Below are 541109 nucleotides of genomic sequence, written 5' to 3' on the forward strand. Positions count from 1 at the left end.
AGTTTTTCGACATACTAACCCCTTACCTGTTTTTTGAGTTTTTCGACATACTAACCCCTTACGTGTCTTTTGAGTTTTTCGACATACTAACCCCTTACGTGTTTTTTGAGTTTTTCGACATACTAACCCCTTACCTGTTTTTTGAGTTTTTCGACATACTAACCCCTTACCTGTTTTTTGAGTTTTTCGACATACTAACCCCTTACCTGTTTTGTGAGTTTTTCGACATACTAACCCCTTACATGTTTTTTGAGTTTTTCGACGTACTAACCCTTTACGTGTTTTTTGAGTTTTTCGACATACTAACCCCTTACGTGTTTTTTGAGTTTTTCGACATACTAACCCCTTACCTGTTTTGTGAGTTTTTCGACATACTAACCCCTTACGTGTTTTTTGAGTTTTTCGACGTACTAACCCTTTACGTGTTTTTTGAGTTTTTCGACATACTAACCCCTTACGTGTTTTTTGAGTTTTTCGACATACTAACCCCTTACCTGTTTTTTGAGTTTTTCGACATACTAACCCCTTACGTGTCTTTTGAGTTTTTCGACATACTAACCCCTTACGTGTTTTTTGAGTTTTTCGACATACTAACTCCTTACCTGTTTTTTGAGTTTTTCGACATACTAACCCCTTACCTGTTTTTTGAGTTTTTCGACATACTAACCCCTTACCTGTTTTGTGAGTTTTTCGACATACTAACCCCTTACATGTTTTTTGAGTTTTTCGACGTACTAACCCCTTACCTGTTTTGTGAGTTTTTCGACATACTAACCCCTTACCTGTTTTTTGAGTTTTTCGACATACTAACCCCTTACGTGTTTTTTGAGTTTTTCGACATACTAACCCCTTACCTGTTTTTTGAGTTTTTCGACATACTAACCCCTTACCTGTTTTTTGAGTTTTTCGACATACTAACCCCTTACCTGTTTTTTGAGTTTTTCGACATACTAACCCCTTACGTGTCTTTTGAGTTTTTCGACATACTAACCCCTTACGTGTTTTTTGAGTTTTTCGACATACTAACCCCTTACCTGTTTTTTGAGTTTTTCGACATACTAACCCCTTACCTGTTTTTTGAGTTTTTCGACATACTAACCCCTTACCTGTTTTGTGAGTTTTTCGACATACTAACCCCTTACATGTTTTTTGAGTTTTTCGACATACTAACCCCTTACCTGTTTTGTGAGTTTTTCGACATACTAACCCCTTACGTGTTTTTTGAGTTTTTCGACATACTAACCCCTTACGTGTTTTTTGAGTTTTTCGACATACTAACCCCTTACGTGTTTTTTGAGTTTTTCGACATACTAACCCCTTACCTGTTTTTTGAGTTTTTCGACATACTAACCCCTTACGTGTTTTTTGAGTTTTTCGACATACTAACCCCTTACCTGTTTTGTGAAATTTTCGACATACTAACCCCTTACATGTTTTTTGAGTTTTTCGACATACTAACCCCTTACCTGTTTTGTGAGTTTTTCGACATACCAACCCCTTACGTGTTTTTTGAGTTTTTCGACATACTAACCCCTTACGTGTTTTTTGAGTTTTTCGACATACTAACCCCTTACGTGTTTTTTGAGTTTTTCGACATACTAACCCCTTACCTGTTTTTTGAGTTTTTCGACATACTAACCCCTTACATGTTTTTTGAGTTTTTCGACATACTAACCCCTTACCTGTTTTGTGAGTTTTTCGACATACCAACCCCTTACGTGTTTTTTGAGTTTTTCGACATACTAACCCCTTACGTGTTTTTTGAGTTTTTCGACATACTAACCCCTTACGTGTTTTTTGAGTTTTTCGACATACTAACCCCTTACGTGTTTTTTGAGTTTTTCGACATACTAACCCCTTACGTGTTTTTTGAGTTTTTCGACAGACTAACCCCTTACGTGTTTTTTGAGTTTTTCGACATACTAACCCCTTACGTGTTTTTTGAGTTTTTCGACATACTAACCCCTTACATGTTTTTTGAGTTTTTCGACATACTAACCCCTTACGTGTTTTTTGAGTTTTTCGACATACTAACCCCTTACGTGTTTTTTGAGTTTTTCGACAGACTAACCCCTTACGTGTTTTTTGAGTTTTTCGACATACTAACCCCTTACGTGTTTTTTGAGTTTTTCGACATACTAACCCCTTACCTGTTTTGTGAGTTTTTCGACATACTAACCCCTTACGTGTTTTTTGAGTTTTTCGACATACTAACCCCTTACGTGTTTTTTGAGTTTTTCGACATACTAACCCCTTACGTGTTTTTTGAGTTCTTCGACAGACTAACCCCTTACGTGTTTTTTGAGTTTTTCGACATACTAACCCCTTACCTGTTTTGTGAGTTTTTCGACATACTAACCCCTTACATGTTTTTTGAGTTTTTCGACATACTAACCCCTTACCTGTTTTGTGAGTTTTTCGACATACTAACCCCTTACGTGTTTTTTGAGTTTTTCGACATACTAACCCCTTACGTGTTTTTTGAGTTTTTCGACATACTAACCCCTTACGTGTTTTTTGAGTTTTTCGACATACTAACCCCTTACCTGTTTTTTGAGTTTTTCGACATACTAACCCCTTACGTGTTTTTTGAGTTTTTCGACATACTAACCCCTTACGTGTTTTTTGAGTTTTTCGACATACTAACCCCTTACCTGTTTTGTGAAATTTTCGACATACTAACCCCTTACATGTTTTTTGAGTTTTTCGACATACTAACCCCTTACCTGTTTTGTGAGTTTTTCGACATACCAACCCCTTACGTGTTTTTTGACTTTTTCGACATACTAACCCCTTACGTGTTTTTTGAGTTTTTCGACATACTAACCCCTTACGTGTTTTTTGAGTTTTTCGACATACTAACCCCTTACCTGTTTTTTGAGTTTTTCGACATACTAACCCCTTACATGTTTTTTGAGTTTTTCGACATACTAACCCCTTACCTGTTTTGTGAGTTTTTCGACATACCAACCCCTTACGTGTTTTTTGAGTTTTTCGACATACTAACCCCTTACGTGTTTTTTGAGTTTTTCGACATACTAACCCCTTACGTGTTTTTTGAGTTTTTCGACATACTAACCCCTTACGTGTTTTTTGAGTTTTTCGACAGACTAACCCCTTACGTGTTTTTTGAGTTTTTCGACATACTAACCCCTTACGTGTTTTTTGAGTTTTTCGACATACTAACCCCTTACGTGTTTTTTGAGTTTTTCGACATACTAACCCCTTACGTGTTTTTTGAGTTTTTCGACATACTAACCCCTTACGTGTTTTTTGAGTTTTTCGACAGACTAACCCCTTACGTGTTTTTTGAGTTTTTCGACATACTAACCCCTTACGTGTTTTTTGAGTTTTTCGACATACTAACCCCTTACCTGTTTTGTGAGTTTTTCGACATACTAACCCCTTACGTATTTTCTTTCAAGTTTTTCGACATACTAGCCCCTTACATGTGTCTTTTGACTTTTTCGACATACTAACCCCTTATGTGTTTTTTGAGTTTTTCGCCATACTAACCACTTACGTGTTTCGTTTGACTTTTTCGACATACTAACCCCTTACCTGTTTTTTGAGTTTATCGACATACTAATCCCTTAGGTTTTTTTTTTCCGAAATTTTTGACGTACCAACCTCCTTACTTATTTTCTTTCAAGTTTTTTGACATACTAACCCCTTACGTGTTTTTTGAGTTTTTCGACATACTAACCCCTTACCTGTTTTTTGAGTTTTTCGACATACTAACCCCTTACGTGTCTTTTGAGTTTTCGACATACTAACCCCTTACGTGTTTTTTGAGTTTTTCGACATACTAACCCCTTACCTGTTTTTTGAGTTTTTCGACATACTAACCCCTTACCTGTTTTTTGAGTTTTTCGACATACTAACCCCTTACCTGTTTTGTGAGTTTTTCGACATACTAACCCCTTACATGTTTTTTGAGTTTTTCGACATACTAACCCCTTACCTGTTTTGTGAGTTTTTCGACATACTAACCCCTTACGTGTTTTTTGAGTTTTTCGACATACTAACCCCTTACGTGTTTTTTGAGTTTTTCGACATACTAACCCCTTACGTGTTTTTTGAGTTTTTCGACATACTAACCCCTTACCTGTTTTTTGAGTTTTTCGACATACTAACCCCTTACGTGTTTTTTGAGTTTTTCGACATACTAACCCCTTACCTGTTTTGTGAAATTTTCGACATACTAACCCCTTACATGTTTTTTGAGTTTTTCGACATACTAACCCCTTACCTGTTTTGTGAGTTTTTCGACATACCAACCCCTTACGTGTTTTTTGAGTTTTTCGACATACTAACCCCTTACGTGTTTTTTGAGTTTTTCGACATACTAACCCCTTACGTGTTTTTTGAGTTTTTCGACATACTAACCCCTTACCTGTTTTTTGAGTTTTTCGACATACTAACCCCTTACATGTTTTTTGAGTTTTTCGACATACTAACCCCTTACCTGTTTTGTGAGTTTTTCGACATACCAACCCCTTACGTGTTTTTTGAGTTTTTTGACATACTAACCCCTTACGTGTTTTTTGAGTTTTTCGACATACTAACCCCTTACGTGTTTTTTGAGTTTTTCAACATACTAACCCCTTACGTGTTTTTTGAGTTTTTCGACATACTAACCCCTTACGTGTTTTTTGAGTTTTTCGACAGACTAACCCCTTACGTGTTTTTTGAGTTTTTCGACATACTAACCCCTTACGTGTTTTTTGAGTTTTTCGACATACTAACCCCTTACATGTTTTTTGAGTTTTTCGACATACTAACCCCTTACGTGTTTTTTGAGTTTTTCGACATACTAACCCCTTACGTGTTTTTTGAGTTTTTCGACATACTAACCCCTTACCTGTTTTGTGAAATTTTCGACATACTAACCCCTTACATGTTTTTTGAGTTTTTCGACATACTAACCCCTTACCTGTTTTGTGAGTTTTTCGACATACCAACCCCTTACGTGTTTTTTGACTTTTTCGACATACTAACCCCTTACGTGTTTTTTGAGTTTTTCGACATACTAACCCCTTACGTGTTTTTTGAGTTTTTCGACATACTAACCCCTTACCTGTTTTTTGAGTTTTTCGACATACTAACCCCTTACATGTTTTTTGAGTTTTTCGACATACTAACCCCTTACCTGTTTTGTGAGTTTTTCGACATACCAACCCCTTACGTGTTTTTTGAGTTTTTCGACATACTAACCCCTTACGTGTTTTTTGAGTTTTTCGACATACTAACCCCTTACGTGTTTTTTGAGTTTTTCGACATACTAACCCCTTACGTGTTTTTTGAGTTTTTCGACAGACTAACCCCTTACGTGTTTTTTGAGTTTTTCGACATACTAACCCCTTACGTGTTTTTTGAGTTTTTCGACATACTAACCCCTTACGTGTTTTTTGAGTTTTTCGACATACTAACCCCTTACGTGTTTTTTGAGTTTTTCGACATACTAACCCCTTACGTGTTTTTTGAGTTTTTCGACAGACTAACCCCTTACGTGTTTTTTGAGTTTTTCGACATACTAACCCCTTACGTGTTTTTTGAGTTTTTCGACATACTAACCCCTTACCTGTTTTGTGAGTTTTTCGACATACTAACCCCTTACGTATTTTCTTTCAAGTTTTTCGACATACTAGCCCCTTACATGTGTCTTTTGACTTTTTCGACATACTAACCCCTTATGTGTTTTTTGAGTTTTTCGCCATACTAACCACTTACGTGTTTCGTTTGACTTTTTCGACATACTAACCCCTTACCTGTTTTTTGAGTTTATCGACATACTAATCCCTTAGGTTTTTTTTTTCCGAAATTTTTGACGTACCAACCTCCTTACTTATTTTCTTTCAAGTTTTTTGACATACTAACCCCTTACGTGTTTTTTGAGTTTTTCGACATACTAACCCCTTACCTGTTTTTTGAGTTTTTCGACATACTAACCCCTTACGTGTCTTTTGAGTTTTCGACATACTAACCCCTTACGTGTTTTTTGAGTTTTTCGACATACTAACCCCTTACCTGTTTTTTGAGTTTTTCGACATACTAACCCCTTACCTGTTTTTTGAGTTTTTCGACATACTAACCCCTTACCTGTTTTGTGAGTTTTTCGACATACTAACCCCGTACATGTTTTTTGAGTTTTTCGACATACTAACCCCTTACCTGTTTTGTGAGTTTTTCGACATACTAACCCCTTACGTGTTTTTTGAGTTTTTCGACATACTAACCCCTTACGTGTTTTTTGAGTTTTTCGACATACTAACCCCTTACGTGTTTTTTGAGTTTTTCGACATACTAACCCCTTACCTGTTTTTTGAGTTTTTCGACATACTAACCCCTTACGTGTTTTTTGAGTTTTTCGACATACTAACCCCTTACCTGTTTTGTGAAATTTTCGACATACTAACCCCTTACATGTTTTTTGAGTTTTTCGACATACTAACCCCTTACCTGTTTTGTGAGTTTTTCGACATACCAACCCCTTACGTGTTTTTTGAGTTTTTCGACATACTAACCCCTTACGTGTTTTTTGAGTTTTTCGACATACTAACCCCTTACGTGTTTTTTGAGTTTTTCGACATACTAACCCCTTACCTGTTTTTTGAGTTTTTCGACATACTAACCCCTTACATGTTTTTTGAGTTTTTCGACATACTAACCCCTTACCTGTTTTGTGAGTTTTTCGACATACCAACCCCTTACGTGTTTTTTGAGTTTTTTGACATACTAACCCCTTACGTGTTTTTTGAGTTTTTCGACATACTAACCCCTTACGTGTTTTTTGAGTTTTTCAACATACTAACCCCTTACGTGTTTTTTGAGTTTTTCGACATACTAACCCCTTACGTGTTTTTTGAGTTTTTCGACAGACTAACCCCTTACGTGTTTTTTGAGTTTTTCGACATACTAACCCCTTACGTGTTTTTTGAGTTTTTCGACATACTAACCCCTTACATGTTTTTTGAGTTTTTCGACATACTAACCCCTTACGTGTTTTTTGAGTTTTTCGACATACTAACCCCTTACGTGTTTTTTGAGTTTTTCGACAGACTAACCCCTTACGTGTTTTTTGAGTTTTTCGACATACTAACCCCTTACGTGTTTTTTGAGTTTTTCGACATACTAACCCCTTACCTGTTTTGTGAGTTTTTCGACATACTAACCCCTTACGTGTTTTTTGAGTTTTTCGACATACTAACCCCTTACGTGTTTTTTGAGTTTTTCGACATACTAACCCCTTACGTGTTTTTTGAGTTCTTCGACAGACTAACCCCTTACATGTTTTTTGAGTTTTTCGACATACTAACCCCTTACGTGTTTTTTGAGTTTTTCGACATAGTAACCCCTTACCTGTTTTGTGAGTTTTTCGACATACTAACCCCTTACGTGTTTTTTGAGTTTTTCGACATACTAACCCCTTACGTGTTTTTTTAGTTTTTCGACATACTAACCCCTTACGTGTTTTTGAGTTTTTCGACATACTAAGCCCTTACCTGTTTTGTGAGTTTTTCGACATACTAACCCCTTACGTGTTTTTTGAGTTTTTCGACATACTAACCCCTTACGTGTTTTTTGAGTTTTTCGACAGACTAACCCCTTACGTGTTTTTTGAGTTTTTCGACATACTAACCCCTTACGTGTTTTTTGAGTTTTTCGACAGACTAACCCCTTACGTGTTTTTTGAGTTTTTCGACATACTAACCCCTTACGTGTTTTTTGAGTTTTTCGACATACTAACCCCTTACCTGTTTTGTGAGTTTTTCGACATACTAACCCCTTACGTGTTTTTTGACTTTTTCGACATACTAACCCCTTACGTGTTTTTTGAGTTTTTCGACATACTAACCCTTTACCTGTTTTGTGAGTTTTTCGACATACTAACCCCTTACGTGTTTTTTGAGTTTTTCGACATACTAACCCCTTACGTGTTTTTTGAGTTTTTCGACAGACTAACCCCTTACGTGTTTTTTGAGTTTTTCGACATACTAACCCCTTACGTGTTTTTTGAGTTTTTCGACAGACTAACCCCTTACGTGTTTTTTGAGTTTTTCGACATACTAACCCCTTACGTGTTTTTTGAGTTTTTCGACAGACTAACCCCTTACGTGTTTTTTGAGTTTTTCGACATACTAACCCCTTACGTGTTTTTTGAGTTTTTCGACATACTAACCCCTTACGTGTTTTTTGAGTTTTTCGACATACTAAGCCCTTACCTGTTTTGTGAGTTTTTCTACATACTAACCCCTTACGTGTTTTTTGAGTTTTTCGACATACTAACCCCTTACGTGTTTTTTGAGTTTTTCGACAGACTAACCCCTCACGTGTTTTTTGAGTTTTTCGACATACTAACCCCTTACGTGTTTTTTGAGTTTTTCGACAGACTAACCCCTTACGTGTTTTTTGAGTTTTTCGACATACTAACCCCTTACGTGTTTTTTGTTTTTCGACATACTAACCCCTTACCTGTTTTGTGAGTTTTTCGACATACTAACCCCTTACGTGTTTTTTGAGTTTTTCGACATACTAACCCCTTACGTGTTTTTTGAGTTTTTCGACATACTAACCCCTTACCTGTTTTGTGAGTTTTTCGACATACTAACCCCTTACGTGTTTTTTGAGTTTTTCGACATACTAAACCCTTACGTGTTTTTTGAGTTTTTCGACATACTAACCCCTTACCTGTTTTTTGAGTTTTTCGACATACTAACCCCTTACCTGTTTTTTGAGTTTTTCGACATACTAACCCCTTACATGTTTTTTGAGTTTTTCGACATACTAACCCCTTACCTGTTTTTTGAGTTTTTCGACATACTAACCCCTTACCTGTTTTTTGAGTTTTTCGACATACTAACCCCTTACGTGTTTTTTGAGTTTTTCGACATACTAACCCCTTACGTGTTTTTTGAGTTTTTCGACATACTAACCCCTTACGTGTTTTTTGAGTTTTTCGACATACTAACCCCTTACGTGTTTTTTGAGTTTTTCGACATACTAACCCCTTACCTGTTTTGTGAGTTTTTCAACATACTAACCCCTTACCTGTTTTTTAAATTTTTCGACATACTAACCCTTTACCTGTTTTGTGAGTTTTTCGACATACTAACCCCTTACGTGTTTTTTGAGTTTTTCGACATACTAACCCCTTACGTGTTTTTTGAGTTTTTCGACATACTAAGCCCTTACCTGTTTTGTGAGTTTTTCTACATACTAACCCCTTACGTGTTTTTTGAGTTTTTCGACATACTAACCCCTTACGTGTTTTTTGAGTTTTTCGACAGACTAACCCCTTACGTGTTTTTTGAGTTTTTCGACATACTAACCCCTTACGTGTTTTTTGAGTTTTTCGACAGACTAACCCCTTACGTGTTTTTTGAGTTTTTCGACATACTAACCCCTTACGTGTTTTTTGAGTTTTTCGACATACTAACCCCTTACCTGTTTTGTGAGTTTTTCGACATACTAACCCCTTACGTGTTTTTTGAGTTTTTCGACATACTAACCCCTTACGTGTTTTTTGAGTTTTTCGACATACTAACCCCTTACCTGTTTTGTGAGTTTTTCGACATACTAACCCCTTACGTGTTTTTTGAGTTTTTCGACATACTAACCCCTTACGTGTTTTTTGAGTTTTTCGACATACTAACCCCTTACCTGTTTTTTGAGTTTTTCGACATACTAACCCCTTACCTGTTTTTTGAGTTTTTCGACATACTAACCCCTTACATGTTTTTTGAGTTTTTCGACATACTAACCCCTTACCTGTTTTTTGAGTTTTTCGACATACTAACCCCTTACCTGTTTTTTGAGTTTTTCGACATACTAACCCCTTACGTGTTTTTTGAGTTTTTCGACATACTAACCCCTTACGTGTTTTTTGAGTTTTTCGACATACTAACCCCTTACGTGTTTTTTGAGTTTTTCGACATACTAACCCCTTACGTGTTTTTTGAGTTTTTCGACATACTAACCCCTTACCTGTTTTGTGAGTTTTTCAACATACTAACCCCTTACCTGTTTTTTAAATTTTTCGACATACTAACCCTTTACCTGTTTTGTGAGTTTTTCGACATACTAACCCCTTACCTGTTTTGTGAGTTTTGCGACATACTAACCCCTTACCTGTTTTGTGAGTTTTTCGACATACTAACCCCTTACGTGTTTTTTGAGTTTTTCGACATACTAACCCCTTACGTGTTTTTTGAGTTTTTCGACATACTAAACCCTTACGTGTTTTTTGAGTTTTTCGACATACTAACCCCTTACGTGTTTTTTGAGTTTTTCGACATACTAACCCCTTACGTGTTTTTTGAGTTTTTCGACATACTAACCCTTTACGTGTTTTTTGAGTTTTTCGACATACTAACCCCTTACGTGTTTTTTGAGTTTTTCGACATACTAACCCCTTACCTGTTTTTTGAGTTTTTCGACATACTAACCCCTTACGTGTCTTTTGAGTTTTTCGACATACTAACCCCTTACGTGTTTTTTGAGTTTTTCGACATACTAACCCCTTACCTGTTTTTTGAGTTTTTCGACATACTAACCCCTTACCTGTTTTTTGAGTTTTTCGACATACTAACCCCTTACCTGTTTTGTGAGTTTTTCGACATACTAACCCCTTACGTGTTTTTTGAGTTTTTCGACGTACTAACCCTTTACGTGTTTTTTGAGTTTTTCGACATACTAACCCCTTACGTGTTTTTTGAGTTTTTCGACATACTAACCCCTTACCTGTTTTTTGAGTTTTTCGACATACTAACCCCTTACGTGTCTTTTGAGTTTTTCGACATACTAACCCCTTACGTGTTTTTTGAGTTTTTCGACATACTAACCCCTTACGTGTTTTTTGAGTTTTTCGACATACTAAACCCTTACGTGTTTTTTGAGTTTTTCGACATACTAACCCCTTACGTGTTTTTTGAGTTTTTCGACATACTAACCCCTTACGTGTTTTTTGAGTTTTTCGACATACTAACCCCTTACCTGTTTTGTGAGTTTTTCGACATACTAACCCCTTACATGTTTTTTGAGTTTTTCGACGTACTAACCCCTTACCTGTTTTTTTGAGTTTTTCGACATACTAACCCCTTACCTGTTTTTTGAGTTTTTCGACATACTAACCCCTTACGTGTTTTTTGAGTTTTTCGACATACTAACCCCTTACGTGTTTTTTGAGTTTTTCGACATACTAACCCCTTACCTGTTTTGTGAGTTTTTCAACATACTAACCCCTTACCTGTTTTTTAAATTTTTCGACATACTAACCCTTTACCTGTTTTGTGAGTTTTTCGACATACTAACCCCTTACCTGTTTTGTGAGTTTTGCGACATACTAACCCCTTACCTGTTTTGTGAGTTTTTCGACATACTAACCCCTTACGTGTTTTTTGAGTTTTTCGACATACTAACCCCTTACGTGTTTTTTGAGTTTTTCGACAGACTAACCCCTTACGTGTTTTTTGAGTTTTTCGACATACTAACCCCTTACGTGTTTTTTGAGTTTTTCGACAGACTAACCCCTTACGTGTTTTTTGAGTTTTTCGACATACTAACCCCTTACGTGTTTTTTGAGTTTTTCGACAGACTAACCCCTTACGTGTTTTTTGAGTTTTTCGACATACTAACCCCTTACGTGTTTTTTGAGTTTTTCGACATACTAACCCCTTACGTGTTTTTTGAGTTTTTCGACATACTAAGCCCTTACCTGTTTTGTGAGTTTTTCTACATACTAACCCCTTACGTGTTTTTTGAGTTTTTCGACATACTAACCCCTTACGTGTTTTTTGAGTTTTTCGACAGACTAACCCCTTACGTGTTTTTTGAGTTTTTCGACATACTAACCCCTTACGTGTTTTTTGAGTTTTTCGACAGACTAACCCCTTACGTGTTTTTTGAGTTTTTCGACATACTAACCCCTTACGTGTTTTTTGAGTTTTTCGACATACTAACCCCTTACGTGTTTTTTGAGTTTTTCGACATACTAACCCCTTACGTGTTTTTTGAGTTTTTCGACATACTAACCCCTTACCTGTTTTGTGAGTTTTTCGACATACTAACCCCTTACGTGTTTTTTGAGTTTTTCGACATACTAACCCCTTACCTGTTTTTTGAGTTTTTCGACATACTAACCCTTTACGTGTTTTTTGAGTTTTTCGACATACTAACCCCTTACGTGTTTTTTGAGTTTTTCGACATACTAACCCCTTACCTGTTTTTTGAGTTTTTCGACATACTAACCCCTTACGTGTCTTTTGAGTTTTTCGACATACTAACCCCTTACGTGTTTTTTGAGTTTTTCGACATACTAACCCCTTACCTGTTTTTTGAGTTTTTCGACATACTAACCCCTTACCTGTTTTTTGAGTTTTTCGACATACTAACCCCTTACCTGTTTTGTGAGTTTTTCGACATACTAACCCCTTACATGTTTTTTGAGTTTTTCGACGTACTAACCCTTTACGTGTTTTTTGAGTTTTTCGACATACTAACCCCTTACGTGTTTTTTGAGTTTTTCGACATACTAACCCCTTACCTGTTTTGTGAGTTTTTCGACATACTAACCCCTTACGTGTTTTTTGAGTTTTTCGACGTACTAACCCTTTACGTGTTTTTTGAGTTTTTCGACATACTAACCCCTTACGTGTTTTTTGAGTTTTTCGACATACTAACCCCTTACCTGTTTTTTGAGTTTTTCGACATACTAACCCCTTACGTGTCTTTTGAGTTTTTCGACATACTAACCCCTTACGTGTTTTTTGAGTTTTTCGACATACTAACTCCTTACCTGTTTTTTGAGTTTTTCGACATACTAACCCCTTACCTGTTTTTTGAGTTTTTCGACATACTAACCCCTTACCTGTTTTGTGAGTTTTTCGACATACTAACCCCTTACATGTTTTTTGAGTTTTTCGACGTACTAACCCCTTACCTGTTTTGTGAGTTTTTCGACATACTAACCCCTTACCTGTTTTTTGAGTTTTTCGACATACTAACCCCTTACGTGTTTTTTGAGTTTTTCGACATACTAACCCCTTACCTGTTTTTTGAGTTTTTCGACATACTAACCCCTTACCTGTTTTTTGAGTTTTTCGACATACTAACCCCTTACCTGTTTTTTGAGTTTTTCGACATACTAACCCCTTACGTGTCTTTTGAGTTTTTCGACATACTAACCCCTTACGTGTTTTTTGAGTTTTTCGACATACTAACCCCTTACCTGTTTTTTGAGTTTTTCGACATACTAACCCCTTACCTGTTTTTTGAGTTTTTCGACATACTAACCCCTTACCTGTTTTGTGAGTTTTTCGACATACTAACCCCTTACATGTTTTTTGAGTTTTTCGACATACTAACCCCTTACCTGTTTTGTGAGTTTTTCGACATACTAACCCCTTACGTGTTTTTTGAGTTTTTCGACATACTAACCCCTTACGTGTTTTTTGAGTTTTTCGACATACTAACCCCTTACGTGTTTTTTGAGTTTTTCGACATACTAACCCCTTACCTGTTTTTTGAGTTTTTCGACATACTAACCCCTTACGTGTTTTTTGAGTTTTTCGACATACTAACCCCTTACCTGTTTTGTGAAATTTTCGACATACTAACCCCTTACATGTTTTTTGAGTTTTTCGACATACTAACCCCTTACCTGTTTTGTGAGTTTTTCGACATACCAACCCCTTACGTGTTTTTTGAGTTTTTCGACATACTAACCCCTTACGTGTTTTTTGAGTTTTTCGACATACTAACCCCTTACGTGTTTTTTGAGTTTTTCGACATACTAACCCCTTACCTGTTTTTTGAGTTTTTCGACATACTAACCCCTTACATGTTTTTTGAGTTTTTCGACATACTAACCCCTTACCTGTTTTGTGAGTTTTTCGACATACCAACCCCTTACGTGTTTTTTGAGTTTTTCGACATACTAACCCCTTACGTGTTTTTTGAGTTTTTCGACATACTAACCCCTTACGTGTTTTTTGAGTTTTTCGACATACTAACCCCTTACGTGTTTTTTGAGTTTTTCGACATACTAACCCCTTACGTGTTTTTTGAGTTTTTCGACAGACTAACCCCTTACGTGTTTTTTGAGTTTTTCGACATACTAACCCCTTACGTGTTTTTTGAGTTTTTCGACATACTAACCCCTTACATGTTTTTTGAGTTTTTCGACATACTAACCCCTTACGTGTTTTTTGAGTTTTTCGACATACTAACCCCTTACGTGTTTTTTGAGTTTTTCGACAGACTAACCCCTTACGTGTTTTTTGAGTTTTTCGACATACTAACCCCTTACGTGTTTTTTGAGTTTTTCGACATACTAACCCCTTACCTGTTTTGTGAGTTTTTCGACATACTAACCCCTTACGTGTTTTTTGAGTTTTTCGACATACTAACCCCTTACGTGTTTTTTGAGTTTTTCGACATACTAACCCCTTACGTGTTTTTTGAGTTCTTCGACAGACTAACCCCTTACGTGTTTTTTGAGTTTTTCGACATACTAACCCCTTACGTGTTTTTTGAGTTTTTCGACATAGTAACCCCTTACCTGTTTTGTGAGTTTTTCGACATACTAACCCCTTACGTGTTTTTTGAGTTTTTCGACATACTAACCCCTTACGTGTTTTTTTAGTTTTTCGACATACTAACCCCTTACGTGTTTTTGAGTTTTTCGACATACTAAGCCCTTACCTGTTTTGTGAGTTTTTCGACATACTAACCCCTTACGTGTTTTTTGAGTTTTTCGACATACTAACCCCTTACGTGTTTTTTGAGTTTTTCGACAGACTAACCCCTTACGTGTTTTTTGAGTTTTTCGACATACTAACCCCTTACGTGTTTTTTGAGTTTTTCGACAGACTAACCCCTTACGTGTTTTTTGAGTTTTTCGACATACTAACCCCTTACGTGTTTTTTGAGTTTTTCGACATACTAACCCCTTACCTGTTTTGTGAGTTTTTCGACATACTAACCCCTTACGTGTTTTTTGACTTTTTCGACATACTAACCCCTTACGTGTTTTTTGAGTTTTTCGACATACTAACCCTTTACCTGTTTTGTGAGTTTTTCGACATACTAACCCCTTACGTGTTTTTTGAGTTTTTCGACATACTAACCCCTTACGTGTTTTTTGAGTTTTTCGACAGACTAACCCCTTACGTGTTTTTTGAGTTTTTCGACATACTAACCCCTTACGTGTTTTTTGAGTTTTTCGACAGACTAACCCCTTACGTGTTTTTTGAGTTTTTCGACATACTAACCCCTTACGTGTTTTTTGAGTTTTTCGACAGACTAACCCCTTACGTGTTTTTTGAGTTTTTCGACATACTAACCCCTTACGTGTTTTTTGAGTTTTTCGACATACTAACCCCTTACGTGTTTTTTGAGTTTTTCGACATACTAAGCCCTTACCTGTTTTGTGAGTTTTTCTACATACTAACCCCTTACGTGTTTTTTGAGTTTTTCGACATACTAACCCCTTACGTGTTTTTTGAGTTTTTCGACAGACTAACCCCTCACGTGTTTTTTGAGTTTTTCGACATACTAACCCCTTACGTGTTTTTTGAGTTTTTCGACAGACTAACCCCTTACGTGTTTTTTGAGTTTTTCGACATACTAACCCCTTACGTGTTTTTTGTTTTTCGACATACTAACCCCTTACCTGTTTTGTGAGTTTTTCGACATACTAACCCCTTACGTGTTTTTTGAGTTTTTCGACATACTAACCCCTTACGTGTTTTTTGAGTTTTTCGACATACTAACCCCTTACCTGTTTTGTGAGTTTTTCGACATACTAACCCCTTACGTGTTTTTTGACTTTTTCGACATACTAAACCCTTACGTGTTTTTTGAGTTTTTCGACATACTAACCCCTTACCTGTTTTTTGAGTTTTTCGACATACTAACCCCTTACCTGTTTTTTGAGTTTTTCGACATACTAACCCCTTACATGTTTTTTGAGTTTTTCGACATACTAACCCCTTACCTGTTTTTTGAGTTTTTCGACATACTAACCCCTTACCTGTTTTTTGAGTTTTTCGACATACTAACCCCTTACGTGTTTTTTGAGTTTTTCGACATACTAACCCCTTACGTGTTTTTTGAGTTTTTCGACATACTAACCCCTTACGTGTTTTTTGAGTTTTTCGACATACTAACCCCTTACGTGTTTTTTGAGTTTTTCGACATACTAACCCCTTACCTGTTTTGTGAGTTTTTCAACATACTAACCCCTTACCTGTTTTTTAAATTTTTCGACATACTAACCCTTTACCTGTTTTGTGAGTTTTTCGACATACTAACCCCTTACGTGTTTTTTGAGTTTTTCGACATACTAACCCCTTACGTGTTTTTTGAGTTTTTCGACATACTAAGCCCTTACCTGTTTTGTGAGTTTTTCTACATACTAACCCCTTACGTGTTTTTTGAGTTTTTCGACATACTAACCCCTTACGTGTTTTTTGAGTTTTTCGACAGACTAACCCCTTACGTGTTTTTTGAGTTTTTCGACATACTAACCCCTTACGTGTTTTTTGAGTTTTTCGACAGACTAACCCCTTACGTGTTTTTTGAGTTTTTCGACATACTAACCCCTTACGTGTTTTTTGAGTTTTTCGACATACTAACCCCTTACCTGTTTTGTGAGTTTTTCGACATACTAACCCCTTACGTGTTTTTTGAGTTTTTCGACATACTAACCCCTTACGTGTTTTTTGAGTTTTTCGACATACTAACCCCTTACCTGTTTTGTGAGTTTTTCGACATACTAACCCCTTACGTGTTTTTTGAGTTTTTCGACATACTAACCCCTTACGTGTTTTTTGAGTTTTTCGACATACTAACCCCTTACCTGTTTTTTGAGTTTTTCGACATACTAACCCCTTACCTGTTTTTTGAGTTTTTCGACATACTAACCCCTTACATGTTTTTTGAGTTTTTCGACATACTAACCCCTTACCTGTTTTTTGAGTTTTTCGACATACTAACCCCTTACCTGTTTTTTGAGTTTTTCGACATACTAACCCCTTACGTGTTTTTTGAGTTTTTCGACATACTAACCCCTTACGTGTTTTTTGAGTTTTTCGACATACTAACCCCTTACGTGTTTTTTGAGTTTTTCGACATACTAACCCCTTACGTGTTTTTTGAGTTTTTCGACATACTAACCCCTTACCTGTTTTGTGAGTTTTTCAACATACTAACCCCTTACCTGTTTTTTAAATTTTTCGACATACTAACCCTTTACCTGTTTTGTGAGTTTTTCGACATACTAACCCCTTACCTGTTTTGTGAGTTTTGCGACATACTAACCCCTTACCTGTTTTGTGAGTTTTTCGACATACTAACCCCTTACGTGTTTTTTGAGTTTTTCGACATACTAACCCCTTACGTGTTTTTTGAGTTTTTCGACATACTAAACCCTTACGTGTTTTTTGAGTTTTTCGACATACTAACCCCTTACGTGTTTTTTGAGTTTTTCGACATACTAACCCCTTACGTGTTTTTTGAGTTTTTCGACATACTAACCCTTTACGTGTTTTTTGAGTTTTTCGACATACTAACCCCTTACGTGTTTTTTGAGTTTTTCGACATACTAACCCCTTACCTGTTTTTTGAGTTTTTCGACATACTAACCCCTTACCTGTTTTTTGAGTTTTTCGACATACTAACCCCTTACCTGTTTTGTGAGTTTTTCGACATACTAACCCCTTACGTGTTTTTTGAGTTTTTCGACGTACTAACCCTTTACGTGTTTTTTGAGTTTTTCGACATACTAACCCCTTACGTGTTTTTTGAGTTTTTCGACATACTAACCCCTTACCTGTTTTTTGAGTTTTTCGACATACTAACCCCTTACGTGTCTTTTGAGTTTTTCGACATACTAACCCCTTACGTGTTTTTTGAGTTTTTCGACATACTAACCCCTTACGTGTTTTTTGAGTTTTTCGACATACTAAACCCTTACGTGTTTTTTGAGTTTTTCGACATACTAACCCCTTACGTGTTTTTTGAGTTTTTCGACATACTAACCCCTTACGTGTTTTTTGAGTTTTTCGACATACTAACCCCTTACCTGTTTTGTGAGTTTTTCGACATACTAACCCCTTACATGTTTTTTGAGTTTTTCGACGTACTAACCCCTTACCTGTTTTTTTGAGTTTTTCGACATACTAACCCCTTACCTGTTTTTTGAGTTTTTCGACATACTAACCCCTTACGTGTTTTTTGAGTTTTTCGACATACTAACCCCTTACGTGTTTTTTGAGTTTTTCGACATACTAACCCCTTACCTGTTTTGTGAGTTTTTCAACATACTAACCCCTTACCTGTTTTTTAAATTTTTCGACATACTAACCCTTTACCTGTTTTGTGAGTTTTTCGACATACTAACCCCTTACCTGTTTTGTGAGTTTTGCGACATACTAACCCCTTACCTGTTTTGTGAGTTTTTCGACATACTAACCCCTTACGTGTTTTTTGAGTTTTTCGACATACTAACCCCTTACGTGTTTTTTGAGTTTTTCGACAGACTAACCCCTTACGTGTTTTTTGAGTTTTTCGACATACTAACCCCTTACGTGTTTTTTGAGTTTTTCGACAGACTAACCCCTTACGTGTTTTTTGAGTTTTTCGACATACTAACCCCTTACGTGTTTTTTGAGTTTTTCGACAGACTAACCCCTTACGTGTTTTTTGAGTTTTTCGACATACTAACCCCTTACGTGTTTTTTGAGTTTTTCGACATACTAACCCCTTACGTGTTTTTTGAGTTTTTCGACATACTAAGCCCTTACCTGTTTTGTGAGTTTTTCTACATACTAACCCCTTACGTGTTTTTTGAGTTTTTCGACATACTAACCCCTTACGTGTTTTTTGAGTTTTTCGACAGACTAACCCCTTACGTGTTTTTTGAGTTTTTCGACATACTAACCCCTTACGTGTTTTTTGAGTTTTTCGACAGACTAACCCCTTACGTGTTTTTTGAGTTTTTCGACATACTAACCCCTTACGTGTTTTTTGAGTTTTTCGACATACTAACCCCTTACGTGTTTTTTGAGTTTTTCGACATACTAACCCCTTACGTGTTTTTTGAGTTTTTCGACATACTAACCCCTTACCTGTTTTGTGAGTTTTTCGACATACTAACCCCTTACGTGTTTTTTGAGTTTTTCGACATACTAACCCCTTACCTGTTTTTTGAGTTTTTCGACATACTAACCCTTTACGTGTTTTTTGAGTTTTTCGACATACTAACCCCTTACGTGTTTTTTGAGTTTTTCGACATACTAACCCCTTACCTGTTTTTTGAGTTTTTCGACATACTAACCCCTTACGTGTCTTTTGAGTTTTTCGACATACTAACCCTTTACGTGTTTTTTGAGTTTTTCGACATACTAACCCCTTACCTGTTTTTTGAGTTTTTCGACATACTAACCCCTTACCTGTTTTTTGAGTTTTTCGACATACTAACCCCTTACCTGTTTTGTGAGTTTTTCGACATACTAACCCCTTACATGTTTTTTGAGTTTTTCGACGTACTAACCCTTTACGTGTTTTTTGAGTTTTTCGACATACTAACCCCTTACGTGTTTTTTGAGTTTTTCGACATACTAACCCCTTACCTGTTTTGTGAGTTTTTCGACATACTAACCCCTTACGTGTTTTTTGAGTTTTTCGACGTACTAACCCTTTACGTGTTTTTTGAGTTTTTCGACATACTAACCCCTTACGTGTTTTTTGAGTTTTTCGACATACTAACCCCTTACCTGTTTTTTGAGTTTTTCGACATACTAACCCCTTACGTGTCTTTTGAGTTTTTCGACATACTAACCCCTTACGTGTTTTTTGAGTTTTTCGACATACTAACTCCTTACCTGTTTTTTGAGTTTTTCGACATACTAACCCCTTACCTGTTTTTTGAGTTTTTCGACATACTAACCCCTTACCTGTTTTGTGAGTTTTTCGACATACTAACCCCTTACATGTTTTTTGAGTTTTTCGACATACTAACCCCTTACCTGTTTTGTGAGTTTTTCGACATACTAACCCCTTACGTGTTTTTTGAGTTCTTCGACAGACTAACCCCTTACGTGTTTTTTGAGTTTTTCGACATACTAACCCCTTACGTGTTTTTTGAGTTTTTCGACATAGTAACCCCTTACCTGTTTTGTGAGTTTTTCGACATACTAACCCCTTACGTGTTTTTTGAGTTTTTCGACATACTAACCCCTTACGTGTTTTTTTAGTTTTTCGACATACTAACCCCTTACGTGTTTTTGAGTTTTTCGACATACTAAGCCCTTACCTGTTTTGTGAGTTTTTCGACATACTAACCCCTTACGTGTTTTTTGAGTTTTTCGACATACTAACCCCTTACGTGTTTTTTGAGTTTTTCGACAGACTAACCCCTTACGTGTTTTTTGAGTTTTTCGACATACTAACCCCTTACGTGTTTTTTGAGTTTTTCGACAGACTAACCCCTTACGTGTTTTTTGAGTTTTTCGACATACTAACCCCTTACGTGTTTTTTGAGTTTTTCGACATACTAACCCCTTACCTGTTTTGTGAGTTTTTCGACATACTAACCCCTTACGTGTTTTTTGACTTTTTCGACATACTAACCCCTTACGTGTTTTTTGAGTTTTTCGACATACTAACCCTTTACCTGTTTTGTGAGTTTTTCGACATACTAACCCCTTACGTGTTTTTTGAGTTTTTCGACATACTAACCCCTTACGTGTTTTTTGAGTTTTTCGACAGACTAACCCCTTACGTGTTTTTTGAGTTTTTCGACATACTAACCCCTTACGTGTTTTTTGAGTTTTTCGACAGACTAACCCCTTACGTGTTTTTTGAGTTTTTCGACATACTAACCCCTTACGTGTTTTTTGAGTTTTTCGACAGACTAACCCCTTACGTGTTTTTTGAGTTTTTCGACATACTAACCCCTTACGTGTTTTTTGAGTTTTTCGACATACTAACCCCTTACGTGTTTTTTGAGTTTTTCGACATACTAAGCCCTTACCTGTTTTGTGAGTTTTTCTACATACTAACCCCTTACGTGTTTTTTGAGTTTTTCGACATACTAACCCCTTACGTGTTTTTTGAGTTTTTCGACAGACTAACCCCTCACGTGTTTTTTGAGTTTTTCGACATACTAACCCCTTACGTGTTTTTTGAGTTTTTCGACAGACTAACCCCTTACGTGTTTTTTGAGTTTTTCGACATACTAACCCCTTACGTGTTTTTTGTTTTTCGACATACTAACCCCTTACCTGTTTTGTGAGTTTTTCGACATACTAACCCCTTACGTGTTTTTTGAGTTTTTCGACATACTAACCCCTTACGTGTTTTTTGAGTTTTTCGACATACTAACCCCTTACCTGTTTTGTGAGTTTTTCGACATACTAACCCCTTACGTGTTTTTTGAGTTTTTCGACATACTAAACCCTTACGTGTTTTTTGAGTTTTTCGACATACTAACCCCTTACCTGTTTTTTGAGTTTTTCGACATACTAACCCCTTACCTGTTTTTTGAGTTTTTCGACATACTAACCCCTTACATGTTTTTTGAGTTTTTCGACATACTAACCCCTTACCTGTTTTTTGAGTTTTTCGACATACTAACCCCTTACCTGTTTTTTGAGTTTTTCGACATACTAACCCCTTACGTGTTTTTTGAGTTTTTCGACATACTAACCCCTTACCTGTTTTTTGAGTTTTTCGACATACTAACCCCTTACCTGTTTTTTGAGTTTTTCGACATACTAACCCCTTACCTGTTTTTTGAGTTTTTCGACATACTAACCCCTTACGTGTTTTTTGAGTTTTTCGACATACTAACCCCTTACGTGTTTTTTGAGTTTTTCGACATACTAACCCCTTACGTGTTTTTTGAGTTTTTCGACATACTAACCCCTTACCTGTTTTGTGAGTTTTTCAACATACTAACCCCTTACCTGTTTTTTAAATTTTTCGACATACTAACCCTTTACCTGTTTTGTGAGTTTTTCGACATACTAACCCCTTACGTGTTTTTTGAGTTTTTCGACATACTAACCCCTTACGTGTTTTTTGAGTTTTTCGACATACTAAGCCCTTACCTGTTTTGTGAGTTTTTCTACATACTAACCCCTTACGTGTTTTTTGAGTTTTTCGACATACTAACCCCTTACGTGTTTTTTGAGTTTTTCGACAGACTAACCCCTTACGTGTTTTTTGAGTTTTTCGACATACTAACCCCTTACGTGTTTTTTGAGTTTTTCGACAGACTAACCCCTTACGTGTTTTTTGAGTTTTTCGACATACTAACCCCTTACGTGTTTTTTGAGTTTTTCGACATACTAACCCCTTACCTGTTTTGTGAGTTTTTCGACATACTAACCCCTTACGTGTTTTTTGAGTTTTTCGACATACTAACCCCTTACGTGTTTTTTGAGTTTTTCGACATACTAACCCCTTACCTGTTTTGTGAGTTTTTCGACATACTAACCCCTTACGTGTTTTTTGAGTTTTTCGACATACTAACCCCTTACGTGTTTTTTGAGTTTTTCGACATACTAACCCCTTACCTGTTTTTTGAGTTTTTCGACATACTAACCCCTTACCTGTTTTTTGAGTTTTTCGACATACTAACCCCTTACATGTTTTTTGAGTTTTTCGACATACTAACCCCTTACCTGTTTTTTGAGTTTTTCGACATACTAACCCCTTACCTGTTTTTTGAGTTTTTCGACATACTAACCCCTTACGTGTTTTTTGAGTTTTTCGACATACTAACCCCTTACGTGTTTTTTGAGTTTTTCGACATACTAACCCCTTACGTGTTTTTTGAGTTTTTCGACATACTAACCCCTTACGTGTTTTTTGAGTTTTTCGCCATACTAACCCCTTACATGTTTTTTGAGTTTTTCGACATACAAGTTACATATACTCAGTTTAATGCAATGAAGATTTTTGCTGACTGTGCCTTACTCAATGAGAAGGGAACGTTCAGGGCAGGCATAGGTGGTGGAAAATGTAGTTTACAGGGACGGGACGTATTGCTGATTGCACACGAAAGACTCAAAAAACACGTAAGGGGTTAGTATGTCGAAAAACTCAAAAAACACGTAAGGGTTTAGTATGTCGAAAAACTCAAAAAACACGTAAGGGGTTAGTATGTCGAAAAACTCAAAAAACACGTAAGGGGTTAGTATGTCGAAAAACTCAAAAGACACGTAAGGGGTTAGTATGTCGAAAAACTCAAAAAACAGGTAAGGGGTTAGTATGTCGAAAAACTCAATCAGCACACCCAGACGTTGTTGACGCAGAACGGCCCGGCCTTGTTTTGGGAAGCCAGACATCAAGGCGCTCGTCTACGAGATGGTGAAGCCCAGGGGGCTTCCTTGGCACGCTCATGGGAGGAGCCGAGACACCATGATTGTTGGAGGAATGTAGGTTGTGTTTGGTTAATGGAGTCAGATAACTAATTCGAACAATTAGGTAAACGGTTCATTTTGATAGTTTCAATTCCAACAATAGCTTGGCTAAAAATCCTAGATCACTCATTCTTATCAGTCTGAGTTATTTTGCCCGTACACATTAGTACAATACAAAATATTGCGAACAATTTGTATTTTGCGTGCCATAAATCGTAATTTATTCTATGATCCGGCTGACCCGCATCATAAAGTGCTAGCGGGTTAGCATACTAAAAGCTCCTTTTGGAAATTGATGGTCGGCCCGTCAGGGTTGAAAGACGGATTGAAAAGCAAACAGTGCATTAAACATGCGGGAAACGCAATTAAGGGTCCGAGAGTGCCAACGAGGCGGTGGTCATAAATCAAACGAAGACGGCTGCTACGGGCGCTTGCCGACACATCGGATACGAAGATGCTGAAGAAAGCGGGTTGAAATAGAATAGAGGGATGAATGCAACCGACAAGCAAGGAAAAAAAATGTGGTCTTGTGGAAAAATCTTGATTATTATCAGGCATGCGGGATAATAATCAGGCCGACAGTTGGGGAACCAAAAATGATGTCAAGGTAGTCAAGTCAAGTCCTGTTTAATTGTGACGGCCTTTATCACAAGGAGTCTCAAAGGGCTGCAAAGACCACAAATTATTGCAAACTACAGACTATTATGACACCATCCCCTGATCTAAAACCTACATGAGGGCAAGAGAAAACACAAAAACCTTAACATGAGGAAAATGAAGAAACCTTGAGAAGTCAAGTCCTGTTTATTTGTGACGCCCCTTCATCACAAGGAGTCTCAAAGGGCTGCACAGACCAGATTATTGCAAACTACAGACTATTATGACACCATCCCTTGATCTAAAACCTACACCAGGGCAAGGGAAAACTCAAAAACCTCAACATGAGGAAATTCAAGAAAACCTTGAGAAGGGACAGTCTCAAAGGGCTGCACAGACCACAGATCATTACAGACTATTATGACACCATCCCCTGATCTAAAACCTACATGAGGGCAAGGAAAAATTCAAAAACCTCAAGTCAAGTCCTGTTCATTCGTGACACCCGTAATCACATGGATTCTCAAAGGGTTGCAAAGACCACAGATTATTGCAAACTACGGACTATTATGACACATCCCCTGATCTAAAACCTACATGAGGGCAAGGAAAAACTCAAAAACATCAAGTCAAGTCCTGTTTATTTGTGACACCCATAATCACATGGAGTCTCAGAGGGCTGCACAGACCACAGACTATTGCAAACTACAGACTATTATGACACCATCCCCTGATCTAAAACCTCAACATGAGGACATGGGAAAACTCAAAACCTCAACATGAGGAAAATGAAGAAACCTTGAGAAGTCAGGTCATGTTTATTTGTGACACCCTTTATCACAAAGAGTCTGAAAGGGCTGCACAGACCATAGATCATTACAGACTATTATGACACCATCCCCTGATCTAAAACCTACATGAGGGCAAGGAAAAACTCAAAAACCTCAAGTCCTGTTTATTCGTGACACCCGTAATCACATGGATTCTCAAAGGGTTGCACAGACCACAGATTATTGCAAACTATGGACTTTTATGACACATCCCCTGATCTTAAAACCTACATGAAGGCAAGGAAAAACTCAAAAACATCAAGTTCTGTTTATTCGTGACGCCAATAATCACAAGAAGTCTCAAAGGGCTGCACAGACCACAGATTAATGCAAACCACAGACTATTATGACACCATCCCTTGATCTAAAACCTACATGAGGGCAGGGAAAAACTCAAAAACCTCAAGTCAAGTCAAGTCCTGTTTTATTTGTGACACCCATAATCACATGTTGAAGTTTTTTGAGTTTTTCCTTGCCCTCATGTTGGTTCCAGATCAGGGGATGGTGTAATAGTCTGAAAAAATAGTCTGTGTAATAACCTGTGAAGCCCTTTGAGACTCTTTGTGATTAAGGGCTATAAAAATAAAAATGACAAAAAATGACTTGACTTGACATGAAGTCTCAGAAGGCTGCAGACCACAGACCATTGCAAACTCCAAACTGTTATGATACCACCCCCTGATCTAAAACCTACATGAGGGCAAGGGAAAACTCAAAAACCTCAAGTCATGTTTATTTGTGACGCCCTTCATCACAAGTAGTCTCAAAGGGCTGCACAGACCACAGATCATTACAGACTATTATGACACCATCCCCTGATCTAAAACCTACATGAGGGCAAGGAAAAACTCAAAAACCTCAAGTCAAGTCCTGTTTATTTGTGACACCCATAATCACATGGAGTCTCCTACAGACTATGATGACACCATCCCCTGATCTAAAACCTACACGAGGGCAAGGGAAAACTTACATACGTCAACATGAGGAAAATGAAGAAACCTTGAGGAGTCAAGTCCTGTTTATTTGTGACGGCCTTCATCACAAGGAGTCTCAAAGGGCTGCACAGACCACAGATTAATGCAAACCACATACTATCATGACACCATCCCCTGATCTAAAACCTACATGAGGGCAAAGAAAAACCTCAAGTCAAGTCAAGTCCTGTTTATTTGTGACACCCATAATCACATGTTAAGGTTTTTTGAGTTTTTCCTTGCCCTCATGTTGGTTCCAGATCAGGGGATGGTGTAATAGTCTAAAAAAAATAGTCTGTATAATAACCTGTGAAGCCCTTTGAGACTCTTTGTGATGAAGGGCTATACAAATAAAAATGACTTGACTTGACATGAAGTCTCAGAAGGCTGCACAGACCACAGACCATTGCAAACTCCAGACTATTATGATACCACCCCCTGATCTAAAACCTACATGAGGGCAAGGAAAAACTCAAAAACTTCAAGTCCTGTTTATTTGTGACACCCTTCATCACAAGGAGTCTCAAAGGGCTGCACAGACCACAGATCATTACAGACTATTATGACACCATCCCCTGATCTAAAACCTACATGAGGGCAAGGAAAAACTAAAAAACCTCAAGTCAAGTCAAGTCCTGTTTATTTGTGACACCCATAATCACATGGAGTCTCCTACAGACTATGATGACACCATCCCCTGATCTAAAACCTACATGAGGGCAAGGAAAAACTCAAAAACTTCAAGTCCTGTTTATTTGTGACACCCTTCATCACAAGGAGTCTCAAAGGGCTGCACAGACCACAGACTATTGCAAACCACAGACTATGATGGGAGAGGGAGTCAGGGTCGAAAAGAGCTTGCCTCGAGTAAACCAAGATTCGCAGACGGACTGACAACAGGTGACAGAAAGGTTTAAATAGTGACAGGGGGCCAATCAGAGGTCGAGGCAGCTGCGCCAAAGGACCGGGCACAGGTGCATCACATCGGTAAGCATGACATATATGAAAGGAAAACAAAGCAGCAAAAAAATTGAAAATGATATGTGTTAAAAACATTCCTTTTACAACATAAGGGAAGCGGGATAGTTAAATGATTGTAGTATACACCCAAAAATGATTTCACAAAAAAAAAAGAAAAGAAAACATTTCGCACGCCCCCAAAAAACACAGACAAATCAACTTGATTTTTCTTTCTTTTATTATTCATCCATTTTTTTCCTCGTTTTTTTCTTTTTTTGCGTTACGAAACAAACGTTTTTGCAGATGAAATAAAACGACAGCTCCCTTGAAAAAAAAAACCAAAAAAACCAAACCTTCATCGCTTTTCTTTCCCGTTCAAACTTTATGACCTCCACCTTCTTTTAAGTGCGTTCAGTCAACACGTGTTTTTCTTTTTTACTTCTTTCACTTTCATCTCGGGTCGAAACTTATATTTACATTGCAGCTGCGACTCACATCGACTGTCCTTTTTCTCTTTTTTTTTCCGTCGCTTGAGAATCGTAAAAAAAATGGAAAACAACATTCTCATCCTCTTCGTCATCCTCAGATTAAAGACCTTACCTCCCGGTAAGACAATAAGGTTAATAATGATTTCAAAATAAAGTTTAGTGATTGTGCTTTTAAAACCAACATGAAACAAAGATGAAAAGCATAGACGACACAAAAACATAACAGTGCATTACAAAAAACAAACAATGAAAAAAAATCCCGCAAAACTGACAAAGCATGGATGGAAACCATCTTTTTTTTTCTTTTAAACAGTAGACCCCAGAATACAGCGACCCCGCCTTACGGCATTTTCACGTTATGTTCCTTTTTGAAAATTTCACCCCACTGTAAGACGTCAATCAAAAAATGCTCTGTGTATGACAAGTCACTATGATGCCCGTTTGCTATTGGTTAGTGTCATGTTGACATTAAATAACTACTGACTGAACTACCTCCCACGATGCCTTTCTCAACAGGTTGCTTTATGAATGAATATATAGCAAGAACAATGACAAATATCCTTGATATAATCACAAAATCTGCTTCATTTTGCGAGCGCTTATGCTATAGTCAATGCTAACGGGCATGAACAGTCATCATTTTGTATATCCTTTTATTTTTTTAGTCTAGAGATTTGCAGCGATGCTAAAGAGAGAAGCAAAAAGATGATAACAATGGAAATAAAGCTTACGATTATCAAGAAATAGATAGAGGGCAGGGGATCATAACAATAACTAATGAAAGTTGCCAATTACAGCAACACTGTATTTCTTTATTGTAATTATTAGCTATGGGTCTTGAGACGAGCAGCGATGCTAAAGAAAGAAGCAAAATGATGACAACAATAGAAAGTAAGCTTGCGATTATCAGGAAATATGAAGAGTCCGTGAAATCATGTCTATCATTAAGAATATGGGTCCTAAAACGTGCAGTATTGATAAAGGGAAAAGCAAGAAGATGATAACCAGGGAAACAAACTTTGTGATTACAAATGAATATGAAGACGGTCGATAAATCAGGACTAGCATTAAAAACTGAGCAAGTTGACAATACAATACTGTATTCATTAGCGATGGGTCCTGAGGCTTGCAGTAATGCTAAAGGGTGAAGAAGGAAGATGATAACCATGGAAACGGAGCTTGGGAAGATCAAAAAATACAAAAAGCAGATACATGTCTCTCTATTTATATCCCCATTCATATGGCAATTTCACTTCAAAACGGAGTCATGCTGTATTCCGGGGTCTCCTAGATTTTTGACAGGGACGATGAATCAGGGTACCAAAATTGGACGACAAACTGTACGTATATTTACACTGTCAGAAAAAGAAAAAATAGGCGCTTGTTACAGTAACTCGAATACCCTAAAAAGATGTTTGCTTTCAGTAAATTCAACATAAATATCTTGGCGGCAGGTTTCTCTCATTTCTTGCCACTGTTGTGATAAATTACAAGCAAAAACAAAACGAAAAATGACGCAGGGTTGTAACTGACACGGCGCTGAAATACTGCCATCATTAAAGGACAAAAGAAAATAGAAAATGAAATAAAATCGGGTGCTGGGCGACAAAACAAAATCCTCTTCATCTTCTTCAGCTTTCCGCCATCTTGGATGAAAAGATAAATGTTAGCTTGTTTGCCAATGGTGCAAAAAAGTCTATATACACAGTATATATATATATATATATATATATATATATATATATATATATATATATATATATATATATATATATATATATACATACTAGTTCATGTGTATACACACTGCACTGTATCTCTAGCACGCAAATGACTTTGACATTTTTATTGTTTAATATCTCATGCATCCTTTCAATATGGTTGGTGTAAAAGAGAGAAACCAGTTTATTTTGAAATACAAGTGGAATAAGAAAGCTAGATGCGGTTGAGAAAATTATAGGATCGCTTTTTTTCAGTCACTTTCTACCACGTATGCGGAAGTCGCCTAACTCTTAAAGCTCATCTTCTAAAAGTAAGTTAAACTTCACTTTATTTTTGAGCATATTATTTAATGAAATGTGTATTTTTTTAGTACAAAACAACTTATCAAGCTTTAAACAAACTTGAATAAAGCATAAACATACAAAATATAGCACTGAAGCAACTTACGAACAAATTTAACTTACAAACCTAACTCGTTTGTAGGTCGAGTCTGTATACATCCATCAATCGATCGACAGTCTAACTAACTATATCAATTAATATCTCTATCTATTTCAATATCTATCAATATCTATCTCTATCTATCTATTGCTATATATACAACTATATCTATAATTATCGCTTTATCCATTTCTCTGTATCTATCTCCATTTATCTATCTCTACTATCAATACCTGTCTGTCTATCAAGTTTAATCTACCTTTCGCTATATCGCTATACAACTATATCTATAATAATCTCTAAAACCATCTCTATATTTCAGTCTCTACTATCAATATATTTCTCTATCTCTACTACTTATACCTCTGTCTATCCATTTATATTTTTACTGTAGCCATTTATATCTACTGTAACTATATACCAGTATAATTGTCTCTATATACAACTATATCTATAAATATTTCTCTATCCCTCTCCTATACCTCTCTCTATCAATCTATCTCTACTATTCATATCTTTATCTAGCTCTACTATCGATATCTCAGTCCATCTATCGACCTCTACCTACCTATTGCTATATGTCTATATAACTATATCTATAATTATCACTATACAGTATCTTTATAGCCATCTCTATATATCTATCAATTCAAGTCTACTATCGATATACTTATCTATCTCTACTATTTTTACATCTGTCTATCTATCGACCTCTACCTACCTATCGCTATATCTCTAAATAACTATATCTATAATTATCACTATACAGTATCTTTATAGCAATCTCTATATATCTATCAATTCAAGTGTACTATCGATATACTTATCTATCTCTACTATTTTTACATCTGTCTATCTATATCTATCTTTACTGTAGCTATTTCTATCTACTGTACTTATCTATCTCTACTATCGATATCTCAGTCTATCTATCGACCTCTACCTACCTATCGCTATATCTCTATATAATTACAACTATAATTAGCACTATACAGTATCTTTATAGCCATCTCTATATATATCTATCGATCCATCTCTACTATCGATATATTTATGTATCTCTACTATTTATACATCTGTCTATCTATTTATATATTTACTGAGGCTATATCTATCTTTTGTACATATCTATAATATCTCTAGATACAACTATATCTCTAATTATTTCTCTATCCATCCCCTATATTTCTCTCTATCAATCTATCTCTACTATTGATGTCTTTATCTATCTCTACTATCGATATATCTATCTATCGACCTCTACCTACCTATCGCTATATCTCTATATAATTACAACTATAATTATTACTATACAGTATCTTCATAGCCATCTCTATATATCTATCGATCCATCTCTACCATCGATATATTTATCGATCTCTACTATTTATACCTCTGTCTATCTATCTCTATCTTTACTGTAGCTATTTTGATCTACTGTACCTATCTATAATTATCTATATATATATATATATACAACTATATCTATAATTATTTCTCTATCCATCCTTATATCTCTCTCTATCAATCCATCTCTACTATTAATATCTTCATCAATCTCTACTATCGATATTTCAGTCTATCGACCTCTACCTACCTATCACTGTAGCTCTATATAACTATATCTAGAATTATCACGATACAGTAACTTTATAGCCATCTTTATATATCTATCGATCCATCTCTACTATCAATATATTTATCTAGCTCTACTATTTATACATCTGTCTATCTCTAACTTTACTGTAGCTATTTCTATTTACTGTACCTATTTATAATTATCTCTATATACAACTATATCTATAATTACTTCTAGATCCATCTTTCTATATCTATTACTATCAATCTCTGCGATCGATATCTCTGTCAATCTTTCTCTATTTTTGATTATCTCTATCAATCTACAGTATCTACTATATCTACTGTGTCTACAGTATCGATCTACCTACAATGTCTACCGTATCAACAGTATCTAACTATCTATATCTAAATGTGTACAGATGTAAAACGGGGTACCTCTAAATCTTCGTTAGCTGCGGGGAACGTTACTGTGCCGCCTCTCCGGCGCCCCCCCGATCCTCGGGAAGAAACCGAACCGGAAGAACTGGGTTCCCGCGGACTGTTGAGCGCCGGGAAATTGGGTCGGCTGTAGGGTTGGATGTCTTCGGAACCTGCGAGGGGTAAACGGAAACCTTTTTAAGGAAATCGCAGATTTTTCTTTTTGTGGGGCTAAAAGTGAAAGTTTATGCTAATGCTATCCAAAGTAGAGACTGACTCAACAGAATTAGCTTGATGATTCGATTCAATAAAGGGGGAATATTGTGGAAAAGACCAGAAAAAGCTTGATGATTTTGTATTAATAAAGGGGGGAATATTGTGGAAAAGATGGAACTTGAATATTTTGGAAAAGCTTTCGGTTCTGTCGTGTCCAGCATGGTCGCCATGGCGACCGGCTGGCCCCGCCCCCTGGGCACGGCTGCAGTAGATCAGCTAATTTGCGTATGTGCTACTTAAGGGTGGGTTGTGGGTTTTGCGGGGGCTGGCTCATTGCATTTTCTATCTGCATTTCCCGTTCTGTTTTGCTCTGCCCTGTTTTGTTTGAGTCGGAAGAAACCTGTGTTTGCACGTTTTTGTTAAAGCCTGTTTGTTCTGTCTTGTCCCTGAGTTTTGGACGACTTTTATTTTGGTAAGTAAAAGTTTTGATCGTCAACGCAATTGAGTTCTCCCTTCCTGCCTCCTGCCTCCGTTCTGGTCCAGTCCCCGCGTGACAGGTTGATGATTTTGTATCAATAAAGGGAGAACATTGTGGTGTTGAAATTGAAAGAGAATTTTGGAAAAAAAATACATGGATTTTAAATCAATAAAGTGGGGAATATTGTGGAAGATTGACTGAACACAAAGTCAAGTCAAGTCGTGTCCTGGATTCCGTAGCGCCCATACGGCTTAAATCACGACCTAAAAGACGCACGCCTTGGTTTACTGATGAAACTAGATCGCTTAAACAAGAATGCAGGAAATCTGAAAGAAAATGGCGCACTACCAAGCTTGAGTTTTTCCTTGTTTTCCTTGCCTCTGAAAAATCAGCCTATTTTTCAAAGGTGATTGCGGCACAAAAGAATAACCCCAAATTCGTTTTCGACACTGTAGCATCGCTAACGAGGCAACAGATTATCCCAGGTAGTTCTACCCATTCAGCTCATGACTTTATGGTCTTCTTTAAATAGAAGATTCAACGCATACTGGAAGAAATTTCTAAAGACAGTTTTAATACATCACATATTAAAGAGCTGAAATCTATAGATGCGTGACATGCTGGCTACTAAGCTTTTGAAAAATATTTTTGTTGATAATAATGAAATCATAGAAAAGGGCTGTTGTGGAAAACAGTGGTTGAACACAAATGTTTGAAAAAAAACAAAACATAATTATTTTTTATTCAACAAAAAAAGGGGAGTATAGTAAAAATGATTTTAAATTAACAAAGGGGGGAATATCATAGAAAGGTTGTGTTTGTTTATTTTAAATATAGGGCAAAAAAAGTGGTTAAACTATGTATCCAGGGCTAAAGTTTTGTGACCCAATCGACAAAGTACCGTATTTTCCGCACTATAAGGCGCACCTAAAAGTCTTGTTTTTTTTCAAAAGCTGACCATGCGCCTTATAACACAGTGCGCCTTATATATGGCTCAATATTAAATTCGCAAGGTCTCGCAACTACGAGAAACAGCCGCCGACTCCATTTTTCGCGCTGTGCATACTGGGAAATATTAAACGATTGGTAGTTGCCGGGGCTCGTGTTGTATTTGTTTACTAAGTGGCAAAATGGCTACCCCATTAAACTGCTTAATTCATATTCAACAAATACAGTATTTGTCTGAATCCAGGGTTATGACTGGTGAAGATGTAAAGCACAATTTACCTTAAACAAACGCAGAATTATTCAGAATGTCACGTTTGAGAGAGAGAGAGAGCGAGAGAGAGAGAGAGAGCGAGATTCTCTTTCATACGTGCATTTGTATAAGAAAATGGCTCCTGTTAAGAGACACGCGTACAACGCCGAGTTTAAACTCAAAGCGATCAGTCACGCAGCACAACACGGCAATAGAGCGGCAGCGAGAGAGTTAAACTTAAATGAATCGATGGTACGGAAGTGGAGAAAGGATGAAGATAAGCTCCGCCAAGTAAGGAAAACTCAACAAAGTTGGCCAGAGTTAGAGGAGACACTTGAACAGTGGGTTGTTCAACAAAGAGCGGCAAGCAGAAGTGTCAGTACGATAACTATACGTATGAAGGCAACAGCGCTGGCACAAAAACACCGGACGTGTCGGATGGCCCATTCACTGAGATATGGTCAATTCGAACACAGCAGAAGAAGAATTCGAGGGATTCGTCGATGAGGAGCTTATAGAGTGATCTTTGTTTTTCTTTTGTGTGTTTACGTTTTACATTTTACAGTTATTATGTTATTGCTTTGCACTCGTTGTTTTTGCACATTACGAGTGTCACTTTATTGCGATTGCACTAACGTTTCGTTTAAAATAACAGTATCAGACGTTTTTTTCTTTGCGTGTTGACTAAATGGACAAAAAATAAAATGATATGTCGATGTTGTTCAAAGATGTGTCACGAAAATGCTTTACCTCAGAGAAAATAATAAAACGGCTGTTTATTTATTTTGGGAGTGAATGGAGTTGTGGAAAGCTTGTTTGTTAATAAAGTTTGACCTTTTTGAATATTTTGTTGACATTCCCTTGAGCGTGGCAACATCTAGAGGTTGCATAAAGTAACTACATTCTCTACTGTAGTCAAGTCGTCACATTTATTTACCGTAAATAGCCCTTAATCCCAAAAATGTCTCGAAGGACTGCACAGGATTACAATTACAAAATTGCACAATTACCTGATCTTAAACCAGCATGCACTTATAGCGCCTTATAATGGGGTGCGTCTTATGTATGGCATAAGTTTTAAAATATATCATTCATTGAAGGTGCGCCTTATAACATGGTGAGCCATATAGTGCGGAAAATACGGTAAGTACCGTATTTCCCGCACTATAAGGCGCACCGGGTTATAGGGCGCACCCCGAAAAAAATAGTTTTTGGTCCTATATTTGACATACATAAGACGCACCGGATTATAAGGCACTACAATGGAACGTCGACAAAATAGTCAGATAGTTCAGTCCAACTGATTACCCCCTTAACATTACCAAAGCTTGCAAAGACGCAAATACGTGTCGAGAACACGTGCGGATGCGGTGTCCGTACCATGTCACTCAAATGCATCGTTCCATCATTCGGAAGGTTAAAGTCTTGGGATTCAAGAAATGCCAACCATTCCATAGTTTCTATTTTCTTTTTCGCTCGCAACTTTACTGTGCATATAACAATAAACACTTGGAATTGAGTTGAATTTAAAAATAGACACTCCATTCCATCCATTATCTGCACCGCTTATCACAGAAACATCGAGTTCAGTCTGAAACAAGATACAGGGAAAATATATAGCCGGAGTAGCTCACCGAAGTCGTTGTGTTCGATAATAATGTGCAACCATGGTCCTCTTATATCCGTGAGTTTAGTAAATCCAGGAGAATAAAATATTTACAAATACAGAATAGTAAAAAATGCTTTCTCTATGCCGTCAACCCAAATTGCTATTCACATTCATGTTTTTCGGCCAATTGCAGGCTTTGTCTTGCCGCTTAAGCCTATGCCAGCCTGTAAATGATAAAAAGGATCCGCCCCTTTACCTCCGAATAACTTTAGCCAATAGTGATCGATTCAAATGATGATCGACACATTGGTTAGCCAATGAAACGCCGGTAAATAAATCCCAGCATACACCGCGGACGACTTGGCGTTCGGGGGAAAATCGAGTCGGCGGCTGCAAGTTAGTTGGAAAACTTAATGTTGATCCATATATAAGGCGCACTGTATTATAAGGCGCATGGTCAGCTTTTGAAAAAAATAAAGGCTTTTAGGTGCGCCTTATAGTGCGGAAAATACGGTAATGGGTTTTGGATTTAAATTGGGTGCCAAACATTTGGTTTGTGGGCTGGGTCAGGCCCACTATTGAATTTAAGCGAGAAAACACTGAGTGTACTATGTCAGTTTTGTAGGGTTTTGGGGTTTTTAAGGGTTATTGTTTTATCTTCGTTATTCATTATCCATTATCGGTCAGTTCATAATACGCTACAAAGCCTAGGAGCCGGGACACTTACTCTCAGCCAAAAGGCCAAGCTAAGGTCCTAGCCCTAAAGCCTTGCTGCGATCATTGCGAATGCACCGTTCCCGGAGGTACTGCAATACCGGGCCGATGCGTGGAGTGGACAGAGCAAGCTCTTATTCCATCTCCGAAATGCAAAAATCAAAGATCATGGCAAGAGGCCAAGCTAAGGACATAGCATCAAAGCCTTGCTTGGGCCAAGTTAAGGACCTAGCATCAAAAGGCCAAGCTAAGGACCTAGCTTCAAAGCCTTGCTATGTTTAAAAAACTGCAGCTCCTCACCTGGTTGTTGTCGCCCCCTGTGGCCTCCTTTTTGCCTTTCAAGGACGTCCCTGCGTTCCGAAGAGCTGGTCCTGGTGTCGGGGCCCAGGGTTGGCCCCCTTTTGGGGGAGACTGCCCCCCGGCCCTCCAGGCTGGCTTTGGCCGGGTGTGTGGGGGACTTTAGACCGGCAGGAGGAGGGATGGGCGGCGGCGGGAGATCTGGGGAGGCGGAGTCCCACGTTGGATTGGTCGAGAGGGTAAAAGAGGCGGGGCTAATTGCCTTACCTTCGCCAAAAGCTTCCCGCCTGGTGTTGGCCCCTGTTGTCGGGTGGGGTTTTTGCCTTTTCGGGGGCCGCCGGTGGGCCCCTGCCGCCATACTCATGCTGCCGTCCGTGGAGACCGGGCTGCCTGGACGGCGTTGGCCTGCCGGGTTGGTTTGGTATTTACGCACTGAGAAAACAAAACATTAGCATTAGCATTCATGCCCTGACCTCCACCTTATAAGCCTCAAAACTGACTTAGAATAAGCATTCTTGTCTGAACTTTTCCACACTTATTTCTATTTCATTATTATATTATTGAATATAGATATAGATGGATAGTTAGATAGATAGATGTCTAGATAGATAGATAAATGTCTAGATAGATGTCTAGATAGATAGATAGATAGATGTCTAGATAGATAGATAGATAGATGTCTAGATAGATAGAAAGGATAAGATAGATAGATGGATAGATAGATAGATAGAGAGAGAGTATATAGATATACAGATAGAAATATTTAGATGTATACATATATAGATACTATATATTTATCTCTTATCTATCTTGAAACAGGGACCTAATAAATCATGTTGCATTAATTCTAAAAATAAAAAATAAATACAAAAAATACTACCACAATAATACACAAATTATACTACAGTAATACTAGAGAAATAGGTTTACAGTATTACTATGATACATGAATAGTACTACAATAATACTACATCAGAAATACTACGACAGAATTACTACTAAAATTTCACTATGGGAAATGATAAAAAGAATCAACTTCAGTAATACTACTCTACTAGAAATACTAAAAAAATATTACTACAAAAATACTACTGCAGTAATATACAGGAATACTACAAAGATACTAAAGAAATATTACAAATCTTATTAAGTGCCTAATTTATTGTTTTGCTTTAATTCTGAGAAGATAAAAACTACAAAATACTACAACAATACGATTAGAAACAATTTATGCTGCAGAAATACTAAAAATCTTAAATACAGTTACACTAGAAAATAATACAAAAATACCACAAAATTAAGTTTCAAATTAGGCTTTAAAAGCAGGGGACTAATATATACATTTTTGTAATTCTGATCATTTTGAAACTAATTTGATAAAAGTAATCTAATTAAAGCAATTATAGAAAGAAATTTAACATGTACAAGTCTGCATGTATATTCATTCTTAAATGCAAATGAGAAAATTGGTTAGGGTTCAACATCTTTGAACCAAATCCAGCTCCAGACTCCAAAGTTTGCCCACCCCTGGTCATTCCTGGGTATTTTAGACTCCTAGCTGACTCAAGTAGTCAGGTAAACTCGCAGAGGTTTTCAATGGTACCCTACCCGCTTGGTGCCCCGGCGGCGGGTGGTGCTTTGCCACCCTCATGTTGGAATACTCGGCCGCGTCGGCCACAGCTTGCGCGAAGTCGGCGTCGGTGAAAAAAGATCCGTCGGAGGAGCTTATGGCGCTGGACCTCCCCGAGGAAGCTTCGTCATCCTCGGAGGCCGAGCCCCAACCGTTGATCATCGAACCCGTCACCGAACTCTCCAAGTCGCCCGTGCTGGAGGCCGGCGTCCCGTCCAAGCCCCGCCCGCCCAGGCGGCGCCGACGAGGGTGCGTTTGCGGCCGGGCCGGCGGGTGGTAGCGAGGCTCCGCCTCCTCCTCTTCTTCGGGGATTTCGTCCTCTTCCTCGTCCTCCATGTGGTCCGTGTCCAGGGCGCTGGGCACGTAACTGTATGCGTGGGAGGGCGGGGGGCTTCCCACATGACGCCTACAAAATAAAAGTCAAAAACAAGACACGTGAAGGTTTTTGGAGTTTTTATAGACTGGCCTAAAGATCTAGTTTGATTCAATTTGTGTTATCTTTTCAGTTTTAAAGACTGGCCACCTTAAGTATGGTTTACATGTTAACTAGTAGAAAACATTGAGTATTTTAAGCCAAGGTGGGCAACCAAAATTGGGCCAACTGGCAAAAAAAACCATACAGGGGCTAAACCAGCCGAAAGACAACAGGCTAGACAGCTGTTTAACCACACCGATGGAAAAAGGGAGGCTTGCTGAGCGAAAACATGCAGTAAGCAGCCAAGATAACCACGAGCCAACGACTACAGATGATTACAGCAACAAACTTGAACCAAGTCTGGTGAAAAAACAATGAGCACGACAGGCAAGCCAGCTAGCGGACTGCTAACGGGGCTAACCTAGACCAAAAATACTGGAAACCTTCGGGAATTCTCATGTTAATGAGGAGCTCTCTGGACAATATCATTCAATTGCAAGACATGCGGCGAAAAACACACAAAAAAACCTAAAACACTTTTAAAACCCTAACTTGGAGCCGAAACCTTGGTTTGAAATGTTCATTCAAACCCTTAAAAAAGTTTTAAAGAATAAACACATTTACAATCCTAATTCTAATTTAAAACCATTGTTTGGAACAAAAACTAAACTTTTTAAACCTTAATTTGGAGGTGAAACCCTAGTTTGAATCTGTAATTTGGGACTGCAACCCTAGTTTAAAACCGTATTTGAAAACTGCAAAAACAATCGTAAACCCTAATTTAGAGCCCAAAGTCCAAGTTTGAAACCTCAACAGCAGTCAGAGAACCTTAGCTTTAGAACAAAAAACCTTACTTTAAAACCTCAATTCGAACCCTAGCTTTACTTTAAAAGCCACATTCAGGAGGCAAGGGCAAAAAACGAACGCATGGTGTAGAACAGGGGTGTCAAACTCATTTCGCATCGTGGGCCACATATGGCCTAGGGAGATGTCAAGTGGGCCGGACCATTAAAATTATACCATACTCTGCTATAAATAACAAAAATATCATGTCTTTCCTTTGTTTTGGTGTAAAGAAGCACAAGAACGTTAGGAAAATATTGAAATTTAATGAACTATCCTTTTACAAAACATTTCATAAAACACCTCATATTTCCTTAGACAAATGTGCAATTTACTTTTATCATTCACAAATATGCATTGCAACTGATCCCACTAAAGGCACAAAACTTTAATTGGTACAGAAAAATATAGTAATGCACTTTAAGATTAAATGAGACTTTTAAAGAAAGGAATTTTTGAACCACTTACACATACGCATATACAGGGATCAGAATGGAGATTTTCATTTTCAGCTGAAATAGCCAGGGTCCGGGAATAAACCAGGGCGGAACCCCCCCCCCCCAAAAAAAAGCTCCTGGGTTTTAGGCAATTTACTTGTCCAAAACCATGCTTATATTTATCATTTAAGTAACATTTTTAGAAGATTAAAATAATTTGCCCACATAACTGATTTTTTTGTAAATACTGCAAGATAAGTTCAATGCAGTTCAGTCCCTACAGCTTGTGGAACAATGCGGCCAATTTTTCTAACAGCCGCCAGGGTGCGCCAGAGCAATTAAGTCGGAATGCCTTTGGGGTTCAAAAAAGCGGAAATTTTTTTCCACTTTCAAATTATCCTGCGGGCCTGATCGAACCTCCTTGGGGGCCGGTTCCGGCCCGCGGGCCGTATGTTTGACACCCCTGGTGTAGAAGATGGAAGGTAAACTTACTGCACAAAGCTTAAAACGATAAAAGCCCACCCTCGGACAAAACAGTCCCCCAGCACCTCGGTAAGCAAAAGTTCCAATTACTTCGAGCAAAAATGAGCGCTATTACATTCACTATTTAATACAATCACTGTGTTTTTTTAACGGGACCTGTGATTTGTGTGATGGTCGTGTTGATATGAGATCAAACTTTCTACTTTGAAAATGAATGCCTCGAGATCCATGACGCCTGGATTGTGGAGAGGAACACTCCAAGTTCTGCGCCTAATCGGAAAAAAAGGGTCTTTTGTAATCCCTTTAAGTACAAATTAGGTTTATCTGTTTTATTAGACTTTTTTACAAAGACAGTTTTGCAAAAAAAAAAAAAAAAGTCGATTTTATTTTTCCCTCCCCTTCTCTAAACATGTAAGAAATAGCCCATTTTCCACTCCCCCCTCACTATTTCTCTCCCCAGGTGATTCCAATCAAATACTCCGGGCTCCCACCTCACACTGCTGAGTCGTTTTGATTCCTGAAGCTTTTCCTCCCATGACTTCTTCAGTTCTGCCACTCAAACCCCCTTTCAAGATTTCAAACTTCTTCTTTGTCCCAGGATCTTCCACTCTAGCCATCTTTTTAAAAGGTCCTCCTAAGTCTCCCTCTCAAGAATTTCACCATCCCAAGACTCCCTCTAAAGTTTTCCTCCTCAGCAGGTCCGGAACCACCTTCCCTGGTCCCTAGTAAAATCTTTTTAATAGTGAAAATGCGTGGATGGAGAAGTTAGCGCCCTTACCTGGGCTGGAGGCCGGCAGGCGCGTCCTGCAGCATGGGCGTCATCTCCTCCTGAGGCGACGGCGTCAACGTGGCGGTGGATTGGTGACTGTAGGAAACGGCGGCGGGGGAAGAGGCGGAGCCTCGCACCGGAGGGGTGGGGCCTCGCTCAAGCTCCTCCTCCTCCTCCAACTCGTCAGGCTGGAGGTACATCCGAGAGGGCGGGGCCGGACGCTGCATCTCCGCCTGGCAACTGCCCCAAAATCGGATTATTTACGTGGAATCATTTTGTGTTTACTTCTAATTTTTGATATAAATCTGAATAAAATTTTGTTTAATTATATCACGGCTCAAACTAAGCATTGTAGGTGACAAACTGTGTTAAATATGTGTGGCCATGACCAACAGGTCCCTGGTTCGAGACCGGGTGAAAAAAATGGGTTGCCCTGGAGAAGGATGGGCACCACCAGACTGTAACCACAGGAAAATGGTGCCCCTACCTTTGGTGCCAAATCAGGCCCGCTAAGGGATCGAATCCGGCCCGCGAGACAACACTCAGAGAAGCGCAAGAGAAAAACAGGCTGCAGGTTGAAATATGCCTCTCACAAAGACACTGTACTTGTATATTTCTCTCTCTCTCTCTCTCTCTCTCTCTCTCTCTCTCTCTCTCTCTCTCTCTCTCTTTCTCTTTCTCTTTCTCTTTCTCTTTCTCTCTCTCTTTCTCTCTCTCTCTCTCTTTCTCTTCCCCATGAGGCTCTAGAGCCGCAGGTTTCTGACCTTCGGTCTAGTCGTTAGGATTAGGCACTCTCACCACCGTGACCCTGGTTCCATTTCTGTTGCATCCAATCCACACACATAAATACGCTACCTTTCGTCCGAGTAGTCCTCGGCATTCCTGGGTGGTGGTGGGTTTGCAGGCGGGGGAGGAAGCAGATCGCCCCAATTCATTGTGCTCTGTTTGCCCAGTTTGGGGGTACGTGTTGCCTTCTTGTGACCTTGGCTGCCTGCTCACAAAAGAAAAAAAAAAACTCATTAAAAACTAAACTTCAAATTGTAATGATCAAACATCACTTTTTGGGTAAGGTTCTGTTTTCTTGTTTTGATTTTGCAAAAATAAACAAATAGGGGTAGGCACTTCAGTTTCAGACTAATCACTTTAGGCATATTTAGGATAATAAATATGAAATGGTCAATTTTACTGTGTGTCTAACATGGGACTGGTATGATCAATATAAAAAGTAAAAAAGTAAAAAAACAAAGTGTCCTTTTGTGTGTCTAACATGTGACTGGTATGATCAACATAAAAAGCAAAAAAAGTAAAAAAAACAAAGGCTTGAATCGCAAAATTCAGGGGTGTCCGTTTGCTAACGATAATTGTAGCAGCTTGCATTGAGCCATAGCCTTCATTGGAGTAGATAACATAAGTGGCTAAAGAAGGAAACAAGAACAATGTGGAAAAAGTCTAAATCAGGAACCTCTGTGAAATCTGCTTGCTGAGAATAATAGTAGCGGCTAATAAAGAGCCATAAGCTGGAGCCAAGCTAACATGATTGGCTAGAGAAGGAAACAGAGAAATGAAAAGTGGAATAAATGTCAATCATGACACTCAGTGATGTCCAGTTGCTAAAATTATAAATAGCAGGCAATTGACTAAGACGAGTGGCTAGAGAAGGAAACAAATAAACAAAAGTGAAAAATGCCTGGATCACAGGACTTCCAGACGTTTGTTTGCATGACTAGCTGTGTCAGGACAAATCAGGCTTCATTTACACGTAGCAGCTAACATTAACAATGTGGCTAACATGGTTGGCTAGAGAAAGAAACAGAGAAATAAAAAGTGGACTAAACGTCAATAACGATCCTCAGTGATGTCCACTTGCTAAAAATCAAAATAGCGGATGATAGCCAGCGGGCAATTGACTAAGGCAAGTGGCTAGAGAAGGAAACAAATAAACAAAGTGTAAAATGCCTGGATCACAGGAGTTCCAAACGTTTGCTTGCATGACTGGCTGTGTAAGGACAAAACAGGCTTTATTTACACGTAACAGCTAACATTAACAATGCAGGTTAACGGCGAGCCACAGCTTGGAGCCAAGTGGCTAACATATTTGGCTAGAGAACGAAACAGAGAAATAACAAGTGGAATAAACATCAATTACAACCCTCAGTGATGTCCACTTGCTAAAAATCAAAATAGAGGATGATGGCGAACTGTTGCCATCAGCCAATTGAGTAAGGCAAGTGGCTAGAGAAGAAAACAAATAAACAAAGTGAAAAAAAACCTGGATCACAGAACTTTGAGACGTTTGCTTGCATGACTCGCTGTGTGAAGACAAAGCATGTAGCAGCTAACATGAACAATAAAGGCAATTGAGTAAGGCAAGTGGCTAGAGAAGAAAACAAATGAAAAATGCCTGGATCACAGGACTTCGAGTCGTTTTCTTGCATGACTCGCTGTGTGAGGAAAAAGCAGGCTATATTTACACGTAGCAGCTAACATTAACAATACAGGCGAGCCACAGCTGGGAGCCAAGTGGCTAACATGGCTGGCTAGAGAAGAAAACAGTGGGGAAAAAAGTCACGAGAAATCTTGTTTGTGAGATACCACATGTGTTTTTGCTTATTATTCGAACCAAGTATTTCGAAATCACAAGGCATTGCTAGGTCATACGCGCTATCCCTTTAAGATCCATCCATTAGTCAGGATATCCACACTTGGCGATTGGGAAGAATGGTAATCAAGAAGGATTCCGAGAATGGCCTTTTGTGCTCCAGCCCAAAAGATGGACGGACCGGCGGAGCGTGAACGGACCACCGAATAAATGCATGAATAATGCTCGCAATTGCTTGAAATCTGTCAGGGATTTGCCCACCAAATGCATAAAACTGAAAAAAAAAAGAAAAAGGGCTTAACTACTGCCCATGTCTCCAAGTCTGTCACCGGAAGAGACGATCAAACGGTGCCAATCCGAAACAAAAATGACATTTTGATGCCTTTGGTGGTCAGCTGATTTCTGCGAAATAATGAGCCAAGTTTGCCATGTGACCATAGACGGAGAGAGAGAGATAGAAAAAAGGAGGGAGGAAAGAAGGCAGGAATGGAAGGTGGTTACTTGTGGAAATAAGGGATAGAGAGATGTGTGGAAGGAGAGGTGGGGAATTAAGGAAGGGTGGAAAGATGGACTGACAGATGTAGTTAGAGGAATGGAGGGAGGGATGGATGAAGTAGGCCGATAGATACGGAGTGAGAGAGACAGACAGAGAGAGATAGAGAGATCTCTAGATAGATAGATATATCTAGATAGATCTCTAGATAGATCTCTAGATAGATCTCTAGATAGATAGATAGATCTCTAGATAGATCTCTAGATAGATCTCTAGATCTCTAGATAGATAGAAAAATAGATAGATAGATAGGTATATCAATAGAAAGGGGAACAACAAAGATAGGTATAGAGAAAGAGAGAAAAAGCCAGAGAGAGAAAATAAGAAAACCAGAGAGAGAGAGAGAAAGCCAGTGAGAAAAAATGAGAAAGCCAGAGAGAGAGAGAGAGAGAAAATGAGAAAGCCAGAGAGAGAGAAAGCCAGAGAGAAAAAATGAGAAAGCCAGAGAGAGAGAGAGAGAAAATGAGAAAGCCAGAGAGAGAGAAAGCCAGAGAGAAAAAAAGCCAGAGAGAGAGAAAGCCAGAGAGAAAAAATGAGAAAGCCGGAGAGAGAAAATGAGAAAGCCAGAGAGATAAAAACCAGAGAGAGAGAAAGTCAGAGAGAGAGAGAGAGAGAGAGAGAGAGAGAGAGAGAGAGACGGATAGATAGCTAGAGAGATAGAAAAAGAGAGAGGGAGAGATATCTAGAGAGATAGAAAGGGGAACAACAAAGATAGGTATAGAGAAAGAGAGACTTTTAGTGAGAGAAAGAGAAAGCTAGAGAGAGAAAATGAGAAAGCCAGATAGATATAGAGAGAAACAGAGAGAGAGAGAGATAGAGAGAGAAAGAGAGAGAGATAGAAAGGGGAATAACAAAGATAGGTATAGAGAAAGACTTTTTAGTGAGAGAAAGAGAAAGCTAGAGAGAGAAAATGAGAAAGGCAGAGAGAGATAGATATAGAGAGAGAGATAAAGCCAGAGAGAGAGAAGGAGAGGGAGAGAGAGAAATAAGAGAGAAGTGAGGCGTTACCCGAGGTGCTGCTGCCGCTGCCTCTCTCCGAGCTGTAAGATCCTCCAGTGTGGCTGTTGTAAGGGATGGTTGCCGGCAGCAGGGGGGCCTCCACGCCTCGGTAACGATCTAAACCATAGAAGAAGAACAACTCCATTTTTTTCACAAGAAACCGGGGCCAGACAATTCTCATTAAAAACGTGTGCACCGGAATCAAAATTCATACTTAGATGGAGTAATCTATAATCACTCGATTCTTTATAAATAACCTAAAAATGTGAACACAAGGCACAAAACAACAACGTAAGGAAAAGAAAACAAAAACAGTGAGAACATGCATGCTACAACATCTCAACAGCATTCATGCTTTGTCTTCATGCAAACACACAAAAAAAATCAAACGTGTTAAAAATTTTGACAATGTCATTTTCTTGATGACTTCAAATCCTTAAAGGGGGAATATTGTAGGAAAAAACTTTCCAGGACGCATCTGAAAGGGTGTTGTGGTTTTTACCTTTGTTTATTGATCCCTACATTTTTTATCGAGGTCTATCATACAATAATTTTTGGAATAGATAATGTTTTTTTTTTTTTTATAGATATATTGGTATGACATCATAGGCAGCCTTTCCAGCAGATCTGTGTTATTTCTATCTTTTTGTGATTTCTTGTTTTAAGTGTCTGCTTCTATCTTCGGTGTTTTTCGTCCCGTTTGACAACTACACGTTGGATGACTTTCAATCTTACGGTTATGGGTTTCAACGCACAAAAATGCGTTTATTCGAGGAATCAACTCCTTGCCCTGAAGAATTCTCCTGTCGGCGTAACCCTGGGCACAAAGATTTCCATCTGCTGCAGGGACGTGGAACTTTTGGACTAGCGTGTGACGTCATCCACTCCGCTGTTGCTAAACTACAACACAGCACCCCGAGGCCATCCTGTTCATCTCTTAATAATCAATACAAGGATACTGCTAGAGGTGTGAATTTCCCTACGGGGATGAATAAAGTATCTATCTATCTATTTATCTAGACATCTATCTATCTATTTAGACATCTATCTATCTATATATCTATTAATCAATCTATCCATCCATCTATCTATCTATCTATCCATCTATCTATCTATTCATCCATCTCTCTCTCTCTCTCTCTCTCTTTCTCCCTCTCAATCTCTATCAATCTATCTCTCTCTCTTTCTCCCTCTCAATCTCTATATATCTATCTATCTATGTATCTATGCATCTATCTATATATCGATCTATCCATCTATCTATGTATCTATCCATTTATCTATCTATCTATTGATCTATCCATTCATCTATCTATCTATCTAGACATCCATCTATCTAGACATCCATCTCTCTCTCTCTCTCTCTCTCTCTCTCTCTCTCTCTCGCACTCTCTCTCTCTCTCTTTCTTTCTCTCTCTCAATCTCTCTTTCTCCCTCTCTCAATCTCTATGTATCTATCTATCCATCTATCTATCTCTCTATTTATTTATCCATCCATCTATCTATCTATCCATCTAGACATCCATCTATCTATCCATCTATCTAGACATCCATTCATATCTCTCTCTCTCTCTTTCTCTCTCTCTCTCTCTCTTTCTCTCTCTCTCTCTGTCTCTCTCTCCCTCTCTCTCTCTCTCTCTCTCTCCCTCTCAATCTTTAACCATCTCTCTCTTTGTCCCTCTCAATCTCTATCTATCTATCTATCTATCTATTGATCTATCCATCCATCCATCTATCTATCTATCTATCTAGACATCCATCTATCTAGACATCCATCCCCCTCTCTCTCTCTCTCTCTCTCTCTCTCTATCTCTCAATCTCTATCTATCTATCTCGACATCTATCTAGGCATCTACCTATCCATCTGTCTAGACATCTATCTGTCTAGACATCTATCCATCTATCTAGCTATCCATCTTTCTCTATTTCTCTATCTCTCTATCTTCAACCCATGAAAGTTAATAATCATACATATTTTTTCATAAATTGTGTTTAAAAAAAATCTGTGTTATTTTTTAAATCCTGTTTTATTTTCCCCTCTATGTATTAAATTATCTATTTTACATTTGGCAGTCTTGGGGGCAACATATAAAAATTACCCCCAAAAAATAACATGTACAGATATTTTATTACATAAACTTCACAAGGAACAGCTCATAAGCAAATGATGGACCACCTACTGAGCTGACTGATTTAGAGACCCTGATGATTTGGACAATGAAGCCTTAGGTTGATCATCTCAACCCAAGGCTCAACATTTTCCAAAGAAAAGGGTTTTTTGGTTCTCCAGGGTTTAATCATCCGAGGGGGGAATAATGGGCATAATTTGCCTCACTAAGTAAGCTTTTGACATTCCAAGTGTCCAAATATGGCGATGTTGACGAGGTTCTTCCTGGTGGTCCACTCACCCTTATTGATCTTGTTCTGCTCCATGATGCTGTAGTGCAGATCGTGTTTGGGTTTCCAGCCGTTGAGCTCGGCGGACGATTGGATGAGCTGCGTGGTGGCGTAGGGGGTGGGCTGCCCCCCGCCCCCACCCGAGCGTCCGTCCTTCAAGTTGGGGCTGTTGAAGGTCTTCATCTCGTTGATCTTGTTGCTCAGGTCCACGTCACCGTAAGGGCCCGCTTCCGGGGCCAGGAGCCCCGCTTGTTTGTTCTCCAACTGACTGCTGTAGTTAGCGATGCAGTCGGCTAAGAGACATCGGGGGGGCGGGGTTATTGAACCCGGACGATTACCGGAAGACGATTGGTCGATTATTTTCTCAAGCGAGCCACACAAAAATCAGCAACAATCGTGCAAAGTTAATCTCAAAAACCAAAACAGGCAACTAGCAAAAGATTAGCTCTGTATTCATGCTAGGTTAGCTAAAACCATCAAGCTAAAAAATTAACTTTATATGAAATTTTTTGGGAGTTCCTATGTGTATGTTTTTGGGCAGGGCCAATATACGTCCTGCTCCAAAATATTTGGCGCCCAACGTGGGGCTCGAATGTTTTCATGGATCATTTTTTATCAATAATTACACAATAAAAGTGTATGTACTGCTATTGAACTCAGTAGCATTTTAAGCTAACTGGCAAGCAACTGAGCTACGATTGCAGTCAGGATGGATAGAGAGATAGAGAATCAAATAAATGGGGGGATAGAAAGTGATAGGGAGGGTGGATGAAATGAAGGGTGGAATGGGATAAGTATAGGAAAATAATAAAAATTAAAAATTTCAGGAACGATGATAAACCAATCATGTCAGGACCAGAACGGAAACAGGACCCAATTGCGTTACGTTTCTCACAAGTTTTATGAAAGGAAAGAGGAAGGGCTGCGCCCACGATCCAGTGTTGGCAAGTGGCTCTGAACGTGTAAAACTGGATCTTCTGTGGCGAGCGATGGCGGTGTCGGGAACGGAAAACGGGTCAGTAGCCGGGACAGGAGAGCAAAAACGTGGTCGGAAGCGAGTCAAAAGCCAAGAAAGGAGAGTAGACGTGGTCGGGGACAAAAAGAGGTCGAAAGCCGGGACGGGAGAGTAGACGTGGTCAGGATCAAAAAACGGGTCGAAGCCAGGACCAGAACGGAAACAGGACCACTTGCATTATGTATCTCACAAGTTTTATGAAAGGAAAGAGGAAGGGCTGCGCCCACGATCCGGTGTTGGCAAGTGGCTCTGAACGTGTAAAAATGGATCTTCTGTGGCGAGCGAAGGCGGTGTCAGGAACAAAAAACGGGTCAGTAGCCGGGACAGGAGAGCAAAAACGTGGTCGGAAGCGAGTCGAAAACCAAGAAAGGTGAGTAGACGTGGCCGGGGACAAAAAGAGGTCGAAAGCCGGGACAGGAGAGTAGACGTGGTCAGGATCAAAAAACGGGTCGAAGCCAGGACCAGAACGGAAACAGGACCAGTTGCATTATGTATCTCACAAGTTTTATGAAAGGAAAGAGGAAGGGCTTTGCCCACGATCCGGTGTTGGCAAGTGGCTCCGAACGTGTAAAAATTGATCTCCTGTGGCGAGCGAAGGCGGTGTCAGGAACGAAAAACGGGTCAGTAGCCGGGACAGGAGAGCAAAAACGTGGTCGGAAGCGAGTCGAAAACCAAGAAAGGAGAGTAGACGTGGCCGGGGACAAAAAGAGGTCGAAAGCCGGGACGGGAGAGTAGACGTGGTCAGGATCAAAAAACGGGTCGAAGCCAGGACCAGAACGGAAACAGGACCACTTGCATTATGTATCTCACAAGTTTTATGAAAGGAAAGAGGAAGGGCTTTGCCCACGATCCGGTGTTGGCAAGTGGCTCTGAACGTGTAAAAATTGATCTTCCGTGGCGAGCGATGGCGGTGTCGGGAACGCAAAACGGGTCAGTAGTCAGGGAGAGAGAGGGAGACAGCTAAATACTAGACAGACATATAGATAGAGAATGTATTACTCGGGCAGCACAGTTTGCATGTTCTCCCCGTGCTTGCGTGGGTTTCCTCCGGGCACTCCGGTTTCCTCCCACATTCCAAAAACATGCATGTCAGGTTAATCGGCCAATCCAGTTGAGGGTGTCCCTTGCCTACTGCCTGAAGACAGCTGGGATGGGCTCCAGCACCCCCGCGACCCTACTGAGGATAAGCGGTGCAGATAATGGATGGATGTTTTACTCTTAAGGAAGATTATTTTCTTTTTTTTTTTGCTTTTGTTTTTTGTGCTTCCACCCTCCAACATTTGAGTTTTCTTCTCTCTTTTTTCTTGTCGCGCCCGCAAAGCCGTCAACTCCCAGATGCGAGAAATCAAACACAGCCGCCGCTCTTAATGCCAATATTTCCTTTGCGGATGGTCGAGAGAGCGAAAAAAGGAAAAAGGCGGCGTCTGCCACGCTCTCGGGGGAGCTAACCCAGATAGCGGCGTCTTGTATGTGTGTGTGCGCGCATGGCGCGAACGTAAGTGTGCACGGAGAGAGCGTGCACGTACCGGGCCTGCTGTAGGTTGCCAGGTTGCCGTCGCTGTTGCCGTTGGCGGCGCGCAACAGTTGATGCTGCAGTTGTTGTGGTTGGAGCAGGAGTTGGGCCACGTGTCCGCCAGCCACGGCTGCGTGCCCGCCTCGCCCATGTTCAGGAGACCCGGCCTGGACAAAAAACAACGTCTTTATAGAAAAAAAAAATGGACAAATATGGCCCAATAAGGGCAGCACAGTTCTTTACGGAGCAGGACGTTATATCGGCCCCGCCCCAAAACATACACAACGCAGCAGAATCGAAATGAGAGGGGGACACGTTGTTTATTTCATCCAAACATTCAGTCCTGTTCCCTTTCATTTCGATTCTCTCTGCTCCTGTGTGTATGTTTTTGGGCGGGGCCAAAATACGTCCTGCTCTAAAATATTTGGCACCCAACGTGGGGCTCGAAATATTTTGGAGCAGGACGTATATCGGCCCCGCCCCAAAACATAGACAAAGGAGCAGAGAGAATCGAAATGAGAGGCGACACGTTGTTTATTTCATCCAAACATTTAGTCCTGTTCCCTTTCATTTCGATTCTCTCTGCTCCTGTGTGTATGTTTTTGGGCGGGGCCAATCTACGTCCTGCTCCAAAATATTTGGCGCCCAACGTGGGGCTCGAAATATTTCGGGGCAGGACGTATATCGGCCCGCCCCAAAACATACACAAAGGAGCAGAGAGAATCGAAATGAGAGGCGACACGTTGTTTATTTCATCCAAACATTCAGTCCTGTTCCCTTTCATTTGATTCTCTCTGCTCCTGTGTGTACGTTTTTGGGCGGGGCCGATATACGTCCTGATCCGAATTATTTGGCGCCCAACGTGGTAGCTTTTAAATTTTATTGACTTGGTTTAATAGGGTTTGAAATCTAATTTTCATGTGTACTGAATTAGTCCAAAATGGCCTATGTTTTCTTTAGTGTTCTCATGAAGGAAGCCATCCTCAAAACATATTGTATTTTAGCTTTTTTAACGATCTATTTTGCAGTTCATTGATAATGATTGATCAATCCGTAAAAATTATACACATTCAAATAATGCAACATACACTTTCTGCTGCTCACGACATCTATCTATCTAGATATCTATCCATCTATCTATCTATCCATCTATCTATCTAGACATTTATCTAGACATCTATCTCCATATCTCTCTCTCTATCTCTCACACTCTCTATCTAAATATCTATATCTAGGCATATCTATCTAGACATCTAGACATCTCTCTTTCTCTCCCTCTCTATCTAAATATCTATCTATCTATCTATGTATGTAGACATATATCTATCTAGACATCTATCTCTCTCTCTATCTATGTAGACATCTAGACATATATCTATGTAGACATCTAGACATATATCTATCTAGACATCTAGACATATATCCATCTAGACATCTAGACATATATCCATCTAGACATCTAGACATATATCCATCTAGACATATATCTATCTAGACATCTAGACATATATCTATCTAGACATCTAGACATATATCTATCTAGACATCTAGACATATATCTATCTAGACATCTAGGCATCTCTCTCTCTCTCTCTCTCTCTCTCTCTCTCTCTCTCTCTCTCTCTCTCTCTCTCTCTCTCTCTCTCTCTCTCTCTCTCTCTCTCTCTCTCTCTCTCTCTCTCTCTCTCTCTCTCTCTCTCTCTCTCTCTCTCTCTCTCTCTCTCTCTCTCTCTCTCTCTCTCTCTCTCTCTCTCTCTCTCTCTCTCTCTCTCTCTCTCTATCTATCTATATAGACAGCCAGCTCAGTAGCCTAGATGGTAAGGCGCCCGCTTTGAGACTGGGAGGTCGGTGGTTCGCGCCCCGGCCGAGTCATTCCTAAGACTTAAAAAGTGGTCGGCGGCGCCCTCTGTTGGCTGCGGCTGCATCGGCTCGCTACAACGGGTCAGGTGCAATCGACATTTCGTTCTGTGTACATTGTTACACAGAATGACAATACAAGGAAATTATTATTATTATTATTATTATTATTATCTAGACATATATCTATCAAGACATCTATCTCTCTCTCTCTCTCTCTCTCTCTCTCTCTCTCTCTCTCTCTATCATGCAATAAGGCAGGATGTCATCAGTTATCAGTATCGTCGGGCAAAAGAAACAGTCGAGCGCAGAGAAAAGTGCAACGACGCCACGGAAAAAAGAAGCTTAGAAGAAGAAAAAAAAAAAAATCACAAATCCGGCTTTAGTACATTTTGGACAGCACAAGAATCCAAAGGCAACAGATTGTGCACACTTTCCCTCAAGCCCCCAAAGGCATTAGCAGATCGCCCGGATTACGTCCTGGGATAAAGTTGCTCGCAATCTTCATAAATGTCCACCCCCCCACTGTATTTGTGCAGATGCTCTTTATTATAACAATATATTTCCCCCAAAAAACAACATGTCACTCTCCGTTTATGTGGAAACACACAAAACATCCCATAAATTCCCCTTCAATTCCTACCTGACACTGTGGAGCATAATATCTTACTAGAACGGTTGGAAAATGGATTGTCTCTCAGAAACCGTCCTCTTATGGTTCAGATCCTACCTCTCAGATAGGACAAACTGTGCTAAATAGGGTGAAATGACATCTGAGCCCATTAGTGTTACCTGTGGTGTTCCGCAGGGCTCTGTACTTGGCCCCCTTTATTTCAGCATTTACATGGTGATATTATTCACAAGTACAATATCAGTTTTCATTGCTACGCAGATGACACTATATCTTTTAATGGAGGAATCTGCCACACCAAACTGTGAAAATCTGGAGGCTTGTGGTGTTCCACAGGGCTCTGTACTTGACCCCCTTCTTTTCAGCATTTACATGATTCCATGAGGTGATATTATCCGCAAGTATAATAGACGTTTCCATTGCTACGCAGATGACACTATATCTTCCGATGGAGAATCTGCCACACCAAACTGTGAAAATCTGGAGGCTTGTGGTGTTCCACAGGGCTCTGTACTTGGCCCCCTTCTTTCAGCCTTTACATGCTTCCATGAGGTGATATAATTCGCAAGTATATTATCAGTTTCCATTGCTACGCAGATGACACTCAACTATATCTTCCGATAAAGGAATCTGACACACTAAACTGTGGAAATTTGGAGGCCTGCCTCACCGAGATCAAAGAATGAATGTCTCTCCGATCTGTCCTTTCAAGTTGATAATATGTGTATTATTTGCCCTCATGTAGGTTTTAGATCAGGGGATGGTGTCATAATAGTCTGTAGTCTGTACTAGTCATTGGTCTGTGCAGCCCTTTGAGACTGTCCCTTCTCAAGGTTCTTCATTTTCCTCATGTTGAGGTTTTTGAGTTTTCCTTGCCCTCATGTAGGTTTAGATCAGGGATGCTGTCATAATAGTCTATGGTATGCAATAGTCTTTGATCTGTGCAGCCCTTTGAGACGCTTTGTGATTTGACTTGACTTCTTAATGTATAAGGATTTTGGCAAAATCCCTAAAGTATACAATATCATTGAGATTTAAACACAATGAAATATGTGGTGATTATGTTGCATGTGCATGCTTTTCTTCTGTACAATTCCACCCTATAAAGAGGGTTTTTCCCTATTTTTTAATTTGTAGTTGTAGTGAGCCAACAGCGCCACCTAGCGGTATTGTGCACCTCTTAAATGTTATTTTTTTGTTTGGCCTTGAGCAGACGCCCCCACGTTCCACACCCTTTTTTGTTAAAAAGTCACAAGGCGTCCTCTAGCGGGTAAAAGGTGGAATTGCATCCTTTTCATTCAGCTTTAAAAACAGACATATGAAAAATGGATTATTTTTTTTATATTTTACGTTTTCGGTATAGTATGAAGAAGGATGTTATTATTTTGCTTTATTATTTCTTGTAGGTTAGGAAATCCAGATTTAAATTAAACAAAGAAGCCCCCCTCATTCCACGCCCTTTTTTTTGCACTGTTACAAAGTCATAGAGCGCCCCTGAGTGGGTAAAAGGTAGAATTGCATCCTGCCATCTTCGTCTTTAATCCCCAAAGATAATAAAGGCGGCAATTTTTTTATCATAATTTGAATATTTAGTATCATATGAACTAAAAGTTATCATTTGGATTTATTTTCTTCTTTTAGTTGAAAGACTACAGATTGAAACTATTAAAAACGCCCCGGTATTCCACACCCTTTTTCTGCAGAGTTTTAAAGTCACCGGGCGCCCTCTAGTGAGTAAATGGTGGAATTGCATCCTGACAACGCTTTTCAGCTTAGTCAAGATTTAGTTTTGAATCTATCAAAAATGACTTTTTTTAGGAAGAAGCCTTAAGCCAGCATTTGAATTATTTTTATTAATTAAAACTCAATTTTAAAGTAAATACAGATTTATTTTAGTTCTATATAATTTTTATAAACACATATATTTGCTAATATTTTTTTTAGATTAGTGACTAAAGATGAAAACTAAATAAATCGTTATATAGTTATTATAGTTCCACATCATAAAAAAATCAGGCTTCTACTTTTCCTTGGATTTAAAAAAATCAATTATAAATCAATAAAAAATATATTTAATGCAAGATAATTCAAATATTATTGAACTGCCTTTTATTACCGTTATAGAAGAAAATAAATCCAGTTTTTATTCATTTTTTCCCTTCTAGATCAATGACTGCAGACAAAACCATAGATAAAAATAAATACAATAATATAAAATAATAACTATCATGATAGTGTATTATTGACGGGACATTTATTGTGAATCTAAATAAAAATAAAACAAATATTAGAGATAATTTAAATATTACTGACCCAGCATTTATGTGGAATTTTTCCCCTTATAAAACACTTACAACGTACTCAAATAATTATAATATAATTAAAATATTACTGACTGAGGATTTTATACGTACATGTATAATTATATATAAATAAAAATAATTAAAATAATACCGATTGAGCATATTATACATATAGAGATATTCATAAATACATACATAAATCATTATATAAATATATAATGAAATACAAATATATAAATATATATATATAGTATAAATATAAAAATACAATCATTTATTTATTCATAAAACCAACTTCCACCCTATGTTTCCTTTTCTTGTATTAAATAAGAATATTTATAAGAATAATACCGTCAAATGAATGACAATAATATCATAAATGTCATAAAATAATATATAGTTATAATGATAGAATTATAATAATAATCTCACCTCCCAGCACTGCTGACTCCTTCCCCGCCTCTTTGATAAGCCACTGGAGGGTCAAAAAATAAATTTAAATAAAAACAGAGTCAATAAAATTAAAAATAAAATGTATATTAGGTCAAATAAAGCAAAAATGTTTACCTGTTGGTGTGAAGGTAAACGATGGAACTGTAGAGAGAAAGGAATGCTGATTAAATAGTCATATAGCATTCTTTTCAATCAAATGTCAGTTTTCTTTACAAGTCAAATCGTTTTCTTAAAATGAGTCAACGTCTTTGGCGCCATCTTCTGGCTGAAATCATGATGGCAGCCTCTGTCAAGCTTCATTTGTTGCAAGTATGTGATATTCTTGGATGCGCTCGACTAAACCTCTTCCCTTTATATCTTTTTTGGGGTTTGGGTTGGCATTTGGACTGTATTTGAAAGTCCTTTTCTTACTTTCACCATTTTCATCTTAGAAAAAAAGAAAACCCTCCACCCCATCCCCTCACCTTGTTTCCTTCAGCGTAATGTGATTTGTGGCTGGAACACCGATGCTAAAAGTACACTAAAAGACGTTGGTTAAAAAAAAAAAAAAAACTAAAATAAATAAATATATATATATGAGAGAGAGAGAGAGAGAGAGAGAAAGAAAAGAGATAAGAGAGAGGGAGGTAAAAAAAGAGAGAGAAACAAAAGAGATAAGAGAGAGACAGAGAGAAGAAAGAGAGAGAGAGAGAGAGAGAGAGATAAGAGAGAGAAAAGAGATAAGAGAGAGAGGGAGGGAGAGATAGAGGGAGAGAGAGAAAGATAGAAGAGATGCGAGAGAGATAAACGAGATAAGAAAGAGAAAATAGATAAGAGAGAGAGGGAGAGAAGAAAGAGAGAGAGACAGAGATAGATAGAGAGAGAGAGAGAGAGAAGAGATAAGAGAGAGGGATAAGAAATAGGAGAGAGAGGGACATAGGAGAGAGAGAGAGAGAGAGAGAGAGAGAGAGAGAGAGAGAGAGAGAGAGAGAGAGAGAGAAAGAAAAGAGATAAGAGACAGAAAATAGATAAGAGAGAGAGGGAGAGGGAGAGAGAGAGAGAGACAGGGAGAGAGGAAGAGAAGAGAGAGAGAGAAAAGAGATAAGAGCGAGGGAGAGAAAAGAGAGAGAGGGAGAAAAGAGATAAGAGAGAGAGGGAGAGAAAAGAGATAGAGAGAGAGAGAAGATATAAGAGAGAGGGAGAGAAAAGAGAGAGAGAGAGAGAAAAAGAGATAAGAGAGAGAGGGAGAGAAAAGAGAAAGAGAGAGATAAAGGCTCTCTAAACTCAGTTGGGCATTGTTAACACATACTTAAGAGAGAAAACAATAATTGTTACTTATTTAAGGACACCTCAAACTACACACCCCACTTTAAACTCGGAAGACGAAATCAAACCGATATAGTGCCCCCTTTAGGTCACCAGGGTAATTACAATTGGCGACCCAGTAACTTCTGTTGTTTAAGGAGACCAAAACAGGCTACAACTCCAAAAATCAATTCCATAGATTTCATTCGGACCCTTTTTTTGGGGATCGCCACCTGCTGGCCCGGGGGTGAAAACGACACATCAGGACGCATCACTGACCCTTGCGTATGCCCGAGTAACTGCTGGAGAGTCCGTTCCGCTTTTTTCGGTGTCGGTAGAGCCAGATGCTGAAAACCAGCAGGACGATCCAGCAGGCGGTACCGATACCGGCGATGAAGGCCGGCTGTTTCACCACATCCGAGATTTGCTGCGAAAGTCGGTTGTGGGGGTCCGTCGCTGCCGTCATACGCCCCGAAGCGTCTGCGGAAAGCAGAAAAAACAATCGTTCCGTAAAGCCGGGACAGAACACATCATGTATTAATAAATACTAACCTCTTCATGCTAAAACATTTTGGTAACGGCGATATTTTAACAACTTCATATTTACAAATTATGCTAACGGCCTCATGTTGATGAGTTATGCTAATGGGTACATGCTAAAAAGTGATGCTAACGGCTAAATGCTAACTGCTTCATGCTAAAAAAAATTGGTGATGGATATATATTAAAAACTTCATATTTACAAACTATGCTAAATGGGTACATGTTGATGAGTTATGCTAATGGGTAGATGCTAAAAAGTGATGCTAACAGCTAAATGCTAACTGCTTCATGCAAAAAATTTTTGGTAATGGCAACATTTTAACGACTTCATATTTACAAATTAATGCTAACGGCCTCTTGTTGATGAGTTATGCTAATAGGTACATGCTAAAAAGTGATGCTAACAGCTAAATGCTAACCTCTTCATGCTAAAAATTGTTGGTAATGGCAACATTTTAACGACTTCATATTTACAAATTATGCTAATGGCCTCTTGTTGATGAGTTATGCTAATGGGTACTTGCTAAAAAGTGATGCTAATGGTTAAATACTAACTGCTTCATGCTAAAAAAATTTGGTGATGGATATATTTTAACAACTTCAGATTTAAAAAATATGCTAATGGGTATATGTTCATGAGTTATGCTAACGGATACATGCTAAAAACTGATGCTAATGGCCACATGCTAACAAATCAGCAAAATGAATGGGCTCAATGGATTCCGGATGGGCCAACTTAAATCGAACAGCCCATTCTATTTCAACATGTGTATTTAAAAATAATTTTCAACATCTATCCATTATCTGCACCGCTTATCCTCAGTAGGGTCACGGGGGTGCTGGAGCCCATCTCAGCTATCTTTGGGCAGTGGGCAGGGGACACGTGCAGCCCTTTGAGACTGTCCCTTCTCAATGTTTCTTCATTTTCCTCATGTTGAGGTTTTGAGTTCTTCCTTTCCCTCATGTAGGTTTTAGATCAGGGGATGGTGTCAGAATAGTCTGTGGTTTGCAAAAATCTGTGGTCTGGCAGCGATTTGAGACTCCTTGTGATTAAGGGTGTCACAAATAAACATGACTTGACTTTGGTTGTCTGGATGAAATAGCCTGATGGGACGCATGTGGCCCAGGGGCCATAGTTTGCCCACCCTTGCTGCCAACACCCAGAATAAAGTTTCCCCACCTTATGATTATTTTCTCTTTACAGTGTTGCATTTCATTTTCCAAAGTAGACGCACAGAAAACACAAAAATAATGGATAAGTGGTTAGGAATTGAGCCAAAACCTCAGCCCCAGAAGAAAGATTCAAAAGAAGCTAACAAAATTGATGACGCTAAGAAACATAAACGTACATTAAAAGCATGGTGGAAAGAGGAGTTCACGTGGCTTGTGGCAGACGACGCAACGCAAACATTGCATTCAAAAGAAGCTAACAAAATTGATGACGCTACAAAACGTTAACGCAAATGCACGACCTCATAACAGTCAGGAAAGTCCGGAAGCACCAAGTTATCTGATGCGGGCTTCTGATTGGCTGCCGAGTATGCAAATTACCAAACAAACTGAAGTTGAAATTCTGAAATTTCCAAACCGAAAAAATATTTTGAAATCTGAATAAAGCAAACGTTTGATTAAAAAAAATAATAATAATACAAAATAAAAAATAAATTCCGGGCAGACCTTATTTCAGACACTGGGTATGCGCACATTTTTCTGGGAAATTTGAGGGTTTAGATTCGCCTTATAGTCTAGAAAACAGGCGTCAAACAGGCGGCTCGCGGGCCAGATCAGGCCCACTAAGGGATTGAATCCGGCCCGTGAGACAACACTCAGAGAAGCGCAAGAGAAAAACAAGCCGCAGGTTGAAATATGTCAACTTGATGTTGCCAAAGCTAGGTTCCTCTCACAAAGATACTGTATTTTACGCTCTCTCTCTCTCTTCTCTCCCTCTCTCTCTCTTATCTCTTTTCTCTCTCTCTTTTCTCTCTCTCTTTTCTCTTCTCTCGCTTTCTCTTATCTCTTTTCTCTCTCTTATCTCTCTCTCTCCGTCTCTCTTTCTTCTCTCCCGCTCTCTTATCTATTTTATTTCTCTCTCTCACTCTCTGTCTCCCTTTTTCTCTTCCTTTGTTGCTCTTTGTCTCTTTCTCTCTGTGTGTCTTTTTAACTTAATTTGCTCTACCTCCCTTTTTTCATTTTCTCTCTTTTCTCTTTCTCTCTTCCTACCCTTCATGCTTTTTTTTCTCTTTTCTCTCCTTCTGTCTTTACATTTCTCTTTGGATTTCTTTCTTCCGCTCCCTTTCTTTTCCCCCTCTCTCACGACTTTTTATCTCTTTTGTTTCTCATGCTCTCTCCCTCTCTCTCTCTCTCTCTTTTTCTTTCTTTGTCCCGCCCTCTTTCTTTTATTTCTTTATCCCTCTCTTGAATCTACTAGTCCGGCCCCCGACAGAATGTTTGTTTTATCGTGTGGCCCCCGAGTTCAAATGAGTTTGACACCCCTGGTCTAGAAAATGTAGTTGCTTTTTGGGGGGGGGACTACAAATATCATAGGCATACTTCTTTGAATATCTGGCAACCTCGGGGTTTTTAAATATGCCTTGTAGTCCGTCAAATGTATTTATTTCCTCTGCAGAAGCGTCACTCACCGAGCGTGAAGTAGTTGATGTGGCTCCGGGCCCCGGGGCCCGCCCCGGTGCTCGCCGCCACCTCCAGGCCGTATCGGACCCCCGCCACCAGGCCGGGGATGAGCACGGAAAAGGTGGCGCCATCTACAGTCCGGTTGATGTGGTAGCGGCTCTCGTTGCCCAAGCACCAGATCTAAAAAACGTGAAAGCACCGTAAAGATATAAATAAAATCCCCCCTTTCCATTTTGTTCAATTACAAAAATAATTTCAGGATTTTATTTTTTTCTTGGGGTGGGTTTTTGGTACCATGAGTGGGATGGAGCATTAAACCTCCCATTGAGAATGGAGAAGAATTGCTTTATTTGTGGCTAAATTTTGACCTAAAAATTCAAACAAATTAATAGAAAAATCCACCTTATACATTATTATTTAAATGTGAACTACAATTCAACGTGAAAAAAGTCAAATAAAAAGTTAAATAAATTCAAAGCAAAATGATATTAATAAAATAAGTTTGCCCCAAAATTCATGATCAAAACATATCAATCATACATTGTTACATTTTCTGTCCTAGCAAACATTTAAATTCTATATTAAATAAATAACTCCATTTAACCATTTAAAATGAAAAATATACTAAAATTGTCAACTTAATTTAAATCAAAATATAAGTATTATATGCTAAAAAATCTGAATATAATTAGGCCAAAATTTTAAGACCGCCAAAAAAACAACAACAAAAAAACAACAACAATAATACAGTGTTAAAAATGTTCTCCAATAAAAAAACATATTTTTAGTTTATATAAAAATGTATTAAAAGTAAACTTCAATCAAAATGACAAATGTTAATTGCAAATTAATATATATAAAATACAAAAATAAAAACAATAATAATGAAATACAATTGTGATTATTCCCCCAAAATAAAATTATATAAAAATATTTTTCTAGTAAAAATATTGATTCAGGGAAATTAAATGGTATTTCAAAATTAACTGCAGTCAATTCAAGTGAAAAAATAAAATTAATAAAACAACACAAATTTTAAAAAATCAATTTACAGTGACCCCCAAAATAAAACACTATTAAAAAAGAAAAACTTAATTTGATAACATTTTAATTTTCAAACACATCTCCTGTTTAAAAGTAGACTGAATTCAGAGGCAAATAAAATAATAATAATAATAATAATAATAATAATTTCCTTGTATTGTCATCCTGAGTAACAATGTACACAGAACGAAATGTCGATTGCACCTGACCCGTTGTAGCGAGCCGATGCAGCCGCAGCCAACAGAGGGCGCCGCCATTTTTACCAATGTTATAAGTCTTAGGTATGACTCGGCCGAGGCGCGAACCAGCGACCTCAAAACAATGGAATATGAGAAACTATGTTAAAAAACTAAAATATATCAACTTTACTTTTTCACTTAAGGTAATTTCTATGTATTAGTGAACTACAATATATTTAAAAGACGAAATAAAGAAATAAAAAGCAAAAAATAGATATTTTAAAATGTGGGTAGTCAGAAACAAAAAACTCAAAGACCGTCTTACTGTTTCACTACTAAAAGCAAAACTAAATGTAATAAAATACTTGAATGATTTGTAAAAACTGTGTACAAACAAAAGGGGCCAAAAAATAAAAAAAGAGAAATATGTAAATAAGCTAACATGCACATATTTATAATATAGCATTATTGTATTTTTTAACGTTTTTAATCCTTTTTGAAATATTCTAAACATTTCATTCGTTTTAATTGCACTTATGAAAAGCCCTCTAATTTTTTTATACTTGTATAATGTCAGTAGAGCCATTCACTCATTCATTTATTCATTCATTCATGTAACGCCAGACAATTGCTGCAGCGCATTCCGTCTTCCCCCGCTAGGGGTCAGTATTTCCCCATCCTGGATTTGAAGGTCCCCGATGGCTTACCTTGTATTCCTGCACCAGGCCGTTTTGGTCCTCCTCGGGCGGCGGTTGCCAGGAGACCAGGATGGTGGTGCCGTTCTCGCCGCTTTCCGTTACCGTTACCTCGCGGGGGGGCATACTGGGCACTGGAGGGGGGCAAACAAAGGCATGCATTATACCGAAAACAAGCTTTCAGACAACAAAAGATAACAATTAGGGATGCACCCAAACTGTTTTTTCCTACAGGCAACTGAAAAAAATCCGACTGCTATAGAAATATTTTGAAAATAATGCGTCCTATAATTAGAAGAAAACATAATAAACAAAGGTTAATTTATTTCTATGTGTGTCTGTTTTTGGTTATCTAGATTTAGTAAGCAATCAATACTTGCTTTGTGTGTCAATAGTTACTAAAATGAGGAAATATTACAGAAAAAGCATTTGATAAGGGCTGTGTTGATGATACACCACATTATAAAAGTACTAGATATCACACATGAACACCCTGCAATTTTGCCATTACTCCCATTTAAAAATCATGGAAGGGTCTGAAATTTTCATCGTAGGTGCATGTCCACTGTGAGGGAGCTAAACTAAAAAGAAAAATCCAGATGTTTGCCTTTTCTCCCACTCAGGAATCATGGAGGGGTAAAATTTTCATCGTAGGTGCATGTCCACTGTGAGGGAGCTAAACTAAAAAGAAAAATCCAGATGTTTGCCTTTTCTCCCACTCAGGAATCATGGAGGGGTAAAATTTTCATCGTAGGTGCATGTCCACTGTGAGGGAGATAAACTAAAAAGAAAAATCCAGGTGTTTGCCTTTTACCCACTTAGAAATCATGGAGGGGTCTGCAATTTTGATCGTAGGTGAATGCCCACTGTGAAAGGGATAAACTAAAAAGAAAAATCCAGGTGTTTGCCATTTCTGCCACTTAGAAATCATGGAGGGGTCTGAAATTTTTATCGTAGGTGCATGTCCACTGTAAGAGAGATAAACTAAAAAGAAAAATCCAGATGTTTGCCATTTCTCCCACTAAGAAATCATGGAGGGGTCTGAATTTTTTATCGTAGGTGCATGTCCACTGTGAGGGAGCTAAACTAAAAAGAAAAATCCAGATGTTTTAACAATTGACTTGTGTGATATAATAATAATAATAATTAATAATAATAATTTCCTTGTATTGTCGTTCTGTGTACCAATGTACACAGAACGAAATGTCGATTGCACCTGACCCGTTTTAGCGGGCCGATGCAGCCGCAGCCAACAGAGGGTGCCGCCGACCACTTTTTAAGTCTTAGGAATGACTCGGCCTGGGCGCGAACCCCGACCTCCCAGTCTCAAACCTGATATAGCTGCAAATAAACATTTGAACACCTGAGAAAATGAATGCTTGCGTTGCGTCGTCTGCCCCAAGCCAAGTGAACTCTTTCCAGATTAGGCAGAAATGATAACAATCTTTTTCCACGATACTTTTAATGTACCTTTACGTTTTGGAGCGTCATCGATTTTGATAGCTTCTTTTGAATCTTTTTTTCTGGGGCTGAGGTTTTGACTCGATTCCTAACCACTTCTACATTTTTCTTCTGTTCTCTGACCATCTACTTTGGAAATACACAACCTTATAACACTCCGAAAGCACGAAATTATTCAATGCAGGCTTCTGATTGGCTGCTGAGTATGCAAATTGCCAAAGGAACCAAACTTCCGGAATTTCCAAACCGAACAAATATTTCAAAATTGGAATAAAGCAAACGTTTGATTTAGAAAAATAAATAAATAAATCAAAAATATTTATTTTTTTCTTGAAAAAGTTGTCGTCCACCCGGGCGGAGACGTTAAGATTATTACTTATAATATTACTTATTACTTATAACATTCATTGCATGTATATATATATATATATATATATATATATATATATATATATATATATATATATATATATATATATATATATATATATATATATATATATCTTCATTCATCCAATGTTTGGGTTGCGTCGTCAGCTACAAGCTACGTGAACTCCTCTTTCCATGATACTTTTAATGTACATTTACGTTTTGTAGCGTCATCCATTTTGATAGCTTCTTTTGAATCTTTCTTCTGGGGCTGAGGTTTTGGCTTAATTCCTAACCACTTCTCCATTTTTTCTTGTGTTCTCTGTGGTTCTACTTCGGGAAATGATATGCACATGCACGACCTTATAACGCTCGGGAAAGTCCGGAAGACGGAAGTTAGTCGATGCAGGCTTCTGATTGGCTGCAGAGTATTCAAATTGCCAAATTACCCAAAATTCCGAAATTTCCAAACAGAACAAAGATTTTCGAAATCGGAATAAAGCAAACGTTTGATTTGGAAAAATAAATAAATAAATAAATAAAAACGAAAGATTTTTTTTTTTCTTGAAAAAGTTGTGGTGTTACCCGGGCGAAGACGTTTCGTAAGTGCCTGACCTTATAATAATAATAATAATAATAATAATAATAATAATTTCCTTGTATTGTCATTTTGTGTAACAATGTACACAGAACGAAATGTCGATTGCACCTGACCCGTTGTAGCGAGCCGATGCAGCCGCAGCCAACAGAGGGCGCCGCCGACCACTTTTTAAGTCTTAGGAATGACTCCGCCGGGGCGCGAACCACCAACCTCCCAGTCTCAAAGCGGGCACCTTACCATCTAGGCTATTCAGACACTGGTATAACTATCGGCCCCGTGATTTTTAATACATCCCGTTTTTATCAATTCCGGCTAGCTTTCAACATTTTGTTTTGGCATCCCCAAAAAATAAATCTGTGTTTTATTTGAGACTGAGCATAACAAAATCATAAATAATGCTTGGGTCTAATGTACTAAATTGATGTCATTCTCACCCACTCGCATGATTTCACAGCAATTACAAAAACAACAAAAACACGTTCGAAAGCAAAAATGAGGCCTCATCCATTTCAAAGAAAATTACAGGACAGAGAGAAATTGAAATGCCAGCGTGGGCGTCAAAGCCATCATTTTCATCAAAAGCCACAATAAAAGAAAAAACAAAAACACATTTGAAAACGTAACAATTTCCAGTAAACGAGAGAAAGAAAGACATATGGTAACCACAGCTGCATAGCGACACAGTGTTAATAACAAAAAAATGAGAGTAAAATAGTTAGGTATTTATCCAAAAGGAGATTAAGGGCAGCAAATCATTTGACTGGCGCACACAAGTGAAGAAACAAAAGGTACAATGTAGAGACAAGAGATTGAGCAATTGCGTAAAATGGGTGTTTATTTCTATCATTTTGTGACATATTTTCTTCTTGGAGACTGTGGGCACATGCAGCAAAGTAAAGACTGTGGAATCAAGAACTAGCGCAAACTAAAGTGTAGATTGTATAAATTATCTTTCAAAGTTTAAGTACTGGAACGACTTAGGGATTCTATCCAAGTAGAGACTAAGGGCAGCAAATCGTTTTCTTAGAGACTGCGGGCACATGCAGCAAAGTAGAGACCGTGGAATCAAGAACTAGCGCATACTAGCATACTAAAGTGTAGATTGTATGAATAATCTTTCAAAGTTTAAGCATTGGAACGTCATGAGGATTCTATCCAAGTAGAGACTAAGGGCAGCAAATCATTTTACTGATGATAGTACAATGTTCTAGGTGAACATTTTTAAAATTTTATTTTGTGATGAACATCCAACTTCTTAAAGAGTTTAGCATCACAATGCTTGATTTTGTATGTGTTCATATTTCCTGGTTAATTTAAACATGAAAATGACTCTTTTTATCCAATAAAGAGACTACGGGCCCTAAAAGCCACTCAAAAGGCAGGTCAACTATGTATATTATCGTTATAATTACGTTACGTTTTGTAAGAAACAAACACACTTTGACTTAAATACCACAACGATTTCGCAATTATGTCCAAGTGGAGACTGAGGGCAGAAAAAAAGTGTCCAACTTTTAGAAACCAGGGATTGTTTTAGCTATTGTCAGAGTGTTCATTTGTTGCCATGTATCAAACAACACTACAATATATTCTCAAAGCGAATGCGGGCAGAAGCAGCAAAAGTTCAGATTATGGAATCAATAGCTAAAAATGTCCTTTAAATGTTTACTCCCGCTTATTCTTAAATGATGCACTGATTTATTCAAGTGGAGACTAAGGGCAGGAAATAGTAACCCACATTTAGAAATCAAGCATTGTTTTAGCTATAGCCAGCGTGTGCTCAAAGTTTTCATTTCTTGCCAAATATCCAAGAATGCTACATCTTATTCGTTCTTTTCTAGTCAGAGACTGCGGGCCCTTGGAGCCAAGACAAGACTGCAGACTCGAAAGGCAGAGAAACTATGTAAATTAAGGTTAGGGTGTTTGTTACCAGATAGTAATTTGGCCCATTTTATTCTAAAATGCATTGGCAAATCGGCAATTCAATCCGAGTGGAGACTAAGGGCAAGAAAAAGTGTCCACATTTTAGAAATCAGGCATTGTTTTAGCTATTGTCAACTTGTGCTCAAGGTTTTCATTTCTTGCCAAATATCCAACAATGCTACATCTTATTCGTTCTTTTCTAGACAGAGACTGCGGGCCCTTGAAGCCAATACAAGACTGCAGACTCGAAAGGCAGAGAAACAATGTAAATTAAAGTTAGTGTTCGTTACCCTTTAGTAATTTGGCTCATTCTATTCTAAAATGCATTGGCAAATCGGCAATTCTATCCGAGTGGAGACTAAGGGCAAGAAAAAGTGTCCACATTTTAAAAATCAGGTATTGTTTTAGCTTTTGTCAGCGTGTGCCAACTGTTCATCTGTTTCCGTATATCCAACAACGCCACATTTTATACTCAAAGAGACTGCGGGCATGTGAGAGTGTGAACTAAAGGTTATAACGTGCGTTTATTTGTGGAGACTGCGGAGTATGCGACCGAACAGTGTAGAACGCGTGAACATAATCTCCCCCTGTTCCCCGCCCCATTCAAACACTCCCCCAGCCCGCTGTGGCTGGTGACAACAGCTGTTGTGCCCTCCCCGTCATGCTGCTGCGCATATGGGAGTGTAAACACGAAAACGCAAGCTAGCGCTAAAGCGCTAACACACAAACCGGCACACACAAACCAAAGGAAGCCCGCACACACCTTCCTCCAGGGTCCGTCCCATTTTCACGTCGCTGTCGGTGCCCTGGAATTCATTGAAAAATGGCCGCACTTTAAACTGGTACGTGGCGCCTTTACGGAGTTGCGGCACCACCGCGCTGTCCTGGCCGGACGTCCGGACTTCGAACGTCGCCCAATCGCCTCGAGGATGCTGCCCGTCCGGGGACAACGGCCGGTAGAGGACTTTGTAGCCTTGGATGTACTGGGACTGCTGCTCCACCTAGTGGGATAAACAAAGACATTCATTTTAGCTCAGAAAACGGGCAGGTGCAATAATGTGGAGACTCTGGAGCACAATTCTGCAGTCAAGCGCTGGCCAGCATGTCTCATCTCACTTTCAAAGTCATCTTTAATTTTAATCACACTTCAGCTGTCACAAGTCCAATAAATGTTATCCAAGTGGAGATTAAGGGCACGGCAAAAAAATTGTTGCAGGTCCCAGACCTAAATTAGGGTAAGAACATATGTTACTTTTTTTCATTCTCCCATATTATTGTTAAATGCCACGACAATTTGAAGACTAGGAGGCAACTTTACTCAAGTGGAGATTAAGTGTCCAGCAAATACCACCAACATTGCACGTCAAAAAGCTAAACCAGGGTTACCCTTATTTTTAATCCTTTATGTAAGTCCTTAAACTTTAGCTTGATAAGAAGCAGGTTTGTTTTTGCCGTGCCCTTAATGTCCACGTGAATTCAGTTATATGTGTGACAGCTAAAGTGATGAATGAGGGAAGAACAACTTTATCCACATGGAGATTAAGGGCATGACCAAAATAACACTGTACTTCGAAAACTAAGCCACAATAATCATTTGGATGTCAACATTTCTGCCTAATATGAATAAATATTACAAATGTTTAGCAAATCGAATCCTTAAAGAGACTGTGGGCAAACTACAGCTTCTGGGAGACGAGGCCAGAAAAAGTTGTTATTTTTTTGTTTATTGATATTGTTTCTGTTGTGTATCTACATGCAATGATGAAATCATTTTCTTTTAATGGAGCCGGTGGGCGACAACAGCAGTTTCGTGCAGCCAATTGGAGACTGAGGGCCATAGCAGGAGCTTCCTGCAGCCAATTGGAGACTGCGGGTTGGTGCAAACAGCTGGATTTTCGGCTTAAGAATGGAAAAGTATTTACAGTAGCAAAACTAAGCCACAATAGTCATTTGGATGTTATCATTTCTGCCTAATCTGAATAAATTTTACAAATGTTTAGCAAATTTGATCCTTAAAGAGACTATGGGCCAACTGCTGCTTCCGTTATTGTTATTTGTTTGTTTATTTATATTGTTTCTGTTGTATATCTACATGTAATGATGAAATAATTTTCTTTAATGGAGCCGGTGGGCCACGGCGGCAATTTTCTGCAGCCAATTGGAAACTGTGGGCCATTTCAGGAGCTTCCTGCAGCCAATCGGAGACTGCGGGTTGGTGCAAACGGCTGAATTTTCGGCTAAAGGATGAAAAAGTATTCACAGTAGCAAAACTAAACCACAATAATCATTTGGATGTTATCATTTCTGCCTAATCTGAATAAATATTACAAATGTTAAGCAAATGTAATCCTTAAAGAGACTATGGGCCAACTGCTGCTTCTGCTATTGTTATTTGTTTGTTTATTGAAATTGTTTCTGTTGTGTATCTACATGCAATGATGAAATCCTTTTCTTTTAATGGAGCCGGTTGGCCATGGCAGCAGTTTCCTGCAGCCAATTGGAGACTGTGGGCCATTTCAGGAGCTCCCTGCAGCCAATCGGAGACTGCGGGCTGGTGCAAACAGCTGGATTTTTGGCTTAAGGATGGAAAAGTATTCACGGTAGCATAACCAAACCGCAAAAACTCTGTCACAAGTTCCCAGGCGGACATTTCCGACTTATTTCTGACTCTTTTTCGGTGAGTCTGGAACTGATTAGAGACCCTGATGGAGCTCTCAAGCTAGGCTAGGCTAACTGGTCTGCTAATTCAATCAGGGGACTTTTACGACGCGGCTAATAACCTGGTAAGTCCTGGTGGAAGGTGAACAGCTGTTTTTATTTTGATTTTTATTAGCCTAAAGTAAGCTGCCAGCTCAGGTGGTTACGATTATCCCGCATGAGCCAAATCGAGAGAAATATGTGGCCAATAAATCGCACGGTAGAAAAAAAACGCTGCAATAAAACGACTAAAAACGTGGAGATGCTTTTAGCATATTTTGAAACGGACGACTGGGATTGACTATGGAAGCCCAAGTGTGCCAAAATTAATCAAATTAAAACAGGGGTGTCAAACTCGATAGATAGAAATGTTCTCTCGGAGGCCGGACGAGTAGATTAGAGAGAAAGAAAAAAAGAAAGAAATAAGAGAAAAAAAGAGAGACAATAATAGAAATCCAAAGAGAAATAAAAATAGATAAAAATGGTGAGAGAAGGGAAAGAGAGAAAAATCAATCCAAAGAGAAAGACATAAAAATAGAAATAGTGAAAGAGGGGGAAATAGAAAGAAAGAAATCCAAAGAGAAATACATAAAAATAGAAATAGCGAGAGAGTGGGAGAGAGTGCGAAATAAAACCTAAGAGAAATAGAAAGAAAGAAGGGAAAAGCAAGAGAGAGTAAAAGAAGGTAAAAAAAGAGAGAGAGAGAGAGAGAGAGAGAGAGAGAGAGAGAGAGAGAGAGAGAGAGAGAGAGAGAGAGAGAGAGAGAGAGAGAGAGAGAGAGAGAGAGAGAGAGAGAGAGAAGGAAAAACAAGTACAGCGTCGTTGAGAGAGGCACCTGGCTTTGGCAACATCAAGTGGACATATTTCAACCTGCAGCTCGTTTTTCTCTTGCGCTTCTCTGAGCGGTGTCTCGCGGGCCGGATTCAATCCCTTAGCGGGCCTAATCCGGCCCGCGGGCCGCCTGTTTGACACCCGTGAATTAAAACAACAGCGAGCTAAATAACAGGCGATTAAGAACATTCTTTACAATTACTTCCCATTGTTTTATTAAAAAACAACATGTTCAAAACATTTAGCAACGCAAAAATGACCCTTGTCGTCAATCAAACCAAAAAGAGGCGGGACTACAGGACAGACATGACCAATCGTCCTGGAAAAGCAATCCTAAGGATCAAGTACAGGTCCAACCCAACCACTTTAAAGTATTAGAAACATTATAAACAAGAAACTATTGAGTTATGGTAAAATGTCGTAGAATATATGTAACGGGTGTAATAATAACTTTTGTTTTGTTGAAATTCCTGCTGAAATATGTTTGCATATTTTGTTCATAAGTGTCCTGCAAAAATAAAGAAAATAAAAAAAGGGAAAAAACACACACAAAAATTGTGGGACCATGGCCCAACACCCAAACACGTTGGGGATCCTCTCCTCTCTATCTCTACTCCCTAAGAGACAACAAGGCAAAAAAAGGGGGGCGGGGGACCAAAAGGTCTCGCAAACCCTAGTTATTGGGTGACTAAATGTGAGAGGATGTGGAAGTGAAGTGACTGAGTGGAAGAAAGAGGAGATTGGAAGGATGATGACTGATATTATAAGATGGCCAAAAGAGGAGATAGACATCAAGAAAAGAAAAGTCCTCACCAAGCACGGAGGGTTCCACCCAAAACACACCACTCTGAGGTCATATGTTCAGCAGAAAGAGGGAGGCCAAGGGCTAGTGAGCATAACTACCACGGTCCAGGCTAAAACAACGAAAATCCAAGAGTACATCCAAGAAATGGCCCAAAAGGATGCCCTGCTAATGTTGTGCTATTAATAATAACACTCGCTGACATTTAAACTCGGGAGAAACAAGCCTGGAATTTCCTGTCTAAACAAATGTGTCCTCATTATGTCGATAAGCTCAGACTTCCACAACACTGAATGAATGAATGCATGTCCTTGGCAACATAACCCTGTAAAACTCAAGGGCAGCCCCTGGATAACCAACCAGAAGTAGAGTGGTGGACAAAGACCATAGGAGGGTGGTGATCGTAGATGTGGCAATCCCAACTGACAGCAAGATAAGGAAGAAGGAACACGAGAAACTTGAGAAGTAGCAAGGGTAAGAAAGTCAAGGCCAGTGTGGTTCCCGCGGTAGTGGGGCACTCGGGGCAGTCAGCCCCAAACTGAAAGATTGGCTCCAAGAGATCCCAAGGACAACACCTAGTTTGTTTTGTTGAAATTCCTGCTGAAATATGTTAGTATATTTTGTTCATAAGTGTCCTGCAATGACGAGTCCAACAGCGCCACCTGCTGGTATGGGGTAAGGTTTAGTTTAGCTTCTGATTTTATGACCGGAAGGCGGATATTTTTGGCAGTCTCCAGCGCGCTGCTAACGATATTTTTGGTGCTCCGCAAAAAATTAATTGACAGCATTAAAACCACAACTGACAAATCACAGTAATGTAATCGGTGTTATCAGGCTGTTTGGATTTATTTTCGTTTTGTTTCTGTCGCCATTTATGTTTGTTTTGCCGTACGTTGTACTCGACTGAAATGCTAAGAAATGCTAATTTGCCTCATAGATGTTGAGAACTAGTGGAGGTGCTAACCCCATGGTGTGGGTATGTTGTGTCGCTCGTTGCAGGTAAATTGTTCCCGTTTTTTGTACTCGTTATTGTAATTATTTATGTTTTCACAAATCTATAAAAAGGATGATGTTGGTTAAAATTCAGATTGAAAAATATGTCGACTTCAATTCGTTGTAAAAGTCAAATCCACTATACGTTCATTTGTTAAAAGTACCTTGTTAAAATGGGTGTTAAAATGATTGTAAAGGTTGATTTTCTAAATATTTGTTTAATATTGTTAGCAGTCTCCAGAGCGCTGCTAACGATATTGAGAACCAGTGGAGGTGCTAACCCCATGGTGTGTGTACGTTGTGTCGCTCATTGCAGCAACTGTAATAAAAGCCTTATCATCCAGTTCAGCCTGAATGTGGATCCTTGGTGGGACAGGTACAACACAGTTACATATATAGATCTTTATTAGTTTAGCTAGCACTCACAGTCCACTGCACCCGGACGGAAGATGAGGACAAGATGGTGGGGTTGTGCAAGTGGATGAGGACCTCGCCCAGTTCCCTCTGGATCTGACGGTGGTCTACGCCCTGGCTGGTGGGGGGAACGTCTGTGGGCAAAAACACACGTGTTATCTTTAAGGAGACAATGGGCAGACACCAGATTTGAGCACTGAAGCAGAGTTTACAATGTGATATTTTCTTCTAAAATGGTTACAATGACATATGCTACCTAAGGGGAGACTACGGGCAGTGACGACTGTGCTTATTTCTTCCAAAATCGCAACAATGACGAAGAAATGCTATCTAAAAGGAGACTGAGGGCAGCGACAACATTAGAGCACTGATGCATAGTTTATACTGTGGTTATTTTTTTCCAAATGCTTACAATGACACCAAACTGATGAGACTATGGGCCATGACCAATTTTGAGCAGTACAGACTGTCGTGGGTTTGAAGCACTGATGCAAAGTTCAGAGTCTAAACCATTATTTCTTCTGAAATGGTAACAATGACACAGAAACGTTATCCAAGAGGAGACTATGGGCTGTGATAAGATATAAGCACAGTTTAGACTTTGGTTTTACTAAGTTGTACCTATTTTTTTTTTTTTTTTTGCAACGGGTACTATGACACAGATATGTTTTCCAAAGAGGAGACTATGGGCTTCCAACAACTTTTGAGCACTGTGTTGAAATTAGGTCATTTCTTCCAAAATAGGTTACAATGACAAAAAATGCTATCTAAAAGGAGACTGAGGGCAGCGACAACATTAGAGCACTGATGCATAGTTTATACTGTGGCTATTTCTTCCCAAATGCTTACAATGACACCAAACTGATATCCAAGATGAGACTATGGGCCATGACCAATTTTGAGCAGTTCAGACTGTCGTTATTTCTTCTGAAATGGTAATCCAAGAGGAGACTTTGGGTTGTGATAAGATATGAACACAGTTTAGGCTTTGGATTTGCTAAGTTGAACCTGTTTTTTATTTTTATTTTTTTTGCAACGGTTACAATGACACAGATATGATTTCCAAAGAGGAGACTATGGGCTTCCAACAACTTTTGAGCACTATGTTTGAACAAGTTCATTTCTTCCAAAATGGTTACAAAGACACAAAATGTTATTCAGGAGGGAGATACGGGTAGCAAAAAAAAAAAGACGACCAAAGTACAGTTTACACCGTGGTTATTTCTTTCTGAATTGTTACAATGATTGTTGTAAGTCTAATCCAAAATGAGACTGAGGGCACAACATCACTTGAGCACTGAATCAGAGCTTAGTTGGAAGTTTTGCGAAGTTTTAACTCTTTTTTTTTTCTCTTAAAATGATTACAATAATTCTAAAATATTATCCAAGAGGAGACTTCGGGCAGAAAAAATAAAATCGAGCACTAAAGCACAGTTTACGCCATGGTTATTTCTTTCTGAATTGTGACAACGATTGTTATGAATCTAATCGAAAATGAGACTGAGGGCACAACATCACTTGAGCACTGAATCAGAGCTTAGTTGGTTTTGCAAACCTAAGACCGTATTTTTTTTTTAATAATGCAGAAATGTTATCCAAAAGAGATTATGGGCAACGACAATTTTTGAGCACTGATACATTTGTGGTTTGTAACTTGGTTAAGACCTCAGTTTTACAAACTTGAGACAGTGGTCATTCTCCTAAAATGGTTACAATAAAACTAAAATGTTATCCAAGAGGAGACTTCGGGCAGCAAAAATAAAATTGAGCACTAAAGCACAGTTTACACCGTGGTTATTTTTTTCTGAATTGTTACAATGATTGTTATGAATCTAATCCAAAATGAGACTGAGGGCACAACATAATTTGAGCACTGAATCAGAGCTTAGTTGGTTTTGCAATCCTGAGTCCGTGTTTTTTTCTAAATAATGGATAAAATGTTATCCAAAAGAGAGTATGGGCAGCGACAATTTTTGAGCACTGATACATTTGTGGTTTGTAACTTGGTTAACCTCAGTTTTACAAAGTTTAAACTGTGTTTTCTTCTCCTAAAATGGTTAAAATAATTCAAAAATGTTATCCAATAGGAGACTTCGGGCAGCAAAAATAAAATTGAGCACTAAAGCACAGTTTACATCGTAGTTATTTCTTTCTAAAATTGTTACAATAATTGTTATAAATCTAATCCAAAATGAGACTGAGGGTACAACATAATTTGAGCACTGAATCAGAGCTTAGTTGGTTTTGCAAAATTGAGACTGTGGTCATGTCTTTCAAAGTTTTTTTAAATAATACAAAAATGTTATCCAAAAGAGAGTATGGGCAGCCCCAATTTTTGAGCACTGATGCATTTGTGGTTTGTAACTTAGTTAAGACCTCAGTTTTTCTCCTAAAATGGTTACAATCATTCCAAAATGTTATCCAAGAGGAGACTTAGGGCAACAAATTTAACACAGTGAAACACAAGGGGTCTATGTCCTTTTCCTCTCCGTTCAGCAACATCAGAATGTGAAAAGACGGAGGGCAAGTCAAGAGAAACCGTGACAGCAAAATGAAGATGGCGGAGCCTCGCCTTGTGTTTTGACGGCGTCCGTGACGGGACTCGGGTCGCTAAGTCCGTAAGCGTTGGCGGCCCGGACCAGGAACAGATAAACGGCGCCCGGCTTTAGTCCTTTTAACACGAAGGATTCCGTCTTCACGTGTTCGGCAAGAGTTTGCCAGCTGCTCCCCGATGCGTGGCTGTGGTGGCCGCCGCGAAAACAAACCCCAAAAACAAACCCCAAAAAGAATTGTTATTGTGGGTGATAGGGAAAACAACAATAGAAACAAAGCATTTTTACGGATAAATATATCAAAAGAGTAAGGTAACGTTATGTGTGTTTGAATAAATAAGTACTTTTTATTCATTCAATTATACGGATTGATTTTCTTGCTTTTTTTATTCTGTGTGAGAAAAATAAATCAATAGAACCTGTCGTTTTTTTCAATTCCTAGATTAAAAATAAACATGGATATTTCTTTATTAATTTATTTATCTTTTATCATTATTTATCTTCATTATTAAAAAGAAAACTGTCATTGAATTAAAAAATAAATTTATATTCCAAAAAATGAATTTGGGAGGTATTTATCAATCGAATTACTAGTATTTATTTTTTTTAATTTTGTTTTAATTTGTGTTTATTAATTTTAAAAAAGTTAAGATTAAAATATGACTAATACATTTATATAACATATACAAAAGTGATGTCACTTGAAGGCTTTAAATATGTATTTATATATTTAATTTCATTTTTTATTTTAAACAAGCTATAATTAAAACAATCAATTAAAATAGAAATTCAAAAAACGGTGATGTTATTTATTAGACATGTCATCATTTTATTTTAATCATGGGATGTCTTCTATAACTCTTCAAATTGTTATTGCTAAATTATACAAGAATATATAACATTATAAATGAAACATAAATCAATAAAACATGAAAATTGTAAAGGTCTTGAGGACTTATTTATCTATATAATATGTATTTTTTATTATTTTATTTTTATTTTTTTACAATTATATTTGAAATTGTGAGATCACCCCCCCCAAAAAATAGTAATTATTAAAATAAGCTATAATTAAATTAAAAATGTATTAAAATTAATTAACGAATTAAAAAAAAAAAAAAAACTATATATTTATATAAAAAAAGTGATCTTGGTTATAATCTAATTTTGGGGGATTTATTTAATCTTAATTCAGGAAATTACAAACGTTTCGTTATATTGTAAATGCTAAAAAAAAGTATGTCATGATATATAAAATATTGTATATTATAAAAAAAGGAGAAAATTGTGAGGTTATTTGTTAAAATTAACGTATGGTTTCATTTCATTTTCATTTGTGAGATGACATTATTTAATTGAAACAAAGTAACATTTCACATATTATTGCTAAAAATGTATAAAAATAAATAACATGATGAATAATAAACAGTTTCCTCTCGTTTTGTTATACTATCCATTCATTGGTTCATTTAAATTAAAAAAAAAATAAAAAAATAAAAAAATAAATATATATATATATATATATATATATATATATATATATATATATATATTCTACAAATGTACAAAAAATTAACAAAAAAATAACCCCAAAATTAAAAAAAATAACAAAAAAATGTACAAAAAAAATAACCAAAGAAATAACCCCCAAATTAACAAAAAAATAACAAATGTACAAAAAAAATAATAAATAATTATACTATTCATTCATTCGTTCAGATAAATGAAAAAAAAAATAATATATATATAAAAATGTCACCTGAATGCCTCGATAAGGTAAGAAGTGGGCGTGGCCCCGGCGTTGAGGTCGGGTTTCCAGGCGAGGGTGACGGCGTTTCGGCTGACCTCGCTCACGTCGGGTTTGGACGGGGCCGAGGGGATCAGGTTGGGGTCCGTCGGCCGGTTCGGCTGAACCCCGTGTCCGGATCCTGGGGACCCCGAAACTCGTCAATGACGGGGGAGAGAGGCCACGCCCCCCCACCGGGTCTCGGCCCGGGCTTACCTTGGACTTGCAGGTGGGCCTTCCAGGAAGCCTCGCCCCCTGGTGTCGAGGCGATGCAAGTGTAGGTGCCGGAGTCGCTTGGCTGCAGATTTAAGAAAAGGGAAAAATAAATACATAAAATTAATTTCAAAAAAATGAATATGCTATTCCTGGAAGATACCAATATTTAGGGCCGGGGTGGTAGTCTCGTAATCGAATAAGTATTATATGAAATGGTACCAGTCTTGTCCCCAGTGTCCATTTGTGTGTCTTCCCCCATAAAAATACATATTTTTAAAAACATTATTGTGTGCTAATGAAAATGTTGACAATTAAAAAAAAAAAAGAAAAAAAATGTACAAAAAATTAACAAAAAAATAACCCCAAAATTAACAAAAAATTACAAAAAAGTAGCAAAAAATGTACAACAAATTAACAAAACATAACCCCAAAATTAACAAAAAAAATAAAAAAAAATTAACAAAGAAATAACAAATACATGTACGAAAAAATTAACAAAAAAATAATCCCAAAATTAAGAAAGAAATAAGATTGGGAAAAAAACAGAAAATGTACAAAAAAAATAACCCCAAAATTAACAAAAAAAAACACAAATGTACAAAAAAAACAACACCCAAATTAACATAAAAATTACAAAAGATTAACAAAAAACAACAAAAGATAACCCCAAATTTAACAAAAAATAACAAACAAATTAACAAAAAATAACAAAAATCGTACAAAGAATTAACAAAAAAATAACCCAAAAATTAACAAAAAAAAAAAATAAACAAAAAAATATCATAAAAATAAGAAAAAAATAAGAAAAAATGTGCAAAGAATTAACCAAAAATAACCCCAAAATTAACAAACAAAATAAAAAATACAAAATAAATAACAAAAAAATTAACCAAAAACTAAAAGAATTACCAAAAAAAAATCCAAATGTATTTGGAAAGCACTTTTCAGCCAATAAATTGCCACTCCCAAAAAAAATGATGATGTCTTACAATGAATTATTTCCACCCCAAGAGTAAAAGTAAGGAAATAGTTTGTGGAGGGTTCGAACCTTGGCATATCGGATCTGCAGAGCGCCCGTGTCCAGTTGCTTGACCCGGGAATCGTGGCTGGACAGCAGAAGGCCATCTTTCCTCCACAGGATTGTGGCGCCCCCTTGTGCCGAGCAGCCCAATAGCGCCGTGCCGTCCACAGCCACCGTCTGATTGGTCGGGCCCTGACGAATGACGGGCGGGGGGCGGTCCGAAACCACTGTAGAAAAATACAAGAATTAGAGACTTGGAATGGAGCAGACTGTTGGAATATTTATTCATACGTTATTCTATTTTAGTAATTTTAACCCCATGATTAAGTCAGTGTATGTGTTTGCAGTGTAAACAGGACATGAGGAAGGAACTATTGATTGCTTTTGTTTTAAGTCCCTCACGTCCTGATAAAGAGGAATAATCAGCATGAGTCAACGACCCTTGTACCCTCAGACTAAAATCACATGTTGCTGTATAAACCAAAGAACTGGTCTCAACTGATTTTGTCACTCCCCCTCCCTTTAGCAGAAGAGACTTTATGTAAACTAGGGCGTTCCGAACACAATAAAAAGGCAAGGAGAAGGAGACTTTTTCAGAGTGCCTAGTAGACTGCAATAGGCAGACTATGGTTATCTCTCTTTGCAAGTAAGAAAGTAATATTCACGTTCTCTGTGTCTTCTTTGAGTGCAGGTTTTTATTACAAGTGTTGGGGTTAACCTGACACAGACGAAGCTAATTTCCACATCGAAAAAAAGCTAGTTTTGGCAGTATAAGCAGAAGCTACTTTTAGCAAAAGAAGAGAAAGCTAATTTTAACGTAGACAATTAGTTTTGGTCGTGAAAGAAGCTACTTTTGAACGGAGAATAAGCTAATTAAAAAAAAACAAAAAACGGCAAAGCTAGCTCTTCTCGTAAAACAAAAAGTAAGCTTTGGTTGGAGTGTTGTGGATTAACTGTAAGTCACCAGCCTTCGAGCTGACGGTGGCCTGTTGTGTGCAGACATCTGGCAGGATGTTATGAGACAATGTTGATACAAGAAATCACAAGTAGTTGACTAAGCGAGTCGATTCAGAGAAAAAATACTTTTGATTCCGAGAAAAACATCACGCGATCTTGTTGAACACAGTATAAAAGCCAGCATCTCTCGGACCAATTTCGAACGTGGCTTGTACGTTGCTGAACGAATGCAATAAAGGACGTTCCCTTTCTGCCATATTTCTGTCTCTGCGTATATTTTGGGGCGACGCCCAACAACGTCCTCTCCAAAAGGAGGAAGAGGAAACTAGTTTACACTCAGAGAAAGAAGAAGACAATCTCAATGTAGCAGATTAAGCTAGTTTTTGCCGTAAAATTAAAAAAAACTGATTTGACAAGAGAAAAAGACGCTGATTACAACAAAAAAACAGAAAAGCTAGCTTTTGTCGTAAAATAAAAAAAGTAACTTTTGAGCAAGGAAAAAGCAGCTTATTGTTTTCAACACAGACAACCGCTAAGCTAGTTTGTGTCGCAAAATATATTTTAACGTAGAAAACGGCAAACCAACTGCCAAAACCCAAAAGTTATCCGGCACCATTGAAAGCTAGCTAGGACACAAGAAGGACATCTGTAAAGCGAAGACGGGGACAAAAGAAAACTAGCGGGCTAAAGATGAAACCGGTCTCAAGAACTGCCAACAATTTTGCTATCATCCCACAGCAGGTAGACGCCATGTAAACAACATAATTAAAAAAATCGAACGGCTTCAGATGTCGGTAAGAGAAAAAAAAAGGGGGGGGCGTTCCAGGTTAGCACGCCTGCAGCAAAAGAAAATGTATTTTTTATTCGCATGCCAACGCTGCAAAAAAGTCCTGGTCGAATAATGGAAGAAAACACAGAAATCATTTATCTTTTCTCTTTCCTTTTGCAGACAATTTTTGCCACATTGTTTAAGTTCTTCCATTCAAGGGCATTTTTTCAACAACGCCCGTTTGTCCAACGCTGTGAGCGGTCATCGAAAGCACCATTGTCTTTTTGGAGGGAGCTAATGTTTGTTGGCGCAAAAACTTGACTGTCGATTTGTTTTGTCTATTTAAAATATATTTGGTCATTGTTTATTAATTGTATTACGTTGTCATTTTTATATTTGGGGATATTTACCAGAGAAAATAAAAAATGGATGACAAAACCAATCAAATCTAATGATCCATTATGTGCTAGCTAGCAGTTCAGGCTGAAATGCTAACGTGGCTAATGACGTGTTTCAGTCTAAATGCAAATCATTGAATGAACATAAAAAAGATATATATATATATATATATATATATATATATATATATATATATATATGTATGCTTTTTCACCAGTTGAGTCGTGAAAACAGCTGTTTTGTCGTTATAAATTAAAGTAACAGTGTGTAAAAATTCACGAATAGACATTATTGTCTCTTAGAACATGAAGTTGGTCATAGCCTGTTAACTTTAGCAGCCAACAGCTACTGAAAAGTCCAGTAACGGATTTAATTTGTCAAACATCGGGACCCTGAATCAACAAACTCAGCGACGCCGGTGGCTAGAAAAGGAAACAGTTTCCTGAATAATAAAATTGATCAACACTCACTTGCATGAGTAAATGTGGAAGGTGAGTGACAGTGAAAGACAAATCAGGATCAGTTCACAATAACTAAAAGTGGCTGACTGTTAACCATAGCCCACAGCCAGGTGGCTAGAAGAGGAATTAGTGGAAAAAAGGGTTAGATGCCTGATTCCCAAAGCTCAGAGGCCATCTAAGCTGTGAAAGGCGAGTGACACAGCAGCTGACAACAAAGATAGCATTTACCAGACAGCCAAGTAGGTTAAATAAGTCAAGTCAAGTCAAGTGGCTAGGGGAGGAAACAGTAGAAAAAAAGTGCCAGATACTTGAGTCTAGGTAGTACGCGGTCGTAAATCGCTTGAAGCACCAGCTGGATAAGCATGGATAAATCCTTATTCAGGCTTGCGTAGTAGCAAGATGGCCGCAAAAAATCTCAACTTCCTTAAAGTAGTGTAATAATATTAAAATGTTCATTTAAAAACAAAAATCATGTTTATTAGATAGTACATGCTTATTATTTGAACCAATGTTTTATTTAATCAAATGAAAGATTTTGATACACTATTTGGGCTTGCGTAGTAGCAAGATGGCCGCAAAATATCTCAGCTTCCTTAAAGTAGTGTAATATTATTAAAATGTTTGTTAACAAAAAAAAAGAATCACGCTTATGAGATAGTACATGCTTATCATTTGAACCAATTATGGTTTATTTAATCAAATAAAGGATTTTGACACATTATTTGGGCTTGCGTAGTAGCAAGATGGCCGCAACATATCTCAGCTCCCTTAAAGTAGTGTAATATTATTAAAATTTTCGTTAAAAAAAAAAAAAAAAAAAAAGAATCAAGTTTATGAGATAGTACATGCTTATTATTTGAACCAATTATGTTTTATCTAATCAAAGGATTTTGACACACTGGCCCTTTAAAATATCATATATCTACAAAAACGCAAACACTTTGCACTCTCGGTCCTGGATTTATTCATTTATCAAACCAAAATGTGTATTTTTTTATCATGCAAATTCAAATAAGAGGGTGACAACGAGTAGGGGCCGCCTCCCCTTTTTGACTAATGCGGCTTTTTATTTTTCTATTTTTTGTCGAAAATGATCCGACAAAAAGCTCGGCCGTGACGCGCGCCGGCCCTTTAAAAGCACGTCGGAAAAAAGCCATCGGAATGACCTGTAATTACCTGTTAGGCGCCGCCCATCCCGGCTTAATAACTGTTATTATTTTCTCGAAAGGGGGACGGGGACAGTGGCATGGACCCAGAAGCTAGCTAGCGCTAATAGCGGGCTCAAAATCGGAGTAGCGTGTTTTCAGGTTTAAAAATTGTGAAAAAAAACCCTGATTTTTCATTAATAATAACAACAGTGTTTGTACACCTTCTTCATGGCCAAATTCAAGCACTTTTCATGCACTTTCCAGGCCATGTTTCCAATACTTCTTTTTGTGTCAAGAGGCTGCTGTAAACTGACATGAATTCTGCCATCCTGCTTCAATGGGATCACCGCACAGTAAGTACTAAACAAGAGGAACATTATATAAAAAACAACAAGAATAAAGAAAATAATAAAAATATTCAACTCTCTTTTTTTCCTCACGTTTCTCGAAAAACTGATCCAACGAGGTCGAACAATTTGTCTGAAATGCGCGAGGCAGACTTAGCGATAGCCCTACCTGTCAACACTTTTTTCTGGGTGATTCCTTAGAACTTTGCTAAAATGTCTTATTTGTGCGAACTGAAAAAAAAGACTGCGTGTTGCCCGATCACTTCCTTCTCCTCGCCTGTGACTCTGAACTGCAACGGTGACACGAAGAACATGCTGGGAGCGAAGTATTCGAAGCGCTAGGCAATTTACTTACATCTGAAAAACTCTGAGGGCGGCGAATAGCAGCGCATACTGGACTGTATTTTTGACTTTCTAACTAGAGGCAATATCCCGTTCATGTACTTTGTAACCTGAAACATTCGTATGTAGAGACATTTGTAAGTAGAGGTAGAACTGTAATTATTGGCTCTTTTTTACCCTACCAACACCAAAACTCGCTTCAGTGACTATCGGACCGATAATTATCATACATGTTTAACGAGTACCCATGTTTTCTTAAAATGTGGTGGGTGCGGCTTATAATCAGGTGCGCTCTATAGTCCGGAATTTACGGTATCACCCAACACCGTGTGTAAATAATGGAAAATTGTGGGCGTGGCTTACCGTCCGTAACCTCCAATAGCGCTTTGGTGATGACGCTCCCGGCGATGTTGAGGGCCTGGCAACTGTAGTATCCGACGTCGGATCGCTCGGCCCCCGTGATGGTCAAATCGCCCGTCGGCGACACCGAAAAGCGGCTGGATGCTTGCGGCGGTTGCGAAGAAAACAGCAGGTTCTGCGGGACCGTTCGGTGTCACTTCAAATTTTTATCAATAAACAAGAGAGATTTTACCTGACTTCCTTCTCGTTGCCAGAAAATGGCGGGTTGGGGGTTGCCGGTGGCCTCGCACTGGAAGGTGACGGTCCTGCCTACGCCCACCACGCGGTTCCTTGGACGTACAGCAAACACCGGAGGCACTGGAGGGTAAACGAGATACGAAATTACCGAAACATTTTTGGACGACAAGGCGCACGATCAAAAATAGTCTTATACAGTATGTCACAAAAGTGAGTACACCCCTCACATTTTGCATTCAAATCTTTAACCGAACAACACTGAAGAAACAACGCTTTGAAGCAATGACAGTTAGTCCGTGTAAAGCTTATATAGCACTGTCATTTTATTTCCCCCCTCAAATAAGTCAAGATATAGCCATTAGTAATTTAACCCCTGGTAACAAAACTGATTGCACCCTAAAGTGAAAGTTCCTGAAGTGTCAATATTTTGTTAGGCCAGCATTAATGACATCATAGGCACAAGCGGCAGCCTTTCCAGCAGCTCTATGTTATTTCGCTCTTTTTGTGATTTATTCTTTTCAATGTCTGCTTCTATCGACCAATGTACTGCAGCTCAACATTTAGGTGTTGGCCATCTTGTAGCCTTGGCCAGCCTAATGTAGAGCCACAATTTTCTTTTTAAGGTCCTCAGAGAGTTCCTTGCCATGGTGTGCCATCTTGGGAGTTTCAGTGACCAGTATAACAAGAGTCTGAGAGCTATACCACAAATTAAACAAATATACTAGCTTCCTATTCACACCTGAGACCTACTAAGAGTAATCAGGCACATGGTATTTTGGAGTGAAAATGACAATAAGTGCTTTGTTTGGACATTTTGCGTAGTAGTCTTTTTTTTTTTAAACGCTGGAAGATCTCAAACAATGTACTGCAGCTCAACATTTAGATGTTGGCCATCTTGTAGCCTTGCCCAGCCTAAAGTAGAGCCACAATTCTCTTTTTAAGGTCCTCGGAGAGTTCTTTGCCATGGTGTGCCATCTTGGGAATTTCAGTGACCAGTATAACTTCCTTGCCATGGTGTGTTATATTGGGAATTTCAGTGACCAGTATAATCAGAGTGTGAGAGTTGTACTACAAATTAAACATACTGGCTTCCTAATCACACCTGAGACCTACTAAGAGTAATCAGGAACATGGTATTTTGGAGTGAAAATGACTATCAGTGCTTTGCTTTGACCTTTAGGGTAGCAGTATTTAGGGTGTACTCATTTTTGTTGCCAGTTTAGCTACTGATGGCTATATTTTTTAGTATTTTTGAGCGAAAAATAAATTCACACTTCCATAAAAGCTTTACACAGATATTTTTTAGATTGTGTAAAATTTCGTGTAAAATGTGAGGGGTGTACTTACTTCTGTGACATACTGTATAAGGCGCACTGGACTATAAGGCGCATGAAATTAGACCTACTGAAAGAGTAAGGAAATAATATATGAATGATTATTTTGTATTTTTTGCAATTTCCTAACAATATTCCTCGTGTTTGTTGTTCTTGTTCTTTGAAAGAAAAAAGAGATACACAGCTCACTGTTCAATTAACAAAATTTATTTGGGGGGTGGGGCCACGGCTCGTCGACAGATTGGCTTTCTCTCTAATTTAAGCTCAGCGCTGTCACGCTTCCTTTGTCAGTCCGTCAACGAACCTCTGCCCCGCAAGACGTGGGTTTGAACCCTGTTGGTATTTCCTGTCCGGTATTGTTCCTGTTTATTTTTGTGCATTTTGTCATTTACGTTGTCATTTATTTAGTCTGGTATCCATTTTGTCTTTTATTTTGTTGTGGAGTTTGTCACAACAAAATGTTTTTAATCAATCGGGAGGGGGGGGGGGGGGGGGCGGAAAAAAATAATCGAGCAATTCATCGATTGGTTGATCAAAGAGTATGCCGATCCACTTTAAATGCTTTCGACCAATCGGTGAAAGGCTCAACTTGGTTGACCCCGCCCCCTCATTTGAATAACATTAATTGTGACGGTATACACAACAAAATAAATAGCAGAAAATGCAGATATAAATGACAAAATGCATACATAAATGAGTAAATTGCACGTATATTTGTAGGTATTTATCAGCATATTATTAGCTTTAATTTTATCGCATACGTAATTCGGACAATTTCTGAATATTTTTAAATTTTTAGTCAAAGGATTATCACTGCCGTAGCAGGATAAACTCCATTTCTGTTTTCTTTTCTGTTTTTTCTTTTGTTTTGCAGCAAGCGAACAGATTATTGTGTTTACGATAATGATTGACTTAGCTACACTAACACAAATGCAAATGTGGTACAAACAAGGTGATTCAAGGTCGCCCACATTTGCATAGGCAGCCGCCAAATATCCAAATGAAAATGGAAATGCATTTGTATTGTTGAGCCATCTGCTAACTGCACATTTGACCTTGTTTTGGTGAGCTATTGTGTTTTTGCTCTAGGGATGCACGATAATTATCGGACCGATAACCGACAAGTACGATATCACGGTTATCGGCCTGTTGGAAGAAAAACTGGATATAGAGTCACTTTTAGCAATGCTATATTTGTTCAGCTAGCAAGACTTATTAAAAAGATTCCAAGCATTTCGGTTTATGTTTAGAATAGATTTTATTTATTTATTAGAAGTAGGAACACAACTTGGTCTTGTAGCCTCTTTACCTCTATGTATTACGCGTGAGGCGCATGAGAGCTTTGCTTGTTAGAAAGACTAAGCATTTCATCTCCACCCTAAAAATACATTTGGATGTTTTATACAAGTGGTAGTTGGTCTTGTCACCTCTCTACCTCTTCATACGGTTTGTGAGACACTGGAGGGCGCAGCTGAGATCAAGATGTGTACAGGCTGTTGTGATGGTACAAGCTTCTGAGCTTTAGCGAGTATTATATAGAATAGTAGCAAGACAATTTGGTCATGTCTTCTCTCTACCTCTTCATACGGTTGGTGAGACACTGAGGAGCGCAGCAGAGATCATGATGTGTACAGGTTGTTTTGATGATATAAGCTTCTGAGCTTTAGCGAGTATTATATAGAATAGTAGCAAGACAATTTGGTCATGTCTCCTCTCTACCTCTTCCAACGGTTGGTGAGACACTGGGGAGCGCAGCTGAGATCTTGATGTGTACAGGCTGTTTTGATGATACGAGCTTCTAAACTTTAGCGAGTATTATATAGAATAGAAGCGAGACAATTTGGTCATGTCTCCTCTCTACCTCTTCATACAGGTTGTGAGACACTGGAGGGTGCAGCTGAAATCATGATGTGTACAGGCTGTTTTGATGATACAAGCTTCTGAGCTTTAGAGAGTACTATATAGAATAGGAGCAAGACAATTTGGTCATGTCTCCTCCCTACCTCTTCATGACATGCATGAGGCACTGAAGATCTGGTTTTGAAATGTTCACAATTAACTGACAGATTAAGTCCCTGTTTTTAAAACTCAATGTGATTTTTAGTTTTGTTGTATTACTGTAGTTTTCATTTGGCAGTAGTATTTTTGTGTCATTTTGTAGTATTTATGTAGTATGTCCAGAGTATAATATTTGTGGTATTACCATAATGTATTTTTTATGTTATTTCTGTTGTGATATTTCTGGAGAAGTATTTGTGTATTAATGATTTACTGTTGTGGTTTATTTTTAGTATTCCCGTGGAAGTATTTTTGAAGTACTGTATTTACATAGTAGGATTTCTGTAGTATTATGTATTTTTCTTCAATATCTTTGTAATATGACTGTCGTAGTATTTTTGTAGTATTTATTTTCTTTTCGGAATAAAAGCAAAAAAATAGTTCCCTTTTCTTAATCATATATATTTTGGGGGGCTGGTCATTTTGTAGTATTTCTGTAGTATTTCCAGAGTATAGCATTTGTGGTATTACCATAAATGTATTTTTTATGTTTTTCTAGAGTAGTATTTTTGTATTATTTATCGTTGTGGTATATTTTTAGTATTTTTAGTATTTCTGTGGAAGTATTTTTGAAACTATTGTATTTACATAGTAGGATTTCTGTAGTATTATGTATTTTTCTTCAATATCTGTGTAATATTACTGTCGTAGTATTTTTGTAGTATTTATTTTCTTTTCGGAATAAAAGCAAAAAAATAGTTCATAATCTATAATCATATATATTTTTGGGGCTGGTCATTTTGTAGTATTTTTGTATAATTTACTGATGTGGTACATTTTTAGTGTTTCTGTGGAAGTATTTTTGAAGTACAGTATTTACATATCAGGATTTCTGTAGTATTATGTATTTTTCTTAAATATTTTTGTAATATTACTGTCGTAGTATTTTTGTAGTATTTATTTTCATTTCAAAATAAAAGCAAACAAATAGGTCCCTTTTCTTAATCATGATATATTTTTGGCATGGTCATTTTGTAGTATTTTTGTCGTAGTATTTTGATTGTAGATACACAAAAGGATAAGGATGAAGGTGGACGCAAAATAATATTTATTAGTCCTTCTTTTATATATATTGTCGTTCCATCTTGACCATTTTCCTTTAGCGGGCCGGATGAAAACAACTAGGAAGGCCGCAAAGGCCCGCGAGCCTTAGTTTGCCCACTGCTGACCTATATAATGCTGTTATTAGTATCGTTCTCCATTGGTTATAGGTAGAGATTTATGATCGAAGCAACATAATAGAAGAAGAAATGAGACACCATTTACCTTCAAGGCTCAAAGAGCAATCCTTGTTATTTTCTTTTTGCTATTTTTTTACCCACTTTGTCTCAGTTGCCGTCGGCAACAGAGATACGGTCGGCGTGGTGATGGAAAGAGGATGGATGGGGGGATGGGGAGGAGGATGTAGTGGCGACAGCTTCCTGTCTCGGGTGACGGGTGACAAGTCAACTTACCAGACACAACTAAAACAAAAAAAAGACACAAACACAAAAAGCTCAATGAACAATGTCAAAATAAAGGGATGTTCGTGGGCAGGAGAATTTTCACAATTCCGAAACATGGCAACCCTAAAACACAATTGGCGGAAAATGACGAAAAATACACGTTACCTCAAAAAAACGGTCAAGTCATGAATCTCAGAGGGTCATTCATCTCAATCCTATATTGTCACGGTTGCCACGGCGCCCAATTGGCCCCGACCAATGTGGCGCCAGCTTCTGTAACAATTGCCAGGGCGCCCAATTGGCCCCGCCCGTGTGACGTCAGCTGCAGCTTGTTGACAGATTGGATCCCTGTCAGTATTTCAACTCTGTCCTGTCAGTCCCCTGTTGTCGGTCCGTCTGCGAATCTGTGTTGTACACAGCAAGCCCTTTTTCGCCTGTCCTGGGTTTTTGCTCCTGTTTTTCTCCCGCTATGATCTGTTTTAAGTCTCCAGTCCCGAATGACGACCTGTTTTGATCTCGACCACGTCTGTTCTCCCGTCCTGGATAACGACTCATTTTCTGATCTCGACCACGTTTTTGCTCTCCTGTCCCGGCTACTGACCCTTTTTTCGTTCCCAACACCGCCATTGCTCGCCACGGAAGTCCCACTTCCGCGTACAGAGCGATCTGCTCCCCGCGACCAGCGATCACCGGGTCGTGTGTGCAATCCTTTCCTTTTTTCCCAATAAAACGGAGAGAAACGTAACGCAAGTGGGTCCTGTCTCCGTTCTGGTCTTGACATATCTATTTTTCTTTATTATTTGAGATTGCTGATTATCATTCATTGGTTTTTCAAGATCAAAATACTTTTCTAGTAAAGAAAATAATCCCCCCTCCCCCAATTTTTTTTTTGTCCTAAAAACATACCCCATTTGTCACGGTTGCCATGGCACCAAATTGGGCCCGCCCATGTGGCGCCAGACGCGGCTCGTTGACAGATTGGCTTTCCATTTATTTAAGCTCAGTGCTCTCATTTTTCCTTTGTCAGTCCGTCAACGAACCTCTGCCCCGCAAGACGTAGGTTTTGACTCGGTCCTGTTCATGTTGGTATTTCCTGTCCGGTATTGTTCCCGTTTATTTTTGTCCTGTTTAATATCAATTTCTAGTTTTGTTCCCGTCTATTTTTGTCCTGTTTATTATTCTCTACAGTTTTCGTTCTTGCCTTGTTTGTCCTGTTTATTTTCGATTTCCTGTTTCATTATCAATCCTGTCTGTCCGTCCTGTCCGGTATCGACCCCATCCGTCTGATATCCACTCGGGCAAATGGTATCGATCTCGTCAGCCTCTGCCTTCCTATGATTTCACGCCAGACTGCTGCTTAACGTGCTTGACTCCCCATTTCACAGTTCTGAGGTCATGAGATCGATCTTCCATGTGTGGAGTTTGCATGTTCTCCCTGTGCTTGCGTGGGTTTCCTCCGGGCACTCCGGTTTCCTCCCACATTCCAAAAACATGCATGTTAGGGTAATTGGCCGGTACAAATTGTCCCACGTGTCCCTACCCACTGCCCGAAGACAGCTGGGATGGGCTCCAGCACCCCCGCGACCCTACTGATGATAAGCGGTGCAGATAATGGATGGATAGATGGATGGATCCTCAGTCAAAACTGGCAGATAACTACTACCGTAAATTCCGGACTATAGAGCGCACCTGATTATAAGCCGCACCCACCACATTTTAAGAGGATAACTGCTTTTGTACTTACACAAACCGCACCTGCATATAAGCCGCATGCGCCCACATTAAAACATGCAACACAATCACAAAATTGACCCAAACCCGATTTTGAGTCCCGCGATTGTTGTTTGAACAAATTTATTGACACTAATAACAGCAAACAAATAATGTGAGGTTTGAACAACCCTTCTCGACAATCTTAACAGCAATCAAGCATAGTCATAATTTCGTTATGTAACATCTTTGTTAGTGTCAATAACGTACACAGTCCAAAAACAACAGCCGGCAAATTGAACGTAAAATGATACCGGTACTTAAGATATGACGCAGACCTGAATAAAGTATATTTCCAAAGGTAAGGGTGGGAAAAATAAATATCCACTATTGTTCGCTGCGTCCACAAACAAGTCTCACCTTTACTCCCCTTCCCATCAGCCCCTGTTGTATTCGCCCCTTCTTTTTGATTCTCCCGTGGAAAACATATCAGAATAAGTTTCTAAAATAAATACATGACAAAAATATACAGTTGCAAATACATATTATACATGGTTACACATATTTACAAGGGAAGACGGTACACCGAGAGAGTTTTCAAAGCTTTAATAATAATATTATAACTTTCATCCCAAACCGTGTCTGTGAGGGGTAGCAAAATGCTACTAGGAACACGCTCACAACACAAGGAAACGGGTCTGTTAAAAAAAAAATTACGGTACTTGTAAAAATCATGGTAAACCGTGCTCATCTTCCTCCTTATAACTGACGTCATTAAAGTCGTCTTCCCTAGTATGGGAAAGAGACTTTGTCATATAGACGTCGTCCCACGCTCCTATATTCAAAAACACGCTAGCATATATTCCAGCGGTCTAAATTTTACCTTTTGTACTCGAACGCCATACACAAATTGGCCGCATCACTGAATAAGCCGCAGGGTTGAACATTTTGGAAAAAAGTAGCGGCTTATAGTCCGGAATTTACGGTAATTCCATAAGACTCTACTGATAGATTCATGAAGCATTATTACCATGAATGATGACTTTTTTTTATGAAACCTTTTTAGTTCAAACAAATTTTGAAAATTGTATTTACGGCATCGGAATGCCCATTTCGGGCCTCATTTTTAGAATCATGATTTCAATACCGACTAGGACTTTGCAAGGATCGGCACGAACGCTGGAAAAAAAATTGTTGCCAGAAAAAAATCCCTTAGGAGGTCCAGATTGGGGGAATTAACAAGATTAATGTCGACGGACTCCCGTCGGGGATTGTTTGCATGTGTTTGGTTTGTCGTACAAAGAAGAATGTCTGTCTTTTTTCTTTTTCTCTTTTTTTTTTCCAAAACGCTTCTGAAGGTTTTATCAAGCGCCTGCAAGCTGCTGACAAGAAAGTTCTCGCCTTGAAGTCTCCTTCAAGGCCCTCGCTGAAGTCTCGAAACCCCCAAAAACTGAAGAAAATAACACATCGTCAACATGGTTTTGACGTCCCCTAATCTTTAAAGGGACAGTGTGTAATAATGCCGCCCTAAAGTCTCTTAGAACGGAGCACTTGAAGGATACCATTCGGAATCCTACTTTTATATTTTTAGGGAGGAATTCTAGCAAGTGACAACCGAAGACAAAGCTCGCATGATACGCCCGGAGCAGCTGAAAAGAACCAATAGTTGGAGTAGGTCAGAGCTGGTGTACGCGGCTAGAGGGAGAAAGGAGTAAAAAGGCCAGTAAAATATTCAATTTGTCAAGCGTAGACATCCTAAATCCCCTCGACCCTACAGAGGATAAGCGGTGCAGATAATGGATGGATAGACATCCCAAATCAGAAACAAGTGTGTGGCTAGAGAATGAAACAGTGAGAAGAAAGTGGAGGACACTTGAATCATTTGGCTGTGGAAGATGAGAGACACTGAAGGACAGGGCGGGAACAGCTGAAAATATCAATAATGTAGGAGGGGAGCTGTAGCATGCAGCTAAGCGGTTTACATGAATGGCTAGAGAATGAAACAGTGGAAACAAGTGTACGAGGCGGAGTCAAGGGGCAAGCCGTAAAATGTAATAGAGTCGCTTAAATTACAGGCTTTAGAAGAAACCTGTGGAAAAGCGGGAGATTCCCAAATCACAGGGCTGTAGGAGGAAAGTGACAATGAAGGACAAAGCAGGAACATGTGTGTGGCTAGAGAATGAAACAGTGAGAAGAAAGTGGAAGACACCTGAATCATGTGGCTGTGAAAGGTGAGACACACTGAAGGACTAAGCAAGAACAGCTAAAAATAATAATAATAATAGCTAGTAGGGCAGCTGTAGCATGCAGAGGCTAGAGAATGAAACAATAGAAACAAGTGAAAGATGCGGAATCACGGGGGAAGCCGTAAAATGTAGTTGAGCCGCTTAAATTACTGGCTTTAGAAGGAACCTGTGGGAAAAAAGCGGGTTGTGGGAGGAAAAGTGACAGTGAAGGACAAAGTAGGAACGTGTGTGTGGCTAGAGAATGAAACAGTGGGAAGAAAGTGGAAGACACTTGAATTTTTTGGCTGTGGAAGGTGAGAGACACTGAAGGACAAAGCAGGAACAACTATCAATATCAATAGCTGCTAGCAGAGGAGATGCAGCCAAGTGGCTTATATGAGTGGCTAGACAAGGAAACTGTAGAAAACAGTGGGGGATGCCTGAATAATGAATCTGTGAATGGGAAGTGACACTGAAAGACAAAGTATACAAAGTTATCAATTTCTCTCTCTCTCTCTCTCTCTCTCTCTCTCTCTCTCTCTCTCTCTCTCTCTCTCTCTCTCTCTCTCTCTCTCTCTCTCTCTCTCTCTCTCTCTCTCTCTCTCTCTCTCTCTCTCTCTCTCTCTCTCTCTCTCTCTCTCTCTCTCTCTCTCTCTCTCTCTCTCTCTCTCTCTCTCTCTCTCTCTCTCTCATCAACAGGATCAGAAATCCCCTAAAATCTCCCGTTTTTCGCGTGTTTATGTATATAATCTTCTAAAACATCAGAAATCTGACTACTACTAAAGACGGCTAACGTTAAGCTACCGTCTTAACGGACTTTGTTGGATTTCCGCCGTCAATTACCAGGAATATTTATCTTGACATATTTATACGTCGTCGCCGAGAGAGACGCGTGTAAAAAAACAATCGGCCCATTTAGCGAGCGCAAAAAAACGGCGGTTTAAAAAAAAAAAAAACAGCCCGCGGCTAAGCTAGCACACTGACGACATTGTCTGAGCGCCGAGGGTGTGAAAATGAAACGCACCCCCGTCGCCAAATTCCTGTGCCGGGCTCAAAGGGGATATAGCGTGAAGGGGTCGGTGTCGTTTTCTCCTGAGCTGGAAAATGACTCAAAACTGTTGAAATACACTCAAGTATAGTCTGAATTACTGAAAAGTACTCCGAGTTCTAAAAGGGGAATAGAAAAAAACTCTAAAAAAAAGTACACAAAATACTACAAGGCAATCAACAGTACTGAAACATACTAAAATGTTCTGAAAAGTAGTCAAAAAGCAGTAAAAAGTAGTAACTCATACCAAAAGTAATGGAAAGCACTAAAAAGTACTAAGAGTATTAAAAAGTACTAATAGGTTTTAAAACAACAAACCAACGGTATTTTAGTACTAAAAACTACTAAAAGGTGTTTTAAAACATACATAAGAGTATAAAAAAACATTACTAAAAGCATTAAGGTGTAATGGAAAGTGCTAAAAAGTACTAAGAGTATTAAAAAGTACTAAAATGTTTTAAAACAACAAACCAACAGTACTTTAGTACTAAAAAGTACTAAAAAGTGTTTTGTAACATACATACAAGTTTAAAAAACGTTACTTAAAGTAATAAGGAGTAGTGAAAAGCACTAATAAGTAGTAGCTCATGAGGAAAGTAATGGAAAACACTAAAAAGTAATAATAGTATGAAAAAGTACTTCAAGGTTTTAAAACATCCGCGAATGTGAATAAAACAACAGTATTTTAGTACTAAAAAGTACTAAAAAGTGTTTTATAACTTACATACAAGTATAAAAACATTACTGAATGTATTAAGGAGTGGTGAAAAACACTAAAAAGTAGTAACTCATACGAAAAAGTAATGGAAAGCACTAAAACGTACTAAGGGTATTAAAAAGTACTAAAAGGTTTTAAAACATACACAAATGTGAAAAAAACAACAACGGTATTTTCGTACTAAATAGTGTTTTATAACTTACATACAAGTATAAAAACATAACTGAACGTATTAAGGAGTAGTGTAAAACACTAAAAAGTAGTAACTCATACTGAAAAGTAATGGTATTAAAAGTAGTAATAGGTTTTAAAACAACAAACCAACAGTATTTTAGTACTAAAAACTACTAAAAAGTGTTTTATAACATACATAAGAGTATAAAAAAACATTACTAAAAGTATTAAGGAGTAATGGAAAGCGCTAAAAAGTAGTAGCTCATCAGGAAAGTAATGGAAAACACTAAAAAGTACTAAGAGTATGAAAAAGTACTTCAAGGTTTTAAAACATCCGCGAATGTGAAAAAACCAACAGTATTTTAGTACTAAAAAGTACTAAAAAGTGTTTTATAACATACATAAGAGTATAAAAAAACATTACTAAAAGTATTAAGGAGTAATGGAAAGCACTGAAAAGTACTAAGAGTATTAAAAAGTACTTGAAGGTTTTAAAACAACAAACCAACAGTATTTTAGAACTAAAAAGTACTAAAAAGTGATCTATAACGTACATACAAGTATAAACAAACATTACTAAAAGTATTAAGGAGTAATGAAAAGCACTAAAAAGCACTAAGAGTATTAAAAATTACTAAAACGTTTTAAAACAACAGACCAACAGTATTTTAGTACTAAAAAGTACTAAAAAGTGTTTTATAACATACATAAAAGTATAAAAAAAAACATTACTAAAAGTATTAAGGAGTAATGGAAAGTACTAAAAAGTACTAAGAGCATTAAAAAGTACTAAAATGTTTTAACACAACAAACCAACAGTATTTTAGTACTAAAAATTGTTTTATAACATACATACAAGCATAAAAAAAACATTACTAAAAGTATTAAGGAGTAATAAGTAGTAACTCATACGAAAAAGTCATGGAAAGCACTAAAAAGTACTATGAGTATGAAAACGTACTAAAAGGTTTTAAAACATATACAAATGTGAAAAGAAAACAACAACAGTATTTTAGTACTAAAAAGTACTAAAAAGTGTTTTATAACATACATACAAGTATAAAAACATTACTGAAACTTTTAAGGAGTAGAGAAAAGCACTAAAAAGTAGTAACTCATAAGAAAAGTAATAGAAAGCACTAAAAAGTACTAAGAGTATTAAAAAGTACTAAAAGGTTTTAAAACATACTCACACAAACAGTATTTTTTGTACTAAAAGTACTAATAAGTGTTTTTAACACACATAAAAGTTTATAAACATTACTAAAAGTATTAAGGAGTAGTGAAAAGCACTATAAAGTAGTAACTGATAAGGAAAGTAATGGATAACACTAAAAAGTACTAAGAGTATTAAAAAGTACTAAAAGGTTTTAAAACAACAAACCAACGGTATTTTAGTACTAAAAAGTACTAAAAGTGATTTATAACGTACATACAAGTACAAAAAATATTACTAAAAGTATTAAGGAGTAGTGAAAAGCAGTAAAAAGTAGTAACTTATACGACAAAGTAATGGAAAGCACTAAAAAGTACTAAGAGTATTAAAAAGTACTAATTTCTTCAAGATACAGAATTGTACTCAATTACATTTTTGAGTGGAAGTACAATCTTGGCAACTAGATTCACTTGATATCATTGGAAATTATTTGAATGCAACACAAACTTTTTATTCTTTTTTCCGTGTTTTTTTTTTCTACTTTTTTTAAAATTCCTTTAAAAAAAATCTGTGTTTATTTTTTCCTAGCTTTTACTTTTTTCTTTTTGTTCTCTATTTACTTTTTTCCTTTGTTTCTTTCTTTTCTTTTTTTCTGGCTTTTTTTCTAAATTTTTCCCCTCCTTTTTCTCTTCCTTTTGTTTCTTTTTTTCTCAGCTTTTCACTACTTTTTCATTTTGGTATTTTTTTTCTTTTTTGTTCTATTCCCCCTTCCTTTAAGTCATTTTGTGCATTTTTTACATAATAGTTGGTCATGTAGGGATGAAAGAAACAAAAACAACCCGAAGAGTCGTTTAGGACCCAAAAGAGCCGGTTCCTTTTAGCGAGCCGAGCCGAAGAAGCCGCTTCTTGAAAAACTCTACTGACTTTACTCAACTTCAATCTACTTCGACCTTGACTTCAAAATACAGCATTTAGAAAACAGCGTCAGGGGAACCCGTGGATTTTGACCTTCATGCACTGTAACTTTGACTTAATTGGCTTCTTAATGAGCAATTTCGAGCCCTGATTTTTGTGCGCTGGCTAGATTTTCTTGTGCGCTGAGAATGTGCGGGCAGTGCGCGAAGAAGTACTGAAGAAACATGTATTTGGCCTAGAGACGATGGGCACCACCAGGCTCTCCTCGCCCAAGACAAACCACAGGAAACGGTGACCAATGGTAGTTAAGGGATCCAACTGAGCCAGTTCTTCTCCGCGAGTAAAAAATCAAACATTGTCAAGGATTTCAAGCACCCGTACGCTGCTAGCGAACCCTAATTAGTGCGACGCAACAATCGATGATGAAATGAATGGTCAACGCTTTTAATCGATTTGTTGTTGCAGCCCTAAACCTCTCGAGTCCCTGAGCCAATTTCGCCGAAATTAGGAAATAATTGCAAAGGGTAACCGGGTGAAGATGAAGCGGGGTCTGGGGGAGGGGCTTGGGGTCTGGGGGCGGGGCTTCACCTGCCTCTATTTGAAACGACGTAAACATGGTTGACATCCATTACACGTGGGCGGCCATCTTTTAGACCCCCCTCCACTTTAACATCCGACCAATGAGGTAAAATAGCCCCTTTGTTGTCAAGGGGACCTCGATCAGTTCTTTCTTTATATTGGAAGAGTTAATAGGCCCGAGACGGATAACTTGAAGATGTTAGCTTAAAACAATTCCCGCGAGTTATTCCACGAAAATGGAATCGATATCGGAGTTGAGCTCGTATCTTGGAGTGATTAGAAATCAATCGGCTAATTGAGTGGAGCTAGCGCCGGGTAATAAGCTAGCTAGGAAGGCCACATGCGCAAAAAAAATGGGCGTTCACTTAAAAGCTTGAAGCAAAATTGTTTAAGAGAAAGAAGAAAGAAAAGGAAAAAAAAGGAGAAATCAGGAAAAAAGAAAGAAAGGAAAAAAAATAATAAAAAAGGCAAAAGAAGAAAAACGCAAGAAAAAAGAACTAAATATTAAAAGAGACAAATATGAATAAAAGTAATGAAAATGAAAAGGAAAAAAAAGGGAAAAAATCAGGGAAAATAAAGAAAAGCTAAAAAAAAGAAATGGAAACCGGGGGGAAGTGACGAGAAAAATAAAGATAAAAAACTGAAGAAGAAAAAAGATAGAAAAAAATTGAGAAAAATGAAAAAAGGAAGAAAAGAAAAAAGGAAAAATCAGGAAAGAAAGGAAAGAGGAAAAAGAAAAAAATGAAATACATAATAAAAAAGCACAATGAGGAAAAAGCAAGGGAAAAAAAACTAAAAATTAAGAGACAAAAATAAATAAGTCATAAAAATAAAAAGTAAAAAATAAAGAAAAGCTGAAAAAAGAAATGGAAACCAGTGGAAGAAATTGGAAAATATACAGATAAAAAAACGAAGAAGAAAAAAGAAAGAAAAAAAGGAGAAAACATGAAAAAAAAGACAGGAAGAAGCCGTAGCAGCCAGATGGGTGACAAAGCGAATTTCTCAATAAACAAGTATTTTCAAAAATGCATGTGGATATCACAAATATGTATCTCGCTTATATTTTCAATTCTTTAAAGAGTTGTTTTAGCATTAGCAGCCCCGAAATAAAACACTTTGTCCCTTTAAACTTTTAGGATGGGACCTCAAACAATGGCAGTGTCGGAAGCAGAAAAACAGGTCAGAAGCCGGGATAGAAGAGCAAAAACGTGATCGGGATCGGAAACAAGTCGAAAGCCAGGAGAAGAAAACAGACGTGGTCAAGATCAAAAAACGGATCGTTATTCGGGACGGGAGAGCAGACGTGGTCGAGACCAAAACAAATCGTAGCGGGAGACAAGCAGGAGCAAAAACACGGGATAGGCGAAAAAGGACTTGCCGTGTAAAAACAGAGATTCGCAGACAGACCGACCAAAGGGGACTGACAGGACAGAGTTTAAATACTGACAGGGGGCCGATTGGCCACCATGGCAACCGTGACATACTGGCGGGGCCACTTGGGCGCCATGGCAACCGTGACAGTCGTCCGGTGAACGATGGAAAAAACGGATTGTAACAATAAATAAATAATGCAGCACAACCAAATAATCCACTTTTAAAATAAGGATTTTCAAAAAAATGGCAACAAAAGAAAGCATCATCTTACCAGGGGTCTGCAACCTATGACACGCGTGCCAGCAGTGGCACGCGAAGGGTTAACCAATGGCACGCGAGCGCAGGGCAAAATAATAATGATTTTTTTTTTTAATTGCGCATTTTTAGGTTAAATTTAGACATTTTCAGTGGCGCACTGTGTTGTTTAGAGGCTTTACGGTAGCCCCCCTCCGTGTACGAGTGTGTGTCTGCACAGCGACTCGCAGAAGAGGAAAAATTCGTGTTTTGATATTACAATCGAAAGATCAATCTTCTTGTATCAGACTCACGAAATCACATTCTTGAAAAAATATCGGAAAATCCGACACAAAAACCGTTCTTACCGTGGACGGTGAGGCTCGCCGAGGCTTCCGCCTTGCCCACCATGTTTTCGGCCACGCAGGTATAAGATCCCACGTCGGCTGAAGTTAATCGTCGGATCTTCAGGGTGTGGTCTTCTCGGATTTCGTACCTAGGATCGGGATTTTAGTCCGATTTTGACGAAAGTTGTGATATCGGTGACGGGTTCGATACCTGGCCTTGGGCAGATCGCCGTCGTCTTTGCGCCATCGCACCGTCGGAACCGGGTCGCCTCGAGCTTCGCACCGGAACTCCACGCTTTGGTCCACCAGAACCACCTGGTTGCCGGGGCGACGGACAAAACTGGGGCGCTCTGCGAGGAATGTTAGGAAGTTAGCATTATTTTGCCCGATTGAAACCTAGAAACGCCACAGGGGGATTGCACGAAAGAGGAATAAAGAAATCCGGGATAACTAAATAGGCTCACCTTCATCTAGTCTGGCTATGTCAAGATGGGATAAATTGGTTGCACGAAAGAAGAATAAAGAAATCCGGGATAACTGAATAAGCTCAGCTTCACCTAGTCTGGCTATGTCAAGCCGGTTGAAGATATTTGGGATGGATGGGTTGCACGAAAGACGAATAAAGAAATTATGGATAACTTAAAAAGCTCAGTGTCATCTAGTCTGGCTATATCAAGCCGGTTGAATATATTTGGGATAAGAGGGTTGCACAGAAGAGGAATAAAGAAATCTGGGATAACTGAATAAAGAAATCCAGGATAAGTGAATAAGCTCAGGTTCATCTAGTCTGGCTATGTCAAGCCGGTTGAAGATATTTGGGATAAATGGGTTGCACAGAAGAGGAATAAAGAAATCTGGGATAACTGAATAAGCTCAGCTTCATCTAGTCTGGCTATGTCAAGATGGGATAAATTGGTTGCACGAAAGAAGAATAAAGAAATCCGGGATAACTGAATAAGCTCAGCTTCACCTAGTCTGGCTATGTCAAGCCGGTTGAAGATATTTGGGATGGATAGGTTGCACGAAAGAGGAATAAAGAAATTCTGGATAACTTAAAAAGCTCAGTGTCATCTAGTCTGGCTATATCAAGCCAGTTGAATATATTTGGGATAAGAGGGTTGCACAGAAGAGGAATAAAGAAATCTGGGATAACTGAATAAAGAAATCCAGGATAAGTGAATAAGCTCAGGTTCATCTAGTCTGGCTATGTCAAGCCGGTTGAAGATATTTGGGATAAATGGGTTGCACAGAAGAGGAATAAAGAAATCTGGGATAACTGAATAAGCTCAGCTTCATCTAGTCTGGCTATGTCAAGATGGTTGAAGATATTTGGGATCAATGGGTTGCACAAAAGATGAATAAAGAAATCCGGGATAACTGAATAAGCTCAGCTTCATCTAGTCTGGCTTGCCTAGTATACACTGAAAACAGGTCGTTAGCCAGGACAGGAGAGCATACGTGGTCGGGATCAAAAACGTAGCCAGAGACAAACGGGGAGATCAGAACGGGCAGGTGAAAACACGGGTGCAAAAATGGGACAGGCGGGAGTAAGGGTCAAAAAAGGCTTGCCTTGGAACAAAAGAGGTTCGCAGACGGACTGACAAACGGAGAGTGATTATATATATATATCTATATATATAGATATATATATAGAAACAAAAACAAAAGAAAAATAAAACAGCTGCAAGGTATAACATTTCAATTCATCTCACAGACGGGAACAAAAAACATTTGAGAGTAACTTTGGCCAAGAAAGAAATGAAACTCATAAGTCAAAAGTAAGAAAAGTAAGGAAGTCAAGCGCCATTTTTATGAACTTGTAAACGAATTGGACGGCGGCCTTTTGGACGGAAATTTTGTTAAAGGTTATGTTGTCTGGAATGAAAACCATCCATAAAAAAAAATCATTAAAAAAAAAAAAGCCAGACGGGATATAATGAAGAGGAATCGAAACAGTATCGGTGACGAAAAGAAAGTCCATATTACCCAGAACGGTGAGTTCGGCGACTTCGCTTTCCCGTTCGCCGACCATGTTTGTTCCCACGCAGACGTATTTCCCGGCGTCGCTTTTCCTGGCGTTGGTGATCATTAGCTTCCCGCCCCGGATCTGAAAACGGGAAAAAAAAAACGATATTGATTCATTTTTGGATTGAAAAACAGACAGGATCGATACCAGACACTGGAGACTGGAGTCTGATATGAAACAGGACGAGATAGACGGAAACGATACCAGGCACTGGAGACCGATATGAAACAGGACGAGATAGACGGAAACGATACCAGACACTGGAAACTGGAGTTTGATATCAAACAGGACGAGATAGACGGAAACGATACCAGACACTGGAAACTGGAGTTTGATATAAAACAGGACGAGATAGACGGAAACGATACCAGGCAGTGGAGACTGATATGAAACAGGACGAGATAGACGGAACGATACCAGACACTGGAGACTGGAGTTTGATATGAAACAGGACGAGATGGACAGGAACGATACCAGGCACTGGAGACTGGAGACCAATATCAAACAGGACTAGTTAGATGGGATTGATACCAGACACTGGAAACTGGAGTTTGATATGAAACAGGACGAGATAGACGGAAACGATACCAAACACGGGAGACTGGAGTCTGATATGAAACAGGACGAGATAGACAGAAACGATACCAGGCACTGGAGACTGGAGACCGATATGAAACAGGATGAGATAGACAGGACCGATACCAGGCATTGGAGACTGGAGACCGATATCAAACAGGACGAGATGGACGGAAACGATACCAAACACGGGAGACTGGAGTTTGATATGAAACAGGATGAGATAGACAGGACCGATACCAGGCATTGGAGACTGGAGACCGATATCAAACAGGACGAGATGGACGGAAACGATACCAAACACGGGAGACTGGAGTCTGATATGAAACAGAACGAGATAGACGGAAACGATACCAGGCACTGGAGACTGGAGACCGATATGAAACAGGACGAGATAGACGGAAACGATACCAGACACTGGAAAATGGAATTTGATATTAAAGAGGACGAGATAGACGGGAACAATACCAAACACTGGAGACTGGAGTTTGATATGAAACAGGATGAGATAGACAGGACCGATACCAGGCATTGGAGACTGGAGACCGATATCAAACAGGACGAGATGGACGGAAACGATACCAGACACTGGAGACTGGAGTCTGATATGAAACAGGACGAGATAGACGGAAACGATACCAGGCACTGGAGACCGATATGAAACAGGACGAGATAGACGGAAACGATACCAGACACTGGAAACTGGAGTTTGATATCAAACAGGACGAGATAGACGGAAACGATACCAGGCACTGGAGACCGATACGAAACAGGGCGAGATAGACGGAAACGATACCAGACACTGGAGACTGGAGTCTGATATGAAACAGGACGAGATAGACGGAAACGATACCAGGCACTGGAGACCGATACGAAACAGGACGAGATAGACGGAAACGATACCAGACACTGGAAACTGGAGTTTGATATCAAACAGGACGAGATAGACGGAAACGATACCAGGCACTGGAGACCGATACGAAACAGGGCGAGATAGACGGAAACGATACCAGACACTGGAAACTGGAGTTTGATATAAAACAGGACGAGATAGACGGAAACGATACCAGGCACTGGAGACCGATACGAAACAGGACGAGATAGACGGAAACGATACCAGACACTGGAAACTGGAGTTTGATATCAAACAGGACGAGATAGACGGAAACGATACCAGGCACTGGAGACCGATACGAAACAGGGCGAGATAGACGGAAACGATACCAGACACTGGAAACTGGAGTTTGATATCAAACAGGACGAGATAGACGGAAACGATACCAGGCACTGGAGACCGATATGAAACAGGACGAGATAGACGGAACGATACCAGACACTGGAGACTGGAGTTTGATATGAAACAGGACGAGATGGACAGGATCGATACCAGGCACTGGAGACTGGAGTTTGATATGAAACAGGGTGAGATTGACAGGAACGATACCAGGCACTGGAGACTGGAGACCAATATCAAACAGGACTAGCTAGACGGGATTGATACCAGACACTGGAGACTGGAGTTTGATATGAAACAGGACGAGATAGACGGAAACGTTACCAAACACGGGAGACTGGAGTCTAATATGAAACAGGACGAGATAGACGGAAACGATACCAGGCACTGGAGACTGGAGACCGATATGAAACAGGACGAGATAGACGGAAACGATACCAGACACTGGAAACTGGAATTTGATATTAAAGAGGACGAGATAGACGGGAACAATACCAAACACTGGAGACTGGAGTTTGATATGAAACAGGATGAGATAGACAGGACCGATACCAGGCATTGGAGACTGGAGTCTGATATGAAACAGAACGAGATAGACGAAAACGATACCAGACACTGGAGACTGGAGTTTGATATCAAACAGGACAGGATGGACGGGAGCATTTTCTATTAATGTTTTCTTCATATATAGCGTGGTCTTTGCAGTCAGACTGCCAAGAGACACGACAATGGCAACAATTTCAAGCATTTTCAAGTACTTCACCCAAAACTCAAAAAAAAATTCCTCAATTTGAAAACACAACATTAAAATTCAAAGCATCTTCCAGGGAGGCAGCACGGCGGCGCCGTGTGGGGCACAGTTCTGAGGTCATGAGATCAAACTTCCTGAGTGGAGTTTGCATGTTCTCTGCGTGGGTTTCCTCCCACATTCCAAAAACATGCATGTCGGGTTAATTAGCTGGTCTAAATTGTCCCTAGGTGTGAATGGCTGGCAACCAGTTCAGGGTGTCCCCTGCCCACTGCCCGAAGATAGCTGGGATGGGCTCCACCACCCCCGCAACCCTACTGAGGATAAGCGGTGCAGATAATGGATGGATGGATGGCATCTTCAAGGATTTCAAGCACCCGTATCGACCCTACTGAGGATAAGCGGAAAGAGATAATGGATGGATGGATGGACGGTATCTTCAAGGATTTCAAGCACCCGTATCGACCCTACTGAGGATAAGCGGAAAGAGATAATGGATGGATGGACGGCATCTTCAAGGATTTCAAGCGCCCGTATCGACCCTACTGAGGATAAGCGGAAAGAGATAATGGATGGATGGATGGATGGGTGGACAGTATCTTCAAGGATTTCAAGCGCCTGTATCGACCCTACTGAGGATAAGCGGAAAGAGATAATGGATAGATGGATGGACGGCATCTTCAAGGATTTCAAGCACCCGTATCGACCCTACTGAGGATAAGCGGAAAGAGATAATGGATGGATGGATGGATGGGTGGACATTATCTTCAAGGATTTCAAGCGCCTGTATCGACCCTACTGAGGATAAGCGGAAAGAGATAATGGATAGATGGATGGATGGATGGATGGAAGGTATCTTCAAGGATTTCAAGCACCCGTATCGACCCTACTGAGGATAAGCGGAAAGAGATAATGGGTGGATGGACGGCATCTTCAAGGATTTCAAGCACCTGTATCGACCCTACTGAGGATAAGCGGAAAGAGATAATGGATGGATAGATAGATTGCATCTTCAAGGATTTCAAGCACCCGATTTCAAGCACACTAAACCTTCATGATTCCCCATACGCACATCAATGTCCGTCCCAATATATCCGCATTTAAATATAAAGAAAAAACAATATTCCCATGATGCATTGCTGAGCTACTGACAGATGCTTCAAACACTGAGTCTGTAACTGTGGACATTCCTTGTTTCCAGCACGTCATGTCGGTCTGAACAAGCGTTGCGATAAAACAGCCGGGCCTGGTTAGACGGGAACAAAAAAAAAAAAAAAAACGGTGACTGAAAGAGTCCATTGATGGCGGCTGCCTCTCAGCTTCCACTTAGCGTCTAAATCACTATCAGTCGCTCTCCTTTCCCCTCCAGCCAAAAAACACTTTTGCAATCCAAAACCTCTTCGCCTGACTCGAGGGACTACCTGAGGTTATGCAGGACCGCCTCTGTGTTCCAAAGAACTATTATATGAGGGACTTAAAAAATATGTTCAATAACAAAGGTAGACAAAGTAACAAAACAGAAACAAACAAAAATATCCAAACAATAAACACAATCAACCTGACGTCCTCTGGCGTCTAGACCAGTCAAGAAGGAGCCATAATACTACGGTACAGGTTTGGACACTGATGAGATGCAGGTGTGCACACTCCTGCCAGTCCCCCCAGGTTGGCGCCCTCTAGGGGAGTTGGAGGAATGGAGTGCCAGACAGCAAGGGATCTCATAGAGGTTAGATCCCAGGTGTCAAACAAGGAGCCCGCGGGCCAGATCAGGCCCGATAAGGGATTGAATCCAGCCTGCGGGACAACACTCAGAGAAGCGCAAGAGAAAAACAAGCTGCAGGTTGAAATATGTCCACTTGATGTTGCCAAAGCCAGGTGCCTCTCACAAAGACACTGTACTTGTATTTATTTATCTCTCTCTTTCTTTCTTTTCTCCCACTCTGTCACTCTCTGTGTCTCTCTTTTTCTCTTCCTTTGTTGCTCTTTGTTTCTTTCTCCCTTTGTGTCTTTTAACCTGTTTTGCTCTAACTTCCTTTCTTCCTTTTCTCTCTTTTCTCTTTCTCTCTTCATACCTTTTGCCCTTTCTTTTCTCTTTTTTCTTCTTCTGTTATTCTATTCCTCTTTGGATTTCTTTCTTCCTCTCCCTTTCTTTTCCTCCTCTCTCACGACTTTTTATCTTTTGTTTCTCACGCTCCCTCCCTCTCTCTCTTTTACTTTCTTTGTCCCACCCTCTCTCCTTTTCCCTCCCTCTTTCTCTTATTTCTTTATCTCTTTTTCTTTGTCTTTAATCTACTAGTCCGGCCCCCGACAGAATGTTTGTTCTAATATGTGGCCCCCGAGTTCAAATGAGCCAAGTGTTCTTCGCTACCAATACGGGGACATAAGCAAATGAGAGCCATTGCCGCCGAAACCTTTGGCCGTGGCAGATGAGAATCCTTTGCTGTCCAAACCTTGGACAGAAGCAGACGAGGGCCCTGGGCAACTGAAACCAGGGATAACAGACTCCTTCACTGCCGGATCAATGGACAGAAACCATTCAGGGTCCTTTGCCGCCAAAACCAGGGACAGAAGCACCCGAGTGTCCTTCGCTACCGATACGGGGACATAAGCAAATGAGAGCCATTTGATGCCAAAACCTGGGACAGCGGTTGCCTGCAGTCCCTTCCTGCTGAAACCTTGGGCAAAAACCGTTAAGGGTCCTTTGCCACCAAAACTGTTGAAAGAAGCAACCAAGGCTCTTTCTTCAGTGAAACCAGGGACAGACACGGCATAAGATCCTTCTCCACTAAATCAAGGAACAGGAATGGTTCAGGGTCCTTTGTTGTCTAAACTGGGGACAGAAACAAATGAGGGTCCTTTGCTGCCAAAACTGGTGACAAAAGCAGCTAAGGGTCTTTCTTCAGTGAAACCAGGGACAGACACGGCATAAGATCCTTCTCCACTAAATCAAGGAACAGGAATGGTTCAGGGTCCTTTGCTGTCTAAACTGGGGACAGAAACAAATGAGGGTCCTTTGCTGCCAAAACTGGTGAAAAAAGCGGCCTAGGCTCTTTCTTCAGTGAAACCAGGGACAGACACGGCTTAAGGTCCTTCTCCACCAAAACAAGGAACAGGAATGGTTCAGGGTCCTTTGCTGTCTAAACTGGGGACAGAAACAAATGAGGGTCCTTTGCTGCCAAAATCAAAGACAGAAAGGGCATACAGTCCCTGTGCCACCAAAACCAAACCGGTGACAGAAACACCTGAGGGGGTCCTTCGCTGCTGAGACCAGGTATAAAAGCAGTTAAGGGTCCTTCACTGCCGAAACAGAGGACATAAACAGCCAATGGTCCGTTGACCAGGGACAAAAACAAGCTAGGGTCTGGAACTGGGGAGTGGAATTTTCTCCCTGGGTCCTTTGATAGGGTGGAATAAAGATGCAGGCAAGTAGGTATGGACACTGATAGGGGTCAGGTGGGTGCTACCCAACCACTCCCCCCGAGGGCCCGATCCTCACAACTCGCAAGTCCCTTACTATTTTTTGCGAGAGCGCCAAACGGGGGGTGAACCAGGTCCAGGTATTTCCCAGGGCTTTGATTACAAGCCAGAGGAGACTCTTTGTTCCGGGACATATCTTTTTGCTCAGTACTCGCTCAAACAATGGCACGGGGGCCGGCGGGCTTTGTCTAACCTTAAAAGGGCCCGTGAGGCCCCCGCGTCGGCACCTGCCGGCAGGTAACTGATATCTCCATTAGAGGACTGACTTCAGGACCACAAAACCACATCAACAACCAATTCTTTAGCATGTCATGTGACTCATACGTTTATAAATGCCTGTCTGCTATTGGTCGACATCATATGAAATGCTGGTCTGCTATTGGTTTGTATGAAAATGCCAATATGCACAACTACCTCCCACAATGATTTTCTTAGGGGCAGCGATAGCCGAGTAGGAATAGTACCCGCTTGGGACGAAGAGGTTGTAGGTTCGATCGTTAGAATTAAATGTCAAAGTGTCGTTGGGCAAGACACTGACCCCTTAATGCCCCCAATAAGCAGCGCTATGGGTGTGTGCGTGTGTGTGAATGGGTAAGCGTGAAGTACATTGTACAGCAGGGGTGTCAAACTCGTTTTAACTCGGGGGCCACGCGATAGGACAAACATTCTGTCGGGGGCCAGACTAGTAGATTAAAGAGAAAGAAAAAGAGAGATAAAGAAATAAGAGAAAGAGGGAGGGAAAATGAGACAGGGCAGGACTAGGAAAGAAAAAGAGAAAGGGAGAGAGCGTGAGAAACAAAAGATAAAAAGTCGCGAGAGAGGGGGAAAAGAAAGGGAGAGGAAGAAAGAAATCGAAAGAGAAATAGAAAGACAGAAGGAGAGAAAAGAGAAAAGAAAGCACAAAGGGTAGGAAGAGGGAAAGAGAAAAGAGAGAAACGGAAAAAAGGAAGTCAGAGCAAAAGAGGTTAAAAGACACAGAGAGAGAAAGAGACAAAGAGCAACAAAGGAAGAAAAAAAGAGAGACACGGAGAGTGAAAGAGACAGAGACAGAGAGTGGGAGAAAAGGGGTGGAAAAGAGAGAGAGAGGGAGAGAGAGAGAGAGAGAGAGAGAGAGAGAGAGAGAGAGAGAGAGAAATACAAGTACAGTGTCTTTGTTGGAGGCACCTGGCTTTGGCAACATCAAGTTGACATATTTCAACCTGCAGCTTGTTTTTCTCTTGCGCTTCTCTGAGTGTCGCCTCGCGGGCCGGATTCAATCCCTTAGCGGGCCTGATCTGGCCCGCGGGCCGCCTGTTTGATAGCATTATTGAAATACAGTCTATTTTCTGTTTCTCTCTTCCTTGAGTTCAGACACCAGCAAACAATTTTTGAATTATGAGTCCCGATACCTGTAGTGATGCTGAAGAGAGAAAAATACATGATAACCATGGAAACAAAACTTGTGATGGTCAAAAAATACAAAGAAAGCACACAATTGCTAAGGAATATTGTCACGGTTACCATGGCGCCAGCTGCGGCTCATTGATAGATTTGCTTTTCCGTCTTTTTAAGCTCAGTGTTCTCATTTTTCCTTTGTCAGTCCGTCAACGAACCTCTGCCCCGCAAGACGTGGGTTTCGACTCGGTCCTGTTCCTGTTGGTATTCCCTGTCCGGTATTATTCCCATTTATTTTGGCCTGTTTAATTTCGGTTTCCAGTTTGGTTTCCGTCTATTTTTGTCCTGTTCATTTTCTCCAGTTTTCGTCCCTGTCTAGTTTGTCCTGTTTATTTTGATTTCCAGTTTCAATCCTGTCCGTCCTGACCTGTCCGGTATCGACCCCATCTGTCCGATATCTGCTCGGGCAATTGGTATCGATCTCGTCAGCCTCTGGCTTCCTGTCTTTCCACGCCAGACTGCTGCCTAACGTGCACGACTCCCCATTTCCCGTAAAATAAAAGGCTTGTGTGGGAACGTCACGCGTTTGGGTCCTGATCCTGTTCCGGTTCTTGACAAATATGGCTGTGAGCGTTTGGAGCAATTATTAAAATTGTAAAACAATTTAAAAAATGTTTTAATGAGTTAAATTATGAATTTCATTATTTTTCCAGGTCCTCATTTCGGCCATTTTGACATTAACAACAAATGATTATATCCTATTTCATGAGTCACATGACTCAAAAGGTTCTAAGTTGCTTGTCTCCCATTGGTTGCGTCATGGTGTCATGGAAATGCAAAAAATTCCATTGGCTAAACTTCCTCCCATGTTGCCTTTCTCCTTATTCAGTCCAGTATATAGTGTGTTTTGCAAAACTGTACTGTACTTTTTTGTTCTGTTTTATTAGCTATGGCTCCCAAAACCTGCGGTGATGCTAAAGGTAGAAGCCAAAACATAATAATCATTGAAATAATCAAAAACAATGGTATGGAGGTATAACCATAATCACTCGACTATCTGGATTTTTATCAAGAATGAAGGAATTTAAGCAAAAACATATTCCAAGGTCATGATACTCTTTGCAAGTAGAAGCTTTAAAGTCAGTTTCGATTTCAATCTGCTGCCCTTTCCACCTTTGCATTCACCCGCTACTCCACTCTACCAGCTCAAGTCACGTAACAAATAATCCAAATTGTCTTTTACATATATATTCATTTATAATGTTATCCAATCATATGCAGGTATATATAAAGTAGAAGTTTTGAAGTCAGTTTCTATTTCAATCTGCTGTCCCTTCCACCTCTGCATTCACCAGCTACTCCACTCTACCAGCTCAAGTCACGTAACAAAAAAATATTTTTTTTCTTTTCCAAATGTATTAATCTATAGTGTTATCCAATCATATGCAGGTATATATAAAGTAGAAGTTTTAAAATCAGTTTCGATTTCAATCTGCTGTCCCTTCCACCTCTGCATTTACCAGCTACTCCACTCTACCAGCTCAAGTCACGTAACAAATAATCAAAATTTTCTTTTCTACATATATTTATTTATAATGCTATCCAATCATATGCAGGTATATATAAAGTAGACGTTTTAAAGTCAGTTTTGATTTCAATCTGCTGTCCCTTCCACCTCTGCATTCACCAGCTACTCCACTCTACCAGCTCAAGTCACGTAACAAAAAAATATTTTTTTTCTTTTCCAAATGTATTAATCTATAGTGTTATCCAATCATATGCAGGTATATATAAAGTAGAAGTTTTGAAGTCAGTTTCGATTTCAATCTGCTGTCCCTTCCACCTCTGCATTCACCAGCTATAATATTAGTTTCCATTGCTATGCAGATGACACTCAACTGTATGTGCCACTGGAAAAAACTGGACATTTAAGTTTTAGAAATCTGGAGGATTGCCTTACTGAGATTCAAAGATGGATGTCAAATAATTTTTTACGCCTTAACCCAGAAAAAACTGAAATGTTGATTATTGGTCCAGCTCACTGTCGTCATTTGTTTTCAAACATTACCCTGAACCTAGACAAATGTAATATCACCCATAGTGACTCGGTCAAAAATCTAGGTGTTATATTTGATCCTAATCTGTCGTTTCAGTTACATGTGAAAAATATTACTAGAATAGCTTTCTACCACCTCCGTAATATTGCGAAGATTCGTTCAATGCTGTCCCAATCAGATGCAGAGATTTTAATTCATGCGTTTATTACTTCTCGGCTTGATTACTGTAATGTATTGCTTTCTGGTCTCCCGATGTCTAGCATTAAAAGTTTGCAGCTGGTTCAGAATGCGGCAGCTAGACTTTTGACTAAGACTAAAAAGTTTGAGCATATTACACCTGTATTGGCCAACTTGCACTGGCTCCCAGTCCACTTAAGATGTGACTTTAAGGTTCTCTTATTAACATATAAATGTTTGCATGGGCTTGCACCCTCTTATCTCTCCGATTTGATTTCCCCCTATGTTCCTGCACGGAGTCTGCGCTCGGAAAATGCCGGTCTACTTGTGATTCCGAGAGCCAAGAAGTCTGCGGGCTCGAGAGCGTTCTCCATCCGGGCCCCGGTGCTGTGGAATGCCCTGCCTCTGGAGATAAGATCTGCAACCTCAACGGAAGTTTTTAAATTGAGGCTTAAGACACACTTCTATTCCAAAGCATATGATTGATGCCCACCTCGTATTCTGTTTTGTCCTGTCTTTTTCTGAGGCCTGCCTGGCTGATACGAAGGAGAAGGATGATTTGGGATGGGTCAGCGGACCGGGGTCTGACCTGCAGCATGTCAACCCCTGCATTTACCAGCTGGCGTCGTCGTTGATGTCATGCTCTTTCCGGACATTTTCAACATCTTACCTAGTGTTTACTATTCTGTGTACAGTAATGCTAATTGTAATTCACCCTGTTCAATCCTGGAAGGGGGATTACCACATGTGAGGTCCTTTCTCAAGGTTTCTCTTTTCTCCTCACACTGAGGTTTTTGAGTTTTTCCTTGCCCGCATGCTGGTTTGCTAGTTTAAGATCAGGTAATTGTGTAATTTTGTAACTGTAATCCTGTGCAGTCCTTTGAGACATTTTTGTGATTAAGGGCTATATAAATAAATTTGACTTGACTTGACTTGACCAGCTACTCCACTCTACCAGCTCAAGTCACGTAACAAATAATCAAAATTTTATTTTCCATATATATTCATTTATAATGCTATCCAATCATATGCAGGTATATATAAAGTAGAAATTTCAAAGTCAGTTTCGATTTCAATCTGCCGTCCCTTCCACCTCTGCATTCACCCGCTACTCCACTCTACCAGCTCAAATCACGTAACAAAAAATGTATTTTTTTCTTTTCCATATATATTCATTCATAATGTTATCCAATCATATGCAGGTGTATATACACGTAAGTCGTACTTTGTTTTTCTTTTCAGTAGGGGGAGTTATGGGCCAATCAGTTTATATCCCATTTTACTTTACGATCCCAACCACAGAAGGGATTCATGCTGTATCCCGGGGCCCTACTGTATATAGGAACTTAAGAGCAGGAGTCATGGGAATTCCATCACTCTCCATTGTTTAGGCTGTTGAAGAGGCGCCGGAAAGCGTGCTTGGGTTTTATTCGGGGCCCCCTGCTGGGACGCTCAGGTTTGAAGTATCATTATGTTACCGTTTGTTTGCACTGAGACAAGTTAAACACGGAGACTCGTTCGAAAGGGGCCGAAGTCAGGGGCTTGTGGGGGGGCTCACTGCGGCCCACTATTTGGCATGACGATTCACTTAAAACTCTAGGGTACCCGATACATGACCCGACACAAAAACAAAGAAACAAAAACAAACAAGCTAATAACGCCGGCTACTTTCTGTCCTTTTTTGGCAACGCCGATAACAGGAAAGCCCTTTTGTTTGTTGTGCGCAGGCGGATGATTAGCTACATTAGCCACCATGCTACAGTTGCATTTAAGGAGGGGTTAAGCCAGCATGTCCAATGTCCGGCCCGAGGGCCAGTTACGGCCCGTGAGCAACTTTTCACTGGCCCGCGGCCTCTGTCATATAAAATCAATAATTTGTGGCTTCCCAGTAAACAAAACAAAAGCAATTCATGGGAATAGTTATTTGGCCAAACGCCCTCGCCTTTCTATAAGAATTAGCTACTGTTAATGGAAAAAGGATAGTTGACTGTGAGGGCCGCCACTTCCAGGACAACATAAGAGTATTTTTTCACTGAACTCCAAAACAACAAAGAATATGATATCAAGAGTCACTGTCAGGTGACAGGTCGACTATAAAAAGCCGACTGGAAATGAAAGCTGTGAAAATGTGAAGCAACTGGACGCTGTTTTAGCAACACAGCAGCGCTTTTTCACGAGACCCTCGCGGGTCAAATGAAAATTCTGCAAACTTTTAACAGTGATTTTTTTTTTTTTAAACCGTTCCAAATAACGCCATGCTGAATACTCACCCCTCACACATTTTAGCTGCCAAATCTGGCCCGCTTTTTGAAAAGTTTAGACACCCCTGGGTTAAACGGAACAAGATTTGTTTCCCTCCCAGTGTTTGGAAGCAATCAGTAAATTGTCTGCAATTAACTTGAATACAAATTACATTTAATGCAAATGATATTCACTGACTGAGCAGTGGTGCGAGGTCAGGGAACCCTAGTGGAAAATGTTGTTTACAGGAACGGCGGGAACGGGACGAACGGCTGATAAGATAATCAGCACATCCAGACGCAGAAAGGCCCTGATGACGTAGAAACGCTCGGTGTTGTTTTGAGTACCCCAGACATCGGGACTCTTCAACGAGATGGTGAAGCCCAGGGGGCTTCCTTGGCGCGCCCATGGGAGGAGTCGTCACGCTATTATGCGGGCACAAGATGGCCAATAGGGGAAAGCTAAAGGACTTGAGAAAAAGGCTTCCCACAGACTCCAACGTCGCTTATTCGGCCGTTTTCGATGGGGTACACTTAGTTACATTTTTAGGGAGAATAAATATGCCCCCAGCTTCCTGTTCATCTTTTCCCTCAAAAACAAGCACGCATAAATTGTTGGGTGAAGGTAGGTTGGTTAATGGAGTTAGATAACTAATCCGAACAATTTGGTAATTGGTACGTTTTAATATTTATTTCCCAACAATTCTCATACCCTAGTTAGTGCCTGAGTACATCCAACAAAGACACTACCATTAGCATCTATCCACAATAACCCTATGAACATTTGCGAGCATGGACTGGTAAAGTCATGCTAGCTGCTAAAGCAAAGCTAGCCTCTTAAGATTTGCTATTCTCGAATGTCCGCTAAATCCAGCAAAAACATTAGCATAAGCAGCTATTATCCGTGTCCACAATCCTAGCATTAGTAGTTACAGGGTTCATGGCTTTCATGGCCTAATTCAAGTACTTTTCAAGGCGAATGTCAAGCATTTTTCTGACTTTGCAAAAACAATACATTTCAAGTATTTTTAAGGATTTTAAAGGCCTGTACGAAACCTGTAGTTAGCGCTTGTGACACTGGCATTGGCTGCTAAATTGATTGACATGAATGGCTTAAGTGATGCTACTAGCTCAATTGAGCTAGTGTCTGAAGCGATAAGCCTTCGGTACCGTCTGTAATCGTGGTAAATGTGAACTCTACCAAATAAGACCGACAAACTGGCTGTGCTGGTGAAAAACATCAAAGCGTACAGGGAGTGCAGTTTGCTGTGATTTACGGAAACGTGGCTCAGGTCTAGCATCCCGGACGCTAATGTGGAGCTACCCGGCCTCAACGCTGTTAGACAGAGATACAAAAGCCTGCGGGAAGCGGAGAGGAGGCGGACTCGCTATCTATGTGAACACGAGGTGGTGTAACCCTGGGCACAAAAATTTCCATCCGCCGCAGGGACGTCGGACTTTTGGCCTAGCGTCTGACGTCATCCACTCCGCTGTTGCTAAACTACAACACAACACCCCGAGGCCATCCTGTTTATCTGTTAATATACAACAAAGGATACTGCTGGAAGTGTGAAGTTCCCTACGGGATGAATAAAGTATCTATCTATTCAAGGATTTTTTACATTTGACTATAAAGGATTTTATACGATTGAATACAAGTTACATTTATTGAGTGCAATGAAGATTTTCACTGAGTGGGCTTCCGGCCACGCTGTTCCAAATGCGGAATGTTTTGGCTGGGGAATTTTGATAACAGGATTCTGACAGAGGACGGCAGACGCTCAGTGTGGTTTTGAGTTTTTCCATACATCGAGGCAAGGTGGTGGAGCCGTGGAGCCCACGTGGGGGCTTTCTTGGCACGCCCATGGCACACCAGCTTGCGGAAAAACGTGGAAGCGAGAATAGGAAGCGGAAGAACGAGAGAGGAGGCTTGACAGAGACTCGAGCGACACTAATTCGGCCATATTCGGTGGAGTTCACTTGGTTAATTTGTTTAAGATGTATAGAAGTCTAGATGGATAGATAGATACATGTTTAGATTGATAGATATATGTTTAGATAGATGGATATATGTCTAGATAGATGCATAAACAGATGTCTAGATGTCTAGATAGATGTCTAGACAGATAGATGTCTAGATGGTTGATATCTAGATAGATGTCTAGATAGATAAATGTCTAGATAGATGCATAAATAGATGTCTAGATGTCTAGATGATGTCTAGATGTCTATATAGATGGATAGATGTCTAGATAGATGGATAGATGTCTAGATATATCGATGTCTAGATAGATAGATTTCTAGATGTCTAGATATATGTCTAGAAAAATAGATAGATAGTTAGATAGATGTCTAGAAAGATGGATAGATGTCTAGAAAGATGAATAGATGTCTAGATAGATGTCTAGATGTCTAGATAGATGTCTAGATGTCTAGATAGATAGATGTCTAGATAGATGACTAGATAAATAGATAGATAGATAGTTAGATAGATATATGTCTAGATAGATAGATGTCTAGAAAGATGGATAGATGTCCAGATAGATGTCTAGATGTCTAGATAGATGTCTAGATGTCTAGATAGATGTCTAGATAGATAGATAGATAGATGTCTAGATAGATGTCCAGATAAATAGATAGATAGATAGTTAGATAAATATATGTCTAGATAGATAGATAGATGTCTAGAAAGATGGATAGATGTCTAGATAGATATCTAGATGTCTAGATAGATAGATTTCTAGATAGATGTCTAGATGTCTAGATAGATAGATGTTTAGATAGATGTCTAGATAGATAGATAGTGGAAATGCCGGTCTCCTGTCCATCTTTTCCATCAAGAGCGCGCATTGTTAGGTGAATGTAGTGAATGTTGTCTTTGGTTAATGGAGTCAGAAAACTCATTCGAACAATTTGGTAAACGATACATTTTAATATTTAATTCCTAACACTATCTATCTATCTAAACCTCAAAACATCATTTAAGCAGTAACGATTTTCCAGGAAGACATCGGCCAATCAATGCAAAGCAGCCCGAATGGAGCGAGGGGGTTGGAACACCCTGCTCGATAAGCTTCGGAGATTCCGATTGGTCGGCTGTCGGGAGCCCATCGACATATCAACAAACGACTAAAGTGGAGATAACGGAACATTGTGTTTTCTCCGCCGATTCGGATTCCGCCACCCACCGTGACTCTTTCGTCCCGGTCGTGGATGTTGAGGCCGTCCTTCTTCCAGGAGATGGTGGGTTCGGGATGCCCGCGGGGGGGTTGGCACTCCAGGACAGCCGGTTCTCCCGCCGCCACGATCACGTCGGCCGGGTTCTGCCGGAAATCGTCACGTAGAACTGTGGAAAATACGGAGAAAGAAATGGTGAGCTGTTGCTACATCTAGAAAACAACCGTCCGGCAGATGTTCTTCTGCGTTGTGACCAATGAAGGATTTTTTATGTTATTTATTTGACTATAAAGGGTTTAATACAATACAAATTACATTTTGTTGAATGCAGTGGGGATAGACAAGAATGATCTTTACAGAAAAACAACAAGAACGGGAACAAGGGCTGACACGGGAAAAGTGTTCTGATTGTGAGTCCTTTAGGCATGGCGGTGCCTTTTGGCGAGGAGGTGGCGACTAGGTGGAGGCCATGTGAGGAGTCGGCACGCCCAGGGGAGGAGTCACTATTTAAATACTCTGTATCAACACGTTATATTGTTGTATTTTTCTACGCAAGGATACTGCTGGAAGTGTGAATTTTCCCTACCGGGATGAATAAACAATCTTTCTCCATCCATCTATCTATCAATCTATCTATTTATCTAGCCATCTATCTACACATCTAGACATCTATCTAGACATCTAGACATCTATCTATCCATCTATCAACATATCTATCTATAGAATAGAATAGAATAGAATATACCTTTATTGTCGTTGTTACAAAATGGGTTAACATATTGTGACAACGAAATTGGGCATGACACTCCAGTTTTACACATTCACAGTGAGGTATGAGCCAAGAAGATAAAGGAACAGAGAAGATAAGGTTATAAAACAAGGGGGATAAGGCTATAGTTATCATTGACATGGTATTTACACAAGAAATGTCGGCATGTGGGATGTTACATACAGTGTTGTCGTGATACCGTTGGTATCTAGACATCTATCTAGACATCTAGATATCTATCCATCCATCTAGACTTCTATCCATCCATCTAGATTTCTATCCATCTAGATTTCTATTCATCAACATATCTATCTATCTAGACATCTATCTATCCATCTATCTATCTAGACATTTATCTATCTATCTAGACATCTAGACATCCATCTATCTATCTATCTAGACATACATCTATCTAGACATCTATCTATCTATGTATCTATCTATCTATCCATCCATCTAGACTTCTATCCATCCATCCAACTTCTATCCATCCATCTAGACTTCTATCCATCTATCTATCTATCTATCTATCTAGACATCTATCTAGACATCTAGACATCCATCTATCTATCTATCTAGACATCCATATATCTAGACATCTATCTAGACATCTAGACATCCATCTATCTATCTATCTAGACATCCATATATCTAGACATCTATCTATCTATCTATCTAGACTTCTATCCATCCATCTAGATTTCTATCCATCTATCTATCTATCTATCTATACATCTATCTAATATTATTATTTGTTGATTGGATGTTGGATAGGAAGAAAATGTCTCCGATTTATCGATTTTACAAGAATTCCGTCAGCAACAAGAGATAAATCGTCTCAACCTGCAAAAAAAAGTAACAACGCCTTCCAAGTTGGCGGTGTGAAAGAAAAAAAAAACATGGAAAGCACTCGTAAATTCCTGGCCACACAAGAAGCACACGTATGGAGAGTAAGCCCCTTCAAAATAAAGTGAATTTATTTCAAAAGCTGAATGAAACCTTATTCCCTTATTCCCAGTTTTATTGTCATTATGTATTTATTTTATTGAGTTTTCCCTATTTGTGATTCTACTTTTCCTATCTCTTTCGGTTTCATTATAGACCCTTTATTATCTTCTTGAGAATAAAAGAATGGAGGAAAAACAAATTTTGGGAACAGGCGAGCCACAATACGGCCATTTTGTCATAAATCATCGACGTCAGTGCGTTTTAATCGACATATCTGGTGTCATGACGGCCACATTATTGTCGGAACCGCTTTTGCACGAAGAGTTCTCCGCCAGAAAAATAAATCCAATAAAATAAAGAAGAGAAGCACCGCAGGGACTTTCCAGGCCGACCGAGCTATTAGATTCTGTAATCAAAACATAGCCGGCGACGCGAAGAGCGAGAGTCGGCTCCTCGCCGTGGGTCTCGGCCGCCTCCCTCGCTAGAAGCCACCCCCCGCCGTCCGACCCCCGTCGAGGATGTGCAAAATGAATAGGGAAAGATATGAGAAGCTCGGGGGAGAACTGGCATGGTGCCTTGTTTACATCTACACCGCTGCTGCGACCCCTTGCCAAAAAATGCACCCTGCGCCCCCCCCATGACAGCAGTCATCATCCAAAGCAACACCTCCCTGCTGTAAACACAGCTGAGGGCGCCCCCAAACATGCCTTTCCCCAGCTAGGAGGCCAACCTTTGCCAAAAAGTCTTCCTACAAGTGCTGGGACTAACTTCTTATAAAGGAACGTCATTAAAGCCGCAAGGTTTAGTCTACGTTATTGAAAAAAAACATTTGATACCATTAACCATAATATACTATTAAAAAAATGGAAAGATATGGCATCAGGGGAGTGGCTTTACAATGGATTCAAAGTTATTTGACAGGGAGGAAGCAATATGTAAAAATGGGAGAGTTGCCATCTGAATACTTTGACATCTGTTGTGGAGTACCACAGGGTTCTATTCTGGGTCCACTGTTATTTAATATACAGTGGAACCTCGGTTCTCGACCATAATCCGGTCCATTTCTTTGTACGAAAACCGATTCGTACGATCGCGGAAGCCGTTTTTTCCCATTAAAAGTAATGTGAAATTGTTTTAATCCGTTCCAACACCCTGAATGTTGACCATGAACGTAAACATGAAGCTAACCCAGGCTAATCGTACGTTAGCGTAATCTTCTGTAAGATTACGAAACATGAACGTGTAAAAATAAAAAAATCAGGTCGTTTACAAGTCATTTAGGACCAGGGTCTCCACAACAAGTGGTGAGCGGTTAAAGGAAAGAAAATAATTATGAATAGGATTTCTTACCGGTCGGCAGAAGCCATGCTGTATTCCTGAAAGAAGGGAAACTCGCACACCTTCTTTATATTTTGCTATTATTTCTTTCTTAGATGCAATAGTTGTACGCACTACTCCTCTTTTTTCACCTGTAGCAACTTTGCTGCTTGCACCAACCTTCTTCCGAGGCATAATTAGGGGTTAAAACACTCCCTTCGCCGCTTTTGAAAAACGAAAACAGAAAAGGAGTGCGCGTTGCCGTGACAACAGTTCCTTACGAGGGGCGGGGGCAATCTACACTTGTACGCCGCTCAGCGTCGCCCGTAGCGTACCGGCGTTTTTTAATGTTTCAAAACTATTGAAAATAGTCATTTTTGCAGACGACACTAACATTTTCTATTCAAATGATAACTATATTGATTTGGTAACCTGTATTAATCATGAATTAATAATCACACGGGAAAAGGAGACAAGTGTTCTGATAAGCTTTCTTGTTGTGAGTCCTTTAGACATGGCAGCGCCTTTCGGCGAGGAGGTGGCGACTAGGTGGAGGCCAATATCACATAGAAAACTTTTGCTGACCCGCTAGGTTGCTTCGACCTTCCTTGCTTTAAAAGCATTGTTGCACACGTTATCCAGTTTGACCAGTATGACCATTGAGTCTCACGTGGTCACATTGACTCTGTGGTCGGGTGACCAAGGCGGTATAAGACTAGGCACTAAGACAGACTTCTTCTACGTCATGCTGAAAAAGGCACCAAAAGCTGTGTATTCAATCTTTCCGGCATCAAGTAAATAGTCAAAAGAGAATATGCAGTCGCCTTGTTCTAGTATTTTTCTAGTATGGTGATTATTTAGAATTAAAAAAACGGACTGATAACCAGGCTAACCTTTCATCGTCGACAATGAATTTCATTATCGCTAGATCGATGAACAGTCATCTTTGTTTTTCGCGGATAAAGGTTACCAAAACACCCCGAAATAGTCAGAACCCGCACAATACTCAATGTACAGGCTCAAGTATTTGTTCAACAAATCAAATCATTTGTTTTAATAAAACTTGTGAACTGTCAAAATACAATTTTAAAAATAATCTTGCTGTTTTATTGCACAACTGTATGGATCATGATACTTTCCCGCTATCATGTGGATGTTGGAGTGGAATATTGCATATACTTTACGGTTCTGTCCCAAAGATACCATTTATTTTTCCATTATCAAAGATTTTCAAGAAAACACCACAAAGCCACGCGGGAAAGCCATAGAATTGCACGTGGCTCCAGAGCAAGTCTAGAGGGTGGAGAGGTCCAACTTTGTTGGTGATAGAATGCATCTTTCTCTGTTCAGCCAATCAAAATGCAGATATTGATAGTATATATTGAGAATAAACATGATGCACGACTAAAATCCGCAAAGTAGGAAATTCGTGATAAAACAGCTATGGCCTTTTTTCTCAACATATCCAGGCTAAAATGCTCCTAAACTTTACAAATTTTGGTACTTGATGTTATTTTTGTATGTTAGAACTTGATATTTCTCACACACCGGTCGTACTGCGAACACCTGATCCACAAACCCTCTTCCTTTTCTGAAACCACTCTGCTCCTCCATCACCACCTCATCTGATCTTCCTCTCACTCTCTTGATCAAGAATTACCTGGCACAGACAGCAAACTGATACCTCTCGAATTGCTACATTCATATTTATCACCTTTAAACTTCTACCATGGCACCACACATGCACTACGTCAATCAACAGGAACCACACCACTTCAAAAGCATACATTCAACAAGCGTACTAACCAGTCAATCATAGCTGTACCACCTTTCTTCAAGCATTCAGCAGTACAACCATCCAACCCAGGCGCCTTCCCCCTTTCATTTCTTTCACTGCCCGTTGCACCTCCCACAGGCTTCACATTTAAATCACCCCAACACGGGCATTCTCCACATACTACCGATCGCCTCTACTCTCACTTCTCTCCCATCCTCCACATTTAGCAACTCCTCAAAATACTCTACCCAGCTCGTCCTGACTGCACTACCGCTAACCAGCAATCTACTGTCCTTATCTTTCACTTTCTCTTCCTGTCCCTCTCTCGTGTCCTGTTTCATCTGGAGGGACGAAAGCATGACCGACTTGGATGTCGGGGTGCTTAACTTGTTTGAGTGTTTGGGCATTTGGGTCTGCCATGGTCCGAAAAAAATTGTGTGTATTTTTTTGCTACTTTTTCCCTTTTTATTTTTTATTTTTTTATTTTCTTGATTTTGGTATGTGTTGTCTTGCTGTCAGTCCCCCCTCTTGAGGGATATGACCAGGATGGGTAAGGTAAGGTAAGGTAAGGTAAGGTAAGGTAAGGTAAGGTAAGAGAGAGAGAGATAGAGAGATAGAGAGATAGAGAGCTAGATAGATAGATAGAACATGATGGAGATACCCTGTTGCCTACCCCAAATGTGCGAGGATGCCGACCTTTGCCAAAAAGTCATCCTCTTGTCTTCTAACAGGGCCTCTTTTTGGCAAGCCGGGGGGAAAACAAGGTCAAAAAGGCGACTTTGTGCGTCCGTGTGCAGGATAATGAATCTTGTCTGTGGTCGTAAGCCGGCAGCTGTCTTTTAATGGATAATATTTCCTGCGCTATTAACACGGAGGCCAGATTGCATGGAAATGAGAGCGGCAGCGCCAAATTGTCGTTTTCACATGTCGAACACGCACAAAAAGATTTCGGAACGGGATTTATGGACAGAATCGACTTGGCCGGCGTGCAGAAACAGAACAAGGAAGTTGACGAGGAGCTTCGGAAATTAAAGATGGCGGAGATAAGCCAGCGGAGGCCGGAGCACGCATCCCGTGGACACAATGCTAAAACACTGACTAGATCTAAATGAACAAAACATGGAGAAAGACATGATATCTTGTAACAGAAACTGGTGCACACAGAACTAAACATGAAAATATGAGGGCGCTGATACACGCTCAAGCATTGATAAACCAACACCAAAATGTTACAAAACTAACAGAACAAAACATGAAAGGGAGACACCATAATATGTATTGGAAAACTAACTACTCATAACTGAACCAAACATGAAAGGGGGGGGGGGGGGGGAATGACCTACTCTTGTGTGGATAGAATGACTTTATACAGTTCCAACACCAAACCAGCTCTAACAGTCTACAACATGATAGGAAGACAAGGCAGGATATGTTGTGACACGCACAAGACGATTTCAAAACATTATTTATTGACAGAATCGACTTGGATAGTGTGAAGGAACAGAACAAGGAAGTTTACGAGGAGCTCAGGAATTTAAAGACGTCATAGTTATGTTAACACAGGCTCAAGTGGGAATCTGTTGTACACAATACTGGAACTCTAACTAAATCTAAATGAACAAAACATGGAGAAAGAAGACACGGAATATCTATTCTAACATAACAGTATAAGAAGGCAGGGAATATGCTTACACATTGATAGAACAACAACAACAACATGTCACAAAACCTGGACACTCTTACAGAACAACACATGAAAGAAAGACACCATAATATATCTTGGAATACCATCAATTTCTAACTGAACAAAACATCAACAAACATGAAAGAGGCTGACACGGGGACCTACTTACCACATGGATGGAACAAATTACATAGTGTTCCAAGATCAATCAGCTCTAAAAGACTGAAACATGAAAGAAAGGCAATAGAGAATATGCTGGAACAATAGCTTAAACTAAACAAAATACGAAAAGAGACAAAATGAAACAGTGAAGAATATCAACCAGGTCTAACTGAACAAAACTTGAGAATGCGAGGACCAGGGAACACGCTCACAAGTGGATAGAATAACTTTACAGTATAATGTTCCAACACCACGTAGCTCTAACAGAACAAAACATGAAAATGAGACAACACAAGTAGCATTCCCGCATGTGGCCTGAACAATAAGAAGCTGTAACTGAACACAGCACGAAAGTAAAAAGATACAGAACAGTTTGGAATACAAACTAGTTCTAACTGAACAAAACATGATTGTAAAACGACAAAAGGATCATTCCCACACGTGGACAGACTAACAACAAGATTGCCAGGACGACAAGACAATGAAATATGAACAAATGCGGAAAACGTGAAAATATCAACTACCTCTAACAGAACAAAACATGAAAATGAGACAACACAAGTAGCATTCCCGCATGTGGACTGAACAATAAGAAGCTCTAACTGAACACAGCATGAAAGTAAAAAGATACAGAACAGTTTGGAATACAAACTAGTTCTAACTGAACAAAACATGGACAGAAAACAACAAAAGGATCATTCCCACATGTGGACAGACTAACAACAAGATTGCCAGGACGACAAGACAATGAAATATGAGCAAATGCGGAAAACGTGAAAATATCAACTAGCTCTAACAGAACAAAACATGAAAATGAGACAACACAAGTGGCATTTCCGCATGTGGACTGAACAATAAGAAGCTCTAACTGAACACAGCATGAAAGTAAAAAGATACAGAACAGTTTGGAATACAAACTAGTTCTAACTGAACAAAACATGGACAGAAAACAACAAAAGGATCCTTCCCACATGTGGACAGACTAACAACAAGATTGCCAGGACGACAAGACAATGAAATATGAGCAAATGCGGAAAACGTGAAAATATCAACTAGCTCTAACAGAACAAAACATTAAAGGACGGCGACACAAAAAAAAATAACATTCCCACACTGCGCAGGAACAGGAACTGAATTTCGAGTCGGTCGTAAGCTAACGCAATTAGCCGCTAAGGTGGCCTCTGCTCTTGGGTTCATCACCTCTTTAACTATCTCTCTCTTGCTCGCCCGCTCACTAACTCACTCGGGAGAAAATTGAAAGCAGATGTCCAAATGTGAAATTAAAAGGAGATCCGCGAGATGCCCTGCCAAACATTCGGGGGGAAAAAAGAAGAAAAAAAAAAAAAAGAAAACTAGCATGCCACACGCAAGCTAGGTTAGAAAGATCATGAGCTTTGTTCCGAGGAAATGAAAGAAACAGCGGCAAAGGAAGAAAATAAATAAACACGATTTTTGTTAGGGGGGGAAGAAAAAGGAAAAGGAAAATTCGGAATCCCGGCCCTGGACTTTCCTGCAAATAAGAAAAAAAAAACCCCACAAATGAATACATCAAAAAAGTATGAATGTTTTCAAATAGCTACATTTCATGTTTTGTTCTGTTATAGTGAAAGAGTGTTCCTGTAGTATAATTCAACGTCACCCTGATGTGGAACTCAAATTGTTGTTTTGTTCACGCGAGGAAATGGTCCTTTTGTTAATTTACTGTTATGTTTTGTTCAGTTATATTACAAGTTAGCATTGCAACATGTTCTGCGTTATCTACCTTTTATGTTTTGTTCCGTTAGATTCGGAACATGTCCCATGGTCACATTGTGTTGGCACTCTGGTTATTGTTCTATTCATGTTTTAGTACATAGCTTTTGTCTTCCCTTAATCGATGTTTTGTTCAGTTAGATTCCAAGTTAGTATTGCAACATGTTCCGCATTGTCTCCTTTTAATGTTTTGTTCCGTTAGGAACATGTCCGATGGTCACATGGTGTTGGCACTCTGGTTATTGTTCTATTCATGTTTTAGTACATAGCTTTTGTCTTCCCTTAATCAATGTTTTGTTCAGTTAGAGTCCAAGTTAGCATTGCAACATGTTCTGCGTTATATACATTTCATGTTTTGTTCCGTTAGATTCGGAACATGTCCCATGGTCACATTGTGTTGGCACTCTGGTTATTGTTCTATTCACGTTTTAGTACATAGCTTTTGTCTTCCCTTAATCGATGTTTTGTTCAGTTAGATTCCAAGTTAGTATTGCAACATGTTCCGCATTGTCTCCTTTTCATGTTTTGTTCCGTTAGATTCGGAACATGTCCCATGGTCACATTGTGTTGGCACTCTGGTTATTGTTCTATTCATGTTTTAGTATTTAGCTTTTGTCGATCTTTATCAATGTTTTGTTCAGTTACAGCTAGTTAGCGTTCCAGGAGCATATTTCATGACTCGTCAATATGCCACTACTTGTAGTGGAAATGCGTCTTGTGGAAACATTCAGGTTTTGTTCTGTTAAAACTAATTGATATTTAATCCTTCTTCCTTGTCTTTCTTTCATGTTTTGTACTCTAAGAGCTGGTTGGTGCTGGGAACAATCTGTATGTGTTCTCTTCACGTGTAAATATGTTTCCCCAGTGAGTTTTCATTTTCCATTCATGTTATGTTATGTTATGTTAAGTCATGTTATGTTATGTTAGAACTCAATATTGCAACATATTCTGCTTTGGCTACCTTTCATGTCGTTTTGCTAGAGTTAGTTGATGCTGCAATACTATGTAGTTATTTTACCTGCCTCTTCCTCCTTTAATGTTATGTTCTGTTAAAACCAGTAGCTACTTCAAGATATCCTTCCTCGTCTTCCTTTCACTTTTTGTCATGTTAGAACTGGTTGGTTTTGGAGCACTGGTTATCTTATTTACAAGTGAGTGCCTTTCCCCACATCCTCTTTCTTCTGTGTTATTTTCAGTTAGAGGTGGATGGTATTCATTTAGATGTAGTTAGTGTTATAACACGATGAATGAGGATTGATGAGACAAGCAGCTTTAATATATTTGAAGACTAGAAATCCTGGTAAACTTTCTTGTTCTGTTTCTTTACACCAGGGATCTATAATGAATCAATACTTGAATATTTTCCTTTGTCCATGAAGGCCATGAACTGGGATTTGATGTAATTATTTTTATAAATGTAATGAGTCACAGCGCCCCTAGTGGTGGGAGCAAAATTCCAAGCGACCTTGGATTAGTGGCATGGTTTAAAGGTAATGGAAACAAAATGTGGTTTATGTCCTGGAAAGTGATTTCAATGGAAATGTCCAGCCGGCAACATGATTTCAAGTTTGGTTCCGTCACATCTGTCCAAGTCATCCTTTTGTCGGGTTTGCGTGACTTCAGTCAATAAAAAAAGAAGAAGAAAAAGAAAAAAAAAGGATTCATGGCCACTGCAACTTTGAAGGAAATGCTGCCTTTTAATCGGAGACGTCATGACTTTTTAGAAGGTTTCTAAGATTTCGTTTTGTCATGAAAGCAACTTTGTTAACTCTCGTAATATTTTCCTTTCATTTTTTGTTCCCGCTTTCAAACTTCCGGCCCAGGGACCGAATGCAGCCCTCAAATGATAGCTTGAGGCCTTTGATTTAATATAAAAGTTCAAGGGACAGTGAGTATTATTTGACCACTCGATGTTGCTGTTTTTCTGCTGTGCAACTGCAATTGAGTGCTAAAAAACACAGGAAAGGATACAAACTACAGAGACTCAAAGTGACCATAAAGCCCCCCAAATATTTTTGCCCCGCCTTTTGACAGATTTATGCCAGGACCAGAACGGAGACAAGACCCACTTGCGTTGCGTTTCTCACAAGTTTTAATGAAAGAAAGGGTTGCACCCACGATCCGGTGATTGCTGGACGCAGGAAGCAGGTCGCTCTCGACGCGGAAGTGGATCTTCCGTGGCGAGCGATGGCGGTGTCAGAATGGAAAAACGGGTCAGTAGACAGAACAGGAGATCAAAAACGTTGTTGGGGTCAGAAGCAAGGAGAGTAGACGTGGTCGGAGACAAAAAGAGGTTGAAAGCCGAGACGGGAGAGTAGACGTGGTCAGGATCAGCCGGGGGACAGACGTGATCAAAAAACAGGTGGGAGTCAGGGTCAAAAAAGGCTTGCCTAGAGTACACTGAGGTTTGCAGACGGACTGACAAAAGGGGAGTGGGGTCGAATAGGGACATAGAGACAATCAGAGTCCAAAGCAGTTGGCACCAAAGGAGTGTGTGTGTGTAAACATATTGCGTGTATTGTATCTCTAGCGCACTAAGAACTTTTTTATAGACATTTTTATTGTTTAATACCTCCTGCATTCATTCATTATGGTCGGTGTAAAGTGTAAAGAAGAGGCGAGCCGTTTCTTTTGAAATGAAAGTGGAATAAGAAGGCTTGATGCGGTTGAGAAAATGGTCGGATCGCTTTTCTTTCAGCCATTTCTTTTTACCACGGAGGATGAACTCGCCTAACTCTTGAAGCCCATCTTCCAAAAGTAAGTTAAACTCAACTTTTTTTATCTTTATAGAGCATATTTTATGAAATGTTTATTTTTTAGTAAAAATAATACAGTCTACTAATCAAGCCCTAAACTTACTTAAAAAAACCTTAAAAATATAAAATATAGCACTGAAGAAACTTACCAAGAAATTCAACTCACGAATGATCGTCCAGATCGTTTGTATGTAGGGCAGCGTCTGTATTTCTATTTGTTTTAATATGATTTTCCCTTCCCCCCCCAACATATGTTTGCCTGGAGAGGGATGGGCACCTCCAGGCTGTACTTGCCCACCACAAACCACAGGAAATAGTACCCCTACCACCCGTGTGGTTAATGGAACCAACCAACCAAGGAGGTATAAAAAAAACATACATTTGGACTCTTTTTTTCCTATATTACTAAAAAAAAGTGACTTTGGTTATTACTAATGTCCACCGAGCAATAAATAAAGTCTATTTTGATCAGTTTTTTTTTTCATAATGTTAATATCATGTGAAAAATTGCATTATTTTAATATGTTTAATATTATTGTGTGCATTTTTGAACGTTTGCATGGTAAAAAAGACTCCCAAAATTTGATTTACGCAAAAGCTCCAATATACATTTTGGAAGGCAATTTTCCTCCTTTTTCGTTATCGTCGCCCGTCATCCGAATTGTCGATTTTTTCCCCGCTGCGAATAAAAACGGCAACCCCCCCCCGAAAAAAACCCTTTGTCCGTCCATCCATCTGGGAACGTTCAGCGTCCATGTGGAAGCCATCGAGAGAATCGGCGTTCCCCTCCGGCCGGCGGAAAACGATTCTTATTCGCGCCGCGTCCAATGGTGTTGACCTTTCCCGATGGTCCCGCCTTCTTTTATCAAGTACCGCCCCTTTTCGCCAGGCCTGCTAAAGCCATCGGAGGGGCGTCGGCGCCCAAGAATGTGCGACGTCCGTCACGGAAGGCTGGAAGACGTGCGCAGGAATGCGTTACTCGGTACTGAATCGAAAGGATTCCTCGAAACGATTCCTCAAATGGAGTTTGTGTTTGAGCCTTACTCGTCCCAAAATCGAAAGGATTCTTTGAAAACGACGCCTCAAAAAGATTATTTAAACGGATTCCTTAAAATGATTACTCATAAAGAGATTTTGCTTGACTCTACAGTTCGCTATCACATTCCCAAGCCCCAAATAAAAACGATTCTTTCAAAATGATTCTTCAAAATGATTCATAAAACAGATGATTCAAAATGATTCTTTGAATCGATTCTTCAAAACAATTCCTTAAAACGGATTTGTTTGAACTTACTCTACTGCTGGCGCGATTGCATTACTCAGCAGCTATTAGATTCGAATCTTCCAAACAATTCTTCAAAATGATCCTTTAAAATGAATCTTTAAAATGATTCTTAAAACCGATGATTCAAAACAACTCTCCAAAATGATTCATAAAACAGATTATTCTAAATAACTCTTTAAATTGATTCTTCAAAACAATTTCTTAAAACGGATTTGTTTGAACTTACTCTACTGCTGGCGCGATTGCAGTACTCGGCAGCTATTAGATTCGAATCTTCCAAACAATGATGAAATGATTCCTTAAAATGAATCTTACAAATGATTCTTTAAACCGATGATTTAAAACGATTTTTCAAACTGATTCTTTAATTTGAATCTTCAAAACGATTACTTTAGAATGGCTTTGTTTGATTTCTACTGCTGGGGCGATAGCATTATTAAGCACCAATTCGAAACGATTCTTTCAAACGATGCTTTCAAACCATTCTTTAAAATGATTCTTTAAAATGAATCTTACAAATGATTTTTAAAACTGACGATCCAAAACGATTTTTCAAAATGATACTTCGAATTGATTCTTCAAAGCGATTCATTTAGAATGGCTTCGTTTGATTTTTACTGCTGGCGTGATTGCATTACTCAACCCCAATTCGAAAGGATTCTTTCAACCGATTCTTTAAAATGATTCTTTAAAATGAATCTTACAAATGATTCTTAAAACCGATGATACAAAATGATTTCTCAAAATGATTCTTTGAGTTGATTCTTCAAAACGATCCTTTAAAAAGGCTTTGTTCAATGTCTAGTGCTGGCACGATTGCGTTACTCAGCCCCAATTTGAAATCATTCTTACAAACGATTCTTCAAAATGATCCCTAAATCCGATGATTCAAAACGACTCTTCAAAATGATTCATAAAAGAGATGCGCAGACTACAGATTATTGCAAACTACAGACTATTATGACAGCATCCCCTGATCTAAAACCTACATGAGGGCAAGGAAAAACTCAAAAACCTCAACATGAGGAAAATGAAGAAACCTTGAGAAGTCAGGTCCTGCTTATTTGTGACACCCTTAATCACAAGGAGTCTTAAAGGGCTGCACAGACCACAGGTTATTTCAAACCACAGACTATTATGAGAGCATCCCCTGAGCTAAAACAGACATGAGAGCAAGGAAAAACTCAAAAACCTCAACAAGAGGAAAATGAAGTAACCTTAAGAAGGGACCGCACGTGAGGATGACCAGGATGCAATGGATGTTGCAATAACAAATAAAGTTGTTCGATCCACACCTTAGTATTTCCCCCTGTGTTCTATTCCTTTCATGTTTTGTCCAGTTAGAACCAGTGGGCATTCCCCTCAATTTCCCCCTTTTCATGTTTTGTTCATTTAGATTGGGTTAGTGTTTCGACATGACATAACAGGAATGAGTTTTAGCGTCGCTGTCCTTGAATTCTCAAGGTCCTAGAGAACTTCCTTGTTCTGTTTCTGTACACTTTCGGTAAATGAACCCTTTTCTGAATTGTGTCTACTTTTAAGAGCGTGTAGCAGGAATAAAATACACAATGAGCACGGAGAGGAAGGCAGACAACATCAGGGCTGAGAGATAAGATGAGCGTGACTTCACCATGGGGGCTGCAGATTGGGAAGAAAAAAAGAAGGAAAAATGGCCGTTGATCTTCTGAAAAATGCCAACGATAAGCTAGCTAAAAAGCTACATTGTGCTTGACAAAGGGGAAAGACAGGCAAAGTTTTTGGGATCTGATCTGGCCCAAAAGGACAGTCATAATAATAACAACGTCATGTCTCGGGGCAAGGTTTTGGTTTTTCCTTCGGGGAACTTCAAACTTCTTACTTTCTAATATTATCATGATTTTTATCATTACTATTATTATATTATATTATTATACTTAAAAAATTGTGCAGAGGTCTGAGGCAATAATAACAAAAGTTGACTTCAGCCCCTTTTTATGCTCCAAAAACGTGCAATTACAACCATAAACAGGGTAGAATATCGAAATCATACTCATATTTGAGTCCTGCGGTCCAAATTATTAAAATCGGATGATTTAGTAAATTTTTTCACAGCACAAGTGCTATTTAAGGTCAACAAAAACATAGTGCCAGAAAAAAAATCCATAAATGATTCATTCGGAAAGAGGGAAGTTATAATTTAAGGGGCTGTGGTAAATTCATAATCCCAAAGGAGAGAACCACCAGGAAAAGTATGTGTGTGTCTGTGTGCGGAGTCAAAATTTGGAACAATATACAAGGCGAGATCAAACAATGTCCAACTATTCACATGTTCAAATTTAAATACAAAAAAACATTCCTGGCGGAATACAGAGATGAAGAAAATGGGGTATGAGGGATACGAGAGATTGGGAAAAGTGCGTTTACAACTATGGTTGACTTTGTTGTTATTGTTGCTATTATTATATCATAACTGTTATAATTAATATTATTGCTATTGTTGTTATTATCATTGGTGTCTCATTGATATTTAGTGACTAGTAGCATTATAACGTCAATAGATGGGTACTACGATGATTGGTGTATAGTGTCAGTATTTTGTTGTTGAGTCATTGTTTTTGTTTTTATTTTAATGTTCGAATAAAGTTTTCATTCATTCATTTATGGGACAATGGCAATGTATGACTGACAACCTAAAAAAGGGCGACCGTTGTTTGCAATGATTTAACTTCAATTCGAACTAGAAAAAATAAAATAAAATATTTTGAAATACAAATAAAAATGTTATAGTAATAATAATAATAAATATAGAAAATGAAATGATATATAAGAATATGTTGAGCTCAGATCAATATTTGCAACACATTCAGGGGCAATTTATTTTTATTGTTTTTATTTATTTATCTGTCTTCGTATTAATATTTTTTCCCTTTAATTTCCCATTTTTTTTATCTTCATGTATTGGATATTATTATTTATGATTTATTTATCTTAATGTTTCATTTTGTTTATTTATTTTCTATCTATTCATTTGAATATTTATTCATTACTCTATTTCTATTTCTGTTACTGTTTTTTATGTTTTATTTTTATACTGATCCATATATTTTTACAAGTAATAATAAAATAACACATACAGTATTAAAATAAGGTTTAGAAAAACAGCACAAAGAAAAAAAGTTATTCGAATAAATATATTCAAAAATGATATAAAAAACAACGTTTAATTAAAAAAGAAACAACAGTAAAAGAACAAAAACACACATTAAAAATTAATGAATACGTAAAAACATACATTTATAATAATGCTGTCACAGTCTTGTTCCACGGACAAACTGAGGAGATAATTTCTTCCTCATGCCATGAGGCTCTTTAACCCCACCCGGGGAGTAAAAACCCACGTTAATCCCCACCCCTACATTTGCATATTACCCTATTTTAACTACGAAGTGTATTTTCCGTAGCACTATTTAAATACTCTAACAAAACGTCATGTTGGGTATTTTTGTATTCTATATATTTTATTATTTTATTTTTCAACACAAGGATACTGCTGCAAGTGTAGATTTCCCTACGGGGATGAATAAAGTATCTATCTATCTAGACATCTATCCATCTAGCTATCTATGTAGCTAGAGATCTATCTATCTAGATATCTATCTAGACATCTATCTATCTAGACATATATCCATCTATCTATCGATCTAGAGATCCATCTATCTATCTATCTATCTAGACATCTATCTAGCTATCTATCTAATAATACTAAACAAGAGTAAATCCATGAAAATAAAACTACACAAATTAATGTCATAAAATTGCAAGGATAAAATACGTAGAAACGCTTGAGATAGAGGCTTTATGTATATATATATATATATATATATATATATATACATATATAATCTCTTTGTTTAAGAGGCACATATTTTGGAGTAAAAGACTTTTGCAGAGGCAATATTTGCTTCCAAGTGGGAGTTAATGGTGCGCACAATAGCACGTGTCATGGCCCTGATATGCACTATTGCCGTTTTTTCTTTTTTTTTTTTCTCTCTCTCTTCCGCCTGACTTCTTTTGGCCTTCACTTTTTTTGCCGTTTTTACTCTGTGAAATTGGACTCCTCCGCGTAAAAAACATTCATCGTTTTGTGTGCCGAGGCCACCAGAGTAAGGATTCGGTGAGTTTTGGAGGGAAATGGAGATCCGGAGAGCATTCCCTGGGACGGTTTATTCTTTCTTTCACTTCTCCTTTTTTTTTCCTTTCCTTACTTTCTTTCCCATTTCCTTTCCTGTTTATTTTCTTTTCCTTCCGTTCTTTCCCTTTCTACGTTTCCATTTTGATTTCTTTCCTTTCTATATCCTTCCTTCCTTTCTTCGCATTTCCTTTTTTCCCCCTTTTCATTTATTTATTTTCTTTGCATTGATTTCCTATCTTTGTTCCCTTTCCTTCCTTCCATTCCCTTTTCATTCATTATTTTCTTTCCATTTCCATCCACTTTTCTTTCCTTTTCCGTTTATTCTTTCCTTCCCTTTCTTAAATCTCACCCTTTCCGTTTCCTTCATTGGTTTCTTCCCTTCTTCCTTCCCCCCTCCTTAATTTGATACAATTTACTCTCTTTCATTCTGCTCCCTTTTCTTTTACTCCTTCCTTTATTTCTCTTTTCCTTCTGTCCCTCTTATGTCCCTTTTCTGTCCCGTTTCCTTTCCTTTTCCTCCCTTTCAACTCCTTCCTTTATTCCCCTACTCTTTATTCCTTTATTTCCTTCTTTCTTTTCATTCATTTCTATCCCTCTCATTCCTTTCTTCTCATTTCCCTTTTTATTTCCCTGTCATTACTTTCATTTATTTCTTTTTTTGCATTGCACAAACCGTTTCCTTCCTTCCATTCCCTTTCCATTCATTATTTTCTTCCAATTTCCATCCACTCTTTTCTTTCCTTTTCCTTGTATTCTTTCCTTCCCTTTCTTACATCCCACCCTTTCCTTTTCCTTCACTGGTTTCTTCCCCTTCTTCCTTCCCCTATCCTTCTTTCATTCCTTACGATTCGCTCCCTGTCGTTCTGCTCCTTCCTTCATTTCTCTTTTCTTTATTATGTCCCTTTTCTGTCCCGTTTCCTTCCATTTTCCACCCTTTCAATCATTCCCTTTCCACTCCTTCCTTTATTTCCCTATTCCTTTTTCCTTCATTTCCTTTCTTTCATTCCATTCATTTCTATCTCTTTGCTTCCTTTCTTCTCATTTCCCTTTTTCTTCCCCTGTCATGACTTATTTTGGTTCATTGGTTTCTTCCCCTTCTTCCTTCCCCTATCCTTCCTTTGTTCCTTAAGATTTGCTCCTTTTCCTTCTGCTCCCTTTCCTTTTACTCCTTTTCTTTCTCTTTTCTTTCTGTCCATTTTATGTCCCTTTTCTGTCCTGTTTCCGTCCCTTTTCCTCCCTTTCAACTCCTTCCTTCATTCCCCTCTTTCTTTTTCCTTTATTTCCTTTCATGCTTCCTCCCTTCCTTCAGTATTCTTCTTTCCTTCTTCCTTTTCTCCCTTTCTTATTTCCTTTTCCAACTATCTTTCTCTTTTCCCAAATTATTGCATTATATTATTTCAAGCAAGCTAGCTCGTAAAAGTAACACGGTAGATGAAGAAAAAGTCAATTCTTTTTTATGCGCCAATCAGCCAAAGCAAAGTGTTCCTTGGAAGAAAACAGGGATGTGGAGCGCATCGGTGTCGGTGTTTGAAATCAGGTTTTCTATTGATTTATTTGTATTTTTGAACACATTTTGTTTCGGATGCGGCCATTTTGTGTGCGCGGACACATGAGAGGGGGCGTGGCTTGTCTGCTTTATAATTTTGGTGACATGCAGTAAAAAAAAATATGAAATTGTATTTGAAATATTGCTTGCACCGAGGAAAGAGTCAATTGCTCGGGTCTATTATTTCCTTAGGGACAAATTGGGATAACAATCCTTATAAACAGCCGTCTTTCCTCTCATAAAACTCGAATTAGGGAGACTTAACCTCGCATCAGCATCATCTAAAATTGAGAAATGGCTCCGCCTCTAACCCAACCCCCAAAAGTAATCCCCGCCCCCAAAACAGATTTCCACTTTTAAAGAATTAGCATTTCAATCGGCTAGGTGAACGGGAGCGCTAGCAGTCCTTCGAAGACGAGTAAGAGGATCCATGTGTGAATGGTGCGCTAGCGCGCTAGCATGTACGATGCTAACCCAAAAATATCGGATTAAAATATTGTATAGTCAAGCGAAACAAACTTTTATTCAATAACTGATAACCACCATGCTGGATGCTAGTTGCGAAACGTAGCTAGCAGGTTGAAAAATGAAAGTTCTATTGCTATCTTACATGCTAATGCTAGCAAATAAGTTGGTGCAAATTTGTTTAATAGAGGCCACCGACGATTAGCGACTCCACGACATATTGCTAGCCGAGAGTGTATAAAGATTATAACTAGAGGGCGGGTTTGGTGGGCGTGGCTAAGGAAATTTACTGTATTAAAGCTACAGAAGCCCATTAGGACAAAATACAATTCGTAGTAGTAGAACGGGCTGAAATGATTGTCTACTCTTACAAAATTTTCCGAAATAATGCTGATTTAAAACATTTTTAATCCATTCACCGCCATAAACAGGTGTGGACGTCAAAGAACATGGAAAAATAAAAATGAACAAAAAAAACAATTTAGGACTCGGGCCAACTAGTCTCAATGTCCTCCTATGAGAAATCAATTTCTCCTGCCTTTTTTTGTTTCATGTATTTGTTGAGTTAGAGGTCTTCCTTTCATGTTTTTTTCAGTTACATCTAGTAAGTGTGCCCGCATCGTTTTTCATGATCTCATTGTCCCGGCACTCCTGTTTTGTTCCGTCGACCTAAATGTTTCATGTATTGTTTTCATTTCATGTTTTGTTCCGTTATACCTACTTGGTTTTCCAACATATTCTATGACCTCTTCCTTTTGTTCATCTAAATTTACCGATTATCGTGTTTCAGCGTGATTTAGAAGGAATGTGCAGTGTATTAGAGTACCGTATTTTCCGCACTATAAGGCGCACCTAAAAGTCTTAGTTTTTTTCAAAAGCTGACCATGCGCCTTATAATACAGTGCGCCTTATATATGGCTCAATATTATATCGCAAGGTCTCGCAACTTACGCAACAGCCGCCGACTCGATTTTCCCCCGAACGTGGAGTAGTCCGCGGTGTATGCTGGGATTTATATACCGGCGTTTCATTGGCTAACCAATGTGTCAATCATCATTTGAATCGATCACTATTGGCTAAAGTTATTCGGAGCCTCGGATAGGCTAGAGGGCCGAAACAAAGCCTGCAATTGGCCGAAAAAGATGTGTCAATCATCCGTTAAATCGATCGCTATTGGCTGAAGTTATTAGGAGCCTCGGATAGGCTAGAGGGCCAAAACAAACCCTGCAATTGGCCGAAAAAGATGACTGAATAGCAAGCTTGCTAAACTACGCCATAAAGAAACATGTTTCATTAGTCTGTATTTGTAAACATTTTACTTTCCTGGATTTACTTCACTCACGGTTGTAAGAAGACCATGATTGCGTATCATTATTGAGCTTTATATTTTCCCGGTATCTTGTTTTAGAACGATTTTGATGTTGCTGTGATGAGTTGAGTGAATTCAACTCAATTCCAAGTGTTTATTGTCATATGCACAGTAAAGTTGCGAGTGAAAAAGAAAATAGAAACTAAGGAATGGTTGGCATTTTTTGAATCCCAAGACTTGAACCTTTTGAATGATGGAACGATGCATTTGAGTGACATCGTACGGACACTGCATCCGCACGTGTCTACGACACGTATTTGCCTTATCTATGGAAGATATAGGACCAAAAACTATTTTGTGGGGGTGCGCCCTATAACCCGGTGCGCCCTAAAGTGCGGACAATACGGTACCTTAAAAGTCTTTGAATTATGGATATATGGATAAACTCTTTTGTTCTGTTCCTATTCCTATTGAGACATCATAGGCGCCGCCGCGAGCGACAGCTTTATCTCCGTTTCCTGAAATGTATTGGAAAAAGTTGATGTGTTTTGGTGACCCTGTCAATTATTTTGTCCTGTTTTGACAGACACTTCTTGTTTATGCGCCGTCCAAAATGTCCGCCTCGGTATGAAGGCCGTCCTTTCTGGTCCCGTCTGCAGTGTTCCAGTCCGACTGCTGCGGATGACTGCAACCCTTGTTGAAGTCTTGTTGTGGTTTGCCAATTTCTCAAGGGTCTCCTTCAGCTTTTGAGTGTCCCAATGGCCGCCCCCCTCCAAACCCCCCCTCTATTACTCGCTTTTCCCACAATGCCGCTGTCATCCGGCAGGCCAAATGTGTCAAACCCGGAGACAAACGGTGACGGCCGTCTTTTCAGGAAAACCACACAAATGCCGGCTCTTGACCGGGACAATGGGGGCTGAAGTTTAGGGCCACCCTGTCGCGTTTTTTTCTAGATTTTGGACGGATGGAGTATGGCTTCAACGATCGGTCGAAAACAGAACGATAACAGAAGTAATTGATCGTGAATTCCACTGTCGACTATTCTCGCCGGACATGTTTTTCCAACAGAGTGGGGCATCTTTACGTAAATATTATCTCTATCTCGAGTGTTAAAATACAGAAATAATAATGCCCACAACAAGTACTAAAAACTTCACCATCCCCTGATCTAAAACCAACATGAGGGCAAGGAAAAACTCAAAAACCTCAAGTCAAGTTCTGTTTATTAGTGACGCCAATAATCACAAAGAGTCTCAAAAGGCTGCACAGATCAAAGACTATTGCAAACCACAGACTATTATGACACCATCCCCTGATCTAAAACCTACATGAGGACAAGGGAAAACTCAAAATCAGTCAAGTCAGGTTTATTTGTGACGCCCTTCATCACAAGGAGTCTCAAAGGGAAACACACACCACAGATGATTGCAAACCACAGACTATTATGACACCATCCCCTGATCTAAAACCTACATGAGGGCAAGGAAAACCTCAAAAACCTCAAGTCAAGTTCTGTTTATTAGTGACGCCAATAAACACAAAGAGTCTCAAAGGGCTGCACATATCAAAGACTTTTGCAAACTACAGACTATTATGACACCACCCCCTGATCTAAAACCGACATGAGGGCAAGGGAAAACTCAAAAACCTCAACATGAGAAAAATGAAGAAACCTTGAGACGTGAGGTCATGTTTATTTGTTTGGCCCTTAAACACAAAGGGTCTCAAAGGGCTGCACAGATCAAAGACTATTGCAAACCACAGACTATTATGACACCATCCCCTGATCTCAAACCTACATGAGGACAAGGGAAAACTCAAAATCAGTCAAGTCATGTTTATTTGTGACACGCTTCATCACAAGGAGTCTCAAAGGGCTAAACAGACCACAGATTATTGCAAACCACAGACTATTATGACACCATCCCCTGATCTAAAACTTACATGAGGGCAAAGAATAACCCCAAAACCATAACATGAGGAAAATGAAGAAACCTTGAGAAGGGACAGTCTCAGAGGGCTGCACAGACCGCAGACTATTATGACACCATCCCCTGATCTAAAACCTACATGAGGGCAAGGAAAAACTCAAAAACCTCAAATCAAGTTCTGTTTATTAGTGACGCCAATAATCACAAGGAGTCTCAAAGGGTTGCAGAGACCAGAGATTACTGCAAACCACATACTATTATGACACCATCCCCTGATCTAAAACCTACATGAGGACAAGGGAAAACTCAAAATCAGTCAAGTCATGTTTATTTGTGACGCCCTTCATCCCAAGGAGTCTCAAAGGGAAACACACACCACAGATTATTGCAAATTACAGACTATGATGACACCATCCCCTGATCTAAAACCTAAATGAAGGCAAGGAAAAACTCAAAAACCTCAAGTCAAGTTCTGTTTTTTAGCGACGCTAATAATCACAAGGAGTCTAAAAGGGTTGCACAGACCACAGATGATTGCAAACCACAGACTATGATGACACCATCCCCTGATCTAAAACCTACATGAGGACAAGGGAAAACTCAAAATCAGTCAAGTCATGTTTATTTGTGACACCCTTCATCACAAAGAGTCTCAAAGGGCTGCACAGACCACAGATTATTGCAAACTTCAGACTAAACTCTAAACTGCAAAACTCTGTTGTGATACGTCAAGCCCCGTTTTTGCCTGTGTTTTGCTACTGTTTTGTTCTCGCCCTGATCTGTTTGATTTTGACCACTTCCTCATTCCGATCAATCTACTTCCGCGACCAATGAACCCCGGATCGAGTGTGCGCTCATTCCTTTTCTCCCCGATAAACTGTGAATAACGTTACGCGAGTGGGTTCTGCTTCCTGTTTCATGTCCTGGTACCTGACAAAAGGTACCAGGACTTCTGCTAATGAGCCAGTTCTCGGTTTACATTGAAGGATTTCATACAATTGACTATAAAATATTTTTATGATTGAATACAAGTTACATTTATTGAGTGAAATGAAGATTTTCACCGAGTAGGCTTAAGTTCAATGACAGGTCACGCTCATCCGAATGCGGAATGTTTTGTCGAGTTCTGTTGATAACAAGACTGACGAAGGACGGCAGGCATCGTTTTGATAAACGCTCTGCTGTTTTGAGTTTTTCCAGACATCGAGGCGAGGTGGTGGAGCCCACGTGGGGGCTTTCCTGGCACGCCCAAGGGAGGAGTCGGCACACCAGCTTGCGGAAAAACGTGGGCCGAAAAGAGAAGCCGGAGAATGAGACAGAGGAGGCTTCACAGAGACTTGAGCGACACAAACTCAGCTAATTCGGCCATATTCGATGAAGTTCACTTAGTTAAATTGTTTATGAAATTAAATCTGGCCCCGTGTGGAAATGCCGGTCTCTTGTCCATTTTTTCCAACAAGAAACGAGCACAGAATGTAGGTTGTGTTTGGTTAATGGAGTCAGATAACTAATTTGAACAATTGGGTAAACGGTATATTTTAATATTAAATTAAAACCTAACAACGGAGATAATGTTTACTTGATTTTAATGAGTGAAGGATTTTTATTTTATTTAATTGACTATAAGGGATTTTTTACAATCAAATACAAATTACATTTTAACACAAAAGATATTCACTGGATGAGCTGTGTGGCGAGGTCATTGTAGCCTAGACAAGAATGATGCTTACAGAAAAACAACAAGAACGGGGAGAAGGGCTGACGCGGGAAAAGGCTGATAAGCTTTGTTGGGTGAGTCCTTTAGCCATAGCGGTGCCTTTCGGCGAGGAGGTGGCGATTAGGTGGAGGCCACGTGAGGAGTCTGCCACGGGCGCAGTCTGCCACGTGGGGAGTTCCTGGTCCGTCCATGGAGGGGTGGCCGACGCCCCGACGTGTGAAAAGACGGAAGACGGAAGGAGAGGGAGACTAGAGATGAGAGAATGAGAGGGAGGCTTGACGAAGACTAATTCGACTAATTCGGCTAAGTTTGATGGAATTCACTTCGTTAAATGCTTTAAGAGAATAAATCTGCCCCCGTGTGAAAATGCCGGCTATCTTTGTTAATTTTCCCATTAAGAAAGGAGCATGCATTGTTAGGAGAATTAAGTTTATGTTTGGTTAATAAAGTCAGATAACTCATTCGAACAATTTGGTAAATGCTACATTTGTAATATATTTTTTCCCTAACTTGAGTTATTTGTTTTCCCGGTCCTAGAAAACGGACATGGTTAAATAGTGGATGAATGTCTCTAGTGAATGAGCACTGCGCATAATGTTTTAAATTTGTATTCAATGTGTGTACAAATTGGCAGCATGTTCAATAAAAGATGCTTTTTCTTGTGTTTAATATCAATTTCTACAAGAATAAATCAACTTCATGTTTAATGAAAGAAAATATCCCTATTTATTTGATTTTTTATTTCAATATTCAGTGACTAGCGCAGTCCTAAGCAGGAACCGGGCCAGGCAGCCGGGACAGCACAAGGACTTCTCTGTTTTGGCGTCCCGGGCTTAACAAATTCAAGCGTCCTCATAAAACGCGGGACAAAAGTCAGGCCATTGATGGGGTGTCGGGGTCTGCTTGTGTTTATGGCCCCCAGAGTGGACGATGAATACCAGAGCTTCTTACAATTTGCACATAAAGCGGAGAATAATGCCCCTGGGTTAGCGCTTCATTTACACAACAAAGCTTTCTGGGAATGCAAATATTGGAGGAAAGGAAACATGAGCTTGCTGGTTTGTTTGTGCTTTGTCTGCTACTCTGTTGTTTGGTGCAAGGAAGGTAGGACCCCGAGGATACGACGACCCCGCGTTATGTTTTCCCCCACGATAAGACATCGACAATTATTCAAATGAACTTAATTTGAAATTTATTGTCGAATATGCACAATATACAGCACAGATTTTTAGGCATGGCGGCGCCTTTCGGCGAGGAGGTGGCGACTAAGTGGAGGCCACGTGGGGAGTTCCTGGCCCGCCCATGGTCGAAGAAATCGCTTCTTCTTCTCCTTGGCAATAATGCAAAAGATAATTGCCTGTTTGACCCGCTTACGGGATCGCTGATTAAAGGTCTTTTTGGGGTCCTTGGACCTGTGGTGTTCCGCAGGGTTCAGTACTTGGCCCCCTTCTATTCAGCATTTACATGCTTCCATGAGGTGATATTATTCGCAAGTATAATATCAGTTTCAATTCCTACGCAGATGACACTCAACTATATCTTCCGTTGGTAAGAATATGACTAGAACAGCTTTCTTCCATCTTCACAACATTGTTAAAATTCGTCCTATGCTGTCCCAGTCGGATGCGGAGATTATAATTCATCCCGTCTCGATGACTGTAATGCCCTACTCTCCGGTCTCCCGAAGTCCAAAATCTAGAGCCTTCAGCTGGTACAAAATACTGCAGCGAGGCTTTTAACATAGACACGAAAGTTTGATCACATGACCCCGATTTTAGCTAACCTGCATTGGCTCCCTGTGTCATAATTACTGATGCAAGGAAACTTTGCCCGTTCCTTGGCGCCAACAGCCCTGGTCGCCGATTGGCTCCCTGCCACTTTTTAAACCCCCCGGCTCCCTGATATCAGCGTCAGACCTTTTGCGAACTTATACTCCCAGCTAGGCAAGCTCATACCTTCTGACATTTTCCTGCCCTGTTTTCTCCTGCTTGATACCTGTTGCCAACCTGTTTCTGGACCCGTTTCTGCCCTGATCTGCCTTCCCGACCACCGACCGTTTCGCCCTGTCACCTGCCTGATACCTGTTGGCGACCTCTTTTCTGAACTCGATCCGCCCTTGCTCTCCTGTCCCGGCTAGTGACCAGTATCCCTGCAGTATACGATCCTCCTCACTCGACACGGAATTGCCACTTCCGCGTTGCAGCCACCTGCTACTCGTGTCCGTCGATCATCAGATGGTGGAAGCAAGTCCTACTCTCCCTCTTTATCAATAAAACTGAGTAAACAAACGCTACTGGGTCCTGTCTCCGTTTCTGGCTTGTAACACCCTGTTAGCTTAAGATGTGATTTTAAGGTTCTCTTGGTGCTATACAAAATCATGCCTGGACTTGCTCCCTGATTTCTTTCAGATTTAATTTCCCCCTATGTTCCAGTCCGGAGCCCTCGCTCTGAAAATGCAGATCTACTAGTGATCCCAAGAGCCAAGAAGAAAACAGTAGGTGGGACAGCGTTCTCCGTTTGGACCCCAGTGCTGTGGAATGCTCTTCCCCCTGAGATTCCAGCTGCAGCCTCAGTGGAAATGTTTTCCCTTGCCCTAATGTAGGTTTTGGATCAGGCGATGGTGTCATAATAGTCTGAGGTCTGTGCAGCCCTTTGAGACTCTTTGTGATTAAGGGCGTCACAAATAAACAGGACTTGACTTGACTTAATTTAGGAAAGATGGTTCCCGAGGTGTGATGAGTCTTTCAGGATGTGTTCCATCTTGAGTTTTTATTTAGCTTGTTTTATTCTTTTGTGTCTTTATGTTTATCCGAGTGCTTCGTCCAATCCGGTTGTAAACAATGTTCCCTATGTCATCAACGAATATCATAAAGTCAATAAAATTGTAGCGAGGATATTTTACACACGGCCACTTTAAAGATCAAACGCAGTAGAAGGAGCAGCGCCAGGCTTCTGTGCCATCGTGGCAAGACTGGCATCGAGTTTTCCGCCCTGAACAAACAAAGACTGCGGTTTCCCGCTGACAAATGTTTTCGTTTATGCGTCGCCTTTCGGGTCGGGACATTCGGACGCTCGCCGCAGAGTCAAAGAATGTGCGTCTTTGAAATTAGAACAGAAAGAAATTCAAAACAAAACTCAAAAAACTAAGATGTAGACAATAAGGACATGTCCGCGGTCAAACGAGACCGTCCCATTGGCCGATTTAGGTTTTACAAAGGATTCTTGGAACACTTTTCCATATGCTAGCACGATCACTTAAAAACAACCAATGGAAACGCCCAATTTTCTGTTTGCATGTACTCCCTTAGCATTGATGTGGTTAGCGCATCTTGCTCAATGCGGATGCTAATCCTAGGTTCAAAACACCGTAAAATGTCTTCGTCCTGCCGACCCCAACCTTGCGCAATCCAAATGTGTCAGGATCTGGCACTCCATTTCCCCCGCTAGAGTTTTTCAAACAGTGTGCCGGGGGCCCAAAAATGTGCCGAGAGAACTCGAGGGTCTTATGTTTAGGGCCAATGAGTAACATGTCAGTGTTCTGGATTATGTCTTTCTTCCAATGAGAGCCCTAATAATGGTAACACTCATTTAGATCAGCGCTCCACTCCTTTCTGTCACCTGTTGTCTGTCCGTCTGCGAACCTCAGTATACTCGAGGCAAGCTTTTTTTCGGCCCCGAGTCACTCCTGTTTTTGCTCCCGTCTGTTCCCCGGCTTCGACCTGTTTTTTGATCCTGACCACGTCTACTCTCCCGTCCTGGTTTTCGGCTCGTTGCTGATCCCGACCATGTTTTTTTTGCTCTCCTGTCCCGGCTACTGACCCGTTTTTTCGTTCCAGACACCGCTCTCCACAGGAGTCCCACTTCCACGTTCAGAGCGACCTGCTCGTGGGTGCAATCCTTTCCCTTCTTCCCAATAAAACTGAGAGAAACGTAACGCAAGTGGGTCCTGTTTCCGTTCTGGTCTTGACAGTTTCAGTGTATAAGAGAATTTCATTGTAAAACTATAAGGGTTTTTACTTTATTTGGCAGGTTCTTTGAGAAAAATAACCCCGACAGGAAAACAAGGAATTACTGTATGTCAAATAAAGTAAACATATTGCAGTAGTGCCGATTTTATTTATATTACGAAAATAAATTCTAGAAGAAAAAAAAGTTAAAAGCCACAGGGACCACGAATGAAAGATCTAAAGATCAAAGATCTAAAGAAAAACATGCACATTTAACTTTAACTACATTTTGAAATAGTTGAGATTCTAATGAAAAAAAAAGTGAAACGTTCCAATAGAGGGCACCAATTGGGGGGAATGGCTGGAAAGTGCACACCTGAGCCCAGTCAGTGTTTAACTCCTTAAATTGATTTATCATTCAAGTCAAGTCAAGTCCTGTTTATTTGTTTGGTCTTTAATCACAATGAGTCTCAAAGGGCTGCACAGATCAAAGACTATTGCAAACTACAGATTTTTATGACACTATCCCCTGATCTAAAACCTACACGAGGGCAAGGAAAAACTAATGACCTCAACATGGGGGAAATGAGGAAACCAAGAGAAGTCAGGTCGTGTTTATTTGTTTGGCCCTACATCACAAAGAGTCTCAAAGGGCTGCACAGATCAAAGACTATTGCAAACTACAGACTATTATGACACTGTCCCCTGATCTAAAACCGACATGAGAGCAAGGGAAAACTCAAAAACCTCAAGTCACGTTTATTTGTAAAGCCCTTAATCACAAGGAGTCTCAAAGAGCTGCACAGACCACAAATTATTGCAAACCACAGACTATCATGACACCATCCCCTGATCTCAAACCTACACAAGGGCAAGGAAAAACTCAAAAACTTCAATATGAGGGAAATGAAGAAATCTAGAGAAGTCAAGTCATGTTTATTTGTTTGGCCCTTCATCACAAAGAGTCTCAAAGGGCTGCACAGATCAAAGACAATTGCAAACCTCAGATTATTATGACACCATCCCCTGATCTCAAACTTACATGAGGGCAAGGAAAATCTCAAAAACCTCAGCATGAGGAAAATGAAGAAACCTTGAGAAGGGAAAATCTCAAAGGTCTGCACAGACCACAGATTATTGCAAACTACAGACTATCCTGACACCATCCCCTGATTTAAAACCTACATGAGGGCAAGGGAAAACTCTAAAACCTCAGCATGAGGAAAATCATTGCGACATCAGGATTGGTTTCGGTTTCCTGTTCAGACAATTTGTTGTTTTGAGACCACTTGTTTGTTACTTTGTTCCTAGCTTTTGTTTTCCAATGTTTTGAAATGGTTTTTGCTCCCCTACATATCGAGTCCGCCCAGAGACCATAACGGGGACTCAATCTCACATGAAGAGTAACAGAAACGTCCTCTCTCCATCGGCGTCCTTTTAATTAAAGTGTCCCCCCGGGCCCCTTGAACAATTGCCTGGTAATTAAGGGCTAATTGCAGCCAAGGTCAGCGCTTTCTTCGTGTATCCGCTCGTTTATTTCCCAGCATCCCCGCTTCCTACTTGACTTATCCTCTTTTAAACGTCGAATAAAACCATCGAAGCGTTTTTCTATTTTCTTTTAAAATAGATTTCATCGTGGACAACATGTCTGCTTCATGGAAATTACCATTAAGTGGGCTAAGCAATCAAATTAAGAGAATGAATCTCTTTTCTACCATCAACTACAATCATCGATTTCATCGAGGCGAGCCATTTCTATGGAAATGAAAGTGTAATAGGAAAACTGCGGTTGAGAAAACAAAATAAATATTTCAAACTAAAGAAATAAAAAAATGATTCAACAATACATTTAATGGTTAATTATGTGAAAAGTGTAACTAAAATCTAATTTAAATAATAATACATTTAAAACTGTTTTAAAAAAAAATGCTGGCCAAATTTTCCCTAAACATGCACGCAAAGATTATGAAAAAATAAACAAAAAAAATTCTTAGATATAGAAAAATGAATATTCATATTATATTTATCAACTCTTATTTTATAAATACTTTGTAGCTAATGTCAATACACTTTTATGTACGGTATACACAATTAAGGCCACACTATACCGTAACCATTTCTTTGTAAATTTACCGAATTACCGTGATATTCTTTATTTTGTTTTTTTTCTCAACATATTTTATGACATGATTTGTTATTTTTTTTTGTTTTATTTAGGGTTAGGGTTATTATTTTTATAATTGTTGTTGCTATATTTTTTTATGATTTATTTTTTTCATTTCAAATATTTCTGTGTCAATTATTTTCCATTTTTTCTTATTTTCATTCTTTTCTGATTTACTGTATTATATTTATATATTTATTATGTATTTATCATCCACTGAACAGTGTTATGTAGGGTTACTTTAACGGGATTACTTTCATTGACTTTTGGATGACTCCAATCACAAATATGCTAATAAAAGACAAAAGAAACTAAATAGGAATCAAATGATGACTCACAATACGTGGTAAGCTTTCTCTCCTGGCTTTGATCTCTGGCAAAACGAACATCAAATGCGACGGAAACTAAATGAAAATCAATCCAAACAGCTTGCCAACATCAATTTTGCCGTTCCATGTATTCCGTTACTCCCCAAGCCTGCACAAAATGTACCGTATTTTCCGCACTACAAGGCGCACCGGGATATAGGGCACACCCCCAAAAAATAGTTTTTGGTCCTATATTTGACATACATAAGACGCACCGGATTATAAGGTGCTACAATGGGAACGTGGACAAAACAGTCAGATGATTCAGTCCAACTTCTTACCCCCTTAACATTCCAAAAGCTTGCAAAGAAGCAAATACGTGTCGAGAACACGTGCGGATGCGGTGTCCGTACGATGTCACTCAAATACATCGTTCCATCATTCGGAAGGTTAAAGTCTTGGGATTCAAGAAATGCCAACCATTCCTTAGTTTCTATTTTCTTTTCCGCTCGCAACTTTACTGTGCATATGACAATAAACACTTGGAATTGAGTTGAATTTGAAAATAGACACTCCATTCCATCCATTATCTGCACCGCTTATCACAGAAACATTGAGTTCAGTCTGAAACAAGATTCAGGGACAATATAAAACCCGGAGTAGCTCACCGAAGTCGTTGTGTTCATTATAATGTGCAGCCAATGTCCTCTTATATCCGTGAGGGTAGTAAATCCAGGAGATTAGAATATTTACAAATACAGAATAGAAAAAAATGCTTTCTCTATGCCGTCAGCCACGTGCCATAAACATTCATCTTTTTTGGCCAATTGCAGACTTTGTGTTGCCGTCTAAGCCAATGCCATCCTGTAAATGATAAAAAGGATCCGCCCCTTGACCTCCGAATAACTTTAGCCAATAGTGATCGATTCAAATGATGATTGACACATTGGTTAGCCAATGAAACGCCGGTAAATAAATCCCAGCACACACCGCGGACTACTTGGCGTTCGGGGAAAATCTAGTCGGCGGCTGCAAGTTAGTTGGAAAACTTAATGTTAATGTCGCACTGTATTATAAGGCGCATGGTCAGCCTTTGAAAAAAATAAAGGCTTTTAGGTGCGCCTTATAGTGCGGAAAATACGGTAGACATTTGATTCATATTTAGTTTATTTTGTCTTTAATTAGCATATTTGGTTTTGGAGTAATCCAAAAATAATTGAAAGTAATCCAGTTAAAGTAACCCTACCCAACCCTGCCACTGAAAGCCATGGTGAGCTTCCTTCCATAACCTTTTTTGAAAATTATTTCATTATTAAAAGATGTCAAAGTCCTCCAAAACTATTTCGGGCTTAGGAAAATAAAAGCGCGGCAACGACAAAGAGAAAATGTTGTAGCAACATGCGTGAGCGGTGAAAAGATGTGAAACGTTACAATGGAGGAAAAAAAAAAAATCCTTCACTCCCTCGTAAGACCCCTATTATAGAGACCCCCCCTCGGGCCATTCGGTTCTTTTTAATGCGGCCCCTGTTTACAAAACATCCCCGTTTCCGCTAGTAAATAGAAACCTTCTTTGTGCTCGTACACGTTTGACCTCATTCCTCGCCATCTTTTCTGAGTGATTCCAGGAGAGAAACAGCCACAAGGTTCCGTATTCAGGAATAAGTCCTTTATTAAATCATAGGTGTCCAAGAGGCGGCCCGCGGGCGTGATCGGGCCCGCTAAGGGATAGAATCCGGCCGGCGAGACAACACTCAGAGAAGCGCAAGAGAAAAACGAGCTGCAGGTTGAAATATGTCCACTTGATGTTGCCAAAGCCAGGAGCCTCGAACAAAGACACTGTACTTGTGTATCTGTATCTCTCTCTCTCTCTCTCTCTCTCTCTCTCTCTCTCTCTCTCTCTCTCTCTCTCTCTCTCTCTCTCTTTTTCTTCCTTTGTTGCTCTTTGTCTCTTTCTCTCTCTGTGTATTTATTTATTTCTCTCTCCTCTCCTCTCCTCTCAGGACAAAAATAGACAGAAACGAAACTGGAAACCGAAATTAAACAGGAGAAAATAAACGGGAACAGAACAGGACAGGAAATACCAACAGGAAACAGGACAGAGTCAAAACCCACGTCTTCCTGGGCAGAGGTTCGTTGACGGACTGACAAAGGAAGCGTGAGAGCACTGAACTCACGGATATAAGAGGACCATGGCTGCACATTATTATTGAACACAACGACTTCGGTGAGCTACTTCGGCTATATATTTTCCCTGTATCTTGTTTCAGACTGAAATCGATGTTTCTGTGATAAGCGGTGCAGATAATGGATGGAATGGAGTGTCTATTTTTAAATTCAACTCAATTCCAAGTGTTTATTGTCATATGCACAGTAAAGTTGCGAGCGAAAAAGAAAATAGAAACTATGGAATGGTTGGCATTTCTTGAATCCCAAGACTTGAACCTTCCGAATGATGGAACGATGCATTTGAGTGACATGGTACGGACACCGCATCCGCACGTGTTCTCGACACGTATTTGCGTCTTTGCAAGATTTGGGAATGTTAAGGGGGTAATCAGTTGGACTGAACAATCTGACTGTTTTTTCGACGTTCCCATGGTAGCGCCTTATAATCCGGTGCGTCTTATGTATGTCAAAAATAGGACCAAAAACTATTTTTCGGGGTGCGCCCTATAATGCGGAAATAATGTGATAAAAGTGATGTTGACCCAGTTATTTAATTACAAGCAAAAATAATACTATCACAAATAGGGAATCGATTGAGAAATTAATCTTGGGTTTTGTTTTTTAAAATATATTGATTTATAAACATTCTGAAAATTAACAGTAGATAGGGGCTAACTTAACCAGAAGTGTGAAATCCGTGTCGTTTTTCCGACCGTGGCTAAATAAGCCAAACTATGCTAGCTTGGACATTTTCCAGTTACGGACGTACGAAAAGGCAGTAGATCCAAGCGCGCGCCGCTAGGTCACGGCTAGCTTCCTGTCGACAGCCGCCGGCTGATTTATGACCCGCATGTGTCGCCCGGGGACACGTCTCGTTCAGTTTATTGTCCAGCATTTGCTGGTTTCTATTTAGGACGGGGCGGACGACACGATGAGAGACCGGGTAAAGCCCGGCATTAGCGTCTCGGTTCGGTCGGTTCGCCAACGGCGCGTCGGGGAAAAAAAACAAAAATGTCGGGGCGTCCCTTTCATTTGGTCGTCGCGAGCACCGTTTTTCAGTACCTGCAAAAGAAATCCAGGACCAATCAAACAAGATCGTTTTTATATCGGTTAAAATAAAGTTTCTATCTTGCTGCTAGCACATACTTTGTGCTGGGATCTACGATTTGTTTGTGTCAATGGGGATGCTGTAAACCACAGGTGTCAAACAGGCGGCCCGTGGGCCAGATCAGGGCTGCTAAGGGATTGAATCTGGCCCGCGAGACAACAACTTTTCTCTCTCTCTCTCTCTCTCTCTCTCTCTCTCTCTCTCTCTCTCTCTCTCTCTCTCTCTAGCTCTCTCTCTCTCTCTCTCTCTCTCTCTTTGCCCCCTCTTCCCCCCCTCTCTCTCTCTTCATCTTTCTCTCTTTCTCTCTCTTTATTTCTTTCACCCTCTTTCTCTCTTTCCCTCTATCTCTATCTCTTTAACCCTCTTTATCCCTTTTTCCCCATCTTTGTCCCCCTTTCTCTCTCTTTCTCCCTTTCTCTTTTTCTCCCCCTCTCTCTCCCACTCTCTCATTCTCTCCCTCTCTTCCCCTCTCTCACTCCACCTCTCTCCCTCTATTGCACCCCCTTTCTCTCCCTCTCTCCCGTTTCTCTCTCCCTTCCTCTCTCCCTCTCTCTTTCCCTCTCTCTCAATCCTTCTTTCGCTCTTTCCCTTAATCTCTTTCACCCTCGTTCTCCCTCTTTCTCCCCCTTTCTCTCTCTTTTCTCCCTCTCTCTCCCTTTCTCTCCCCCTCACTCTCCCACTCTCTCATTCTCTCATTCTCTCCCTCTCTTCCCCTCTCTCACTCCACCTCTCTTCCTCTCTTGCACCCCCTTATCTCCCTTCCTCTCTCCCTCTCTCTTTACCTCTCTCTCATCCCTCTTTCTCTCTTTCTCTCTATCTCTTTCACCCTCTTTCTCCTCTTTCTCCCCTCTCTCTCCCTTTCTCTCTCCCCCTTTTCTCTCCTCTCCCTCTCTCCCTCTTTCTCTCTGGTTGCACTCAAAGTTGAGTAATTTTCCAGTTTCAATGTGCTAGCATTCCACTTTCCTCTCCAACCTCAGGATACGTTTATTGATTTTCATCTTCTCGTTTTCCATCTTTTAAAAAATCCGTCCGGCTATTTGAGGGCCCGCCAGGCAGAAGATGTCTCCAGAGGACGAAGGGCAACAAGACGGATCGGGTTCGCCAGAAAAATGCGCCGATACCAGATAGCGGTGAAAGAGAATCGCCGTCTTTTGTTTGTTTTTTCCCGCGGCGGACAGACGAGAACGGAGAGACGGAGAGACGGAGAATCGTGTTAGCGGATATCGATAGCGTCTTGGCTATTCTGAGACGCGGCGATAGGAAACGCGTTAGCGGAGCGCTAAAAGAAATGAGGCGGGAAAATGGAGAGATACATTCATGCAAAGACCCAAGATGGCGGAAGATGCACAATAAAAAATTCATAACAAAAAAAAATGTAAAAAACAAAAACAACCCGACGTGGGAAGACCACCTCTGCTGTCGGGCACAGTCGATACAAAAAGAGCCAAAATCGTGAACTGCAAGAGTGGGGATTCATTCGGCACAGGTGGGCGGTCTCCAGCCACTCCCCCGGGTCGATCCTAAAGTTTTACAGCTCAGCCTTAGTTTTCGCCTCCAGCTTGCCGTCGTCACGCAAACCCTCGGCTTTTATCGCTTTTCGAAATATAAACTAAGAGAGGGGCTGGCTCGACTCCCCCGCGCCGACTCTTATGATAACATGACCGCACTTGAAAGGCTGGTGGGCGTCGACATGCGGCCTTCGGCAAATCAAATCGGAGAAAAAAAAAGAGACGGGACGGTGGAATTCAAGCGCCTATAAACAAATTCGGGAGTGGACGAGCAAGGGACAGCTGTCGGCGTTGTCTTCTGAGCTTTTCGGGCACGTTGGCTGAAAAAATTGAGAGAAAGAGACAAAGTGGAACAAAAAAAGAAAAAGAGAGAGAGAGAGAGAATGAGAGAGAGAGAGAGAGAGAGAGAGAGAGAGACAGAAAGAGAAAGAGACAGAGAGGGAGAGAAAGAGAGAGAGGGGGGGAAGAAAGAGGGAGCAAGAGAGGGAGAGAGAGAGAGGGGGAGAGAGAAAAGGGGGTGAGAGGGAGAAAAGACAGAGAAAGGGGGAGAAAGGGGGAGAAAGAGGGGGAAAGAGGGGGGAAGAGATAGAGAAAGAGGGAAAGAGAGAAATAGGATGAAAAACGTGAGAGACAGAGACAGAGAGGGAGAGAAAGAGAGAGAAAAGGAGAAAGAGAGAGAGAGAGAGGGGGGCGGAGAAAGGGGGCGCAAGAGAGAGAGAGAGACAGGGGGAGAGAGGAAGGGGGGAGGGGGAGAAAAAAGAGAGAAAGGGGGGAAAGAGGGGGAAAGAGAGTGAAAGAGGGTGAAAGAGATAGAGAAAGAGGGAAAGAGAGAAATAGGGTGAAAAACGTGAGAGACAGAGAGGGAGAGAAAGAGAGAGAAAAGGAGAAAGAGAGAGAGAGAAGGAGAAGAAGAGAGAGAGGGGGGAGGAGAAAGGGGGCGCAAGAGAGGGAGGGAGAGAGGGGGAGAGAGAATGGGGGAGAGGGAGAAAAGAGAAAGAAAGGGGGGGAAAGAGGGGGAAAGAGGGTGAAAGAGGGTGAAAGAGGGTGGAAGAGAGAAAGAGGGTGAAAAACGTGAGAGACAGAGACAGAGAGGGAGAGAAAGAGAGAGAGAGAGAGAGAGAGAGAGAGAGAGAGAGAGAGGGAAAAAGAGAGAGAAAGAGAGAGAGAGAGAGAGAGACAGAGAGAAAAAAAAATACAAGTACAGCATTTGTAAGAGACCCCTAGCTCTGGCAACATCAAGTGGACATATTTCAACCTGAAGCTCTTTTTTCTCTTGTACTTCTCACAGCGTTGTCTCACGGGCCGGATTCAGTCCCTTAGCGAGCATGATTCAGCCCGCAGGCCGCCTGTTCGACACCCCTGGTCTATACCATGCTACTCGCAACACAAAAAAATATAAGCAATTTGTGGTTTCAGCTTGCAGGAATAAAAACAAATCTGAAATGATTTACTTATCAAGATGACAGACTGGTATGTTGGAGTAGCTAGTGGATGCAAAAGGGGAGTAATTAACCAATCAAATGGAACTGTTTTTTTTAAATAAGCGTCTGCTTCTTACTACACATTTACTACAACATTATTTTGTTGTTGAGTTATTGTTTTGTCCTCTTTTTCTTTTACAATGTTCAAAATGAAGTTTTAATTCATTTTAATTCATTCATTTTAAAACTTCAGTTTGTGAGGATTGTCATTCCCTAAGATTTCCTTGGTATAATTTGCTATATTTTAACAATGGTGCCGATCTTCAATGGATTATGGCGGTATTCTATAGCAAGAGTAGCGATTCGTGTGCTTTTCCCCCCGAGCTTCATTTCCATGGTTATCATGTTCTTGCTTCTCCCTTTAGCAGCACTGCCAACCTTTGGATGCATACTCAAAAGAGTACAATAGATACAGTGCGCTCTTTATGAAGCAAATGAGATTTTAAACTGAACAAAGTGAAAGAAAGGCATAGTGGGAAGTAGTTCAGACGTTGACTGATACCAAATTGTTTGTTGGCATGGAAAAAATGTAAAGAGGATAGACTTTAGAGTAGCAGCAGGTTCCAAAATCCTTGGAGACCGCGAAAATTATTCAAGTTTGATCGACCGAGCGACCTTCCTCCGACCCGATCGATTCCCTTAATCGAAGAAACCCGACCTTTGCTCGTCTTTAGCATTTTAGCTAAGCGACACGCTAACCTCTCTGTAGCGACGCTAATGAGGGCCGGAGCGCTCGCTAGCCGGGAAAACGAGCGCCGCATATTAAAGAGGCAGCGCGTTTTTTTTGGCTAGCCCCATCACGGCTAATAAAAATGTCCTCTGATCCCGACGAAAAAAGCTGAGCGTGGAGAATCCGGGAGGGAGTTTGCGCATAGCTAAGCATCTTCGCGAGAAACTTTATCGAATGGAAGTCTGTCCTTCGCGAGGCGTTCGAGTCCATCGGGAGAATTTCAAACCGATGCGGCTAGCGGCTAGGTGGCGCTAGTTTGAAACAGCTAACTGTATCGCTAACTGTCCGTCTTCAAGTTGTTAAAGTCAGGAGAGTTAAGTTTCAAGTGATTTCGCTGCTGTAACTACTTTTTCTTTCTCTCACTCTCTATATCTCTCTTTTTCTTCATTTGTTCCTCTTTGTGTCTTTCTCTCAGTCTTTTGATCTCTCTTCCTTTTTTCCTTTTCTCTTTCTTTCTCTCTCTATCTTGCTTCCCTCTCTTTCTCTCCCTTTTTGTTCCCCCCTTCTTTCTTTGTCTCCTTCTCTCTTCTTATTTCTCTTTGGATTTCTTTTTCTCTTTGTTTCACCCTCTCACTAGTTATTTATATCTCTTTTGTTTCTCTCTCCCTCTGTCCGTCTCACTCACTCTCCCTCTGTCCGTCTCACTCACTCTCCCTCTGTCCGTCTCACTCACTCTCCCTCTGTCCGTCTCACTCACTCTCCCTCTGTCCGTCTCTCTCACTCTCCCTCTGTCCGTCTCTCTCACTCTCCCTCTGTCCGTCTCCCTCACTCTCCCTCTGTCCGTCTCCCTCACTCTCCCTCTGTCCGTGTGTCTCCCTCACTCTCCCTCTGTCCGTGTGTCTCCCTCACTCTCCCTCTGTCCGTGTGTCTCCCTCACTCTCCCTCTGTCCGTGTGTCTCCCTCACTCTCCCTCTGTCCGTGTGTCTCACTCACTCTCCCTCTGTCCGTGTGTCTCACTCACTCTCCCTCTGTCCGTGTGTCTCACTCACTCTCCCTCTGTCCGTGTGTCTCACTCACTCTCCCTCTGTCCGTGTGTCTCACTCACTCTCCCTCTGTCCGTGTCTCTCACTCACTCTCCCTCTGTCCGTGTCTCTCACTCACTCTCCCTCTGTCCGTGTCTCTCACTCACTCTCCCTCTGTCCGTGTCTCTCTCTCTCTCTCTCTCTCTCTCTCTCTCTCTCTCTCTCTCTCTCTCTCTCTCTCTCTCTCTCTCTCTCTCTCTCTCACTCTCTCTCTCTCTCTCTCTCTCTCTCTCTCTCTCTCTAGCTCTCTCTCTCTAGCTCTCTCTCTCTAGCTCCCTCTCTCTAGCTCTCTCTCTCTAGCTCTCTCTCTCTAGCTCTCTCTCTCTAGCTCTCTCTAGCTCTCTCTCTCTAGCTCTCTCTAGCTCTCTCTCTCTCTAGCTCTCTCTCTAGCTCTAACTATCTCTAGCTCTCTCTCTCTTGCTCTCCCGTGCTCTCCCTCGCTTTCGCTCTCTCTCTCTCTCTCACTCTCTTACTCTCTTCCTTCCTTCATCTTTCTTTGTACCACCCTCTCTCTTTTTATCTCCCTCTCTTTCCCTTCTTTCTCTCTAATCTACTAGTCCGGCCCCCGAGAGAATGTTTGTTCTATCGTGTGGCCCCCCTGAGTTAAAATGAGTTTGACACCCATGTATAGACGGAACAAAATGTCTGTCAAGCATTTGAGCAGTGAAGCTATACATCAACTTCCCTATCCCTGGCAAGCGATGGCGGTGTCGGGAACGGAAAACGGGTCAGTAGCCGGGACAGGAGAGCAAAAGCATGGTCGGAAGCCAAGAAAGGAGAGTAAACGTGGTCGGGGACCAAAGAGGTCAAAATCCGGGACGGGAGAGTAAACGCGGTCAGGATCAAAAACGGGTCGAAGATTGATGTTGTATCCCGGGGGCTTATGGGATCAGGTCCCGGACTGGCGGCCATTTTGCAGTCGGAGTGCACCTGCAGAGTGTCCGTCATAGCTAAGTATGTGTTTGTTTGTAGGGGGGAGAGGCCACTCCCCTGAGGAGGGAAGGGGGTCTTGGGGGTCTTCAGCGCTCAGACAGCGAGGGGTGAAGGGTCAACGGGGAGGAGGCGGGCTTGAACCTTCACCTCCGGCTGAACTTTGGAGTCGTGTCGTGGGAGACTTGAGCTTGAAGATATGTCTGAGAGGCCTCCGACAAACGACCGGGATTTCCTTTTGGCCTTAGGGACCGGGTCCGTCCTTGAAATCCTGAAGGGGTTCTTGGACTTTTCCTGGTCGATCCCCATCCGGGATATGGCGTATCCGCTTTATGGTGTGGGATGTTTTTTGGCCCCCTCTTTCCTGCTAAATGTTATAAATGGTAAATGTTTTCCTTTCTCTAGTGCTTTTCAAGTCCATGAAGTCCTCCCAAAGCGCTTTACAATGTGCTTCACACTCACCCATTCACACACACACTCACACACCAATAAGGAGTCAGCCTCCAAACGTTTTGAGGATAATCAAGATGCAAAATGGTAAACGGTCTGCATTTCTCTAGCACTTTTCAAGTCAATGAAGACCTCCAAAAGCTTTACAATTTGCTTCACACTTACCCATTCACACACACACACACCAATAGGGAGTCAGCCATGCAAGGCGCCTACCTGGGATTCAGTGTCTTGCCCAAGGACACTTCGACATATAACACGGAGGAGGCGGGAATCGAACCTGCGACCCTTTGATCACAAGACAAGAGCTCTACAATCAGTACATTTTCAGTGTTTGTGAGTATGATGAGTTACGTCGCCAAGATGCTTGTCTATTTTTTTGTTTATTATATTTTTTGTATTATTTTGGAGATTTTTTTTCTATTTCATTTATTTTAATTTATTTGTTTAAAAAAATAAGAAAACACATACAAATTTTCTTTATATATTATATTTGGTTGGTTATTACTTTTTCTTATATAATTTCCTTTTTTGTATTTATATTTTTTTGCATTTGTACTTTTGTATTTTGTTTTACCATTTTCTATTGTGTAATTTTGTTGATTAAAATGTCCATTTTATGAACGTATTTATTTTTTTCCTTATATTTTTTTTAATATTTTTTTGTGGTTATTTGTTTCATTTATGTTTTACAATTAATTTATTTGTATTCATTTATTTTTAATATTTACTTATTTATTTTTTTGTTTGAGTTTATTAAATATATTTTATATTTAAGTATTTTGGGGGGTTTTATGTTTGCTTGTTTTTGTTTATTCATTTACATTTGCATTTGTTATTTTTTTTGCTTTGTTTATTTTTGTAATTACTGTTGCTATATTTTTTTAATAAGTATTTTTCATTCATTTATTTTTTTCATTGTAAATATTTTTGTGTCAATAATTTTCTACTTTTTTTTTAATTTTCATTCTTTTCTGATTTACTATATTATATTATATAGTTACTATTGCATTTGGATTTATTTTGTTTATTTTTGTCTCATGTTTGTACTTTTTTATTCACTTTTTTTCTTTTTTTTTCTTGTATTTATATATATATCTGTGTAATGTTTGTACCCAACTTATTTATATGTTCTTATTTTTGTACTTATTTCTATTTTTATCATGTTTTGTTAGGATTTTTTGGAAGGGGGCAAATTTTTGTTTGTTTTTAATTTTTTTTTCCAAAATCTTTATTTATATGGACAGCCGTCCACAAAACCGATAGTCATTCACCCATATGTATTGATTTTCTTGAAAACGGCAGCACATTTTCTGTATTATTATCCCATGGAGGGTCAGGCCAACACTGAGTGATGGAGATGGCGACGAGTGTGGACGATGCACCGCAAACTGCGAACCTCCAGGGGGGGTTTCGGGTCATTACAGGTGGGTACCATCGTTCACACTTATCCCCAAATAGTGATAAAGTATCTCTCGAGAGTCTCGGCGTCGACGTTTGCTGATAAAGCGCAGCCGAGAGAGCTCAACGGCTAAAAACAAACACGGTGACCCCGTTTTGACCCCGCCGGGGGTCATAAATCACCCCGGGGCGACCCCGGTCCCGGATCGAGCCGAGTTGTTACGTGATTGGCTCGTGAGATGGCTCGCCGGCCATTTTTTTTTTTGCAAAACACTGACTTTCTCGTTGTGAAGGAGAATAGACGCGGCCGGGGACAAAAAGAGGTGGAAAGCCGGGACGGGAGAGTAGACGGGGTCGGGATCAAAAACAGGTCGAAGCCGGGGGACGGTGGTCATCTTCTTGCACAATCATGGAAAGACAAATCACACCTTGGAAACGTATTCAATTAAAGAACGAAGATTACATTTGATTAATTTAAAGTTTTTGTACAGTTTAAAGAAATATATGTTGGTGCCAAAACTTATACCGTGCAGTACAGTAAGACCCCAGGTTACAACGACCCTGTATTGTAAATTTGTGCTGTCATGAGTACCGATGTGATGCACCAGTGCTTGCTCCTTGGACTCTGATTGGCTCCCTGTCACTATTTTAACCCACTCCTATCTGTCCCCTCATGTCAGTCCGTCTGCAAACCTCAGTTAACACTAGGCAAGCCTTTTCAGACCCTGGCTCATGGCAACCATTTGCAAGGACAAACTCCAAGCATTTTTAATTTTCAATGATTTCAAAACCTCATATGAACCCTGTATAGATGTCTAGATAGTTGTCTAGATAGATGTCTAGATAGATGTCTAGATATATGTGTAGATAGATAGATAGATGTCTAGATAGATAGATGTCTAGATAGATGTCTAGATAGATAGATAGATAGACACAGACAGACAGACAGACAGACAGACAGACAGACAGACAGATGTCTAGCTAGATAGATATATGTCTAGATAGATGTCTAGATATATGTCTAGATAGATATATAGATGTGTAGATGTCTAGCTAGATAGATAGATGTCTAGATAGATAGATAGATAGATAGATAGATAGATAGATAGATAGATAGATGGATAGATAGATAGATGTCGAGAAAGATGTCGAGATAGAGGTCTCGATAGATGTCTAGATGTCTAGATAGATGTCTAGATGTCTAAATGGATGTCTAGACAGACAGACAGACAGACAGACAGACAGACAGACAGACAGACAGACAGACAGACAGACAGACAGACAGACAGACAGACAGACAGACAGACAGACAGACAGACAGACAGACAGACAGACAGACAGACAGACAGACAGACAGACAGACAGACAGACAGAGAGATGTCTAGATAGATGTCTAGATGGATAGATAGATGTCCGTATGTCTAGATAAATGTCTAGATAGATGTCTAGATGGATAGATAGATGTCTGTATGTCTAGATAGATGTCTAGAAATTCACACTTCCAGCAGTATCCTTGTGTTGAAAAATAAAATAAAAGATATGGAATACAATAATACCCAATATAACGTGTTGATATAGAGTATTTAAATAGTACTACAGAAAATACACACTGTCATAAAAATAGTGTAATATGAAAACGTAAGGGTTGGGGCTTCATGTGGTCTTTTCCTCCCCCGGGTGGAGTTAAAGAGCCTCATGGCATGAGGAAGAAATTATCTCTCCTCTTAAAACTGGGGGTCTACTGTAGCCACAAAGGTGATACTAATCCCACCAAGAGTGACACCACTTTCACCCTTCTCGTCCAGTTCTCGTCCCGAGCGAACTGGCAAACCCCAATCCGTCAACTTAGCGTTAGCGTGGTTTATTTTTCTCGTTCCTGTTTGTCTCCCGGCGGATGCCCTCACTCCGGAGGAATCCGGGGCGCTCGGGCGAGGGTCCGTCCTTAATCTGCCGCTCTAATTTATCTGTCAAGCGGGCGGCTAGCAGCCAGACAGCTGCTTTAATCCCTTCCCGTGACAAAGTAAGCCGGCTTTCTTTTTTAACCTTTCCGGGGAGCGAGCCAGGCGTGAGTTGGCGTCGGTGACGGTGCTAAATGATGTAAACGATAACCTTGAAACGACCTTGTCGAAAGTGCGAAGCCTTTGCATCGGGGGTGTTAAAAGAGGGGACGAAAGCCTGTCCTCGGGGGACAAACTTGGAGGACGTCTTGAAGGTGTCGCTCCAAGTGTTAGCGTCTCTTTTGGTTTAGCCAGCCTGGTTTAGACATTTGAAAATGTCTTGATTATTTATTGGTTTAATCTCACCTAACTAGCTAAATATAATACTTTTTAATGTCCTTGGGTACATAGGAAGTATCTGCTGATACTGACTGGAATCCATGCGACCTTTAACTTTAACAAGATTGTCAGTACCCGCACTGGCCACACAGTCCCACAGCATGATGGAACCACCACCAAATTTTACTGTGGGTAGCAAGTGTTTGTCTTGGAATGCTGTGTTCTTCTTCCACCATGCTATGCTCCTTGTTATGTCCAAATAACTCCATTTTAGTTTCATCAGTCAACAGCACCTTACTCCAAAATGAAGCTGGCTTGTCCAAATGTGCTTTAGCATACCTCAAGTGACTCTGTTTGTGGCATGTGCGCAGAAAAAGCTTCTGTCGCATTACTCTCCCATACAGTATCTCAAAGTGTGCAGTAACACCATGTAGTAGGTCTTTGGAGCAGGTCTGTGAGTTTGACTGTTCTCACCATCCTTCGCCTCTGCTTATCTGAGATTTCTCTTGGCCTGCCACTCCGGGCCTTAACTAAAACTGTGCCTGTGTTCTTCCATTTCCTTACCATGTTCCTCACTGTGGAAACAGACAGCTGAAATCTCTGAGCTAGCTTTTTGAACCTTCCCCTAAACCATGAGGTTGAACAATCTTTGTTTTCAGGTCATTGTTTGGCTTCTGTGTATGTAGGTCAAGGGTCAATGAGGTTACTAAACAAATTTTGTGTTCCAATAATGAGTGCTAAAGGTATTCAAATCCATAAAACAACAAGGGTGCCCAAATGTATGCACCTGCCTACTTTTGTTGAAGTAATTATTGCACACTTTCCGTAAATCCTATAAACTCTGTTTCACTTCTCAAATATCACTTTGTTTGTCTGATATTTGATATATTGAACTGTAATTGCTGATCCGAACAACCAATGATTTAGAAAGGAAAATCTTTCGCATATGACTGTAAGATATTTTCAGAACAGGTTTGCGGCCACCCCAGATGTCCTTGGAGACCCCTGCTCTGTGGGATTCAGAACTTTGCAAAAATAGAGAAAGGCATTGTGGGAGGGAGTTCAGATGTCGACCAATAGCTCACAAGCGTCTTAGAAATGAAAGTCATCATACGCGTGACGACTGCAAAGTTTGAATTGTATACGTCATTTGGGGCACTCTAGAAAGATGGATAGAATGATGTCTAGATAGATGTTGAGATAGATGGATAAATAGATAGAGGTCTAGATAGATAGCTAGATGTCTAGATAGATGGATAGATATGTAGATAGGTTTCTAGATAGATGTCTAGATGGATAGATAGATGTCTAAATAGATGTCTGGATAGAGAGAGGGATAGAGAGATAGAGAGAGATATAGATAGATAGATAGATAGATCATCCTTGTGTTGAAAAATAAAATAATAAAACAAAGATATAGAATACAAAAATACATTTTCCTATAAAGTATTTAAAGAGTGCTATGGAAAATACACACTGTAATAAAAAGATGCTAATATGCAAATGTAGGGGTGGGGTTTAATGTGGCCTTTTGGTCCCCCGGGTGGAGTCAAAGAGCCTCATGGCATGAGGAAGAAATGATCTCTTCAGTCTGTCCGTGGAACAAGACTGAGACAGCAGTCAGTCGCTGAAGCTGCTCTTCTGTTTATAGATTATGTATAATGTATGTATGTGTATATATATATATATATATATATATATATATATATATATATATATATATAGGGGAAAATTTCATGAATAGGGGCTGAAAAAAAGGTATCTCACACTATGAAAAGAAAACATATAAAGGTGGGGACGCCATATCCCGGGGGTCTACCGCGCCTTCTTTTATGAATATTTATGACTCCCGACGCCATTTTTCCTCAGCATAAATCTTTTTATTTTTAATGAGGAACTTTTCGCCGACTGATTGATGAGTAAGATTACAAACGGCGATTTGCATGCGGCAATCATTCACTCGGAGCCAAGACTCCATCACGCTCACATTTTCTTTACTTAATTCTAAAAATATCCAATAGGGGGAGTGTGTGTTGAAGCCATTCATGCGGTTGGCCACAGGATACGCTCCACATTAAAGAGAAATGCTGAGTGGGGGGGTTGCGAGAGTAGACGGGGGCATCGGTGCCAAGGAACAAAAGAGGAGTTTTCTTGGCTGCGGTCGGCGCTGACGAATGCCCGAGTAGCCGGGACGGACTAATAACCGGCTTCTGTGCCGTTCCTCATTCGAATTCCAGACGCTGAGAAAAAAAATGTTCCGGGCTCACAGATTTTTCAACCCCCACAAGGTAAATACGGGGGGAAATATTGCGCAGTGAGAGCAATGTCGAGCCCCTTGCGGTTTTTTTTCACTCCCCTGTTGTCAGTCCGTCTGTGAACCTCTGTTGATACAAGGCAAGCCTTTTTTGACCCTGACTCCCGCCTGTCCCATTTTTAAAGAAGAAGAAAAATAATTTATTTTTCTTGTCATTCTTTGTAACCATGCACACAGAACGAAATGTCGATACACCTGACCCGTACAGTTAAACTGTAGCGAGCCGTTTGTTTCCGGCTACGACCTGCTTTTGATCCCGACCACGCCTGATTCCCCGTCCCGGCTAAAGACCCATTTTTGATCCCGACGACGTCTACTCTCCCGTCCTGGCTTACGACTCGTTTCCGACCCCGACCACGTTTTTGCTTTCCCTGTCCGTTCATGATTTGTGTGCTAAATTCACATTCCTTGATCATCAGAAGCTGTGTTTCCATAGTTAGCATGCTTCTTCTTTAGCAGTGATGCTAATATTGTCATGATTACTGATGCCCAATTGGCCCCGCCCGTGTGGCGCCAGCTGCAGCTTGTTGACAGATTGGCTCTCTGTCAGTATTCGAACCCAGTCCTTTCTGTCCCCTTTTGTCAGTCTGTCTGCGAACCTCAGTTAACACTACGCGAGCCTTTTTTCGACCCTGACTCCCACCTGTTTTTTTGCTCCCGTCTGTCTCCGGCTATGACCCATTTTGATCCTGTCCACGTCTGCTCTCCCGTCCCGACTTACGACCCGTTTTTGATCCCGACCACGTCTACTCTCTTTTCCCGGCTTGAGACTTGTTTCCGACCCCTACAACAATTTTGCTCTCCCTGTCCCAACTACCGATCTGTTTTTCCGTCCCAGACACTGCCATCGGTCCCTACGAAAGATCCACTTCTGTATTTGGATCAAAATCCGAGTGCGAGAGTGACTTGCTTCCCGCGTCTAGCGGGCACCGGATCGCAGGCGCTGCCCTTTTTCTCTCTATCTCAATAAACTTGTGAGAAACATTACGCGATTGGGTCTTCCCTTTGTTCTGGACGTGACATTTTTACCTGGATTTTATTGGATTTTGGGTTTTGTTTAGGTAGTGGCATTCAGTGGTTGACAAGTGGTAGCATTCCTACAGTTCAAAATGTTTCTACTTCCTGACACATATGAGATTCATTCCAGTTTTCCCTATAAGAAATAACAAAAAATAACATTAAGGAAATACTTCAAAAACACTTTTAAAAAGATAACACTGCAGTAATAATAAAATAAAACTGCAGAAATATTAGGAGAAATATATATATATATATATATATATATATATATATATTAAGGAAATACTTCAAAAATACTTTTAAAAATATAACCCTGCAATGATGATAAAATAATACTGCAGAAATATTAGGAGAAATATTACAAAAATACTATAAAAATATTACGACAGAAATAGTACAAATATTGAACCTCAAAAATACCCCAGTAATACTACAAAAATACGACTACATTAATACTGTAAGAAAAAAATGCTATTACAGAAATATTACAACATTTCAATTACAGTAATATTACAAAAATACCATTAAGGAAATACTTCAAAAATACTTTTAAAAACGTAACCATGCAATAACAATAAAAAAAATAATACTACAGAAATATTTGGAGAAATATTACAAAAATACTACTATAGAAATATTACGACATAACTAGTACAAATATTGAACTACAAAGGTTTTTGTCTAGATCTGACACATCATTTCCTGTGAAAACCTGGGGGGAGTGGCTGGGGGCTGCCCACCCGCGGATGGTTTGTCTACGCACCTGTACTTATTATTATTCTAGTCCTTTATATTGACTGTACAGAGTATTGGGTACAACTGTGATTTGGCCAGCGGGCGGGAGCCATAAAATGATTCAGAAATCTAAAAAGAAATAAAAAGTGTGCAACAGCATGCTGAGGTGAGTGTTGCAAAGGGAAATTGACATACAGCGGGGGATAGAAAGTTTTGCTAATTAGCTCCCTACCCCCCAAAAAACATTTAAATAATAAATACTTAGTACTGCATATGTGTTATATATGTGTGACTATCATAAATAAATATACATGTGAAGAAAAAAACAAATTGATTTACCTGGTACGGTAGAGTAGCGGAGGGATGCAGAAGGGGGAGGAGATGGTCGATTCAAATGAAAACCGATTTAAAACTGTTGTACTCTGTGCAGCCCCTTGAGACTTTTTGTGATAAAAGGCGTCACAAATAAATATGACTTGACTACAAATATACCCCAGTAGTACTACAAAAATACTACAAAGAGCCGACTGCAGAAATACCAAAACAATTCAAAAACGGTCCTTCTTTCAGAAGTCGACGTCAATGATTTATCACAATGCTACATCCCTCTTTCACCTATTCTGGTTTCCTGACTACTTGAGCCTGCCAAGAGACAAAAAAAAAAAGATACATAGTGAAGTGAAGGAATGAACGCGCAAACTCAAACAAAGGAAGTCGGAAAAGGGTCATCGCCGAGCGTGTGAAGCGGACGCTAATGACTGGCTAGCACCCAAAGAAGCGTAGCCTGTAATCTGCAGTCGGCAGCTGTTGTCTGCGTTCGGCATACCGATAACAACGACCGTGTTCCGACCGGATCGGCCGCCTCGCTTCCCGTTTCTGGTCCCAATTTCGGGATGCGTTTTTCATTCCTGCGGTGTGGGAAATGACACGGAAAGGCACAGCTGCTTTGTTTGGACTTGACTGGGCCGCAAACCTTTCATTTGTCTCCGTCTTGAATGAGACATTGGAGCGGTTGGCGGACATTCCTCAATGTTTCTTTGTTTTGTTAGGGTTAACCCTAACCCTTTAACCTAGGACGACAAGGCCCATCAACTTAAAACCACTGTAAGAAAATAGAATCTTTTATAGACCATAGACTAAAATGACAAATTCTGGTTTCACCATTAGCATGGATGGATACATTGATTGACCATTACCGTATTATAATAGCATTTCATTGTTATTATGCATTTCTAATGTTATATCCTGTATTTACGGTATAAAAGGTACACTGTATTATAAGATAGGTAGATAGATAGATGTCTAGATAGTTAGATGGATGGATGTCTAGATAGATGTCTAGATAGATGTCTAGATAGATAGATAGATAGATAGATAGATGTCTAGATAGATAGATGTCTAGAAAGATGTCTAGATAGATATATAGATGTCTAGATAGATAGATAGATGTCTAGATAGATATATAGATGTCTAGATAGGTAGATAGATGGATGTCTAGATAGATGTCTAGATATATAGATAGATAGATGTATAGATGTATAGATAGATGTCTAGATACTGTCTAGATAGATAGATAGATGGATGTCTAGATACTGTCTAGATAGATAGATGTCTAGATAGATAGATGTCTAGATAGATAGATAGCTAGATGTCTAGATAGATAGATAGATAGATGTCTAGAAAGATGTCTAGATAGATATATAGATGTCTAGATAGATAGATAGATGGATGTCTAGATATATAGATAGATAGATGGATGTATAGATATATAGATATATAGATATATAGATATATAGATGTATAGATATATAGATGTATAGATATATAGATGTATAGATATATAGATGTCTAGATAGATGTCTAGATAGATAGATAGATAGATAGATAGATAGATAGATAGATAGATAGATAGATAGATAGATAGATAGATAGATAGATAGATAGATAGATAGATAGATAGATAGATAGATAGATAGATAGATAGATAGATAGATAGATAGATAGATAGATAGATAGATAGATAGATAGATAGATAGATAGATAGATAGATAGATAGATAGATAGATAGATAGATAGATAGATAGATAGATGTCTAGATAGATGTCTATATAGATACAGTAGATAGATGTCTAGATAGATAGATCGATGTCTAGAAAGATGTCTAGATAGATATATAGATGTCTAGATAGATGTATAGATAGTTGTATAGATAGATAGATGTCTAGATAGACGTCTAGATGGATAAATAGATGGATGCCTAGATAGATGTTTAGATGTATAGATATATAGATAGATAGATGGATAGATGTATAGATGTATAGATATATGTCTAGATAATGTCTAGATAGATAGATGGATGTCTAGATAGATAGATGTCTAGATAGATGTCTATATAGATACAGTAGGTAGATGTCTAGATAGATGTCTAGATAGATAGATAGATGTCTAAATGTCTAGATAGATAGATAGACAGATAGAAAGACAGGTTTTAGCTTGATTCCTAACCACTTATCGATTTTTCTTATGTTCTCTGGTCGTCTACTTTGGAAAATGATATGCAAATGCGCGACCTTATATCGCTCGGGAGAGTCCGGAAGCACGAAGTGATTCGATGCAAGCTTCTGATTGGCTGCCGAGTATGCAAATTCTAAACGAAACGATAGTATGGTTCCCGTTTATTTTGTCCTGTTTAATAACGGTTTCCAGTTCGTTCCCGTCTAGTTTGTCCTGTGCTATTTCAATATCCTGTTTTGATATCAATCCTGTCAGTCCCGTTGTTTAATATCGGTTTCCAGTTTTGTTCCCGTCTAGTTCGTCCTGTTTACTTTCGATATCCTGTTTTGATATCATTCCTGTCTGTCCCGTTGTTTAATATAGGTTTCCAGTTTCGTTCCCGGTCTAGTTTGTCCTGTTTACTTTCGATATCCTGTTTTGATATCAATCCTGTCAGTCCCGTTGTTTATTATCGGTTTCCAGTTTCATTCCCGTCTAGTTCGTCCTGTTTACTTTCAATATCCTGTTTTTAATATCAATCCTGTCCGTCACGTTGTTTAATATCGGTTTCCAGTTTTGTTCCTATATAGTTTGTCCTGTTTACTTTCGATATCCTGTTTTGATATCAATCCTGTCTTTCCCGTTGTTTAATATCGGTTTCCAGTTTCGTTCCCGTCTAGTTCGTCCTGTTTACTTTCAATATCCTGTTTTGATATCAAACCTGTCTTTCCCGTTGTTTAATATCGGTTTCCAGTTTTGTTCCAGATCTAGTTTGTCCTGTTTATTTTCGATATCCTGTTTCATTATCTATCCAGTCTGTCCCACCCTGTCCAGAATTGCCCCCATCTGTCCGATATCAACTCGGGCTATTGGTATCAATCTCGTCGGCCTCTGGCTTCCTATCATTCCACACCAGACTGCTGCCTAACCTGCATGACTCCCCATTTCCCGTAAAATAAAAGGCTTGTGTGAGTCACGTCACGCGTTTGGGTCCTATCTCGAACCGTATCGAAAACAAAAGTCCACAAATGGCCCACGGGCTGCAGTTTGTCCACACCTGATTTGAATGAAGACCGTAACAAGATCTCTAATTTATATAAACGAAATATGTATGTATACTTACGGCATTTTGGTTAAATAAGGTAAGAAAAATAATTTAATCCAGAGTTAAGTTTTAGATTACGTGAGATTCGCTAGCACTACTGTCAGAGACCAGAACAGGAAACAGGACCCACTCGCGTAACGTTACTCACAGTTTTATTGGGGAAAGGAGAAAGGGACGCACACAAGATCCGGAGATCATTGGTCACGGGGAGTAGGTTGCTCTAAAGGTTGGCTAGCGATGCCGGTGTCGGGAGCGGGAAAAAACAGGTCAATAGCCGGGACAGGAGAGCAAAACGGGAGCAAAAACACAGGAAAAACGGAGATTCGCAGACGCACCGACAAAAGGCTACTGACAGGACAGCGTTTAAATATTGACAGGGAGTCAATATCAGTCAACGTGCTTCACCTGGTGTCCATGGGCGGGGCCAATTGGGCGCCATGGCAACCGTGACAGGTACAATTGCAAGCCTGAAATGTATTGGTTTCTTTTATTTTGAATAAATCTTTTCTGCAAGAAAAAATGGAAAAGGGGTAGAAACCAGGGTATTATAAAGCTTTGTGTGCAAATATTTTGTCCTTTCCTTTTGTCGATTAGCGGTTTTTGTACTGTGCCAAAAGAAAAAGCCGCAAACAAACAAACAGTGAGGCAACATCCGACAGCGCCTTCCTCTTTCCTTTCATGAAGATTATCCCCCAGTTTTTTTTTTTTTTTTTTTTTTTTTTAACGGTAGATTCCATTCCTCTAAATCACAAACAGTGGCAGCGACACAAAAAGCTTTTGTAGCAGCCTATTATTTACCGAGTAATAACCCAATTACGCGTTGTTCAGTTGGGGATTTGGCCGATTGCCGCTTGGCAAGAGTTCTAATCGCGTTTTTTTTCTCTCCCGTCTGTCAGTAAGTCGCGTAGCCTCGTCATCTTTCCAACTTGATAGCTGTAAATGAGAAGGGATAATGGTGGCCTCCTCCTGCGTCCAATTACACGTTTATGACGTCTGCCAAAAAATCCATTATCTGGTAAAAGACAGAAATATGAGGACGGGGGGTCGTCCCTTTCTTTCTTTGTTTGTTTGTCCGCTTCCAGTTAGGATTTATGTTGCAACCTAGATTTTCTCACAATGTTCGCAGTAAACACCTGCAAAATCCTTCACTGACTTTCATGTTTTGTTCAGTTAGAGCCTGTTTATGGTCCAACATGATATCTTAGTCTCGTCATTTTGGCACTCGTTGTGTCTCTTAACCTATATCAATATGGTTCAGAAAGAAGGACTTGAAAATAGTTTCATGGTCTATGTCATTTGCCCTTTCATGTTTTGTTCAGTTAGAGCCTGTTTATGGTCCAACATTATGTTTCTTAGTCTTGTCATTTTGGCACTCGTTGTGTCTCTTAACCTATATCTATATGGTTCAGAAAGAAGTAGTTGAAAATAGTTTCATGGTCTATGTCATTTGCTCTTTCATGTTTTGTTCAGTTAGAGCCTGTTCATGGTCCAACATGATATTTCTTAGTCTCGTCATTTTGGCACTCGTTGTGTCTCTTAACCTATATCAATATGGTTCAGAAAGAAGGAGTTAAAAATAGTTTCATGGTCTATGTCATTTGCCCTTCCATGTTTTGTTCAATTAGAGCCTGTTTATGGTCCAACATGATATTTCTTAGTCTCGTCATTTTGGCACTCGTTGTGTCTCTTAACCTATATCAATATGGTTCAGAAAGAAGGAGTTAAAAATAGTTTCATGGTCTATGTCATTTGCCCTTCCATGTTTTGTTCAATTAGAGCCTGTTTATGGTCCAACATGATATTTCTTAGTCTCGTCATTTTGGCACTCGTTGTGTCTCTTAACCTATATCTATATGGTTTAGAAAGAAGGAGTTGAAAATAGTTTCATGGTCTATGTCATTTGCTCTTTCATGTTTTGTTCAGTTAGAGCCTGTTCATGGTCCAACATGATATTTCTTAGTCTCGTCATTTTGGCACTCGTTGTGTCCCTTAACCTATATCAATATGGTTCAGAAAGAAGGAGTTAAAAATAGTTTCATGGTCTATGTCATTTGTCCTTTCATGTTTTGTTCAGTTAGAGCCTGTTAATGTTCCAACATTACGTTTCCTAGTTTTTGGCACTAGTTTTGTCCTATTAACCTAGGACTATACGCCATCCGTCGTCTGTCTTTCACGTTTGGTTAAGAAAGAAAGAGTTAAAAATGGCGTCATGGTCTATTTGTTTTGGTTCTCCCGTTACTGTTGTATTAATTTAACTTTTTGTTCATTTAGAGTTGGTTTTATCTTCATTTTTCATGTTTTTGTTCATTTCAGAGGGAGTCAGTGTACTGGCATTATAGTTCATAGTCTCGCTATCTTGGGTCTATTGTTATTGATTTATAAAGGTAGGAGTATGTTCTTTGGCCTTTCATGTTTTGTTCAGTTAGAGCCTGTTTTGGCACCCGTTTTGTTTTATCAACCTATGATTATATGTCATTCGTCGTCCGTCTTTCATGTTTGGTTCAGAAAGAAGGAGTTAAAAATAGATTCATGGTCTATTTGTTTTGGTTTTCCCATTGCTGTTGTATTTACTGTAGTATTTATTTAACTTTTTGTTCATTTAGAGTTGGTTTTATCTTCATTTTTTATATTTTTGGTCATTTCATAGAGAGTCAGTGTACTTGCATTATAGTTTATAGTCTTGTTTTCTATGTTCTACTGTTATTGATTTATGAATGTGCGAGTATGTCCTTTGGCCTTTCATGTTTTGTTCAGTTAGAGCCTGTTTTGGCGGCTGTTTTGTTTTATCAACCTATGATTATATGTCATTTGTCGTTCGTCTTTCACGTTTGTTTCAGAAAGAAGGAGTTAAAAATAGATTCATGGTCTATTTGTTTTGGTTCTCCTGTTACTGATGTATTTACCGTAGTATTATTTAACTTTTTGTTCATTTAGAGTCAGTAGCTGGGACAGAGAGCAAAAACGTGGTCGGGTTCAGAAGCGAGTCGTAAGCCAGGAAAGGAGAGTAGACGGTAGGTGGGAGTCAGGGTCGAAAAAGGCTTGCCTAGTGTTCACTGAGGTTTGCAGACGGACTGACAAAGGGACAAACAAGACTGCGTTCAAATATCGGGAGCCAATCAGAACCTGCGGCGGTTGGCGCCAAATGAGTGGGCACAGCTGAGTCATATCAGTAATCATGACAATATTAGCATCACTCCTAAACACAAGAAGCAAAAACATGCTAACTATGGAAACAAAGCTTGTGATGGTCAAGGAATGTGAATTTACCACACAAATCATGAAGTCGCATGGCCATAAACAATCGCTGATTGAGACTAAAAGAGGTCGAAAGCCGGGACGGGAGAGTCGACGTGGTCAGGATCAAAAACGGGTCGAAGCCGGGGGACAGACGGGAGCAAAAAACAGGTGGGAGTCAGGGGCGAAAAAGGCTTGCCTAGATTTAACTGAGGTTCGCAGACGGACTGACAACAGGGGACAAATAGGAGTTTTTTTTGTCACAGCCACCACTTGGTCTTATATTTATTTTAATGATATTAAAATCTTGTCTTAGATTTGATATGATTGCTGGAAAAGAAATCAATGGTATACAATTCCAGATGCACAGACTATTAAACAAGCGGCTCATGCAAAATCTTTCCACCGAGACATCTCCTCAGGCAATGTATTTTTCAGCCTCGGCGGGGGTCCGCAGCCCCTCTAATTGGCCGGCTCCTTTTCCTGCCCCGTAATTGGACGCGCAACCCTCTGCATTCCATCCCCGTCCTACCGTCCCCGCGGACCCGCCTTTGACCGACCGCATCAAAGAGAATACGCCGTCGGTGCTGTCCAAACACATCAGGACACGTCGGGCGTCGGCCTCCGATGGTTGTAATTGGTATTGCACTGGAGACCCGCGAGAATTCTGCTCGACGTGGAGAACAAGCTTATTAATTTGGGAGAATTATTTATGAGGGTGTTCGCTATCAAAATATCCCCCTCTGATCTCGCCTTTAATAATTCACACATGGCGTTCGCGCTCAGTCGTACGACCAGTCAGGGGTTTTGAAAGCAGACCCCCGGGATACTCTTACCCCACCTTACAAGGTTTTGACTTTTTATTGCTTGTTTCTTTCAATAAGACATTCACCTACCACAGAAAAATCAACGTATTTATGATCATAACTTAGCATGTATGATTACAGTTACTGTACTACTACCAGACCATCAAAGAAGACAAAAAAAAGCCACAAAAAAGATCCGAGCAATAACAGTTAAGAATAAGACAATACACAATTCTCAGTATTTGCATGTAAGACAAGTCACGTCTCTTAAATGTATGTCTTGCTATTGGTGGACATCATATCAAATGCTGTTCTACTATTGGTCAGTGCCTGCATCATGAAAATGTCAAATGTAAATGGTCTGCCTTGATATTAGCTCAGGAGCGCTCGTCTCGGGATCAAGAGGTCGCAGGTTCAATTTCCCGCTCCTAATAATAATAATAATAATTTCCTTGTATTGTCATTCTGTGTAACAATGTACACAGAACGAAATGTTGATTGCACCTGACCCGTTGTAGCGAGCCGATGCAGCCGCAGCCAACAGAGGGCGCCGCCGACCACTTTTTAAGTCTTAGGAATGACTCGGCCGGGGCGCGAACCACCGACCTCCCAGTCTCAAAGCGGGCGCCTTACCCCGTGTTATATGTCGAAATGTCCTTGGGCAAGACACTGAATCCCTAATTCCCCCGATAAGCAGGTAGTTGCTGACGCTAGCATGTAGCGGTCTTGTTAGCATGTACTGATAGCATAACTTCTTAGCATGTAGCGGTTATCATAACTCATTATCATGTATCCGTTAGCATGGCCTGTTAGCATGCAGCTCTTAGCATGCAGCTCTTAGCATGACTCGTTAGCATGTAACGGTTAGCACTTAATGGTTGGCAAGACTCGTTTGCATGTAGCCTTTAGCATATAGCCGTCGGCATAACATCTTGGGATCAAGAGGCCACAGGTTCGATTACCGGCTCCTTCCTGTTATATGTCGAAGTGTCCTTGGGCACATTGAAAATAACAACAAGTTAACCATAGTTTTAAACGCAGTATTTCCAATCTCCCTCATATCCCATTTTCTTCATCCCTATATTAATGCTTTTTTGTATTTAAATTTGAACACATGGATAGTTGGACATTGATCTCATCTTGTAAATTGTTCCAAAGTTTGACTCCACACACAGACAACAACATACTTTTCCTGGTGGTTCTCACCTTCGGGATTTTGAATTCACTACAGCCCCTTCAAGTTATAACTTCCCTCTTTCCGAGTGAATCATTTTTGTATGTTTTCTGGCACTATGTTTTTGTTGACCTGAAATAACAGTTGTGAAGTGAAAAATTGTATGAAATCATCCAATTTGAATCATTGAATAAAATATTGGTATGATCCCGATATCCTAGCCTGTGTATGGTTATTGTCATTAGACACTCAAGGTGAAATCATCTCGCCTTTTTAATCATCGGAAAGCCGACTGACCTTTGGGGAAGTGGCTGGGTGTTGAGTGGAGATTGTAATAGCTTTTCATTAGGCATGCTTTTAATAAAGAGGTATGCAAAAGAGCATTCGTGTGCTAAAGGGGGCGCTAACCTCGCAGCCGGACCCACCGCAGCGCGACGGGGTACTTAAATCACGCCGGTCGGAGATTCCGTGTCGCATTCCTGAGCGCTGCCCTCATTGTCTACGCATATTTAACTTCTATGGTTACCCCAGCCGCCTCTCAACAGGTCTAAGCAAAGCCAGCAGACTTGACAGTCCCTGGAGTTTGTCAGGAAGACGGATCTGGGAAGCTGCTGCCAAACGGCCGTCGATACCGGACATCTGGCTAAGATTGGGCTCTGTTGTCACGGTGATAGCGCTGTAAGGTGGAACATTAGATATGCTAGCAGCCGGAGATGAAGACGAACCGGGACAATGTCCCAGGAGGTTTCTCTTTGATGGACGTGGAGGTCAACGTGGACTAAGAAATGAGAAGCTTGAATTCAGAGAGCAGAGAAGCAAATACCAGACAAAATGACTTCATCACCGTCCATCTTTTGTCTATCTAGAAAGTTGAATTTGATTTTTTCCTCTGGTCCAAAAAAAACTTCTTGTTGTGTACAATATGTACGACAATAGTATCCATGACATTAAAGACCATCCGATTCCCCCTAGGTTCTCCATGTTTCCCTCAAAGCATTTGTTCCAGGAAGAGACCAATCAAAATGGTCAAGACAGACGAGTAGAAATAATCCAGATGGCACTTCTGGAAGTGTGGGTTCCAGAAATGATGGATCTTGAAAAATTTGGCCTGCTTCCCTTGAAAACTCAACTCCTGGAATTAATGGATTAAGACCTGGCTCAATTGGGCAATGTCAAAGAGTAGAAATAATCCAGAAGGCACTTGTGGAAGTGTGTGTTCCAGAAATTATGGATCTTGAAAAGTCTGGCCTGCTTCCCTTGAAAACTAAACTCCTGGAATGAATGGATTAAGACCTGGCTCAATTGGTCAATGTAAAAGTGTAGAAATAATTCAGAAGGCACTTCTGGAAGTGTGTGTTCCAGAAATTATGGATCTTGGCCCGTACAATTAAAAAGTCTGGCCTGCTTCCCTTGAATATCCCTTAATTCCAGGAGTTGAGTTAAGACCTGGCTCAATTGATCAAGGTAAAAGAGTAGAAATAATCCAGAAGGCAATTCTGGAAGTGTGTGTTCCAGAAATTATGGATCTTGAAAATTTTGGCCTGCTTCTCTTGAAAACTCAACTCCTCGAATGAATGGATTAAGACCTGGCTCAATTGGGCAATGTCAAAGAGTAGAAATAATTCAGAAGGCACTTCTGGAAGTGTGTGTTCCAGAAATGATGGATCTTGGCCCGTACAATTAAAAAGTTTGGCTTGCTTCCCTTAAATATCCCTTAACTCCAGGAGTTGAGTTAACACCTGGCTCAATTGGTCAAGGTAAAAGAGTAGAAATAATCCAGAAAGAACTTGTGGAAGTGTGTGTTGCAGAAATTATGGATCTTGAAAAGTCTGGCCTGCTTCCCTTGAAAACTAAACTCCTGGAATTAATGGATTAAGACCTGGCTCAATCGGTCAATATAAAACAGTAGAAATAATCCAGAAGCAACTTCTGGAAGTGTGTGTTCCAGAAATGATGAATCTTGAAAAGTTTGGCCTGCTTCCCTTGAAAACTCAACTCCTGGAATTAATGGATTAAGACCTGGCTCAATTGGGCAATGTGAAAGAGTAGAAATAATCCAGAAAATGATTTTAAACCTTCTGATTGGCCTGAATATGGACTTTGAATTGCACAAACAGTCAATGTAGATGGCAAGAAATTATCCAGATACCATATTTAAAAACATTTCATTGGTCCAGACGAATATGGAACCAAAAAAAAATGCAGGTATGGAGCAAGACCTGGAAAAAAATCAGTTGACATAAACAGGCAGGCATAATCCAGAAAACCTTTCTAAAACTGGTCCGGGAAAATATGGTGTTTGAATTCATATATAAAAAAAAAAAACTATTGTAGCAATGGATTGAAATCTGGCTCAAAGAGATAATGCAGACGTGTAGAAATAATCTTGTGCCTCTCTCTTTCGCTTCCCCCTTTCATTTTCTCTTTCTTTCTCTATTTCTTGCTTTCTGTCTCTTTCAATGATTGTCCCTTTCATTCTCTCTCTTCCTTCTCTATTTCTCATTTTCATTCTCTCCCTCTTTCTCTATCCGTTTAATTACCTCTCCTCTATTCCTCCCTTTCATTCTCTCCCTTTTTCACTATCTTTTTCTCTAGTTTTCCATTTCCTTCTCTTTCTTTTCCCATTCCTCCCTTTCATACTCTCTTTCTCCATTTCCCCCTTTCAATCCCTCTCATCATTTCCCTCTTGATTCAGCTCTTTATTTCCCTCTCTCTTTGTCGCTCACATTTTCTTTCTCTCTCATCTACTGTTTCGGCCCCTGAGAGAATGTTGTGTTTCTACCATGTGGCCCCCGGGCTCAAATGAATATGACGGTCCTGTCATAGAAAAAGGAAACAAAAACAGCGTAGGGATGGATCAAGATCAGGCACAAACGGTCAACGTAGAAGAGTCAAAATGATCCATGATTGTGTCCTTGTGCGGCAATTTTCATCTGAAACCCCGCCTCTTTCCATCTGAAACCCCGCCCCTTTTTCGGAACAGGACATCCGTCCTCGCCGTCCTATCGCCCGGGTTTACGATCGGCGGCGGCCCATAAAACCTCACTCGTTTATATAGCGGCGACCGAGCGTCCCGGCTTTCGCCCGGGGAATGTCCTTGAGCGCCCCCCCGCACGACCTTGAGGGTAAATTCAATCGGGAGATAAGAGGACGGAGCGGTTCCTGAACCGAAAGAGACAAACGCGGCTAAATGAGGTTAGCCGTTCTGCGAGGTCATGCAAAGGCACCGACGTACCCGTAGAAATCTAAGTTCATCGACCCCCCTCGGAGGTCTTGGGCCACCTTGTCGGTGGATCATAAAGAGGGGGGGAGGTTTCGCCATTTGTCTTTTGGATTGTGTAGCGAGAAGCAGAGCTCGTTAACACAAAGAAGACCGAGCGGACGTTTTTATTGCGGCTACGAAAATAAATAGATATCCCGCGTCTTCATGAACTAACGATTTTTTGTAGCTAATTAAAAGATTTGTTGAGTCGATAGTGCAGTCTTTGTCAAGAAGCTTCTGTGACACGTCGGAATTGGACTTTTTTTGCTAGCCGGCTCATTAAAAAAAAAAAAGATAATAGATAAAAAATACAATAAAAATACTGTATTATCCAGACTTTAAGGCGCAAGTAATATAGAAATACAGACGCTCCCTTACTGTCACGAGGAGAGACCGGACCAGAACGGAGGCAGGAGGCAGGAAGGGAGAACTCAATTACGTTGACGATCAAAACTTTTATTTACCGAACTAAAAGTCGTCCAAAACTCAGGGACAAGACAGAACAAACAGGCTTTAACAAAAAACGTGCAAACACAGGTTTCTTCCGACTCAAACAAAACAGGACAGAGCAAAACAGAACGGGAAATGCAGATAGAAAATGCAATGAGCCAGCCCCCGCAAAACCCCAAACCCCCCTTAAGAAGCAAACGCGCAAATTAGGCGATCTGCTTCAGCTGTTGCCCGGGGGGCGGGGCCAGCCGGTTGCCACGGCGACCATGCTAGACACGTCACTTACGAACATTCAAGTTAAAAACAACGGTCGATATGAAAAAAAATTTTCCGGGATGTGGAAAAATATCCGGACATTGATGTAAGTTAGATTGTGTATCGTTTTTTCGGAATACAGGACAGTACTGTAGTGCTTCTTTCTGCCACTACTAGGCATGTGGCGCTGTGAGAGGTCACCCAGCATCTACCCCGAAGAAGAAATCCGGCTTCCTCTGCCTAGTTTGCTCCAAGAACTTTGACATTTTTTATTGTTCAATATCTCGTGCATCCATTCCATATGGTAAAGTGTAAAGAAAGGCTAGCTGTTTCTTTTGAAACGAGAGTGGAACAAGAAAGCTTGATGTGGTTGAGAAATTGGTTGGATCGCTTCTTTTTTTTTTTTAGCAACTTTCTACCACAGTGTCACAGACCAGGGCAGGAAACAGCAATTGAGAACCCAATCGCGTAACGTACTCACAATTTATTAGGGAGAGGAGGAATGCACGCACACTCGATCCGGGGATCGATGGTCGCGGAAGTGGATTGAAGTCCGAACAAAAGAGTTGTCAAAATCAAACAGATCAGGCCAAAAATAAAACAGGATCAAACACAGGCAGATTCACAGAACTAGGCATTTCACACAGAGTTTAACAGGATGACACCAGGCACTTCGCAAGACCGCGTTTAAGTAGTCCGGCAGCAATCTGTCAATGCGTTTCAGCCGGTGTCCGTGGGCGGGGCCTATTTGGGCGCCGTGGCAACCGTGACGGAACCTGGCGCCACACAGCGGGGACCAATTAAGCGCCATGGCAACCATGACACAAAGAGGAGGACCTCTTGAGGCTTATCTTCCAAAAGTAAGTTAAACTTTATCTTTAGAGCATTTTTTCATGAAATGCTTATTTTTGAGTACAAAAGAATACAGGTTACTTATGCAAGTCTTAAACATAAAAAATACAGCACTGAAGCAACTTACCAACAAATTCAACTTACCAACAATTGTCCGGAACCTATTTCGTTCGTAATGGGGAAGCGTCTGTACTAGTCAGAAATTTGACAGTGCGCCTTATAATTATAGAAAACACAGAAAGAGAAAATTAATATTATTAAAAAACAATCAAATGAAAAAACTTTTGAAAATCTTGATTTGATTTGAATTCATGATCTTTTTGAAGTTGTCTTAGTGTATGTATCCATAGTCAGCCTTGCCTGTATTTGCTGTATTTTTATTTTTATTAACCGGTTAACATGATATAGTAATTTTTGGACTGACTAATGAACCGATTAAATCTCGGTTTTATTTGTAAATATTTAACTACTTTTTTTTGTTTTTCTGTTCGTTGTCGTTTTACATGTTTCCATTTCCCTGCAGACCCAGCAAACTTGAAACCATCGGAATCGTTTGAGTCGGTTTCATTTTCAATAGATCACCTCCAAATTCCTTAATCGCAAAGAGTCTCAAAGGGCTGCACAGATCAAAGACTATTGCAAACTACAGACTCTTATGACACCATCCTCTCATCTAAAACCCACATGAGTTGATTAAGTGATCTAGTTTCATCAGTAAGCCAAGGCTTGCTTTTAGGTCATGATTTAAGCCGTAGGGGCGCCACGGAATCCAGGACACTAGCCAGGGTAGCATTAAACTCATTCATGAGTGAGTTGATAGAGCCTTTATACAAAGGAAATGACGCAACTACTCCTGAAAGAAGATCCGAGAGCTCAGAAACTATGCCAGTGCTTATATTGCGTCCGGTAAATCATTTAGTTTTTGTTAAACAAAATTTAGCCAGCACCTCAAATGTAACTAAATAATGATCAGAAATAACGGAAGTACACGGTAACACCGTCACGTTTGAGGTTGAATTCATTCAAGTAATTTTCCAGACTGACTGATTAAATCTGGATTTTACTCGTGAATATTTAACTTCATTTTTATTCCGTTACTTGTCGTTTTACATGTGTCCGTATCTCGGCAACTTTAAACGTTTGAATTTGTTTCGCTCGAATAGATCACTTCCAAATTTTAGCGGTTTGTTGTCGTTTTTCCCGCGCCCGTATCTCGACATATCCGAACTTGAAACGATTACAAACGTTTTTAATCGTACGCGGTTCAATAAATTCCGTCCCCCCCTGCCAAACTGCGTTTCCCGCATGGAATTCCGACGCCGACCGCGCTGGTTTCCGATTCCAGAATCGACTTCATATCGGGCAGACGTCTCGGATCTCGTCGCATGAATGATCGGGGTCTTTGTTTTTTTCTTGGCTGCTGTTTTGGCACTCGTCACGCCTCGTTCCCGCGCTGGCGCTCCGGTTTCTGCGTGATCTCCGAGCGTGCGTCTGGATTTTGTAGACGCTTGTTTTCCATTTGTCAGACTGGAAATATGACGGCGCGTTTGCCAACCAGAAAAAAAAAAAATATCGCCGTTGCCAGTTTGGATGCTTACATGCAGGGAACAAAGATCGGAATTTTGTCCGTATTCGGAATATAGTACGAATCCGATTAAGAAGCTAAGGTTACCGTTATATTATTATTTTGTGTGAGTTTCCTAAACATGTAAACGTCGTGAAGGACTTCAACAAGATCGAGATTTCTGAAAATAAAAATTCCAGTTCCAGCTGTCCCTGTGTCACGGTTGCCAGGGTGCCCAATTGGCCCTGCCCATGGACACCAGCTGAAATTCGTTGACGGATTGCTCCCTGTGACTACTTAACCGCTGTCCTGTGAGTCGCCTTTTGTCGGAGCATCTGCAAAACTCTGTTTTGACACGTCAAGACCTGTGAATCTCCGTTTATTTCCTGTGTTTTTGCTCCTGTTTTGCTCTCGCCAATCTGTTTGATTTTGACCACTTCCTCGTTCCGATCAATCTACTTCCTGCAACCAACGATCTCCGGATTGAGTGTGCGCTCCTTTCTCTTATCCCCAATAAACTGTGAGTAACGTTACGCGAGTGGGTTCTGCTTCCTGTTTCCTGTCCTGGTACCTGACACCCTGACCTTAATTTAGCACATATTTTTACTAGGAGAGCTGCTAGCCACATTAGCAACTAGCGTCACTTTGGTAAATAGCTTCACTTTTGTCATAAAGGACAAAGAAAATCGTGATCTCAAAAATGAGAGACATCCTCCTGTTGTGTGCAGTTCCTGGTCTGGATTTAGCATATATTTTGTCTAACATAGCTGCTAGCTGCATTCCTGAATAGCATTGCTTTGGTGGCTAGCTTCACTTCAGTCATAAAGCACAAAGAAAATCGTGATCTCAAAAATGAGAGATCGTCAGATCCTGCCCCTGTTTTGTGCAGTTTCTGGTCTGGATTTAGCACATATTTTTGGCTAACACAGCTGCTAGCCACATTAGCAAATAGCATCGCTTTGGTGGCTAGCTTCACTTTAGTCATAAAGCACAAAGAAAACATGATCTCAAAAATGAGAGATCGTCAGATCCTGCTTCTGTTTTTGTGCAATTCCTGGTCTGGATTTAGCACATATTTTGGCTAACAAAGCTGCTAGCTGCATTAGCGAATAGCATTGCTTTGGCGGATAGCTTAATTTTAGTCGTAAATGACAAAAATAAGATTGTGACAAAAATTGAAAGATGTTTCGATCCTTTTTTAGTTCCGGCTGTCCCCTGGCCTGGTTTCTCCGTCCAATTTTATCAACACGCTAACCCAATTATTGAATAGCATCGCTTTTGTCGCTAGCTTAAGTTTAGTGGCAAAACACTTAAAGAAGATTGTGACATCAAAAATTGAAAGATTGTCAGATTTTCAGTTTTGTTCTGGCCGCCCCTGGTCTGATATTAGCACAAATTTTGGCTAACACGGTTGCTAACTGCAGAAGCGGATAGCATCGCGTTGATGGTTAGCGTCCAATTTAGTTACTTTAGTAGTTACTGAAAAACAATTTAGAAGCTAATTATATTGTCACAAAACCTTAACGAATAATAAAGACACAGAGGATAGCTGCTAATGCTAGTGTCCTTGCTGGACATCTGCTAACGCAGGCGCTAGCTACATTAGAAAACAGCATTTCTTTAGCTAGCTTTAGCTTTAATCCTTGTGTTACAGACGTTAACTACTAATGCTATTATTGTGGACTCTGTTGAAAGCTGCTAATTCTAATTCAAGTCTTGCGCTAATGCAGTTGCTAGCCACATTAGCTCATATTATCTCTTCATTTGCTAGCATTACTTCAGTCGTTAAGGCTACATAACTTAGAAGCTAATTCGAGCATCTTAACAAATAATGTTAGCATAGTGCATACAGGCCCTAGCCGCTAATGCTAATCTATTGCAAAATTAAAAAATGTACAATACATTTTGTTAAAAAGTCGTTTTTTTTTTTTTTCTCCAGAAACGTATAAACTTGTTTCATTTGTATTTGAAGACGAGTGCTAATAAAAAAAAATCATATTTTAGTCTAAAAAATCATATTTTAGTCTAAAAAATGGCGCTATAATTTCTCAATTTCAGACACTTTACCCTATTTTCTGTTTTTTGTTTTCATTTGACAACCTTGAGTTATTTATAAACCCAGAAAAAGGGCCGTAGCGGTCACATAGCAGAAATGCCAGACCCCTTCGTCCCCCCCGTTTGGACGGACAATAAATTAGGACAAAATACGCCATATGTCTCCGCCCCCGTCCCGTGAGATAAACGTGAGAGTCTCGTTTCTGTTTATTGTTATCATTTGCTCCTCCGCGCTCGACTTGACAGACAAATTCTTGCTAGCTATTTATCTTCTTTTCAAAATAAAGCTAGCGCGCTTGTTTAAAATCGACTTTCGTCGCTTTTAGCTTCAACCCGACACCGGGATTTATTATTCATCGTTTCGTTACCCGCGCAGTTATTTTTTTTTATATTACTTTAAAGCAAATATGTATCGATATTTCAGTGAAAAATTCATATATTTTATGCTTGGAAAAAATATGAAATCTATATGTACCTTACCAGATCCTTTCTTATCAGTGCTTTGGAATAAGGAAGAAATAATGAATAGGAGCGACCCTAGTGGCCGGTTGAAATAATAGTCGCATTTTGTTTTCATCGGCGTTGGTGAAGTAAGTGAAAAGGTCGTATATTTTATGCATGTATGGAACAAATATGAAATCTATATGTACCTGACCAGATCCTTTCTTAACAGTACTTTTGAATAAGGAAGAAATAATGAATTAGAGCGACCCTAGTGGCCGTTTAACAGAATAGTCGCATTTTCTTTTAATCGGCAGGGGTAAAGTCAGTGAAAAAGTGAAATATTTTATGGATGTATGGAACAAATATGAAATCTATTTGTGCCTGACCAGATCCTTTCTTAACAGTACTTTTGAATAAGGAAGAAATAATGAATTAGAGCGACCCTAGTGGCCGGTTAACAGAATAGTCGCATTTTGTTTTAATCATTGGGGGTCAAAACCTTAAACAAGTTGCGGTTTTGAGTCTGGAAAATACACTTTTGTGTAATGGAACATAACAAATACTGAAGAATATTTTTGGTTGTGTAACCTTGTTCCTAAATAACCCGGTATGGAAAATACCGTATTTTTTAATTAAAGAAAGCAAACGCACATTTGGTCGTGTAACCTCCACCTGAATAAACCGAACCGCAGTCTTCTTACTTATCATTTTGGTAAGTATGGAAAATACTTTAACAATAAACAAATATATATATAAAGTTCAGTTAGAAGATGTCAGTATTTTTTGGGTTGTGTAACATTGTCGTACAGTAACCAGACCCCGGGGGAAGGTAACAGTCCTGTTTTATGGGACTAAGTCTGGAAAATACACCGTGTTTTAATAAAAAATATCATACCCTGAAGTATTTTTTGGGTTGTGTAACCTCGCCCTGAAATAAGCGGACCCGAGTCTTGATTATTCCGACCATTTTTTTCTAAATATGGAAACTATGATTATTTTGATATTTAAAAAAAAAAGTATATTTTGGTTGTGTAACCTCGACCCATCATTTTTTTAAGCATTTTTCTTTTTTTTTTCTTTTTTTCTATAAAACACAAAAACAAACATTGAAGCATTTTTTGGGTTGTGTAACCTCGCCCTGAAAAAAACGGACCTGAGCCCTGATTATTCCGACCATTTTTTTTAAATATGGAAACTATGATAATTTTGATATTAAAAAATGTATATTTTGGTTGTGTAACCTCGTCCTGAAGTACTCGAATTGCAGCCCCTTTTTTCCCCATTTTTTTAAGCATGGAAAATTCACTGTATTGTATTATTTATTTATTTTTATTTTTTATAAACGCAATAACAAACACTAAAGCAATTTTTGGTTGTGTAACCTCACCCTGAAATAAACGGACCTTAGTCCTGATTATTCTGACCATTTTATTTAAAAATGAAAATTATGATTATTTTGATGAAAAGGTATATTTTGGTTGCATAACCTCGCCCATAAATAACCTGACCTGAGTCCTGATTATTCCGACCATTTTTTTCTAAATATGGAAACTATGATAATGTTGGTAAAAAAGGTATATTTTGGTTGTGTAACCTCGTCCTAAAGTACTAATTTTTTAAGCATGGAAAATTCACTGTATTGTATTTTTTCTTTTCTTTTTACAAAACATAAAAACAAACACTGAAGCATTTTTGGGGTTGTGTAACCTCGTCCTGAAGTAACCAGACCTGATTATTCTGACCATTTTATTCTAACTATGGAAAATATGATTATTTTGATGAAAAAGTATATTTTGGTTGTGTAACCTCGTCCTAAAAGTACTCATTTTTTTACATCGAAAATTCACTGTATTGTATTTTCTTTGTTCTTTTTTTTATAAAACACAAAAACAAACACTGAAGCATTTTTTGGGTTGTGTAACCTTGTCCTGAAGTAAGCGGACTTGATTATTCAGACCATTTTATTCTAACTACGGAAACTATGATTATTTTGATGAAAAAGTATATTTTGGTTGTGTAACCTCGTCCTGAAGTACTCATTTTTAAGCATGAAAAATTCAATGTATTTTATTCTTTTTTTTTATAAAAAACAAAAACAAACACTGAAGCATGTTTTGGGTTGTGTAACCTCGTCCTGAAGTAACCGGAACTGATTATTCTGACCATTTTATTCTAACTATGGAAACTATGATTATTTTGATGAAAAAGTATATTTTGGTTGTGTAACCTTGTCCTGAGGTACTCATTTTTTAAGCATGGAAAATTCAATGTATTTTTTTTTAAAGACAAAAACAAACACTGAAGCATGTTTTGGTTTGTGTAACCTCGTCCTGAAATAGCCGGACCTTAGTCTTGATTATTCTGACCATTTTATTAAAAAAAAAAAATAGAAATGATGATTATTTTGATGAAAAAGTATATTTTGGTTGTGTAACCTTGTCCTGAAGTACTCATTTTTAAGCATGGAAAAGTCAATATATTGTATTTTCTTTCCTTTTTTTTATAAAACACAAAACAAACACTGAAATATTTTTTGGGTTGTGTAACCTCGTCCTGAAGTAACCAAACCTGATTATTCTGACCATTTTATTCTAACTTGGAAAATATGATTATTTTGATGAAAAAGTATATTTTGGTTGTGTAACCTCGTCCTGAAGTAACCGGACCCTAACCCCGGTGATTCCGATCATTTTTCTAAGCCTCCGTGTAGCTTCCTGGCACCGAGCTAGCAACGCCGGCAGCTGCAGCCAAAAGTCAACGGTGGCCATGACAGACGAGGATTTAGCGGCTAAAACCATTAGCTACCGTCTCTGGCATCTTAACTCCATTTTTATTTTTTTTTCAAAGACCTTCGGGGTCTCGTTGAGGATGGATTTACTGCCCAGACCGCAAAGTTAGCCGCTAAGCTAACGGTCATTAGCCTAGCGCCGAACTTTAGTCCCGTTGAGACGTTGGCTTGATTAATCGTGAACAAGTGTGGACGGGAGAGCATCCGGGGGTCTTTGAGCTCGTGGATGGAATGTTTTTTTTTCTTACACTTTCTGTTCAGGACAGCAAAAGAGGGTTTTGTGAATTTGGATATCACTCAATTGTTTCTCTGCAAAAAAAAGAGGTGTTTTTTGACTCGCGTTGCATTATTTATAGCCTGAGTGGCAAAAGCTTCGTCTCAGCAGGAAGGAGTCACAATCAACAAATGACTTCCAAAGCCGTCAGAGAAGCACTTTGAAAAAAAGTAACAGTACTTGCCGAAGTGAACATAAAGTTAGGGAAAAACAAAAATGGTGCACAAAACTTGAAAATGAGACAGAAGAGGCCCTAAAAACAGACTGCTGAGTTTTAGTATCTTAATCCTGGCACTCCTGTTATTGTTCTATCAATGTGTGAGGATATGTCCTGCATTTCTTACTTTCATGTTTTGTTCCGACGGAGCTTGCTCGTGTTGCATTTTATGTATTGTATAAGTATGTAGATGTGTTATATAATACTTCTTCGCTTTTTATGTCCTTCTTTGGTTAGTCTTAGTGTTGTAACAGAAACAGTGTTGCCCTCCTTTCATGTTTTGTTCAGTTAACGAGCTCGTATTACATCCCACCTTGTGCTGTCTGCGTTATAGTTTGTTAAGTTAGAACTTGTTATTCTCCCAACACACTCCATTTTCTTTTCATGTATATGTGTTTAGAGTTAAGTGATCCAAAATATCCTGCATTGTCCTTTAATATTTTGTTCAGTTCGCTAGTGTTTCAACACATCATGTGTGGTCCTTATTCCAAGTTTTGTCAAGTTAGATCTTGTTATTCTCCCGACACGCTCCATTTTCTTTTAATGCAATTTTGTGGTTAGAGTTAAGTGTTCCAACATATCCTGCATTGTCCTTTAATATTTTGTTCAGTTCGCTAGTGTTCCAACACATCATGTGTGGTCCTTATTCCAAGTTTTGTTCAGTTGGAACTTGTTAGTCTCCTAACACATTCTGCCTTGTCAAGCTTTTAATTCCTTTGGTCAATTCAAGTCAGTGTGTTGATGAACCTTTTCACTTTTTATGTCCTTTTTGGGTTAGTCTTAGAGTTGCAACACAAACAGTGTTGCCCTTCTTTCATGTTTTGTTCAGTTAACTAGCTAGTATTACATCACACCCAGCTGTCTGCATTATAGTTTGTTTAGTTAGAACTTGATATTCTCCCGACACCCTCTTTTAGTCAATTAGTGTGGTTAGAGTCCAGTGTTCCAACATATCCTGCATTGTCCTTTAATATTTTGTTCAGTTCGCTAGTGTTCCAACACAGCATGTGTGGTCCTTACTTAAGTTTTGTTCAGTTGGAACTTGTTAGTCTCCTAACACATTCTGCCTTGTCAAGCTTTTAATTCCTTTGGTCAATTCAAGTCAGTGTGTTCATAAACTCTGCCTTTTTTCATGTTTTGTTCGATGACGACACTACTTTTGACGACACTACTGTTTCTGGTTACATTATGAAGAATGATGAGAGCGCATACAGACGGCAGGTGGATAACATCGTGGAACGGTGCAATGGAAATGATTTGATATTGAATTTGGACAAAACCAAAGAAATGATTATTGACTTTCGGACAAAAAACAAAAACCAGAAGGAATTTTTACTGATCGATGGCAAAAGAGTCGAGCGGGTGGAACATTTCAAACTTCTCGGGACTTTTATTTCAGAAGATCTAAGCTGGGCTCTGAACTTTCCAAAGAAGGCACGCCAAAGAACTTTCTTCCTAAGGAAGTTGAACTCCTACGATCTTCATCAGGAAGTCCTAGTCAATTTTTATCGTGCGATTATCGAAAGTCCATCCATCCATCCATCCATTGTCTTCCGCTTATCCGAGGTCGGGTCGCGGGGGCAGCAGCGTTAAAAGGGAAGCCCAGACGTCCCTATCCCCAGCCACCTCCTCCAGCTCATCCGACGGGACCCCGAGGCGTTCCCAAGCCAGCCGAGAGACATAGTCTCTCCGACGTGTCCTGGGCCGCCCCCGGGGCCTCCTGCCGGTGGGACATGCCCGGAACACCTCCCGAGGGAGGCGTCCAGGAGGCATCCTTATCAGATGCCCGAGCCACCTCAACTGGCTCCTCTCAACGCGGAGGAGCAGTGGCTCTACACCGAGTCCCTCCCGGATGACTGAGCTTCTCACCCTATCTCTAAGGGAGAACCCAGCCACCCTGCGGAGGAAACTCATTTCAGCCACTTGTGTCCGGGATCGAGTTCTTTCGGTCATGACCCAAAGTTCATGACCATAGGTGAGGGTAGGAACGTAGATCGACCGGTAGATCGAGAGCTTTGCCTTTCGGCTCAGCTCCCTTTTCACCACGACGGACCGGTACAGGGTCCGAATGACGGCAGACGCTGCACCGACCCTGTCGATCTCCCGTTCCATCCTACCCTCACTCGAAAGTGTTTTAGCAAATTCTATTATTGTTTGGTTCGGTCGAATCACAAAGAAAGATCTGTCGAAGTTCAATTCTGTAATCCGCACGGCGGAAAAGATTGTGTCTGCCATCCCTGGAATCTATATATAATGATAGAGTTTTGAAACGTACCTCAAATATTCTTAAGGATGAGAGTCATCCCGATAATGAGCATTTTCATCTGTTACGGAGCGGTAGACGCTTGAAGTCATTCAAGGGTACTAAAAGGTTTACAAACAGTTTTTACCCGAGTGCTGTCCGAATTTTTAATAATTGTAATTTCTGTTTTTCCTTTTATATTCGGAATGTTGTTAAATTTTAAAATTCTCACTGAGCCGAGACAACCAGACGATTTCCGAGGATTTTTATGTCAAGATTATTGGTTGAATAAACTAACAAACAAACATTAGTTAGCCAGTGTTACAACATAATAATAATAATAATAATAATAATTTCCTTTGTATTGTCATTCTTTGTAACAATGTACACAGAACGAAATGTCGATACACCTGACCCGTTGTAGCGAGCCGATGCAGCCGCAGCCAACAGAGGGCGCCGCCATTTTACCAATGTTATAAGTCTTAGGTATGACTCGGCCGAGGCGCGAACCAGCGACCTCCCAGTCTCAAAGCGGGCGCCCTACCATCTAGGCTACCCTGATACCCAGGTTTTGTTCAGTAAAAAAAAAAAAAAACAAACAATACTGAAACATTAACTTGAAAATGATACCCAAGAGTCCCTCATAAATGGGCTGTGGGCTGAATTTAGTGTCTTTGGCACGTCTGTTATTATTCTATGAACGTGTGGTGATATGTCCCGTGTCAATATATTTTTTATATTTTGTACAGTTAAAGTTTGTCAATACCCCAACAAATTCTGAAATGTCTTTCTTTTTGTTGTATTGGTTGGTTTAGAGCAGTGGTTCCCAAAGTGGGTGGTACCGTGGAAAGATCTGGGGGGGCGGTGAGGAAGAAGGCGGCGTTAGGGGGGCGTTAGGGGGCGTTGGGGGGGCGTTAGGGGGGCGGCAGTCCGAAGTCGAAGTCAGAAGTTTAAACGTAGCCTGATTGTGAAACTGCATAATATATTTAGAAAACAATTTCCTTGCGCAAAAAACAACTAATTGGGATGGGCTCCAGCACCCCCGCGACCCTACTGAGGATAAGTGGTACAGATAATGGATGGATGAAAACAAACTAAGTTTTTTTCTTATCCAAAACTTCGAAAAGACCCCAAAAACCGTTGCTTAGGCTCCACCCCATCCCTCCAAGACACACTCAACGAGAGGAAATAGAATCATAAGTGAAAACCAAAACCAGAAGTGAGCGTCGGAACGTATGTTCGCCTAGGGGGATTCATATTTAGGTCAAATACAGTTTTACAAGGATTTAACTAATATTCAATTACACACTGGATTATATTTGAATTTAAGCCGGTTGCAGGGGTTTTACCGCGTTGGCCGGCGGAAGCCATGACCCCCACCCCGAATCCCCTCCCCCAAAATAAAGACCCCAAAGACCCCCCCCCCGGATAGTAACCGGATCTTTGATGTGTATCAATGGCGCCTCTCAATGTGAGAAACGTAACACCGCCAGATGCCCGACACATTGCGAGATTGGGGAAGGCAGGAAAGGGCCGCCTTGAGGCCCCCCACCCCCACTTGAAGACCCCTCCTCACGCACACTGCAAGCTGTGGGTGCAGCACATTCCCTGACGCGATCCGGCGGCCGCATAAATAAATAGAAATGAGTGGAATCGGCTCGCATTTGCACTTTCAATCAAGGGCGGGGGGCTTTTGGGGGGTTCACATCAGGGGTTCAGTCAGCCTCAATTAGCGAGACCCTCATGGACTAAATGGGTCTGGCTCTGTGGCGGTTTCGGGAACGGGGGGAGAACGAGAGACAGTCTTCTGTTTTGACTTGCGGTGGTTGCCAGACCCCAGACCAGAAAGCGAAACTTCGAAATGAGAAAAAGAAAAATCGTAAATGTTTTACTTACCTCACCCTTACGTAAGCTAACTTAGCATAACCTTACCCGATTTATCATATCATAAGCTAACTTACCCAGTTAGCTTACGTTAATTGACTTATCCTAAAGTAACCTAACTTACCCTTACACGTAAGACAGCAACCTGCACTCTTTAGTGCTGCCCTAGTGGCTCCCGCTGATAGATGTCTGGATAGATGTCTAGATGGATAGCTAGAGATAGATGTCTAGATGTCTAGATGTCTAGATAGATAGATAGATAGATAGATAGATAGATAGATAGATGTCTAGATGGATAGATAGATAGATAGATGGATGTCTAGATGGATAGATAGATAGATAGATAGATGGATATATGTCTAGATAGATATATGTCTAAATAGATAGATAGATAAATGTCTAGATAGATAGATAAATGTCTAGATAGATAAATAGATGTTTAGATGGATGGATAGATGTATAGATAGATTTCTAGATAGATGGATAGATGTGTAGATAGATGTCTAGATATATAGATAGATGTCTAGATATATAGATAGATGTCTAGATAGATAGATAAATGTATAGATAGATAAATAGATGTTTAGATGGATGGATAGATGAATAGATAGATGTCTAGATAGATTTCTAGATGGATAGATGTGTAGATAGATGTCTAGATGTGTAGATAGATGTCTAGATGTGTAGATAGATGTCTAGATGTGTAGATAGATGTCTAGATGTGTAGATAGATGTCTAGATATATACATAGATGTCTAGATATATAGATAGATGTCTAGATAGATGGATAGATGTCTAGATAGATAGATAGATGTCTAGATAGATGTGTAGATGGATGGATGTCTAGATAGATGTCTAGATGTCTAGATGCCTAGATAGATAGATGGATAGATGGATAGATATATGGATAGATAAATGTCTAGATAAATAGATGTCTAGATAGATAGATGTCTAGATAGATGGATAGAGAGATGTATAGACAGATATATAGATAGATGTCTAGATAGATAGATGTCTAGATGACTAGATATATCGATAGATATCTAGATAGATGTCTAGGAGGATAGATGTCTAGATAGATAGATGGATAGATATTTTATTCATCCCCGTAGGGAAATTCCCACTTCCTGTAGTATCCTTGTGTTGGAAAATAAAACAATAAAATAAAAGATATAGAATACAAAAATACCCAATATAACCATTTGATAATACAACCCAACTGTCAACTGTACTTTACCCCAATGTACTCTTAAGTAACCTAAACTAACCTAGCATTCCCTCACCTATAAACCTACACTGATTGGTCGGGCGGGGGTCCCTTTCGTCAAGCGCACCTTTCAACGTCCCGACGTTTATAAACAGAGAAAGACGGGATTAAAGGTGCCATGACGGGGGTTGGGGAGGTCAAAGCCAAGCTAAACACTTGCCCCCCTCCCTTAACTGAGCCGGACCCCCCCTCCCTCCCTGAACTATGTCAGTGACAGATAGGAGCGGGCACGCTCTCCTGTTTACGATTGCCGACATTCGGACGATTGAATCCGTGTCGGGCGATGACAGGCGGCGCCAAGAGGGGGTCTTGTTGAGTTTAGGGGGGGTGGGAATCACCCACAATGCATTTCGGGGTGTGCAAACGGCGGCCGGGGGCTAAAAGGGAAAATTTAGATGACCATATTTTCTGGATTATAAAATGCATTTTAGAAGCCCAATTTGGGTATATATTTTAAAGTGTATAAACGTGTGTGTGTGTGTGTGTGTAGTATTCAATTAAATTATTGATTAAATACATTAATATGTACATACAGTATACAATAGTGTATATTTAGATAGATAGATGTCTAGATATATAGATGTCTAGATAAATAGATAGATATAGATATATAGATTGATGTCTAGATAGATGATGTCTCGATAGATGTCTAGATGTCTAGATAGATGTCTAGATAGATAGATGTCTAGAAAGATAGATAGATGGATAGATAGATGGATAGATATGTCTAGATAAATGTCTAGATAGATAGAGAGATAGATGTTTAGATAGATAGATAGAGATAGATAGAAGTCTAGATAGATAGATGTCTAGATAGATTGATTGATAGATGGATAGATAGATTGATTAATAGATGGATAGATATATGTCTAGATAGATAGATAGATAGATGTCTAGATAGATAGATAGATGGATAGATGAAATATAAAAAATAAAATAAAATTAAAAGAAATAGAATACAGAAATAACCAATATAACGTGTTGATATTTAAATAGTGCTACAGAAAATATACACTGTAATAAAATAGGGTAACATGCAAATGTGGGGGTGGGGTTTAATGTGTTTTTTACTCCCTCAGGTGGAGTTAAAGAGCCTCATGGCATGAGGAAGGAAAACGACAAAACATTAAGCCTGTGAAAATATATACTTTTAAATAGATACATACATTAATATGAATAAATACACAATTCAATTTGCCGAATCAGCCGTGAACTACTATGTTCCCTTTTCATCAAGCGATGAGAATGAAGCTTTCTAGTGTAGAACTTTGAGAACCACTGCACTAAAGCAATAAAGATACATTAGGAATGTGTCAGAAATGGCTGCTAATATTACATGCTAGCATTCGTATTCTACCTTTAGCATCTCATTTGCTAAAAAGAACTTCATTGAGGTGCTTACTGATGACATCAACAGTATTTTTTTTTTTAACAAAGACTTGTACTGTGTCATTGTCGGGACAGGACCGGATACGTTTAAGTCAATTAGCCAATTAGGGGTCGGAGCTGTCGGCGGCCCCGGCCCCGTGCGGGGGTGGGGGCCATGTGGGGCCCCCCGATAAATAGCAACATGCCGAGTGCATGAAATGGTTCGCATCTGGAAGGACTCCAGGGCCGCGGATGGCGCGCACGTGCAAACGGGCTAAATGCTAACATGCGTTTCCTTTTCAAGGGTTAGCTTTGCAAGGAGTCTCTAAAGTACTTGTTAGAGATTCGAATTTAAATTGATGTTTCTCGTTAGACTAAATTTAGATCTTTTTTTTTTTGTGGTCCTAAATGAGCTCACTTGTCACCAGTGAAGAATTTTATACATTTGACTAGAAAAGATTTTATACGATTGAATACAAGTTACATTGATTGAGTGCAATGAAGATTTTCACAGAGTAGGCTTAAGTTCAATGAGCAGTGAAAGTTCCGGGCACCCTGGCCTGGTACGAAATGTTGGTTACAGGAGTGGTGGGAGCTGACGAACGGCTAAAAGATAATCAACACTTCCCGACGCAGAGGGGCCCTGATGACGTAGAAACGCTCGGGGATGTTTTGACCATTCCAGACATCGAGGCGAGGTAGTGGAGCCCACGTGGGGGCTTCCCTGGCACGCCCATGGGGGGAGCCGGCACACCAGCTTGCGGAAAGACGTGGGCCGAGAGAAAAAAGGCTGAGGACTTCAGAGGAGGCTTGACAGAGACTCGAGTGACACTAATTCAGCTAATTCGACCATATTCGATAGAGTTCACTTAGTTAAATTGTTTAAGAAATGGTCTTCTTTTCCATCAAGAAACGGTACATTTTAATATTTAATTCCTAACACCAGTCACGTTATCTCTTTTCTAACTCAACTTTGAATCAATTGACATGACTTTTGAGAAAGATTTGAAGCAATGATCTCCGTCTTTAAATATATTTTCATTGTCTATACCAGGGGTCAGCAGCCTTTTGGGTGTGGAGTGCCACTTTCAAATGTCCTTGTAAATCAGTGTGCCACACCAAGATTAATGACTCACATAAGAAGTTTTGTATATCCAACAGAGCTGTCACTTTATCCCAGTCCGCATGGATATACATTGAAATCGTATCACTGACCAATTTTATCTTACACTCTTCTTGTTCATCGACAAACTAAAAAAATGAATTTGAGCAACATGCGGAAAGGCCTGCAGACATCCATGACTTCAAACATTCTTCATCAACAATGAACTACAATCAAAAAAGAAGTGATATGGACAGCTACCATACCATTCATCAATAAAATCGTATTTCAAAACTTGAAACACACACACCTTTATATTCGCCATCAGTAAATGGTTTTCCGTGCTTTACCATGCAGTGAGCAATGTGATAGCTTGCTTCGGTGGTGGTGTTTTTAGCCGTGACAAAAGTTTTCAGGGTTTGTGTTTGTTTGTTGTACCTGGACACAACGCGTATTAATGTCCCCGCCTTGTATTCATGTTCATGTTTCGTCTCGTAATGACGTTTAACACTTGATGTGCGAGGTACAACGCTGTCAGGGCATAATGCACAAAACAGCACGGTCATTTTTTGCATTAAGCCCCAGTCATCTGTCCACGCTGGCTGGAAAGAACACAATGTTTTCGCCCGAGGAGCCGTCATGATTCGTTCATTTATCGCGCGTGTGTGTGTTTTGTTGGCTGGGTTAAAAAAATGATCTCTCCTCTGCGAGGCGCCGTGCAAACACACACTGACACATGAAAGGGCGCTAATGTAAAGCCTCTAAATAACACGGTGCGCAACTGAAAATGTCTAAATTTCAGGTAAAAATGGGCATTTTTAAAGTATAATCATTATTATTTTGCCGCACTCTTGCGTGCCACTGGTTAACGCCTCGCGTGCCACTGCTGATCATCGATAGCTAGATAGATAGATAGATAGAGATAGATGTCTAGATAGATGTCGAGATAGAAAAATAAAATAATAAAATAAAAGATATAGAATACAAAAATACCCAATATAACGTTTTGCTATCGAGTATGTCAATAGTGCTACGGAAAATACACACTTTGATAAAAATAGGATAACATGCAAATAGGGGGGTGGGGTTTCATGTGGCCTTTTACTCTCCAGGGTGGAGTTAAAGAGCCTCATGGCATGAGGAAGAAATGATCTCCTCATTGTAAAGCGCTTCGGAAGGTCTTCGGTGACGATTCCGCTTCTGCATGTTTATGCAAACCGCTGTTCCAAAACAAAACTGTCAACTTTTCAAGCTAATTTTATAGACTCAGCGCCGTTCTAGCGTTAGCATGTCGAGTAAAAAAATTACAGCAGGCTTTGCTAACTTTTCTCTGCACAAAGCAAGCATTGAAAACGGCGTCCACGCCCTGGGAGAAACGCAGCTGCTTGCCGTTTGAAACTCTTAGTCAAAGCCACAAACGTTAGCGGCGCTAAAGATATTTCCGAGCTAGCGTGTCGTCGCTAGCGCGTCGTCCACATCAGAAAAGCAGAGCGCGCGCCGTGATTTGGCCGACAAGTGGAAAACCAGTTGATGCGGAAATTGTATATATTTACGCCCTGACCAAAAGCTGTCGTGGCGGGAACAGGGAGGGACGGCTCGACGGATCAAAGGGAATCGAACCTTTTTGATGTATTTTCTGAGGTTTTGTCGCTCGACGTGGCAAAGGCCACTCTGCAAACATGTATATTTTTAATGTTTCAAAACTATTGAAAATAGTCATATTTGCAGACGACACTAACATTTTCCACTCAAATGATAACTATCGGACTATAGAGCGCACCTGACTATAAGCCGCACCCACCACATTTTAAGAGGAAAACCGGTTTTGTACATACAAAAGCCGCACCTGTATATAAGCCGCATGCGCCCACATTTAAACATGTAACACAAACACAAAATTAACCCAAACACGACTTCAAGTCCCGCGATTGAAACTAAATGTCCTTCATTAAAGTCCACGGTCCAAAAAACACAGCCGGCGAAACGAACGGAAAATGATACCGGTACTTAAGTTGTGATGCAGACATGCAGAGTCCGGGTCCCGTTGAAAGTAATCCAAGGAAAAAAGTGTATATTTCCAAAGGTAAGGGTGGGAAAAATATATCAGAGGAACACATTTACTCACGCAACTCCTTTTTCTTGAACCAACTTTTTACCCCCTCTTCTTTCCATGTTTGTCCCTCACCTTTAGCGGTCCCTACTTAAACTCAGCACCCCGCGTTTGTTCTGCCCCTCATTTTTCGTTCACCCGTGCAAAACATATCAGAATAAGTGTCGAAAATAAATACAAATAAATACATTACAAAAATATACAGTTGCAAATACATATTATACATGGGTTACACATATTTACAAAGAAAGACGGTACACAGAGAGAGTTTTCAAAGCTTTAATAATAATAATATAGCTTTGACAGGGCGGTTAATGGTAGCAACACTCGAGCGCCGCTGGCGGCCGTTAGAAAAATGACATCAATTGGCCCCGCAGGGTTGAAAGTTTGGGGAAAAAGTAGCGGCTAATAGTCCGGAATTTACGGTATATTGATTCGGTAACCTGCATTCATCGTGAACCAATAACCTAAAAGTATGGATGGATATAAACAAATGATCTTTAAATTTAAATAAAACCAAAGTCGTATTATTTGGTAGTCGCAAGGCAAAACAAGATTTAGAAGTAAAAATGGATGGTGCTGAAATAGACGCTGTATCAGAAATTAAGTTTTTAGGGGTCATATATTAGACAATAAATTAAGCTGGAAAACACACATCAGACACATACAAACTAAAGCATCGAACCGTTTGAAATCAGTTTTCATTTGAATCTACCGTCCCCTCCCCCTTCTGCATCCCTCCGCTACTCTACCGTACCAGGTAAATCAATTTTTAATCAATATTTATATATGATAGTCACACATATATAACACATATGCAGTACTAAGTGTTTACTATTTTGTTATTTTAATGATTTTTTTTTAAAAGCCAGATTCATTTTAAACTATAATGCATTGTATTTATGATATTGTTCTCTAGTTCTACCATACTTAACATATTGTGCAGAAGTCTGGGGCAATCATTACAAAAGCTCACTTTGGCCCCTTTTTATCCTCCAAAAACGTGCAATAAGAACCATACACAGGGTAGGATATCGAGATCATACTCATAGTTTATTCCTGCAGTACAAATGATTAAAATTTGATGATTTAGTACTATTTTTTCACTTCACAACTGCTTTTTAAGGTCAACAAAAACATGGTGCCAGAAAACATCCAAAAATGATTCATTCAGAAAGAGGGAAATTATAACTTGAGGGGTTGTCGTAAATTCAAAATCCCAAAAGTGAGAACCACCAGGAAAAGTATGTGTGTGTCTGTGTGCGGAGTCAAACTTTGGAACAATTTAAAAGACGAGCTCAAACAATGTCCAACTATTCAATTGTTCACATTTAAATACAAAAAAAAACATTACCGGCAGAACAGAGATGAAGAAAATGGGGTATGGGTGATACGAAAGATTGGAAATACTGCGTTTATATAATGAACTTTGTTGTTATTGTTGCTATTATTATAGCATAACTGTTATTATTGCTATTGTTGTTATTATCATTGGTGTCACAATTATATTTAGTGACTAGTAGCATTGTAACGTTAACTAGACAATTCGCGCGACAATTGTAAGAGTTGTGATGGATCTGGCAGATGTTGGTAGCGAACCGGTAGCGTTGAGTTGTTCGCATTATGAGTTAGCATAAGGATTTTAACTCAGAGAGATGAATTTGTAATTTTTAACTTGGTTCTGGAGGGGTGTGGACTCCGCCCCCCCACACCCCTCCGGTACTGGCAAGTTCATTTCGGATGGGCCCATAATCGTTAGCAACAAGGATATGCCTTGTGGAGGTCTAAAAATCACATTCATGGTAATAACATAGTAATAACACTGTTATTACACTTTAAAAACTTTTAAAATATACATGTTCAAAAAAACATTATTTTGGTGTTGAGTTATTGTTTTTGTCCTGTTTTTATTTTAATGTTCGAAATAAACTTTTCATCCATTCATTCATTCATCGTGTTGAGCTCGTTTCAACAGCAACCTGCTTATCAGGCATTGGGAGTTCATAGATCCATTCATGGTTTATCTGGTTTTCCAGAATGGTTTTGGACTTTTTCAGGGAATAACCCTTCTGGAAACCTGGCAGAATATAAGTCAGGAAATACATTAAATTATTATTAAGTTGGGAGCAGCATGGCAGAACAGTGGTTAGCGCGTGTGCAACAGCGTTCTGAGGTCATGAGATCGAACTTCCTGTGTCGAGTTTGCATGTTCTCCCCGTGCTTGCGTGGGTTTCCTACCACATTCCAAAAACATGCATGTCAGGTTAATTGGCCGGTCCAAATTGCCCCTAGGTGTGAATGAGCGAGTGAATTGTCTGTCCCTGTCTGTCTCTGTGATTCGCTGGCATTCAGTTGAGGGTGTCCCCTGCCCACTGCCTAAAGATACCTAGGATGGGCTCCAGCCCCCCCGCGACCCTACTGAGGATAAGCGATGCAGATAATGGATGGACATTAAAATAAAATATATTACAATTGAGTGAAATTTACGTAATAAAATACAATAAAATAGGATGTAACAGTTGTAAAAATGAAATATAGAAATATAAAATAATATAATATACATATGTATAACATATATTAAAAATGAGATATAATAAAACCATATGAAATAAAATACAATAAAATAAATTGTAGTAAATAATTGGGATTAGTTAAATACTATAAAATAGAGTAAAATCAAATCTTAAAAAGTATACTATGATAAAATAAACTATTTAAAAAAATGTAATACGCTAACTTTAAAAATTATAAAATATAACCGAAAAATACAATAAAAATAAAATAAAATATCCCAACATGTTTCATGAAATACAATTAAAATAAAAACGGATTTAGTAAAGAGTAATAAGACATAGTTAATGTATTTTACTATTAATTTACCATTACTATTAAACTAACTACAATCTCAAAATGAAAAACTAAAAGAAAAACATGTAAATATTTACATTTTCTGCAGACAATAAAAAGTAAGTTTGCACGGAATCACTTTTCTTTATTCTTAAAATTTCTGACAAGTCATTTTAAATGTGAAATGTGTGCTCTTTTTTTCTCAAAAATATAATATATATAGTGTATGTAGTTATAATGTGTTGTCCTATACGTCGTTCAAATATTTTAACCCTATCAAATGGTATTGTCTCTTTAAAATTTTGAATTTTGTGAATATTAATGGTAACAAATAACCACGGCGGCATTTTCCGTGTTCGGCAAAGAAAATTAACAGTAACGGGACGAGCGTTACCGTAATCTCGCAAAGAGTCGACCCACTAAAAGCAAAAAAGCAGAATATCTTGGATGCAGTGGTTAGCGCATTGGCCCAACACTCGAAAGGTCCCCGGTTCGAGACCGGGAGGAAATATATGTCGGCCTGGAGAGGAATGGGCGCCGCCAGGCTGTACTTGGAGGGACCTTCCCGACTATTCCTGAGCCGCTTCAACCGATGATTCGTCCGGACGTCCCGGCCCCGCCCCCGTCTTCCGATTGGTCGACGTCTACACACGGCGCTTTCATCTCTAAAAAAAAAGGACGCTCACAAAAGATGCGCCCTAATCAAGGTGACCTTGGGGGATTCTGGAGGGGGGGGATGAGACCGGGGATCTTGAAAGAGAGACGGATCAGGTGCAGCTTGAAAGAATCCTTTCAACGCTGCCGACATCAATCAATAATGCCCGGCCCCCTTCTCAGATCGAAGGCAATCTGTTACGGGACGTTGCTCGCTTCTTTTCACAAAACTGGGAAAAGGAACATGGAAGACAACCCAGGATTCGCTACACAATGCAAAGTGGACAGGTGCCATTTTTTTCAGATTAAATAACACAAAAAGAAAGAGTTTTTTTAGGATTTCGATACCGTAATTTCCGGACTACAAGTCTCTGCGGGGTATAGGTCACAATTTTGGGGCGAATGTATTTGAAAAATAAACGATATACTATTACACTAAAGTGTCAAAAATATGCACATCATACATAAATATACTGCATAAGTCTCATCTCATCTCATTAGCTGCACCGCTTATCCTCAGTAGGGTCGCGGGGGTGCTGGAGCAATCATCGGGCAGTGGGCAGGGGACACCCTCAACTGCTTGCCAGCCAATCCCAGGGCACAAAGGGACAGACAACTCTCTCGCTCATTCACACCTAGGGACATTTTGGACCGGCCAACCCACCTGAAATGCATGTCTTTGGAATGTGGGAGGAAAACCCACGCAAGCAGGGGGAGAACATACAAACTCCGCACAGGTAGTCCGGTAGCTGGATTTGAACCCACACAGGAGGTTCCCGAGACCATAGAGCTGTGCCGCACACGCGCTAACCACTGCTCCGCCGTGCTGCCCTACTGCATAAGAATAGTTTTTTTTTTTTTATTGCTGCTGCTAAATGTTGTTGCACCTTTTTTCATTGCACGAGTTCATACGCACAAAAATGCGTTTATTCGAGGAATCAACGCCTTGCCCTGAAGAATTTTCGTGTCGGCGTAATGGTGGGGCCCTATCGTGGCTGCAGAGCCGGAGCTAAGGCTAATTGGCTAGCGGCGATACAAACCTTCAGTACCGTCTGTAATCATGGTAAATGTGAACTCTTTACCAAATAAGACCGACAAACTGGTTGTGCTGGTGAAAAAAATCAAAGCGTACAGAGTGTGCAGTTTGCTGTGATTTACAGAAACGTGGCTCACGTCTAGCATCCCGGACGCTGATGTGGAGCTACCCGGCTTCAGCGCTGTTAGGGCAGACAGAGACACAAAAGCCTGCGGGAAGCGGAGAGGAGGCGGACTCGAGGCGGTGTAACCCTGGGCACAAAGATTTCCATCTGCTGCAGGGACGTGGAACTTTTGGCCTAGCATGTGACCTCATCCACTCCGCTGTTGCTAAACTACAACACAGCACCCCGAGGCCATCCTGTAATCTGTTCATAAACAACAAAAGGATACTGCTGGAAGTGTGAATTTCCCTACGACAAAAATAGAAATCAATGTATTTTGCGTGTTTTGATGTTTTTCCAATGAAACCACGCAGTAAGTTATCGGTTATTTGGTATCCGTCTCCAGAATATTTCATAAAAATCAGTAGGAAATAAAGTAGGGTTGCATCCATATTAGAAAGCAATATAATACAGTGGAACCTGGGTTTTCGAACGCCTCTCAGTTCGAACAAATCGGAGTCCGTCCAAAAATTTCGAGAAATTCTTGCTTCGCTGTTCGGTCAAAAAATCGGAGTTGGAACGCCGGTAATGCGTGAGTGCGTACGCTAGGGTGCGATGCTGAGCGGCGCACAGGTGTTTTAGCCCCTTATGATGCCTCCGGAGAAAGTCAGTGCAAGCAGCAAAGTTGCTACAGGTGAAAAAAGAAAAGTAGTGCGTACAACTATTGCATTTAAGAAAGAAATATTAGCCAAATATGAAGGAGGTGTGCGAGTGCCTTCTGCTGACCACCACAAAGGTAAGAAATACTATTCATAATTCTTTTCTTTATCCTTTTATTTTTATTTTCACACGTTCATGTTAGCGTAATCTTTCGTACAGAAAATTAAGATAACGCGAACGTACGATTAGCCTGGGTTAGCTTTAAGTTTACGTTAATCATTCAAGGTAAACATTCAGGGTGTTGGAACGGAGCCCAACATTGAGGGTGTTGGAACGGAGCCCCCTTTCCAATGAACCGCTCACCACTTGTTGCGGAGACCCGGGTGCTAAATGACTCGTAAACGACCTGATTTTTTTATTTTTACACGTTCATGTTAGCGTCATCTTTCGTACGGAAGATTACGATAACGCGAACGTACGATTAGCCCGGGTTAGCTTTATGTTTACGTTACACGTTTAAGGTAAACATTCAGGGTGTTGGAACGGATTAAAACGATTTACATTATTTTTAATGGGAAAAATGATTTCGGTGATGGAACAAATGGGTTTTCGGACAGGGTTCTGGAACGGATTAAGGTCGAGAACCGAGGTTCTACTGTATATATGTTCATTTAGTGTCTGAGTAACACAAATGTGCCAGTAAGAATGGCAATGAAATAACGATGTCTGGCAATGGTATTCATCTCCTGATCTGAGTAACATAAAACTCCATAACTCCACAGAGTCCATTTTTTTTTCGACCGCAGCAAAGACGAACGATTAACGTGACCAATCGGTTGAAAGGAGAAAAATCGATGCGAATTGTTCTTCCGTGAAGCCAAACGTTTCAGCAGCCGCGAGATGGGTTTATCGTTTGTGGGTCGGCACGCTTTTGGAGGGGACCCTCTAACCTAATTAAGGTTGCGTCCAAAGTTCAAGAGCGAATGTTAGGACAAAAGGGCGCAATGGCGCCTTTTGTCGGACCTTGTTTGCTCAAGGCAAACATCGGCCTTGGTTTCATTGAGTGGACGATCGTTTCGATGACAAAAGACTCGCCGTCATGGCCGCCGAGGCAAACAGTACGCCAAGGGAAATAAATGCACACTTTTGTACGCAAGCCCAAGAGTGCCAAATCTAATACACACAAAAATATTCCCCAAAAATACGAAATAACAGGATTATATCAGGTTAAAAACAAGGCCTTATGGAATATATCATAAACTATTCATATACAGTCTATTAACAGTGTCTGAAACTCATGAGGAAAAGTTAGCGGACATCAGGGCTGACAAAAGTTGCCTGCCCAGTCATAAAGTTTACGTTTTGTAGCTTCGTCAATTTTGTTACCTTCTTTTGAATCTTCTGGGGCTGAGGTTTTGGCTTGATTCCTAAGCAACTAAGTTACCGGACACCAGACCCATTTTTCGCAACTTGAAACACAATAAGACAACTCATCGCAAAAAAAAAAACTTTGTTGCAAAGTATTAAGGATTGATAATCAGAATATAGAACAGAACAACATTAAGTTTATTATAAATCTACTTATAACATTCATTGTATGTTTTCCACCGGTCATCAGTATGTACCTGTATTTACTTATCTTCATTTATGCAATGTTTGATACAAGCCACGTGAACTCCTCTTTCCACGATGCTTTTAATGTACATTTACGTATAGTAGCGTCATCAATTTTGTTACCTTCTTTTGAATCTTCTGGGGCTGAGGTTTTGGCTTGATTCCTAAGCAACTAAGTTACTGGACGCCAGACCCATTTTTCACAACTTGAAACACAATAAGACAACTAATCGCAAAAAAAACCTGTTGTTGCAAAGTATTAAGGATTGATAATCAGAATATAGAACAGAACATTAAGTTTATTATAAATCTACTTATAACATTCATTGTATGTTTTCCATCAGCCATCAGTATGTACCTGTATTGACTCATCTTCATTCATGCAATGCTTGCTACAAGCCACGTGAACTCCTCTTTCCACGATGCTTTTAATGTACATTTACGTTTTGTAGCGTCATACATTTTGTTTGCTTCTTTTGAATCTTCTGGGGCTGAAATTTTGGCTTGATTCCTAAGCAACTAAGTTACTGGACACCAGACCCATTTTTCACAACTTGAAACACAATAAGACAACTCATCGCAAAAAAAAACCCGTTGTTGCAAAGTATTAAGGATTGATAATCAGAATATATAACAGAACAACACTTTAAAATTAATATATTTTAGAGAAAATAAATACAGATTTGATAAAACTTCTTTGGAAGAAAAATATCTTATTGCAATTTGGCACTCTGAGGCTTCCGTAGTTTCATTACTACTTTGAACAGGAAAGGCTTTAATGGTGTCAAAATAAAGTAAACAAACACACCTTAGTTTCCTTTTCTTTGACTTATGTGAATTTTCTAAAGTATCGATACATAACATGGTGTCTTTGTGAGCCCTCTGGTGCCAGACCAAAGCAAACGATCCAGAAAAACAGGTTAAACAAACACGATTTCTATTAGTAAGACTTTCTTTCAAAGGGCAGGCAAATATTGACACAATATTTCCATGGACAAAAGGACGAAGGACGGAGAGAAATGGAAAAGTCCTGCTCGCCCACTTTCCAGCGAGGCACCGGAGCAAATCAGGATCGCAGAGTCTCGGCATGGACTCGTTGCTCCTTGTCAAGAAGATTTGCGATCCTTTCGGAGGACCACCGCGGACGGTCCTTCAAGACCCAGACCCACTTTTCTTTTTGGGTTACTCCGGAGTGGAAAAGTCCCAAGTCAAATATGACACGTGGCTGCCACTGTAACACCCCAAGAGAAACTTTCGGTAAATTCGCCCCTGCACCTCATCGAGAAGGTCACCGGACAATCGGATTTCATTTTGGATTTTGACTTTTTTGGCCTCTGGGTTCCTGTCAGAGATTTTAAACACCGTATTTGTACAGTCTAGTCAAGTCATGTTTATTTGTGACGGCCTTAATCACAAAGAGTATCAAAGGGCTTCACAGACCACAGAATATTGCAGACTACAGATTATGATGACACCATCCCCTGATCTAAAACCTACATGAGGGCAAGGAAAAACTCAAAAACCTCAACATGAGGAAAATGAAGAAACCTAGAGAAGTCAGGTCATGTTTATTTGTGACGCCCTTAATCACAGAGTCTCAATGGATTGCACAGACCACAGATTATTGCAAACTACAGAATATTATGACACCATCCCCTTATCTAAAACCTACATGAGGGCAAGGAAAAACTCAAAAACCTCAAAATGAGGAAAATGAGGAAACCTTGAGAAGTCAAGTCAAGTTTATTCTTTAATCACAAGAAGTCTCAAAGGGCAGCACAGACCACAGACTATTGCAAACTACATACTATTATGACACCATCTACTGATCTAAAACCTACACGAGGGCAAATAATACACAGATATTGTCAACATAAAATATAGGTTATTCATATGCTATAGAAAAGAAGTGTGTTTTAAGCTTGGATTTAAAAAGTTCCACTGAGGTTGCAGATCTCAGGGGGAAGAGCATTCCACAACACTGGGGCCCAAATGGAGAACACTCTCAAACCTTCGGATTTCTTCTTGGCTCTTGGGATCACTAGTAGGACTGAAACATTGGGGGGAATCAAATCTGAAATATGAGGGAGTAAGTCCATGCATGATTTGGTATACTACCAACAGAACCTTCAAATCACATCTCAAGCTAACAGGGAGCCAATGCAGGTTAGCTCAAATCGGGGTCATGTGATCAAACTTTCTTGTCCTAGTTAAAAGCCTCGCTGTAGCATTTTGTACTAGGCTCTTGATTTTGGACTTCGGAAGACCGGAGAGTAGGGCATTAAAGTCGTTGAGACGGGAAGTAACAAACGAATGATTTATAATCCCCGCGTCCGACTGAGACAGCATAGGGCGAATTTTAGCAATGTTGCGAAGATGGAAGAAAGCTCTTCTAGTAATATTCTTTACGTGTGTTTGATAGGACAGATCGGGGTCAAATATGACACCAACATTTTTAACTGAGTCACTCTGGGGAAGGGAGGTCTGGCTTCCCTGCTGAGGCTGCGACCCGACTCCGGATAAGCAATAGAAAATGGATGATGGATCTAGAACCTTTCCCCACAAGGGATAATTAGACAACTAAGAGAGTAGTAATGTTAGTGACTCCTATAACACATTAGAAACTATTGATACATACATCTTCTTTAGTATATTTATCTAAAATACAGGTAGCAAATTATTTTTTTTACAATTACTGCTTTGGAAGGAGTTGGAGGATTGTAACTGAAGCAGTTTTCCGGTCACTCTCCTTGCAAGTAAAACCATACACAATTCTCTGTCTTTTTGTATGCAGGTTTTTGTTGCAAGTGTTGGGTTGAGTCTGACAGACCTTAGCTTCGGTTCAACTTTTAATCGCCTGACTTTGAAACTGCATTGTTAAACCAGGGGAAAGAATGCAATGGAAACCCATCAAAAAGCGACATTCCACCTCCATCGAACAGCAAAAGCAGCTTCTGCTTTTCCGCTATAAACCCGGTTTCCAGGAGTCTGCGGCAGTCCTTATCTTCTCCATCCAGGGAATTCTACTTCTGACCTCAAAAGAATTTGCAATCACGGCAAATCAAGCAGAGTTTTGTCCGTAATCAAAGCGCGGCACCTCAATCGGTGATGAGAGCTGACGAGGTTTTGACGCGGGGAAAGAATTTCCAGATGTTGCCTACGTCCTTGCGGAGCGCAGATGTTCTTATCGAACCGCAAATTCAACAAAGTGCTGATGAGAACGTCGCGTTAATGGCGCTTCTGTTCCAAGCTGTAAAAACCTGAGAGTGCTCACATTGTCGAACTAGAACAAATATGCAATATTTTACGTTTTTAAGTCTCAGGGCGTGTACAGTTGAAACTCATTCAAAATGGTTTGTCTTTTGTGTACAAATATGCAGTTTATAATAGTTTTTGGTGTTAATTACATATTAAATCATACTCATATATGCTAACTAGGCCAATGAACATCTCAGCTTTCCAGTACAGAACAATGTAAAAAAGTCAAGTCAAGTCATGTTTATTTGTTTGTCCCTTAATCACAAGGAGTCTCAAAGGGCTGAACAGACCACAGACTATTATGACAGCATCCCCTGATCTAAAACCTACATGAGGGCAAGGAAAAAGTCAAAAACATCAACATGAGGAAAATGAAGACACCTTGACAAGGAACAATCTCAAAGGGCTGCACAGACCACAGATTATTGCAAACTTCAGACTATTATGACACCATCCCTTCATCTAAACCTACATGAGGGCAAGGGAAAACTCAAAAACCTTAACATGAGGAAAATGAAGAAACATTGAGAAGTCAAGTCCTGTTTATTTGTGACGCCCCTTCATCACAAGGAGTCTCAAACGGCTGCACAGACCACATATCATTACAGACTATTATGACATCATCCCCTGATCTAAAACCTACATGAGGGCAAGGAAAAACTCAAAAACCTCAACATGAGGAAAACAAAGAAACCTTGAGAAGGGACAGTGTCAAAGGGCTTCACAGACCACAGACTATCGGAAACCACAGAGTATTATGACACCCTCCCCTGATCTAAAAACTACATGAGGACAAGGAAAAACTCAAAAACCTAAACATGAGAAAAATGAAGAAACCTTGAGAAAGGCCAGTCTCAATAGCTTCACAGACCATAGACTATGATGACACCATCACCTGATCTAAAACCTACACGGGGGCAAGGGAAAACCCAAAAACCTCAACATGAGGAAAATGAATCAAGTTACGCTCGACTTTCACAGATTTTGTGAAGAAGAAGCAAATAAAGGTCCAAGCGTTTTTCAGTGTTCTACAATCAACAAACATAATGCAAAATAGGTTTTTAAAAAACACAATGTCACTCTCTATTTTAGATGTTCATGCACAAGAATCGTAAACAGAAAAACGAAAGGAAGGGATTGATGATTATGATGCGTCAATAGGCTCAGTCTAATTCAAGAAACAAATTATGCTAGCATTTTGGACAAAGTTAGGTAACAATAACAGTAAATTAAACTAGTATTGCTATTTTTGTAAAAACGACTAAAAGGATTCAGTTTTATGTACTAGAACTTTTGTTGTAGACACACAAAGGGACAACGTTGACACATATTTTGACCATTTCCTGTCATGATTGCCAAAATAAAGACACCTCTCTGCGTGCTCTCTGATTGGCTGGCACTCTCCTCTTAAGCTGTCAGCGCCCAGAGGAGAGTGTCAGACCATACTAGTGTCTCTCTGTGTGTTTTGCCAGATTCTAGTACCAAAGACCTCTCCTGTTTGATTTCTGCCTGTCTTCGGTTTCGACCTGTTTCTGTCCCACGTTTACGACCTGCTCTCCTGCCCTGGCCATCGACCCGCCCCCTAAGCCGTATCGATTCTTCCTACCTGGCACGGAACTGCCATTCCGTCCAACGCTGCTAGCAACCAACAACCATCGGCTCTGTTAGCTCAATCCAATAAAGATTCCTTCAAAACGAACGCAATTGGGTCCGAGATTCCATTCTGGGTCGTGACATTTCCTTTGGCGGGCCGGATAAAAAAGCCTGACGGGCTTTTCCTGTGGCCGGCGGGCTGCAGTTTGCCCACATCTGCACTCGTATTTGCTTTCATGGAAAGTTTTAGCTCCCGACCTATTTTCGGACCCGGTCTCTGTTCTCTGCTCGCAATCCTCGACGGGCCTCGCGTCGATTATCATGCATCACAGGTAGCAGATCCGCAGAACGTCCGGTCGGGTTCTCCGGCGTCAACGGGATTAGCCTCGGACTGCCAGCTACGTAGACGGGGGCCTAAGTTAATTTAGGAGCCATAATAGCTTATTGATTGCTCCAAAGAGATGCCAGAAGTGATGCGAGGGCATCCTGTATGCGGGGAACGAGTTAATCATCACTCAGCATGTCGCCGACGCTTGATCGCATCGACGGAACTCTGCCTCGTGGAAACAACTTTTCCTGGCTCATTATGACCAAGATGCCAGGAGATGTCATCTTCATTGTAACCAATGGTGGCGCTACCGTGGATGCAGAGCCGGAGCTAAGGCTAAGCGGCTAGAGGCGCTATAAGCCTTGGGTACCGTCCGTAATCATGGGAAATGTGAACTCTCTACCAGTTTGCTGTGTTTTACGGAAACATGGCTCTTGATAGCATCCCGGACGCTAGTGAACACGAGGCGGTGTAACCCTGGGCACAAAGATTTCCAACTGCCGCAGGGACGTCGATCTTTTGGCCTACATGTGATGTCATCCACTCCCCTGTTGCTAAACTACAACACAGCACCCCGAGGCCATCCTGTTAATAAACAACAAAAGGATACTGCTGGAAGTGTGAATTTCCCTACAGGGATGAATAAAGTATCTATCTATCTATCGAAGTTATAAAATTAAAGAAAGTCTCTTTAGTAAAAGACAGAAAATCATCATCGACAACTTTCATAATGTGATATCTCATTAAGTGTGTCTGAACCCACACTGGTACAAAAACAGGAGGCTAAACAACCAAATATGTGTTTGTATTGGACAAAATAGTAAGTTATAAAATAAAATTAAAGAATCTTTTTCGCAAAAGACAAAGAAAATCATGATCGAAATCTTTCATAACGTGAAATCTCATTAAGTGTGTCCGAACCCACACTGGTACAAAAACAATAGGCTAAAGAACCAAATATGCTTTCATTTTGGACAAAATATCAAGTTATAAAATAAAATTAAAAAATCTCTTTTGCAAAAGACAAAGAAAATCATCATCGAAATTTTTCAAAACCTGAAATCTCATTAAGTGTGTCCGAGCCCACACTGGTACAAAAACAAGAGGCTAAACAACCAAATATGTCTAAAACCATACACAATTCTCTGTGTCTTTTTGTATGCAGGTTTTTGTTACAAGTGTTGAACCTGACAACCCGGTACGGTAGAGTAGCGGAGGGATGCAAAAGGGGGGATACTGTTGTTGTGGTCTGTGTAGCTCTTTGAGACTTTTTGTGATGAAGGGCCCGACAAATAAATATGACTTGACTTCACGTAGAACAATTGAATAAGCTAGCTATGGGGGTCCAGTGACTCGATTGTCAAAGGACTTCCAAAGGGACACTCCTGACAGACGATAACTTGACACTCGCAATAGCCTCGTATACAGAATAGAAACAGGACTACAAGTCCCATCAAAGACCCCCACCCCCCAAGGCAAACAGCAGTGACACGATAATACAATAGGGGGCCCTCTTCAACTCCGATGTCAGCTCTTTGGAGAACCATGACACTTATCAGTGACTCCATTCTGAAAGGATGGCCCCTGCCCGTCTCCCTTTACACAAGACGTCCCCCTGTCTGTCTCTTTAGCCGACCCCTCGGCCAGATACGGTTACAGTGAGGTTGGCCCATTGTGTGAGAAGGTCAAAGGGGGATAATGGACCAGATGAAGTCAGGATCCGAGAAACAGCCGGTTGATGATCCATTTTTCGGATTGTTTAACGAGATGGTGATCGGAAAAAAATCGTTGGGTTGCGGATGATTTATCATTCTCATCAGATAAAAAACGGTTTTTGCTCATTCTTTTATCGAAAATTTGGAGGTTTATTGTACGGCTGCAACAACTCATCGGTAAACTCGACTAATAAAAGTGTTGGCAACAAATTAGATCGATTTGTTGTTTCACGTGAATGGAAAAAAATCATTGGGTTGCGGATTATTTATGATTCTCATCAGATAAAAAACGGTTTTGCTCATTCGTTTATCGAAAATTTTGAGGTTCATTGTACAGCTGCAACAACTCATCGATAAACTCGACTAATAAAAGCGTTGGCAACTAATTAGATCAATTTGTTGTTTTACGTGAGTTTTGATAGCGGTGATCTGAAAAAATTGTTGGGTTGCAGATTATTTATGATTCTTATCCGATAAAAAACTGTTTTTGCTCATTCTTTTACCGAAAATTTGGAGGTTTATTGTACGGCTGCAACAACTCATCGATAAACTCGACTAATAAAAGTGTTGGCAACAAATTAGATCGATTTGTTGTTTCACGTGAATGGAAAAAAATCATTGGGTTGCGGATTATTTATGATTCTCATCAGATAAAAAACGGTTTTGCTCATTCGTTTATCGAAAATTTTGAGGTTCATTGTACAGCTGCAACAACTCATCGATAAACTCGACTAATAAAAGCGTTGGCAACTAATTAGATCAATTTGTTGTTTTACGTGAGTTTTGATAGCGGTGATCTGAAAAAATTGTTGGGTTGCAGATTATTTATGATTCTTATCCGATAAAAAACTGTTTTTGCTCATTCTTTTACCGAAAATTTGGAGGTTTATTGTACGGCTGCTAATAAAACTAATAAAAGCAACTAACTAGATCGATTTGTTGTTTTACGTGAGTTTTGATAAAGGTGATCGGAAAAAATCATAGGGTTGCGGATGATTTTTGATTCTCATCAGATGAAAACTGTTTTGCTGATTCGTTTATCGAATATTTTGAGGTTCCTTGTATGGCTGCAACAACTCATCGATAAACCCGACTAATAAAAGCAACTAATTAGATTGATTTGTTGTTTTACGTGAGTTTTGATAAAGGTGATCAGAAAAAGTCGTTGGTTTGCGGATTATCTATGATTCTCATCAGATAAAAAACTGTTTTTGCTCATTCTTTTACCGAAAATATGGAGGTTTATTGTACGGCTGCAACAACTCATCGATAAACTCGATTAATAAAAGCATTGGCAACAAAATAGATCGATTTGTTGTTTTACGTGAGTTTTGAGTCATTAAGTACATTATATCAATGCAAAACCCAATTCTGTTGTGGTCTGGCAGAGGGCGCCAAGACTGTTTTTATAAAATGGTTAGCATACATGTGTCACGGTTGCCATGGTGCCCAATTGGCCCCGCCAGTGTGATTGGCTTTCCGTCTATTTGTCAGTCCGTCAACAAACCTCTGCCCCACAAAGACGTAGGTTTCAACTCGGTCCCGTTCCTGTTGGTATTTCCTGCCCGGTACTATTGCCGTTAATTTTGTTCTGTTTAATTTCGGTTTCCAGTTTTGTTTCAGTCTATTTTTGTCCTGTTTATCATTTCCTCCTGTTCATTCCTGTATAGTTCTCTTGTTTATTTTCAATATCCTGATTCATTATCTATCCTGTCCGTCCCGTCCTGTCCGGTATCGACCCCATCTGTTTGATATCTGCTCGGGCAATTGGTATGGATCTCGTCAGTCTCTGGCTTCCCGTCTTTTCTACGCCAGACCGCTGCCTAACGTGCATGACTCCCCATTTCTCGTAAAATGATAAGCTCTTGTGAGAACGTCACGCGTTTGGGTCCTGATCCTGTTCTGGTTCTTGACAACATGTTTTTGAACAATTCATCATTACAAACAAAACAGACATCCAAGTTTTTAATGTTTGACTGTCAAAGTTTACCATTTTCAAGGGAACAGAAAGTGTTGCAGGAGTACAGAGAGAAAGAAACAGAAAATAAGCAAAAAATATGAAGACGGAGGTTTTTTGTTTTTGTCAGTGTAGAAAAGATATACTGAATAGGGAGAACAGATTATGATGAAAATGCCTTTCGTTGCAAAAAAAAAATGACGGAATGTTGTTTTTTTGTTGAATTTTGGGATTGTTATTAAATTGTATGTACATTTGAGAAAATGTTAACATTTGCTTGTTTTGTTCTTTTGTTTTTGTTAGTGTAGAAAAAAATTACTGAATAGTGAGAACAGAAAATTATGAAAATGCCTTTCGTTGCAAAATAAATTGACGGAATCTTGTGTTTTCATTGAATTTTGGGGTTGTTATTAAACTGTATGTGTACATTTGAGAAAATGTTAACATTTGCATGTTTTGTTCTTTTGTTTTTATTAGTGTAAAAAAAATATTATACTGAATAGTGAGAACAGATTATTATGAAAATGCCTTTCGTTGCAAAAACAATTCACGGAATGTTGTGTTTTCGTTGAATTTTGGGGTTGTTATTAAACTGTGTGTGCACATTTGAGAAAATTTTAACATGCAAAACTGACATTTTGGTTTGGCAGGCCGGATCAAAAAGCACTGTCATCCGTATGTTGCCCTTGGGCCATAGTTTGTCCAAGGGTGGTCTTGTTAAACAAGTCTTACCAGGACGATTGGACTTAATGACAGTAGGGGACACCGGGGACAAGACGGACACAAAATGAAGTGCTATTATCTCATCACCATTTTAAATGTACTATCATTGTAAAGCTTTCCAGGTCCATCAGAATGGAATGACTTTGAGTAGAACAAAAGGAGCTTTGAATTTGTCTCCATCAAAAGGATTCCAAGTCCTGGTCCCGGTCCAGAACCAGGACTTCTCACCTCACCACAGTGAAACTTCCCACAAACAAACTCCAAAACCTTGAACCAAGCCAAATATGGAACATTCTCACGAAGCGGTTTGTTTCTGCAAAGTGAACATCTCCAACCATGCCTATGTGTTAGAACAGGGATGTCCAAAGTCCGGCCCGGGGGCCAGTTGTGGCCCGTGATCAAATGTTTACTGGCCCGTGGCCTCTCATAAAATGAATAACATGTGTGAAACGACTGGGAACTGTCTTAACGGCACTGTCAAGAACCGGAACAGAAAGAGAACCCAAATGCGTGACGTCTCTCACACAAGCTTTTATTTTACGGGAGATGGGGCAGTCATGCACCCAAACGCCAGTGATTCGGCGATCGTTGGGCAGAAAACGTAAGGCAGCAGTCTGGCGTGGAATGACAGGAAGCCAGAGGCTGACGAGAGCGATACCAGTTACACAAGCAGACATCGTACAGATGGGGTCGATACCGGACAGGACGGGAAAGACAGGATAGATATTAAAACTGGATATCGAAATTAAACAGGACAAACTAGACTGGAACGAAACTGGAGATTGATATTAAACAGGACGAAACAATGGCGGACGGGATAACGGACAGAGTCAAAACCCACGTCTTGCGGGGCAGAGGTTCATTGACGGCCTGACAAAGGGTGAGTGAGAGCACTGAGCTTAAAGAGAAGGGAAGCCAATCTGTCAACGAGACGCAGCTGGCGCCACACGGGCGGGGCCAATTGGGCACCATGGCAACTGTGACAGGCACAGCAGGGTTAAACGAAAATGCTACAAAGGTGAGCTTTGTAGCTCAAACCTTTCACAGAGGGTGAGTTTATTAAAAAGCTCCTCAAAGAATGCACATTTTCAGCTTACCAGATCTGGATTCGAAAAAGTTTGGGCACCCCTGTGTTAGAACGTCCTTCAATGCCGAAAATAATCCATTCTGTTTCAGTCAGAGTGGTTTTATTCCTCTCTGCCAGTAAAAAATGGAGTTTGCCCAAGACTTGTCTGAAAATCCTCCAAGTCCCAAAGTCCACAAACGCGGCTAATCCTCACCAAACTCACCACCGTCTCGGATCAACGAGCGTGATAGGAGGTCGGGGCTCGGTGGGCTTAACCCGAGTTTAATAACTCGAGCGTGTCGACTCGCTCGTAGGACCCGGAGATAAAACCCTACAAGAGTAATAACCGAGTGAGGAACCCAGATTACGGACCGGCATCGCCCGGACACGGCCTATCTAGAGTGCACGACGCGGATGAGTCGTCGGAGGATTTTGACAGGTGAAGCGAGACGGCCGCGCTATCGAAAAGTTCTTTCGAGTGTTTAGACGAGACCCTTCTTCTCCTGAGGGCTCTCTTCTCCTATCTTATCTTCTCTGGACCACCACTTCACAAAGTTAATACAGTAGAGCCCCAGAATACTTTAGAAGTGACATAGCTATATAGCAGGGGGTGGAAACTTATGCTAATTAGCCGATACTTTACGAAACCTGGATATCCGACAAAAATATTTTAAATGATTTTAAAATATGCAAATGTATTTACTGTACATTCTTGACATTGAGCTGGTACAGTGGAGTGGTGGGTGGATTTAGTGGACGTAAGGGACGCCAGTTTGAAATTGGTCATTCCCTCATAAGATTTGGGCTTAATTGCCTCCTTATTCTTAAAAAATGTCATTGATTAGTTAAACCCATGCAATTAAGCCATTGGTGTGCCTCCTTTGTATTTATTTTCCATGGTTATCATGATTTTGCTTCTCCCTTTAGCGTCATGAATCCATAGTGAACAAATTCATTACAAAAAAAAACACCAAACTGAATGAAGAGAGAGAAAGGCATTATGGGAGGGAGTTCAGCCAACAGCATCTCTGCATCTTCGTAATGACGTGATATAAACCAATCAAAGACAGGCATCTAAGAGCCAGGGTTACCTTTTTAAAGCGGAACTACCAGTTTGATACGCGGTTGGAAAATAACACTTCATTCCTAGGTTATTACCGGGTTGTCATTATTAGAAGCTAAAATAGGCTCAGTAAACCGATAAACAACTTGTCAGTTTGAAATCAAATTTCCTAGAAAATCACAACGACTCATGATATATTTTTAGCACCAGCCTGCTGGCTTCTCAGGTGGTCTTAGGGGACTAGCTGTTGTCCACGGGCAGGGTTGGGTAGGGTTACTTGAACTGGATTACTTTCAATGACTTTTGGATGACTCCAATACCAAATATGCTCATAAAAGACAAAAGAAACTCAATAGGAATGAAATGATGGCTCACAACACGTGGTAAGCTTTCTCTCCTGGCTTTGATCTCTTTGATCTCCGGCAAAACGAACATCAAATGCGACAGAAACAAAATGAAAATCAATCCAAACATCATTTTTGCCCTTCCATGTATTCCGTTACTCCCCAAGCCTGCACAAAATTTTGTCATTTTATTCCTATTGAGTTTTTTTTGTCTTTAATTAGCATATTTGGTATTGGAGTAATCCAAAAGTCATTGAAAGTAATCCAGTTCAAGTAACCCTACCCAACCCTGTTCGTAGACACATAGTTGCAATTTGTTGGCTATTTCTCAAAAAAAAAAAAAAAAAGAAGAATCTATCCATCCATCTATCTATCTACCCTGGTCATATCCCTTGAGAAGGGTGACGAACAGCAAGACAAATACATACAAAAACAAAGAAAGTTTAAAAAAAAAAGAGAAAAAGTAGCAAAAAACACATTTTTAGACCATGGCCAACCCAAATGCCCAAACACCCAAACAAGTATGGCACCTCGGCACCCAAGTTCATCCCTCCAGAGGAAACAGGACACAAGAAAGCAGCCATGTCACGACACACTCTTCTGTTCAACAGCAGTGCCCGGCAGTTTTTGCTGGTTTACCCCTGCCGTATCATAGAACACGTACAAACATCCCACTGTACTTTGACAACACCTCTCCAAACATTTCTATCACCAACAATAGCTCTAGCTTCTACTATATTTAGACCTCTTTCCTCCATCCATCCACGTCAATGGCGGCCTTCCTCTTGGTCTCCTTCAATTTACTCCTGCTCTGTAGATCCTATTCAACAGTACTCTCTTATCCACACGCTTCCTCAGTTCCACTACTACTCCAGTTGTGTTTCTCACAATTCCATTTCTCAATCTATCCAATCTTGTCACCTCTAACATACTCCTCAAACACTTCATCTCAAAAACATTTATTTGTCGACTATTTCTAAAAAAAAAAAGAATCGTCGGATTAATTTAATCTGCCAGAAAAATAATTAAGATAATGAGAAAATGGACAACAATACTGTCAAACTCAACTGAACTGTGGAATGATTCTGAACGTGTCAGCTAATGGGCTACATTTCTCAAAACAATTGTTGGTCGTGCCTAAATTGAACACGTGGGCTAAAATCGGTCATGAAGACAAATGCTAGCTAGATGCTAGTTTGTGTACGGGAAGCGAAAAAAGACGTGGGCGGGGGGTCCCCTCACCCCCTCTGTATTATCCATCACTTTAAACTGGCAAGCTCCAGGGAGACCTCCAAATCAGATGTTTGTGCCAGTAGAAGATGCCCCCCTTCATTTGTCTTCTACATAGTCCCGGTAGACAAAGCTGGCAGGAAGTGGGCTACCAGAAGGACCAGGGAGGGCGGGGCTTTCTTTTGTTTCCTCAAGATCTTCCTCGGGTGGAGCTGGATGGCCCACGGGAAGACTAACAATGCTCCCACGGGCTCTCTGCCCTCATGACAACGACATGTTTTACCAGTTGTGAGCCTAACCCCCAGGGGGCGATGTACATGACAAATTGGAGTTTGGGTCATTGGTAAATTGGCAGGTGACCAGGGGATGAGAATGTCATGAAGGTTCAAAATGTTCTCAGCCTGGTGCGTTTTTGATGGACTAAACACAAAAATGAACGCACCGTTTCTGTTAAAACAAATAAACAAACCGTGCTCTAAAATACTGAAGAATTTTATACATTTGACTATAAAGGATTTTATATGATTGAATACAAGTTACATTTATTGATTTTAAACTGTAGTTATATACTGACTGTCCCTTTATTTAATGAGCAGTGAAAGTTCAGGGCAGGCATGAGTGGTGGAAGATGTTGTTTACAGAACGGGACGTACTGCTGATAAGAGAATCAGCATATCCAGACGGAGGACGGCAGGCGTTGTTTTGAGAACAAGGCCCTGGTGACGTAGAAACGCTTGGGGTTGTTTTTAGTACCCCTGACGTCGGGACTCTTCTACGAGATGGTGGAGCCCAGGAGGCTTCATTGGCACGCCCGTGGGAGGAGCCGGCACACCATCTTGCGGGGAGACATCTACTATCTATTTCAGAATATCCCGCATTCTCTGCTTTCATGTTGTTATTCAGCTACAGCTGGTGCTCATATATATATATATATATGTATATATATATAATTTCTGTGCCATCCTTTCATGTTTTGTTATGTCAGCCAGTTGGTGTTGGAAAAGGGTGCAGTTGTCCTATCCATGCCTGAGTAGGTTCCTTGCATCCCGCTCTTTCATGTTCGGTTCCGTTAGAACGCCTTTCATGTTTGGTTCAGTTAGAACGAATTGCAAATTTTGTCCTTGTGCACCAAAAACTCGTCTCACTTTTTTTTTAAATTTCTAGGACAGAAAAAAAGGAATAATACAGAAGAAAAAAAGCTATTTTTCCAGCATTTTTTCTCACTTTCTCTGCCAAAAACTGCTAAAATTGCGACACGTGACCCGTTTCTCCACGTGTGAGGTTGTTTCTCGGCCTGATACGATGGCAGATCGACGATCTGGCGTCTTCAATTAGCGGGGCTTCAATAGCGTCAGGCGCTAATTCCCGACCCGCTGACATTCGGATATCGAGCGAGCGCGGCCGCAAAGGACGCTCGCATCTTTAATTGCGTACACGAACGCCTTCATCTCGGGAAAGCGCCTCGGGTCATCGCTAAATATGCAGAAGTGTCGGAATGCTAGCTGCAAAAGTCGCCATTGATTCCTTTCTCGTGCTACACTTTTGTGATTATCCACGGAGGAGCGATCCTGCCATCAATAGAAATAAATGGATTCATAAATAACGTACAAATACATGCTATCTAAATAAATGAACACATACATTATTATCATTAAACTTGCAGAGTCTGTTGCGAGTATTGGGGCTACATGTGCTTCATTTATTTCTTTGATTTATACTATTCTTATTTGATTGTTTATTAAAGCACTTGAATTTACGTTTATTATTTCAATCTACTTTGAAATTATTATTATTTTTTGTTGATTACCGTATTTTCCGCACTATAAGGCGCACCTGAAAGCCTTTATTTTTTTCAAAAGCTGACCATGCGCCTTATAATACAGTGCGCCTTATATATGGATCAATATTGAGTCGCAAAGTCTTGCAACTAACTTGCAGCCGCCGACTCGATTTTCCCCCGAACGCCAAGTAGTCCGCGGTGTATGCTGGGATTTATTTACCGGCGTTTCATTGGCTAACCAATGTGTCGATCATCATTTGAATCGATCACTATTGGCTAAAGTTATTCGGAGGTCAAGGGGCGGATCCTTTTTATCATTTACAGGCTGGCATTGGCTTAAACGGCAAAACAAAGCCTGCAATTGGCCGAAAAAGTTGAATGCGTAAGGGCACATGGTTGACGGCATACAGAAAGCATTTTTTACTAAACTGTATTTGTAAATATTTTATTCTCCTGGATTTACTACACTCACGGATATAAGAGGACATTGGCTGCACATTATTATGAACACAACGACTTCGGTGAGCTACTCCGGCTATATATTATCCCTGTATCTTGTTTCAGACTGAACTCGATGTTTCTGTGATAAGTGGTGCAGATAATGGATGGAATGGAGTGTCTATTTTTAAATTAAACTGAATTCCAAGTGTTTATTGTGATATGCACAGTAAAGTTGCGAGCGAAAAAGAAAATAGAAACTAAGAAATGGTTGGCATTTCTTGAATCCCAAGACTTTAACCTTCCGATGAGGGAACGATGCATTGGAGTGACATCGTACAGACTCCGCATCCGCACGTGTCTTAGACACGTATTTGCGTCTTTGCAAGCTTTGGGAATGTTAAGGGGGTAATCAGTTGGACTGAACCATCTGACTGTTTTGTCCACGTTCCCATTGTAGCGCCTTATAATCCGGTGCGCCTTATATATGTCAAAAATAGGACCAAAAACTATTTTTTCAGGGTGCGCCCTATAACCCGCTGCGCCTTATAGTGCGGAAAATACGGTACATATTTACTTTTTACATATTTTGCTGAAAGTATTCCCATTCCCTCAAAAATATTTTGTATGGCTGTTGCTGTATTGTACTAGTTGTTTTTTGTTGTTTTTGTGTTCTGTACAGCCCTTTGAGACTTTTTGTGATAAAGGGCCCAAAAAAAAAATTTGACTTGATACATAAACCGTGGAATACATAAAAAGAAGACAAAATGAGATTTATTCATTTATTTATGCGTTCTGTCAGTCATTTATCTATTTCGCTATGTATTTTGTCAATTATAGTGTCGCTGGATATGGTCGTCGTATTTTGTGGGTGGATTTTGTTGCAACAAAATCTTATTCAAATGAGGGGGCGGGTCAGTGAAGATCGACCAATAGGTGTAAAGCTAAGCAAGGTTGACCTGCCCCTCATAAGTATAATAGCATTTAATCACAAAGAGTCTCAACAGCCTGCACAGATCAAAGACTATTGCAAACCACAGACTATTATGACAGCATCCCCTGATCTAAAACCTACATGAGGGCAAGGAAAAACTCAAAAACCTCAACATGAGGAAAATTAAGAAACCTGGAGAAGTCAAGTCATGTTTATTTGTGATGCCCTCAATCACAAAAAGTCTCAAAGTGGTGCACAAACAACAGATTACTGCAAACCACAGACTATTATGACAGCATCCCCTGATCTAAAACCTACATGAGGGCAAGGAAAAACTCAAAAACCTCAACATGAGGAAAATTAAGAAACCTGGAGAAGTCAAGTCATGTTTATTTGTGATGCCCTCAATCACAAAAAGTCTCAAAGTGGTGCACAAACAACAGATTACTGCAAACCACAGACTATTATGACAGCATCCCCTGATCTAAAACCTACATGAGGGCAAGGAAAAACTCAAAAACCTCAACATGAGGAAAATGAAGAAACCTAGAGAAGTCAGGTCATGTTTATTTCTGACGCCCTTAATCACAAAGAGTCTCAAAGGGCTGGACAGATTATTGCAGACCACAGACTATTATGACACCATCCCCTGATCTAAAGCCTACATGAAGGCAAGGGAAAAACTCAAAAACCTCAACATGAGGAAAATGGAAGAAACCTTGAGAAGGGACCGCACATGAAGTCATCCCCCTTCCAGTATGACCAGGCTTCAATGGATGTTGCAATAACAGATAATGGGTAGAACTATCTGGAAGAATCTGTCGCCTTGTTAGCGATGCTACAGTGTCGAAAAGCATTTTGGGGTTATTCTTTTGTGCCGCAATCACCTTCTAATAATAGGCTGATTTTGCAGTGGCAAGGGCTGCTTTATACTTTAACAAGCTGTCACACCAGGTTTGACGGAAAACCTTAAGCTTGGTAGCGCGCCATTTTCTTTCAAGGCGTGCTTCTTTTAGGTCCTGATTTAAGCCGTAAGGGCGCTACGGAATCCAGGATACTAGCCAGGGTAGCATTAAACTCATTCGTGAGTGAGTCAATAGGGCCTTTGTATAAAGGAAACGAGAAACTACTCCGGAAAGAAGATCAGAGAGCTCAGTGTAATGATTATAACGATGACAAAATACAACAACAAAATTAATAAATTACAAAATAAATGAAAAATAGAATGACTGTTTGAAGGGGGTTAACAAGATATGTTTTATTTTATAATGAAAGACACTGTCCTTTTAAGTATAGCGTTAGAATGATGGTTCTCAATGCCTCTTTTGTCTCTGTTGGCATTTTATTTAAATATGACATTGAAGATTAAACACTATCCCTTTAAGTCTGGATCCAAAATAGTTTTCAGGATCACTTTTTCCATTTTGGCCTTTCAATCCGACGTGACATGGACAATTTATCACGAGTAGGTCCACATAAAAGTCTGTAAAAGCCAGAAAACACAAAAAAGAAAAAAGCGCTGTGGTTTTCTTGTCATGTTCAACAACACCAGCGCGAATTTTTCGCCCTCTCAGCCTCTTTCTTTTCCTCGCTGGCAGGATTTTAAATACGTTTCGAGAAGCCCCCGGAACGTAAATCACGTCGGTGACGCTCCAAATGTGCGTAAGACGACTTATAGGTCAAGCTTAAAATATTTTTTCGAGTCTTCCGATGATCTACGCGCCGTGCCGTTTAACCGCGGTAACTTTATTCGGTGCCGGGTTCAAACGGTGCCGGGATTGCTTATCATCTCCATGGCAACTATTAAAAAGGAAGTCATGAGCTGAATATCGGTGTTTATAAAGCGCTTTGTTAGGATTTACGTTCAGGTTGTGACTTTACTGCGATGTTCCCTCTAATTTTCGGTAAGCGACTCTTGAAACAACAGTGAGCAACAGCAATCCCAAGTGTGGCAACTAAGTCATGATCAAACAGGTCCAAAACTTGACAGCACGTTACATTTTGAGTTTCTGGCAATGCAAAATTATTTTTCACTTTTGAATGAATTTATTCATAGAATTGGAAATTATTTACACAAACTTTTTCTTCTTTTTCCCTGTTTTTTTCTACTTTTTTTTAAATTCCTTTAAAGAAAAAAAATCTTATTGTGTTTATTTTTTCCCAGCTGTTACTTTTTTCATGCTTTTTTGTTCTCTATTACATTTTTCCTTTATTTGTTTATTTTCTTTTTTTTCTGGCTTTTTTCTAAATTTTTCCTTCCGTTTTTTTTCTCTGCCTTTTGTTTCTTTTTTTCCTCAGCTTTTCACTACTTTTTCATTTTGGTATTTTTTTCTTTTTTTTGTTCTATTTCCCCCTTCCTTTTAGTCATTATGTGCACATTTTTACATAATATTTGGTCGTGTAGGGATTAAAGAAGCAAAAACAACCTGAAGAGCCGTTTAGGACCCGAAAGAGTCGGTTCCTTTTAGTTAGCCGAGCCGAAGAAGCCAGTTCGCGAAAAACTTTACTGACTTCACTCAACGTTCTACTTCGACATTGACCTCCAAATACCGCATTTAGAACACAGCGTCAGGGGAACCCGTGAATTTTTACCTTCATGCACTGTCACTTTGACTAAATTTGCTTCTTAATTAGCAATTTCGAGCCCTGATTTTTGTGAGCTGGCTAGAATTTCTTGTGCGCAGAAAAGCTCTGGGTAGTGCGCAATTGCGCGCACACGCAGCTAGAGGGAATATTTCTTTACTGTATCATGTTGTCTTGGCTATTGGTTCCAAGACTTGGAATAATGCTAAAGGGAGAAGCAGTAGCATGATAGAATAGACTCCGTGATGACAAAACTTTGAGCTGCGGATCGCCACCAACAGCTTCGTCCGGAATTGCAGTATTTTTGCCATCACGGAGTCTTGGCTTCCCCGACGCCGCAGTCCAACTAGCAGGACGCATGCTACACCGGCACGACAGAGACGGAGACTCCGGTAAAAACAGGGGTGGGGGACTATGCGCTGCAATAACTAATCATTGACACACACTGCTCACCCGATGTAAAGTTTCTAGCAGTATCGTGTAGACCCTTCTATCTACCGAGAGAGCTAACCGTGGTCATTGCAATGGCTGTTTACGTTCCACCGGATGCTAACGTAAGCATAGCGAGCGCTAAATCTCCTGCTCGCCGCTATCAATAAACAGCAGCTTGCACACCCCGACGGAGCTCTTATCGTCGCCGGTGACTTTAATCAGGCATGCTTAAGGACTGTACTTCCCAAATTAATTCAATACTGTGCAAAAACACTGGAACGTGCGTACAGTAACATCAAACATACGTACAGAGCTTTTCCCCTCCCCCCACCTAGCTGGATCCGGCCATCTCTGTCTGTCCCTTACCCCTTCCGGAGGAAAACAAAGCCTGCAACAAGGACAACACATCTTCTTTGTTCCTCTATCTTCTATCCTCACTGTAAAATGTGAGACTGGAGTGCCACGTCCAATTTCGTAGTCACAATATGTTCAACCCATTTTGTAACAATGATAATAAAGGTATATTCTATTCTATTCTATATGGTATTTTACCAGAATCTGACAACAAATGAGATGAAAAACTTAACATCCATCTGGCTAACAAACAGCAGAAGTCAGAGTCAAACAGAACCGCCTTTGTTCCCTATGCAGCTCCTGACCACCTCAATAGGAGCCTCTAGAAGAGCATCATCCCCTACCCAAGGATCCGATCAGAGACAAGGCCAGCAGGAACCAAGACATGGGAAAAGCGCTCGGCAGAATCCAAAAATCCACTTACTGGCAACCTCCAGCGAGGCGTTGTGGCTGACCGCCTCCCCCAGGTAATTCCGAGCCACGCAGACGTAGGACCCCTCGTCGGGTTTGCTCCTGCGGCCGTGCACGATGCGCAGGAAGAAAAGCGAACCGCTGGGTAGCAGCATCCGGTTGGACCGCGGGTCGTCCTTTTCCGTTTCCACGCGTTCCCCGTCTTTGTACCATTCCACGGTCGGGGTGGGGCGACCCTCCGCTTTGCAGTTGAGGGTGGCCGGCTCGCCCTTGGACACGATCAGGTCCGAAGGGTGCTCCGCGATCCGGGGCGGCGAGTCCTCCTGGCGTAGGCGGGACCCTGGGATCGGAAAATCGGGAGGTTATGCGGTGTTCATTTGAGCTGTGAAAAGTGACGGGGTCCCGGGGACGCGCATGCTTAAAAATCCAGAGATCTATAGCTCCCCAAAATTGAGTGTGCTCCATGCCCTTACAAACTGTCGTATTTTCCCTTACAAAATACAAAAAAATATTAATTTTTTTTCAAACATGTTTATTGATGTCGTTTAACATGTTATATTGTACATGTGTTTCCTTATATCATATATATTGTTCATGAACATTTTGTTGTGAGTTGCTCGACATGAATGAGCTTTATTATCAAAAAAGTTCAAAAATGAAGTCGCTGGGACGTTCACTGTAGAAGGAAAAAATACATGCAAATAGAATGAAGTAGAATAATACATTTTCTTATTTTCCGCATTAAATGATTGTTGGTAATATACTGATTCAAAGGATAACCACAAAGCTGTCTTTTTTCATTTTCTCCTTTTATACTTTTAACTTCTTTATATAACATCATCATTCGTAATATAATGCATCAAAGCAAGTGAGCCGTTGGAGGGCTGGCTCTTGAATGAGTTGAGCCGAAAGAGCCGGTTCTCTAAAAAGAGACGGACTTTCACTGCACATCTCGAACCGCGAGACCAAAACAACAATGGCGGATCTGCCTGACGAAAAGTTTGGAGTGCGGTAAACCGTTGTTAAAAAATGATCATGACAATTTCGTGTCAATAAAAGTTGCGTCCCCAGCAAAAATAATGCGTCTAGGATGCAAACGAGAACGCTGGGTTATGTCTTGTAAATTGTTCCAAAGTTTGACTCCGCACACAGACACACACATACTTTTCCTGGTGGTTCTCACTTTTGGAATTTGGAATTTACGACAGCCCCTTAAATTTATAATTTCCCTCTTTCCAAAAGAATAATTTTTGGATGTTTTCTGGCACCATGTTTTTGTTGACCTTAAAAAGCAGTTGTGAAGTGAAAAAATGGTACTAAATCATTTAATCATTTGGAATGCAGGAATAAAATATTGGTATGATCCCGATATCCAACCCTGTGTATGGTTCTAATTACACGTTTTTGGAGGATAAAAAGGAACTTTTGTAATGATTGGCCCAGACTACTGCACAATATGTTAAATATGGCAGAACTAGAGAACAATATCATATATACAATGCATTATAGTTCAAAAGGAATTTGGCTTTATTATTTCTTGAAATGTTTTTAGATACTTTAGTTTGTATGTGTCTGATGAATATTTTCCAGCTTAATTTATTGTCTATTACAGGGGTGTCAAACTCATTTGAACTCGGGGGCCACACGATAGAACAAATATTCTGTCGGGGGTTGGATAAAGAGATAAAGAAATAAGAGAAAGAGGGAGGGAAAATGAGAGAGAGAGCGCGTGAGAAACGAAAGATAAAAATTCGTGAGAGAGGGGGAAAAGAAAGGGAGAGGAAGAAAGAAATCCAAAGAGAAATAGAAAGACAGAAGGAGAGAAAATAGAAAAGAAAGCGCGAAGGGTGGGAAGAGAGAAAGAGAAAAAAAGAAAAAAAGGAAGTTAGGGCAAAAGAGGTTAAAAGACACAGAGAGTGAAAGAGACAGAGTGGGAGAAAAGGGGTGGAAAAGAGAGAGAGAGAGAGAGAGAGAGAGAGAGAGAGAGAGAATAGAGAAAGGCAGAGGGCAATCCGATACCTGTGCAAAACAACAAGCAACCCACGCTAACATTCCTTTAAAGCAATATAAATTCCGTACGGTTCACTCATCGAGTCAAAGTCTGTGAATTTCAATCCTTTCATTGATTCATTTTGATTTGGGGGATTTGATTTGGTGTGTTCCCAGAAGGATAAAGGGATATTTTTTTACTGCACCTTGAATATTTTTCTAGAGGATGTAAGAAATAAATACAAGTACAGTGTCTTTGTTCGAGGCACCTAGCTTTGGCAACATCAAGTTGACATATTTCAACCTGCAGCTTGTTTTTCTCTTGCGCTTCTCTGAGTGTTGTCTCGCGGGCCGGACTCAATCCCTTAGCGGGCCTGATTTGGCCCGCGGGCCGCCTGTTTGACACCTGTGGTCTATTATGACCCCCAAAAACTTAATTTCTGATACAGTGTCTATTGCATCACCGTCCATTCTTACTTCTAAATCTGGATTTATTATTATTGACTGGAAAAAGCCATTTTTGCTCAGTTCAACCTCAACCGTTTTGGGAATCTTTGAAAAAGAAACCTATTATCTTTTGGGGTGTTTTGAACTTTATGACCCTCATTACTGGGTGTGTAAGCAAGCAGACATTTTTTTTTTTATGACGTAATCTCAGACGAGGCGGACACTGAACTAAAAACTCAGCGAGGTTAACGATTAATCCAAGACACGTTCAGAAACCGAAACACTGATAACAGGTTCTAAGGTTTTGAGTTTATGACGTAAAAATTGAGGTCACACATGACTCATTGGCATACTGCGGCATTATCTTACAAATACACACACTAGCTAAAATAAATGTAAATGAATATAAACGTAACATCAGTTTTCTCGCATACAATACGGAAAGGTAGTGAGGGAACACGACCGAGTGGTAAAACTACTGTACTTGTTGAGAAAATCAAAATATGAGGAGGATAGTGTGACAAAAATGAGAAAAAAATGTATCATAGTCAAGGTCTCCAGTGCCTGGCACATATAACAAAGAGGTAGAGAGGAGACAAGACCAAATTGTACTGCAAAATTTACAAAAAAACAAAATATATTTTAATTGAAGAAAGTAATGCGACAAATAATGACAAGTCAATTGTTTAACGAATCATGGACAAGCTCTTCATTGCCTCGCGCATATAACGGAGAGGTACAGAGGAGACACAACCAAGTGGTGTTACTGCTTGTTTAGAAAAATCAAAATATGAGGAGGATAGTGTGACAAAAATGAGAAAAAAATGTATCATAATCAAGGTCTCCAGTGCCTGGCACATATAACAAAGAGGTAGAGAGGAGACAAGACCAAATTGTACTGCAATATGTACAAAAAAACAAAATATATTTTAATTGAAGAAAGTAATGCGACAAATAATGACAAGTCAATTGTTTAACGAATCATAGTCAAGCTCTCCAGTGCCTGGCACATATAACAAAGGGGTAGAGAGGAGACACAACCAAGTTGTGCTACTACAAGTATAGAAATTCAAAAAAATCCAAATATATTCTAATGATGAACATAAATGCTTCAAATATTTCTTACAAGCCAAGCTCTCCATTGCCTCTCGCATATTACAAAGAGAGAAGGAGTTGACACAACCAAGTGGTGTTACTGCTTGTTTAAAAAAAATAAAAATATGAGGAAAATAGTGTGACAAAAGTAGAAAAAAATGTATCACACTCAAAAGCTCTCCAGTGCCTGGCCGATATAACAAAGGGGTAGAGAGGAGACATGACTAAGTTGCTACTGTAATAGAACATCAAAATGTATTCAAGTGAACATCAGACACACTTCTAATATTACTTTACAAGGAGACACGACCAAGTTGTGCCACTACTAGGGCTGATGGAAACCCAATTTCAATTCTCTGAGCTGCAGAATTGACAATAAAGCTGACTTTGAGGTAAGGAGAAGACACAACCAAGTGGTGTTACTACTTGTATAGCAACTTAAAAAAAATCAAAATATATTCTAATGATGAACATCTCATCTCATCTCATTAGCCGTACCGCTTATCCTCGTTAGGGTCGCGGGGGGGCTGGAGCCCATCCCAGCCATCTCTGGGCAGTGGGCAGGGGACACCCTGAACTGGTTGCCAGCCAATCGCAGGGCACACAGGGACAGACAACTCATTCGCTCATTCACACCTAGGGACAATTTGGACCGGCCAATTCACCTAAATGCTTCAAATATTTCTTGCAGTGCCTTCCACATATTACAAAGAGGTAGAGAGGAGATACGACCAATTTAGTACTAGGGCTGATAGAAACCCAAATTCAATTCTCTGAGCCGCAGAATTGACAATAAAGCTGACTTTGACTTTACCAGTATATCAAATCAGAATAAATTCGAATGAGGAACATATATGTTTTTAATCTTTCTTACCATCACAAGAGGAAGAGAGTAGACAAGACCAAGTTGTACTGCAACTTGTATTAAAAAAAACAAAATATATTCTCATTGAAGAAAGTAATGTGACAAATAAAGAAGTAAATTGTTTCACGGATAATGGCCAAGCTCTTCATTACCTCACGCATATCACGGAGAGGTAAGGAGGAGACACAACTTAGTGGTGTTACTACTTGTATGGCAAAACAAAAAATCAACATATACTTTAATGATGAACATAAATGCATCAAATATTTTGTACAAGCCAAGTTCTTCAGTGCCTCGCGCATATTACGGAGAGGTAAGGAGCAGACACAACCAAGTGGTGTTACTACTTGCATATAAAATAAAAAAAATAAAAATATATTCTAATGATGAACATAAATGCTTCAAATATTTCTTACAAGCCAAGATCTTCAGTGCCTCCCAATTATTACAAAGAGATAAAGAGGAGAAACGACCAAGTGGTGACAATACTAAATCACTGCAATGCTAGTAAAGCCCACCTCCATTTAGTACTTGACACACTTCTTGTTTTAATGAAATCAATAAAATGCCGTCACAATTGTTATTTTATTTCATTTCTTTTCCTCCCTCCAAAAAAAAAATCCTTCGTGCTGCTACTTATAAATATTTTACAGAATTTCAATGAAGGCCACTGCTAGCAAAGCTCCCCCCAAAAAGAGCTACTTCAAAATGAATGAAAGAGTTTCTTCGATTCTGCTTGATAAAAAGTGGAATTATGAATATTTAATGTAGTCAGGACAAAGAAGAGCGCGATTCTGTCAGGGTTGTGATATCAAGTGGTGAAAAATGCATCCACAATGATAATTACATTTAACAAAATATATAAATTACACATCGAGTCATATTTATTTGTTTGGCCCTTTATCACAAAAAGTCTCAAAGGGCTGTATAGAGTACAACAACAACAACAACAACAACAACAGTTGTCTCCTCCCCCTTCTGCATCCCCCCGCTACTCTACCGTACCAGGTAAATCAATTAGTTTTTTCTTCACATGTATATATTTATTTATGATAATCACACATATATAACACATATGCAGTTATTTTAATGTTTTTTTGGTGAGTTTAGGGGATAGGGAGAGAAGGATGTTATACATTTGACTATAAAGGATTTTATACGATCGACTTATAATGCAATGAAGATTTTCACTGAGTAGGCTTTAGTTCAATGACAAGTCAGGCTGTTCTAAATGCAAAATATTTTGTCTAGTTCTGTTGATAAGAGGACTCTGACGGAGGACGGCAGGCGTTGTTTTGAGAAGCCCCACGTTGGGCTTCCTTGGCACGCCCATGGAAGGAGCCGGCACACCAGCTTGCAGGGAGACGTGGGCCAAGAAGAGAAAGCTAAAGGACTTCAGGATAGAGTTTCCCAGGGACTCCAACGACACAAATTCGTCCGTTTTCGATGGAGTAGACTTAGTTAAATTGTTTAAGAAATTAAATCTGCCCCGTGTGGAAATGCAGGTCTCTTGTTCATGTTTCCATCAAGAAATGAGCGCGCATTGTTAGGTGAATGTAGGTTGTGTTTGGTTAATGGAGTCAGATAACTAATTCGAACAATTTGGTAAACGGTATAGTTTTAATATATATATATAGAGTTATGATAAGTGCAGGTGTGGAGACAAACCATGTGCACGTGGGCACACTCCAGCCACTCCCCCCAGGTTTTCACACTCTTAGGGGGGAAATGATGTGCCAGATCTAGACAAAAACCTTTTGGAAATTGTGACAAATACAAGAAAACCCTTCAAATGTCACCAGAATAAGCACACCTTCCATTTTAATATGAAATCCGGGACTATAATCTTCACGCGTGACCTTTAATTAGGGTTTGATAGCGCTCACATATCAAACTGTGTCAAAGCTGGGGTCGAGGGGCAAAGGTGGTGGCGGGGGAGGGGCACCTTCAAGGGAAAGGAAATGAAGTGATAGTAGATAAGACGAGGGTCCGACACAAAGCTGATCTTTTCCGCACCTTCACCTGTTTCAGATGCTAATGAGCTTCCTGGGGGGGATGCTGGGAGGGGTCTTCCCGCTCATAATAGCTTGCAAAAGTAACACACCCCCGCACCACCTTTCAAGTCACCGTGCGGGTGCTGGCTTTTGGAACGCCGGCCGATTCAAAGGATCTGCTCGCTGTGGTTCTGATCTGTTATCGCTTCTAAAAGAACCAGGGCACATTTTTTGGACCTTCAGCTCCAGCTGGACAACTGGCCCTGAAAACAATAATTTCTCACTGCATAAGTCGCCCCTTTTAAAAAAGCCAGAACATTTAATACACACCTCCGCATCATTTATACATTTCAATGAATAAAGCAACGACATCCTACTATTCCCCTATTGGATATGTGTCATCTGCAGCCAACTGTCTGGCCCCCCACCAGTTCCGGACTCATCGCCCTCTATCCCGTCTATCCATTCAGAAAAATTCCAATCAGAACCAGCTTGGAACCCCACAGTCCAGAATCCTATCAAGCCCTTCAACTTTCCCGGACTCATCGCTTCTTAATTTCGTCCATCCCAGCTAGAGGTGAGATCTAAGACCCAAACCTGGCCCTGAATAAATTCCTGAAATGTCAATCATTTGTTCGGTTTTGGCCTGGGCTGGGCCCAGCTTCTCTCTCACTGACTTTTTTTTTAAAATTCTGCACGTTTTTTTGTTTCCTTTTCTGTGGCGCTGTCGGACACAGAAGCAGAGGGTGGACTTGTCTTAAATCACCGTTTCTTCCTCCTCCAGAGTCCTCAGAAATAAAATGTGAAAATTGCTTGGGGCTCCGTCCCTCAAATCAAAAAGTTAATTTGTCGGGTTCTGCCTGGGCCCGGCTTTAATAACTAGAGCCCAGTTCGGGCTAAGTTTTTAGGCCTGGTTTTATCTCTAATCCCGAACCATCTTGTAACTCTCCCATTTCCATCCCTGGCATCAGCCTCTTTGAGCTTGAAGCAACCCCGCTGGCACAGCCAACCATACCTAGTCCAGCCCTGCAGAACGGAACCTGGACGACAGATTAAGCCCCCCACCTTTTTTGTTTCTTGTCCCAGGGGCTTGCCTTCAACGGGGGCTGCCGGAGGGCCAGGACAGGATCTCAAAGCAACTAAATCAGCTTGCATATCTGAGTTCACTGCCACGGAGGGAGCCTGGCTGACCAAAATGCCCTACCACCTTCCCCGATTTCCCCAAATCCTATCCATCCCTGTCCTCCCACACAAATGGCACCAACCCCCATCCCACTCTGCACTACCCTCTCTAATTGGCAGCTCTAATTTCATTTAGCGACACCAACAACAAAGCCCGCCCCCTCCACCAACAACTGCTGCTGAGCAAGGCATTTTTGGATGCAGCGGCTGCATTTCAACACATGGTCAGCACCATTAAGGACACAAAAGATGAATGACTTCCACGCCAGGACGTAAAAGACTTCTAATTACTCTCAGAGCAGTCATCAAACACGACTGAAGCCAACATCCAACAATTATGCGCGCTCGTTTTTTGAGAGAGAAATGACCAGGAAGGACCACACGGGGGAGGATTTCTATTCTTCCTAACAGCAGATTTACCTCAGAACAGGAGACGGCCCCCATCCAGGTTGCCCGGGATCATTTATACATTTCAATAATTAAAACAAAGACATCCTACTATTCCCCTATTGGCTATGTGCTATCTGCAGCTAACTTTAGCTTTCTCTTTTTGGTTATCTTCTCCCCGCATGATGGCGTGTCTGCTCCTCCCATGGGCGTGCCATTTGTGCCCGACAATCTCTGGTCGTCCTGCGTCAGCACACCCAGGCATCCTGTTATCAGAAATGTCCTAGACAAAACATCTTCCACACAGCCTGCCCTGACCTTTTATTGTACATTGAACTAAAGCACAGTCAGTGAATATCTTTATTGCATTAAACTGAATACAGGTAACTTGTAGTCAATCGTCTAAAATCCTTTATAGTCATTCTCCACCACTTGTTCGAATTAGCAGCTCTAATTTCATTTAGCGACACCACCAACAAAGCCTGCCCCTTCATTCTCTGCCCCCTCCACGAACAACTGCTGCTGAGCAAGGCATTTTTGGATGCAGCGGCTGCATTTCTACACATGGTCAGCACCATTAAGGACACAAAAGATGAATGACTTCCACGCCGGGACGTAAAAGACTTCTAATTACTCTCAGAGCCGTCATCAAACACGACCGAAGCCGATTGTTTTCCTCTCGGACTCCACTGTCACGCAAGGCTGCAAACACCAGCGGACGCTTGCATGTGTTTTCCATCAATTCTTTTGAATGCCTGACTGCAGGACAGGAAAACAGAAAAAAACGCGGCGGTGAACTCGTTCAGGAGCTATTAATACCACCGGTAAAATGATAATCATTCAGGCTGCAAAGGAGATCAACTTTGTAAACTCGAAGCAAGAAGCCCAAAAAAGAAAACACAAATCTGAAAATGACAGTTTGCTTTGTTAGCATGTTAGATTTTTGATATTTCTATTGATTAAATTTAAATAAAGAAAAAAATCAGAAAAGATTATGTCCTGAAAAAAATCCACACATGAATTTCTCTACAAAAGTATATGTTACCAGATTTTCCGCAACTAAAAACTCAAAATGTCAGAAATTTAAAGGTGAGCCATTTTAGTGTTACCTGTGGTGTTCCACAGGGTTCAGTACTCAGCCCCCTTCTTTTCAGCATTGACATGCTTCCATGAGGTGATATTATTCGCAAGTATAATATCAGTTTCCATTACTACGCAGATGACACTCAACTATATCTTCCGATGGGAGGAATCTGCCACACTAAACTGTGGAAATTTGGAAATAAAAGAATGGATCTCACTCAACTTATGGCGCCTTAACTCTGAAAAGACCAAAATGTTAACTATTGGTCCATCTAAATGTCGTGATTAGTTCTTAAAAAATGCTCTGAACATTGACAAATGTAATATCACCCAGAATAACTCAGTTAAAAATGTAGGTGTTATATTTGAGCCCGATCTGTCCTTTCAAACACGTTAAGAATATGACTAGAACAGCTTTTTTCCATCTTGGCAACATAAAAACTAAACTAAAATTCGTCCCATGCTAACCCAGTCGGATGCGGGGATTATAATTCACGCGTTTGTGACCTCCCGTCTCGATGACTGTAATGCACTACTCTCCGGTCTCCCCAAGTCCAAAATAACAAAATGCTGCAGCGAGGCTTTTCACATGACCCCGATTTTAGCTAACTTGCATTGGCTCCCTGTTAGCTTAAGATGTGACTTGAAGGTTCTGTTGGTATTATAAAAAATCATGCATGGACTTGCTCCCTCATATCTTACAGATTTCATTTCCACCTACATTCCCGTCTGGAGCTCTGAAAATGCTGGTCTATTCGTGATCCCAAGAGCCAAGAAGAAATCCGGAGGATCTAGATTGTTCTCCATTTGGGTCCCAGTACCCTAACCTCTGAGATCCAATCTGCAATCCAGTGGAACTACTTGTATCTTGACTTAAAAACACTTCTATTCTATAGCATATGAATGACCTTAATTTTATGTTGACAATATCTGTGTGTTATTTGCCCTCATGTAGGTTTTAGATCAGGGGATGGTGTCATAATAGTCTGTAGTTTGCAATAGTCTTTGATCTGTGCAGCCCTTTGGGACTCTTTGGGATTAAGGATGTCACAAATATACAGGACTTGACTTCGCAAGGTTTCTTCATTTTCCTCATGTTGAGGTTTTTGAGTTTTTCCTTGCCCTCATGTCGGTTTTAGATCAGGGGATTGTGTCATAATAGTCTGTAGTTTGCAATAGTCTGTGGTCTGTGCAGCCCTTTGAGACTCCTTGTGGTTAAGGGTGTCACAAATAAACATGACCTGACTTCTCATGGTTTCTTCATTTTCCTCATGTTGAGGTTTTTGAGTTTTTCCTTGCCCTCATGTCGGTTTTAGATCAGGGGATGGTGTCATAATAGTCTGTAGTTTGCAATAGTCTTTGATCTGTGCAGCCCTTTGGGACTCTTTGGGATTAAGGATGTCACAAATAAACAGGACATGACTTCTCAAGGTTTCTTCATTTTCCTCATGTTGAGGTTTTTGAGTTTTTCCTTGCCCTCATGTCGGTTTTAGATCAGGGGATGGTGTCATAATTGTATGTGGTTTGCAATAGTCTGTGGTCTGTGCAGCCCTTTGAGACTCTTTGTGGTTAAGGGCCAAACAAATAAACATGACTTGACTTCTCAAGGTTTCTTCATTTTCCTCATGTTGAGGTTTTTGAGTTTTTCCTTGCTCTCATGTAGGTTTTAGATCAGGGGATGGTGTAGTCTGTAGTTTGCAATAGTCTTTGATCTGTGTAGCCCTTTGAGATTCTTTGTGATTATGGGCCAAACAAATAAACATGACTTGAAATGAAGTCACTCAACTCACATAGTTTGTCAAAAATGTGCTATGTGTAGCTTGTGCATAAATGCCACAATTCCCTTGCTAGCATTAAATACAAGAAACCTCAAAATGTATATACAATGAAATGACTACATAGTTATCCAGTGTTTGTAAGAGTTGTAAAGTAAAAAGAAAACGGCGCTTCCTTAACACAAACAATAAACTCAAGTTATGCTAATCCCTATTTAGCATGCAAAGCATTCGATGACTTTACACGGCACGGGACGAACCGCAAATAGAAACGCCGCGGAATGAAAATGTATTTCTTGTTCATTGAGCTGAAGAAAACCTACAGGGAGAAAAGGGTTGGGCGAGAGAAACGGAATAAGAGAAACAGAAGAGGAAGAAATTAGCGCTAGGGAAAAGCTAAATGCTAAGCAGAAGATAATGGTCTTGAATTAGAAAGGGCAGAATATAAACACAATATAAATATGATTGGAATCGATTTCAAACAATACATTCAAATATTTATACTTTAGCAAGCTGTCACAACCTCAAGTTTGGTAGCGCACCATTTTCTTTCAGATTTCCTGCAGTCTTGTTTAAGCCATCTAGTTTCATCAGTAAACCAAGGCGTGCGTCTTTTAGGCCGTGATTTAAGCCGTAGGGGCGCCACGGAATCCAGGACACTAGCCAGGGTAGCATTAAACTCATTCGTAAGTGAGTCAATATAGCCTTTATATAAAGGAAAGGACGCAACTACTCCTGAAAGATAATCTGAGAGAAACTATGCCAGTGCTTATATTGCGTCCGCTAAACATGACTTGACTTATTATCATTTGGTACTTTGTTGCTGCCGTGATACTGCCATGTTACTGTTCAGGAAAAAAACATGGATGTATGATATTAAATCTTCTTGAACTATTTCTGTGTTGGTTGGCTCAGCGGGGTCGTAGGGGCACCACTTCATGAGGTGTGTCTTGGGCAAGCACAGCCTGGAGACGCCCCTCCCTCTCCAGACCAATAGATGTCTCCACCCAGTCTCGAACCGGGGACCTTTCACACGCCGGGCAAATGTGCTAACCACTGCAGAAACTGTATTTCAATTTTCAAAATAACGTATGAATGAAATCGTTTCAATGTATCGCCGAGCGCAGGGGTGTCAAACTGGTTTTAGCCGGGGGCCACAAATGCTAGAAAGAAATCTCACAGGGGCCGGACTAGTAAGTTTAAGAGAAAGAGAGAGGGAGAAAAAGAGAGAGAAAGAGAGGGAGGGAAAGAGAGAGCCATAAACAGATAGGGAGAACAAGGGAGACAGTGAGAGAAAAAGAGAGAGCAGAATAGAGATATGGATGGAGAAGAAGGGGGAAATGAATATAGAGGGGAAAAAAGTGAAAAAAGAGAAAGATAAAAAGAATAAGAGAAGTGAAACGACAGAAAGAAAAAGTCAGCTGGAGAAAAAGAGACAGAGTGAGGTGAGAGAGAGAGGCAGAGGTCAAAAAAGGGAAAGAAAAAGGGTGAGAAAGAAAGAGAATTAAAGTGTAAATTAGAGAGAGAAAATAGAAAGAGAGCAAGACATAGAAAAAGTTAGAGAGTGAGAGAGAAAAGAGAAAAAGAGAGAGAAAGGGAGAGTGAACAGGAGGAGTAAATAAAAAAGAAGTGAGTCAGAGAGAAATGGAGAAATACTACTACAATTGTCTTGCAAGTGTTAACCGGTTTTGTTGACATCCGGTGGAAATATTTAAAACTAGCTCATTTTCCTCTTGCGCTTCTCTCACTGTTGTCTTGCGGGCCAGATTCAGACCATCGGTGGGCCTGCTCTGGCCCGCGGGCCGCAAATTGGGCTAGCGAAGTAAGGGCCCATCTTGGGTGGCTAACTGTAGCGTGGCTAGCGCTAGCGCCAGGCAGGCTGGATCCCTTTTATTAAAGAGGACTTTGAAGAGCTCCGCCAATGACTCGCCACTTCTGGCTTCCCCGATTGAAGAGAGCTCCTCTCTAATTTGGGGTTTTTGCGGGGGCGCCATTAAATATTTACACGTGGGAGTTGCTCGAAAAGTATGCCCGGCTTTTATTCACGATGAGCTCTTCTTTCCCAAAAAAGTGCTAGGAGTTTTAACGACCGACTAAAAAATGTTTTTTGCAAATGCTATTATCTCAAAACAAAACAACATTCCATTTACTTATAGAATTACACTAAAAATGCTTTCTCAGCAAATAAAACATTAAATAAATGTATATGAAATAAATTATTGTTATTGTTTATTTTTAGCACTAAGACATTAAAACATATAGAGACAAGTTTGGTTTACTTTACGTTTAATTATTGCCTGCACACCTACCTACTTGACTACCGATTCCATCTTTTTATTAGAGAAGCGGCTCTTTCGGCTCGGCTCACTAAAAAGAGCAGGCTCTTTCGGCACCCTAATGGCTCTCCAGATGTTGTTGCTTTCATCCACATATTACTCGATCATGATGTAACACTATGTATAAAATAATGAGAAAAGGGAGGAAGAAAATCAAGCAAAAAAGGCAAAAGATGGAAAAAAGAAAAGCAAAATAAGAGAAAAATGAAAACGAAAAAGTGAAGAAGAATGCAAAAAAAATGGAAAAAAATGAAAAAGCAAAAAATAAGCTGGGAAAAGAAAAAATTGAAGTAACAAACCTAAAGAACAAAAACGGCCTGGGGAAAAGTAAAAGGTTAGGGGGGGAAAAAGCTAAACAAAAACTGTAAAAGTAAAGAAAAGGGCAGAAAGAAGCGGAAAAAACGAAAAGCAAAAAATAAAAGGTGGGTGAAGAGAAAAAATGAAGTAACAAAGAAAAGAAAAAAGAAACCTAAAGAACAAAAGAAAAAAGGCCAGGGAAAAAGTAAAAGGCTAGGGGGCAAAAATCTTAAAAACTGTAAAAGTGAAGAAAAAAGGGAAAAAAAAAATCAGAAAAAAGTGAAAACGCAAAAAATAAAAGCTGGAAAAAGAGAAAAAAAATGAAGTAACAAAGAAAAGAAAAAAATAAAACCTAAAGAACAAAAGCAGAAAAAAGGCCTAGGAAAAAGTAAAAAGCTAGGGGGCAGAAAATCTTAACAAAAACTGTAAAAGTGAAGAAAAAGCAAAAAAAAAAAAACAAAAACAAAAAAAAAAACAAAAAAAAAATCGGGAAAAAAATGAAAAAGCAAAAAATAAAAGCAGGACATTCCCACTTCCAGCAGTATCCTTGTGTTAAAAAATAAAATAAAGATATAAAATACAAAAATGCCTATTATAGCGTTTTGCTATTGAGTATTTAAATAGTGCTACATAAAATACACACTGTCATAAAAATAGGGTAACAAGCAAATGTGGGGCTGGGGTTTCATGTGGACTTTCACTCCCCTGGGTGGAGTTAAAGAGCCTCAAGACATGAGGAAGAAATTATTGTGTAACAAAAGATACTTTTTAATGTTTAATGTAGGGTATTAGTGGTTAAAACATGTTAGCTAATTAGCATAGGTATCAATCCCCCACCATACAGCAATTTCACTTCAGCTGAAAATGCATTGATGCCGTATCCTGGGGCTTCCCACTGTACACAATAGCGCTAGCTAATCCAGAAAAGCAAAGGGATTCCAGAGAGCGGTGGAGATATCGCTTCCACAATGGCATTGTGGCCCCTGATTGAATTGGTTGGGGGCCCCCTGCCGAGTGACCCCGGTTACTTGGGCACCATTATATCCCGCTGGGGGGGGGTTGAAGGATGGAGTTAGTCCGATAAGCTGAAACTTCTCGCATCGATCCGAGCCCGGGGCCGGAATTCTGCTTCGCAAATAGTCTAAGTTTCTTGTTTTTGGTAAATTAGGGAAGAAAAAAAAATGGAGGCTTGAGGGGAATCATGAAGAAAACACACACTATTTTAAGGGAGGTTTCCAACTGAGACTTGAAACACCGACCCGGACCCGGTGTGCTAAAACCCTTCGGGTGATTTTTTACAATTTCAACATTTTCTCGAGAGATGTTCTTTTTTTCTTGACTTAAAATCATAAATAGTCTCAAACAGCTGTAAAAACCATCTATCTATCTATCTACCTTGGTCAAATCCCTCAAGAGGCAGCAAGACAAACACATACAAAAAAAAAGAAAAGAAAAAGGGAAAAAGTAGCAAAAAAAACACAGACAAAAATGTTTTGGGACCATGGCCAACCCAAATGCCCAATTACCCATACAAGAGAGCGGCCATGTCATTCGGGTCAGGGTGACACAACACACTCTTTTGTTCAACAGCTTTTACCGGTTTACCCCTGCCGCATCATACCAGTACCCTGCCCATCCCTTAGAACGCATCCCAACATCCCACTATCCTTTAACAACACCTCTCCACTCATTCCTATTACTGAAAGGTCTCGCAAACCCTAGTTATAGGGTTACTAAATGTGAGAGGATGTGGAAGTAAAGCGACTGAGTGGAAGAAAGAGGGGATCGGAAGGATGATCTGTAAAGACTACTGACTATTAATACACTGTCGCCTGATCTAAAACCTACATGAAGGCAAGGAAAAATTCAAAAACCTCAGCACGAGGAGAATGAACAGACAACGTGAAATATAGGTTATAACAGAAGTTACCTGTATGACAGTTTCCTGAGGTCAACATAATTCATAAACTATGGAATAGAAGTGTGTTTGAAGCCAGGATTTGAACACTTGGCTAGGGTTACTTTAACTGGATTACTACTACTTTTGGATTACTCCAATACCAAATATGCTCATAAAAGACAAAAGAAAGTAAATAGGAATAAAATGATGACTCACAACATGTGGTAAGCTTTCTCTCCTGGCTTTGATCTCTTTGATCTCCAGCAAAACAAACATCAAATGCCACAGAAACAAAATGAAAATCAATCCAAACAGCTTTTTTGCCATTCCATGTATTCCGTTACTCCCCAATTTAGTACCGTATTTTCCGCACTATAAGGCGCACCTAAAAGTCTTTTTTTTTTTTTTCAAAAGCTGACCATGCGCCTTATAATACAGTGCGCCTTATTTATGGAACAAAATTAATTCGCAAAGTCTTGCAACTAACTTGCAGCCGCCGACTCGATTTTCCCCCGAACGCCATGTAGTCCGCGGTGTATGCTGGGATTTATTTAATAATAATAATAATAATAATTTCCTTTGTATTGTCATTCTTTGTAACAATGTACACAGAACGAAATGTCGATACACCTGACCCGTTGTAGCGAGCCAATGCAGCCGCAGCCAACAGAGGGCGCCGCCATATTACCAATTAGGTATGAGTCGGCCGAGGCGCGAACCAGCGACCTCCCAGTCTCAAAGCGGGCACACTACCATCTTTACCGGCGTTTCATTGGCTAACCGATGTGTCAATCATCATTTGAATCGATCACTATTGGCTAAAGTTATTCGGAGGTCAAGGGGCGGATCCTTTTTATCATTTACAGGCTGGCATTGGCTTGAACGGCAAAACAAAGCCTGCAATTGGCCGAAGAAGATGAATGCGTATAGCACATGGCTGACGGCATAATGAAAGCATTTTTTTCTATTCTGTATTTGTAAATATTGTATTCTCCTGGATTTACTAAACTCACGGATATAAGAGGAACATGGCTGCACATTATTATGAACACAACGACTTCGGTGAGCTACTCTGGCTATATATATTATCCCTGTATCTTGTTTCAGACTGAACTCGATGTTTCTGTGATAAGCGGTGCAGATAATGGATGGAATGGAGTGTCTATTTTTAAATTCAACTCAATTCCAAGTGTGTATTGTTATATGCACAGTAACGTTGCGAGCGAAAAAGAAAATAGAAACTAAGGCAGACCTGGGCACTCCGGTCCTGGAGGGCCGCAGGTCCTGCCAGATTTTGAAGTTTGCTCTTCTTTAACTCAGGTGATACAAATTATAACCTCGTTAGCAAGCTAGCAAGTGCTCGTTAACGATACTGGTGATTGGAATCACCTATATTGGTTTAGAGAAACCTCAAAAATCATGCAGAACATGCGGCCCTCCAGGACCGGAGTGCCCAGGTCTGAACTAAGGAATGGTTGGCATTTCTTGAATCCCAAGACTTTAACCTTCCGAATGATGGAACGATGCATTTGAGTAACATCGTACGGACACCGCATCCGCACGTGTCTACGACACGCATTTGCTTCTTTGAAAGCTTTGGGAATGTTAAGGGAGTAAGAAGTACATAGTATAGTATAGGACCAAAAACAATTTTTTGGGGGTGCGCCCTATAACCCGGTGCGCCTTATAGTGCGGAAAATACGGTAATTTGATTCATATTGAGTTTCTTTTGTCCTTTATTAGCATATTTAGTACTGGAGTAATCCAAAAATAATTGAAAGTAATCAAGTTAAAGTAACCCTACCTAACCCTGAAAATAATACTGCTGTTGAAAAACTGTGGTTTGCGGTCCACATATGACCCGTCAGTTTTTTTAATCGGGCCTGCTGAACAAAATGTAAAAAAAACTATAGTTTCGAGTAAAAAAACATATTGGTTTGGTTCCACTTTTGTCCCGTGTGTCCCTTAATGCCCCCCTCCATAAAATCTATTTTATAAAATATTGTGTACGTTCAAACTACCGTATTTTCCGCACTATAAGGCGCACCGGGTTATAGGGCGCACCCCGAAAAAATAGTTTTTGGTCCTATATTTGACATACATAAGGCGCACCGGATTATAAGGCGCTACAATGGGAACGTGGACAAAACAGTCAGATGGTTCAGTCCAACTTCTTACCCCCTTAACATTCCCAAAGCTTGCAAAGACGCAAATACGTGTCGTAGACACGTGCGGATGCGGTGTCCGTACCATGTCACTCAAATGCATCGTTCCATCGTTCGGAAGGTTCAAGTCTTGGGATTCAAGAAATGCCAACCATTCGTTAGTTTCTATTTACGCTCGCAACTTTACTGTGCATATGACAATAACCACTTGGAATTGAGTTTAATTTAAAAATAGACACTCCATTCCATCCATTATCTGCACCGCTTATCACAGAAATATCGAGTTCAGTCTGAAACAAGATACAGGGAAAATATATAGCCAAAGTAGCTCACCGAAGTCGTTGTGTTCAATAATAATGTGCAGCCATGGTCCTCTTATATCCGTGAGTGTAGTAAATCCAGGAGAATAAAATATTTACAAATACAGAATAGTAAAAAAATGCTTTCTGTATGCCGTCAACCACGTGCTATACCCATTTATCTTTTTCGGCCAATGGCAGGCTTTGTTTTGCCGCTTCAGCCAATGCCAGCCTGTAAATGATAAAAAGGATCCGCCCCTTGACCTCCGAATAACTTTAGCCAATAGTGATCGATTCAAATGATGATTGACACATCTTTTTCGGCCAATTGCAGGCTTTGTTTTGCCGTTTAAGCCAATGGCAGCCTGTAAATGATAAAAAGGATCCGCCCCTTGACCTTCGAATAACTTTAGCCAATAGTGATGGATTCAAATGATGATCGACACATTGGTTAGCCAATGAAACGCCGGTAAATAAATCCCAGCATACAGCGCGTACTACTTGGCGTTCGGGGTAATATCTAGTCGGCGGCTGCAAGTTAGTTGCAAGACTTTGCGACTTAAAATTGATCCATATATAAGGCGCACTGGATTATAAGGCGCATGGTCAGCTTTTGAAAAAAATTAAGACTTTTAGGAAAATACGGTACATAAATGTCTATTATAATATCATTTTAAAGGTGCATTTTTCTGTGTTTGCATTTGTTTATCATTCAGTTATTTCGTTTATAAAGATATTAATTTTGACGAAAACGGTTTCATCGTCTTTCCCGACCCGAAGAAGAACCTTAAAGAAAAGTCATCGGACCCGAACCGGTTACGGCAGCCGGCTGCGCCATCCATTCTTCTCTGGCCCCGTCACCCCCCCCCCCCCTCCCCCCTCACCTTCCTTTTTCATGCTGATGAATTCAGCGGAGACTAATTAGCAAAAGATATCGGGCCCCTGCTGTCGCCGGGGGCCACGCTCAGATTTTAATTGCGTGTCGGCTCTTGAAGGGATGACCCCGCTTCTGACGCAGTCGGCGTGCCGTCCGTACGTAGGGTTTTTTTTTATTTTTACCTTCTTGAATCGTAAAAGAAGCGAAACCAGGCTGGATTCTTGGACGGACCCCTGTCCCAATCCCCCAAAAACTTTGTAGCAATAGAGTGAAGGATTTTATATTTTGTTTATTTGACTATAAAGGATTTTATACAATTTTATACAAATTACAGTTATTGAATGCAATGAAGACTTTTCACAGAGGAGGCTTAGGTTCGATGACAGGTCGCGCCGTTCTGTGTATCATTTGCCCTCATGTTGGTTTTAGATCAGGGGATGGTGTCATAATAGTCTGTGGTTTGCAATAGTCTGTGGTCTGTGCTGCCCTTTGAGACTCTTTGTGATTAAGGGCCAAACAAATAAACAGGACTTGACCTGACTTGCTTATATCCCTCAAGAGGGGTGACCGACAGCAAGACAAACACATCCAAAAAACAGAAAAAAAAATAAAGAAAGTAAAAAAGGGAAAAAAGTAGCAAAAAAAACACAAACCAAAATATTTGGACCATGGCCAAACCAAATCCTTTCGGATGAAACGGGACACAAGAAAGCGGCCATGTCACTCGGGTCAGGGTGACACAACACTCTCTTCTTTTGCTGGTTTACCCCTGCCGCATCATACAGGTGCCTGGCCCATACCTTAGAACGCGTATCCTTTTCCAACACCTCTCCACTCATTCCTATCACCAACAAGAGCTCTAGCTTCCACTATATTTAGACCTCTTTCCTCCATCCATCCACGTCAATGGCGGCCTTCCTCTTGGTCTCCTTCAATTTACTCCTGCTCTCTAAATCCTCTTTAACATTGGCTCCACATCCCTCCTCTCCACGTGTCGAAAACAACCGAGTACTCTCTTATCCACACGCTTGATCAGTTCCACTACTACTCCGGTTGTGTCTCTCACAATTTCATTTCTCAATCTATCCAATCTTATCATTCCAAACAAACTCCTCAAACACTTCATCTCAAACACATTTAAACATTCCATTTTCTTCTGGTGCATTTTATAGTCCAGGAACTATGGTAGATCATCTAAAAATGGCTACAAAGGGACACTGAGGACAAGACTGGCACCAAGAGAACAACAAATTGTTGGACTAGCATTGTTTTAAAAGTTTTTTTTTACATTTTATTCTAATCTTACAACCCAGAGTTGGTTTGTTTATTTTTTAAAACAGTGGGTGTGCTTTATAAAAAGTCCACCATCAAAAAATGAATCAGGGGTCCACAAAAGGACACCAGGGACTGCAGCAGAGCCAAAACATAAACAATTTTTTTCTTTTTAGTACGAAAAAAGGGTTTTTATGCGTTTGATTTATAGTTTACTGATGTTTGTATATACATTTCGAATAGACTTTGGCTTATTTTATTATTTTATGTGGCCCCCTTAAACTTTATGACCTTTTTCCACATTTTAGAATTCCAACATCAAGATATAAAACTGTCATTTCTTGCATCGACAAGAAGTGGGATATTTTAAACTTTTTTAACAAATAAAAAACGAAAAAGTGGGTGTGCAAAATGATTCATCACCTTCACTTTCAGTGCAAACCCTGTCCAGAAGTTCAGTGAGGATCTCTGAATGATTCAATGTTGATCTAAATGACTAACGATGATAAATGGAATCCACCTGTGGGTCTTCAAGTCTCTGTATAAATGCACCTGCACTGGGATAGTCTCAGAGGTCTGTTTAAAGCGCAGGGAGCATCATGAAGAACGAGGAACACACCAGGCAGGTCGGGGATACTGTCGCGGAGAAGTTTAATGCTGGATTTGGATGTTTGAAGTCCGAAATGTGGAAAAGGTCACAAAGTTAAAGGGGGGCAAATAGTTTTGCAAGCCACTGTAGAGGTATATTTAAAGTGCGGGGGGTGAGGTGGGGGTTGACTGTGAGGCAAAGGTAAAGTAGGGACAAGACTGGATCAAAAACAACAACAAATCGTACTTTCAAGAAAAACATTTCGATTTACAGTCCAGTTCAGTCTCTGTATCTTTGATTTTTTTAACTAATGCAGTTTTCTATATAGAGGTACCGTTAATAGTCCTGGAAACTTGGTAGCTTATCTAATAACGGAGCCACAGAGAGACACTGGGAACGGGAACAAAACTGGTACAAAAACAAAACAACTGAGCTCCATGATTCAGGCATCTTCCAATTTTTTTTCTCCCCACTGTTTTTCCACTGTTTCCTTCTCTAGCCAATCATTTAAGCTGTTGTTATTGCTTTCTCTTCTTGGTTTGTCTGTCAGCATCACTCATATTCACCAAATGAACATTGCTAAGTTCCGTGCGATTCAGGTAGCTTTCACTTATGTCTCTACTCGGTTCGATTCCCGGCTCCTCCGTGTTGTGTAAAAGGGAAAAGTGTGAAGCACATTGTAAAGCGCTTTGGGAGGTCTTCATTGACTTGAAAAGCGCTAGAGAAATGCAGACCACTTACAATAGTTTGTACTATATTTTTTTTTAATGTTTGTTCAGCGGGCCGGATTCAAAATGGCGAGGGGGTTGTATTTGGCCCTCAGACCATACTTTTCCTACCCCTGGTTCGATACGTTCAGACTGGTTTCTAACTGGCCCATTTAGGACCCGAACAACGAGTCCAGGTCCTATAAAGTGATTTGAATTCCCCTCATAAAGGAACTCCAGGTCATCTTAATCCCTCAGATGTTCCGCAATACGGAACTCCGATAAGAAAGGCCGCTTTTGCGCTTTAACGGCCCATTAGAGGATTTAAGAGCGATCGGGGGCCAGATAAGACCCCGGGGCCAATTCCCTCGAGAGATAAGACGGCGAAATCCGCAGATGACTAAACCGGAATTCCAAAGAATTTGCTTAGACATCGGAGCGTTTTTTTAGCACAAGGCTATCGGTTCCAGCGCTAAGAGGCAGGATTAGAGTTAGCTAGCTAGCGCCGGCCGGCGTGAATGAGTGCCGGGGGCCGAGAGGCGGGGCCGACGGGGCCAGGTGAGGTGAGCTGATGGATATCTTTACGGCTTTTTCTCTTTACTCAGACTTTTGTCTTCTTGTGGGATTAACAAACTCGGAAGACGGATCCTCGATCTGCTCTCATTTTACGTTAAGAAACAAAGTAGAAGCTAACTTTAGCAGCTATCGAGAGTAGCTACTAAAAAGATTGCTAACAGAAAAGCAAAGCAGAAATAGACACGTGACGGGAACCTGATTTACAAAACTCTGTTAACATGACTGGTTAGAAAAGGAAACAGTGGAAAAAAGGCAGTTCTGGTCTGACCGCTCCACATAACTGGCTAACATTGGCTGCTAGCAGGCGAAGTGACAAAAAACATTGCAAAAGAAAAGCAGAATTTTTAATGCCTCGGGAACCTGATTGACGGACTAGAGAAGAAAACAGTGGAAAATAAAACAATTCTGCTTTCAATTCACCTTCAGCAACCAAGTTGAAGCTAACTTTAGCAGTTAGCAAGAGTAGCTACTAAAAAGATTGCGAACAGAAGAGCAAAGCAAAATAAGACACGTGACGGGAAACTGATTCACAGACTGGTTAGAGAAGGAAACAGTGGAAAAAAGCAGTCCTGCTCTAACCGCTCCACATCCTGGCTAACATTGGCTGCTAGCAGGAGAGGTTACAAAAAAACATTGCAAAAGAAAAGCAGAATTTGTTATGCCTCGGGAACCTGATTGACGGACTTGGCTAAAGTGAGTGGTTAGAGAAGAAAACAGTGGAAAATAAATCAATTCTGCTTTTAATTCACCTTCAGCAACCAAGTAGAAGCTAACTTTACCAGCTAGCGAGAGTAGCTACTAAAAGATTGCTAACAGAAGAACAAAGCAGAAATAGACACGTGTCGGGAACCTCATTCACAGAACTCTGTTAACATAACTGGTTAGAGAAGGAAACAGTAGAAAAAAGGCTATTCTGCTCTTACTGTTCCACATCCTGGCTAACATTAGCTGCTAGCAGGCGAAGTTACAAAAAACATTGCAAAAGAAAAGCATAATTTGTTATGCCTCGGGAACCTGATTGACGGACTTTGCTAAAGAGGTGGTTAGAGAAGAAAACAGTGGAAAACAAATCAATTCTGCTTTCAATTCACCTCCAGCAACCAAGTAGAAGCTAACTTTAGCAGTTAGCGAGAGTAGCTACTAAAAAGATTGCTAACAGAAGAGCAAAGCAGAAATAGACACGTGACGGGAAACTGATTCACAGACTGGTTGGAGAAGGAAACGGTGGAAAAAAGCAGTTCTGCTCTAAACGCTCCACATCCTGGCTAACATTGGCTGCTAGCAGGAGAAGTTACAAAAAACATTGCAAAAGAAAAGCTGAATTTTTCTTTATGCGTTGCAAACCTGATTGACGGACTTGGCTAAAGCAAGTGGTTAGAGAAGAAAACAGTAAAAAAGAAGCCAGTCTGCTTTCAATTCACCTTCAACAACCAAGTAAAAACTGTGCCTCCGAACTGCTCGGCTAACTCTGGCAGCTAGTCGAAGAAGCTTCTCAAAAGATTGCAAGAGCAATTCAGGAATTATCGAGATTTACGTAACTTGGCTTGTGTGGGTGGCTAGAGAAAGAAACAGTGGAAAAGAAGTCAGTCTGCTTTCAATTCATCTTCAACAACTAAGTAGAAACTCCGCCTCCGAACTCATCAGCTAACTCTGGTGGCTAAAAGATTGCAAGAGCAAATCAGAGTACTTAAGGTTTACGAACTTTGCTAGCGTGAGTGGCTAGAGAAAGAAACTGTGGAAAAGGAGTCAGCTATGCTCTCAAATCTTTGCCTCTTATCCACCTGGCTAACATTGGCGACTAGCGGGAGAAGCTACTAAATGGTTTGCAAGAGCAAAGCAGAAATAGTCAAGTGTCAAGACCCTGATTCACGGAGCTCGGCTAAAGTGAGTGGTTAGAAAAGGAAACAGTGGTAAAGAAACCAGTTGTGCTAAGATCTCATGTTTAGCAACACTAAAGTACAATTTTCGCCTCCTAGCTGCTAAAGTTAGCTGAGCAGAAGAGAGAAGCAACAAAAACATTGCAATAGCGAAGTTAAATCAAGCATCGTGACCCTGAATCACAGAACCTGGGTAATAAGTGGCTGGAGAAGGATATAATTGAAAAAAAAGTTAAGCAAGATACCTGAATAATAGAACTCTGCGACGCTCTTGTGGAGGCCAAGTGACACTGAAGGTGCAGCTAACAAGAACAAAAGTGGCTAGCCCGAGCCTGCGACCTAGGGGCTAACATGACTAGAGAAGAAATCAGTGGTAAAAAAAGGAATTCTGTGAAAATTTGGCCTTTAGCAGTAGCAGGATGGCGGCCAACCAATCTCACCTTCTTCAACTTGTGTAATACTATTAAACATTTTTAAACCATGAGTATTCACCCCCAAAAAATCATGTGTATGACACCTGTCATTAAAACATCTTCCACCCTTTTTTCTACTATTTCCTTCTCTAGCCATGCAGGTGACCAACTCAGCTGCAGGCTATGGCTGGTTACATGTTGCTAAAACACTCGTGTACTTATTATTATTATTGATTTAATCCATAGTGTTTTCTTTCAATGAATGAAGTATATATATATGCATCCCTCCGCTACTCCAATGTACCAGGTAAATCAATTTAAAAGCTTTATATATACCACTAGGGGACACTATATCACACAAAATAAGGCCCAACTTAAAATGAGCGAATTGATCTACCCAAAAGAGGTCTAAGGTATCTAATGGCTGCTGAGTGCGGCTTTAAATGGGATTTGCTAGCGTGCTGAGTCATTGGGTTAGCGTGCCAACTGCGAAAAATGCCGAATAAGCGCCCATCGAAATGCTTTTAACGGGAATAACTCGATGGGAAGCATTTTGGAAAACGTCTCATCTTACGCTGAAATAAGAAGGTTTTTTTCCCGACGTTTAAAACTCCTTGAACCGAAAATGGAACTGAGATTGTTTATCATTTGAAGAATATAGCCAGACTCCGCCCGTTTCTCGAACAGACAAACAGGAAGGCACAGACACATGCTTTTATCGCCCCTCGTTTATATGGTTATAGTTACCTACTCTCTGGACTCCCCGAAATTGCATTACTGTAATTCCCTGCTCTCTGGATTTCCCAAAAAGAATGCTGTTTTTTTATCATCTGAAGAATATAGCCAGACTTGTAAAATTTCAGACATGCTGATTCATGCTTTTATATCTTCTTGTATGTATTATGGTAATTCCCTGCTCTCTGGATTCCCCAAAATTGCATTCTTGTAATTCCCTGCTCTCTGGATCTCCCAATAAGTACGTTGTGTTTTGATCATTTGAAGAATATAGCCAGACTCCGACCATTTCGGACATGCTGATTCATGCTTTTATATCTTTTTGTTTGTATTATTGTAATTCCCTGCTCTCTGGACTCCCCGAAATCGCATTTTTGCAATTCCTTAGTCTCATGATTTCCCAATAAGAATATTGTGAGCACTTGTTTTTTTATCATTTAAAGAATATAGCCAGACTCAGATCATTTCAGAAATGCTGATTCATGCTTTTATATCCTCTTGTTGGTATTATTGTAATTCCCTGCTCTCTGGACTCCCCAAAATTGCATTATTGTAATTCCCTGCTCTCTGAGCACTTGTTTTTTTTATCATTTAAAGAATATAGCGAGACTCAGATCATTTCAGAAATGCTGATTCATGCTTTTATATCCTCTTGTTGGTATTATTGTAATTCCCTGCTCTCTGGACTCCCCAAAATTGCATTATTGTAATTCCCTGCTCTCTGAGCACTTGTTTTTTTTATCATTTAAAGAATATAGCCAGATTCCGACCATTTGAGACATGCAGATGCATGCTTTTATATCTTCTTGTTTGTATTATTGTAATTCCCTGCTCTCTGGATCCCGCAAAATTGCATTATTGTAATTCCTTGGTCTCTGGATTTCCCAATAAGGATATTGTGAGCACTAGGTTTTTTTTCATCATTTAAGTTAATATAGCCGGACTCCGCCCATTTCTCTAACAGACAAACAAGAAGGCACAGGCACATGCTTTTTCACCCCTGGTTTATATTATTGTAATTGCCTGCTCTCTGGACTCCCCAAAATTGCATTACTGTAATTCCCTGCTCTCTGGATTTTCCAATAAGTATGTTGTTTTGTTATCATTTGAAGAATATAGCCAGACTCCGACCACTCAAAGATAGTAAGCTAGCTTTTTCGTGTTAGCATGTAAACACCAGCCAAAGTCAAGCTAGAGGCGAGTAAAAATGCAGATGATAAGTCACTCATTACCGTGGATGGATATGCATGGTTTTATCCACTGGTTTTGATTTCTGTAATTTCCTGCTCTCTGGACTCCCCAGAAAAGACTATGGCAACTGATTGTTTAGAAGTCAAGTCAAGTCATATTTATTTGTATAACCTTTTATCACAAAAAGTATCAAAGGGTTGCACAGCTTTAACAGTTTGAAATCACTTTTCATTTGAATCCAACGTCTCCCCCCTCTTCTGCATCCCTCCGCTACTCCAATGTACCAGGTAAATCAATTCAAAAGAGAAAATCTCTAAAACGGTCGGAATTTCGATCTCTTCAAATGAACACTGGTCAAAGACAGAATATAACCAGACACTGTCCATTTCTAGCCGGCAAACACAGAGATGCCGAAATGGGTTTATAGTTTTATAATTCCCTGCTCTCTGGACACCCCCAAAAAGTTGATTGTAATGACCTGCTTTCTAGCTTTCCTGATGAGAATGCTCGTTTTCTTTTTATCACTTGTAGAATATAGCCAGACTCTTCCCATTTCTAACTCAGACAAACAGTTATTGTAATTCCTTGCTCTCTGGATTCCCCCAAAAGAATATTGCAAGTGATTGTTTGGAATACTATAGCCAGACTCCACCCGTTTCTTTCTAAGGCAAACACGGAGGTGGTGATACACGCGTTTCATCTCTTCTTGCTTAGATGATTGAAATTCCACTTTCTTGTGTAAATTATAACCTTTATCTTCTTTCTTCCTTTATCTTCTTTGTTTTATTTTATCCTCACTGTGAAATGTGAAACTGGAGTGCCACGTCCAGTTTTGTTGTCACAATATGTTCAACCCATTTTATAACAATGACAATAAAGGTATATTCTATTCTATTCTAAAATTCCCTTCAGTGTGGACCCTCCAAAATTTGATGAGTGTAATTCCCTGCTTTCCGGACTTCCCAAATAAAATATCGCAAGCGATTGTTTTTTCCCCATCCCCAGACTTTTTCCATTTTTCTCCCATGTTGACAACCGAGTGCGAAAAAACTCCCCGGTGTTAAGCTAACACTTCGATTCATAAAGTACATCTGCGGACGAGGGGGGAAGATTATTTATTTGCCGTGCCAAGACTCCGTGGAGCCGCTTCTTCACGGGCCAGGGGGCGTGGCCCAGAGCCAAGGGGGCGTGGCCCGTTTGCTCTTCGCCTCGCCGACCGCGGTGGCTGGAAAATATGAAAGCGGAGCTTTTTGGCTATTTATTTTGGAAGTTTGGCCGCATATTGGTCCTGAATCCTGCCCAGAAGTTCCTCGCTCGCTCAAACAGAAGAAGGTTTGTTTGTCCAGCACTTGAACGCCACTCGCCCGCTACGAAACGAGGACGGAGAGCAGGAAAATACCGTAGCACGTCCCAAGTATCGTTGAGAGTGGAAAGAAATTCATGCCACTCTATAACTTCACAACAAATGTGATTGTTTGAATATCTGGAGCTTCTCTGATAAATAGATAGATGGATAGATAGATCAAGATAGCTAGATAGAGATAGATGGATACATAGATAGATAGATGTCTAGATAGATAGAGATAGATAGAGATAGATGTCTAGATAGATAGAGATAGATAGAGATAGAGGTCTAGATAGATAGAGATAGATAGATATAGACATAGATAGATAGATAGATAGATAGATAGATAGATAGATAGATAGATAGATAGATAGATAGATAGATAGATAGATAGATAGATAGAGATGGATATAGACATGGATGGATGGATAGATAGATCGAGATAGCTAGATAGAGATATATAGACATAGATAGAGATATATAGACATAGATAGATAGATAGATAGATAGATAGATAGATAGATAGATAGATAGATAGATAGATAGATAGAGATAGATATATGGATAGAGATGGATAGATAGAGAGATAGATAGATAGATAGAGATAGATAGAGAGATAGATAGATAGAGAGATAGAGATAGGGGCCACCTGTTTGACACCCCTGCTTTAAATGGACACTTTCTAAATTGAAGTTTTACTCCATTCTTTTTCTGCAATACACCAAAGTTGTCTTTTAATGAGCAGAATTTGAATTATATTGTATATTTTAAGAATGTTTGTATCAAATATAAAACACTCATGAAAATTGGGGAAAAAATAAGTATCTTTCTCAGCTATTGTACACTTCTATAAATAGTTTTATTGCAAAAAAAGGAATTATATATATTTATTTGTTGAATAAAAATGAGTAAATCAATCAATGTACCTCGTTTTAAGGTTATTTTCTTATGTAAGAGGAATCATATAAAAAAACAGCTAAATATTTTATTTGTATGTTAGAATATTTCCAATTACTATATAAGGAATACCACAAAATTAGGAAAATTACTGAAAATAAGCGAAATTTTTGACGGATATATCTCATCTAAATTCTAAATATATCCAATCCAAACTACTTTAAAAATCCAGATTTTTGTGTACGTGCGTTACTTATAGGCTCAGAAACGGCTGATTCGATTTTCGTGAAAATGGACACAGATATACTTTAGGCTTTTGTTAGTGTTTTTAGCTAAGTTTGGAGTCAAGGCCATTAAAAAAAAGCAAAATCCATAAACATCTGCTTTCGAATGGTCTTGTTTTCCTAGGGAACCTCACAAACTCTGGTGGCCAAATTGAGTACTGCAGCTTCTGACCACAGACCACTCCAAGTAGCCCAATCCAATCTTCGGCCCCTCAACACCAGACCATTTACTTGTCTGTTTAGTTTCAGTTGAATTTTTATTCGTATCGTAATATATCGAATACAAGTTTTGTATATCTGGGTTAATATTGACACGAGATTGCTCAAATGAGTAAATAAAACATTATTTTTTGTTTTTCCGAGGTCAGGATGGCTTTTGTCGAGAGCATCCGTTTCCCGGCCAGCTCGGACACGGCGGCTTCTTCGTCACCATCTGTTCCCTTTTAGCGCTCGACGACAGGAACCCTAAAGGGGCGTTTTGCTCCAAAGTCAGAGACCCGATTGCAGTGGGGGTCGGACTTTTTAGGGGGGACCACAAAGTCCGCGTGAGACAGCTGTGATGACAAATGCTTTTTAGAAACAAGCGCTCAGGGGACATATGTTTTTCCTGATGACCCCCCGACATGGACCACCGTCAGGTGAGAAAACACAGAAAAAAAAATCTCATTATTAAATCTAGCTTTTGTTTGTTTCCTTGTGTCAGGTGTTGGAATAAGAATGATAGGAACCAGCTTGAAAGACATTTTGTACTAAAAAAATGCTCTAGAACACAGGTGTCAAACAGGCGGCCCGCGGGCAAGATCGGACCTGCTAAGGGATAGAATCCGGCCCGCGAGATAACACTCAGAGAAGCGCAAGAGAAAAACGAGCTGCAGGTTGAAATATGTCAACTTGGTGTTGTCAAAGCCAGGTGCCTCCAACAAAGACACTGTACTTTTATTTCTCTCTCTCTCTCTCTCTTCCCCCCCCCCCTCTCTCTCTCTTCATTTTTCTCTCTTTCTCTCTCTCTCTCTCTCTCTCTCTCTTCCCCCGCTCTCCCCCCCCCCCCCTCTCTCTCTCTCTCTCTCTTCCCCCGCTCTCCCCCCCCCCCCCTCTCTCTCTCTCTCTCTCTCTCTCTCCCCCGCTCTCCCCCCCCCCTCTCTCTCTCTCTCTTCATTTCTCTCTCTCTCCCCCCCCCCCCTCTCTCTCTCTCTTCATTTCTCTCTCTCTCTCTCTCTCTCTCTCTCTCTCTCTCTCTCTCTCTCTCTCTCTCTCTCTCTTCTCTCTCTCTCTCTCTCTCTCTCTCTCTCTCTCTCTCTCTCTCTCTCTCTCTCTCTCTCTCTCTCTCTCTCTCTGTCTCTCTCTCTCTCTCTCTCTCTCATGGCAGAATTCATGTCAGTTTACAGCAGGCAGTTAACACAAAAAGATCATCGATAGGAACAGCTCAAAATAGCACAAAGTATTTGGAGGTGTATTCCCAAAAGAAAATATTTTTAATGCATATTATGAAATGTAGTGCTTTGAAGCAGGCAAGAAAGGAGGCAAACATTTAGCTTGATAACTAGCAACAAAAGTAAAATATTTGTTGGATAGCATCCAAAAATGTAAAGAGCTAGCTAGCTTGTTGAATATCTGAAAAGGTAGCTAAAAAGGTAATCAGGTAAAAAAAACTAAAAAGGGACCTAGATAGCTAGCTAGCTATAAGAGTAAAAATCAATTTAAATAGCCAGATAGAACGCTAATAACAAAGCTAGATATTTAGCAAGAAAGGAGGCAAACTTTTAGCTTGATTACTAGCAACAAAGGTAAAATGTTAGCTAGATAGCATCCAAAAATGGAAAAAGCTAGCTAGATAGCTTGTTAAATATCTGAAAAGGTAGCTGAAAAGGTAATCAGGTAAAAATAACTCAAAGGGACCTAGCTAGCTAGCTAGCTAGATATAAGAGTAAAAAGCCAATTAAATCGCCAGATAGAAAGCTACTAAAAAAGCTAGATAGTTAGCTAGAGAGGAGGCAAACATTTAGCTTGATTACTAGCCACAAAGGTAAAGTGTTAGCTAGATAGCATCCAAAAATGAAAAAGATAGCTTGTTAAATATCTGAAAAGGTAGCTAGTTAGCTAAAAAGGTAATCAGGTAAAAAACTAAAAGGGACCTAGATAAGTAGATAGCTATAAAAGCAAAAATCCATCTAAATAGCCAGATAGAAAGCTAATAACAAAGCTGGATAGTTAGCAAGAAAGGAGACCAACATTTAGCTCGATAACTAGCAACAAAGGTAAAATATATGTTAGATAGCATCCAAAAATTACAAAGCTAGCTAGATACCTTGTTAAATATCTGAAAAGGTTGGCTAAAAACGTAATCTGGTAAAAAACTAAAAGGGACCTAGATAAGTAGCCAGCTATAAAAGCAAAAATCCATCTAAATAGCCAGATAGAAAGCTAATAACAAAGCTAGATAGCTACCAAGAAAGGAGGCAAACATTTAGCTTGATTACTAGCAAGAGGTAAAATGTTAGTTGGATAGCATCTAAAATTGTAAAAAGCTATCTAGATAGCTTGCTAAATATCTGAAAAGGTAGGATGCTAGCTAACCAGGTAATTAGGTCAAAAACTAAAACGGACCTAGATAGCTAGCTATAAAAGTATGAATCAATGTAGCCATTTAGAAAGCTAATAACAAAGCTAGATAGTGAGCAAGAAACATTTAGCTTGACAACTAGCAACAAAAGTAAAATGTTAGTTAGATAGCATCCAAAATGTATAAAGCTAGCTAGATAGCTTGCTAACTATCTAAAAAGGTAGCTTGTGAGTTAGAAATGTAATCAGGTAAAAAAATTAAAAAAGAGACCTAGATAGTTAGCTAGCTATAAGAGTAAAAATCCATCTAATTACCTGGATAGAAAGCTAATAAAGAAGCTAGATAGCTAGCAAGAAAGGAGGCCAAAATTTAGCCCCATAACTAACAACAAAGGTGAAATGTTAGCTAGATAGCATCCAAAAATGTAAAAAGCTAGCTAGATACCTTGTTAAATATCTGAAAAGGTAGCTAGTTAGCTAAAAAGGTAATAAGGCAAAAAACATAAAAGGGACCTAGCTAGCTAGCTAGCTATAAGAGCACATATCTAATTAAATAGCCAGATAGAAAGCTAATAAAAAAGCTAGACAGTTACCAAGAAAGGAGGCAAACATTTAGCTTGATTACTAGCAACAAAGGTAAAATGTCAGCTAGATAGCGTCCAAAAACGGAAAAAGATAGCTTGTTAAATATCTGAAAAGGTAGCTAAAAAGGTAATCAGGTAAAAAACCTAAAAGGGACCTAGATAGCTAGCTAGCTATAAGAGTAAAAATCAATTAAATAGCCAGATAGAAAGCTAATAACAAAGCAAGATAGTTAGCAAGAAACGGGGAAAATGTTGATAACTAGCAACGGAAGTAAAATGTTAGTTAGATAGCAACCAAAATTGTAAAAAGCTAGCTAGATAGCCTGCTAAACATATGAAGAGTTATTCTTTCATTGTATTTAAAGCTAGTTGGTTAGCTAGAAAGGTAATCAGGTAAAAAACCTAAAAGGGACCTAGATAAGTAGCTAGCTATAAGAGCAAAAATCCATTTAAATAGCCGGATAGAAAGCTAATAAAAAAGCTATATAGTTAGCTAGAAAGGAGCAACAACTAGCAACAAAGGTAAAATGTTAGCTAGCTAGCATCCAGAAATGAAAAAAGCTAGCTAGATTTCTTGTTAAATATCTGAAAAGGTAATCAGGTAAAAAACTAAAAGGGACCTGGATAAGTAGCTAGCTATAAAAGCAAAAATCCATCTAAATAGCCAGATAGAAAGCTAATAACAAAGCTAGATAGTTAGCAAGAAAGGAGACCAACATTTAGCTCGATAACTAGCAACAAAGGTAAAATATTTGTTAGATAGCATCCAAAAATGTAAAAAGCTCGCTAGATAGTTTGCTAAATATCTGAAAAGGTAGCTATCAGGTAAAAAATTAAAAGGGACCTAGATAGCTAGCTAGCTAGTTATAAGAGTAAAAATCCATCTAAATAGCCAGTTAAAAGCCATCTAATTACCTGGATAGAACGCTAATAACAAAGCTAGATAGTTACCAAGAAAGGAGGCAAACATTTAGCTTGATTACTAGCAACAAAGTTAATATGTTAGCTAGATAGCATCCAAAAATGGAAAAAGATAGCTTGTTAAATATCTGAAAAGGTAGCTAGTTAGCTAAAAAGGTAATAAGGCAAAAAACATAAAAGGGACCTAGCTAGCTAGATAGCTAGCTATAAGAGCACATATCTAATTAAATAGCCAGATAGAAAGCTAATAAAAAAGCTAGACAGTTACCAAGAAAGGAGGCAAACATTTAGCTTGATTACTAGCATCAAAGGTAAAATGTAAGCTAGATAGCGTCCAAAAACGGAAAAAGATAGCTTGTTAAATATCTAAAAAGGTAGCTAAAAAGGTAATCAGGTAAAAAACCTAAAAGGGACCTAGATAGCAAGCTAGCTATAAGAGTAAAAATCAATTTAAATAGCCAGATAGAAAGCTAATAACGAAGCAAGATAGTTAGCAAGAAACGGGGAAAATGTTTAGCTTGATAACTAGCAACGGAGGTAAAATGTTAGTTAGATAGCAACCAAAATTGTAAAAAGCTAGCTAGATAGCCTGTTAAACATATGACGAGGTAGCTGGTTAGCTAGAAAGGTAATCAGGTAAAAAACCTAAAAGGGACCTAGATAAGTAGCTAGCTATAAGAGCAAAAATCCATTTAAATAGCCGGATAGAAAGCTAATAAAAAAGCGATATAGTTAGCTAGAAAGGAGCAACAACTAGCAACAAAGGTAAAATGTTAGCTAGCTAGCATCCAGAAATGAAAAAAGCTAGCTATATTTCTTGTTAAATATCTGAAAAGTAATCAGGTAAAAAAAACTAGAAGGGACCTAGAAAGCTAGCTATAAAAGTAATGTACAGAAATGTTAAAACCCCCGAAAAGTAAATGCCGCACACTTTATGATGGCGAAATACTGCCGCAGCAGCAGCTCGGGATGAAGTGACAAAATGGAATGCAAATGAAAACGGAGCGACGGAGACGCCTTTCATCCACAAGCGCAATTGTCATTCCATTAGGCACGGCGGCGGCACCGACGTGGGAGTCCACACACATAGAAAGTGCTCTTCGCGTCGCCGAAACCCAGAGCCTTTTCCATTTTTGAGGACGTGTCGAGTGTTTTTAAAGCTTTCGAAGGTTTCCGACACGCAGAAATATTGGCAGAAAAATGGCCTCGTTTTAAAGCTAGTTTTTAGCTTAATTGTCCTTGATAATAACATAGCACTCGTTGTTTCTAAGGAGATTAGACGCGACACTCCGGGATTAAAACATAATGAAGTCGTAAAAGGGAAAAATGCAATGAAAGAATAAACAGGAAATGATATTACCTAAACCACAGGTGTCAAACAGGCAGCCCGCGGGCCAGATCAGAGACGCGCAAGAGAAAAACAAGCTGCAGGTTGAATTATGTCAACTTGATGTTGCCAAAGAAAGGTGCCTCGAAAAAAGACACTGTACTTATATTTCTTTTCTCTCTCTCTCTCTCTCTCTCTCTCTCTCCCTCTCTTTTCCACCCCTTTTCTCCCACTCTCTCTCTCTTTCACTCTGTCTCTCACTCTCTCTCTCTCTCTCTCTCTCTCTCTTTCACTCTGTGTCTCTCTCTCTCTCTCTCTCTTTCACTCTCTGTGTCTCTCTCTCTTTCGCTCTCTCTTTCACGCTCTCTCTCTCTTTTCCACCCCTTTTCTCCCATTCTCTCTCTTTCATTCTCTCTTTCATTCTCTCTTTCATTCTCTCTGTCTCTCTCTCTCTTTCATTCTCTCTTTCATTCTCTCTCTCTCTCTCTCTCTCTCTCTCTCTCTCTCTCTCTCTTTCTTTCTTTCACTTTTTGTCTCTTCCTCTCCCTTTCACTCTCTGTGTCTCTCTTTCTCTCGCTCTCTCTCTCTCTCCCTGGCTTTCTCATTTTCTCTCTCTCTCTCTCTTTCTCTCCACTTTTTTTCTCCCACTCTCTGTCTCTGTCTCTTTCCCTCACTGTGTCTCTTTTTCTCTTCCTTTGTTGCTCTTTTTTCTCTTTCTCTCTGTGTGTCTTTTTAACTCATTTTGCTCTAACTTGCTTTTTTTCCTTTTCTCTTTTCTCTCCTTCTGTCTTTCTATTTCTCTTTGGATTTCTATCTTCCTCTCCTTTTCTTTCCCCCCTCTCTCACAACTTTTTATCTTTTGTTTCTCACGCTCTCTCCCTCTCTCTCTTTTTCTTTCTCTGTCCCTCTCTCTTTCGCTTATTTCTTTATCTCTCTTTTCTTACTCTTGAATCTACTCGTCCGGCCCCCCTGACAGAATGTTTGTTCCATCGTGTGGCCCCCGAGTTCAAATGACTTTGACACCCCTGCACTAGGCAATGACGTTAGCTTAACCGTAACAATCTACTCATTTAGCTCCTCGCTTCCCCGTCGCCATGATTACCACCTCGACCTTCATCAAAGATCTCAAGGTCACCTTTTCATTCATTATCATTCGCAGCACCTACTTTTAGTTCCTTTATTTCGTTTTTTTTTTTTTTGTCCGTCTCCACAATCGCGATGGAAATTTGCCGACGCAGCTGCAGCCGAAATAGTTGGGAAGCGTTTGATCATTTTCGCTGTCAGCGAAAGAATGAATATTAAAGATGACAATAAAGAAAAATGGTGATAGGGGGCGCTAAGACGTTTATCAAGTAATTAGCAGTCTCTTTTTACTGCTTATTAAATTTTGGGGGGAGTAAATCTGCCGGTGACAAGAAGAAGACGTTGGTCCTATGGTTTACTTTTTTTTTACAAATATCTGAAATATAGTTCCTAAAATCTGATGAATCGGTGTCCTATTTTTGATGAATAGGATTACTTAAAGATATTTTTTAATTTCCTCCTCTATTTAAGTTTCGGAAAGATAGAAAAAAAATACATCAAAAATCAAAAAATGACATCATCCCCTGATCTAAAACCTTCATAAGGGCAAGGAAAAACTCAAAAGCAAACAAATAAAGCAAACAAAACAAAACTGAAAAAGAAACAAAAGCAAAATAAAAGGAAAAGTAACGAAAAAAGGACGGGGAAAACTTCAAAAGAAAGAGGAAAAAAGCAAAGAAAAATGAAGAAAATGCGAGTAAAACGGAGCACAAGATGGAAAAAAAGAAATGGATAAGAAAGGGAAAAGAAAAAAAACAGGTAAAAGGCTAGGAAAAAACAAAGCAAAACAAGTATAAAATATGAAAATACAAAGAAAAAAAGCAGGGGAAAAAAGAAAAAGCTAGGGGGGAAACATAAAAGAAAAAAAGAAAACAGATAAAGATAAATAAGAAAAGGCCAAGACAAATGAGAACAGAAAATTCCATAATATAAACGGGACGCGGGAAGCAGGAAGTGGAGCTTCCGTGGCGAGCGATGGCGGTGTCGGGAACGGGAAAACGGGTCAGTAGTCGGGACAGGAGAGAAAAAACGTGGTCAGGTTCGTAAGCGAGTCGTAAGCCAGGAAAGGAGAGAAGACTTGGTTGGGGACAAAGGAGGTCAAAAGCCGGACAGGAGAGTAGACGTGGTCAGGATCAAAAACGGGTCGAAGCCGGGGGACAGACGGGAGCAAAAACGGGACAGGTGGGAGTCAAGGTCGAAAAAGGCTTGCCTAGTGTTAACTGAGGTTCGCAGACGGACTGACAAAAGGGGACAGATAGGAGTGGGTTTAAATAGGAACAGGGAGCCAATCAGAGTCCGAGGCAGTTGGCGCCAGGTGATTCACATCGGTTCACATGACAAATGATATATAATGTGCTTACAAAATCTTCCCTTGTGTGTAGTTAAACACGTCTTTACATTTTCTCTTTTTTTATTTATTTTCTGTTTATTTTTCTCTCTTCATTCCTGTACTCTTTCTGTTCCCTTGAAAATAGTTTACTTTGTTTCATGATGAAGCAGTCAAATATAAAACTTCCATGCCAATGTTTTTATGAATGATGCAATGTTCAATAAAAAAAAGGTTGAAAATAAGAAAACATTTTTCTAAAAACGGTCTTGGCGCCCACTGCTGGACCAATGTGGTAATACAACGTGCGCTCTTATTTGCAATGATTTTGCGAATTTATTGGCTCATAAATCCCGTGATACAACGAATCAAATATCGAATTAGCCATCAGCTGTTTTAATCATCGACTCTAATCGATTAGTTGTTGCAGCCATATAGGCAAAGTAGAGCCTTAGCTTGTCGGTACCCCACCTTATGATGTTTTCACTTTAAAAAGAGGAAACAATGTTTTTTCTGCACCCTCTTTACGTCTTTTTCCCACAACATCACCAACAAATTCTCAAAAAAATATGTACGGTATACCCCAGGATACGGCAATCCTGTCTTACGAGGTCTTCACTTTACAGCATTTTCCCCAAGATTGACAACAAATCCGCAGAATGTGTGTAATATGGGGCAGCACGGCGGAGGAGTGGTTAGCGCGTGTGCGGCACAGTTCTGAGGTCATGTGATCAAACCTCCCTGTGTGGAGTTTGCATGTTCTCCCCGTGCTTGTGTGAGTTTCCTCCGGGCACTCCAGGTTCCTACCACATTACAAAAAATGCATGTGAGGTAATTTGGCCGGTTCGAATTGTAGGATTTTATTTTTTATATATTTTTGACTATAAGGGATTTTTTACGATCAAATACAAATTACATTTAAATACAAAAGATATTCACTGGCTGAGCTGTGGGGCGAGGTCATTGTAGCCTAGACAAAAATGATGTTTACAGAAAAACAGCAAGAACGGGGACAAGGGCCGATGTCGGAGGAGCCTGTGACATGGAAAGGAGACATTGTTTGGTGGATAAGCTTTCTTGTTGTGAGTTTTTTAGACTTGGCGGCGCCTTTCGGCGAAGAGGTGGTGAAGCTGGCACCTGACCCGCCCCATGGGGGGTAGCCCACGTGCCGGCTTTTGAAAAGACGTGGACAGAAGACGACGGGGCGGCAGTAGCTCAGGAGGTAGAGCGCTCGTCTTGGGATCAAAGGATCCTAGTTCGAATCCCGGCTCGTCCGTGTTACATGTCGAAGTGTCCTTGGGTAAGACACTGAACCCAATACCCCCAATAAGCAGGTTAGCGCCTTACATGGCTGCAAGGCCGCTATTGGGAAATGTGGAGCACATTGTAAAACGCTTTGGGAAGTCATTGACTTGAAAAGCGCTATATGAATGCAGATCATTTCATTTCATTTCAAGAGAGAAGACGGAAGGAGAGATGGGAGAATGAGAGGGAGGCTCGACGAAGACTAATTCGACAATAATTCGGCTAATTCAATGGAATTCACTTAGTTAAATACTTTAAGAAAATAAATCTGCCCCCGTGTGGAAATCCCAGTCTCTTGTCAATATTTCCCCTAAATTAAGACAAGAGCATGCATTGTTAGGTGAATGAAGTTTGTGTTTGGTTAATGAAGTCAGATAACTAATTCGAACAATTTGGTAAACGCTACATTTGTAATATAGTTTTTCCCTAACAGTGTGAATGTGCAAGTGAGTCTTTCTGTGTCCTCTGATTGGCTGGCAACCAGTTGAGGGTGTCCCCTGCCCACTGCCTGAAAACAGCTGAGATGGGCTCCAGCACCCCCGTGACCCTACTGAGGATAAGCGGTACAGATAATGGATGGATGGATGTACAGACCAGCGATAAATCACAACGAACACAACAAACTCCGAGCAGTCACCTGTAAAACCAGGACATTGTCCGTCCCCGCATGTCCCCCTATGGAACCCGACTCCTCAGACCCTGGTTCGAATCCAGTGGGGCCGTCCTTCCGACTTGTATACCCCTCCCCCGACTTGCAGCCTGTGGGCCGGTCTTTGTTAGCGGCAATGGAGCCCACCAGCCCCCCGTTGAGCCCCCCACCAGCTTCTACAGACACCCTTTGAGTCCTTCCCCCTCCTCCATTGCCGACAATCGGCCCGTTAAGGGGACACAATGCGCCGTCCCCGAGGGGTCTCCTGCGTGTCCGTCGCCTTTATTCCACCAAAAAAAGACAAGTCTTAACAAACCCAGCAAAATAAAACAACCTGGGAGAGGGGGAGGGGGTCTTAGCTTTGGGTGTGTGGGTTTCAAGGGTTTTGGACTCAAAACCCTATTTTGGAGTAGGTTGAAACCTCAAATTTGAACTTTAATCCTGGTTCCAAAAAAATATTGTTTTTCAATAATAAATGCATTTCTCAAATCTTAATCTGAGCATTTGGGTTATTTATTTATTTTTGAAACCCTAATTCTGAATTGCAACCAGAATGCAGAAAACGATGACATAAAAATCAGAAACCTTAACTTGAAGCCCTAATTTGAACTAGGTTGTTTTAATACTCAAGTTTAAAACTCATCAGTTTAAAGAGATAAACATATTTAAAGACCTAACTCAATCCTTAAATCTAAACCTGATCTTTAAAACGTGTTCTTAAATTAATGATGCTGGATTCAAAACCTGAACCCAGAAAATGATCAACTTTAGAAACCTTAACTTAAGCCATATTTCAAACTAGGTTTGAAATTCAAATTTCGAACCCTACTCACTGTTTGAAATTAATCATAAAATTCTAGAAAATAATCCTGCTTAAAAACAAGTCAGGCCTAAAATCTTAATCTGAACATTTTTATTTTTTTCTTTATTTTCGAAACCTTAATTCTGGATTGGAACCTTCAAACCAGATTGTAACCAGAATGCACAAAACGATGACATGAAAATCCAAAACCTTAACTTGAAACCCTAATTTTAACTAGGTTTTTTAACACTCAAGTTTCAGGAGATAAACATATTTAAAGACCTAACTCAGTCCTTAAATTTAAACCTGATCTTTAAAACGTGTTCTTAAATCCTGATGCTGGATTCAAAACCTGAACTCAGAAAATGATGTCATCCTGACATAAACTTTAGAAACCTCAATTTAAAGCCATACTTCAAACTAGGTTTGAAATTCAAATTTAAAACCCTACTCAGGGTTTTAAAAAAATGATCATAAAGATCTAGAAATTAATCCTGTTTACCAACAACTCAGTCCTCAAATCTTAATTTGAACATTTTGGGTTTTTTTCTTTATTTTTGAAACCTTAATTCTGGATTGCAACCTTCAAACCAGATTGTAACCAGAATGCAAAAAACGATGACATGAAAATTAGATACCTTAACTTAAAGCCCTAATTTGAACTAGGTTTTTTTAATACTCAAGATTAAAACTCATCAGATAGTTTCAAGAGATAAACATATTTAAAGACCTAACTCAGTCCTTAAATCTAAACCTGATCTTTAAAACGTGTTCTTAAATCCTGATGCTGGATTCAAAACCTGAACCCAGATAATGATCTCTCTTTCTCTGTCTTTACCATTATTTCTCTCCATCTCTCTATCGTTATTTCTCTTTATTTTGTCTCCCTTTGTCTCTATCTTTATCTCTCTATCTTTATCTCCCTTTAGCTGTATATCTTCATCTCTTTATCGCTTTTTCCTTGCCCTCATGTCGGTTTTAGATCAGGGGATGGTGTAGTAGTTTGTAGTCTGTAATAGTCTGTGGTCTGTGCAGCCCTTTGAGACTCTTTGTGATTAAGGGCCAAACAAATAAACAGGACTTGACTTTTCCAGGTTTCTTCATTTTCCTCATGTTGAGGTTTTTGAGTTTTCCCTTGCACTTATGTAGGTTTTAGATCAGGTCATTGTAGCCTAGACAAGAATTATGTTTACAGAAAAATAGCAAGAACGGGGACAAGGGCTGACGCCGGAGAAGCCTGTGACGCGGAAAGGAGACATTGTTTGGCTGATAAGCTTTCTTGTTGTGAGTTTTTTTAGACGTGGCGGCGCCTTTCGGCGAGGAGGTGGTGAAGCTGGCACCTGACCCGCCCCACGGGGGGTGGCCCACGCGCCGGCCATAATAGTCTGTAGTTTGCAATAGTCTGTGGTCTGTGCAGCCCTTTGAGACTCTTTGTGATTAAGGGCCAAACAAATAAACACGACTCGACATTAAGCATGTCCAATAGGGACCAAGTTGAGTCCATACAGTCGACGAAAAGGTTTGCTTTCACCATCCAGAACCGTTTGGTCAGGATTTGGCACACTATTAGAGGGTGCCAACCTGGGAGGAGTGGCTGGAGAGTGCCCACCTGTGCTTAATCTGTCCCCACACCCGCAATTTGTTTCAATTCCAGCTCTTTATATTAATAGTGTCCAACAGCAGAGAACAGACAGCAATATCATGTGTCACGGAGAGAGCCCACGCGTGCTACGTTGGCGCATACGACGCGGATTAGCATGACGTAACGGCTTTGATAGGCGCGCATAATCTGGTTTTCTGCAATTTTTCATTACAGGAAGCAGCGCCGTGGGAATCGTTTCCAGATGGAAAGCAGATCTTTCATCTGTTTCCCGACGCCCGTCGGGAAAACGGTTCGGGTGTCGGGAGCGGGGCGCGCTAAATATTGACGAAAAGCGGACGCGGCTCCCGCAGGGAGAGTAGCTCCTTGTTGTCTTCTTGACAAGGCGACCCTCATCGGAAGCCTTCGCTATGTCCATGGTTAATCCGACAAAGTCCGCCATACGGTAGACCCCGGGATACGACATGAATCCTTTCCGAGGTGACCCCGGGATACGACATAAATCCGTTCCGAGGTGCAAAAAGACCCCAGGATACGACATGAATCCGTTCCGAGGTGCCAGGAAGACCCTGGGATACAACATGAATCCGTTCTAAGGTGCAGGGTAGACCACAGGATACGACATGAATCCGTTCCGAGTTGAACCCGGGATACGACATGAATCTGTTCTAAGGTGCAGGGTAGACCCCGGGATAGGACATGAATCCGTTCCGAGTTGACCCCGGGATACAACATGAATCTGTTCTAAGGTGCAGGGTAGACCCCGGGATACGACATGAATCCATTCCGAGGTGACCCCGGGATCCGACATGAATCCGTTCCGAGGTACAAGAAAGACCCCGGGATACAACATGAATCTGTTCTGAGGTGCAGGGTAGACCCCGGGATACGACATAAATCCGTTCCGAGGTGCAAAAAGACCCCAGGATACGACATGAATCCGTTCCGAGGTGCCATGTAGACCCCAGGATACGACATCAATCCGTTCCGAGGTGCAAGGAAGACCCTGGGATACAACATGAATCCGTTCTAAGGTGCAGGGTAGACCACAGGATATGACATGAATCCATTCAGAGGTGACCCCGGGAGACGACATGAATCCGTTCCGAGGTACAAGGAAGACCCCGGGATACAACATGAATCTGTTCTGAGGTGCAGGGTAGACCCCAGGATACGACATGAATCCGTTCCGACTTGAACCCGGGATACGACATGAATCTGTTCTAAGGTGCAGGGTAGACCCCGGGATAAGACATGAATCCGTTCCGAGTTGACCCCGGGATACAACATGAATCTGTTCGAAGGTGCAGGGTAGACCCCGGGATACGACATGAATCCGTTCCGAGTTGAACCCGGGATACGACATGAATCCATTCCGAGGTGACCCCGGGATCCGACATGAATCCGTTCCGAGGTACAAGAAAGACCCCGGGATACAACATGAATCTGTTCTGAGGTGCAGGGTAGACCCCAGGATACGACATGAATCCGTTCCGAGTTGAACCCGGGATACGACATGAATCCGTTCTAAGGTGCAGGGTAGACCCCGGGGATAAGACATGAATCCGTTCTAAGGTGCAGGGTAGACCCCAGGATATGACATAAATCCATTCCGAGGTGACCCCGGGATCCGACATGAATCCGTTCCGAGGTTCAAGAAAGACCCCGGGATACAACATGAATCTGTTCTGAGGTGCAGGGTAGACCCCAGGATACGACATGAATCCGTTCCGAGGTGACCCCGGGATCCGACATGAATCCGTTCTGAGGTGCAAGGAAGACCCCAGAATAAGACATGTATCCGTTCTGAGGTGACCCCGGGATACGACATAAATCCGTTCTGAGATGCAAGGTAGACCCCAGGATACGACATGGATCCATTACAAGAAAACCCTGGGATACGACATGAATCTGTTCGAAGGTGCAGGGTAGACCCCAGGATACGACATCAATCCATTCTAAGGTGCAGGGTAGACCCCAGGATACGACATCAATCCGTTCCGAGGTGACCCCGGGATACGACATGAATCCATTCGGCAAATCACTCGCCGTATTGGTGTCAAGTAAAATGCTAATATGTAGCTAACATTTTCAGTCGCAGGGCCCTCAAAACAATTGATCCTTGCATAAATACACATTTCATATGACCCAAGAATGTCAACTCAACAAAGGGGGAGAAAGGCATAGTGGGAGGTTGTTCAGCATGTCAGCATTTTCACAACATTGTGACACAAACCAATGCCAGACAGGCTTCTTAGAAACCAAAATTGTTTTTTAAAGTCATACAGTTATGAAAATGAGATTTATTTGAGACTTTAGCCCACGTTGGCGACCTTAACCGAACCCTGCCTCCTTCACAGGAACTTAAAGGAAGCCGCCTCCGTAACAAATGACTATCTAAAGCCGGGAGATGGATTAGCTAATGAATCCAATTAAAAGCATCCTTCGCTCCATTAAAGCGTGAGCGGCGAGGCGGGGGTGTTGCTTGGCTAGATCGTTAGGGCTCTCAATTCTCCGCGCCCTAACGCTTATCTTGTCCGTCGATCCCGATCCCGTCACGCTTTTCCTGCGTCGGAATGTCGCGCCGTGTTGGATTGGGATTAGCGGAGAGGCGCGGGTCCGGGTAATGGCGTCGTACAAAATACAGTGGATGGCGTCAAAAAACCAGCATGATGTAATTATATACACAGTAGTTTGTTTTTTCAGCCCCTCTTTACAGTATTTCCCCCACTATACCACATAAACAAGAAACTACTTAGCGTGTCGCTAAACATATATAATTCAACCTTAGTCACCTGTCTCCTATAGGTCAAGATCCTACAAAATAACGCTGAGCGATTGGTTTGCGTCTTAACATTGAGGAAATGCCAATATGTCGTTGGTGGAAATACTTCCCATAATGCCCTTTTCTCTATTGATTAAGGTCAGAATTTCACATGCTTCAACGAGAGTTGATCTTTATGAGTCAATGCTATATTGTTTTTTTTTCAACTCAAATTTGTTTAACTATGGGTTCTAGAGATAGATAGATGTCTAGATAGATAGATAGATGGATAGATAGATGGATATATATATAGAGATAGAGATCGATGAATAGATAGATGTCTAGATAGATAGATGTCTAGATATATAGAGATAGACGTCTAGATAGATGTCTAGATAGAGAGAGATAGATGTCTAGATAGATGTCTAGATAGATAGAGATAGTTGTCTAGATAGTGGTCTAGATAGATAGATAGTTGTCTAGATAGATGTCTAGATAGCTGGATAGATAGATAGATGTCTAGATAGATAGATAGATAGATAGATGGATGTCTAGATAAATAGATAAATATAGATAGATGTCTAGATAGATATCGATGGGTAGATAGATGTCTAGATAGTTAAAGATCGATGGATAGATAGATGTCTAGATAGAGATAGATGTCTAGATAGATGTCTAGTTAGATGTCTAGATAGATGTCTAGATAGATAGATAGCTAGATATAGATAGACGGATGTCTAGATAGATAGATAGATGTCTAGATAAATAGATAAATATAGATAGATGTCTAGATTGATAGATAGATAGATAGATAGACATCTAGATAGATGGATAGACGTCTAGATAGATATAGATAGAGATAGATGTCTGGATAGATAGTTCAATGACAGGTCACGGCGTTCCGAATGCATAATTTTTTTGACTAGGGAATTTTGATAACAGGACTCTGACGGAGGACAGCAGGCAATGTTTTGAGAATAAAGCCCTGATGACGTAGAAACACTCGGTGTCGTTTTGAGTTTCTCCAGACATCAAGGCGAGATGGTGGAGCCGTGGAGCCCACGTGGGGCTTCCCTGGCACGCCCATGGGAGGAGCCAACACACCAGCTTGCGGAAAAACGTGGGCCGAGAGGAAAAGCGGAAGAACGAGAGAGAGGAGGCTTGATATAGACTCCGGCGACACCAATTCGGCTAATTCGGCCATATTCGATGGAGTTCACTTCGTTAAATACTTTAAGAAATTAAATCTGCCCCCGTGTGGAAATGCCGGTCTCTTGTCCATCTTTTCCATCAAGAAATGAGCACGCATTGTTAGGTGAAAGTAGGTTGTGTTTGGTGAATGGAGTCAGATAACTCATTCGAACAATTTGGTAAACGCTACATTTTAATATATTTATTTCCTAACACTAATTAGCATAGTTTTTGTCCCTTGCTATACGCCAATTTCACACTGCAATCCTCACTTTAAGACTAGATTAGATATAATCTCGTTCCTACTTTGTGGCAATTCAGTTACTAAGTGTAAGGATTGCAAGAATACTTTTAAATTCAAATTAAAAGCTAACCTCGAAACCCTACTTTGATGCCCTACCCTTTGTCTTTCTAATCCAAAATGGGACGGCACTAGCTAATTTTAACACTCCATGGGTTGTGAATGTCAGCTCCAGTTGATATTGATGAGTCTCACTTGCGCCGAGCGCTACTCAATTTATCAGCACTTACGAGCCAATTTGTCAAGATGGCGCCACCTCCCATTTTATTGCACGTAACAGGCCGGAAGATCGTTTCGGAGACGATTTTCTTATCATAAAGCGCGGCCGCGTGGCTAGCCTGATAACGAACGCTAAAGATTCGATAAAAGGGCCGCTAATGTTCGTTTATGAGCGCCGGTGGGAAGCAAAGGGCAGCTAGCCCGGGCGACGCTAGCTAACTTGGTGATATCACTCAACGGATATCTGCAAAAATGATTTTATATCATTTACAGAAAGGAAATCGCTATCAGCTAGTGTAAAGAAACACAACAAGGAAGTTTACTCGAATCTTCCGAATTCATAGACATCGAGGCTATGTTTTAACACGATATCCAAATGAACAGAATATGAAATGAAGAAGACCCAGGATGTATCTACAGAAAAACCAGAGCTATAAAACAGCGTACAGATACAGAACAAGAAAGTTTCCTCAAATCTTCTTCGACACCAAAAGCTATTCAAACCCAAGCTCAACTATAAATGATGGCTAAATCATGTTGAAACACTGAAAGAAAGAAAGAAAGAAAGAAGACACAAGGTTTTTTTTTTTTACAAAAAATAATCGGTGTCAAATAGTGTACAGAAACAGAACATGGAAGCTTACTCGAATCTTCCGAATTCAAAGACATCGAGGCTATGTTTTAACACGATATCCAAATGAACAGAATATGAAATGAAGAAGACCCAGGAAGTATCTACAGGAAAACCAGAGTTATCAAATAGCGTACAGATACAGAACAAGAAAGTTTCCTCAAATCTTCCTCGACACCAAAAGCTATTCAAACCCAAGCTCAACTATACATGACGGCTAAATCATGTTGAAACACTGAAAGAAAGAAAGAAGACACAAGGTTTTTTTTATTTTTACAAAAAATAATCGGTGTCAAATAGTGTACAGAAACAGAACATGGAAGCTTACTCGAATCTTCCGAATTCAAAGACATCAAGGCTATGTTTTAACACGATATCCAAATGAACAGAATATGAAATGAAGAAGACCCAGGATGTATCTACAGAAAAACCAGAGTTATCAAATAGCGTACAGATACAGAACAAGAAAGTTTCCTCAAATCTTCCTCGACACCAAAAGCTATTCAAACCCAAGCTCAACTATACATGACGGCTAAATCATGTTGAAACACCGAAAGGAAGAAAGAAGACACAAGGTTTTTTTTTTTTTTACAAAAAATAATCATTGTCAAATAGTGTACAGAAACAGAACATGGAAGCTTACTCGAATCTTCCGAATTCATAGACATCGAGGCTATGTTTTAACACGATATCCAAATGAACAGAATATGAAATGAAGAAGACCCAGGATGTATCTACAGAAAAACCAGAGCTATAAAACAGCGTACAGATACAGAACAAGAAAGTTTCCTCAAATCTTCTTCGACACCAAAAGCTATTCAAACCCAAGCTCAACTATAAATGACAGCTAAATCATGTTGAAACACTGAAAGAAAGAAAGAAGACACAAGGTTTTTTTTTACAAAAAATAATCGTTGTCAAATAGTGTACAGAAACAGAACATGGAAGCTTACTCGAATCTTCCGAATTCATAGACATCGAGGCTATGTTTTAACACGATATCCAAATGAACAGAATATGAAATGAAGAAGACCCAGGATGTATCTACAGAAAAACCAGAGCTATAAAACAGCGTACAGATACAGAACAAGAAAGTTTCCTCAAATCTTCGTCGACACCAAAAGCTATTCAAACCCAAGCTCAACTATAAATGACGGCTAAATCATGTTGAAACACTGAAAGAAAGAAAGAAGACACAAGGTTTTTTTTTTTTACAAAAAATAATCGGTGTCAAATAGTGTACAGAAACAGAACATGGAAGCTTACTCGAATCTTCCGAATTCAAAGACATCAAGGCTATGTTTTAACACGATATCCAAATGAACAGAATATGAAATGAAGAAGACCCAGGAAGTATCTACAGAAAAACCAGAGTTATCAAATAGCGTACAGATACAGAACAAGAAAGTTTCCTCAAATCTTCCTCGACACCAAAAGCTATTCAAACCCAAGCTCAACTATAAATGATGGCTAAATCATGTTGAAACACTGAAAGAAAGAAAGAAGACACAAGGTTTTTTTTTTTTTTACAAAAAATAATCGGTGTCAAATAGTGTACAGAAACAGAACATGGAAGCTTACTTGAATCTTCCGAATTCAAAGACATCAAGGCTATGTTTTAACACGATATCCAAATGAACAGAATATGAAATGAAGAAGACCCAGGAAGTATCTACAGGAAAACCAGAGTTATCAAATAGCGTACAGATACAGAACAAGAAAGTTTCCTCAAATCTTCCTCGACACCAAAAGCTATTCAAACCCAAGCTCAACTATACATGACGGCTAAATCATGTTGAAACACTGAAAGAAAGAAAGAAGACACAAGGTTTTGTTTTACAAAAAATAATCGGTGTCAAATAGTGTACAGAAACAGAACATGGAAGCTTACTCGAATCTTCTGAATTCAAAGACATCAAGGCTATGTTTTAACACGATATCCAAATGAACAGAATATGAAATGAAGAAGACCCAGGAAGTATCTACAGGAAAACCAGAGTTATCAAATAGCGTACGGATACAGAACAAGAAAGTTTCCTCAAATCTTCCTCGACACCAAAAGCTATTCAAACCCAAGCTCAACTATACATGACGGCTAAATCATGTTGAAACACCGAAAGGAAGAAAGAAGACACAAGTTTTTTTTTACAAAAAGGAATGGGAGACGAATAGTGCACAGAAACAGAACATGAAAGCTTACTCAGATCTTCTGAATTCAAAAACATAAAAGCTACTCCAGCAATGGCTCGACAACACATCCCTGCTACATAATGTTAAATACTAGCTACATCCAAATGAACAAAACAGGAAACTCTAACAGGAAAAAAACAAGAAAGAAATACAACGCAGGATATGTCGAGACACAACCAACCTAACTGAACAAAACATGAAAATGGACGACACACGACATTTACTCACAAGTTGATAGAACAATAGCCGGAGTACACCAAGCCAACTAGATCATGAATTATAACGCAGGAACACTACCTAGCGTTAACTGAACAAAACATGAAACTCTAACAAGAAAAAACAAGAAAGAAATACAACGCAAGATATGTCGAGACACAACCAACCTAACTGAACAAAACATGAAAATGGACGACACATGACATTTACTCACAAGTTGATAGAACAATAGCCGGAGTACACCAATCCAACGAGATCATGAATTATAACGCAGGAACACTCACTAGCGTTAACTGAACAAAACATGAAAGGAAGAGACTGCAGGAATGTTAATGAGGTACACAACCTGACAATAATAGAATGAATCAAAACTACTCGCCAGTACTGGAAAGCATACTTTTCAGAATAACAACATAAGCCTCTAGGAGTACCCGTTAGCTTAAAAAAAACCTGATACCGATATCTGTACTGATTTTTTGAACCTCAACCAAATTAGCAGTAAAAGTTGTGGCAAGCGCCGTTTAATCCAATTTGATTTGTTCCCGTAATCCATTTTGTCCTCATAGACGGCTCCGGACAACTTGCCGGATTTTAAAAACGCTGACTTCCTGTCCAGGTTCCTGGATCCTTTCCTGTTTTTGCAATATGAGGTCGGTTTTCGGCCTGATAGAACTGAAGAGTAGATCATGAGTCACTCTTCGCCACGCTAAAATATTCAGTCTGCAGAATCCAAGCATCTATGTTCCTCATGAGAATCGATTAAGGCTTTCTATACTCTTTCTGTAGTACAGTGGTTAGCACATTCGCCTGAAACGCAAAAGGTTACCGGTTCGAGACCAGGTGGAAACATGTTGGCCTGCAGAGGGACGGACGGCACTAGGCTGTACTTTCCCAAGACACACCCCAGAAAATGCGATCCAACCATCGAACCATGGTAGTCATAGCCCAACTTGGTTGTGTAACCTCTCTACCAGCTCATAATGTGCGCGAGGCACTGGACAGACACAATTAATTGAAACCATGCTATAATATTCAATCAACTGACACAACTAGAATTCGAAGCATTTAGGTTCCTCATTAGAATAGATTTTCATTTTCTATGACAGTAGTAGCACATCATGGTCGTGTATCCTCTCTACCTCTCTATATTGTGCGCAAGCCACAGCAGAGCTGTTTTAATCAATCAGTCAATTTTTATTTTTGGACACATTATGTTCCTCATTAGAATATAAATATATATACATATAAAATGTTGATTTTTCTGAAGAAGTAGTAGTAGTACAACTTGGTCGTGTACCCTCTACCTCTCTGTACTGTGTGCAAGCCACAGCAGAGCTTGGCATTAATCAATCAGTCAATCTTTTTTTTTGACACATTATGTTACTCATTAGAATATATTTAGATTTTTCTCAAGAAGTAGTAGTACAACTTGGTCGTGTATCCTCTCTGGCACTTCATAATGTGCGCGAGGCACTGGACAGACACAATTAATTGACACCATTCTATAATATTCAATCAGCTGACACACCTTGTTAGAAATCTTCAAAGCATATAGGTTCCTCATGAGAATAGATTTTCATTTTCTATGACAGTAGTAGCACATCTTGGTCGTGTACCCTCTCTACCTCTCTGTCTTGTGTGCAAGCCACAGCAGAGCTCGGCATTAATCAATCAGTCAATCTTTTTTTTTGGACACATTATGTTACTCATTAGAATATATATTGATTTTTCTCAAGAAGTAGTAGTACAACTTGGTCGTGTATCCTCTCTGGCACTTCATAATGTGCGCGAGGCACTGGACGGACACAATTAATTGACACCATGCTATAATATTCAATCAGCTGACACAACTTGATAGAAATCTAGGTATTTAGGTTCCTCGTTAGAATAGAATTTCATCTTCTATGACAGTACTAGCACATCTTGGTTGTGTATCCTCTCTACCTCTTTATATTGTGCGCAAGCCACAGCAGAGCTCGCCATTAATCAATCAGTCAATCTTTTTTTTGGACACATTATGTTACTCGTTAGAATATATGTTTGATTTTTCTAAACAATTAGTAGTACAACTTGGTCGTGTATCCTCTCTGGCACTTCATGATGTGCGCGAGGCACTGGACGGACACAATTAATTGACACCATGCTATAATATTCAATCAGCTGACACAACTTGATAGAAATCTAGGTATTTAGGTTCCTCGTTAGAATAGAATTTCATCCTCTATGACAGTACTAGCACATCTTGGTTGTGTATCCTCTCTACCTCTTTATATTGTGTGCAAGCCACAGCAGAGCTCGCCATTAATCAATCAGTCAATCTTTTTTTTGGACACATTATGTTACTCGTTAGAATATATGTTTGATTTTTCGAAATAATTAGTAGTACAACTTGGTCGTGTATCCTCTCTGGCACCTCATGATGTGCTCGAGGCACTGGACGGACACAATTAGTCACTTGACACCATGCTATAATATTCAATCTGCTGACACAACTTGATAGAAATCTAGGTATTTAGGTTCCTCGTTAGAATAGAATTTAATCTTCTATGACAGTACCAGCACATCTTGGTTGTGTATCCTCTCTACCTCTTTATATTGTGTGCAAGCCACAGCAGAGCTCGCCATTAATCAATCAGTCAATCTTTTTTTTGGACACATTATGTTACTCGTTAGAATATATATTGATTTTTCTCAAGAAGTAGTAGTACAACTTGGTCGTGTATCCTCTCTGGCACTTCATAATGTGCGCGAGGCACTGGACAGACACAATTAATTGACACCATTCTATAATATTCAATCAGCTGACACACCTTGTTAGAAATCTTCAAAGCATATAGGTTCCTCATGAGAATAGATTTTCATTTTCTATGACAGTAGTAGCACATCTTGGTCGTGTACCCTCTCTACCTCTCTGTCTTGTGTGCAAGCCACAGCAGAGCTCGGCATTAATCAATCAGTCAATCTTTTTTTTTGGACACATTATGTTACTCATTAGAATATATATTGATTTTTCTCAAGAAGTAGTAGTACAACTTGGTCGTGTATCCTCTCTGGCACTTCATAATGTGCGCGAGGCACTGGACGGACACAATTAATTGACACCATGCTATAATATTCAATCAGCTGACACAACTTGATAGAAATCTAGGTATTTAGGTTCCTCGTTAGAATAGAATTTCATCTTCTATGACAGTACTAGCACATCTTGGTTGTGTATCCTCTCTACCTCTTTATATTGTGCGCAAGCCACAGCAGAGCTCGCCATTAATCAATCAGTCAATCTTTTTTTTGGACACATTATGTTACTCGTTAGAATATATGTTTGATTTTTCTAAACAATTAGTAGTACAACTTGGTCGTGTATCCTCTCTGGCACTTCATGATGTGCGCGAGGCACTGGACGGACACAATTAATTGACACCATGCTATAATATTCAATCAGCTGACACAACTTGATAGAAATCTAGGTATTTAGGTTCCTCGTTAGAATAGAATTTCATCCTCTATGACAGTACTAGCACATCTTGGTTGTGTATCCTCTCTACCTCTTTATATTGTGTGCAAGCCACAGCAGAGCTCGCCATTAATCAATCAGTCAATCTTTTTTTTGAACACATTATGTTACTCGTTAGAATATATATTGATTTTTCTCAAGAAGTAGTAGTACAACTTGGTCGTGTATCCTCTCTGGCACTTCATGATGTGCGCGAGGCACTGGACGGACACAATTAATTGACACCATGCTATAATATTCAATCAGCTGACACAACTTGATAGAAATCTAGGTATTTAGGTTCCTCGTTAGAATAGAATTTCATCTTCTATGACAGTACTAGCACATCTTGGTTGTGTATCCTCTCTACCTCTTTATATTGTGCGCAAGCCACAGCAGAGCTCGCCATTAATCAATCAGTCAATCTTTTTTTTGGACACATTATGTTACTCGTTAGAATATATGTTTGATTTTTCTAAACAATTAGTAGTACAACTTGGTCGTGTATCCTCTCTGGCACTTCATGATGTGCGCGAGGCACTGGACGGACACAATTAATTGACACCATGCTATAATATTCAATCAGCTGACACAACTTGATAGAAATCTAGGTATTTAGGTTCCTCGTTAGAATAGAATTTCATCTTCTATGACAGTACTAGCACATCTTGGTTGTGTATCCTCTCTACCTCTTTATATTGTGTGCAAGCCACAGCAGAGCTCGCCATTAATCAATCAGTCAATCTTTTTTTTGGACACATTATGTTACTCGTTAGAATATATGTTTGATTTTTCTAAACAATTAGTAGTACAACTTGGTCGTGTATCCTCTCTGGCACTTCATGATGTGCGCGAGGCACTGGACGGACACAATTAATTGACACCATGCTATAATATTCAATCAGCTGACACAACTTGATAGAAATCTAGGTATTTAGGTTCCTCGTTAGAATAGAATTTCATCTTCTATGACAGTACTAGCACATCTTGGTTGTGTATCCTCTCTACCTCTTTATATTGTGTGCAAGCCACAGCAGAGCTCGCCATTAATCAATCAGTCAATCTTTTTTTTGGACACATTATGTTACTTGTTAGAATATATATTGATTATTCTCAAGAAGTAGTAGTACAACTTGGTCGTGTATCCTCTCTGGCACCTCATAATGTGCGCGAGGCACTGGACAGACACAATTGATTGTCTTCTGTTCCAAATAAATTCTTCTTTTTTCACCATTTCTGTATTGCCTTCATGATACTATTCCTCACCTCATGTCAATTCCAGTTCTTCGTGTATTTGTCATGTTTAAAATCTTGAAAATATGTTCTTTTCCAGTTTAAAGTGCCCCCCCCCTTTACTCTGTTAAGAGTTCTAGAGAGAACATCTGCTGGCTATCCTCTTCTTCTTACGACCCTCTGGTGTCACAATATTTTTGGGGGGGAAAACATTCTAAGAGATCAAAAGTAAGTACCACTCTTGAATCAACCTATTTCGAATGTTTAATGATGCTTTACAGATGAGAATAAGCAAATCACGCCCACCCTGTTCCCTTTATTTATGGTGGGAACAAATATTGTCGGGGTCATTTTGATAATATTGTGAAATCTTTCACAGTCATCATCGTGTACTAGCTTGTTTTTCATCACTTTATCTTAACTTCAGCATAAAATGTCCCCCGATTTTTGTTACTGCTATAACTCTTGGAGCGCATCTTCCAAAAGTAAGTTAAACTCAACTTTATTTATCTTTATAGAGCATATTTTTTCAAATGTCTCATTTTTAGTACAAACAATACAGGTTACTTATACAAGTCTTAACCATACAAAATATAGCACTGAAGCAACTGTCACGGTTGCCATGGCGCCCAGTTGGCCCCGCCCGTGTGGCGCCAGCTGCAGCTTGTTGACAGATTGGCTCCCTGTCGGTATTTAAACTCGGTCCTGTCGGTCCCCTTTTGTCGGTCCGTCTGAGAATCTCTGTTTTTACACGGCAAGTCATTTTTCGCCTGCCCTGTTTTGATCTCGACCACGTCTGCTTTCCCGTCCCGAATGACGACCTGTCTTGATCTCGACCGCGTCTTTTCTCCCGTCCCGAATAACGATCCATTTTTTATCTCGACCACCTCTACTCTCCTCTCCTGGCTTTCGACTTGTTTCCGATACCGTTTTTGCTCTTCCATCCCGGCTACTGACCCGTTATTTTCCGTTCCCGACACCTCCATCGCTCGCCACGGAAGTCCCACTTCCGCGTTCAGAGCGACCTGCTCCCTGCGATCACCGGATTGTGTGTGCAATCCCTTCCCTTTTTTCCAATAAAATTGTGAGAAACGTTACGCGATTGGGTCCTGACACAAAACATTATATTACTTTTTTTTAATAAAAGTTACCATGCTTAAATGACAGCCAATAGGAAGAATGACTCATGACATCCTGTCATCATTATAGTATTGATCAATCGATACATAAAGTAGAGCTATTGCTGGTGTAAACAAAAATAATTTGCGCGTCTTTGATATTTTTTCTAAATGTAGCATGCACTTAAAACCAAGTTATCGGTTCTCGGTCTCCAGAAGCAGGACTTTATCGGTTATCTGTAGGAAAAGCGTCGCGTAGCATCCTTTTGATAAAAAAAAAAAAAAATCCATCAAGCTACTCAGGACATTCTTACACTAATGTCTTTTAATAGGACGGCGGCGGCGGCGGCGAAGCGTCAAGTGACCTGGAAAAGCTTGGCCGGCTATCATGCTCCACAAGATCCATAAAGACATTCATGTGACGGACCAAAGAAGAGAGGAAAAAGATAATAAGACAGCAAAAGAGGACAAAAGATCATAGAATCCCCCCTCCCGGTTGTGATGGGCCGCCACTTTTCCTTTTCAAAACAGGTCAGAGAGGAAATACAACACGTGGGTGAAGCGATGAGTCGCTCCATACGGAAAGAGAGAAAAAGAAAAGAAAAAGAAAAGAAAAAGAAAAGAAAAGAAAAAGAAAAAGAAAGGATGGAGGGATGATGACTTCATCGCTTTAGAACAGTGGTTCTCAAACAGTGGGGCCGGGCCTCCTTGGGGGAGCGCGAAGTTCTGTCATTGGGGCCCGTTTAACCTGTAAGTTTTTTTTAACTGTTTTAGAATAAAGTGCAACTGCACCTCCACTACACTAGGGGGCAGTGGCACAATCATTTGGGGAAGTTGCAGGATGTTTTCTTCTCCTGTTGCTTAAGAATCACGTTAAGATCTACTTCAATTTTGAAAATATCAAAAGAATATTTATCTTGTTTACTAGTACTTAGTAATATTAGTATTTTGTTACTTATTTTGTCCTTTTTACGCCTTTGTGTAATGTAACAAAAAATTGCTAAAGTGACAAGCTACTTCCTGTAATGATTTAGACAGGACTAACTTCCAGTGAATAAAAAACTTTATCACGGTCTAAAATTTTAAAAGCTTAAACTATCAAAACTAAAAATTAGCCTAGCTTAAGAAATTGAACTCAAATCTTAACACTTTAAAAGGTACATTGTGTCATTTTTGACCATCAAATTGCACTCTATCGTGTAATACGAAGGAAATCCAGCCAAATGAGCACAGCGTAGCAGCAAGATACCAGACATACATTGCGGTGACTCCTTGCTATGGATTTTGTATGTTAAGAAAATCCAAATTTCTCCACCTATGAATATTTATAAGATAGAGATAGAGATATAGATACACATATATATATACATATATATATACATATATATATATACTGGACTGTCTCAGAAAATTAGAATATTGTGATAAAGTTCTTTATTTTCTGTAATGCAATTAAAAAAACAAAAATGTCATACATTCTGGATTCATTACACATCAACTGAACTATTTCAAGCCTTTTATTATTTGAATATTGCTGATTTTGGCTTACAGCTGAAAAAAACTCAAAAATCCTATCTCAAAATATTAGAATACTTCCTCAGACCAAGTAAAAAAATAATTTTATAACAGCAAAACTAAATCAAACATTTGAAAATGTCCATTGATGCACTCAGTACTTGGTTGGGAATCCTTTTGCAGGGATTACTGCATCAATCCGGCGTGGCATGGAGGCAATCAGCCTGTGGCATTGCTGAGGTGTTATTGATGCCCAGGATGCTTCGATAGCGGCCTTCAGCTCATTTGCATTTGCAGGTCTGGTGTCTTTCATCTTCTTCTTAACTATACCCCACAAATTCTCGATGGGGTTCAGGTCAGGGGAATTAGCAGGCCAATCAAGGACAGTGATGCCATGGTCAGTGCACCAGTTACTGGTGGTTTTGGCACTGTGGGCAGGTGCCAGATCATGCTGGAAAATGAAATCCTCATCTCCATAGAGCTTTTCAGCAGATGGAAGCATGTAGTGCTCTAAAATCTCTTGGTACACAGTTGCATTAACTCTGGACATGATAAAACACAGTGGACCAACACCAGCAGCTGACATGGCTCCCCAAACCATTGCTAACTGTGGGAACTTCACACTGGATTTCAAGCAACTTGGATTTTGCTCCTCTCCAGCCTTTCTCCAGACTCTGGCGCCTTGACTTCCAAATGAAATGCAAAACTTGCTTTCGTCTGAAAAGAGGACTTTGGACCACTCTGCAACTGTCCAGTGCTTCTTCTCCATAGCCCAAGTCAGACGCTTCTTCCGTTGTCTTGAGTTCAGAAGTGGCTCGACCATGGGAATACGGCTATTGTAGCCCATTTCCCGGACACGTCTGTGAACTGTGGCTTTTGATACCTGGACTCCAGCTTCAGCCCACTGTCTTTGAAGCTCCCCCAAATTCTGGAAGCGGCTCTTCTTCACAATTTTGTTAAGGCTGCGGTCATCTCTCTTGGTTGTGCAGCGTTTCCGGCCACATTTTTCCCTTCCAACAGACTTTTTGTGGATATGCTTTGAAACTGCACTCTGTGAACAGCCTGCTCTTTGAGATATTTCTTTTTGTGTCTTACCCTCCTGATGGAGGGTATCAATGATGGTCCTCTGGATAGCAGTCAGATCAGCAGTCTTCCCCATACTTGTGATTTAGTTTACTGAACCAAGCTGAGTGTTTTTAAGGCTCAGGAAACCTCGCAAGGTGTTTCGAGTTAATTAGATGATTCAGGTGATTAGTTGAATAGCCTACTTGTATACTTTTTCATGATATTCTAATATTTTGAGATAGGATTTTTGAGTTTTCTTAAGCTGTAAGCCAAATTCAGCAATATTAAAATAATAAAAGGCTTGAAATAGTTCAGTTGATGTGTAATGAATCCAGAATGTATGACATTTTTGTTTTTTTAATTGCATTACAGAAAATAAAGAACTTTATCACAATATTCTAATTTTCTGAGACAGTCCAGTATATATATATATATATATATATATATATATATATATATAGATAGATGGATGTCTAGATCTCTAGATAGATAGATAGATATAGAGATAAAGAGATAGAGATAGGGATAGAGATAGAAATATAGAGATATATAGAGATAGAGAGATGAAAAGGTATAGAGATAGAAATATAGAGATATAGATAGAGGGATAAAGATATAGATATAGAGATAGAGAGCTATAGATATAGAGATAGATAGAGATAGAAATATAGAGATATAGATAGATATATAGATAGAGATAGAGAAATATAGATATATCTATATCTCTATCTATCTATAGATATAGATATATATATAGAGAGAGAGAGATAGAGATAGAGATATAGATAGAGAGATAGATATAGATATAGAGATAGATATAGATATAGAGAAATAATTTATTCATCCCCGTAGGGAAATTCACACCATAAATAACATAACAATAACAACAAATAACATTGCTATGAAAGTTAATCGATTTCTTTTGCCTGAATTAAGTTTTTTATGGACAACTAGACGGAACCTAATATTACACACTGTCCCTTTAAGGCTTCAACTCAACTACTACACACCTGTTACATTTTAAACCACTTTTGTTGTGTTTAAAAGCTTTAATGATGAGTACATTTTAACAACGTAAGAGAACACAGCTTCAAGCGATTAACGCTTTAAAGCTTTAACAGCCAAACAACTAAAAGCATTTTTTGACTATTTTTGGAGTGGTCTTAAATTTTGAAAAATTAACTAGGAGTTAAAGCTTTAACTCAAGAGTTAACACAGTTTAAAAATAGTTGACTCCAGCTTTAACAGCAGTACTACAGACGTGTTTAATTCCAAACTACTTTTTGTTGCGTTGTCTTGAGTTAAAACTTTAATCGCTTTAACTCGGAGTTATGAGAAAGATTTAACTGTGCTTTAACTCAAGGTATGGAATACTTTAAAGCAGGGGTGTCAAAGTCATTTTAGCTCGGGGGCCGCACGAGAGAACAAACATTCTGTCGGGGGCCAGACTAGTCGATTAAAGAGAAAGAAAAAGAGATAAAGAAATGAGAGAAAGAGGGAGGGAAAAGGAGAGAGGGCAGGCCAAAGAAAGAAAAAGAGAGAGAGGGAGAGAGCGTGAGAAACAAAAGATAAAAAGGCGTGAGAGAGGGGGAAAAGAAAGGGAGAGGAAGAAAGAAATCCAAAGAGAAATAGAAAGACAGAAGGAGAGAAACGAGAAAAGAAAGCGTGAAGGGTATGAAGAGAGAAAGAGAAAAGAGAAAAAAGGAAGTTAGAGCAAATGAAGTTAAAAAGACACAAAGAGAGAAAGAGACAAAGAGCAACAAAGAAAGAGAAAAAGAGAGACACAGAGAGTGAAAGAAAAGGGTGGAAGAGAGAGAGAGAGAGAGAGAGAGAGAGAGAGAGAGAAAGATAAATAAATACAAGTACAGTGTCTTTGTTCGAGGCAGCTGGCTTTGGCAACATCAAGTGGACATATTTCAACCTGCAGCTCGTTTTTCTCTTGCGCTTCTCTAACTGTTGTCTGGCTGGCCGGATTCAATCCCTTAGCGGGCCTGATCTGGCCCGCGGGCCGCCCGTTTGACACCTGTGCTTTAAAGCTTTAACTCTTACGTTACCTTATTAAAGGGTTTTTTGAACCGGCACGCTGCTTCTTTGGGTGCTTCCAGTGGAATTTTCTTCTTTGATGTCACAAAGAGTTCTAAATAGTATGTAAGGACACCCAAAGCTACCACAGCGCCTTTCATGTTTTTTTCTGTACTTTTCGTTCCATCCATCACCTGCGTCATCATGCTTTTTTCCCCCAGGAAGTTTGTTTTACAGTATCACCGTCATGCAACTTCGATTATTGCTATATCCAAGTGTGAGTAGAAGGCCTTTGGTTTCCTACTTTCATGTTTTTTGCCTTTTTTGCTTGTTTTTGTCCTGTTAGTGTTCCAACATATCCGGCATTGTCTTTCTTTCATGTTTTTGTACTGTTAGAGTTGGTTGGTTGTGGTACATTGAGTAGTCGTGCTATCCACATGTCCTTGTAGTTTCATGTTTTGTTCTGTGAGGACCAATTGGAATTCCCACGTATCCCATGTTGTCTTACTTTCGTGTTTTGTACATTTAGATCTAGTTGGTGTTTTAACATGATATAGCAGGGAAGGGTCTTTGATCATGTGTTAGCGTAGATTGGATAGCTTTCAATTCTCAACAATTCCCACATATCCCATGTTGTCTGACTTTCGTGTTTTGTACATTTACATCTAGTTGGTGTTTTAACATGATATAGCAGGGAAGGGTCTTTGATCATGTGTTAGCGTAGATTGGATAGTTTTCAATTTTTTTAACATCTAGTAGACTTCCTTGTTCTGTTTCTGTACAGAATTTTGTGAGTCAATTTCCTAAGTCCTCGTACTTTCCAGTTTTGTTCTGTGAGGACCAGTTGGAATTCCCACATATCCCATGTGGCTTACTTTCGTGTTTCGTACATTTAGATCTAGTTTGTGTTTCAACATGATATAGCAGGGAAGGGTCTTTGAGCATGCGTTAGCGTAGATTGGATAGCTTTCAATTCTCAACATCTAGTAGACTTCCTTGTTCTGTTTCTGTACACAATTTTGTGAGTCAATTTTCTGCGTCCTTGTATTTTCATGTTTTGTTCTGTGAGGACCAGTTGTTTCAACATGATATAGCAGGGAAAGGTCTTGGATTGGATACCTTTCAATTTTTAACATCTAGTAGACTTCCTTGTTCTGTTTCTGTACACAATTTTGTGAGTCAATTTCCTGCGTCCTCGTACTTTCATGTTTTGTTCTGGAGGACCAGTTGTTTCAACATGATATACCAGGGAAACGTCTTGGATTGGATAGCTTTCAATTCTCAACATCAAGTAGACTTCCTTGTTCTGTTTCTGTACACAATTTTGTGAGTCAATTTCCTGCGTCCTCGTACTTTCATGTTTTGTTCTGTGAGGACCAGTTGTTTCAACACGATATACCAGGGAAACGTCTTGGATTGGATAGCTTTCAATTCTCAACATCTAATAGACTTCCTTGTTCTGTTTCTGTTCACAATTTTGTGAGTCAATTTCCTGCGTCCTCGTACTTTCATGTTTTGTTCTGTGAGGACCAGTTGTTTCAACATGATATAGCAGGGAAAGGTCTTGGATTGGATACCTTTCAATTTTTAACATCTAGTAGACTTCCTTGTTCTGTTTCTGTACACAATTTTGTGAGTCAATTTCCTGCGTCCTCGTACTTTCATGTTTTGTTCTGTGAGGACCAGTTGTTTTAACACGATATACCAGGGAAACGTCTTGGATTGGATAGCTTTCAATTCTCAACATCTAGTAGACTTCCTTGTTCTGTTTCTGTACACAATTTAGCTGTAACGTGACAGTGCAACTATATTTTAAACTCCTTTTTTTGGGGCTTGGCCTCTTATTAAGCCTTTTTTTTTTAAACTGCGTAGAGTTAACGCTCTACATTTTAGAGCAAGCAGAGTTTAAAACATTCAGTTTTAGAATAATCTTAGCGGTCTTTGATAATGACGTAGTGAACACTATTTTACAATGAGACCGGCGTTAACCGTGTCTTAACTTTAAAGTGAGCACATTTTAACGCATGTAACTCCAAAAGTTAAAGCTTTAGAACGTTAACAGCACGCCTGATTAATTATTAATCGATTGACTGATCGGGCAATGAAAAGTCGAAAATTATTTCAGGAAAAGACGAAAACGTTTGCAGTAAAGGACCAAGAGCTTCATATCATTTTAATTCGAGATTAGATTCATTTAGAAGTGCATCGAAGTCGTGAACCGGAAACAAGTATTCCAATGTGAAGCCCCGAATTCATTTGATCGAAATGCAATTTACCTGAGGACACATGCAGAATTCCTACGAGCAGCAGAAATCCAACCCAAATGGAAGTCATCATTTAATTCCTCTGCTTTGCACCAATAATCCCCCCAGAAATAATTCCAAAGCGGTTCCGAATCCCGCCGACGTCAAATCACGTCCAAAGGCGTCGAATGGAATCCAAAAAGTCTCCGAGCATCCCGATGTCGTGTCCGACTCTTCATTCGAACTGAATGAAATTCCCCTCCGATGATCAAAAAACGCGTTAACTCACATCGTTCCGATGTGAGTGTGTGGGGGGGTGACTTTACTTGGGGGCAACTTTAAGGGGGGGGAGAAAAAAATCCAACGCGGTTAGCACAACTTTTCCATGCGGCTTTTTCTTCTTTTCTCTTGTTTTTCTTTTTAAAATCCGACGAAGAGAAAAAGAAAGAAGGCAGCCGGCTGCCTTTGACGCGGGAGGGGGCTGGAAGGTGGCAGTCAGCGCAAATGGCAACCCGCGCACGCGCACACGCAGTCCTTCCCGACCACGCCCCCTTTTTTATACTCTGTGAGGATGAGTCCCGCCAGTGTGGAAATTTTAACTCTTTCCTTCCCGGGAGAAGCCATTCAAAACTTTTGTGGGGACTTTTTTTTTAGAAAAAAACACCCAAAATAAAAACATAAATAATTACACATTATAATAATTAAAGGATTTTGATGTTAATGATGATGACCATCTGACATGAGTACACTTTAAGTGAAGTCATGTTATTTGTCTGGCCCTTAATCACAAAGAGTCTCAAAGGGCTTCGCAGATCAAAGACTATTGCAAACTACAGACTATTATGACACCATATCCCCTGATCTAAAACCTACATGAGGGCAAGGAAAAACTCAAAAACCTCAAATCACGTTTATTTGTTCGGCCATTAATCACAAAGAATCTCTAAGACTATTGCATACTAAAGACTATTAAGACACCATCCTCTGATCTAAAACCTACATCAGGGCAAAGAAAAACTCAAAAACCTCAAATCACGTTTATTTGTTTGGCCCTTAATCACAAAAAGTCTCAAAGGGCTGCACAGGTCAACGATTATTGCAAACCACAGACCATTATGGCACCTTCCCCTGATCTAAAACCTACATGAGGGCAAGGAAAAACTCAAAAACCTCAAGTTAAGTCATGTTTATTCTTTTGGCCCTTAATCACAAAGAGTCTCAAAGGGCTGCACAGACCACAAATTATTGCAAACTACAGACTATTATAACACCATATCCCCTGATCTAAAACCGACATGAGGGCAAGGAAAAACTCAAAAACATCAAGTCACGTCATGTTTATTTGTAATGCCCTTAATCATAAAGAGTCTCAAAGGGCTGTGCAGACCACAGATTATTACAGACTATTATGACACCACCCCCTGATCTAAAACCTACATGAGGGCAAGGAAAAACTCAAAAACCTCAAGTCAAGCCCTGTTTATTTGTGACATCCATAATCACATGGAGTCTCAGATGGCTGCACAGACCACAGACTATTGCAAACTACTGACTATTATGACACCATCCCCTGATCTCAAACCGACAGTAGGGCAAATAATACACATCTTATACACATAAAATATAGGTCATTCATATGCTATAGAATAGAAGTGTGTTTAGAACCCAGATGTAAACAATTCCACTGAGGTTGCAGATCGAATCACAATGGAAGAAGAAATGCAATGGCAAAGTTAAGCCAACAGGGAGCAGTGCCACCGTCATTTTTAAGCAAACTTGTCGAGAAACTTGGCAACCATTTGAAGAATTTATAAGCAATTTTAAATCTTTGAAAACACAACATTAAAAATTCAAGCATTTTGGAGCATTTCAAGCACCTGTACAAACCATGTATGTACCATGTTCATAACAATATACATAAAAATAAATATAATAAGACCCTTTATACTTTATTTCGAACTCATTCAATGGAAGAAATAAGGATGTTTCAAGCTTTCACCATCGTTTACTCATCAACAGTTACTATGTTTCTTGAAAATACGCCTTCCCCCAAAAAATACCTGAGAAAAACTGCTTTTTACGAAATGGTAAATGGTCTGCATTTCTATAGCGCTTTTCAAGTCAATGAAGCGCTTTACAATGGGCTTCACACTCACCCATTCACACACACACTCACACACCAATAGGGAGTCAGCCTCCAAACGTTTTGAGGATAATCAAGATGCTAAATGGTAAATGGTCTGCATTTCTCTAGCAATTGTCAAGTCAATGAAGAACTCCCAAAGCTCTTTACAATGTGCTTCACACTCACCCATTCACACACACACACTCACATACCAATAGGGAGTCGGCCTCCAAACGTTTTGAGTATAATCAAGATGCTAAATGGTAAATGGTCTGCATTTCTCGAGCAATTGTCAAGTCAATGAAGAGCTTCCAAAGCTCTTTACAATGTGTTTCACACTTACCCATTCACACACACACTCATACACCAATAGGGAGTCAGCCTCCAAACGTTTTGAGGATAATCAAGATGCTTAATGGTAAATGGTCTGCATTTCTCTAGCAATGGTCAAGTCAATGAAGAGCTTCCAAAGCTCTTTACAATGTGTTTCACACTTACCCATTCACACACAAATACTCCTTACATCTGTAAGAGTAGTGAATCCGACTGTGTAAAATATTTCTGTACACCAAAACTCGCGATAATGCCAAGAATATAAAAAAAAAATCCGCCAAAAAGTATCTCTGCATCAATGGAGGTTGCTTGTTCCTTGCTGCCCCATAATTCCCATTTCCAACTAAACAGACGAGCAAAATGATGCCTTTCAAGCAGAACTTTCACTTCAATGCCTTTTTTTTTTTTCATTTGTGATACCTCCGAAATCCAAACAACTATTTTCAAAAATGCAAGGGCGCTTTGCTTGCAAAATAACATTTTGTCGCAAGAATACTGAACGAATGCATGAACTTTGCAAGAACTTTCACACGATTTCTGTCCTGCTGAGAGGAATAAACTCTGTTGTAAAGTTCACTGCCTTTTACAATTTGTCTATTTCTTGCAACTCTCACCAAACTGCTTCACTAAACTCACTCGCCATAAGGGGGTTGCCTACACACACTCATTTGCCAGATACAGGAAGCAACACTAAGAAGTTGGGGCTTCCTTGATGTGAGGATCTGATTAATGCCACTCCTGCCATCTAACAGTGATTTATCATAACGAAATCATTCCCAGAGGCTTGATAGTTACCAATGAGTGGCACCAAACCCTTTATTTTCACATTTTGGCACTCAGGGACAATTCTGAAAACGTATTTATATGCTATGGCATTGAATGAGTTAACATTGACATATGCAGCTGTTAATTTTATTAGCGGTGGGCCGTCAGGGCCTGCAAAGCCTTCTCTGCTGGCCTCAATCATGTCTGAATCTTGATGTAGTTTTTTTATGTTTTTTTCTAAAGGAAATGTATCTGTATATTTTGTATTTTCTTTCAATTTTGGTATGATCTTTTAGACAATGACAATAATATTCAAAATCTGAACCTGAATAGCTACTTCAATTACTGAAGTTGACATGGTTTTATTTAAATGACGGATAGGTCATTGGTTGTTATTAAAACGCTACATCAATCGTTAAAGCCATAAGATCTTATAAATAATTTCTTGCCATTTGTCATTTACTTATTTTGTACTCATTTTGTATTTATTTCATTTTCATTTTATTCTAAGACACACAACCCATGAGGGCTCTTTAACTCCCACCCAACATGTCATTAATACACTACATCAATCATAATCTCTTCTTTTCCATGTTTTAATGACTTATTTTGTATTCGATTTATGTGTCTTTTATTCTGAGACCCCCAAAACGTTGCTGGGGGGCTATTTTACGCCCCCAAAATGACAGTGCCAGTGTGTCAAAGAGATTGTTTAACGCTAAATTAATAGCATACCTGTCAAGCTGTATGTTTTTGCCGTACAAAGTACGTTTTTTACAAGAAAATCTGTACGGAAATACGCAAATTTGTCAATGATGGGTATTATTCGGTATACACCGAATATCACGAAACGGCAAATCAATCAAGTCAAACGAGTTAGCCGCGGCAGCCTCTATCTCGGTGTCATTTTTTTCCCGTTGCAAACGAAGCGAGCGGTTTGATGCTACTGTGCGCATGCGTCTGCCGCCTGGGGATTTCCCATCATGCATCATTCCGATGAACAAAGTGAAAGCGGAGTAGTAGGCCAACATGACAACAAAGTTTTGAATTTTCTTTGGATACAATCGAGTCGCAATGGCCGAACCAGAATTCAAAACGCTGTGTCGTTCTGATCTGAAAACAACAGGCGGGGTCGATTGAGTCCATTTGAAATACACGTGGTCTTAAAAAACATCCGATTTCATGCGGTAGTTGTGTAGTGAAAGGAAGTCCGTCTCTTTTTAGAGAAGCGGCTTTTTCAGCTCAACTCATTCAAGAGAGCCGGCTCTCAAACGGCTCACTTGCTTTGATGCATTCTATTACCAATGATGTTGTGGTTAGCGCATGTGCGGCACAGTTCATGTCTTGTGAACCTCCTGCGTGGGTTCAAATCCAGCTCCAGACTTCCTGTGCGGAGTTTGTATGTTCTCCCCGTGCTTGCGTGGGTTTCCTCCGGGCACTCCGGTTTCCTCCCACATTCCAAAGACATGCATGTCAGGTGAATTGGCCGGTCCAAATTGTCCCTAGGTGTGACTCAACGAGTGAGTTGTCTGTCCCCGTGTGCCCTGCGATTGGGTGGCAACCAGTTCAGGGTGTCTCCTGCCCACTGCCCGATGATTGCTGGGATGGGCTCCAGCACCCCCGCGACCCTACTGAGGATAAGCGGTCCAGCTAATGAGATGAGATGAGATGATATAACAAAATATAACATGTTAAACTACATAAATAAAAAAATATGGTGTAAGATTATTTTCAGGGTGGGGTAGGGTTACTTTAACTGGATTACTTTCAATGACTTTTGGATTACTCCAATACCAAATATGCTAATAAAAGAAAAAAGAAACTAAATATGAATCAAATTACTAAATTGGGGAGTAACGGAATACATGGAACGGCAAAAATTATCTTTGGATTTATTTTCATTTTGTTTCTGTGGCATTTGATGTTCATTTTGCTGGAGATCAAAGAGATCAAAGCCAGGCGAGAAAGCTTACCACGTGTTGTGAGTCATCATTTGATTCCTATTTAGTTTCTTTTGTCTTTTATTAGCATATTTGGTATTGGAGTAATCCAAAAGTCATTGAAAGTAATCCCGTTAAAGTAACCCTACCCAACCCTGATTATCGCGGTTCGATGTTCGCGGCTTCAGAGCTTCGCGGTCTGTAATGGTTAATTTTCTTTATTTTTTTTATTTTTTTATTTTTTTAGGGTCGTCGCTACTTCGCAGATTTTCACTTTTTGCGAGTGGTTTTGTTCCCCATTAACCGGGTCTAAAAAATATTAAAAAAAAAAAAAAAATTAAGAATTTTTTAAATTTTTCTTTTATTTATTTTTTTGAAGGTGCGCTGCTACTTCGCGGATTTTCACTTATCTCGGGTGGTTTGGGTCCCCATTAACCGCGATAACCGAGGTCTTACTGTATTTTGTAAGGGCACGGAGCCCCGGAGGTTGCCAGGTATGGAAATAAGCTTTCAAATTTTCAGTAGACTTGTCCTTATTGTTATTTATTATCAACTGTGCATTGTTTACAACATGAATCTTCCCTCAATGAGTTATTTTGTGTATGACTGTTTGCTTTCCCGCCATGATGAAATATAGTTGCTTCCATTATAGACATCTCCGATTCATTTAATAGAGAACATTTGGATTTTCAGCCTCCACTCTCCTCTTTTGATGAAGCAAAAGCCTCCTACAGTTTATGAATAATTCACAGTGATGCATTAAAGGATGATATAGGCGAGGAATGGGGAGAAAAAAGTTATGATTGGCATGAAAGGACCTCGTTTGAAGCTTTTTTTTCCCTCTCTGCAGGAGAAATGAGGCGCTCTCATCTTGCATGCTGTGCATTTGCTACTATGCAGCGACCTCTAGGGACGGTATGACGAACTGATGATGCAGAAGTTTGCAATGTCCCCTAAAGGTGAATAAATATGTCTATAAAATGACTCAAAGCTTAATGTTTTGATGATTTTAACCTTTAAAAACATAGGATATTCATGCACACGTCATGCCAATCATTTGGTTTTGTTTTATGCTTTTTAAAAAGCTGAAAGGAGCGGAAATTCCTAGGAAAAGAGCGAGGAAGTTAAGTCAAGTCTAGCCCTTAATCAGAAAGAGTCTCAAAAGGCTGCACAGACCACAGATTATTGCAGACCACGGACTATTATGACACTAAAGATGATCTAAAACCTACATGAGGGCAAGGGAAAACTCAAAAACCTCTACATGAGGAAAATAGAGAAACCTTGAAAAGTCAGGTCGTGATTATTTGTGACGCCCTTAATCACAATGAGTCTCAAAGGGCTGCACAGATCACAGATTATTGCAAACCACAGACTGTTATGACACCATCCCCTGATCTGAAACCTACATGAGGGCAAGGGAAAAATGAAAAACCTCAACATGAGGAAAATAAAAAAACCTTAAGAAGTCAGGTCATGTTTATTTGTTTGGCCCTTAATCACAAAGAGTCTCAAAGGACTGCGCAGACCTCAGATTATTGCAAATCACAGACTTTTATGACACCATACCTTGATCTAAAACTCCATGAGGGCATTGGAAAACTCAAAAACCTCAACATAAGGAAAATGAAGAAACCTAGAAAAGTCAAGGTATGTTTATTTGTTTCGCTCTTAATCACAAAGAGTCTCAAAGGGCTGCACAGACCACAGATTATTGCAAACTAAAGACTATTATGACACCATCCCCTGATCTAAAACCGACATGTGGGCAAGGAAAAAACTGAAAAACCTCAACATGAGGAAAATGAAGAAACCTTGACAAGTGACAGTCTCAATGGGCTGCACAGACCACAGATTATTAAATACCACAGACTATTATTAAAGACTATTATGACACCATCCCTTGATCTAAAACCTACATGAGGGCAACAAAGAACTCAAAAACCTCAACATGTTTATTTGAATAGCCCTTAATCACAAGGAGTTTCAAAGGGCTGCACAGCCCACAGATTATTGCAAACTACAGACTATTATGACACCATCCCCTGATTTAAAACTGACATCAGGGCAAGGAAAATCTCAAAAACCTCCACATGAGGAAAATGAAGAAACCCTTAGAAATCAGGTTTATTTGAATATCCCTTAATCACAAGGAGTCTCAAAAGTCTGCACAGACCACAGATTCTTGCAAACCACGGACTATTATGACACCATCCCCTGATCTAAAACCGACATGAGGGCAAGGAAAAACTCAACACCTTGAGAAGGGACCGCACACGAGGTCATCCCCCTTCCAGGATGACCAGGCTGCAACGGATGTTGCAATCAGTATGCCTTGTTAGTATGTAGCTGCTAGCATGACTCGCCAGCATGTAGGGGTTAGCATGTAGTCATTAGAGTGACTCGTTAGCACATAGTCATTACCTGTCCGGTATCGACCCCATCTGTCCGATATCAACTCGGGCAATTGGAATTCATCTCGTCGGTCTCTGGTTTCCTATTATTCCACGCCAGACCGGCTGCCTAACGTGCATGACTTCCCATTTCCCGTAATAAAAACAAAAGGCTTGTGTGAGAACGTCACGCGCTTGGGTCCTGTATCTGTTCTGGTTCTGACATAATGGCCAGCACAGATGACGTTTTCCACCAATCGGCAAAATATAGAAGGACGGATTATGCTCAACTTAACGACTAAGAAGGAAAACTTAAGCTTGCATGCTAACTAATTAGCATACAGCGTCTTCTCTTTTAACATCCGACTCCCTCCATCCGACAAAATGTCACTATTCAAAGGAGCTCATTTGCATCAAAAGCAGATTTTGACATCCAACTTCAAATCCAATGTTGCACTTACTGTGAGGACATTTCCCGTGGGAACGCCGAGGAAACGTTTGGTAAGATCCAAAGTTTACAGCCGGACGTCTGCACTTGGGGCCGCGGGGCCCCCTGCGGCCGTCGGCCCCGGGGACCCCCGCGGTGACCAGGGTGGCTAACACCACGAGCAAAACCCGCATGTTGGTTATCCGGAATCTTCCCGTCAACTGTCCTTCATGCTAGCGTGCTAGCTGGGACCCCCTGAGTGTCGTCCCCGAAGTCCGCCGGGATTTTAATGAGCCTCCCATTGAAACCTTGCCATCCCTTTTCTCAGTCACCCCTTTTCATCTTCCGGATTACTCTTTTAGGGTTGTTTTCTAGGGGGGGGGGATGTTCTATCTGTTAATTGTGGGACAGGACTCAGGATTCTGTTCCCCGCTGTTCCGCTTTTCACACCCGTCAAAACCCGCCTCAAAACTTAAGCCCGCTTGGCAAGAACTGAAAGGAGGCTAAGACCATTTAACGTCTGTGAAGTTGCTTAAGAATGTTCGATATATATATTTTGTGTATTTCTCTGAACATTCCCCTAATATTCACTGTCTATATATCTTTTGCTGTGTCAGTCTAATGTCCACCCAATGATGTGTCAGTCTAAAGTCCACCATACTTGTACTGAATAAAGCCAGCTGCGGAGGGGAAGAAGCAGGAGGACGATTGATTCGAAAATGTATATTGTCGTTACCTGAATTCCTTTTTAGATCTGATGAACGGCCACACGGGGTTTGCCCTTAATTTGGACCTCACACGTCATTTTTCGAAACGAAACTCTTTGGGAGTAACGGAATACATGTAACAGTGATACGTAATCAGGATACTAAAAAAAGGAATTGTATTCCGTTACAGTCTGAAGGATTTTATACATTTGACTATGAAGGATTTTATATGATGGAATACAAATTACATTTAATGCAGAAGATATTCACTGGCTGGGCTGTGGTGCGACGTCAGGGCACCCTGGTGGAAAATGTTGTTTACAGGAACAGCGGGAACGGGACATAAAGCTGATAAGATAATCAGCACATCCAGACGCAGAAAAGCCCTGATGACGTACAAATGCTCGGTGTTGTTTTGAGTATTCCAGACATCGCGACGCCCATGGGGAGCTTCCTTGGCACGCCCATGGGAGGAGTCGGCACACCATTATGCGGGGAGATGATGGTGAATAGGAGAGAGCTAAAAGACTTCAGAGAGGGCTTCCCAGAGACTCCAACGACACTAATTCGGCCGTTTTCGATGGAGTATACTTAGTTAAATTGTTAATGAAATTAATGGCTGACTCTGCCTTGATCGCCCTTAAGACAAAGCTCTCTCTGTTTTCACAGTTTTGTGCGCTCTTTTAGGGTAGTGACGGCCCTGGGGACGAGAATGTGTCTGTTTGATTTTCATGGTTTTGTTTTCATGGTTTTGTGCCTCCGTCTAGGTTGGTGATGGCCCTTAAGACAGAGCTGTCTCTGTTTGCACAGTTTTGTGCACTCTTTTAGGGTAGTGATGGCCCTGGGGACGAGAATGTGTCCATGGGGTCATTTTTTGACCCACTTATGAATCTAAAGGTTAAGGTGGTGATGGCCAAGGGGAGGGAGATATCTCTGTTTTTATCATTTTGTGCCTCCGTTTAGGTTGATGACGGACCTTAAGACAAATCTGTCTCTGTTTTCAGTTTTCTGCGCTCTTTTAGGGTAGTGATGGCCCTGGGGATGAGAATGTGTCTGTTTTTACAGTTGTGTGCCCTCATCAAGGGTGGTGATGGCCCTAGGGAAGAAGCTGTTTCCGTTTTTTACAGTTTTGTGCACTCATTTAGGGTGGTGATGGCCCTAGGGAAAAGCTGTATCTTTTTTCACGACGTTTTGTGCACCGATTTAAGGTGGTGGCCCCGGGGTAGACGTTGTCTCTAGTATTCACGATTTTGTGCACCTGTTTAGGGTAGTGATGGCCCTAGGGAAGAAACAGTCTTTGTTTCACAATTTTTGGGCTTATTTAGGGTGGTGATGGCCCTAGGGAAAAAGCTGTATCTGTTTTCACCATGTTTTGTGCACTGATTTATGGTGGTGGCCCCGGGGTAGACGTCGTCTCTGGTATTCACGGTTTTGTGCACCTGTTTAGGGTATTAATGGCCCTCGGGAAGAAGCTGTCTTTGTTTCACAGTTTTTGGGCACCCAATTAGGGTGGTGATGGCCCTGGAGAGGAAGCTGTCTTGATTTCAGAGTGTGAACCCTGGGATGCATGAACTACCAGTACATATATCATATTTATATCTTATGAATCTAAAGGTTTAAGGTGGTGATCGCCCAGGGGAGGGACCTATCTCTGTTTTCATGGTTTTGTGCCTCCGTTGAGGTTGGTGATGGCCCTTAAGACAAAGATGTCTTTGTTTTCACAGTTTTGTGCACTCTTTTAGGGTAGTGATGACCCTGGGCATGAGAATGTGTCTGTTTTTACAGTTGTGTGCCCTCATTGAGGTGTAGTGATGGCCCTAGGGAAGAAGCTGTCTTTGTTCCACAGTTTTGTGCGCTTATTTAGGGTGGTGATGGCCCTAGGGAAACAGCTGTATCTGTTTTCACCATGTTTTGTGCACCGATTTACGGCGGTGGCCCTGGAGTAGACGTCGTCTCTGGTATTCACGGTTTTGTGCACCCGTTTAGGGTAGTGATGGCCCTCGGGTAGAAGCTGTCTTAGTTTCACAGTTTTTGGGCACTCAATTAGGGTGGTGATGGCCCTTAAGCAAAACTGTCTCTGTTTTCACAGTTTTGTGCCCTCTTTTAGGACAGTGATGGCTCCGGGGACGAGAATGTCTGTTTTCACAGTTTTGTGTGCTTGTTTAGGGTTGTTATGGCCCTGGTTGAAGAAGCCGTTCATTTGTCCTACCTAGTTTTGTATCGCCCAGCAGAGGGTAACATTTCAAAAAGGTGGCGGCTGAGGGTTAAGAGTGTTATGAGAAACGAAGGAAAGAATCGGACAAGAAGACATTTCTCTGTTTTCCTTCTCGACTCTCTTCGGGAAGGTTGCAGGATTTACTCTGCGGCCTTGACGCCCCCCCGCCATTCCGAGAGGGTCCGGTACCAACGCCACGCCGGGATCCGAGGCCGGCCAGACATTCATTAGAGGCGGGGAGGAGACGGCAGACGACCTTGGCAAAAGCCGGATTGTATTTCTGCGGCGGAGGCCAACGCTAAAAGAGGCAACAAATCATCTCTGATTGCGCGTCGGGGGAACTGCCCACCGCCACCTGAAGACGCTTCCTCTTACAAATGGGCCCTCCTCGTATTTGCATATCGTAATGTGGATGTGCGTCGTCTGCATTTCAAATGAAGGATATTGCCGTGTTTACAAGACACCCGGGCACTCGCTGCGAATATATTTCTTAAATATGACATTTATTGTAAAGACTCTAGAGAAGGAAATATGGGAAAACTGCGTAATATGCTCCAATGACATATTTTGTAAAGACTCGTAGGTTTAGAAATGGCTAGAGAAGGAAAGAGTGGATAAACTGTGTAACATGCTCCAATGACATTTTTTGTAAAGACTCCTAGGTTTAGAAATGGCTAGAGAAGGAAACTGTGGAAAACTGCGTAATATGCTCCAATGACAAATTTTGTAAAGACTCCCAAGTTTAGAAATGGCTAGAGAAGCTGTTTGGCAACAGGTTATGGCTCACCGTTATTGATATAGCTAGCTGCTTATGCTTTGTCCTTCAGTTTTATTCGCTTTCCGCAGTTGGTCATGAAAGCAACTCAGTTTTGTGATTCAGCCATCTTCTATTTTTTTTCCAATTGTTTCCTTCTCTAGCTATGTGTGTGAGTCAGTTGGCGCAGGCTATTGATCGCCGCTAATGTTAGCAAAATCAAAATGGCTGACAATCACTTTTATACTAGAAGGGCAGGCTATCATAAAAGCAAAACTTTCTACTAACACCTGTCACCTTGCGTACGTGCTCTCACTCTTCCTTTGTCAGTCCGTCAACGAACCTCTGCCCCACAAGACGTGGGTTCTGACTTGGTCCTGTTTTCCTGTTGGTATTTCCTGTCCGGTATTGTTCCCGTTTATTTTGTCCTGTTTGATATCGGTTTCCAGTTTTGTTCCCATCTAGTTTGTCCTGTTTAATTTCGATACCCTGTTTTGATATCAATCCTGTCGGTCCCGTTGTTTATTATCAGTTTCCAGTTTCTTTCCCGTCTAGTTTGTCCTGTTTAATTTCGATATCCTGCTTTGATATCAACCCTGTCCGTCCTGTTGTTTAATATTGGTTTCCAGTTTCGGTCCTGTCTAGTTTGTCTTGTTTAATTTAGATACCCTGTTTTGATATTAACCCTGTCTGTCCCGTTGTTTAATATCGGTTTCCAGTTTGGTTCCTGTCTAGTTTGTCCTGTTTAATTTCGATATCCTATTTTGATATCAATCCTGTCTGTCCTGTTGTTCAATATCGGTTTCTAGATTTGTTCCTGTCTAGTTTGTCCTGTTTAATTTCGGTATCCTGTTTTTGATATCAATCCCGTCTGTCCCGTTGATTATTATCGGTTTCCAGTTTCGTTCCCGTCTAGTTTGTCCTGTTTAAAATCGATATCCTGTTTTGATATCAATCCCATCCGTCCCGTTGTTTAATATTCGTTCCTGTCTAGTTTTTCCTATTTATTTTCGATATCCTGTTTTGATATCAATCCTGTCTGTCCTGTTATTTATTATCGGTTTCCAGTTCTGTTCCCGTCTATTTTTCCTGTTTAATTTTGATTTCCTATTTTGATATTAATCCTGTCTGTCCCGTTGTCTAATATCGGTTTCTAGTTTCGTTCCCGTCTAGTCTGTCCTGTTTAATTTCGATATCCTATTTTGATTCTGTTGTCTCCCAAAAGGATGTGTCCATCTCCATGGAAACCAGCCTAGAAGAATACAACTCGTTTGTAAGTAAAAGGAAGTATGGCTGGCGTCCATAAGGGGGGCTCGGTGGTTTTTGGGGGGGGGTTCGTTTCGGGGTCGTCACCCACCACATAGCAGGACGGGACGCTAAACAGCTTGCTTTTCTGCTCGCTCGCCCGATCCCCCTCCCCAGTTTTTTCCTCCGTGGCCCCGCATTAGCATCGCTTTAGTCATTCAAAAACAAACCCCAAAAGGAGGACGGTCAATTAAAACCGTGACCTCCGTTTCCGAGACGCCCGACAAATGAAGGTTACCCGAGGGTTGCCATTATCCCTCGTCGTTGTATATTCCGAAATGTTGGTACAAAAATTTCATCTGGGTATTTGTATCCAGTTATTTTAAGGTCTGGCATACCTCCCACCACCCGAGTGCCCCAACTGGGGTTTGAACTGGACACAGGTGTGTCCAATCATCACACACCTGTGCCCAATTATCCCGACTTCTTTAAAAGGTCATTTTTGATCCGAAAACCTTGTTCTTCTCTCATCCTCTTCGTGTCACCTAATTTCACCACAATGCAAGGTTTATGAGATTATTTGTTACTTTGCTCATTTCCGGTTTCAGTTGTCGTTTTTAGTTTGACCTTTGTTTCTAGTTTCTTGTCTGGAGATTTTGTTCGGGCTTTGTGCCCACTTCTATTTGCTACTTTCTTCCTGGTTGCTTATTAAATACAATCACTACAAACTGTGCAAAATAAGCATTTGATGCTAATTAGAAAAGCGAGAGTGTGCAAATTCCATAACACAGGAACTAGAGTATTCAAAAACTACTTGGGCAAAAGGACCTTTGCATACAAAATACTTTGTCGAGATCATTTCTTCCTCATGCCATGAGGCTCTTTAATTCCACCCGGGGGAGTAAAAGCCCACATGAAACCCCACCCCCACATTTACATATGACCCTATTTTTATGATAGTGTGTATTTTCCGTAGCACTATTTAAATCCTCTATATCAACACGTTATATTGGTTATTTCTGTATTCTATATCTTTTGTTTTATTATTTTATTTTTCTATATATCTATCTATCTCTCTCTATCCCCCCCCCTCTCTCTCTCTCTCTATCTATCTCTCTAACTCTATCTATCCATTATCCATCCATCCATCGTCCTATCTATATAACTTTATCTCTATCTATCTATCACTCTATCTCTATCTATATCTCTCTCTCTAACTCTCTATCTATCTTTCTCTCTATCTAACTATCTATCTATGTCTATCTCTCTAACTCTATCTCTATCTACCTAATTCTCTCTCTCTCTCTAACTCTTTCTAACTCTATCTATCTATCTATCTATCTATATATGTCTCTATCTCACTCTATCTCTCTATCTAACGCTCTATATCTATCTATTTATTTATTTCTCTACCTACCTAACTATCTCTATCTCTCTATCTATCTCTCTACCTTTCTATCCATCTCTCTAACTCTATCTACCTAACTCTCTATCTCTCTATCTCTATCTATATCTCTCTCTCTAACTCTCTATCTATCTCTCTATCTATCTAACTATCTATCTATGTCTCTATCTTTCTATCTAGCTCTCTATCTCTATTTACCTAATTCTCTTTCTCTCTCTCTCTCTCTATCCATCTATCTATCTATCTATCTATCTATCTATATATCCCTCTATCTCTCTATCTCACTCTCTATCTCTCGATCTCTCTATCTAACTCTCTATCTCTATCTATCTATTTATCTATTTCTCTACCTACCTAACTCTCTCTATCTCTCTATCTCCCTCTTTAACTCTCCATCTCTATCTATCCATCTCCCCATCTACCTAACTTTCTCTATCCCTCTATCTCTATATATCTCTCTCTATCTATCTATCTCTCTATCTATCTACTTAAGATTTTTTCAAAATGATCACCAAGTTTCACAATTCAGTAACTACGGTATGATACGACACTATTTTAGAGCAACGACTTTTGAATCCTCATCAGCATCCGGAATTGAAATTCCTTCACGATTCCAGAATGTCAAAATCAATCTCGCATTCCTCGTAATCCTTCAATTTATCGTTCACGTTTCCTCCACCGAGACCCGATAACCGGGCCGTAAAAAGCCAAAGAAAAACTTCCCAGAAACAAGACAAGGTTTTGTAGCCCGTGCGGGCCTCGTCGGGCCACTCGCCCCCGCCCTTCAAAATAAAACTTCTCGCTTCTCTCTTTTCTTTTGGGGGGCGAGCAGCTGCCAAAATAAACTGGCGCTGCGACGAGCGTCATAAATATGAGCGATGGGATTTGGGCCGGCGCTGACCTCACACCACGCGCCCGGTCGGGAGGGGGGAGCAGGTGCCGGGTGGGATTTATGACCACAAAACCGCACCCCCCCGCCGACCCCCCCCAAGACCCCACAAAAGAAAAAAAAAATGTGCTCCGTTTAACGCCCTGTGCTCTGTTTAATTTGGGGGCCACACGATAGAACAAAAATTCTCTCAGGGGCCGGACTAGTAGATTAGATAGAAAGAAAAAAAAGAGATATAGAAACAAGAGGGAAAAGAAGAGAGGGCGGGACAAAGAAAGAAAATGAGAGAGAAGGAGAGAACGTGAGAAACAAAAGATAAAAAGTTGTGAGAGAGGGGGAAAAGAAAGGGAGAGGAAGAAAAAAATCCAAAGAGAAATTAGAAAGACAGAAGGAGAGAAAAGAGATAAGAAAGCGCGAAGGGTATGAAGAGAGAAAGAGAAAAGAGAGAAAAGGAAAAAAGGAAGTTAGAGCAAAAGAGGTTAAAAGACACAGAGAAAAAGAAAGAGACAAAGAGCAGCAAAGAAAGAGAGAAAGAGAGACACAGAGAGTGAAAGGGACAGAAACAGAGAGAGAGAGAGAGAGAGAGAGAGAGAAAGAAAGAGAGAGAGAGAGAAATAGAAAGAAAGAGAAAGAGAGAGAGAGAGAGAGTTTCCACTGTTTCCACTGTGTCCTTCTCCAGCCAGTTCTAAACCTACGAGTATTTACAAAAAATGTCGTTGGAGCATATTACGCAGTTTTCCACTGTTTCCTTCTCTAGCCACTTCTAAACCTACGAGTCTTTACAAAAAATGTCATTGGGGCGTATCACGCAGTTTTTCCACTGTTTCCTTCTCTAGTCATTTCTAAACCTACGGGTCCTTACAAAAAATGTCATTGGGGCGTATTACACAGTTTTTCCACTGTTTCCTTCTCTAGCCACTTCTAAACCTACTCGTCTTTACAAAAAATGTCATTGGGGCATATTGCGCAGTTTTCCCACGGTTTCCTTCTCTAGCCATTTTTAAACCTACAGGTCCTTACAAAAAATGTCATTGGGGCGTATTACGCAGTTTTTCCACTGTTTCCTTCTCTAGCTATTTCTAAACCTACGAGTTTTTACAAAAAATGTCATTGGAGCATATTACGCAGTTTTTCCACTGTTTCCTTCTCTAGCTATTTCTAAACCTACGAGTCTTTACAAAAAATGTCATTGGGGCGTATCACGCAGTTTTTCCACTGTTTCCTTCTCTAGTCATTTCTAAACCTACGGGTCCTTACAAAAAATGTCATTGGGGCGTATTACACAGTTTTTCCACTGTTTCCTTCTCTAGCCACTTCTAAACCTACTCGTCTTTACAAAAAATGTCATTGGGGCATATTGCGCAGTTTTCCCACGGTTTCCTTCTCTAGCCATTTTTAAACCTACAGGTCCTTACAAAAAATGTCATTGGGGCGTATTACGCAGTTTTTCCACTGTTTCCTTCTCTAGCTATTTCTAAACCTACGAGTTTTTACAAAAAATGTCATTGGAGCATATTACGCAGTTTTTCCACCGTTTCCTTCTCCAGCCATTTCTAAACCTACGAGTCTTTACAAAAAATGTCATTGGGGCCTATTACGCAGTTTTCCACTGTTTCCTTCTCTAACCATTTCTAAACCTACTGGTCTTTACAAAAAATAACATTGGGGCATATTATGCAGTTTTTCCACCGTTTCCTTTTCTAGCCATTTCTAAACCTACGAGTTTTTACAAAAAATGTCATTGGAGCATATTACGCACTTTTTCCACCGTTTCCTTCTCTAGCCATTTCTAAACCTACGCGTCTTTACAAAAAATGTCATTGGGGCATATGACGCAGTTTTTCCACTGTTTCATTCTCTAGTCATCTCTAAACCTACGAGTCTTTACAAATTAAGCCACTCAGCCCTTGGGTTTTTGATCATTATATGAACCAAAAGTGTTTTATGGAATCGAATAAAGTACTTTAACACCTTCGGGGCTCGCCATATAACACACGCTGTTAAGTCTTTGTTGCCGCTCCAACTAGATGATATACGAGCACGTTCGGTGTCCCGACGAGACGTCATCCCTCAAAATGGCTTCCCGTGATCGGCCCGATTTGACAAAAGGCCGTAAATATTCTTCGTGAAGTCACGCTCCAGTCGAGGAAAATAGGCGACGCGTACGCTGGTGGCGTTCCTTCCCTTTGAATGAGATTTGCTGGAGCCATCTCTTCGAGTTTTGCCGAATTCTGCCACGTCACGCTCGGATATAAAAGCAGTGTCTGAAATCAGGTCTGCCCGGACGCCCGGGCCTGCATCTTTTACGTCGGGCGTACAACTTACGAAACGTCTCCGCCCGGGTGGCCGACAGATTTTTGCTTTATTCCGATTTCAAAATGTTGGTTCGGTTTGGAAATTTCGGAATTTCGGTTCGTTTGGCAATTTGCATACTCGGCAGCCGGTCGGAAGCCCACTGTCATGTCCTGCACAGTTGTCATGGCGCCCAGCTGGCCCCGCCCCTTGACACCAGCTGACCTGCATTTCCTGATTACTCCTATGGGTACCGTATTTTCCGCACTATAAGGCGCAGCTAAAAGTCTTAATTTTTTTCAAAAGCTGACCATGCGCCTTATAATACAGTGCGCCTTATGTATGGCTCAATATTAAATTCGCAAGGTCTCGCAACTTACGCAACAGCCGCCGACTCGATTTTCCCCCGAACGTGGAGTAGTCCGCGTTGTATGCCGGGGTTTATTTCCCGGCGTTTCATTGGCTAACCAATGTGTCAATCATCATTTTAATCGATCGCTATTGGCTATAGTTATTCGGAGCCTCGGATAGGCTAGAGGGCCGAAACAAACCCTGCAATTGGCCGAAAAAGATGTGTCAATCATCCGTTAAATCGATCGCTATTGGCTGAAGTTATTCGGAGCCTCGGATTGGCTAGAGGGCCAAAACAAACCCTGCAATTGGCCGAAAAAGATGACTGAATAGCAAGCTTGCTAAACTACGCCATAAAGAAACATGTTTCATTAGTCTGTATTTGTAAATAGTTTACTCTCCTGGATTTACTACACTCACGGTTGTAAGAAGACCATGATTGCGTATCATTATTGAACGCGAGAACTTAGGTGAGCTATGCGGCTTTATATTTTCCCGGTATCATGTTTTAGAACGATCTTGATGTTGCCGTAATGAGTGAATTCAACTCAATTCCAAGTGTTTATTGTCATATGCACAGTAAAGTTGCGAGCGAAAAAGAAAATAGAAACTAAGGAATGGTTGGCATTTCTTGAATCCCAAGACTTTAACCTTCCGAATGATATTTGAAATGACGCATTTGAGTGACATGGTACGGACACCGCATCTGCACGTGTCTACGACACGTATTTGCGTCTATGCAAGCTTTGGGAATGTTAAGGGAGTAATCAGTTGGACTGAACCATCTGACTGTTTTGTCCACGTTCCCATTGTAGCGCCTTATAATCCGGTGCGCCTTATGTATGTCAAAAATAGGACCAAAAACTATTTTTTGGGGGTGCGCCCTATAACCCGGTGCGCCTTATAGTGCGGAAAATACGGTACATTAATTGAGTGCAATGAAGATTTTCACTAAGTAGGCTATACAGTAATCCCTCGGTTATCGCAGTTAATGGGGACCAAAACCACCCGCGAAAAGTGAAAATCCGCAAAGTAGCGATGCCCCTTCAAAAATGCTTAAAAAAAAAACAATTATTATTATTATTTTTTTTTAATAATTTTAATATATTTTTTTTTAAATTATTATTTTATTTTATTATTATTATTTTTCAGACCTGCGAAGCTCTGAACCCGCGAACGTGGAACCACGAAGAAGCGACGCCCCTTCAAAAATGCTTAAAAAAATAATAATAAATAAATAAAATTAAAAAAAATATATATAGGGCAGCACGGCGGGGCAGTGGTTAGCGCATGTGCGGCACAGTTCATGTCGTGGGAACCTCTTGCGTGGGTTCAAATCCAGCTCCAGACTTCCTGTGCGGAGTTTGTATGTTCTCCCCGTGCTTGCGTGGGTTTCCTCCAGGCACTCCGGTTTCCTCCCACATTCCAAAAACATGCATGTCAGGTGAATTGGCCGGTCCAAATTGTCCCTAGGCGTGACTGAGCGAGTGAGTTGTCTGTCCCCGTGTGCCCTACGATTGGCTGGCAACCGGTTCAGGGTGTCCCCTGCCCACTACCCGAGGATTGCTGGGATGGGCTCCAGCACCCCCGCGACCCTACTGAGGATAAGCGGTGCAGCTGATGAGATGAGATGAGATATATATATTTTATTTTTATTTTTTATTTTTATTTAATTTTTTTATACCCGCGAAGCTCTGAACCCAGGAACGTGGAACCACGAAGTAGCGAGGTCCCACTGTAGTTCAATGAGAGGTTCCAATATTTTGACTAGGGAATTTTGATAACAGGACTCTGACGGAGGACGGCAGGCGTTGTTGCGAGAACAAGGCCCCGATGATGTAGAAACGCTCGGTTTTGGGTTTGAGTTTTCCAGACATCGCGACGCCCGGGTTAGGCTTCATCGGCACGCCCATGGGAGGAGTCGGCACACCATCTTGCGGTAAGAAAAAAAAGCTGGAAGACTTCAGAAAAGGCTTGACAGAGACTCGGGCGACACTAATTCGACTTATTCGGCCATATTCGATGGAGTGCACTTGCACGATGGAGTTTAATTGCTAATGAAATTAAATCTGCCACCGTGTGAAAATGTCGACTATTCTTGTCCATCAAGAAACGAGCGCGCATTGTCAGGTGAATGTTAATGGAGTCAGATAACTAATTACCTGTTTCCTTCTCTAGCCAGTTCCTTAACCTACGAGTCCTTACAAAAAATGTCACTGAGGAGTATTACGCAGTTTTTTCACTGTTTTCTTCTCTAGCCATTTCTAAACCTATGGGTCTTTACAAAAAATGTAATTGGAGCATATTAACAGTTTTTCCACTGTTTCCTTCTCTAGCCATTTCTAAACCTACGAGTCTTTACAAAAATGTCATTGGAGCATATTACGTAGTTTTCCCACTGTTTCCTTCTCTAGACATTTCTAAACCTACGAGTCTTTACAAAATATGTCATTGGGGCATATCACGCAGTTTTTCCACTGTTTCTTTCTCTAGCCATTTCTAAACCTACAAGTCTTTACAGAAAATGTCATTGGAGCATATTACGCAGTTTTTCCACTGTTTCTTTCTCTAGCCATTTCTAAACCTACGAGTCTTTACAGAAAATGTCATTGGAGCATATTACGCAGTTTTTCCACTGTTTCCTTCTCTAGCCATTTCTAAACCTACGAGTCTTTACAAAAAATGTCATTGGGGCATATGACGCAGTTTTTCCACTGTTTCTTTCTCTAGCCATTTCTAAACCTACGAGTCTTTACAGAAAATGTCATTGGAGCATATTACGCAGTTTTTCCACTGTTTCCTTCTCTAGCCATTTCTAAACCTACGAGTCTTTACAAAAAATGTCATTGGGGCATATGACGCAGTTTTTCCACTGTTTCCTTCTTGAGTCAGATAACTAATTCAAACAATTTGGTAAACGATACATTTTAATATTTAAAACCTGTATTTCATGTAAGACTTATACTATTCATTATGTATATGTTGAGTATGTATATACTGGGTAACTTGGGGTTTGGAACACATCAGTGAATGCATACGTTTCCATCCCCTGCCATTTTCAATCTCCACCTGAGAAGAGATCATAAACTGGGGTCTACTGTATGCTGGTCCTTTGCAAAACTGGTTTCTGAAAGTCAGTTTGGCCCTTAACCACTGGCCCTTTAACATCCACACAAGTCTATTTTCAATACATTCATCCAAAACACTTGAAACCCTACGTAGTCTCTTCTAAAGGAAACACTCGGAAATCGTAACCCTTCTTTTCAATTCCGGACCCCAAATGTAGCAGTTTCTTGTTACCACGGTGACAATTCTTGTCTCGAAGGAGTAGGGCATCAAAGAGGGTATCAAAGAGGTACCTGTGTAGCCCACCAAGTTGTCCTCGCCGTGTCCCGTGGTGGGGGCGGCCGCGGTCCCCTCTCGGCCCCCGTCCCGGGCCCCTCCGGTCTCTGCCGACAATAAAACCACAGGAACTGAGAACGTCACCTGCACCAGGACCCACAGCAGGCACAAGCTCCGTGCCCGTCGGGGATCCGGAGAGCAAGGCATCGAAAATTAGTCGCGATTAGGTTTCCCGGCAGGAGGTCGGCGTCCTCTCGCCGAGATGCCGAGTGAGTGCGGAAACAATCGTGACTGGAGTGGTGGCAGAGGGGCTCGAATGATTGACAGCCCCCGCACAAAAGGCGACCGGACCCAAACGCCATGATGCGTCATTAAGCGCTCATCACGACCTTTTGATGGCCACTTTTGTGTGGCTTGACAGGCGGCGCCGGGGCGGGCCCCGCTAAAAATCTCTTTGTGGGGCCAGACGGGGGCACTTCTGGGACCAGAAAATCACCCCCGCCACCCCATTTGAGTGTCAATGTGTCCCGAGTGGCGATTTGTGACGGACAGCAGGCGGACGGACGGGAAATTTCAGCCCAGTGTGACCTCCTTCTGGTGCAAGGTGGCGCTCGTCGGGAGTCGCAAGTGACACAAATTTCAAGTCTTATTTCAAAACCCGACTTTGGAGCCGTATTCTCAAGCATTAACCCAGAGTTACTTAGGACCCTAATTTAAAACCCCATCCTTTGATTGAAACCCAAGTTCAAGTTCGGTGCCGTCTTCCAAAACACTAAGCCAGGGGTGTCAAAGTCATTTGAACTCGGGGGCCACACGATAGAACAAACATTCTGTCGGGGGCCGGACTTGTAGATTAAAGAGAAAGAAAACAAGAGATAAAGAAATAAGGGAAAGAGGGAGGGAAAAGGAGGACAAAGAAAGAAAAAGGAGAGGAAGGGAGAGAGAGTGAGAAACAAAAGATAAAAAGTCGTGAGAGAGGGGGAAAAGAAAGGGAGAGGAAGAAAGAAATCCAAAGAGAAAAAGAAAGACAGAAGGAGAGCAAGGAGAAATGAAAGTGCGAAGGGTAGGAAGAGAGAAAGAGAAAAGAGAGAAAAGGAAAAAAAGAAGTTAGAGCCAAAGAAGTTAAAAAGACACAGAGAGAGAAACAGACAAAGAGCAACAAAGGAAGAGAAAACGAGGGACACAGAGAGTGTAAGAGACAGAGTGTGAGAAAAGGGGTGGAAAAGAGAGAGAGAGAGAGAGAGAGAGAGAGAGAGAGAGAGAGAGAGAGAGAGAGAGAGAGAGAGAGAGAGAGAGAGAGAGAGAGAGAGAGAGAGAGAGAGAGAGAGAGAAAGATAAATAAATACAAGTACAATGTCTTTGTTCGAGGCACCTTTCTTTTGGCAACATCAAGTTGACATATTTCAACCTGCAGCTTGTTTTTCTCTTGCACTTCTCTGAGTGCTGTCTCGCGGGCCGGATTCAATCCCTTAGCGGGCCTGATTTGGCCCACGGGCCGCCTTTTTAACACCTGTGCACTAAGCCTATTTTACTTTCAATTATATTTTGAAACCACTTTGGATCGAAATCCTAACCCATGTTTGAAACCTTAATTTAAAACCTCAACCAAGTCTGGAACTGTCTTCAAATACATTAACACCGACTTACTTTGAAGCCCAATTTTAAACCCATCCATTCATTAAAAACCTCATTCTTGAAACATGAATTCAAGTTCCATACTGTCTCTGTTTACACTAAACCTGACTTACTTTAAACCCTCATTTGAAACCCTATCCTTTGATTGACATACCTCTGCAGGATTGAAACCCTAATTTAAAATGCAAATTAAAAAATTTTGAGAATTTTTCTTACAAGTAGTCTCAGCGGATTGAATATTATAGCATGGCTGAAAGTGACGTCATATATCATTGTTATAATTTTTGGCCCGATCATTATTATTTAAAAAAAATAAAAAACGGGTCAAAAGCCGGGACGGGAGAGCAAACGTGGTCGGAATCAAAAACAGGTCGGAGCCCGAGACAAACGGACGGGTGGTAACACAAACAGGTCAGAGCTGGAGACAAACGGGGAGATCAGGAACGGACGGGTGGAAAAACGGGTGGAAAAACGGGACAGGCGGGAGTCAGGGTCAAAATGCTTGCCTTGTAAAAACAGGGGTTCACTGACGGACTGACAACCGGAGACTGAAAGGACTGGGTTCGAAAAAGGACAGGGAACCAATCAGGAAGCCCGCAGCGGCTGCTAATCAGTAATCATGACAAATATAATCAGCTCGGTTTTCCGAAAGTATTAAAGCAAATCGGAAGAACACGTTTATGGTTTGAAAAACGTGCAAAATTGACTGGAAGTTTCTCTCGAAGCCTGACTCGAGCACACAAACGGAGACTGAAAATGCAAGAGACGACATCAAAGACGCGGCTTTCGCTTTTGTCACGATCCAAAATAGAACGTCTCGATGACTTCATCCTTGATGCCGCGCCCTTTTACTTTTTTTCGCGTCGCTGTCGTTGTTGTCAAGGCAATGGCCCTGTATTCAATTCCAGATGAAATGCTTTTCACCAATATGCCGTTTGAAACAATCAACCGGAATAGAAACCTTACCTCGAGATCGTTTCGGAAGCCTGTAACTGTCTCGAAAGCTAGATTTCGCAAAAATAGTAAACCCGAGTGAAATAAACTTCACATCCAAACCCATGACCAAATCGTCAAATTTTGATTGAAACCCTAACACTGATTTAAAAAACAAATTCACAAACCCAACCCAAATTACAAATTGGCTTTCAATACACTAACTACGGCTTACTTTTAACACAGATTTCAAACCCCATCCTTGGAAAGAAACCCTAATTACAAACCACATCCTTTGATTGAAATCCTAAACCAAGTTTGAAACCCTAGTTTAAAAACCGAAACCAAGTTTAAAGTTGTCTTTTAAGACACAAATCGTGACTAATTAAAAACCTGAGCATGATACCTTAGTTCAGGGTTAGAGCTGTCTTCTCATCCACCAAACCTAACTTAAACTTGGGCCTGAATTTGAAACCCTATCCTTTTATTCAAACCCTTGAACAGGCTTAAAACCCTAATTTTAAGACCCGATTTCTAAACCGTCATTGAAAACACTAACTCCGATTTACTTTGAACCCAAATTTCGAACCCCATTCTTTGAACAAAACCCCAACCCAGACATGAAAACTTATTTTGAAACCACATTCTTTTATTGAAATACTAAGCCAAGTTCGAAACCCTAAAATGTTTGGAGATATCAATATGGTGACTTACCGTGAACCCTAATTTGAAACCACATCCTTTGATTGAAATCCTACCACAAGTTTGAAACCTTCATTTAAAAACCTGACCCAAGTTCTAAACGGTCTGTGCAGCCCCTTGAGACTTTTTGTGATTAAGGGCTATACAAATAAACGTGACTTGACTTGAAACATGACTTTCAAAACACTAACTCCGATTTACTTTGAACCCAAATTTCGAACCCCATTCTTTGAACGAAACCCTAACCCAGACTTGAAAACTTACTTTGAAACCACATTATTTAATTGAAACACTAACCCAAGTTTGAAACCCTAAAATCTTTGGAGATATAATTTAATACCGTGACTTACCGTGAACCCTAATTTGAAACCACATCCTTTGATTGAAACCCTATCACAAGTTTGAAACCTTATTTTAAAAACCTAACCAAACTTTTAGCACATTAACTCTGACTTACTTTGAAACCTAATTTGAATCGCAAGTTTGAAACCCTTATTTCCAATGCTACCAAATTCCAAACCATCTTCTGATACAGTAACCTCGGTTACTTTGAACCCCTGATTTGAAGCCCCACCCTTCACTTTGAAAACCTCAAACAGAAAATGGATACGTATTTACGAGAGATCCAAGTGTATGAAGTATTTGAAGTCATCGGTTTGCATGTTTCAAAATAAAAGCTAAATCCAGTCTCAAAATCTGACCTTAGACATCAAAAGTTCTGAGTTAATGATTCTGGTAACAGTTTGAGAACACAAATATAAGCCTTTCAAATTAAAAGGCTTAAAACCTGAATTCACAGGTCCTCCGTTTATAGTGCAAATAATGCTTGCCTTTCAAATTAAAAGTCTTATCCTTTATGAAAAGTTGTTTTTAGAGTCTGCAGTTATTAGTTCTGGTATCAGTTTGAGAAAACAAATGCTAGCCTTTCAAATTAAAAGCCCTATCCAGTCTTAAAACCTGACCTTATATATCAAAAAGTCCTTACTTAATGAATCTGGTATCAGTTTTAGAACACAAATGCTAGCCTTTCAAACTAAAAGCCCGATCCAGCCTTAAAACCTGACCTTAGATATCAAAAGTCCTAAGTTAATGATTCTGGTAACAAATTGAGAACGCAAATTCAATCCTTTCAAATTAAAAGGCTTAAAACCCGACTTTACATATGAAAGGTCCCCCGTCAATTGTGCAAATAATGCTTGCCTTTCAAATTAAAAGTCTTATCCTTTATAAAAAGTTGTTTTCAGATATCAGAAGTCTGCAGTAATTAGTTTTGGTATCAGATTAAGAACACAAATTCTAGCCTTTCAAATTAAAAGCCCGATCCAGTCTTAAAAGACAATTTTGAATATCCCAAGTGCTCAGTTCATAGTGCAAGTAATGCTAACCTTTCAAATTAAAAGTCAATCCAGGCTTAAAACCTGATTTTCAATATCAGAAATCCCCAGTTGATAATTATGGTATCAGTTTGAATACACAAATGCTAGCCTTTCAAATTAAAAGCCTAATCCAGTCTTAAAAGCCAACTCTAAATATCCTAAGTGCTCAGTTCATAGTCCAAATAATGCTTGCCTTTCAAAACAAAAGTCTATCCAGGCTTACAACCTGATCTTAAAAATCAGAAATCCTCAGTTAATAATGAGTGCATCAGATTCAGAACACGAATGCAATCCTTTCAAATTAAAAGGCTTAAATCCCGACTTTACATATAAAAGGTCCCCCGTTAAAAGGGCAAATAATGCTAACCTTTCAAATTAAAAGTCAATCCAGGCTTAAAACCTGATTTTTAATATCAGAAATCCTCAGTTAATAATGATGATATCAGTTTGAGTACACAAATGCTAGCCTTTCAAATTAAAAGCCCAATCCAGCCCACTTTTAATATCCTAAGTGCTCAGTTCATAGTCCAAATAATGCTTGCCTTTCAAAACAAAAGTCTATCCAGATTTTAAAAATCAGAAATCCTCAGTTAATAATGATTGCATCAGTTTGAGAACATGAACGCTAACCTTTCAAATTAAAAGTCTATCCGGGCTTACAACCTGATTTTAAAAATCAGAAATCCTCATTTAATCATGATGGCTAGCCTTTCAAAATAAAAGCCTAACCAGACTTTAAACATCCAAACTCCACAGTTCATAACGTTAATGATGCTCCCATTTCAAACTTAAAGCCTAATCTAAGTCTATAATCAGACTTTAAAACCCAAACGCATTCACAGTAGGTGTAATACAGATTTATTTTGAAAAATCGGGCAGAAAAGGACTAGGAAAGATAAATATTAAGAGGCCACGATTTATTCATCGGTTCTTCTCGTTCTGGTTTCAATTATTGAGTGTCCTTTGCTCATCCCGACCACGTTTTTTGCTCTCCTGTCCTGGCTACCGACCCGTTTCTTGCTCCCGTCTGTTTCCCGGCTTCGACCCGTTTTTTGATCCTCATCACGTCTACTCTCCTCTCCTGGCTTTCAACTCGTTACTGATCCCGACCACGTTTTTTTGCTCTCCTGTCCTGACTACCGACCCGTTTTTTTCTCCCGTCCGTTTCCCAGTTTCGACCCGTTTTTTGATCCAAAACACGTCTACTATCCTGGTTTATAGACTCGTTTCCGATCCCGATCACGTTTTTCGCTCTCCCGTCCCGGCGACAGACCCGTTTTTTCCGTTCCCGACACCGCCATCGCTCGCCAGGGAAGTCCCACTTCCGCGTTCAGAGCGACCTGCTTCCCACGCCCGTCAATCACCGGATCATGGGTGCAACCCTTTCCTTTCTTCCAATAAAACTGAGAGAAACCTAACGCAAGTGGGTCCTGTCTCCGTTCTGGTCCTGACATTCATATCGTTTGTTAATGAAGTGCGAGCATTATTTAGAAAAACAATAATTCATATTAAATAATATTAAAAAGAAAAAGAAATGACTAAATGCAAGTAAATAAACAATGAAAAAAGATGTATTCATTGAATAAACCAGTCACAAACCGGGACAGGAAACAGGAAGCAGAACCCAACCGTGTAACGTTACTCACAGTTTATCGGGGAGAAGAGGAATGAGCGCACGCTCGATCCGGAGATCGTCGGTCGCGGAAGTAGATTGATCGGAACGAGGAAGTGGTCAAAATCAAACAGATCGGGGCGAGAACAAAACAAGAGCAAAAACACAGGCAAAAACGGGGATTCTCAGGGCTTGACATGTCAAAACAGAGTTTTGCAGACGCTCCGGCAAAAAACGACTCACAGGACAGCGTTTAAGTAGTCAGGGAGCAATCTGTCAACGCGTTTCAGCTGGTGTCCATGGGCGGGGCCAATTGGGCACCCTGGCAACCGTGACAGAACCTGGCGCCACACGGCGGGGACCAATTGGGCGCCATGGCAACCGTGACAAAACCAGATAAAATCAATAAATGTCAACCGTTCAAATAAATAATTGAAATAAATCTAAAGAGTAAAAAAATAAAAACAGAGTAAATATTTAAATTACTGACAAATTAAATGAATAATTAAAATGAATTCATAAATGAAATTAATCCAGACTTTAAAGATACTAATTCATTGATTCCCGGCTCCTCCGTGTTATATGTCAAAGTGTCTTTGGGCAAGACACTGAATCCCTAATGTAGTAAGGTAGTTGCCTTGCATGCATGACGCTGCTATTGGTGTGTGAGTGTGTTTTTGAATGGGTAAGTGTGAAGCACATTGTAAAGCGCTCTGGGAGGTTGAAAAGCGCTATAGAAATGCAGACTATTTACCATTTAGCATTTAAAAACATAATAAAATAATTGCATAAATGCTATATATAAAATGCCATATAGCTTACAGCATTAAAGCTTTAACTTCAGATGATTCCAGAGTTAAAGTCTTTAAAAAGTATTAAACGATATTATTAAAGTACATTAAAATACTTTGTCCGAATTAAAATTTCAACTCCAAATGACTCCAGAGCTAAAAATGAACGCTGACAGCATTAAAGCTTTAACTCTAAATGACTGCCAAGTTCAAGCTTTAAAAGCTTTAATTATCGAAAGCATGAAATTCAAACGATTGCTTACCTAGAGCTTTTGTATTCACAGCATCAAAGTTTTAACTCCGGACGACTCCAGAGTTAAAGCTTTAACTCGGGTTGACTCCAGAGTCAAAGCTCTTACATTGACAGCATGAATGCTTCAACTATCAACGACGGCAGAGTTAATGCTTTAAAACCAATTCAAAGCGTTAACTCTGGTGGCATTAAAGCTTTAACTCTAAATGACAATGCCAAGTTAAAGCTTTAAACGCTTTAATGATCGAAAGCATGAACTTCAAATTATTGCTTACTTAGAGCTTTTGTACTCACAACATCAAAGTTTTAACTCCGGAAGACTCCAGAGTTAAAGCTTTAACTCGGGTTGACTCCAGAGTCAAAGCTGTTACATTGACAGCATGAATGCTTTAACTCGAAACGACGGCAGAGTTAATGCTTTAAAACCAATTCAAAGCTTTAACTCTGGTGGCATTAAAGCTTTAACTCTAAATGACAATGCTAAGTTAAAGCTTTAAAAGCTTTAATCATCGAAAGCATGAACTTCAAACGATTGCTTACATAGAGCTTTTGTATTCACAGCATCAAAGTTTTAACTCCGGATGACTCCAGAGTTAAAGAATTAACTCGGGTTGACTCCAGAGTCAAAGCTGTTATATTGACTGCATGAATGCTTCAACTCCGAAAGACGACCCAGTTAATGCTTTAAAACAATTTCAAAGCTTTAACTCTGGTAGCATTAAAGCTTTAACTTCAGATGATTCCAGAGTTAAAGCTTTTAAAAACAATTACATCATTAAAGTACATTAAAACACATTGTCCGGATTCAAGTTTCAACTCCAAATAACTTCAGAGTTCAAAATTAAAACTGACAGCATTAAAGCTTTAACTCTAATGCATGAGCTTCAAACAATTGCTTGCCTAGAGTTCTTGTCTTCACAACATCAAAGTTTTAACTCCGGATGATTCCAGAGTTAAAGCTTTAACTCGAGTTGAATCAAGGCTGTTACATTGACAGCATGAATGCTTCAAATCCAAACGACGGCAGAATTAACTCTTTGAAACCAATTCAAAGCTTTAACTCAGGTAGCATTAAAGCTTTAACTCCAAATTAACTTGGATTTTGACGTCCTTGACGAAACTCCTCAGCTCACAAGTTGATTTTTCAGCCTGGCTGGAAACTGAACTCATTCTGTCAAAAATCTGCTTTAAAAGCTTTTCCTTCTTTGGAACAATAGCGTCAAGCAAAAATCATTTTTTCTTTTTTCTTCTTTTCTTTTTTTCTTTTGCCTGAAGCGTTCGTTCGGCATTCGTCTCAGTCTAACCTACATTTTCACTTTTTTTTGCTTTTCTTACTGCCGCCTCTTCACTTTTACGATAAAACATTTTGTTCGAAGCTTGTCCCAAACCAGTTGGATCTCAAATTGTTTTTTTTTTTTAACTTTCCCGGAATAAAGCGCAATTGCACCTCCACTACACTTGGGGGTAGTGACGTTCTCAGTGAGAGTGTTTTGTTCACATTTAACTTCCATTCAGTGTGTGTCACGGTTGTCATGGCGCCCTATTGGCCCCGCCCATGGGTACCAGCTGCAGCTTGTTGAAAAAATGGCTCCCTGTCAGTATTTAAACTCTGTCCTGTCAGCCCTTTTTGGTCGGTCCGTCTGCGAATCTCTGTTTTTACACGACAAGCTCCTTTTTTCGCCTGTCCTGTGTTTTTGCTCCCGTTTGTCTCCCGATAGGATCTGATTTGGTCTCGAGCACGTCTGCTCTCCCGTCCCGAATGACGACCTGTTTTGATCTCGACCACATCTGTTCTCCCGCCCCGAATAACGATCGTTTTTTTTATCTTGACCACGTCCATTCTTCTCTCCCGGCTTTCAAATTGTTTCCGATCCCAATCAAGTTTTTGCTCTTCCACCCTGGCTTCTGACCCGTTCCTGACACCGCCATCGCTCGCCGAGCAACCTACACCCCGAGACCAGCGATCTCCGGATCGTGTGTGCACTCCTTTCCCTTCTTCCCAATAAAATCGTGAGAAACGTTACGCAAGTGGGTCCTGTCTCCGTTCTGGTCGTGACAGTGTGAAGCATAGAGTATAAGCATTGAGTATAAAGTATAAAGCACTTCACTGCGACCTTGAAGAAAGACAAGCGAAGACCAGTGTGCTTGCTATGTTGAAAATTTTGGCAGCAGACAGCACAATGCCAAATTCATTAAGCTGTCACTTAAGGAAATAAAAACCCAAATTTGTCAGGAACCAGAACAGGATCAGGACCCAATCGCGTGACGTTCTCTCACAAGCCTTTATTTTACGGGAAATGGGGAGTCATGCACGTTAGGCAGCCGTCTGGCGTGGAATTACAGGAAGCCAGAGGCCGACGAGATCGATTCCAATTGCCTGAGTTGATATCGGACGGATAGGGTTGATACCGAACCGGAAGGGACAGACAGGATTGACAACAAATCAGGATATCGATAACTAACAGGAGAAACCAAACGGGAACGAAAACTGGTGAAAATAACAAACATGACCAAAATAGACGAAAACAAAACTGGAACCTGAAATTAAACAGGGCAAAAATAAACGGGAACAATACCGGACTGAAGATATCAACAGGAAAACAGGACTGAGTCAGAACCCACGTCTTGTGGGGCAGAGGTTCGTTGACGGACTGACAAATGAAGAGCGAGAGCACTGAGTTTAAAAAGACGGAAAGCCAATCTGTCAATGAGCCGCAGCTGGCGCCACAAGGGCGAGGCCAATTGGGAACTATGGCAACCGTGACACATACGGGTGCAGCCAATTGGGCGCCATGGCAACCATCACAAAATTACGCTGATACGACGTTTTACTTTAGCGAATAATGCAATGTTCAACAAAAATGATGATACCACAGCCATATCCCCTAGTGGGAGGTGGCTAGAGTCATTTCTGACTCTTTTTGGGAGATTGATTAAGAGGAGGGGATTCCCAGCCCCTTCACTTAGGCCAACTGAGGTGTTGGGAGTCATCAGGTGAGCAAACCCCCCAATTCCAACCCCTAATGCTGAAAGACAAGCAGGGAGGCAACGGGTACCAATGTTTTTAAGTCTTAGGTATGACTCGGCCGAGGCTTGAACCGCAACCTCCCAGTTTCAGGGCAGGCGCCATACCCCCAAGGCCACCGAGCTGGTTAAAAATGTGAGATACTTTTATAAAAACGGTCTCAAGTCGCCCTCTGCCGGACCAAAGTGGTACTACAACTCCAAATCGGCACGAGATCCAGTGCACTTATTGGCATTGATGTAACGCGATTGGTCGCTCATAAATCGTGCAACACGGCCAATCGATAAGGTAGTTGCCAGCGGTTGAAATCATCGATTTTAATCAATTATATCGATTCGTTGTTGGATTGTTTTTTCTCTGAAGAATGCTAAAATTAATTATTTTATTTTATTTTTTTAATTAAATTACGTTAATTCTTTGAGTTCTGATAGGAATTACTAATCCCAAAGAATCTCAGATTGCATTGTTTTACAGTGTACCCCTGATCACACTGCATTTAGCAGCATAGCATGGTCAGAACTAATCATTTTATCTGAAAATGGTTCCTTTCGAAATGTCATGTTAAGTGTTTGAGTTCTTTGAGTTCTGATAGGAATTACTAATCCCAAGAGAATCCCAGATTGGATTGTTTTACAGTGTACCCCTAATCACACTGCATCTAGCAGCATAGCATGGTCAGAACTAATCATTTTATCTGAAAATGGTTCCTTCATAATGTCATGTTAAGTGTTTGAGTTCTTTGAGTTCTGATAGGAATTACTAATCCCCCAAAAATCCCAGATTGGATTGTTTTACAATGTACCCCTCATCAGATTGCATCTAGCATCATAGCAGGGTCAGAGCTAATCATTTTATTTGAAAATGGTTCCTTCATAATGCCATGTTAAGTGTTTGAATTCTTTGAGTTCTGATAGGAATTACTAATCCCCCAAAAATCCCAGATTGGATTGTTTTACAATGTACCCCTCATCAGATTGCATCTAGCATCATAGCAGGGTCAGAGCTAATCATTTTATTTGAAAATGGTTCCTTCATAATGCCATGTTAAGTGTTTGAATTCTTTGAGTTCTGATAGGAATTACTAATCCCCCAAAAATCCCAGATTGGATTGTTTTACAATGTACCCCTCATCAGATTGCATCTAGCATCATAGCAGGGTCAGAGCTAATCATTTTATTTGAAAATGGTTCCTTCATAATGCCATGTTAAGTGTTTGAATTCTTTGAGTTCTGATAGGAATTACTAATCCCAAGAGAATCCCAGATTGGATTGTTTTACAGTGTACCCATAATCACACTGCATTTAGCAGCATAGCATGGTCAGAGCTAATCTTTTTATCTGGAAATGGTTCCTTCAGAAATGTCATGCTAAGTGTTTGAGTTCTTCGAGTTCTGATAGGAATTACTAATCCCAAGAGAATCCCAGATTTGATTGTTTTACAGTGTACCCCTGATCACATTGCATCTAGCATCATATCATGGTCAGAGCTAATCATTTTATCTGAAAATGGTTCCTTTATAATGCCATTAAGTGTTTGAATTCTTTGAGTTCTGATAGGAATTACTAATCCCCCAAAAATCCCAGATTGGATTGTTTTACAGTGTACCCCTGATCACACTGCATTTAGCAGCATAGCATGGTCAGAGCTAATCTTTTTATCTGAAAAGGCTTCATTTAGAAATGTCATGTTAAGTGTCTACCACTGGAGAACAGAAAGTAACCGGAAAAAGAAGAAAATCAATTAAATAAAATTGTCACGCCTCGAAGTGGCTAAGGCTAAAAATAGCCGATGTTTTATTTATTTGTTGAGACTTTGCTGCCAGCACACATGCACAATTCAGGTTTGCTTCGAGGTCACATGCAAGATGGGCGCTAGCTAGCTTACTTGAAGTAAAGATATGTCATGTTTATTTCTATAGAGTTTAATCACAAATGGCTGCACAGACGTTCCGTCTTGTTAGTAAATAGGTGCTGCTTTGTGTTTATAAGGGTTATAATCGTGTAATAAGGAGAATTACAATTATTAATAAGGGAAGGCTGAGGTTGACAGGTATGCATATTCCGTCTGCGAACCTCTGTTGATGCAAGGCAAGCCTTTTTGACCCTGACTCCCCCCTTTCCCGTTTTTGCTCCCGTGTATCCACCTGTACGTTCCTGATCGCCCCGTCTGTCTCCGGCTACCGCCTGTCTTTTGATCCCGACCACGTCTGCTCTCCCGTCCCGGCTACGACTCGTTTTTGATCCGGACCACGTCTGCTCTTCTGTCCCGGCTTACGACCCGTTTCTGACCCTGACCACATTTTTGCTCTCCTGTCCCGGCTATCGACCTGTTTTTTTCATCCCTGACACCGCCTTTGCCAGCTACGGAAGATCCACTTCCGTATTCGGATCACAATACGATTGCGAGAGCGACTTGCTTCCCGCGTCCACTCATCCTGATACTATGAACTCAATTTTAGAAAAGGGTTTATTTCTAGGAATGGAACTGGTGTTGGATATTGTACAGAAACAGAACAAGGAAGTCAAGGAACAAACTTGGAGCGAAAATTTGACACTTTTTGGCACTTTCTATTCCATCATCCAGATACTATGAATTAAATTCTAGAAAAGGATTTATTTCTAGAGCAGGAAGTTGTGTTGGATACTGTAGAGAAACAGAACAAGGAAGTCAAGGAAGCAACTCCAACAGAGGCTCGGCTATGCATCTCATGTTGAAACACTAAGTACATTTAAACAAAACATAAAAGGAAGACAGCACTGGATATGGTGAAATACCAACTAGTTCCTTACAGAACAAAACATGTAAGGAGAGGACACGCGAAACCTACTGATGCGTGGAGAAAACAGCGACATCATGTTCCAACAATAACCAGCTTTAACAGAACAAAATGTGAAAGGAAGATGACACAAGAAACATTCCCTGACTTCAAAGGAAGACAGCACTGGATACGGTGAAATACCAACTAGTTTCTTACAGAACAAAACATGTAAGAAAGAGGACGCAGGAAACCTACTGATGCATGGAGAAAACAGCGACATCATGTTCCAACAATAACCAGCTTTAACAGAACAAAATGTGAAAGGAAGATGACACAAGAAACATTCCCCGACTTCAAAGGAAGAACAGCAAAAACGTAACCACCACGAGACTATGAAATGTAGTGCTCAAACATGAACCAACTATAGCTGAACAAAACAAGAAAGGAATGACACAGAATCTATTTAGAATCTAACTACAAATAATGAACAAAACCAGAAAGAAGATCAAGGCACCATCTGTTGAAATACCAACTATTTATGTAAAGAACAAAACATTTCAACACCAGCCCTTACAGAACAAAACATGAACGGAATAGGGCGCAGGGAACCGACTGAAGTGTGGAGAAAACAGCGACATCATGTCCCAACACCAACCAGCTTTAACAGAACAAAACGTGAAAGAAGACGACACGAGAAACATTCCCGGACCACAAAAGAAGAACAGCAAAAGTGTAACCACGACGAGACTATGAAATATATTGCTCAAACATGAACCAACTACAACTGAACAAAACAAGAAAGAAAAACAGAATATATTTAGAATCTAACTACATTTAATGAGCAAAAGATGACAACACATCATCTGTTAAAATACCAACTATTTATGTACAGAATAAAACATGTAAGAAAGAGGACGCAGGAAACCTACTGAAGTGTGGAGAAAACAGCGACATCATGTCCCAACACCAACCAGCTTTAACAGAACAAAACGTGAAAGAAGGACGACGCAAGAAACATTCCCAGACCTCAAAGGAAGAACAACAAAAGTGTAACCACGACGAGACTATGAAATATATTGCTCAAACATGAACCATATATATATATATTCATAACTGAACAAAACAAGAAAGAATTGACACAGAATCTATTTAGAATCTAACTACAAATAATGACCAAATCCGGAAAGAAGATCAACGCATCATCTGTTAAAATACTAACTATTTATGTACAGAACAAAACATGTAAGTAAGAGAAGGCTTACTGAAGCACAGATCGAACAAGTACATTACGTTTGAACACCAGCTCCTACGGAACAAAACATGAAATATACGATACAGGAAACATTCCCACGCTTTAAAATAGGAACAACAAGAGCGTCTTGACAATTAGACCACAAAATAGAATGCTAAACACAAACTGTAACTGAACTTGAACTGAATCAAACTGGAGAGTTCCAAGAAGATGAGACCACAAAACATAAAGGGACAGTGTGTCATATTTAGGGCCCCCTAGTGGAACAAAAAAAAAACTGTCATCCAGTAAAAATAAAAAAACAGTAATTGAAAGACTAGGCATACCAGTGTTCATTTTATAAAGAATCCATTTTAATTTCTTTTACACTTAAGTCGGCGCCATCTTTGTCCGGCATCCTGCTGCCATGCACTGCCGTGTATCAATGGGTGTTACCATACAACACAGTGCCATCTAGTGGTCAAATATTATACATTGGGGCTTTAAGTGGCTCTAAAATATGAAACATTCCCACGACAGTGCCATGTATAAAGGGACAAGCTAAATTGCGTTAAAAGTTAGAAAGACATCAAAGGAAATGTCAAGAACCAGAACAGGATCAGGACCCAGTCGCGTGACGTACTCACACAAGCTGTTTTATTTTACGGGAAATGGGGAGTCATGCATGTTCGGCAGCGGTCTGGCGTGGAAAGACAGGAAGCCAGAGACAGACGAGACCGATTCCAATTGCCCGAGTTGATATCGGACAGACGGGGTCGATACCGGACAGGACGGGACAGACAGGATTGACAACGAATCAGGATATTGAAAATAAACAGGAGAAACTAGACGGGAACAAAAATAACAAACAGGACAAAAACAGATGGAAACAGAACTGGAACCCAAAATTAAACAGGACAAAAATAAACGGGAACAATACCGTACAGGAAATACCAAAAGAAACAGGATCGAGTCAAAACCCACGTCTTGCGGGGCAGAGGTTCGTTGACGGACTGTCAAAGGGAAATTGAGAGCACTGATCTTAAATAGAGGGAAAGCCAATCTGTTAATGAGCCGCAGGCGGTGCCACACGGGCGGGGCCAATTGGGCGCAATGGCAACCGTGACAAAAAGGATTGACAACGAATCAGGATATTGAAAATAAACAGGAGAAGCTAGACGGGAACAAAAACTGGAGAAAAGAACAAACAGGACAAAAACAGACGGAAACAGAACTGGAACCTGAAATAAAACTGGACCAAAAAAATGGGAACAATACCAGACTTGAAGATATCAACAGGAAAACAGAACCGAGTCAGGACCCACGTCTTGCGGGCCAGAGGGCAGATGTTTATATCGGACGGATAGGGTTGATACCGAAAGGACGGGACAGACAGACAGGATTGACAACGAATCAGAATATTAAAAATAAACAGGAGAAACTAGACGGGAACAAAAACTGAAGAAAATAACAAACAGGACAAAAACAGACAGAAACAGAACTGGAACCCGAAATGAAACAGGACAAAAATAAACGGGAACAATACAGATATCAACAGGAAAACAGGGCCGAACATAGCCTTAAAAACGAGTCCTTCAAATAAAACAAGAAGAACCGGGTCCCATCCCTGGAGCCGCTCAACCTTGTCGGAGCCTTTTATCTTGGAAGGGCATCAAAAGCGCTACCGTCCGTCCCTTTAACCTCCCGACAGGGGACGGACGGACGGACGCGCTGCCAAAACAATCCCATTAGCCGTCAGCAGCTAGCCAGGGGGCGCCGGCGACCCCACCTCGAGGTGATCGTCCAATATTCTATCTTAAGAGAAACGTGAGGAGAGCATTAGCTTGACAGTGACCAGGAAGTGCAGAGTTTATTAGCAAGAAGCTAACGTATTCCAGCTCCTGTTTCAATCTTATCAACAACACCAAATTTGGACAACGAGAGTGTCCAAAACTTTCAAATACTTCATTTCTTCAGGAATGTTAGATAACATTCTTTCCAGATTTGAACCGCAAAGCTGATTCTGTCATGACTCTTTTTAAACCCCCGTCTTCCGAAAGGAAGCCGTCAGACCGTCTGCGAACCTATGTACTCAGCTAGGCAAGCTTTTGTACTCTCCGGCATTATCCAGCCCTGTTTCCTGCCCGATACCTGTTGCCGACCTCTTTTCTGGACCCGTTTCCGTTTTTGCTCCTCCGTCCGGGCCGTCGACCTGTTTTGCCCTGTCTCCTGCCCGATACCTGTTGCGTAACGTTTCTCACGATTTTATTGGGAAGAAGGGAAAGGAGTGCACAGACAATCCGTAGATCGCTGGTTGCGGGGAGCAGGTTGCTCAGACGCGAAAGTGCTATTTCCGTGGCGCGCGATGGCGGTGTCAAGAACAAAAAAAAACGATCAGTAGCCAGGACGGGGGAGCAAAATCGTAGTCGAGATCAGAAAAGGGGTTGGAGCCGGGAACTAGACAGGAAGCAGAACAGGAGAGAGTCAGGGTTGAAGAGCTTGCTTAGCGTAAACTGAGGTTTGCAGATGGACTGACAACCGGTGACAGGAAAACGGGGGTGACAGGGAGCCAATCAGAGTCCGAGTAATTATGACAAGATGAGACAGTTGGCTTGCTGTTAAGAAAAGGTGTTCATTATCAGAAAACTAATATATACAAGTTTAGATTTCATAACTTCCGTCACCAGGAAATTCCCATCTTATCAACAACACCAAAATTGGACCATGAAAGTGTCATAAACTTTCAGTTATGGAAGTTCCTCAGGACAGTTATTTACCACGACACCATTTCCAGAAGTGTTTCCACAATATTCTCCCCTTGGATGATTTCAAATCATCCTGAATATCAGGAACACCGACTTCATCAACAGCACCAAGTTTGGACAATCCGAGCATATAGATAGATAGATGTCTGGATAGATGTCTAGATAGAGATACGTGTCTAGATAGATAAATGTCTAGATGTCTAGATAAAAAGATGTCTAGATGTCTAGATAGATAGATGTCTAGATGGATAGATAGATATAGATAGATGTCTAGATAGATGTCTAGATAGATAGATGTCTTGATGTCTAGACAGATAGAGGTCTAGATACATTTCTAGATAGAGATCGATGTCTAGATAGATAGAGATAGATAGATGTCTAGATAGAGATAGATGTGTAGATGTCTGGATGTCTAAATAGATATATATCTGGATAGATAGATAGATGTCTAGATAGAGATAGATGTGTAGATGTCTAGATGTCTAGATAGATAGATAAAAATAGATAGATAGATGTCTAGATTTCTAGATAGACAGATGTCTAGATGTCTAGTTAGATAGAGGTCTAGATAGATAGATGTCTAGATGGATAGAGAGATAGATAGATGTCTCGATAGAGATATATGTCTAGATGGATAGAGATGGATAGATGTCTACAGGGAGTGCAGAATTATTAGGCAAGTTGTATTTTTGAGGATTAATTTTATTATTGAACAACAACCATGTTCTTAATGAACCCAAAAGTCTCATTAATATCAAAGCTGAATATTTTGGAAGTTGGAGTGGGGCTTTTTTAGTTTTAGCTAATTTAGGAGGATATCTGTGTGTGCAGGTGACTATTACTGTGCATAATTATTAGGCAACTTAACAAAAAACAAATGTATACCCATTTCAATTATTTATTTTCATCAGGGATACCAATATAACAGCTCAACATTCACAAAAATACATTTCTGACATTCAAAAACAAAACAAAAACAAATCAGTGACCAATATAGCCACCTTTCTTTGCAAGGACACTCAAAAGCCTGCCATCCATGGATTCTGTCAGTGCTTTGATCTGTCCACGATCAACATTGCGTGCAGCAGCAACCACAGCCTCCCAGACACTGTTCAGAGAGGTGTACTGTTTTCCCTCCTTGTAAATCTCACATTTGATGAGGGACCACAGGTTATCTATGGGGTTCAGATCAGGTGAACAAGGAGGCCATGTCATTAGTTTTTCTTCTTTTAGACCCTTTCTTGCCAGCCACGCTGTGGAGTACTTGGATGCGTGTGATGGAGCGTTGTCCTGCATGAAAATCATGTTTTTCTTGAAGGATGCGGACTTCTTCCTGTACCACTGCTTGAAGAAGGTGTCTTCCAGAAACTGGCAGTAGGACTGGGAGTTGAGCTTGAGTCCATCCTCAACCCGAAAAGGCCCCACAAGCTCATCTTTGATGATACCAGCCCATACCAGTACCCCACCTCCACCTTGCTGGCGTCTGAGGCGGACTGGAGCTCTCTGCCCTTTACCGATCCAACCACGGGCCCATCCATCTGGCCCATCAAGACTCACTCTCATTTCATCAGTCCATAAAACCTTAGAAAAATCCTTCTTGAGATTTTTCTTGGCCCAGTCTTGACGTTTCAGCTTGTGTGTCTTGTTCAGTGGTGGTCGTTTTTCAGCCTTTCTTACCTTGGCCATGTCTCTGAGTATTGCACACCTTGTGCTTTTGGGCACTCCAGTGATGTTGCAGCTCTGAAATATGGCAAAACTGGTGGCAAGTGGCATCTTGGCAGCTGTACGCTTGACTTTTCTCAGTTCACGGGCAGTTATTTTGCGCCTTGGTTTTTCTACACGCTTCTTGCGACCCTGTTGACTATTTTGAATGTAACGCTTGATTGTTCGATGATCACGCTTCAGAAGCTTGGCAATTTTAAGAGTGCTGCATCCCTCTGCAAGATATCTCACTATTTTTGACTTTTCAGAGCCTGTCAAGTCGCTCTTCTGACCCATTTTGCCAAAGGAAAGGAAGTTGCCTAATAATTATGCACACCTGATATAGGGTGTTGATGTCATTAGACCACACCCCTTCTCATTACAGAGATGCACATCACCTGATATGCTTAATTGGTAGTAGGCTTTCGAGCCTATACAGCTTGGAGTAAGACAACATGCATAAAGAGGATGATGTGGTCAAAATACTCATTTGCCTAATAATTCTGCACTCCCTGTAGATAGAGAGAGATGTGTAGATGTCTAGATGTCTAGACAGATAGGGATAGATAGATAGATAGATAGATAGATAGATAGATAGATAGATAGATAGATAGATAGATAGATAGATAGATAGATAGATAGATAGATAGATAGATAGATAGATAGAGATGTCTAGATAGAGATAGATGTCTAGATAGAGATAGGTGTCTAGATGTCTAGATAGATAGATGTCTAGATAGAGATAGAGGTCTAGATATAATAGATGTCTAGATACAGATAAAAGTGTAGATGTCTAGATGTCTACATGTCTAGATAGATAGGGATAGATAGATAGATAGATAGATAGATAGATAGATAGATAGATAAATAGATAGACAGGTAGAGATATATAGATAGAGATGTCTAGATAGATGTCTAGATAGAGATAGATGTCTAGATAGATAGATGTCTAGATAGAGATAGAGGTCTAGATAAAATAGATGTCTAGATAGAGATAAATGTGTAGATGTCTAGATGTCTAGATAGATAGAGATATATAGATAGAGATGTCTAGATAGATGTCTAGATAGAGATAGATGTCTAGATAGATGTCTAGATAGATTTCTAGATAGAGATAGAGGTCTAGATATAATAGATATCTAGATAGAGATAAATGTCTAGATGTCTAGATAGATAGATGTCTAGATGTCTAGATAGACAGATAGATAGTTTCTTCATCCCTGTGGGGAGATTCTCACTTCCAGCAGTATCCTTGTGTTGAAAAATGAAATAATAAAATAAAGATATAGAATACAAAAATACCCAATATAACATTTTGATATAGAGTATTTAAAAAGTGCTACAGAAAATACACACTGTCATAAAAATAGGGTAATGTGGAAATGTGGGGCTGGGCTTTTATGTAGGCTTTAACTCCCCTGGGTGGAGTTAAACAGCCTCATGGCATGAGGAAGAAATGATCTCCTCAAGGGATTCAGGTCTTGATTTTTCCTCCCATTTGTCCTATCATTCTACAAATCTCCTCATTTCCTAACATGCAATTTTTCGTCGGTTCCCCGACTCTACTCACGGTTCCTGTCCCCCTTCCACCTCCAGCTGTTCTTGAGTCTTAGGGGGGCGTCCCCCCCAGGCGTGCCCCCCCCTCCGTGCACCCCAGCCAGAAGCAGGAGCAGGGGCAGCGTCGGTCCCATTTGTCCCAACCGTTCGGGATCACCGCCAAACTCTGTCGGAACGGAATCCCGATCTGCTCTCCGGGACGTCTCCGGGGACGGGACGCATCGTCGGAATAAAATCCAGATTCTGTGAAGTTCTCCGGGAGGACGGACGTCCTTCCTTGTCAAGAATGAATCACGGCGGAGCAGCCTTGACTTTGCCGGCGAGTGTCTGTCTTCTTGATGTCCCCCCCTCCCGTCCCGGACCCCCCCACGGATGCTCGTCCTCGGTTGCGCGTACCCACGATGGCGCTAAATGAGGCTAGGGGCTAGCCGTCCCGTCTTTCAGTCAAATTGGACTCTTTGATGTCTTAAGATCTGATGTCTCAAAGAGTTCATAGGAGTCTTATATTCAAGTATTGTTCTGTTAGTGTCTGCATTGTCCTGTTTTCACGTTTTCTTCATTTAGAACAGGGGTGTCAAACTCACTTTAACTCGGGGGCCACACGATAGAACAAACATTCGGTCGGGGGCCGGACTAGTAGATTAGAGCGAAAGAAAAAGAGATAAAGAAATAAGAGAAAGAGGGAGGGAAAAGGAGAGAGAAGAACGTGAGAAACAAAAGATAAAAACGTTGTGAGAGAGGGGGAAAAGAAAGGGAAAAAAATAGAAAGACAAAAGGAGAGAAAAGAGAAAAGAAACCGCAAAGGGTATGGAGAAAGAGAAAAGAGAGAAAAGGAAAAAAGGAAGTAAGAGCAAAAGAAGTTAAAGACACAGAGAGAGAAAGAAACAAAGAGCAACAAAGGAAGAGAAAAAGAGAGACACAGCAAGTGAAAGAGACAGAGACAGAGTGGGAGAAAAGGGGGGGGAGAGAGAGAGAGAGAAAGAGAGAGAAAGAGAGAGAGAGAGAGAGAGAGAGAGAGAGATCGAGAGAGAAAAAAAGAAATACAAGCACAGTATCTTTGTTCGAGACACCCGGCTTTGGCAACATCAAGTTGACATATTTCAACTTGCAGCTTGTTTTTCTCTTGGACTTCTCTGAGTGTTGTCTCACGGGCCGGATTCAATCCCTTAGCAGGCCAGATCTGGCCCGTGGGCCACCTGTTTGACACCGGTGATTTAGAGAATTCATGTCGAAGGTCAAGTCCTGTTTATTTGTGACGCCCTTAATCACAAGGAGTCTCAAAGGGCTGCACAGACCACAGATTATTACAAACCACAGACTATTATGACACCATCCCCTGATCTAAAACCGACATGATGGCAAGGAAAAACCCAAAAACCTTAACATGAGGAAAATGAAGAAACCTTGAGAAGGAACAGTCTCAGAGGGCTGCACAGACCGCAGACTATTATGACACCATCCTCTGATCTAAAACCTACATGAGGGCAAGGAAAATCTCAAAAACCTCTCAAGTCAAGTCTTGTTTATTTGTTTGGCCCTTAATCACAAAGAGTCTCCAAAGGCTGCACAGACCACAAATTATTGCAAACTACAGACTAATATGACACCCTCCCCTGATGTAAAACCTACATGAGGGCAAGAGAAAACTCAAAAACCTTAACATGAGGAAAATGAAGAAACCTTGAGAAGTCAAGTCCTGTTTATTTGTTTGGCCCTTAATCACAAAGAGTCTCAAAGGGCTGCACAGACCACAGATGATTGCAAACTACAGACTATTATGACACCGTCCCCTGATCGAAAACCTACGTGAGGGCAAGGGAAAACTCAAAAACCTCAACATGAAGAAAATGAAAAAAACTTTGAGAAGGGACTGTCTCAAAGGGCTGCACAGACCACAGATTATTGCAAACCACAGACTATTATGACACCCTCCCCTGATCTAAAACCTACATGAGGGCAAGAGAAAACTCAAAAACCTTAACATGAGGAAAATGAAGAAACCTTGAGAAGTCAAGTCCTGTTTATTTGTGACGCCCCTTCATCACAAGGAGTCTCAAAGGGCTGCACAGACCACAGATTATTGCAAACTACAGACTATTATGACAGCATCCCCTGATCTAAAACCTTCATGAGGGAAAGGAAAAACTAAAAAACCTCAAGTCAAGTCATGTTTATTTGTGAGGCCCTCAATCACAAAGAGTCTCAAAGAGCTGCACAGACCACAGACTATTGCAAACCACAGACTATTATGACACCATCCCCTGATCTCAAACCTACATGAGGACAAAGGAAATCTCAAAATCAGTCAAGTCATGTTTATTTGTGACACGCTTCATCACAAGGAGTCTCAAAGGGCTGCACAGACCAGAGATTACTGCAAACCACATTCTATTATGACACCATCCCCTGATCTAAAACCTACATGAGGACAAGGGAAAACTCAAAATCAGTCAAGTCCTGTTTATTTGTTTGGCCCTTCGTCCCAAGGAGTCTCAAAGGGCTAAACAGACCACAGATTATTGCAAATTACAGACTATGATGACACCATCCCCTGATCTAAAACCTACATTAGGGCAAATAATACACAGATATGGTCAACATAAAATCTAGGTTATTCATATTCTATAGAGTAGAAGTGTTTTTAAGCTTAGATTGAAAGATTTCCACGCAGGTTGCAGATCCAATCTCAGGGGGAAGAGCATTCCAGAGCACCGGGTCCCGAACGGAGAACGCTCTGGAAACTGCGTGGCCGGCAGACCAGATGTGGCTCTCGAGAAGGTTTTCTTCAGCCCCCGAGAAGACCTTGATTCTTTATTGTTCCATGCACGAATAATCATTGTTTCTTTTTTTCACTTTACATCCCAAGAGCCAAGAAGAAATCCGCAGGTGGGAGAGTTTTTGGACCTAGGTGCAGTGGGATTCTCTTCCCTTTGAGATATGATCTACAACCTCAATGGAAATGTGCGGTCCATTCTCACGGTTTCTTCATTTTCAGTTTCAGTTTTTCTCATGTTGAGGTTTTTGCATTTTTCCTTGCCCTCATGTAGGTTGCAGATCAGGGGATGCTGTCATAATAGTCTGTGGTCTGTGCTTCTCAAGGTTTCTTCTTTTTCTTCATGTTGAGCTTTTTGAGTGGAAGTACAGTGGGACCTCGCTACTTCGCGCTTCGACGTTCGCGGATTCAGAGCTTCGCGGGCCTAAAAAAAATAATAATAAGATAAAAGAATCTAATTTTTTTTATTTTTTAAAGCATTTTTGAAAGGGCGTCGCTACTTCGTGGTTCCACGTCAGCGGTCTCAGAGCTTCACAGGTCTAAAAATAATAATAATAGAATCAGATAATTAAAAAATATATATATATTATTATTTTTATTTATTTTTTAAGCATTTTTGAAGGGGCGTCGCTACTTCACAGATTTTCACTTTTCGCGGGTGGTTTTGGTCCCCATTAACCGCGATAACCGAGGTCCCACGGTACTGTATTGACAGGGAGCCAATCAGAACCCGCGGTGGTTGGCGCCAAAGGAACGGGTCACATCAGTAATCATGACATCAAGGGGATTCTGATGACTTATTATCAATAATATTTCATTTGAAAATCATTTAGGATCTGTTTTAAGATACTAATATCACTAGGTGTTGTCAAAAAATTATTTTTAAAATGATTTGGTGGATCAGCTTCCTTTAAATTGTAACAGAATTTGAGATATTCTATCCCATTTTAAATCTTGACTCTTGCAAGTTGTTGATGTAATCGAGCATTTGTCCACTAGAGGTCAGTGTCGCATACCTTTTCAGTTCGACGGCGGCCAGCGCCTTTGTTTATTGTTTACACACAAATAAATCACAAACTACAATATCGAATTGTCTCAAAACACATTTGTAGGTCTAGCATTTAGATTATTAAACGTCATTTTTTTAAACTTCCGTAAAATGAATCAACAACATTGATTTGAACACTAGGCAAAAAATGCACGAACAATCATAACAATGTTAGTTGTTTTTTTTTTAATAATAGGAGGAGAAATTTATATTTCTTATACATAGAAGTTGCCGCCATGTTTGTCTGACATCTTGCTACGTTGTGCCCATCCGGCACTGGTTTTTGTTTGCATTATCATCATTCTTCTAAACTCCTCTTTCTTCCACTCAGTCGCTTTACTAAATGAATCAAGGGAGCAAGGTTTTGGGTGCTCTGAGGAGAGGGAAGGAGGGAAGGAGGGAAGGAAGGAAGGAAGGAAGGAAGGAAGGAAGGAAGGAAGGAAGGAAGGAAGGAAGGAAGGAAGGAAGGAAGGAAGGAAGGAAGGAAGGAAGGAAGGAAGGAACGAAGGAAGGAAAGAAGGAAGAAAGTAAAGAAGCAAGGAAGGAAGGAGGGATGGTGGGAAGGACAGAACGCGAGAAATGAAAGAAGAAAGGAGGGAAGAAGGGAAGAAGGGAAGGAAGAAAGAAAGAAAGAAAGAAAGAAAGGAGGAAAAAAAGAAAGAAAGAAAGAAAGAAAGAGAGAAAGAAAGAAAGAAAGAAAGAAAGAAAGAAAGAAAGAAAGAAAGGAGGGGAGGAGGGAAGGAGGGAAGGAGGGAAGGAGGGAAGGAATGAGGAAGGGAGGAAGGAAGGAAGAAAGGAAAGAAGGAAGGAAGAAAGGAAGGAGGGATGGTGGGAAGGACAGGAAGGAAGGAAGCAAGGAAGGAAGGAAAGAAGAAAGGAAAGAGGGATGGTGGGAAGGACAGAATACAAGAAACAAAAGAAGCAAGGAAGGAAGGAGGGATGGTGGGAAGGACAGAACGCGAGAAATGAAAGAAGGAAGGAAAGAAGGAAGGAAGGGAGGAGGGAGGAAGGAAGGAATGAAGGAAATAATGAAGTAAAGAAGGAAGGAGGGATGGCAGGAAGGACAGAATGCAAGATATGAAAGAAGCAAGGAATGAAGGAAGGAAGGAAGGAAGGAAAGAAGGAAGGAAGGAGGGGTGGGAAGGAAGGAAGGAAGGAATGAAGGAAAGAAGGAAGAAAGGAAAGAAGGAAGGGAGAAAAGAAGGTGGGGTGGCGGTAAGGACAGAATGCAAGAAATGAAAGAAGCAAGGAAGGAAGGAAGGAAGGAAGGAAGGAAGGAAGGAAGGAAGGAGGGATGGTGGGAAGGACAGAACGCAAGAAATGAAGGAAGGAAGGAAGGAAGGAAGGAAGGAAGGAAGGAAGGAAGGAAGGAAGGAATAAAGAAAGGAGGGAGGAAGGAAGGAATGAAGGAGAGAAGGAAGAAAGGAAAGAAGGAAGGAAGAAAGGGAGGAGGGATGGCGGGAAGGACAGAATGCAAGAAATGAAAGAAGCAAGGAAGGAAGGGAGGAAGGGAGGCAGGAAGGAAGGAAGGAAGGATGGTGGGAAAGACAGAACGTGAGAAATAAAAGAAGGAAGGAAGGAAGAAAGGAAGGGAGGGTGAGAGAGAGAGAGAGAAAGAGAGAGAAAGAGAGAGAGAGAGAGAGAGAAAGAAAGAAAGGTAGGTAGGTATGTAGGTAAGTAGAAAAGAAAGTGCCATCTAGTGGTCAAATATTGTGCAACGTACCTTTAAAGTACTGCATTACAATAGTTTTGTAATATTGCTATATTATTTTTGTAGCATTTCTGTAGTATTTGAGTACCGTAGTTGGGTTTTTTTGGTAGTTTTTCAGCAATATGACTGACGTTTTTGCGGTAATTTTGTTTTTCTGAAGTAGTATTTTTGTATTAGAGTATTACTGCAGTATCCATTTTCTCGTATTGCGATTGTATTATTGTAGTATGACTGTAGTTTTATGATTGTAGTATTTATCTAGTTGTATTTTTTGTATTGCATTATTACTTTTGTATTTTTATCTTAAAAGGACAGTGTGTAATATTTAGTGTCACCTGGTGGTACTAAAACGTTAATTCAGTCGAGAAAATCATTTGAAACCTGGACTATCATACAAATGTTATTTTTCTAAAAAAAATGAAAATCATAGGTTGAGAAATTTGTATTTATTTTATATAGTAGAATCCGCACTTACGTCGCCACAATATTTGTCCTGGAACTTGCTCCTCCGATGTGATCTTTTCCCACATAATGTTGATTTGATTTTCGTATGGAAAATGGTTGAAAACTTCATAAAAAACTGAAATGAAAAAATAAGTTCCATTCATGAAGTTCGCCGACCGCAAAAGCTGCAGTGTTGCGCCCGGCCAACAGATGGCAGTAACAATCTGCGTTCCTCGCCTCTCATATCATCTCCCCCTTCAACTCCATTTTTGTAGTTTCGACGGGACTCATTAGAGCGTCCTTTCTCCTCTTCAACGCCAAATAAAACCTTAATACCGAAGAAGAACACCGCTAATCCCTTTTCCCGCCCGCTCTCGTATTACTTTCCCTTTGTCGTTAATCCCGTTAATCTCGTTAATCCCGGTAATAGAAGATTCCCCACAGTACAAACTTCACACCAGTTTGCTTTTTTCAGATTTTTGATCATAAAAAAGTCAGGGCCCACCTAAGCCTTCGTGGGGCCCCAATCTACTCTACTATCTTTAAAAATACACTTAAAATACTATATGTTACACCAGAAGTACTACAGAGATAAAACTAGGGTAATACTCCAAGAATACTACAGAAATACTACAGATATTCAGGGATAATTGTACTATAGAGCCACTACAAAAACACAACGTTACAAAAACTACATTAGTACGGGAATACTAAAAAAAAAACTACAGTAATACCACCAAAATATTATAAAACACTGGCAATACAACACTGATTCTACTGTGGAAATACTACATAAAAACTACATAAATACAAAGAATGTACTCCTATTGAAATACTACAAAAATACAACATATATACGAAAAAACACTAGAGTACTATGGGAATACTACAAAAAAAATACTGCATACCTTCAACATATTACAAAAATACTAGATAGATAGATAGATAGATAGATACTTTGTTCATCCCCGAAGGGAAATTCACATTTAGCTGTGCAACAAAAATATACCGTTGAAATACTACATAAAATCTACATAAATACTTAGAAAATACTACTATGGAAATACCGTCGTAAAAGAATACTGCAGCTGAAACACTACAAAAATAAAACTACAGTAATACAACCATAATACTACAAAAACACTAGCTATGCAACAAAAATTTGACTGTGAGAATACCACATTGATACTACATCAACTCAAAGAAAATACTTCTATGGAAATACCACAAAAATACTGCAGCGAAAACACTACAGAAATAAAACTACAGGGGTAGTTCCAAAATACTACAAAAACACGTGCGATGCAACAAAAATTCTACCGTGGAAATACTACTGTCTTGGCTACTGACCCATTTTTTGATCCTGACCACGTCTACTCTCCTCTCCTGGCTTTCGACTCGTTGCCGATCCAGACCCCTTTTCTTGCTCTCCTGTCCCTGCTACTGACCCGGTTTTTTGATCTTGACCACGTCTAATCTCCTGGTTTTCAACTCGTTTCCGACCCCGACCACGTTTTCTGCTCTCCCGTCCCGGCTTCGACCCCATTTTTCTATTCTGACCACGTCTACTCTCCTCTCCTGGCTTTGGAGTCGTTTCCGACCCCGACCACGTTTTTTGCTCTCCTGTCCCGGCTTCGACCCCATTTTTTTTATCTTGACCAGGTCTACTCTCCTCTCATGGCTTTCGACCCGTTGCTGATCCCAACCACGTTTTTTGTTCTCCTTTCCCTTCGACCCGTTTTTTGATCTTGACCACGTCTACTCTCCTCTCCTGGCTTTCGACCTGTTGCTGATCCCAACCACATTTTTTGCTCTTCTGTCCCGGCTACTGACCCGTTTTTTGATCTTGACCACGTCTACTCTCCTCTCCTGGTTTTCGAGTCGTTTCAGACCCCGACCACGTTTTTTGCTCTCCTGTCCCGGCTTCGATCCAATTTTTTTATCCTGACCACGTCTACTCTCCTCTCCTGGTTTTCGAGTCGTTTCAGACCCCGACCACGTTTTTTGCTCTCCTGTCCCGGCTTCGATCCAATTTTTTTATCCTGACCACGTCTACTCTCCTCTCCTGGCTTTGGAGTCGTTTCCGACCCCGACCACGTTTTTTGCTCTCCTGTCCCGGCTTCGACCCCATTTTTTGATCCTGACCACGTCTACTCTCCTCTCCTGGCTTTCGACTCGTTGCCGATCCAGACCCCTTTTCTTGCTCTCCTGTCCCTGCTACTGACCCGGTTTTTTGATCTTGACCACGTCTAATCTCCTGGTTTTCAACTCGTTTCCGACCCCGACCACGCTTTCTGCTCTCCCGTCCCGGCTTCGACCCCATTTTTCTATTCTGACCACGTCTACTCTCCTCTCCTGGCTTTGGAGTCGTTTCCGACCCCGACCACGTTTTTTGCTCTCCTGTCCCGGCTTCGACCCCATTTTTTTTATCTTGACCAGGTCTACTCTCCTCTCATGGCTTTCGACCCGTTGCTGATCCCAACCACGTTTTTTGCTCTCCTTTCCCTTCTTCGACCCGTTTTTTTGATCTTGACCACGTCTACTCTCCTCTCCTGGCTTTCGACCTGTTGCTGATCCCAACCACATTTTTTGCTCTTCTGTCCCGGCTACTGACCCGTTTTTTGATCTTGACCACGTCTACTCTCCTTTCCTGGTTTTCGAGTCGTTTCAGACCCCGACCACGTTTTTTGCTCTCCTGTCCCGGCTTCGATCCAATTTTTTTATCCTGACCACCTCTACTCTCCTCTCCTAGCTTTCGAGTCGTTTCCGACCCCAACCACATCTGTTCTCCTGTCCCGGCTACTGACCCGTTTCTTCCTTTCCTGACACCGCCATCGCTCGCTGTGACTGGCGATCACCAAATCGTGCGTGCAATCCTTTCCTTTCTTCCCAATAAAACTGGGGGAAACGTAACGCAAGTGGGTCCTGTCTCCGTTCTGGTCCTGGCATCTTGTGCATACTAACAACTCAATACATGAAATATAAACAAAAATAAAAGTACGAATACGAATACAACGTGTTTTCTGGTGAATACAAACTATTTCCGCAAATTCCTTTGGGTCTGCACAAAGACAATTCCCTCTGTATGCAAATGTAGCGGAAAATTTAATTTTTCAAATCCTTTTAATCAGGAACCAGGGAATCAAGCCAGCTGCCGTTAGCATGTCATTAAGCATCTGATTGAATTTTTCCAGCTAGCGTGCCAAAACGCCGTGACGGGGAGGGGGCACAGCACCAGATTGAGCGTCACCGCGGGAGGGAAGAGGTTTTTTTCTCATTTTTGGGCGTCCATCGTTTCCCAGTTGCCACGGCAACATAAAATGGCCGACGGGGAAAATGGCAGCCGCCGTGCTGTGCGCCGCAAACTACCGTGTTGACAAAAACACGAAGCGGAAGTGAAACACCAGGGGAGATTGTTTTGGTTAATTTATTGAATTTCTTGGCATACTTCTGGTTGGGAGCCAGTGCTTCAGAAGGATATTTGATTATTAAAGGGACAGCGTGTAATATTTAGTGCCTCCTAGTTGTACATTAAACTTAAATTCAGGAAAAAACATTCGTTTGAATACATGAACTTTCATATCAATGTTAATCAGGTGGAGAAAATTGTATTTCTTTTACCCAGTGGAATCCCTACCCAGAGTAGGATTTGGTCGTGTCACTTCTCTACCTCCATGTTTTGGAGCAGCCCGACAAATATGCCCCCAAATTTGCACAAAAGTACACAGAAGTTTTGACTGGAGAGGGAGAAGCCGTTTATTTCGTTCTCCTTCGTCTAAAAGACAATCAGCTTTTTTATACCCTTTTAGAGTAGACACATCCCATCAGCCACATCACGTGTTGTTTTTCCCCAAAGTTGGTGCGTCCTTTTTCGATTTTCCAACATTGCGTGTTTTCCCCGAAATTACACGATTTCCAAGAAAATCGTTGGGGTCGGCCTGACATCCAAACGCCTTTCAGCTTGCCAGGGGAATGTTGTTATTTCGCAAGCTAATCCAAAACAAGCGAGTGTTTTTATTAATAACAGTCGCTGACCTCTAAACTTGGCAGAAACAAGCCTGGAATTTCCCGTCTTAAACAAATGTGTTCTCCTTATGCCAAGCTCGACTCCAATTAACCACAACAATCCCCCCTTTGGGAGTTTATCTCCCACACCGAATCAATCAAAAACAAAAACAACCGAAAAGTAAATTAGAAAAAATAATACAGAGTAATGATAGATATATAGATAGATAGATGTCTAGATGTCTAGATAGATAGATGTCTAGATAGATGTCTAGATAGATGTCTAGATAGATGTCTAGATAGATGTCTAGATAGATGTCTAGATAGATGTCTAGATAGATGTCTAGATAGATGTCTAGATAGATAGATAGATAGATAGATAGATAGATAGATGTCTAGATAGATGTCTAGATAGATGTCTAGATAGATAGATAGATGTCTAGATAGATAGATAGATGTCTAGATAGATGTCTAGATAGATAGATAGATGTCTAGATAGATGTCTAGATAGATAGATAGATGTCTAGATAGATGTCTAGATAGATGTCTAGATAGATGTCTAGATAGATAGATAGATAGATAGATAGATAGATAGATAGATTTCTAGATAGATATAGATAGATCGATGTCTAGATAATGTGGCCAAGGCACTGGAGGCCAAGGCACTTGAGAGACACAATAATTAGTAACTTGAAACTAAGTAATACTATTTTATCAACTGGCACTCTTTGTTAAAACTCTTACAGGAGAACACTTTTTGATTTTCGATGTAAATAGTAGAACAACTTGGTCAAACCCCTCCTCTACCTCTTCATAATGAGCGGGAGGCACTGGAGAAACACAATGATTAGTCACTTGACACTATGTTGTAATATTTATTCAATCGACAATCCTTGAGAAAAAAAACCTAAACAGTTATCTTTCACGTGAGATTTTTTTATTCTATTGTCAATGTTAGTAGGAGCACAACTTGGTCGTGCCTTCTTTCTACCTCTTCATAATGTGACCAAGGCACTGGAGAGAAACAATAATTAGTAACTAGAAACTAAGTTATACTATTTTATCAACTGACACTCTTTGTTAAAAATATTTTTTTTAAAGTTATCTCTTACAAGAGAACACTTTTCAATTTTCAATGTAAATAGTAGCACAACTTGGTCGTGTCTCCTCTGTACCTCTTCCTAATGTGTGTGCGGCACTGGGGAGCTTGGCTTGCTACGAGATTCAAATAATGTATATTCCTCTTTAGATTTATTTTCATTTTCTATAGAAGTAGTTGCTGCACTTGGTCGTGTCTCGTCTCTACCTCTTCCTAATGAGCGTGAGGCACTGAAGAAACACAATGATCAGTCAATAGACACAATGTGATAATATTAAATCCATTGAAACTCTTTGTTAAAAACATTTTTAAAAGTGATCTCCCACATGACAATATTTCTTATTTTCGATGTTAGTAGTAGCACAACTTGGTCGAATCTTCTCTCTGCCTCTTCATTATGTGCGTGAGGCAAGAATTAGTAACTTGACACTAAGTTATACTATTTAATCAACCGAAACGCTTTGTTAATTTTTTTAAAAAAAGTTATCTTCCACATGACAATATTTTTAATTTTCGATGTAAGTAGTAGCACAGCTTGGTCGTGTCCTCTCTCTACCGCTTCATAACGTGGTCAAGGCACTGGAGAGACACAATTATTAGTCACTTGACTTTTATAATATTCAATCAAATGACATTTGTGAAATTGATTCAAAACTGTTTTATTGCATATAAGAATATTTTGTCATTTCCAGTGTAATTTGGTAATTTGATCATGTTCCCTCTCAACCTTTTCATAATGTGGGCGAGCCACTTGAGAGACATAATAATTAGTTAATCAACTGACACTCCTTGTGAAAAAGATTTTAAAATGTTATCTTACACATAAGAATATTTTGGGATTTGGGTAGTAGCACAACAGGATCGTCTCCCTCCTTTACCTTTTTGTAATGTGCGTGAGTCACTGGAGAGACACAATAATCAGAAAATAGACACTATGTTATAATATTCGACAACCGATACTCCTTGTGAAAAAGATTCTAAAAAGTTATCTTCCACATGAAAATATTTTTAAAGTTCGGTATAAGTAGTAGTACTACTTGGTCGTGTCTTCTCTCCACCTCTTCATAATGTGGACGAGGCACTGGAGAGCCACAATAATAAGTACATTTACACTCTGTTATAATATTTAATAAGCCGACGCTTCTTGTGATAAAGATTCAAAACATTTATCTTCCCATGAGAATATATTTTAATTTTAGATGTAAGAAGTAACACAATTTGGTCGTGTCCCTCCTTTACCTCTTTGTGAAGTGTGTGAGGCACTGACTGGAGAGACACGATAATAAGTCAATTGACACTATGTTATAATATTTAATCAGCTGACACTCCATGTGATGAATATTTAAAACAGTTATTTTACGCATAAGAATATTTTTGGATTTTCGATGTAAATAGTAACACAATTTGGTCGTGTCCCTCCTTTACCTCTTTGTAATGTGCATGAGGCACTGGAGAGACACAATAATAAGTCAATTGACACTATGTTATAATATTTAATCAGTCGACACTCCGTGTGATAAAAATTTAAAACAATTATCCTACACATAAGAATATTTTTCGATTTTCGGTGTAAGAAGTAACACAATTTGGTCGTGTCCCTCCTTTACCTCTTTGTAAAGTGCATGAGGCACTGGAGAGACAGAATACTCTGACTGGCTCTCTGTCCCTATTGAAACCCACTCCTATCTGTCCCCTGTGGTCAGTCTGTCTGAGAACCTCAGTTAACACCAGGCAAGCCTTTTCGGCCCTGACTCCCACCTGTTTTTTGCTCCTGTCTGTCCCCCGGCTTTGACCCTTTTTCTATCCTGACCACGTCTATTCTCCCGTCCCGGCTTTCGACCTTTTTTGTTCTTGACCACGTCTCCTCTCCTTTCCGGGCTTCCGACTCGCTTCCGACCCCTGACCACGTTTTTTTACTGACCTGTTTTTCCGTTCCCGACACCGCCACTTCCTTTCTTCCACTAAAACTGAGCGGAACGTAACGCAAGTGGGTTCTGTCCCTGTTTTGTTCCTGACAAATTTTGATGTAAGTAGTCGCACAACATGGTCGTGTCTCCTCTCTACCATTCCTGCCTGTGTTACGCTCGAACGCCTATTTAATAGAGTCGGACATCGGGTTGACTCAAGGACACAAAAACAAAAGATTGCCATTAAATGGAAACAAGAACTCCGGGTAAATAGGGAAGAAGCGTCGGAGGCGATAAAGAAAATGGCAACGATAGAAGTCATCCCGCTTATGGTCGTTCCCCTTTTTATGATTATTTTTTTTTTATCTCGGAATGGAAAAAAATGGCTTCCCCGGGAATCGTCCCCGTCCCCGCCGCTCTTACTGTGAAGGAGTCGGGCGGCGAGGACCCTAATGAACGAGGCGGCGCCATCAGATACGGTCGAGTGGCCTCGCTGAGTGTCCTATGCCGCCTTCAACCTTCAAATATTAATCACAAAAAGTCATTTTTTTATATTGTGAGGCAAAGTGTCATGAATCAGAACAGGATCAGGACCCAAACGCGTGACGTTCTCACACAAGTCTTTTATTTTACGGGAAATGGGGAATCATGCACGTTAGGCAGCGGTCTGGTGTGGAAAGACAGGAAGCCAGAGACAGACGAGACCGATTCCAATTGCCGAAGTTGATATGGACGGATGGGGTCGATAACGGACAGGACGGGACAGACAGGATAGAAAATGAAACAGGATATCGAAGATAAACAGGACAAACAAGACAGGAACAAAAACTGGAGAGAACAATAAACGGGACAACAATAGACGGGAACGAAACTGGAAACTGATATTAAACAGGACAAAAATAATTGGGAACAACACCGGACAGGACATATCACCAGGAAAACAGGACCGAGTCAGAACCCACGAGGTTCGTTGACGGACTGACAATGGAAGAGCGAGAGCACTGAGCTTAAATAGACGGAAAGCCAATCTGTTAATGAGCCGCAGCCGGCGCCACACGGGCGGGGCCAATTGGGCGCCATGGCAACCATTACAAAGGTAGTCAAATATTTGACTCGAGTAAAAGTACTGTGACTTGTGAATAATATGACTTGATTAGAAGTAAAAAACGCTCATCCAAAAAAGTACTTGGTGAAAAAAAACAAGACTATCTTATTTTTGCCTTTTTTTCTATCAGGACATCAAAACCCATCGATTCACATTTCTAGTTTGTGTATAAGAGGCTACAGCTATATACACTGCGCATACAGTACAAAAAAAGGGTTCTGAACTTGCTGACAAGTGTCACCTGGTGGTTGTTTGGGCCACTGCTCAAATCCAAATAAATGCGCCTTAGCAGAGACAGACACACGCGTACCTATGCGGAGGTTATTTAGGTAACGGCTTCAAAGTAGCCCAATGTACAGTTTCTTCTTCACAAATCGACTCAAGTTAAAAGTATAAAGATTTGAAAATACCGGTTGCACAAACTGTGCTTGGCCCGCTCGGAATTCGATTGGCTAAACAGAAAGCTTTGTCGAACGATGATATTACGGTACAAGGCCATCGGGATTTTCGGGGAAGGCCTTTGGGTAGATTTCTGAGCGTAGCGATAACGGAAGCCTGAAATGGTATTGGTTGAATGTTTGAATAAGAGATCACGCATCTGGAAAGCAGGGGAGGCAATGAAAGGCTGCTGACAAATGATTTGAAATTGTCACGACCGGTACTAGCAGGGGACCCAAATGCGTAATGTTTCACACAATGCTTTCTTAAGGGATCGGGGAAGTCTGGGCGAGGGGAAAAAGACAGCCATCTTGTGCTCGCTGGGCAGGAGGAGCAGGAAGCCTGGTCAGAGATCGGAACATGTTGGGTAGCCGGGACAAGCAGAAAGCCAGGGATCGGGGATCGATACAGGAAACAGAATCAGACAGGATAACGGTAGCCGGGACAGGAGAGCAGAGCTTGGATTGGGGATCGATACAGGAAACAAAATCAGGATACGGATAGCGGGGACAGGAGAACAGAGCTTGGATCGGGGATCTATACAGGAAACAGAATCAGGAGACGGGTAGCCGGGACAGGAGAACGGAGCTTGGATCGGTGATCGATACAGGAAACAGAATCAGGATACGGGTATCCGGGACAGGAGAACGGAGCTTGGATCGGTGATCGATACAGGAAACAGAATCAGGATACGGGTAGCTGGGACAGGAGAACGGAGCTTGGATCGGGGATCGATACAGGAAACAGAATCAGAATGCGGTTAGCCGGGACAGAAGAATGGAGCTTGGAACGGGGATCAAGACAGGAAACAAAATCAGGATACGGGTAGCCGGGACAGCAGAACGGAGCTTGAATCGGGGATTGATACAGGAAACAGTATCAGAATGCGGGTAGCCGGGACAGGAGAATGGAGCTTGGAACGGGGATCAATACAGGAAACAAAATCAGGATACAGGTAGCAGGGACAGCAGAACGGAGCTTGGATCGGGTATTGATATAGGAAACGAAATCAGGGTACGGGTAGCCGGGACAGGAGAACGGAGCTTGGATCGGGGATTGATACAGAAAACAGAATCAGAATGCGGGTAGCCGGGACAGGAGAATGGAGCTTGGAACGGGGATCAATACAGGAAACAAAATCAGGATACAGGTAGCAGGGACAGCAGAACGGAGCTTGGATCGGGTATTGATATAGGAAACGAAATCAGGGTACGGGTAGCCGGGACAGGAGAACGGAGCTCGGATCACGGATCGATACAGGTCGGGATCAAAACGGGAGCCAGAGTCAAAAGTGCTTGCCTTGCATGTGCTGAGGTTCGCTGACGGACTGACCAGGAGTGAATGAGAATGATGTGTTTCAATAGGAGGAGAACTAATTAGGAAACAAGTGGCAGTTGGGGCTAAATGAGTGAGCGCAGGTGAGAGTGATAGGCAAATCATGACAGAAATATTTTATGAAAATAGATTCGGAAGTTTTAAGGCCAGCAGAGAAGGCCTTGCGGGCCCTCACGGCCCAACACTATTTGTTTTGGGGGGGTGGAGCAGTTCCCCTGTGATTTTCCGAGCGGCGATTTTTGTCTAATCAGACAAAAGTGCAAAGGTGAAGGACGGGGACGGCGAGATGAGCATCCCCTCCTGTCCAATGGCGTCGTCCCTCTTTGTTCGGTAGGGACCCTGCCCCCCCTGCACCCCTCACCCCAACGCACTTGCTAGCGACAAAACCGAAGAAAGAGCCCCAGTAATGGATCTTTTCGACATCCCACTCACGCCAAAGTAGAGCTGACGGCTCTCCACTCTGGTGCATTTGAGCCCGTCTCTTTTTTCTAAGGAAGTGATTGGATTTGGATGAATGGAGGTCGTTCAAGATGTCACCATCTTTAAACACAAACAGCTAAAGTTATAAGGATATCTTCTAGAACTTTGTCATATTGACATTTATCCTCCACTTCAAATGCAACAAATATAAACTGCAAACGACGGGATCAAATAACAACCGGCAGTAAACAATAGAAAGCAAGTTTAATCAATTGAATGGGGGAAAAAAAGAAACAAAAGAAAAATAACAAAAGCAAAAAAATAGAAAAAAAATAAGCAAAATGAATAAACTTGCCATTTTTATATCAACACAATAACACTGAAAAACACAAGAAATTAAATAAAAATATTCACAAATCTACAGATAAATCAATTTCAACCTCTTTATGCTCAACACATTTAAAGTCAACAACACAGAATCCCCCCAAAATGCATATTGACCAATCAGAAGAGACAAAAAGCGGCTAGGAGGGAACCGGCTGTTGATTAGCAGGGAGCCGGCTCCCTTCGGTCACTTCTAAGAGCCGGCTCATTGAGACGTTTCGTTCACTGACAACACGAGTCAGGGAGCTGTAAAATATAAGGCTACCATTTTTCACCAATCAGCCATCATTTGCATTTTCTTTCGGCACATTAGGCAACACTATATTAGTTATATGTTATTTTTGTATTTTATTTTGTATTATTTTTGTAATATTTCGCAGTATTTCAGCAGCAGTATATTTGTAGTATACGTGTATTTGAAGTATGTTCTTGGTAATTACTATTAATTTGTTTTTTCTGTCCTATTTCTGTAGTAGTATTTTTGTATAATAGTATGACTGAAGTGGTATTTATGTAGAATTTCTGTAGAAGTATTTTGGAAGTGTTTCCATAAGAGTATTCGTGTAGTATTTCTGTAGTATTTTTATAGTATTTCCATAGTAGTTTTTTGTAGTATTTCTGTATCATAGTATTACTGTACGAGTAGTTTTGTAGTGATCAAAAGCTATACAAATAAACAGGACTTGACGTAATCGATTTCCAGCTATTTTGAATGGTGAAACAATCGAAAAAGACGCGACGTAAACAACTCGGAGGAAAAAGGAAAACCGTGTCCCTGAAAATGGTATCGGATTTTGGGGGGGGGGATCACCGCAACAATGGCGTTTTGAAGCCAAAGTAATACAAAGATTCGTTGAAACGGAGGAAAAAATAATGAGTTGGAATAGCTTGTTACTCAAAAAATGTATAGTGGCATTATTCCTATAATTTGTCTTCACATAAAGGTATAAGAAACCTAAAAATCTATGTGTTGATGCTCTATAGCTGCCCCCAAAATGAGGTAGAAAGCACATCATGAAAAACTACCGTCCAGTATCTTGCTCGTGCATCCTGTATCCGGTATCAATCCGGTCTGTCCGGTATTCTGCTCGTGTATTCAGTATCCGGTATCAATCCCTTCTGTTCCATCCTGTTCGGTAACTTGCTCGTGCATCCTGTGTCTGGTATCGATCCCGTCTGTCCCTTCCTGTCTGGTATCTTGCTTGTGTATCCTGCATCCAGTATTGATCTTGTCTGTCTAGTATCCTGCCCTTGTATCCAGTATCCGGTATCGATCCTGTCTGTCTTGTCCTGTCCAGTATCCTCCTTGTGTATTCAGTATCCGGTATCGATTCTCTCCGTCTCGTCCTGTCCGGTACCCTGCTTGTGTATCCTGCATCCGGTATCAATACTTTCTGTCTCGTCCTGTCTGGTATCCTGCTCGTGTATCCTACATCCGGTATCGATCTTGTCTGTCCGGTATCCTGCTCGTGTATCCAGTACCCGGTATCGATCCCGTCTGTTCCATCCTGTCCGGTATCTTGCTCGTGCACCCTGTATCCAATACCGATCCTGTTTGTCCGGTATTCTGCTCGTGTATCCTACATCCGGTATTGATCTTGTCCGTCCGGTATCCTGCTCGTGTATCCAGTAGCCGGTATCGATCCCGTCTGTTCCATCCTGTCCGGTATCTTGCTTGTGCATCCTGTATCCGATACGATCCTGTCTGTCCAGTGTTCTGCTCGTGTATTCAGTATCCGGTATCGCTCCCTTCTGTCCTGTCCTGTCCTGTCCGGTATCTTGCTCGTGCATCCTGTTTCCGGTATCGATCCCGTCTGACTTGTCCTGTCTGGTATCTTGCTCGTGCATCGTATATCTGGTATACATTCCGTCTGTCCGGTATTCTGCTCGTGTATTCAGTACCCTGTATCGATCCCTTCTGTGTTGTCCTGTCCAGTATCTGCTCGTGTAGCCTGTATCTGGTATCGACCCCGTTATCCTGTCCTTTTTTGATCTCGTCTGCCCCTGGCTTCCCGTTTTCCCGCACCTGACTTCTCCGTCTCATTTCTCCTGTCCATCGCTGCCGTTTGTGTTCCCGCACATAACTGCCCCGCTTCCGTAAAATAAACCTTGGTTTGAAAACGTTACGCGTTTGGGTCCACCGTCTGTTTCGGAAGTTCCAAATATAGTCTCACGAGGAACATAAATGCTTCGATCTTCTTGAATAGCGTGGTTAAAAGTGACTCATTATCAGGGTTGGGTAGGGTTACTTTAACTGGATTACTTTCAATGACTTTTGGATGACTCCAATACCAAATATGCTCATAAAAGACAAAAGAAACTAAATAGGAATCAAATTACTAAATTGGGGAGTAAGGGAATACATGGAACGGCAAAAATGATGTTGGCAAGCTGTTTGGATTGATTTTCATTTTGTTTCTGCCGCATTTTATGTTCGTTTTGCCAGAGATCAAAGAGATCAAAGCCAGGAAAGAAAGCTTACCACGTGTTGTGAGTCATCATTTGATTCCTATTTACTTTCTTTTGTCTTTTCTGAGCATATTTGGTATTGGAGTCATCCAAAAGTCATTGAAAGTAATCCAGTTAAAGTAACCCTACCCAACCCTGGTTTCTGTGGCATTTGATGTTGGTTTTGCCGGAGATCAAAGAGATCAAAGCCAGGAGAGAAAGCTTACCACGTGTTGTGAGTCATCATTTGATTTATATTTACTTTCTTTTGTCTTTTATGAGCATATTTGGTATTGGAGTCATCCAAAAGTAATTAAAAGTAATCCAGTTAAAGTAACCCTACCCAACCCTGGTTTCTGTGGCATTTGATGTTGGTTTTGCCGGAGATCAAAGAAATCAAAGCCAGGAGAGAAAGCTTACCACCTGTTGTGAGTCATCATTTTATTCCTATTCAGTTTCTTTTGTCTTTTATTAGCATATTTGGTATTGGAGTCATCCAAAAGTCATTGAAAGTAATCCAGTTAAAGTAATCCTACCCAACCCTGCTCATTATGTATATTTTCTTGTTTTTTTGTGGCCAATAACTATAACGTCATAGTCAGCCATTTTGGCTTATATACCTATATCCCTACTTCTTAGTGTTAAACCCAATGCATTTTTGATACTGAGGGGATACTTCACTTGATATGAAAAGTTGGAAAACAAGTGAGTGTAAAATCGGCCTGAGAGGACTTTGTGAGCGGGAACTTGAGGAAAAAAAACCTCATTTTTCACCCGCCGACTGAATAATATCGACGTGCCGGCACGCCGGCGACGTGAGCGCCAATAAATTAGCCTCTCGCGATGAGACCGGGAGGATCAGCGGGCCTCTTTTCCAGTTAAGCCTCCTTCCAGACAGGAAATACGAGAAAAAACATCATGGGCGCCGAATGACAAGTAGTACAAGGAAGCGCTAGCTAGCAAAACAACATATTTTTTAGGGAATCGACCTAACCAAATTATCCCTAGGTGTGAATGAGCGAGCAGATTGTCTGTCCCTGTGTGGCAAGCAGTTGAGGGGTGTCCCCTGCCCACTGCCGGAAGATGGGTAGGATGGGCTCCAGCACCCCCGAGACCCTACTGAGGATAACCGGTGCAGATAACGGATGGATGGATGGATGGATAATACTACTATCTCTCAACAAATATTCACAAAACTTAACATTGATATGATAGTTTATGTATTTTTGCCTAACATTTACTCAATGTAGGGATTTTTTGTACCACTAGGAGGCGCTAAATAGTACACACGCTCCCTTTAAATGTCTTCCATCCAAAATATTGAAAGAATACACTTTTCTTCTAGAACGTGGGCAGACTTTTAGGATAAAGCCTTTCCCCTTTTCCTGGCTATCGTGAATCCGTCACGAACCAGAACAGGAAAACGGAAACAGAACCCAATCGCGTAACGTCACAGTTTATTGGGGAGAAGAGGAATCAGCGCACACTCGATCCGGGGATCGTTGGTTGCGGAAGTAGATTGATCGGAACGAGGAAGTGGTCAAAATCAAATAGATCGGGGCGAGAACAAAACAGGAACAAAACACGGGCAAAAACCAGAGATTCACAGGGTTTGGCAAAACAAGAGCAAAAAACACAGGCAAAAATGGGGATTCACAACAGAGTTTAGCAGGAGTTTTGAAGACGCTTCGACAACAAACGACTCAAAGGACAGTGTTTAAGTACTCCCAGGGAGCAATCCATGGGCGGGGCCAATTGGGCGCCGTGGCAACCGTGACAAAATCAAGCGATTGCCGGTTTACTTCCTTAGCTTAGCACGCTAACATTTAATATCCTTTTTTTGTTTTAGTAGCGGCCGGATCCTCATTTTAGGCAACTTCTTTCGGCTTCATACATCTCAACGTCCGCTTTTGGGGTACTTGCGTGGCAGGAATGATGATTTCTTCCCTATTTAGTCAAGGTTGGTTGCATGCCAGGCACACCCCTGAACCCCCGTTTCCCCCCGGACCCCGAGAGACGAGCGGGGGCTTTAGTGGGCCCTCTGAACGCTCTAATGGGGCCCCCACGGAGACGGGATTTCAACCGTGACTATCTCCCGTCTTTTGCACGGCCTAATTGGGCATAAAGAGACCCGGACCACTCCCCCCTTCCTTAGCCCCTACCGCCCCCGACCAAGGCCGCCAGCAGGGGGCGACGCAAGGGGAATTTAAAACGAAAAAAAAACGAGGACAGAATTCCAGCTCTTACGTGAGGGCTTTGCCAATGTTGTTTACTTTTTGGAGAGACGAAGAGAACGAGTCAATAAAGTTCCCGTGAACATTTTGTATTGACAATGTCGATCAGTTCTCGGTTATATATGGCACGTCAGTGCCATCTGGAGGACACTTGCAGTAACAGCAGGTTAGAAGAGCATTTCTTTTCTCATTTTTGACTAAATGGTCTGCATTTATATAGTGCTTTTCAAGTCACCGAAGACCTCCTGAAGTGCTTTACATTGTGCTTCACACTTACCCATTCACACACACACACTCACCTAAGTACGTACTTATGTACCTACTTGCGTACGTACTTACATACTTACGTACCTACTTGCTTACATGCTTACCTACTTACGTACGTACTTACGTACTTACGTACGTGCTTACATGCTTACGTACTTACAAACATGCTTACGTACGTACCTACGTACCTACCTACTTACCTAAGTACCAACTTACGTACCTACCTACTTACGTACATACTTACGTACGTACATACTTACGTACATATGTACGTACATACTTACGTACATACTTACGTGCTTACTTGCTTACTTTCGTACTTACTTACGTACCTACCTATGTACGTACCTACCAACGTACCTACCTACTTACGTACATACTTACGTACGTACATACTTACGTGCTTACTTGCTTACATTCGTACTTACTTGCTTTCTTTCGTACTTACTTATATACCTACCTATGTACCTACCTACGTACATACCTACCTACTTACGTACCTACTTACGTACGTACGTACTTACGTACGTACTTACGTACGTACATACTTACGTACATACTTACGTGCTTACTTGCTTACTTTCGTACCTACTTGCTTTCTTTCGTACTTACTTACATACCTACCTATGTACGTACCTACCTACGTACCTACCTACTTATGTACATTCTTACATACGTACATACTTACGTACTTACGTACGTACATACTTACGTGCTTACTTGCTTACATTCGTACTTACTTGCTTTCTTTCGTACTTACGTACGTACCTACCTATGTACCTACCTACGTACGTACGTACCTACCTACCTACGTACCTACCTACCTACGTACGTACCTACCTACGTACGTACCTACCTATGTACATACCTACCTACTTACGTACCTACCTACGTACGTACATACATACTTACGTACTTACATACTTACGTGCTTACTTGCTTACATTCGTACTTGCTTACATTCGTACTTACTTACGTACCTACCTATGTACCTACCTACGTACCTACTCACGTACGTACGTACCTACTCACGTACGTACGTACCTACTCATGTATGTACCTACCTACGTACCTACCTACTTACGTACATACTTACGTACGTACATACGTACATACTTACGTACTTACGTACGTACATACTTACGTGCTTACATACTTATGTGCTTACTTGCTTACATTCGTACTTACTTACGTACCTACCTATGTACCTACCTACGTACGTACCTACTCATGTACGTACGTACCTACTCATGTACGTACCTACCTACTTACGTACATACTTACATACGTACATACTTACGTACTTACGTACATACTTACGTACTTACTTGCTTACATTCGTACTTACTTGCTTTCTTTCGTACTTACTTACGTACCTACCTATGTACCTACCTACGTACGTACCTACCTACCTACGTACCTACCTACCTACACTACGTACCTACCTACGTACCTACCTATGTACGTACCTACCTACTTACATACCTACTTACGTACTTACTTACGTACTTACATACTTACTTACAAATGAAATGATCAACACAATCGAGTGCTATGCATCTATTTTGGGTCCAAAACAAGTGTAAAACACACCGGTGTAGAAAAATGAAAGTTGAGAGCAACCAATTTGTTCAGGTTACATTCAGACGACATTAAAAGACACAAAAACAACGATTTCCAGTCCGAGTTGAATAAACTAAAGATAATCGAATGCTAAATGTCCATTTTGATCTAAAACAGGAAGAAAAGGGCTGGACTACATTTAGTTGCAAAGACGTCCTAGTGCTAGTTTTTGCTCATTTTAAAGAAATTCTACATTTTTTTTCCCACAACAAATAAGAGAGAACAATCTTAACGGATGACAAAAATCTTTTAGAGCAATTGACATCACCGCTAACGTTGGCTAACGTTGGCTAACGACCCAAAATCACCAAGGTGATGTGACAAATCGCCGCCGCCCAAGTGGCCTTCCCAACAATCGATGGCGGGCAGCGTAAAGGAGCACGGACCCGCCAGCTTTTCTGCGTCACCGCGGCTTTTGCTGGCAGGCGCAGTCAGGCGGGCTTGACAACCAACCGCTAATCAATAGTCTGATTCGCGTCCATCGCTAACACCTGAACACGTCATCGGGCCTGATGGATTACAGCTTGTGCTTTGACTCCACTTTAAAAAACAAACACAACTATACACAGAATATGTATGTCACGAACCAGGAACGGAGACCGGACCCAATTGCATTCAGTGTAATTTAGAAAGAGGAAAGGACTTGCACCCAAGATCCAGGGATGGTCGGTCACAGGTCGCAGATCGCTGGGAACGCGGAATTGGCACTTCCGTGTCAAGCGCAGGACAAACAGGTCGAAGGCCAGGACAAAGGAGCAAAACGGGTCCAGAAAAGAGGTCAGGAACGGGAATCGGACAGAAAACAGGATAGGGTAGAGTCGGGAGTCACAAAAACTTGCCTAGCGTGTAGCGTAGGTTCACAGACGATCTGACAAGTGTCGTTAGGAAGGCGGGGGTTTAAAAAGAGTACAACAGCCAATCAGGGTCGGTGGCTGTTGGCGCCAACGGAGCAGACTCAGGTGCCCCACATCAGTAATCATGACAAAATCAGGGATGTCTATCAGGAGAGATTTATGACCCCTCCATCACGTTGTCAACGCCAGCTTTATTCCTTTTCAACGACAACTTCTAATGCAAAGGATGCAATGATAAGGCAAGTATCATTATTTTCATCACCCCTTTTCTTGATTTTAACAAGTCATAAATCATTCATAAAGAATGAGAATTCAAATCAAGTCAATCAAACATTTGAATAACATGAGAGGTCATAAATCAATCATCATTAGGCAATCTCACGAATTTGTTGAACGCCCCAAAAATCAGGGATTTTGATCCCGAAAGATTTATGACCCTTTCCTCATGTTGTCAACACAAGCTTTATTCCTTTTCAACTACAACTGCTAATGCAAAGGATGCAATGATCCAGGCAAGTTTCATTATTTTCATAACCCCTTTTCTTTGATTTTAACAAGTCATTAATCATTCATAAAGAATACGAATCAAGTCAATCAAACATTAAAATCATAACTCATTTGAATAACATGAGAGGTCATAAACCAATCACCATTTATCAGTGAATCCCACGAATTTGTGGAACGCCCCAAAAAATCCGTCACGGACCAGGAACGGAGACGGGACCCAATTGCGTTCGTTTTACTCAGTTTTATTTAGAAGGAGGAAATGAGGAAAAACGGGTCGATGGCCTGGGCGCAGGAGCAAGAACATAAACAGCTCCAGAAAAAAGGTCAGCGACGGGAATCAGGCGGAAAACAGGGCAGGATAGAGTCAGGAGTCACAAAAGCTTGCCTAGCGTGTAGCGTAGATTCGCAGACGTTCCGACAAATGTTGACAGGATTTTTTAATTTTTTTTTTAATTTAAAATATATATATATATATATATATATATATATATATATAGCCAGGTCAGCTCCGGAGGTGCTAGCTAACGCTGTGTCAGCCAAGCCCGGATCGATCCTAAAGCTTCTTCTGGGACCGCTTCCAGAGAAGCGATTGAATAAAGAAATCAAAGGTATAAATTAGCATTGACGGACGAGACGGCCATTGACATAGTCACCTTGACGCTAGCCAGCCTGCGGCGCCCCCTACCCCTACGAAGATTAGAACCTATTTCTCCGTCCATGTATATGAGCGCTATAAAACAGAAAAAGCGATTGAATTTTTGATCAAAGACATCTACTCTTAGAGACCTTTGGGACCTTAAAGGGACAGTTTTGTATTATTTAGCACAAAAAACACAAAATTACCGTCTAAATGCATTTTTTTAATACTTAAGGTCGAGAAATTCGTATTTATTTGACAAAACATTGTTCCCAGGTACATTTGTGCCCAGAATATTCAGTGATAAAAACTGCAAATTTTGGCCACTTTACAGCCCAAATATAAAGGAACTTTTCTAATCAGAGTACCTTTAATGGAAAAAATTGTTCTCCAACTGGAGTTTGAATATTTTGATCATTTCAAATTCTTTTATTTAACACCGCCCAGTGGTAAAAGAAAAATGTCTTTCATTAATTAAAAAAAAATATATATATATATATATTGATTTAAATCATAAGCAAAAATATATGAACCATCATAGGAACTCACATCTTTTTAAATACTACATAAGAAAATATTTTTTCTTCTTTTCTTTTGTTCACACATAATTCTAATTATTTGTTTTTAACACAAAAAATGGAAAAAATAGGACTTAATGAAAAAAAAGTTAAGTGTAAGATCATTTTTGCTCATTTAATGTATTATTTGTGTTATTTTTTTTCCTTTTTTTCTCTTCTTTATTTACTTTTTCCTTTCATTTGTTTCCCTTTTTCTCTTTTCTTTCCCCCTTATTTCCCTTTTCATTTTTTCATATTTTCCCCTTATCCTTTTTTCTCTTTCTTTTTATGTTTTTCCCTTTTCTTTATTTTTTTCTCTTTTGTCTTTTTTCTTTTAGTATTTTGTCTTTTCCTTTTTTCCTTTCTTTTCTTATTTATATTTCTCATTTTCAGTTGTTTTTCATGGTTTCTTTTTCTTACTTTTTGTTATTTTTCCTTTTTACTTCCTCTTTTCTCTTTTCTCTCCTGTTTTCTGTCTTTTTTCTCTTTTTGTATTTTCATTTTTTTTCCCTTTTCCTTTTTACTTCTCACCTTGATTTCCTTTTTCTTCAGGTTTTTTCTTTTTTTTTCATTTTTCTTTTAGAATGTTCGTGTTTTTCCTCTCTTTTCTCTTTTTTATCCTTTATAGTCTTTCCTGTTTTCTTGAAAGGCGAGCTTGTATTCTTCCTTGTGCATTTAGCACTTGTTTTTATTGCACAACGCCATATAGAGACATCAAGCACCATTAAAAAGAGAGGTTGTAGGCCATCATGGGACTTTAAAATCTAAATCTACGTATTATAGTCAAAAAGTATTATATAATATGACTGAAACGACTTTTTGAGGATCGAACTTAAATTACTTCCCATTATGACTCTCATTTTCGGGTTTTTTTTCGGTTCAAGTGAACTATTTGTATTATAAAATGATTCTAAAGCGTTTTCCTCCCCATCGCTAAGCATTAAATGAGTCGTTTTTGTCAATAACCGCACATCGGTGAGAAAACAAAAGACGACACGCGGCTGAGCTATCGATCGCGTGATCAATAAGCAATCGGGATCGACGGGAAAAAGCGCTCCCGATCGCTTTATCGTGCAAAATAAAGAAGCCCTTTCCGGACGGGAGACAAAGACCCTCTACTCACAAACAGAAACGCACAAAAGACTAAAATGATTTTGAAAATTCAGCAAGTCAGCAGTTGCCGTTAAAAAAGGAATAAAACTAGCGTTGACAACGTGAGGGAAGGGTCATAAATCTCTCGAGATAGAAATCCCTGATTTTTGGGGCGTTCCGCAAATTCGTGGGATTCCCTAATGATTGATTCATGACCTCTCATATTATTCAAATGAGTTATGATTTTAATGTTTGACTGACTTGATTCGAATTCTTATTCTTTATGAATGATTTATGACTTGTTAAAATCAAGAAAAGGGGTGATGAAAATAATGATACTTGCCTGCATTGCATCCTTTGCATTGGCAGTTGTAGTTGAAAAGGACTAAAACTAGCATTGACAACATGAGGGAAGGGTCATAAATCTCTTGAGATAGAAATCCCTGACTTTTGGGGCGTTCGGGGGATTCCCGAAGGAGTATAAATGATGATTGATTTATGAACCCCTTATATTATTCAAATGAGTTTTGATTTTAATGTATGACTGACTTAATTCGAATTCTTATCCTTTATGAATGGTTTATGACTTGTTAAAATCAAGAAAAGGGGTTATGAAAACAATGATACTTGCCTGCATCATATCATCTGCGAGTAAGGATGTACATTTTTACGGAGGAGGGCCTGACTCTCACCACGTCTCAGCCACACTCATAAATCATCATTTTATCACTCCTTGGAGAGTTTTATGACACGTCATCAATCAATCATAAAAGAAAAGAAATGAATTCTATGAATTTGGGGAATTTTAGTAATGGCAAAAATGCTTATAATTATGATCATAAATCTGAACTGCATCACTCCTTTGATCGTGATATGACAATCATAAAAGAAAAGAAATGAATTCTATGAATTTGGAGAATTTAAGTAACGACAAACATGTTTATAATTACGGTCATAAATATGAACTGCATTGCTCACAAACATGTTTATAATTACGGTCATAAATCTGAACTGCATCGCTCCTTTGATCGTGATATGACAGGTCATCAATCAATCATAAAAGAAAAGAAATGAATTCTATAAATTTGGAGAATTTTAGTAACGGCAAACATGTTTATAATGACGGTCATAAATCTGAACGGCATCGCTCCTTTGATCGTGATATGATAGGTCATAAATCAATCATCATTCAAAAATAAATCATCATTTTTTGACTCCTTGGAGAGTTTTATGACAAGTCATCAATCAATCATAAAAGAAAACAAACGAATTCTATGAATTTGGGGAATTTTAGTAACCGCAAAAATGTTTATAACTACGGTCATAAATCTGAACTGCATCGCTGCTTTGATCGTGATATGACAGGTCCTAAATAAATCATCATTTTATGATTCCTTGGAGAGTTTTATGATAAGTCATCAATCAATCATAAAAGAAAAGAAACAAATTCTTTGAATTTGGGGAATTTTAGTAACGGCAAACATGTTTATAATTAAGGTCATAAATCTGAACTGCATCGCTCCTTTGATCGTGATATGACAGGTCATAAATCAATCATAAAAGAAAAGTAATGAATTCTATGAATTTGGAGAATTTTAGTAACGGCAAACATGTTTATAATTACGGTCATAAATCTGAACGGCATCACTCCTTTCATCGTGATATGAGAGGTCCTAAATCAATCATCATTCAAAAAGGAATTTCTTTTAGTTGCTGACAGTTTTGTGACCCTGTCGGCGAAAGGTGAGCGTTTGTGTGTAAAAGCCAGCGTCTGGTGGCGGCTAATTCCTCAAAGTGGCGAGCGGTCAACAAGTTTAGTCGTCCGTGGCGAGCCGTGACTTATGTTATTTCCACGCCGGGAAAGCTTCCGTGAAAGAGACGCTAATAAGGACATGTAGGGCACGTAAAGCCATTTTTTTTCCCTCTCGGGGGCAGAATAGGTCATAAACGCACACCTAGGTTCCCATTATGACAATATTTATGACCGTGTTTACCTATATATGCAGACTCAGTTCTGTTTTATGTCCTAAATTGAGACGAACCCGAGCAAAGTCCAACTGAAACTGAAAACGCGTCCAATCTCGAAAAGACTGTACGCTATGTCGGTATCAATGACAATAAAGAGGATTGTATTCCAAATATGGAATCTAGGACTGCCAAAATGTCTTATCGAGGAGGGTTGGTCCCCACGTATATCGTTCAAATCTAGAAAACGGGGCTTTGATTGGCTCTGATTGGCTCCCTGTCACTATTTAAACCCACCTCTATTGGTCACCTGTTGTCAGTCCGTCTGCCAACCTCAGTTTACGCTAGGCAAGCTTTTCGACCCTGACTCACTTCTGTTTTGGCTCCCGTCTGTTTCCCGGCTTCGACCCATTTTCTGATCTCGACCACGTTTTTTTGCTCTCCTGTCCCGGCTACTGACCTGCTTGTTCCGCTCCCGACACCGCCATCGCTCACCACGGTAGTGACACTTCAAATTTGCTAAACAATCTACTAGATTTTTTAAAATGTTTCACCCATTTGGATTTGATTTCAGAAAAAATGTAAATAAAAAGACGTAGAAAAGATGATGATGTCCTGTCCAAAAACGTCTTGATTTTTAACCCTCGAAAGACAGCTTTTTACCGAATAAATGTGGACAAGGTAAATGATAGGATTATTGTAACTTTGTAACGCATTTACTATAAATATTGAACATTACAATTGAATAAAGTATTTCCTTACTTTGGAAGATTCTTATCTTTTGGACAGTACCTTTTCACTATAATGAAATCTGATAACAAGTTTTAAATGTAGTTAAAACATCCAAAACAATGTATTGATAAAACAATTGTCCTCACCGTACGTAATTATGCCGTCTGGAAGGACATTCTCCAGTACAGAACATGACTCAAATTTCTCACTTCTTTGGCTTTCTAACAAGTTCAGCATTTTCAAACACCGTCACCTGATACTGAGTGTCAGATAGACAAGACCACACCCATAAAACTTGATCTGGTCGAGCGTCACTGGTCCGTATAAAAAAATTTGCCTGAGCGATAGCCAGCCTCTTCTGCCTGGCTGGTTAGTCTCGCACCGTAGCCTTGAAGTCAGCACGTTGGCCATACATTACGACCATCTGGAGAACGACACCAAATCCTTCCGCAACAACAAGTAAGAGGACAATTTCAGATCTAACACCGTGTTTGCTGGTTCTTGGGAATGAGCGTTTTTTTTCCTCCCAAATCTCCCCAAATTGACTAGCATTATAACGGAAAACTTTCTTTTTATGCTAGTCACTTTCAGCGGTCAAAAACTTGCATAATCTCCGGCACATTCCCCTCCCCTTTTTTTCTATCATTAGTTCATAAATGATGTGTGCTATTTCAATTGGCCTGGTTCATTGAATCCCTATTCTTGGGATAAGTAATTCATATCAGAACTCAAAGTAATAACGTAATTACATTTTTTTATCAGTGTAGGAAATACTAGCATCCATATTTAGGGTGGAGCAACAGCAACACCTAGAGGCAAATTCATTTACTGATTGCAGAAAAGAATAATAAAACCAGCTCGGTGGCCTTGGGGGTACGGTGCTCGCCCAGAGACTGGGAGATTGTGGTTCAAGCCTCGGCCGAGTCATACCTAAGACTTAAACGTTGGTACCTGTTGCCTCCCTGCCAGGCGTTCAGCATTAGGGGTTGGAATTGGGGGGTTTGGTCACTTAATGACTCCCAGCGAGGGGGCTGGGAATCCCCTCCTCTGAATCAATCTCCCAAAAAGAGTCAGAAATGACTCTGGCCACCTCCCACTAGGGGGATATGGCTGTGGTGTATAGATATAGACATAGATATAGATATAGATATAGGTATAGAGATAGAGAGAGCGACAGAGAGCGAGCGAGCGAGAGAGAGCGAGAGAGAGAGTGAGAGAGAGAGCGAGAGAGAGCGAGAGAGAGCGAGAGAGAGAGCGAGAGAGAGAGCGAGAGAGAGAGAGCGAAAGCGAGCGAGCGAGAGCGAGAGAGAGAGCGAGAGAGCGAGAGAGCGAGAGAGAGCGAGAGTGAGAGCGAGAGAGAGCGAGAGAGAGAGAGAGAGCGAGAGAGAGAGAGAGAAAAGAATAATTAACTTCAATCCTTTTTTTTTGATTTTCAAAATTAACGCTCGAAAAATCCCTACAGTTAAGACTATTATTATTAATAACACTGGCTGACATCTAGACTCGGGAGAAACAAGCCTGGAATTTCCTGTCTTAAACAAATGTGTCCTCATTATGTCAAGCTCCGACTCCATTGATCTTTGTTCCTTTATCTCTGTTTCATTATCCTCACTGTAAAATGTGGAACTGGAGTCGTCCAATTTCGTTGTTACAATATATCCCACGTTGTAACAATGACAATAAAGGCATATTCTATTCTATTCTACAAGGGCTATACTAAACAACATAACTTGATTTCATGTGTACATGTGTTTTTGGACTCATTTTGGTCCATTTCAGACGTATTAAACACAACCAATTTCTAGACTTCTATTTTGGTGCTCCATATTGTGTAAAAAAGACCAGAATGAGATTTTGCTCCGAGTCCAACAGCCCAAAGATGTCCCTCTTAGTTGCATAGTCAAAAAAGTAAAAAAAAAAAAAAAACATCCTTTTCGAGACATTCTAAGACAACTTTTTGGGACCACATCAAACGAGCTTAACGACTATCTTTTGGAGACAATTTGGTCCGTATTGGACCGGCTAAACACATCCACATTCTGGGCATCTATTTGGGGCCTTACTTCTCGTCCAAAACTGGTTGAAAAGTTGTCAAAAACCTCCAAATTATGCAGAGGCTCCATCCAAAAGACGTCCTTATGTCACGAGGAGACCGGACCAGAACGGAGGCAAGAGGCAGGAAGGGAGAACTCAATTGCGTTGACGATCAAAACTTTTATTTGGTAAAATAAAAGTCGTCCAAAACTCAGGGACAAGACAGAACAAACAGGCTTTAACAAAAAACGTGCAAACACAGGTTTCTTCCGACTCAAACAAAACAGGACAGAGCAAAACAGAACGGGAAATGCGGACAGAAAATGCAATGCAGAAAATGCAATGAGCCAGCACCCACAAAACCCAAAACCCACCCTTAGGTAGCAGACACGCATATTAGCTGATCTGCTTCAGCTGGTGCCCAGGGGATGGCGACCATGCTGGCCATGACACCTTATTTGGTTTAGGACATTAGACGTGGTAATCGACTGTTTTTGGACTCATTTTGGTCCATTTTGGATGGACTTAACACAATCGCAGAAAGCTATTTTGGGACGAAATCACGTCAAGTCTCAAAGGGCTGCAGAGACTAAAGAAACTACAGACTATTATGACACCCTCCCCTGATCTAAAACCTACATGAGGGCAAGGAAAAACTCAAAAATCTCAGCATGAGGAAAATGAAGAAACCTTGAGAAGGGAAAATCTCAAAGGTCTGCACAGACCACAGATTATTGCAAACCACAGACTATTATTACACCTTCCCCTGATCTAAAACCTACATGAGGGCAAGGAAAAACTCAAAAACCTCAACATGAGGAAAATGAAGAAACCTTGAGAAGGGACCGCACATGAGGTCATCCAGATGGAGACTATCTCGGTGGACCAACTTCTTAAAACACCGCGACAAGTAAGAACTGCGCTTGGAAATTATTCAATGAAGTCAAATTTTCCTTAGCAACATTTCTCGAGAATGCCTTTTCGTAACGGGTTTTTTTCACCGCCGAGCACTTTCCATTGTTAACTTGAACGTATTCCCAGTCCAATAGCATCCCTAAAAAATATGCCCCAGAAAAATGCACAAAGGTACAGAGAAGTTTTGACGAGAGAAGGAGAAGCTGTTTTCGATGTTCATCAGTGTCCAAACAACGTTCTCATTCCTCTAAGAGACAATCAGCGTTCTTATACCCTCCGGAGCAAAAACATCACGTCGGAAATATCACACGTTGCCTAGTGCGTCCCCTCGCCATGACGCGCTTGTTTTTCTCAAAATTCACGCTACCAGGAATTGAATATGTTTTCCCTCAGAATGTTTTCGTCCTCTTTCGATTCTCCAAAGTTACACAATTTCCAAGAAAATCGTTGGAGTCGGCCTGACACAGCCAAAATCCTGACAGCTTGTTCCAAACCAAGGCGAATGTTATTATTAATAACATTCGCTGACATCTAGACCCGGGAGAAACAAGCCTGGAATTTCCTGTCCTAAACAAATGTGTCCTCATTATGTCAAGCTCCAACTCCATTGATCTACAACACTACCACTACCATGTTTGACAGTGGGAATGGTGTTTTCAGGTCAATATGCAGTGTTACTTACCCTGTTCCACATTTGTGTCTCCCACTTTAAATATAAGCTCACTTGTAATCGTTTTGATTTGATTTTCGTTTTGTATTCAACTTTATTTATATTTTATTTTCAATTTTCCATAAGAGAGAGCATTAATCCGACGTCCGCGAGACGTCCATACGTCTTATTTGCGAGTCGTCCTCCGTCACCTTAGCGTCAGCGAGACGGACGAGCGTGACCGATCGCACGACTCCCTCGTCAGCGTTTCGCCGTCTCCGTCCATAAAAGACAATGTCACCTGTTTTTATTTATCCCTCCTCCGCTCCTCGGTTATTGTCCCGCTTTACAATCTCGTTTCTTCGTGTTGTTTGTCGCCTCAGTGATTTTTACATGAATTTAGCTTCTACCGGTAGTCATTAATTCTAAAGTTTTTGGCTACGTGCTAAGTCTCCATTATAAACATTAGCATTTGTAACTAACATCTGTGTGTACAATGCTAGCATTATCTGTAAAGAATTAGCTCAGGGGTGTCCAACTCGGGGGCCACAAGACAGAAGAAACATTCTGTCAGGGGCCGGACTTGTAGATTAAAGAGAAAGAAAAAGAGAGATAAAGAAATAAGAGAAAGAGGGAGGAAAAAGGAGAGAGGGCGGGACGAAAAAAGAAGAAAAGGGAGAGAGCGTGAGAAACAAAAGAGATAAAAACAGAAGTCGTGAGAGAGGGGGAAAGAAAGGAAGAGGAAGAAAGAAATCCAAAGAGGAATAGAAAGACAGAAGGAGAGAAAAGAGAAAAACAAGCACGAAGGGTAGGAAGAGAGAAAGAGAAAAGAGAGAAAAGGAAAAAAGGAAGTTAGGGCAAAAGAAGTTAAAAAGACACAGAGAGAGAACGACAAAGAGCAATAAAGGAAGAGAAAAAGAGTCACAGAGAGTGAAAGAGACAGAGTGGGAGAAAAGGGGTGGAAAATAAAGAAAGAAAAAAAAAGAAGGAAAGAAAAAAAGAAAAAAGAAAGACAGAAAGAAAGAAAGAAAGAAAGAAAGAAAGAAAGAAAAAAGAAAGAAAAAAAGAGGGAAAGCTAAAGTAAGAAGAAAAAAATGAAAGAAAGGGAAAAGAGAGGGCAAGACAGATGAGAGAGAAAGACAAAGAGAGAAATTCAGTGGGAGGGAAGATAAGACAAGAGAAAAACAAAGAGAAAGAAAAAAATAAAGAGGAAAAAATAAACCAAAAAGGAGAAAAAAAGAGAAAGATAGAGAGAAAGAAACAAAGAAAGGATAGAGAGAGAGGGAGAGACAGAGAGGGAGTAAAAAATTGGGAGAGAGAAAAAGAGAAAATGAGAGGGAGAGCTAAATAATGAGAGCGAAAGAGAAAGAGAAAGAGAAAGAGAAAGAGAAAGAGAAAGAGAAAGAGAGAAAGAGAAATAAATACAAGTAGAGTGTCTCTGTGAGAGGCACCTGGCTTTGGCAACATCAAGTTGACCTATTTCAACCTGCAGCTTGTTTTTCTCTTGCGCTTTTCTGAGTGTTGTCTCGCCGGCCGGATTCAATCCCTTAGCGGGCCTGATCTGGCCCGCGGGCCGCCTGTTTGACACTTGTAGTCTAAAATATTTAAGAAGAGGAGGAAATTCTAAATGTAAGAAATCCGATCCTTCCATTCCGAAAACACTAGCTCAAACGTGAAGAGAAATTCATTCGTGCCGCAGTCCCGCGACACAAAGCCCGTCTGGGGTGGGGGGGTTTATGCTAGCTAGCTCAGGTGTGTGTGCGCGCAAGCTAGCACGTGTGGAAGCGAAGGGGGCCGACGGAATAACAATCGGGGTTAAGAGATACGGAGGTGCCCGCCCGCCCGCCGTCTCTATGGAAATCAATAAAGTCCTTTCCATTCAAATGTCATTCTTTGCCTTTAAGAGCAATAACGTCGCTTTTTTATTCGGGGTCGAAAACGGGAAAGACGGGGACGGGATTTTAATCGAGGGGGAAAAAAACGCTTGGAATTTAGTGGGCCTTGCTGCTATTGTTGAAGATAAGACCAATTTGTTGAATCGTCTCGTACGTGTTCAAAGAAATGCAGGAATCAAAATGACATGAGAGGGAGTTCTTTTTATTGATACACAATTTCAACAAGAGACTCAGCGAATCAAAGATATGCGTGTGTCTTTCTAGTTTTCAACATAGCACGTGTACCCGGTGTACATGCCCAGGGTTCCGTCCTTATTTGGAAGTCTTTTTAAGTTTATGCCAGTTTATGTCACCTTGCCCTTTGCCGTTATCTGTTGTCCTCCTTTGAGGAGGATTGTTTATACTAATTCGTCCTTCGAGACCTTCCCGAGATGTAAACAACATTTCTCCCAACTGTAAGCAAGTCTTTCTACATTTCTTTCTAAATGTATGCAAATCTATTCTACAAATGCAAGTTTATTTTCTACAACACTATCATCTATGTTGCATTGACTAATAAACTACGCTTGCTGCTTTAGCGAAAGAGGAAAGGGCTAAAGTCAGGAACCAGAACAGGATCAGGACCCAAACGCGTGACGTTCTCACACAAGCCTTTTATTTGACAGGAAATAAAGATATTAACAGGGTTGGGTAGGGTTACTTTAACTGGATTACTTTCAATAACTTTTGGATTACTATACTACAATACCAAATATGCTAATAAAAGACAAAAGAAACTAAATAGGAATAAAATTACTAAATTTTGTGCAGGCTTGGGGAGTAACAGAACACACGGAACGGCAAAAATAATGTTGGCAAGCTGTTTGGATTTATTTTCATTTTGTTTCTGTGGCATTTGATGTTCGTTTTGCCGGAGATCAAAGAGATCAAAGCCAGGAGAGAAAGCTTACCGCGTGTTGTGAGTCATCATTTGATTCCTATTGAGTTTCTTGTCTTTTATTAGCATATTTGGTATTGGAGTCATCCAAAAGTAAATGAAAGTAATCAAGTTAAAGTAACCCTACCCAACCCTGGATATTAATCACAAAAAGTCATTTTTTTAAGCCTCGAGTATTAATACAGCTAATACAATTAGAAAATATAGATTTAATCTAATCCAACTATTTAAGCACACTGAAATGTTTGTTGATGAAGCTAAAAACCATATTTCAGATTGAACTATTGATACGTGGTGTCACACTGTTCCTATTTTTTTCACGTACTTTTATTGTGAAGCAAATTGTCAGGAACCAGAACAGGATCAGGACCCAAACGCGTGACGTTCTCACACAAGCCTTTTATTTGACAGGAAATCGAGCACGTTAGGCAGCAGTCTGGCGTGGAAAGACAGGAAGCCAGAGACAGACGAGATTGATTCCAATTGCCCGAGATGATACCAGACAGGACGGGACAGATGGATAATGAAACAGGATATTGAAAATAAACAGGACAAACTAGACGGGAACCAAAACTGGAGAAAATAATAAACGGGACAAAACTAGACGGAAACAAAACTGGAAACCGAAATGAAACAGGACAAAATAAACGGGAACAATACAGGGCAGGAAATACCAACAGGAAAACAGGACAGAGTCAGAACCCACATCTTGCGGGGCAGAAGTTTGTTGACAAGCTGATAAGGGAAAAGTAAGAGTACTGCACATTAGGCAGCAGTTTGGCGTGGAAAGACAGGAAGCCAGAGATCGACGAGATCGATACCAATTGCCCGAGTAGATATCGAACAGATGGGGTCGATACCGGACAGGATGGGAGAGACAGACAGGCTAGATAATGAAACAGGATATCGAAAATTAACAGGACAAACAAGACGGGAACGAAAACTGGAGAGAATAATAAACAGGACAAAAATAGACGGGAACAAAACTGGAAACCGATATTTAACCGGACAAAAATAAATGGGAACAATACCAGACTGGAAATATCAACAGGAAAACGGGATGCTAATTGCTAATGCAGCTAGCAGTTACATTAGCAAAAATATGAGCTCAATCAGCTATCACCTCTGTGCACAATGCTAGTATTATTTGTAGCGGCTGTTAGCAGAAGGATTAGCAAATTCCACAATACCGGTACTAGCAATATCTGTTAATGTCAGTGACGCTAGCATTAGCTCCTAAATGATTAAATATTAATTACTAAAGTGATGTAGTGCACTGCCAAAGCTAGCCACCAAAAGCAATGCTATCTGTTAATGTAGCTAGTAGCTAGCATTGTCTCTTAAGGTCCTTGATACTAGCATTAGCTGCTAAATGATTTAGTATTATTTACCAAAATGATGTAGAGCACTGCCAAAGCTAGCCATCAAAAGCAATGCTATCTGTTAATATAGCTAGCAGCTAGCATTATTTCTTAAGGTCCTTGACACTAGCATTAGCTGCTAAATGATTAAGTATTAATTACTAAAGAGATGTAGTGCTTTGCCAAAGCTAGCCATCAAAAGCAATGCTATCTGTTAATGTAGCTAGCAGCTAGTATTATGTCTTAAGGTCCTTGATACTAGCATTAGCTGCTAAATGATTACGCATTAATTACTAAAGTGATTTAGTGCTTTGCAAAAGCTAGCCACCAAAAGCAATGCTATCTGTTAATGTAGCTAGCAGCTAGCATTATTTCTTAAGGTCCTTGATACTAGCATTAGCTGCTAAATAATTTAGTGTTATTTACTAAAAGCCAAAGCTAGCCCCCAAAAGCAATGCTATCTGTTAATGTAGCTAACAGCTAGCATTATTTCTTAAGGTACTTGATACTTGCATTAGCTGCTAAATTATTTAGTATTATTTACTAAAATGATGTAGAGCATTGCCAAAAATAGCCATCAAAAGCAATGCTATCTGTTAATGTAGCTAGCAGCTAGCATTATTTCTTAAGGTCCTTGATATTAGCATTAGCTGCTAAATGATTAAGTATTAATTACTAAAGTGATTCAGTGCTTTGCCAAAGCTAGCCACCAAAAGCAATGCTATCTGTTAATGTAGCTAGCAGCTAGCATTGTTTCTTAAGGTCCTTGATACTAGCAGTAGCTGCTAAATGATTTAGTATTATTTCCTAAAAGCCAAAGCTAGCCACCAAAAGCAATGCTATCTGTTAATGTAGCTAGCAGCTAGCATTATTTCTTAAGGTCCTTGATACTTGCATTAGCTGCTAAATTATTTAGTATTATTTACTAAAATGGTGTAGCGCACTGCCAAAGCTAGCCATCAAAAGCAATGCTATCTGTCACTGTAGCTAGCAGCTAGCATTATTTCTTGAGGTCCTTGACATTAGCATTAGCTGCTAAATAATTTAGTGTTATTTACTAAAAGCCAAAGCTAGCCACCAAAAGCAATGCTATCTGTCAATGTAGCTAGCAGCTAGCATTATTTCTTAACGGCCTTGATATTAGCATTAGCTGCTAAATAATTGAACATTAATCACTAAATCGATGCTAGCGGCTAGAGCAATGCCAGCTACCAAAGGGATGCTAACTGCTAATGCAGCTAGCAGTTACATTAGCAAAAAATATGAGTTTAGAATTGAGTTTTTTTAAAGAATGGCTAGTCCTCCCTGGTCTGATATTATCATATTTCTTAGCGTAGAAACAAAATATCAGGAGGCTGAAGGTGAAACCCGCGTCGACGCCCTCCGGCAGAATCGGAAACAGAAAAAAACGAGAAAGGCGAGACGAGCGGGACATCCTCGGACAATCTGGGAATGAAAAGCAGACGCTTGCTCGCTAAATAAATAAAAAAAAGGAAGATAAAACGGACTGTTCTCTTTCTCCCGCATCATTAAATGTTGGCCCGGGGGCGCCTGAGGAAGTCGGGCCCCTCCGTGTAATTAAACGGCGACAGGCTGGAAGACGATAAGAGAACCTCCCCCCGTCCCCCCAAAAACCACTCCCGGGAAATGCTAGGAAGCTATAAACAATGAGATTATTGGTGGGCAAAGCCAAAACAAGGTGGGACGACAGATGGCTGCTTTTCTAATTGAAAAATAGGAAGCGGGGCTACGGAGCCACCTGAGGTACGGTCCACGGAAGACTGGAACCGAGAGTCGGAGTTGCCTGAGGTCCTCCGGCAAACATTCTTTTTCGCTCCAGGGCTTGGAGTGCTCGGATCTCAGGCGAGTTCCACTAGTAAGATTGGCAAAACTGCATCAAGAACAGTCCAAGGAGTTTTTTTTAACCTAAACCAGATCCCCTTGACTCTCTGAGAACATCAAGAATTTTCTCCTTAAAACAAGCTCAGAACTTATTTGGCCAGTTCCACAGGTATAATTAGCAGTACCATATCAGGAACTCCGGATCATATCCCCTCAACTCTCTGGCTACACCAAGGAGTAGACTAGTTCTGTTGTGACAGTATCATGAGCAGAACCGCATCAGGACCTCTGAATCAGATCCCCTCAACTCTCTGGCTACCCCAAGAAGTTCTTCCAAAACCAGATCATCTGGACTTCCTAGCTATGTCAAGAAAGTCTTCCAAAACCAGATCATCTGGACTTCCTAGCTATGTCACAAAAGTCTTCCTTAAAGCAACCCCAAACAAGAATTATCCTTTGGACGAGGATCCCAGTAAAATGAGAAGCACGAGAACCACCTCAGGACCTCTGAATCAGAGCCTATCATCTTCTTGGCTACATTAAGAAGTTCGGAACATTTATCTGCCCGTAGACCTGGATTTCAGGCCAGTTCCACAGATAAAATGAGCAGTACCACATCAAGACCTCTGAATCAGATCCTCTCAACTCTCTGGCTACACCAAGAAGTTCTTCCTAAACCAGATCCTCTGGACTTCCAAGCTACGGCAAGAAATTCTTCCCTAAAGCAACCCTAAACATGAATTATCCTTTGGATGAGGATCCCAGGCAGATTCCACCAGTAAAATGAGAAGCAATCAAACCACATCAGGACCTCTGAATCAGAACCTATCGTCTTCCTGGCTACATCAAGAAGTTCCTCATGAAGCAAACATTTATCTGCCCGTAGACCCATATCTCAGGCCAATTCCATAGGTAAAATGAGCAGTACCACATCAGGACCTCTGAACCAGAGCCTATCATCGTCCTGGCTACATCAATACATTTTTTGCATGCTATCTAGCTAGCTTTTTACATTTTTTTGCATGCTATTAAGCTAGCAATTTAAATTTTTTGCGAGTTATAAAGCTAAATTTTGTAGCTATCTAGCTAGCTTTTTTAGCTTTCCGACTATTTAGTTAGGGTTTTACTCGTTTTGCTTTTAGTCTTTTACCTGTTTACATTCTAGCTAATGATCAAGCTACCTCTTTAGCAAACTGTCTAGCTAGCTTTATACATTTTTTGCATGCTATCTAACTAGCAATTTTCATTTTTTGCTAGTCATTAAGCTAAATTTTGCAGCTATCTAGCTAGCTTTTTTAGCTTTCTGACTATTTAGTTAGGGTTTTACTCATTTTGCTTTTAGTCTTTTACCTGTTTACATTCTAGCTAACGATCAAGCTACCTCTTTAGCAAACTGTCTAGCTAGCTTTATACATTTTTTGCATGCTATCTAACTAGCAATTTTCATTTTTTGCTAGTCATTAAGCTAAATTTTGTAGCTATCTAGCTAGCTTTTTTAGCTTTCTGACTATTTAGTTAGGGTTTTATTCATTTTGCTTTTAGTCTTTTACCTGTTTACATTCTAGCTAACGATCAAGCTACCTCTTTAGCAAACTGTCTAGCTAGCTTTATACATTTTTTGCATGCTATCTAACTAGCAATTTTCATTTTTTGCTGGTCATTAAGCTAAATTTTGTAGCTATCTAGCTAGCTTTTTTTAGCTTTCTGACTATTTAGTTAGGGTTTTACTCATTTTGCTTTTAGTCTTTTACCTGTTTACATTCTAGCTAACGATCAAGCTACCTCTTTAGCAAACTGTCTGGCTAGCTTTATACATTTTTTGCATGCTATCTAACTAGCAATTTTCATTTTTTGCTAGTCATTAAGCTAAATTTTGCAGCTATCTAGCTAGCTTTTTTAGCTTTCTGACTATTTAGTAAGGGTTTTACTCATTTTGCTTTTAATCTTTTACCTGTTTACATTCTAGCTAACAATCAAGCTACCTCTTTAGCTATTTAGCAAGCTATCTAGCCAAGTTGTAATTTGAAAAAAAGAAACTGGGTGCTTTTTGCGCTAATTAGAACCAAAAAGTAACTCTTGGCGTGAAAAAGGTTGGAGACCCCTGTTTCAGAACGTTTTACAAAGTGCAAAGCGGGATCCAGAACGTATTTCAATTGGACATTTTCATCTCTTAAGAGCTTTTTTTTGGCTAAGAGAGCTAGCTAGCGGACCGGGTCGAATAAGTGCAGTCATCCCTTGAATAATAGCCGCCGCCGCTACGTAGCCCCGTGCTAAAAAGGCCAACGTTCATGCTTCATTTTTCCAGCTTTAGCGTCAAATTGGATCGGCGGTACCGAGGCGAACCCGGCCGTCCGGATAGAAACCGCCGTCGGCGGGAATTGGAAACGACTGGCGTGCGTTTAGCGCCGAATTGATGTTTTTTTTTCGCTAGTTTTGGCAGCGCGGGTTATAAATTGGACCTCGTCCGTCTCGCACAAATGGCGGCGTCATTTTCAAAGGTCAGTCGGACGCCGGTAAAATTCAAAGCGCGTATTTAAACAGCCTCGGGTGACGGCGCTAGCTAGCAAACGCTACGCAATGTCCTGTCAAGTAGGGGCTAGCACGAGGAAATGACTTGAAGTTAACCAAATGATTTACGCTCACGTTGGCTACAAAAAAGTACGTAAACAAAAGAGCAGGCACAGAGTTGAAAGGCACACATTAGCATTGATGCTAATGCAAATGCTAATGTGCCTATAAAAAAACAAATGTTGGTTTTTGTTCGAGTGGAATTGTAAAGGAGACAACATCAAACTTGCTTATGTCAGCTACAACTTCAATTTAGGGTGTCAATCTTAATTCATAGGTCAAAATAAATTCACTTCGGAGATAGCAGTGATGCTAATGCTAATGTGCCTATAAAAAACGAATGTTGGATTTTGTTTGAGTGGAATTGTACAGGAGACAACATCAAACTTGCTTATGTTAGCTACAGGTTCAATTTAGGGTGTCAATTTCAAATTATAGGTGAAAACAAATTCAGTTAGGCGCTAGCAGTGATGCTAATGCTAATGTGTCTATAAAAAGCAAATGTTGGATTTTGTTTGAGTGGAATTGTACAGGAGACAACATCAAACTTGCTTATGTTAGCTACAGGTACAATTTAGGGTTTCAATCTTAATGTATAGGTTCAAATTAATTTGGTTCACAGCTAGCAGTGATGCTAATGCTAATGCTAATGTGTCTATAAAAAGCAAATGTTGGATATTGTTTTAGTGGAATTCTACAGGAGACGACATCAAACTTGCTTATGTTAGCTACAGGTTCAATTTAGGGTGTCACTTTTAAATTATAGGTCACAATAAATTCAGTTCACAGCTAGCAGTGATGCTAATGTTAATGCTAATGTGTCTACGAAAAGCAAATGTTGGATGTTGTTTGAGTGGAATTCTACAGGACACAACATCAAACTTGCTTATGTTAGCTACAGGTTCAATTTAGGGTGTCAATCTTAATTTATAGGTTAAAATAAATTCAGTTCATAGCTAGCAGCGATGTTAATGCTAATGCTAATGCTAATGTGTCTATAAAAAGCAAATGTTGGATGTTGTTTGAGTGGAATTGTACAGGAGACATCAAACTTGCTTATGTTAGCGACAGGTTCAATTTAGGCTGTCAATCTTAATTTATAGGTTAAAATAAATTCAGTTCAGAGCTAGTAGTGATGCTAATGCTAAAGTGTCTATAAAAAGCAAATGTTGGATTTTGTTTGAGTGGAATTCTACAGGAGACAACATCAAACTTGCTTATGTTAGCTACAGGTTCAATTTAGGGTGTCAATCTTAATTTGTAGGTCAAAATAAATTGGTTTCACAGCTAGCAATGATGCTAATGCTAATGCTAATGCTAATGTGTCTATAAAAAGCAAATGTTGGATGTTGTTTGAGTGGAATTCTACAGGAGACAACATCAAACTTGCTAGTTAGCCCAATTTATAGCTGATAAGAAATTTTGAGTTGGTGCTTGAGTTTTACAGCTAGCACTGATGCTAAGGCTAGCGTGTTTTTGACAGCAAAATTCAGATTTTTTTTTGCAAGTGGAATTGGAACAGGAACCAATGTCGGACTTACAAGCTATAGCTACAGATTCAACTTGAAATTTTAGCTCAAATAAATTCTAATTCCATACTCCAGTTTGACAGTTAGCAATGATGCTAAGGCTAACGTGCCTTCAAGCGCAAATTTCAGATAAAAAAAAAACAAAACTGGTAAGCATTAGCTACAGATTAAATTAATGGTGTTGAGTTGAACTTTGTGCTCAAAGTAAGAGAAATATTTGAAAAATTGGGTTCCAAGACAGCCGTCAAACCAGGGAGTAAGGTTTCAAATACAGCTTAGAGTATTAAAACAAGAAGAAGCTCAGGTAAAGGTTAAAGTGCCAGCGTTTTTGTTTCAGTCAAGGGTTACAGTTCTAAGAACACGGCCTTAAATCAAACAATAATGAATATTTGTTGTTTGGGTTTCAAGGGAGTCCTTTAAACCTCGGTTAAGGTTTTAAAGCAAGATTGCAGGGTTAAAGTTTAAAATATTTGATATGAGATATGGTGTCAAACAAGTTTTGGGTTTCAAAACAGAGGAAATCCTTAAAATTAAGGTTTCAATTAGAGACTCTGCGGACCGTTTCGAGATCTTAATCTAAGAGTTTCAAACATGGTTTGGGTTTAAAAGTAGGGTTTCAAGACAGATGAAATGCTTATGTTTAAGGTTTCAAGTATAGATTCTGCAGGTTGTTTCAAGCAGAGGGGTTTCAAATTTTCAATTATAGATAGGGTGTCATACAAGGTTTAGGTTTCAAAGTAGGGTTTTAAGACAAAGCAAATATTTAAGTTTAGGGCTTCACAGAACATTTCAAGGTCAGGGGCAGTAAATCCTAATAGATCCTGAATATATTTCTTCAAGTATCGCTTCGACAACAGGGCAGCAAATCCAAATCTGAAAGCAGGTTTCTAGCAAGTCCTGGGTTTCAAAGTAGGGTTTCAAAACTGAGAAAAGGCCATTTCAAGGGCAGCAAATCTAAATGTAAGTGTCAAACAATTTTCGGTCTCAGAATGGGGTTTCAAGAAATAGGAAATACGTAAAACACGATTAGGGTTTCAAGCATAGATTCTGAGAACACAATTCAAAGTCAGGGCATCAAATCCAAACTTTTCACAACCATATAGTTTTCGTCAAGTCTTGATAGGAATTAGGCGGAGCGAGAAGTAAAACTGTACAAGTCTTACCTGCAATCAAGGACGCCTCTTGAGAGCGCACCAGGTGGAGGAGGGCCATCAGGAGGAGGGGCGTGGCCACCCGGCTTGTGGCCCCCCAGGCCGTGGGGCCCCAGGGTAGGGCACGCATGCCCACGCTCACTTGGACGCCATCCCGGAGCATCGGTCTGACGAGACAAAATGCAGACTGGGCGTCAACAACAATCTTGGAAAACATCTCAAGAAAAGAAAAGTCATTTTTGTTTCGTTTTCTCCACCAGGGGGACACTTTAGCCATCATATAATTTCACATCAAGCAGTAAATATTAAGGACATATTACCTATAATATTTCATTTACCAGACAGATCGTCTGGAAAAATGGATTGTCTCTCAGGAACCGCCTCTCATGGTTCAGATCCTACCTCTCACATATGACGCATTGTGTTAAATACGAGGAAATGACTTCTAAGCCCTATAGTGTTACCTGTGGTGTTCCCCAGGGCTCAGTACTTTCCCCTTTGACTCACTTATGAATCATTTTAATGCTGTTTTGGTTAGTGTCCTGAATACCGTGACACCCTTATGGTATAAGTCACGATGTGATTTGGTGAAAAAAACTGGATCTCTTAAAAAAATACTGTCACGGACCAGGAACGTAGACGGGACCCAATTGCGTTAGCTTTATTTAGAAGAAGGAAAGGGTTTGCACCCACGATCAGGGGATCGTCGGTCACAGGTAGCAGATCGCTGGAATTTAGCGAAGGCAATGTCGAGAGTGAGAAAAAACTGGTCGATGGCCGGGACGGAGGAGCAAAAACATAAACGGGTTGAAGTTATATACTATTTTATACGCTGTTTTATTCCACTTATACTCAAAAATACTTTGTGTCACCTCAGCCTTGAGTACATTTCTTTAGACGGGTGTTGAAACCGCATTTCCTTTGGCATGTGTCTTTGTTTGTGTAGATAACAATGACTTAATCACCTCACCTGGGGGCAAAGACGATGACCTATCACCCTTCTCCCAATGTTTTGAAGGACGATCGGGATAATTGCACCAACACGGCGCGGACCAATCAGCCAGAGGCTTGATCATGGGGTGTGGACAGTCCAACCCATGTGGCATAAATGGGGCATCCCGGACAAGCTCCCTCATCTTCTGCACACGATTGTAATTGGAACAGACAGAGGCCTGATTTGCAAAACTATGGGATCGAGAAAGAGAGGGAGAAAAGAATGAGAGAAGAGATAGAGTCAGAGAGACAAAGAGAAAGCGAGAAAAAGTGTGAGAACGAGAAATAAGGAAAAACAAATAAAGGGAAAAAGAAAATGAGATCGAGAGAGACAAAAGGTGATCGTGAAAGAGGGAGAGAAAAAGAATGAGAAAAGATATAGAAAGAGAGTGAAGGAGACAAGAGAAAAGGAGAGAGAGAGATAAAAAGAGAGAAAAAAGTAAGGAGACAGAAAGAAACAGAAAAAAGAGAAAGAATTAAATAGTGAAAGAAAGTAAGAATGAGAGGGACGAAGGAGGATCGAGAAAGAGAGGGAGAAAAGAATGAGAAAAGAGAGAGAGAGAGAGACAAAGAGGAAGCGTGAAAAAGTGTGATAAAGAGAAATAAGGAAAAACAAATAAAGGGAGAAAGAAAGTGAGATAGAGACAAAAGGTGACTGTGAAAGCGGGAGAGAAAAAGAAAGAAAAGAAATAGGAGAGAGAAGGAGACAAGAGAAAAGGAGAGAGAGAGAGATAAAAAGAGAGGAAAAAGAAGGGAGTCGGAAAGAAACAGAAAAAAAGAGAAAGAATTAAATAGTGAAAGAAAGTAACAATGAGAGGGACGAAGGAGGATCGAGAAAGAGAGGGACAAAAGAATGAGCGAAGAGACAAAGAGAGACAAAGAGGAAGCGAGAAAAAGTGTGAAAAGGAGAATTAAGGAAAACAAATAAAGGGAGAAAGAAAGTGAGATAGAGAGAAAATTGGACATGGAGAAAAAAAGAGGAAGATACTTTTTCTGGCTATTGAATTAAAGCAAGACATAATAGAAAGGTATAAAAACACACAGTGCCTTGCAGGAGATGACATAAAAGGCGTCGTTAGAGGTGTCCTTAAAAAGTTGAAAGTTTTATATTTGTCTCTATTAAGTTTGTGTTGAAAATGCCCAACTGAGTTCAAGGAGTCCTTATGCTTTATTTTACCTTTTATCAGAGCCGTTTAGGGCGGAAAACATATCTACGTTGGAGGATGCAGCCATCATTGTATCCAAATTAAAGACATTTTAGCAAGATTCCATTAAGCCTCAAGTCGGGGTATCGCTACATCTACTGGATAAAGCAGACGTCATTGGATCAGTTTTTCAAGAAACGCCAGGCAAAAAACAGTTTTTCAAGCACTTCACCCAAGATTCAAGCTTTTTCAAGCACTTTCCCCAAATTTCAAGCGTTTTCAGTCACCTTATCCAAAATTCAAGCATGTTCCTAACCCCCAAAACACAACATTGAAATTCAAGCACTTTCAAGATCTTCACCCAAAAGTCAAGCTTTTTTAAGCACTTCACCCAAAATTCAAGCTTTTTTCAAGCACTTCTTTCTAATTTCAAGCAATTTCAGTCACCTTACCCAAAATCCGAGCATTTGCCTAACCCCCAAAACACACCATTGAATTTCAAGTATTTTTAAGCACTTCACCCAAATTTCAAACTTTTTTAAGCACTTCACACAAAATTCAAGCTTTTTTTCAAGCACTTCTTCCTAATTTCAAGCATTTTCAGTCACCTTACCCAAAATCCAAACATTTTCCTAACCCCCAAAACACACCATTGACATTCAAGCATTTTTAAGCACTTCACCCAAAATTCAAGCATTTTCAAGCACTTCACCCAAGATTCAAGCTTTTCCAAGTACTTCACCCCAAAACCATTTTTTTCAAGCACTTCCTCCAAATGTCAAGCATTTTCAGTCACCTTACCCAAAATCCAAGCATTTTCTAACCCCAAAAAGCTAAATGAATATTGGTAGTATTTCCTGTATTCTTTGTTTTTTACATCATATGTCTCTCGGTAATTTCAATATGTATTTGTTTCATGTTTCAATGCTCTTTTTTGTTTTTTTTTTGTATTACTATCGCTATTTATGAAAAAAAATATATTACTTTTGGGCAGCACGGCGGCACAGTGGTTAGAGTGTGTGCGGCACAGCTCTGAGGTCATGAGATCGAACCTCCTGTGGGGAGTTTGCATGTTCTCCCTGTGCTCGCGTGGATTTGTTCCGGGCACTCCGGTTTCCTCCCCCGTTCCAAAAACATGCATTTGATTGGCCGGTCCAAATTGTCCCTAGGTGGGAATGAGCGAGCGAATTGTCTGTCCCTGTGTGCCCTGCGATTGGCTGGCAATCGGTTCAGGGTGTCCCCTGCCCACTGCCCGAAGATGGCTGGGATGGGCTCCGGCACTCCCGCGACCCTACTGAGGATAAGGAATGGATGGATATCCTACTTTTGTGGGGCTTGGAACAGATTAACCCATTTACATTCAAGAGGCGTCCCTACTTATAAATGCTTCAGGTTACAAAGCTACGTGTTACATTTGTAAGTAGAGGGATCGGGCGGTATGTAACTCTGGAATTCTATTTCTTTTATTTTGCCTTTTCTATCAGGCATTCAAAACAAGTCTCGAATGGAACATCTTTTCCAGGCGGTAGCAGCATTTTTCGACACAACGGGACACTCTATTCCCGCAGCTTGACCTCCCTCCCCCATCTTATCAGCCGACCCGCTCTCTTTAACAAACAGGAGGCGTTCTCCTTTTCTGTCTTTCGTCCTTTCGTTCCTCGCCGTCCATCAGATTTCGGACGCCGCTTCGTCCTTTAACCGGCCGATCTCCGGCAGCCGGCACGGTCGTCGCATTCGCACCGGGTTAACCTGCAGTTTCCCGATAATCGGCCGAGATAAAGACGGCAAAACCGGCCATCAGATAAATATCCAATTACCGGGCGGGAGATGGCGGCGAGCGCTCCGTTGCGCCAGTCTTAGTGTCAAAAATTGGAGTGTTGATGAAAGCCCGGGCCTCCGGGAAGCCATCGGGAATCCAGTGAATGTGACCGACTGAAATTTGCGTCCAGATAGAAAGACATAAGTGAGGACGACAACTGAGACACTTCTGGACGCTCGGTTTGTCCGAATACGGTGTTGTTGATGGGAATTGGTGTCCCTGATGCTGAAATTGTAATAGAAGACAAACTGTCAGGGAACCAGAACCGGATCTCATCTACCTCATTCTTTCTTTTTCCCTTTACTTTCTTCTTCTTTTTCTATGTTTCAACAGTTTTCTGTCATTCATTCTTCCCGTTTTTTTTCGTTTCCCCTTTGTGCTATATTATTTTTTCTTATTTTTGTTCTCCTCTTTTCTTGTCCTTTTTTCTTATTGCTTCGTCTTTCTTTCCTTTTTCATGTTATTTTCCCCCTTTTCTTTCTCCCTTTCTACTTATCTCTTTTTCTCTTTTCCCCATTTTTTTTCCTACTTATCTCTTTTTCTCTTTTCCCCATTTTTTTTCCTACTTATCTCTTTTTCTCTTTTCCCCATTTTTTTCTACTTATCTCTTTTTCTCTTTTCCCCATTTTTTTTTCTACTTATCTCTTTTTCTCTTTTCCCCATTTTTTTTCCTACTTATCTCTATTTCTCTTTTCCCCATTTTTTTTCTACTTATCTCTTTTTCTCTTTTCCCCATTTTTTTCCTACTTATCTCTTTTTCTCTTTTCCCCATTTTTTTTCCTATTTATCTCTATTTCTCTTTTCCCCTTTTTTTTCTACTTATCTCTTTTTCTCTTTTCCCCATTTTTTTCCTACTTATCTCTTTTTCTCTTTTCCCCATTTTTTTTCCTATTTATCTCTATTTCTCTTTTCCCCTTTTTTTTTCTACTTATCTCTTTTTCTCTTTTCCCCATTTTTTTTCCTACTTTTCTCTTTTTCTCTTTTCCCCATTTTTTTCTACTTATCTCTTTTTCTCTTTTCCCCATTTTTTTTCCTACTTATCTCTATTTCTCTTTTCCCAATTTTTTTCTACTTATCTCTTTTTCTCTTTCCCCATTTTTTTTCTACTTATCTCTTTTTCTCTTTTCCCCATTTTTTTTCTACTTATCTCTTTTTCTCTTTTCCCCTTTTTTTTTCTACTTATCTCTTTTTCTCTTTTCCCCATTTTTTTTCTACTTATCTCTTTTTCTCTTTTCCCCATTTTTTTTTCTTCGCAAAAGGCTCGACAAAGCATTGAGGAAAAAAAGGGTTTCGCTCATTTTGAGTCTTGTGCACAACTTTATTGTTATTTTCAGCGATCAGGACCCAAACGCGTGGCGTTCTTACACAAGCCTTTGATTTTATGGAATAATGGAAATCATGCACGTTAGGCAACAGTCTGGCATGGTAAGATGCAGACAAAACTGGAAAGCCAAATTAAACAGGACACGAATAATTGGAACAATACCGGACAGGAAATACCAACAGGATCAGGACCCAAACATGTGACGTTCTCACACAAGCCTTTTATTTTACGGGAAATGGGGAGTCATGCACGTTAGGCGCGGAATGATAGGAAGCCAGTGGCCGACGAGATCGATTCCAATTGTCTGAGTTGATATCGGACAGATGGGTTCGATACCGGACGGGACGGAACGGACAAGATTGATAATGAAACAGGATATTGAAAATAAACAGGACAAACTAGACGGGAACGAAAACTGAAGAAAATAATAAAGAGGACAAAACTAGACGTGAACAAAACTGGAAACTGAAATCAAACAGGACAAAAATAAATGGGAACGACACTGGACAGGAAATACCAACAGGAAAACAGGACCGAGTCAGAACCCACATCTTGCGGGTCAGAGGTTCATTGACGGACTGACAAAGGAAAAAAATGAGAGCACTGAGCTTTAAGAGAAGGAAAGCCAATGAGCCGCAGCTGGCGCTACACGGGCGGGGCCAATTGGGCGCCATGGCAACCATGACAAAACTCAAATGCTGACTGATTTATATTTTGAATTATCTTTGTCTGTTTCTTAGCAGAGAGCTAACCGCATTTTGATGCCCAAAAATCTGCATTAACTTATTTTGTGGAGTCGTTTAGATGAAAAAAATCAAAACAAAAACATAAAAAAGTTTTCTGGATGATTTTGGCATATCAAAAGGGGGAATATTGTGGAAGACAAGTCGACTCTGCATGAACTTTGTAGATCTGAAGAAACATTGTGTCGTATATCCGTCATGAGGAACTTCTTCTGGATGAACAGAATTCTCCAAATCTAGTGTTGTTGATAAGATTAGAATTTCCATAGCTTGTATATTTTAGCTTTGTGCCAAAAAACAGCGCCTCCTCTGGTCATCCAAGTCAAGCCAACAATCCAGTCGTGTCCTTCGTTCCCAACCGCAATAACACAGATGACTCGGGGGCCAACCAGGGGACGCAATACCCCTCCACACCACCAGTGGCGATAGACATTTCGTTTCGGGGAAGCCATCCATCTTGTGACGGGCGCCATCGGTAAAGAATTAAAATCCGGTTTTTTTCTGGCGGCCGGTGATGGATGAGCTCTATGGCCGGACCGAGAGCCTGACCCATCGGGCCTGATTAGAATAAACGGGGACAGATGGATGATTCTTTGATTTAGGCGGCGCGCTCTCGTTAGAGCGTGTTTCGCATTGACGTTTGCATAAAATACACGGGATAAATCACGAACACGTCAAGTTCCGCCGAAAGCCTGACCCTTGTTTGAAAACCTTAACCTGTGCCTGATATCCTTGCTTGAAACCCGACCATAGTCCTTTTTTTCCAAACTCAGCTTAAATTTCAAACCCAAATTTAAATCCCTAACATACATTGAACCTCAAATTTGGAACCATAACCTTGTCTTGAAAGTCTTAAAATTTGATTTAAAACCCTCATATGAGAACCTAACCAGAATTGGCTTGGGAGACCAGCTTGAAAATCTAAATTCGTGCCTGTAATCATCGTTTGAAACCCAACCCAAGTCCTTTTTTGTATTTCAGCCCTGCCTTAAAGCCCACATCATGACATGTATTGAACCTCAAATGTGGAACCCAGGAGCCCAACCCTTGCTTGAAAGCCTTGACCTGTACCTCAAAATCCTTGTTTTCAATTTCGGGGCTGCCTTAAAACCCCTGACATAGATTGAACCTCAAATGTGGAATTGAACTTTGTCATGAAAAGCCCAACCTGGATTTAAAACCCTAATATGACAACCTGAGCAGGCTTGACTTGGAAACCTAACCCTTGCTTGAAAACCTTAACCCATTCCTAAAATCCTTGTTTGAAACCCAACTCCAGTCCTTTTTTTCAATCACAGCCCTGCCTCAAGACCCACATTTCAACCCCTTAAAATATATTGAACCTCAAATGTGGAACCTTAACCTTGACTTGAAAGCCTTAACATTATGTGAGAACCTAACCAGACTTGGCTTGGAAGACAACCCTTGCTTAAAAACCTCAACCTATTTCTAAAATTCTTGTTTGAAACCCAACCCTAGTCATTTTTTTCAATCGCAGCCCCGCCTTAATTTCCAAATTTCAATCCTAAACCTGACTGAATCCCAAATGTGGTTCCTAAACCTCGTCTTGAAAGCCTTAACATAATGTGAGAACCTAACCAGACTTGGCTTGGAAGCCAACCCTTGCTTGAAAACCTGAACCCATTTCTAAAATCCTTGTTTGAAACCCAAACTTCAGTGTTTTATCATCAATCTCAGCCCTGCTTTAAATTCCAAATTTCAAGCCTAAACCTGACTGAATCTCAAATATGGAACCTAAATTTTGTCATAAAAATCCCAACCTGGATTTAAAACCCTAATATGACAACCTGAGCAGACCTGGCTTGGAAACATGACCCTTGCTTAAAAACCTTAACCCATTCCTAAAATTCCTGTTTGAAACTCAACTCTAGTCCTTTTTTCAATTGCAAATGCAGAACCTAAATCTTGTCATGAAGAGCCCAACCTGGATTCAAAACCCTATTATGACAACCTGACTCGGCTTGGAAACCTGACCCTTGCTTGAAAACCTTAACCCATTTTTTAAATTCTTGTTTCAAACCCAACCCTAGTCCTATTTTTCAATCGCAAATGCGAACCCTAAACCTCGTCTTGAAAACCCTAACTGGATTTGAAACCCTAATACGAATACCTGAGCGGACTTGGCTTAGAAACCTAACCCTTGCTTGAAAACCTTAACCCATTTCTATCCCAACCCAAGTACTTTATTTCCAATCGCAAATGCAGAACCTAAACCTCGTCTTGAAAACCCTAACCTGTATTCAAAACCCTACTCGTATCGATTCGAACCGAACGGGACTTTCTCAATGGATTGTGGAATCGCCATGACGACGGACATGTACATTAAAAGTAAGCTAGCTCAATTGATGGCGAGCAAATAATTGCCTTCGTCTAATTAGCTTGCGCTAATTCCAAACAAATAAACGAGGCTAGCGCTAATTAGCATTGTGACGGACAGCCCGGAGCTCTTTTCGCTTCTCGTCCAATTAAATTATGCAAAAGTGACTTTTCGATAGCTTGTGTGTACATTCGGCGAATCGAAGAAGCGCTGGCGTTGTAATCGGATTACATCCGCTGCTCTTCATTTGAACGTATTCGGATTTTACAACCATAACCTTTGCTTGAAACGAGGGATGCACGAAATTTTCTTTCTCCTGCCTGTCATGAACGGGAACAGGATCAGGACCCAAATGCGTGACGTTTTTCACACAAGGTTTTATTTTACGGGAAATGGGGAGTCATGCACGTTACCAATTGCCCGAGTAGATATCGGACGGATGGGGTCGATAGCGGACAGGACGGGACAGACAGGTACGATATCAAAATAGGATATCGAAAGTAAACAGGACGAACTAGACGGGAACGAAACTGGAAACCGATATTAAACAACGGGACGGACAGGATTGATATCAAAACAGGATATCGAAAGTAAACAGTACGAACTAGACGGGAACGAAACTGGAAACCGATATTAAACAACGGGACAGACAGGATTGATATCAAAACAGGATATCGAAAGTAAACAGGACGAACTAGACGGGAACGAAACTGGAAACCGATATTAAACAACGGGACGGACAGGATTGATATCAAAACAGGATATCGAAAGTAAACAGGACGAACTAGACGGGAACGAAACTGGAAACCGATATTAAACAATTGGACAGACAGGATTGATATCAAAACAGGATATCGAAAGTAAACAGGACAAACTAGACGGGAACGAAACTGGAAACCGATATTAAACAACGGGACGGACAGGATTGATATCAAAACAGGATATCGAAAGTAAACAGGACGAACTAGACGGGAACGAAACTGGAAACCGATATTAAACAACGGGACGGACAGGAAAGATATCAAAGCAGGATATCGAAATAAAACAGGACGAACTAGACGGGAACGAAACTGGAAACCGATATTAAACAATTGGACTGACAGGATTGATATCAAAACAGGATATCGAAAGTAAACAGGACAAACTAGACGGGAAGGAAACTGGAAACCGATAATAAACAACGGGACAGGAAGGATTGATATCAAAACAGGGTATCAAAATTAAACAGGACAAACTAGACGGGAACGAAACTGGAAACCGATAATAAACAACGGGACAGATAGGATTGATATTAAAACAGGAAATCGAAATTAAAAAGAGAAACCTATATTAAACAGCACAAAATAAACAGGAACAATACCGGACAGGAAATACCAACAGGAAACAGGACCGAGTCAGAACCCACTACGGAGAGTCAGAGAGGTGACACGACCAAGTTTCACTACTTTTATAGAAAATGAAAATATATTCTATATCGATAAACATAAATGCTCAGAATCTTTCTAAAAAGCTGGAATTTCCAGTGCCTTGCTCCTGCTACGATGAAGTCCAGAGGAGACACGACCAAGTTGTGCCACAACCTCTATAAAAAAATTCCAATATATTCTGTTGAGGAGCATAAATGCTTTAAATCATTCTAACAAACTAAGCTCTTTAGTGCCTTGCTCCTGTTATAAAGAAGTCGAGAGGAGACACAACCAAGTTGCGCTTCTACTTCTATTCAAAAAGGAAAATATACTCTATTGAGACACATAAATGCTCATAATATTTCTAACAAGCTAGGCTCTCCAGTGCCTTGCTACAATTTACAAAAAGGTCGAGAGGAGACACGACCAAGTTGTGCCACAACCTCTATGAAAATTCGGATATATTTTATTGAGGAACATAAATGCAAATATTCTTTCTAACAAGCTAGGCTCTCCAGTGCCTTGCTATCATTACGAAGAGTTAGAGAGGAGACACGACCAAGTTTCACGACTACTTCTATAGAAAATGAAAACATATTTTTGAGGAACATTAATTCTCAAAATATTTCCAACAAGCTAGTCTATTTAGTGCCTTGCTTTCCTTTTGAAGAAGTCGAAAGGAGACACGACCAAGTTGCACTACTACTTCAATAGAAAATGAAAATATATTTTTCGAGGAAAATGAATTCTCAGAATATTTCCAACAAGCTCGGCTCTTTAGTGCCTTGCTTTCGTTTTGAAGAAGTCGAGAGGAGACACGACCAAGTTACACTACTACTTCTATAGAAAATGAAAACATATTTTTGAGGAACAATAATTCTCAGAATATTTCCAACAAGCTAGTCTATTTAGTGCCTTGCTTTCCTTTGAAGAAGTCAAGAGGAGACACGACCAAGTTGCACTACTACTTCTATAAATAAGAATATATTTTTTGAGGAAAATTAATTCTCAGAATATTTCCAACAAGCTAGGCCCTCCAGTGCCTTGCTTTCGTTTTAAAGAAGAAGTTGACAGGAGACACAACCAAATTTCACTACTACTTCTATACAAAATGAAAATATACTCTATTGAGGATCATAAATGCTCAAAATCTTTCTGACAAGCTAAGCTCTCCATTGCCTTGCTACCATTACGAAGAGTTAGAGAGGAGACACGACCAAGTTGCACTAATACTTCTATAGAAAATGAAAATATATTTGTTGAGGAACATTAATTCTCAGAATATTTCCAACAAGCTAGTCTATTTAGTGCCTTGCTTTCCTTTTGAAGAAGTCGAGAGGAGACACGACCAAGTTGCACTAATACTTCTATAGAAAATGAAAATATATTTGTTGAGGAACATTAATTCTCAGAATATTTCCAACAAGCTAGTCTATTTAGTGCCTTGCTTTCCTTTTGAAGAAGTCGAGAGGAGACACGACCAAGTTGCACTAATACTTCTATAGAAAATGAAAATATATTTGTTGAGGAACATTAATTCTCAGAATATTTCCAACAAGCTAGTCTATTTAGTGCCTTGCTTTCCTTTTGAAGAAGTCGAGAGGAGACACGACCAAGTTGCACTAATACTTCTATAGAAAATGAAAATATATTTGTTGAGGAACATTAATTCTCAGAATATTTCCAACAAGCTAGTCTATTTAGTGCCTTGCTTTCCTTTTGAAGAAGTCGAGAGGAGACACGACCAAGTTGCACTACTACTTCAATAGAAAATGAAACTATATTTTTCGAGGAAAATTAATTCTCAGAATATTTCCAACAAGCTCTTTCGTGCCTTGCTACCATTATGAAGAGGTCGAGAGGAGACACGACTAAGTTTCACTATTACTTTGATAGAAAATGAAAATATATTCTATCGATAAACATAAATGCTCAGAATCTTTCTAACAAGCTAGGCTCTCCAGTGCCTTGCTGCCATTACGAAGCGATAGAGAGGAGACATGACCAAGTTTCACGACTACTTTTATAGAAAATGAAAATATATTCTATTGATAAACATAAATGCTTAGAATCTTTCTAACAAGCTAGGCTCTCCAGTGCCTTGCTACCATTACGAAGAGTTAGAGAGGAGAGACGACCAAGTTGCGCCACAACCTCTATGAAAATTCAGATATCATTTATTAAGGAACATAAATGCTTAGAATCTTTCTAACAAACTAGGCTCTCCAGTGACTTGCTACCCTTACGAAAAGTTAGAGAGGAGACACGACCAAGTTTCACAACTACTTTTATAGAAAATGAAAATATATTCTATTGATAAACATAAATGCTCTGAATCTTTCTAACAAGCGAGGCTCTCCAGTGCCTTGCTACCATTACGAAGAGTTAGAGAGGAGACACGACCAAGGTGCACTTTTACTTTTATATAAAAAAGAAAATGTATTTGTTGAGGAACATTGATTCTCAGAATATTTCCAGCAAGCTATGCTCTCCAGTGCCTTGCTTTCATTTTGTAGAAGTCGCGAGGATACACGACCAAGTTGCGCCACAACCTCGATAGAAAATCCAAACGTATTCAAAGCGTGAATCAAATTCCTTCGAATTTTCCTCCCAAGTGGCGTCTGATTGAAAATTCGGGGGTCACCCGGGACCCTCATTTGCATGATTTGCGTCCGCCTCCGTGTTCTGTCATTTCTTTTTTGTATTGTGGCAAATTCAAGAGCACGCGCGCGGAACTCATTTCCTCAAGCGTTTGCGGCAAAGTCAAATTGGCAATTACCGTCTCCGCCTTGTTGGTTTAGCGCCGTAAATTGGGCCGGCCTGATCCACCTGACACTTTTGAGCGAGATGCAAAACGGGACGGCGAGATTTGAAAAAAAAAAAAAAAAAAAGAGGAGACGCCTTAAAAAACAGAGCTGGATCCATCTCAAATTTGTTAGCTTAATCGCTGTGTTATTGCCGGACGGAATGCAGCCGACTTCCGTGGAAGCGGCTCCCCGCATGCTAATAACACTTTATAGAATATGGAGTTAAGAGAGCTAGCTAGCCTGTAATACTACGAGCAAGCTATGTTGCTGTCAAGATTCTTACCCTGGAAATAGTTAACCTGTGTCCCTTTCAAGTTTTAAGCTAGGGTGCTAGCTTAGCTGTATGGATCATGGGGTTAGCAAGTCTTTAAACCAGTTAGCATTGGTGATAGGTAGCCTGTAAATCTCCATTACTAGCGAAGCAACCAAACCCTGATATTTAGTTAGCCTATTGCCTTCACATTCTGAGATATTGTGCTAGCTTAGCTATTTAGATGATGCATTAAGAGAACTAGCTAGCCTTTAACGCTATTAGCAAGGGTGCTAGGTAGCCGTCAAAAGCTACACTGCTAGTCAGGCAAACAAACCCTGACCGCTAGTTAGCCTGTCGCCTTCACATTTTGAGATCGTGTGCTAGCCTAGCTGTTTAGATAATGTATTGAGAGAACTAGCTAGCCTTTAATGGTATTAGCAAGGGTGCTAGGTAGCTGTCAAAAGCTCCAATGCTAGTCAGGCAACCAAATCCTGACCGCTAGTTAGCCTATTGGCTTCACATTTTGAGATCATGTGCTAGCCTAGCTGTTTAGATGATGTATTAAGAGAACTAGCTAGCCTTTAACGCTATTAGCAAGGGTGCTATGTAGCCGTCAAAAGCTACAATGCTAGTCAGGCAACCAAACCCTGACCGCAAGTTAGCCTGTAGCTAGAAAGCTAACTAGCATTTGTTCCCTTTGATTTTTGAGGTAGTGTCCTAGCCTAGCTGTATTAAAGGAGCTAGCTAGCCTCTAATTCTTTTAGCGAGGGTGCTAGCTAAGCTATAAAGCTTGGAAGCTTTCGTTAAACATTCAAGAAAAAATAGTGTAGTTTACGCAGCCCTAAATAAACTGGACTCGTTTTGCAATGTAAGAAAAAAATAAATAATTGGGCCATAATTGGACGGAATGCAGCCGACTTCCATGTAATCGAAGCGGCTCCCCTCATGGAAATATTTTGTTGCGTCTTCATTTATGATGTCAATTCTCTGACAGCTATATAAACCGAATTCTCCATTCCGTGTGTTTTCACATTCCCGGCGGAATCGAGGGGAGCCGCTTCCATTGACTGTGAGCCGGCCGCATTCCGCCTGATATTCTGCAGGGAAAACAGGAGAAAACCCGGATGGTGTCGGCCGGCGCCGCAGGCTACCGATCCCCTGAAACGCTTGAGGTCGTTCCAATGTGCAAACGGGGGGGATGGGTGGCTAGAGGTGGAAGGAGGGGGAATAAAAGGCGGGAGGGGTGTCGGTTCGGGTTACCTTGACACACTCATCGGTCTTACTTACACGGCAGTCTCTTTGCGTGCACTACATTAAAGAAGCTCGATCGAGCGTAGCATAGAAATATTGCAAATATGGCTGGGGGGATTATGGGGGGTTTCGAGGGGGGAGCGGCCAGGTTGGCCCCACCTGTCAATCGCGTGCTAAGGCGGGGGTGTCAAACTCATTATAGCTGGGGGCGGCGTGCTAAAAGAAAACAATCTCACGGGGGCCCGACTAGTAGGATTAAGAGAAGAGAAGAGAAGAGAAGAGAAGAGAAGAGAAGAGAAGAGAAGAGAAGAGAAGAGAAGAGAAAAAAAAAAGAAAAGAAAAGAAAAGAGAAGAGAAAGAGATTGACAAAGAGAGAGAGAGAGAGAAAGAGAGCAATAAACAGAGAGTGATTACAAGGGAGACCAAGTAAGAGAGAGAGACAAGGTAAGAGATATAATAAGGGAGAAATAGTGAGAGAAAAAGAGAGAGCACAGTGGAAAGAGAGAGATTGAAAAAAGGAAAGAGAGGAACAAAAAGACAGTGAGAAAGCAAGAAAGAAAACAAAAAGAAAGGAAGAAAGAAAGTGAGAAAGACCAAAAGATTGAGAGAAGAGGAAAAGACAGAGGGAAAGAAAGAGAAAAAACAGCAATAGAAGGAGAGAGAGAGAGAGAGAACGAGAGAGAAAAAGAAAGAAGGAGAGAGGGAGGGAAAGAGAGCGATAAAAAGAGAGCGATTACAAGATCGACCGAGTAAGAGATAGAGACAAAGTAAGAGAGATATAAAAAAGGAGAAATAATGAGAGAAATGGAGAGAGCACAATAGAAAGAGAGAGATTGAAAAAGAGGAGAAGAAAGCAAGGAAGCAAGAAAGAAAAGCAAAAAGGAAAGGAGAAAAAAAGAAAGTGAGAAAGAGAAAGATCAAAAGATTGAGAGAAGAGGAAAAGACAGAGAGAGAAAGAAAGCAAAAAACAGTCAGCATGGGAAGGAGAGGGAGAAATAAAGGGAGTAAGAAAGAGAAACTGAGAAAAAAAGCAATGAGTAGAAGAGAAAGAAAAACTAAAAGAGAGAAATAAATGAATGGAAAAAGGGGAGAGAAACGGAGAGTGGGAGGAATAAAGAAAAATAAATAGTTAGAGAAAGAGAGAGAAAAAATAAAGCAAGGGAGCAAGAGAGAGAAAGGGAGGAATAAAGAGAAGAGTGCTACAAAACCCAAGGAAGCATACAAACTATAGAAACGTTATCAAATGCTGCTCTACAACTGGATACACTTACAACCGGTCTCCAAACACTACCTTGTCAAAATTTTGCCCGATTTATCTAGATATGTTTTAAAGCTTTTTTGCTTTAAGGGACAGTGTGTATTCCTTCACCACTTTGCATCATTCACTCGATATGAGTGCTACACAGTACAAAGAAGATGACAAACTACGGAGAGTAAAAGTCACCAGAACGCGACATCTTGCAAGGGGGAAAACATAACAGAGTTAAAGGAAAAAAAAGAAAGAAAAAAATGGACAAATAGAAAAAAAACCAAGAAAAAAATGAAAGAAGGAAATCATGAAAAGAAAAGAAGGGAATAAGTCAAAGAAGGAAGAAAAAATGAACATAAAAAGAGAAGATAGAAGGTGAAAACAGGAAAAAAAAGAAATAAATGAGGGGGAAAAGGAACAAAAGTCTAAAAAGAGAAAAGGGAATAAATGGTAAAGGGAAAAAAAATAAAAGAAAATAAAAGAAACAAAAGAGAACAAAAGAAGAAAATGAACATAAAAAGAAAAGATAGGAGGCAAAAGAAATACGAATAAAGGAAAAAAGAAATAAAAGAAATAAAAGAGAAAAGAAGGGCAGCCACAAGGAGGCCAGGAATAATATGCACTGTCCCTTTAAAGTCTTTATCTCAGGAGTGCCACATCTAATCTCCTAGCATTCAATGTTTACTCCATTGTTCTCAATAAAATAAGAACATTCAAATTCTAATGTTTAAAACTCGAAATGCTTAAAATGCTAACATCAATCAAACATGAAAAAGCAACATCCACTCTGTTAGCATGAGCGCTAAAACGTGAGTGGCAATAAAACCTATTTTTTCAATGTTCTTTACAGTGTTAGCCACCCTTTGTATAATCTCCACCAAATTTAAGAGATGCTAACTCCAGTTTTTTTCCATGCTAATGCTAAAAAACACAGGCTAACCACCTTAAGAGTTGCTAGCTCCTCTCTTAAAGGGGACATGTGATAATTAGCTTGACTAGCAATATAGCCTTACAGCCTACCTAGCATCCTTGATGAGCGTATTAGAGGCTAGCTAGCTCTCTTCATACAGGATCAGAACAGCTAGGAACAGCAGGATTTCAAAGTCAATGGATAAATTGAAATCGCAAGAATTAAAAGTCTTGGCTACACATCCTAATTTTTAGAAAGGGAATTGAAATTGTGGTTACATGGGCTAATCCATCGGTGGGGAAATTGAGAGTAATGGTTACACATACTCATCTTTGGTGTGGTACCCTAGAGCCGTGGTTACAAATGTTATTCTGCCAGTGGAGGAATTGAAATCATGGTTACACATCCGGGATTTGAATGTAGCAGCTACAAATGCTACTCCTCAGGAAAGGGAATTGAAATTGTGGTTACAAATGCTATTCTGGAGATATGGAAATCAAAGTTAAGCCTGCAAGAATTTAAAGTCTTACACATGCTAATTTTAAGAAAGGGAATTGAAATTAGGATTACACGGGCTAATCCATCGGTGGGGAAATTGAGAGTATTGGTTAGACATATTCATCCTCCAATGTAGGATTTGAAAGTAATGGTTATCAATACTATTCTGCCAGTGGAGAAATTGAAGTTGTGGTAACACATGCAATATTTGAAAACAGCGGCTACACATGGTGATCCTCCGGAAGGGTACTTGTAGGAATTGAAAATCCAGGGTAAACATGCTAACTCGCCAATGGGGGATGGGAACGTTTGGGTTGAAGGATTTGAAAGAAATGGTTACACATACTAATCTCCAGTGTGGGAATTGAAAGTCGTGGTCACAAATACTATTCTGCCGGTGGAGGAATTGAAATCTCAGTTACGCCTGCAAAAACATGCAAATCAATTGATGAAGAGGTCCCATTTGCATTTAAACATGCTAATATGTTGGGCAGTGTTGAAAATCATGGCTACATATGCTAATCTACCAGCGCAGGAATTGAAAATAGTCACCACGCATGCTAGTAGGGTGACGTGGGAACTAAAAGCCGCAGTTTCATATGCTAATACACTGTTGGTGTATCACAATTACAAAAGCAGGTACTGGAAGCCATGGCTACACATGCTAATCAGCCGGCAGAGGAATTGAAATTGTGGTCAGACTGTTTAATGAGCTGGAGGAAATTTAAGGTTAAACATGCTACCGTGAAACATGCTAATCCAATAGTGGGGGGAAAAAGTGTGTGGTTGAATATACTAATCCATCCTTGAAGGAATTGATATAGCGGTTACACATGCTAATCCTCTGGTAGAAGCATTGAAAGTTGCAGTTAAACATACTAAGGTGCCAGGAGGTGAATTGAATGTCACAACCACACTGGAATCAAAAGTTGCAGTTACACATGCTAATTTGCCAGTGGGGGAATTGAAAGTCACAGTTAGACATGCTAATCTCCAATGGGGAATTGAAAGTTGCGGCTGCACATGCAGGCAATTGAAAGTTGTGGCAATGCATGGTAATTTGACAGTGGGAGATTTGAAATTGTAGTTACACATGCTAACTCGCTGTTGGGGAATGCGAAAGTCCCGGTTAGTCTACCGGTCGGAGAATCGAAAGTCAGGGTTACACATGCCAATCTGCCAGTGGCGGAATTGAATATGTGAATAAACCTGCTAATACACGACTGTGGGAATGGAAAATCCTGGTTAAACATGCTAACTTGCAGGTAGGGGATCTGAAATTTTGGTTATACATGCTAGTTCACTGGTGGGGGGATTGAAACTCACACTTTCACCTGCTAATTTCTCGGTGAGGATATCTAAAGTTAGCGTTACTCACGCTAATGCACCAATGCAGGAATTGAAACTCTCGGTTAAACATGCTAATCCATCGATGCGGGACGTGAAAATTTTGGTTAAACATGCTAACTTGCAGGTAGGGGATCTAAAATTTTGGGTATATATGCTAGTCCACCGGTGGGGGAATTGAAACTCACACTTTCACATGCTAATTTCTCGGTAAGGATATCGAAAGTTGCCGTTTCACATGCTAACGCACCAATGTGGGGTTTGACAATCCTGGATAAACATGCTAACTTGTGGGTGGGGGATCTGAAATTTTGGTTAGACATGCTAGTCTACCGATGGGGAAATTGAAACTCACGCTTTCATAAACTAATTTCTCGGTGAGGATATCAAAGGTCGCAGTTTTACATGCTAATGCCCCAATCTGGGAATTGAACATCCTGGTTAAACACGCTAACTTGCAGGTGGGGGATCTGAAATTTTGGTTAGACATGCTAGTCTACCGATGGGGAAATTGAAACTCACACTTTCACATGCTAATCTGCCAGTGGAGGAATTGAAATTGTGGTTAACATGCTAATATACAAGTGTGGGAATTGAAAATCCTGGTTAAACACGCTAACTTGCAGGTGGAGGATCTGAAATTTTGGTTAGACATGCTAGTTCACTGGTGGGGGGATTGAAACTCACACTTTCACCTGCTAATTTCTCGGTGAGGATATCTAAAGTTAGCGTTACTCACGCTAATGCACCAATGCAGGAATTGAAACTCTCGGTTAAACATGCTAATCCATCGATGCGGGACGTGAAAATTTTGGTTAAACATGCTAACTTGCAGGTAGGGGATCTAAAATTTTGGGTATATATGCTAGTCCACCGGTGGGGGAATTGAAACTCACACTTTCACATGCTAATTTCTCGGTAAGGATATCGAAAGTTGCCGTTTCACATGCTAACGCACCAATGTGGGGTTTGACAATCCTGGATAAACATGCTAACTTGTGGGTGGGGGATCTGAAATTTTGGTTAGACATGCTAGTCTACCGATGGGGAAATTGAAACTCACGCTTTCATAAACTAATTTCTCGGTGAGGATATCAAAGGTCGCAGTTTTACATGCTAATGCCCCAATCTGGGAATTGAACATCCTGGTTAAACACGCTAACTTGCAGGTGGGGGATCTGAAATTTTGGTTAGACATGCTAGTCTACCGATGGGGAAATTGAAACTCACACTTTCACATGCTAATCTGCCAGTGGAGGAATTGAAATTGTGGTTAACATGCTAATATACAAGTGTGGGAATTGAAAATCCTGGTTAAACACGCTAACTTGCAGGTGGAGGATCTGAAATTTTGGTTAGACATGCTAGTTCACCGATGGGGGGAATTGAAACTCACACTTTCACATGCTAATTTCTCGGTGCATATATCAAAAGTCTGTGTTACACACGCTAATGCACCAATGCGGGAATTGAAAAACTCGGTTAAACATGCTAATCCATCGACGCGGGATGTGAACGTTTCGTTTCGACACGCTCGTCTGCCGGGGAAGAAATGAAAAGTCGCGGCTACACGTGCTAATCCCCCGGTAGGGGAATCGAAAGGCATGCTAATCCGTCGGTGAGCCTCTGGTACCTGCCGGGAAAACGCCGTAGCGATTCCCGGCGGACGTGACTCATCGACTTTCCGCCGTTTCCTTTGCGTAATCGTAGCGTAATAGCGTGTCGACGCTAGCGACGCGCCGCCGGCGGGAATATCCGTCACTTTGCTCTCCAGGGGGGGGGGTATACTTTTCAATCAAAAACGGGGGGGGGGGGGCATTCCTTTTCAATCAAAGGCGAGGACAGTGATAGAAACAATAAAAAAGGAATCAATCGGAGAACGCCCGCGGGCCTTTTCACGTCTCCAGTGACTTCTTCCGCCGTTGTGTCACATTTGTCAAATAAATCAATTCATGTGAGAAAAATCAAATGCCCGAGTCCAAAAGAACCCAAATTGGGTCACACGGATCCTTTTAGGTTCATTTGGGTTTCGTTCTAACCCTCGTCTTACCTTAAAAACTATATTTGAACCCGTATTACTCCTTTCAAACCTTACTTTGAAACCTGGTTTTAAAACCCAAGCTAGAGTCAAAAACCCTACTTTAAAAACTGAATTTGAACCGTACCTTTATTTTAAAAGCCTAACTGAAACCCTAATTTCTAGTTTCAACTCTGAATACAGTTTGAGACAAAATCCTACTTTATAACCCTACTTTTGAACCGTAGCTTTTTGTTCAAAAGCCTAATTGAAACGCTAATTCCTAGTTTTCAACTCTGAATACAGTTTGAGACCAAATCCTACTTTAAAACCCTACTTTTGAACCATAGCTTTATTTTCAAAGCCTGATTGAAACCCTAATTTTTAGTTTTCAAGCCTGGAATACAGTTTGAGACAAAATTCTACTTTAGAACCCTACTTTTGAACCGTACCCTTATTTTAAAAGCCTAATTGAAACCCTAATTTCTAGTTTTCAACTCTGAATACAGTTTGAGACTAAATCGTACGTTAAAACCCTACTTTTGAACCGTAGCTTTTTGTTTGAAAGCCTAATTGAAACCCTAATTCTTAGTTTTCAACTCTGAATACAGTTTGAGACCAAATCCTACTTTAAAACCCTACTTTTGAACCGTAGCTTTATTTGTAAAGCCCGATTGAAACCCTAATTTTTAGTTTTCTACTCTGAACACAGTTTGAGACAAAATCCTACATTAAAACCCTTCCGTAGTTGAAAGAATCATTTTAAATCCTATTTTTAGACCAAAAGCCTACTTTAAAACCCTATTCTGAAAATGCAGACTTTATTTAAAAGCCCCATTGCAACCCTCATTCCTGCTTTTGTTTGTCCTGTTTAATTTCGGTTTCCAGTTTTGTTTCCGTCTAGTTTTGTCCCGTTTATTTTCGATATCCTGTTTCATCATCTATCCTGCCTGTCCCGTCCTGTCCGGTATCGACCCCATCTGTCCGATATCACCTCGGGCAATTGTTATCGATCTCGTCGGCCTCTGGCTTCCTGTCATTCCACGGCAGACCGCTGCCTAACGTGCATGACTCCCCATTTCCCGTAAAATAAAAGGCTTGTGTGAGAAACGTCACGCGTTTGGGTCCTGATCCTGTTCCGGTTCCTGACAAATGTGTTCTTTGTTGGAAAAAGTATGAGACAGACGATTGACTTAACGCTGCGAAAAATCAATAAAGTAAAAAGTGAGGCGCAGTGGTGGTTATTTGCTTCAATTCCAGCCTGCCGACTATTCTACGAAATAAATTCTTCCCAAAAGAGAAAAAGATTTTGCGCACCTGCCGCTGAAAAAAAACAGTAAAGTTGTGCAAAACACATTTTTTTCTCGATGTTTGTCGAGCCTTTTGCAAAGAAGAAAACAAGAAATGGGGAAAAAGAAAGAGAAAAAGAGAAAAGTAGAAAGAGAGACAGAAAAGAGGCAGAAACAAATAACAACAAAAGGGAAATAAAGAGGAAGCAATAAGAAAAAAAGGAGAACAAAAATAAGAAAAAAGAATATAGCAAGAAGGGAAAAAGAAGGAAAAAGGGGGATACAAAAACAGGGAAGAATGAATGACAGGAAACAGGAGGAACATGGAAAAAGAAGAAGAAAGAAAAGAAAAAAGAAAAGATGAGAAAAGAGAACAAGAAGAAAAATGAATGGGGAAAGGGGCAAAAGGAGGAAAAAGAAAAAGGGACAAAAAAGAACAAGGAAAGGAGAAAAACTAAGAAAAATAAAGAAAAAAGGGAAAAATAATAAATAAGATCTAGAGAAAAAGAAAAAGGGAGCAATAGAAAAATAAAGAAAGAAAAGCAAAAAAGAGAGAAATAGGAGAAAAAGAAAGATAAAAAAGGGGGAAATGAATAACAAGGAAAAACATTAAGAAAAATGAAAAAGAAGAAGAAAAAGAAAAAATAATCAAGCAAGAAAAAAAGAAAAAAAAGAAAAAAAATGGATAAAATAAGAGGGGAAAAGGAATAAGAACAAGAAATCTCTATTCCGAAGCCCTCCGTGTGGCCTGCACTCTGTAGTTTGCACATCCCTGGTCTAGCACGTATCCAAGGGACTCCCCCTCCACATCAATGGGATCAGACAGTCAAATCTGAAAGTCCCACTCGAAACAGACTTCCTGATAAGCATCCCAAAATAAGCCGGATGAGCCGATTTCAGCCGTACTGGACCCATTCTCCCCGCCTTGCCCCCATTATCCCCCCTTCTCCCCCCTCACAATTCGGCTCCCATTTCCAGAAACTGTCGAGCGGAATGGACCAAATCCAATTCGGGGAATCCGATTGAGAGATTCGGACACGGGTGGCCGACTTCCAGGGAGAACGGACAAAAGACGGACGAGATTTTTGGGGGAGAACAGACCTGAAAAACGGGAACAAAGATAGAAACTCCATATTGTAATCTTCAGGTGTCAAACGTACGGCGCGTGGGCCGATGAGTGTTTCAATCCGGCCCACCAGATAACAACCAGAGAAGCACAAGAGGAAAATGAGCTGCGGTTGGAAATATGTCCACTTGATGTTGACAAAGCAACTGGAGGCATATTACTTTTCTCTCCCTCTCTTGTTTACTACACTCTCTTTTCCATTGCTTTTCCTTTCTCTCATTTTCTCTCTCTTTTTTTGGTCTCTCTTTCTTACTCCTTTTTGCGCTTTTTCTTTCTCTGCTCTCTCTTTATATATATTAAAGTCTTTCCTTCTTTTTAACTCTTTTTTTGGCTTTATCACTCTCTCTCCCTCTCTTATTCCTTCTTTCTTTTCTCTTTTTCCAATATCATTTTTGCTTTATCACTCTTTCTCCCCCCTCTCTCTCTTCCTCTCTTTTTCCTTCTTTCTTTTTTCTTTTTCTAATATCATTTTTGCTTTATTGCTCTCTCTCCCTCTTTCTCCTCCTATCTTTTTCCTTCTTTCTTTTCTCTTTTTTTAATATCATTTTTGCTTTATTGCTCTCTCCCTCTCCCTCTCTCTCCCTTTCTCTCTGTCTCTTTCTGTATTTTTTCTTCTTTCTTTTTGCTTTTTCCGACATCATTTTTGCTACATACCTCTCTCCCTCCCTCTCTCTCTCTTTCTCTCTCTTTCTCCTTTTCCTCCTTTCTTTTCTCTTTTTCTAATACCATTTTTGCTTTATCCCCCTCTCTCTCTCTCTTTCTCTTTTTCCTTCTTTCATTTCTCTTTTTCTAATATTTTTGCTTTATTGCTCTCTTTCTCTCTCTCTCTCTTTTCCTTCTTTCTTTTCTCTTTTTCTAATATCATTTTTGCTTTATTGCTCTTTCTCCCTCTTTCTCTTCCTATCTTTTTCCTTCTTTCTTTTCTCTTTTTCTAATATCATTTTTGCTTTATTGCTCTCTCCCTTTCTCTCGGTCTCTTCCTCTATTTTTTATTCTTTCTTTTTGCTTTTTCCGATGTCATTTTTGCTATATCTCTCTCTCCCTCACTCCCTCTCTCTCTCTCTCTTTATCCTTTTCCTCCTTTCTTTTCTCTTTTTCCAATACCATTTTTGCTTTATCCCCCCCTCTCTCTCTTCCTCTTTTTCCTTCTTTCTTTTCTCTTTTTGCTTTCTAATATTTTTGCTTTATTGCTCTCTTTCTCTCTATCTCTCTCTTTTCCTTTTCTTTTCTCTTTTTCTAATATCATTTTTGCTTTATTGCTCTCTCCCTCTCCCTCTCTCTCACTTTCTCTCTGTCTCTTCCTCTATTTTTTCTTCTTTCTTTTCTCTTTTTCCGATATCATTTTTGCTATGTCTCTCTCTCCCTACCTCTCTCTCTCTTTCTCTCTCTTGCTTTATCCATCTCTCTCTCTCTCTTCCTCTTTTTTCTTCTTTTCTCTTTTTCTAATATTTTTGCTTTAATGCTCTCTTTCTCTCTCTCTCTCTCTCTCTTTTTCCTTCTTTTTTTTCTCTTTTTCTAATATACTAATCTCGAGTTCTTAGACACACACGAATTCACATTCAATTTAAAATAGACGTAATGACGGTTCATCGGGACGACTTGCCAGCAAGCGGTAAAGAATAGCAATAGAGGCTCCTTCTGTTCAGACAGCCGGAAAATCCACGCGTGGGAAACTTTCAGCACCACGGAGAGAGCTCCCCATCCAAGGCGGAGCGCGCACGTACACGACACGGCGCGTTAGGTCCGCGCACGCCGCATCACGGATACGGCGTGTCGCCGCCCGCGTGGAATTTCCACTCACCTGTCCGGGAAGCCGGGCGCAACTTTTCCTGTGGCCTCCCACGCGCACGCGGAGCGCAAACGGCGACGCAGTGTGGCGCGCGCTCCGTGCGCCACGGCAGGTACATAACAGGCTATCCTTTCCGTGAGGTGAGCGGGACTAGAATGCGTGGAAAGAGAGGTGTGCGTGGGTGAGGGAGGGGTGAGGGAGGTGCGTGGGGAGAGTGGGTGGGGGTGGGGGGTTTCTCGTGACGGTGCGTGGCTGCGGTTTCCCTGCAACGCGTGTCGGACGTGCTACCGGCGTAGTATTCGCGCGAGATTCGCGTACGACACGCGTGAAAAGCGACACGGCGATATGGCAACCCCACGCACGCACGCACGCACGCACGCACACACCCAAGACTACTCATGCACAACTGCAATGCGTTCTATGCGCAATTCCGCCACGTCAGCATAAAAAAGTTGCATTCATTATAGTCTATATTTTACGAATTGACTGTTATCACTCCTGAAACAAGATTTATGATCAAAAAAGGTATATTGTAAAGGAACAGAACAAGGAAGTTTGCTAGAATCCTCGGACTTGTAAGACATCACGGCTATAGGAGAACAAAGACTCCCCACCGCATCCCTGCTACAGGTTGAAACACTGACAAGATCTAAATGAAAAAAACATGAAAGTCAATGATGCAGGATAGGTTAAAAGACCAAGAGGTTGTCACTGAACAAGAATTTAAAAAAAGAAATAGGGAACAGGGTAAATAGTCTCTCCATTGTGTAAAAACCCACCAACCCCAACCTAACAAAACATGAAAGTAAGAATACTACAAGCTAAAAGGCAAAACATTTTTGGAGCACCAACAAAGAAAACAAATTAAGCATCAACAATTTGTTAGTTAGCCAGAGTTAGCATGCTATAAAAAAAACTATTCAGAGGACCAACAAAGAAGAAAACGACAACATCAGGCATGAACAAGTGCTAGATTAGCCGGTTAGCCAGAGTTAGCATGCTACAAGACAAAAGACAAATATTCTTTGGAACACCAACAAAGAAGAAAAAAATTCGCATCAGCAATTTGCCGTTTTAGCCAGTTAGCCAGAGTTAGCATGCTATAAAAAAAAAACTATTCGGAGGACCAACAAAGAAGAAGACGACGACATCAGGCATGAACAAAGTACCAGTTTAGCCCGTTAGCCAGAGTTAGCATGCTACAAGACAAAGACAAATATTCTTTGGAACACCAACAAAGAAGAAAAAATTTTGCATCAGCAATTTGCCGTTTTAGCCAGTTAGCCAGAGTTAGCATGCAAGTCCAAAACGATTTAAAGCACCAACGAAGAAGAAAATGTGAGTGCCTGTTTTGCGTTCAATGAGACGAATGGGTCGACGGAAACAAGTAATCCGATTACATCGTATTTACGAGGATTTGCATAACCCTGATATCGGCAATATTCAAATTTTTAAGGTTTATTTTCCATAGGAGCGTATTAGGTCAAGAACTAACCAGCCCTGACTTAACAAAACATGAAAGACACTCGCTAACTCTAAGTGGACAAAATATGAAAAGATGACACAAGAAACATCCTTACATGTTGACAGAATTAGTGTCATAATGATGAAACTACGAGGTCTAATTAAGGCGCACTGACTTGCTGTAACTGAACAAAACATGAAAGAAGGATTACACAAGTTGAAATACTCACACATGGATAGAACTGTAATGCGAGTACCAAGAAGACGAGATGATGAAACATCACGTTGGGATGCCAAGTAGCTCTAACTGAACAAAACATGAAAAAGGGCTACGGAAAGGATGGGGCATTGGCTAACTGTAACTGAACAAGACATGAAATAAATACAACTAGTACTCACACGTTGATAGAACAGTAAAGAAAGTGCCAAGACATCAAGACCATGAAACACAATTTCGGAACATTAAATTTAACCAAACAAAAACAAGAAAGAAAGATAACACAGAATCTGTTGTGACACTACCTTAGCTGAACAAAACATGAAAGTAGAATTACACAAGTTTAAACACTCACACATGTAGAACTGTAATGAGATTACCAAGAAGACGAGATGATGAAACATCACGTCGGCATGCTAACTAGCTCTAACTGAACAAAACATGAAAAAGGGCAAAACAGGACAGGACGGGGCAATGGCTAACTGTAACACAACAAGACATGAAATGAATACAACTTGTACTCACACGTTGATAGAACAGTAAAGAAAGTGCCAAGACATCAAGACCATGAAACACAATTTCGGAACATTAAATTTAACCGAACAAAAACAAGAAAGAAAGATAACACAGAATCTGTTGTGATACTACCTCCAGCTTAACAAAACATGAAAGGAAGACTACACAAGTTTAAACACCCACACATGGATAGAACTGTAATGAGAGTACCAAGAAGACGAGATGATGAAACATCACGTTGGGACACTAACTAGCTCTAACTGAACAAAACATGAAACGGGGCAACACAGGACAGGACGGGGCATTGGCTAACTGTAACTGAACAAGACATGAAATAAATACAACTTGTACTCACACGTTGATAGAACAGTAAAGAAAGTGCCAAGACATCAAGGCCATGAACCACAATTTCGGAACATTAAACTTTAACCGAACAAAAACAAAAAAGAAAGACAACACAGAATCTGTTGTGACACTACCTTAGCTGAACAAAACATGAAAGTAGGATTACACAAGTTTAGGGTTAGGGTTATACTCACACATGGATAGAACTGTAATGAGAGTGCCAAGAAGACGAGATGATGAAACATCACGTTGGGACACTAACTAGCTCTAACTGAACAAAACATGAAAGGGAGAAGACAAACAGCATCTACTCACACGTGAAAATACCAAAAACGGGAGTGCCGTGACGGCAAGACTTTTGAATACTCTTTGTGACCTCACATCTCGAAGGAATGCTAAATTCTACCGAAAGCACCAGAACACGGAACATGACATTAAAGGAAGAAGGGGGCTGGAAAGAATGTCTCCGGTTTTGAATATTTGACAGGACGAGACGTTCATTGACATTCAGCTGAAAACGGGAAAAGTGAAGCGTCAGGTTCTCATTATGCTGCCGCGGCGCCGTCCGGTGTCACGCGCGCTCGACGGATCAAAGATGAAGGTCGAGCGTCAATCAGCCCGGCCTATTGCTAACGTTCCTCAACATGAAAGGTAAGGCGGCGGGCCCCGTGGGTTCTGTCCAGATCGCCCAATTTGGGGAGCCGACACTTGGGAATGCTTTCCGGATCGCCGATCGCATCGTTTTCAAAATACTGGTACTACCTGACGACGTGATATCTACAGAACAGCAACGCGAAGAAACTAAGAAAATGCCACATTAATAACTGTCTTCTGCTGCCCCCTGGTGGCCTGGAGGTTAACACCAGACAGGGCACCTTAAATGCAAAATTTGGGGACTTGCCATTTTATTGCTAAGTTTCTTTGTCACGTGAGTATTATCCTGAGTCCTTTACTTTCTTGTTTTGATCAGTTACAACCAGTGTGAATGACGACATATTCGACATTGTCTAGCCTTCACTTTCATGTTTTGTTAGAGCTTGGAACGTTAGGAAGTTGTTTTATTACACATGAATAGGCTCCCTGTCCCCTCCGTCTTTCCTGTTTTGTACAGTTAAAACCCGTGGATACTCCGCATTGTCTCATTTATGTTCCGACATATCATAATCTGTGTTGCCTACCTTTAATGTTTTTTTCTGTAAGAGCTGGTTGGTGTTGCAACGTTATGCCGTTCTCTCTTTGTCACGCATGAGTATTATCCTGATTCATTTACTTTCCTGTTTTGATCAGTTAGAACCAGCTTGAATGACAACATATTCCACATTGTCTATTTTACGTTCCGACACATCATGTCCAGGCTTTACTTTCATGTTTTGTTAGAGCTTGAAATGTTAGGAAGTTGTTTTATCACATGAATAGGTTCCTTGTGTCCTCCGCCTTTCCTGTTTTGTACAGTTTGTACATTTTATTAGTTTAGTACTCTTTTAAAATGGGTTTTTAAGTCTGAAGGTGCCTGAACTAATCGACGAATTCACAATTATACTACTGCTTGTGGCCTTTTTCTTTCTTGTTTTGTTAAGGCTGGCTGGTGTTGCAACATCATGACATTCTTTCTTTGTCACGCGTGAGTAATATCCTGAGTCATTTACTTTCCTGTTTTGATCAGTTAGAACCAGTGTGAATGACGACATATTCCACATTGTCTATTTTACGTTCCAATACATCATGTCCAGCCTTTACTTTCATGTTTTGTTAGCGCTATTCGGGGTTGGAATGTTAGGAAGTTGTTCTATCACACATGATAGGGTCCCTGTGTCCTCCGCCTTTCCTGTTTTGTACAGTTAAAACCAGTGGATGTTCCGCATTGTCTCATTTATATTCCAACATATCATACTCTGTGTCACCTATCTTTAATGTTTTTTTCTGTAAGAGCTGGTTGGTGTTGGAACACTGTGTATGTACCCTGTGTCATCCCCCTTTTGTGTTTTGTTCAGTGTTTCAACATGTATTGCATCTACTTTCTTTCATGTTGTGTTTATTTAGGTCTAGTTGGTGTTCAACAGGAAATAGTAGGTATGTGTCGTTGTGCCTGTGTCGTATTAGCCGTCATGTCTTTGAATTTGGAAAATCTTGTTGACTTCCTTGTTCTTTTTCCGTACACCATCCAATACTGATTAATTTTCTCTAAATAAATCCAGGTCACCTCCCCTTCATGTTTTTTTATGTTCAAGCTGGTTGGTGTTGCGTGAGTACCTTGCCTGCATCCTCTTTCATGTTTTGTTCAGTTTGAGCTCATTTGTATTTCAAAGTATCCTCTTTGTACCCCTTTCATGTTTTGTTCATTTACAACTTGTTGTAAATGGGTCGTAAGCCGGGATGGGAGAGCAGGCGTGGTCGGGATCATAACAAGTCGTAGCCAGAGACAAACAGGAGCAAAAAAACGGGACTAGTAGGCTAGCCTTGTACACACTGAGGTTCACAGACGGACTGACAACACGGGACAGACAGGACCGGGTTCAAATAGTGACAGGGAGCCAATCAGAACCTGCGGCGGTTGGCATCAAATGAGCAGGCTGAAATGAATCCCATCGGTAATGATGACACTTTTTTGTCACTTTGTCGAAACGCCTGATCCGAATCCTGGAAGAACAGGTCGATAGCCGGGACAGGAGAGCAAAAACGTGGTCGGGATCGGAAACGAGTCGTAAGCCAGGACGGGAGAAGGGACGTAGTCGGGATCAAAAATGGGTTGTAAGCCGGGACAGAGAGCAGGCGTGGTCAGGAGCAAAACGGGTCGTAGCTGAAGACAGACGGGAGCAAATACGGGACAAGATAGGTGGATCTGAGAAAATACTGTATTTATTCTATTCCAACATTGTCCACGATGCTAATTAAGCTAGCACACAAAAAACAAAGTCGGCAAGCGGCTAGCCGCGTTTTTTGTGATTCTGAGATTTGATGGCGACGGACGGGGGCTTTGATGGTCGGCGGTGAAAGAAAGCGGCGCTCTTTGATGGAGTGAAGATGAAGAGCGAGGATAAGAAATGGTTATCGATCGGCGTCCGCTTTATCGGCTCCTGTCGTCTCGTCAGACCGCAGGGGGGCAGGGGGGTGGTCTCACCTACGCTTCACTTGTTTCTCCTTGAGACTTTCACTAAAAATGCCTGAACTCATTTTTTGTGATATCAAAATAAATAAAGAAATGTTTTTTTATCGGGATTTATTTGATATAAAAAATGATATTATTCAAAGACCTCTATATCCCAATTTCCCTTAAAGGGACAGTGTGTCATACTTAGTTCCTCCAAGTGGTAAACAAAACCTTTTGAATAATAGGCAATATCACATGATCTATCAAAACAATATTACTAGGTCGATACATTTATAATTTATTTTACGCAGGGGAGTTTAGAACTAGTAGTCTAGTCGCCCTCATCTTGCTGCTACGCTGTGCTCATTTGTCACGAGTTTTCATTCCCATGAGACTATCCATTGCCATCCACTGGTCAAATATTACACAATGGGCTTCATCACTGATTCCAAAAAGTAATTATTGATCACTTCAGTTAAAAGAGAACCCAAAAGTAGCATTTTACTCTGAAAGTAACTATCTCGTCACAAATTAGCGTATACACTTATTTTGAAGCCGATACCGATTTGTATCAACAGTTCTTGAAAATAACTACAAACCCGAAACAAACCTTTGAAAGAAGTGAAGCCTTCATTTTTATTTGAAAATGCAATCTTGAGAGCTTGCAAACGAACACTTAGCCGAGACACTCCATATCCATTTTGTCACAAAACGTGAAGATCTCCTCACATTTCTTGGCAGCCCTTTGAGACTCCTTGTGATAAAGGGCGTCACAAATAAACGGTAAGAAGCTGTGTCATCACTAGAACACCAGGAATTCAGATAACATATGAAAAGGCATTTTATTTCATCGTCGCACTATTTTTACTCACGACACCGGTTTGAGACAAGTTGGATTATGTCAAAATACCTAAACCTTCTAACAGATCCAAACATGAAAGGCAGACAATGCATTATTCTTCATAAATCAATACATGAAAGAGAGAAAATGTGGGATACGTTGATATACGAACAAGATCTAAAGGAACAAAACATTAAAGGGGGACAACACAGGATATATTACGATACCAGCTAGTTTTAACAGAACTTAACATGTAAGAGGCAACGTGGGATACGTAAAATCACCTACTAGTTTTGATGATGAAAGAGAGAGGATGTGGGATACGTTGATATATGAACGAGATCTGAAGGAACAAAACATTAAAGGGGGACAACACAGGATATATTACGATACCAGCTAGTTTTAACAGAGGGAACCTGGGATTCGTAAAATTACCAACTAGTTTTGAAAAACACACCATGAAATAGAGACAATTTGGGGAGATGTTGGAATACAAACAGGAACAAAACATTAAAGTGAGAGAACAAAGAATATGTCGGAATACCAATTTGTTCTCTCAGATCAAAACATGAAAGGCAGACAATGCGATATGTTTCATGAATCAATACATGAAAGAGAGAAAATGTGGGATCCGTTGATATACGAACGAGATCTAAAGGAACAAAACATTAAAGGGGGACAACACAGCATATATTACGATACCAGCTAATTTTAACAGAGGCAACCTGGGATACGTAAAATTACCAACTAGTTTTGACAAAACACACGATGAAAGAGGAACAATGTGGGGAGATGTTGGAATACAAACAAGAACAAAACATCAAAGTGAGAGAACAAAGAATTGGTCGGATACCAATTTGTTCTCACAGATCAAAACATGAAAGTCAGACAATGGTATCTTTCATAAATCAATACATGAAAAGGAGAAAATGGGGGATACGTTGATATACAAACTAGGTCTAAAGGAACAAAACATTAAAGGGGGACAACACAGAATATATTACGATACCAGCTAGTTTTAACAGAGGCAACGTGGGATACGTAAAATTACCAACTAGTTTGACAAAACACACCATAAAAGAGAGACAATGTGGGGAGATGTTGGAATACAAACAAGAACAAAACATCAAAGTGAGAGAACAAAGAATATGTCGGAATACCAATTTGTTCTAACATATAATATGTTGGAATGTTGGAATTTCAACAAGTTTTAACAGAACAAAGCATGAAAGGTAACAACGTGGGATATGACAAAACATCAACGACTTCTAATGGAACATAACATAAAAGTAAGACATTTGATTGGTATTCTAAAGTGGTTATATTTATTGATCAATTCTTTAGTTTTGAAAACACCAAGTCATTGTAATGGAACAAAACATGAAAGTAAGACATTTGATTGGCATTCTAAGGTGGTTATCTTTATATTTATTGATCAATTCTATAGCTTTGAAAAACACCAACTCATTGTAACAGAACAAAACATGAAAGTAAGGCATTTCCTAGGAACATAGGGAAAGGCATTACATCTTATCTCATCATCGCACGATTTTTACTCACAGTACCGTAGTGCAGTGGTTAGCACATTCGCCTAGCATGAGAAAGGTCCCCAGTTGGACACCGGTTGGAAAGATATGTTGGAGAGGGATGGGCACCATCAGGCTGTATTTGCCCAAGACACAGCACCAACCACCCAAGTGGTAATGAAAAATAGGACGTCAGCAAAAGTCTTACTGTAAAACTATCCCGTGGTCTGATGAGACAAAGATGAATTGGTGTGAAGCATGTGTGGCGGCAACCAAGTGAGGAGCAAAAACATGTTTGTGTTGTGCCTCACTCAAGTCAAGCATGTCATGGTTTGGGGCCCGCATGAGTGAAATTGGAATCGGGGACGACTTGAGATAAGATTTGAAGGAGCGTCCAAAGCAGAGGTGTTATCAGGGGGGCAGGAGCGGGCGGAGTGCCTTCCTTTGGACACGCTCTGCCCACCCAAAGAAAAATGGATGTAGTATTGACGGCAGTCAGGGCAGCGCATAGGCTCATTCATACTGTGTATGTCAGCAGACATCAGTGTGGGTTCTCCTGACTCCTACGGCACACAGTTTGTGCATCAGTCACCACTGAGGGAGCAGCTTCTCCCATCATATCCCTTTGTCGTAGTGATGGGAAGTCCGTCTCTTTATTGAGAAGAAGCTCTTTCGGCACGGCTGACTAAAAACAGCCAGCTCCAAAGTGACTCTTTAGATTGTCTTTGTTTCAGTTTCATTCATATTACCAATTATTAAAATACATTATGCAGATAATGACTTTAAAAGGAGGAAAATACAGCAAAAACAAAAAAAAAGAAAAGAAAAAGGAAAATGAGAAAAAAATAAGAAAAACATAACAAAAAAAGCAAATTAAATAAAAGTTAAGGGGGGGGGGCATAACAGAAAAAAATGAAAAAGCAAGAAAAACAAAGTAAAAAGCTAAAAAAATAAACAAAAGGAAAAAGAAAAAGAGAAAAAATAAGAAAAATATGACAAAGATAGCAAAATAGTTAAAAGTTAAGGGGGGGAGCATAACAAGCAAAAAAAGAAAAAGCAAGAAAAACAAAGTAAAAAGCTAAAAAACAAAGAAACAAAAAGAAAAGGGGAAAATACAAGACAAAATATAAAAAGCATGAAAACGAAGTACAAAGCTAGAGACAAATACAAAAAATAAAACAATAATAATTGAAATGCATTTGATAGGGGGCAGCACGGCGGCGCAGTGGTTAGCGCATGTGCGGCACAGTTCAAGTCATGGGAACTTCTTGCGTGGGTTCAAATCCAGCTCCAGACTTCCTGTGCGGAGTTTGTATGTTCTCCCCGTGCTTTCGTGGGTTTCCTCCGGGCACTCCGGTTTCCTCCCAAAAACATGCATGTCAGGTGGATTGGCCGGTCCAAATTGTCCCTAGGTGTGAATGAGCGAGTGAGTTGTCTGTCCCCGTGTGTCCTGCGATTGGCTGGCAACCAGTTCAGGGTGTCCCCTGCCCAAGGACCTGAAGATGGCAGGGATGGGCTCCAGCACCCCCGCGACCCTACTGAGGATAAGCTTCAACCTTTTTGCTTTTCAGCTGTTTTGTTCATTTTATGATGTCGGTTTGTTGCCACAAGACTGGAAAGACAATGAGACAAAAATGAAACCACGGTGTCACGGTTGCCACGGTGCCCAATCGGTCCCCCGCCGTGCGGCGCCAGGTTCTGTCACGGTTGCCACGGCGCCCCGTGAATCCCCGTTTTCGCCTGTGTTTTGCTCCCGTTTTGTTCTCGCCCCGTTCTGTTTGATTTTGACCGCTTCCGCGACCGACGATCCCCGGATCGAGTGTGCGCCCATTCCTCTTCTCCCCGATAAACTGTGAGTAAAGTTACGCGATTGGGTTCTGCCCCCTGTCCTTGTACTGACTTATAATACTTTCGATCTTCCACTAGGTGGCACTCAACTTGAGTCATTGAGAAATGTACAGAATATTCTGGAAAAACTCAGTGGGGGGTGTCGGGAGTTATGTTACGATTTCTCCTGGATGTCCCGCATCTCAATTTGCGTCTAATTAGCCGTCCGACGCCTGTTATTAAATACATCGGCGTGTTCCAATTAAGTCGGGGACGGGGTGGGCAGTGGGGGGACGGGGCCATGCATCATTTTAACGGATGCGCGGGTGCACCCGAGACGTCTTTACGGTCTCGGGGACGGGGCTCCTCGTTACGAGCCGACGTCTTCGGTTTTATCGAACGCTCGTAAAAATTTGATGTTGTGATGCCTGCGAATGTGATTCATTACGTCGAAGGAGCCACCCCATCCATCCAAATCCGTTATCTCTCCTTTTGTTCGGTCCCCTCCGTCCAAAGTCTCGAAAGCAGGAGATTGAGCGCTAGCAGCTTGTGTCGGGTAAATGTAGACACACGATAAGGTTTTAGATTGGAATGAAAATCGGTATCAGATAGGCCACAGGAACAGAACAAGGAAGTCTAATAAATGGTAAATGGTAAATGTTCTGCATTGATATAGCGCTTTTCAAGTCAATGAAGACCTCCCAAAGCGCTTTACAATGTGCTTCACAATGACTTTCCAAATTCAAAGCTAAGAAAACACAACGCAGCCCTGCTTCAAACACCGACTAGATCTAAAGGAACAAAAATTGAAAGGATAGAATGCAGGATTTAGTGACTAAAAAGGAAATCGGTATCACATAGTGTGCAGAAACAAGGATTTGAATGTAGACACAAAGGAAGGTTTTAGATTGGAAAGGAAATCGGTATCAGATAATCCACAGGAACAGAACAAGGAAGTCTAATAAGACTTTCTGAATTCAAAGCTAAGAAAACACAACGCAGCCCTGCTTTGATATGTTCAAACACCAACTAGATCTAAATGAACTAAAATTGAAAGAATAAAATTCGGGATTTAGTTACAGAAAAGGAAATCGGTATCAGATGGACCACAGGAACAGAACAAGGAAGTTTGATAAAATTTTCTGAATTCAAAGCTAAGAAAATACAACGCAGCCCTGTTTCGATATGTTCAAACACCAACTAGATCTAAATGAACAACAATTGAAAGGATTAAATTCAGGATTTAGTTACAGAAATGGAAATCGGTATCAGATGGACCACAGGAACAGAACAAGGAAGTCTAATAAGACTTTCCAATCTAAGAAAACACAACGTAGCCCTGATTCGATATGTTCAAACACCAACTAGATCTAAATGAACTAAAATTGAAAGAATAAAGTTCGGGATTTAGTTACAGAAAAGGAAATCAGTATCAGATGGGCCACAGGAACAGAACAAGGAAGTTTGATAAAATTTCTGAATTCAAAGCTAAGAAAACACAACGCAGCCCTGTTCGATATGTTCAAACACCAACTAGATCTAAATGAACAAAAGTTGAAAGAATGCAGGATTTAGTTACAGAAAAGGAAATCGATATCAGATGGGCCACAGGAACAGAACAAGGAAGTCTAATTAGACCATCTGAATTCAAAGCTAAGAAAACACAGCGCAGCTCTGCTTCGATATGTTCAAACATCAATGAGATCTAAATGAACAAAAGTTGAAAGAATGCAGGATTTAGTTACAGAAAAGGAAATCGATATCAGATGGGCCACAGGAACAGAACAAGGAAGTCTAATTAGACTTTCTGAATTCAAAGCTAAGAAAACCAAGTCATGTTAATGGAACAAAACATGAAAATAGGGCATGTCATTGGTATCCTCAGGTGGTTTTTCTGCATATTCATTGACCACTTCTTTGATTTTGAAAACACCAAGTCATTGTAACTGAACAAAACATGAAAGGAAAGCCATTTCATTGGTATCCTCAGGTGGTTTTCTGCATATTCATTGATCACTTCTTTGATTTTGAAAACACCAAGTCGTTGTAACTGAACAAAACATGAAAGTAAGGCATCTCATTGGTATCCTCAGGTGATTTTCTGTATATTTAATGATCAATTATTCAATTTTGAAAACATCAACTCAGTGTAATGGGACAAAACATGAAAGTAAGGCATTTCATTGGTATCCTCAGGTGGTTTTCTGTATATTTAACGATCAATTCTTTGATTTTGAAAACACCAAGTCATTATAACGGAACAAGCCATGAAAGTGAGGCCTTTCTTTGGTATCCTCAGGTTGTTTTCTGTATATGTGTTTCTCACTTCTTTGGTTTTGAAAACACAGACTCGTTGTAACGGAACAAAACATGAAAGTAAAGCATTTCATTGGTATCCTCGGTTGTTTTCTGTATATTTATATATCAATTCTTTGATTTTGAAGACACCAAGTCATTGTAACGGAACAAAACATGAAAGTTAGGCATGTCATTGGTATCCTCAGGTGGTTTTTCTGTACATTTAACGATCAATTCTTTTGTTTCCAGTTTTCTGCAGCACTACGGGAACAAAAACGTCACTAGCTTCCTTTCCATTGTTTTCCCGCGCTATTTTCAATTTCCGGACACCGACTCTCCAGTTTTCGAGTTTAGCGTTTCCCGTTTGGGATTCGATCCGTCAAAATCCAGCTGGGAAGCCATCCTTTATTTTTTTTTTCTCTTTTTCGGCCTCAGACGGTAACGTCGCTTATCTATATGCTAATGCGGCGCGTCTCATTTGACTATCATCTTTGTGCTCATTACGAGCGGCGGGAGGCCGGCAAACAAGCTCACGCACGCCAGATCCGTTCTCTCTTTTTCTTCCCGTTTGTCGACCGATAGGGCCGTGGGGGAGGGGGAGCAGTTATCCGGAAAGGAAAGCCGGCCCACCTGCTCTGACCCGCCGCCATTCATCATCCCGGACTGCCGATAATCTCCGCTCCGCCGCCCGATAATTAGCATAGCGCTGTAGTAGCAAGACGGTTTGTTTGCCGACGAGTGTCGGGATTCCATAAACACGACGTCTCAATAAAAAAGGAGGGATTTAGGCAAAAGGTATCGGAACGAAACAGCAAAGTCTACCCGGATCTTTCGAATTCATCAGACCTACAACCGTGCAGGCTCCATGACGCTTCCCTGCTACAACGTGAATAAATGGAACAAAACATGAAAGGCAGCCTACACAGGATATGTTGAAATACCAACTATTTTCTTAAAGGACAAAACATGAAAGTAAAAGGACAGAATCAATCGGAGTGCCATGACGACTTATGCAGGCACACTTACAAGCTCTACCTGAACAAAACATGAACACTAGCAATATGTGAAAATGGAAACTAAAGGAACAGAACATGTAAGAAGGACCGATTGGGATATTTCAGACCACAGACTCATTCTAACAGAACAAAACGTGAAAATAAAATGATGGTCGCCGAGTTCCATGTACCAGGCATATTCGGTTTGTTTCCACTGTTTCTTTCTCTTGCCACCGGCCGCTATTGTTAGCTGCTTCTGCTTAGTCATTCAGCGTCAGAAAAACAAACATAAAAGACTCTCGTCAGTCAGGTAACTGGCTTTTTTCTCAACTGTTTCCTTCTCCAGTCACTCGCGTCGCGTCACTGAGTTCTGTGTTTCATGATTCCTGATGTGACTCAGCTGTGCCTGCTCTTTTGGTGCCAACCGCCGCGGGTTCTGATTGGCTCCCTGTCAGTCCATCCGCGAACCTCAGTGAATACCAGGCAAGCCTTTTTCGACCCCGACTCCCACCTGTTCCGTTTTTACTCCGGTCTGTCTCCGGCTAAGACCCGTTTTTGATCCTGACCAAGTCTGCTCTCCCGTCCAGAGTCACGACCCGTTTCTGACCCTGACTACGTCTACTCTTCCGTCCTGGCTTGCGACTCATTTCCGACCACGTTTTTGCTCTCCTGTCCCGGCTATGGACCTGTTTTTCCGTCCTTGACACTGCCATCGCTCGCTATGGAAGATCCACTTCCGTGTTCGGATCACAAACTGAGTACGTTTTCACAAGGCAAGACATTTTCAACCCTGACTCCCACCTGTGCCGTTTTTTGCTCCAGCTCCGACAGGTTTTGATCCTGACCACGTATACTCTGCCGTCCCGGCTTCCGACCTCTTTTTGTCACCGACTACGTCTTCTCTCCTTTTCTGGCTTACGACTCACTTCCGACCCCGACCACGTATTTGCTCTCCTGTCCTGGCTACCGACCCGCTTTTTCTGTCCCTGACACCGCCATTGGAGGATGAGAAACGCAAGTGGGTCCTGTCTCCGTTCTGGTCCTGAGAGTTTCAGGTTCTCGATGCTTGACACATGTTATATTTGACTGTTTTTTTAGTAACTTGTCCCGCCAACTGCTAAAGATACACCCATAGGTTTGAGTCAATAGTACTTTCTTGAAATCAATGACGTTTTTACAGCACTAATGGTGGCTATATATCACACACTGGTCCTTTAAGAAGCCCAATTTTCAAACCTGGCCCTATTTTACACCATCAATGAAGCTTCGACTCGGTCACGCTAACGCTAACTCAGTGTCTGGGTTGAGTCATTGCCGTCAATAGTTGTCGCCGTTTTTCTGGGGGGAATCGAGCGGCCGGCCGCATCCCTCCCACCCACACGATCATGAACAAAACATGAAAGGCAAAAGGCGCAGTATATAATGAAACACCAAGCTGTTCCAAGAATAGAGAACCAAACGTGAAAGAACAAAACCCGGGAAACAGTCCACACTTGGAAAGGATGGCTAAAACGCTTTCATGATGAGACTATGAAATGGAATGCAAGTACATAGTAGTTGTGACTAAACAAAACATGAAAGGAAGACGCCACATGGACAAACTGAATAAAACATGAAAGGGAGATCACATGATATGTTGGAACGCAGAACAAAATATAAGAGACGACCCCTGATTGAGATTCTGGAACACCGACTTACTCCAACTGAACAAAACATGAAAGTAGGAAACCCTGGAATACAAGGAAGGGGCAGATTATTTACATCATTCATGTTTTAACCAACCAGCTCTAACAAAACTAAACAGGAAAAGGAGACAATGCAGAATACGCTTGAATACTTTCAAGTTCTAACTAAACAAAACATGAAAGGAAGACGGCACATGTACTAACTGAAAAAAATATGAAAGAGGGAGATGACATGATATGTTGGAACGCAGAACAAAGTATAAAAAAAGGACTGCTGAATGAGATGCTGGAACGCCGACTGGCTCTAACCGAACAAAACATGAAAGTAGAAAACCCTGGAATACAAGGAAGGGGCAGATTATTTACATCATTCATGTTTTAACCAACCAGCTCTAACAAAACTAAACAGGAAAAGGAGACAATGCAGAATACGCTTGAATACTTTCAAGTTCTAACTAAACAAAACATGAAAGAAAGACGGCTCATGTACTAACTGAAAAAAATATGAAAGAGGGAGATCACATGATATGTTGGAACGCAGAACAAAGTATAAAAAAAGGACTGCTGAATGAGATGCTGGAACGCCGACTGGCTCTAACCGAACAAAACATGAAAGTAGAAAACCCTAGAAAAAAAATTTAAAAAGCACAAAAAGAATGCAGGGGCAGATCAACGACATCGGTCGCGTTTTAACATCAACCAGTTCTAACAAGACTAAACAGGAAAAAGAGACAATGCAGAATATGCTTGAATACTTTCAAGTTCGAACTAAACAAAACATGAAAGAAAGACGGCACATGTACTAACTGAAAAAAATATGAAAGAGGGAGATCACATGATATGTTGAGACGCAGAACAAAGTATAAAAACAGGACCGCTGAATGAGATGCTAGAACGCCGAATAACTAACTGAACAAAACATGAAAGAGAAAAGGCGCAGTATATAATGAAACACCAAACTTTTCCAAGAATAGAGAACCAAACGTGAAATAACAAAACACGTGAAACATTCCACTTGTACAGGATGGCTAAAAGGCCATCATGATGAGACCATGAAATGGAATGCAGGCACACTGTAGTTGTGACTAAACAAAACATGAAAGGAAGACGCCACATGGACAAACTGAATAAAATATGAAAGAGAGAAATCACATGATATGTTGGAACGCAGAACAAAATATAAAAGTAGACCCCTGAATGAGATGCTAGAAAACTGACTAACTAACTGAACATAACATGAAAGTAGGAAACCCTTGAATAAATTTTAAAAAAGCACAAAAAGAATGCAGGGGCAGATCAACGACATCAGTCTTGTTTTAACATCAACCAGCTCTAACAAAACTAAACAGGAAAAGAAGACTACTAGAATACTTTCAAGTTCTAACCAAACAAAACATGAAAGGAAGACGATACATGGACTAACTGAATATAACATGAAACAGAGATCATACAATATGTTGGAACGCAGAACAAAGTATAAAAGAGGACCCCTGAATGAGATACAGGAACACCGAGTTACTCTAACTGAACAAAACATGAAAGTAGGAAACCCTGGAATACATTTTTAAAAAGCACAAAAAGACTACAGGGGCAGATCAACTACATCATTGATGTTTTATCATCAACCAGCTCTAAAAAAACTAAACAGGAAAAGGAGACAATGCAGAATACTTACAAGTTCTAACTCAACAAAAAATGAAAGGGGGACACAACATATGAACACTAACTCGCTCTTACTGAACAAAACATGAAAGATAGACAACACCAGATATGTCGGATTAACCACTGGTCCTACATGAACAGATATAAAAGGCACGATGCAGGGAACATACATGATTTGTTGGAACATTAACATCGCTCGAACTGAACAAAACATGAAAGAAAACATTGCATGATATGTTTAAACTCTATCTAGTTCTAACTGGATAGAATAAAAAGGGCAACACAGGATATGTTGAAGTTGGAACAACAGAACTAAACCAGGAAGTAGGAGGTTGATACTAGACAAATTCCTATACATGGACAGAACCCCAAGAGTTTTATGACGACAAGACCATAAAAAACGATGCAGGTACAGTGACAAGCTCTAACTGAACAAAACATGAAAGTAAACACCAAGGATCTTTGAAGTCCTTTACATCCTTGAAACAATTCTCTTCAAAGACATCTTCCACTTTTTTTCACACGGTTTCCTTCTCTAGCCAACTGACTGAAGGTTAGGCTCACTGCTAGCTTTTGAAACATTTCTACGATTTAGTAAACTTTCTTTTTCATATTTGAATTGATACTCCGGAATTGAAATAAACGCCATAGTTTTAGCCACTAGGGGTCGCTCTATAAATACACACTGGTCCTCTGGTGTTAGCTAGCGCTAGCTGTTGAACATTTCGTGTTAGCGGTTATGAATTGTTGGTGGGTTGAAAATAACACAAGCATAAACAAAACATGAAAGATAACGCCACAGGATCTATTCATCTGACAAAGCTGGGAATGCCCATATATACTTCTGCCAATTCTCTCAGAACAGGATAGAGACAGACAGACAGACAGACAGACAGACAGACAGATAGATAGATAGATAGATAGATAGATAGATAGATAGATAGATAGATAGATAGATAGATAGATAGATAGATAGATAGATAGATAGATAGATAGATAGATAGATAGATAGATAGATAGATAGATAGATAGATAGATAGATAGATAGATAGAGAGATAGAGAGATAGAGAGATAGATAGATAGGGTGAGGGATAGAGAGATAGAAAGATAGAGAGGTATAGAGATAGATAGATGTCTAGATAGATGTCTAGATAGATAGACAGATAGAGAGATATAGAGAGAGATAGATATAGGAAGATATATAGATATATATATAGATGGATAGATAGATAGATAGATAGATAGATAGATAGATAGATAGATAGATAGATAGATAGATAGATAGATAGATAGATAGATAGATAGATAGATAGATAGATAGATAGATAGATAGATAGATAGATAGATAGATAGATAGATAGATAGATAGATAGATAGATAGATAGATAGATAGATAGATAGATAGATAGATAGATAGATAGATAGATAGACAGACAGACAGACAGACAGACAGACAGACAGACAGATAGATAGATAGATAGATAGATAGATAGAGAGAGAGAGAGAGAGAGAGAGAGAGAGAGAGAGAGAGAGAAGATATAGAGAGATAGATAAATATAGAGGGATAGAGATACCATAGATATAGATAGATAGATGTCTAGATAGATAGAGAGAGAGAGAGAGAGAGAGATAGAGATACCATAGATATAGATAGATAGATAGATAGATGTCTAGATAGATGTCTAGATAGATAGATAGATAGATGTCTAGATAGATAGATAGATAGATAGATAGATAGATAGATAGATAGATAGATAGATAGATAGATAGATAGATAGATAGAGATAGGGAGATAGGGTGAGGGATAGAGAGATAGAAAGATAGAGAGGTATAGAGATAGATAGATGTCTAGATAGATGTCTAGATAGATAGACAGATAGAGAGATATAGAGAGAGATAGATATAGGAAGATATATAGATATATATATAGATAGATAGATAGATAGATAGATAGATAGACAGATAGATAGATAGATAGATAGATAGATAGATAGAGAGAGAGAGAGAGAAGATATAGAGAGATAGATAAATATAGAGGGATAGAGATACCATAGATATAGATAGATAGATGTCTAGATAGATAGATAGATGTCTAGATAGATAGAGAGAGAGAGAGAGAGAGAGAGAGAGAGAGAGAGAGAGAGAGAGAGAGAGAGAGATACCATAGATATAGATAGATAGATAGATGTCTAGATAGATAGATGTCTAGATAGATAGATAGATAGATGTCTAGATAGATAGATGTCTAGATAGATAGATAGATAGATAGATAGATAGATAGATAGATAGATAGATAGATAGATAGATAGATAGATAGATAGATAGATAGATAGATAGATAGATAGATAGATAGATAGATAGATAGATAGATAGATAGATAGATAGATAGATAGATAGATAGATACTTTATTCATCCCTGTAGGGAAATTCACAAATAAGACATTAAAGTCATTTTCCACTTTTTTGATTGTTTCCCTCTCTAGTCACGCGCTAGCCACTTGGCTGCAAGCTATGGCTTACTGCTAGCTTTTGAAATCATTTGTATTCGTTTTTCTTTTTTACAAGCGGCCCACCAAGACCCCCGCCCCCGCCCCTGCCCGGTAAATCCCGACTCCTGGTGTTTCTCAAAGGTATTTGATCAGGAAATGAGCCGGAGGAGACGTTCGCCACGTTAGCGAGTACACAAAAGCTAGCTATCAATCCCGCACGACATTAAACACACTTTTAACCCGACGGGGCCAAAAACACCGCGGCGGGGCCCCGAAGCTAACGGGACTCCCGGATAGAGACTATGAATTATGGGCTAGTGGACCTTTTAGCGAGTAAATCACTTGAATTATTAAACCGGGCTCCCCTGGGTGGGTCATAAATCCCAGGACAAAAATGTGGGACCGCGTTAGAAGTTAGCCAAAATGCTTTAAGCTACGCTTGTCTGCTTTTAATAAAATAAAAATATAGTTGCTGTTTTTTGTTGTTGTTCGGTTCTTGACAGACATGCCTGTAAAATGTCTTTGTTTCTCTCTCAGTCGAAACTACACATATTCTCGGGGGTCATAAATCTTGGGACATTCATCCGCATTAAAAAAATATCTGGTGCTGTTTTCGTTTATTTTGTGTCAACAGTTTATGGTCATGCCCGTCAAATGTCTTCTTTTCTCTCAGTCCAAACCACAAAGCTCCCTGAGGGGTCATAAATCTTGGGGGAAATATGTTGGACCACGTTCAAATTAGCTGTAATGTGTTAAGCTACAAATATTTGCTGTTTGTGTGTCAACGCGTGACATACGTGCACTTTTTCTCTCATTTGAAACCAAACAGCTCCCTCTGGGTCATAAATCTTGGAACCACTAAGTTTGGCCGTGTTCAAGTTAGCCAGAACAAAAATATTAGTCGTTTTTTTTTTTGTTGTCGTCTTGTTTTTTGTGGATCAGTTTTCCCATACATGCCTGTCAAATGCCTAATTTTTATCTTTGGCAGAACTACACATATTCCTGGAGGTCATAAATCTGGGGACACTCGTCCGCTTTAAAAAAATATATCGTGCTGTTTTCGTTTATTTTGTGTCAACTGTTTATGTTCATCCCCGTCAAATGTCTTATTTTCTCTCAGTCTAAACCACAAAGCTCCCTGAGGGGTCATAAATCTTGGGGGAATATGTTGGACCACGTTCAAATTAGCCGCAATGTGTTAAGCTACGCTTATTTGCTCTTTGTGTGTCAACTCGTGACATACATGCCCGTTTTTCTATCGGTTAAAACCAAACAGCTTCCTCGGGGTCATAGATCTTGGAACGACTATGTTTGGCCGTGTTCAAGTTAGCCAGAACAAAAGTATCAGTCGTTTTTTTGTTGTTGACTTGTTTTTTTTGTGGGTCAATTCTTCCCATACATGCCCGTCAAATGTCTGATTTTTCTCTCAGTCCAAACCACAAAGCTCCCTGAGGGGTCATAAATCTTGGGGGAAATATGTTGGACCACGTTCAAATTAGCCGTAATGTGTTAAGCTACGCTTATTTGCTGTTTGTGTGTCAACTCGTGACATATATGCCCGTTTTTCTGTCAGTTGAAACCAAATAGCTCCCTCGGGGTCATAAATCTTGGAACGACTATGTTTGGCCGTGTTCAAGTTAGCCAGAACAAAAGCATCAGTCCTTTTGTTGTTGTTGTCTTGTTTTTTTTTTTTGTGGGTCAATTCTTCCCAGACATCCCCGTCAAATGTCTCTATTTCGGAACCACACGGGGGGTCATAAACCGTTTTCCAAAAATTTTGGATCGTCATCAAGTTAGCCAATTGGTTAAAAAATATGTGCTGTTTTTTTGCTTTCTGTCAGAAAGAGGCCATGAAAAATGCGAGTAGATCACTTTATTTATTAAAAGGGGATCCCTGGGGGGGTCATAAATCTTGGGACGAAAATGTTAGCCAAAAGGTTTTAAGCTTTTTGGGGGGGTGCGTGGTTCAAAGTCGACTTTAAAAAGGTAGACGTTTTTGCTATTAAGTAAGTTCAAAGAAAGAGCCTTTCTACTTTATTTTCCACTGTTTCTGAATTTATCTTAATTTTAGCTAAGCTGTTTGGGGCGGAATCCATTAGACAGGGGGAATGGGGAGTATTTTGTGGATTAACTAAAACAGATGTGTTTCATTCCCCTCTGTGGATTTATTTTCGTTTTGATTCTGTCGCCTTTTATGTTAGTTTCGCCGGACGTTGCATGTTGTGCTAAAATGCTAATTCCCCTTATAGAGATCAAAGCCAGCAGAGAAGCTTACCACGTGTTGTGACTCATTCAATTGCAGGTCAATTGTACCCGTTCTTTATACTCATTATTGTTATCATTTCTGTTTTCTCATATGTAAAAAAAGGATGATGTGGGTTAAAATTCAGTTTGAAGAAAAATATGTTGAATTCGTTGTACACGTTAAAAAAAAACACTATACGATCTCTTGTTAAAAGTATCTTGTTAAAATGGATGTAAAAATGTATTGTGATGGTTGATATTCTAGAATGTATTTTATGTCAACTGAAAAGAAAGCTCTTTGATATGTTTTGGGCAGTCTACAACCGGCTGCCAACAAGATCAAAGCCAGCAGAGAAGCCAATGTTGTGACTCATTTCATCTGCAGAAACCGTAATAAAAACCTCATCATCCGGTCCAGCGTGAATGTGGATCTTTGGTGGGACAGGTAAACCGCGGAAATCATCACCGAGCAAATGTCAGGAGGATAAAAGACCCCGGCTCGGAAACAAATTTTTTTCCCCGAACGAGACGGTGACGTGGTTTTTTTGGGACGAGGAGACTCGTTAGCATTTTAAGAGCGACATTTGCATCGGCCGCGACGCCGCTCGGGGAAATGTTGAGGCTGTAAAAGTGCCGCCGATCGCAAAATTTGTGGCCGGAATATTATTCTTTTACGCCGGGCTCGAAATCCAAGAGCGCTACGATATCCAACATGCCTTGGATAAGAAAATAAAAATGACTGTTTTTTTATCAATTGGCATTAGCTTAGCTGTAGTCATTAGTAGCTAAAATAAATACAAATAATCATATGGTAAATGGTGTGCAAGTCAATGAAGAGCTCCCAAAGCGCTTTACAATGTGCTTCGCATTTACCCATTCACACACACACTCACACACCAATAAGAAGTCAGCCTCCAAACGTTTTGAGGATAATCAAGATGCTAAATGGTAAATGGTCTGCATTTCTATAGCGCTTTTCAAGTCAATGAAGAGCTCCCAAAGCGCTTTACAATGTGCTTCACATTTACCCATTCACACACACTCACACACCAATAAGAAGTCAGCCTCCAAACGTTTTGAGGATAATCAAGATGCTAAATGGTAAATGGTCTGCATTTATATAGCGCTTTTCAAGTCAATGACTTCCCAAAGCGCTTTACATTGTGCTTCACATTTCCCAATAGCGGCCGTGATCTGTGCAGCCATGTAAGGCGCTAACTTGCTTATTGGGGGTATTGGGGTTTCAGTGTCTTACCCAAGGACACTTCCGCATGTAACACGGACAAGCCGGGATTCGAACTGGGATCCCTTAATCCTAAAACGATCGCTCTACCTCCTGAGCTACTGCCGCCCCAGTAGCTCAGGAGCAGATCTCTGTTTTAACACGCCTGTCCCGTTTTTATGCTCCTGTTTGTCTTCCGCTATGACCTGTTTTGATCTCGACCACGTCAGCTCTCCTGTCCCGAATAACAATCTGTCTTTGATCCTGATCACGTCTGCTTTCTCGTCCCGGCTTATGACTCGTTTCCGACCCTGACCACGTCTTGCTCTCCCAGTCTCCCATTCCCGGCTATCGACCAGTTTTCTTCCCCTGACACCGCCATCGCTCGCTACGGAAGAACCAATTCCGCGTTCGGAGAGACCTGCTTTTTAGAATTTTTGTATTACATCATTTTCTATAAAAACGGGACGGGAGAGCAGACGTGGTCCCGGTCAGAAACGGGTCATAAGCCAGGACGGGAGGACAGACATGGTCGGGATCAAAACAGGTCGTAGCCGGAGACAGACGGGAGCAGAAACAGGACAGTTGGGAGTCAGGGTCGAAAAAGACAGATTCGCAGACGGACTGACAAAAGGGGACTGACAGGACTGAGTTTGAATACTGATTGGGAGCCAATCAGCGTCCGAGGCGGTTGGCGCCAAAACGTCGGGATAGCTGCAGTATTCGCTAGCTTGTGATGGGACTTGAATGAAACGGGTTCAGAAGAGAACCGGGACACGGAGACCATCCGTACGCGGTAAGTGTGTTCAATGTGTTTGGCACGTGTTCTTAACGTGTTGAGGCCTCGTCCAAAAATGGCCGCCAAACAATAAACAAAAGCCCCGCATTTGTTGTGCCAAACGTTCTGGCCGTCGACCTAATTCTGCAATTTCCGTCCTCCGATTTTCCTTCTTTGCTTCTTTGCTGATTTTATTTTTATTTAAGCCCAAATTTAACTTTACACTTTCAGTATAACTGACAATACATCACATTTAAAGCCAATTTTTTGTTGACACCGTCTACTTTTGGACAGTTCCCGAACGTACCGATTCACCATGTACCATAAAGAAATATGATAACGAAAAGTTTTGAATATAATCCAAACATCCACGGCTAAGTATTGATAAAATAATCTGACTGTACGTAACGAAGTACAGAACATTGCGCAATTTCTCACTTTTTTTGGCTTTCTAACAAGTTTAGCAATTTCAAACACCGTCACCTGATACTGCAAGTATCAGATATCAAAGATGAAACGAAATGATCTGCATTTATATAGCGATTTTCAAGTCAAGACTTCCCAAAGCGCTTTACAGTGTGCTTCACATTTCCCAATAGCGGCCGTGCAGCCATGTAAGGCGCTAACCTGCTTATTGGGGGTTTTAGGGGTTCAGTGTCTTGCCCAAGGACACTTCGACATGCAACACGGAGGAGCCGGGATTCGAACTGCGATCTCTTGATACCAAGACGAGCGCTCTACCTCCTGAGCCACTGCCGCCGCAAGATCAAGCACATAGAGGCATGATCTGGTCAGGCGTCACTGGTCCATATAAAAAGAGGAGCTGATCGATAGCTCGTCCTCTTTTTCTCCTTCCTGCCTCTGATCGTTGTCTCGTGGGCCAGATTCAATCCTTTAGTGGGCCTGACCCGGCCCGCGGGCCGCCTGTTTGACACCCCTGATTTAGACACTATTATTTTTTTTATTTAGTCTTTTAGTCCTTAGCGACTGGAAAGCAGGTAGCAAAATGGCCGCCCCCGTGAGATGGATAAGAACTGCAACTCTTAATCTGAAATCTTGATTAACGCCCTTTTGCAAAATAAAAGAAAAAAAATGGAAGGAGCGCCTCGTTGTAGGGCCTGGTGGTGAGAGCGTCGTTGCGTAATGAAGCTTAGCGGTAGCGGCTAACGGACGCTCATTTCCTCACGGAAGATTTCGAATCCGAATCGATCATGAGCTCTTACGCTCGCCTGCTTCAAAATCAATACAAATTTCACACACACCCCGACAAACCACATGCAAAAAAAAATAATCAAAGTTGTTATCATGTCAAGTGGATTTTTTTTATCACTGTTTTTCAAATAAATCGGGGAAAAAAATCATCCTTAAAGGGTGAGAATTCACCACGAGAGGTGGCTAAAGATTGAAATGGAGTTGAAGCGTGCGCTTCGGAAGTAAAAGCAGCTAACAATAAGAAAAGCAGCTTGCGGGGAGCTAGAACCTGCCATCAAGATGCTAGAGAAGGAAACAGTGGAAGACACCCTAACGATAGGACTCGGCGATGTCCTTTGCATAATCAGTTGAAGGAGGTGAGTGACGCTCAAAGACAAAGCAGAAACAGCTAACAAGAAATAGAACGCCATAGCCTGCAGCTAGGGTTACCCCAACCCTGACAACGCTACTTGCTAATGCTACCTGCTAAAGCCGTTGGTTAAAAATGCTTGCTAATATTGCTTGCTACTGCTGCTTGCTAAACATGTTTGACAATGCTGCTTGCCAACGCTACTTGCTAACGCTTCTTGCTAACGCTACTTGCTAACGCTGCTTGCTAACGCTGCTTGCTAACGCTGCTTTCAAACGCTGCTTGCTAACTGTGCTTGCTAACTGTGCTTGCTAACTGTGCTTGCTAACGCTGCTTATTAACGCTGCTTGCTAAGGCTGCTTGATAAGGCTGCTTGCTAGGGCTGCTTGCTAACGCTGCTTGCTTATGTTACTTGTTAACGCTGCCTGGTAGCGCTGATTGCTAACGCTGCTTGCTAACGTTGCTTGCAAGCGCTGCTTGCTAACGCTGCTTGCAAGCGCTGCTTGCTAACGCTGCTTGCAAGCGCTGCTTGCTAACGCTGCTTGCTAACGCTGCTTGCTAACGCTGCTTGCTAAAACTGCTTGCCAAAACTGCTTGCCAACGCCGCTCGCTAACATCGTTTGCCAACACTGCTTGCTAACACTGCTTGCTAACTCTGCTTGCTAACACTGCTTGTTAACACTGCTTGCTAACACTGCTTGCTAACGCTGTATGTTAACATTGTTTGCTAAAGTTACTTGGTAGCACTGATTGATAATGCTACCAGTTAATGCTACTTGCTAATGTTACGTACCAACACTGCTTGCTAACGCCACTCGCTAACATCGTTTGCCAACACTGCTTGTTAATGTCGCTTGTTAAGACTGTTGCTAATGCTACTTGCGAACACTGCTTGCTAACACTGCTTGCTAACGTTGCTTGTTAATGTTGCTTGCTAACACTACTTACCTACGCTGTTTGTTAACACTGTTTGCTGAAGTTACCTGGTAGCACTGCTTGATAATGCTACCAGTTAATGCTTCTTGCTCATGTTACTTACTAACACTGCTGGCTAACGCCGCTCGCTAACATCGTTAGCCAACACTGCTTGCTGAAGCCGCTTGCTAATGTCGCTTGTTAAAACTGCTTGCTAATGCTGCTTGCTAACACTGCTTGCTAACACTGCTTGCTAATGCTGCTTGTTAACGCTACCTGCTAACGCTGCTCGTTAAGGCTGCTTGCTAACGCTACCTGCTAATGCTGCTCGTTAATGCTGCTTGCTAACGCATCCTGCTAAAGCCGTTGGTTAATAGTGCTTGCTAATATTGCTTGCTACTGCTGCTTGCTAATCATGTTTGCCAATGCTGCTGGTTGATGCTACTTGCTAGTGCTGCTTGCTGACGCTACTTGCTAGCGCTGCTTGCTGACGCTACTTGCTAGCGCTGCTTGCTGACGCTACTTGCTAGCGCTGCTTGCTGACGCTGTTTGCTAACGCTGCTCTCTTGCTAGCGCAGCTTAGTAGCGCTGCTTACTAGCGCTGCTTATTAGCACTGCTTTTAAACGCTGCTTGCTAACGCTGCTTGTTAACACTGCGTTCTAATGCTGCTTGCGGGCACTGCTTGCTTATGTTACTTGCTAATGCTGTTTGTTAACACAATTTACTAAAGTTACTTGCTAGCACTGCTTGATAATGCTACGAGTTAATGCTTCTTGCTAATGTTACTTACCAACACTGTTTGCTAACACTGCTCTCTAACACTGCTAGCTAAGGCCGCTTTCTAATGTCGCTTGTTAAGAGTGCTTGCTAATGCTACTTGTGAACACTGCTTGCTAACACTGCATGCTAATGTCGCCCTGCTAATGAGGCTCGCTAACGAAGTTCGTTAAGACTGCTTGCCAACGCAACTCGCTCGCTACGAAACTAGCGCCTCAGATGAGCTCATCAAGCCAAAGGATTAGCGAGTATCTACTCGTGTCTCTCGTATCGATCCTAGCTAGAGCTTTTTTCCGTCAAGATGGATTTCTATCCGGCTAAAAGTAACGACCCGACACCCAAGAAAAAGAACGCTAGCTAACGAGAGCGTGGGCGGGGCACGCTAGTCTCCGTCGATGATGGAATCCATCAAGGCGGTCTGAGGAGACCCCGAGCCGCTTCTTGCTTCGTTACAAGTTCAAGAAAAAAAAAAAATACTTTAAATAGGCAGATAAAATGACTTTAAAATAGTTTTTTTACCCGCTTATGGTTTTGTATAAAACAACATGTCAGGACCAGAACGGAAACAGGACCCAATTGCGTTTCTCACAAGTTTTATTAAAGGAAAGAGGAAGGGCTGCGCCCACGATCTGGTGTTCGCTTGGCGCGGGAAGCAAGTCGGAAGTGGATTTTCCATAGCGAGCGATGGCGGTGTCAAGGACGGAAAAACAGGTTGATAGCCGGGACAGGAGAGCAAAAACGTGGGCGGGGACGAAACTGGTCGTAAGCCGGGACGGGTGAGCAGACGTGGTCGGGATCAGAAATGAGTCGATAGCTGGGACAGGAGAACAGACGTGGTCGAGATCAAAACAGGTCGTAGCCCGAAACAGACGGGAGCAAAAACGGGACAGGTGGGGGTCAGGGTCGAAAAAGACTTGCCTAGTGTTCACTGAGGTTCGCAGACGGACTGACAAAAGGGGACTGACAGGACTGAGTTAAAATACTGATCGGGAGCCAATCAGAGTCCGAGGCAGTTGGCGCCAAAAGAGCGGGCACAACTGAGTCACATCGGTAATCATGACAACGTGATTGTATCGGTAGGGAAAAAAAGGAAAAAAAAGATGGAAAAAGAAAAGGACAATAAAAGGGATAGAGAAATAAAGGAGAAACAAGTAAGAAAAAAAGGAAAGAAAACAAAAAAAAAAAACAATTAACTTGTACAAAGTATACTATATGCAGGGATGATGTTGTTTGAATAACACATTCAAAATGATATACAGTTGTTTTCAAGTCAATATCTTATGATCGTATTTGTGTCAGGACCAGAACGGAGACAGGACCCGATTGTGTTACATTTCTCACAAGTTTTATTGAAGCTGTTCGCTGGGCGTGGGAAGCAAGTCGCTCTCGTACTCGGCTTGTGATCTGAACACGGAAGTGGATCTTCCGTAGCGAAGGATGGCGGTGTCGGGGACAGAAAACGGGTCGGTAGCCGGGACTGGGAGAGCAAGGCGTGGTCGGAAACGGATCGAAATCCAGAACGGGACAGTAAACGTTGACGGGGACAAAAAGAGGTCGTAAGCCGGAACGGGAGAGCAGACGCGGGCAGGATCAAAAACGGGTCGTAGCCGGAGACAGACGGGAGTCAGGGTCGAAAAAGGCTTGCCGAGTATTCACTGAGGTTCGCAGGCAGACTGACAACAGGGGATTGACGGGACTGGGTACACATACTGATCAGGTGCCAATAAGAACCCAAAATGTTCTTGTGTTTGTTTCAAAAGAGAGAAATAAAAATTGGAAATCATAGTAAAATATCAAATGCTAACTCATCTGCCAACAAAATAGAAAAAAATGATAGCAATAATATATGATGTATTATATATGCTTTATTTTAAAAAACGAACTTCACCTCCTTTACTTAAATCACTTAACTTAATTTCACTTCGTTTTTTTCAAAACTTTTGCAGATGTACATTGCAAAACTTTGAAAAAGTGAGAAAATGTCAAGTAAAATAAAGATAAATATTTGCAATATACAGTAAAATGATAAAGATAAAAAAATACTGATACAACCTATGTGCTCTAAAAAAAACATGATAAATAATATAACTCACTTAACATACATTACCCAATGAAGTAAAACATGAATTTTAAAGAGGACGTGAAACTGGACCTATCTTCTCTGTTCCTTTATCTTCTTGGCTCATACCTCACTGTGAATGTGTAAAACTGGAGTGTCATGCCCAATTTCGTTGTCACAATAAGTTAACCCATTTTGTAACAATGACAATAAAGGTATATTCTATTCTATTTTAGTCCTTTTCTAAATGGCGAAAACTGCAAAAGTACATGACAATGGAGTGAGATCATGTGACAATAAGTTCACGAACACAAAGTGCATAAACTCTGCTGACATTTAAACTCGGGAGAAACAAGCCTGGAATTTCCTGTCTAAACAAATGTGTCCTCATTATGTCGATAAACTCCGACTTCATTATTCTACAACACTTTCGGAACCATTGCAAGATATAGTTGTTTATACATCATATAAACACTTTTAGAAACTTACCTTGTGAATTTTTCAACATGGATGGAGAGAGATTGGACCAGCGACCGTCCTGTCAGCCATTATGTGAAACAATTGTTGACAACCAGATCAAAGAACAGGAAGTGACACGGGAAAACCCGGAAGTAGTATCGCCCACAGGTCGTTTTAGTTTACTATATTAAAACATTTTAAACAAAAACACCGACTGTTTTACCTACTTGACTTCCTCCTTCGATTTTCTTCCTTATTAACCTAAGTGACTTTACTACTTCTTGCAAAAAGTAACTGAATTACTCCAAAGTGAAGGAAAATAGTTACCGGGAAAGTTCTTTTTTCCCTCACTTTAAAAAGTTGTATGTCAAAGGCAAATACAAAATACCGCGGTGACGTCTTTGACCGGTGTTCATTTGAAGAGATGGAAATTGAGTTACCTGGTACGGTGGAGTAGCGGAGGGATGCAAAAGGGGGAGGAGACGGTAGATTCAAATGACAAGTGATTTCAAACTGTTTGAGACTTTGTGTGATAAAGGGCGTCACAAATAGTTTTTTTATTTTATAAAATGAGATCAAATGGGGAAAACGGTACATATTTCTATACAAGCCAAATTTTCTTCCATTTTCCTTTTTTTTTAAACTAAAGTGGACTAACATTTTTGGTATTTTCCTCGATTGAAGGTCGCTAGCCCACACGTCCAAGTGGAAAATGGCCACTCCACGGCCATTAGCGCTGCACGCCTCCAAAAGCAGAAACCTTTGTGTTACCTCAGCACTCACTTCAGCTCGCTTTCATGGTACCAGAAAAAAAGTCAAAGTGAGTATAAAGGGGCTGTGGGCGCAGTTTGAAGTCAACTAATGAGCCTACGTGATCGCACGGCGCAAAAAGCGAATGTTGGGAGTGAGGGGAAATCCAGTTCAGATCTGGTTTTGCATCGATTGGCCAGAGGGGGCGCCCAGGTGCCGACATCAGTCCTTTAGGAGCAGGGGTGTCAAACAGGTGGCCCGCTGAGATAACGCTGAGGGAAGCACAAGAGAAAAACGAGCTGTAGGTGGAAATATATTGCAGAAGCCAGGTGCCTCTCACAAAGACGCTGTAGTTGTATCTCTCGATTTCTCTTTCTCTTTCTCTCTTGCTCGCTCGATTGCGCTCTCTTTCTCTCTCTCTCTCTCTCTCTCTCTCTCTCTCTCTCTCTCCCTCCCCCCTCACTCCTGTCTCGTTTTTTCTCTTTCTTTGTTCCTCTTTGTTTCTGTCCCTACCTGTGTCTTTTAACCTTCTTTTGCTCTCCCTTTCTTTGATCCTTTTCTCTCTTTCTTTCTCTCTGGCTTTCCCCTTCTTTCTTTCTACCCTTCTCTATCTCTTTTGTTTCTCATGCTCTCTTTTCCTCTCTTTCTCCCTTTCTCTCCTTCCTCTTTTTCCTGTTTCTTTTTCTCCCTTTCTCTCCTTCCTCGTTTTCCTCTCTTTCTCTTTCTCTTTCTTCTCTCTCCCTCTTTCTCTCTCTCTCTCTTTCTCACTCTCTATCTCTCTTTCTCTCTCTATCTTCCACTATCTCTATCTCTCTCTATCCCTCTCTATCTCCATCTCCCACTATCTCTCTCTCTCTATCTCCCTCTCTCTCTATTTCTCTCCCTCTCTCCATCCCTCTCTCTTTCTCTCTATCTATCTATGTCTCTCTCTCTCTCTCTCTATCTCCATCTCTATCCCTTTCTATCTATCTCTATCTCTCTCTTTCTATCTCTAGCTGCAACAAACACAACATTAGCAATTAGCATTAGCAGCATGTTCGAAATGGCAATCTGTGTTTTTTTCTTTTAATTGGTGTGTAAAAAAATGATAAACGATACGAGTATATCCTTGCAAAATGAACAGTTGGCCGGTTTGAAATATGCAAATGAGCTCTTTAAGCCGACCGGGGGAATTTAAAGCGGCAGTGCATCTGGGGGGGGTCCCGACTTGGCTTTTTGGTCAGTAATGAGGTGAGAGGGGACAGCAATGGGGGGGCAGCGGGTTTTTCAGGGGCCCCCTTTGACGGCTGCTGATGAGAGGAAATCCCCCCCTTGAAACACCAAAGTGGGGGTTGCGATTTGGCAGGAGGCTGCTGTGCGTCCAGATGGGGTCTCATCTGGACGCTTCAAAAAAAAAAATTTTAAAAAGGGGGGAAATGACCCTCCCCCTAAAGACGGCTGCACCGGCGAGCCTTTGGGTCCTAAATCAGCTAAAAACGGACATGCTCCCGAAAATAAAATCGTATTCCATTGGTGGAAAAATTTCTCTTGGTTTTCTGTTGAAAAGAATAATAATAATGTTACTAGTTTTGAAATATATATACATTTTAATTTAAGAAATGTTATTTTAATTTTCTAGTAAAAATAAAAGATAAAATCTTATTCTGCTGCGGAAAATTTGAAGCTCTTTTTCTAATTTAGGGGTTTTATTTTTAGTTTGTAGTAAAACTAAAAGATGAAATGTGATCTCATTGGTCAAAAATTGCAATCATAGATGTTTCAAAAGAGTTTTTATTTCAAATTTCTAAAAATAGATATCACATTGGCAGAACATTTAAAGATGTTTTCTCAATTAAGGAGTTTTATCTTAATTCTGTCATATAATTAACAAATGAACCTCACTCCATTGGTGGAAAATGTAAGATTTTTTTAGATTTAAGTTCATTTTTTCCTTGAAATTTCTAGTAAAATTTGAACATATTTTTTTATTCAATTAGCAGAAATGTTCATGTTTTTTTTTTGTTTTTAATTCAAGAAATCTCATTTATCTTTTAGGGGATTTTTTTTTAAATTCTATTTCCATTTAAAAGATTCTTCATTAGTTTTCGAGTGAAATAAATTCAAAACATCTTAGATCATTGGCGGAAACTTTTAGGGTTTTTAAAAGATTTTTCATCTTTCGCGAGATTTTAGCTTCGATTACTTGTCAAATTGAAAAAAAAAAACCATTTTATTTCATTGGGGAAAAACATTGAGCTTATTTTATAAACAGTTCAACTGAGGTTGCAGATCAAATCTCAGAGTACTGGGATCCAAATGTAGAATTTCTTCTTGGCTCTTGGGATCACCAGTAGACCGGCGTTTTCAGAGCGAAGGCTCCGGACCGGAACATAAACTAAATCGGAAAGATATGAGGGAGCAAGTCCATGCACGATTTGGTATACTACCAACAGAACCTTCAAATCACATCTTAAGTGAACAGGGAGCCGATGCAGTTTAGCTCAAATCGGGGTCATGTGATCAAACTTTCTTGTCTTAGTTAAAAGCCTGGCTGCAGCATTTTGGCTCTTGATTTTGGACTTCGGGGGACCGGAGAGTAGTGTTTTACAGTCATTGAGATGGAAGGTAACAAAGGTATGGATTATAATGTAAGCATTAGGACTGGGACATCATGGGGCGAATTTTAGCAATGTTGCGAAGATGGAAAAAAGCTGCTCTAGTCATATTCTTCACGTGTCTTTGAGAGGACAGATCGGGGTCAAATATGACACCCCAATTTTTGACGGAGTTACTCTAGGTGATATTACATTTGTCAATGTTAAGAGACGTTTTTGAGAACAAGTCACGACATTGAGATGGACCAATAACTAGCATTTCGGTCTTTTCAGGTGGAGTTCTGAGTGTCTGTGTGCTGCCCGCTCCATTTTTTTGCATATATTCCTCACTACAAGACATTGCTTGCTCCTGGCCTTTTGGTGGGAGGGCGCTTCTGTTTGACTTTCATTTTATTTTGAAACTTTGTAATAAATGTCCTCAACGGAACTATTTTCCTCCGGCTCTATTTAACGCATTTAAAAGACACAGAGAGAGAGAAAGAGACAAAGAGCAACAAAGGAAGGGAAAAAGAGAGACACAGAGAGTGAAAGAGACAGAGACAGAGTGGGAGAAAAGGGGTGGAAAAGAAGGAAAGAGAGAGAAAAAAAGAGCGTGAAAGAGATAGAGAGGGAAAGAGAGGGTGAAAGAGATAGAGAGAGAGAGGGAAAGAGGGGGTGAAAGAGATAGAGAGCGAGGGTAAGAGAGAAAGAGGGAAAGAGAAAGAGGGAGAGGGAGAGAGAAAGGGAGAGAGGAGGGGAAGAGGGGGATAGAAAGGGGGCGCAAGAGAGGGGTAGTGTGAGAGGGGGAGAGAGGGAGAGAATGAGAGAGTGGGAGATAGAGAGAAAGAGAAAGGGAGAGAGTGGGAGAAAAGAGTGGGAAAGGGGGAGAAAAAGGGTGAAAGAGATACAGAAAGAGGGAAAGAGAGAAAGAGGGTGAAAGAGATAAAGAGTTTCTCTCTCTTTAGAGAGAGAGAGAGAGAGAGAGAGAGAGAGAGAGAGAGAGAGAGAGAGAGAGAGAGAGAGAGAGAGAGAGAGAGAGAGAGAAAAGAAGAGTGGGAAAGGGGGAGAAAAAGGGTGAAAGAGATACAGAAAGAGGGAAAGAGAGAAAGAGGGTGAAAGAGGGTGAAAGAGATAAAGAGTTTCTCTCTCTTTAGAGAAAGATAGAGAGAGAGAGAGGGGGGGGGGAAGAGAGGGGGGAAGGGGGGGGAGAGAGAGAGAGAAAGAGAGAGAGAGAGAGAGAGAGAGAGAGCAGGAGATAGAGAGAGAGAGAGAGAGAGAGAGAGAGAGAGAGAGAGAGAGAGAGAAAGGGAGAGAGAGGAAGAAAAGAGTGGGAAAGGGGGAGAAAAAGGGTGAAAGAGATACAGAAAGAGGGAAAGAGAGAAAGAGGGTGAAAGAGGGTGAAAGAGATAAAGAGTTTCTCTCTCTTTAGAGAAAGATAGAGAGAGAGAGAGAGAGAGAGAGAGAGAGAGAGGAAAAAGAGAGGGGGGAAGAGGGAGGGAGAGAGAGAGAGAGAGAAAGAGAGAGAGAGAGAGAGAGAGAGAGAGAGAGAGAAGGAGATAGAGAGATAGAGATAAATAAATACAAGTACAGTGTCTTTGTGAGAGGCACCTGGCTTTGGCAACATCGAGTTGAAATATTTCAACCTGCAGCTTGTTTTTCTCTCGCGCTTCTCTGAGTGTTGTCTGGCGGGCCGGATTCAATCCCTTAGCGGGCCTGATCCGGCCCGCGGGCCGCCTGTTTGACACCTGTGTTCTACGCCTTCAATCGGGAATATTGTTAGGAGGCTGAAAATGAATAACTTGTACATCATTTATTTTGCTTCATGATAAAATGGAGACCAAATTGCTTCTTCCACAATAAAGGAAAGAAATGGTTTGAACTTGAATGGCGCCACTCGGGAATAGAAAAAAAAAGCAATTATTGATAAGACCGACACTAGCGTAATTGAGCCCTCCTGCCGCGACGTTTCTTTCGCATCCTTCTCGACATTTCATTTTTCATTTGGATTTATTTTGATGTTATTTTATCAATTATCCGTCAGGACCAGAAGGGAAACAGAACCCGCTTGCGTAACGTTTCTCACAAGCTTTATTGGAGGAAAGAGAAAGGGATGCGCCCACGATCCGATGTTCGCTAGGCGCAGGAAGCAGGTCGCTCTGAACGCGGAAGCGGATCTTCCGTAGCCAGTGATGGCGGTGTCGGGGATGGAAAAACAGGTCGATAGCCGGGACAGGAGAGCAAAAACAGGGTCGGAAGCGAGTCCTAGGCCAGAACAGGAGAGCAGACGTAGTCAGGGACAAAAAGAGGTTGTAAGTCGGGACAGGAGAACTGACGAGGTCGGGATCAGAAACCGGTCGTAGCCGGAGACAGACGGGAGCAAAAACAGGACAGGTGGGAGTCAGGGTTGAAAAAGGCTTGCCTAGTATTCACCGAGGTTTACAGACGGACTGACAACAGGGATTGACAGGACTGGGTTTAAATAGGGACTGGGAGTCAATCGGAGTATTATGGAATGACTATTTTTTGAATCTCTCAGAAAAAAAGCAAAATGTTATATTAGCTCTGTTTGTTGCACTCAATTTTGATTTTCATTAGTAGTATTTTTTTTGAAGAACTGTCGCATTTCATATTCAGTTTTGTGTGTGAAGTACATTGTAAAGCGATTTGGGAAACCTTCAGTGACTTGAAAAGCGCTACATCGTGCAGACCATTTAAAGTTAGCTACCTAGTGTTAGCATGTTAATGCTAGTCAAAGTCCAGCTAGCGTCTTGCAAAAACTGTTTTTTGGTCATCAAAATGTCTTTTTTTTTAACATTTTCTTTAAATATAAATATAATAATATATTTACCTTCCAGAATTTAATAATTGACAAAATAGTGATTTGGTGTGAGCATGAAACAAAGTCTGGCTAGCACCTAGCAAAAACTTTAAAGGAAAATTTCTCATTGGTAAAAGCATATGTTTTGTTTTTTGTTTTTTTGAGTAACTGCTTTTTTCAAATATTTTGAATGTAGAAAATGGACAAATAGTCGCATTCTACTCAAATTAAAATCGTTAAATTACAGATTACGTGTTCGAACTTAAAGATTAGCCAAAGTTTAGCTAGCCGCTAGCAACATTTTAGAGGAAATGTCCTGTTAATTTTTGCGTGATCACAACCCCTTTTTTTAATAGCATTTTTTTTTAGTTTTTTCAATCCATAAATACAAAGCTAGAAAACAATTGACTTTCTCCAAAAATAAAATTGCGTAATTAGTCACCTAGAGTTGGAATGGAAAATTAGCCAAAACAGCTAACAGCTAACAAAAGAAGTCATACAAAATGTCATGATGAGCTAAGATTGACAGTATTTTGCTTAGTCACTATTTTTTTTCACTAGCATTTTGGTTTTTTTTCGCTAATGTTTTAGAAATTAAAATAAAGAAATAATAGCTTTGCTAACTCAATAATTTCAATTTCAATAGCTTGTTAACATGACCAAAGACTGGTTAGCAGCCAGCAAAAATGTTGTGTTTTTTCTGTCATTGCATCCTTTTTTGGTAGCATTTTAAAAAAATTTCGATTGTTTTAAACATAAAAATAGACAACGATTTGTTTTATCTGCATTTTAAAATTGTTATGTTAGCCAAAGTCCAGCGAGCAGCTATCAAAAACTTCAGAGAAAATGTCTCTCTTGTTAATATAAAAATCAAACGATATTCACTTTCTCCATAAATCAAAATTGCTGTTAGCGATCTAGGTTAGCATGTCAACGTTAGCCTGGCTACGAGCTAGCAAACATGTTTTGGAAATTTTTGACCGTGTAAATCTCCGCGTTATTATTATTTTTGTTCAAATGTTACGAATAGAAAACGATTCCCTTTCTCCGCAAATCAAACTAGCTAAATTAGCATTAGCCTTAACATTAGCACATATAGTAAACGTTAGCAAAAATTCAGAGAAAACATCTCATTTTTTTGGGGTCATCACTTCTTTTTTTTCAATATCATTCTTATGTATTTTTAAGGATTCTAAATACACAAATCACTCGGTTTTTTATCCACTATTGAGCAATCGTGAGCGCCATCGACTTTCGGATTAAAAACTAGCAAAGTGTGTCGGGCAATCAGCGGCGCTCCGGTCTCCGGGGACCCTCCCGGCGGCGTTGAGGATCTCGGATGCAAAAGAGTCCCCCTCCCCACTTAATCCCCACCCTGGCGTCTGCTGCAAAGGCTCATGGGAGGCCATCCGTGCTCCTAAAAAGGTAAAATCCACAATTGGCCTAGGCTAAGCCCCGCCCCCTTTATCCACTCGGACAAAGATTGAAGACTGTGTGAAGAGCGCCACGGCAAGTGACAGTAGGAGACATTTCCCAGGAGGCGATTGGCCTCACAAAGATCACATAGCATCTCAAAGTCACTCCACTATGCAATGGAGGCTTATATTCAGGATTTGATTGTTTATAGCTTCAGCGAGTCTAAGTCTAACCTGCAAATTTTCCCAGGACTAGCATTTCTACCATACTTAGGCTACCAGTATTGCCTCTCTGTTAGTTTGGTACTGTACTATATTACAAATGTAGCGTTTATCAAATTGTTCGAAGGAGTTATCTGACTCCATTAACCAAACACAAACTTTATTCTCCCAACAATGCATGCTCATTTCTTAATGGGAGCATGAACAAAGATAGCCGGCATTTTCACACGGGGGCAGATTTATTTTCTTAAAGTATTAAGTGAATTCCATCGAATTTAGCCGAATTATTGTCGAATTAGTCTAATTAGTCTTCGTCGAGCTTCCCATCTCTCGTCTCTGCTCCCGTCTCTCTCTTTTCGTCCTCCGTCTTTTTGACACGTCGGGGCGTCAGCCACCCCCCATGGGCGTGCGATTTTTTTGTCTTTTTTGTCAATATTACTGGCATTTTTATACAATTCTTTTCTAATTTTATGGCTGTTTTTATCTGTATTTTCTAATTTTACTGTCTTTTTTGCAAGAATCATTTTGAACTACAGTACCGTATTTTCCGCACTATAAGGCGCACCTAAAAGCTTTTATTTTTTTCAAAAGCTGACCATGCGCCTTATAATACAGTGCGCCTTATATATGGCTCAATATTAAATCGCAAGGTCTCGCAACTTACGCAACAGCCGCCGACTCGATGTTCCCCCGAAGGCCAAGTCGTCCGCGGTGTATGCTGGGATTTATTTACCGGCGTTTCATTGGCTAACCGATGTGTCAATCATCATTTGAATCGATCACTATTGGCTAAAGTTATTCGGAGGTCAAGGGGCGGATCCTTTTTATCATTTCCAGGCTGGCATTGGCTTAAACGGCAAAACAAAGCCTGCAATTGGCCGAAAAAGATGAATGTGTATAGCACGTGGTTGACGGCATACAAAAAGCATTTTTTACTATACTGTATTTGTAAATATTTTATTCTCCTGGATTTACTAAACTCACGGATATAACAGGACATTGGCTGCACATTATTATGATCGCAACGACTTCGGTGAGCTACTCCGGCTATATATTTTCCCCCTGTATCTTGTTTCAGACTGAACTCGATGTTTCTGTGATAAGCCGTGCAGACAATGGATGGAATGGAGTGTCTATTTTTAAGTGAAACTCAATTCCAAGTGTTTATTGTCATATGCACAGTAAAGTTGCGAGCGAAAAAGAAAATAGAAACTAAGTAATGGTTGGCATTGCTTGAATCCCAAGACTTTAACCTTCCGGATGATGGAACGATGCATTTGAGTGACATCGTACGGACACTGTTTCCGTATATGTCTGAGACACGTATTTGCGTCTTTGCAAGCTTTGGGAATGTTAAGGGGGTAATCAGTTGGACTGAACCATCTGACTGTTTTGTCGACGTTCCCATTGGAGCGTCTTACGTATGTCAAAAATAGGACCAAAAACTATTTTTTCGGGGTGCGCCCTATAACCCGGTGCGCCTTATAGTGCGGAAAATACGGTACTTAGTATTTGAGAATGAAGTTAAACAATATATGAAAACCTTTATTTTATTTATGTGCCATATTCAAAGTATTGTACAGAATTGCTCATCTTTGCTTTTTGCCTCCCTTTGGCTATTTCTTTTTTTTATTTTGCTGCCATTTTAAAAAAATATTATTTTTAACATACTGCTTTTATTCTGAAAGAATCCTACAGAAATCACTTTTACTTTGAAAGTCAAACAATTTATAAAAACTGAAACAAAAAAGCTTGAGTGAGTTTTATTTACGTGAGCTATAAAAAGTTTGTTTTTTCTCTTCTGACGATTTTTTGGGGGCTGTATATTTTTTGTTGAAAATAAATGTACTGGTACTTCAAAATAAAATCAAAAATCCTGGCGTACAGGACAGGAACTCCTATTGTGTGGCAGCCATCTTAAATTCACAAAACTAACCTCAGAAGACAGGAAATATTCGGATTGGCGGCTGTCTTATGTAGCCAAAAGTGAGACTAGATCCAGCGCACCACCATCCTCTAGGGGGCGCCAACACGCCAACACACCAGGGAACCCGTTCTTCTTTACCTGCACATTCATTCAAACAGAAACCCAGTATTTAAGGACCGTGCCGACAGCAAAAGCTGCCAGATCGTTGTTTGCCTTCCCGAGTGTTCTTCCCCCCTGTAATTTATATTCCGTAGTAGATGTTCTGTAGTCGTTTTGATCGCTAGGTGGTACCATGACTTTTTGTTTCGACTTTCACATTTGCACCAGGAAGAAGACAAAAATCAGGTATTTGATCTTTTTAAAATATAGTTTTCAATTGTTTGAAGGCATTGAAAGCAACGGCTGTCAGTTGGTTTTTCTAAATTCCGTATTTGGCGATCTGTATTAAAATATATTGACGAGTTTATCACAGTAATTTGTTTTTTAGCCGGGAGAAAAATGCCATAGTATTTTTAGTTATCTATGCTAACTAATATGTACTCTATATTTTTGGTGCTGGGTTTTTTTCCCCACTATTGTGCAGCGGGATTTTGTATTCATACCCTTTTACCCCAAATAAACTCATTTGTCAGATTGTGTGTCTGCACTTGGGTCCACCTTACCAAAATGCACATTTGGAATTTTCCTTTTCCGTTACCTAGCTTCGAATAGTCTCAAAGGCGCTAAGGGTGGATTTCTGTCTGACACGAGACGCTAACAGATTAGGGATCGACCGATACGGGGTTTTCAGGGCCGATACCGATAGAGGAGGCCGATCACTGATATTTGGTTCTGATATTAATTTGCTGTGAAAGCTTGAAAAAAAAAGCAAAATATTTTTTTTGGGTATATATTGACCAACTCATGTTATGATAACAGCTAATCACTCAGGCTTCCACTTAAGCATGCTATTTCTGCTCCCTCTCAATCCCAGACACGCTAGATTGAGGAACTTATGTTATGATAAGAGCTAATGAATAAGTCTCCACCTGAACCTCATCTCATCTCATTAGCCGTACCGCTTATCCTCATTAGGGTCGCGGGGGGGCTGGAGCCCATCCCAGCCATCTCCGGGCAGTGGGCAGGGGACACCCTGAACTGGTTGCCAGACAATCGCAGGGCACACAGGGACAGACAACTCATTCGCTCATGCACACCTAGGGACAATTTGGACCGGCCAATTCACCTGAAATGTATGTTTTTGGAACGTGGGACGAAACCCACGCAAGCACGGGGAGAACATGCAAACTCCGCACAGGAAGTCTGGAGCTGGATTCGAACCCACGACAGGTTCCCATGATATGAACTGTGCCGCACAAGCGCTAACCACTGCGCCGCCGTGCTGCCCTACCTCTCTAAAATAAATGACCTACATTATTTTCGCTATCTCTTACATGCAAACACGCTTTTTATCACGGACCCAGGCGTGTTGTGACGAGTTAGCTGTGCTGCTACGCTAACATTATTGTATCGAATACAGTGGTTCTGCCCCCGGTCGCTGATCCAATCGAAAGGCGCAGGGTGGGTAGCAAGGATAAAGGAGGAGGGGAGAAAGAGAGTCTCGGCTGCATGATACTTAAAATTTGGTTTTGTGGAATGAAAAAAGATGCCGATACCGATACCTGTCTAACTCCCAAATATCGATGCCGATATCACCCCGCCCGATGATTGGTCGACCTCTATAACAGATGTGACGAAAACCATTAGCATTAGCAGGTTTGACCCCTTCCCGCCTTTTGACCTTCACCCTTGACTCCTCTTAACCTTTAACCTCCCTTCAAGCTCTACTTTTGTTCCTGTCCGGACAAACTCAGAGGCGAGAACGGAAAATGGTCTTGGATTCTCATTCGGTTTTTCCAGTCCTCACCGTTTGTCGGATTAGCTTACTTCGGTTCCTAAGTGATTTCGCTTCATCCATCAGGCCCGAAACCTCGTTTCTTTCCCAGGGTCTTTGGTGTGTCCCCGTCCTCGTCCTCCCCCGTCCATTGATTAAAGAGGCATTCGTCTCTTTGAGGGATGATCCCCGCTCGGCAAAATGGCTTCTTTCTCCGGTAAAGCGATTATACTTTTTATGGGATGAGAAGGTTAAACGCCGACACCTTCTTTCTAGAGGGACGATGGATGGACTGTGGACGGACAGAGGACAGAGGGGACGCTTTCACCAGGGATGTCCCCTTGCCGGAAGACATCCAGTCGGATGACCTGTCGTTAGCGGGAATTACAGCTAGCCAAGCTAGCTTATAAAGATATATAAAAACGAAGGACCTGTTAGGGGGCCGTGACTTTCGAGAGTCTGTCTCAGGATTTGGACAAATGTTTCTATGAACAAAAGATTCAGGCGACAAAATACCAGAATGGGAAAACATTGCCTCGAGTTACAAATGTGTTTTCAGGATACAAAGTCAAAAATGCACTGCTATTAGCGGCTATCGCTCTTAATCTGTCAGGACCAGAACAGAAACAGGACCCACTTGCGTGACGTTGACCACAAGTTTTATTGAAAGATCCGGTGTTCGCTGGGCGCGGGAAGCAAGTCGCTCTCGTACTCGGATTGTGATCCGAACACGGAAGTGGATCTTCCGTAGCAAGCGATGGCGGTGTCGAAGGCGGAAAAACAAGTCGATAGCCGGGACAGGAGAGCAAAAACGTGGTCGGGATCAAAAATGAATCGTAAGTCGGGACGGTAAAGCAGACGTGGTTGGGATCAAAACAGGAGCAAAAAACACGACAGGCGTGAGTCAGGGTCGAAAAAGGCTTGCCTAGCATACACAGAGATTGGTATCAAAACAGGATATCGAAATCAAACAGGACAAACTAGACGGGAACGAAACAGGAAACTGATATTAAACAGGACAAAATAAACGGGAAGCATACCAGACAGGACATGCCAACAGGAAAACAGGACCAAGTCAGAACCCACGTCTTGAGGGGCAGAGGTCTGTTGACGGACTGACAAAGGAAGAGTGAGAGCACTGAGCTTAAATAGACGGAAAACCAACCTGTCAATGAGTTGCAGCTGGCGCCCCACGAGCGGGGCCAATTGGGCGCCATGGCAACGTGACATGATTGAAAAAAATCCTACATTTGCGGGACTTTGAACACACAAAATGCGTCTCAACTTACAAATGTTCTCAGGTTACAAAGCCCGAGCGCTATGAACGGATTCCTGTTTTCGGTCAAAATGGCCGCCCCGTCGAAAAATAGACGGGAACGAAAATGGAAACTGATATTTAACGGGACCAAATAAACGGGAACAATACCGGACAGAAAATACCTGTTTTTTGGGGGGGACGTCGTGCTGCTTCGGGGGCGCCAATTGCTATTCATATTCGACGGAAGGCTGGCCGGCGCGGTAGCGCTCGCTGTGAAGGAGATGGCCTGCTGCATCGGAGGGGAAAATCACTTGGACTAGGGGGGGGGGGACTGGGGGGGGCAGGGGTCTTCACTCGGAGAGAGCGAATTTTCATGGCCGCCAAAAGTGGTTTTCTCTCCACATGCCATTTGCAACAAATTCATATGAATTTTGAAAGCGTAGGGACATTCTGGAACTGATTTTAAAGGGACAGTGTGTATGACGTGAACATTCGATGTCCCTGTGTTGTGTCGTGCAACTGAAAACAAGTGCTAAAGGAAGAATACAAACAAAAGAGACTCAAAGGACCAAAAAAAAGCAATAGTTTTTGTATTATTTTTTGGGCAGACTTTTGCGAGGAAAGTTAAAAAAAAAAAAAAGAAAATATATTAATAAGAGAAAGGGGGGAAAGTGGGCAAGAGAATCAAAAGAAAAAAAGAAAAAGAATGAAAATAGATGAAAACAAACAAAAAGAATAGAGACAAAAGGACAAATTGAGAAAGAAAAAAAATGAAGACAAAAATAGAAGAAAAAAAAAGGCCCGAAAAAGAACAAAAAAAGAAAGCCAGAAAGACAAAAAAAGAAAGAAAGAAAAAAAAAAAGAAAGCCAGACGGACATAAAAGGGAAAACAAAAGGAAAAGGAAAGAAATGTAAAAAAGGGAAGGGATTGAAAACACTGAGAAAAGAAAGAAAAAGAAAAGAAGAGATAAAGCAAACATGAGAAAAGGAGAAAAGACAAACAAAAATACATCACTGAGTTCTCTGATTCAGTCAACTTTCCCATTTCTTTCCACCGGTTCCTTCTCTAGCCACTCCCATACGATTTTGGCTGCAGGCTGTGGCTCGCTGCTGGCCATTCTAGTCGCTTCCCTTCCACAGCTTATGCCTGCACGTGACGGATCCTGAGTCCCATTATTCTGACATCTCCTGCAGTTTCCTTCTCTAGCCACTCCTATGCGACGTTTGGCTGCAGGAAGTGGCTCGCTGCTAGCCACTCTTATCGCTTCCCTTCCGCAGCTGAGCCCTGCATGTGTAGGATCCTGAGTCCCATTATTTCGACATCTTCCACGGTTTCCTTCTCTAGCCACTTCTATGCGACATTTGGCTGCAGGTTGTAGCTTGCTGCTAGCCACTCTTGTCGCTTCCCTTCCAAAGCTTAGCCCCAGCATGTGACAGATCCCGAGTCCCATTATTCTGACATTTTCCACAGTTTCCTTCTCTAGCCGCTCATCCGAGTGTCTTGGCTGCAGGCTGTGGCTCGCTGCTAGCTCCTCTTGACGCTTCCCTTCTGCAGCTGAGCCCTGCACGTGACAAATATCGAGTCCCATTATTCTGACATTTTCCACAGTTTCCTTCTCTAGCCGCTCATCCGAGTGTCTTGGCTGCAGGCTGTGGCTCGCCGCTAACCATTCTCGTCGCTTCCCTTCCACAGCTTATCCCTGCACGTAACAGATCCTGAGTCCCATTATTCTGACGCCTTCCACAGTTTCCTTTTCTAGCCGCTCATCCGAGTCTCTCGGCTGCAGGCTGTGTCTCGCCGCTAGCCACTCTTGTTGATTCCCTTTCTTAGCTGAGCCTTGCATGTGACAGATCCCAAGTCCCATTACTCAGACATCTACCACAGTTTCCTTCTCTAGCCACTCCTATGCGACGTTTGGCTGCAGGGTGTGGCTTGCCGCTAGCCACTCTTATCGCTTCCCTTCCACAGCTGAGCCCTGGATGTGACAGATCCCGAGTCCCATTATTCTGACATCTTTCGCAGTTTCCTTCTCTAGCCGCTCATCCGAGTCTCTTGGCTGCAGGCTGTGGCTCGCTGCTAGCTCCTCTTGACGCTTCCCTTCTGCAGCTGAGCCCTGCACGTGACAAATATCGAGTCCCATTATCCAGACATCTTCTGCTGTTTCCTTCTCTAGCCGCTCACCTGAGTCTCTTGGCTGCAGCTCGCTGCCAGCCACTCTCGTCGCTTCCCTTCCACAGCTGAGCCCTGCATGTGAAGGATCCTGAGTCCCATTATTCTGACATTTTCCACAGTTTCCTTCTCTAGCCGCTCATTTGAGTCTCTTGGCTTGCAGGCTGTGGCTCGCTGCTAGCTCCTCTTGACGCTTCCCTTCCGCAGCTGAGCCCTGCGTGTGACAAATATCGAGTCCCATTATCCAGACATCTTCCGTGGTTTCCTTCTCTAGCCGCTCATCCAGGCCTCTCGGCTGCAGGCTGTGGCTCACTGCCAGCCACTCTTGTCGCTTCCCTTCCACAGCTTATCCCTGCACGTGACAGATCTTGAGTCCTATTATTCCGACATCTTCCGCAGTTTCCTTCTCTAGCCACTCCTATGCGACATTTGGCTGCAGTAATTGGCTCGCTGCTAGCTATTCTTGTCACTTCCCTTCCACAGCTGAGCCCTGCACGTGACGGATCCCGAGTCCCATTATTCTGACGTCTTCCACAGTTTCCTTCTCTAGCCGCTCATCCGAGCCTCTCGGCTGCGGGCTCACCGCTCGCCCCTTGAAATCCTGTTTGCGAGTTGCGTTTTTGAATTCATAGAGTTTTCTTGAAACCCATAAAGTATTTTGAGACCACTAGGGTGCGCTCTTGGACACGCGCGGGGCCTTTGACTCGCTGATTGACTTTGAAGTGTAAACAGCGGCGGCCATCTGTCTCCATCTTCTCTCACTGTTAGCTTAAACAAAAACAATCCAAAAGTAGTCGCTTTAGTATGCAGACGCATGCTTCTCCGGCTGCAGGGAAGGTGGGGGAGGAACGAGGAAGTCGGACCGCCTTTAATTGAAGCGCCATCGATATTCCGGCGGCGTGGGGCCAAAAGTGAGCCGGGGGCCGCCCGGCGGACCCCTCGTCGGCTTCTTTTATTATTGATGCTCTCGGGTGACCCCTCCCCCCCTTTTTTCTGCAAACAATAGCCCCCTCCTCATATTAGCACAATGTTGCCGCATAGAAACGAAAAATGCGGGAGAAAATATTTTTGCCAGGGAAAGCAGAGACATTTTCAGGGAAGGGGTATTTGATATGCAAGGTGGGGTAGGGTTACTTTAAATGGATTACTTTCAATGACTTTTGGATTACTCCAATACCAAATATGCTCATAAAAGACAAAAGAAACTAAATTGGGGAGTAAGGGAATCCATGGAACGGCAAAAATGATGTTGGCAAGCTGTTTGGATTGATTTTCATTTTGTTTCTGTGGCATTTGATGTTCGTTTTGCGGGAGATCAAAGCCAGGAGAGAAAGCTTACCACGTGTTGCGAGTCATCATTTGATTCTTTTGTCTTTGGATTCAGCCGTCTACCTGCCGGCCCCCGACCTTTCGTGTTAGGGACGTTTCATTTTGACCCCCTACTCACTTCAAATGTCAGCCACCACTGCAGTGCAACACGCCCTCCTTTCATGTTTTGTTAAGGTAGGGCTTCATTGGTTTTACAACATTCACTGTATTGTCTTACTTGTTTGTCATCATGTTTTGTTCAGTTAGAGCTAGTTTCCAACTTATCATGTAATGTCGGAATTTTATGTTTTATGTATTGTCTGCCTTTCATGTTTTGTTCAAAAATAACTCGTTTTGTGTTCCAGCATATACTGCAATGTCCCCCTTTCATGTTTTTAAGTAGATCCAGTTTTGTTTTTCATCATGTCCTGTATTGTTGTCTTCCTTGCATGTTTTGTTCGGTTAGAGCTCGTTTTATTTTCATGTTTTCTTAGGGTATAGCTAGTTTTGTTTTCCAACACGACCGTATTATCTCACTTTCATGTTTTGTTCAGGTAGAGCTAGTTTCCAACATATCATGTAATGTCTGACTTTTAGGTTTTGTCCAGGAAGAGCTAATGTTGTTACCCATTATATATTGTTTTGTATGTAACATAAAATGAATTGTCCGCCTTTCATGTTTTGTTCAAAAAGAATTCGTTTTGTGTTCTAGCATATACTGCAATGTCCCCCTTTCATGTTTTTTAAGGTGGATCCAATTTTGTTTTTCAACCTGTCCTGTATTATTGTCTTACTTGCATGTTTTGTTCACTTAGAGCTAGTTTCCAACTTATCATGTAATGTCTGACTTTAAGGTGTTGTCTAGGCAGAGCTAATGTTGTTACCCATTATATATTGTTTTGTATGTAACATAAAATGAATTGTCCGCCTTTCATGTTTTGTTCAAAAAGAATTAGTTTTGTGTTCCAGCATATACTGCAATGTCCCCCTTTCATGTTTTTTGAGGTGGATCTAATTTTGTTTTTCAACATCTTTTGTATTGTTGTCCTCTTGCATTTTTTGTTCAGTTAGAGCTCATTTTCCTTTCATTTCTTCTTTGTTTCGGTAGGGCTTGATTGGTTTTACAACATTCACTGTATTGACTTATTTGTTTCCCATCATGTTTTGTTTGGTTAGAGCTAGTTTCCAACATATCATGTAATGTCTGACTTTTAGGTTTTGTCTAGGAAGAGCTAATGTTGTTACCCATTATATATTGTTTTGTCTTGTATGTAACGTAAAATATTTTGTCTGACTTTCATGTTTTGTTCAAAAAGAATTAGTTTTGTGTTCTAGCATATACGGCAATGTCCCCCTTTCATGTTTTTTGAGGTGGATCCAATTTTGTTTTTGTTCTTTTTTGTTGTCTCGCATGTTTAGTTCAGTTCAGTTTTATTTTCAAGTACATACTGTATCATCTTCCTTTCATGTTTTCTTAGGGTAGAGCTAGTTTTGTTTTCCAACACAACCGTATTATCGCACTTTCATGTTTTATTCAGGTAGAGCTAGTTTTGTTTTGCAACATAACGGTATTATCTCACTTTCATGTTTTATTCAGGTAGAGCTAGTTTTGTTTACCAACATAACGGTATTCTCTCACTTTCATGTTTTATTCAGGTAGAGCTAGTTTTGTTTTCCAAGATAACATGTATTATCTTACTTTTATGTTTTGTGCAGGTAGAGCTATTTTTTTCTAACATACTGCATTGCCTCTCTTAAATGTAATGTTCAGGTAGAGCTAGTTTTGTTCTCGAAATTATCCTGCATTGTCTACCATTCATGTTTTGTGCACTTAGAGCTACAAATTGGTGTTTGAACCTTTCTGGTTCTGTTCCTGAACCTTATCCAGTTCATTTTCAATGATGAAATCATTTTCCAAACCTCATCTCGTGTAGAAGTTGATGGGCCACGTCGGAACCTGACAATCCTCTTCTTCTCGCTTGATGTGCTTAAAAGAAAGGCACCTGTTGCCCCCTAGTGGTTGGTTTAAGAAATGTCATTAATACGAACAGTTTGCTACACGTGGAAAATTTCTAAATCCTTTTTCTGGACATGACGCTAAAATGACATTAGCTCATCTAAGATCTTGTCCAATTGGCTCTTTTTCTATATTATTTTTGAACCTAACTGTATATTTTAGTTATTTTTCTAGAAACCGGAAGAAAAAATAGTTATCTTTCAAAAAATTGTTGAAAATGCTACTCGAAATTCTTTTTGGGTTTTATTTCTTGTTTATGAATGTGTGAAGTGTGTTGTGAAGCGCTCTGAAGGTCCTCAGTGACTGGTGAAAGCTAATGTCATTTGGCGTTTAGCTAGCTTCGTGTCCGGAAAAACACATTGGACACGTTTGCTACTTCGCAAGCTAGATGAAATGCGCTAACTCGAATAAAATCGAAAGAAAAGAAAAGTAGAAAAGCAGAAGGCTAAATAAAATGTTAGCGATGATAATCAAACGTATTTTAAAATGTGTTTTTTATTACAAATGCTGGAGACGAAGCTAAAAGACAGCTAGCTAAACGCGATTGAAATCTTAGCCACTTGGCTCTTTTTACATATTATTTCTGGCCTTAACTGTCTCATTTCATTGTTTTTTTTCTAGAAACCTTAAGAATACAGTCATTTTTTTAAAAATATTTTGTTCTAAATGCTATTTTAAGGAATATTATTTTTTTAATTGTGTTCTTGTTTTTCATACTCCACAAGTTTTTCTTTTAATTTTCGAGTAAAATCTAAGAATCTTAAATATGTTTAAAGCAAATCTTCTCTGTTGCAAATGATTTCTCAATTCACGTCATCAATTTCTTATTTTACGAAGAAAAAATATGCAAAAGTGGAAAATAAGAATGTGTTTTCCAGCAAATGTATAGAGATACAATAATCTCTCAAAAAATGTGTTTCAAATGCTATTTCTGCCAGATGCAGATCAGAAACAGGACCCAATCGCGTGACGTTCTCACACGAGCCTTTTATTTTACGGGAAATGGGGAGTCATGCATGTTAGGCTGCAGTCTGGCGTGGAAAGACAGGAAGCCAGAGACAGATGAGATCGATAACGAAAATAAACAGGAGAAACTAGACGGGAACCAAAACTGGAGATACTAACAAACAGGACAAAAACAGACGGAAACAAAACTGGAACCCGAAATTAAACAGTACGAAAATAAACGGGAACAATACCGGACTTGAAATACCAACAGGAAACCAGGACCGAGTCAGAACCCACATCTTGTGGGACAGAAGTCCTTTGACGGGCTGACCACTGAAGCAAGAGAGCACACGGGCGGAGCCAATTGGGCACCATGGCAACCGTGACACACACGGGCGGGGCCAATTGGGAACCATGACAATACTTAAAATAGATTATTTTGTTTCGCTATATTTCAAACTTTTGCAGTAAATTGTAAATATAATACTTTCATTTTAACATTTCATTACCTATTTTATCAGAAGAAAATACAATAAAAAAAAAAAAAAATTCTAAAAAAAAATGGGCAACTATTCTCATTTCCTGATCTAGTCCTAAATATTTTATTCTACTTAAAAAAATGGCATTAAATGTACCAGTTTAAAAATAAATCACTCAAAAGGATGCTAACAGTCACGAGCAAACGCTAATTGTTAAAAAAGTTTCAAGAGACGGGGAATCGGTAATCACTTTTGCAAAAGTCCAAAGTCAAGCGAGCGTTCCGCTTCAAGATTTTCAAACACGTCGCTAATCTTTTCCCGTTTGGGCGCTAGCATCGAGCGTTTGCGCTTCATCCGGCGGCTAATGAAGCTAACCGGTTAGCCGGTGAAGCCTGGATGTATTTTCTTTTTTTTTTTGGCGGGAAAAGAAACTGGAAGGTCACGTGGAATGCTCCCTAAAATCCTCCCGCGCTGCAATGAGCGTGAACAAGAGTGCAGAGAGCCTCCTGACAGGCAGGGGGCAGCCTCTGCAGGCCACATCCAATAACAAACTGCAAAAGGGAGAAATCAGCATAATATATAGGAATTCATTTCCATCCTCTTGGCAATGGAGCTATTTTATTGGAAATGGGCAAAGAAAAAAGCAATGGATTTTAAAAAAAATGACAGTAGTCCCTTTCTATGGCGCTGCTCGCTTTTCACACATTTGTTTCTGCGTTCTGATTGGCTAAACAGTTCCTAAGAGAGTTGGTAAGATATAAACACACAGTACACTATACCGTGTATTAAGGGCCTAGGGTATTTTCTTTCATTTGAAGGTCTCTGTTCCTTTATCTTCCTGGGTATTTTAGCTCACTGTGAATGTGTGAAACTGGAGTGTCATGCCCAATTTCGTTGTCACAATATGTTAACCCATTTTGTAACAATGACAATAAAGGTATATTCTATTCTATTCTATTGTAGAGTATTCCTATAATCGTTGCCAAAAAAAAAAAAAAGGTTACTACTTCATATTCTGTACAGTATTTTTAATAAATACATTTAGAACATTTTGGGGATAAGATCATTTAAATAAAACATTAAATACGAAATGTTCAAAAAAAATAATGCACGTAAAATCATTGGTTTGAAAAACTACAAAACTATTGGACATTACTTCTTGTAATGCGTTTGTTTCACCACTTTAATTCCGTTGACTCGTAAAATCTTTCCCATTATGGCCGTTAGCGCCCCGTCTTCCATGTTGAGGGTCTCTCCATGCTAGTTTTAGTCCTGCACAAAACGCAAAGTTATATTCAACTAGCGTCTTCCTCCACACGTATAATCCACGTGCCTCACTCCCTACCTCCTCAACTCGGGCGCCCCCTGGCGGCCGTTGGAAAAAATGCATCAATTGAAAGCTCGGAACAAAGTTGCGGCTTATACTCCCAATTTGACGGTATTAGCTTCTCAACAGTCCGACGGCCCAAAATGAAGGAGTCAATAAAGTTTGAGTGACCTATCTGACTGTTTTGGGGCACCATCTAGTGCAAGGGTGTCAAAGAGACGGCCCGCGGGCCAGATCAGGCCCGTTTAAATCTGACCCGTGAGAGAAGCGCAAGAGGAAAATGAGCTGTAGTTTGAAATATTTCCACCGGATGTCACCAAAGCCAGTTAACGCTTGCAAACAATTGTGGTAGTACAGTATTTCTCCATTTTTCTCTGAATCACTTCTTTATTTATTCCTCCCTCTTTTTTTTCTCCTGTTCACTCTCTCTTTCTTTCTTTTCTCTCTAACTCTCTCTTTTTCTCTGTCTTGCTCTCTTTCTATTTTCTCTTTCCTTTTCTCTTTTCTCTCTAACTCTCTTTTTCTCTGTCTTGCTCTCTTTCTATTTTCTCTCTCTACACTTTACACTTTAATTCTCTTTCTTTCCATTTTTCTCTTTCTTTCTCACCCTCTTTCTTTCCCTTTTTTGACCTCTCTCTCTCTCTCTCTCTCTCACCTCACTTTGTCTCTTTTTCTCCTGCTGACTCTTTTTCTTTCTGTCGTTTCACTTCTCTTATTCTTTTTTATCTTTCTCTTTTTCTCTCTCTATTCATTTCCCCCTTCTCCATTCATATCTCTATTCTGCTCTCTTTTTCTCTCACTGTTACTCTGTCTCCCTTATTCTCCCTGTATATCGCTCTCTATTTCCCTCCCTCTCTTTCTCTTCAACTTACTAGTCTGGCCCCCGTGAGATGATTTTATAGCATTTGTGGCCCCCAGCTAAAACCACGCTCCTGATATAGTGGATGCATACGGTACGGTCCCCCCAGCCTCGACTGTAAGCACCTTATAGTGCGCTGCGCCTTATGTATGAAAAATATATGACAGATGACTATTTTTGTGGGGTGCGCCCTATAGTGGCAAAAAAGCGATATATCCATTTTTTGGGGCGGTTTGGTCTCCCAATTTCTGATTGGCCGAGGAGACGGCGCAGGAAAAGCAATGTTCCGCACGGCTAAACATTCATTAGCGCGGATAAATCTCCATTAGGACGGATAGGAACAATTACACACTCTCCGTCTTCCACAAAATCGAAAGCGACGTCTGCACACCAACCATAAACGCAAACGGGGCTTCGGGGCACCCGGAGCAGGGGGTGGGCAAACCACGGCCCGCGGGCCCCCCGCGGAACCGAAACGCTTAAATACTGGACTACTAATAATTGTCCTCTTGTATATCTACAAGAAAATTATTACAAAATGAAATATCAAATTTTCTATTATTTTATCTTCATTCTTGAAAAAACAATACTATGGAAATGACACAAAAATACTACTACAGCAATATGAAAACAGAAATTCTACAAAAATACAAATAAAATTATACTAAAAAATACTACAAAGAGAATGGAAATCATTCAAAAATACTTCTACTGAAATACTACCAAAAATATGACAGTCGTACCATAATACAAAAATACTGTTACATAAATACTACAGCGGACATACCCCAAAAATACAACTGAAGTAATATTTACAACAAAAATACTACAAATATACTAATATGGACTTTATACATACTAAAAAAACATTAATACTATAACACAAAATTACCGCTGCCTATTAAGACAGAAATACTACAAAAATAATTCTACACAAGTATTACGTCAGACATACTACAAGTAACAAAAATAATGCTGCATAAATATTATGAGAAAAAATCTGCAAAAATGCAACGAAAGTAATATTAAAATAATATATACTACAAAGATGATAATATGGAAACACTTTAAAAATACTAGAGATACTACAAGAAAAGGCTCACAGTAATCATATAAAACTGTCACGGTTGCCATGGCGCCCAATTGGCCCCTCTGTGTGGCGCCAGCTGCAGCTCATTGACGGATTGGTTTTTCGTCTATTTAAGCTCAGTGCTCTCGTTCTTCCTTTGTCAGTCTGTCAACAAACCTCTGCCCCGCAAGACGTGGGTTCTGACTCGGTCCTGTTTTCCCGTTGGTATTTCAAGTCCGGTATTGTTCCTGTTTATTTTCGTATTGTATAATTTCAGGTTCCAGTTTTGTTTCCGTCTAGTTTTGTCCTGTTTATTATTTTCTCCAGTTTTTGTTCCCGTTTAGTTTCTCCTGTTAGTTATCGATATCCTGATTTGTTGTCAATCCTGTCAGTCCCTTACTGTCCGGTATCGACCCCAACTGTCCGATATCAACTCGGGCAGTTGGTATCGATCTCGTCAGCCTCTGGCTTCCTGTCTTTCCACGCCAGACCTACCTCACGTGCATGACTCCCCCAATTCCCGTAAAATAAAAGGCTCGTGTGAGAACGTCACGCGTTTGGGTCCTGATTCTGTTGTGGTTCCTGACGACAAGATACTACAAAAATGCTATGACAATAATACTAGATATACTACAAACATTCTACTATATTAGTGGGGATTTTACTGTCTTGTATGATTGATTGATTGAACTAAAATATCGAAAACATATATAAAGAAATAGGTATATTCATAAATAATAAATGGGCTAGGTCTCCAGGCTTCTAACCCAATGCGGCCCCCGACTCCAAATAATTTCCCACCACCGCGATAGATCCTTTTACAGCCTACGTCACAGACGAAGCCGGAGGCAAAATAATACCTGTGCCGGTCAGAAGACCGAGGAAAAGAAAGCCGTAGTAGCTGCTAGCTGTCGTCGTGTTGTGAGTTTGTGTGCCAGAATCGGAGAAAAAAACGTAGTGATCGTAAACATGTAGAGCGCACCCTAGTGGCCTCAAAATACTCGATCGGTTTCAAGGAAACAAAGTCAACTCGTAGGCAAAAAGCCATCTCGCAAACAGGATTTCAAGGGGTGAAAAGATTGGACCGAGGCACGCATCAAAAATGCTAGAGTTTGCAGCGCACTCCAAATATAAAGTAAGAGAAATTAAACGATTATGACAGTTTCTATCGAGGTTATACGACTTATTATACTTATTATATTGGCAAACTATTTTATTTTGTTGTTAGCTTCAGCTAACTGTTAGCATGTAGCCTAATCAAGAGATTCTTCCCCTAAATAAAAACAATACACGAATAATAATAATGTATTAAAGAAATCGGATTGTGTGTCCAACGATTGTTGGCAATGCGTACCCTTTTTATTTTCGACCCATGCGTGTCATGAAACAGAACAGGATCAGGACCCAAACGCGTGACGTTCCCACACAAGCCTTTTATTTTACGGGAAATGGGGAGTCATGCACGTTAGGCAGCAGTCTGGCGTGGAATGATAGGAAGCCAGAGACCGATACCAATTGCCCGAGCAGATATCAGACAGATGGAGTCGATAACAGACAGGACGGGACAGACAGGATAGATAATGAAACAGGATATCGAAAATAAACAGGAGAAACTAGACGGGAGAAAATAATAAACAGGACAAAAATAGACAGAAACAAAATTGGAAACTGATATTAAACAGGACAAAATAAATGTGAACAATACCGGACAGCAAATACCAACAGGAACAGGAACGTGTTGAATCCCACGTCTTGCGGGGCAGAGGTTCGTTGACGGACTGACAAAGGAAGAATAAAAACACTGAGCTTAAATAGACGGAAAGCCGATCTGTCAATGAGCCGCAGCTGGCGCAACACGGGTGGGGCCAATTAGGCAAGTGTGACAATGCAGCGTTTACAAGGCTACTGTTGGCATTTATGCTACACGCTAACAGTTAGCTGAAGCTGAAAAAAAATATTTTACCACTTCAATAAGTAATATGGACTTGAGGGCAAGATTTGCAAACATTGAATTTCTCTTACCTGATATGAAGTGTGCGCTGCAAACCAGAACATTTTTGTTGCGTGCCTCGGTCCAATCTTTACGCTTAGTGTCTGCTGGGATCCTGTTCAACTTTAATTCACGATCGCGTGTTTTTTCTACGATTTTGGCACACTAACATCAAACTCGCAGAAACAAACTCTTGGTTTCTTAATCAGCACAGAGATTCTTTTGCCTCCAGGCTAAGCCCCGCCCACCATTTAAATTACAATGTTTACAAACAAATGAAAGCTTCTATAAGCCATTTCTTATGCTAGACATGGAACAGATAACACAAAGTACAAACCTTTTATTTCCAGTTTTCAAATTTCCTAAGAAATCACAATGACCCATAACTCGTGAGCTCATTTCGAAACCAGTCCAGGATTTCACTTGGTTACTATATGCGCTCAAGTTTATTATAAGGAAATTAGTGATCTTATCATAAGATCGATGTTTTTCGAGATGTTATTTCCGATAACTAAATGATTATTTCGTGTGGGTAACAGAACTGAGTTTAGGCGTAACTACATTCTACCTGAGGAGGGTTAGTTAAGGTTAAGGACAAATAACTTATTCTTAAAAGGATCATTTCTTATGCTAGTTAGAACACGCAAAGGACACATAGGACCACAAACACTTTGTGTTTATCTGCAGTCTTTTCCTCATGTTGAGGTTTTTGAGTTTTTCCTTGCCCTCATGTTGGTTCCAGATCAGGGGATGCTGTCATAATAGTCTGAAAAAATAGTCTGTGTAATAACCTGTGCAGCCCTTTGAGACTCTTTGTGATTGAGGGATATACAAATAAAAATGACTTGACTTTTCCTAAAAATCACAATGACCCCTAACTGGTGAGCCTTTTTTCAAGAACGGTGCCACAGGATTCCCAGGTATTCTTTGAGGAACTCACCTTGGTCATCCCTGAACCACTAAAGCAACAAAAATTTAAAAAAAATAACCATCAGGTTTTCTGTTTTCATAAAACAAAGGATTTCTCTAACTGGGGGAGAAAGGTTCTTTTTTTCTTGTTCTCATTACCGACGCCCCAAAGCAGAGGGCTCCCCCTTGTGGCTTCAACATGCACTGCAACTGCAAAAAAACAGGACATTTGTTCCAGATTGACATTTATTGTGAGACGACTCCTTTATATATATATTTATCTATATACACGATTTTTTCTCTCTCAACACTTAAAAATGTACACAAGCAAAAAAAAAAAAATCAATCATAAATTAATCCCGCTCGACCGACGCGGTGGACACAAAGAAGCGGCTGGTTAACTTGTTTGAGTTAGTTCTACTAAGAGACAAATATATACAGATTATTTTTCCCCCCCACACTGTGAGTTGACTACTACTAGGTTTGCTACATACACGGACACTTCTCTATCAAAAGGATGAGGTCTTAAAGGGACAGTGTGCATTGTTTGACCACTAGATGTCACTGTATTGTGTAATGCCATTAAACACGAATACTACAAGCACGGGGAAGTATACAAAGTGAGCATTTTTCCTCTCATTGTGATGCTTTTTGAGGTTTTGGGGCATTCTTAGATGCAAGATGGCCGACAATCGTGTCAGCTCCTTATAGACAGTTCTTGAACTTTCCCTTTGTGTGAATTTCCCTTCGGGGATGAATAAAGTATCTATCTATTCATAAAAAAAACAAAAAAAACATCTGTATATCATAGTTCGAGTACTGACTTGTGTTTTTTAATTCAAGTTGTTTTGACCACTAAGAGGTTCTTAATAACACACACTGTCCCTTTAAAATGTGGCAGTTCGGTGGTGCCTTCGCTTTGGACCGAAATTCCAAATTCCCACTTTTGAATCGTGTTCCTCTCGGATCTCTGTGATTTATGACAAAAACGCACATACGAAGGTGATACTTTTAAAGCAAATTTGAAGATTTTTAGCCAGAAAACGGGAATCTGGGATAATAGAAGCACTGCTACACTTGGACCTCGCTGGAGTCCGGAAGAGTTAAGAAGACAAACATGCAAGCCGACAGAGTAAAGTCTAAATATGGATACTGATCGAGTACTTGGATTCCATCGATACTATTGTCTCGGGATGGATACGGTCTTCCCATTTTAACGATCCCTTTAAATATGTCGGCCGTGGGCCATCACAGAATACATTAAAACTTTCAAATTCGATCAAATTGTGATTACTTTATCTGGGCTGACTTAATTTTCAAAATATCGTGCAATAGAAGGTATTTTAGTCTTGTTGACACTCTTAAAACAGTATTTGTGAGATTTTGGGTTCCACTCTCTTGATTATTGTTCTGGAAAAGTTGTATTTATTTCTTGTGTATTATTTGCCCTCATGTAGGTTATAGATCAGGGGATGGTGTCATAAAAGTCTGTAGTTTGCAATAGTCTTTGAACTGTGCAGCCCTTTTAGACTCTGTGATTAGGGGCCAAACAAATAAACATGACTTGACTTGAGGCTTTTGAGTTTTACCTTGCCCTGATGTAGGTTTTAGATCAGGGGATGGTGTCAAAATAGTCTTTAGTTTGCAATAGTCTTTGAACTGTGCATCCCTTAGAGACTCCTTGTAATAAAGGGCGTCGCAAATAAACAGGACTTGAGGTTTTTCCTTGCCCTCCTCATGTTGGTTTTAGATCAGGGGATGGTGTCATAATAGTCTGTAGTTTGCAATAATCTGTGGTCTGTGCAGCCCCTTGAGACTATTTGTGATTAAGGGCCAAACAAATAAACATGACTTGAGGTTTTTGAGTTTTTCCTTGCCCTCATGTAGGTTTTAGATCAGGGGATGGTGTCATAATAGTCTGTGGTTTGCAATTATCTGTGGTCTGTGCAGCCCTTTGAGACTTTGTGATTAAGGGTGTCACAAATAAACAGGACTTGACTTGTACACTTCTAAAGTTAGCATTGAAGTTACTAAAATAGAATGTTCAGTGTCTAAATCTCGGTGCTTTGTTTATCGTAATTCTAAACCAACTGAGGGGAACGGTTTCCATTGTTCAATAAATAAAACGAAACAGTAACGGGTTGGTATTGATCGATACTACCCCGCATTTACTTGGATACTGAAATTCCCAGTTTTGCCCGCCTCTAGTTTTTTTACATAACATATTTGAAGTTAATCTTGTAAGTCATGGTTTATCGGTTATTTTTAATTGACGTTTTCAGCGATTCAGTGTCAATCGGCTTTAAAGCGGCTTAGTATAAAAAAGTTGTTACTGTAGAGTCAAACGAACGCTGCGATTATGTCGTCGTACTGCTAACGATTGTTCAAGTCGACCATCGGGTCATTTTGAACATATCGTCGCATGATCATGGGTCATAAACCAATGAAGGCAAACAAAACAATCCAAAGAGTCGTCCGGGAACTTTTCGAGAAGACCCAAACGCACGAATGACTCGACCACGATGGCTTGGCAGAAAAATCGACTCGGTTCCCAAGCAAAGGCACCGCCCCCGCTTGTTTTCGTGTTCTGTGGTAGGGTGAGAACCCACTCGCGTTAAACATGCATCCTACGCAAAATTGTGCGCATTTCCCATCGGGGTTTTTCCCCGTTATTGCACGCGAGCCGCTCGATTTGCATGCAAATCTGTCAAGAAGTGAGTGAGGTGGCACACTTAGCTTGGCCTAAACACGGAACACACACACTCGTCATACTCGGAAGAATTCGATGGAAAGACATCTAATGGCCCTCGCCTTCCGATTCTTGGCTTACAATTATCTTTTTACAATTCTAAGAGAAAACGTACACACATAGATCACTGCAGCCTGACTTGTAAACGAGACTGCGTTCCACTTTGAACATTTCCCTTCCCGAGTACGTGATTTTCAAGGTTTTTTTATTCTGAGAATTCTAAGTACGCTAAAAACAACCCCCGCGTATTTGAGATGTCACCAACTTTCGCACTCAAAATGGACATCTCTTATTTCACCGTGGATTATATTTGATATCATTTTGCTTTAAGTCACTGGCTACGTACACGTGCGGGAAATAATCCGATCGGACGTGGACTATTGGCAGTATTCAGAATTATATACACACAAAACAATCCTATAGAGTTCTTAATCCTCCTGAAATGACTTCATTCTTTCATTTTCAGATACACAAGTCGTCCCATGGATTTTTTTCCCCTCATCCGGGATATTAAGTACGCAAACTCCAGCTTAATCCCTTAAAAAGTGCTATGTATATTGCTCAATTTCTCCGGGGGCTTTTCCATTTATTTTCTTCCGCCAAGCCAAAAATGCCAGGTATTTCCATCCACTTATAATGTAAGTCTATGCTTCTGGCCAGGCAGATAACAAGCACATCTTGCTGGTACAATGTATGTTCTTTTGGAATACGAGACTTCTCTTGAATTTGGTAAATGACAAAAAAATTGTTCATTATTTAATGTTGAAAAGTCTCATCTCATCTCATTAGCTGCACCACTTATCCTCAGTAGGGTCACAGGGGTGCTGGAGCCCATCCCAGCAATCATCGGGCAGTGGGCAGGGGACACCCTCTGCTTGCCAGCCAAACGCAGGGCACACAGGGACAGACAACTCACTCGATCATTCACACCCAGGGACAATTTGGACCGGCCAATTCACCTGAAATGCATGTCTTTGAAATGTGGGAGGAAACCGGAGTGCCCGGAAGAAACCAACGGAAGCACGGGGAGAACATACAAACTCCGCACAGGAAGTCCGGTAGCTGGATTTGAACCCACACAGGAGATTCCCAAGACCTTAGAACTGTGCCGCACACGCGCTAACCACTGCGCCGCCGTGCTGCTCATGTTGAAAAGTAAAATCTATTATTTATTTCATACTCTTACCCATAACTTGTTATTTGAAACGGCTTGTAAATTTGATGGCACCATCAGGATGGCACTTTTTCTTTTTGACATGTTACAATGACAAGAGGGCAGCACGGCGGGACAGTGGTTAGCGTGTGTGCGGCACAGTTCTGAGGTCATGAGATCGAACCTCCTGTGTGGAGTTTGCATGTCCCCCCCGTGCTTGTGGGCACTCCAGTTTCCTCCCACATTCCAAAAACATGCATGTCAGGTTGATTGGCCTGTCCAAATTGTCCCTAGATGGGAATGAGAGTGTCCCCTGCCCACTGCCCGAAGACAGTCGGGATGGACTCCAACACCGTCGTGACCCTACTGAGGATAAGCGGTGCAGATAGTGGATGGATGGATGGGTCGCCCTTGTCATCAGATTACTCGAAAACGGCTTATTCGTTTGTCTCTAGGCATATAAACCCTGCATTCAGATTGCTCCAAATATCCAATACCCTTTCCGATCCGATCATTGCCCGCACGGAAACACAGTCATCGTTATTTCCTCCGTAGTTCTCAGTAAAGTCCTCATCCACAAGGAAATGAAATGCAAGTACGTACATTTGAGTGCCACTTGGTGAGCAGGTAAAAGGTTTTGGGGCGTGACATTCCACCATCGGGTTACAATTCGCGTGACAATCATTCTAACAGGTGACGTATTCGGCGTCCCGACATTCTGACGAGAATTTCTGTTAAAACACAAAAATAGCGTGAAAATCCACAGATCTGAGCGACGCCGGGATCGGTGTATTAGGAGACTCGAGTGAAAAAAAGAAAGGTGTTTTTTCCCGTGACGGGACGAGGCGCGGGATTCGGGCCCTCGGCCTCAAGGCGACTGGGGGCCCGAGCGGTAACCCTTCAAGCTGCCCAGCAGACTTTGCACGCCCTTTTTAACGCGGCGGGCCACCGAATCGGCGGGCGGGGTGGGCAGGCAGGACACCAGGCTGGGGGGACGGGCATCCAGACATTTCTGGTACCGCAGCTGGGGAAACAAACAAAAAATGCATCTTTAAAATCAACACAGAATGAAATGCATCTTAAAGCTCTGGCACGGTACAACAGAGAAAAATAAAACTTCCTTTCCCTCATCCGATATCCTAGAGCAGGGGTGGCGAACACGCGGCTCTTGGCCAATCAGAATGCAGCTCTTTATCTCATCATATTTTCTATATACTGTGGCTCTTCGCCTCGTTTCATGTTTAGTTTTTTTCCCCCTCTTAAAAGACACTTGAATCCATCACAGTTAATAACTAAAAATAATCAGGTCAAAAGACAGTCTCAAGTGCGTGGTGTGGCTCTTTGACTCTCACAGTTAAAAATGTCGAGTCTTTGTGTCAAACTTGTTCACCAATCCTGCTGGTTTAAGATCAGGTATTTGTGTAATTTTGTACCTGTAATCCTGTGCAGTCCTTTGAGACATTTTTGTGATTAAGGGCTATATAAATAAATGTGACTTGACTTGACTTGACTAGAGGGTCGGGAACCTTTATGACCTGAACAAAACAAAACTCAACAGAACCACAAAACCCGCTCTCCAGACAATAGCTTATTCTTCACCCCATTGTTTCCCCATGTGATAATTTGATATAATAATTCGAATATGCCAGTGTCCCATATTATTATAAATATACAACCTCAAAATTTGTTTCTTCTTGACATTGAGAATTAGCCTTGGCTAAAAACGTTCTAGTATGTGACACGAGTTTATGGAGCATACCTGTCCCTTTTTCAAATAAACAAGTCTTAAACTCAAATTGTTGAGGCTCATCACGACTGTCATTTTTGCCCTAAATAACGGTTTCAAAACAAGGTGCGAGCAAAGTCATTTCTCAAATATGTCACTAACTACTGCAAACGACAATACTAACCTATTTACCTTCAGTGAAGACGGAGGTGGGTGAGGAGGAGGAGCGGTGTACGCGCTGTGTGTATAGCTCCGCCTCTTCCAACTGCCGACCCAATCAAATTGCTCTGGGTGCTTTGCTAAAGCATTTTGGCTGTTGACAATTTATTCTGTGGCTTTTTTTCATAAAATGTCTGAGCAAGGAACATAGAGTGTTTAATAAGCTTCCATATAAAGGATGATTTGGCGATTGACAGCCAAAACAGTGTCTGGTGGTGTGACAACTTGACTGTCGTCGAGTTTGTGTCCTATATATACCGGACTGAACCATTCCATTGGCGTCGCACGTGATATAATTTTCTTCCTAACAGTCAATCATGTAAATATTTGCGCAGTATCCATTTTTTTCTATGAAAAGAGCCATCGGTGACAGACCCCTGTTCTCAACAGTCGTATAGTAATCCCTTACTGTGTTGTGGTTTACCTTTAAGGTTTTGATACGACGCAGATTTTCATTGTTTTCTGCATTCTCATTGGCTAAACAGTCGCCCAGCCCCTTTTAGCCTGTGCGCCTATAACATTGCAATTAAGTGCGTAAAACAACTTGACCGACCTACGCGTAAATAGTTTTCAATGTCGAGTTTCTCTAAAAGCCATCGTGTCAACAAAACTCTCTGGCACCCACAAAATGCAGAGGAAGATGCTTTCTATAACCCACAAACTTGGACCTATCCACATGCTAGAGAAAGTTAAGAGCATTTTCCCAGTAACATCCACATGATGGTGACAGACTCAAATCTAAAGTAAAGTGGATTGTTTAGAAACTTTTAGAAGCAATCTTTGAATTTTTCTTATGGCCTGTCAAACAAATTGGAAAATAATAGAATATAACATAGGTGCATCATTCAATTTTTTGGGGGGCCAAATTGAGATTTTTGCCAAAATCAAGTTCCCGCATAAATATACTTTGTTTGTGCAAGTGCGCGAGCTGCTCAACAGATCAATAGTTTACCTTTTCAGTCCTATTGCAACAAAACTCACATAATAATCAAATCACCTAAAAAAATTGGTATGGCAGGTTGAAGCCAAAGGCTTGTAAGAGAACTGTCCCCAAAATAACATGCTATACAGTATGAGTGCGGGGAATAATCCGATCGGAATTGGACTATTGGCAGTATTCACAATTATATACACACAAAAAAAATCCTATAAAGTTCTTAATCCTACCGAAATGACTTCAGCTTTATTTTTCGGATACATTCTCAAGTCGTCCCATGGCATTTTATTATTTATTCAAAGCACTGGTTTTTGAGTTTTTCCTTGCCCTCATGTAGGTTTTAGATCAGGGGAAGGTGTAATAAGTCTGTAGTCTGTGCTAGTCTCTGGTCTGTGGAGCCCTTTGAGACTCTTTGTGATTAAGGGCGCCAAAAATAAAAATGTCTTTGACTTGAATTGAGTGTTGGTTATGCCAATTGTGCAATATAGTAGCAAGATTATTTTCAAAATTATAATTTGACGGGACAGAAATTATTTGTTCCTCCAGCTTCAGTTCATTTCGAGACCTTTAATTTAGGACCAACTCGACAAAAAACAACACAAAAAACACAATTGAAATAAATGATAGAAAAATACACCCTCATCATGCCTGGTGTACAATAGCTGGCCAGCTTTTAGCCATGGCTAAAAAAACGTTGGTAGGACGGCCATTTTTCATTAAATGCAATTTGGATACCAAACATTTGAATGCCTTACGTTTGAATTAACAAATTCAATGCCTTTTGGGATTTTCAAGGATCCTCGAGAACCCCGAATCGTGTTCCCTAAAACGCATTCGGCTCCGATTTCAAAGAGAAGAAGACTGACCATGCAGGCGGCCTGGACGGCCTCGCTGAGGCTGGCGGCGTTGGGCTCGCACCAGAACTTGTGGCAGGTGAATTCTCGCGGGCCGTCGGCCATGATGAAGGCGAAGGTGTGCACGTCTTTGCCCACGCCCATGAAGGACAGGAAGCGAACGCGGCACTCCCGCACCACTTCCTCCGTCTGAAATTAGGAAAACGAAAGAATTGTTCTCCACCGAAATGAAATCGATAGCGCCACGTGACCTACTGCGATAGTCTAACCGAAAAACACGGTGTTTTTTATCATGGATTTATCGTTCCGCCATATTAATTGAGTCATGGAGTCCAGAATTCCCACGTATCGGGGTTTAACAGCCGGCCAATCAGAAGCGTGTTTTAATGGTACGAGTTAATAAAGGCCAAGCAGAAGTTTGTGAGACTTTGATGGGCTGGTGAAGTTCATATCAGGCCTAAAAAAAATCCAGGACAGTATAAAAGCCTGAACTCGACAAATAATATAATAAACAAAAAAAAAAACAAAAACAAAAAAAAAAAAAAACAATGAATAAATAAATTAATACATAGAGAAAACAAAAAAAATACCCAAAATATGAAATTAAAAAAAGCAGACATAAAAAAAAAACCTTAAATACAAAATAAACTCAAAAGACAAATAAGTAAATATTACAAAATAAATGAATACAAATGAATGAATACAAATAGATTAAAAAATAAATAAAACAAACAAAAACATAAGTAAAAAAAGAAATCTGTTAATAAAATTGAATATTTAATCAACAAAAACACACAATAGAAAATGGTACATGCATAAATATAAAAATAGAAATATAAAAAAATATAAATCAAAAAAAGGAAAATATATATATTTTATTTAAAAGTAATAACCAACCAAAGATTTTAATAAAGAAAATTAGTATTTATTTTCATATTTTTTTAAACAAATCAATTAAAATAAATGAAATAGAAAAAAGAAGAAAAAATATCCCCAATTTTATATAAAAAATACAATAAACCAAAAATAGACAAGCATCTTGGAGACGTAACTCATCAAACTCACAAACGCTGTAATTTTTTGTAATTTGTAGTTGATAATGTTCGTCTTGGGATCAAGAGATCGCCGGTTCGATTCCCGGATCCTCCGTGTTATATGTGGAGGTGTCCTTGGGCAAGACACTGAATCCCTAATGCCCCCCGATAGCAGGTAGTTGCCTTGCATGGCTGACGCTAATATCGTGTGTGTGAATGGGTAAGTGTGAAGCACATTGTAAAGCGCTTTGGGAGCCTTACATTGACTTGAAAAGCGCTATAGAAATGCAGACAATTTACCATTAAACTGAATTTTCACACTTTATTTGCGAGAAGGTAAGGGGATTTTGGCCGTCTGAAAACAAAATGGCCAGCGTTGGGGCGCACAGCATGCACGCTATGCTGACGATGAAGTGATATTTGCCGTCCCCGATGACAAACAGCCCAGCCCCTCGAAAGGGGGATATTTGCTGTTTCAGACATCGAACACCTCGTCGTGCAGCCCATCTCTACACCAGACAGAATGCTTCAAATCTGGTTTACTTTTGTTCTGTTCTTGTTGAATTCCACAGTTCAAATATGTTTTGGTCAACGTTGCGACAAACATCACATCACAAACAACAAAAAAACCTGCTCCTTCGCATGTCTGTTTTGAGATTTCATTTTCCATGGAAAATGGTGGAAAACGCCATAAAAACGATAGCTATAAAAATAGATGAAGGCTTGAAGGAAAGCCAATGAAACAATGCCACAGAGCCACATCGCTTAGAGCGAGGCACAAAAACCTATACCAATTGGGTAATGCCTTCCAAAATCCCATTTATTTACATCTTTCAGGAAATTAGACAAAATCGGATGCCTTTTCATACGTCATCTACAGCAGTGTTTTTCAACCAGTGTCCCGGGGCACGCTAGACCTTGTCCAGTGTGCTGCTGGAATTTGCCCGATTTGATCTTTCCAAAAAATCAGCCCATTATTCAGAATTTTTCTATCTTCAGACATGGAACTGTAATAGTCATCGATATTAGTAGCAGTTTAGTAGATATTAGTGGCAGTACTAATTATCTGCTCATGAGGTAGCAGAGTACATTTAATAACTTAATTTGTTTAACAAAGCGGTTTAAGATTGCACTGCAAAAAATGACATAAATAAAGCACATCATTATTTTCTTCTTTTTCTATACTAATGATCTGCTTGTGCGCTCTGTGGTTCGCAATCCATCCATCCATCCATCCATCCATTATCTGCACCGCGTGTCATCAGTAGGGTCGCGGGGGTGCTGGAGCCCATCCCAGCTATCTTCGGGCAGTGGGCAGGGAACACCCTCCCTCGCTCGCTCATTCACACCTAGAGACAATTTGGACCAGCCAATTAACCTGACATGCATGTTTTTGGAATGTGGGAGTAAACCGGAGCGCCTCGGGGAAACCCACGCAAGCACAGGGAGAACATGCAAACTCCACAAAGGAAGGTTTGATCTCCCGACCTCAGAACTGTGCCGCACACGCGCTAACCACTGCCCCACCGTGCTGCCCTAGTTCGGAATCAACAGTTGCAAAAATGGCCCACCTGCTTGTCGAGTATGGTGAGCGTGGCGGGCGCCACGTTGACCGAGACGGGTGTCCAGCTGCTTCTCTCTTTTCCCCGCACGGCCGCCTCCAGCGCCTCGTTGATGACGTCCATACCTGAGCGGAACACCTTTGATGAGGACGAGGAGGAGAAGAAGAATAAACGGAGGGCCAAAACCCGGACTTACCCACAGGCTTGAGGACCGGCTCGCTGCCGAGGTGGAAGACTTGGAAACGCTGGAAAAGTTCGTTTTTGGGAGCCGGGAACTCTGCCGGGGGCGGTGACGAAAATCTTTTAAATAAAAGGGCCGACCCGTATGATAATGCCGTTTCCAAAATTCGCCTTACCCTCAACCGAGAGAGGCTTGCCCGTGTCCGAGCTGAGTCGAGCCAGGCCCGGCTTGGAAGCTTTTCTTTCCATCATGATCTACCGAAAGAAAATAACAACATTTGAAGACTGTGGGCTTGGCCGGAAGATCTACAGTTTCTCCCGAGTGATGAAGACATGTAAGCAGGGACTGGAGCGACTTGGTTTTTCCTGTAACTCCCTCAAAAAAGTCTTCTTAGCGTTAGGGCTGGACTAACAACCCTTTCGATTGTCGACGAGTCACCAAATAAATCGGATAATTATTATTTTTTCTCTCTAAAAATGAGCAAAAGGTAGATCTAAAGACGAGACACAGATTAATAAACGCAAGAAAAATGTGTACAATAAAGAATACATCTTTTATTGAACATATTGCCGATTTGTCCAAAAAAATGTAATAAAAATGCCCTAAAACCAATTAGACAAAGTGCTCGATGAGTAGCAAAATAAAACCAAGAAAAAAAACATTTATTAATGACAGGCAAAAAATAAATTAAAATGAAGTCAACATTTTTATTTATGTAAGCGTGCATTTTGTGCATTTTTAAGCGCGCATTTTATTGAAATGTTGAATGATGAAAAGAAACGAAGAATATTCGAGATTAATTTAAATAACCAATCATCTGTAAATAACCCATATTTATCATTGATCGCTGTAAAGTAAGCTTAAACGCATTTCCTCAAAAGTGTGTATTTCTAATCAGAATGTCTCTCTGTTTCAAAATGTTGGTACCGCCCCAGGGCGAGGGGCAAAGGGGCGTTTTTTTTCTTTTTTATCTTTGTCCAACCCATTGTGACTTAAATAAAATACAATGTAGTGGGGGAAGGGCTTCAGAGGGAAGGAACGCGGCCAGAGAGACGACCGCGGGGAAATTCCTCCTCTCCTGGCCTCTCCCCCTCTCCAACTGGCAGTTGTAAAAAGTCTAATGTCTGGTGTATTTTTTTAGCGTTAGCCAACTTTTAAAAAGCTCTCCCACATGTAAGAGGTCGATTGAGACCCCACAATCGCTGCCATCACAGCTGCTGACTACCGGGTTTTTAAATTGTTTTCTGTTTTTCTTTGCATTGTGGTAATTGTACTGCTTTAGTATTCTATGTTACTTTTACATGATATATGTCTATGTGCACTATAGGGGACAGCTTTTAATTTCATGAAAATCTGTGACATGACAATCGAGGCTCTCAGTTCTATCCTACCTTGGAGCACATTTCGTGCAAAGTGGTGGCGATGTTCTTAGCAGGCGAGTCGCAGCGAAACACGTGACACTTAAGCACCTGCGTCAGGTTGTCCCGGGCCACGTACGCAAAATCCCTGCGGGGAGGATATCAAACAGTGAGATTTCAAATATCTGTAAACGAGACACATCACACAGTGCACAAAGAAGGGGGAAAGGAAAATGCCTTAAGAATACCTTTCTCTGTTGGAGCGGCGTAAAAGCGGCATGGGAGGAAAGACATAAGCGTTAGAAAAGCAAAAGGATAAAAGTTAAATCGTGAAAAAGCATCCTTCCAAGACAGAGGTTTATTTTAAAATGGGATTTTTGCAATCAATCAATGCTACTTTTGAAGATTCCTTTTTCAAAACCTCAAGTAGACCCTGAGGTGCCTTCATGCAGAATGAAATGAAATGATCTGATTTATATAGCGCTTTTCAAGTCAATGACTTCCCAAAGCGCTTTACATTGTGCTTCACATTTCCCAATAGCGGCCGTGATCTGTGCAGCCATGTAAGGCGCTAACCTGCTTATTGGGGGTATTGGGGGTTCAGTGTCTTACCCAAGGACACTTCGGCATGTAACACGGACAAGCCGGGATTTGAACTGGGATCCCTTAATCCTAAAACGATCGCTCTACCTCCTGAGCTACTGCCGCCCCAAGATTGTGAAGCTCGCCATGCAACAGGCACTTGGAGTTACAGGAATCTTCTTGCAGAGATACTACAAATCAAGTGGATCAAAGACCCAAAAGCTCTGTTTAGAGATCAACAACCAAATAGTCAATCTTTATATACTGTATGAAAATGTGACACACCTCCATTGAGTATAAGAAATACTCAAAAGTCACGGCACCACAACAAAATAAATTAAAAAAGGGGTGTTTGTTCTCATCGCTTGTTTTTTTTGTATTTTTGCACATGAGAAGAAAGGAGATCAATGAAGCAGCCAGTTATTTCACGTTTATGCCTTTTAACCCCTTACCGTACCTGTAAAATCCAAATCTAAGATGTCCCCAAAGTCAATTGAATGCTGTGCTTGGACCGTTTGGAGGCTATGGAGAATTTCGGTCTCTTTTGCAATGGTACCACTCGAAGGTTTTGTCCCAAACTGAAATAATCACTGCAAGTGCTACTTACAATGATTTATCTGAATTGGAAAACACCGAAATAGAAGGTTTTTATTTTCGCCTGACTTTTTTTTTTTTTTTTTGTAATTAAATGCCTGCAGATGAGTGAAGCATGGGCATCTTGGATGGAAAACACTCACGGTCTGAAATCTAAACATTGTAAAGGTAGGTTAAGGCGTTACCAAAAGTACCCATTAGGAGACGACCAGTTCACAGCCCTTAAAACTTAGTTTTTGTCTTTTATTTTGGCCAATTTTTAGACATTGTGAAAGAGTTTTGAATGTAGGACTTCTCTCTCTAAATGTGAATCCATGACTGTGTACACCTGCGGGTAATAATGGTACTTACAATTGACTTTGCTTACTTTTGAATACACACGGGAAATGTTTAAATACGTTAGGAATTTCATTGGCTAACCAATATGTCAATCAACATTTGAATTGGTCACTGTTGGCTAAAGCTTCTTGAATCTGAATTGTTTTTTTTCCAATACAACGCAGGCGAAGGAATAAAGCTTGTAATTGTTTAGAGTGGTGTCAATCGAAAGGCCAGAGGCTACAACCATATTAGAAATCATTGGACGGGTCTGTTTGTTTTTAAAGGGGGAGTTATGGTCCGAAACGAACGAGTTACAACAAGGATCATTTAATGATGCAGGAATACATTGAGGCGATTTTTTTTAATCTTTCGGCATTATTGTGTTTTGAGGTAAATATTTTCCAAGGTTGGATTCACTGTGCTATTTGCAGAAGTCGTACCATGAGTTATAAGTGAGATGGAGATGTTTAAGTGATGAGTATATTTTGAAACGGTCATCATATCTTGAACGCCAAGAGTTTGCGCTTTCCGATGATATGTGTCGTGCCGAATTTTAGTGAATGGTGACATCGCGATAAACGGCTTTTTGATCAGGCGCCTGACGGTCTGCCGGCGGAACGTTAAGGGGTTAAGACACACTCTTTATATTTTTCCTTTAGGTCATTTCTTTCGGTTTCCAACATTTTGGGTCGCATCCCAACACCGAGCCGATTTTGCCATAAACGAACCTGCCGTTGTCCCGACCGACGCCCCAGACGCGAATGCTGCCGATGGGTTGAGTGTGCAGCAGCGTCTGGCCCAGCGGATCGATCAGGTTCATGGTGTCGCTCTCCAGAACCATCAGCATGTCTTTGCCCTGCGACATTGGAAACAAAAAACCACAAGTTAGACGGCACATGTCAAAACGAATTTCATAATCAATGAGTCGGTCGATTATTTTTAAATGGTCTTTTCAAGTGACTGAAGACCTCCCAAAGCGCTTTACAATGTGGTTCACACTTTTCCCTTTTACACACTCACTAACTGATAGCAGTGTCAGCCATGCAAGGCAACTACCTGCTATTGGGGGCATTAGGGATTCAGTATCTTACCCAAGGACACTTCGACATATAACACGGATGGGTTGGGAATCAAACCTGAGATCTCTTGATCCCAAGACGAGCACTCTACCTCCTAAGCTAATGCCGCCCAGTAAATCAGTTAAACTTGCTTTTATTTAAGCACGAATTTCAGTTACACGTTAAAACTACCTTTAAAATATATAATATCTCTGTTAAAGAATTAGTAGACACTTAAAATACGGAGGGAATACATCAATGGATACTAAACCTGCAAGGAGAACAGACCTCCGATTAGAAAATCCTACCTGTTCTAAGAGCTATCCCCGAGTCCTTTTTTTATTAAATCTCCTAAGTTGCAAAAGTGGATCTGCCCTAAAGGGTGTGGGTATCAAAGAATAGCAAAATGATTGGATGGTAGTGGCAATGATGTAAACGGTTAATGATAGTCGGTTAAATGAAACAGTGTTTTTACGATTAATCAATACAAAATAAGAAACGATTGTCGAATGACTGGGCAATAAACAAAAGTACATACAAATCTTCATATAGACCACCTGCGAGTATGTAAGATACTTTGTTCCTACCACATGATCCAAAGACTATATTTGGACTTATAATAGAAAACAAAAGAGAAATAGCAAATACATTTATTTTATGTGTAGCATTTTTTTCTATCCACTAAAAAGGGTTTTAAAAAATGGAACCCATTTTTCATAACATTGTCCAAATATTTGTTTTGGGTTAAATCTTTGAATATAAGCAACATTCCCAATAAGAAAATGATATATAATATGCTTAAGAATCTTCCCCTTGTGTAGATCCATCCATCCATCCATTATCTGTACCGCTTATCCTCAGTAGGGTCACGGGGGGGTGCTGGAGCCCATCCCTGCTATCTTTGGGCAGTGAACTGGTTGCCAGCCAGTCACAGGGCACACAGACAATTTGCTTGGTCATTCACACCTAGAGACAATTTGGACCGGCCAATCCACCTGACATGCATGTTTTTGGAATGTGGGAGGAAACCGGAGTGCCCGGAGGAAACCCAGACAAGCACGGGGAGAACATGCAAACTCCACACAGGAGGTTCGATCTCATGACCTCAAAACTGTGCCGCACATACGCTAACCACTGCACCGCCGTGCTGCCCACCCCCTTGTGTAGAGCTAAACATTAATACTATTGTTATTTTATTGTATTTTATTAACTTAATATCTTAATATTTCCGTTCCTTCGAAAAATTATTCACTTGGTTTGATGATGAAACAGTTAACAATGCAATGCAATGTTCAATTAAAAAAAGGAATATAAAGAATGCAAGATCACTTTTTTTACAAAAACGGTCTTGGCGCTCTCTGCTGGACCAAAGTGAAACAACCAAATCAGGGGCAATTAGGGTCTTTTCAATTGCCGACGCTTTTCGTCGATGAGTTTTTGCATCCCCGGTCCAAAGCGTCTGCCGGCAGTCTCTCACCTCTCCCCAGATGCCGGCAGTGTCGTGCAGGTTGTGCTTGTGGTAGGACAGCTGTCGGATGCAGTTGTTGACGGCCACGCTGCTCCGGCCCGGCGCCATGTCCTCCTCCGACATCTCCACCCAGCCCAGAGAGCGCACCGCGAAACACTGCCCGCACAAGACACACACCTTCAAACCAAATTTTCCACTCACAAATAAAACATTTAAAAAAAAGAGAAAAGACCCAGGAGGTTGGCTGAAATATGACCCCAAAATCTACACCAAGGGTCTCAAACTCAATTGAGTCGGGGGCCTCAGTGTTCTGGTTTGGCGCGTCCCTGCCTCCTAGACGCATGATTTTTGCTGGGGGCACATAGTCTCAAATCAACGTGCGTCCCTGGGACGCAACTTTTTTGACACAAAATTGTCACCATTACCCGATTACATTTTTTTTAAAACAAAGATTTACCGCACTCCAAACTTATCGTCAGGCAGATCCGGCGGATGTTGTTTTGGTCTCACGGTTCGAGTTTTCGTCTGCACGCCGATCTCGAGTTGTGTGGTGAAAAGTCCGTCTCTTTTTAGAGAACTGGATTTTTCGGCTCAACTCATTCAAGAGAGCCGGCTCTCAAACGGCTCCCTTGCTTTAATGCATTACATTACGAATGATGATGATGTATAAAGAAGTTAAGAAAAAAAGGAAGTATAAAAGGAGAAAATGAAAAAAGGACAGGTTTGCGGTTATCCCTTTAATCGGTATATTACCAGCAATGATTTGATGCAGAAAATGAATTCATAATTTGATGATTAAAACTAAATGAATATATAGATTTTTATTATATATTTGTCACCGATTTACAATTTCAACCTCGATAAGACTAAATTTCGGGGAGCCATAGATCTCTGTTGGAACCCATAGATTTTTGAGCATGCGAGTCCCCGGGACTCGTCACTTTTCAGAGGTAAAATGAACATTGGGGCTTTGTGAGCTAGGATCGAGGTGAGGTCGGGCCAAATGGGCTTTACCGCAAAAACAGCGCTGATAAAAACCTTTTGTTGATCTTAAAGGGACAGTGTTTTAGAATTGTCCACTAAGATATAATGTGCTACCAAAAATGAAGACTACAAACTACAGAGACTGAAAGTTAGCAAAAAGCACCAAAGATGGGATTTTGTTAAAAAAAAAAAAAATTTAAAAAAGGAAAACAGGAATAAATAGAAAAGAAGGGGAAAATAAAGCAAAAAAGGAAAAATTGAGAAAAAGAAAAAAGGAATTAAGGAGAAAAAGACAAAAACAAAACATTATTTTTTTTCATTTTTTGTCCTTTTTTTCCTTTTAAATTTTCTTATTTCTCTTCAAAAGTATTTTAGTGCGTTTTGGTCGATTTGAGTCCCCGCATTATATCTCCTTCCGTTGTGCTTTTAGTACTTGTTTTCAGTGGCACAACCGAAAAAGAAAAGAAGGAGAAAATAAAGCAATCCGATTGGAATTTAACTATTGGCAGTATTCAGAATTATATGCTTATAATTTGAATCAACATTGTTGTGCTGAAACAAATGTAGTATTATGACTACTTGGGGTCAGCATATATTCCACACTGTCACTTTAAGGTTCATCTCAAAATGGCAACAGACCGTCCATTACCTTGCTTTCTAAATCCGTGCAGGGAGGAGTCGTCTTTTCTTCATCCTCAGGCTGGGAGATGTTGTAGCTACGAGAAGATGAGGGACAGTCGAGAAAGTAAATCAAGAAGACCAAAACCCAAAATCTCTTGCCATCGTAGCGAGAGAACCTACTTGAGATTGATGGAAGCGTAACGTAGCGTGGCGCCCTCAAACTCTCGCAGGCTTTGATCGGACGCCGCTTCTCCTTCGTCCTGAGGACAGAGATTATCAAGAGTCCGTTGTGAGCCCAAAATGCGGTTTGGAGTTACCTTCCACGGCTCTTCGTCGGCAACGCCATCTTCGGAAAACTGAGCCCAAGACTCCTGGGAAATAACAACCCGTTCCTTTCAAGTTTACGATCCAAAAACCGGACCGCAAAAAATAATACATATATATATTTTGAAAGCAGGGCACCTCGGGTTCCTCGCAGGGCGTGGTCTCCAGGGACATGGTGGAGGACAGCATGGAGTCGCCCACCTTGCCCAGGGGCGAGGGGGGTTCCCATTGGGTGGTGCCTGTGGGGATGTGCCAGTAGTACGTGCCAGAGGTGTCGCGCACCCTCATCCAGCCGGCCGGCAGCTCCGTGTCCGTCTCGAAGGCGTTCGAATCCCAGAAGGAGTCTGGAAGGGAACAAACCAGATCTTGTTCGGTGTGTGCGTACGCAGGAGCGACGATATCGTTTTTTCAGGGGCGATACCAGTTATTAGTATCAAGAGGAGGCCAAAAACCGATATTTGGAACCCGTATTCCTTTGCTGTAAAAGTTCAAAAATAAGTGTAAGAAATGTTGAATTAAAAAAAAAAAGGAAAAAAGAAAGAATATCTGATAGGAATTTAAATAAAGCTTCATTCAATCTCTGAAGAAACCTTTTAAAGTAAATAAACTAGAATTAACACAACTAACATGACTCATCGATTTAACGTACTTGGTGTCTCATAAATCACTCGATACAACGAATCGATGATCTCAATAGTCGCCAAGGCTCTATTTTAAGCGTTGTCGATGAGTTGTTGCAGCCCCGGCTAGCGCTCACCTCTATTGCCATTGGGAGAAGACGCGACGTCGTCGGCGGGGTCGTCCCGAGCGGCGACGGGCCAGACGACCTCGTCGTCGTCGTTGGGAGTGCCGCCGATATCGCCGAACAGGAGGCAAGCGTTCCGTCCCCCGTCCCTTCCTCCCCTGGAGGCCTCGTCCCCGTCCGGACCCGCTTCCTCCGCCTTCTCGCATTTGTGGTCCTCCTCCTTCTCCTGGCCCACCACGCGGAGGAGGACGGGCTCGTCGAGGATGTTGTCGGCCTCCTGCCGGACGACGTCCTTGGGCGACTCGTCCGGCGGCGCGTCCGGGTTGCCGTTGTGGCTGATGTTGCAGTTGTGGTCCTGCTGGTTGCGGCCGCCCTTGCGCAGTTGGTTCTGGCCTTCTTTGTGCCACTTGGCGTTGTTCCCCCCCGTGGATTCGCGGTCGCACCATTCGTTCATCTTGTTCTTCTTCAGCTCCTGCTCACGCTGCTTGTTGGCCACGTACGGACCCAGCTCCTCGCCGTCTTCGTGGCCGCCCATTGTCGATTTGTGGTCTGCGTGGCTAGAGAAGGAAAAAGGCAGCTGTCAGACTGAAGTCAAAGCTTTTGTCTGGGAGACGCTTTCATATCCATTTTATCCAATAGACATAGAAAAGTTTTTTTCTCTCACTTGGTGCAACCAATTGGAGTTAGCCATCCATGATAGAGCATGATAATTATCAGGTCAATAGTCATGTAAGTTAATGATGATTCTTCGCATACTTTTTAAGGAACAATTTCACTTTGACAAATTTAATATTAAGTATTTAGTTGTTCTTTGAGTCAGTCGCAGTGGGGCAAAAAAATATTCTTTTGCTAGGGTTTATTTCTTCCCACTGTTTCGTCCTCATCTGAGCAAGCCTCCGGAAATAAAAATGATATTTATTGCATTTATTTAAAATGTTCCTCCTACATAGGTAAAAATCTACTTCCATTATTTATTGGAGCTTACCACATTAAAAAACATCATTGTGTATAAAGCTTAACATAACATTAGTAGAATTATTAAATGCCCTTAGTGGTTACAGTGAATGAATGTGGATTTGAACCCATCACCTCAGAACTGTGCCATGGACGCGCTAACCACTCAGCTGCCACACCACAGCTACTATTTTCAGTATTTGAAAAATTATTTTTCTCATTTTTCATCCCCTTTTTATCCCCCCCAAAACATGCAATTAGAACCATACACAGGTTAGGATATCGAGATTATACTCGTATTTTATTCCTGCAGACCAAATTATTATAATTGGATGATTTAGTAACATTTTTCACGGCACAACTGCTATTTAAGGTCAACAAAAACATAGTGCCAGAAAACATCCAAAAATGATTCATTCTGAAAAAGGGAAATGATAACTTAAGGGGCTGTCGTCAATTTATAATCCCAAAGGTGAGAACCACCAGGAAAAGGATGTGTGTGTCTGTGTACGGAGTCAAACTTTGGAACAATTTACAAGACCAGATCAAACAATGTCCAACTATTCACTTGTTCAAATTTAAATACAAAAAAACATCACTGGCGGAATACAGTGATGAAGAAAATGGGGTAGATTGGGAATAGTGCATCTAGAACTATGGTTCACTTTCTGTTATTCTTGCTATTGTTATATAATAACTGTTATTATTAATATTATTACTATTCTTCTTATTATCATTGGTGTATTTAATAGGGAAGATGAAGGGGTAGGCAAAATAAGCATTTGCTTCTTACTACCCCTTTTCGAACCCATTATGTAACATTATTTTGATGTTGAGTTATTGTTTTTGTTCTGTTTTTATTCCAATGTTGGAAATAAAGTTTTCATTCATTCATTCATTCATTCTATTTTATAAAAGTGACGCTTAAAAAGTTACTTATTAAAATATACAAACAATATTCAACTAAAAATGTTATAGATTACTTAAAATGGCAGTTGATACTGCCGTGAGCATTTATTTGGCCTCTTTTACCACCATTTTTTAATGTTTTATTTTGTATTGTACAGTTTGTTAATTTATCACTAACATTTGTATGTAGTACCCTGACTAAAGATAGATCCATTGCCTTGTCCTACTTCATCTTTGTTCCTAGGGTCCTGGTGGTTAAGATTCGGCACTCTTACTGTCGCTATCCAGGTTTGATCCCCGTTTCTACCATTGTTGTGCAGTTGCGGTCAGTGATAAGTATCAACTGATCAATAAATAAACGAATATGGTAATACACTGGTGTGCATTTCCATTTTTATCCGCGCACAAGGCGCGTGTGTTATTTTATTATAAGGCGTATGTTCATATTTTTTGGCTAATTCGGGGTTTTAGGGTACGCCTTTAAGTCCTGAAAATACAGTCGATAACCTAGTGGCCAAGTATAATTTTCTCATTTTGCTACAATATTAAAAAATAATAATTAGATAAAATAGTTCTTCAAATGATTCTCTTCTTGGGAATGTTACTTAAACTAGCAGAATTTCTTTCCATACTATACAAATCTTCCCCATTGTGTTTTGTGAGAAAAACACACTTATACAGTAAATATCGAAATATCAAAAACAATGCAATTAAACAATTAAATCTAATGTGTACATTTCTATGCAAAATAAAAACAAAAATCACAATTTGCAGAAAACTTTGCTTATTTAATCTATTTTTTCTTTTTCTTTTTTTTTAGAAACATAGCACCAATGCAAAATTAAGGCATTTTCTTACTTTCCTGCATAAGATAACTGCAAAAAAGATGAATTCATTTGCAGATAATGTTGCCAATTTTAATCATAAATGGTTTCATTTTACTGGTTTTAAAATAATTTATTAGATAAAAATAAGTAATAATCATTAAAAATATCACATCGCATTTCTCATTAAATTGAATTATTGACTTTGAAATAAAAGTTCACGTAAAATAAAACTTTAGTACTAAGTATTTCATTTAAGGATTGTGTTTTTAAGGTTCTGTTGGTATTATACCAAATCATGCATGGACTTGCTCCCTCATATCTTTCAGATTTCATTTCCCCCTATGTTCCGGTCCGGAAATCTGACAGTGTTTTCCATTTGGGACCTTGGTGCTGTGGAATGCTCTTCCCCCTGAGAGTGGATCTGCAACCTCCGTGGAACTGTTTAAATCTAGGCTTAAAACACACTTCTATTCTATAGCATATGAATCACCTAGATTTTATGCTTAAAATATATGTGTATTATTTATTATTGCAACATCTGTTGCAGCCTTGTCATCCTGGAAGGGAGATGACTGCATGTGCAGTCCATTCTCAAGGTTTCTTCATTTTCATCATGTTGAGGTTTTTGAGTTTTTCCTTGCCCTCATGTCGGTTTTAGATCAAGGGATGGTGTCATAAAAGTCTTTGGTTTGCAATAATCTGTGGTCTGTGCAGCCCTTTGAGACTCCTTGTGATTAAGGGCCAAACAAATAAACATGACTACTTATTTATTCATAAAAGAAGAAAAATGAGGTAAAAGTTATCAGCCCGAGAAAAAAAAAGACCAGATAATGACCACTTGGCACCACGCTTTAATATTCAATCAACTGAGAACATTTGTTAGAAGGATTCTAAGCATTTATATTGCTCATTTGAATAGATTTTGATTTTCTACACAAGCTAAGGAGATCATTTCTCCCCAAGAGGCTCTTTAACTCCACCCCGGGGAGTAAAAGCCCATATTAAACCCCACCCCTACATTTGCATATTACCCTATTTTTATAGCAGTGTGTATTTTCCGTAGCACTATTTAAATACTCTATAGCAACACGTTATATTGGGTATTTTTGAATTCTATTTCTTTAATTTTTTTATTTTATTTTTCAACACAAGGATACTGCTGGAAGTGTGAATTTCCCTACCGGGATGAATAAAGTATCTATCTATCTATATCTACAAGCGACGCAATGCGTATTGCACAATTTCATCCTCATTTTTTCAGAACAAAATGTTTTTTTTCTAAAATCAGTATTGCCTGTCTGCTGCCTGTGAATGCTGAGGTTTGCTCATACAGTGTATGAAGACCGAGATAACATTTTCCACCAAGAAACAACAGTGAGCGAGATCAGGGGGCCTCTCTACTAGTATCTGATTTTTGTGGGGAAGCAAACTCTACCCCAAAAAATGGCCGGGAGAGGGATAGGTGCCGCCAGGCTGTACTTGCCCAAGATACACCACAGGAGGTAGTGATCCTACAACCATGTTAAGGGATCTGTGAACCGGGATACAAATTTTATTACAACTTGGTCACGTCGCCTCTCAATCTCTATAAAAAATTGTTGTCCTTAATTTCTAATAAATTCCTTTAGTACTTGCCCGAAGCAAGTATATTTATTCTCTTAGTGTTTATAGTGCTGTATTTAATATTCCAAGTTAAAAATTTGCGTTTTTACGACAACGCTGGTTTTATTTTAATTATTTTTGAATTTATTGTCATTTCATGTTTCAGCACGGCACCCCAGTGGTTAGCGCGCGTGAGGCACAGTTCTGAGGTCATGCGATCGAACCTCCTGTGTGGAGTTTGCATGTTCTCCCCGAGCTTGCGCGAGTTTCCACTGGGCACTCCGGTTTCCTCCCACATTCCAAAAGCATGTTAGGTTAATTGGCCGGTCCAAATGGTCCCTTGGTAGGAATGAGCGAGCGAATTGTCTGTCCCAGTTTAGGGTGTCCCCTGCCCACACCCCGGAGATAGCTGGGATGGGCTCCAGCACCCCCACGACCCTACTGAGGATAAGCGGTACAGATAATGGATGGATTTCTTTACTACTTGCCCGAAGCAAGTATATTTCTTTGCTGACCATTCTCTTAGTATTTATAGTGCTGTATTTAACAACAATTGCGTTTTTACGACAACACCTGTTTCATTTTAATTCTTTTAGAATTTAGAATTTATTGTCATCTTATGCCAACGCCGTGAACATTATTTCCAACGAGCCGAGATCGGACGTGGCATTCTAAGACATACATATCATAACAAAAATCTGATAAATAGGCCTACATTCTATGTTTATCGTGAAATAAGAGTAAGTAAGAGGAACATCAAATAGGTTTATCAAAAATCACAGTGAAATTGCAGTGATTTTTATCCTATTTTATTGAGAATGTTGAAGAAAACGACGACGTCTGTTTATTGCATTCCAGCTCAGTGAGCTCGCTTTATTTGAAGGATTGAATTGCGCAGTCACACAAAAAATAACCAGGAGAGAGAAATAAATACAAGACGGGGATTAAAACATCATTCACGAGTGGAATTTTACACCGTCCTCATCCATTGAATTAGAGACGTCCTTTGGCTGCGCACACAACCGTTAGGACATTATCGCCATTCCACGAATATATACATGGCATCGCGGTGACATTGGGAAATCAAACTGAGTAAATAAAATAACAGTATAAGAGATATGTTGTTTTAATGGAATTGAATTCGGGATGCAGATGATAACAAGGGCCAACGACGGTCGCTGCCTCCACCATTTTGGCTAAGCTAACGTTAGCATCTCCAAGCGTCACTGTAACGTCGAATGAAAGAGGAAAACTGAAGTTATTGGCCGCTGTCAAGCTTACCTTGAGGCCCAAAAGCTGTCCAGTTCAGCGAGCTAGCTACATGTCGAACTGCCTTCGAGGCGGATGAAGCGTAGACGAACCAGCGGTTCTGGGTTCCGAACCGTCTTCGATGGGGGGGACGGATGAGGAAAGTGGGTGGAGTCGGGTGTAGGGCAGGGGCGGGGTTAGAGACGTGACGTCAGAAGAGGCCTTCGCTGATGTTCATTTGATTTATAAACGGACCCATTCAAGTTTATCGTTCAAGGTGATTTTCGTTTGGACCAAAGTTAAGACCCTTTGTCAAAGCTAAATAAAAGTCGTATCTATCCATCTATCTACCTTGGTCATATCCCTCAAGAGGGGTGACCGAGAGCAAGACAAACACATGCACAAAAACAAAGAAAATTAATAAGGGAAAAAGTAGCACAAAACACAAATAATTTGAGCATGGCCAACCCAAATGCCCAAACAAGTTAGGCACCTCGGCACCTAAGTTGGTCATGCTTTCGTCCCTCCAGATGAAACGGGACACAAGAAAGCGGCCATGTCTCTCGGGTCAAGATGACACTGTTCGACAGCAGGGCCCGACAGCTTTCACTGGTTTACCCCTGCCGCATCATACCGGTGCCCTGCCCATCCCTTGGAAAGCGTCTGAACATCCCACTATCCTTTTACAACACCTCTCCACTCATTCCTATCACATAGCTGTCAACCTCCACGTCGCCATGCCCGGACAAACTGTCGTATTTTCCCTTACAAAATACATAATAATCTTACACCATATATTTTTTTGGGGGGGATGATGCATAATGGGAAATCCCCAGGCAGCACACCTTCCGCACAGTAACACAAAACCGCTCGCTTCGTTTGCAACGGAAAAAAAACGATACCGAGATAGAGGCTATACCCATCATTGACAAATTTGGGTTTTTCCGTACAGATTTCCTTGTACGTCGTACATGTCTTAAAATGCATCACAAACGTACTTTGTACGGTAAAAACGTACAGCTTGACAGGTATGCTATCACCAACAAGAGCTCTAGCTTCCACAAGATTTAGACCTCTTTCCTGCAGTGCACTCATAACACCTTGAAGTCTTGATATTCAATTTTGATGATAATTAGCATATTTTTTGCCCCAAATAGTCTATTGCAGTGGTGGACTGTCAGGGACTGCAAGGTCTTCTCTGCTGTTCTTGAAAAATTCTAAATCACGTGATGTTAATTCGATTTCATCCATGAATACTACCCATATTTCAGCATTTTAAATATCAGATGTCAGGCATTGCTTGTTGCTAGGGATAGAAATCTGTCCAGATTCTTTCACAATCAGCCGGCCCCGAGGCAATACATATGTGCGGATAAATCCGTTGGTTTAGACCAGGGATGTCAAACTCATTTTAACTCGGGGGCCACACGATAGAACAAACATTCTGTCGGGGGCCGGACTAGTACATTAAAGAGAAAGAAAAAAAGAGATAACGAAATAAGAGAAAGAGGGAGGGAAAAGGAGAGAGGGCGGGACAAAGAAAGAAAAAGAGAGTGAGGGAGAGAGCGTGAGAAACAAAAGAGATAAAAAGAGAAGTCGTGAGAGAAGGGGGAAGTAAAGGGAGAGGAAGAAAAAAATCCAAAGAGAAATAGAAAGACAAAAGGAGAGAACAGTTGGGTCTGGCATCCTTCGACGAGGAGACGCCGCTCACCCAATTTCAGGTGAGAAAAGACAAGATTTCCTAACCATGATCATGTTCAGACCTAAATATTCCTTTTTAAAAAAATGGGGAGGCAGTAGCTCAGGAGGTAAAGCGATCGTCTTAGGATTAAGGGATCCCAGTTCGAATCCCGGCTTGTCCGTGTTACATGTCGAAGTGTCCTTGGGTAAGACACTGATCCCCCAATAAGCAGGTTAGCGCCTTACATGGCTGCAAGGCCGCTATTGGGAAATGTGGAGCACATTGTAAAGCGCTTTGGGAAGTCATTGACTTGAAACGCGCTATAGAAATGCAGATCGTTTCATTTTCATTTCAAAAGAGAAAAGAAAGCACGAAGGGTAGGAAGAGAGAAAGAGAAAAGAGAGAAAAGGAAAAAGGAAGTTAGAGCAAATGAAGTTAAAGAGACAAAGAGCAACAAAGGAAGAGAAAAATAGAGACACAGAGAGTGAAAGAGACAGAGACAGAGTGAGAGAAATGGGTGGCAAAGAGAGAGAGAAACAAATACAAGTACAGTGTCTTTGTGAGAGGAACCTGGCTTTGGCAACATCAAGTAGACATACTTCAACCTTGTTTTTCTCTTGCGCTTCTCTGCGTGTTGTCTCGCGGGCCGGATTCAATCCCTTAGCGGGCCTGATCTGGCCCGCGGGCCGCCTGTTTGACACCTGTGGTTTAGACAATCTGATATCAGGTTGCTGGACCAGGGCCTTCTAGCAGGCGTAAGGACATCTCAGCTGTTTTGCAAACTACAATTGGCTAAGGGGTTGTAACGGAAGTATCACAAATTTAAAAAAACAGACGTTTGCCATAATACGCTTATATAATTTATACATTGTCCTCGAATCTAGTTTTGAAAACTCAATATAAAATTATAAAAGGTATGCAGATGGATTTGAAGCAGCATCATCTTCCGTTTTTGCTTGTAGTCCAATATGGCAGCCGCTCGAAAAGTCACGTGACCCTTAAAAGCCTTTTTTGTCAAATATGCAATAAAATAAAAATAAACAAGACATGGATGATTTAACACAATCGGTTCTTTGTTTAATGACCACAATTCAACAAACACGTTTCCTCACAGGCACTTTTTAGACATTTAGGAATACAAATAGCACATCTGGGATAGATTTTCATATGAAATACATTTTAAACAGACATTTTGCATAAGTATTTGAAAAATAGCTTTACTCTTGACACGGAGAAATGGATTATCATGCTTTGCACAATGCTGACACTGCAAATGCTAATAAGGCTTGCGTTTAGCATAGCGCTGGTGTCAAAGCTAAATCTCCAATCGTGAATTACAGTAGACCCCCAGGATACGACATGAACCGGTTCTGAGGTGAGGATCGCAAAGTGAAATTATCGTATAGTGGGGGATAAAAACCTATGCTTTTAACCCCCGCTACCTCAGATAAAAAAAAATAAGATTAAAAAAATAAAAGCTGAACATTATATAAACATTATTATATATCGTAAGTACTACCTACAAGTAATATACGTGCATATGATTAAATAACATAGTAACCAAAAATACATTGAAAGGAAAATTTTCATTTTTTTGACTTTTGTTGTGATGTGGCCAGCTGGTAGAGTGGTGTTAGCAGGTGGATGCAGAAGGGGGAGGGGACCAAATCAAAATAAAAACGGATTTTAAAACATTCACCTGTGAAGATTGTCGTGCCTTGTCCTTGCTTTAAAGGGACAGTGTGTATTATTTCACCACTAAAATGTGTTGTGGAACCAAAAAGGAGTGCTGAAAATATTTGAGGCACCTGTCGCTGCAAGATGGCGTACAATCATCACAGCTTCCTCTAGGGTAGCCTGAGGTTATGTAAAATAAATGTACATTTCTTGTCCGAGGAGTATTTTCAAAATGCATGTTTATACATGTACTTTAGCTTATCATTTAAAATTAACACTATTCATTAAATTCTATTTTACGGATAGGAGGTGCTAAATAATACACACTGTCCCTTTAAAAAAATACTCTCCCAGAAAGCCTTTAAAATAATTATTTTAAAACTCTAAAACTATTGTTTGGAAAAATGGACAAAAATATTCACAACTATAAAAAATATAATACACTTGCAAACAAGCCAGGCGCCTAAAAGTCCTTTAAAGGGACATTGTGTATTATCTAATGCCTCTGTGTGATGAAAACAAAAACAGGGTGCATTAAAAAATAAAAATTGATTTGAATTCTAATAATAAAAAAATGCATATAGTGGATTTGTAAAATGCATTATTATTATCAGTTAAAAACAGTTTATTTTAATAATTTTTTCTGTTTTTATTTAATTTCTTTTTTTTTATCTTATTTTTGTGTTTCTTTTATTTTGAAAAATGAAAAGTTATTATAATATATTTTTTCCTTTTTTTTCCAAATCGATGATGTTTTGATGAATGGATTTTTTTATATCTTTATGAGGAGCCAATTAATACACATATTCCCTTTAAAAACCTTTTTTAGTAATAATCCAGATTGTCTATTTCTTAAGCCACATTCCTTAGCGAGAGCCAAAAACAATCTTATTCCACACTGTAAAGCAAAAAAAACTCGTAGAGTAAGGTCGCGGTATCCTGGGGGAGTTCTACTTTTGGCCAAATGAATAAGCAATTTATTTTTGGTTCTTTTTAATGACGCGACATTATAGCGTAGGATATTTCTTACGTCTCCTTGTCCAAAGATTTCGCCTGACACCAGAAAAAAGCCATCGATAGCCTCCACAGGTTCTTCAGTCCTTCGACTACATATATATATATAAAAAAACACGCATAAACTCTTAAACAGGAAATGGCTGCTGTTTGGATTGTAGTGGTGCTGGATGCCGCAGTAAGAAAAAGGGAAATTTTCTTTACTTGTCCTGCATTTTCTCCAGAATAGGCACGATCATGTCAAACTTGGGTCTCTTGGCCGGATCTTCGTTCATGCAGATTTTCATCAGCTTGCAGATGTGCGGCGAGATGCCGGGAGGGATGGTGGGCCTCAGGCCCTCCAGGGCCACCTGGGGAAAAGAAAGTTTGACATTTCTTTTTTTCCTTTCAGGCTCAGAAACAGTTTCTTCCACAGCGCCATGATCTAAACAAGAGGTCAAACCTGTGAAAAATACTTATATTGAAACTTGTTTGGGAATTTTGGTTGATCGTTAGGATTTTTGAGTTTTTCCTTTCCCTCGTGTAGGTTTTAGATGAGGGGATGGTGTCATAATAGTCTGTGGTTTGCAGTAATCTCTGGTCTGTGCAGCCCTTTGAGACTGTCCCTTCTCAAGGTTTCTTCATTTTCCTCATGTTGAGGTTTTTGAGTTTTTCCCTGCCCTCATGTAGGTTTTAGATCAGGTGATGGTTTGCAGTAATCTCTGGTCTGTGCAGCCCTTTGAGACTATGTGATTAAGGGCCAAACAAATAAACATGACTTGACATGAACCAAATTCTATTCCCCTATTATAATTAAAGCCAGTCTCCAAGGACGTGTAAATATTTTTTCCTTTTATTCTGACAGTCGTTTAACTTATTTTTTTCTTGAAATGTTTGATTACGTGTTTACTCTGGAGTGCCATGTCTAATCTTGTTGCATACAATAATATCACTACATTGTTATAAATGACAATTCAATTTGAAATCACATCCAAAACTAAACATATGAAGGAAAAAGGGGATGACGGGCTGAAACCATAAGCTTTTTTGAGACTTGTCCCTAAAATAATTCGGGATGCTTTTTATATTCTAGTGATCATTTCAACTCATTAGCATATAGTACATCATCAGCCACTTGTTACTCAATTCTGAAATGATCAGATGGTTTCAATTAAAAAATACATTTCAAATCCAAATGTATCCGTACAATACTTTTCGAACACCTTAAAGCAAATCCGAGAGCAGTATAACAACATTCAATGTACAGTAAAAAGAATCCACCTTATCTTGCAACACAAATACACAAACTCACATACAGAAAATACGACATTTGACAGTTTATTTTATTATCCTATGTCTATTTTGTGTTTAATTTTTTAACTTAAAATTAAAACAAAAACAAAAAAAGAGGAATACATTTATTTTTATTTATTCGTTTATATTGTGTATTTATTTTGCGTTATTTAACAGTTATTTGTTACATTTTCTGAGGTTCTTTTTAACAACAGTGTTATCATTCATCCATCCATTCATTATCTGGGCCGCTTATCCTCAGTAGGGTCGCGGGGGTGCTGGAGCCCATCCCAGCCATCCTCGGGCAGTGGGCAGGGGACACCCTGAACTGGTAGCCAGCTAATTGCAGGGCACACAGGGGCAGACAATTCGCTCGCTCATTCCCACCTAGGGACAATTTGGACCGGCCAATCAACCTGACATGCATGTTTTTTCGAATGTGGGAGGAAACCGGAGTGCCTGGAGGAAACCCACGCAAGCACGGGGAGAACATGCAAACTCCACACAGGAGGTTCGATCTCACGACCTCAGAACTGTGCCGCACGTGCGCTAACCACTGCACCGCCGCGCTGCCGCAGTGTTAGCATTTTTATCCATTTTTTATTTTTTTAATCTTATTTTTGTGTTCATTTTATTTTAAAAAAATTAAAACGCATCTTTTTAAAATGTTTTTTTTTTTTTTTTGTTTATTATTGTAATGTTTTGTATTTTTACATATCTTATTTTTGTTTGTTCTATTTATTTAATCACAAAATTAAAAAAATTATAAAAAGGTCTACTAGTTACACAAGTATATGGATTTTTTTCATTTCATTTTGACAAATTCAATAAAAACAGGTCGAGGACTGCTTCTTATTTATAGATATAGATTTAAATATCTACAGTATATTCACCAGCGGGATCTGCTTTGGAAGTATGGGGTAGCGCACAGTCTTACCCAGGCTATGCAGCCCCATCTATGCCCAGGGCCAGAGTTTGGTCTGCATTGCCGGCAATAAGTCGGATTCGTTTTCAGTGGGAGTTGAACTCCGCCAGCGCTGCCTTTTGTCAAAGATTCTGTTCATAACTTATATGGACTGAATTTCTAGGCGCAGCCTTGGTGGGGAAGGGGTCTGGTTTGGGGACCCCAGCATCGCATCTCTGCTTCTTGCAGATGACGTGGTGCTATTGGCTCCTCAGACCGCGATCTTCAGCTCTCACTGGAGCGATTCGCAGCCGAGTCACTCATCCTCTTCTGCGCAAGCGGGATATGATGGCAATCAAATAAGAGACGTTTATGTGCGTCTTATGAGCATGAAAATACGCTACTTTTTTATTTTTTATTTAGGATTAATGAGATTTCTTAATCCTTGAGAGGAGAACAGTTTCCATTTTTTCCAAGAGAAAACTTGTAGATTCTTGCAAGATGAGAAAATCTCTCAGGGTGGGATAAGGACTTCATTTCTCATTTTTAACAAAGCTGGACAAGTCCCAATTAAGATGACGACGTGAACGTCTTTTATTATGTTACTATGTTCTGACCTTCATGCCGATTTCCATGTTGGACAGGTCTGCAAAAGGCACCTCCCTGGTCACCAGCTCCCACAAAAGCACAGCGAAGCTCCACATGTCTGCAGACCGCCGGTTGATCTCCTCTGGCTTTTTCTGCAAAGCTGCAGACAAAAACGAGCAATCGAAAGTGTTTTTATGACTTATTTTCTGCTGGTCTGGTTGGCATCGTTTCCATTTTCTTTTTAATCAGTTTAGATCTCTAGAGGACATCATACAGAAATGACACCATCGCTCAAAATGTCACTTTGGATGTGTCTGAGCTGCAGCACATACCCTCGGGGGCCACCCAGGCGGGCGAGTACATCCTGCCGGGACACTGAAAGGAGAATTTGACGTCTGCCATGCTGATCCTAGCTGTCATGTCTTCATCGATCTGGAGAAGAAGAAAAAAACGACCTAAGTCACTTCTTAGTGATGGAGACATGTAGCAGGGACATAAAGCAGCTTGGTTCTTCCTGTAAACCCCTCAAAAAGGTCTTCTCGCCATAAGGGCTGCATTTTTCTAAATATAAAATGAATTTTGTTTTGTAAATAACACAGTACAAGTAAGTCAAGTGATTTTTATTTGTATAGCCCTTAATCACAAAGAGTCTCAAAGGGCTGAACAATAAAAAATACATATTTTATTGAACTAATTAGGCGCAGTGCTCGTACAGCAGAGACAAATCTATAAAGAAAACTCTGCCCATTTTTGAGGGACAGGCATAATAATAATAAATTAAAATAAAGAAAATGTTTCTTATCCCAGTAAACCAAGAACAGTCTCATTAGCTGCAAAACAGTAAATAAAAAATATGCGTACATTTTTACGCACGGAACACAACTGGCAAATGTAATGCAATCGTCGGAGCGATTAATTCAGGCACAGACTTAGTCTTGCTTCAAAATAAAGCAGCCACAGACTAAAATACTAGTCTTAAGTCAAGATTTTTTTGATGTTGTTTATATTTCAAGAAGCGGTATCTTTTTTTAATTGGGGTAGGCGTTTTTGAATGCCAAAAAGCAGTATTCTAACGTGTAAAGTGCTGGTGTTGGCAGGTGTGAATATGATATTTTGTAAAGTACATTCAGTGATTCTTAAATGTTTGAAATCAAACCCTTTTTGACAACTGACGTTTGTCGTTTTCAATGTTTGAACAAGTGACTTTGTTCTTCAAACTGCCCGCGTTCAATTCCATTAATGTTTATTTTTATTCATTTAAGGCAGTTACACTCGTTGTGTACACATGCAAACACAACCTCAATGCACAAGAAAATGTCTGAAAGGGAGTGGAACGAAGAAAACTTATAAAATTCCACCTTTTATCCCATATATACAAAACTGAAAGTAAGCCTCCTGCAACTTTTGTTGGACTGACATTCACAGAAGGTGCAAGACAAGCTGCACAGCTCAAGGGCAACTCACATTAGTTTTTCCAACAGAAATAAAATACATTTGTCAGGCATAACGCGCAAACTCTTTGTTATAGTCAGGTCAAGTCATGTTCATTTGTGACGGCCTTAATCACAAGTAGTCTCAAAGGGCTGTACAAATTAGACTGTTACCACACAATCCCCCAATCTAAGACCTACATGAGGGCAAGTAAAAATTAAATCCTCTGCATTCGGAAAATAAGAAACCTTGAGAAGGGGCCACACATTAGGTAATCCCCCACCAGGATGACCAGGCTGAAATGGATGTTGCAAGGGCATCAACAAACATCATCAACAGGACATATAAGCCTAGATTTAAACAGTTCCACTGAGGTTGCAGATCAAATCTCAGAGGGCAGCGCATTCCATGCAGACCCGAATGGAGAATGCTCTCAAACCTGCAGATTTCTTCTCGACTCTTGCGAAAATATACGCGTTTGTGCATCACCAAGGTACTGCCTTGATAACATACGTAAGGTCTGTTGTGCAAACTTTGCAAGTAGTTTTTTACTGGCTGTATCCAAGCTAAAAAGCTCCCAAACTTTAGGAGTTCTGGTACCCATACTTGATGTTGACGCTGTTATTTGAGAATGTTACCGCTCAAGACAAAGACGCTACTATGTGTGAGTGACTCTCAAAAGAGATTATAGTCATGTAAGAGGCCTCACACCGATGGAAAGACGCATCTGGCGACAATAGTGGACAATTCTCGATCTTTGTCGACCAATCGTTGCAGCCTTACCATTATGCTTTTGCTGTTGAGATAATGTCGAGGGATCATGGGCTCCAGCGTATGCAAGAAGGCCATCCCGCAGGCGATGTCCAGAGCGAACTTGACCGCTTGCGTCTGGTCCACCACAAAGTCTGTCGGCGACACAAAAACCATTATGAGAAGGAGCGCCTTCAGATCTCGTGACGACATTCAACTACTCACTGGTGCCCTCGTGCAGCACGTTGTAGAGGGAGCCGTAAGGCATCCAGTGTGTGATGATGATGGGGTGGGGGGCAGGTGGAGACGGACACGCTCCCAACATGGGGAGGACATTAGGGTGGGAAAAGATCCTGGGAAGGTGACGGGGAAGACGGGACAAAAAGCACCAACACAACACGAGACAGCTAACATCAACCACCAATGCCTAATATTGATCGCATTTGTTTTTAAAGAATCCAATTTGAGCAGACGCCCTCCACCCATGTCTGTGGTGTCCGGCATAAAGTGTCCGATCTGTACCTGAGTTTGGGATACTCCTCATTGAAGTCCCGGCTTTTCCTGGTGGTCCAGTCGCGGACCTTCAGCACTTTGACCACAATCTCGTTGCCCTGCCAGCGTCCTTGCCACAACTGCACGTCAGCAGAACAAAATAACATCAATTCATGCTGTTAAGACTTTGCTGACAAAAGCACTCGTTTGGCCATTTTGGTGCCAAGACGGCAGCAAAATGCTGAGCTTCTCCGGTAGGAGGACTCAAAGATAGCATTAGAAAATCCACTCAATGATTAGGACAACAAATTGACCAAAAAAAATAAATAAAAAAAATGTACCTCTCCAGACTGGTTCTCATTGATTCGAGCAAGGAGAGAGAGCTGCTTGTAGTCGATACCTGCGTGTTTGTTCAACGTACCGTTGCCTAGAAACACAAGAAAGATTTTTTTCCAAAAAAGTCTTCTTTGTAGCTCTGACGTTGTTTCAGAAGATACTTTCATTTTCAAGCCTTTTTGAAGCAAGGTAAACTTTTATTTATAAAAAGGTTCCGAGGCACACCGTTGGTCGAAAATGTGGGTATGTCAAATATTTACTGTACTACCTCAGAAGTAGGTAATTAGTATGTAAAAAGAAGAAAATAATACTTGTTAAACAAATTAAGTTGTTAAATGTACTGGGCTACCTCATGAGCAGCTAATTAGTATATAAAAAGTATATAAAAATCGACTGCCACCTACTGATATGGATGACTATTACAGTTCCTCGTCTGAAGATAGCAAAAATACTGAATAATGGCCTGTTTATTTGGAAAGATAAAATTGGGCAAAATCCAGCGGCACACTAGACAAGGTCCCCCGGCACACTGGTTGAAAAACACTGGTTTAAACCGTGTCTAGGCCACATTGGGTTAAAAAAATGTGGTAGAGGGGCGGCCCTAGGAGTGGCTCAGGATGTAGAGCGCTCGTCTTGGGATCAAGAGATCACAGTTCGAATCCCGGCTCCTCCGTGTTACATGTCGAAGTGTCCTTGGGTAAGACACTGAACCCCTAATACCCCCAATATGCAGGTTAGCGCCTTACATGGCTGCACGGCCGCTATTGGGAAATGTGAAGCGCACTGTAAAGCGCTTTGGGAAGTCTTGACTTGAAAAGCGCCATAGAAATGCAGATCATTTCATTTCATCTTTTGTGTCTGCCTATACTGAGCCTCGAGTCTGATGCCTCGGCAATCTTCTTTTTCCTCGCCTCTACCCCGGGTCCCATACACTCATAGATGCGACGATAGTTATACCCAACCGATGTGTCGCAACACCTGCCGCCGGGAGTCATTAGGGCAAACCCCCCCAATTTCAACCCCGAAAGCCGAGTGCCAGGCAGGTAGGTAACAGTTACCGATGTTGTCTCAGGTATGACTAGGTGGGGGCGCAATCCAGTGACCACCCAGTCCTGCCGAAGCAGGCTCCCTGCCCCAAAGCCACTGAGCAGGTAATCTGATACCTCGGCAATAGATGAGGAAAGAGTTTGCATAGCCATTTGTTCTCATATCATCAATTTTACTGAAACACATATCTCCATTTTAATGTAAAAATTCCATTCTAACAAATAATAATTAAAAAGATTCACCTTTTTTTTAAATGGCAGCAAGGATATCCTATAAATAATAAATCATCTACACATACAAGTGACTTTTCAGTTATTTCTTGTCCATAAATAGGCCATTTCATCAAATCGGTTTTGAAAGACTTGGAATTAAAGCAAATCAATATATTATCAATATATTAATAATATACATGAAATGATCGAAACAGAGCTATTTTTTGTATGAAATGTAGTAAATATCTTGATTAAAATAATATACGATAAAATAAATAGCAAGTGCAAAAAATGTAGCCAGCAGTGTGAATGTTGGCATCGAGCTCAGTAATTATCATGAAATTTTAACCGTTTGTGGCGCTCGGGGCTGTTGTTTGCCCACCTCTGGTTTAAAACATTCAATGTTAAAGACTACAATTCCCAGATTATTTCTTTTTCTCATTTCATTTGAGTTGAGATGCATCTTCAAGTTCGCCCGTAATATTAAATACTCACGAGGTCGTGTTCTAGTAGTGCCCTTCCAAAAGGTATCCTTGAAGGGGATTTTGGTCAAGTTCTGTCCCATTTTCTCTGCCTTCTCTACAGCAGAAAAAAGAAAATCAATATCGAAATAACTGGGGAAAAAGCGGGGCTGCAGGAATACCTTTGAGGAGCTCTCGCAGGTGAGGTTTGGCTTTGTCCAAGGGGGTCTCCCCATATTTGTTACAGATGCTCACCTGAGCCCCGCTGCTCACCAGGTCCTGCCAGGCGACCAAAAGGAAGTCCGTGTGGGAATTGAGAGGAGAAAAAATTCGAGGGGTTTTGGGCTAACCTCTGCCACCGAGTCTTGTCCCCAGAAGCAAGCGTAATGTAGCGGCGTGTTCCCGTGTTCGTTGGCTGCATTGGTGTCACCTTTGAACTGAATCAGCTACACAAGCAGACAAACAATGCCATATTAAATTCTTGCTAGGCTACTTGAAGCCTATGTCCAAAGTTTGAGATGAGTAAAATATCGCAGTTGAGTGTGCTCTGCCTTGAGACTTGCCTCATATTAAACCACATATCTGCCAGCATGCCCGTCAGCAATTTGAATTGAGACCAACAAGCACTGCCAACAATATCATTTCTTGCCAGATTTTGACAGGTTTATGCGGCATGTTGCAATGCAGGGACAAAAATAAGAAAAAAAAGATCCTTAAACTAGCATGATGAGAAAACAATAAGAACAATAAGCTACTGTCACACTGGAATTATTCCCTCAAGACATGGGAGCTCGACATTTTAGTGTTCCTTTCATGCCAAATTTCTTCCATTTGCTGCACGCTCACCACACCTTATGATAACAAAGAAAGCAAAAACGTTTGAGCAAAAAAATCTCAACTCCAGGTTGAAATCTCAATTGTCCAAAAACCAAAAGGGACATTGACTTTAGATTCTGGTAAGAATAAATCACTTTTAAGTTACCCTCTCTTCATTTTCCCTCGACAGATCTTATTAAATGTAGAACAGATTGCATTATTCCCTTTTCCACCACGAAGCCCATGTACATCACATGCCACAAAGCAGAAATTCCATATGCAATTTCCAAGTTTGCATTTCCAATTTTTACCCAGCCTTCCACTAAGAAAAACAAAAAGCGTAAAAACATTTTTTTTAAACGAATAAATAGGGAAGACGAAATTAAAGGAGGCAAAAAAGGAAACTGGGAATGGGTGAAGACCCCTGCCCTAGTGGATAGCCACCTGGGTGCGTCTTTTCCAGGAACGATGTGCCAGATGCACGCAAAACACACTCCAAAATGTTCCATTTGGAGTTCATAAGTTGATACTAGAGCACATGTGATGACACATGTGAACACAGATGCTGAAAAATGTAAACTCCAAACCACTCGGTACAGGGTTGTGTCTGCTAATTAGAGGTAAAAAAAAAAAATCAAAATGAAAAGACTACTTTCTTTCCTACAGCCCACGAAAATGATCTCATGCATAGAAAGCCAGAGTCAAATGTGGTAGCAATTAGCATGTAAAACCTATCCATAAATAACCGTCTTTGAGGGCGAAGGTACCTTTCCCAGGATGTCGCGATGGCCGTGGCTGGCGGCCAGGTGCAAGGGCGTGTCGTCCCCTCGGTTCATGACGTTAATGCGGGCTCCTCGCATGATCAGCATGTCCACCACGCTGGAGCGGCCCTCCCGACATGCCCAGTGCAGAGGGCTGAAGCCGTGGTCGTCCCTGCAACGGCACAATGCCATTTACTTCACTATGCTTGAGAAACATAGAATAGAATAGAATATAGCGTATTTTCCGCACTATAGGGTGCACCGGGTTATAGGGCGCACCCCCAAAAAATAGTTTTTGGTCCTATATCTTCCATAGATAAGGCGCACCGGATGATAAGGCGCTACAATGGGAACGTCGACAAAACAGTCAGATGATTGAGTCCAACTGATTACCCCCTTAACATTCCCAAAGCTTGCAAAGAAGCAAATACGTGTCGTAGACACGTGCGGATGCCGTGTCCGTACGATGTCACTCAAATGCATCGTTTCAAATATCATTCGGAAGGTTAAAGTCTTGGGATTCAAGAAATGCCAACCATTCCTTAGTTTCTATTTTCTTTTTCGCTCGCAACTTTACTGTGCATATGACAATTAACACTTGGAATTGAGTTGAATTCACTCAACTCATCACGGCAACATCAAGATCGTTCTAAAACAAGATACCGGGAAAATATAAAGCCGCATAGCTCACCTAAGTTCTCACGTTCAATAATGATATGCAACCATGGTCTTCTTACAACCGTGAGTGTAGTAAATCCAGGAGAGTAAACTATTTACAAATACAGACTAATGAAACATGTTTCTTTATGGCGTAGTTTAGCAAGCTTGCTATTCAGTCATCTTTTTCGGCCAATTGCAGGGTTTGTTTCGGCCCTCTAGCCTATCCGAGGCTCCGAATAACTTTAGCCAATAGCGATCGATTCAAATGATGATTGACACATTGGTTAGCCCATGAAACGCCGGTATATAAATCCCAGCATACACCGCGGACTACTCCACGTTCGGGGGAAAATCGAGTCGGCGGTTGTTGCGTAAGTTGCGAGACCTTGCGATTTAATATTGAGCCTTATATAAGGCGCACTGTATTATAAGGCGCATGGTCAGCTTTTGAAAAAAATTAAGACTTTTAGGTGCGCCTTATAGTGCGGAAAATACGGTACTATATGCTATTTTGTTATTTCAATGTTGGCGTAACAGGGGGTTTGGAATACATGTGGTAATTAGCATTGGTTTCTATCCCCTATCCGCCGACTCAGAATGGATTCATGTCACCATCTACTTTATGGCAACGTGCCATTTTTGTAGTTCAGTCCCTTCTCCACCGTGTTCCCTACCGAAGCCTCAAATTCGATTATTGTTCTTTGAGTTGTTGACATCAAGCACAATAAGCACGAAGAGAACTGAGGTAGCATTCTAAAAGGAATTTGAAGTGTCCGCCCCCACCCTAGCTTGTGGCGACACGTCCTGTCTGGTTAGTGTTGAGGTCCTACACAAGACCCTCTCAGTCCCACCACACAAGTGTTTCTGTGCATGAGGTTGGACGGGGGTCATTTCCTGTACGAGCGAAAGGCCAAACCCCAGAAACTAATTAGCTAGATGCTTAAGGAACAAATCCCTGTTGAGTGGTAATATTCTCTTTTTTTCTAGAGATGTAGTTGAAGTACTGATTTGAAACGTAAACAATTTAAATTGGTTTAAAGTGGGTGTGGAAAAGCCAGCTTTAAAAGCAACTGGAGGCCATCAATGAAATTCTATCAAGATCCTCTTTTTTTTAAGCCCAATTTTGATGTCCTCCAGTTTTATACGTATTCCCAATGTGGAAAATGATAATACCACCAAAGGACATGATTTATTGTCCCTGCGAGTGAAACTTGGTCCACATATGCCCCCTCCCGCTCCAGGTCATTTATTTTAGGCTCTTCCACCTGCTAACTGGCCTCAGTCTGGCAGAAGTGTCATCACTCGTTCTTCAAAACCGGCAGATAAAATCCTAAAAACAAAGGTTATTTGACAATGCTAAGAAGAAATGGAATTTCCTTGACCGCAAGACACCACTTTTTAATATAAAACTGTCAGCAGGCGTAATGGCAAACACTAAATGTCTTCGTCTCGTCGCACTGACAAAAAGAGGAGTTATATATAAAATCAGCCATCACCTCATAAACCTCTCACCTTCCCAAACAAGGAGACTTCAGTCAGCCAGTGTTACCCGGCCTGTGCAATTACTGGTGCTAGTTTTCCAGCTAAATAAAGACGCTGGCTACATCTGTAATTGCAGTACTGAGCCCAAGAAAAACACAATAAAGCCTCTGTCAGAGAAAACATCTAGTCAATGAGTGAGAACTCCTAGAAGGTGACCACAATCCTCATAGTGCAGAATACTAAAGGAGCCACGACCAACCATTTGAGTCCAATGGAATGTTGGAAAAAAAAAAAAATGTAAACACAGAAATGATGCGCATTCCACAAACACTTGTCAGGCCAAACACGCCTCAAATGGAGAAGCTTGCTCCTGGAGAACCAGTGGGCCTGCCTCCATAGAATTCCTTGTAAGGAGATTCCACAATTACCTTTCCAGAGGGTTGCAGCGCTAGCGTCACCAAGCATTTTACTTGAGAGTTGAGCTTCTATGGAAAGTCAATAATCCCAACTAGAACAGGCAATTATTCACTTTCGTAGAGAATGGTAAAACCATACTTGGTGATAAGCGGGAATTTAAACAGTAAAGACTTTTTTTTTGCAGGCAATAATCCGATCGTGGAAAGAATATTGGATTTCTGGAGAAATCTGAATAAATCATTTCAAAGCATCAAGACAAAGCAATAACCCCGTATACATGGCGTTTGCAAGTAATCTGATTCCAAAGGCGAAGCGGGAGCCACGTTACGACACAGATTTTTCTCCAGAATTTAACGTTGGATATTAAATGAATGATTTCAAAATCAGCTAAGTACTGTGCTTACGTATGCGCTTTCTTGCTGCATCCCGTCTGTTTACAAGCTGTGCTCGTACTTGGCTAGCCAAATGCATAGACTTCCACTGTACATGGATGGATACAGATAAGGCTTTATTGCTAGTTAGCTGGATTTTGCACGAATAATTTGACACTACACTAAAGTCACAGAGTTCTTTGAGCCATTCAATTATCCTGAATAAGGGAAACAAGCAATCAGATGAGTTTAATGCATATAGATGCATTATAATCAGTAAATAGAAAGACTAACCCAATTATTGCAATCTGAATACTCACAGAGACCTTTATTGGATTATTATGCATGTTTACATGACCTGAATGTCTGTTTCCATTTAGATTCATGCCTGAAGTCACTGTTGTGAGTGTTAAGCTCCCTTAATTTACTTTCCCACCAAAAATTCTGTGGAATTATCCATCAAGCTATGGCGGAGAGCAATGCACTGCATTTCAAACAGCCATTGCATTCAATCCAGTGGGGAACACTGATTGGAGATACGAGCAACTACAGTAATGAATACAACGTGAAATGCCAAAACAACAGAATTACAAAAGAGTTTCATGTTGCAGAAAAAAGACAAAGGAGACAAAAAATGACAGAGTCAGTTCCATCTTTGAGGAGTGCGGTAGCTTTGTGTAACCTGAATATCGGATCTTCAACAAAACGAATTGTACAAGGAGGCCGCAGCATCGAAACCGTACTCCAACATGTGACAGGAGCCAAGATAGATAAGTGATGTGTGCTGCTGGCTTGAGGCTACAAATCAGGAACTTGACATGCTAATCGGCTAATGGGAAAGTCGCTGCTGAACAGAGACCGATGCGGAATCTGAAAAAGGCAAAATGGCCGATAGAATTCGGTCAAAAGAAGGTCTCCACGTGCCGGTCCCGTGTCGCCAACCTCCCCGGCCGTTCGGGCAGCTTCCTGTGCAGGCAGGCGTCACGCTTGGTGGAAGGGAATTCCCAACTTCTAAACACACACACTTCCGAGGAAGCGGGTTCAATCGCGGGCCAGCTTTCCCCCAAGGAACAAACGGCCTTGTGAATTTGAACTTGTGAAGACCACGGACACAGCCAAGTCCTCCGAAAAAGCTTCCCTTTTCAGGAGCCCTTATTAACAGGTCAAGAGAAATTGACATTTTTTCCCTGATCTTCATATTCTGTATTAATGAAACCAACAAAAAGCACACAAAGCACGCAATGTGTTTTTTTTATTTTGTTTTGTGGTTTGATAAAGAATGTTCTAATGCAGTGATTTTCAACCACTGTGCCGAGGCAGGTGTGCCGTGAGAAATGATCCAATGTCACTTTTTAAAATTTAAAATGTTATAAAACATTTATGAATCATTTTCTGCAAATATGATGCCATTGTCAAGTGTCTGTGCTGTAAAATAAGGGGGTATTATAAATTGTATTGTAATTATACATACTGTTCAGTGTCATTTTACAACATTTTTGGTGAGTGGTGTGCCGCAAAATTTTTCCAATGTAGAAAAACGTGCCTAGGCTCAAAAAAGGTTGAAAAGCACTGTTCTCATGTATAATGGAGAGAACGCCATCAGGCAGCGCACCGGCCACTGGCCAATGTTTCTGCATAACTTAACATCACTGCCGACGTCTTTATTTTAGTCGATGACTACATTTACTTGCTGGCAATAATCTTGTCGAATTCGATTTCTGCCCTTTCTACATTGATGTGTCCCGGCCGGTAACAAGATACGCTTGTATGTGGCTTTCCAAAAGAATACTTACACTATATATCAGGGGTCGGGAACCTATGGCTCGCGAGCCAGATATGGCTCTTTTGATGATAACATATGGCTCGCAAATCTGGCTTGCAGATTTGGGTTTAAAAAAATTATCGTTTGCTTAAATGCATCCATCGATTTTCTATTGATCATGTCTTGTGCAGAGTTGCAGTTGCACGAGCGATTGTCTATTTTAATTGGATGATAATACCCGATGTTGGCCGTTACTGGGGGGCACAGGTACACGCCCCCTTTTGCGTCCATTGGCACTTGGCCGTTGGTCATTAGCTCAAAGCTAACTCTTCGACGGAGAAGATGGCGAAACGAAAAAAAGATGATGAATATCGTACATTTCAGGACGAACAGCCCGAATAATTTGCCTTTGTGAAGAGGTATGCCTAATTTGCTATGACAAAATTGCATCGATGAAACAGTCGAATGTTAAGCGGCACTTCGACACACGCCATGCCCCCTTTGCACGGTCTGCTTTTGCAGAGCAATGTGCGCTGGTTGTCAAGAGGAAAGTTGCTCAGCCGTTTTACGGCTTGCCTCAACGAAATACGGATTTTTCTTGAAACGAAAGGCAACGAGCATCCTGAGGTAGCGAAAACTGAGTGGCTCCTCAAGTTTTATTATCTCGTCGATATTACCGAACATCTAAACCAGCTCAACGTTAAAGTGCAAGGCGTTGGAAATACAGTGTTATTCCTTCAACACGTTGTGTTTGCTTTTGAAAACAAGCTGGAGCTCTTGATCAAGGATTTTGAAACAGGTCGCTTACTACATTTCGAAAAACAGAGTTTACAGAGGCATACACAACAAGTGAGCCCACTCAAAACATCTCCACCAGCTAGCTGGCTTCACATCCGGTCTCTTCCAGTCGTTCAAAGCGCACTTTGGAGAATTTCGTGAGCACTGTGGTCTTATTAAGTTCACCACCCATCCAAACGAGTGTTCACTGAACACAGCCGACCTGAGTTGCATTCCTGATGTCTCCCTGGTAGATTTTGAAGCAGAAGTGGCTGACCTGAAGGCCTCAGAGATGAGGATGAGCAAGTTCAAATCACTGAATGAAGAATTGGAAAGAATTGCACGACAGAAAGCGGAGTTGGCGAGCAAGCACATGAGGACAGAACTGGACAAACTTCAATCCAAAGACGAGCTGATTCTCAAAGCTTGGAACGCGCTTCCAGTCACATACCACACACTGAGGCGTGTGAGTATTGGTGTATTGACAATGTTTGGATCGACGTATTCATGTGAGCAGTCATTTTCACATCTCAAAAACATCAAGTCCAACCTACGATCACATTTAACGGATGAAGGCGTCAATGCCTGCATGAAGCTTTAACTCACCAAGTACCAACCAGACTACAAAACCATCAGCAAATCCATGCAGCACCAGAGGACGCATTAATGGTGAGTATTATAACATCATTATTTAAAATAATAAATTAAGACGCTTGTTATGCTCACATTTAATTGAATTCAGTCTTAAAATATATTATATGGCTCTCACTGAAACACATTTCCAAAAATTGTGCTTTTATGGCTCTCTGAGTCAAAAAGGTTCCCGACCCCTGCTATATATGATAGGATAGGTTTTATACATTGTATTATTGTTAGAGAGTAAGGAAAATTATGGGGGGAAAAAATCAGAATTTTGTGAGTAAAAAATGTGATCAGTTCAAAATGGTTTTACAAATCACTGTTATAAAATGATAGTTTGTTCAAATTATTGATAGAAGAAGTTATTTTGGGAACAGGTGTCCTGTAAGCCTTTGGCTTCAAATAATCATCCATGTTTTTCTTTTCAGGTGTTTTGCTGAATTTGTGATTTGATATTACCTGCAACCTATTTGAAAAAAAAATAAATAAATGTGAAAAAAAACAAATACAAATACAATAGTTGCATTTACTAAATTTGCACTGTAGCATTGACACTGTATGGACAGATAATAAAAAGGAAGCAATACTTGATAATTCAATACACATGAGGCTTTTTTATCGAATAAGACAGAGGTTGCATGTACCCGTGTTCTTTGTACTACAAGGATCAATGCGCTTTGGTGCATAAAACTAATCTGGATGACAGAAAAAGGCCTTTGTGTTAAGCATATCCATACCATACACAAAATATGGGAAAATGAAAGAACTAACCCAACCATTGCAGTAGGACTGAGACCTTAATCGGTTTACTTTGTGCATTTACATCATTGGAATATTGCCAATAGTCCCTTATCATTCCTATTATTGCCTGCATGTAAACATACCCAATGTTTTTGTTTCTGTTTTAGGAATAACAACAATTATTAAAGCTTTGCAAACAGTCTGAACAGATGCATACCTGTCACGCTCCGGGGCTCCATGCCCTTACCAACTGTCGTATTTTCCCTTACAAAATACAAAATAATCTTACACCATATTTATTTTTTCAAACGGGTTTATTTATCTAGTTTAACATGTTATATTGTGCGTGTGTTTCGTTATATCATATATATATTGTTAATTAACATTTTTTTGTGAGATACTGAGTTGCTCGACATGAATGAGGTTTATTATGAAAAAAAAAAAAGTTCAAAAATGACGTTCACTGTAAAAGGAAAAATACATGCAAATATAGTTAAATAGAATTTTCTTATTCAAATTATGAATTCATTTTCTGCATTAAATTATTGTTGGTAATATACTGATTAAAGGGATAACCACAAACCTGTCTTTTTTCATTTTCTCCTTTAATACTAACTTCTTTATACAACAATAATGATTCGTAATATAATGCATCAAAGCAAGTGAGCCGTTTGAGAGCAGGCTCTCTTGAATGAGTTGAGCCGAAAAAGCCGATTCTCTAAAAAGAGACGGACTTCCTTTCACTACACAACTACCACATGAAATCCGATGTTGAATGATGCATGATGGGAAATCCCTAGGCGGCAGACGCATGCCCACAGTAGCATCAAACCGCTCACTTAATTTGCAACGAAAAATATGTTACCGAGATAGAGGCTACCGCAGCTTACTCGTTTGACTTGATTGATATGCCGTTTCGTGATAGTCGGTGTGTACCGGAGGGTAGCCATCATTGACAAATTTGCGTTTTTCCGTACAGATTTTCTTGTACGTCGTACAAGTCTTAAAATGCATAACAAACGTACAGCTTGACAGGTATGCAGCTGTTTGACATTTACTGACAACAAGAGCTATCCAATTAAAAATTTTAAGGAGTCAAAAATTCATTGAGGACTGCTAATCAACCTTCCTGTTTTTCCAAATCAACCTCATGAGACACAAAGAGCCTTAATGCATTCACTTTTAAATCACTCGCAAGATTCAAACATGGTCTCACCCTTGGTTGAGGTCGTTTTCCGTGTTGTCCAGCCAGAGGCGCACGGCCACCGCATTTCCTTCTCGACATTGCGTAAAGATGTCATCCATTTTGGGATGTCCCAAGTTAACCTGAGGCACAAACGGGAAGCTTTCATCCGTCCCTCACCGGAGGCAGTGAGGGACACGCTCGCTGAGTGTTTTGGGGGGCTTGCACCAGCCTGAAATGGACAATAATCCCAGAAAACTGTCAAAAATACAAGAAATATGGACCTGGAGTCTTTCAGTATCGTATTTATTTGTGTACTACACAATTTTTAAAACACGAGGTTTTACAGTAGTATATTACCGTATTTGAGCGAAGATTGATCAGTCCAAAACATCGCTGACTACAATTGCGAAACATTGAACGCTACACCTCACAAGACACCTACTGACCATTTTTAGTAACAATATCATATATAATAAAATCTTTCCCTTCACAGCTGCTATTTAAGGTCAACAAAAACATAGTGTCAGAAAACATCCAAAAATTATTCGTTCGGAAAGAGGGAAGTTCTGACTTAAGGGGCTGTAGTAAATTCAGAATCACAAAAGTGAGAACCACCGGGAAAAGTATGTGTGCGGAGTCAAACTTTGGAACAATTTACAAGACGAGATCAAACAATGTCCAACTATTCACGTGTTTAAATTTAAATACAAAAAAACATTACTGGCGAAATACAGAGATGAAGAAAATGGGGTATGAGTGATACTAGAGATTGGAAATACTACGTTTATAATTATAGTTAACTTTGTTGTTATTGTTGCTATTGTTATATCATAACTGTTATTATTAATATTATTGTTATTGTTGTTATTATCATTGGTGCCGCAGTGATGTTTGGTGACTAGTGGCATTATGACTCTGAGTGATGGGTACTATGATGATTAGTGTATAAAATATGTGACTATTGTTATTATAATTATTGATATCTGACCTATGTAATATATATATTCGTGAACCTTTCTTATATTAGACATAAGAGGAGAAGAGGATCTGTGAAACGTAAATTAATAGGGAAGATGAATGGGTAGGGAATATAAGCATCTGCTTTTTACAACCCCCTTTCGAACATATTAGGTCACATTATTTTGTTGTTGAGTTATTATTTTTGTCCTGTTTTTATTTTAATGTTCGAAATAAAGTTTTCATTCATATCCAAGTCAGGTGCGTTGGCGTTTATAATAAATACTGTAATTCTTGGTGGCTTGTGAGTTAAGATTTGCACTTTTGTGCAATTACCAATATCTAGAGTTTTAATGTTTCACTTTAATCTACTTCATATTTTCGATGATATATCGGCCCCCGTTAGATGATTGGGCTTACCAAAGACGAAAGTTAGAGAATGGAGAAAACAAAGTCAGAAAGATATAAATATAATTATGACGTGGAAGCAACTCTTTGGTGTCTCTGACGATGCTAGAAGAAAAAGTTGACAATTTATTTTAACTTGGTTTAAAGGCATAAAATAAGGTAATAGTTAATTGCATATTAGTCGCTGCTGAATTAAAAATATTTCACTAAATTCTTATAAAACAAAAAAGGCATTGAGGTGTCTCATCTCATCTCATTAGCCGTACCGCTTATCCTCATTAGGGTCGCGGGGGGGCTGGAGCCCATCCCAGCCATCTCCGGGCAGTGGGCAGGGGACACCCTGAACTGGTTGCCAGCCAATCGCAGGGCACACAGGGACAGACAACTCATTCGCTCATTCACACCTAGGGACAATTTGGACCGACCAATTCACTTGAAATGCATGTTTTTGGAACGTGGGAAGAAACCGGAGTGCCCGGGGGAAACCCACGCAAGCACGGGGAGAACATACAAACTCCGCACAGGAAGTCTGGAGCTGGATTTGAACCCACGACAGGTTCCCATGACATGAACTGTGCCGCACAAGCGCTAACCACTGCGCCGCCATGCTGCCCGTTGAGGTGTATTAAATTATATTTCCTGTCAGATAACAAAGTGGAAAAGATGAAGTCATGCTGCTGAAAGATCTAAACTGCAAATAACATGATTTTTTTCCCTCAAGGTCACTAAAGGTCTATGTGTCCTCTCCTAACTTTGTAAGCAGTCTAACCCATCAATAATCACAAAATTACTATAATGGCATTCAGCAACTTTGGAAGCTCTAGATCCCTTCATCCTTTGCAGGTCAATAAAATTACATATATTTCAGACTATAAGGTGCACCTGAGAATTCGCCTTATAACCTGGTGCGCGTTATATCCCGCCAAATAAAATTGGAAATGCTTACAGTAAATATAGGTGTGCGTTACTACATGAGGTTTTACAGTTTGGTGACATTCCGTATTTGAGAAAACACTGATAAATCTTTGAGACACTTTGTGATTAAGGGCTATACAAATAAACATGACTTGACATGCTGACTATGAGAACTAAGCTTGTGATGATCAAAAAATAGGAAGAGGGCTCATGCAGCATTACCTGCAATAAGGAATATGGCACTAACCAATCAACGGCCGGGAAAATGGAAAGAAATCAGCCAATATACAGGAGGCCTTTTTTGCAAAGTAGCTGGAGTTTGCGCGAATCATTCGTCCCTGAATTACAAGTCCCACAGTGCTTCGTTGCACACAAAAAAGCATACATTTCTTGAGTTACGTTATAGTGCATTGTATAGAACCTTATATATACAATATACTGTATTTTATATGGTGAATGCTCACGGAAAACCACCAAAAATCCTCCTTTGACGGCAAGTTACGTGATCCAGGCATTTTCCACTTTTTTTCTACTGTTCCCTTTTCTAGTCAATCAAGGCGGCAATGTAAACTAAAGTATATTGCAAAGCACTAATAACTGGTAAAGTGACATATGAATGCAGTCCATTATTCATTCATTACGGGTGATTTTGCAACGGGGTAACCGCGAATATCGAGGAAATACTGCACATCGGACGAGTTCCTCATTTGGCAAACAAATTCCCCAAATATTTACACGTCGTTGCTTCCTCGAAGGGAGGAATTGACGTTTGTCTGTTAACCTTAACCCTTGAGGCTAATTTAAGGAAGAAAGACAATCCCCAAAGTACAAACTGTAGTTATTTTTAGAATTTGAAATACATCAAGATCTTCAGAATCACTTCATCACCTTCCAATACTTTTCACAAGAGAGTGAACTTCAGGGAAGATTTTTTTTATTTCTGTTAAGACAGTCCATGAATAAGTAGAAGTTTAAATAAATGAGTTAACGTCTAGTCTAAAGGAAGAAACGAGGAAAAAAGAATGAGACTTTGGCAGCTGTTAGCTTAGCATGCTAACCCGGCCCGAGTCAAGTCTGGAAAGTAGGCGTCGCTTCACCGTCAAGAAAACAATTGTATATTCATGGAACCGTTATCAGCGATGACTTACCCAACTGGAAGAAGCCAAAAAAGGCCTGGAAAGAAGTTTATAGCGGTGTTCTTGTGCTTGGCGCCGGGGAAAGCTTGAAAGCCACTGGTAGGGGCGAGTGACTGCCTGCCTGCCCACGTCCACACCCTCTAGCGTCCTAGGGAAGGATCCCCGCCCTCTACAGGCCATAATGAGCACTGCAGGCAAATAATATAACCCCAGGGGAAGGATTTTCAGTTTGAATGGAAAAACTGCGTTCTTTTATTTATGACTTCATGAAAATATAATAAACAAAACTACGTCTTATAATATAAACTCAGGGGGTTTATTTTCAGTTTAAATCAGAAAACGGCCTTTTGTTTAATTTACTATTTCATAAACAATCTAATAAATAAAACCTGCGTGAAATAATGTAACCGTTAAATATGCCATTAAGCAAATTGGTCTAAACACATTTCTAATAGAATAGAATAGAATAGAATAGAATGGTAAATGGTCTGCATTTATATAGCGCTTTTCCAGTCAAGAATAGAACAGAATAGAACAGAATAGAATAGAATAGAATGGTAAATGGTAAAGGGTCTGCATTTATATAGCGTTTTTCAAGTCAAGAATAGAATAGAATAGGATAGAATAGAATAGAATAGAAAAGAATAGAATAGAATAGAATAGAGTGGTAAATGGTAAATGGTCTGCATTTATATAGCGCTTTTCAAGTCAAGAATAGAATAGAATAGAATAGAATAGAATAGAATGATAAATGGTCTGCATTTATATAGCGCTTTTCCAGTCAAGAATAGAAAAGAATAGAACAGAATAGAATAAAATAGAATAGAATAGAATGGTAAATGGTAAAGGGTCTGCATTTATATAGCGTTTTTCAAGTCAAGAATAGAATAGAATAGGATAGAATAGAATAGAATAGAAAAGAATAGAATAGAATAGAATAGAGTGGTAAATGGTAAATGGTCTGCATTTATATAGCGCTTTTCAAGTCAAGAATAGAATAGAATAGAATAGAATAGAATAGAATAGAATGGTAAATGGTCTGCATTTATATAGCGCTTTTCCAGTCAAGAATAGAAAAGAATAGAACAGAATAGAATAAAATAGAATAGAATAGAATAGAATGGTAAATGGTAAAGGGTCTGCATTTATATAGCGTTTTTCAAGTCAAGAATAGAATAGAATAGAATAGAATAGAGTGGTAAATGGTAAATGGTCTGCATTTATATAGCACTTTTCCAGTCAAGAATAGAAAAGAATAGAATAGAATAAAATAGAATAGAATAAAATAAAATGGTAAATGGTAAATGGTAAATGGTATATGGTCTGCATTTATATAGCACTTTTCAAGTCAAGAATAGAATAGAATGAAATGCCCCCTTCTTTTCAGCATTTACATGCTTCCATGAGGTGATATTATTCGCAAGTACAATATCAGTTTCCACTGCTACGCAGACGACACTCAACTATATCTTCCGTTGGAGGAATCTCCCACACTAAACTGTGGAAATTTGGAGGCCTGCCTCATTGAGATGAAAGAGTGGATGTCACTCAATTTCTTGTGTCTTAACTCTGAAAAGACCGAAATGTTAGTCATTGGTCCATCTCAATGCCGTGACTTATTCTCAAAAACTGCTGTGAACATTGACAAATGTCACATCACACAGAGTGACTCAGTTCAAAATTTAGGTGTCATATTTGACCCGGATCTATCCTTATCCTAGAAAATTAATAGAACCGCTTTCTTCCATCTTCGTAACATTGCTAGAATCCGTTCAATACTGTCTCAGTCGGATGCGGAAATTATAATTCATGCGTTTGTTACCTCCCGTCTCGATTACTGTAATGCACTACTCTCTGGTCTCCCGGAGTCTAGAATCAAGTCTCTTCAGCTGGTACAAAATGCCGCAGCGAGGCTTTTAACCAGGACAAAAAAGTCCGATCACATCACACCGATTTTGGCTAACCTGCATTGGCTCCCAGTTAGCCTTAGATGTGATTTCAAGGTTCTTTTAGTATTATACAAAATCATACATGGACTTGCTCCCTCTTATCTTTCAGATCTGATTTCCCCCTACGTCCTGGTCCGAAGCCTACGTTCTGAGAGTGCCGGTCTGCTGGTGATCCTAAGAGCAAAGAAGTGTTCTGCTGGTTCGAGAGCGTTCTCCATCCGGGCACCGGTGCTGTGGAATGCTCTTCCCCCTGAGATCCGATCTGCAACCTCAGTGGAAATGTTTCAATCTGTGCTTAAAACTCACTTCTACTCTATAGCATATGAATAACCTACTCTTTTCGTCGGCTCCAGAGCAGGGGAATGTATGATAATATTCTTAAAAATAGTCTGTGTAATATAGTGTAATGATCTGTGAAGCCCTTTGAGACTCTTCGTGATTTAGGGCGTCACAAATAAAAATGACTTGACTTGAAATGACATTTATATAGCGCTTTTCAAGTCAATGACTAGAATAGAATAGAATAGAATAGAATGGTAAATGGTAAATGGTCTGCAGCCTAGATGGTAGTGTGCCCGCTTTGAGACTGGGAGGTCGCTGGTTCGCGCCTCGGCCGACTCATACCTAATTGGTAATATGGCGGCGCCCTCTGTTGGCTGCGGCTGCATCGGCTCGCTACAACGGGTCAGGTGTATCGACATTTCGTTCTGTGTACATTGTTACACAGAATGACAATACAAGGAAATTATTATTATTATTATTATTATTATTATTTATATATCGCTTTTCAAGTCAAGAATAAAATAAAATAAAATAAAATAAAATAAAATAGAGGGCCCTGCAATTGGCTGGCAACCAGTTCAGGGTGTCCCCTGCCCACTGCCCGCAGATGGCTGGGATGGGCTCCAGCCCCCCCGCGACCCTAATGAGGATAAGCGGTACGGCTGATGAGATGAGATGAGAATAGAAAAGAATAGAATAGAATAGAATAGAATAGAATAGAATAGAATGGTAAATGGTAAATGGTCTGCATTTATATAGCGCTTTTCAAGTCAGGAATAGAAAAGAATAGAATAGAATAGAATAGAATAGTCTTTCTTGTCAGTGATAACAACGCGGTGTGTATTATTTACAACAAGATTGGACGTGGCACTCCTGGAGAGACATTTCAAAAACGACTAAAATAATAAAATAATGAAAATAATTTCAGAATAGATAAACAATATTTACCAGATGGTGCTTTCAGGCTGGGGTAAATTGTATGTACACCCAAAAACAGTCCACTGAAAATAGTGCATTGACATGAGCAGCAACATTTTGCAAAACATAAAAGTAAAAATTAAATATGAATACCTTTACCCGTTTTTGTTTACGTATACTGTACAACATTTTTGCAACGTCAATTGGAAATTAAGATGATTTCGTTGACATTCACAAAAAATACCATTTTAATCAAACAGTCCAAAAATTGTATTAAGATTGTCGCAAATACAATTTGCAAACTTCTTCCAGTTCACAATGCGTTAGTTGTGTTTTATTTTTTATTCCTTAATATGTAGGCTATAGAGTATTTTCTTATTTCTTTCTTTTTTTTGCAATGGATTTGCAGTATTTCCTTCCTTCCTTCCTTCCTTCCTTCCTTCCTTCCTTCCTTCATTCATTCATTCATTCATTCATTCATTCATTCAAGCAATATGTTTGCAGTATTTTTGTTTACTACTTTTTCCCCCCACAGTGTGTTTGCAAAGACGCGTCGGTGGGTGATGACGTCATCACCACGCGCCGCTGACTGTTTCTCCGTCCATGCGCATACAGTACTAGTCAAGCGACAAACGTGTTCGAAAAAAAAGTCATCCAAACAACTCGTAATTTGTATAATCGTAATTAAAAACCCGTAAAGAAATTTCCCGAACAAAAATCCTGCCAGGTTCTCCTGTTGTAGACACGCTGGTAAGTCAAATTCCAACCCATGTGTGGTGTTGCAATAAGTCTTATTTGTAATGTCTATTCTGGCAATCTACAGAATTTGCAACAGAATGTTTATTGAAAACGAAGACTGGAATGACTCCGTTGACTTACTCAGTCAAGCTGTTGTGAAAAAGCCGAATAACAACAACGATGTTATTAAGGTATGACGTCTCGGTGTGATTGTGTTAGCAAGAATTTTGAGCGACAAACAAGACAAAACTACCCAAAATTTGTATGCATGTTGTTTGTATCTATGTTTTTTTATGGACTGTAACACAGCATGTAGAATTTGTGGTGGTCATGATGACATTCGGTCCATTCGAGGACTCCTTGTTACTATAGAAACTTCCAAGGGTCACGTGCTTTTAAGCAGCCGCCATGTTGGATTCCAAGTGGCAATTGAAAAAGATGCAACTAAAAATAAATTTGCATACTTACCATATGTCTGGAAAACTCAAAACAGCGGAGAGTGTTTCTCAAACAATGCCTGCCGTCCTCCGTCATCAGGGCCTTGCTGCGTCGTGGGATGTGCTGACTATCTTATCAGCCTCACGTCCCGTTCCCGCCATTCCTGTTAACAATATTTCCTACCAGGGTGCCCTGAACTTTCACTGCTCATTGAACTTAAGCCTACTCGGTGCAAATCTTCATTGCACTCAATAAATGTAACTTGTATTCAATCGTACAAAATCCTTTATTGTCAAATGTATAAAATCCTTCAACGTCTTGCATGTAACCATTTTGTCTGGTAGTTTCTATGTTTTGAGAAATGTTTGAGAACCATTTCTCTCGCCATTTGATAACTAGCTAGCTTGTTCGATCATATTTTTTGTGTTCACTGCCAGAAAACGATGGCAAGTTTCATTGCTTCAGTACTCATGTTAAAGTCAATCATTATTAAGACTATTTCGTGGCCATATTTACACAAATAAAATACATATAATGTTAAAATCTAATCGTTATACCAAGAGCAGATTTTACTCACGTCCTCCATGTGATGTTGATAAGAAGGGAAAGAGACCGCCCCCAGGGGGGCGTGGTTTATTTCAGTGAAAACATTAAACACGTGAACACGACTTCAAAATAAAAGAATATAAGATTGATAAACGTACAAGAGATGCAATCAGACTGATTATTGAAACGTTACTTCATGTGTGTGTGTGTGAAAGATTGTTTTTGTATTTTGAAATATAAAAACAAGTTATATTCACACAGTGAATTCTGAGAAATATTACAACCAAAAGGACCAACCTATCAACTCACAATCATGAAGAGCACATAAAGTTACCATTATTAATATCCCTGAAAATATTCTGCTATTAGTCTCACTGTTAGTTTTTCAATATGTCGGTTGCTTTAAAAGTCACCCGATTCATTGAGACGAGGTGTGTATTTCTGAGTACAATAACAGACTTTCTTATTTTTCCTAGTCGAAACACGTCAGAAAGAAGAGCCTCATGCACACGCTGCAGACGCTGGGGCCAATCCCAGAATGGAAGGACGACGCCAGGCCTCAGTCCGACTCGGACACTGAAGAAGCCAAGCGGCACGCCAAAAAGAAGAAGAAGAAGAAGAAAAAAAAGACAAAAGCGGCAAGTGTGAAAACGGAGGAGCGAGAAAACAACCACGGAGAGGGAGAGAAAACTTTCATAAAGAACAAGAAAGTGGAAAAGAAAGCCGGTGAGTGACTAGCAAATCTTTCAATCCCATTTGGAGTGAAAGCCTGAAATGCTTTTGTGTTGTATAAGAGAAAAAAAGCCGATTGCTACATTTCCAATCAAACAAGAGTATTGGTATTAGTATTTCCTCTTCCTCATGCCATGAGGCTCTTTAACTCCACCCGGGGGGGGTGTAAACCCACATTAAACCCCACCCCCAAATTTGCATATTACCCTATTTTTATGATAGTGTGTATTTTATGTAGCACTATTTAAATACCCTATATCAACACTTTATATTGGGTATTTATGTATTATATTTCTTTTATTTTATTATTTTAATTTCAACACAAAGATACTGCTGGAAGTGTGAATTCCGTACGGGGATGAATAAAGTATCTATCTATCTATTTATCTATCTCTCTATCTAGTACTCCATTAAAAAAATCTGGAAAAACTTGTCACCAGCAAATCCTTTGCATGCAAATATTTGCATCAACTTTTTGAATTATAGACGCTCCTCTACTTACAAACATTTGAGTTACAAACAACGGTAGATATGAACATTTTTTCGGGGTGTGGAAAAATATCTGGACATTTCTGTACATTTTGTATTGTGTGCACCTTTTTCCCTCTCTCTCGGATAGCACCCTCAGCAGTAGTCGAACGGGGATAATGGATCACGGCCCCGACAGTGCATTTCATTTTAGGCAGGGCGAAACACAAGGGAAATCTTCCAATCCCCACAGCAATATAGATTGAGGATAATGGATTGCAACTACATGAGTGCAGTTTTTTTCAGGTGGAAATACAGTAACTGTAAAAAGAGAACCTCCAGAAGTAATGGCTCGCAGCCGGATGAGTGCAAATTACATTTTTGTTGGCCCAACAGCTAAAAAGAACTGCCAGGCCAGACAAATATGCAAATATGTGATTGGGGATAAAAGATCTGGGGATATTTTTTTTTCAACCTTTGATGTAGTGAGGCCGCAAAGTAGCGAGGGATTACAGTACTGAATAACATTGGAGGGAGTGATTTGCAAGTACCATTACCAGGTACCAGCACTGGTTCCATTTTTAAGGTATCAGTACTTGTGAGTCTTCTATGGCTTTTTAAATTGTAGGAACTTAGAAAAAAATGGAATAGTAAATGTTTATTAAACAAATACAATATTGACGTATTCGCTGCCATTGATGGGTTTGGACGTGAAAAGTACTTTTTATATTATTATAATATTTACATATTTTATATTATATATTATATTTAAATATATTTGTAGTAGAATTCACCTTTTAAGGTAACATTTTCTTATACTGGATAACAATAATTATTACTTTTAATGTTTTAATTCTAATAGTATTTTATTTGTATTATGTAATAAATCACAAAATAAGAGCATGATTTATTTTGAAATATATTAGTTGAGTTGAAACGTAAAGTTAAGAAAATGCATGAAAATAAAATGCAAAAATATGTGTATTTTTGAGTTCACCCTTTCCCTCGTGTAGGTTTTAGATCAGGGGAGGGTGTCATAATAACCTGTTTATCAATAATAATAGATAAGAGATAAGAGAGAGAGAGAAAAAGAGATAAGATTTGAAAAAGAGATGAGAGAGAGGGAGAGAAAAAGAGATGAGAGAGAGAGTGAAAAAGAGATAAGAGAGAAAGAGATGAGAGAGAGAGAGAGAGACAGAAAAATAGATAAGAGACAGACAGAAAAAGAGATAAGAGACAGAAACAGAAAAAGAGATGAGAGAGAGAAAAGGGGGTTTTGGATCAGTGGATGTCGTGATAATGGTCTGTGGTTTGCAATACTGTGTGGAGACTCCTTGTAATAAAGGGCTTCTACTTCCTGGTTCGTGTAAACATAACAACCTGTACTGTATCTCTAGCGCGTTAAGAACTTTGACGTTTTCATTGTTTAATATCTCGTGCAACTAATGAATATGCTTAGTGTAAATTGTAAAGAAGAGGCAAGCCGTTTCATTTGAAACGAAAGTGGAATAAGAAAGCGCGATGCGGTTGATTCTATAACGGTTTTAAATTTTGCCCAATTGTTTTAAATAAAAACCTCTACATAAATGCATTGTTTCGGCCTCACAATTTTAGCTTTGGGGTACAGTTGTGTATGTGAGTTATTGAGAACTCACTCCTGTCTTATTCAAAGGTGCAGAAAAGAGGAAAGACGTACCTGTCGGTGAGTCGGGGCCCAAGGAAAGCCCGAAGAAGAGGAAAGCTGCGCCTGCGGTCGAGACGGACGGAAAATCAAGCCTAAAGAAGAAGAAGAGGAAAGACTCACCTGCAGACGAGACGGCGGGCGAAGAAATCCAAAAGAGTCCGGAGAACGGCGTCGCCAGGCTAAGCAGAAAACAGTGGAGAAACAAATTGAAAAACAAGAAGAACTGTAAAAACAAATACCAGTCGACTGAACCTAAAGAGCTTGATAAACAGGACACGTGTTCAAAAAACAATACGACCGAGGTAAAATCCATTCCGATAAAAAGGAAAGAGGTTGAAGAAGAAACAGAGACGTCGCTACCTCAAAAAGCCAAGAAGCAAGAAGAAAAATCCAAAGCAGAGGAAGCCGGCGATTCCCGCAAACTCGGCTCCAAAGACAAATGGGCCAAACTGAAACGAGAGCGATTGCGGAAGCATCTGCGGCATCCCGGAGGAGAGGAGGCGGAGCCTGTTTTGGGGGCCGACGCCCAAGAGGACCGCTTGGTCGGGCCGCCGAAGGATTCGAAAGAGGCGATACCCGACAGGGCGGATGACGCTCCAGCTCTTAAAGGTATTGGACCCTTTGATATGCACCGTTTGTTTCGGACCAGCTCGATGGCCTTGGGGGTATGGCGCCCGCTCTGAGACTGGGAGGTCGCTGGTTCGAGCCTCGGCCGAGTCATACCTAAGATTTAAACATTGGTACCCGTTGCCTTCTGCTTGGCGTTCAGCATTAGGGGTTGGAATTGAGGGGTTTGTCACCTAATGACTCCCAACACCTCAGTTGGGTTGAGCGAGGGGGCTGGGAATCCCCTCCTCTAAATCAATCTCCCAAAAAGAGTCAGAAATGACTCTAGCCACCTCCCACTAGGGGGATATGGCTGTGGTATATATAATTTCGCACCATAACTCCCCTTTAAAAATAAACAGACTCGTCAGATGATTTCCAATATGGCCGTTGTAAGCCCCTGGTCTTTTGATTGAGGCCGCTCTCGGCATAATGTGGTTTTTTTTTTTTCACAGCCCTTAGCAGTTTCTGAAATAATGATAGCCCGGACGCGCGGGGCGTGCATTTTCTACGTCAGGCGTACAACTTTTCAAAACGTCTCTGCCCGGGTTGCCGACAACTTTTTTTTTTTTTTTTTAAAGATTTTTTTTTTTTTCAAATCAAACGTTTGCTTTATTTCAATTTTGAAATCTTTGTACGATTTGGAAATTCTGGAATTTTGGTTCTTTTGGCAATTTGCATACTAGCCAATCGGAAGCCTGCATCGAATAACTTCGTGCTTCCGGACTTTCTCGAGCGTTATAAGGTCGTGCATTTGCATATCGTTCTCCAAAGTAGACGCACAGTGAACACAAGAAAAATGGAGAAGTGGTTAGGAATCAAGCCAAAACCTCAGCCCCAGAAGAAAGATTCAAAAGAAGCTCACAAAATTGATGACGCTACAAAATGTAGAGGTATATTAAAAGTATCGCGGAAAGAGGAGTTCACGTGGCTTGTAGCAGACGACGCAACGCAAGTTTATTGTAAATCTACTTGGAACATTCATTGCATGTTTTCCATCTGCCATCAGTGTGTACCTGTATTGACTCATCTTCAATCACGCAATGTTTGCGTTGTGTCGTCAGCAACAAGCCACGTGAATTCCTCTTTCCACCTTGCTTTTAATGTACCTTTACGTTTCGTAGCGTCATCAATTGTGTTAGCTTCTTTTGAATCTTTCTTCTGGGGCTAAGGTTTTGGATTGATTCCTAACCACTTCTCCATTTTTTTTGTGTTCTATGTGCGTCTACTTTGGAAAACGATATGCAAATGCACGACCTTATAAGGCTCGGGAAAGTGTGGAAGCAGGAAGTTATTCGATGCAGGCTTCTGATTGGCTGCCAAGTATGCAGATTGCCAAACAAAATTCCGAACTTTCCAAACCAAATGAAGATTTCGAAATCGGAATAAAGCAAACGTTTGATTTGAAAAACAATCTTTTTTTTTCTTTTTTTTTCTCCCTTTCTTGAAAAAGTTGTCGGCCTCCCGGGCGGAGACGTTTTGAAAAGTTGTTCGCCCGACGTAAAAGATGCACGCCCTGGGCAGACCTTATTTCAGACACTGCTAATCCAATGTTTAGTTTTTCAGATTGTGAGCAAATTTGACAAGGTACCAGGTAGGGCTTCGAGCTATCGTCTCAGCTGTTTTACGGCTAACATGCTTATGTTACACTTTTTGGCGGGCATTAGATTGTTAAAAAAAAACATGGGAGCCTCTGAACAACTGTCAAATGACCTGAAAACCAAAATTGTTCGACATCATGGTTTAGGAGAAGGATAAAAAAGGCTTAGCTCAGGGATTTCCACCATGAGGAACATAGTGAGTAAATGGAAGAGCACAGGCACAGTTCTAGTTAAGGCCCGGAGTGAAAGGCCAAGAAAAATCTCTGATAAGCAGAGGCAAAGGATGGTGAGAACAGTTTCTTTGTGTGTCAACTTAGATTATTAGTCGCACTTGCGGCGATGGTTTCAGTTTGGGACCAAATGTTGAGTGTGACCTTTCAAAAGAGACCAAAAGTGTCCATGATTTGTGATTTTCGACGAATATTACAGGGACAATAAGGGGTTTAGAATTTGGGGTTACACTTAAGATCTTCCCTCTAATTCTTGCAGCAGAGGACCAATCGAGCGGGTTGCGGGCCCGCATGGAGCGGCGCTTGGAGGCGGCTCGCTTCCGCTACATCAACCAGTTCCTGTACAGCAGCAGCAGCGCTCAAGCCAAGCGGATGTTTCGCCAAGATCCCGACGCTTTCCGCGTCTACCACCGCGGATTCACGGAGCAAGTGCGCCATTGGCCCGCCAACCCCGTGGACGCCATCATTGCCTATATACAGAAAAAGTGAGTAAGGCCGAGTGGATTGAGGATGTTCGGAGGGGTGCTTGAAATCCTTGAAAACGTTTGAATTTCAATGTCGCTCGTGGTTTAATAGTGGGACGAGCCGATGTGGGAGGAGGTCTGTTGAAAATTCTATTATCTATCTACCATGGTCATATCACTCAAGAGGGGTGACCGACAGCAAGACAAACACACAAAAACAAAGAAAATAAAGGGGAAAAAAAGCAAAAAACACTCAAAAAATGTTGGGTCATGGCCAACCCAAATGCCCAAACATCCAAACAAGTATGGCACCTAAGTTTGTCCCTCCAGATGAAACAGGACACAAGAAAGAGGCCATGTCACTCGGGTCAGGGTGACACAACACACTCTTTTGTTCAACAGCAGGTTTACCCCTGCCGCATCATACGCGGGCCCTGCCCATCCCTTAGAACGCGTCCAAACACCCCACTATCCTTTTACAACACCTCTCCAATCCTTCCTATCACCAACAAGAAATCTAGCTTCCATTATATATAGACCTTTTTCCTGCAGTGCACTCATAACACCATCCATCCACGTCAATGGCAGCCTTCCTCTTGGTCTCCTTCCATTGACTTCTGCTCTGTAGATCCTCTTCAACATTGGCTCCTCATCCATCCAGTTATCTAACTCCATTAACCGAACACGACTTCCATTCGCCTAACAATGCATGCTCGTTTCTTTATGGAAGAATAGCCGACATTTTCACACGGGGGCAGATTTTTTTTCTTCAAGTATTTAAGTAAGTGAATTCCATCGAATTAGCCGAATTAGTGTCGCTCTTCGTCGAGCCTCTCTCCCGATTGTCCCTCGATCTTCTGAAGTTCTTTTCACGAGCTGGAGTCCCGGCTCCTCCCATGTGCGTGCTGACTCCTCCCATGGGCGCGCCGGGTGCCAGCTTCACCACCTCCTTGCCGAAGGGCGTCGCTATGTCCAAAAAACTCATATCAGCAGAGCTTATCAGAACAACTTCTCCACACAATGCCTGCTTTCCTGCCCTTGTCCCAGTTCCTGCTGTTTTCTGTAAAGATCATTCCACTAGGTTACATTAACCTCGCCCCACAGCTCAGCCAGTGAATATCTTTTGCATTTAAATGTCATTTGTATTTGATCTCGTAAAATATAAAATCCATCATCGTGATCTGTGTTTATTAGCTCCTTCCTTTAAAGTTGACACATACTCCACACGTTGTTTTTTGTGGTTTTCCAGGCCGGCCTCGTTGGTGGTGGCCGACTTCGGCTGCGGCGACTGCAAAATCGCACGAAGCGTCAAAAACAAAGTCCACAGCTTCGATTTGGCGGCCACCTGCGAGCTGGTGACCGTTTGCGACATGGCTCAGGTGAGTAGGCGAGATTGACGTCCCCGTCCCCGTCCAGTTTTACCGATTCCTTCTCCGTCTTTCCGCCTAGGTTCCCCTCGCGGCCGGTTCGGTGGACATCGCCGTCTTCTGCCTGTCGCTGATGGGAACCAATCTGGCGGCTTTCCTGGCGGAGGCCAACCGGGTCTTGAAAATGGGGTAAATGTTCATTTGCGGTATTAGCTCAGCAGGTAGAGGGCTCGTCTTAGGATCGAGAGGTCGCAGGTTCGATTCCCGGTGTAATATGTGGAAGTGTCCTTGGGCAAGACACTGAATCCCTAATGCCCCCTATAAGCAGGTCGGCGCCTTGTATGGCTGCATGGCCGCTATCGGTGTGTGAGTGTGTGTGTGAATGTGTAAGTGTAAAGCACATTGTAAAGCACTTTACGAGGTCTTCAGTGACTTGAAAAGCACTATAGAAATGCACACCATTTACATTTAATGTCATTAAGGCCGCAAGGTTTAGTCTACATTATTGACAAATATCGATAATAGAAATAGTTGTTAGATAAGCCTCTCAGATATCACATTTAGCTGACCCGCTAGGTTGCTTCGACTTTCCTTGCTTTGGTGTCTCACTATCTAAATCAGGGGTGTCAAACTCATTTTAGCTCGGGGGCCACACGGTAGAACACACATTCTGTGACAGGCCGGACTAGTAGATTAAAGAGAAAGAAAAAAAGAGATAAAGAAATAAGAGAAAGAGGGAGGGAAAAGGAGAGAGGGTGGGACAAAGAAAGAAAAAGAGAGAGCGGGAGAGAGCGTAAGAAACAAAAGATAAAAAGTCGTGAGAGAGGGAAAAGAAAGGGAGAGGAAGACAGAAATCCAAAGAGAAATAGAAAGACAGAAGGAGAGAAAAGAGATAAGAAGCGCGAAGGGTATGAAGAGAGAAAGAGAAAAGAGAGAAAATGAAAAAAGGAAGTTAGAGCAAAAGAGGTTAAAAAGACACAGAGAGAGAAAGAGACAAAGAGCAACAAAGAAAGAGAAAAAGAGAGACACAGAGAGTGAAAGAGACAGAGACAGTGTGGGAGAAAAGGGGAGGGAGAAAGAGAGAAATTAATACAGTACAGTGTCTTTGTTTGAGGCACCTGGCTTTGGCAACATCAAGTGGACCTATTTCAACCTGCAGCTTGTTTTTCTCTTGCGCTTCTCTGAGTGTTGTCTCGCGGGCCGGATTCAATCCCTCAGCGGGCCTGATCTGGCCCGCGGGCCGCCTGTTTGACACTTCTGAGCCCATAAAGTGACCCCAGGAAAAGGTCAGGTTGATTCTCTGGAAATGTCCGTTTGTGTGTTTGACTTTCTGTTGCGGTTCCAGGGGCCTGTTAAAAATGGCAGAGGTGGCCAGCAGGTTCCACGACGTGAAGGACTTTACGGCCGCCCTGGCCAAGCTCGGCTTCAAGATGCAGTCCAAGGTGACCTTTTCCACTGACTACAGTAGAACCCCGGACAGGATAGGACGTGAATCCGTTCCGACGGGGTTATCTGACTCCATTAACCAAACGCAAACTTCATTCTCCTTACGATGCATGCTCATTACTCAATTTAAGGAAAATATTGACAAGAGCCCGGCATTTCCACACGGGGGCAGATTTATTTAACTGAGTGAATTCCATCAAATTAGCCGAATTACTGTCGCTCAAGGCTTCCTCGAGCCTCCTTTTTCTATTGTCCCTCTCGTTCTCCGATCTGATCTCCCATCTCTTCTTCCGTCTTCTGTCTTCTGCCCACGTCTTTTCAAAAGCTGGCGCATCGGCCCCCTGCCACTTGAGGCGTGCTGACTCCTCCCCTGGGCGTGCCGACTCCTCCCCTGGGGAGGGTCAGGTGCCAGCTTCACCACCTCTTCGCCGAAAGGAGCCTCCATGTCTAAAGGAAACTCATATCAGCTCAAAACAATGCTAAGCGTTTATCAAAACAAGGCCTAAGTCTTTCGTCAGCGCCCCGTTATCAAAACACTCCACACTTGGAACGGCGCAACTTGTCATCGAACTCAAGCCTCCTCTGTGAAAAATCTTCATTGCATTCAATAACTGTAATTTGTATAAAATCCTTTATAGTCAAATAAACAAAATATAAAATCCTTCAGGGGGAACGCAAAGTGAAATCTATGCCAGTTAGCTCCAAACCCCTCGTACATCAGTTAAAAACAGTCAGAAAATAGTAAGTGTAGCGTAATATATATGCATATAATTAAAAATGATAAAGGAAAAATGGCATCTCATTTACCTTCAGTGTGACAGATTTAAGCTGGTACAGTGAAGTAGCAGGTGGATGCAGAGAAGGCAGAAGACGGCAATCTAAAAATGAAAGTGATTTTAAAACTTCCACTTGCGTGCATTGTCATGCTTTTAGTAGATTTACTTGCTTTAATTATCTCCTTAGTCTTAGTAATAGTTCTGCTCGTTGATTGGTTACTGCCATGCAATTCATTGAGGGTACCTATTTTTATATGTCCTTTGTGAGCTTAATTTCTACGCTCATTTTCCGCTTCTCCCTTTAGCATCATTGCATTACAAAAAGAAACATTGTGTCTCATGAGATTCAGAACCGAACGAAAAGAAAAGCGTCCTTAGAAAGAGTTTAGCCAACGCCGTAGCGGCAATTTTCACGGTGCCGAACCGATCGCAGATCCGCGTCTTAAAAGACCTGGACCAATAGCAGACGGGCGTCTTAGAGATGTAACTTGTCACCAACACTGCTCAAAAAGGAATTTTCTATCTTCTCGTGCAGGGGTGTCCAACTCATTTTTACTCGGGGGCCGCACGATAGAACAAACATTCTCTCAGGGGCCGGACTCGTAGATTAGAGAGGAAGAAAAAAAGAAAAAAAAAGAGAAAAAGAGAGAGAGAGAAAATTAGAGAGGGTGGGACAAAGAGAGAGAGAGGAGCGTGTGAATCAAAATAGATAAAAAAGAAATAGTGAGAGAGGGGGAAAGAAAGAATGAAATCCAAAGAAAAATAGAAAGAGAGAAGATAAAAGAGAAGGAGAGAAATAGTGAAGGAGAAAGCAAGACAGGGAGGGAAAAGGAAAAAAGGATGAGAGAGAGCAAAAGAAGGTAAAAAGACACAGAGAGATAGAGACAAAAAGGAACAAATAGAGAGAATGAAAGAGAGAGAGATAAAAAGTGAGAGAAAAAGGCAGGAAGAGAAAGAGAGATGGAAAGTGGAGGAATAAGGGAGGAAGCGTGAGAGAGAGAAAGAAATACAAGTACAGCATTTGTTCGAGGCCCCTGGCTTTGGCAACATCAAGAGGACATATTTCAACCTGCAGCTCGTTTTTCTCTTGGGCTTCTCTGAGCATTGTCTCGTGGGCCGGATTCAATCCCTTAGCGGGCCTGATCCGGCCCGCGGGCCACCTCTTTGACACCCCTGTTCTAGTGGGAAAAATGACGAGTGAGAACGTCACGTGAGGGCGCCCTATCCCGGGGATCTACTGTATTTTAGGACGCAAAAATATCGTATTTTGCCGTATTTTTCGACCAAAACGTGTATTTATTTGACTTCTGAATCCATCGATTGTCTTCTAGGATACGGAGAACAGCCATTTCTACTCTTTCGACTTCGCCAAAACGGCCGAAGCTAAAGAAAAGGGCAAGAATGTGCGACTGCAACTGAAGGCCTGCTTGTACAAGAAGAGATGATGACTTTTTTTTTTAATTTCGTTACGAATTTTCATTTCTGCACATGATAGAATTTTATATTTCAGTGTTGCATCCCCTCCAGAGACAGATTTTTTGCTAATACTATATAAAAAATAAACAGAGATACTACAAAAATCTTCAGAAATACTACAAAAATGCAACTGGAGTCATACTACAAAAATACTTCAGATATATAACAGAAATACCACAAAAATACGACTGTACACTTCAAAATACAGTGATTCTATAAAAATACTACAGGAATACTACAAAAATCTGCAGAAATACTACAAAAATACAACTAGTCATACTACAAAAATACTTCAGATATATAACAGAAATACCACAAAAATACTACTGCACACTTCAAAATACAGTAACTCTATAAAAATACTACAGGAATACTACAAAAATCTACAGAAATACTACAAAAATACAATTAGAGTCATACTACAAAAATACTTCAGATATATAACAGAAATACCACAAAAATACTACTGTATACTTCAAAATACTACCAAATAAAAGTACAGTAATTTGATAAAAATATTACAGAAATACCACAAAAATACTACTGTATAATTCAAAATACAATAATTCTATAAAAATACTACAGAAATACTACAAAGATCTGAATGCAGAAATACTAAAAAAATACAACTAGTCATTCTACAAAAATACCACAGATTTATAATAGAAATACCACCAAAAAATACTTCTGCATACTTCAAAATACTACCAAATAAAAGTACAGTAATTTGATAAAAATATTACAGAAGTACTACAAAAATATGCAGAAATAATACAAAAATACAACTAGAGTCATACTACAAATGTACTTCAGATATATAACAGAAATACCACAAAAATAATACTGAACACTTATAAACACAGTAATTCTATAAAAATACTACAGAAATACTACAAAGATCTGACTGCAGAAATACTACCAAAATGCTACAAAAATACAACTAGTCATTCTACAAAAATACCACAGATTTGTAATAGAAATACCACAAAAAATACCTCTGTATACTTCAAAATACTACCAAATAAAAGTCCGGTAATTCGATAAAAATATTACAAAAATACTAGAAAAATATGACTGCAGAAATATTTTAAAAATACCACAAAAAAACAATTAGCGTCAACAAGAGACTGAATCCCTAATGCCTCCAATAAGCAGGTCCTCGCCTTGCATGGCTGACGCTGCTATCGGTATGTGAGTGTGTGTGTGTGAATGGGTAAGTGTGAAGCATATTGTAAAGTGCTTTGGGAGGTCATTGACTGGAAAAGCGCTATAGAAATGCAGACCATTTAGCATCTTGATTATCCTCAAAACGTTTGGAGGCTGACTCCCTATTGGTGTGTGAGTGTGTGTGTGTGAATGGGTAAGTGTGAAGCACGTTGTAAAGCGCTTCATTCACTTGAAAAGCGCAATAGAAATGCAGTCCATTTACCATTTAGCATCTTGATTATCCTCAAAACGTTTGGAGGCTGACTCCCTAATGGTGTGTGAGTGTGTGTGTGTGAATGGGTAAGTGTGAAGCACGTTGTAAAGCGCTTCATTGACTTGAAAAGCGCAATAGAAATGCAGACCATTTAGCATCTTGATTATCCTCAAAACGTTTGGAGGCTGACTCCCTATTGGTGTGTGAGTGTGTGTGTGAATGGGTAAGAGTGAAGCACGTTGTAAAGCGCTTCATTGACTTGAAAAGCGCTATAGAAATGCAGACCATTTACCATTTGTGTGTACCTGAAATCTTTTGGATGATGTTTAAAAAAAAAATGCATACCAGCTATCGTATGTTTCCGTGTATCATGGAAAATAAAATATAGTATTCAAAAACAACAATATTCCAAGTTGAATTGACTAAGAAAAGCGAAGTTTTTTGTCCAAATACTGCATTCGATCCTTTTACTGATACAGTGGAACCTGGATTTTCGAACGCCTCTCAGTTCAGACAAAATTTCGAGAAATTCTTGCTTCGCTTTTCGTTCAAAAAATCGGAGTTCGAACGCCGGTGCGCTAGGGGGCGATGCTGAGCGGCGTACGGGTGTAGATTGCCCCCACCCCTCGTGAAGAACTGTTCTGATGTGAGCGCGCACTTCTTTTCGCTTTAGATATCGGTGAACGGAGTGTTTTAGCCCCTAATTATGCCTCCGAAGGTCGGTGCAAGCAGCAAAGTTGCTACAGGTGAAAAAAGAAGAGTAGTGCGTACAACTATTGCATTTAAGAAAGAAATAATAGCAAAATATGAAGGAGGTGTGCGAGTGCCTTCTGCTGACCACCACAAAGGTAAGAAATCCTATTCATAATTCTTTTCTTTATCCTTTAACCGCTCACCACTTTTTGTGGAGACCCGGGTGCTAAATGATTTGTAAACGACCTGTTTTTTTTATTTTTACACATTCATGTTAGCGTCATCTTTCATACGGAAGATGACGCTAACGCGAACGTACGATTGGCCTGGGTTAGCTTTGTGTTTACGTTACACATTTAAGGTAAACATTCAGTGTGTTGGAACGGATTAAAACGATTTTACATGACTTTTAATAGGAAAAACGATTTTCTGTGATCGACCAAATCGGTTTTCGAACAGGGTTCTGGAACGGATTATGGTCGAGAACCGAGGTTCCGCTGTACTTTCTTGGTGATTGGTGCACTTCGCATTCTTCACCTTAAGAGGGCGCGCTAACACTGGTGAAAGATTGCAGCCTGCAGCGGGGAAAGACGCACAAAAGCCGATAAAAATGGAAACTAAAGACACGAATATGACATCATTGGGTGTGAATAAGCGTTTTTGCCACAAGTGAACCTTTTTGTGGTAGAAGTTTCTTTTTTTTGCGTCAGAAATGATTGAAACGATTCCTCCGGGCTTATTGCAAAAAATGTTCCGACCCGGTCCCCCCCAAAAAATGTGCAAACGTGGAAAATGCTGCAGAGATGCGAAAAGTCTGTCCCACCTCCAAAAATTCGCTCACTCGCTTTCCAGCAGGAACAAAAGAGGGACTTCGTTGCAGATGGTGTTTCTCCAGTTAAGCCGCGTTAACTCGAGCTGAACTTAACATAAGCGCTTTGCAAGCACCGACACGATAACACTTCACCCCCCAAAATAAGCATCATCCACTTGTTAGCAGATAAAGTCATCCATCATGTCTGGAGCAGGGTTCCACGACCTGCATTTGAAAACCTATTATCGGGTTCAGGCGGGTGCTTGAAATCCTTGAAAATGCTGAGATTTCAATGTGTTCAAAGGTGGAAGAATTTGGGGTGAAATTCTAGCCCCAAGTCTGCATAAAAACCATGCATTTCTTCCCTTGTGATGGACGGCAGCTGGTATGAGTTTTTATGGCATTGTCCTGAGAAGTTTATTTGCCCCCTAGAGGACAGGTACCGTATTTTCCGCACTATAAGGCGCACCTAAAAGCCTTTATTTTTTTCAAAAGCTTACCATGCGCCTTATAATACAGTGCGCCTTATTTATGGAACAAAATTAATTCGCAAAGTCTTCCAACTAACTTGCAGCCGCCGACTCGATTTTCCCCTGAAGGCCAAGTCGTCCGCGGTGTATGCTGGGATTTATTTACCGGCGTTTCATTGGCTAACCGATGTGTCAATCATCATTTGAATCCATCACTATTGGCTAAAGTTATTCGGAGGTCAAGGGGCGGATCCTTTTTATCATTTACAGGATGGCATTGGCTTAGACGGCAACACAAAGTCTGCAATTGGCCAAAAAAGATGAATGTGTATAGCACGTGGTTGACGGCATACAAAAAGCATTTTTTACTATACTGTATTTGTAAATATTTTATTCTCCTGGATTTACTACCCTCACGGATATAAGAGGACCACGGCTGCACATTATTATGAACACAACGACTTCGGTGAGCTACTCCGGGTTTTATATTGTCCCTGTATCTTGTTTCAGACTGAACTCGATGTTTCTGTGATAAGCGGTGCAGATAATGGATGGAATGAAGTGTCTATTTTTAAATTCAACTCAATTCCAAGTGTTTATTGTCATATATACAGTAAAGTTGCGAGCGAAAAAGAAAATAGAAACTAAGGAATGGTTGGCATTTTTTGAATCCCAAGACTTGAACCTTCCGAATGATGGAACGATGCATTTGAGTGACATCGTACGGACACCGCATCCGCACGTGTTCTCGACACGTATTTGCGTCTTTGCAAGCTTTGGGAATGTTAAGGGGATAATCAGTTGGACTGAACCATCTGACTGTTTTGTCCACGTTCCCATTGTAGCGCCTTATAATCCGGTGCGCCTTATAATCCAGTGCGCCTTATGTATGGAAGATATAGGACCAAAAACGATTTTTTCGGGGTGCGCCCTATAACCCGGTGCGCCTTATAGTGCGGAAAATACGGTACATGCGACACCTCAACAGAGCACTATGAAATGTGCATGAGTGCAGGGATTATGTAGCAATTTTGGACATTTATTAGCACCCATGCTAAAAAAAAAATAAGCTAGCGTTTCCCAGTGCTAAATCGGCATGGAAAGAATTTCCTGCAACTGAAAATTTAAGTTACATATTACACATCATACTTACCCGACACGGGCAGCACGGAGGCGCAGTGGTAAGCCCGTGTGCTTCGCAGTTCTGGGGTCGTGAGATCGAACCCCCTGTGTGGAGTTTGCATGTTCTCGCCGTGCTTGCGTGGGTTTCCTCCGGGCACTCCGGTTTCCTCCCACATTCCAAAAACATGCATGTCAGGTGAAATGGCCGGTCCAATTTGTCCCTAGGTGCGAATGAGCGAGCAAATTGTCTATCTCTGTCTGGCAACTGGTTCTGGGTGTCCCCTGCCAACTGCCCGGAGATAGCTGAGATGAAAAATAATAATATTCATTTTTCAACATACCTGAGCATTCCAAAATAGCCAAAATATAAGGTTAAACAACCATGGACACTTTTAGAGATAATATTTGTTCCAAAACAACCATAAATTGTCATGATTTTTCAATTGCCCTCACCTGGGCTCACTCTCTGCCCCAGCTGCCACTCGTTCCCTAAGTAGTCCTCCTATTAAAGCACGTCATTTTGCTTCACTCCTTTTCAGTCCATCAGCGAACCTCAGCGCATGCAAGCCAAGCACTTTTGACTCTGGCTCCCATTTTGATCCTGACCTGTTTCCTGTATCGATCCACGATCCAAGCTCTGTTCTCCTGTCCCGGCTACCCGTATCCTGCCTGATTCAGTTTTCTGTATCGATCTCTGATCCCTGGCTTCCCGCTCGTCCCGGCTTCCCAACTTGTTCCGATCTCCGATCAGGCTCCGTCTCCCGTCCCGGCTGCCCGACTTGCTTCCGATCTCTGACCACGCTCTGTTCTACCGTCCCGGCTGCCTGACTCATTCGATCCCCGACCCTATCCTGGCTCTCTGGCCCCGCCTATCCACCACGGCCGTGGGGGCTTCCTGTTTCACCTGTCCAGCGAGCACCAGATCGCTCTCTTTTCCTTAATAAAGCATTGTGTGAAATGTTACGCATTTGGGTCCACCGCTTTTTCGGATCGTGATATAAATACCCCAAATATAAATTAAACATGTAACTAAGCAACCATTAATACCACCAAAAAGATGGAACGTCTAAGTTAGAGTGTGTACCTCTCAACCATAAATAGCCAAAACATGGATAAAACGTGCAACGCAACCATAAATACATACAATTGAAGAAAATCTACATGTAAAAAATAGATGAATCTGCACCTAAACAACCATAAATTATAAAAAAAGACCCAAAATATGAAGAAAATATGTACGTAAACCATAAATACCCTCTAAATATAGTAAAAATGTACTCAAGCAATAACAAATTCCCAAAATATTCATACAATGTGTCCATAAACAACGATTAATAGCCCAAAATTCCATAAAATGTGTACCTAAAGGACTATCAATACCCAAAATATGAAGAAAATGTGTACGTAAACCATAAATACCCTCTAAATATAGTAAAAATGTACTCAAGCAATCAAAAATTACTAAAATATTCACACAATGTGTCCATAAACAACGATAAATATCCCAAAATTCAATCAAATGTGTACCTAAAGGACCATGAATACTCAAAATATGGAAAAAATGTGCACGTAAACCATAAATACCCCTTAAATAGAGTAAAAATGTGGTCAACCAATCACAAATTCCCAAAATATTAACACAATGTGTCCATAAACAACGATAAATAGCCCAAAATTCCATAAAATGTGTACCTAAAGGACTATTAATACCCAAAATATGAAGAAAATGGGTACGTAAACCATAAATACCCTCTAAATATAGTAAAAATGTACTCAAGCAATAACAAATTCCCAAAACATTTACACAATGTGTCCATTAACAACGATAAATAGACTAAAATTCAATAAAATGTGTGCCCTAAGGACCATTAATACCCAAAAAATGAAGAAAATATGCTGTTGTATAAATGTGTCTATAATAAAATGTGACGTTTTCTGTCTCGGTTCAGTTTGCATGGACGTGTTTTGCAAAAAAGCGGCGCAACGCATCGCGATGCCAGAGTTCTCGGTTCGAATCCCTGTCACAGTTTTCGACCTTTGCCTATGACCCAAAAGGCAGTGAAAGTCTGACCAACTTTCAAGTTGTGTGCCTGAACGTTGACACGTGCAACAGGACGGATTCCGCCTCGCAAAAGTCGTCCAGATGGAGCCCGACGGAACCGTTTCTGCCCAGTTTCCGTCCAAAGTCAACATGTCAAACGGTGAAATACGGCGGGACGGAAGACTTTAGCGCCTTCTATTGATATAGGTGCGCGCTCGCATTCTGCACAAATCGTTTCATACGATGAATGAATGAATGCATATGCAGTGGAACCTTGTCTTGCAAAGGTTTCGGGTTACAAATTCCCTGAAGGGGGAAATATTGCCTCAGGTTACAAAGGCGTTTCAAGATACAAAGTCAAAAATACAGTAGAGGATGCACTACAAAGCAGTCTGGTGCCTATGTAAACTGTCTACTGCCCAGGTGTCAAACAGGCCGCTCGCAAGACAACAGTGAGAGAAGCGCTAGAGGAAAATGAGCTGTAGTTTTAAATATTTCCACCGGATGTCCCCCAAGCCAGTAAACACTTGCAAAACAATTGTGGCAGTTTTTGTCCATTTCTCTCTGACTCACTTCTTTTTTATTTATTTCTCCCTCTTTTTCTTTCTCCTGTTTGCTCCCTCTTTCTCTCTCTTTTTCTCTTTTCTCTATTTCTCTCTCACTCTCTTACTCTCTTTTTCTCTGTCTTGCTCTCTTTCTATTTTCTCTCTCTAATTTACACTTTAATTCTCTTTATTTCTATTTTTCTCTTTCTTTCTCACCCTCTTTCTTTCCCTTTTTGACCTCTCTCTCTCTCTCTCTCTCTCTCACCTCACTTTGTCTCTTCTTCTCCTGCTGACTCTTTTTCTTTCTGTCGTTTCACTTCTCTTATTCTTTTTATCTTTCTCTTTTTTCACTTTCTTTTTCTCTCTATTCATTTCCCCCTTCTTCTCCATTCATATCTCTATTCTGCTCTCTCTTTTTCTCTCACTGTTACTCTGTCTCCCTTGTTCTTCCTATCTGTTAATCGCTCTCTCTTTCCTTCCCTCTCTTTCTCTGTCTTTTTTTTTCTCCCTCTCTCTTTCTCTTAAACTTACTTATAGCATTTGTGGCCCCCAGCTAAAACCAGTTTGACACCCCTGGTCTACTGTATGGCTATCATTACCAATGGACCCCACATAAGGGATGATGGAAATTGAACAAGGAGACGTTTTCTGGCCATGGAAACAAAGCAAGAGACAACAGAAGGAGGAGTTCAGAGGGGACAAGGAGGGGGATCCATCCAAATTAGAGATTTTAGGAAAATTCCACAAAGTTGTGGAAAGGAATCGCCAGGAAAAAGTGGTGATAAATCGGGATATCGCTACGTCCGCCTGGTGCGTTTCTGACGGATTGTCCAAAGCCGGCAAAAGCAGACGTCATTGGGTCAGTTTTTCAAGAAGGTGAGGCCAAAAGGTAAATGGAAGTTTGTATCGTTTCCTTTATTCTGTGTTTTTTTACATGATGTGCTTTCGTTTTCTATCTATCTATTCATCTATCTAGACATCTATCTATCTATCTATCTAGACATCTATCCTACTAGACATCTATCTATCTAAACATTCATCCAACATGCATCAGCTCGCTACAGTTTAACTGTACGGGTCAGGTGTATCGACGTTTCCTTCTGTGTGCATTGTTACAAAGAATGACAATAAAAGTAAATTCTTCTTCTCTCTATCCATACATCTATCTATCCATCTAGACATCTATATAGACATCTATCTAGACATCTACCTATCTATCTAGACATCTATCCAGACATCTATCCTACTTGACATCTATCCTACTAGACATCTATCTATCAATCTAGACATCTATCTTGACATCTAGACATCTATCTCTATCCAGACACCTATCTATCTAGACATATATCTATCTATCTAGACATTTATCCATCTATCTATACATCTATTTAGACATCTATCTACCTATCTATCTAAACATCTATCTATCTAGACATTTATCCATCTATACATCTATCTATCTAGACTGCTATCTCTTATCTAGACATCTGTCTATCTAGAAATTTATCTATCTAGACATTTATCTAGACATCTATCTATCTAGACATATATCTTTATCTAGACATCTATCTATCTAGACATTTATCTATCCATCTATACATCTATCTAGACATATATCTACCTATCTGGACATCTATCTATCTCTATCTATCTATCTAGACATCTATCTAGACATCTATCTATCTAGACATCTACTTAGACATCTGTCTATCTAGACATTTATTTATCTAGACATCTATCTAGACATTTATCTATATCTAGACATTTATCTAACTATAATTCAAACTATCTACACATCTATCTATCTAGACATTTATCTATCTATCTAGACATCTACTTAGACATCTATCTATCTAGACATCTATCTTTCTAGACATCTATCTAGACATCTATCTAGACATCTAGAAATCTATCTATCTATCTAGATATCTATCCATCTATCATATTATGCTGTCATCTCATTTTAGCATGTACTTGTTGCATGTTCTGATGCTCTTTTATGACTTATTAAAAAAAAACGACTGTATTTTTGCAGGGCTTGGAACGGATTTGGGTATTTACATTGAAAAGGTGTCTCTCCTTACAAATGTTTCAGGTTACAAAGCGACTTCTAGAACGTATTAAATCGGTAAGTAGAGTTACCGCTGTATGGGGTTCTGTATGATGAGTGTCGGTGCTCGTTTCCATGTCGGTTGCCATTGTAGATGTGCAAATACCGTATATTCTAGGGTTTATTCTATGAATAAAATGACAAAATTGTGTGACATCGACAGGCGCTTGGCAGAAATTTGGCGCTAATGGTGTGTCTGTTAGCGTTGCGTGTCGCTGCTAAGTGTAAATATGTCAATGTTATGTTAGAGGGATGGTAACTGCCGCTCTATACGTGCACGCGTGATGTTTAAAATGTGCCAAAATTTTGCCAATTTGTAGTTTGCCGATATTTTTTCATCATCGGGTCAGGGCTTCGTTTTAGAACATGTGATGTGAATAGCATGCTGTATTTCAATTACTCACAGCGACTGAGTTATCTGCTTACACCCGGGTGTGGTATTTGGTATCTTGCATGTACGCATTCCAGGGCAAAAGTGCCTGGCTCAACAACAACTACCCCATTCTTTTCAAAAACATTTCCACTGGAAAGAAGAACTCAGGCCTTTCAAATCGGTGGAATGACGACGCCCCCTAGTGGACTGGTCCTGGACGTACCCAGGTCTCCCCACAGAGACCACAAATCTGCACCCTGGTCATCCTGGAAGGGGGATGACCTCATGTGAGGCCCCTTCTCAAGGTTTCTTCACGGCAAACAAACATTTGTCGCTGCTCAAAACACCACCACTGAAGCAAGCTATCACATTGCTCACTGCATGGCAAAGCACAGAAAACCATTTAATGATGGCGAATATATTAAAGGTGTGTGTGTGTGTTTCAAGTTTTGATACTTTCTGAAATAATAGCAATTTTGGCACTCATAGGCCCACATCGTCTTGTCTGCACAGTGACAAAGTTGTTGACTTGAAACGTCCATCTTAGTAAGTCCGATGCCAATAACGCTTGCATAAATGAGCTTTTTATCATACTTGTACACGACAGTCACCGTGCACTCAAGCCCACCGCAGGCATCGAGATCATTCCCCACGAAAAGAGGAATAATGAGTGGCCGGCTGCCTATTTGTTTGTGGTTCGGGGAAGCTTTTCAAGGCCACAAACAAATAGGCAGAAAAGACTTTCTCAAGGCGACACTTGGTCTTCAAAGTAGCCAGTTAGCCGTCAAGCTAACGTCTTTGAGTGGCTCTTTTGTTTAAAATGATCTACTTTAGAATTAAAATCGTCTTTATTGTCGTTGATAACGAGTCAGTGAATATCGTTCCAACCAGATTTTCGCCTGTCCTGTGTTTTTGCTCTTGTTTTTCTCCCGCTACCATCTGTTTTGATCTCGCCCCGAATAACCATCCATTTTTGATCTCTATCACGTCTACTCTCCTCTCCTGGTTTTCGACCTTTTTCCGTTCCCGACACCGCCATCGCTCGTCCCACTTCCACGATCCGAATCGTGTTTACAATCCTTTCCTTTCTTCCCAATAAAACTGTGAGAAACGTTACGCGAGTGGGTCCTGTCTCCGTTCTGTTTCTGACAGTTTGCTTTTGCAATCATTGACTGTCGTTTTGAGTCGCCTCTTCCCTTAGCCGCTAAAGTTAGCCACTCAAGCTAGCCGCTTCCACCAACTCTGACCAACTCCGGCTATTGGCTCTTTTCAGCAGCACCGAGCGCATCTCACTCACTTGGTCACTTACCGAGGCTACAGAAAACGGAAAAAAATATGGAAGTAAGCTCCAGAATGTATTCCTACAGACTTTTGTCGTTTGTCCTTATCCATTGTTTAAACTCCATTCTACAGCGACCTCTAGTGGTCAATGCTAACACACTGTCACCTGAAATAAAGCTGTGTTTGGATTGCACTGTCACGCTCTGCGAAGTGCGAGGCGAGTGGAGCTTTCTTCCTGGACAGCGAGCTGACCAACGGAGAGATAAGGAGCGCGCAAACTGCTCACGCTGGCTAAAAAATGGCCGACGGAACGAAGCGGACGATCGATTGCAGTTTATGAAGGCCGGCCACGCCTCGTTGCTCTTGAGACTTTGGGGGGAAACGGCCAAAGCGGGGCTAGCCGGAATCCAATTGGGCTAGCGTGCAGGAAGATTGAAAAGATGGAAAAGAAGGAATAGCCAATCATGTTGTAGACACCGCATCACAATGCTAATGCTTAAGCTAAAGACGGCAAATGAGGAAGCAAAGGGATCCAGAAGTTGGTTTAACTTGAAATTTGAGCTAGCAACAAACTAAGAATGCTAATGCTAATGCTAAAGATGAGGAGAAAGAAACAAAAGGGCTCCAGAAGTCGGTTTAACTTGAAATTTGAGCTGGCAACAAACTAAGAATGATAATGCTAATGCTAAAGATGACGAGCAAGACACAAAAGGGGTCCAGAAGTTGGTTTAACCATAGATTTGAGCTAGCAACAAACTAAGCATCTTAATGCTAATGCTAAAGATGACAAGAAAAAAACAAAATGGGTCCAGAAGTTGGTTTAACTTGAAATTTGACCGAGCAACAAACTAAGAATGCTAATGCTAAAGATGACAAGCAAGAAACAAAAGGGATCCAGAAGTTGGTTTAACTTTAAATTTGAGCTAGCAAAAAACTAAGAATGCTAATGCTAATGCTAAAGATGACAAGGAAGAAACAAAAGGAGTCCAGAAGTTGGTTTAACTTGAAATTTGAGCTAGCAACTAACTAAGAATGCTAATGCCAATGTTAAAAATGACAAGAAAAAAACAAAAAGGGTCCAGAAGTTCGTTTAACTTCAAATTTGAGCTAGCAACAAACTACGGATGCTAATGCTAATGCTAAGGATGACAAGCAAGAACAAAAGGGCTCCAGAAAATGGTCCTACTTAAAATAAAAACAAGTGACAAATTCACAATGCTAATGCTAATGCTAATGCTAAAGATAACAAACGAGAGAGTAAATGGATGCGGAAGTTGGTTAAATTTTAAATTTGAGCAAGCAACAAGGGAACTTTTATGCACCAGTATTTTAAAGGGGTAGTCCCTTAAAAATGTCAACAAACTGCATAAAGGGTTAGTATGTCGATAAAGTCGAAAATTTAATACGTCCAAAAAATATCTAAAAGGTTAGTATGTGGAAAAAGTTAAAAGATAAAACACGTAAGAGTTTTTTAAGTTGAAAAAACACGTAATAGTTTAGTATCTCGAAAAAGTCAAAAAAGGCACGAAAGGGGTTAGTATCTCAAAAACGTCGAAAAAGACACATACAGGTTTAATGTGTCAAAAAACACAAAAAAGGTTAGTATGTTGAACATTTTGAAAAAAAAGAACACATTACACATTTATGTCGAAAAAAACACGTAAGGAGTTAGTATGTCTAAAATTCTCCCCAAAAAACACAAGGAGTTAGTAGGTCGCAAATTAAAAAAAAAACATGTGAGTATGTTGATAAAGTCAAGAAAAACACCTAAGGGGTTAGTTAGTATGTCAAAAATCTTGAAAAAAGAATGTGAAAGAGGTTTTATGTCGAAAAAAACATGTAAGGGGTTAGTTTTTTGAAAAAGTCGAAAAAAAAGCACGTGAGAGGTTTTTTATGACAAAAGAAAAACACAAAAGGAGTTCGTACGTCGAAAATGTCCCAAAAAATAACACGTAAACGGTTTTATGTCGAAAAAAAAAAACACGTAAGGGGTTAGTATGTCTAAAATTTCCCCCCAAAACATAAGGGGTTAGTACGTCGAGAAAGTCAAGAAAAACACCTAAGGGGTTACTATGTCAAAAATGTCAAAAACAACATGTAAAAGATGTTATGTCGAAAAAACTCGTAAGGGGTTTATAGTACTGTATGTCCAAAATTTCCCCAAAACACATAAGTGGATAGTATGTCGAAAAAGTTGAAAAAACACGTAAGGGGTTAGTTCATATGTCAAAAAAACATCTAAAAGGTTAGTATATCAAAAAATTTAAAAAATAAAACATGTAAGAGTTTTTTAAGTTGAAAAAACACGTAATGGTTTAGTATCTCGAAAAAGTCAAAAAAGGCACGAAAGGCTTAATGTTTCAAAAAACACAAAAAAAGGTTAGTATGTTGAAAATATTGAAAAAAAAAAACCCCACATAACACATTTATGTCGGAAAAAACACGTAAGGGCTTAGTATGTCTAAAATTTCCCCCCAAAAACATAAGGAGTTAGTATGTCGAATTTTTTTTTAAAATGTGAGTATAGAATAGAATAGAATAGAATAGAATGTTGATAAAGTCAAGAAAAATACCTAAGGGGTTAGTTAGTATGTCAAAAATCTTGAAAAAAAGAATGTGAAAGAGGTTTTATGTCGAAAAAAAACACGTAGGGTGTTAGTATGTCTAAAAATTTAAAAAAAAACGCGTAAAGGGTTAGTATGTTGAAAAAAACGGGGAAAAAAGCATGTAAGAGGTTCTATGTAAAAAAAAACACAAAAGGAGTTCGTACGTCGAAAATGTTGAAAAAAAATAACACGTAACAGGTTTTATGTCGAAAAAAAAACACGTAAGGGGTTAGTATCTCTAAAATTTCCCCCCCAAAACACGTCAAATGTGTTGAAAAAAGTAAGAGGTTTTCTGTCCAAAAAAACAGGTAAGGGGTTAGTATGTCGAAAAAGTCGAAAAAAACACGTAATGGCTTAGTGTGTTGAAAAAGTCGAAAAAAACACGTGAGGGGTTAGTTTGTCGAAAAAGTCGAAAAAAACACGTAAGGGGTTAGTTTGTTGAAAAAGTCGAAAAAAACACGTAAGGGGTTAGTTTGTTGAAAAAGTCGAAAAAAAACACGTGAGGGGTTAGTATGTCGAAAATGTCGGAAAAAACACGTAAGGGGTTAGTTTGTCGAAAAAGTCGAAAAAAACACGTAATGGCTTAGTGTGTTGAAAAAGTCGAAAAAAACACGTGAGGGGTTAGTTTGTCGAAAAAGTCGAAAAAAACACGTAAGGGGTTAGTTTGTTGAAAAAGTCGAAAAAAACACGTAAGGGGTTAGTTTGTTGAAAAAGTCGAAAAAAAACACGTGAGGGGTTAGTATGTCGAAAATGTCGGAAAAAACACGTAAGGGGTTAGTTTGTCGAAAAAGTCGAAAAAAACACGTAATGGCTTAGTGTGTTGAAAAAGTCGAAAAAAACACGTAAGGGGTTAGTTTGTTGAAAAAGTCGAAAAAAACACGTAAGGGGTTAGTTTGTTGAAAAAGTCGAAAAAAAACACGTGAGGGGTTAGTATGTCGAAAATGTCGGAAAAAACACGTAAGGGGTTAGTTTGTCGAAAAAGTCGAAAAAAACACGTAATGGCTTAGTGTGTTGAAAAAGTCGAAAAAAACACGTGAGGGGTTAGTTTGTCGAAAAAGTCGAAAAAAACACGTAAGGGGTTAGTTTGTTGAAAAAGTCGAAAAAAACACGTAAGGGGTTAGTTTGTTGAAAAAGTCGAAAAAAAACACGTGAGGGGTTAGTATGTCGAAAATGTCGGAAAAAACACGTAAGGGGTTAGTTTGTCGAAAAAGTCGAAAAAAACACGTAATGGCTTAGTGTGTTGAAAAAGTCGAAAAAAACACGTGAGGGGTTAGTTTGTCGAAAAAGTCGAAAAAAACACGTAAGGGGTTAGTTTGTTGAAAAAGTCGAAAAAAACACGTAAGGGGTTAGTTTGTTGAAAAAGTCGAAAAAAAACACGTGAGGGGTTAGTATGTCGAAAATGTCGGAAAAAACACGTAAGGGGTTAGTTTGTCGAAAAAGTCGAAAAAAACACGTAATGGCTTAGTGTGTTGAAAAAGTCGAAAAAAACACGTGAGGGGTTAGTTTGTTGAAAAAGTCGAAAAAAAACACGTGAGGGGTTAGTATGTCGAAAATGTCGGAAAAAACACGTAAGGGGTTAGTTTGTCGAAAAAGTCGAAAAAAACACGTAATGGCTTAGTGTGTTGAAAAAGTCGAAAAAAACACGTGAGGGGTTAGTTTGTTGAAAAAGTCGAAAAAAAACACGTGAGGGGTTAGTATGTCGAAAATGTCGGAAAAAACACGTAAGGGGTTAGTTTGTCGAAAAAGTCGAAAAAAACACGTAATGGCTTAGTGTGTTGAAAAAGTCGAAAAAAACACGTGAGGGGTTAGTTTGTCGAAAAAGTCGAAAAAAACACGTAAGGGGTTAGTTTGTTGAAAAAGTCGAAAAAAACACGTAAGGGGTTAGTTTGTTGAAAAAGTCGAAAAAAAACACGTGAGGGGTTAGTATGTCGAAAATGTCGGAAAAAACACGTAAGGGGTTAGTTTGTCGAAAAAGTCGAAAAAAACACGTAATGGCTTAGTGTGTTGAAAAAGTCGAAAAAAACACGTGAGGGGTTAGTTTGTTGAAAAAGTCGAAAAAAAACACGTGAGGGGTTAGTATGTCGAAAATGTCGGAAAAAACACGTAAGGGGTTAGTTTGTCGAAAAAGTCGAAAAAAACACGTAATGGCTTAGTGTGTTGAAAAAGTCGAAAAAAACACGTGAGGGGTTAGTTTGTCGAAAAAGTCGAAAAAAACACGTAAGGGGTTAGTTTGTTGAAAAAGTCGAAAAAAACACGTAAGGGGTTAGTTTGTTGAAAAAGTCGAAAAAAAACACGTGAGGGGTTAGTATGTCGAAAATGTCGGAAAAAACACGTAAGGGGTTAGTTTGTCGAAAAAGTCGAAAAAAACACGTAATGGCTTAGTGTGTTGAAAAAGTCGAAAAAAACACGTGAGGGGTTAGTTTGTTGAAAAAGTCGAAAAAAAACACGTGAGGGGTTAGTATGTCGAAAATGTCGGAAAAAACACGTAAGGGGTTAGTTTGTCGAAAAAGTCGAAAAAAACACGTAATGGCTTAGTGTGTTGAAAAAGTCGAAAAAAACACGTGAGGGGTTAGTTTGTCGAAAAAGTCGAAAAAAACACGTAAGGGGTTAGTTTGTTGAAAAAGTCGAAAAAAACACGTAAGGGGTTAGTTTGTTGAAAAAGTCGAAAAAAAACACGTGAGGGGTTAGTATGTCGAAAATGTCGGAAAAAACACGTAAGGGGTTAGTTTGTCGAAAAAGTCGAAAAAAACACGTAATGGCTTAGTGTGTTGAAAAAGTCGAAAAAAACACGTGAGGGGTTAGTTTGTTGAAAAAGTCGAAAAAAAACACGTGAGGGGTTAGTATGTCGAAAATGTCGGAAAAAACACGTAAGGGGTTAGTTTGTCGAAAAAGTCGAAAAAAACACGTAATGGCTTAGTGTGTTGAAAAAGTCGAAAAAAACACGTGAGGGGTTAGTTTGTCGAAAAAGTCGAAAAAAACACGTAAGGGGTTAGTTTGTTGAAAAAGTCGAAAAAAACACGTAAGGGGTTAGTTTGTTGAAAAAGTCGAAAAAAAACACGTGAGGGGTTAGTATGTCGAAAATGTCGGAAAAAACACGTAAGGGGTTAGTTTGTCGAAAAAGTCGAAAAAAACACGTAATGGCTTAGTGTGTTGAAAAAGTCGAAAAAAACACGTGAGGGGTTAGTTTGTTGAAAAAGTCGAAAAAAAACACGTGAGGGGTTAGTATGTCGAAAATGTCGGAAAAAACACGTAAGGGGTTAGTTTGTCGAAAAAGTCGAAAAAAACACGTAATGGCTTAGTGTGTTGAAAAAGTCGAAAAAAACACGTGAGGGGTTAGTTTGTCGAAAAAGTCGAAAAAAACACGTAAGGGGTTAGTTTGTTGAAAAAGTCGAAAAAAACACGTAAGGGGTTAGTTTGTTGAAAAAGTCGAAAAAAAACACGTGAGGGGTTAGTATGTCGAAAATGTCGGAAAAAACACGTAAGGGGTTAGTTTGTCGAAAAAGTCGAAAAAAACACGTAATGGCTTAGTGTGTTGAAAAAGTCGAAAAAAACACGTGAGGGGTTAGTTTGTTGAAAAAGTCGAAAAAAAACACGTGAGGGGTTAGTATGTCGAAAATGTCGGAAAAAACACGTAAGGGGTTAGTTTGTCGAAAAAGTCGAAAAAAACACGTAATGGCTTAGTGTGTTGAAAAAGTCGAAAAAAACACGTGAGGGGTTAGTTTGTCGAAAAAGTCGAAAAAAACACGTAAGGGGTTAGTTTGTTGAAAAAGTCGAAAAAAACACGTAAGGGGTTAGTTTGTTGAAAAAGTCGAAAAAAAACACGTGAGGGGTTAGTATGTCGAAAATGTCGGAAAAAACACGTAAGGGGTTAGTTTGTCGAAAAAGTCGAAAAAAACACGTAATGGCTTAGTGTGTTGAAAAAGTCGAAAAAAACACGTGAGGGGTTAGTTTGTCGAAAAAGTCGAAAAAAACACGTAAGGGGTTAGTTTGTTGAAAAAGTCGAAAAAAACACGTAAGGGGTTAGTTTGTTGAAAAAGTCGAAAAAAAACACGTGAGGGGTTAGTATGTCGAAAATGTCGGAAAAAACACGTAAGGGGTTAGTTTGTCGAAAAAGTCGAAAAAAAAAAAACACCTGAGGGGTTAATATGTCCCAAAAAATGTTAAAGATTACTATGTCGAAAATTTCCCAAAAACACGTAACTGGTTAGTATGTCGAAAAAGTCGGGTAAAAAAACGTAGTAGTTAGTATGTCGGAAAAAAAACAGGTAAGGGGTTAATATTTCAAAAAAGTTGAAAAAACACATAAGGGGTTTTATGTCGAAAATTTAAAAAGAAAACACATTAGAGGTTTTATTTTGAAATGAAAAAAAAACAAGGGGTTAGTATGTCGAAAATACGTCGAAAAAGTTGAAAAACACGTATGGGGTTAGTATGTGGAAAAGGTTGAAAAAAACATGTAAGAGGTTTTAGATAGATGTCTAGATAGATAGATACTTTATTAATCCCCGCAGGGAAATTCACACTTGACATAGAGTATTTCAATAGTGCTACATAAAATACACACTGCAATAAAATTACAGTAACATGCAATGTGGGGGGTGTGGTTTAATGTTTACTCCCCCGGGTAGAGTTAAAGAGCCTCATGGCATGAGGAAGAAAAGATCTCCTCAGTCTGTCCGTGGTACAAGACTGTGACAGCAGTCTGTTGCTGAAGCTGCTCTTGTGTCTGGAGATAATGTAATAGATAACGTCAAAAATGTAAAAAAAAAACCCTGTTAGGGGTTTTATTTAGAAAAAAAAAAAACAAAGGGTTAATATGTCGAAAATTTTGGAAAAACACATAAGGGGTTTGTATGTTGAAAAGTCGAAAAAACACGTGAGGGGTTATATGTCGAAAATTTCCCCAAAACACGTAACTGGTTAGTATGCTGAAAACGCCGGAAAAAGAACACGTCAGAGTTTTTTTGTCGAAAAACACAAAAGGGGTTAGTACGTTGAAAATGTCGAAAAAACCCCAATAGGTTTTATGTCCAAAAACCACTTAAGGGGTAGTATATTGAAAAAAAAACATGAAAAGGAATAGACTCACAAAAATGTTGAAAAAAAACATTTAAGGGGTTAGTATTTAAAATATGTCCCAAAAAAAACCTCAATTATGCACTGCTGCTCATCAATGCTGAGGTCTGGTGAAAAACAACGGCGACCAGAAGCTGAAGGTGCCGTATTTGAGTCAGATCACGAGGCTTCTCCTCTTACTGGTAACCATGGAAACCAGTATGTCTTGCTTTATGTTGGGGAGCAAACTTAAAAAAACACCCCGGAGCGGGAAGGGCGCCACCGGGCTATACTTGCCCAAGACACACCGCAGGAATTGGTGCTTAAGGAAACCATCCATTTCTACTGTTACTGGGGTCAAATCTTTCTTCGCTAACTGCTGACCTTGCGGTCTCCCAATAATATTAGCATGCTACGCTAGTTCCAGATCCCAAATTGGATTGGATGAAACCCTGAAAACCCAAAAGAGGAACAAGCTTTGCATTTTTTTTTTTCACGCTAGCCCGCTAAGCTAGGTTCCGTGCCAACTAACCGTGTCGCCGTGGCAACCGTCCCGCTCGGCCGCCCTGCCAAAAACTCGGCGCGGCGTGTCCTGACCTTTCGCTAGCTCGCGCCGACTCAGCGTTTAGCCGCCTAGCGCTAAGTGATTGCGCGCTAAGGGGGGAACGCCGACCGCTAGCTAACACGGCTACAAATACAAATGCCTCTTTCTGGAGGGACCAGAAATGAATCGGCTGAGATTGAATATCAGAAATTTGAAAACAATTTACATTTATAAAAAGTCAAAAGAGCTTTACACTGTGCTTCACACTTACCCATTCACACACTCACTCACTCACTCACTCACTCACACACCGATAGCGGCGTCAATAACCTGCTTATCAGGGCATTTAGTGTCACTTCGATATACTCAGTATAACGAACCTGCGACTTCTTGATCCCGAGACGAGCGTTTTAATAGGATGGAGAATATGAACAACGTCTCCGCTCCCTTGAAATGGTTCAGTCCATTCAATTCCGTATCATAGTGTATTTGCAGTAGTGTTTTTTTAGTAGTATCTACAGTCGAACTTTGTAGAATATCTGTAATATTACTATACTTGCACGTTTTGAAGTATTTCTGTCATCATAATGTTGTAGTATTGCTGTAGTAACACTGTAGTTTCATTTTTGTAGTATTTTTATTTTTGCAGTTCTATTTTTGTAGTTTATCTGTAGTATTTCAGTATTCCTCCCCTGTTTTCAGTCCGTCAACGAACCTCTGCCCCGCAAGACATGGGTTTTGCCTCGGTCCTATTTCCTGTTTCTTTTCTCTTTTCTCTCCTTCTGTCTTTCTATTTCTCTTTGGATTTCTTTCTTCCTCTCCCTTTCCTTTCCCCCTCTCTCACGTATTTTTATCTTTTGTTTCTCACGCTCTCTCCCTCTCTCTCTTTCTCTTTCTTTGTCCCGTCCTCTCTCCTTTTCCCTCCCTCTTTCTCTTATTTCTTTATCTCTCTTTTTGCAAAATGGTGAATTTTAGCGTACTTGTTTTTTTAGTGGCAACTCTCATCTTTGCAGGTCCGTGTTTTCAATTTCCAGCCCAGATTTTCCATTGGGTTGAGATCTGGGCTATTTGCAGGCCGTGACATTGACATTTCTCCAACATACTTCATTTATTTACGTGAGAAGAAGAAGATGATATAATATAATATATAATAATATAATTAAGATAATCAAATCATTATTTTCATAGCGTGTCGGTAATGTAATATGATTTGCCCCTGCGCCAAAACAGATTGTTGTGAAATCCTTTCTTGGCTAGCATTGGGTCAGACGAAGCAGCGCGGGGAGAGGGAAGAAAATAAAGTGGGGGAGGGGTGTGGCCCCATGGCGAAAAAAACCCTTTCTTCAGAAAAGTCTCTCTATCCCATTGGTCGCATCCCTCAGCCGAGGGATGGGGAAAAGGAGAATCACGCCTTGGTTTTGCCATGTTTCCTGGTTGAGGGAGGAGGTCTTGGTTTTCGGCCTTGTAGGTCGCCATTGTTCCTAGGGGCCTAGGCAGGCATGGCCTTTCCCCCCTTCGAGCGGTTCAGTCTGCTCGCAGGTCGTTAGCCCGGGACGGTAGATCAAAACGTGGTCGGGGTCAAAAAACGGGTCGTTAGCCGGGACGGGAGATCAAAACGTGGTCGGGGTCAAAAAACAAATCGTTAGCTAGACAGGCAAGGCCTTTCCCCCCTTGGAGCGTGTGGGGAAGCAGAAGGAAGAAGAAGAGGAACCTTTTATAGGTAAGGGGAGTGCTGGTCGAGCGGTTCGGTCTTAGTCATCAGTAAGTTCCTGTTGATGCTCTATAACGGGTTGTTTTTAATCATTTTAATTATAATTGTTGATAAAAGCTGAAATTGGATTCGGAGCTGCTCACTTCCTGTGCATGGCCGATGGTAGCTGGTGGAGTGTTAGCTCCGCCTCCCACCTTGACACCGTCCAATGGCGTGTAAGGCGTGATTTCGCTTTCCAAAAGCAGCCATTTTTGACTTTGTTAAACGCAACCGCCGACTTCCACGAGAAAACGGACAAAAGGGCGCTAGCGACGCCATTGTTTCGCGTCGGAGGGGGCGGGGCCGCGTCAAGCTAACGGGCCGCCGTCCCATCGAATTAGCCGTCGGGTTAGCGAACGCCGCTCGACCCGAACGGGGGCCCGGCGGGGATTCGCCCGCCGCCGTTTCAAGTCGCAATTAGCGCCGCCGCCGCGGTCAAGAGTCGGGGGGAAAAAAAAACGAGACAAAACAAAAAGTTGGCAGGGGGCGCCGTAACGCTCCATCAAAAAAAAAAGAGAAAAGGACTGGTACAGTAAGGGTGGGCGATACTGGGAATTTTGGTATCAATCCGATCCAAGTATGCTAGTATCCATCGATACACGTTCCATATCAGAAATGCCATTGAATCATTGGACCTTTCCCTTTTCGAGTTAGCACCAAAAATCGTTTTATTGTTGTTGTTGATTTATGAAATCACGACAACAAAAACATTCGCAGTAAATAAGATGTATATAATCATTTCTAATACGTTACAGAACAAAAGTCTAAAGAGTCACACAAAAATACTGTATAAAGATAGATAGATAGATAGATAGATAGATAGATAGATAGATAGATAGATAGATAGATAGATAGATAGATAGATAGATAGATAGATAGATAGATAGATAGATAGATAGATAGATAGATAGATAGATAGATAGATAGATAGATAGATAGATAGATAGATAGATAGATAGATAGCTAGCTAGCTAGCTAGCTAGCTAGCTAGCTAGATAGATAGATAGATAGATAGATAGATAGATAGATAGATAGATAGATAGATAGATAGATAGATAGATAGATAGATAGATAGGTAGGTAGGTAGGTAGGTAGGTAGGTAGGTAGGTAGGTAGGTAGGTAGGTAGGTAGGTAGGTAGGTAGGTAGGTAGGTAGGTAGGTAGGTAGATAGATAGATAGATAGATAGATAGATAGATAGATAGATAGATAGATAGATAGATAGATAGATAGATAGATAGATAGATAGATAGATAGATAGATAGATATAGATAGATTCCTAGATGTCTAGATAGATAAGATAGATGTCTAGATAGATAGATAAATAGATGTCTAGATGGATAGATAAATGTCTAGATAGATAGATAGATAGATAGATGTCTACATGTCTAGATAGATGTCTAGATAAATAGATGTCTAGATAGATGTCTAGATAGATGTCTAGATAGATGTCTAGATAGATGTTTAGATGGATGTCTAGATAGATGTCTACATGTCTAGATAGATGTCAAGATAGATGTCTAGATAGATGTCTAGATAGATGTCTAGATAGATGTCTAGATAGATAGATAGATGTCTACATGTCTAGATAGATGTGTAGATAGATGTCTAAATAGATAGATGTCTAGATAGATGTCTAGATAGATTTCTAGATAGATGCCTAGATAGATGTCTAGATAGATGTCTAGATGGATAGATAGATAGATAGATGTTTAGATGTCTAGATGGATAGATACATGTCTAGATAGATAGATGGATAGATGTATAAAAATGTAAACAAGACAACTAAAGTACTGTATATTCTGGATTATAAGGCGCACCTGAAAAACCACATATTTAAGATCCGGTGCTCGCAAGGTTGTTAGCTGGGACGGTAGATCAATACGTGGTCGGAGTAAAAACAATAGGTCATTAGCCGGGACGGGAAATCAAAACGTGGTCGGAGTCAAAAAACGGGTGATAGCAGGAGACAAACGGGGAAATCAGGAACGAACGGGTGGAAAACGGGTGAAAAAACGGGACCGACATGAGTCAGAGTCAAAAATGCTTGCCTTGTTAAAACAGAGGTTCGCTGACGGACCGACAACAGGCGAGTGAAAGAACTGAGCTTAAGTAGGACGGGGAACCAATCAGGTAACCAGCAGCGTAAGGGGTTAAAAAAAATGTTCATTGTATTTGAAGGTGCGACTTATAGTCCAAAAAATGTTTCTTCTCATTGCACAGTTTTCGGTATCGATAATATCGATATTTGGATCGACCCGCCCACTCTTATCGTACAGTTATGATATTTTGTCCCACTCTGCTCCCCCTAAACCCCCACAAACCCCCGTCGGGTTTTGATTTCACGCAAGCTCAAGTTGATTGGCGCTAATGATGCCCCTCCCCCTTCCCCCCTGACGGCCGATCGCGTGCCGACTGATCCGTGAAGCCAAAACCAATGGGGGGGCCCGCTCAAAACTAGACGGGAGTAATAATAAGATCACAAGATTTGAAGGGAGAAACGTCCACAAATGATAGAACGAGTGCCGTCAGGCAAGCCGAATATTTAAAATGCAATATGATTGAATTAACTTCGAGTTAATTTACAGTTAATTGCATCGCTAAAAGCCTAGGAATATGTCGCCACAAGAGTAATAATAACATCAAAGGATTTGAATGAAAAACCACCACAAATCATAATATTAAAGAATATTTAAAATCTAATTAATTGCATTAAATCGAGTTAACTTACAGTTAATTGCATCGCTAAATGCCTAGGAATATGTCGCCACTAGAGTAATAATAACATCAAAGGATTTGAATGAAAAACAACCACAAATGATAATATTTAAGAATATTTAAAATCTAATTAATTGCATTAAATCGAGTTAACTTACAGTTAATTGCTTCGCTAAATGCCTAGGAATATGTCGCCACAAGAGTAATAATAACATCAAAGGATTTGAATGAAAAACCACCACAAATCATAATATTAAAGAATATTTAAAGTCTAATTAATTGCATTAAATCGAGTTAACTTACAGTTAATTGCATCGCTAAATGCCTAGGAATATGTCGCCACTAGAGTAATAATAACATCAAAGGATTTGAATGAAAAACAACCACAAATGATAATATTTAAGAATATTTAAAATCCAATTAATTGCATTAAATCGAGTTAACTTACAGTTAATTGCATCGCTAATAGTCTAAAAATATGTAGCAACAAGAGTAATAATAATATGAAAGGATTTGAATGAAAAACAACCGCAAATCATAATATCAAAGAATATTTGAAATCCAATTAATTGCATTAAATCGAGTTAACTTACAGTTGAATGCTTATTTAATTTGTGTAGTGATGAGGGTAGTTATACGATTACGATATGTGAGAGAAAAAAACAACCACAAATGAAAATCCTAGTGCTGTCAAGAAAGCCAAATATGTAAAATACAATTAGTCAAATTAAGTTGAGTTAACTTACAGTTAATTGCATCACTGAAAGTCTAAGAATATGTAGCGGCGAAAGGAATAATAAGATTTGGGGAAAAAACAATCACAAATCATAACACTATTATTGCAAAGTAAATCGTTAAAGTCCAATTAATTGCATTAAATTGAGTTAACCCACAGTTAATTGAATATCTAAAATAAGATGATGTAGCAACAAGAGTCATAAGATGGAAAGATTTGAGTGAAAAACAAGCACAAGTAATAGTACTGTCGGGCAAGCCAAATATGTAAAATACAATTAATCAAAATAAGTTGAGTTAACTTATAGTTAATTGCATCAGCAAAAGTCTAAGAATATGTATATCGAAAGTCCAAGTATATCTAGGGTGAGAGTCACAATAAGATCAGAGGATTTGATGGCTTTCGGGCAATATGAGATGTCTAGATAGATAGATAGATAGATATGTCTAGAAAGATATATGTCTAGATAGATGGATAGAGATAGATAGATGTCTAGATAGATAGATAGATATAGATCGATAGATATAGATATAGATAGAGATAGATATAGATAGATAGATGTCTACATGTCTAGATAGATAGATAGATGTCTAGATAGATAGATAAATATATCTAGAAAGATATATGTCTAGATAGATAGATAGATATAGATAGATAGATGTCTAGATGTCTAGATAGATGTCCAGATAGATAGATGTCTAGATAGATAGATAGATAGATGTCTAGATAGATAGATAGATAGATAGATAGATGTCTAGATAGATAGATAGATGTCTAGATAGATAGATAGATGTCTAGATAGATAGATGTCTAGATAGATAGATGTCTAGATAGATAGATAGATGTATAGATAGATAGATAGATGAGGGAGAAAGGATCTCCTGCATTGAGTTCTCGTGCAATAAAAATGATCATAATTCTGAAAAATGCCATCAAAAGAAAGAAATGGTCTTTTTGCTCCATGAAGTGGACTGGACAGGATAATAGCAAAGCAACCTTAGAGAAAGACATTCTAATAGCAGCATGTTATTTGAGAAGTGTCTTTTTAGCGGATTTCGGCCAAAATAACTCGGATCCCTGAAACAAACATGACGTATTGATGTATTTTGTTCCAATTTTGTCCTCAAAATGTCGTCAAAAGACAATCAACGTCTACAGCTCGGGACAAAAGCGTCCTGTTTGGAAAACAAGTATGAAAAGTGAGGTGAGGAAACGTGTGGCGTTCGGGTGTCGTCGGCTCGTTTGTCCGTCTCGGGTTACCGGCGGGACTAAATGAAGCGTTTGACGTCCGGACGCATTTTCTCTTTTGTCTCGGCCGACGAGGCCGACCCGGCGACCGCCCGCGTTCCCGTTTGCCAAAACGAAACTTACGATCATAACAAAAGAAATCGACGAGAAGATTGCAGTTCCTCGAATCGATACATAAATACCCGGGGGTTGCTGGACGCAGGGAGCAGGTCGCTCTGAATGCAGAAGTGCATCTTCCATGGCAAGCGATGGCGGTGTCGGGAACAGAAAAAACGGGTCAGTAGCCGGGACAGGAGAGCGAAAACACTGTCGGGGTCGTAAGCAAGTTGTAAGCTGGAATAGGAGAGAAGACGTGGTTAGGGACAAAAAGAGGTCGAAAGCCGGACCAGGAGAGTAGACTTTGTCAGGATCAAAAAACAGGGTCGAAGCCAGGGAACAGACGTGAGCAAAAAACAGGACAGGTAAGAGTCAGGGTCGAAAGAGGATTGCCTAGTGTTCACTCAGGTTTGCAGACAGACTGACAAAAGAGGACAGACAGGAGTGGGTACAAGTAGTGATCGGGAGCCAATCAGAGTCCGAGGAATCCAAAGAAGCGGGGACAGCTGAGTCACATCAGTAATCATGAGCGTATTTTTAGCTTTAAAACCAAGCTAACATTTCATTGTTTTTAAAAAGTTTTTACTTTCAATCCAAGCTAATATTTTCACTGTTTTTTTTTAGCTTTAAGACCAAGCTAACATTTTTGAGGGGCTGAATGCTAACTGACCACACAGCGCTACTCTCCTAAATGCCCCCCAATTAGTGAGAAAGGAACAAAATCCTGGCTCTAGCGCTATCGCTAATCCCTCCTGAGTGGTTAGCCGTAATCCCGCCCGGCAGCCAAGCTAGCTAAGGTGTTGTTGAGCTAAATGACAAGCGGGTGGGCGCTTTTCAGGGAGAAAGCCCATGACTTGATCCTCAATGGCATGCGGCTCCGATAACGCTAGGCTATGTTTTGGTGAGCGACGGCTAATCCCTCGGCGCTAACGCTAAGCGTGTCGGCGCAGGTCGCCCGTGCTCGTCTTTCCTCGGGTCGCGCGTCCGTCAGCGACGGTGTCCGGTTTTGGGTCACGATAGCTTTCGACTTCCTGCCATTAGCGTTTCTTGAGCGTTAGCGACGAGCGTCGTTCCGCGCTAATGCTTTTTTTGTTGTTCTACCCAATTACGACTCTTCTTACATCGTTACATCGCCATTTGTTTCTTTAACATTGCTAATGCTAACAATAGTTTGCTAACAAAAGTTTGTGATTTTATTCCTAATTTTCCTTACATCGCTTTGAACTTTATACCTTTCTTTAGCATTAGCTATTAGCGTTATTCAGCGCAAATGCTATAAGTATCTTTTTCCCCCCTTCAAATCTTGTGATGTTATCATTCTAACACTTTCAACGTCTTTCCATTAGAGTTTCTATAGCATTAGCAGCTAGCGTAATTCGTCGCTAATGTTAGCAACATATTGGCTTGTTTTTCCCACAAATTTTACTATTAATGTTCTCATTTTATTTTCAACTTCCTGCCATTAGAGTTCCTTTAGCATTAGCGACGAGCATCGTTCCGCGCTAATGCGTTTTTAGCTGTTCTACGCAATTACGACCCTTCTTACATCGTTTTCAACTTCTTGCCATTAGCCATTAACATCAGCATTGTTTATTGCTAATGCTAGCAATAGTTTGACTCGTTTTTCCCTCAAATTTGGTGACTTTATTCCTACTTTCCATACATTGCTTTGAACTTTCTACCAATAGTTTCTTTAGCATTAGCGTTATTCAGCGCTAATGCTATAAGTATCTTTTTTCCCCCTTCAAATCTTGTGATGTTATCATTCTAACACTTTCAACTTCTTTCCATTAGAGTTTCTTTAGCATTAGCAGCTAGCGTAATTTGTCGCTAATGTTAGCAACATTTTGGCTTGGTTTTACCACAAATGTTATTATTACTCTTCTTACATTGTTTTCAACTTCAATACTAGCAGCATTTTTTACGTGTTTTTCACTCAAATTTTGTCATTTTCTTATTACTTTTCTTACGTTGTTTCAACTTATTGTCATTAGTTTTTTTAGCCTTAGCAACTAGCGTCATTTGTTGCTAATGTTAGCAATAGTTTGACTCGTTTTTCCCTCAAATTTTGTGATTTTATTATTACTTCTTTTACATTGCTTTGAACTTTCTACCAATAGTTTCTTTAGCATTAGCAACTAGCGTCATTCGGTGCTAATGCTATATGTATCTTTGGTTGCTTTTTTCCCTCAAATCTTGTGATCTTATTAGCAGCTAGTGTCATTTGTTGCTAATTTTAGCAGCATTTTTGACTGTTTTTCCCCGCAAATCTTGTGATTTTCTAATTACTTACTAGCATTAGCAACTAGTGTCATTCGTTGCTAATGTTAGCAGCATTTTTGAGTGTTTTTCCCCGCAAATCTTCTGATTTTCTTATTACTTACTAGCATTAGCAACTAGTCAAGTCATTTGTTGCTAATGTTAGCATTTTTGACAGTTTTTCCCCACAAATCTTCTGATTTTCTTATTACTTACTAGCATTAGCAACTAGTCAAGTCATTTGTTGCTAATGTTAGCATTTTTGACAGTTTTTCCCCACAAATCTTCTGATTTTCTTATTACTTACTAGCATTAGCAACTAGTCAAGTCATTTGTTGCTAATGTTAGCATTTTTGACAGTTTTTCCCCACAAATCTTGTGATTTTCTTATTACATACTAGCATTAGCAACTAGCGTCATTTGTTGCTAATGTTAGCAGCATTTTTGACTGTTTTTCCCCACAAATCTTGTGATTTTCTAATAACTTACTAGCATTAGCAACTAGCATGATTCGTTGCTAATGGTAGCAGCATTTATGACTGTTTTTCCCCGCAAGTCTTGTGATTTTCTTATTACTTACTAGCATTAGCAACTAGTGTCCTTTGTTGCTAACGTTAGCAGCATTTTTGGTTCTTTTTCCCTCAAATCTTTTGATCTTATTTTTGTTTTACATACATTGTTTTGAACTTCCTGTCTTTAGATTTATTTTAGCATTAGTTTGTTGCCAATTTTTAGAGGCATCTTTGGTCGTTTTTCCCTCAAATGTTGCGATCCCATTAGTATTATTCTTACATTGTTTTTAACTTATTGCTATAGAAATTCATTAGCATTAGCAACTAGCGTCATTCGTTGCTAATGTTAGCAGCATTTTTGACTGTTTTTCCCCACAAATCTTGTGATTTTCTTATTACTTACTAGCATTAGCAACTAGCGTGATTCGTTGCCAATGCTAGCAGCATTTTTGACTGTTTGTCCCCGCAAATCTTGTGATTTTCTTATTACTTACTAGCATTAGCAACTAGTGTCATTTGTTGCTAACGTTAGCAGCATTTTGGAGTTGTTTTTCCCCACAAATCTTGTGATTTTCTTATAACTTACTAGCATTAGCAACTAGCGTGATTCGTTGCTAATGTTAGCATTTTTGACTGTTTTTCCCCACAAATCTTGTGAATTTCTTATTACTTACTAGCATTAGCAACGAGCGTCATTTGTTGCTAATGTTAGCAGCATTTGAGTGTTTTTTTTCCCCACAAATCTTGTGATTTGAGTGGGTTATGTCGTTTTTGGTGTAGTCCAAATGTAGACCCCAAAAAGGGGTCTTAGTGAAGGCATTTTCCCCAAACTTTTCACCTATTAACCAAACTCAAACTCCTTTTAGCTGAGGGCCACCCTAGTCGATTTAAGAGAAAGAGAGAAATATAAAGAAAACAAGGGAAAGAGAGGGAGAGACAGAGAGAGACAGAGGGACAATAATATAGAAAAAAGAGAGGAAGAGAAAGAAACCAAACAATTTGAAATGAAAGGGAGGGAGTCAAAGAGAGATAGAGAGGAAAAGAGTGAATGTGTAAAAGAAAGGAAAAGCGAGAGAGTGAAAGAAATGTAAAGAGAAGGTACAAAAGAAAGAGAAAAAAAGAAGAACCAAAAGATATGACTGAAATAATAGAGAGAGAGAGAGAGGAAGAAAAAGAAAAGGGGACACGAATAGAGAAAGCCTAATAAAGAAAAAAGAGGGGAAGAGAAAAAAACAAAGAAAATTTTGAAGTGAAAGGGAGAGAGTCAGAGAGATAGAGAAAAAGAGTGAGTGTGAAAAAGAAAGGGAAAGCAAGAGAGTGAATTAAAAAGAAAGTATGAAAAACAGAAAACAAGAGAGAAAGAAAAAAAGATAGAAAGACTGAAATAATCAAAAAGAGAAAAATAGAGGGACAGAGAGAAAGAGAGAAGGAAAGAGAAAGAAAATGGGAGATGTATAGAGAGCATAATATAGAAAAAAGAGAGAAAGAGAAAGGAACAAAGAACAAATAGAAGTGAATGGGAGAGAATCAAAGAGAAATAGAGAGAAAAAGGGTGAGTGTGAAAAAGAAAGGGAAAGCGAGAGAGTGAAAGAAATGGAAAGATAATGTAAGAAAGTGAGAAAAAAAAGATAGAAGGACTGAAATAATAAAAAAGAGAAAGAGAGAAACATAGAGAGAGATCAAAAGAGATAGAGCTTTAGTTTCTTTACAAGTCCCACCTGGCTTTGGCGCCCCCTGGTGGACACATTTAAAACTGCAGCTCATTTTTCTCTCTCGCTTCTCTGACAGATGTGTATGAACCAAATAAAGTCATAGCATTTATGGTGTACTGTATTTATTTCATCTAATATGTTCCAAACCTACTTTTTTTTATTTCAACTTTCACATTCGAACCAAAAATCATTTTTTTTCAACCTCGTTTTTATTTCAATTTTTGATCAATTTGGAAGAAATCAACTTTTTGTCCAGAAATGGTTTATAATTCTCTTTCTTATCTTCTTCTGCTTCGGACAAGACTTTCCTTATCCTGCAGGATTTGGAAGCCTCTAAGTGCTAGCTTAGCACTCAACGGCTGCCAAATCCCCCAGTGCTAGCTTAGCACTCAACAAGACAAAGAAGCTCCTCAAGACCACCAGAAAAAGGACGCGTCGACGCTTGTCGAGCTCAAAACCGTTTATTGAAAAAAACAGTGCGACAAAAAAAACCGTGAGCAACATTCATTCGTTCGTCGTGATTTCCGAGGAAGGTTTTCAACAAAAGCGATAAAACACACAATAACATATATATTACTACAAAAAAATTTGGTGTTCGGTAAAAAAAAGAACCGCCTCGTTTACGGAAAAAGTAAGAAAAATCTCAAGATATCGAAAGTTGTTTCTCGGCTAGCTTCAAATCTCAGTCATGCTAATGCTGAGTGTCGGCAGCCACCAGCAATAGTGACTTCAAGCTAACAC

At 40.3% G+C, this 541109-nt stretch overlaps 4 protein-coding genes and 1 pseudogene across 5 annotated transcripts; 1 reads left to right on the forward strand and 4 right to left on the reverse strand.

Annotated features, from left to right (window-relative positions):
* Nucleotides 1–28240: 28240 nt before the first annotated feature.
* Nucleotides 28241–390915, reverse strand: LOC148358976 (roundabout homolog 1-like). Its single transcript, XM_088345902.1, is given in 32 exon segments — nucleotides 28241–28927; nucleotides 31461–31615; nucleotides 35958–36155; nucleotides 36222–36386; nucleotides 37563–37990; nucleotides 40541–40771; nucleotides 41387–41522; nucleotides 44692–44799; nucleotides 47091–47372; nucleotides 49621–49774; nucleotides 54831–54873; nucleotides 54966–54992; nucleotides 56415–56499; nucleotides 56502–56615; nucleotides 59318–59489; nucleotides 61240–61361; nucleotides 66345–66582; nucleotides 71331–71452; nucleotides 73891–74057; nucleotides 75630–75798; nucleotides 75873–75954; nucleotides 76921–77120; nucleotides 81680–81851; nucleotides 81909–82033; nucleotides 97252–97379; nucleotides 97442–97580; nucleotides 99217–99337; nucleotides 114328–114485; nucleotides 219548–219874; nucleotides 301670–301759; nucleotides 366471–366625; nucleotides 390775–390915. Coding segments are annotated over 31 exon segments (4824 nt in total). The 5' UTR covers nucleotides 366622–366625; nucleotides 390775–390915; the 3' UTR covers nucleotides 28241–28912.
* LOC148358977 (U2 spliceosomal RNA) lies at nucleotides 35725–35896 on the reverse strand (annotated as a pseudogene).
* A 54957-nt stretch (nucleotides 390916–445872) lies between the features above and the next one.
* Nucleotides 445873–469816, reverse strand: apbb1 (amyloid beta precursor protein binding family B member 1). The gene is made up of 14 exons (XM_088345903.1): nucleotides 469688–469816; nucleotides 464127–464671; nucleotides 463508–463713; nucleotides 463363–463416; nucleotides 463226–463305; nucleotides 463074–463140; nucleotides 461450–461596; nucleotides 459643–459770; nucleotides 457451–457565; nucleotides 456235–456313; nucleotides 456075–456155; nucleotides 455888–456003; nucleotides 453295–453471; nucleotides 445873–450570 (listed from the first exon to the last, which is right to left on the reverse strand). The coding sequence occupies exons 2-14, from the start codon at nucleotides 464647–464649 to the stop codon at nucleotides 450415–450417; spliced, it is 1929 nt and encodes a 642-aa protein (XP_088202029.1). The 5' UTR covers nucleotides 464650–464671; nucleotides 469688–469816; the 3' UTR covers nucleotides 445873–450414.
* Nucleotides 469817–472387: 2571 nt separating this feature from the next.
* On the reverse strand, nucleotides 472388–494703 carry LOC148358979 (scaffold protein ILK). The gene is made up of 13 exons (XM_088345909.1): nucleotides 494560–494703; nucleotides 491162–491360; nucleotides 483103–483268; nucleotides 481870–481965; nucleotides 481702–481798; nucleotides 481554–481637; nucleotides 479805–479890; nucleotides 479494–479603; nucleotides 479197–479324; nucleotides 479005–479126; nucleotides 477123–477222; nucleotides 476820–476950; nucleotides 472388–474376 (listed from the first exon to the last, which is right to left on the reverse strand). The coding sequence occupies exons 2-13, from the start codon at nucleotides 491248–491250 to the stop codon at nucleotides 474227–474229; spliced, it is 1359 nt and encodes a 452-aa protein (XP_088202035.1). The 5' UTR covers nucleotides 491251–491360; nucleotides 494560–494703; the 3' UTR covers nucleotides 472388–474226.
* Nucleotides 494704–498264: 3561 nt separating this feature from the next.
* Nucleotides 498265–510373, forward strand: rrp8 (ribosomal RNA processing 8). 2 transcript variants are annotated; one of them, XM_088346407.1, is made up of 9 exons: nucleotides 498265–498446; nucleotides 498520–498625; nucleotides 499895–500144; nucleotides 502291–502911; nucleotides 504999–505224; nucleotides 506453–506582; nucleotides 506653–506759; nucleotides 507916–508012; nucleotides 510124–510373. In XM_088346407.1, the coding sequence occupies exons 2-9, from the start codon at nucleotides 498533–498535 to the stop codon at nucleotides 510235–510237; spliced, it is 1638 nt and encodes a 545-aa protein (XP_088202533.1). In that variant the 5' UTR covers nucleotides 498265–498446; nucleotides 498520–498532; the 3' UTR covers nucleotides 510238–510373. The 2 variants fall into 2 exon arrangements, with proteins under 2 accessions (XP_088202533.1, XP_088202534.1); XM_088346408.1 differs by having other exon boundaries at nucleotides 502297–502911.
* The last annotated feature ends 30736 nt before the right edge of the window (nucleotides 510374–541109 follow it).

The sequence above is a fragment of the Urocampus carinirostris genome, chromosome 10 (genome assembly GCF_059441175.1).
Source record: "Urocampus carinirostris isolate Australia breed hairy pipefish chromosome 10, RoL_Ucar_1.0, whole genome shotgun sequence".
NCBI lineage: Eukaryota > Metazoa > Chordata > Actinopteri > Syngnathiformes > Syngnathidae > Urocampus > Urocampus carinirostris.

Bases quoted from the DNA above. Each gene is read 5' to 3' on its own strand.
- LOC148358979 (XM_088345909.1), bottom strand. From the start codon at position 491,250: ATGGATGACATCTTTACGCAATGTCGAGAAGGAAATGCGGTGGCCGTG. The intron at 483,269-491,161 runs GTGAGACCATGT...GTGCCGTTGCAG, and splicing joins GAAAACGACCTCAACCAAGG to GGACGACCACGGCTTCAGCC. The intron at 474,377-476,819 runs GTCAGAACATAG...TCTTTTCCCCAG, and splicing joins ACATGGAAATCGGCATGAAG to GTGGCCCTGGAGGGCCTGAG.
- rrp8 (XM_088346407.1), top strand. From the start codon at position 498,533: ATGTTTATTGAAAACGAAGACTGGAATGACTCCGTTGACTTACTCAGT. The intron at 500,145-502,290 runs GTGAGTGACTAG...TCTTATTCAAAG, and splicing joins GAAAGTGGAAAAGAAAGCCG to GTGCAGAAAAGAGGAAAGAC. The intron at 508,013-510,123 runs GTGACCTTTTCC...ATTGTCTTCTAG, and splicing joins GCTTCAAGATGCAGTCCAAG to GATACGGAGAACAGCCATTT.
- apbb1 (XM_088345903.1), bottom strand. From the start codon at position 464,649: ATGGGCGGCCACGAAGACGGCGAGGAGCTGGGTCCGTACGTGGCCAAC. The intron at 461,597-463,073 runs GTAATGGACGGT...TTGTGCGGGCAG, and splicing joins GCACGGATTTAGAAAGCAAG to TGTTTCGCGGTGCGCTCTCT. The intron at 453,472-455,887 runs GTGGGCCATTTT...TCCTAATTTCAG, and splicing joins TCACCATACTCGACAAGCAG to ACGGAGGAAGTGGTGCGGGA.